The sequence below is a fragment of the Salvelinus namaycush genome, chromosome 28, assembly GCF_016432855.1.
Source record: "Salvelinus namaycush isolate Seneca chromosome 28, SaNama_1.0, whole genome shotgun sequence".
NCBI classification, from domain to species: Eukaryota; Metazoa; Chordata; class Actinopteri; order Salmoniformes; family Salmonidae; genus Salvelinus; species Salvelinus namaycush.
The window spans coordinates 44078227-44654942 of NC_052334.1; the positions used below are offsets into that span (position 1 = coordinate 44078227).

At 43.2% G+C, this 576716-nt stretch overlaps 9 protein-coding genes and 3 long non-coding RNA genes across 16 annotated transcripts in view; 6 read left to right on the top strand and 6 right to left on the bottom strand.

The window, feature by feature from the left end:
- Nucleotides 1-9936: 9936 nt before the first annotated feature.
- On the top strand, nt 9937-19270 carry fosl2 (FOS like 2, AP-1 transcription factor subunit). Of its 2 annotated transcripts, none has more exons than XM_038967003.1 (5): nt 9937-10167; nt 10469-10682; nt 15355-15609; nt 15848-15955; nt 17043-19270. In XM_038967003.1, exons 2-5 carry the CDS (start codon nt 10554-10556, stop codon nt 17577-17579), a joined length of 1029 nt encoding a protein of 342 aa, XP_038822931.1. In that variant the 5' UTR covers nt 9937-10167; nt 10469-10553; the 3' UTR covers nt 17580-19270. The 2 variants fall into 2 exon arrangements, with proteins under 2 accessions (XP_038822931.1, XP_038822932.1); XM_038967004.1 differs by having other exon boundaries at nt 10563-10682.
- Nucleotides 19271-22285: 3015 nt separating this feature from the next.
- On the bottom strand, nt 22286-25935 carry LOC120023422. Its single transcript, XR_005472682.1, has 3 exons — nt 25000-25935; nt 23728-23897; nt 22286-23614 (listed from the first exon to the last, which is right to left on the bottom strand). It is a non-coding gene; the product is annotated as an uncharacterized LOC120023422 (long non-coding RNA).
- A 1129-nt stretch (nt 25936-27064) lies between these two features.
- Nucleotides 27065-45226, bottom strand: LOC120023843. Of its 2 annotated transcripts, none has more exons than XR_005472767.1 (6): nt 44900-45226; nt 34453-34556; nt 34086-34184; nt 27754-27984; nt 27328-27497; nt 27065-27112 (listed from the first exon to the last, which is right to left on the bottom strand). It is a non-coding gene; the product is annotated as an uncharacterized LOC120023843 (long non-coding RNA). The 2 variants fall into 2 exon arrangements; XR_005472766.1 differs by having other exon boundaries at nt 34453-34559.
- Nucleotides 41661-61056, top strand: LOC120023841 (serine/threonine/tyrosine-interacting protein-like). Of its 2 annotated transcripts, none has more exons than XM_038967958.1 (11): nt 41661-41855; nt 42475-42507; nt 42613-42666; nt 50010-50107; nt 50214-50274; nt 50384-50420; nt 55642-55681; nt 55822-55872; nt 59752-59824; nt 60018-60108; nt 60607-61056. In XM_038967958.1, the coding sequence occupies exons 1-11, from the start codon at nt 41796-41798 to the stop codon at nt 60678-60680; spliced, it is 672 nt and encodes a 223-aa protein (XP_038823886.1). In that variant the 5' UTR covers nt 41661-41795; the 3' UTR covers nt 60681-61056. The 2 variants fall into 2 exon arrangements, with proteins under 2 accessions (XP_038823886.1, XP_038823887.1); XM_038967959.1 differs by having other exon boundaries at nt 41661-41838.
- Nucleotides 61057-61145: 89 nt separating this feature from the next.
- On the bottom strand, nt 61146-65802 carry gnpnat1 (glucosamine-phosphate N-acetyltransferase 1). The gene is made up of 6 exons (XM_038967960.1): nt 65615-65802; nt 63777-63940; nt 63342-63404; nt 62979-63106; nt 62691-62752; nt 61146-62098 (listed from the first exon to the last, which is right to left on the bottom strand). The coding sequence occupies exons 1-6, from the start codon at nt 65620-65622 to the stop codon at nt 61951-61953; spliced, it is 573 nt and encodes a 190-aa protein (XP_038823888.1). The 5' UTR covers nt 65623-65802; the 3' UTR covers nt 61146-61950.
- Nucleotides 65803-141806: 76004 nt separating this feature from the next.
- On the top strand, nt 141807-143003 carry LOC120023069 (suppressor of cytokine signaling 4-like). The gene has a single exon (XM_038967023.1). The coding sequence runs from the start codon at nt 141807-141809 to the stop codon at nt 143001-143003; it is 1197 nt and encodes a 398-aa protein (XP_038822951.1).
- Nucleotides 143004-197397: 54394 nt separating this feature from the next.
- On the top strand, nt 197398-232527 carry LOC120023523 (GTP cyclohydrolase 1). The gene is made up of 6 exons (XM_038967549.1): nt 197398-197926; nt 214896-215005; nt 225418-225473; nt 230621-230652; nt 231015-231099; nt 231580-232527. Exons 1-6 carry the CDS (start codon nt 197560-197562, stop codon nt 231704-231706), a joined length of 777 nt encoding a protein of 258 aa, XP_038823477.1. The 5' UTR covers nt 197398-197559; the 3' UTR covers nt 231707-232527.
- Nucleotides 232528-240923: 8396 nt separating this feature from the next.
- Nucleotides 240924-331419, bottom strand: LOC120023707 (protein Smaug homolog 1-like). The gene is made up of 13 exons (XM_038967773.1): nt 331316-331419; nt 327498-328104; nt 294120-294701; nt 293901-293903; nt 269743-269852; nt 269264-269350; nt 267976-268222; nt 267233-267318; nt 266901-267019; nt 266543-266750; nt 262852-262978; nt 244100-244183; nt 240924-242310 (listed from the first exon to the last, which is right to left on the bottom strand). Exons 2-13 carry the CDS (start codon nt 327691-327693, stop codon nt 242282-242284), a joined length of 1878 nt encoding a protein of 625 aa, XP_038823701.1. The 5' UTR covers nt 327694-328104; nt 331316-331419; the 3' UTR covers nt 240924-242281.
- On the top strand, nt 330283-349592 carry LOC120023708. The gene is made up of 8 exons (XR_005472726.1): nt 330283-330406; nt 347540-347587; nt 347675-347725; nt 347902-348055; nt 348138-348194; nt 348756-348811; nt 348913-348942; nt 349142-349592. It is a non-coding gene; the product is annotated as an uncharacterized LOC120023708 (long non-coding RNA).
- Nucleotides 349593-356171: 6579 nt separating this feature from the next.
- ero1a (endoplasmic reticulum oxidoreductase 1 alpha) lies at nt 356172-379618 on the top strand. 2 transcript variants are annotated; one of them, XM_038967740.1, is made up of 16 exons: nt 356172-356383; nt 368549-368668; nt 368764-368847; nt 369064-369108; nt 372383-372453; nt 374095-374168; nt 374452-374572; nt 374781-374827; nt 375004-375012; nt 375118-375144; nt 375550-375642; nt 376359-376605; nt 377339-377408; nt 377554-377640; nt 377841-377977; nt 378155-379618. In XM_038967740.1, exons 1-16 carry the CDS (start codon nt 356294-356296, stop codon nt 378213-378215), a joined length of 1383 nt encoding a protein of 460 aa, XP_038823668.1. In that variant the 5' UTR covers nt 356172-356293; the 3' UTR covers nt 378216-379618. The 2 variants fall into 2 exon arrangements, with proteins under 2 accessions (XP_038823668.1, XP_038823669.1); XM_038967741.1 differs by lacking the exon at nt 369064-369108.
- Nucleotides 379619-384194: 4576 nt separating this feature from the next.
- LOC120023553 (G protein-coupled receptor 137Ba-like) lies at nt 384195-449967 on the bottom strand. Its single transcript, XM_038967584.1, has 7 exons — nt 449304-449967; nt 414248-414297; nt 412046-412286; nt 404108-404257; nt 401106-401231; nt 389239-389363; nt 384195-387274 (listed from the first exon to the last, which is right to left on the bottom strand). The coding sequence occupies exons 1-7, from the start codon at nt 449688-449690 to the stop codon at nt 387025-387027; spliced, it is 1329 nt and encodes a 442-aa protein (XP_038823512.1). The 5' UTR covers nt 449691-449967; the 3' UTR covers nt 384195-387024.
- Nucleotides 449968-573246: 123279 nt separating this feature from the next.
- The window catches only part of ptger2a (prostaglandin E receptor 2a (subtype EP2)), a 17080-nt gene continuing 13610 nt past the window's right edge, over nt 573247-576716 (bottom strand). The window contains exon 2 of the mRNA XM_038967953.1: nt 573247-575704. Within this exon, the coding sequence (XP_038823881.1) occupies nt 575522-575704 (183 nt within the window). The 3' untranslated portion in view covers nt 573247-575521. The remainder of the gene's footprint in view (nt 575705-576716) is intronic.

Below are 576716 nucleotides of genomic sequence, written 5' to 3' on the forward strand. Positions count from 1 at the left end.
TGCTCAAATTCAGACGGTGCTTATTAAATAGATAGCCCACTGTACTTTCAGTCATCTGGATAACATGTCAACCAATCTCTAGTATAATAATAATAATGGAACAATAATAGTACGACTAGGCCGGTGATAAGTAAACGGATGTATATCAGAATGTCACGCTGACGTCATAAACGGTTGACCTATACGCCACGAGCATACGTTTGCAATAACAGCTCACGGCCTATTTCCATGTCTGATCCTTTACCCCATTGCCCTCCGAGTCAGCACTTTGGCGCGTGCGTGCGTGCATAGACAGCATTTGGAGTGATCAGATTAGCTCGTCTGATCACATGAGCTATTATCCAGGTTAGGGTGGTACTTTGAATATCAGTTCATTTCCTTGGCTTAGTGTTAAAACAAGGGAACTGAGCCCACTTCAGTTTACACCCTGGTTAATCACATCATCACTTTGACAGGTAAAACACCTAACTTCCTCGCACTCTCCGATATTAGCCCCATATACAGTATCTGCACCGGATGTATTGTTATTGTTATATTTGCACTGATGTCATGCTGAAATGAGCATAAGCTCTGCAGCAAAACCAACCACACGTGATATGGATGGATATTGCAAGACCATTGAGACTGTGACCAGCTAACAGAATGGTGTTTTTTCTCTCATTTGGTCATATGGAGGTGGATGGTCAAACACTGGTCTTGATTTACACAGGTATCTGAGTTGTGTTTTGTTTGCTTCCCGGCTGTTGGTGGAGACAGAAATAATAGGACCTGGGTTTAGCTATTGGAGGCAGTGAGTCTATCAAAAGAGCTTGACCCTCTTGTTCTCATGGTGCAGGAAATGACATATGTGTTAAATGCCCTTGTCCTACAATGCTGATACTTGGGTAAAGCCTGTGTAAAACAATTAGGTAACCATTTAGAATGACTTTAATGAATAAACAGTCATAAACTATATAAATAGTGTAACGTACATATTGTTAATCAATTATGACATCACGTTCATAAGCATTTAAGCCTATGAGCATTCTAATGAATGCAATTCATAAGAAAATAACACAATTGTTCAAACATTTTTAAGTAGCCTATTTCGTTTTTATGAAGTATAAACAAACATGATACTGAAACTTTAACTATGTTGTATCTATAGGCAAAGAATGATATTTACAGACATGGTGTTTGCCTGTTTCCCAAACAAACTCTATATGTGAACTTGTTTAATATGAAAAGTAACATTCTTTAAATTCCTCCTGTGTAAATGTATTCATTTTATTGGTTATGGACAGGTGGGTTAATTGGCATCTGTTTTATCTCAATGCTTTCATAATCCTCTCTCCCGTCTGCCTGACGTCACAAATGCAGCATGGGCTATAAGCCTACTTATGAGTGAAAAAAGCTTCACGTGTGAACCGAGGAATAGCCTATGCATAATGTTCTGATGATCAAGAGATATACTTTTCCACTCTGCTATGTCTGGCTCTGATCGATTGTTGTTGATGATTAGCCTATGCTTCCTCACTTGAGGAGAGATCATGACTCGGACAGACGCTTCAAAGACGTCCGAGAGTCATCCTCCCCCGATCGACCACCAAGCCAGGTAGCCCCTCTCTCACGCACAACCCGATGATAGTCTATAAATCCACTGCTGCCAGGCAGTAGCATATTTTATGCAGGAGACCAGTGGTGCATCATATATAGGTCTTTCTATAAACTAGGGTACCAGTGAGGATTAACTACACTGGACAATTTATTACAGCTGTTGATAAATCACTGATAATAATCTGGCAATTTTTTTTTATGTCAATATTACATTGGATCTAGCTGTTGGACAGTTTTTTTTTTGTATAGAGATCTCAGAAATGCAGTGTTACTATATAACATTTTGTGTCTCCTTATGTTATGGGGTGAAAAGTTTTCATGCGCACACAAATCCAAAATAATGTATGAATTGCAGAATCGAATGCTTCTTACCGAAAGGAGCACCTTTCCTTGATACTTAAAACCTAAATAGATGCTGTCATTAATGTGGTTCTTCAAGAATTACGCATAACACTTGTTGAATGTGCATTTGGTGTCCACTGTCCAGCTGATCAGTTATGCCATGATATTTTCACACATCATCATCTGATCCTGGAAGGAATTTTCCGAATGACGGTCAAGTGATGAACAGTTGTTATGATAGTGCATGTGACGCAAGAACATTCCAAGTGCTGGAAAAAAGCTGTTCACAAGGAATGTTCAGAATATTTTGGTGTCTCATTCCTTAAACTGGGGAAGATAGTTGTGCCTGGATCCACGTTGGATAAAATATATACAAATAGTTTTTCCCGCAATACAGAAGGCTATATCGGTCCACTAGCACAGGACTAGTAAAGTTCCAGTGCACTACTTTTGTGAAGAAAAACAAATATATATATTTCTTTTAATGTAGTAATATTGCATTTTGAATATAGTTTTTCAGGGGGTGCTGTAGGACCATCAACACCCCTACTTCCCATGGCTATCAATACAAGGGGCTTGAAGTAGCCTACTTCAATTTGGAACTCGTAAATTAAAGTACTGTAATAGGCCTATCTTGAAAATCGGACATTTCCTCAATTTGGGAAAGGGGGATACCAAGTCAGTTGCATAACTGAATGGATTCGACCAAAATGTGTCTTCCACATTTTACACAACCCCTCTGAATCCGAGAGGTGCAGGGGGCTGCCTTAATCGATATCCACTTCATCGGCGCCCGAGGAGAAGTTGTTGTTGGGGCTTAAATGCCTTGCTCAAGGCCAGAGCAGAAGATTTTTCCGCCGGCTCTGGGATTCGAACCTCCGACCTTTCGGTTACTGTCCCAACGCTCTTAACAGCTAGGCTTCCTGGTATTTGAAAAGTTATTGTTGCCCATTTCTAAGTTCTCCTGCTCCCTTATAATTATCCGTGATTTCATCAGTTTTTGCCAGAGATGTGGCCACTTTCGTTTGTTTCCCGCCGCTTCAATTGAAGGGTGTTGCGCTACTCTGTTGCGGTAAAACAGCATGCAGTTATTATGAGGATGACAACATCTAATGCTGGCTTCATCTTGGCTTTCCATAAAATCCTTCATTAAAAAATCTACCTGGTTTTTGGTCACTTTCTCATAAAAAAAACCCCCAGAGATGGTGAGATTCAAATCGGGAGATTATTGCTACCACTATTTATGGCTTTATTAGTGTCACGATCGTCTTCTGGTGAAAGAGTGGACCAAGTCGCAGCGTGATATGAATACATCTTCCCTTTTATTTATAACGAAGATGAACACGAAACGAAACACTTTTACAAACTATACAAAACAACAAACGACCGTGAAGCTACAAAATGAAAGTGCACACACAAGCTACTAACGTTTAGACATAGACAATTACCCACAATCACCTAAAGCCTATGGCTGCCTTAAATATGGCTCCCAATCAGAGACAACAATAAACAGCTGTCTCTGATTGAGAACCAAACCAGGCAACCATAGACTTTCCTAAACCTCTATACTGAACACAACCCCATACACTATACACACCCCCTAAACAATACACACACCCTAAACTAGACAAAACACACAAACATCCCCCATGTCACACCCTGACCTAACTAAACTAATAAAGAAAATCAATATAACAGAGGCCAGGGTGTGACAGTACCCCCCCCCCCCCCCCCCAAAGGTGCGGACTCCGGCCGCAAAACCTGACACAGAAGGGGGGGGTCCGGGTGGGCCTTCCTATGGTGGCGGCTCGGGTGCGGGACGTGGACCCCCCTCCACCATAGTCACTAACCGCTTTGGTGGCGCCTCTGGAACGGCGAGTCCCGGACTGAATACCATCCCAGAGGGCGCCACTGGACGGAGGGGCAGCTCCGGACTGAGGGGCAGCTCCGGACTGAGGGGCAGCTCCGGACTGAGGGGCAGCTCCGGGCTGGCAGATGGCTCTGGCGGATCCTGGCTGGCTGGCTCTGGCGGATCCTGGCTGGCTGACGGCTCTGGCTGGTCATGGCTGGCTGACGGCTCTGGCTGGTCATGGCTGGCTGACGGCTCTGGCTGGTCATGGCTGGCTGACGGCTCTGGCTGGTCATGGCTGGCTGACGGCTCTGGCTGGTCATGGCTGGCTGACGGCTCTGGCTGGTCATGGCTGGCTGACGGCTCTGGCTGCTCCTGTCTGGCGGAAGGCTCTGGCTGCTCCTGTCTGGCGGAAGGCTCTGGCTGCTCCTGTCTGGCGGAAGGCTCTGGCTGCTCCTGTCTGGCGGAAGGCTCTGGCTGCTCCTGTCTGGCGGAAGGCTCTGGCGGCTCCTGTCTGGCGGAAGGCTCTGGCGGCTCCTGTCTGGCGGAAGGCTCTGGCGGCTCCTGTCTGGCGGAAGGCTCTGGCGGCTCCTGTCTGGCGGACGGCTCTAGCGGCTCCTGTCTGGCGGACGGCTCTGAAGGCTCAGGACAGACGGACGGCTCTGAAGGCTCAGGACAGACGGGCGGCTTTGAAGGCTCAGTACAGACGGGCGGCTTTGAAAGCTCAGTACAGACGGGCGGCTTTGAAGGCTCAGTACAGACGGGCGGCTTTGAAAGCTCAGTACAGACGGGCGGCTTTGAAGGCTCAGTACAGACAGGCAGTTCATGCGGCGCTTGGCAGACGGACAGTTCAGACGGCGTTGGGCAGACGGGCAGTTCAGGCGCCGTTGGGCAGACGGGCAGTTCAGGCGCCGTTGGGCAGACGGGCAGTTCAGGCGCCGCTGGGCAGACGGGCAGTTCAGGCGCCGCTGGGCAGACGGGCAGTTCAGGCGCCGCTGGGCAGACGGGCAGTTCAGGCGCCGCTGGGCAGACGGGCAGTTCAGGCGCCGCTGGGCAGACGGCAGACTCTGGCCGGCTGAGGCACACTGTAGGCCTGGTGCGTGGTGCCGGAACTGGTGGTACCGGACTGGAGACACGCACCTCAAGGCTAGTGCAGGGAGAAGGAACAGGGCATACTGGACCCTGGAGACGCACATTAGGCCTAGTGCGTGGTGCCGGAACTGGTGGTACCGGGCTGGGGACACGCACCTCAGGGCTAGTGCGGGGAGCAGGAACAGGGCACACTGGTCTCTCAAAGCGCACTATAGGCCTGGTGCGTGGTGCCGGAACTGGTGGTACCGGGCTGGGGACACGCATCTCAGGGCTAGTGCGGGGAGCAGTAACAGGACGCACAGGACTCTGGAGACGCACAGGAGACTTGGTGCGTGGTGTAGGCACTGGTGGTAATGGGCAGGAGACACGCACCATAGGGCTAGTGCGTGGAGGAGGAACAGGGCTCTGGAGACGCACAGGAGGCTTGGTGCGTGGTGTAGGCACTGTCTTAACCAGACGGCTAGCACGCACCTCAGGACGAGTATGGAGAGCTGTTCCCGGTGACATCAAATCCCGCACACGCTCCTTCAAGCGGATGCGGTGCTTTATGCTCCACAACAGCAAATCCCTCTTCTCTCTCTCCTCCAATTTCCCCATTAATTCATCCACAGTCTCAGCTTCATTCCCATTGCTCACCTCCAATATCAGCCCGACTGTCTCTGGTTCTTTCTTCGGCTCCTCACGAGAAGCACGGGGAGCTGGATCAAGTCTCCTACTTGACCCAGCTACACTCCCAGAGAGCCCCCCCCCCAAGAAATTTTTGGGGTTGCCAGCCGTTCTGCCGTGCTAGCTCCTCATACCGGCGCCTCTCTGCTTTCGCTGCCTCCAGCTCTGCCTTGGGGCGGCGATATTCCCCTGGTTGTGCCCAGGGTCCTCCGCCGTCTAATATTTCCTCCCAATTCCCATAGTCCTGCGATCGCTGCTGCTGCCTTGTATCACGCTGCTTGGTCCTGGTATGGTGGGTAATTCTGTCACGATCGTCTTCTGGTGAAAGAGTGGACCAAGTCGCAGCGTGATATGTATACATCTTCCCTTTTATTTATAACGAAGATGAACACGAAACGAAACACTTTTACAAACTATACAAAACAACAAACGACCGTGAAGCTACAAAACGAAAGTGCACACACAAGCTACTAACGTTTAGACATAGACAATTACCCACAATCACCTAAAGCCTATGGCTGCCTTAAATATGGCTCCCAATCAGAGACAACAATAAACAGCTGTCTCTGATTGAGAACCAAACCAGGCAACCATAGACTTTCCTAAACCTCTATACTGAACACAACCCCATACACTATACACAACCCCCTAAACAATACACACACCCTAAACTAGACAAAACACACAAACATCCCCCATGTCACACCCTGACCTAACTAAACTAATAAAGAAAATCAATATAACAGAGGCCAGGGTGTGACAATTAGGCCTATGTGTGCCTGCGTCGGCCACATAGGCTACAGAAAAATCACCATGCATGCATCCAATCTATTTAGTCTGGCAATGTCCACATTATTCTCACATATTTTAGAATATAATAATAATTAGAATATCAATGCATTGGCAAGGCCACCAAAAAAGCCTTCATAAAGTAGTAATGGGGAGGGGGGGTTAAATTAGGCTCTATATGTACAATTATATAAATTATACAACTGTATAACATTGAGGTCCTTGACAATTACAATTAAGTCCTTGAAAAAGTTAAAGAAAGTCCTTGAATTTGACTTGCCAATGTCTGTATGAACACTGCTTAAAGGATGTATGCATGAAACTGCATGAAAATCCTTTTAAAACATTTTTTTTAAATTAAAATGTTTATCCCAATGTCACACATTGGCCCCATTATTAATAGAAATACCCATATACACTGCGTGTACAAAATATTAGGAACATCTTCCTAACATTGAGTTGTACCCCCTTTTGCCCTCAGAACAGCCTTAATTTTGGGGGGCATGACTCTACAAGGTGTCGAAAGCTTTCCATAGGAATGCTGGCCCATGTTGACTTCAATGCTTCCCACAGTTGTTTCAAGTTGGCTGGATGTCCTTTGGGTGGACCATTCTTGATACACGGGGAAAACTGTTGAGTGTGAAAAAAACAGCAGTGTTGCCAGTGGTGATTTTAGCATGTAAATCTTGGTAGATTTACCCCAAAAAATGTTTATGCATGCCAGCAAAGCCACAACACAACACTAAACAATACATGAATTTCACTCAAACGGTGCCCAAAAACTGTTAGGGCCTATATAAAGCTGTCCCAATGTCACGACTTCCGCCGAAGTCGGATCCTCTCCTTGTTCGGGCGGCGTTCGGCGATCGACGTCACCGGCTTTCTAGCCATCGCCGCTCTATTTTTCAAATGTCCATTTGTTTTGTCTTGTTCCATACACACCTGGTTTTCATTCCCCAATCAATCTACATGTATTTAGTCCTCTGTTCCCCATCATGTCTTTGTGTGTAATTGTTCATTGTTAATGGTGTATGTTCACGCGCGATACTTTTGTAGTTTATGTTCCGTGTTTTTGGGCACTTATGTCATTTTTTGTGTCTATTGTTGAACGGAATAAAAGTGTGCCTGTTTACTCTACTCTGCTCTCTTGCACCTGACTTCGCCTCCCTTACACAGCCTTAACACCCAACAGCAGAGTCCCAACAGCAGTCCCAACACCTTACCACCGCTACACATGGCTGTCAGAGGAGCCTTGTCTGCAGCTTCAAATGGCGAACAAAATTGGAAATTGCGCCTCCGTCTGTAATTTTCTTCCCGCATGTTTTGCAAGTTGCAATCTGTTTTTTGTTGATACAGCGTCTTTATATCCAAAAATAATAATTTTGGGTATCATCTTTCCAAGGGCTCCATCTGAATTCACCTGCTGACGTTCCTCTCCACTGCCACGCACAACTTTTTCTCAGCCGGCACAATTTGATTGGCTGCTGTCCGATTCAAACTGTAATCCATTAAATGAAGAATTGACACTTTTTTTAATAGCATAATTTTTTATATTTGGGCTTGGGGAGGGCATCAAGCCAGGTCGAGTCAAAAGGCTCAAGTTCAAGTCAAGTCACGAGTCATTGGTGTTAAAGTCAAAGACGAGTTGCAAGTCATCATATTTGTGACTCGAGTCTGACTCGAGTCCAAGTCATGTGACTCGAGTCCACACCTCTGCTGGGCAATGAGCACCGATACTTTTTTTCTATAATTTCTCTTCATATGACATGGATTCAAAAGGATTTGCCAGTAGATTGTTGACTTGATTCATGATGTTGACTTGATTCATGATGATGACTGCTAGCTTGCTAGCTAAGATTTTGAAACTTTGATGTTGACATGATCAGTCCATTCAAAGCTACTGTAGATATAACGGGATTTGACTTAATTTTATCTGTGGCCAATGACCTTGAGCCTTCTTGGATGGGCACTTCTAATGTAACTCTATGGCAGCACCCAAGGGGCTTGAATTTTCAAGCTCTCCCTGTAGATTTGGCGGTGACGTAGTGTCCCCATGAGTGATGGAACACTGAGCCAATCACGGCGCACCTAGAGAACATTACCAACCCCTACGCTCCGTATTTTCCACTGGCTGCCCCACCACCACAGAAAGCTCTGAACTAGGCTGAAACACCTGCATTTTGGAGCTGCCTTACTCAAGAAAGCAAAAAAGAGACCATGTTTGTATGCAGCTTTATTAACTCAATAATATGTTTTTTTACATTGTTTGCAAACTGATATGTGACACGTATTAATGCCAAAATAACATGGAAAACTGGGGAAATTAATGACTGGTCACCACTGAGTGTTGCAGTTATTGACACACTCAAACCAGTGTGCCTGGCACCTACTACCATCCCCTATTCACAGGCATTTAAATATTTTGTCTTGCCCATTCACCCTCTGAATGGCACACGTACACAATCCATGTCTCAATAGTCTCAAGGCTTAAAAATCATTCTTTAACCCGTCTTCTCCCCTTCATGACTGAAGTGGATTTAACAGGTGACATCAGTAAGGGATCATAACTTTCACCTGGATTCACCTGGCCAGTTTATGTCATGGAAAGAGCAGGTGTTCTTAATGTTTTGTTCATTCAGTGTACTGTACTCTAGTCAAGGCTCATCCTATATAACTACTGCTGTACACACCTTTTATATTCATATACTGTCCATACTGTCTATACACACGTTATATACATATTTATATTCCCGGACTCTGACATGAATCGTTCTAACATTTCTATATATCTTAATTATTTTATTTTTATTTTTGGTATTTGCATGTATTGTTAGGTATTACTCGCTGTTGGAGCTAAGAACATAAGCATTTTGCTACACCCGCAAAATATGTGTAGGCGACCAATACGATTTTATTTTATTTGACTAGCGGTCGAGAATATGGTAGCATTTCCTTCCATAATCTTCCTTTACTGCTGGACTAGCCACATCTATCTGTTCCTCGGGCTACACATAAGGGCAGGCATTTAAATTCTAGAGCTACGAAAAACTTAAAAGGGATATAATTCTCTCTCGTTCTGTCTCTTCGTTTGAAAACCAAAAGTTACAAGAACGTTGAATAGTCATGAGATGAAGATCCACAAGGGTGGCAAGATATAACTGCACACGTCTTTATTAATAACTGCATATACCTAACCTACTCTGTGTGGCACAGAGACCCTATCCTTCTGAGCTTGAAGAGAAAATGCGGTGAGGGAGGGTAGGGAATCCCTCCAGTCTCTGACGTGCCTTTACCAAGGAAACCTTGTCCTCTCGCAACTGCCCATTTTAGGAAACATGCGTCAATGGACTGTACCAAATCAGACAAACGGTGAATATAGAGATACTGTTTAACATCCAACCCGATGATAAAATACACGTGCGTAAACATGTAGGCTTATCACAAGCATAGTAAATCGACTCTAACGATGTTATTTATAACAAAAAAGCTGATTTACGATACCTTGTGCCGATTTTTACAATCTTAGCTATGATAATCCCTCAAGTGAAGTGTCTACGCCCAGACAGTGACGTGAATGAGCCTGCTTGCGTTGATAAGCGGCCGCAGTTCTCCGTAGTGCCATTGAAGTGAGTCATCCTAGTGTGGTGAAGGAATAGAAAAAGAAAGATAGAACTGTTCCAGGGTAACAGTGGATAGCTGAAGTAGGCCTAAAGTGTGTCGCGGGGAAGAGATTCTGTAGAGTAGGCTGGGGTGGAAAGCAATTTTAAAGCCTCTGTGTGTGACTCACTCGCAACGCAAGTCTATTCACCGTCAACTCTGGATTGACTGCGAAAGTAGGTGACTGTTGTTCTTGAAGTTGGCTCTTGTAGCACACCTGAATAGGCTACAGCAGTGACAAGGGAAAGAACAGTAGCCGAAGTTATCCTCAAGCAGGATATAATTATTTGGAGTGGACAAAAAAATATAAATATTTTCAGTTTTATTTCTAGTTAATTACCATAAAATATTTAATTTCGAAGAGCCTGGATTTATTGTACCAATAACCTATTTGAAAACACTTTTTTTCTGGATTTCCACGTGTTTTAACGACTATTGCTTTCAAGTTGGTCACTTTCCAATCTGGTCCACTTTCAGCTCCCAAAAGGGATTCCACTGTCAGAGGATTTTTTGAGAGTTAGGAGCTCATATCAACTACTGAAATCTTCCTCTTTCCTGGATCATGTACCAGGACTACTCCGTGAACTACGACACCTCGTCCTGCGGCAGCAGCACTTCGCCGGTCCAGCCAGAGTCGTTCACAAGCGGCAGCAGCACGATCGGCAGTCCGATCTCTACCTCAAGCTACCAGGTAACGCAATACAACATAATATATTTTCTCTTCTCTCAAATTAAAATATTGGCATTCACAACTGTAAATTGAGTTTCATTGTATCGACATTTCGTCACTGTGTAGTTGTCTATGACACACTTTTAGATGGGTAACCCGGAGAGGCTATAGCGCTGTTCGTAATTAAAGGTGATGTGCTGTGCAATGCAATAGAGGTGCATATTATCTTTCTAATACATCGCTATGTACATGTTTTATTCAAGGGCCATTATTAATAATATTATATTGATATGAAATATATTACTCCAAACTATAGCCTAGTGCTGTAGAGACTTTTTCTTCACATTTGGAGAAAGCGCGCTCGCGGTATCGCCTGTGATATTATCAGAATCTGCGCGCGTCATATTGTGATATTCTCTAAGTATTTTCCAGACCTGCTCTGCAATAAGGTGAAACGTAATAGATTATATATGTGGTTCTGGCCAAGACACCGATGCGCGAGCGAAGTGCGTAAAAAAAGAACAAACCGACTCAATGCCGTATTTATGTTGAATGTCATGAAACCTGTGTTATGAAACCTGTGTTATGAACGACTGCAGAAAATGTACTTATTGACACATCTGTGTATGCGTCATCTGAATTGCAATATGCAATCAGGTATTGCTCAGTCGCTGTAGCCTATAATTTAACACCCACGTGTTGCACTATAGAACTGGTCATTTGAAAATGAGCGGACGTTTTTATTAGAAAATACATATTTTGTAGACGGAAGAATATACTTTAGAAAGTGTTCATACTGTGTAGTAATTTAGTGTATTAATTCACAAATAATTTAGGCATACGCACATTATAAGACCTGTTGAATGAGTATACACTTCTATGAACACAGGAGGCAAGTTATCATGAGTTATAACACACACCAAACTGCGTACAGGTTGCTACAGCATATTGTGTCATTCTGATTGCTCTCAACATTTCTCCTCCAAGATATGGATTTAAATATAAGTTGGAATGTGTAAACCAAAGGGCTACCTTTTCCCTTGCATATGGGATAACGACTTTATTCATGCGCATAACTTGGTCAGGGGGAACAAAAAACATGCACTGATTCTACCAATCCTTCTCAGTGCCTTCTTGGTTAAGATAGTCTACTGTATGTCTCTGACCCGCTGATGATAAGTGTGGATCACTGTAAAGCGAACAGAGCAATAACGAATATTGACTAGGACTCCACATTGGATAGAAGTTCTGCAACAAGGCCTATAGCGTCCTTCAGTGGTGGTACGCTGCACATTGCACAATATAGGACATCCACCCATAGCTTCGAGGTTGTGTGTGTGTGTTGCAGATGGGCCCCATGTATCACGCACTGGCAGATTTTGTCGTGACTTGGAAACGGCAGGTTAAGACGCTCACGATGCGTCTCCCAATGCGCCTTCGTGGATGTTGGAACATTTGGAGACTTCGAGGCAGGAATTTCCCCCAGATCCCATATAGTGATTAGGCCTACGGGTTTTTTTTCTACCTGCTCTCTCGTCCTCTGGTTCTAGTGACATTCTGAGATATGATGCCCAGTGGCTATCATTGAGGAACAACCATAATCAGCATTTCACACCACATGTCCACTTTAAATGTTATTCCCGACAAAAGATGAGCTTTTAAGGTTGAAAAGTATCGATGTGTTTTATGAAAGTGACAGAGAGACATGTCTCTTAGGTTTTCCGTCGTCTGGTGTTAGGTTGTCAGTGTCCAATTCACAACCCGCAGTAGGCCTACTAAGTCAAACGAAGGAGGATCTCTGCGCTACATTTAACAGCTTGTTCTTTCATAGACCTAGACCAGTGTTCTAATTTAATTTCGTATAATGAACATTGCAACTGTTTAGATCTCCTCTCAGGCACATGTCGGAAAACTGAGGGCTAAAAGAAGTTTCTCGTTTTTGTAGGTCTGTCTGCCAAATGGCAACTGTTGTTTTGCTCCCGTGGGCTCACATATAACAGCTGGCCTGGTCGTAGCGTTAAATAATATTTATCGTCCACTCCAGACCAGAACTCCCACGCATTTTACTTTGTTCTTTCAATGGTTTGTCTGCCTGAATCCGTCTTTTGAATTGACTTGGTTACATCAATTTCGAGATCATCATAAGCACTTCCTTATTTGTTCCGGGTTTGACGCAGTGCCATAGGTGCTCTCTCTTCCCTGGACATGTTTACACTATTATTGAGGCGAAAGTTCCTGGATGTTCACGTCATCCTTTAGTTTCTCGGGGGCGGAGGACAACTATTCTATTTGTTTAAGAGGAGTGTTATTTTCTTCTGCAGCAATGGCGAAATCCCAGTGCGTAAGAGTAAGACTCCGGGAAAGGGGGTAACGTGTGGTAAGCTGTTTACCGGTGTTGTGTCGAAAATCTCCCCCCTGCCAGAATTCTCCCCCCCTCCCATCTAATTTCCTTAATTTTGTGGCTAGATTCAAATACTTTCTGTGACACACATCAGAGTCAAATGCTTTCTATAGAACAAACTTCGTCAGGATAGGCAACCGAAATTAATAATTAATGTATGTGTTATATTAAACATAGAGGAGGGAGTCAAATGTTGGCAAGCAATAAACATTTCAAAACAACTATGGCTGAGTTATCCTCACACTTTCAGAAATACTAGTCGAATAAGACATGGGGGAGATGACGAATTTTGACAAAGAGATTTATTTATAGACTAATACAAAATCAGTTGCGGATTTAGGTACGGGCGACATGGGCAGCCGCCGCCGCCGCTCCCTGGTGCGGGCGGGCGGGCGCTGAAGGGGGGGGTTCGCCCAGGGCGCCATACAAGCTAGAACTGCCACATACACTTGAAACAAATAGCCAAACCGAAAACTGCAGACAAAAATGCTTTCTGCTACTAGATCAGTAAAATGTAGGCTAAAATGACAACGGAGCGAAGAGCAGAAATCTCAACTAGCAAGCAAGTCGCAGCAATGAAGAACGCAAAGGGGAGGGAGAATTCTGACAGGGGGGAGAATTCTGGCAGGGGGGAGATTTTCGGCACAACACCGGCACACAGACATTAGCATACTGACTTGATAGCCTATGCGAGACAACTCACAAAATCCTGGGCCGAGAAACGCGTAACATGTTGTATTTGCACCCTGCACCTGGAATTGTGGACGGTGTTTCACATTTGGAGTCTACTCGCAGTCGATTCACCTATTATCTCACAAATCAAATTTGCACAACAGCCTTCCTTTACCTATTTTCATATCCCCGGTTCTAACCAGAAATGTCTGTTACTTCTGTGTGGCAACCAGTCACCCCAATTACCATATCCAACCATTACCCCATTTAGGACTTTACCTTCTCGTTAGTTATTAGTCCCTGGGATTTATGACTGCAATGGAATTTTCACCGTTGCCTCACTTCTGGAATGTAACTGGCTGGGGACCTGGCTTTTCTCTCTAGCCTAAATATAATGCCTCTTTCCGCCTTACTGGAACTGACCGTTTTACGCACGTGCTTTACATATCCCCAACATGACTCATCACAAGAAAAGAATGGATGAATTGACCCCTGGATGACAGCCCAGAAGCATTACTAGTCTCTTCATGTTCTATGTTTAATGAACAAGTCAATCCAGCCCGTATCGGGTCGGCTGATGACATGCATCACTCACCTTTTCCCTCTAGTCACTCAAGTGTCTGGCGCGGACTTGTTGAGACATACCGACTTGCGTCCTATCCTTGCTTTCAGGGGCAATATCATTGTGGCATCAGATATTGTCTTATCACCCCAAAGATGCCTCATGAGGGCTCAAGCCATATAAATTGAATTAAGGATACCATAGTTTGCTTTAAAGATGGTCACTTCTGTGCTGTCACTCACAACAGTTTGGCGTTGATCACTGATGAGCACGATAGAGTCCACAGATAAAGTAAACTCGAGGTCTTATGTAATCTATTTTATAAGGAAAAAATATATATACTACACTTGTCTATGGAAAGAGAGAGAGAGGCCTATATCAGTGCCACTGGAAACCATCATAATCACCTTATTCTGACTGGAATAAACGAGTCACCACACATTTTCGTGGTGGATATTTTTTCTTCTTCAGAGAGGTATACCATTCCATACCATGTTGCTCTCCAGATGACTTGCAGCTTGACGCAAGCTCCTCTCCTAGATGTAGTACGATGATGGAGGCGGCAACACTACGGGCTTTCCCGCCATGATTCACTGAATGTGTCACTGACTGTGCCACTCCAGGGGTTAAACGGGTGAATCTAGACAGTGTTTGTGTGTGGAGTCAGTGATTCACTACTAGGCTGTAATGAAGAGGATGTGTGAGTATGATGAAGGGTGGGTGGCCGGTGTGTAAACGGGGGGGGTTACGCTGCAGTACTCTGTGGCAGAAATGGAAATTGAGGTAGCAGGGTCGAAGACATGTCAAGTGAAGTTTCCCCTCCCCCCAGTTGTAACCAGTGAAATAAATAAACAACATTCAATTGAAGCAAAAAAGAAATGCATGGAAATGTATATTTTGATGTTACTCCATTCACAATGTGTTTGTTCCCCGGAGTTGAAGACACACAACTTGTGTTCTTTGTCATCTTGAAAACATCTATTATCATCTTGAAAATATCCACTCACCATTTTTCTCCCTCTCTGCCCTCTTTTTTCCCGCTCTGCCCACCTCCCTAGAAATACCGGGTCGACATGCCTGGCTCTAGCAGTGCCTTCATCCCTACGATAAACGCCATCACGACCAGCCAGGACCTGCAGTGGATGGTACAGCCCACAGTGATCACCTCTATGTCCAACCCGTATTCACGCTCCCACCCTTATGGCCACCACCTCTCCAACGGCCCCGGGCTCCTGGGACACACCACCCTGGCCCGTCCGGGTGTCATCCGCTCCATTGGGGACACCCGCGGACGCCGCAGGAGAGATGAGCAGGTGAGGACCACAAAGTGTACAGATGATGTGTGGAATTCACCATGTGCCGGCAAGCACTATTGGTGAATGTCTTCTAACATTGTGAGACAGTAGAGTGAGTTTTAATATCAAAGTGCCAAGTTGTGAGGAATTTGGAGATGATGGCTTATATGTCTTAACCCAAGGCTTCTCTTCTTGTTTACCTTGTTCAGCTTATGTGTGAACGACAACTCACAAGGTGTTTTATTTATTTCCTTAGCTTACCCCTGAAGAAGAGGAGAAGAGGAGGGTGAGACGCGAGAGGAACAAGTTGGCTGCCGCCAAGTGCCGCAACCGCAGACGGGAACTCACTGAGACGCTCCAAGGAGTGAGTTACGCGGCGCGCACGCACACACACACACACACACGCACTCTCACACACACACACACACACTCACTCACTCACAAACACACACACAACCACATAAATACACACACTCACACACACCCTAACCGAGAAGAAGTTTCGTAATGGTTAGGTTGTTACGAATGCACTAATATAAGTGGACGCACGTGGCATTTCGGCAATTTTGAGAAAAAGGAGTTTTGCCTGTTGTTCAGACGCATATCTGCCTTCTCATTGGCTAGAATAGTCCCATCTGATCTCAACTTGATGACTACACTTTCCCCTCCCCCAAACTGCTTCCAGCAAAAACGCCCTTCCCTCTCTCCACCACACGCCACTCTTTGTTGAATGACCAAATAAGGAAGTGTCATATTTCAAGCATGAAGGGCAACCTGAACTTAAAACTACACTTTACCTGACATTACCTGACATTCAGGTTTGACCCTTATCCTAATTCAAAAAAATATTGCTAGTACAACTTTGTCCAAACAAAAAAGGTATAAGGAAGTAGGAAACAAACGAGCAAAGCACGGACACACCCCAAAAATAGCAGAAATAGTGCAACAAGGAAAGAGACGGTTGCACTATTTCTCCTATTTTTGGGGTGTGTCCGTGCTTTGCTCGTTTGTTTCCTACTTCCTTATACCTTTTTTGTTTGGACAAAGTTGTACTAGCAATATTTTTTTGAATTAGGATAAGGGTCAAACCTGAATGTCAGGTAATGTCAGGTAAAGTGTAGGTTTAAGTTCAGGTCATTCAGGTGCAACATAACCAAGATGTTTATTGACTGCCCTTTCGCTGTATCCCTACTCTTCTCCTGAGCAAACTTACACTGAAATATGTTCAGTGTGCTCTTTTTGGAAAACAGTACACTCTTGTGGTAGCGTTAGGTGGTGCAGAAACTCACCAATGTGTACCTTAAACAGTGATTGGGGCTTTAACATGAAGATTAACACTTTTTCTGTCTACTCCAAACACCAGAATTGTAATTGAGCTGAATATTAACCCTCCAGATACTGAAGATTAAAACTTGTCCTGATCGTCTGTTTTGTTTGTTTGTGTTTTCCAGGAGACTGAGGAGCTGGAGGACGAGAAGGCTGATCTACAGAAAGAGATCGAGACACTGCAGAAGGAGAAGGACAAGTTGGAGTTTATGCTGGTGGCCCACAACCCCATGTGCAAACTGCCCCCCGACGATCGCCACCAGGGGGGCCACCACCACCAGCAGCAGTGCGCTCCTCTCCCGCTGACCATGCGCAACAATCTGTGTCCCCGAGGCCCCATCAACCCCGTTGTGGTGAAGCAAGAACCACAAGAGGACGACGAGGACGGCAAGTCCCAGCGCTCCGTCATCAAGCCCATCTGTCTTGGCGGAGGTGGTGGGATTTACTGCGATAGCGACAGCCTCAACACTCCGGTGGTGGCCGCCTCCACCCCGGCCTCCACACCCAGCGCCCCTAGCCTCATCTTCACCTACCCCAGCATGCTGGAGTCCGAGAGCCCCTCGCCGTCCTCAGAGTCCTGCTCCAAAGCCCACCGGCGCAGCAGCAGCAGCGGGGATCAGTCTTCAGACTCCCTCAACTCACCTACCCTCCTGGCCCTCTGAGCAGGGGCAGTAAGGTGATGTTGTGCGGAGGGCGAGCAGCGCCCCCTACCGACTTGGAAGACAAAGAGCACACTCAAGCCTGGACCAAGCCAACCGGTAACTGTTTCCTTGACATCAGGAACCCTCAAGGGCTAAGCCGCTTGTTTTTCTTGTACGCTTCAGTGTGATTTTTTATACCCAAAGTGTGTGCACCTGTACCAGCCAGTGTCATCCCTTCTCCATTTCAACTCCAGCACAATTTGTTTTTTGAACAATGAACATATGACATGGAGGTTAGAAATGACAGCAGAGGCAGTCATAAGAGGAGAAAACTGGTGAAAGCAAGACATATTTTTCGATCAACATTAAGTAAAGCCATCGGGCAAAAGTTGCACTCTGCTATGATCAATCTACCAATGAATGACTAAATGAGAGACAATGGGAGGGATATAGAAACAATGGAGAGATTTTAAAAGCAGACTCATCTTTTTCTTTTTTTATCCTCCCTCTCCCAGAAACCAGGACCTGTTTGGGAGACTACAGAGAGTGTGTGGATGCGCCGATACGCTAATAAACATATGACTTTATTTTCATCTCTACTTGTATTTATGACCTGTGCTGTGTGACCTTGCGTTCTGGTGTTGTTGTCTCCTGATGGTTAACTGGGTGAGCCTCAAAGCCTCAGTGTCTCAAACAAAAATAGCCAATTTTTATTCATTGCCTAGACCCTCAACACTCTACTCCGAATATCGGTCAAAGTATCGATGGCCATCGTATTGTGTGCTTTTCTCAGTAATGTACCTGAACTTTACTATGTGTTTTAATACATGTTTGTGTGATTTACATTGATGTCAGGGATTTCTCTTCGGTGTGGTTGTTGATAACTATTTTAAGGAGCAGCATGGGAAGTGTCGGGGCTCAAATGCTTGAGTGTTATATGAGGAGAAATTCAAACCGTGGACCCTTCTACTTCTGAAATGATGTCATTCACCAAGACAGTTCGACCAATGAGGGTATTATGACCAACTCCTTATACCCCCAATACTTATGGAGGTGAGGTTCAAGCAGACACTCTAGAGCTTCATTGAAAGCCATTTTTTTGGGGGGGGGGGGTTGATTGAATTGCAATATTTAAGACCTGTTTACTTCAAACATTCCTTACACAGTCAGTGAGTGTCATGGCCTTGCTGTGATCACGGGACAGAAGACTTGCTGAACAATTTTTGTTGTGCTGGGTGCAGCAAATAAGACTGTGCAAAAAAATCATTGCTGCTGCTGTTGTTGTGGACTGACCAGCCTTGAAGGAGAACACATCACTTATTTATCTTTGTGTGGATGGTCATGAGGTAAACTTCACTGGATAGTTATGGTATCACATGATAGCATTTGAACAACAACACCCATCATGCATTGCGGCAAATTGCAGACCGGAAAAAAGATACCAAAAACCATTGTGGGAGAGAGTGTGTTCTTAGTCTGTTCGAGTCTTTTGAACCCCTTAGAAACACGTAGGAAAGCCATTGACTCTAGATCTTCTACTGTACGTGTCATCTACTGTACGTCTTCTGTTTCTGACATCTATTTCTTCTTTTCTCAAATGCTTTAACTGTTTAAAATGATTGAAAACAAACAAAAACAGCAATATGTATAGCAGTGTTTGTTCATTTCGTAATTTAAATCAATAATTATAATAAAAAAGCATTTTCAACAAAGAATTCTTGAAAGTTGTTGCGTTGGCCTGTTCGTCTTTGTGTTCACAAGCTGTGTCCCATGAGCAATACAGTGTCCTTACATTTGTCGCACTGAATATTAGGCACATTTTATTTCAAAGGCGACGTACCCCTAAACTACTTAGTGGGGTAGATGGACTAAACCACCTGTTATGTTATATCTCATGCAACAGCAGGATATAACACTGCCTTAAAAAATGCAATAATTGACAGCGTGGGAAATATCTTCATTATACATGCAGACTTTTTAGTTGGTCATTCAGTGGTCAGTTTGTCAGAACCTATCTACAGTGACAACCATTTAAAAAAACAGCACTTTTTGACCATATGCCTGAATGGCCAATTAAACATTTACAAGTAAGTGGTAGGTGTCATTATCCTTCTCGTTTCAAACGTTTTTTTATCCATTTCACACGTTATACTTATTTCTAGTGGTTAAAGTGAGACATAGAGAACATCTGTAAATCCAACGTCACAGGGCATGTTTGTGTAACGGTCGTCGTAATCCTCCTCCTCGGACGAGGAGGAGAGGCGAGAAGGATCAGACCAATACGCGGAGTGGTTTGTGTCCATGATTATTTAATGAATCGAAACTGAACACGAACCAAAAATAACATAAAACAACCGACAAACAGTCCCGTGTGGCACGAATGCAGACACGCGATACAGGAGACAACCACCCACAACAAACAAAGTGAAACAACCTCCCTATATATGGTTCTCAATCAGAGGAAAACGTAAAACACCTGCCTCTGATTGAGACCCATACAAGGTCAATTAAACTTGACACTTAACATAGAACAAACACAGACTGCCCACCCAGCTCACGTCCTGACCCACTAAACACAACTATACAAAAGGAAAACAAGGTCAGGAACGTGACATTACCCCCCCCCCCCCAAGATGCGGACTCCGGCCGCAAAACTCAACCTCAAGGGGAGGGTTGGGTGGGCATCTGTCCACGGTGGCGGCTCCGGCTCCGGACGCTGTCCCCACACCACCATAGTCACTCCCCGCTTCCGTATCCCCCTCCCAATGACCACCCTCCAACTAAACCCACCTAAATTAAGGGGCAGCATCAGGATAAGGGGCAGCACCGGGATAAGGGGCAGCTCCGGACTGAGGGACGGCAGCTCCGGACTGATGGACGGCAGCTCCGGACTGATGGACGGCAGCTCCGGACTGAGGGACGGCAGCTCCGGACTGAGGGACGGCAGCTCCGGACTGAGGGACGGCAGCTCCGGACTGAGGGACGGCGGATCCTGGCTGGACGGCTCTGGCGGATCCTGGCTGGACGGCTCTGGCGGGTCCTGGCTGGACGGCTCTGGCGGGTCCTGGCTGGACGGCTCTGGCGGGTCCTGGCTGGACGGCTCTGGCGGGTCCTGGCTGGACGGCTCTGGCGGGTCCTGGCTGGACGGCTCTGGCTGGTCCTGGCTGGACGGCTCTGGCTGGTCCTGGCTGGCCGACGGCTCTGGCTGGTCCTGGCTGGCCGACGGCTCTGGCTGGTCCTGGCTGGCCGACGGCTCTGGCTGGTCCTGGCTGGCCGACGGCTCTGGCTGGTCCTGGCTGGCCGACGGCTCTGGCTGGTCCTGGCTGGCCGACGGCTCTGGCTGGTCCTGGCTGGCCGACGGCTCTGGCTGGTCCTGGCTGGCCGACGGCTCTGGCTGGTCCTGGCTGGCCGACGGCTCTGGCTGGTCCTGGCTGGCCGACGGCTCTGGACAAACGGGCAGCTCTGACAGCTCGGGACAGACAGACAGTTCTGGGCAGACTGGCAGTGCAGGCGGCTCTGGACAGACTGGCACACCTGTAGGGAGGAGACGGTGAGACAGCCTGGTGCGTGGGGCTGCCACAGGACCCACCAGGCTGGAGAGACCTACAGGAGGCTTGATGTTAAAAGGAGGCACCTGAAGGACCGGGCTGTGGGGGAGCACTGGAGCTCTGGTGCGCAGCCTTTGCACCACTCCCCCAGGCTGGAGTACTATTCCAGCCCATACCCTCCAGAGTGCAGGCACAGGTTGAACCGGGCTGTGGATGAGCACTGGAGATCTAGTGCCTACTACACGCACCTCTCTCTTAGGCTCCACTCCCACATTTGCCCGGTACAAGCGAAGCGTAGGCATAGGACGCACTGCACCCTCCCAGCGCCCCGGAGACACAGCACGCAGAGCCGGCGCAGGATACCCTGGACCGAAACTGCGTACCGGAGACCAGACGCGCTGAGCAGGCACAATACGCCCCGGCTGGATGCCCACACTCACACGACACTTTCGGGGGGCTGCCCTATAGCGCACCGGGCTATGGGCACGCACTGGCGACACTGTGCGCTTAACCGCATAACACGGTGCCTGACCAGTGACGCGTTGCTTATAATAAGCACGAGGAGTGCGCTCAGGTCTGCTACCTGGCTTAGCCACACTCCTTTCTAGCCCCCCCCCCAAAAATGTATGGGGCTGCCTCTCGTACCTGTCGCGCTGCCTTGCTGCCTCCTCATATCGCCGCCGCTCAGCTTTCGCTTCCTCCAGCTCAGCTTTGGGGCGGCGATACTCCCCAGCCTGTGCCCAGGGTCCTTCTCCGTTCAAGATCTCCTCCCATGTCCATGAATCCTGGGATTTCTGCGGTTGCTGTCGCTGCCCTTTTCCCCGCTGCTTGATCCTTGAGAGGTGGGTGGTTCTGTAACGGTCGTCGTAATCCTCCTCCTCGGACGAGGAGGAGAGGCGAGAAGGATCAGACCAATACGCGGAGTGATTTGTGTCCATGATTATTTAATGAATCGAAACTGAACACGAACCAAAAATAACATAAAACAACCGACAAACAGTCCCGTGTGGCACGAATGCAGACACGCGATACAGGAGACAACCACCCACAACAAACAAAGTGAAACAACCTCCCTATATATGGTTCTCAATCAGAGGAAAACGTAAAACACCTGCCTCTGATTGAGACCCATACAAGGTCAATTAAACTTGACACTTAACATAGAACAAACACAGACTGCCCACCCAGCTCACGTCCTGACCCACTAAACACAACTATACAAAAGGAAAACAAGGTCAGGAACGTGACAGTTTGAGATTCTTCGAATATCATTCAATCATGAAAAAAGAGTCAATGACTTTATCAACCCTAAACCCTTAGTAGAGAGGCTCAGTGAATGTGGAGCCAGAATGTGTACAAGTGTGCCAGTGGAGACGCTGAAGAATGACCAACCAGTCCAGATACCCCCACCTGCAACAGAGTCGTACTCTGCGTATGGTAGTCTGCGTATAGTTGTGCCATAAAGAATATGTAGTTAGGAGCACAGCAGACTCCATGACTTATCATTGTGTCAAAATCCTCTCCTCTCCCGCTACGTCTTTTATATGTCACCCCTACAAGAGCCCATATCCAACTCCAGTTTGCCTCCCAGTAACAGTACCCGGTCAGACCTTGTCTCCACGGCAACTGTGGCCACACCTCAAAATCACAGGAGGTTGGTGGCACCTTAATTGGGAAAGATGGGCTTGTGGTAATGGCTGGAGCGGAATCAGTGGAATGGTATTGGACGACGTCAAACACATGGTTTCCGTGTATTCCATTTGCTCCGTTCCAGCCATTGTGAGCCGTCCTCCCCTCAGCAGGCGCCTGTGCTTAAATATCTTCGAGTGATCACAATATGGCTGTGTTTTGGCCCTGTGTGACCTCAAAGGCATCAGTAACACTTAAAGTCTCCAGGTATAGTACTTTATTACTTGTTATAAGCTTCTAAAAGCCTTCATAATGTCTTATTGAAATGCTTATAATAAGTTATGTCTGTGTCGAAAATCGCTGAGTCATTGACTCAAAATGTCTGGTATTTAGTCAGAATCATTATGAGATGGTTATAAGCATTATATGGGGTCATACATGCTTATGACAAAACCGCATCATAATGAATTATACCTGTAGGCTTTATGTAAAGTTCCCTTCACATCATGATGTTGTTAGTCACTTTCATTACTGTAATGACCAATAAATATATTATTAATAAATGAGGAACTTAATCACCATATACAAATATCAAAGACTTATGGCAAATATAGGTGCTCAATACAATTGGAACAACACTGCAGTTTATGGGCAGTAGCTTCTTAAAGGTTACTTGAAAACCCTTTACTACTACCAGGTAGCCTCCCCTTAAAAGTGTGCACAGGTAATAGCTTCTCCAGTTTAGTAGAGACCAACTTCCTTCCAGAGTCTCCCGGGTTATTGTAGCTCACATCCAGCTCTCTCATATGTGAGGGGTTTGACTTCAGAGCTGAGGCCAGCGAAGCACAACCTCCCTCTGCGACTCTACAGAATGACAATCTACAAAATGATATAACAATCAGAGTAAAGCTGGCTCACACCAGGCATCGATTAGAACAATAACGTCAATGTACTATGATACCCATTCTAATGTCTCATTAACCACATAATACCTTCGCTCAGTGTTTACAGAGTGGACTCGAGTTCAGCAGAGAGCAGCTTCCCTCCTGAATCCTGCAGGTCGTTGTTCCTTGGGTCCAGCTGCCTCGGGTGTGAGGAGTTTGAGCTGAGAAATGAGGCCAGCTCTTCACAGCATCTTTCTGTGAAGTTACATCTCAAGAGCCTGAGTGGGAGAAAATAATGGCATATTTTAAACCAGAATTCAATCAGGATGTGCAATATGATGCTTTAAAGGGGAAGTTCAGGAGTTTACAACTTGATGATTCCTCACCTTGAAAGTAGTCTATGAGCAAGAATAAAACGTAATCCATGATTCGGTTCTCTTTATACATCACCTTTTACACTAGAACTGCTTGGCTTCTCAGCCTTCAAGTACCCGCTAGAAAACGTGCTGTCAGGCGTCTCCTTTAGCCTACGTATCAGATGAATCTACTGTGTTGTTATTAGAGGGTGGCTATATTCGTAATCAAATCTGTAAATTGACAGTTGATACTCATGATGGGAAAAAAACGTAAGATTTATTATGTCTAAGTACCCATCTCCCTGCAGGTTTATATAGCTGCAGGTTAGGACCAGAGGTGTGTGTGTGACTGTGTGTGTGTGTTCTGTTCTCAAACTGTCACATACAAGGGTGTCATCACTCAGCCAGAATGTGCATCAGCGTTTCTACTGATTTATCATAGTGGCAGGCTAACAGGAGGCAGTAGCAATCTAAATGATCAGACCGAAAGGTGATGAAAAGTGATCGGGTGAAATATGAAGCTACAAGCGAGTGAACGAAGACAGCTTTGGGTGAAATATGAGACCAGTCAACTATCCAATCAGAGCAGCAGGATCAACGTGCAGCCCGTCCTTCTCTTTATATACAGCATGTTGCTTTCAAAATGGCCGATTTATTTTCCTTACAAAATCAAACGTCTATGGCCAACGCCCCCAGACGTAACATCAAATCAAATATGGAGTTTATTTCAATTGATTTGGCCATTATATTTTGACAATTGCATGATTGCCTCTATCACTTACATTATGTTTTCGCTAGCGGAGGCTAATGTTGAAGTGTTCAGTGGCTGTTTAGAGGAAACCAAACCATGGATTACACTTTCTCCTAGCCCATGGACTACTTTCTGGGTGAGCAACCATCTAACATCAAGTTTTACAATCTTGAACTTCCCCTTTAATTGAATTTGCAAGAATATTATGTGATTCAAACAAAAGTATGTTCACTTTATTGGTTTATTACAACAATAACCATGAAACTTTCTCACTTCATTGTCTCTAGTTTACAGAAGTGAAATCCCTAGTCCAATAGAAAGCAGTTTCACTCCTGAATTCTGCAGGTCGTTGTCGCTCATGTCCAGCTCCTTCGGGTGTGAGGAGTTTGCACTGAGAACTGAGGCCAACATTTCACAGCTTCTTTCTGTGAGGTTACATTGACTGAGCCTGAGAATGAAATAAGAATAATTACACACGGTGAAACTATATCACAATAACTTGAACTAGAGCTCAAGAATGAGGAAAACTTGTGGAAGTTAAAAAAGAAAATGAAACAAGATTTATTATGCGGTATACAACAGGGAAATAGCTATTGGATCATTGTTATTCAAGCACTCATATAACTGTTCTAGAGGCTTTGACCACTGGCACCAGCCTCAGAAGACCCTCATCTGACCTAAAGCATTTACAGAGACAAGACTGTAACTACCAATTGGATACCACAAAATTGGGGAGAAAAAAAAGATTTAAAAAAAGATTCAAGGCCTGGTTATTTGATATTCATAAATGTTGCATTTTACCTAATGAAAACCATAGCGCGTGGTAACTAACAAAATGCCTACGAATTTAAGAGATGACACGTTACCTAAGGAAACCCATGCGGGTGGTAGCTGTTAAAAGTCTATATTTTACCCCAGTATACCCATTACGGGCAATAACTATAAAAACAAGGTAGCTTTCTTCACGTCAGGGGAACTTAGCGAAATATGGTTGCTATATTTGCGTCAGGGGAATTTAACGAAAAGTGTCAGCCTATTTGCAACGCACCTCCTTGTTATTGCATTTACATTTTTATTTTTGTGTGTTGCACTTGCATTCAGTAGTGTCTATGTGTAACGAACGTCGTCTGGAGAAGGAGAAGAGGACCAAGGTGCAGCGTGGTAAGTATTCATAAATACGTTTCTTTAATAAATATGAACACTAACAAAACAACAACACGACAAACGAACAGTTCTGAAAGGTGACGACAAACACTAAACAGAAAATAAACACCCACAAACAAAAGTGGGAAAACAGGCTACCTAAGTATGGCTCTCAATCAGAGACAACGATAGACATCTGCCTCTGGTTGAGAACCATACCAGGTCAAACACATAGAAATAGAAAACCTAGACCTACAACATAGAATACCCACCCACATCACACCCTGACCAAACTAAAAATAGAAACATACAAAGCAATCTACAGTCAGGGCGTGACAGAACCCGCCCCGCCCCCCCCCCCCCCCCAAAGGTGCGGACTCCGGCCGCAAAACCTGAACCAATAGGGGAGGGTCTGGGTGGGCATTTCACCGCGGTGGCGGCTCTGGTGCGGGACGTAGACCCCACTCCACCTTAGTCTTGGCCCCCCTTATGTAGCGACCCTCGCCGCCGACCCCGGACTGGGGACCCTTACAACGGACCCCGAATAGGAGCGAAACTCTGGCAGCGCCGGCCAGGCGGGAGGCTCTGGCAGCGCCGGCCAGGCGGGAGGCTCTGGCAGCGCCGGACAGGAGGGAGGCTCTGGCAGCGCCGGACAGGAGGGAGGCTCTGGCAGCGCCGGACAGGAGGGAGGCTCTGGCAGCGCCGGACAGGAGGGAGGCTCTGGCCGCGCCGGACAGGAGGGAGGCTCTGGCAGCGCCGGACAGGAGGGAGACTCTGGCTGCTCCGGACAGGAGGGAGACTCTGGCTGCTCCGGACAGAAGGGAGTCGCTGGAGGCTCCGGACTGGAGGGCGACACTGGAGGCTCCGGACTAGAGTGCGAAGCTGGAGGCTTCGGACTAGAGGGCGTCGCTGGAGGCTCCGGACTGACGTCCTTCATTGGGGGCCTCGTGCCATAACTCCTCACTGGAGGTTTCGTGCCATGGATCCTCACTGGAGGCTTCGTGCCATGGATCCTCACTGGAGGTTTCGTGCCATGGATCCTCACTGGAGGCTTCGTGCCATGGATCCTCACTGGAGGCTTCGTGCCATGGATCCTCACTGGAGGCTTCGTGCCATGGATCATCACTGGAGGCTTCGTGCCATGGATCATCACTGGAGGCTTCGTGCCATGGATCATCACTGGAGGCTTCGTGCCATGGATCATCACTGGAGGCTTCGTGCCATGGATCATCACAGGAGCAATCTACAGTCAGGGCGTGACACTATGAATCACATTATTATGAAGGCATAAATGTATGAAAGCGTGTACACTTATTTGAAATAGATTTCGTTTTTTCCTTGTGATGTACTTGTTACTGTTATGTTTTATTTCATGTTTTGTGTGGACCGCAGGAAGAGTATCTGCTGCTTTAGCAGTAGCTAATGGGGACCCTAATAAAATACTAAAATATTAAATACCTCATGTTCATTATTGACCTCTCCGCTTCTACCTTCTGTGATGTAGAGCATTGTGTAGATCCTGATGAGCAATGTGTTTATTTATTTTTGCTCAGCTATTCGCTTGAACATACACTGAAACTTTCTTTCCAGGTTGGATTTGAATTTAGGTTGGAACACAGCAAGCACATCTGAATGGTCAAACAAAACACAAAACTTTAGTACTCATAGACGCTTTGTTTGGCGTTTCAGATTTTTTTATCCAGTAATATTTATTCTCTTTGGAAACACAGTTCACACATATTTCCCCCTTTAGGAGGCAATGAGGCCTTTTATTTCCAATCACATGTTCAGGTGATAATGTACATTTCTAAGTGAAAATAACGAACCAGTAATCACAGTGAATCACAGTGAATACAATACAGCACAGTGAACTAGATTGCTTACCTTTCTCCATTATGTCAGCCGGCTCCTTCTGGTTCATGTTCCTCAGGAAATGCAGTGTGATCTGCTGAGCCCCCTCTCTGGCAAATGCTCTCCTGCTTCTCATCTTCAGCGTCCCACCATTTCTGCATCCTCCCTCTGACTCTCAAAGCCTTCTGGAAGATCAGGACTCAGAAACATTTTTAACCTCTTCAGCTCTTTCTTCACAAAATAGATCATGTGGTCTTCGAGCATCTGAAATCAACAATTAAATCGGAAAAGACAGAGAAATCATAACAAGTGATAGGTCTAATTGTAAATGTTAAAACCCCATACAGAGTATTGATCTTTATGATATACGATAGAAAGATAAATATGTTCCACATTGAATCCTGGCACAGGATCAGGAAAAAACATAAGAAGTATATTGTAATGAAACAGGCAGGGAGCAGGTCTCGAACCCTCGAACCTTCTAGCCCGAAGTCCGGCGCGCTATCGACTGTGCCGCAAAAGCATGCTCGAGCGGCAGAGTCGATTTCCGCGCCTCTAAACCAAGGGTCGTTACAATATTTTGGGCTCAAGCTAGACATACAAATGCTACTGTTGACTGGGCCTCCTTCAGAGCGCTAAGAAACAAATGCACAGGATTGATCAGGAAGTCCAAATCAGATTACTATTTAAATGCAGTCACAGAGAACCTAAACAACCCTACCAAGTTATGGAAGCTACTCAAATCAGTGTCAGGTTCTAATGTATCTTCTGGCCTTCCTGACCATTTAATGATGGATTCTAATGAAGTGAAGGATAAAGCGGATATTGTAGGGTTTTTTAACAAGCACTTCGTATCTGCTGGTTCAGTTTTTGATAATGGTGGGGCTCAGGCCTCTAATGTAAGCTCTATTACAGTCAATTATGATATAGACCCTCATGTGAGCCATTTTAACGTTGAGTCTGTTTCTTATACTGAGGTCTATAAAGCACTAAAGGCAATAGACAGTAAAAAGTCTGCAGGTCCAGACAACCTGGACCCCCTACCTCTTAAAGATAGCAGCTGGTATTATTACTGAGCCTGTGGCTCATATTTTCAACTTGAGTCTCTTGACCAATTCCCTACCCAGCATTTTGAAATCAGCGTATGTCCTCCCACTGCTAAAAGGTGGAGATCCCTCAGATGCTAATAACTATCGTCCTATCTCCAAACTCCCTATCCTGGCCAAAGTCTATGAATCCCTAGTGAGCTCACAGTTTTAAAAAATGTGTTAATTGAAAAGAACATACTGAACGGGGTTCAGTCTGACTTTAGATCGGGACACGGCACCACAACTGCAGCTATGGCAGTGGTAAATTACATCATTAATGCACTGGATAAAAAGCAACATTGTGCTGCTCTGTTTGTGGATTTATCAAAGGCCTTTGATTCAGCTGACCATGAATTGTTGCTAGCTAGACTCAGAAACATTGGTCTCAGTGAAGGGACAGTAAATTGGTTTAGGAACTATCTTTCTGACAGAACACAATCTGTACAGTATGTACTGATAATCACAAGTCTAGCTTTCTTGAGATTAATAGAGGTGTGCCCCAGGGTTCCATTGTAGCTCCTGTGTTGTTCTCAATTTGTATTAATGATTTGGGCAACCAGCAAAGTTACATCTATATGCAGATGATAGAGTCATATATTCATGTGCTCCTTCTCTGGTTCGGGCTGTTGAGCTCCAGACTGCTTTTCAGTCACTGCAGGCCTCCCTTTATGGTCTCAAAATGTTATTGAATGTACAAAAAACTAAATTCATGACCTTTACCAGAGCTAGAACTCTGCCAGAGTAGGTTAGCATTGTTACATCTGGTGGCTTATCCACTGAAAAAGTTGGATGACAAGTTGTCCTTTAAAGTTGATGTGGATAATCTTGTGACAAAACTTAAATTGAAATTGGGTTTTTATTTTCGTAATAAGGCTTGCTTCCCGCTTATGGCTAGAAAGAAGCTTGTTCAGGCCACTTTTCTCTCTGTAATTGATTACGGTGACTTGTTGTATATGCATGCAGCCTCCTCCGTCTTACAGAGACTGGACTCTGTTTATCATGCATCCTTGCTCTTTATCACAAATGCCAAGTCACTCACCCAACATTGCACATTGTACCAAATGGTAGGTTGGACCTCACTTTATATGCGCAGAAAGATACATTTGTGTAACGGCAGTCTACTTCGTCCTCCTCCTCAGACGAGGAGAGGCGAGAAGGATCAGAGGACCAATGTGCAGCGTGGTAATTAGACATAATGAATTTAATAGACAAAACAAAAACACTATACAAACTGACAAAACACACTAACCGTCACAGTCCTTGCTGGTGCAGACAAAACACAAAGACAGGAAACAACCACCCACAATCCCCAACACAAAACAAGCCACCTATATATGATTCTCAATCAGGGACAACGATTGACAGCTGTCTCTGATTGAGAACCATATCAGGCTGAACATAGAAACAGACGAACTAGACACACAACATAGAATTCCCACCCAGCTCACGTCCTGACCAACACTAAACAAGCAAAACACATAAGAACTCTGGTCAGGACGTTACAGTACCCCCCCCCTGAGGTGCGGACTCCGAACGCACCCCTAAAACTCAAGGGGAGGGTCTGGGTGGGCATCTGTCCGCGGTGGCGGCTCCGGCGGTGGACGAGGACACCACTCCACCACTGTCTTTGTCCCCCTCCTTAGCGTCCTTTGAGTGGCGACCCTCGCCCACGACCTTGGCCTAAGAATCCTCCCCAAGGCCCCCACATGATTTAGGAGGTAGCTCAGGACAGAGAGGTAGCTCAGGACAGAGAGGTAGCTCAGGACAGAGAGGTAGCTCAGGACAGAGAGGTAGCTCAGGACAGAGAGGTAGCTCAGGACAGAGAGGTAGCTCAGGACAGAGAGGTAGCTCAGGACAGAGGGGCAACTCCGGACAGAGGGGCAACTCCGGACAGAGAGGCAGCTCAGGACGAATGGCAGCTCCGGACTGAATGGCAGCTCCGGACTGAGTGGCAGCTCCGGACTGAGTGGCAGCTCCGGACTGAGTGGCAGCTCCGGACTGAGTGGCAGCTCCGGACTGAGTGGCAGCTCCGGACTGGGTGGCAGCTCCGGACTGGAGGGCAGCTCATGACTGGAGGGCAGCTCATGACTGGAGGGCAGCTCATGACTGGAGGGCAGCTCATGACTGGAGGGCAGCTCATGACTGTAGGGCAGCTCATGACTGTAGGGCAGCTCATGACTGGAGGGCAGCTCATGACTGTAGGGCAGCTCATGACTGTAGGGCAGCTCATGCAGCTCCTGACTGGCTGGCGGCTCTGGCGGCTCCTGACTGGCTGGCGGCTCTGGCAGCTCAGACAGATGGCTCAGATGGCGCTGGGCAGACAGATGGCTCAGACGGCGCTGGGCAGACGGATGGCTCAGACGGCGCTGGGCAGACGGATGGCTCAGACGGCGCTGGGCAGACGGATGGCTCAGACGGCGCTGGGCAGACGGATGGCTCAGACGGCGCTGGGCAGACGGATGGCTCAGACGGCGCTGGGCAGACGGATGGCTCAGACGGCGCTGGGCAGACGGATGGCTCAGATGGTGCTGGGCAGGCAGGCAGTGCAGGCAGCTCAGACGGCACTGGGCAGACGAGCAGTGCAGGCGGCGTTGAGCAGACGAGCAGCGCAGGCAGTTCAGACGGCGCTGGGCAGGCAGGCAGCTCAGACGGCGCTGGACAGACGAGCAGTGCAGGCGGCGTTGAGCAGACGAGCAGTGCAGGCAGTTCAGACGGCGCTGGGCAGGCAGGCAGTGCAGGCAGCTCAGACGGCGCTGGGCAGACGAGCAGTGCAGGCGGCGTTGAGCAGACGAGCAGTGCAGGCAGTTCAGACGGCGCTGGGCAGGCAGGCAGCTCAGACGGCGCTGGACAGACGAGCAGTGCAGGCGGCGTTGAGCAGACGAGCAGTGCAGGCAGTTCAGACGGCGCTGAGCAGGCAGGCAGCTCAGACGGCGCTGGACAGACGAGCAGTGCAGGCGGCGTTGGGCAGACGGCCGACTCTGACCCGCTGAGGCGCACAGTAGGCCTGGTGCGTGGTGCCGGAACTGATGGTACCGGACTGGAGACACGCACCTCAAGGCTAGTGCGGGGAGCAGGAACAGGGCACACTGGACTCTCGATGCGCACTATAGGCCTGGTGCGTGGTACCGGCACTGGTGGTACCGGGCTGAGGGCACGCACCTCAGGGCGAGTGCGGGGAGAAGGCACAGTGCGTACAGGGCTCTGGAGACGCACAGGAGGCTTGGTGCGTGGTGCCGGAACTGGAGGTACTGGGCTGGAGACACGCACCACAGGGAGAGTGCGTGGAGGAGGAACAGGGCTCTGGAGACGCACTGGAAGCCTGGTGCGTGGTGTAGGCACTGGTGGTACTGGGCTGGAGCGGGAAGGTAGCGCCGGATATACCGGACCGTGCAGGCGTACTGGCTCCCTTGAGCACTGAGCCTGCCCAACCTTACCTGGTTGCATGCTCCCCGTAGCCCGTCCAGTGCGGGGAGGTGGAATAACCCGCACTGGGCTGTGTTGGCGAACCGGGGACACCATGCGTAAGGCTGGTGCCATGTACACCGGCCCGAGGAGACGTACTGGAGGCCAGATATGTAGAGCCGGCTTCATGGCACTTGGCTCAATGCTCACTCTAGCCCGCCCAGTGCGGGGAGGTGGAATAACCCGCACCGGGCTATGCACCCGTACAGGAGACACCGTGCGCTCTTCCGCATAACACAGTGTCTGCCCGTACTCCCGCTCTCCACGGTAAGCATGGGAAGTGGGCGCAGGTTTCCTACCTACCTTCGCCACACTACCCTTTAGCCCCCCCCCCCCCCCCCCCCCCCCAAGACATTTTTGGGGTTTCTTCACGGGCTTCCAGCCACGCTTCCGTGCTGCCTCCTCATACCACCGCTCCTGGGCTTTAGCTGCCTCCATCTCTTCCCGAGAGCGGCGATATTCTCCAACCTTAGCCCAGGGTCCTTCTCCGTTCAATATTTGCTCCCATGACCATTCCTCCTGGTACCGCTGCTGCTGTTGCTGCTGTCGCTGCTGCCCGTTCTCACGCTGCTTGATCCGGGTTTGGTGGGTGGTTCTGTAACGGCAGTCTACTTCGTCCTCCTCCTCAGACGAGGAGAGGCGAGAAGGATCAGAGGACCAATGTGCAGCGTGGTAATTAGACATAATGAATTTAATAGACAAAACAAAAACACTATACAAACTGACAAAACACACTAACCGTCACAGTCCTTGCTGGTGCAGACAAAACACAAAGACAGGAAACAACCACCCACAATCCCCAACACAAAACAAGCCACCTATATATGATTCTCAATCAGGGACAACGATTGACAGCTGTCTCTGATTGAGAACCATATCAGGCTGAACATAGAAACAGACGAACTAGACACACAACATAGAATTCCCACCCAGCTCACGTCCTGACCAACACTAAACAAGCAAAACACATAAGAACTCTGGTCAGGACGTTACAATTTGTATGTGTTCATCTACAAAGCCCTTTTGGGTAAACTCCCTCTTGACCTCTGTAGTCTGGTCTCCTTCACCATCAGCAGTTACCATACCCGGTCTGCTAGGTGGTTGCTACTTAAAGTCCCCAGGACATTCACAGTATTAGGCAAGAGTGCCTTCTCTTCTTGTGCACCAGAGGCATGGAATAGTCTACAATCCATGCTTCATCTAGATATGTTAGTCCCAACTGAATGAATTTAAAATATTGATGGGAGACTGTTATGGGGGAGTGTAAATACTTTTTTTTAGACTGGATCATGTTGTATTGTATGCTTTAATTATGTAATGTAGTGTTTGTTGCTGACTTCTTGGCCAGGTCTCACTTGAAAAAGAGACTCTGGGTCTCAATGGGCTTTTCCTGGTTAAATAAAGGTTAAATAGAATAAAAATATAGCAACGAAAATAAAATGAATAATTAGCTGCTGCTATTTTCTTTTCTTTAGCTGTAATACTAAAGTGTTTGACCATTAATGGTCAGGTTTCTACGTAGCTTTTAAATCCCACCCATTTTCTATTTCATACGAGCTCACTCTGAATATGGAGGCTACTTCTGTATGATGACTCTGGGTAGACTGACCACTGAGAATCTGTGAGTCTGATCTCTCCTATTGGTTTCTGTGAGATACTGTATGTGTAAAGACATGAAAACCAGCCATTTTATCCAGACATTGTACTTAAGAAAACAAGGGTGTAATTTTGCAAAAATGCCTTACACGCATTGACTTCAGTACAAAGTAAAATTAGTAGAGTAAAATGTCACCCTTCCCACAAAAAAGTATTTACCCTTGTTTTGTCTGGAGGACTGCCTGTCTGAATTCTATAGGCAGCTTCATAGACTGGTCACTCTTCATGGACACACAGCTGTGTACAGGTGAGTCTGATCTGTCAAAAACAAAACATTGAATATTACAATCACTAAACAGAAAGAATGTTATGCATTTTTGGTTATGTCAAGTCACTCTCTTTCAGATTTATTAATAGTGTACTTTCCATCTGACAGTGTTTTGATTTGTATGTGTCATATCAAATGTAGCTAATAACATTGTTACATTTCATACCGTTATCCCATAGAGTCCTGTAGAGAGTAAAATTAGTAAAGTAGAGTAAAATGTCATCCACCGCACAAAAAAAGATATGCACGGGTATTTACCCTTGTTTTGTAGGGGAGGCTTTCTGTCTGAATTCTATAGACAGTATCATAGACTGGTCACTCTTCATGGACACACAGCTGGGTTCAGGTGAGTCTGATCTTCCCTGCTGGGCCGTTTCAAAAACAACATGTTTAATATTAGATCAACCATCTTACAGAAAGAATATTATGCCTTTTGAGTAAATGTGATGTCAGGTTACTCTCTTTCAGATTAATAATGATGTATTTTCCATTTCACAGTGTTTTAACTTCTATGTGTCATTTCAAATGTCATAACATTGTTACATTTCAGACTTTTGTCCTGTAGAGGCCATAAAAAAAATATATGTATAGGAATTGACCCTTGTTTTATAGGCTGGCTGTCTGAATTCGGTTGGCGGCTTCATAGACTAGTCATTCTTCACGGACACACAGCTGGGTATAGGTGAATCTGGTCTCTCCTCGTCGATTGGGCTCCAGGACAACACAGAAAATTCTAAGCCCATAGACAATGTTATTGCGCTGAGCTCCTTGAAAGATTTCAGATCTCAAGTCATATCTGCACACACAGAGACTCAAACACACAGCACATCTTAGCTCCAGTGTCATTGTCCACAGAAGGACTCATTTCAGAGGCTGAACCCCTCTCCTTGAGAGACTCCTTTTAAATGCAGGGGTCTTCTCCTCTGTCTCCACCTAGAGAGACTCCTGATATCTCCTTGCACAGTGAATGCATATGCAGTACATTACAGGTGGAATTTACCCCTTTTGGATGCATTTTCTCATGCCTATATATCTGCGCCATTGTTTTTTGTATTCAGTCACATATAGCATCTACTGTGGTTGCAATTAAAATGACCATCTTAAGGAATCTGCAACACTCATATTACACACACACGCGCAGAGAGAGAGAGAGAGAGAGAAAACAGCAACTTATGGTTGTGATCTCTGCTTGCTCCTCTTCTTTAGCATCCTGCTCCTTTGATAAGTGAAGGGAGTCACCTTGGTCACAGCATAGATGCGGTAAAGGAGTCAATGGAATGCAGACATTGGCGCACGTTCATCCAATCCATCGTGATTTATGTATTGTAACAGGCCCCCAATGTGGTTACCTAAGTCGGAATTTTGATATATTTGGTTGTTTTCTCTGAATAGCATGTAGAAGTTGTCCCTTTTCAGGTTTAGAAGTAGTGACCGCTAAATGCTAACTCCCATTCGTTTAAGCTCGTTAGCATTGCTAGCATCCAGAAATCGGTGGGGGTAGTCAAAGTCGTTTTTAACTGTAATGCAGTTGATTGGTGACGATGACCTGAGACTGTGACCTGCTGGCGTGAGGTCATAAGGGCACAGAGACTGTACAATACGTTTTTGGACTACACAATACCCTAAATTAATATTAGCTAGATCACCAATCTTTATACTGTATGCATGCCTCATCTAAAAAGATTGAGGCTGTAAAATTATCTTCAATATGGAGTTTATGCTTCCTGCCACCGCACCTGCAAGGGGTGTCTACTTGTATCTTACTGTACATTTATGTACTTTGCATTCTTCTTGACTTTGTGTGTCCACCATCATCGCCATCATGTGATGTAGTTACAAAATATATTTTATGGGTGGTTGGTTGTACGTAGGGCTCCCAAGTGGCGCAGTGCTCTAAGGCACTGCATCTCAGTGCAAGAGGTGTCACTATAGTACCTGGTTCGAATACAGCCTGTATCACATCCGGCCCGTGATTGGGAGTCCCGTAAGGCGGCGCACAATTGGCCCAGCGTCATCATAACAATGTACGCTGAGAGTCGGGAAGCAAGTTGAGGGAGTGAATACGTTTAATAAATAAACAAGCATGAACAAAACAAAAAACCACGAACAGCGCACTGACATGAAACAGAAACAATAACGCCTGGGGAAGGAACCAAAAGGGAGTGACATAAATAGGGCAGTTAATCAAGGAGGTGATGAAGTCCAGGTGAGTGTCAATAAGTGCTGGTGCATGTGAAGATGGTGACAGGTGTGTGTAATAATCAGCAGTCTAGAGGCCAGAGAGTGTGCAAAGCTGTCATCATGGCGAAGGGTGGCTATTTGAAGAATATAAAATATATTTTGATTTGTTTAACACTTTTTTGGTTACTACATGATTCCATATGTGTTTATTCATAGTTTTTATGTCTTCACTGCTATTCTACAATGCAGAAAATAGAAAAAATAAAGAAAAACCCTTGAATGAGTAGGTGTTCTAAAACTTTTGAACGGTAGTGTATATCTAGCTGGTTTTTCTATGCATCTTCAAGACAGAACGGTAGCCCCGGAAAAGGTTAAGGGAGGAGGTGTGTCTCTTTGTCAACAACAGCTGGTGCACGATCTCTAATGTTAAGGAAGTTTTGCTCATGGTTTTGCTCACCTGAGTTTTCATCTATATTTTTCATAGCTGTCTATTCCCCACCACAAACCGATCCTGGCACTAAGACCGCATTCAACGCGGTGTATAGGGCCATAAGCAAACAAGAAAATGCACATCCAAAAGTGCTGCTCCGATTGGCCGATGATTTTAATGCAGGGAAACTGAAATCTGTCTTACATAATTTTTACCAGCTTGTGGACTGTGCAACCAGAGGCGAAAAAACTCTAAATCACCTTTACTCCACACACAGAAACGCATACTAAGCTCTCCCTCGCCCTCCATTTGGCAAATCTGACCATAACTCTATCCTCCTGATTGCTGCTTACAAGGAAAAACTCAAACAGGAAGTACCAGTGACGTGCTCAGATGAAGATGAAGCGGATACCAAGCTACAGGACTGTTTCGCTAGAACAGACTGGGATATGTTCCGGGATTCATCCGATAACATTGAGGAGTTCACCACATCAGTCCCCAGCATCGTTAATAAGTGCATCGACGACATCGTCCCCACATTGACCATACGTACATATCCCAACCAGAACCCATGGATTACAGGCAACATCCGCAATGACCTAAAGGCTAGAGCTGTCACTTTTAAGGAGCGGGACACTAATCCAGACACTTATAAGAAATCCAACTATGACCTTGATCGAGCCATCAAACAGTCAAAACGTAAAATACAGGACTAAGATCGAATCCTACTACGATCTGAGGCTTGTCGGATGTGACAGGGCTTGCAAACTATCACGGATTACAAAGGAAAACCTGGCCGTAAGCTGCCCAGTCACACGAGTTTACCAGAAGACCTAAATTCCTTCTATGCTCGCGTCGAGGCAAGCACCACTGAACCGTGCATGAGAGCACCAGCTGTTCCAGACTATTATGTGATCTCGCTCTACGTAGCCGGTGTAAGACATTTAAACAGGTTAACATTCACGAGGCCGCAGGGACAGATGGATTACCAGGAAGCGTACTCAGAGCATGCGCTGACCAGCTGGCATCTTCACTGACATTTTCAATCTCTCCCTGAGTTTGTAATACCTACATGTTTCAAGCAGACCACCATAGTCCCTGTGCCCAAGAATGCCAAGCTAACCTATCTAAATGACTATCGCCCCGTAGCACTCACATTTCATAACCATGAAATGGCTCACATCAACACCATCATCCCAGACACCCTGGACCCACTCCAAGTTGCATACCACCCCAACAGATCCACAGGTGACCGAATCTCTATTGCACTCCACACTGCCCTCTCCCACCTGGACAAGGGGAACACCTACGTGAGAATGCTGCTAATTGACTATAGCTCAGCGTTCAACACCAGAGTGCCTTCCAAGTTCATCACTAAGCTCAGGACCCTGGGACTGAACACCTCCCTCTGCAACTGGATCCTGGACTTCCTGACGGGAAACCCCAGGTGGTGAGGGTAGGCAACAACACATCCGTCACGCTGCCCCTCAACAATGGTTGCATGCTTAGTCCCCTTCTGTACTCCCTGATCACTCACGACTCAAGAAGCTGATCAAACAGCATGATCATTACACAGATGCACCATGTGCTGCGGACAATAAAAGGCCACTCTAAAATGTGCAGTTTTGTCACACAAAATAAGGCCACAGATGTCTGAAGTTTTGAGGGCTGTGTGCAATTGGCATGCTGACTGCAGGAATGTCCACCAGAGCTGTTGCGAGATAATTGAAATGCCAGATATTACCCCTTAGAGGGGTGACCTGTTCCAAAGAGACACACGGGACACATCAAACTTCTCAAATCGGGTGAGACACAACACATGCTCTTCTGCTCCTCAGAAGAAGGACAAGGATCATGTGATCCTCACAGCCTTCACTTCACCGAGCACTCTCTCCACCAGTTTGGATATATCAAATGGATTCTTCAAAATTGGTAATCCAATCAGCTGCTCCTCATTAACAAAACGTACTCCTACAAAATAAGAAGGGACATTCTCATCACTGTATGCCATTTTCTATTATTTTGGACAATACTCCAATTCTCCTTGATTCCCCCACCATTATATTCACATTCCACATCAGCGTGCGCTTCAGCAATCCTTTCCATCCACTCACCGATCCTCTTACTTGGATAAAAGCGTCTGCTCAGGGGGCTCCCGAGTGGCACAACAGTCTCGAGGCGGTGCTCGAGGCGTCACTACAGACCCTGATAATAAGGATCCCAAAAAGGAAAACATTTGGGTAAAAATAAAAGATCATTCAAACTACCAATTACCTCAAACTACCTCATTCTAATCAGGTCCCAACACAGGCTCAGAAGCCTCCTGTGAGGGTGGGACACTTGCTAGCGACAATAGTCCTTGTAGTGCTTCTGCCGTGAAGTCTTGGAGCCCCAAAAAATTATTGGCTGCAGATATAATGATATCCCAGCATCTTGGACTTCTTAGACACTTGTGCTGTACAATTAATTACTGTGGCTATAAATGCCACAAAATCCACAATGAGTGTATCCAGATTACTCGATCGCAATATCTTCAACACTGTTGCCTCTTGCTCCTTTGAGACTCACTTCACCGCCTCCACATAGGAGATCTGCTGCACAGCCCTGATCCTTGACACCTCAACCTCTTTCACCCTAACAGGGCACTCAAGGAAGTCCAGAGTGTGATCCCCACCAGAGTTGCAACATTTTCCATTCACAGATTCTTCAATATCATACTTCTCCAATCTGCAAACATTTAACATGTGCCCATATACTTTACAATTCCCACACTGTAATGGTTGTGGACACAAATGCACTCACAGCATACCCTCACATTTCCAAGCTTCACATATTCAGGTAGAGTCTCCTCAAACAACAAGAATATCGACAGGGTTTTCTCCTTCATTCCATTTACCATACGGGTCAGGCGACATGCACTGACCACTCCTGGGATTTTCTGACTAAGGTACTCTTCATCTATATCCAACGAGACTCCAGGCTATATGATAGCCTAGTAGTTAGAGTGTTGGGTCAGTAACCGAAAGGTTGCTGGATTGAATTTCCGAGCTGACAAGGTAAAAATCTGTCGTTCTGCCCCTGAGCAAGGCAGTTAACCCACTGTTCCCCAGGCTCCGTGGATGTCAATTAAGACAGCCCCCCACACCTCTCTGATTCAGAGCGGTTGGGTTAAATGCGGAAGACATTTCAGTTGAAGGCATTTAGTTGTACAACTGACTAGGTATCTCCTTTCCCTTTATAACTCCTTTGGCAGGCACCCTCTTCCGAAGATTAAATGTTACTTCTGACGTGGACAATTTTGCTTGGCCACGCAGTTGTGGGTGAACAGGGAGTACAGGAGGGGACTAAGCACGCACCCCTGAGGGGACCCTGTTTTGAGGATCAACATGGCAGATGTGTTGTTGCCTACCCTTACCACCTGGGGCAGCCCATCAGGAAGTCCAGGATCCAGTTGCAGAGGGAGGTGTTTTGTCCCAGGGTCCTTAGCTTAGTGATGAGCTTTGTGGGCACTATGGTGTTGAACACTGAGCTGTAGTCAATGAACAGCGTTCTCACATAGGTGTTCCTTTTGTCCAGGTGGAAAAGGGAAGTGTGGAGTGCGATTGAGATTGTGTCATCTGCGGATCTGTTGGGGCGGTATGTGAATGGAAGTGGGTCTAGGGTTTCCGGGATGATGATGTTGATGTGAGCCATGACCAGCCTTTCAAAGCACTTCATGGCTACCGACGTGAGTGCTACGGGGCAGTAGTGATTTAGGCAGGTTCCCTTCACTTTCCTGGGTACAGGGATTATGGTGGTCTGTTTGAAACATGTAGGTATTACAGACTCGGTCAGGGAGAGGTTGAAAATGTCAGTGAAGACACTTGCCAGTTGGTCCTCGCATGCTCTGAGTACACGTCCTGGTAATCTGTCTGGCCCTGCGGCCTTGTGAATATTGACCTGTTTAAAGGTCTTGCTCACTTCGGCTACGGAGAGTGTGATCACACAGTCGTCCGGAACAACTGGTGCGGTAGAGACAGAATCGAAAACAGCATGTCCGGTGAACAGGTCAGGGTTCCATAGCCGCAGGCAGAACAGTTTAAACTGGAGCAGCAGCACGACCAGGTGGACTGGGGACAGCAAGGAGTCATCAGCCCAGGTAGTTTTAAGGCATGGTCCTAGGGCTCTGGTCCTCCGAAAGAGAGAGAGAATTAGAGGGGGCATACTTAAAATCACACAGGACACCGGATAAGACAGGAGAAATACTCCAGATAACAGACTGACCCTAGCCCCCCGACACAAACTATTGCAGCCTAAATACTGGAGGCTGAGACAGGAGGGGTCGGGAGACACTGTGGCCCCATACGACGATACCCCCGGACAGGGCCAACCAGGCAGGATATAACCCCACCCACTTTGCCAAAGCACAGCCCCCACACCACTTCACTTGCCGCACTTTCGGATTCAAGCACACTCGCCATTTCCTCTAGACCGACCTCACTCCAACTCTCTCGCCAAGGAGCCATGCTGGCGTTCTATAAGAACTCCCCCTTGTTCTACTACCAACTTGGGCACATCGCCCTCGTGTGGCAACATTTGCAAACACAGAAAAGGGTCTATATTTTCAATGTTAACTTCAATTGGATAGTGACGTTCCAAGGATCCTGCATTGAAATTCCCATTTATTTACAGAGAGCAGCTAAGAGCACGTCTACGTGGTGATCGAAGAAGTTATATTTTTTCAAGCAAAGAATAAAGGAGTTGTCCTCCAGTCTAGTAGGTGGCGGTAATGCAACATTTATTGGATTCCAACCGCCGTTAAACGTCATCGAAGAAGAACGTCTACGGGGTGACGTTTTGTCTCAGGTCACGTGACTCATCCGAAAGGTAGCAGCATGGCGGAAACGCATGTGCAACCTCAAAACAAACTCCTACAATTGTACAGTTTTAGCTAGCAAACCACCGAAACCGAGCGACAGGCCGGGGCACCGGCGCCCGAGTACACTGCAAGATGGACGAGGAGAATAAGCTTCAGTTCCCGTCCCTTCCTCCGTGTAAGGAGGACCTATTGGTAAATTCTAGCATGCAAAGCTAACGCAGCTAGCTAAATGAACAAGTTAGCATACTCAAAAACAGCCGGTGTAAGATGAACGTAACGTTAATCTAACATGTCATCTCTCACTCGATAAATGTGATTAACGTTAGTTAAATGTAATCTTGTCTGAAGCATTTTTAAATGACCGTTAATGATATTTCTGTTCAAATTAGATGTGTTCCGCGAACTAGCTACCCAACGTCAGCTAACTATCTAAGTTAGTTTGTAACTGTTATGGCCAATATACCACGGCGAAAGGCTGTTGTGCACGACACAACGCCTAATTGCTATTATAAACTGGTTACAAACGTAATTTAAAAAAATGTTTTGTCATACGTATTTTATATGGTCTCATACCACGGCTTTCAGCCAATCAGCATACCACGGGTATGACAAAACATTTATTTTTTTACAGCTTTAATTACTTTGGTAACCAGTTTTTAATAGCAATAGGGTTTGTGGTATATGGCCAATATAGCCGTGATTATATTGGCCATATGCCACACCCCCTCGTACATTATTGCTTAAATATACCGTTAAGTAGCTAGTTAGCCTGCCAGCTAACATCCCTTGACTTTTCTGATATCTTCCACAGGACTGGGTGTATCCAATGAGACGAGAAATGCAGGTAGCTATGCCCTTTTCTCCCCAAAGTGGAATTCCTGAAACGGGCAACAGAAGTGCTGAGTCATATTTCATAATGATGCCAAAACATGTTTCTCCATTGTGTTAGGAAATTCTACCAGGCCTGTTTTTAGGTCCCTACTCAGCTGCTATGAAAAGCAAGGTAAGTTGGTATACCATAATTAAAACAGGGGTGGCTGATCTGCGGAGGGCAGGTGTGGGTGCAGACCTTTGTTCCAGACCAGTCCAGCAGTAACACCTCATTCAATAAGTCAGTCTCGACTGACGATGGGGGTTAAGTGATTAGTAGAATCAGGTGTGTTTCTGCTTGGCTGGAACAAAAGCCTACACTCAAACTGACCCTACTACGTGTAAAGGGCCATCCACACCAAGGACGATAAACAATGAAGTAGTTCTAATTCAAGTGAACAGCAGCGTCCACACGACAACAGTAACTACAAAAACGGTGGGAAACTATGGCTATCATTGGGGTCACTTTCAGAGCGCGGTCAACAATCAATCCAAAACGTCTTCTATTGAAGCGTTCTAACTAGGAATAGCCGTTCGGAGAGGACAGGAGGCAGAGCGCACGGTGAGCTTTCCTGAATAACTGGTTGTGGGAGCATGTTGTTGGCCACATTTAATTATAGCATGACTTGGGAGACTGATTATCCACGACAGACAGCACATCTGTGTCAGAAGCCAATTTCTTCCAAAGTACACCATATGAGGGGCCTGCTAATGTACCTTTCTGAACCTTGTAAACCACTGGTGTCAAACTCATTGTATGGAGGGCTGAGTGTATGTGGGTTTTTGCTCTTCCCTTGTACTTGATTGATGAATTAATATTAGTAAGGAACTCTCCACACCTGGTAGTCAAGGGCTTAATTGAAAGGAAAAAACAAAAACCTGCAGACACTAGGCCCTCTATGGGAAGCGTTTTGAAAGCCCTGTTGTAAACTGTCGAATAGACCCATAACTGATCCAAATGGTTGCATAATCAGGCCTTGACTATGCAGTTATTTCGGCATGAAGCATGCATTCAAAATAGGCCATTTGAGCTGTTATTCAAATTAGCCTACGTCACTGCAGTTTACATCCTAGACAATAATTGTGTAGCCTACTTACTTGATAACAATAATACAATTTCAAATTTTACTGTTAGCCTAGGTCTTTGGCTACACATCTTCAATCTTCCTTCCTCCAGCTGTTCCCCGGCTCAGTAGGCTACAGGCTACGCAACCCTCTCCACTATTCCTCGTTTCGTGGAGTCCCAGGAAAAGCGATAGGCTACAAAAGCTATAGGACACTTATTTTGAGATTTTTTTTGTAATACTAGGCCTGTTCAAGGAGAGAAGCAGGCTTGCTCTTGCTTATTGCTGAATGTAAAATAGGCCTACAGCATAGGCCAAAGTCATATTAACTTCAGTTATATAACGCTTTTCAATACAAGTAACAGTGCTTAATATAATAAAATAAAAGTAGTAAAGAAACAAAGACTGGAGAATGAAAAAGATGGCTTATTAAAATCATACTTTGAAATCATCTTTCTAAAATTGTGTCTTCAGCAGCGATTTCGAGAGGCACTGAATTTGCATGCCTGATCTCCTCTGGCAGATCATTCCAAAGTTTTAGGGGCCCTAATGTCAAATGCCCGGTTTCCTTTTGTTTTCAACCTAGACTTTGGAATGGTCAACAGGGCCCTGCCAAAGAATCTCCGGTTGCGTCCTGGCTCGTAAGGAGATTAAAATATCAGAGATATAGGATGGGGCTAAACCAAGCCTTAAACTTGATTAATGCAATTATAAAATGTATTCTGAAAGGGACTGGTAGCCAGTGTAGAGCAGCTAAACTCTCAGCTACAGCACGACAAGTGGTACCGGAGCGCCAAGTCTTAGACCAAAAGGCTACTTAACAGCTTCTACCCCCAAGCCATAAGACTGCTGAACATTTAATCAAATGGCTTCCCAGACTATTTGTATTGACCCTTTATTTTGTAAGTTATTATACTTTTTTTTGTTGCTCAGGCTCGATGTACACTCACTGGACCCTAACCACACACAGACATGCATATTAACGCCACACACGGATACACTCACACCCTTCACATATGCTGCTGCTACTCTGTTTATCTATGCATAGTCACTTTACCCCGATTTACATGTACATATTACCTTGACTAACTCGTACCCCTGCACATTGACTCGTACCCCTTGTTATTGTTGTTTTATTGTTACAATTTTTCCTTTAGTTATTTGTCAATTATTTTTTTAAATACTTTGAAAAAAACTCAGCATTGTTGGTTGAGAAGGGCTCTTAAGAATTTCACGTTATGGTCTATACCATAAGGAGAGGTGTCACAAAAGTCAGAAATAGCGTTAAAATGAATCACTTACCGTTGATCTTCATCTGATGGCACTCCCAGGTCTCCATGTTAGACAATAAATGTTTGTTTTGTTCGACAAAGTTCATCTTTATGTCCAAATACCACCTTTTTGTTTGCGCGTTTAGTCTAGTTATCCAAATGCACAAAGCGCGAGCACAAAGTCCAGACCGAGTCAAAAAAGTTCCATTTAAAGTTAGTAGAAACATGTCAAACAATGTATATGATCAATCTTTAGGATGTTTTTATCATGAGTCTTAAATAATATTCCAACCGGACAAGTCTGTTGTCATTAGAAAGGAAAGAGAACGAGTGTCGCGCTCATGCGCGAGACTAAACTAATGTCTTTCAGCTTGACCACTTGTTGAAACAGCTCTTATTCGATCCCCTTTCACAATACAAGCCTGAAACAACTTCTAAAGACTGTTGACATCTACTGGAAGCCTTAGGAAGTGCAATCTGACCCCACAGACACAGGATATTGGATAGGCAATCACTTAAAAAAACTACAAACCCACTTCCTGGTTGGATTTGTTTCAGGTTTTTGCCTGCCATATGAGTTCTGTTATATTCACAGACATTATTTTAGAGTGTTTTCTATCCAAATCTACCAATTACAGTGGGGCAAAAAAGTATTTAGTCAGCCACCAATTGTGCAAGTTCTCCCACTTAAAAAGATGAGAGGCCTGTAATTTTCATCATAGGTACACTTCAACGATGACAGACAAAAGTAGGAGAAAAAATCCAGAAAATCACATTGTAGGATTTTTAATGAATTTATTTGCAAATTATGGTGGAAAATAAGTATTTGGTCAATAACAAAAGTTTACCTCAATACTTTGTTATATACCCTTTGTTGGCAGAGGTCAAATGTTTTCTGTAAGTCTTCACAAGGTTTTCACACACTGTTGCTGGTATTTTGGCCCATTCCTCCATGCAGATCTCCTCTAGAGCAGTGATGTTTTGGGGCTGTTGCTGGGCAATACGGACTTTCAACTCCCTCCAAAGATTTTCTATGGGGTTGAGATCTGGAGACTGGCTAGGCCACTCCAGGACCTTGAAATGCTTCTTACGAAGCCACTCCTTCGTTGCCCGGGCGGTGTGTTTGGGATCATTGTCATGCTGAAAGACCCAGCCACGTTTCATCTTCAATACCCTTGCTGATGGAAGGAGGTTTTCACTCAAAATCTCACGATACATGGCCCCATTCATTCTTTCCTTTACACGGATCAGTCGTCCTGGTCCCTTTGCAGAAAAACAGCCCCAAAGCATGATGTTTCCACCCCCATGCTTCACAGTAGGTATGGTGTTCTTTGGATGCAACTCAGCATTCTTTGTCCTCCAAACATGACGAGTTGAGTTTTTACCAAAAAGTTATATTTTGGTTTCATCTGACCATATGACATTCTCCCAACCTTCTTCTGGATCATCTAAATGCTCTCTAGCAAACTTCAGATGGGCCTGGACATGTACTGGCTTAAGCAGGGGGACACGTCTGGCACTGCAGGATTTGAGTCCCTGGCGGCGTAGTGTGTTACTGATGGTAGGCTGTGTTCTTTTCGTCCCAGCTCTCTGCAGGTCCCCCCGTGTGGTTCTGGGATTTTTGCTCACCGTTCTTGTGAGCTTTTTTTTCAGTAGCTAGATATTGTTAGCTAGCTAACAATATAGCTAGGTGTTAGGTTCTAATTCTCAGAGTAAAAAACTCAAAGGTCACTGAAAGCTTTCCCCAGACGATCAATACAGCTGCATTAGACAAAAACATTTTCACACAAGCACTGATATTTAACCATTCCTCCTAGGCTGAGTCCCCTCCTTCACATCTGTACAAACATTGTGTCTTTACTGCTAGGCAGGACACTAAGTGATGCGGGCCATAAACTTATTTCTCCCATAACGTGATCTGACCTGATCTCGACCCCCCCCCCATCACTAATCCATGGCTCTCTCCGCTTATCAATGCCTGCCACGTGATCGCTTCCCTGCACTCAATATTTCAATAGGATACCTGATATAATGTAAACGTTATACATTACCCTTTCTCCCTCACTGGCATAAGTATTTCATATTCTCAGAACCCAAGTGTCATTTAAAATAACCCTAATTTATAAGACAGTTCTTATTTGATTAATGGTGGTCGGACCCATCTATGTGAAGCTAGCCACCATAGTGAACTTTGCGGTTAGCCTTCAAAATAAGTGTCATTGACAGTGATGCAAATGAATACAAATCTTAGAATTATGCCAGAATTGAATAGATAATGCTAAACGAGGTTGGAATGTTATATACAAACAACAAAAGACAATTTGTTTGACAATCTGTTTAAATCACACAATGTATTATACTTTAGAATTAAATTGGGGGCATACTTATTTAACTGTACAGCCTTACCTATGGATTGTGGATCAATGACATGGGGTATCAGTCTGCTCAGTGACACCCAGAGAACATTAGCATTGTAGCTCTTATTGCGGGATTCAAACAACTGTGGATTGAGCCACATTTATTGTCAACCTATGTGTGTTGAACACCGTTCCAAAGGAAAAACAATACTGCGTGGATGTTTTGAAGTCTGATAACTCTGAGGAGGACGTTGGGGGAAAATATATTGGGTATTGAGTAGACTGATACCTAAGGATTGGGGATCAATGAAATGGGGTAAGCCTGTACAGTGCAATATGAATGTCAATACACACAATAGGCTGACTGGGGAGATGATTTGACATAGTCACAGTCCCGCGATTAGAGCTACAACGCTAATATTTGTGTAAACTCTTCACAGTTGTGTTCTGTGTGTGTCACCAAGTAGACTGACACCCCATTTCATCGCTTCACATTCCAACTTTGTTTAACATTATCGAGTCTAAATATGGCATGATTCCACCAATTGTAACCTTCTGAATCACTTTCAAAGAGGTACTCTTATTTTGAAGGCAAACCGCAAATTCCACTTGTGCCTAATTCTTATTGTGGCTAGCTTCACCGGTCATTTCGAGCCTTACTAGCCAGATGAAGCTAGCTGGCTGCTTATAATGTTAGCTTTGGGCAACAAGGTTAAGTAGCTGGCTAGCTATTTATGTTCAAGAACTGAAGTTCAATTTCAATTTGCGAACAACAAGTGGCAACCTAGCTAATACTTACTCACAAGGATTCCTAATTCATTGCTAAGAATAATGAAAATGACTGCAGTTTCTACTGGTCATTATTTTCAGGCTGGTTGTATTGGTGCTAGCTAGCTAGGTACCAAGCTAAAGCTTGCAAGCTACCCCAGAAGTTGCGGTCGAACAAATAATGCTTTATTACAAACGCGGTATTGTAAACGCATCATTCGTGGCCGGTGTTTGCTTGTTTGCAGACTTTTTTGCACAGCTTTGGCAGTGCTACTGATGGTAGTGGTGGCGCTTGGCTTGCACGTGAATTCTGAACACAATTCTATAATAGAACTGTTATTTGACGTGTCAATTGAAAAGCTTATTTTAACGCGTCAAATAGTGTTATTGTCAAATAGTGTTATTTGACGTATCTTTCTTGACACGCAAAGAGCCAAACGGCGTTCCATAGTATGTCGTGAAGCAAATAGCAGTGACGCTATTACTGTGTAACTCCGGTAGGGAAACATTTGCACAATGGCGCACTTGGTAACGTTAGTGTGTACCGGTGCTCGACCAGTCGCGAAAGCCAACATCCCACGGCAGAACGACTGATTGTCAAGGGCAACGAATTCCATTATCTTGACGTTAATGGATTTCGCCATTGGAATTGTCTCGCTGAAATTTTCTTGCTCTTTCAAATGACTGCTCGATCCACACAGCAGACACTGTGGGCTAAGTTAGGAATGCTGTGTTGCACATGTAGCACAACATTTTACGTGCCGTCATTGCGTCATGTACCTACGTTATATAGGTATGCACATCAGCTTTGACATCGGTTTTTCACATCGGCGTTAAACTAGACATGGGCCGATACTGATATGTTCACCGATATATCGTGCATCCCTAATTATCACCGCATATTGGCTTTGTTTGAATTGCCATTTAAAAATATATATATTTCAAAATTTGGGGTAGGTTATGATCACACTTTAGAAAAGTGCAATCACCTTGAAGATGAAGATTAGGGGCTCAATTAAATCCAACCCACATTGCAGTATTTACGCAGTAACTCTTTTTCCAATGGTCAAATGAATTCAGACTGGTCTTGGGTACTGTATAAAAACCTACAACTACTACCGGGGCAACCCCTCTCACAGGTATACTTTTACTTTTCATAATTAGAATTGTGTGGGCACAGGATGAATATTGTGAAGAGAGGATAAAAAAGTGAAGATATCTTCCCCATGTGGGTTTAGAACTCACAACCATTGAACTATAAGCCACCTGTATTTAGTGGACTGTGCCAACAATCGGTTATAGCAGTTTGGAAAAATAATACGAGTTGACATGGCCACCATTGTCATCTATTTCTTGTGCCGATGGATGTAGCTACAAATATAAATCCTCATAGCCTATATGTTTTCTTTGTAAAGCACATAGATGTGTATGAAACGGTAAGCAAACACTTTGAATTTGGTCATATGCGGAAATGTGCCTTACTGCCTTTAGAATTGTGTAACATTAATAGCTTAGTCAAGGTAGCATCATGGAAAATACATTTGCACACACCAGCAACACCATTGCCAAATAAGGTGCACTGTCACCTGCTAACTAAACCTAAAACATCTGGATTTAAATGTTTTTCCCCCCAATTTTTTTTCACAAGTTACTCTTTAAGTAACCTGTCTTATGTACCATACCAAACATAACAACATACCAATTTGAGTTTGCCAGATTTACATTTACTATGGCTAGTCTGAGACCAGGCTGTATTAATAGGCCTACAGCGTCCAGTAGGATGTGTTGATCAGTTGATTGACATGTGTACTGTAGAACGATGACCTTTCCTCTAGTGTGGATGTTCGCCAACATTTTCTAGTTGTGTAGTTTATTCTCATAGTTATAGTTAGCGTCTTCGGGGTGGATGGCCCTTAAAATTAGTTATTGAAATGTTGAAGGTCCTGGGCCATAAAATAATAACTTTTTTGAGTTTGTGCAATGTGCTGTTAACTGAACCTTTTTGTCCTCTTTTAGCTTTCCATCCTTGAAAGACAGGAGATAACACATTTAGTGTGTGTTCGCCAAGACATTGAGGCAAATTTTATAAAGGCCAACTTCCCACATAAATTTAGGTAAGAAACAAACTGAGAATGGGTACGTGTTTAAAACTCAGCTAAATGAAATCTCTCACTCAATCTATCAGCTAATTCATGTTGGCCTGCTTTCTTCTGTTTTCAGATACCTCGTTTTAGATATTGCCGACAATCCTGTGGAGAACATAATTAGATATTTCCCTATGGTGAGTTTCAGCATGAGCTAAATGTGGTGGATAATGTTACAATGTACTGCAGCCTAACCTGCCATGTTATTGTTAGTATGCCTAAATGTATTTTCTCCTCTATCCACAGACTAAAGAATTTATTGATGGCTGTTTAGCAAGCGGAGGTAATAAAAATGTATTTAATTGGATTGAATATTGTCTTTAGAATTTCATTCCAAAAAACTGAGCATACAACAATGTGCAGGTACCTCTTTTCCTTCTACAGTGCCTTCAGAAAGTATTCACACCCCTCAACTTTTTTCATATTTTGTTAGTCTGAATTTTTTATTGATTACATTCATGTTTTGTCACTGGCCTACACACAATATCCCATAATGTCAAATTGGAATTATGTTTTTCAAAAATGCCTTGTCAATAAGTATTCAACCCCTTTGTTATGGCAAGCATTAAGTTAACCTCTCTGAACCACCCATCCTGGATCCGGGATCATTGTCATCAGAAATGCTGACTAGCATAGCCTAGCATAGCGCCACAGGTAAATAATATAATATCATGAAATCACAAGTCCAATACAGCAAATGAAAGATAAACATCTTGTGAATCCAGCCAACATGTCTGATTTTTTAAAAATGTTTTACAGCGAAAACACAACATATATTTATGTTAGCTCACCACCATATCCAAAAAAAACAGCCATTTTTTCACAGCAAAGATAGCTTTCACAAAACCCACAAATAGAGATAAAATGAATCACTAACCTTTGAACATCTTCATCAGATGACACTCATATGACATCATGTTATACAATACATTTATGTTTTGTTCGATAATGTGCATATTTATAGCCACAAATCGTGGTTTTACATTGGCGCCATGTTCAGAAATGCATCCAAAATAGCCAGAATAATTACAGAGAGCAACGTGAAATACAGAAATACTCATCATAAAACTTTGATGAAAGATACATGTTGTACATATAATTAAAGATACACTGGTTCTTAATGCAACTGCTGTGTTAGATTATTGCATGGTATACTTTTTACTAAAGTTATTTTTTAAATCTGAGACGGCGCTCAGCCATTCTCCGCCATGTTGGAGTCAACAGAAATACGAAATTACATCATAAATATTCCCTTACCTTTGCCGATCTTTCATCAGAATGCAGTGCCAGGAATCCTAGTTCCACAATAAATCGTTGTTTTGTTTTATAATGTCCATTACTTCTGTCGAATTAGCAACTTTGGCTAGCATGTGTAGTACACGTGTCCATACAAATTTACGCTAATGAACGAAAACTTCAAAAAGTTATATTACAAATCGAATAAACTGGTCAAACTCAGTTGAGAATCAATCTTCAGGATGTTTTTCTCATATATATCCAATAACGTCCCAAACGGAGCATTTCTTCATGTCTATATGACTCATTGCAAACAAGGACATCCCATGCCCAGAGTGCGTGGCCAAGAACTGGCAATCTGCCTGACCACCCACTCCAATAGCTCTCATCCGGCCCCACATCATGCTAGACGCTTCATTCCACGTTCTACTGCCTGTTGACATCTAGTGGAAGGCGTATGAAGTGCATACAGATCCATAAATATAGGAGATTTGAATAGGCGATGACTTTCAGATCGACCCATTTCAGATTTTTCACTTCCTGTTTGGAAGTTTGCCTGCCATATGAGTTCTGTTTTACTCACAGATATAATTCAAACAGTTTTAGAACTTCAGAGTGTTTTCTATCCAACAGTAATAATAATATGCATATCATATGATCTAGGACAGAGTACGAGGCCGTTCAATTTGGGCACCAATTCATCTAAAATTGAAAATGTCGCCCCCTATCCTAGAGAAGTTATTAAAGAGTAAAAATTGGGTTGAATAAAAAATAAAGCAGACATTGAATATCCCTTTGAATTTATTAATTACACTTTGGATGGTGTATCAATACAGGCGTCCTTCATAACTCAGTTGCCGTTAATGGCTGCGATAGGAAAACCTGAGGATGGATCAACAACACAATACTAACTTAATTGACAGATTGAAAAGAAGGAAGCCTGTATATAATATTTACAGTACCGGTAAAAAACTTTGGACACCTACTCATTCGAGGGTATATATATATTTTTTTAAGTACATTGTAGAATTATAGTGAAGACATCAAAACTATGAAATAGCACATATGGAATCATGTAGCAACCAAAAAAGTGTTGACTAATATAGATTTAGTAATTCATATATTTTATATTTGAGATTCTTCAAATAGCCACCCTTTGCCTTGATGACAGCTTTGTACACTTTTGGCATTCTCTCAACCAGCTTCATGAGGTAATCACCTGGAATGGGGCGGCGGGGTAGCCTAGTGGTTAGAGTGTTGGGCTGGTAACCGAAAGGTTGCAAGTTCTCGAGCTGACATGGTACAAATCTGTCGTTCTGCCCCTGAACAAGGCAGTTAACCCACTGTTCCTAGGCCGTCATTGAAAATAAGAATTTGTTCTTAACTGACTTGCCTAGTTAAATAAAGGTTAAAAAAAAAATGCATTTTCCAAAAGTCTTGAAGGAGTTTCACACACGCTGAGCACTTGTTGGCTGCTTTTCCTTCACTCTGCGGTCCAACTCCATTGGGTTGAGGTCGGGTGATTTGTGGAGACCAGGTCATCTCATGCAGTACTCCATCACTCTCCTCCTTGCCTGGAGGTGTCATTGTCATGTTGAAAAACAAAAGATAGTCCCACTAAGTGCAAACCAGATGGGATGGCGTATTGCTGCAGATTGCTGTGGTAGCCATGCTGGTTAAGTGTGCCTTGAATTCAAAATAAATCACTGATAGTGTGGGCAGCAAAGCACCATCACACCACCTCCATGCTTCACGGTGGGAACCACACATGCAGAGATCATCCATTCACCTACTCTGCATCTCACAAAGACACAGTGGTTGGAACCAAAAAATCTCAAATTTGGACTCATCAGACCAAAGGACAGATTTCCAGGGGTCTAATGTCCATTGCTCGTGTTTCTTGGCCCAATCAAGTTTCTTCTTTTTGTTTGTCTTTTTAGTAGTGGTTTCTTTGCAGCAATTTGACCATGAAGGCCTGATTTCATGCAGTCTCCTCTGAACGTTGATGTTGAGATGTCTGTTACTTGCACTCTGAAGCATTTATTTGTTCTGCAATTTCTGAGGCTGGTAACGAATGAACTTATCCTCTGCAGCAGAAGTAACTCGGGGTCTTCCTTTCCTGTGGCAGTCCTCATGAGAGCCAGTTTCATTATAGCGCTTGGTCTTTGCAATTGCATTTTGAAAACGTTCAAAGTTCTTGAAATTTTCCGGATTGACTAACCTTCATGTCTTAAAGTAATGATGGACTGTCGTTTCTCTCCGCTTATTTGAGCTGTTCTAGTATGGACTTCGTCTTTTACCAAATAGGGTTATCTTTTGTATACCAACCCTACCTTGTCACAACACAACTGATTGGCTCAAATGCATTAAGATATTCCACAAATTAACTTTTAACAAGGCACACCTGTTAATTGAAATGCATTCCAGGTGACTACCTCATGAAGCTGGTTGAGAGAATGCCAAGCATGTTCAAGCTGTTCAAGCATGTTCAAGGCAATGGGGGGCTAGTTTGAAGAATCTCAAATGTAAAATATATTTTGATTTAACACTTGTTTGGTTACTATATGACTCCATATGTGTTATTTCTACAATGTAGAAAATAGTCCAAATAAAAACCCTGGAATGAGTCGACTTTTGACTGGTACTGTATATATTCAAAAACATGCATCCTTTTTGCAACAAGGCACTAAAGTAATACTGCAAAATTGTGTCAAAGCAATTAGCTTTTTCTCTTGAATACAGTTGTTTGGGCAAATCCAATACAACACATTACTGAGTACCACTCTCCATATTTTCAAGCATAGTGGTGGCTCCATCACGTTATGGGTATGCTTGTAATCGAGTAATCAAGTTTTTCAGGATTAAAAAGAAACGGAGCGAAGCACAGGAAAAACCCGAGAGGAAAACCTGTTCGTCTGCTTTCCACCAGACACTGGGAGATGAAATCACCTAAAACACGAGGCCAAATCTACACTGGAGTTGCTTACCAAGAAGACAGTGACTGTTCCTGAGTAGCCAAATTACACCTAAATTTGACCTAAATCTGCTTGAAAATATGTCAAGACCTGAGAATGGTTGTCTAGCGATGATCAACAACCAAGTTGACAGAGCTTGAAGTATTTTGAAAGGAATAATGGGCAAATGTTACACAATCCAGGTGTGGAACGCTCTTAGACTTAGCCAGTAAGATCTTAATCGCTGCCAAAGGTGATTGTAATACGCATGGACTCAGGGGGTTGAATACTAATCTATACTGAACAGAAATATTAATGCAACATGCAACAATTTTAAAGATTTTGCTGAGTTACAGTTCATATAAGGAAATCAGTCAATTGAAATACTTTAATTAGGCCCTAATCTATGGATTTCACATGACTGGGCAGGGCTGTGGCCATGGGTGGGCCTGGGGGAGGGCATAAGCTCACCCACTTGGGAGCCTAGCCAATCAGAACTAGTTTTTTGCCACAAAAGGACTTTATTACAGACAACTACTCCCCCTCCCTTTGACAATCACGCAGGTGAAGAAGCTGCATGTGGAGGTCCTGGGCTGGCGTGGTTACAGGTGGTCTGCGGTTGTGAGGCCGGTTGGACGTAATGCCAAATTCTCTAAAATGATGTTGGAGGTGGCTTATGGTAGAGAAATCAACAAGAAATTCTCTGGCAACAGCTGGACATTCCTGCCGTCACTGACAAATGCATGCTTCCTCAATTTGACATCTGTGGCATTGTGTTGGGACAACTGCACATTTTAGAGTGGCCTTTTATTGTCCCCAGAATAAGGTGCACCTGTGTAATGATAGTGCTGGTTAATCAGCCTCTTGATATGCCACATCTGCCAGGTGGATGGATTATCTTGCGAAAGGATTAAATGCTCACTAACAGGGATGTAAACAAATTTGTGCACAACATTTGACAGAAATAAGCTTTTTGTGCATATGGAAAATTACTTGTATTTTATTTCATCTCATGAAACATGGGACCGGCACTTTACATGTTGCGTTTATATATTTGTTTAGTGTAGATAGTGTTTTATTTTGACATTTGAGTATTTTGTGTAGATCATTGACCAAAAATTACAATTAAATCCATTTCAATCCCACTTTGTAACACAAGAAAATTTGCATAAAGTCTTTCTGAAGGCACTGTATGTGACATTACTTGTACTCTGCACCTGGATAATTGTTGGATTGTGCGAAACAGTGCTTTTGAATTCTTACTATTTCCCCGTAGAAATCTATCTTGACTCTTTCCTTGTCTTGTTCACATAGGAAAGGTTCTAGTTCATGGAAACGCAGGGATATCAAGAAGGTTGGTTACCTCGTGTAAAATATTTGATTTTGAACAGATCCCGTGTGTTTGAAAATTGCTTGCTTGTCGATTGATCTTCCTGATACTTAAAGATGAAGATTAGTATCAATCTTAATCTAAATAATTCTCTCTTCTTTCAGTGCTGCCTTGGTTATTGCATACCTTATGGAGACATTTGGTGTAAAATACAGGTAAGACCGTTCAACAAACCAAGCAGGCTTCATTTATTGCTAGCTAGTTCAGAGTAGAGCTGGAATGATAAACCGAAAATGGCCAACACGGACATCGCCTTCCTCTTACCAAAGCAAATGTCGGTGATTTTGCTCCACAGCGTTCGTGTAGATGGTTATAAAACCATAATTTGTTCAACAGTAAAATCCTATGCATTGTGTTGAGTCCTGCTACGAAAGTATCTGCCTGTCCCTGTTTCGCTGCTGACTCACTCCGTCTCCCCGCGGTCCGTGCGGAGGAGAGCGCGATGCATTCTGAGTAGCACAAGCATGTGAACGTCGTTCAAAATGCAGCTATTGTTCTAGTTACAGAGAGGAGATACACAGCTTTCTGTGAGTATATACAGTTCATTCGGAAAGTATTCGGCCCCCTTGACTTTTTCTACATTGCTATGTTACAGCCTTATTCTTAAATTGATTTCCCCCTCATCAGTCTACACACAATACCCCATAATGACAAAGCAAAAACAGCAAAAAAAAGTTTTTCAAATGTATTAAAAATAAAAACGATCACATTTACATAATTATTCAGAACCTTTACTCGGTATTTTGTTGAAGCACCTTTGGCAGCGATTACAGCCTTGAGTCTTCTTGGGTATGACGCTACAAGCTTGACACCTGTATTTGTGGAGTTTATCCCATTCTTTTCTGCAGATCCTCTCAATCTCTGTCAGGTTGGTTGGGGAGTGTCGCTGCCAAACTATTGTCAGGTCTCCAGACATGTTTGATAAGGTTCAAGTCTGGGCTCTGGCTGGGCCACTCAAGGACATTCAGAAACTTGTCCCGAAGCCACTCCTGTATTGCCTTGGCTGTGTGCTAAGGGTCATTATCCTGTTGGAAGGTGAATCCTTGGCCCCAGTCTGAGGTCCGGAGCAGGTTTTCATCAAGGATCTCTACTTTGCTCCGTTCATCTTTCCCTTGATCCTGACTAGTCTCCCAGTCCCTGCCGCTGAAAAACATCGCCACAACATGATGCTGCCACCACTATCCTTCACCGTAGGGATGGTGCTAGGTTTCTTCCAGACGTGTCGCTTGGCTTTTAGGCCAAAGAGTTAAATATTGGTTTCATCAGACCAGAGAATCTTGTTTCTCATGGTCTGAGAGTCCTTTAGGTGCCTTTTGGCAAACTCCAAGCAGGCTGTCATGTGCCTTTTACTGAGGAGTGGCTTCCGTCTGGCCACTCTACCATAAAGGCCTGATTGGTGGAGTGCTGCAGAGAGGGTTGTCCTTCTGCAAGGTTCTCCCATCTTCACAGAGGAACTCTGGAGCTGTGTCAAAGTGACCATCGGGTTCTTGGTCACCTCCCTGACCAAGGCACTTCTCCCCCGATTGCTCAGTTTGGCCGGGCAGCCAGCTCTAGGAAGAGTCTTGGTGGTTCCAAATGTCTTCCGTTTAAGAATGATGGAGGCCACTGTGTTCTTGGGGACCTTCAATGCTGCAGAAATGTTTTAGTACCCTTCCCCAGATCTCTGCCTCGACACAATCCTGTCTTGGAGCTCTACGGACAATTCCTTTGACCTCATGGCTTGGTTTTTGCTCTGACATGCACTGTCAACTGTGGGAGCTTATATAGACAGGTGTGTGCCTTTCCAAATCATGTCCAATAAATTGAATTTACCACAGGTGGACTCCAATCAAGTTGTAGAAACAGGATGCCCCAGAGCTCCATTTTGAGTCTCATAGTAAAGGGTATTTTTTTTTATACACTGCTCAAAAAAATAAAGGGAACACTTAAACAACACAATGTAACTCCAAGTCAATCACACTTCTGTGAAATCAAACTGTCCACTTAGGAAGCAACACTGATTGACAATAAATTTCACATGCTGTTGTGCAAATGGAATAGACAAAAGGTGGAAATTATAGGCAATTAGCAAGACGCCCCCAATAAAGGAGTGATTCTGCAGGTGGTGACCACAGACCACTTCTCAGTTCCTATGCTTCCTGGCTGATGTTTTGGTCACTTTTGAATGCTGGCGGTGCTTTCACTCTAGTGGTAGCATGAGACGGAGTCTACAACCCACACAAGTGGCTCAGGTAGTGCAGCTCATCCAGGATGGCACATCAATGCGAGCTGTGGCAAGAAGGTTTGCTGTGTCTGTCAGCGTAGTGTCCAGAGCATGGAGGCGCTACCAGGAGACAGGCCAGTACATCAGGAGACGTGGAGGAGGCCGTAGGAGGGCAACAACCCAGCAGCAGGACCGCTACCTCCGCCTTTGTGCAAGGGGGAGCACTGCCAGAGCCCTGCAAAATGACCTCCAGCAGGCCACAAATGTGCATGTGTCTGCTCAAACGGTCAGAAACAGACTCCATGAGGGTGGTATGAGGGCCCGACGTCCACAGGTGGGGGTTGTGCTTACAGCCCAACACCGTGCAGGACGTTGGCATTTGCCAGAGAACACCAAGATTGGCAAATTCGCCACTGGCGCCCTGTGCTCTTCACAGATGAAAGCAGGTTCACACTGAGCACATGAGCACATGTGACAGAGTCTGGAGACGCCGTGGAGAACGTTCTGCTGCCTGCAACATCCTCCAGCATGACCGGTTTGGCGGTGGGTCAGTCATGGTGTGGGGTGGCATTTCTTTGTGGAGCCGCACAGCCCTCCATGTGCTCGCCAGAGGTAGCCTGACTGCCATTCGGTACCGAGATGAGATCCTCAGAGCCCTTGTGAGACCATATGCTGACACATGCACATTTGTGGCCTGCTGGAGGTCATTTTGCAGGGCTCTGGCAGTGCTCCCCCTTGCACAAAGGCGGAGGTAGCGGTCCTGCTGCTGGATTGTTGCCCTCCTACGGCCTCCTCCACGTCTCCTGATGTACTGGCCTGTCTCCTGGTAGCGCCTCCATGCTCTGGACACTACGCTGACAGACACAGCAAACCTTCTTGCCACAGCTCGCATTGATGTGCCATCCTGGATGAGCTGCACTACCTGAGCCACTTGTGTGGGTTGTAGACTCCGTCTCATGCTACCACTAGAGTGAAAGCACCGCCAGCATTCAAAAGTGACCAAAACATCAGCCAGGAAGCATAGGAACTGAGAAGTGGTCTGTGGTCACCACCTGCAGAATCACTCCTTTATTGGGGGTGTCTTGCTAATTGCCTATAATTTCCACCTTTTGTCTATTCCATTTGCACAACAGCATGTGAAATTTATTTTCAATCAGTGTTGCTTCCTAAGTGGACAGTTTGATTTCACAGAAGTGTGATTGACTTGGAGTTAAATTGTGTTGTTTAAGTGTTCCCTTTATTTTTTTGAGCAGTGTATATATACATTTGTAAAAATGTATACCCTGTTTTCGCTTTGTCATTATGGGGTATTGTGTGTGTGTGGGTTGGTGTACACCTGAGGAGTATTTATGTCTGTAATAAAGGCCTTTTGTGATGAAAAACTCATTCTGATTGGCTGGGCCTGGTTGCCAAGTGGGTGGGCCTATGCCCTCCAAGGCCCACCCATGGCTGCACCCCTGCTATGTGAAAATCATAGATTAGGTCCTAAGGAATTGATTTCAATTGACTGATTTCCTTATATGAACTGCAACTCAGTAAAATCTTTGAAATGGTTGCGTTTATATTTTTGTTCAGTGTAGTTACATTTATTGCAATATTACTTTTTTCCATATCGCCCAGCTAGTATCTCTCCCTAAAAGTATTTACTGTAATTTATCGCTGATTATTGCAAACAAAATGTAAATGTATCGCAATATGGATTTTTTTTGTCCATATCGCTCTAGTTCATAGACATTATAATGAGTTCACGCCATGTATTGCTGCTGTCCAGATGCATGGTGACCAAAGATCTAGTCACATGTCCTGCTGTATTTTGCTGGTTCTTCTGCAGGGATGCTTTCAGCCACGTTCAGGAGAGGAGATTCTGCATCAACCCTAACGTGGGATTTGTGCATCAATTACAGGTAGGGTCCTCTGTATAAAGTTGTGGACTCAACCTTCCAAACAGCTCTGACCACTGATATACCAAAATGGCGTGAGGGATGTTCAATGGGTTTCAACATTACAAATTTGGCAGATACATAAATGTCTGCTCAAAACAAGACATTTCTGTCTGAATGTTTGTAACGTTGCGCCCTCCATCTCTGGGTTTTCTAGGAATATGAAGCGATCTACTCAGCTAAACTGACCATCAAGATGTCTCCAATACAGCTGGGCAGATCGTTCTCCCTGCGTGCTGGAATGCCAGGTCAGTGTGTGCAACTTGCATTCAGGTGACAGTTCCAAGAACCTGGGCTTATTGTGTCACCGTGGGTGCATTTGAGATTGACTTACAAAACTGCCTAGAAAGAAGTCTATTGCAGTTGAGGGAGGTGCTTATGTACCAACACTTTGTGGTTTTCCAACAGCAAGGCTCATTTCAACATGGCTGTGTCATCATAGCTACCATTGTTCATGTTTTTCATTCATGTCAAAATAAGTTATTCTCTACCCCATATCAACCTAGCACATTCGTGTACAATCAATGGGTGCAAGTCAGATCATTCCTATAATGCAACACATTGAAAGTAGCTGATTATTATTGTTCAGTGACTGGGCAGAATGTGTGCACTCAAATATGCCCAATTACAACTGGTTTTCATCCTACTAAGTTGATTTTTAGTTTGGATGAAATTGAGTTTTACAGTTTATTAATCTCGTCACCAGTCTTTCTTTGTGGATTTTTGACTCAATCTGTACCTCACAGGCAGCCTGAAACGAAGCCTGGAAGAAGACGAGGATTTTGGGGGAATGCAGGTCACTACTGGGCAGAACGGATAGGCTTATTATGCAGATAGCCGTCATCACATACAGTGCACTTTCCTTTTTTACATTTGTATTGATAATTTAAATATTAAACATTTTCCAAAGGGGGGGTCGGAGAGCATTGGGTCCACTTCCTGACGTCTGAGACAATTTCATAAGTGACTTGTGTGCACTGAAGGTTTTATAGCATATTGCAATAATGCACTTTTGATACTTGAATTATTTTTCGCCAGAAGGTGGCAGTTGTCGTAAGGTACAGTAATAGGAAGTAAATGCCCAATGCTGAGCCCCATGTTAGGGAATTAGGAATGTTGGACAGATCAGGTTTACAATTGAGAAACAGCTTGCCAGAGAATTAACGACCCATTGCTCAATAAACAAACATCTAGCATGTCTTTTGTACTGTTATTTTTTGCATTCTTCAACACATTGCTCCCAAATATTATGTTTAGGTTTTTGTATTTTGACCAACAAAGTAACAACCAGTGTAAAAATAATTTATTAGCATTTGAGTAAAAATGTCCCCGGTTGCCGAAACTGAAAAAATCTAAGGTTGAATAAATAAGCTTTCACTACAATTCATTTACCCATATCTTCATACCAAATGTAGCTATGTATTTTCTAGAACAGAATTCCCTCAAACCTATACATGATTTTACTTATGTACAACTTGAACTTCCTGAGGTCTGAAATAACCCATGATCACTAGTGAAAGCAATTCTGTGCTGCCCAATAGGTTGCAAGCACAGTTAGTCTAAAGGGCACAGCGATCAAAGTCTTTGCCAATGAACAGAAAATACAATTTCAGTGGGTGATTGTCAAATTTCCCAAAATAAATATGCAGTACCTTAGCATAATCAATGTCCCAAGTTTTCTGCCCTACATCAATCCAACAAAAATTATATCAAACCGTTACCAAATGGTCAATGTGGGACTTTTCACTTGCCTTCGCATATCTCATGTGGACCAGTCTGCAAATCTTAAATTGCAATTAACACATGTAAATATTAACTAAACCCTCACATTTGTAAAACAGAAAAAGAAATTATTCAATGTGTTTCCTATAAAGCGCAGAGAGCACTTTATTGCATGTCCCAAATTCCAGACTGGCTTGACATTCCTTTGTTAAGAAGCCAGGGACACAATGCCAAATCTCCCCCAGGTGAGGTAGCTCTGACGGTGGGGAGACGACTTGAACGTTGGGGGATCCTGGGATGTTGAACCAATATGACAATGTCCTGGAACCAATTTCTTCAAGTCAAATCCCAGGGAGGGAGAACGACGCTCAATCAAAGAATCGACACTGCATGTAAGTCTCGTCTGATGCCGAGTAGCTAAACTTTGTGTAGAAGGCCACGTTCTTGGGTGCACATTCCAATGTTATTTTGTAGCAATCTAATTTTTTGCTGAGGAGAGTGAGGGTCGACACTAACCTGAAATTGGTGAGAACAAGAACCGTTAACGAAGAGTTTAACAAAGGACAATAGCCCACCTTGTTTTGCAAGACAAGTTGGCTAAAGCTACAACCTCACTGAAATGTAACGCCCATGTTTACCAGCTAGTATTACAGAACGGGTTGGAAGAGAGGCAAGGACTACCAATTAAGTCAAACTATATTTTGGTATTTTTTTCATTAGTTTACTGTTCATACAGTCCCAAAATATTTTGCATGTCAGCAGTCAAGTCATCATGATGGGGCGGCAGGTAGCCTCGAGGTTAGAGAGTTGGGCCAGTAACCGAAAGGTTGCTAGATCGAATCCTTGAGCTGACAAGGTAAAAATCTATCGTTCTGCCCCTGAACAAGGCAGTTAACCCACTGTTCCTAGGCCGTCATTATAAATAAGAATTTGTTCTTAACTGACTTGCCTAGTTAAATTTAAAAAATGTGGCAAGTAACACTGCTTCTTGTCAATAGGATTTTCAAGAAGCAAACTGACTGCTGACATGCAAAACATTGAGACTTAACAGTGGAAGTGTTTTTTGTTGTTGTGGATTTTTCCTTTAAGCTCAGTGGAGACTACTCACAGTTTCCCCAGCTGTTTTCCCCGGCACACGTCACTGACAACCACCTCCTCCACCCTTCCTCTCTGTGAATGAGACAAAATGTCAGACATTTTGAAGTCTTCAATGGGCTGAATAACATTGTGACAAACGTGTGGTTTTGAGCAAAATATCCCATTGTTATCAATGCAATGTTACGTGTGTGTCTGTCACGATTCGGACCGATAAGATTAGACCAAGTACATCAATCAAAAAGGAGTTGACACAGATCCAGGGAGGGTTTAAGGTAGATTGCTTGTTGGTAAACCCTACCTTTGCACAGGAATGAATGAACTTGTGCTCTGTGATCAATGTGGCCGTGGCAACAATCTGTCCCAGGTTTGTGTCCTCCACCACGATGACATAGTAGTCCCCAGTCTTTTTCATGTGCTCAAATTTCTCTATGAGAGAATATACAGGATCATTTTGGGTAGTGTGTGCATCTATATCTGAAGGACAGGATATCATATGGCAAAACACTTATTGAGGACCTTTTTACTGAAGAATGTGTGTTTTCTATGATTGTGTATTGATGAAAAATCAGAATATACATTCACTTTACAACATGTCAAAATCCACTGTCAAAATGAACCAGTCAATGTGTATTGCCATGCCCAGGCTTTGATTGGAACATACTAATAAACTGCTCTGGCGTAACATCCCCTGCAGTTGTGAGTTGGGATAACACCTTGTAGAATCCTGTGTAGCAAAAACAACATTGGAACTATTAGGAAACTTACATCCAACATTTTATTTTAGACATAGAATAGAATGCACGACTGTTGAACCAAACAGGTCAGTCTCTTATTGTGAAAACACTGACTTTCAGGAATGCTACTATTGTAATACACAAGTCAGTCAGTCTCTTATTGTTGTTCAGCTAAGTCAGTCTTATTATTTGGAATGTGTCAGTTAGGGTCGTGCTCATAAGGGAACACTGTAGCAAAAGGTTTTGCAACGGAAAACTCAAAATGACCGTTCCTGCTTCAGTCCGTTTTCTTCCGGTTGGTGCCGAATGCACACAACCCAGATAAAGCAGTGTGTTGTAGTGGCCCTTCCTTCCTTCCTTACCCCTGTTGAAGTCGGCTGTGCAGAGAGGCCTGAGGACCAGACCTTCCCCAGGCTGGGAGGGGGAGATTGGGGGAGAGAAGGACACTGTCTTGCTACTCCAGTCCAGCTCCTGGAGCAGAGCTGGCTCGAATAGTGGCGTCTCATCCAGCAGCATCCCACAGGCTCTGCACACACACACACACACACACACACACACACACACACACACACACACACACACACACACGTTTAATGTTAGCAAAACTGTGACGTAAAGGTGTGGGAATAAAATGTATGTACTAATCAAATACTAACTGTATATAGTGTGTAAATCCTTTCTCCAAGATTAGCTTAATATGTTTACTTTTGAAATGACGAATTCAGTTCTGATGTACAGACAGTGGACTTTGACCGAGCAAATACGGTATAAAATAGTAATGAGGAACAAAATGAGTCTAAATTTGGGTTGAAAGACACTCAGGGCAGTTTCCAAAATGGTAGACAATGTCAGTGAGTGACTAACATTCAACTTGAAGAATTTGTATGAATCATTTATTGATACCATTCTCTCCTCTTGGCTTTGTAAGGTGAAATAACTCCTTATCTCCCATTGCCCATTTACTGGGATTGAATTACAACTGTATTGTGTTCAGGATATGTCCTCCTATACTCTCCTCCTATCCAGGACGTGTAACAGGAGTTGGACCTACCCCACTATGTGGACACACTTGGGTGCAGCCATAGAACAAGAATTTAGGCCTACCGTCCACCTTTTGCCAAGTAAGGGAACTGACTGATGGTGGTCAAAGTCAATTGTCTTGCCTAGAATTGTTTCATAAACAGCGAAGGACTGGTCTAGTTATGGAAGTGTTTATGTCTTTCCCTTGATGAATCTAGAAGAGTAAGGTTAGTTCATTGCTAGCGGTCTGTGGTAAAACGAGCTCAAGTAAAAAATACTTTAAAAGTACTACTTAAGTCGTATCTGTACTTCACTATTTATATATATTTTTTTTACTTCACTACATCTGTAAAGAAAATAATGGACTTTGTACCATTTTTCCTGACACCCAAAAGTACTTGTTACGTTTTGAATGCTTAGCAGGACTGGAAAATAGTCCAATGCAAGCACTTATCAAGAGAACATCCCTGGCCATTCCTACTGCCTCTGACCTGGTGGACTCACGAAGCACAAATACTTCATTTGTAAATTATGTCTGAGTGTTGAAGTGTGCCCGTGGCCATCTGTAAATAAAGCAACAAGAAAATGGTGTCCTCTGGTTTGCTTAACATATGGGATTTGAAATGATTTATACTTTTACTTTTGATACTTTAATATATTTGAGCAATTACATGTACTTTTGATACTTATGTATATTTAAAACCAATTTACTCAAGTAGTATTTTACTGGGTGACTCACTTTTACTTGAGTCATTTTCTATTAAAGGTATTTACTTTTATTCAAGTATGACCATTGGGTACTTTTTACACCACTGCTAGCTGTCATAAAATGTTCACTATTTACAAAAGGCACAGTAACTATGTTGCCACAAGCACAGATAGAACAATGGTTTAGTTATATAAATCTTTGCCATAAGTTTCCATAGTACCACAATCTTTTTCCTGACAAATGTTTTCCCTGACAAGCTAACGTTACAACAACTAGCTAGCTAGTGAGAGTAACTACCTTTCCGTTTTCTGACACTTGCTAACATGTTTATTATAGCTAGCTAGTTAGCTAACCCTAAATGAATTAATCAGAGATCTACTGGCTAGCTGACATTAGCTACACTTCACAACATTGCTCTTCAGCTATGCTAATGTAGCTAGCTAAATCAAGAAAATATGTCAATGTACTTACGGTGACATCAATGTAAGGGCACGTACAGATGAATAAATATCGGAATGAGATGAATGAATACTTGATCGATCTCCTTTTTCGAGTGTATCACTAGTTTACATCATTGATCGAAACAGAATATTTTTTCTTCCTCCTTCTGATATCACTCCTATATGACGTGGCAGAGATGCTAGAGACAGAGACGGAAGAGGAAGTGGGACATCCCACTCCGATTTTTTCTGTTTCATTGGATGTCAATGAACTAAGTAGACCAGACCAAGAGCCGTATGCAGTGCCTTCAGAAAATATTCATGCCTCTTGACTTATTCCACCTTTTGGTTGTGTTACAGCCTTAATTCAAAATTGATTAAATAGCTTCTTTTTTCCCTCTCACCCATCTACACACAATAACCCATAATAACAAAGTAAAAACATGTTTTAATAAAATTTTGCAAATGTATTGTAATGACCTGACAAGATCATAAATGAACAATTGTCCAGACAGAGGCTTGAGTTTGCGAATTGACGGTTTATTAAACCAACTTTACACAGGCTACTGTTTGGGCCGTAGCGCACGCCAAATAAATGACAGATAACCCACAAGCCAATCGTGACCTTCTCTTGTGAAGCCCAGACGTAAAGAGGGAGAACAAAGGCTAAACCTGGTCTTAACTTCCAATGCTCCATCCCCCTGCCCAACCCCCCTCCACGCCACTCCGCCAACCGCCAGGATGCCCGGCATCAGAACATTCCAGGCATTCCCGTGATTGGCAGATAGCAGGTTGATTGGCATGTCGGACCCCGCGAACACTGGGTACTGGTCAGTACAACACAACCACCTACTAGCCTAACACATAACACACAGCTGTCTGTGCGGGTCGCTACACAGCCCCCCCACCACAAAGTCCCTCGTCCCCGAGGGAACAAACAAAGTCTCTGAAGCGACCCGGAGGTCTCCTTTGCCTGCGTGGCCGTGATGGTCGCAGAGTGCCCCTCTGGGAACCAGGGGATGAAGGCAGGGATATGGGGGACAAGGAAGCGGGAACGGGTAATACAGTCCGTGGCTCTGGGGAACCACGCGGTGACACAGGGGGGGAGACAGGGGGAGTGGGCTGTCTGGAGCCTTGTCTGCGGCACCTGGGGGTGGGTGCCTGGAGAATGTCATTGCCAGAGAGGGGAATTGTGGGGGTTCCTGGGGTTTGGGGAGAAGAGGCCCCTCTGTATGGGGCTAACCTGTCCCGGTGCAGTGCCACCTTTCTCCCCCTGGGAGGAAGCTGCACCCGGTAAACAACCTCCCCTACCCTCTCCAGGACACTGCAGGGTCCCACCCAGTGACTGTCCAACTTGGGGCATCTGCCTTTTTTCCTTTGCGGGCTGTAGACCCAGACCAGCTCCCCAGCCACAAAGTGCCTTCCCCGGGTGTGCACGTCATAGTTCCTCTTCTGCCTCACACCTGCATTCACCAGCTGCTCTCTGGCGAAGGTGTGGGCTGTCTCCAGGCGGTCCTGGAGTCTCCGGGCATACTCCGGCCCCGGGGGAACATGAGGGCTATCCAGGGGCCGACCAAACGCCATCTCCGCAGGGGTGCGGATCTCTCTCCCCAGCATGAGGAGGGCAGGCGTGCAGGAGGTGGAGTCTTGGACAGCGGAGCGGCATGCCATGAGGACCATAGGCAGGTGCTTGTCCCAGTCACGCTGGTGTTTGGAAGAGACGATGGCCAGCTGCTGTCCAAGCGTTTTGTTGAAGCGCTCCACAAGGCCATCACTTTGAGGATGGAGAGGAGTAGTGCGGGTCTTGTGCATACCCAGCCTCTCACACATGGTGGCGAACACACAGGACTCAAAGTTTCTGCCCTGGTCGCTGTGGATGGACTCTGCCGCTCCAAACCTGCTGAACATCCCCGCTGTCAGGGCGTCGACGATGGTCTCTGCCTCCTGGTCAGGCAGAGCATAGGCCTCGGGCCATTTTGTGAAATAGTCCATGGCCGTGAGCACCCAGCGGTTTCCACTGTCTGTGGTGGGGAACGGCCCAACTACATCCACTCCCACCCTCTCCATGGGAGCCCCCACTGGGAACTGTTGGAGCTGAGCATGAGAGCGGCCTGGGGGGCCCTTTCTCGCTGTGCAGTTGTCACAGCGGCGACAAAAGTCCTCCACATCCCTCTTGTGCTGCCCCCAGTAGAAGCCCTGACGGAGACGGCGCAGTGTTTTTGTGACCCCAAAGTGTCCAGTCCCCACCCCCCCATGAGTACTCTGGAGCACAGCCTCCCGCAATGCTTTTGGGACCACCACCTGCCACCTCTCCTCTCCCGTAGCTGACTCCTTCCATGCCCGCTGTAGCACGCCATCAGCCAGCCGCAGTCTCTCAAACTTTGACCACAACCCTTTGGTCGCGAGTGAGAGCGCTGTCACCTCTTCCAATGGTGGCCTCACCTGCGCCTCTACCCACTGTAGCACTGGCTGTAGGTCTGAGTCTCGTCCCTGCTGCTGCCGCCATTCAGCCACGTCGACAGTCTGCAGCTCACAGCAGACAGGCCCGCTCGCCCGACACACTGTGGCACAGACCCCCTCCTCTGCACACAGCTCTCTCTCCCGTCCCTCTCTCCGTTCACAGTGGCGGCAGCCGTCTGCAGTACAGGGCCGACGGGACATGGCGTCGGCGTTGGAGTGGCGTGCCCCTGCCCTGTGCACCACCGTGAAGTCATACGGCTGAAGCTCCTCCAACCAGCGTGCCACCTGCCCCTCTGGCTCTCTGAAAGACATGAGCCACTGGAGAGCAGAGTGGTCAGTCCTTACAGTAAAGGGCAGACCACCCAGGTAGTACTTGAAGTGTTTGACGGAAGCCACAACAGCCAAGAGCTCCCGCCGGGTGACACAGTAGCGGCGCTCATGTTTGTCAAATGTTTTGCTGAAGTACGCCACCACTCTCTCCCCCTCTGGCCCCACCTGGGCCAGCACCCCACCCATGCCCACATTGCTCGCGTCTGTGTCCAGGATAAAGGGCAAGGTGAGGTCAGGGGGGGCGAGCACGGGGGCCTCGATCAGTGCACGTTTGAGGGTGTTGAACGCCTCCTCACACTCCGCTGTCCAAGTGAAAGCCTTGTCCTTCGGCAGCAGGCGGTTCAGTGGAGCAGCAACGCTTGAGAAGCCCCGTACAAACCTCCTGTAGTACGAGGCCAGGCCCAGGAAGCTCTTCAGCTGACGCTGGTCGGTAGGGGTGGGCCAGTCTCTGACAGCCCCTACCTTGTCCTCCATGGTGCTGATCCCCTCCTTCCCCACTCGGTGGCCCAAGAAGGACACCTCTCTCCTCATGAAGTGGCACTTCTCGGGGTGGAGCTTCAGACCTGCGGCAGCCACCCTCTCCAGCACACGCCGTAGCGCCCCCAGGGCTGATTGGAAGGAGCTGCCATGGGCCAGGATGTCATCGAGGTATACCAGACACTGCTGTCGGGGGATGCCATCCAGCACCCTGTCCATCAAACTCTCAAAAGTAGCTGGAGCGTTGCACAGGCCAAAGCACAGGACCTTGAACTGCCAGTGTCCTCTGTTAGTGGAGAACGCAGTTTTGGCTCTGGCCTCTGGGGAGAGGGGCACCTGCCAGTAGCCACTGCGGAGGTCTAGTGAGGAGAACCAGGAGGACCCCCTAACCAGGTCCAGCGACTCATCGATACGTGGTATGGGGTATGAGTCCTTCCTGGTTACCTCATTCAGCCGCCTGTAGTCCGCACAGAACCTCAGCTTGCCCCCCTTCTTCGGAACCATGACGACTGGCGCCGCCCAGGGGCTGTCTGAGGGCTCAATGAAGTCTGCCCGCTGCATCTCCAACACAGCCTTGTCTGCCGCCTCCTGGCGTGCCAGCGGGATACGGCGGGGACGCATCTTGATGGGTCGAGCATCACCTGTGTCGATCTCATGCTGCACCAGATGAGTCTGACCCACCTCTTCCTCACTCAGCGCAAAGCTGTCTCTGAATTCAAACAGCAACTGCCACAACCGTTCCTGCTGCTCGGGGTCAAGACCAACACAGTTCCTCCCCCATATCTCCCTCACTGCAGACAGTGTCCTCTCCTCTCCCATCTGGGGTAGCTGGGCTGGGGGGGCGCGGCCCGGGCTCACAGAGGGCTGTGTCATGGAGGTAGCCGGGGGAATGTAACACACCGCCGTAGGTGACAGGGGGCTGGGGAAAAGTCACACACAGCTGTGGGGGAGGGGGGGCAGCCATGAGTCTCTGATGCTTTAACTGTTGGAGTAAAGGGTTTGTTGGGTTGAGTGAATGTGACATTAGGGGGGGCCATGGTGACTTCCGGCCCTCCCTGGAAGCTCAGTGTGCCCCTATTTAGGTCTAACTGGCAGCCTGTGCTCCTAAGAAAGTCCAACCCCAGGATACAAGGGTCCTGCACAGCCGCCACCCACACAGGATGACGCACAGTCCTGCCCCCTACTGTCAGAGTCATTATTCCCTTCCCTTTCATGGGTGCCAGCTCACCTGTGACTGTGCGGAGCTGCACAGTTGTAGGCTCACACTGAGTCCAACCTGGCACAATATCTGGCCTCACCAGGGTTACTGTGGACCCAGTGTCCACCAGGGCGGAGCAGGGCACCCCCTCCACAGTGACAGGGACATGACAAAAGTCCCCAACACAGGTCCGGCCCACCACAACAACAGGCTCCATCCGCTTGCTCTCGTCTGCTTCTGGGGGAAGTGGAGCCTTGCTTCCCCGTCTGTGCCGGTGGGCTCCTCCTGAAGAAGATGGTGGTTGGGATAGAAAGCCAGGGGTCCGCACTACCCGGTCTATGCGGACCCCGAGCCGTTTCCCTGAGCTCTGGGGGACATGGGGCAATTTCGGCGCAGATGGCCTGGCTGGCCACAACCCCAGCAGACCCTGGGACCAGGGCGTGTGTTTCGTGCCGCCTGTAGCGACACAGCACGAATTAGTTCTGTCATTTCAGCCACCCATGCAGGCTTTTCCGGCTCCGGGCTGCTCTGCCCCCCAGCTCGCACAGAGGGTGTGTCTCCCTGCACCCCCACCAAAGCCCCAGCTGAAGCCCCAGCCCACACCAGCTCCCTCTCCAAAGCCATCTCCAAGGCTATCTGCAATGACTCAGGATGAGCCAGCTGGGTCTGTATGCGCAGCTCCGTAGGAGAGAGCGCCTGTATGAACTGGTCCCGTGCTAGCTCGCTCTGCACGGAGGGGGGCATGTGAGCATATGCCCGCCGAGAGAGGCTCTCAATGTCATTAGCTAGCACCCGTAGAGGCTCTCCAGGCTGCCTGCGTCTATTACTCAGTTCGGAGCGCAGTAGCCCGGGCTGTACACACTGTCCATAGCGCCTCCTCAGTGCTCCCACTAAAGCCCCATAATCATGTCTGTCCTCGGGGCTAATCAATATCAAACAGGCCAGTGCCCTTTCTTCATCCGACCACACCCTAAAATGAGCTAACAGTTCAAACTGAGCATGAAAAGCTTCCCAATCCGCCTTACCGGAATACTTCGGGGTCTTAACAGATACGGACGCAGCCGGGAACTGGGCGTCGCCATGTTTGTTTACATCCTGAGCCCCAGATTCCTCGTCCCGCCGCGTCGACGTCACCACTTCGGTCCGCCCACCAGAATCCGCGCGAAACACAGTCGACGAGGCGCTCATGCCCGCTTCAGCCGCCATCACTCTAACGTCCTCCCTCAAGCGGCCTCTGCGCTCCGACGCCCTGGCGATCTCCTCAGCCAGAACCTCCGACGTCCATGCACACGCACCTCCTTGGCCATAATCGTCCCCTACCTCCACCTTCACTTTCGGATTCCCTCGAAGCATTTTCAACCCCGGTTCTCACCTACGGTAGCTAGCCACAGAAGTAAGCTAGCTAGCTGGCTAACTTTTATCAACGTTTTTACTTCTGACACCAATGTAATGACCTGACAAGATCATAAATGAACAATTGTCCAGACAGAGGCTTGAGTTTGCGAATTGACGGTTTATTAAACCAACTTTACACAGGCTACTGTTTGGGCCGTAGCACACGCCAAATAAATGACAGATAACCCACAAGCCAATCGTGACCTTCTCTTGTGAAGCCCAGACGTAAAGAGGGAGAACAAAGGCTAAACCTGGTCTTAACTTCCAATGCTCCATCCCCCTGCCCAACCCCCCTCCACGCCACTCCGCCAACCGCCAGGATGCCCGGCATCAGAACATTCCAGGCATTCCCGTGATTGGCAGATAGCAGGTTGATTGGCATGTCGGACCCCGCGAACACTGGGTACTGGTCAGTACAACACAACCACCTACTAGCCTAACACATAACACACAGCTGTCTGTGCGGGTCGCTACAGTATTGAAAACGAAATACAAAAATAGCTAATTTACATAAGTATTGATACCCACGAGTCAATAATTTGTAGAAGCAACTTTGGCAGCGACTACAGGCGTGAGTCTTTTTGGGTAAGTCTCAGAGTTTTCCACACCTGGATTGTGCAACATTTGCCCATTATTATTTTCAAAATGATTCAAGCGCCGTCAAATTCATTGTTGCTCATTGCTTGACACCATATTCAGGTCTTGCCAAAAAATTTAATGTAGATTTAAGTCAACACTCAGCCACTCAGGAACATTCAATGTCTTCCTCGTAAGCAACTCCAGTGCAGATTTGGCTTGTGTTTTAGTTATTTTCCTGCTGGAAGGTGAATTAATCTCCCATTGTCTAGTGGAAAGCAGACTGAACCAGGTTTCCCTCTAAGATTTTGCCTGTGCTTAGCTCCATTCAGTTTATCCTGAAAAACTCCCCAGTCCTTAACGATAATAAGTATACCCATAACATTATGCAGCCACCACTATGCTTGAAAATATGGAGAGTGGTACTCAGTAATGTGTTGTATTGGATTTGTCCCAAACATAATACTTTGTATTCAGGACAAAAAGTGAATTGTTTTTGCCACATTTTTTGCAGTATTACTTTAGTGCCTTGTTGCAAACAGGATGCATTTTTTTGAATATTTTGTATTATGTACAGGCTTCCTTCTTTTCACTCTGTCAATTAGGTTAGAATTGTGGAGTAACTACTATAATGTTATTGATCCATCCTCAGTTTTCTCCTATCACAGCAATTCAATTCTGGAACTGTTTTAAAGTCAACATTGGCCTCATGGTGAAAACCCTGAGCGGTGTCCTTCCTCTCCAGCAACTGAGTTAGGAAGGACACCTGTATCTCTTTGTATTGACTGGGTGCATTGATACACCATCCCAACTGAAATTAAGAACTTCACAATGCTCAAAGGGATATTCAATGTCTGCTCTTTTTTTACTAAAAGGTGCCCGCCCTTCTTTGCGAGGTATTGTAAAACCTCCCTGGCCTTTGTGGGTGAATCTGTGTTTGAAATGCACATCTCGACTGAGGGACCTTACAGATAATTGTATGTGTGGGGTACAGAGATGACATATGAATTAAAAAATCATGTTAAACACTATTATTCCTTGCGATTTATGTGACTTGTTAAGCAAATCTTTTCCACAACAAAATGTGGAAAAGGTCAAGGGGTGTGAATACTTTCTGAAGTAGTTGGGCCAGGTTTTAGAATAGCTGCCATGTTTGCACCGTTATTCTTAACATTTTGGTGATGTAACAATACGAGAGCACCTCCGACAATTCCCCTATGAAATTACCGCTGTAAACAAGCAGAAAAGAGTTGCAAAATTAACAGATGTTTTTATTGATTAGCATTTGGGATAATGTGTATCCAAGTCTGTACTATGTTGTGTTGTCAACAAATTGCATGTCTGCTTTCACTGGACATCCTATGTTTTGAAAACTATCTGAAATAATCAGCATAACGAAGGGTCAATTATCACTAAGTAACGGCTATGGAGGAGAAAGTGGCACTCTATAAATGTTCTGACAGAAACCGCAATGGCCCAACTCTCTATATACAGTGCCTTCGGAAAGTATTCAAACACCTTGACTTTTTCCACATACAGACTTATTCTATAATGGATTAAATAAAAACATTTCCTCTGAAATCTACTCACAATACCCCATAATGACAAAGCGAAAACAGGTTCTTAGAAATATTTGCTAAAAAATAAAACTAAATACCTTATTTACGTAGTAAATCAATGTTTCCATTGATCATCCTTGAGATGTTTCTACAACTTGATTGGAGTTCACCTGTGGTAAATTCAATTGATTGGACATGATTTGTGGCTAGTGATACATTACATCAAGATGGCAAGATGCAGTAGATGGTATACAGTACAGTATATACATATGAGATGAGTAATGTAGGGTATGTAAACATTATATGACGTGGCATTGTTTAAAGTGGCTAGTGATACATTTATTACATCAATTTTTCCATTATTAAAGTGGCTGGAGTTGAGTCAGTATGTTGGCAGCAGCCACTCAATGTTAGTGATGGCTGTTTAACAGTCTGATGGCCTTGAGATAGAGGCTGTTTTTCAGTCTCTCGGTCCCTGCTTTGATGCACCTGTACTGACCTCGCCTTCTGGATGATAGCGGGGTGAACAGGCAGTGGCTCGGGTGGTTGTTGTCCTTGATGATCTTTTTGGCCTTCCTGTGACATCGGGTGGTGTAGGTGTCCTGGTGGGCAGGTAGTTTGCCCTCGGTGATGCGTTGTGCAGACCTCACTACCCTCTGGAGAGCCTTACGGTTATGGGCGGAGCAGTTGACGTACCAGGCGGTGATACAGCCCGACAGGATGCTCTCGATTGTGCATCTGTAAAAGTTTGTGAGTGTTTTTGGTGACAAGCCGAATTTCTTCAGCCTCCTGAGGTTGAAGAGGCACTGCTGCGCATTCTTCACCACGCTGTCTGTGTGGTTGAACCATTTCAGTTTGTCCGTGATGTGTACGCCCAGGAACTTAAAACTTTCTACCCTCTCCACTACTGTCCCGTCGATGTGGATAGGGGGGTGCTCCCTCTGCTGTTTCCTGAAGTCCACGATCATCTCCTTTGTTTTGTTGAGTGTGAGGTTATTTTCCTGACACCACACTCCGAGGGCTCTCACCTCCTCCCTGTAGGCCGTCTCGTCGTTGTTGGTAATCAAGCCTCCCACTGTAGTGTCGTCTGCAAACTTGATGATTGAGTTGGAGGCGTGCATGGCCACGCAGTCGTGGGTGAACAGGGAGTACAGGAGAGGGCTGAGAACACACCCTTCTGGGGCCCCAGTGTTGAGGATCAGCGGGGTGGAGATGTTGTTACCTACCCTCACCACCTGGGGGCGGCCCGTCAGGAAGTCCTGGAACCAGTTGCACAGGGAGGGGTCGAGACCCAGGGTCTCTTGATGACGAGTTTGGAGGGTACTATGGTGTTAAATGCTGAGCTGTAGTCAATGAACAGCATTCTCACATAGGTATTCCTCTTGTCCAGATGGGTTAGGGCAGTGTGCAGTGTGATTGTGTTGTCTGTGGACCTATTGGGGCGGTAAGCAAACTGGAGTGGGTCTAGGGTGTCAGGTAGGGTGGAGGTGATATGGTCCTTGACTAGTCTCTCAAAGCACACTCAGTTACCTTAGCTTTCTTGGGAACAGGAACAATGGTGGCCCTCTTGAAGCATGTGGGGACAGCAGACTGGGATAAGGATTGATTGAATATGTCCGTAAACACACCAGCCAGCTGGTCTGCGCATGCTCTGAGGACGCGGCTGGGGATGCCGTCTGGGCCTGCAGCCTTGCGAGGGTTGACACGTTTAAATGTTTTTCTCACGTTGGCTGCAGTGAAGGAGAGCCCGCAGGTTTTGGTAGCGGGCCATATCATGGCACTGTATTGTCCTCAAAGCGAGCAAAGAAGCTGTTTAGTCTGTCTGGGAGCAAGACATCCTGGTCCGCGATGGGGCTGGTTTTCCTTTTATAGTCCGTGATTGACTGTAGACCCTGCCACATACCTCTCGTGTCTGAGCCGTTGAATTGCGACTCTACTTTGTCTCTATACTGACGATTAGCTTGTTTGATTGCCTTGCGGAGGGAATAGCTACACTGTTTGTATTCGGTCATGTTTCCGGTCACCTTGCCCTGATTAAAAGCAGTGGTTCGCGCTTTCAGTTTTGCGCAAATGCTGCCATCAATCCACGGTTTCTGGTTTAGGAATGTTTTAATAGACGCTGTGGGTACGACATCGCCGATGCACTTGCTAATAAACCAGCTCACCAAATCAGCGTATTCATCAATGTTGTTGTTCGCCGCAATGCGGAACATATCCCAGTCCACGTGATCGAAGCAATCTTGAAGCGTGGAATCCGATTGGTCGGACCAGCGTTGAACAGACCTGAGCGCGGGAGCTTCCTGTTTTAGTTTCTGTCTATAGGCTGGAAGCAACAAAATGTGGTCAGCTTTTCCGAAAGGAGGGCGGGAGGGTCTTATATGCGTCGCGAAAGTTAGAATAACAATGATCTAGGGTTTTGCCAGCCCAAGACAACTGGAAACTCGGAAAAAAACAAGGTTGAATCATGACCTCACTGATCTTCAGTTTGGAGCTCTAGAAAGAGGCCCGAGTTCCCAACTTGGAATTCCGAGTTGGATGACCGTTCAAAACTTATTTTCCCAGGCAGAGCTAGTTTTTTCAAAGTTCCCAGTTGTCTTGAACTCACTGAAATCTGAGATTTCCCAGTTCTGAGTTTCCAGTTGTCTCGAATGCGGCAGAAGTCATGCTGGATTGACAGCATGTCCAATGTTGAATGTTTATCTAAGGTTGGAAAAGAGACCCTTAAACCCTGACTTGGACCATACATCCACTGTATAGCAGGCTAGTTATTGTTTTGCTATGCTTGCAGTTAGCCACTGATTCCTTCCAAACCACTCATTGTTGTGTAATGTTTATGTCCAATGGCCGATGAGCACCGATACGTTTTACCTATAATTTCTCTTCATATGACAAGGATGGAAAAGGATTTGCCAGTAGATTGTCGACTTGATTCATAATGATGACTGCTAGCTTGCTAGCTAAGATTCTGAAAGTATGATGTTGACATGATCAGTCCAATCAAAGCCATGGTACATATAACGTGATTTGACATCATTTTATCTGTGGTCAATGACCTTGAGCATTCTTGGATGGGCCCTTAAATAATATATTTTTAAACTTTTTTTTCCAATTTCGTATTTACTATCTTGTCTCATCGCTGCCACTCCCCAACGAGCTCGGGAAACACGAAGGTCGAGTCATGCATCCTCCGAAACATGACCGCATTTCTTAACACCCGTTCGCTTAACCCGGAAGCCAGCTGCACCAATGTGTCGGAGGAAACACTGTTTACTGACAATCATTGTCAGCCTGCAGGCACCCGGACTGCCACAAGGAGTCGCTAGAGCGCGATAAACCAAGTAAAGCCCCACCGGCCAAACCCTCCCCTAACCCGGATGACGCTGGGCCAATTGTGCGCCGCCCTATGGGACTCCCGGTCATGGCCGGCTATGACACAGCCTGGGATCGAACCACAGGCTGTAGTGACGCTGCAATTCTAAGGCAGCACCCAAGGGGCTTGAATTTTCTAGCTCTCCCTGTAGATTTTGCAGTGATGAAATGTCAAGATGAGGGACAGAACACTGAGCCAATCACGGCGCAACTAGAGAACATTACAAACCCCTACGCTCCGTATTTTCCGCTGGCTGCCCCACCACCACAGAAAGCACTGAGCTAGGCTGAAACAAATGCTTTTTTTAGCTGCCTTATTCAAGAAAGTGTTAGTGGAATTAAATAATTCCTCTAATATACTCATTCATTAAATTCAATCTGTCTATTTATAAGAATTTGTAAGATACTTATTAACATCCCCTCTTATTAAAATTAGATAATAGTGTTTATTCTCGGAGCACGCTGCCATTTGATCATAAACACAGGTTTATATACAAGATATGACGTCATAGGTTACAGAATAAGTCTCATTGTCCTGACAAATAGAAAACAGGTTCAAAAGTTCATTCCAACTTCACAGCACACACACATGACACATACTATAATCAATTATCCTGAAGGCTCAATATAATTTATTACCACTTTAGCAGACAACTCAAGATAATGGAAGACCTAAAAAGTTACCCACAGCCTTATCTAAACACCTCAGGCCTAAGTTGGGTCAGTTCAACCATAGTTTAACGACCCTTTCTGCTTATTTTATGACCCACAACACAAATCTCTTTTCACCAGGCATGCAGAGTTCAATTAGTTATAGTTTTATCTAAAGCTAGAATTTGTTTTAACTATTTATTAACAAAATTCCTAACAGAAAGCAAAAAAGAGATCATGTTTGTATGCAGCTTTATTAACTCAATGATAAAAAAAAATATTTTGACATTGTTTGCAAATGTACACTACTGTTCAAAAGTTTGGGGTCGCTTAGAAATAGAAAAAAATAAATAAATGTCCATTAAAATAACATCAAATTGATCAGAAATACAGTGTAGACATTGTTAATGTGGTAAATTATACTTTTCGCCCCCAATTTCATTATTACCATCTTGTCTCATCGCTGCCACTCCCCAGCGGGCTCGGGAGAGGCGAAGGTCGAGTCATGCATCCTCCAAAACATGACCCGCCAAGCCGCGCTTCTTAACACCTGCTTGCTTAACCTGGAAGCCAGCTGCACCAATGTGTTGGAGGAAACACTGTTTAACTGACGTACAGAGTCAGCCTGCAGGCGCCCGGCCCACCACAAGGAGTCGCTAGAGCGTGATAAGTCAAGTAAAGCCCCACCGGCCAAACCCTCCCCTAACCCGGACGACGCTGGGCCAATTGCGCGCCGCCATATGGGACTCCCGGTCACGGCCGGCTATGACACAGCCTGGGATTGAACCCAAGGGGCTTGAATTTTCGAGCTCTCCCTGTAGACTTTGAGGTGACGAAATATCCCCATGAGTGACAGAACACTGAGCCAATCACGGAACAACTAGAGAACATTACAAACCCCTACACTCTGTAATTTCAGCCGGTTATGACACAGCCTGGGATCGAACCCTAGCCTGTAGTGACGCTGCAACTCTATGGCAGCACCCAAGGGGCTTGCATTCATGAGCTCTCCCCATAGATTTTGCAGTGACAAAGTGTCCCCATGAGTGACAGAACACTGAGCCAATCACAGAGCAACTAGAGAACATTACCAACCCCTACGCTCCGTATTTTCCGCTGGCTGCCCCACCACCACAGAAAGCACTGAGCTAGGCTGAAACAAATGCATTTTTTAGCTGCCTTATTCTTGAAAGCAAAAAAGAGACCGTGTTTGTATGCAGCTTTATTAACTCAATGATAATTTATTTTTTACATTGATTGCAAATGTACACTACCGTTCAAAAGTTTGGGGTCACTTAGAAATGTCCTTGGTTTTGAAAGAAAATCAGTTTTTTGTCCATTAAAATAACATCAAAATGATCAGAAATACAGTGTAGACATTGTTAATGTTGTAAATGACTATTTATACTAGCTGGAAACAGCAGATTTTTAATGGAATGTCTACATAGGCGTACAGAGGCCCATTATCAGCAACCATGCTGATAATGTTCCAATGGCACGTTGTGTTAGCTAATCCAAGTTTATAATTTTAAAAGGCTAATTAATCAAGTACATTAGAGTGTCTAGTTTGAGAAACAGCCTCCTCACAAGTCCTCAACTGGCAGCTTCATTAAATAGTACCCGCAAAACACCAGTCTCAACGTCAACAGTGCAGAGGCAACTCCGGGATGCTGGCCTTCTAGGGAGAGTTCCTCTGTCCAGTGACTGTGTTCTTTTGCCCATGTTAATCTTCTATTTTTATTGGCCAGCCTGAGATATGGCTTTTTCTTTGCAACTCTGCCTAGAAGCTGCCAGTTGAGGACTTGTGAGGAGTCTGTTTCTCAAACTAGACACTCTAATTTTTTTAATTTTTTTTTATTTCACCTTTATTTAACCATGTAGGCTAGTTGAGAACAAGTTCTCATTTACAACTGCGGCCTGGCCAAGATAAAGCATAGCAGTGTGAACAGACAACAACAAAGAGTTACACATAGAGTAAACAATAAACAAGTCAATAACACAGTAGGAAAAAATAAGTCTATATACATTGTGTGCAAAAGGCATGAGGAGGTAGGCAATAAATAGGCCATAGGAGCGAATAATTACAATTTAGCAGATTAACACTGGAGTGATAAATGAGCAGATGATCCTGTGCAGGTAGAGATACTGGTGTGCAAAAGAGCAGAAAAGTAAATATATAAAAACAGTAAGGGGGTGAGGTAGGTAAATTGGGTGGGCTGTTTACAGATGGACTATGTACAGCTGCAGCGATCGGTTAGCTGCTCAGATAGCAGATGTTTAAAGTTGGTGAGGGAAATAAAAGTCTCCAACTTCAGCGATTTTTGCAATTCGTTCCAGTCACAGGCAGCAGAGAACTGTAAGGAAAGGCGGCCAAATGAGGTGTTGGCTGCGGTGTGTTGGGAGGTGTTGGGATGATCAGTGAGATATACCTGCTGGAGCACGTGCTACGGGTGGGTGTTGTTATCGTGACCAGTGAACTGAGGTAAGGCGGAGCTTTACCTAGCATGGACTTATAGATGACCTGGAGCCAGTGGGTCTGGCGACGAATATGTAGCGAGGGCCAGCCGACTAGAGCATACAGGTCGCAGTGGTGGGTGGTATAAGGTGTTTTAGTAACAAAACGGATGGCACTATGACAAACTGCATCTAGTTTGCTGAGTAGAGTATTGGAAGCTATTTTGTAGATGACATCGGTAGGATAGTCAGTTTTACTAGGGTAAGTTTGGCGGCGTGAGTGAAGGAGGCTTTGTTGCGAAATAGAAAGCCGATTCTTGATTTGATTTTGGATTGGAGATGTTTAATATGAGTCTGGAAGGAGAGTTTACAGTCTAGCCAGACACCTAGGTATTTATAGATGTCCACATATTCTAGGTTGGAACCGTCCAGGGTGGTGATGCTAGTCGGGCGGGCGGGTGCAGGCAGCGAACGGTTGAAAAGCATGCATTTGGTTTTACTAGCGTTTAAGAGCAGTTGGAGGCCACGGAAGGAGTGTTGTATGGCATTGAAGCTCGTTTGGAGGTTAGATAGCACAGTGTCCAAGGAAGGGCCAGAAGTATACCGAATGGTGTCGTCTGTGTAGAGGTGGGTCAGGGAATCGCCCACAGCAAAAGCAACATCATTGATATATACAGAGAAAAGAGTCGGCCCGAGAATTGAACCCTGTGGTACCCCCATAGAGACTGCCAGAGGACCGGACAACAGGCCCTCCGATTTGACACACTGAACTCTGTCTGCAAAGTAGTTGGTGAACCAGGCAAGGCAGTCATCAGAAAAACCGAGGATACTGAGTCTGCCGATAAGAATATGGTGATTGACAGAGTCGAAAGCCTTGGCCAGGTCGATGAAGATGGCTGCACAGTACTGTCTTTTATCGATGGCGGTTATGATATCGTTTAGTACCTTGAGCATGGCTGAGGTGCACCCGTGACCGGCTCGGAAACCGGATTGCACAGCGGAGAAGGTACGGTGGGATTCGAGAAGGTCAGTGATCTGTTTATTAACTTGGCTTTCGAAGACCTTAGATAGGCAGGGCAGGATGGATATAGGTCTGTAACAGTTTGGGTCCAGGGTGTCTCCCCCTTTGAAGAGGGGGATGACCGCGGCAGCTTTCCAATCCTTGGGGATCTCAGACGATATGAAAGAGAGGTTGAACAGGCTGGTAATAGGGGTTGCGACAATGGCGGCGGATAGTTTCAGAAATAGAGGGTCTAGATTGTCAAGCCCAGCTGATTTGTATGGGTCCAGGTTTTGCAGCTCTTTCAGAACATCTGCTATCTGGATTTGGGTAAAGGAGAAGCTTGGGCGAATAGCTGCGGGGGGGGGGGGGGGGGGGGGCGGAGCTGTCGGCCGAGGTTGGAGTAGCCAGGTGGAAGGCATGGCCAGCCGTTGAGAAATGCTTGTTGAAGTTTTCAATTATCATGGATTTATCGGTGGTGACCGTGTTACCTAGCCTCAGTGCAGTGGGCAGCTGGGAGGAGGTACTCTTGTTCTTGTAATGTACTTGTCCTCTTGCTCAGTTGTGCACCGGGGCCTCCCACTCCTCTTTCTATTCTGGTTAGAGCTAGTTTGCGCTGTTCTGTGAAGGGAGTAGTACACAGCGTCTTTGTTTCTGGCCATTTTGAGCCTGTAATCAAACCCACAAATGCTGATGCTCCAGATACTCAACAAGTCTAAAGGCCAGTTTTATTGCTTCTTTAAATCAGGACAACAGTTTTCAGCTGTGCTAACATAATTGCAAAAGGGTTTTCTAGTGATGAATTAGCCTTTTAAACTGATAAACTTGGATTAGCTAACAACGTGCCATTGGAACAGGAGTGATGGTTGCTGACAATGGGCATCTGTGCGCCTAAAAATCTGCCGTTTCCAGCTACAATAGTCATTTACAACATTAACAATGTCTAAACTGTATTTCTGATCAATTTGATGTTATTTTAATGGACAACAAAATGTGCTTTTCTTTCAAAAACAAGGACATTTCTAAGTGACCCCAAACTTTTAAACGGTAGTGTATATGCACCACATCATTGCTCTCGAATGTTCTGCTATGTGTGATTCTTTCTAGCTGTCACTCAAATGGCGAGGGGCTGAATCTCATTGGCTGGAACTCAAATTGCTAGAGGGCTGGCCCACGTGGGGGGAAATGTAGGGAAAATGGCACAGCACAATTTCCAGAAAACAATCACTTTCAAACTAGGGATATCGTGGCTAATTGAGATAAGACAGTAATTATACTCATAGATTATGTATGTATGAACTACAGATCGACACATCCATCCAAAATCCTGAGGCTTAAAAAATACTTACTAGGTACCAAAGTACCGGAGCATGTCTTTAACCGACTTTAACGTCTCCACAAATGTGATGTATAGTCAGGAGTCCCAAAGCAGTACTTGCAGTTAAATAAATCAGGGTTTATTCCCTATTGTGTTACAAATTTAAACACATTTTGGTCATGTAGTGTATATGTTTGGTGTAGGCTTACCTTGGCGTGACGTTTTGATAACCGTGCAATTGTCTCTCTGGCAAGGTGAGTTTTATCAATTTGCCTCAAACATTTTTGATTAGCAACAGAGATCTCAGCAAACCTACAAATTCTTGCAGGAAACTCCTGCACGTCATCTCTAGCCGACACTGTCAGCTACCATTCACCAGCACGATTAGAGACCTGTGCCCATCCATGACGAATTCATGTGCTGTATTGAAATTAATTTAATAAAGTGATTAACTTCTTCCGTCACCTTTCTCTGTCTTAGCTAGCCACTGGCTACACTTTCGCTAGTTAGTTAGCAGAGCAGTAGATCAAAAAATAATTTTGTATTATTGAGCCTACATAATTGATTGTACAGTATGTCGACTTTGGTGTCTATTTTAGACTTTATGGCATTTTTCAACGATGAGAATAAGAGCATTAAAAGGGGAAAATACGTCTGGCCATGTGGAGAAGTGGATCTAATAGTGAGGGGAAACTTATCGGTTTGGTCAGGGCCAGCACAAGGGATAAAGTTTATCCTGTGTCAGTGAGTGTAGCTATTAAGTTGTTTGAGCATTTTAGCAACACAATGTGTTCTATACAGTTGTCAACATTCTACAAGGAAATAGTCACATAGTCAATTATGTAAGGGATAATCAACGAGGGGCTATGCGTTCTCAGGAAAATAATGAACAACGTGGAAGGTGTGTTCCACGACGCGCTAGTGGAGTGGAACTCACCTTCCACGGAGTTGCATTATTTTCCAGAGAACGCATAGAGCCCCGAGTTGGATATACCTTACATAATTTATTAAGTGGCTCTATTATGGCTCTAATTTAACACATTTACTGCTAGAAATGTGTTCAACATCCACTGAAGTAGCTATAAAGTTTACTTACTAGATACTGCAGCTACAGTAGTTGCCCTGGTAACCAAATAAACAGACTTCCTAGTTTAGCTAACCAAACCATCTTGCTTGCTATGATGAAAATCAAATTCAACAATGCCAATGTTTTCAATTTGACTTTTTCTTTCAAAAGCAGCTCAAACATAGAACATGTAAGTTCAGCTCAGCATTCAACACCATACTACCCACAAAGCTCACCACTAAGCTAAGGACCCTGGGACTAAACATCTCCCTCTGCAACTGGATCCTGGACTTCCTGACGGACCGCCCCCAGGTGGTAAGGGTAGGCAACAACACATCTGCCACGCTGATCCTCAACACTGTGGCCCCTCAGGGGTGCGTGCTTAGTCTCCTCCTGTTCTCCCACGACTGCGTGGCCAAGCACGACTTCAACACCATCATTACGTTTGCTGATGACACACCAGTGCTACCACTGTCGTTGATCACAGACAACGATGAGACAGCCTATAGGAAGCCTTCCTATAGGAAGGAGGTCAGAGACAACAACCTATCACTCAATGTGAGCAAGACAAAGGAGCTGATCATGGACTATAGGAAAAGGAAGGCTGAACAGCCCCCCATGAAAACAGCAGGTCTGGGACAGGTAGCACATCCGGTGAACAGGTCAGGGTTCCATAGCCGCAGGCAGAACAGTTGAAACTGGAGCAGCAGCACGGCCAGGTGGACTGGGGACAGCAAGGAGTCATCATGCCAGGTAGTCCTGAGGCATGGTCCTAGGGCTCAGGTCCTCCGAGAGAGAGAAAGAAAGAGAGAAAGAGAGAATTAGAGAGAGCATACTTAAATTCACACAGGACACCGAATAAGACAGGAGAAGTACTCCAGATATAACAAACTGACCCTAGCCCCCCGACACATAAACTACTGCAGCATAAATACTGGAGGCTGAAACAGGAGGGGTCAGGGGACACTGTGGCCCCATCCGATGATACCCCCGGACAGGGCCAAACAGGAAGGATATAACCCCACCCACTTTGCCAAAGCACAGCCCCCACACCACTAGAGGGATATCTTCTTATGGCTGCAATCCCGGTAACGGGACCGATATGACAACAGCCAGTCCAAGTGTAGGGCGCCAAATTCAAAAACCAGAAATCTCATAATTAAAATTCCTCAGACATTCATGTGTCTTGTATCATTTTAAAGGTAATCTTGTTGTTAATCCCACCAAAGTGTCCGATTTCAAATATGCTTTTCAGCGAAAGCACTACAAACGATTATGTTAGGTCACCACTAAACCAAAAATAATCACAGCCTATTTTCCCAGCTAAAGATAGCTTCACAAAAACCAGAATAGAGATAAAATGAATCACTAACCTTCGATTATTTTCATCAGATGACACTCATAGGACTTCATGTTACACAATACATGCATGTTTTGTTTGATTAAATTCATATTTATATAAAACAATCTGAGTTTACATTGAGGCTACAAGATTCACTAAATGCAAAAACATCAAGTGACTTTGCATAGCCCATCGTTTCAACATGAATACTCATCATAAATATAGATGATAATACAAGTTATACACATTGAATTATAGATATACCTCTCCTTAATGCAACCGCTATGTCAGATTTCAAAAAGACTTTACGGAAAAATAATTGCACGCTATAATCTGAGATGGCGCTCAATAGTAGCATACCACAGCTGCAAAGATGGCGTCACTATAAACAATAAAATACATGATAAATATTCCATTACCTTTGATGATCTAGATCAGAAAGCACACCAGGAATCCCAGGTCCACAATAAATGTTTGTTTTGTTCGAAAAAATCCGTTATTTATGTCCAAATACCTTCTTTTGTTAGCGCGTCTGGTTTACATATCCAAACGCTAATTCTGGTCAGCGTTATATCGGACAAAAACTTCAAAATGTGATATTACCGGTCGAAGAAACATTTCAAACTAAGTACTGAATCAATCATTAGGATGTTTTTAACATATAGCTTCAATAAAGTTCCAACCGGAGTATTCCTTCTTGTCTGCGTGAGCAATGGAACGTCAGTGCCTTGCATGAAGAAAAGGCATGATCAGGACATGGCTGCTTGATGGACACCTGACTGATTCTGCTCTCATTCTCTCCCACCTCATCATAGAAGTCTCATTGGAATTTATATTGATTGCTGACATCTAGTGGAACCCCTAGGCAGTGCAACATCATTCATAACTCAATTGGATTTCTTAAGGGACTCTGGTGAATACAGACAAGCTCAGATTTCTGACTTCCTGTTTTGATTTCAACTCAGGATTTTGCCTGCCAATATGAGTTCTGTTAATCTCACAGACATAATTCAAACAGTTTTAGAAACTTTAGAGTGTTTTCTATCCAATACTAATAATAATATGCAAATATTAGGAACTATGACTGAGGAGCAGGCCATTTGAAATGGGCACCTTTCATCCAAGCTACTCAATACTGCCCCTTCAGCCATAAGAAGATATCTTTGATCAAGGGTGCATTTGTGTGTGAGAGATATGTTATGTATAACCTACCTAAAAGCAAGAGATCGCTATGTGCACAGGTAAGATCAGGGATATTGCCTCTGCGTATCGAAACAGGTCGGTATTGTGGTGAAAGAGAAGAGGAAAGACTATGTAACTATTGTGACCTCGAATAAATAGAGAATTAAACTCATTTTATCCTCTATTGTCCGTTCTACCACGATATACGCTTGCTCTTATTCCAGAAAGCCCATCAGATATACCCTGGCATTATGTGGCTGAGTGATGAGGAGAAATTTAAATGTTTTTTTCTCCATTGTGTATTTGCATTTGCGGAAAATTTAGATAAAGCCTGAAAAAAAAAAAAAAAGCGCTACCGATAATTAAATTGTAAAAATATTCTATGTGGTAAATGGCAAGTGTGTATATAGATTGTGTATAAGCTTGTCTCCCATATGAATCTTCTCTTTGTGCCAGACTGGGTTCAAGTGACTTCTGTTTCTTTTTTATTTATCTGTATATGTTATGTATGTATGTAAACTCAGCAAAAAAAGAAACGCCCCTTTTTCAGGACCCTGTCTTTCAAAGATAATTCGTAAAATTCCAAATAACTTCACAGATCTTCATTGTAAAGGGTTTAAACACTGTTTCCCATGCTTGTTCAATGAACCATAAACAATTAATGAACATGTACCTGTGGAACGGTCGTTAAGACACTAACAGCTTTCAGACGGTAGGCAATTAAGGTCACAGTTATGAAAGCTTAGGACACTAAAGAGGCCTTTCTACTGACTCTGAAAAACACCAAAAGAAAGATGCCCAGGGTCCCTGCTCATCTGTGTGAACATGCCTTAGGCATGCTGCAGATGTGGCCAGGGCAATAAATTGCAATGTCCGTACTGTGAGACGGCTAAGACAGCGCTACAGGGAGACAGGACGGACAGCTGATCGTCCTCGCAGTGGCAGACCACGTGTAACAACACCTGCACAGGATCGGTACATCCGGAAATCACACCTACGGGACAGGTACAGGATGGCAACAACAACTGCCCGAGTTACACCAGGAACGCACAATCCCTCCATCAGTGCTCAGACTGTCCGCAAAAGGCTGAGCGAGGCTGGACTGAGGGCTTGTAGGCCTGTTGTAAGGCAGGTCCTCACCAGACATCAGAGGCAACAATGTCGCCTATGGGCACAAACCCACCGTCGCTGGACCAGACAGGACTGGCAAAAAGTGCTCTACACTGATGAGTCGCGGTTTTGTCTCACCAGGGGTGATGGTCGGATTTGCGTTTATCATCGAAGGAATGAGCGTTACACCGAGGCCTGTACTCTGGAGCGGGATCGATTTGGAGGTTGAGGGTCCGTCATGGTCTGGGGCGGTGTGTCACAGCATCATCGGACTGAGCTTGTTGTCATTGCAGGCAATCTCAACACTGTGCGTTACAGGGAAGACATCCTCCTCCCTCATTTGGTACCCTTCCTGCAGGCTCATCCTGACATGACCCTCCAGCATGACAATGCCACCAGCCATACTGCTCGTTCTGTGCGGGATTTCCTGCAAGACAGGAATGTCAGTGTTCTACCATGGCCAGCGAAGAGCCTGGATCTCAATCCTATTGTGGCGTACAGCAAGTCAGCCACCAGGGGGAGACTCGTCGAGGCCTGGTGACAGACGGAGTCTACATCGAGGCGATGGCTCCCTCTGCTGGACGTGCCAGGTCTCGACGGGCTCTCCGGCCAGGACTAATTGGGACAGGCTGTGGTTGGTGAGTATTCAAGGGGCTGATTGCTCACCAGCTGGACAAGTCCCATAAAGCTGCCAGAAGGGCAGCACACAGGGGAGGGGACTGGGGGAAGAAAGTTTACTCCCATATAGTCATGCTCAGTCCCAGAGATAACGGAGGAAGCTCAGTTTTGTTCCCCCCAGGATACAGCAAGACCCCGGAGCCCCAGAAGACGGTATCCCGGAGGAGGTCTTATTCTTTTCATTTGTTGATTAAATGAGCTAATCCAACTCTGTCCGTGTCTGGTCTGCGTAAACGTCTTGACCAAACCCCCTGGTCTACCACAGTGTATATGTACAGTGTATGTATATTATTTTACTGCTCTAAGAATATAATTGTTTGGATAACCTTATTTACTATTATGTATAGATTTTTTAATATATTTTTTCACTCTTTATGCGATGCGCAAGGCAGAGAACACCAGAAGAACTATCATTTAATTACCATGAATTATTGTAATGTTTGTTTATGTGTCAAATAATCCCATAAGGGATGGGTTGCCAATTGGCGATTTGACACGAAAATTTAATTTCATTAATTCATTCAAAAATAAAATGTAGTTCATGCCAGCTGATTCATGATTTAGACCGGCTGAGAAACGCTGCCTGCCTATCTGTCTCGTTCCTACTCCCAACACGTTCATTACTATGGGACGGCTGGAGAATGTTTAAACAATGTTGCAAATATCGGAGAGACAGACAGCTGGGTTTATACAAATCTCCGCTGTTGAAAACTAAATGTTAGTCTGAAAGAAATGTGAGATAATGTCTAGATGCTTTTTATTGTGGAGATGAAGTTTATAAATTACCTGGCTGGGCTGATGAGACAGTGGATTGCACAGTAAGATGGAACAGAGTAAATAGGCATTTTAACGTCATAGATTTAACTGGTGGTAAATTGTGGAATAGACACCGGTTGGAAGGAGGTTTTAACCAATCAGCATTCAGGATTAGACCCACCCATTGAATAAATAATCATTAACCAGATTACCCCGGATACCAAATTTAGATGAGTGATAACTCAGTTCTAGAATGTTGTCAGTGATGAGAATGAATCAAAAAATCTATTGACATTCAAAATATACTTTGTTTAGGCATCCAGCCTGTATTGTAGTTTCATGACGAGAGACAAATCTTCAAAGGCACAGTATCTACAGTATTTATTCAGAGTGGTACATGCATTCACACAGTCTTGATTTATAGGATCCTTCCCACCATATGATTGATATGTCAAGTGATAAATCCCAAGTTATAAATGAAAGGTTTATAGAAAAACTGCACTTGTCATCATGTGAAAATTACATTTGATTAAAATATCTGCAGCTGTAATGAAATCAATCAAATCAAACTTTATTTATATAGCATATTTCGTACATCAAATGCATTTCAAGGTGTTCAAAGTCATGCGTTGAAAGGCATGTGGCAATTAACATCCTTCCTGTTGGCAGGTCTCTATAGGTGACCAGGGGATTATCTCTACCACATGAGAATGGCCCTGTGGAGCTCATAAGTGTAGCCATGCAGCTACATTGGCTATTATTGCGGTTCACAATATCGTCTGTACAGATATGGAATGCGAGTGGAGGAAGTAAGCATTGACCAAACCGGTGCAGTCAGTGGAGGACCTGTACCCGGGTCACAGGGTCTGGGATCCTGGGTGCCTCACCGGATGGTCTGGTGGGCACCACAATGGTGGTGGAGGTCAAGTATACCTATGGTAAAGGAACCATACCATTGAAGAGGCAGTGAAGTCAAAGGATTTCTATATCAAGGAGGGAGGGTCTTACCGCCTCCGTGAAGGCCAGCCTTACTGGCATCAGGTCAAAGGGCAGCCCCACATCACTGGAAGGGACATCTTCTTCTTGGTTGTGTGGACCACCAAAGCCTCCATCACCATCCCCATCCAGCGTGATGACGTCTGGCAGACTCATATTGCTGGACTAGAGGAGTTTTCAAAGACCGCATGCTCCCAAAGTTGGCATTGCAACAGTGAACATCTGCACACGAATCAGTTTTTGTTCTTACCTTTTTTTGGGGGTGGGGGGGGCACTGGATCAACGTTCTTGTTGAACATCCTGTCAGTACCTGTTTTCAGGGAAGCCAATGGTCCAAAAATATTCCACAGAGTACACACACAGTAGGCTTCCAGAATAGCAGTAAGGTAGTTTACGCAAGTTCAATCACAAGAACTGGTCAGAGTGAATCTCCACACAGTTTCTTTCAGTAGTACAACAGAATTCACATTGCATTTTATCATGGGCACAATGGGAATTTATATCTGTGATGTTTAAATGATGTCTTACCCCCAGAGTGAGAGAGAGAGCACATCACTTCCAGCAGATCTCCTTGCTGAGGGTAGCGTTGATCATGCACTGCTTCTTGTGGGGTGAGCCTGATGTTCCCCATGTCACGCCTCACGTCTAAAACAGGAAAAGGGGACATAAAGTCAGAATTTCGATGCATCTACCAGTTCACCTGACCTGTCCGTCCACAGGCTCGATGTGCTGTAATCTCCACAACTGGATGCTCCCGCTTGGATCACACTGGCACAGGATGGTCTGAGGGATGCAGTCCTGTTGGACTGGAAAACAAAGAGACATTTGGTCAGTGGTAGGTCTTTTTCAATGCTGTATCACCATCTTTATCTGGAAGAAAACACCTTGTTTGTCATAACACAAACACACCTTGGACAATGTGACAAGTGGTCCCTCAACACGCAATCGTAAGTCATGAGAACCATACACAAACGTGACAAACATACTGCGCAGATATCAACAGATTCATTGTTGTATCACATTTGATGAGTTACTGACCTGCCTGTCCACAGGCTCGATGTGCGGACAGAAAATGCATTGTTAATCATAACACCAACCCATCTTGGAGAATGACAAGTGGTCCCTCAACACCCAATCCTCATGCCTCATTGTTTGTTCTTGTTTCCCAATCAACAGTCTGTTTCTTCTTCTCTTCTGCCATGGTGGATGAGCTACCTTTTCTGGTAAATACAGGGCCATTTCTCTTTCCCACCGGAAAATAGCAGCTGCAGACCTAAGTGTTGTCACTGGATTTCCAGGCCACCCATCTGAAAGACAAAAAAAAGTGACTTTTACTAGCTAGCTAAGTTGATTACTGAAATGGTAACATCTATATTAAAATACCATAACTCACAGACTTGACTATAGTAACGGTAACATAGACTGGGGATTGGTCTATCTGCACATCTAAAATCCTACTATGTGGATGAGACATTTCTACTGGGTTGGAGGAATGATCTGGAATGCTCAACTAGGTGATCAGGACAGTCTAGTGTACTATTTGCCAGAAGAGGTGGAGTATTGCTATGAGTTATACTACTTTACTTCTGATTCTAATTCTCAAGAGTAAAGTTAAAACCCTCAGGTCACTGAGGAGGACCAACACTGGTAAGGGGGGTTCGTCTGAAAGGGACTGACATGCAGGGATGGAACATAGGGATTTTGGGCACTGGCCAGCAGACCACGAGTTCTACTAGCTCGGGTAACATTCAGGTCCTAAATCTGTGGTATACGATGTTTATGAAGGCAAAATTTCACTGCTGTGTCAGGCTAGTTTGGCACATTTTCTACTAGTCCAGTCTGAAAAGTAGTAGCCTCGGGCTACCTTCAATTTCATCCCTGCAAACATGTACACTACCATTCAAAAGTTTGGGGTCACTTAGAAATGTCCTTGTTTTTGAAGGAATTTTTTGTCCATTAAAATAACATCAAACGGATCAGAAATGCATTGTTAATGTTGTAAATGACTATTATAGCTGGAAACGGCAGATTTTTTTATGGAATATCTACATAGGCGTACAGAGGCCCATTATCAGCAACCATCACGCCTGTTCCAATGGCACGTTGTGTTAGCTAATCCAAGTTTATCATTTTAAAAGGCTAATTGATCATTAGAAAAACCTTTTGCAATTATGTTAGCACAGCTGAAAACTGTTGTCCTGATTAAAGAAGCAATAAAACTGGCCTTCTTTAGACCAGTTGAGTATCTGGAGCATCAGCATTTGTGGGTTCGATTACAGGCTCAAAATGGCTAGAAACAAAGAACTTTCTTCTGAAACTCTTCAGTCTATTCTTGTTCTGAGAAATGAAGGCTATTCCATGCGAGAAATTGGCAAGAAACTAAAAATCTCGTACAACGCTGTGTACTACTCCTTTCACAGAACAGCGCAAACTGGCTCTAACCAGAATAGAAAGAGGAGTGGGAGGCCCCGGTGCACAACTGAGCAAGAGGACAAGTACATTAGAGTGTCTAGTTTGAGAGACTCACAAGTCCTCACAAGACTCACAAGTCCTCAACTGGCAGCTCCATTAAATAGTACCCGCAAAACACCAGTCTCAACGTCAACAGTGAAGAGGCGACTCCGGGATGCTGGCCTTCTAGGCAGAGTTCCTCTGTCCAGTGTCTGTGTTCTTTTGCCCATCTTAATCTTTTCTTTTTATTGGCCAGCCTGAGATATGGCTTTTTCTTCGCAACTCTGCCTAGAAGGCTAGCCTCGCGGAGTTGCCTCTTCACTGTTGACGTTGAGACTGGTGTTTTGGGGGTACTATTATTCCCCCCCCCCCCCGATTCTGAATGGCACTCTTTGTTTAAGAGCTATTGAAGATTGAATACCCAATATTCAACGAAAATCCAATATAAACATTAGCCAACTTCAGATAGCTACCTAAGCTAGCATATTAACTCGGTAGCAAAGAGATTAGGTTTCCCCATCTGGCGGCCCGCAGGTGATGTCACTTGGCATCCCAGGTTCTCAGAGAAAAATGCTGTAAAAACACTAGCAAACCAGCTTCAAGTGTTTTTAATTTTGGACATCTGTATTCCCATGCATAATAGAGAGAGATATGTGATTATATCTCTTTGTGCTCGTTTCATTATATTTGCAGTCTACTAATTATTTTTCATTATGGTCTGGCCCTTGACCATCCATCACTGAAGAAAAAATTGCCCCATGGCAGAATCTAGTTGATGATCCCTTGCCTATGATGTTGATGTAAATTGTGTGGATAGTTTAGAATATAGCCGGAAATATGTTAATACATATGTAATAACCCAAAAACCTAACTATGTTTGCACTATGGGTAACCAGATCTTGACTACAACTAAGTATTTGACCCCATTGTGTTTTTACATTGTGAGTAAAACGTAATGCTTCCTACCATTTAAGTTCATTGACTTCAATTGAAATGATGATAAATGAGGGAGTGAGATTACTTTTTCTCGTCTGTCTCTGGTTGCGGTACACCACCAGTACAAACTGCTTAAGTCAAAATAGCATGGCTACTAAGTGTGCAACGTTTAAAAATTATGGATTTCAAAATTGTCCTCGTCTAAAAATGTATTTACACAATATTTCACAGCTTAGCAATATAAATATTGTTGAACTGGTAAAGCAAGCTTCCAGACGATTAACGTGACAACTGCCGATTTCAACTGCATTGTTGGTTAATAAGGGCTTGTAAAATAAGCATTTCACGGTAAGGTCTACACTTGTATTCGGCGCATGTGTCAAATAATGTTTGATTTGATAAGCGTTCCCTGAAAAGGGCGTATTCAAAATGAGACCACTAGCTAGATTTATTGCTCCCCATTAGGCCTTTTTGTTTTATAAAAAAATTAAAAGATAAGCCTACAATGGTTGTGCAGTATAGACTATGGCAGCAATAGATTATTGAGTCAGCTAATTTAAAATAAATAATCGTTAGCATTGGAATTAGGCTCCACATTACGTGTTTTTGTGGATTCATTAACTGATTGCAGTTATTGTCTCCCGTTTTAAAGTGATTTTATATTTCAATTACTGTTGTGTATTGTATCCTACAAGCGCCTTGTAATTACCAAACATTGTTTCATATTATTACATTTCCCAGTTTTGCTTAAAATTATGTAAAAATTGTCAAATAACTGTTTTAGTTTTTCTGTTGACATGACTGCTCTACCTTTGGGTTTAGCTGGCTGTTGTGAAATTCTTGAAATACACAATCTGTCTTATACATGAATATAAGGGTCAACTCAAAATGATCTACGGCTAAAGGGATGTACGGGTAAATGGCCTAGAGATTTGCTGTAGACTAGGGATAGAGAGTAACGTTACACGATACTTCTATAACGTTAACGATTCTGGTTTCAGACCCCTCCAACAACTTAGTTACTTTTCAGTCTGCCTTTGGGGAAATTATGCTACTTTTCAGGATGCCTTTTCATAATAAGATGACAGACTAAAACAATTTGATCATCTACAGTGGATGATTGCTCTTTAAAGTTTCAAAATGACATTTCTATGTGTTCCCAAGTGATCACAATAACGTCTTGTCGTCCCCATATTCAAAAGACAATGTTTGTATATACCGTACACATGACATGACTTTAGATATAGCTAACAGACATTCTCTCACCTGACCACTGAGAAAAATCACTCAAGGTGTCTTTTGTAATTTACTCATCATTTGGCAAGCACAATTGAAATGCAACCCAATTGCTGGATTGAGAGAGCCTCAACATGTACAAGTGTTGTCAAAGTAAATATTAAGGTTCTAACTATTTTCAATTAGATTTTTTTCATGTTTCCAGATAGGCTCCTCATTGTGACAGATACATGCTAAGTGTGAGCTGTAACATGACATTAATCCAAGGATCCAGCAGTGCAGAGAGAGAAGCCCTATTCACACCTATAAAATAAATGTTTGTCTTAACTTTTCTTTTTTAAAGCAAAGGGCACTGTGTGTAGAGTTAGTATACTGAATCTTGAAATTGTGTAATTACATAATATCAACAAATAAAGACTACCATAAAGATTTTACTTGTTGAAGTGACCTTAGATGCATGTCTGATTTAAATTAACATATCTTAAAAACGGTATATTCGTTAAATGTATTCATAAAAGTCAAATAAAGTCACAAACAAATAGGTTGATAAAGACATTATGCCGATTTCAATCGATCCATGTTCACCATTGCTGCAGAGATGGTTGTCCTTCTGGAAGGTTATCCCATCTCCACAGAGGAACTATAGAGCTCTGTCAGAGTGACCATCGGGTTCTTGGTCACCTCCCTGACCAAGGCCTTTCTCCTGCGATTGCTCAGTTTGGTCGGGCGGCCAGCTGGGGAGAACCTTACAGAAGGACAACCATCTCTGCAGCACTCCACCAATCAGGCCTTTAAGTCATGATGGAAGCTACTGTGTTCTTGGGGACCTTCAATGCTGCAGGATTTTTTTGGTACCCTTCCCCAGATCTGTGCCTTAACACAATCCTGTCTCTGAGCTCTACGGACAGTTCCTTCGACATCATGGCTTGGTTTTTGCTCTGACATGCACTGTCAACTGTGGGACATTATATAGACGTGTGTGCCTTTCCAAATCATGTCCAGTCAATTGAATTTACTTATGTAAATAAGGTATCTGTTTTTTATTTTGTATACATTTGCAAAAATGTCTAAAAACCTGTTTTCACTTTGTTATTATGGGATATTGTGTGTAGATTGATGAGGAAAACAATTTGTTTAATCCATTTTAGAATAAGGCTGTAACGTAACAAAATGTGGAAAAAGTCAAGGGGCCTGAATACTTTCCGAATGCACTGAATGTGCTTAACAAAAGGCACATCTCAATAGCTGGTCAAGGTAACACATTTTAATCACGTCATAAATGAGAACATGATTTAACACCGGTTTGGTTCTACAAAATGTACATATCTTCAGGTGGGCCAGGTCAGACATGATATGTCTGTCAAACCAACAACTCAACGGCTTTTTCTTTAGAAATGTGTTATATCCTTTAGTGTTTGTAATTGACTTTTCTAATTTGTTACTCACCATCTTGGATTAGAGGTCAATGCATGCGTACTTCTTGGATGAAGTCAGATATAAGGCTCAATAACTCATCTGCAGCATCCTCAGCAATGAGCTGTCCTCTAGCCCAGCGCCAGCTTTGTTGAATAGTTTCCAACCTAGACCAGCATGATTGTTATTAGACTTTTAAGTCATTAACGTCAAAGAGTGGGAATCCAGAACCAAGGGAAGACATTTCCTTGTGACATGCCAACAATTTTGACATTACAATATGTTGGCCTTTACGCCAATGGCTTTAAAAATAGGTCAATCTAAAGGGCAATAAAACATATCAAATAGAAAGGATTTAAAACGAAGAAAACTGAAGCGGTAAATAGCTGTTGAAATGAGTAGATAAATATGTATTTGAGCAATTGCCACAAAACAGTATGAAATGTTATTAGATAATACTTTTTCTAAATGTAGTCTTGAAATTACATTGGATTAACAACATCCAATATAACTACAGTTGTGCAGTCACTTTGTTGTTCAATTGTAGTTGCACTGAAGTTACCTGTCCCTACAATGTATCCAAAATAAAACCTTCACTGCTTAGAATTTACTGCTAGAATAATGGAGAAACAGAGGTTATGTAGACATTATGATCATGGCTATATTTGCCAAGTAAATGGACTCACCTTGTAGGTACTACTGGTTGGACTTCATTCAGTCTCACGTTGTCAGACAGCAGAAGACAACAAGAGTCCTTTAAAGTGTGAATGCATCGTTCCAAAAAATCTCTTCGAGCCATAGTCCTGTGTAGTTTGAGGTAGGTTGAACTCTAGGGGCTAAGCTTATTCCTGTTTGAGACACTATCAATGGAAATGTGTAATCTGATTAATACTAAGTTACACATTCTGGTAAACACAGGGTAACTTTAGTCACACACACAAACACACAGACCCTGAGCAACTGCAGCCCCTTATGATGAGTTCAGATTTTTTCCCCCTGGGCTAATATAAAAATGTAATGACAGGACAATGATAGGTGAACTGATTCATGCCGCGTTCAAGTGATCGTCGGAACTTCCTATTTAATATGTTTGACTTTGTTTCATTCGTGTGCTTTCTGGTCAGACAATTCTTGAACCAATACAATTTTGATAGCTTGATAACCTTTGTCAAGAGACGCATTTCAATGATGGGACAAAGTCAACATCGAGGAAGAATCTAGAGAAGGTGGGGATGATGATAGGATAAGGCAGAGGAGAGAATGACTGAGACAACAGATACAGTAGACAGTTTACTCATTTACTCATTAGAAGGGATTCATTTTACACAATGACTCAACGTCATAGAGACAGTAATGCATCATTTTGGAGGCACTAATGGAGGCGAAGTCCGCCATGGCTTGATGGCCAAAGCCTACGGAGAAATTAACATATTTTTTGGAGGGTTTTTGGATAAACGTCAAAAATAAGGTCTGTGGTAAACACAGGCTTAGGAGATCTTATATGTTTTGTTTTATGAGATAATCTTCATCAGCTAATGTTAAGTTTTTGTGAATTTTGAAGCATTTTCTAATCAAAACAAAGCTAACGATGCATTAACATGTAAAAAATAAAACTACCCCTCTGGTCGCTTGCCTTTGACGTCCAGCTAACAGGCTTAGTTCACCATATCAGACAGACCCAAAGTCTCCTCTGGACAACGTCGCTTAGGAACCCATAAAACTAGCACCTTCCCACTGAAGAGATATGGTTCCAGCCTGGAGCAAAACAATATACCATCCTTGTGTTTTCGTTCAACCTGGTAAGCAGAAAGCTAGTGTATTTTGTATTTATTAAGGATCCCCATTATCTGCTGCCAAAGCAGTCGAAATTCTTCCTGGGGTCCAGCAACATTAAGGCAGTTATATACAATGAAAATATTACATTTCATAACACTTTTTACAACACATTAAGTGTTTTCCCTCAGGTCACTACTCTACTACCACATATCTACAATACAAAATCTATGTGTACGTGTTTGTAGAGTGTGTGTCTGATCAAGTGTATGTTTAAGCCTGTGTCTGTCTGTGTATGTCTTTTCACAGTGTCCGCTGTTCCATAAGGTGTATTTTAATCCGTTTTTTAAATCTGATTCTACTGCTTGCATCAGTTACCTGATGTGGAATAGAGTTTCATGTAGCCATGGATTTATGTAGTACTGTGCACCTCCCATGGCCTGTTCTGGACTTGGGGACTGTGAAGAGACCTTTGGTGGCACGTCTTGTGGGGAATACATGGGTGTCCGAGCTCTGTGCTAGTAGTTTAAATAGACACCTCAGTGCATTCAGCTTGTCAACACTTCTTACAAAAACAAGTAGTGATGAAGTCAATCTCTCCTCCACTTTGAGCCATAAGAGATTGACATGCTTATTATTAATGTTAGCTCTCCGTGTACATTTAAGGGCCATATCGATATGTAATATCAGGTCTAAATAGCAGAAATTAGCACTGGCTCACCAGAAGCCGCAAGCTCGAGAGGCCTCTGAGGAGAGGGCTAATTCACACGCTGGTCAGATTAAAAACGGCTATTGCTGGCTTGTTTGATTGTCATTGCATTACTATTGCTTGAGCGAGGGGGTTACTGGGATGGATATTGGGATGAGGGGCTTCTTCTGTTCGACTGCACTGTAAGTGGAGCCATCTTCACGGTCTTCTGTCTGTGGCCCGGGAGCATTGGGATGGTCAAAATGACCATGAAATCTTGATGCTTGTTGAATCGCAAACCAAGCGCGAAGACGACTGTGTGACCACTGACAGTGATATGGTTTGTTCTAATTCTAAGAACACCCACACACATGCGTACGCACATGAACACCTAGAAATGCATACATAGACACGTAGCTCAATAACTCAATTACCAATAAACGAATGCAACGATATCTAACATACACATCTTTTGAACAGCAATAAACCACTTATATATAGATTATCTTAGAGTTCATAGAGTATATGCCAATTCTAAGTCACGGCAAGATTCAACCCCCAATGCTTTGCTCTTCTGGGCCCATCTGTTTGAGCATAAGCAACATGTCTGGTTGACTCAACTAGCTTTGGGAACCTACCAGGAGGCTACTGCAATGATCTGATAGCCTCGTTGCTCTGATTTGTGGGTCTGTACATTTGCTGTGATGAGACAATGACCAGAACGAGATAGACAGATTATTCACATCGCAAAGGGTTTAAAAAGATGTGCAATGCCAGAGATGTCTGAACGAAGTCAGACACTGGAAGTACGGAGGGGAGGGGAAAATCACCAGAGCGCACGCTAGCAGATACCCATAGACTTCCAGGCATTGTGCTAACGCTAGTTAGCATTGGCTCGTGAAACTACACGTAACTTTCTTCATACTGGACACAGAGACATAAAAATGGTATCCAGATGTTCATCTGACTCTGACTACTGCAGATAAAGGGCCTCATTGCTAAAGTCCCGAAGTATACCTTTAAGGATGTGATAGTCAGCTCCGAGAGGGAGAAGGGCAGTGAAAATGAGCTAGGGAAAGAGAAAGTCAGAAAAAGAGAGGAATAGGAGGAAGAGAGAAAGAGAGAAAAAGGCCAAGAAAGACGTTTGCAAGCCAAACATGTAGATCGACTCCAGTTCATCAGGAGCTGGGGCATAAACCAGGCCAGATGGAACTAATTCCGTGGAGGCATGTAGTGACGGTGGGTGGGGGTGCAGGGGGACCTGAAGGATCTCGCCTGAGATTCCAACTTTGTAAACCTCTGATGTTCGGACGGGGGTTGGGGGAGGCAAGTGTGTGTGTGGGTGGCAGGGGGTAAAAGGCGAGGGTGTTAGGGTTAGCGATCACAGCGGTAGGCATCGATCTGTTTCTCTGAGGGAGGCAGGGGGCGCCTGTGACCTTTAGGAAAGGGGGTCAGTGAGCAGGAGCCGCTGCTTCTTTGCCGAGTGCCCTCCACCTCCACCTCCACCCTGCTTAGGCAGTGGGTGCTATTCTGCCCTTCTCTTCCTTTCAACAAGCTTCTGTCCTACACTGAAGGAAGAACTCTTCCATCCATCTTTTTCTTTCACCGAAGGAGAAAATATGAGCTTCTGCCCTTCACTGAAGCAAAGGTTTTCTTCCTTCACTGAAGCATTCCCTTCCTTTCACTGAAGGAGAGGAAGAGAGCAAGTGTCTAGGGAAGAGTGGTATGAACCTAAACTTTTGGGTAGTTCAAAAGACTGTATGAACATGGCTACCAGTCAGTAACACGCAAATAGCTAGGATGTTATTCAAACACAACCTGCGGCAACAAATGCATTGAGCACATAGGCAGGAAAGGAGAATGACAACCAAGACGAAAACGGCCTACAAAGTACGTCAACTCAACCGAGAAATGTTACGTTTTGGTACCTACTGGAGAGCTCTTCTTTGGTTACACCCATTCAGCATCGTTCACACCCTTTTAAGCTTTAGCCCCACCCATCTGGGCTTTTGTAAACTCAGAGCTTTGTCAGATTGGCCATTCGTAAATTCAGAGCGTTTCGCTCTCGGAGCGCACACTGGATGCTCTGGGCGAAAAGTAGGGTTGATCCGAGCGTTCTGACCTAACAGCAGCATTCAAGCACCAAAGCTAACTGGCTAACATTGGCTACATACTGCCAGACACAAATGAGAGAACAGCTCACTGACCATTTTACTCGCTCTAGCTGAGCTGGTTAGGCTGTTTTTATGTTATCCAGAGCGTTAGTGACTGCAACTGTGCTGCTGGCAACAATTTAATTACGCTTTTTATGCCAACGTTTACTGACACCGGCCATATTCAACGGGTGTTATGCAGTTCTACTACGTGATATCTTTAAAAAAAAGCCGCGTTAGAAAGGATTACCAACACATACTGACCAGCTCATATTATAGACAGAACCTTGCTACATGGCAGACCAATCCGAACTCATCTCCCGGAATGTCCAGCCCACTCATTATCTCAGCCAATCATGGATAGCAGGAAGGTTGCTCACTTTTTCCATGGCTAAACCAACTAGGCTCGTAATTTAACAATTTTATTCATATTTACAGATGGCATACAAGTTTGTTATTAAACATTGACAATATGGTCAAAGTAGACGTCAAAAACTGTCCTCAAACTGTAGTTGTCAAAAATGGATTTCTTATCTTTTGAAATGTCACAATTAGGCAACTCAGGCAACCACATTTTCTTTGAGTTTCCCACTTGTATAGGCTAATTCCAATTTGGAGGGACGTTCAAGTTAAACTTCCTATTCGGAACTAGGAATTTCCAATAACTACAATAGCACGAGAATGTGGCATAAAGTTTGCAGCTAAACTGAAAGCTGTGTTAACATTGGTGGAGAATTGACTCCGACTAGGAAGCTTCACTTAAAATGACCCTCCAAAAGTGGGAAACTGACAATCAAAATAGTACTTAATTTGATAAATGTTCATAACATTAAGCAGTACTTATATAGAAGTAATTAGCATGTATTAATTGTAATATAGTGTAATTGCTTATATCGTATGTTCATTATCATTCCGTTCTGTACTTTCACTAACCACACACATATTTAGAACCCCTGTGAACTTGACATGACATTGAACAGGAAATGGAGTTGCTGAAATGTCAAATACCGTAGGCTCAGATAAGCTATAGTATGACTTCAAACATACTGTGAACGCAACATGTTTTCTGATAGTTTTGATAGCAATGCTGGGTTTAGTCAGCATAGCCATCGCAGAGCCTCAGCAAATATCTGAACGACACTTTTCTGACAGCACTTAGAGTTTATTGATTAATGAACACAATTAACAGAAACGGAGTCAATTCAGAAATTAAGTTTGAGAAATTGCATACAAAAACGCACTCCAGAGACATAGTGTCACGATCGTCTAAGGTGGAAACAGCGTACCAAAGCGCAGCGTGGTGAGCGTACATACTTCTTCATTTTAAGATGTCGCCAACAAAACAATAAACATCAAAACGAAAAAAAAACATGACGCCAACGTAGCGCTCACAGGCAACTATACATGGACAACTACCCACAAATACAGGTGGGAAAAGGCAACCTAAGTATGGTTCTCAATCAGAGACAACGATAGACAGCTGCCTCTGATTGAGAAACACACCTGGCCAAACACACAGAAATACAAATCATAGAAAAAGGAACATAGAATGCCCACCCAAATCACACCCTGACCAAACCAAAATAGAGACATAAAAAGCTCTCTAAGGTCAGTACACATAGGTACTACATAATGCCAGACAAAGAAAAACAAATGGTCAAACATGTATGTTTCTTGATTGGAGTGACTGTATAATATAGTGCAATTGAGCAGTTCTGTGCAAGTTCTGTAATACATCACACAAGTGGACATGCAGTGGTTACTCAAGGAGAACTTTGGGTAGCATTGCACTACAGAATAGGGTGTCTTTTATGGTGTGGCCATTTTTTTAAATGATATCGGGAAAAAATGAATTCTCAAAAACATTTAACAGCCACAATTATTGTAAGCCTATAGTCTGGAAACAGTTGTTACAGCTGAAGACTTTGGGTGGAGAATCAGGACATGCATCCATATTTGCTCCCAGACAGCAAATCGTGTAGAGAGAGACGGCAGGAGAGTAGAATAAAAAAAATAATTGTCAGGAGAAGGTAAGGAAAGTGTATTTAAAGACGAAGTAATTCATAATTAGACTGATATAACCTTGGCTATATCAGCCACGATTTACCGTTCTTTGTGCAGCTTCAAATGTCGAAGAAAGTTGGAAATCGTTGCGCCTCCGTCTGTAATTTTCTTCCCGCAAGTTTTGCAAGTTCCAATCCATTTTTTGTTGATACAGCGTCATCTTTATATCCGAAAATAATAATTTTGGGTATCATCTTTCCAAGGGCTCCATCAGAATTCACCCGCCGACGTTCCTCTACACTGCCACGCACTGCTTTTTCTCAGCTGGCACAATTTGATTGGCCGCTGTCCGATTCAAACTGTAATCCGTTAAATGAAGAGTTGATGCGCTGCACACTTTTTTTAATAGCATGATTTTTAATATTTGGGCTTGGGGAGGGTATCAAGTCAGGTCGAGTCATAAGGCTCAAGTCCAAGTTAAGTCACGAGTCATTGGTGTTAAAGTCAAAGTCGAGTTGCAAGTCATCATATTTGTGACTCGAGTCCGACTCGAGTCCAAGTCATGTGACTCGAGTCCACACCTCTGCTAATCACTGATCATAATCCTGACTGAAACATGGCTTAAGTCAGATGAATTTACTGTGTTAAATGAGGCCTCACCTCCTGGTTACACTAGTGACCATATCCCCTGCGCATCCCGCAAAACGCGGCGGTATTGCTAACATTTACGATAGCAAATGTCAATTTACAAAAAAATAAAAACGACTGCGTTTTCGTCTTTTGAGCTTCTAGTCATGAAATCTATGCAGCCTACTCAAATCACTCAATTAAAAAAAAAAAAAGCTGTTGCGCATCAACTCACTGCCTCCCTGAAGACAAACAATGTATACAAAACGCTTCAGTCTGGTTTTAGACCCCATCATAGCACTGAGACTGCACTTGTGAAGGTGGTAAATTAGTCTGTTATATCTGGAGTATTTCTCCTGTCTTATCCTGTGTCCTGTGTGAATTTAATCTCTCTCCCTCCCTCTCCCCTATGACCATGCCTCAGGACTACCTGGCCTGATAACTCCTTGCTGTCCCCAGTCCACCTAGTCGTGCTGCTGCTCCAGTTTCAACTGTTCTGCCTGCGGCTATGGAACCCTGACCTGTTCACCGGACGTGCTACCTGTCCCAGACCTGCTGTTTTCAACTCTCTAGAGACAGCAGGAGCGGTAGAGATACTCTGAATGATCAGCTATGAAAAGCCAACTGACATTTACTCCCGAGGTGCTGACCTGTTGCACCATCTACAACCACTGATTATTATTATTTGACCCTGCTGGTCATCTATGAACATTTGAACATCTTGGCCATGTTCTGTTGTAATCTCCACCTGGCACAGCCAGAAGAGGACTGGCCACCTCTCATAGCCTGGTTCTTCTCTATGTTTCTTCCTAGGTTCCGGCCTTCCTAGGGAGTTTTTCCTAGCCACCGTGCTTCTACACCTGCATTGCTTGCGGTTTGGTGTTTTAGGCTGGGTTTCTGTACAGCACTTTGTGACATCAGCTGATGTAAGAAGGACCTTAAAAATACATTTGATTGATATCTTACACACTGTCAAATTTAACAGAGTGTGTTAAATGGTTGTTGTTCATACAAGGACACGTACATAGCTGGACATGACCGCCTCAACGACCAAATAGCCACTGAGGTGAGAAATGTAGCCTCACCAACTGCACACACACCTCCATAAACATTCTTGCGTTAGCGGAAGTTGGTTTGATGATGATTATATGGTTTCCTCTGTACCAAATATTGTTATAGGGGAGTAGGTTGCTCATTTCAATGTTAAATGCACCAGGCCTTTGCCGACAAGGAACTGAAATACCATAACCTCGTATAACGCTCGGACAGCCTTGGATATACAGTACCAGTTAAAGGTTTTGACACACCTACTCATTCAAGGGTTTTTCTTTATTTTTACTATTTTCAACATTGTAGAATAATAGTGAAGACATCAAAACTATGAAATAACCCTTACACCTTGCCCAAACCGGCTGCGCGCGTGCGCTATTGTGCATACATTTATTTTGTCCCCCCACACCAAACGCGATCACGACACCCAGGTTAAAATATCAAAACAAACTCTGAACCAATGACATTAATTTGGGGACAGGTCGAAAAGCATTAAACATGTATGGTATTTTAGCTAGTTAGCTTGCACTTGCTAGCTAACGTTAATCTGTCCTGTTTAGCTAGCTTGCTGTTGCTAGCTAATTTGTCCTGGGATATAAACATTGAGTTGTTATTTTACCTGAAATGGACAAGGATCTCTACTCCGACAATTAATCCACATATAAAACGGCCAACCGAATCGTTTCTAGTCATCTCTCCTCCTTCCAGGCTTTTTCATTGTTTAAATTATATGGTGATCGCATCTAAACTTTCATTGTATTACCACGACTACCGGCAAAACAGTTTTCGTCTTTCTATCACCCACGTGGGTATAACCAATGAGGAGATGGCATGTGGATACCTGCTTCTATAAACCAATGAGGTGATGGGAGAGGCAGGACTTGCAGCGCGATCTGCGTCAGAAATAGGAACGACATCTATTTTAGCCCTTGGTGTCGCAGACGCTCTTTGGCGCGCGCAAGCAGTGTGGGTGCAATAATTGAATAACAAGGGTTTCTAAATTTATTTTGCGACGCTCGCGCACGCGACGTGTCCGGTCTGGTCAGCATGTTACACGTGTAGTGGAATCATGGAATCATGTAGTAACCAAAAAAGGGTTAAACAAATCAAAATATATTTGCGATTTGAGATTCTTCAAAGTAGCCACCCTTTACCTTGAAGACAGCTTTGCACACTCTTGGCACTCTCTTCATGAGGTAGTCACCTGGAATGCATTTCAATTAACAGGTGAGCCTTGTTAAAAGTTAATTTGTGGAATTTCTTTCCTTCTTAATGCGTTTGAGCCAATCAGTTGTGACAAGGTGGGGGTGGAATACAGAAGATAGTCCTAGTTGGTAAAATACCAAGTCCATATTATGGCAAGAACAGCTCAAATAAGCAAAGAAAAAGGACAGTCCATCATTACTTTAAGACATGAAGGTCAGTCAAGTTTCATCAAGTGCAGTCGCAAAAACCATCAAGTGCTATGATGAAACTGGTTCTCATGAGGACCGTCACAGGAAAGGAAGACCTAGAGTTACCTCTGCTGCAGAGCATAAGTTCATTGGAGTTAACTGCACCTCAGATTGCAGCTTCACAGAGTTCAAATAACAGACACATCTCAACATCAACTGTTCAGAGGAGACTGCGTGAATCAGGCCTTCATGGTCAAATTCCTGCAAAGAAACCACTACCAAAGGACACCAATAAGAAGAAGAGATTTGCTTGTGCCAAGAAACCCGAGTAATGGACATTAGACCGGTAGAAATCTGTCCATTGGTCTGATGAGTCCAAATTTTAGGTTTTTGGTTCCAACCGCTATGTCTTCGTGAGACGCAGAGTAGGTGAACGGATGATCTCCACACGTGTGGTTCCCAGCATGAAGCATGGAGGTGGTGTGATGGTGATTTGCTGGTGACACGGTCAGTGATTTATTTAGAATTCAAGGCACACTTAACCAGCATGGCTACCACAACATTCTGCAGCGATACGCCATTCCATCTGGTTTGCACTTAGTGGGACTAACATTTGTTTTTCAACAGGACAATGACCCAAGCCCCCTCCAGACTGTGTAAGGGCTATTTGACCAAGAAGGAGAGTGATGGAGTGCTGCATCAGATGACCTGGCCTCCACAATCACCTGGCCTCAACCCAATTGAGATGGTTTGGGATGAGTTGGACCGCAGAGTGAAGGAAAAGCAGCCACCAAGTGTTCAGCACACAGTATGTGGGAACTCCTTTAAGACTATTGGAAAAGCATTCCTCATGAAGCTGGATGAGAGAATGCCAAGAGTGTGCAAAGCTGTCATCAAGGCAAAGAAAGGCTGGCTACTTTGAAGATTCTAAAAATATTTTATGATTTGTTTAAAACTTTTTTGGTTACTACATGATTCCTGTGGTTATGTGGTTTGGAAAGAAGAATCTCCCCACCGGTGTGATTACTACCTCTGAGGGTTTAGAGCTTGAGGTAGTCACCTCATACAAGTACTTGGGAGTATGGCTACAAGTTACACTGTCCTTCTCTCAGGACATATCAAAGCTGCAGGCTAAGGTTATATCTTGGTTTTCTCTATCGTAAACGCTCCTCTTTCACCCCAGCTGCCAAACTAACCCTGATTCAGATGACTATCATACCCATGCTAGACTATGGAGACGTAATTTATACAAATAAAGGTGCGCTCGAGCGGCTAGATTTTCTTTACCATTCGGCCATCAGATTTGCTACCAATGCTCCTTATAGGACACATCACTGCACTCTATACTCTTCTGTAAACTGGTAATCTCTGTATACCCGTTTCAAGACCCACTGGTTGATGTTTATTTATAAAACCCTCTTAGGCCTCACACCCCCCTATCTGAGATAAATACTGCAGCCCTCATCCTCCACATACAACACCCGTTCTGCCAGTCACATTCTGTTAAAGGTCCCCAAAGCACACACATCCCTGGTTCGCTCCTCTTTTCAGTTCACTGCAGCTAGCGACTGGAATGTCATGCAGGTCTATCACAAGTTGCTGGGCTGACAGTTGGCATGAAATGGCAAATTACTTGTCATAAAGGGGCGACATCTTTACTATTAAATGAGTAAACAAACTAGGTACAACACCCTCTTGGCAAGTCAGTATAAAAGAAAGCTAACCAGCTAGCTAGCTAACATACAATAGAAAGGTATGGGAAGTTAGTTAGCACAACATGCTTGCAGACTTTCAGTAGAGAAATACATATTCATAAACATTATACTAGTAATAAACCGTGATGGAATATATAAAATAATTTCTAAAATCTGAAAATAAAATAGCACAATTACAGATAAGTAATGTTAGCAAAGGCTTCTCCATCAATGTTTTTAGAACTTAAGCTTGCTTAAAGGAATCAATGGACTTGTATATTTATATATAAAAAACCAACAATTTAGTTGTTTTTCTAATGATAAAGGCTTTACGAAAAAAAGAGAAAATAAGCCATATAATTGCCCATTAACATTTCAACAGGGAAATTCCTACTTTGAAAAGCAACTTCACAGAAGACACGCGTTTTCTACACTTGTAAATGCAAACACAACAGGTGAAAAAAAACTAAAGTGTAAAAATGCTTAACATTTGCTCACAACGTGAAAGTAAGAAGACAGACACTTTATTCACCTGTTCATTCAAAAAGGACACGCGGAAGAATCACGTGTAAAAATGTACACTAAGCAATTAGAACGCTTGAATGTTATACTTTCAAATGCATGAAATTGTGCCACTGCACACGTTTTGAACGCCTGTGTAGTAACTGGCACAATTTAATGTGTAAGAAAGTACCACCAAAGAGTTGTATAAATAAACCAAGTTAGACCACAGCCTGTCGTTTCCAATGGGAATACATGAGTAATAGTGGGCAGAACAAGCGAGGAGGTGGGCAGAGCCAAGCACAAGCTAGCGAGATCATATTGGCACGTTCTAGCATACATCTGCATATTTCCGTTAGAGAACGCCTACTCTGTGAAGTGAACGTGTGCAATTACTCAATTCGCCTTTGCACTCCTTCTAAACAACGCCATTTAAAAAAAAAACATTTTTTGGCAAAGGGTCAAGTCTACAAAACTTAGTCCACTCTGTTCATAGCAGATTCTAGTTTTGGGAACAAAAAACTGTACTGAGATAAATGGTCAGAATCCATCTCCTTCCCTCTTCTCCCACTGCTGGTCAGTGGGCTTCGTCGTGGAAATGCCAAGCAGATGCTTCAAATTTATACATCCGGTGAAATATCTGTGGTATCACGTCCTAGGCCCTCCCACATCAATTTCCGGGAGTTTCACTTTTGTTTGACTTCCGGCCTGTCACGATGAATTGCTTACTCGGGCATGAGGAGATGTTGCTAAATATGGATAAAATTGTAAAAATGTGTAACTGCATTCACAGATTTTAGGTTCAAGGTTGAACCAACGCAATAGATATTTTATTGGCTTGCTAAATGAGCTGCTTTTCCTGAAAATGTCTCGGATAAAGTTGTTAGCTGTTGTTCTTATGCAATATCCAGGAAATGTTACAGCCACAACATCATAATCAAGTAGTCAAGCATCTGCAGATCAGTGAGGAGGAAAACCTGTAGAACAATAAGTACTAGTTAGTTATTATATCAGATATACATTGAATTGGCTTGCTAAATGTGTTGCTTTTCCTGAAAATGTTTGATAAAGCTATACTCTGAAAAAAAGGTATACGGTCTGATATACCACGGCTTTCAGCCAATCAGCATTCAAGGCGTATAAACCATTTTATAATTTCTTTATCTATTTTTACTGAGTCGCTATCTGTCTCATGTTGTAATGATCATCAGCATGAACAAGATTGAATTATGTTGAATTGTCAACTGGACTAAATTCTTATTAGGAAGATGGTGTTGTTCAGAATGACAGGTTTATTTATGACTGTTGATGTTCACAGGAATCTCCAAATGCTAAGATTAAGGAGCAGGAGGAAAACAGACTGCTTCTTTCTATCACACCTTCACCAAGTCATACAATGTTTGCTTCATGAAAAATTGTTACATCTTCTGAAATAAATAAAGAATTATTTTTGTTCATTCTGTTTCTAATGTTTATGCTGGATGGGAGTAATTTAGCAGGTCTATAGTACAAGGTGTTGTTTTGAAATGTTTATTAAATATCTATTTCAGTCAACTCATTTTATTTTGCCTTTTTAATGTTTGCTAAAAAGGAAGGGGGAATTAATAAGTATTCAGAACTTGGACAATGTCAGGGAATAAGCAGGTAAATGTACAGCCTATCATGTAAAGTGTTGGTTCCATGTTTCATGACCTGAAAAAAGATCAGACATTTTCCATTTTGCACAAAAGCATATTTCCCTCAAATGTTTTGCACAAATTTGTTTACAGCCGTTGGTGAGTATTTCCACTTTGCCAAGATAATCTATCCACCTGAAAAGATGTGGCATATTAAGAAGCTGATTAAACAGCATGATCATTACACACGTGCACCTTGTGCCTGGGACAATAAAAGGCTACTCTAAATGTGCAATTCTGACACACATCAATGCCACAGATGTTTCAAGATTTGAGGGAGTGTGCAATTGGCATGCTGTATGAAGGAATGTCCACCAGAGCTTAGATAATATCAGTCATTTACATGACCTTCATGAATTATGAAGCCTTTATGTGCTTTTTTCAATACATAAATGCTTAAATTCACAAAATGTGACGTTAGCTGATGAAGATTATCTCATAGAACAAAACATAACTTATTTGGTAAATACAGGCTTAGGAAATGTTATTTTCGACAATGATCAAAAAACCATACAAAAACACCAGTCATCACCCCATACACTGTCGAACAAACCATGGCGGAGTTAGTGCCTACAGAAAGAGGCCATTACTATTTCTCTCTATAGCTGGGACAGGGATCTGGCATGTATGTAGTGGTGTCCCCTGGTGGCCTTGACTTTGGGAGGGAGTCGCCCCCCCCCCCCTCCTTCCTGGGTTGCTCCAGCCCGTGCAGGGTGCTGGCTGAATGTAGTGGCGCCCCCTGGTGGCTGTGGGCGGGGGTTAAGACTCCTCCGGGGGTTGGCCCCTCCTCACTGGGCCCTCTCCCCCCATCTCCTTGGGGCAATGAGTTGGCTGGATAAAGTAATGCCTCCTGGTGGCCGTAGGCAGGGGTCGGGCCCTCTCTCCGGATGTCGGCCCCCCCCTCCCTGGGTTGGCACATCCTTCTCTGGCCGTCCCCCCCGCTTCCTGGTGCAGAGAGCAGGGTGGATGTTGTGGCACCACCTGGTGGTCGGGGGCAGGGAGTCGGACGACACCTCCCACCCTGGGTGCCCTTACTGGGTTGGCCCCAGCACTCTCCGGCCCTCTCCCCCCATTTCCTGGAGCAGGCTGGATGTAGTGGCGTCCCCTGGTGGCCACGGGCAGTGGTTGGCCCCAAACAAGCATTCTAATCACCTGAAAATGCACACTGGACAGGTGTAAAGAACACATATAAAAATGACCAAAAAAGTGTTTGTAAATGCACTCTGGACCATGGCGGAGTTAGTGCCTACAAAAAGAGGCCATTACTACACTGCTCAAAAAAATAAAGGGAACACTTAAACAACACAATGTAACTCCAAGTCAATCACACTTCTGTGAAATCAAACTGTCCACTTAGGAAGCAACACTGATTGACAATAAATTTCACATGCTGTTGTGCAAATGGAATAGACAAAAGGTGGAAATTATAGGCAATTAGCAAGACACCCCCCAAAACAGGAGTGATTCTGCAGGTGGTGACCACAGACCACTTCTCAGTTCCTATGCTTCCTGGCTGATGTTTTGGTCACTTTTGAATGCTGGCGGTGCTCTCACTCTAGTGGTAGCATGAGACGGAGTCTACAACCCACACAAGTGGCTCAGGTAGTGCAGTTCATCCAGGATGGCACATCAATGCGAACTGTGGCAAAAAGGTTTGCTGTGTCTGTCAGCGTAGTGTCCAGAGCATGCAGGCGCTACCAGGAGACAGGCCAGTACATCAGGAGACGTGGAGGAGGCCGTAGGAGGGCAACAACCCAGCAGCAGGACCGCTACCTCCGCCTTTGTGCAAGGAGGTGCACTGCCAGCGCCCTGCAAAATGACCTCCAGCAGGCCACAAATGTGCATGTGTCAGCATATGGTCTCACAAGGGGTCTGAGGATCTCATCTCGGTACCTAATGGCAGTCAGGCTACTTCTGGCGAGCACATGGAGGGCTGTGCGGCCCCACAAAGAAATGCCACCCCACACCATGACTGACCCATCGCCAAACCGGTCATGCTGGAGGATGTTGCAGGCAGCAGAACGTTCTCCACGGCGTCTCCAGACTCTGTCACGTCTGTCACATGTGCTCATGTGCTCAGTGTGAACCTGCTTTCATCTGTGAAGAGCACAGGGCGCCAGTGGCGAATTTGCCAATCTTGGTGTTCTCTGGCAAATGCCAAACGTCCTGCACGGTGTTGGGCTGTAAGCACAACCCCCACCTGTGGACGTTGGGCCCTCATACCACCCTCATGGAGTCTGTTTCTGACCGTTTGAGCAGACACATGCACATTTGTGGCCTGCTGGAGGTCATTTTGCAGGGCGCTGGCAGTGCACCTCCTTGCACAAAGGCGGAGGTAGCGGTCCTGCTGCTGGGTTGTTGCCCTCCTACGGCCTCCTCCACGTCTCCTGATGTACTGGCCTGTCTCCTGGTAGCGCCTGCATGCTCTGGACACTACGCTGACAGACACAGCAAACCTTTTTGCCACAGTTCGCATTGATGTGCCATCCTGGATGAACTGCACTACCTGAGCCACTTGTATGGGTTGTAGACTCCGTCTCATGCTACCACTAGAGTGAGAGCACCGCCAGCATTCAAAAGTGACCAAAACATCAGCCAGGAAGCATAGGAACAGAGAAGTGGTCTGTGGTCACCACCTGCAGAATCACTCCTGTTTTGGGGGGTGTCTTGCTAATTGCCTATAATTTCCACCTTTTGTCTATTCCATTTGCACAACAGCATGTGAAATTTATTGTCAATCAGTGTTGCTTCCTAAGTGGACAGTTTGATTTCACAGAAGTGTGATTGACTTGGAGTTACATTGTGTTGTTTAAGTGTTCCCTTTATTTTTTTGAGCAGTGTATTTCTCTCTATAGCTGGGACAGGGATCTGGCTGGATGTAAGGGGTCGGGCCCTCCTCCCTGGGTCAGCCTTAGCCCTCTCTGGCCCCCTCCCCCATATCCCTGGGGAATGGAGCTGGATGTAGTGTCGCCCCCTCCTCAGGGCATCGGCCCCCATCCCCAGGGGTCAGCCCACCCAGTCTCTGGAGCGAGAAGTCTCTGGGTTAGAGCGTTAACATCACCTGTAAATGCACACTGGACAGGTGTAAAGAACACGTGTAAAAATGGCCAAGCGGCGTTCCAATCACCTGTAAATGCACACTGGACAGGTGTAATGAACACGTGTAAAAATGACCAAACGAGTTCTAATCACCCATAAATGCACACTGGACAGGTGTAAAGAACATGTGTAAAAATCATAACAAGTCTTCATATCACCTGTAAATGCACACTGGACAAGTGAAAAAAAAAAAAAAAACATGTAAAGAAAATTATATTTGACACTTATAATTACAAGCGTTAAGATGTGTTTTGGGAAAGACGATTTGAACCTTTTTGCTTTCCATAACCCTATTCCTTAGCCAGAGCATCCAGTGTGCACTCAGAAACGCACTGAATTTATGAACGGACAATCTGACAACGCTCTGAATCTGCGAACGCCCAGAGCACACGCTGAGCACACTCAGGCACTCCCTGAGTGAATTTACAAACATAATGGTTTATTTAGTTTCAGGTGTACTATGGAAGCTAAGCGCTGACTTACAGTAACACATACAATATATATTTTTGTATATATGGTCCCGGTGGTTCTGTGTAAAGTTAGCTACCTGAATTATTTGGATCTAGTTAGTGGTCGACCACAAAACAAATAGTTTTGCGAAACTATTCATGGTTGACCCTTTACATTCAATGGGTCAATCATCTTCATTCTTTAATTGAAAAACAAATCTATAAAAAAAAGAAAATTAACTGTAAGTATAATGTAAAACAACATTTTATAGGTTGAATGATGCGTTTTCCAGTGGATCCCACTCCTCACTTGAACCCCATGAAAAGTGATGTAAAGTGATGTACGTGACAATACGTCTTCTTGTTTGTCTCCACTACCAGCAGATTCGGTCTCTCCACCTTCGGCCTCTCTGATGGACTGTCTCCACCTTCCACCACCGTGCGCCAAATACTCAAAATGTGAATCTGAAGGCTGGCACCCTGAGCCTGAGATGGTGTGGCTGGACAGTAAAAGAGTCAATCTCAAATGTGAAAACTGTTCAAGGGTGTGTAGACTTTCACTAGGCACTGTATACCCATTGCTTCTTGAAGAAAAGTTATACATGCTTATTGAGCTTAGTTTAACTGTTCCTCCCCATCAGAACGAAACATAGGCATGTTTAACTGAAAACAAACACTGTATAGCCTCAAAACATGGTTCAAACTATCATTTTTATATAATAGATGGCCATTATTGCATCCATAGCGCCTATATGTTTATGGTCAGTGCTAACTGGGATCCTTGGGACGTCCTTACCCCCCTAAACCATAACCTTAACAAAATACCTTACCCAACCGTAAACATTTGAAATGTCCACTTCAATGGGGTAGGGACGTCCAAAGGAACCGGAATAGCACGGACCATGTGTTTTTTTTTTTTTTTTTTTTAAATCTGAGAGCTGTAGTCATGAATACTGGGCAGGGGACACAAAATAAGAGAGACTTGTGTGAGAGACAGACAGTGGCCTGACCATAGAATTAGCAATTAGAATATTATTATGACATAGCCTGACAATAGATCACAGAAAATAGTTATTTTCTGAGGGAAATTAATCCGAGGCCTTTGCGGCCCGCAGGCCCCAAGTTGCCCATCCCTGACCCAGAGTCCTGAAATTTTGTGCATAGTTCCCTCTTCTCACAAGGAACTCATTTACTTCAAGGAACCACAAGGTCTGCCATGATGTATTTTCCATTTAGCATTTTTTTTTTTTACATTTAAATGACATCTCCTCTGGAACCACAGGGCTAATCTGGATGAAACTTGATATTTGGCATCTATGGACCAAGGTCTTTCAACGCAATATTTTACAGACTAGTATGTCAAACAACTGACCAATGTGGGCGTGATCTGGCACATAAATGCATATTTGTAATGTAACAAAACGTGGTACACATGTTCCAAACCCGATCCAGACTCAACATATTAAAAAACATTCAGATTGACCATACGGTGGCGCTCTTGATCTGTTTGACTCAGTGTTGAAATTGAAAACCTCTGTGGTTATTGTTTTGTGTTTTTTGATGTGCTTCCCGTTTGCGGTCTGGATTGTGATTCCTAGGATTTTTGTGTGGTGTCAATATCTGAATAATTGTTGTAACTACTTCTTTTGCTCTTTTTTTCTGTTATTCAAAAGGTGCTGTCAGGACAAACACTTTCACAACCAAGGCAGTAAAAGAGTCAATCTCAAATGTGAAAACTGTTCAAGGGTGTGTAGACTTTCACTAGGCACTGTATACCCATTGCTTCTTGAAGAAAAGTTATACATGCTTGTTGAGCTTAGTTTAACTGTTCCTCCCCATCAGAACAAACGTGCAGAATGGAGAGAGAAGTTTTAAGGTGGCTGAAGCTTGCAACAGACAGAGAAATAAAAGGAGAGGACCGAACACAGCAAGGAAAGGGCAGATAGACCCAGAGAGACATAGATACATTTACATACATGTAAGAGATAAACACTGACTTGTACATTATCTGGAAATCATGGATGACTTGGTACTGCCCGAGAGTATTAGTTGCAGATAATGTACAGAGCAGAGGTGTTTATCCCTCTTATACCACTGTTGCCAAAGAAAACAAGCACACATTTACTGGTAAACATTTTCATTGCGATGAAGTAAATTTATATTTCATCCTTCCACTATACCTGGTTGTTAGTTCTATTGGTTAGGTTGCTAGAAAAGCAGACTTGTTGTTCATTCTATTTGTTTGATGGCTATGCAGGCTGGTTATGTTCTTATCCCTTGCTTGCTAGCTAGTATGCGCTCTACCATACCTTGGCTTAGATAGTCTTGAATCACATCGTTGTGTCAGTCATACAGAGTAACATTGTTTCTGAATGTTCTTAGTAGACTGGGATTTGTTTAAACATAATTGGATGATAGCTTCACTTGTTCTTCTCTTCATGGAAGCCTTCTTCATATTATTCTGCTATTTTCCCATTTGAATACCAATAGATTCAGTTTCCCAAAACGTACACAATTTCTCAGAAAGCGCTTGCTCTTCTCCACCACTCATGAGCACAGGGCCGGATTAAGAAATCATAGCCCTCCCCCATTTCCCCTGTACCAAGATGCAATTTGATGCGTGGTACATTTACTGTTGAAGAATTGTCTTGCAATTCAACGTAACTTGCACAATAGAAGACATTAGCTGAATCTTTTTTAATAACACACAAATGACCGAAATGAGTGGCTACACTGACCAACTGAGAACAATCTGGTCTTGAAGTCAAACAAATAATAGCCCAGGCCAGTGAAGCGACACACAGATTGTACAATATTAGGAGGCCGTTTTTATATACAGTACCAGTCAAAAGTTGACACACCTACTCATTCAAGGGCTTTTCTTTATTTTTACTATTTTCTACATTGTAGAATAATAGTGAAGACATCAAAACTATGAAATAACACATATGGAATCATGTAGTAACCAAAAGGTGTTAAACAAATCAAAATATATTTTAGATTCTTCAAAGTAGCCACCCTTTGCCTTGACAGCTTTGCACACTCTTGGCATTCTCTCAAACAGCTTCATGAGGAATGCTTTTCAGTCTTGAAGGAGTTCCCACATATACTGAGCACTTGTTGGCACTTGTTGTCCTTCACTCTGCAGTCCAACTCATCCCAAACCATCTCAATTGGGTTGAGGTCGGGTAATTGTGGAGGTCGTGTCTTCTGATGGTGTCACACCCTGATCTGTTTCACCTGTCTTTGTGATTGTCTCCACCCACCTCCAGGTGTCAACTGTTTTCCCCTGGGTATTTATTCCGGTGTTCCCTGTGTGTCTGTTGCCAGTTCGTCTTGTCAAGTCAACCAGCGTGTTTTTCCGTGCTCCCATTTTTTTCTTATTTCTCTTTTACTACTCCTCCCGGTTTTGACCCTTGCCTGCCTTGACTCTGAACCTGCCTGCCTGACCATACTGCCTGCCACTCTGTACCTCCTGGACTCTGACCTTGTTTGTCAGGACCCGGTGTGAGAAACAGTCACTAATAGTCGGCAGAACCCAGAAGATGAGGCAGACTCAGCAGTACTAGAGATGGTGGTTTAATAAAAGAACAAGATCTTCAGGCAAAGAATATAAAACCACAACGTCCAAAATAAAGCCAAGAGGCAAAAATGGATATCCTCCAAAATACAAAGAAACTCCACAAAGTGGTAAAAAACAGCAGGGAAAAAACAAACCTCAAAAGCCTAATCAAAAATAAACAAGAACTAAACCAGAGAACCTCTGGAAAATCCAACGAGAGAAATATATGTTCACAGCAAGGCTGGGGCTGGGTGCTAACATACAAACACTGAGCAAAGAACTGAGGAACACACAGGGTTTAAATACCAACAAGGAAACGACACACAGGTGCAAACAATAATAGAGCAAGGAAAAAACAAAAGGTTCAAAAAAGGTGCAATGGGGACATCTAGTGACCAAAACCTGAACAATCCTGGCCAAATCCTGACATTGTTTATGATATTTTGCCTGTCCACGACCATTCTCTTGCCTGCCTCTTGGATTATAATAAATATCAGAGACTCAAACCGTCTGCATCTGTGTCTCGCCCTGAGCCCTTATAGAGATGGAGCACTCCATCACTCTCCTCCTTGGTCAAATATCCCTTACACAGCCTGGAGGTGTGTTTTGGGTCATTGTCCTGTTTAAAAACAAGTGATAGTTCCACTAAGCCCAAACCAGATGGGATGGCGTATCGCTGCAGAATGTTGTTGTAGCCATGCTGGTTAAGTGTGCAGTGAATTCTAAATAAATCACAGACAGTGTCACCAGTAAAAACCTCCTCCATGCTTCACGGTGGGAACCACACATGCAGAGATCATCCGTTCACCTACTCTGCGTCTCACAAAAACACGGCGGCGGTTGGAACCAATATTCTCTAATTTGGACTCATCAGACCAAAAGGACATATTTCCACCGGTCTAATGTCCTTTGCTCGTGTTTCTTGGCGCAAGTCTCTTCTTCTTATTGGTGTCCTTTAGTACTGGTTTCTTTGCAGCAATTCGACCATGAATGCTGATTCACGCAGTCTCCTCTGAACAGTTGGTGTTGAGATATGTCTGTTATTTGAACCCTGTGAAGCCAGTTTCATCATAGCACTTGATGGTTTTTGCGACTGCACTTGAAGAACTTTCAAAGTTCTTGAAATGTTCTGCACTGACTGACCTTCATGTCTTAAAGTAATGATGGACTGTCGTTTCTCTTTGCTTATTTGAGCTGTTCCTGCCATAATATGGACTTGGTCTTTTACCAACTAGGGCTATCTTCTGTATACCACCCCCACCGTGTCAAACACAACTGATTGGCTAAAACACATTAAGGAAAGAAATTTCATAAATTAACTTTTTTATTTTACCCCCTTTTCTCCCCAATTTCGTGGTATCCAATTGTTAGTAATTACTATCTTGTCTCATCGCTACAACTCCCGTACGGGCTCGGGAGAGACGAAGGTCGAAAGCCATGCGTCCTCCGAAACACAACCCAACCAAGCCGCACTGCTTCTTAACACAGCGCGCCTCCAACCCGGAAGCCAGCCGCACCAATGTGTCGCATTGCTAGGGTTGTGGGTTCGATTCCAACGAGGGACCAGGGTTGTTACTTTGAAGAATATAAAATATATTTTGAATTGTTTAACACTTTTTTGGTTCCTACATGATTCCATATGTGTTATTTCATAGTTTTGATGTCTTCACTATTATTCTACAATGTAGAAAATAGTAAAAAAAAAAAAAAAAACCTTGAATGAGAAGGTGTGTCCAAACTTTTGACTGGTACTGTATATATATATATATATATATATCACAGGAGGATGGTGGCAACTTAATTGGGGAGGACGGGCTCGAGGTAATGGTTGGAGCAGAATAAACTCAGCAACAAAACGTCCCTTTTTCAGGACCCTGTCTTTCAAAGATAATTCGTAAAATTCCAAATAACTTCACAGATCTTCATTGTAAAGGGTTTAAACAATGTTTCCCATACTTGTTCAATGTACCATAAACAATGAATGAACATGCACCTGTGGAACGGTCGTTAACTTCTTGTGGCTGCAGGGGCAGTATTGAGTAGCTTGGATGAAAGGTGCACAGAGGTGCCCAGAGTAAACGGCCTGCTCCTCAGTCATAGTTGATAATATATGCATATTATTACTAGTATTGGATAGAAACACTCTGAAGTTTCTAAAACTGTTTGAATTATGTCTGTGAGTATAACAGAACTCATATGGCAGGCAAAAACCAAGAAATCCAAACAGGAAGTGGAAATTATTAGGCTGGTCGATTTTCAACCAAGATCCCATTGAAATCACAGCGAGATATGAATGAGTTTTCACTTCCTACGGCTTCCACTAGATGTCAATAGTCTGCAGAACTTTGTCTAATGCCTCTACTGTGAAGGGGGGCCGAATGAGAGAGGAATTAGTCAAGTCTGCCATGACCTGACCATGCGCGTTCACATAAGAGGGAGCTCTGTTCCATCGCTCATCTGAAGTCAATGTAATTCTGCGGTTGGAACGTTATTCAAGATTTATGTTAACAACATTCTAAAGATTGATTCAATACATCGTTTGACATGTTTCTACTGACTGTTACTGAACTTTTGGACATTTCGTCAGCTTTTAGGGAACGCGCTTCGTGACTTTGGAATTGTTTACCAAACGCGCTAACAAAAGTAGCTAATTGGACATAAATAACGGACATTATCGAACAAATCAAGCATTTATTGTGGACCTGGGATTCCTGGGAGTGCATTCTGATGAAGATAAATGTTTCCTTACCTTTGATGATCATGTAATTTCTGGTTTCTGTTGACTCCAACATGGCGGCTAATTTGACTATTGTTCTGAGCGCCGTCTCAGATTATTGCATGGAAATCTGACACAGCGGTTGCATTAAGGAGAGGTATATCTATAATTCCATGTGTATAACTTGTATTATCATCTACATTTATGATGAGTATTTCTGTTGAAACGATGTGGCTATGCAAAATCACTGGATGTTTTTGGAACTAGTGAATGTAACACGCCAATGTAAACTCAGATTTTTTTATATAAATATGAACTTTATCAAACAAAACATACATGTATTGTGTAACATGAAGTCCTACGAGTGTCATCTGATAAAGATCAAAGGTTAGTGATTCATTTTATCTCTATTTCTGCTTTTTGTGACTCCTATCTTTGGCCGGAAAAATGGCTGTGCTTATTGTGGTTTGGTGTGACCTAACATAATCGTTTGTGGTGCTTTCGCTGAAAAGCATATTTGAAATCGGACACTTTGGTGGGATTAACAACAAGATTACCTTTAAAATGGTATAAGACACATGTATGTCTGAGGAATTTTAATGATGAGATTTCTGTTTTTTGAATTTGGCGCCCTGCACTTGGACTGGCTATTGTCATATCGATCCCGTTCCCGGGATTGCAGCCCAAAGAAGTTAAGACACTAGCAGCTTACAGACAGTAGGCAATTAAGGTCACAGGTATGAAAACTTAGGACACTAAAGAGGCCTTTCTACTGACTCTGAAAAACATCAAAAGAAAGATGCCCAGGGTCCCTGCTCATCTGCGTGAACATGCCTTAGGCATGCTGCAATGAGGCATGAGGACTGCAGATGTGGCCAGGGCAATAAATTCCCATGTCCGTACTGTGAGACGCTTAAAACAGCGCTACAGGGAGACAGGACGGACAGCTGATCATCCTCGCAGTGGCAGACCACGTGTAACAACACCTGCACAGGATCGGTACATCCGAACATCACACCTGCGGGACAGGTACAGGATGGCAACAACAACTGCCCGAGTTACACCAGGAACGCACAATCCCTCCATCAGTGCTGAGACTGTACGCAATAGGCTGAGCGAGGCTGGACTGAGGGCTTGTAGGCCTGTTGTAAGGCAGGTCCTCACCAGACATCACCGGTAACAACATCGCTTATAGGCACAAACCCACCGTCGCTGGACCAGACAGGACTGGCAAAAAGTGCTCTTCACTGACGAGTCGTGGTTTTGTCTCACCAGGGGTGATGGTAGGATCCGCGTTTATCGTCGAAGGAATGAGTGTTACACCGAGGCCTGTACTCTGGAGCGGGATCGATTTGGAGATGGAGGGTTCGTCATGGTCTGGGGCGGTGTGTCACAGCATCATCGGACTGAGCTTGTTCTCATTGCAGGCAATCTCAACGCTGTGCGTTACAGGAAAGTCATCCTCCTCCCTCATGTGGTACCCTTCCTGCAGGCTCATCCTGACATGACCCTCCAGCATGACAATGCCACAAGCCATACTGCTCATTCTGTGCGTGATTGAAGAGCCCGGATCTCAATCCCATTGAGTACGTCTGGGACCTGTTGGATCGGAGGGTGAGGGCTAGGGCCATTCCCCCCAGCAATGTCCGGGAACTTGCAGGTGCCTTGGTGGAGGAGTGGGGTAACATCTCACAGCAAGAACTGGCAAATCTGGTGCAGTCCATGAGGAGGAGATGCACTGCAGTACTTAATGCAGCTGGTGGCCACACCAGATACTGACTGTTACTTTTGATTTTGACCTCCCCTTTGTTCAGGGACACATTATTCCATTTCTGTTAGTCACATGTCTGTGGAACTTGTTCAGTTTATGTCTCAGTTGTTGAATCTTGTTATGTTCATACAAATATTTACACATGTTAAGTTTGCTGAAAATAAACGCAGTTGACAGTGAGAGGATATTTATTTTTTTGCTCAGTTTACATTTTATTCACTTTATTTTAAGAATGTGAAATGTCAGATGTGAAATGACAGAGCTGGGGTAACTGAGTCAGGTTTGTAGGCCTCCTTGCTCGCACACGCTTTCAGTTCCGCCCACAAATCTTCTATAGGATTGAGGTCAGGGCTTTGTGATGGCCACTCCAATACCTTGACTTTGTTGTCCTTAAACCATTTTGCCACAACTTTGGAAGTATGCTTGGGGTCATTGTCCATTTGGAAGACCCATTTGCAACCAAGCTTCCTGACTGATGTCTTGAGATGTTGCTTCAATATATCCACATAATTGTCCTACCTCATGATGCCATCCATTTTGTGAAGTGCACCAGTCCCTCCTGCAGCAAAGCACCCCCACAACATGATGCTGCCACCCCCGTGCTTCACGTTTGGGATGGTGTTCTTCGGCTTGCAAGCGTCCCCCTTTTTCCTCCAAACATAACGATGGTCATTATGGCCAAACAGTTCTATTTTTTTTCATCAGACCAGAGGACATTGCTCCAAAAAGTACGATCTTTGTCCCCATGTGCAGTTGCAAACCGTAGTCTGGCCTTTTTATTCCTTGCTGAGCGGCCTTTCAGATTATGTCAATATAGGACCCGTTTTACTGTGGATATAGATACTTTTGTATCTTCACAAGATCCTTTGCTGTTGTTCTGGGATTGATTTGCACTTTTCGCACCAAAGTACGTTCATCTCTAGGAGACAGAACACTACTCCTTCTTGAGTGGTATGACGGCTGCGTGGTCCCATGGTGTTTATACTTGCGTACTATTGTTTGTACAGATGAATGTGGTATCTTCAGGCGTTTGGAAATTGCTCCCAAGGATGAACCAGACTTGTGGAATTTTTCTTCTGAGTTCTTGGCTGATTTCTTGTGATTTTCATATGTCGTCAGAAATAAGAAATAAAAGCTGAAATAAATCATTCTCCATACTACTATTCTGACATTTCACATTCTTAAAATAAAGTGGTGATCTAACGGACCTAAAACAGGGCATTTTTACTCGGATTAAATGTCAAGAATTGTGAAAAACTGAGTTTAAATGTATTTGGCTAAAGTGTATGTAAACTTCCGACTTAAACTGTACATCCACAGGTACACCTGCAATTGACTCAAATTATGTCAATTAGCCTATCAGAAGCTTCTAAAGCCACAACATAATTTTCTGGAATTTTCCAAGCTGTTTAAAGGCGCAGTCAACTTAGTGTATGTAAACTTCTGACCCACTGGAATTGTGATACAGTGAATTATAAGTGAAATAATCTGTCTGTAAACAATTGTTGGAAAAATTACTTGTGTCATGCACAAAGTAGATGTCCTAACCGACTTGCCAAAACTATAGTAAGTTAACAAAAAACGTGTGGAGTGGTTGAAAAACAATGATGTTTGTTTGTGAGTGATTGTTTGTTTGTAATACGGTCCGTTATTGTTGGCTCGAATTATTGCGTTGTATTTGTGAATATTTGAGTAAATTACATTTATTACTCATATTTGCTGTCCTGCGCCTGACTCCTCTACACCAGCTACACACAGGCAATATTACAATTTTGAAAGAAAACAAATACAGTTTGTGATCCCAGGTCTTTCTCTCAATATACAGTATGGTCTTACGCTAATTTAAAGTCCTTGAGGATAGCACGAAAACGTCAGACGGTGTCAAAGCTCATTGTGGTTCTCCTTTGTGAGAGCAAGTAGGACACGACAGGTGTTGTCCGGTACATTCGGCCACCCCAGCTAATAGAGAAGCCCTGCTGAGACAGGTAAGCCAATCACAGGTATGACATTCCTGGGTTCAAACACAGGCCTATTGAATTCCAGGAAATACATTCTAGGAAGCAAAAGGAAATAACATCTTGTTTGCGTGATAGTGTCTGCCATTGGAACGTTGTCACATTCTTAGCTGCACAATAAACTGGTGAACTGTAAAGCAAAGTGAAGTGAAGTGCAACGCAAGAGTGAGGAATTCACTGAATGACACCAACCACTCCACAATCAGTCTCTTGAACAGAACACTATCCCTAAAAAATACTGTATTATTAGACAAGACACTGCTCAAACAATGACTCATCATGCACAGTCATATAGCATTATAATGACTCATAACAACAGTGCATCATGTCAGTCCGACCGACCATTTATGCCGTAACACTGTCGAGAGCATCTTGGTTGCCAAAGCAGTGGCTGCAGTTTGGCCCCTGCTGTGACAGAGATAGATCCAAGAGAGAGAGAGGGATACAGAGAGAGAGGCAGAGCGGCAGAGAGAGCCGAGCCAAGATCAATGGAGCCAGAGACTTCCTCTCTGATTCAATTTAGCTCTCAGTGCAATTCACATGGCAAGGCCAAACACTGCCTATCCCCTACTGCCTCCCTCTCACTCCTTCTCCCCATTGCCTCATGAATGGCAGCCCAGTGATAACGTCGCCACACAGAGTAGTAGTGTATGTGAATTGTGAATGGAAAGGTACGTTAGGGACTGTGGTTAAAACAGACATCCCTGATTCTGCAACATTTTACAGGTTTACTTTACCCACACAATGCGTTATTATGTGGTTAGAATGCATTGTAAGAATTTTCACAAGTATGCATTATAATGTGATTTTATCATCTCATAATGATCCTGACTAAATAATAGCCAACTAAAGTCCGTTTAAAATTTCCTACAACCAATTATAAGACAGGAGGGAGGTGTTAGAAAACTTCAGAGGAGGCTAAAGCTAAAGGCTCGTGAAATAAAGTCGCTTATAAATCCCTCCCTCCCTCCCCATTCATCTACTCAGGCACATCAATTATTTATAGAGGTCGTTGTTAGTTGTGCTGTTCATCAGAATCAGATCGATTCCACTGTAATATGGGAGCCCCTCTGTCCCTGGTCTGGTCACTGTGCTGCACTGTGATGATGAACTGTGCCCGCTTAGTGGGCATAGTAATGGGCATACCGGGTTTCCACTTTCCACACACTTCCTGAGCAAAGATATTGTATCCTGGTGAGGTGAGGAGATACGGCCGTGTTTTACACGCCTGGCAAATTGCAATAACACTTATGCTGATTCACACTAGTGGAAAGTGGATATGTCATTTAATTATTCTGTTTTCCTATTGTTTTATGTATCCAGGAAATGGTGCACTGCAACATTTTTTAGACATACTATAGTGCCTTTTCAGTCTGGGACCCCCAAGCCATATGATAGAAACATAATGCAGTAACATTCTGCAATTTATTCCACTCTTTCTTTCATCTATCAAACACATTTTAATGCATGCTGTCAATTAAAGTATAGTTCATGTCCTCATGGTCTCTGGTTCGTGTTACTAGAATCATTCCAAACATTTTGATCAAATTATTATTCATTTTTTTTATGAGACATGGCAGACCGTTTGAGACTGTCGAAGAATCGTGACACAGGCAGCGCATAAAGAACATTCTCAAATTCCTTGACAGTGACACAACCTATATCGGCATTTTGTCGTGTTCTATTATGTTCATCGCTTCCTGTTTCATTCACAGGGTCTTCCCGCTCTGCCACATCCCCCCGTTGTGTTGTGCTTGATCTCCCGTGTCACCTTGACGGAGCTTGAGTATGTGTGTGTGTGTGCGCGTGTGTCTGTCTATGTTTCATGATTAACTACTCATGGTGTGATTGTGATAACATACAGGAAGTCAAGTCATTTTGTTCACCCGACCTACAATACCTCACAATCAAATGCCGACCGTATTACCTCCCAAGAGAATTCTCTTCGGTTATAATCACAACCGTGTATATTCCCCCTCAAGCCAATACCACGACGGCACTCAAAGAACTTCACTGGACTTTATGCAAACTGCAACCACATATCCTGAGGCCGCATTTATTGTAGTTGGGGATTTTACAAAGCAAATTTGAGAAAAACGTTACCGAAGTTCTATCAACACATTGACTGTAGTACTCACGCAGCTAAAACACTCGACCACTGCTACTACAAGGCCCTCCCGTCGGCAAATCTGATCACGACTCTATTTTGTTCCTCCCTTCTCACAGGCAAAAACTCAAACAGGAAGCACCTGTGCTCAGGACTATTCAACACTGGTCTGACCAATCGGAATCCACGCTTCAAGATTGTTTTGATCACGCGGACTGGGATATGTTCCGGGTAGCCTCCGAGAATAACATTGACGAATACACTGATACGGCGACTGAGTTTATCAGGAAGTGTATAGGAGATGTCGTGCCCACTGTGACTATTAAAACCTACCCTAACCAGAAACCGTGGATAGATGGCAGCATTAGCGCAAAACTGAAAGAGCTTTTAACCATGGCAAGGTGACTGGGAATACGGCCGAATACAAACAGTGTAGTTATTCCCTCCTTAAGGCAATCAAACAGGCAAAAATAGAGATTCAATTCAATGCCTCAGACATGAGACGTATGTGGCAAGGTCCACAGACAATCATGGACAACAAAAGTAAAACCAGCCACGTTGCGGTCACCAACGTCTTGCTTCTGGACAAGCTAAACACATTCTTCGCCGCTTGAGGATAACACAGTGCCACCGATGTAGCCCTCTACCAAGGACTGTGGGCTCTCCTTCTCTGTGGCCGACGTGAGTAAAACATTTAAGAGTGTTAACCCTCGCAAGGCTACCAACCCAGACGGCATCCCTAGCCGCGTCCTCACAGCATGTGCAGACCAGCTGGCTGGAGTATTTACGGACATATTCAATCTCTCCCTATCCCGGTCTGCTGTCCCCACATGCTTCAAGATGTCCACCATTGTTCCTGTTCCTAAGAAAGCAAAGGTAACTGAACTAAATGACTATCGCCCTGTAGCACTCACTTCTGTCATCATGATCAATCAATCAATCAAGTTTATTTTATATAGCCCTTCGTACATCAGCTAATATCTCGAAGTGCTGTACAGAAACCCAGCCTAAAACCCCAAACAGCAAGCAATGCAGGTGTAGAAGCACGGTGGCTAGGAAAAACTCCCTAGAAAGGCCAAAACCTAGGAAGAAACCTAGAGAGGAACCAGGCTACGAGGGGTGTCCTCTTCTGGCTGTGCCGGGTGGAGATTATAACAGAACTATGCCAAGATGTTCAAAATGTTCATAAGTGACAAGCATGATGTGCTTTGAGACTAGTCAAGGATCATATCACCTCTACCTTACACGCTAGACCCACTTCAATTTGCTTACCGCCCCAATAGATCCACAGACGATGCAATCGCCATCGTACTGCACACTTCCCTATCCTATCTGGACAAGAGGAATACCTATGCAAGAATGCTGTTAATTGACTATAGCTCAGCATTCAACACAGTAGTACCCTCCAAGCTCAGCATTAAGCTCGAGGCCCTGGGTCTGAACCCCGCCCTGTGCAACTGGGTCCTGGACTTCCTTTCGGGCCGCCCCCAGGTGGTGAAGGTAGGAAACAACACCTCCACTTCGCTGATCCTCAACACTGGGGCCCCACAAGGATAGGTGTTCAGCCCCCTCCTGTACTCCCCGTTCACCCATGACCCATGATTTAATCATCACGTTTGCAGACAACACAACAGTAGTATGCCTGATTACCAACAATGACGAGACAGCCTACAGGGAGGAGGTGAGGGCCCTGAGAGCGTGGTGCCAGGATAATAATCTCTCACCCAACGTCAACAAAACAAAAGGAGTTGATCGTGGACTTCAGGAATTAGCAGAGGGAGCACCCCCCTATCCACATCGACGGTACCACAGTGGAGAAGGTGGAAAGCTTCAAGTTCCTCGGCGCAACAGCGCCTCAGGAGACTGAAAAAATTTGTCTTGGCACCTAAAACCCTCAAACTTTACAGATGCACAATTGAGAGCATCCGGTCAGGCTGTATCACCACCTGGTACGGCAACTGCACCGCCCGCAACCGCATGGCTCTCCAGAGGGTGGTGCGGTCTGCCCAACGCATCACAGGGGGCAAACTACCTGCCCTCCAGGATACCTACAGCACCCGATGTCACAGGAAGGCCAAAAAGCTCATCAAGGACAACAACCACCCGAGCCACTGTCTGTTCACCCCGCTATTTGTATTTGCCAAGGCAGGAGCTACTCTTCCTGGGGTCCAAACACACCAAAGCACCCACATTCGTATAAAACAGTGAACTATGTTTGTACTGAATGAGCTAAAGATAAAACAGTACATCATATAACATCCCTACACCACCACATATCCTCAACACAAAATGTTCAATACCACCATACAACAATATCGCAATGTGTGCATATGCATGTGTCTGTACCTTTATGTGTGTCTCTTCACAATTCCCATTGTTCCATGAAGTGTATTTTTAACTGCTTTTTAAATTCTGCTATCATCAAGAAGGCGAGGTCAGTACAGGTGCATCAAAGCTGGGACCGAGAGACTGAAAAACAGCTTCTATCTCAAGGCCATCCGACTGTTAAATAGCCATCACTAGCACATTAGAGTCTGCTGCCCTATATACATAGACTTGAAATCATCATTGGCCACTTTAATAATGGAACACTATTCACTTTAATAACGTTTACATATTTGTCATTACTCATCTCATATGTATATACTGTATTTTATTATATTTTACTGTATCTTAGTCTATGCATCTCTGACATTGCTCGCACAAATATTTATGTACTCTTAATTCCATTCCTTTACTCTAGATTTGTGTGCATTGTTCTGAAATGGTTAGATATCACTGCACTGTTAGAGATACTGTAGAAACACAACCCTTTCGCTACACCCACAACAACATCTGCTGAACACGTGTATGTGACAAATAAAATGTGATTTGATTTGAGTCTACCTGCGTGCTTGTGTGTGTATGCATTCGGCGTGTGCATGCATTTGTGTGCGTGTGTGTGTACAACTGGGGATGTAGTGTGTGGTTTATGCAACACCGGTAGTGCTGCTTCAATTGATGGGAGTCAGTGCAGAGGACTAAAAGTCAAGCCTTTCCTTCAGTGGGAGGGGTGGAGGAGAACAAATATTTCAGAGGAAACGGGTGGTAAAGGTTGTATGGGTGCGGTTAAGGGTGTCTGAGTCTGATGTAGCTATGAATGGTGTCAAAATATAATGCTAAAATAAAACCTTTAACTTGACAAATGCCAGGCATCCTCAGGATTGAATGAACTGCTGTGAAAAGACTACCAGGGAATAGCATCATATTCAACAGACTTCCTTAAATGGGACAAAAAGGATAAGTGTCATGGCCATATAAGGAGGACACATGAGAGGGAAGGAGGAGTCATCCTAGTAGTTCATCAATCATCACTGATCATTTGACTCAGTAACCAACTACTAACTGGTTTGATTACTCATTTGCTCGGTTGGTGGTCGACTGAAATCTACACCCCCAGTAAGTAATTAATAGAAAATATTTTACTACTTGAAGAGATGTATTACTCTATGTGGACTTCATAACAGCGCTCATCAAATATTAACCTGCTGTTTCATAGCAGGAGTGTCACACACACACAAGTATTTTGGATACTCAATGGTTCCACTTTAATGAATAATACATACAGTACAATATGTCATCCTCTGCTTAATAGGCAGGGCCTCTTGTTAAACATGTACATGACATCACCTCATTAATGACAACAAAGGAGGGGCACTTATTGTATTAGTCCCGTTTAACCCTTTAAGTTCAGCAGGATGTTCAGCCTTCAAATGCTTATTTTGACATCTGATACCACAAGTTTCGTAGACTAACAGTGGGAAAACGGGGACTGTCATGTGGATCACACGCACACACCTACATTCAAATGCTATTGAAATCTTTCAAACACTTGCAAACGCTAAAATACTCAACTCTGAGTGTTTGCTTTAGCCTTCCTGGAGTGCCAGATGGGCAGTGTTTGTCATTTTGAGACTTTTGTATTGGTTCCATTGCAACAGGCAAGCTTAATCAAGCACAGATAAGGTATTTGAAATGTTTTCAGATAGTCTACGAACCCAAGTCTGTGGAGTATCCGGAGGTTTCGATGTCAAAATGACTTGTCTTCTAACTTGGAGCCACTCGAAGATCGCCTGGAAGCAGACAAACCTGTCGGACGAGTCTTATTGATTGTTCAATCAATACATCAAGTGCTCGATGCAATCTAAAAGCCAGGCCGTTTCCTGTCTAACTAGGTTGAAAGGATAAACAGACAGAGGCTATCATTGTTGCCTAATTATCTCGAGGATGTCGTTAACGTGTGGGTGGGCTTACCATCAGGTGGCATTGAGAACAATATAGGCCTACAGTAATTTCTTAAAAAAGGTAATTCTTTTTATTTTTTACATTTAACCTTTATTTAACTAGGCAAGTCAGTTAAGAACAAATTCGTATTTACTATGACGGCCCACACCGGCCGAACCCGGAAGACGCTGGACCAATTGTGCGCCGCCCTATAACGAATGAGTGTCAGTTTATTTAAATAATCATTAAAACCGATTCTAAGATCCCAGATTGGACCTTTAAATATAATGGTCTATATAGGTCTAATGCACACAGGCTCTGCTTTCTGAAATAAATGAGCTAGATTAATCAAATTCAAGGCAAAATTCAATCCCTTAAAAATATCATCAGAGGTGTCGGGTAGGAAATATAGGACTATCAAGTAAAATAATAGCATATTGGTTGTGCGTCTTTACACGTATGCGCTGTAGTCTATTACATGCCTACTATATGCTACTGAGTAGAAGATGCAACTTTCTCACTCTCACAACCATCCCCGACAAATGAGGAAACGATCAAATCCCAAGAGGATTTGTCTATAAAGAGAGCGGAACTAGTCTACACAGGACATGGGGTCTGGAAGGAAGACTAAATGCAAATGGCAAGATTATAATAGAATTTGGCAACATGGACATGGAGATTACGTTGTCTCTCTAAAACGATTTTTAAAAGGTAAGACCATCTCTAGACAAAAGTAATCAAAAGTTAAATGATTTGTAAGATTTAGAAATAAAAACAAGGTGTAGGCTACTCAATGTTATTTTAAACAATATAAAATGAGGTTTTCATTTCTTTTTTGTGTGGCTATAGGCTAACTCTTTTCAGAGCAAATGACTTTATACATTGTACAACTGTATAGTAAGTGTAATTTTTTATCATTGATATAAATCTGTGGGGCACTCTCAAACATCATGACTTGTCTTGACTCTGAAATTACACTGCCTTTGTCTGGTCCTCTCCTTATACATTCTAGGGCAGTGGTCACCAACCATTTCTGAGTCAAGATCACTTTCGCAGTCAAAAAGCAAGCTGAAATCTAATGCTCAGATTTTTTTACATTAACCTCACACAAACAGTTTTGTAGGAATGAGGTTTGGGCAGTTGGCCTAATACATTATCACAACATATTGGCTATATGATTGGCCTGCCAATATTGTTAATCAGACCATTTTACATTTCAAAACTCGAGCTTTGATAACAAAATTGATCAGTTGGTTTAGCACTTGTGAGGCACTGTAGAGCATGAATTGAAATAATTAGCTTTTTTATTTTACTGGACTGATGGTACCTGCATCTGATGTTCAACGAGGTCAAATCACGACGTCAGTGATCTTCAGGTTGAAAAGTCGGGGCTCTAGAAAGATGCCCGAGTTTCCGACTTGGAATTGATGACTGTTCAAAACGATTTTTCCCAACCGCCTCTCACCGTCCCTGCTCTCTCCTTCCTTTCCTCCGGTGAGACTGACCAGAGAGAGGGGACACCGTCTTCCACCTGATGGCGAAACTCGAGTCACACCGCATCTGCGTCATGCACAAATTCATGTTGTTCCTATGACCAGAGAAAGTTCAATATTCCTTAATATTAAAATCGACACGACGAGCTGCTAATAATAATAATACAACGCAGGGCTATCGATACTTGGCTACTCATTCATTGCGGCTGCAGGCCGAGCGGAAGTACGGAAAAGCGAGTTATGTAAAAGTGTTGAATAAAAACAGTGACAGTGCTGAATATACACTTAAACATGAACTCACTGATAAAAACGGCAGCTCTTTGCTGTATTCGTTGACAGTCTTTCTGTGCTCATGGTTTTAAAAGTTATTAAATCTTACGTAGGCTAGTAGTCTACTTGGCTGTGGCCAGGGTCATGGAAGCTCTGTAGCCACTAGCCACGGTGATTTGAGCTATCCGATTGGGCAGCACAGTAGATGCACTCGATTTAGGCACAGAATTGCCGGTCCGCCGGGTAGGCAGAGTTTGTCTCATGGAAACACTTTGCTTACCCGGTGCGCAGGACTTTTGAATCAAGTGCACCTACTGGTATAAACTCAACACGATTTCAATAAAGGAGAGCAAGCCTTTATCATTCGTTGGCTTTTCTACAGAAATATTTGGTGATCGACTTGGAATGCCTTGTCGATCAACCGGTTTGCGACCACTGTGCTGGGGCATAGTAGAAGGTAGAAGGCAAGAAGGTAGAAGGCAAGAAATCTGTAGCAATAATATGTCTTCCCAAACTGACTATTAAAAATATATATATATATATATACTTAAATATATTATTTCAGTATATAGAAGTATGTCTGGGATAAATATAGTTCAGTATATTTAAATTATCTAAATTGGAACAATTTTAAATATATTTAATGCATTTAATGTCAACTTTAATTGTGTTTTATTAGCATTTAAGTATATTAAATACATTTACAATGATCTAAATTGGGACACTTTTTTTTCTTCAATCAATCATTCAATCAAATGTATTTATAAAGCCCTTTTTACATCAGCAGATGTCACAAAGTGCTTATACAGAAAGCCAGCCTAAAACCCCAAACAGCAAGCAATGCAGATGTAGAAGCATTGTGGCTAGGACAAACTGCCTAGAAAGGCAGGAAGGAACCTAGGAAGGAACCTAGGAAGGAACTAGGAAGAAACCAGGCTCTAAGGGATGGCCAGTTTTCTTCTGTTGTCCGGGGTGGAGATTATAAGAGTACCTGGCCATTAAGGCTAGATTGTTCTTCAAGATGTTCAAATGTTTATAGATGACCAGCAGGGTCAAACAATAATCACAGTGGTTGTGAAGGGTCCAACAGGTCCACACCTCAGGAGTAAATGTCAGTTGGCTTTTCATAGCCGAGCATTCAGACAAAGATTTTTATAACTTAACCAAGATAGACCACAGCTTGTCGGTTCAACTGTTTTTATTTATTTTTTATTTCACCTTTATTTAACCAGGTAGGCCAGTTGAGAACAAGTTCTCATTTACCACTGTGACCTGGCCAAGATAAAGCAAAGCAGTGCGACACAAACAACAGAGTTACACATGGGATAAAAAACGTACAGTCAATAACACAATAGAAAAGTCTATACAGTGTGTGCAAATGTAGTAAGATTAGGGAGGTAAGGCAATAAATAGGCCATAGTGGCGAAATAATTACAATTTAGCAATTTAACACTGGAGTGATAGATGTGCAGAAGATGAATGTGCAAGTAGAGATACTGAGGTGCAATAGAGCAAAAAATAAATAACAATATGGGGATGAGGTAGTTGGTGGGTAGTATATGGGGCTTTGGTGACAAAACGGATGGCTCTGTGATAGACTACATCCAATTTGCTGAGTAGAGTGTTGGAGGCTATTTTGTAAATTACATCGCCGAAGTCAAGGATCGGTAGGATAGTCAGTTTTACGAGGGATTGGATTGGAGATGCTTAATGTGAGTCTGGAAGTTTACAGTCTAACCAGACACCTAGGTATTGGTAGTTGTCCACATATTATAAGTCAGAACCGTCCAGAGTAGTGATGCTAGACGGGCGGGCGTGTGCGGGCAGCGATCGGTTGAAGATATTTATTTTAGTTTTACTTGCATTTAAGAGCAGTTGGAGGCCATGGAAGGAGTGTTGTATGGCATTGAAGCTCGTCTGGAGGTTTGTTAACACAGTGTCCAAAGAAGGGGCAGAAGCATACAGAATGGTGTCATCTGCTTAGAGGTGGATCAAATAATCACCAGCAGCAAGAGCGACATCATTGATGTATACAGAGAAAAGAGTCGGCCCGAGAATTGAACCCTGTGGCACCCCCATAGAGACTGCCAGAGGTCCGGACAACAGGCCCTCCGATTTGACACACTGAACTCTATCTGAGAAGTAGTTGGTGAACCAGGCGAGGCAGTCATTTGAGAAACCAAGGCTGTTGATTCTGCCAATAAGAATGCGGTGAATGACAGTATCGAAAGCCTTGGCCAGGTCGATGAAGACGGCTGCACAGTATTGTCTTTTATCGATGGCGGTTATGATATCGTTTAGAATCTTGAGCGTGGCTGAGGTGCACCCATGGCCAGCTCAGAAACCAGATTGCATAGTGGAGAAGGTACGGTGGGATTCAAAATAGTCGGTGATCTGTTTGTTAACTTGGCTTTTGAAGACTTTCGAAAGGCAGGGTAGGATAGATTTAGGTCTGTAACAGTTTGGGTCTAGAGTGTCTCCCCCTTTGAAGAGGGGGATGACCGCAGCAGCTTTCCAATCTTTGGGGATCTCAGACGATACGAAAGAGAGGTTGAACAGGCTAGTAATAGGGGTTGCAACAATTGCGGCGGATAATTTTAGAAAGAGAGGGTCCAGATTGTCTAGCCCGGCTGATTTGTAGGGGTCCAGATTTTGCAGCTCTTTCAGAACATCAGCTATCTGGATTTGTGAACAAAAAATGTGAACAAATGAGTCATAGTGGGCAAAACGATGGCCCTCAAGTGGCACAGCGGTCTAAGGCACTGCATCTCAGTGTTAGAGTCCTTACTACTGACCCTGGTTCAATCCTGAGCTGTATCACAACCAGCTGTGATTGGGAGTCCCATAGGGCGGAGCACAATTGGCCCAACGTTGTCCAGGGTAGGGGAGGATTTGGCTGGGGTAGGCCGTCATTGTAAAATAAGACTTTGTTCTTAACTGACTTGCATAATAAAATAAAATAAAATAAAAACGAGCAAGGAGGTGGCCAGAGCCAAGCATGCGCTAAAGATATCCTATTGCCGCATTCTAGTATACATCTGCTTGACTTTTAAAAACTTTTGCAAAAGGTGAAATCTATAAAACTTAGTCCACTCTGTTCATAACATATTCTAGATTTGGGAACAGAAAACTGTATTGAGATCAAATATTTAATTGACGAGAAAATTTGCAGAATGTTGGCCAAAATCCATCTCGTTCCATCTTCTCCCACTGTCTGGATGCAGAATGTAAGATGCATACCACATATTCTGAGTATAAGATTTCAAAGTCTTTGACTAACCGCAGCACCACAGAGTTTTGATAAACAATGTGGGAGACTGCTATGAACACCAGAAGCTGCTATTTATTTCTGACCAGCTGATGTCCCTAATGTGCATTGTGTTAAAAGCTCAGTGTAATGAACGGTTTTTCTACACATTTGGTGAAAGCCATAAATGTTTCAGAATGTTTTCCCATCACTAAAGTTTGATGTAGTTGACCAATCAATGTTATTATATTATTAGTATACTAGCATGATCAGTTATATGTTATTTTAATAAAAATTCCTGTATTTTCTTTACAAATAAAGTGTATTTATAATGTGTTTTAAGTATACTTTTACAAATAGACTTCTACTCATTAGCCACATTTTTTATTACCGTGCACTAGTGGTATTTCACACTTTAGCTGTTCACATTACGGTGATAAATTAACATTTAAAAAAAATTGTAATGTGTATTTAAAAGTACAACATTATTCAGTTGGAAAATGAACATCAACACTTTTGAATGAGCTAAATACGAGGAACAACATCATATCACAGAGTTTATAAACTCAGAGACGCAACATCGTGAGACTTCCAGGAATGCTTGCGAAGCAGAACAAGCAGACCAGGCCGGGGTTTGAGAAGTCAATGAGAGAAGTGGAAAATTCTTCCTTACTTGTTAATTTTCTCAATCTAAAGGCACAACCTAGATTCGAGCCAATGTCTTAAGTATTTGAACATGTTATTACTCCAACCTCGTGAAAGTGACAAACTGACACTTTTTATCTTAATCAAAAACTACTTTATATCGACGATGGAGTCCCTTCGATTTGACGGCCTGCACAGGCACAGTTCGGCGCGAGACCGTTCCACGGAACCCAAACCGGCTGCGCGTGTGCGCCATCGTGCGCTATCGTGCATAAATGTATTTTGTCCCCCTACACCAAACGCGATCACGACACGCAGGTTAAAATATCAAAACAAACTCTGAACCAATGACATTAATTTGGGGACAGGTCGAAAAGCATTAAACATGTATGGCAATTTAGCTAGTTAGCTTGCACTTGCTAGCTAATTTGTCCTATTTAGCTAGCTTGCTGTTGCTAGCTAATTTGTCCTGGGATATAAACATTGAGTTGTTATTTTACCTGAAATGCACAAGGTCCTCTACTCCGACTATTAATCCACACATAAAACGGCCAACCGAATCGTTTCTAGTCATCTCTCCTCCTTCCAGGCTTTTTCATCTTTGAACTTATATGGTGATCCATCTACACTTTCATAGTATTACCACGACAACCGGCAAAACAGTTCGTCTTTCAACCACCCACATGGGTATAACCAATGAGGAGATGGCAAATCAAATCAAATCAAATTTATTTATATAGCCCTTCGTACATCAGCTGATATCTCAAAGTGCTGTACAGAAACCCAGCCTAAAACCCCAAACAGCAAGCAATGCAGGTGTAGAAGCACTGTGGCTAGGAAAAACTCCCTAGAAAGGCCAAAACCTAGGAAGAAACCTAGGCTATGAGGGGTGGCCAGTCCTCTTCTGGCTGTGCCGGGTGGAGATTATAACAGAACATGGCCAAGATGTTCAAATGTTCATAAATGACCAGCATGTCAAATAATAATAATCACAGTAGTTGTCGAGGGTGCAGCACCTCAGGAGTAAATGTCAGTTGGCTTTTCATAGCCGATCATTAAGAGTATCTCTACCGCTCCTGCAGTCTCTAGAGAGTTGGTGGGTACCTGCTCATTAAGAGTGTCTCTACCGCTCCTGCGGTCTCTAGAGAGTTGGTGGGTACCTGCTCGTGGGTACCTGCTTCTATAAACCAATGGGGAGATGGGAGAGGCAGGACTTTCAGCGCGATCTGTGTCAGAAATAGAAAATAGTTATATTTTAGCCCTGGCAACGCAGACGCTCGTTGGCGTGCGCGAGCAGTATGGGTGCAATAATTGAATAACATGGATTTCTAAATTTATTTTGCGACGCTCGCGCACGCGACGTGTCCGGTCTGGTCAGCATGTTAGACCCGACGACGTATTTCTATGCATGACTTTAGCTAGCCGTTGCCATGACATCACAGATAGAATAATGAGACAGATATTTCACCGGATGCATAAATGTGAAGCATCCGCTTGGCGTTCCACTCACTCCCAAATATGGTAGGGAGAGGAAGCCAACTGTTTGATCTCAATACAGTTTTCTGTTCCCAAAACTATAATATGGAATAGACTTTACCCTTTGCAAAAAAAAATAATTAAATCACGTTGTTTAGACAGAGTGCAAAGACTAATTAATTTATTGCACACGCACACTTACTTCACAGAGTAGGCATTCCCTAACGGAAATATGCATGCTTGAACGGGTCAATAGGATCTAGCTTGCTCATGTGTGGAAATGCCCACTTGTTCTGCCCACTATGACTAATTTGTTCCCATTGGAAACGACAGGCTGTGGTCTATATTGGTTTAGTTATAAAAATATTTATAAAATATTTGATGACATTGCCTACAAGTGTGATCTGGGATTTCTATTGGAGAATCAGTTTTAGCCTATCTTCATACTGTACTGTCTTTGATCATATTATAAATCAAAACTTAATCTGCAGAAAAGGATGCTGGGTAATATGGAAAAATATTTGCACATTCTTTTAAGAAAGTATACTTAGAATATTAGATCTACATGAGTGCAAGTCTCACCATGGCACGGACCGTGGCGATACGTTGACACATGAGAATGATTAGATAATGGCAAATATTAGTCAATTATTGCATTCTATCCATACTGGCTTTTGTGGGCTACATGAGACATGAAACAGGTAGGTGGGAGAGGATACAGGCTTCGCCAATTTATTAATGTGCAATTTGCCTAAATGGACAATGGAAACACGTCAACTACTTCATTTTTATTCGACACTCTAGGTTTTGCAACAAAAAATTTTTTTTTAGGGGTGACGTCATTACTTTCAGCTGTTTTTATATGCACAAGACAGTGGAAACTAACCGTAGTAGTTAATTGTCGCATTTATTTCCAATGCAAACTTTCTAAATGTCAACAAAAAATCACTGGACAAGTTAATGGGTTCATAGCTAATAGGAATTCAGAAAGTACTTTGAAACGCATTATTGGCACTGAAACTATACTTATAGTGTACTTGATCACTCGCAAGCAGAGTTTAATAACAAAAATCTATGTTTCAACTTAAAAACAACGCAAGTGTATTTGTAATTAAAATACAATTAAGTAGACTTTTAAGTGTAATGTGTTTAAAGGTCAACTGCTCCTTAGAACCAACTTATCTGGCTTTAAACAGCCTATGTGCCATTGATATTTTAACCTTTATTTAACTAGGCAAATCAGTTAAGAACAAATTCTTATTTACAATGACAGCCTACACCGCCCAAACCCGGACGACACTGGGCCAATTGTGCGCAGCCCTATGGGACTCCCAATCACAGCCAGTTGTGATACAGTCTGGATTCAAACCAGGTTGTCTGTAGTGACACCTCTAGCACTGAGATGCAGTGCCTTAGACCGCTGCGCAACTCAGGAGCCCATGCCATATGTGCCAGAAACATTCATTCTAGTATCAACATTTACTACAATGCGTAAATAGGATAATTTTGGTCAGAAAGTCAGTCTCAGCTAAAACTGAGTTTTCAATTTGAGTCAGTCATGACTTACTGGAGGGTTGTGTATAGATTAACTTGTTTACACAATACAACACATTACAAGTGGAGTGGCCACTTGCTGATGTGTTTGATAGTGTATTACTCAATCCGCCACTTTTTCGGGCAACATTAGAATTGAGATGATCAGAGCATACTTGTATCCTAACTGCAATCCGAGCGACCTGTTTTGTAATATGATTTACTGTAAAACACTGCCAGACAGTAATAGATAGTGAGAAAGTTGTAAAAAACAAAACAGCACCAAAGCATACATGTTGCCACTTGCCAGTGACTTGATAAACTCATTGTGGCCTGGCTGCTCAATGTGCCTGCTAGCTTGTGTCCATAGCCACAAGAAGTAAGGATGCTGAGGGTGCTGCAGCACCCCCTTAAAAATCGGAATAATAATAAAAAATATTTTTTTAAATCACAAAAGTGCACTGGGCCTTTAATAGTCCTGTATCAGGGACCAATTTAGCCATCTGCAGCGCGGGCAAATAAATATTTGTCCAGCTCCAACGATAATCTTATTCTCCATTTCTTTTAACCAATCATCAGTCATCTGAGTCAGTGACGTACAAGTTGAGTGACATTTTATGTATGCATGCTGAAAGTCAGCAGTTAACTTGTTCTCTGTTCTATGTATTTGGTCAAACACAATCCTCTCCATCAGTTTACTCAGAACAGGCAGCAAACTGATTGGGTGGCTGTTAGAGCCAGCAAAAGGATGCTTTACTATTTTTAGGCAGTGGAATTACTTTAGCTTCCTTCCACGCCTGTGGACACACACTCCTTTAGACTTTGGTTAAATATAGCAAATAGGGGTAGCAATTCAGATAGCTAACATTCTCATTATACCATGGAATTGTTGAATACTTGTTTCTGATTGGCTTGAAGGGCATTCTAGAGCGTGCATAATATTTACACGGTAGAATTCAATGGCTATAGTTCATTCTTATATGTTCTATGTCTCTGTTGCTTTTGAAAGCAAAAGTAGAATTGGAAACATTATTGGCGTTTTTCATAACGGGAAACTAGGACTGATGGTTTGGTTAGCTAAACTACCAGGTCTGTTTGTTTGGTTACCACGGCAACTGCTGTAGCTAACGTTATCTAGTAAACTTGCTAGCTACTTCAGTGTATGTTGAACACATTTCTACCGGCAACTGAACACATTTCTAGCGGCAAATGTGTTACAATTGTAGTCATGGTATAAAAGGGATAATCAACTCGGGGCTCTATGCGTTCTCTGGAAAATAATCCAGCTCTTTGGAAGGTCAGTTCTTTGTGAACACACCTTCCACGTCGTTTATTATTTTCCATAGAACTCAGTCCCTCGTTTATTATCCCTTATATTGTTTCCCATCTAGGTTGTCTATACCTGGTGGCTTATCAATATTGATGGAAAACAATAGTTTTTTTTCCACCTCTCCCATACTAACTTGACCAAATTCAAAACAGCAATCCTTCTCTTTCATTATTAAATATTTTATACAAAAATATGTTTCACTGTTCAATGTTGTAATTTTTTCCACCTTACTAGTGAAATAGTCATTGAAATTATTGGCAATATTAAAAAGTTTTCTTATATATGACCCATCAACTTCAATGAACGATGGAGATGAACTGGGTTTTCTGCCCATGATATAATTTAAGGTACTCCAAAGTACCTTTTCTTTTTATTGTATGTCATTTATCTTTGTTTGGTAATAACATTTATTATTTTTGTTAAATTTAGTCACAATATTTTTCAATTTACAGTATGTTAACAAATCAGCTGAGCAGCCTAACTTGTTTAGGCTGCATAATTTTCTTTGAACAATACCATTTTTCAATTCATCGTCAACCCAGGGGACTCTCACAGTTCAAATCAAATCAAATTGAATGTTTGTCACATGCCGTGAAGTGCTTACTTAGAAGTCCTAAACCAACAATGCCGTTTTAAGAAAATGCAGTTAAGAAAATATCTACTAAATAAATGAAAGAAGAAAAAGAAAAAAAATAGAAAAATAGAAAAGAAAGTAACACAATAAAATATCGGTACCGGTACCGAGTCAATATGCAGGGGTACAGGTTAGTTGAGGAAATTTTTACAGGTAGGTAGGGGTAAAGTGACTATGCATAGATAATAAACAGCGAGTAGCAACAGTGTAAAAAAAAGGGGGGGGATGGTGGTCATTGTAAACAATCCTGTGGCCATTTGATTAATTGTTCAGCAGTCTTATGGCCTGGGGGTAGAAGCTGTTATGGAGCCTTTTGGACCTAGACTTTGACCTCCGTTACCGCTTGCTGTGCGGTAGCAGAGAGAACAGTCTATGACTTAGGTGACTGGAGTCTTTGACAATTTTTTGGGCCTACCTCTGACACCACCTAGTATATACATGTAGGTCCTGGATGACAGGAAGCTTGGCCCCAGTGATGTACTGGGCTGTACGCACTACCCCCCTTACGGCCGGATGCCGAGCAGTTGCCATTCCAGGAGGTGATGCAACCAGTCAGGCTGCTCTCAATGGTGCAGCTGTCTCCTGAGTGGGAAAAGGCGTTGTCGTGCTCTCTTCACAACTTCACAACACATCACCAACAATTATGTGAAATATCTGTATGTAAACAATTGTTGGAAAAATTACTTGCGTCATGCACAAAGTAGATGTCCTAACTGACTTGCCAAAACTATAGTTTGTTCACAAGAAATTTGTGGAGTGGTTGAAAAACGAGTTTAAATGACTCCAACCTAAGTGTATGTAAACTTCCGACTTCAACTGTAACTCGTCTGGTAGGCTTGTGTCACTGGGCAGCTCTCGGCTGTGCTTCCCTTTGTAGTCCCTAATAGTTTGCAAACCCTGCCACATCTGACGAGCGTCGGAGTCGGTGCCGTAGGATTCAATCTTAGTCCTGTATTGACGCTTTGCCTGTTTGTTGGTTAGTCTGAGGGCATAGCGGGATTTCTTATAAGTGTCCGGATTAGTGTCCTGCTCCTTGAAAGCGACAGCTCTAACCTTTAGCTCGGTGCGGATGTTGCCTGTAACCCATGACTTTTGGTTGGTATATGTAAGTACGGTCACTGTGGGGACGACGTCGTCAATGCACTTATTGATGAAGCCGGTGACTGAGATGGTATACTCCTCAATGCCATTGGATGAATCCCAGAACATATTCCAGTCAGTGCTAGCAAAACAGTCCTGTAGCGTAGCATCCTCGACATCTGACCACTTCCGCATTGAGCGAGTCACTGGTACTTCCTGCTTTAGTTTTTGCTTTTAAGGAGGAATCAGGAGGATGGAATTATGGTCAGATTTTCCAAATGGAGGGCGAGGGAGAGCTTTGTATGCGTCTCTGTGTGTAGAGTAAAGATGGTCTAGAGATTTTTTTCCTCTGGTTGCACATGTGACATGCTGGTAGAAATGAGGTAAAATGAATTTAAGTTTGCCTGCATTAAAGTCCCCGTCCACTCACAGTTAGTTTCTTAACAGGTGCATGTTTGTCAACAATTGGAGCAAAGCTCTGCAGCATTTGTGAATATTTGATCAATACAAGTGGATGTCACAGACAGAACACTATTGGTATGCACTCTGGTTGGTTGAGTGATAACCTGGGTGATATTACAGGCATTAGTCACAGTGAGAAGCTACCTCTTGAAAGGAAAGCTAGTTGTTAACCAGTCAATGTTCAGGTCACCCAGAAAATAGACCTATCTGTTACCATCAGAAACATTATCAAGCATTGCACACATATTATCCAAACACTGACTGTTAGCACTTGGTGGCCTATAGCAGCACCCCAAAAGAAGAGGCTTTAGATGAGGCAGGTGAACCTGAAACCACAACACTTCAACAACATTTGACATGAGATCCTCTCTAAACTTTAGAGGAATATCTAATCTAACATAATACACTTTCTACTTGTACTGTTTGATATTGGATTTCAAAGCTTTTGTTGATAACCATCCCATTGTTTTATCAGTGAATGTTGTTTTATCCACATATTGACTTTGTTATCTCTGTCTATTAATGTAGCACAGAGCTGTATGAAGAAGAGGGAAGGCCATGTCTGAGAAGAAATCCCGAAGTTCGGACATCTGTCCCAAATGCGGCATCCGCAGCTGGAGTGCCGACAGCTACGTATGGAGCTGCAAGAAACGCTCCCGGAGTTCCCGAAACGATCCGGGCCTTCGGGGTCCGGAGGGGGTAGGGCCGATGGAGGAGCAAGGAGCGCGTTCCACCTCATGTCTACGGCGACGGGGAGAGAGGAGGTGTAGCTGTACCGTAATGGGGGAAGTCGACATAGACGTCCCCTGTCGGAAAGCCCTTTCTAGGCGCTCTCTCCGGCAGAAGTTCCAGGATGCAGTGGGCCAGTGTTTCCCTCTCCGCACTGACCATCACCACCACCACCACGGCTGCCCAACGGGGGCCTACCGGGGAGGCTTTTCTGTGCTCCTCTGGTCCAAGCGTCCGATCCATGTCACGGAGCTCATGCAGGACATGTGCCCCTTCTCGTCCAAGTCAGAGCTGGCCCACTGCTGGCACCTCATCAAGAAGCATGCCACCCACCCCAGCGCCATTGTGGGCCTAGAGGTTGCCCAAGCCGCCAAGGCTGCACAGGCTGCTGGCAAAGAACCAGTCCCGTCCACTTCCACATCCCCGCCTTCGACACCTCTTTCATGGGAGGGCATCTGCTTGAGTAGGCCCCTGAGCCTTGAGGACTGGGATCTCTCCCATCCGCAGGGCAGAGCAGCCTATGGTGGCAGCCATACAGATTACATCCTTGTCCCTGACCTCCTGCAGATCAACAACAGCCCGTGTTACTGGGGCGTTCTGGACCGCTTCCAGGCAGAGGAGCTCCTGGAAGGCCAGCCCGAGGGCACCTTCCTCCTCCGCGACTCGGCCCAGGACAAGTTCCTCTTCTCCGTCAGCTTCCGCCGCTATAGCCGCTCCCTCCATGCCCGTATCGAGCAGAACGGCAAGCGCTTCAGCTTCGATGGCCGCGATCCGTGCATGTACCGGGACCCCAGCGTGACGGGCCTGCTCCGGCACTACAGCGACCCGGCCACATGCCTCTTCTTCGAGCCCCTCCTATCCCGCCCTCTGACCCGGACTTTCCCATTCACCCTGCAGCACCTGTGTCGCGCAGTGATCTGTAGCTGCACTACGTACCAGGGCATCAAGATCCTTCCACTGCCTAATCAGCTCAGGGACTATCTTAGGCAGTACCACTACAAGTGCAATGGGGCTTGTGCAGTATAAAACAATGACAATTTCTGACGTCATAATTATAGTCCCATGGGTTACTACTCTTCAATATTGACCATGTTTCATTGGTTTTTAGAGACTTGTGAAAACCCTGAATGCTACAGTGCCTTCAGAAAGTATTCACACCCATAGACTTTTTACACATTTTGTTGTGTTCAAATTGAGATTTTGTGTCACTGGCCTACACACAATATCAAATAATGTCAAAGTGGAATTATGTTTTTAGAAATGTTTACAAATGAATTAAAAATGAAAAGCTGAAATGTCTTGAGTCAATAAGTATTCAACCCCTGGCAAGCCTAAATAAGTTCAGGAGAAACAATTTGCTTATCAAGTCACATAATAAGTTGCATGGACTCACTGTGTGCGGTAATAGTGTTTAACATGATTTTTGAATGACTACCTCATCTCTATACCCCACACATACAGTACAATTATCTTTAAGGTCCCTCAGTCGAGCAGTACATTTCAAACACAGATTCAACCACAAAGACAAGGGAGATTTTCCAATGCCTTGCAAAGAATGGCACCTATTGGTAGATGGGTAAAAAAAAGCAGACATTGAATATCACTTTGAGCATTATGAAGTTCTTAATTAAACTTTGGATGGTGTATCAATACATCCAGTCACTACGAAGATACAGGCGTCCTTCCTAACCTAGTTACCGGAGAGGAAGGAAACCGCTCAGGTATTTCACCATGTGGCCAATAGTGACTTTAAAACAGTTACAGAGTTTAATGGCTGTGATAGGAGAAAACTGAGGATGGATCAACAATATTGTAGTTACTCCACAATACTAACCTAAATGACAGTGAAAAGTAGGAAGCCTGTATAGAATAAAAATGTTCCAAAACATGCATCCTGTTTGCAACAAGGCACTAAAGTAAAACTGCACAAAATGTGGCAAAGAAATGAACTTTATGTACTGAATACAAAGTGTTATGTTTGGGGCAAACCCAACACAACACATCACTGAGTACCACTCTTCATATTTTCAAGCATGGTCATGGTTACATCATGTTATGAGTATGCTTGTTATCGGCAAGGAGTAGGGATTTTCTTACCAAGATGACATTGAATGTTCCTATGTGGCCTAGTTACAGTTTTGGCTTAAATAGTCTTGAAAATCTATGGCAAGACTTGAAAATGGCTGTCTAGCAATGATCAACAACCACTTTGACAAAGCTTGACGAATGTTAAAGATAAAATAAAAGTATTGTACAATCCAGGTGTACAAAGCTCTTAGAGACTTACCCAGAAAGACTTACAGCTTTAATAGCTACCAATGGTGATTCTAACATGTATTGACTCAGGGGTGTGAATACCTCTGTAAATTTGATATTTTAGAATTTGATTGCATGTTACAGCGAATGATTGTAGTCGTAAGTACTGTAAATGCTATGAGGAACTGCGCATTTGGTTTGAAAGCGATCTCTTCTGGATAATGTAGCCTAACATCCCGATACAATAATCCTTGCCTCCTCACAGTGACTGCTGTAGATGTGGAGTATGATAACACACAGAAACACTTTAGTGTATTTTATTATGTACATTTACACATATAATGCAATATGTGAGGACTGTTTAAAAGTGGTTTCATAGCCTAAATGTGGTCCTCGTTTTTATACAGAACTTCGATTTTCAGTCTCTTTGCTGGAGGATGCAGAGGGATGCAGTCTTATCTGGCGCCACAAGATGGCGATATAAATGCACTGTTCATACTCAAGGTATGGTTTACTCATGCATTGCAAGTGGGTTAAGGCATCCTAATCATACAATACCGTACTTTACAGTCTCTCTTAGTAATACATAGTACAGCATATTGATGACCGGTATTCACCTCCTGGTATTCGTGTCTTAGTGGCTGACACAGTTTAGTTTCTAAAGTCTGTCTGTCTTGGTTGACACAACATTTCATGTTGTTTTTCAGCCCCGGCATAGTACATACAATGGATACTGTTTCATATTAGCCCTGTATAGAGAGCATGAATACCCCAGTGATATATTGAGTCATGGGCTTCATAATATTGCTTCCTCAAAATGCAAAAATTGTCAACCACCGAAGCAGCCTTTATTTAATATCATTCACTACATGGATACTGCAGGCTACTTCTCAATACAAACAATCAATGCTCCATCATCATACCTCTTTTCTGTGACATTCTATTTTGCAGAACGAACTATTTTTGTTTTCCCAAGTCGAGAACCTGTTGTCACATCAACAAAACGAATATCCTCGGTCTTGTAGAAAAGCACTGTCTTCACACTTAACCATGCCCTTACCTCTTTCACTGATCTCTAAGACAATTTAATGGTTTGGAAATATTTGCCTTTCAAGTGTGGGGAAGCAATTCCTAATGCTCCCTACAAATGGCACCTTTAAATGTCATCTCTATCCAGAGATTTGGAAAGAAATACATGGTACTGTATATTCTCCCTCTCTATCCTAATTCATGTCATTTGTTTATTTAGGGGTAATTTATCTTACACACTCTTAAGTGTTGTCATTCTGCAACTGAAGGTTGATGGGAGATTAAACAGTAGTAGTATAGTAGACTATTGTTCAAAGCTGGTCAACATGTGATGCATGAAATAGTTAGGGGTAGCATCCCTCTTTTACACCCTTATCCCTAAGCACACTTCCTGCCAGGGATTTAACAATGGTGGAAACTCCCTCCAGCCAATGCTTATACCAAACTAATGCTTTAAAATCTGTGTGGGAAGTGTGCACACTTTGGGTGAAGGATAGAGAATTAGGACGCAGACAATGTTTCTAGATGATGAAAATAAGTGGCTTCTCAATGACAGAGATGCAGGAGGCATACTTATTGATCTGTCCACACCACAGAAATGAAACACTAATGTGTCTAAGATGATCCAGCTATCATTGCAGTAAGAACCTATCCAAAGCTTAACATTAGCTATATGGTTTCCATGAAGTTGTCCAGTAATTTTTTGACGACAATTAGAAAGTTTGCATAGAAATTAGAATAAAACTGGGCACAGACGTAAATTCAACGTCTATTTTTATAAAGGGAAAGTCAGCCACGTTGAAAATAAAGTTGATTCAACCATTGTATGCCCAGTGGGGACAATTGCCTGCTACGGTGCGTTTCCATTGAACTGTCTGTCTTGTGTCGATAAAAACAGTTAGACGTAATGATGTCATACCCCCCAAAAAAACAAATGAGTGTTGAATAAAAGTGAAGTGGTTGAAGTGTTTCCATTATCCATTTAGGCAAATTGCACATTAATAGATAGGTGGAAGGGCATACAGGCCGTCACCAATCTGTTTCATGTCTCTGGTAGCCCGGAAAAGCCAGCATGGATAGAATGCAAGAATGTACTAATTAAGTGATAATGCCCTAGAAGCCGGTGTTTGGAGGATATATTGGCACGGGTGTTGTTAGGCCAGAGACGAAGGCCAATATATCCTCCTAACACCGGCTTCAAGGGCATTATCACTTTTATGCAATGGGTTACCAACATTCAAATAATGATTGACATATTTTCATAAAAAACGTTATTTTGATGAATTTATTCATACTCTTTCATCCTTCCACAAGATATAGTCCTGAGACAAATCTAGGGTTGCCACCCAATCCAGCTGGTCATTCATTCTATCGGTTCCATTGCTAGTTCTACCGGTTCCAGACGCGACCCAATCGTTCAGACCTTTTGTTCTGTATCTATGGTCGCGACCCAGTCATTCATTCAAAATTTTCCATAGCCATACTGGCTACCAACGTTCTTATCCCTTGCTTGCTAGCTAGCCAACTACAGCTAACTTACAGTCTGTTTTCTTCCATGCAATGTGCTCTCCCCAAGGCCAAACAATCAACACTTCTTATTATTAGTTCAATGGATTGTGGTCAGTAACCCCATATGAGGTTATTGTGTAGGTAGGCCTACTGTTACAATAATATTTAAAATAATCTAGCAGCAAGTAGCCTAGCCTGCAATTACAAGAAAATACATTAAGCAAATCAATGAAGCCAATAGTGGGTTCAGCTATATTGTTATTGAAACAATGTAGGCTTTATAACCTTTTTAACCAATAAGAAAGATGTCAAATGACTTAGTCTAAAATGTGTATTTGCTTCAGTAGGCTAAGTGACTGAAATGCATCAGAAAAGTATTGGAAATTTCAGGGAAGCTCATCAGGTAGGCTATAGGCCTAATGTGTGCCTGTGTGTGTGTGTGTGAAGAAGATATGCATTCCTTTCAATTGCTATAATGATCATAAGCACTCACCTCAATTTAGCAAACATTTTCCAAACTAATTGTAATCAAATATCCAAACGGAGATTCAGTGAAAACAAAAATCTGACAATGGTTGATTTATCAAGACATGTTTCCATGCTTTTCTCAAAGCAGCACAATGACGCTGTCCCAATCCAAACGGTGCTGGAATTATCAGTTGACCACACATGGCAATTGCTTTACATTTATTATGACCAGTGTTGTAGTGGGGTTTTTTGCCTACCGGAGCACCATTTTTTATTGTTATTATGTCATAATTTCTGAATGAAAGTTGGTACCGACATGTTGCCTAATGTATAAAATAATTTTAGAATATACACTACCAATCAAAAGTTTGGGGTCACTTAGAAATGCCCTTGTTTTTGAAAGCAAAGCAAATTTTTTGTCCTTAAAATAACATAAAATTGATAAGAATACATACAGTGTAGACATTGCTAATGTTGTAAATGACTATTGTAGCTGGAAACCGGCAGATTTTTTTTATGGAATATCTACATAGGCGTACAGAGGCCCATTATCAGCAACCATCACTCCTGTGTTCCAATGGCATGTTGTGTTAGCTAATCCAAGTTTATAATTTCAAAAGGCTAATTGATCATTAGAAAACCCTTTTGCAATTATGTTAGCACAGCTGAAAACGGTTGTTCTGATTAAAGAAGCAATAAAACTGGCCTTCTTTAGACTAGTTGAGTATCTGGAGCATCAACATTTGTGGGTTCGATTACAGGCTCAAAATGTCCAGAAACAAATAACTTTCTTCTGAAACGCATCATTCTATTCTTGCTCTGAGAAATGAAAGCTATTCCATGCGTGAAACTGGCAAGAAACTGAAGATCTCGTACAACGCTGTGTACTACTCCCTTCACAGAACAGCGCAAACTGGCTCAATCCAGAATAGAAAGAGGAGTGGAGGCCCCGGTGCACAACTGAGCAAGAGGACAAGTACATTAGAGTGTCTAGTTTGAGAAACAGACGCCTCACAAGTCCTCACCTGACAGCTTCATTAAGTAGTACCCGCAAAACACCAGTCTCAACGTCAACAGTGAAGAGGCGACTCCGGGATGCTGGCCTTCTAGGCAGAGTTGCAAAGAAAAAGCCATATCTCAGACTGGCCAATAAAAATAAAAGATTAAGATGGGCAAAAGAGCATAGACACTGGACAGAGGAACTCTGCCTAGAAGGCCAGCATCCTGGAGTCGCCTCTTCACTGTCGGAGCTTGCGCACAGATCGTGCATGCTGCGACGGACGCGGAGACGTCAGGAACCACGGTAGGCCACCAAAAGCATTGTTGCACAAAGGCCAGGGTCCGACGGGAGCCCGGGTGGCAGTCAAGCTTGGAGGAGTGGGCCCACTCCAGGACCGAGGAGCGGACAGCGTCAGGAACAAACATCCGGCTTTCTGGGTACCCCCAGGGTTTGGCTGGGAACTCTGCGCCTTATGAACCTGCTTCCCCATTCCCCAGTTGAGTGCCATCGCCAGGTACGAGGTGGGAAGGATGGTCTCGGGTTCCGGGGGTGTAGCCGCGGGGCTGTAGCGGCGTGACGGATCCCAGTCGGTATGAGAGGGAGAAGTTGAAACGGGTGAAAAGCAGGGCCCACCTAGCTTGCCTGGAATTGAGACGCTTGGTGGTGCAGAGATATTCCAGGTTCTTGTGGTCTGTTCACACAATGAACGGATGTTTCGCCCCTTCCAGCCAGTGCCTCCACTCCTCCATCGCCATCTTCACCGCAAGAAGCTCACGATTCTCCACATCATAGTTCCTCTCCGTGGCGTTGAGGCGATGGGAGAAGAAGGCGCAGGGATGTAACTTGAGGTCCAGGGAAGAATGTTGTGCCAGGACAGCCCCCACTCCGACATCCAAAGCATCGGCCTCCACCACAAACTGGTGGGGCAGGTCAGGATGAACCAAGATGGGAGTTGTGGTGAAACGGTGTTTGAGATCCCGGAACTCCCGGTCAGCAGCTGGGAGCCATGTGAACGGAACCTTGGGAAAGGTGAGTGCAGACAGGGGGGATGCCAGTGTGCTATAACCCTGGATAAAGTGGCAATAAAAGTTGGCGAATCTCAGGAAACGTTGCAGTTGCACCCTGGATGTAGGCTGGGGCCAATCCACCACTGCTCTCACCTTCCCGGAATCCATCTGTACACTCCCTGCAGTGATGATGTAACCCAGGAAGGGGAATTCGCACTTCTCTGGCTTCACAAAAAGCTGGTGCTCCAGGAGGCATTGGAGAATCTGTCGGATGTAAAGCACGTGCTCCCAACAAAACGTCCCGGAGCAGGCTGTGCTGACCTCAAGCAATGAGCGTGGCAGAACGGGCTCCAGCCCATGATGGCACCAGCAGACCAGTCAACAAGGGGATTGTGTCGCTGGAGCCAAGAGAATCCCAATACCACGGGAACTTGAGAAGACTTAATAAGCAGGAATTGCATCGTCTTGCTGTGGTTCCCTGACATACGTAGGTTGATGGGGATGGTATTGTGGGTGACCCGACCTATAGAGCGCCCATCCAGCTTTCTAACATCGATGGGAATGGGATGCCCAGCTTGGAGTAGGGATGCCCAGCTCAGACGCCAGGGTAGCGTCCATGAAGCTCTCATCAGTCCCAGAGTCGATGAGTACCCAGAGAGATTTCGACTGGTTCCTCCACAGCAAGATGACATGAAAAGGGGTGTGAGTAAGGGGAGAGGAAAAGTTCTCCATATGGTCCACCAGAGTACTCGCTCTTACCGGTGAGCCTGGTCTTTTAGTGTACAGGTGGCCACGAAATGACCAGTAGTCTCGCATTACAGGCAACTCTTCGTGTGAAGCCTGTATAGCCGTTCAGCTGGGGACAGCCTAGCTCTGCCTAGTTGCATCGGCTCGCGATGAGGTAAATTGGCAGACTTAGAAGACTCTCGGGGGAACTCGGGTAGCCTCGGGTTCTCTGGGCAATAGAGCCGTCAAGGACTTCCGGGATGTCTTGGAGGCGAGATGGAAGCTTTGGGCGGGCAAGTGAAATCAAACCTCCTTTCCTTCCTTCGCTCCCGTAGTCACTCATCGATCCGAATGGTCAAGGCGATGAGTGAGTCGAGAACCGTCGGTAGTTCCCGGGCTGCAAGCTCTTCCTTCACTTCCTCCGATACTCCGTGCAGAAACATGTCGAACAGCGCTTCCGGGTTGCAGGCACTCAGAAATCCATCGCATAGTCTGCCACACTGCGGGAGTCTTGCCAAAACTGGAGTAACTTCCGGGCAGCCTCTCTCCCGGACAATGGAGCATTGGAAACTTTCTTCACCTCCGCCACGAACTCATCCAGACTGAAGCATACGGCCGACTGTTGTTCCCATACTGCCGTGGCCCAGGTGAGAGCGTGAAGAGGTACGCTATCTTAGAATCCAAGGGGAAGGAGGAGGGCTGCAGCTCGATGATGAGGGAACACAGAGAGAAACGCCCGACAGGTGCCCGACTCTCCATCAAAGCGTTCCGGGAGAGGTAAGCAGGGTTCCCGGGAAATCAGGGGTGGCGGCACTGCTAACAGCCGGGTTACTGAGGGACTGGGAAGTTACCGTTCTGATAGGCTGCCTAACAGACAACCCGCGGAATTGCTCCAGCAATGTGTTCAACGCTCAGTCATGGCGTTCAGCCAAGGTCTGGAACCCTTCCATAAGACCACGAAGTAACTCCTCGTGCCTTCCAATGGTGGCTCCTTGGGAGGAGATGCCGTTGCGGAGCCGGTCCAAGTCATGGCCAGTTCGTACTATCACATTTCAGGAGAAGACCCAGATGCAGACAGTGTCGAAGTAACAAAAATGTATTACCAGAACAGGGGGCAGGCAAAACAACAGGTCAAGGACAGGCTGAGGTCAGTAATCCAGATCAGAGTCCATAAGGTACAGAACGGCAGGCAGTCTCGGAGTCAGGGCAGCAGAGGTCAATAATCCAGGGTGGTGTGACAAGGTACAGAATGGCAGGCAGGCTCAGCGTCATGGAAGGCAGAATGGTCAAAACCGGGAAAACTAGAAAAAAGGAACTAGAAAAAGACAGGAGCAAGGGGAAAACCGCTGGTAGGCTTGACGAACTGGCAACAGGCAAACAGAGAACACAGATATAAATACACTGGGGATAATGGGGAAGATGGGCGACACCGGGAGGGGTTGGAGACAAGCATAAAGACAGGTGAAACAGATCAGGGTGTGACAATTGGAGATTGATTTGCATGACCACCGTGCCCTTAACCACCATGTGAAGTTCATCATAACTTTATAGGCAGATAAAATACGTGTTCATGCTTTTTGACGTCGTTGTGGTATAACGCGATATCATCCAAGTTTACTTTGATATGACGTTATTATATCAATATTTGTCCATAAAGGCGTTTCCACCGCCAGACACAAGAAGATCCCACCGTGTTGAACGAATAAATCCACAGCTCTATGTTATTTTTTACCATGATTGAACCAGGTTATTAAGTCATTAACCCCCTAGAGTCGATGTCCGCGCCCCCACATAAATCTAATTAGCATAATACAAACATCTGTCAGTTTAAGCTAGAGGTGATCTGTTTTTTTGCATTGGATGGGTCTCGCACTTCCGCATCGGCGGTGAAAGGTGACAGACCTAGTGCGGTGTTTGTCAGACCATGAGACATCCCGAAAATTGGTCCTCTCACAAAATCGTCTGTAGTGTCCGAACAGTTTGGCCTATGAACTATTACTATTAACTAGTATTTCTGTCTGTAATAAAGCCCCTTTGTTGGGAAAAAAACTCATTCTGATTGGCTGGGCCTGGCTCCCCAGTGGGTGGGCCTATGCCCTCTCACGCCCACCCATGGCTGCACCTCTGCCCTGTAATGTGAAATCCATAGATTAGGGCCAAATTAATTTCTTTCAATTGACTGATTTCCTTATATGAACTGTAACTCAGTAAAATCTTTGAAATTGTTGCATGTTGTGTTTATATATTTTTTCAGTATAAAAATGTATTATGTTTTCTGATATTTTATTATATCTCTCAGATATAGGACAGACACTTCAGAACAAATATACTTTTGAGTTTCTTTTTTGGGACTATCTATTGTTCCATGTAGTGAATATGTTATTCAATGGTTTGTGTCACGCCCTGATCTGTTTCACCTGTCCCTGTGATTGTCTCCACCCCCTCCAGGTGTCGCTTATTTTCTCCAGTGTATTTATCCCTGTGTTTCCTGTCTCTCTGTGCCAGTTTGTCTTGTATGTTTTGTCAAGTCAACCAGCGTGTTTTTCCCCTTACTCCTTTTCTATCATTTTTTGCTAGTCTTCCCGGTTTTGACCACTGCCTGACTCTGGACTACTTTCCCGCCTGTCTGATCATCCTGCCTGCCCTGACCTTGAAACTGCCTGCACTTCGGTACCTGTTGGACTCTGAACTGTTTTTGACCTTTTGCCTGTACACAACCATTCTCTTGCCTACCCCTTTTTGGATTAATAAACATTGTTAATAAATAAACACTCTAACCATCTGCCTCCTGTGTCTGCATCTGGGTCTCGCCTTGTGCCTTGATAGGTTTATATATACTTCAAGGGGTCTTAAAATTAAAAATCAAATAGCAAAATTATCCTTGGTATGACCTTCTTAAAACAATTCCATATAGCTTAGTAGAACCACCCCCGGCAGGGCTTAGACTCTTATGAGTTAAAAACAGAGGGCTCAATGCAGGATGAAAGCAGGATCAATGAGTTAGCTAGCTAACTTTGATAAAAAACAGAAATAACTATAGATTTTCTGGTGTAACGCCCTGACCTTAGTTACTATATCAATGTTTTCTGTATTATTTTGGTCAGGTCAGGCTGTGACGAGGGTGGGTATGCGTGTTTCATCTTGTCTAGGGTTTTTGTAGATCTATGGGTTTTTTGTAAGTCTAGGTAATTGTAGGTCTATGTTGGCCTAAATTGGTTCCCAATCAGAGGCAGCTGTTTATCGTTGTCTCTGATTGGGGATCCTATTTAGGTTGCCATTTTCCCTTTTTGGTTTGGTGGGTTCTTGTCTATGTGTAGTTTTCTGTTCAGCACTCATTTGTATAGCTTCACGGTTCATTTTGTTATTTTGTTTAGTTTGTTCAGTGTTCATTTGCTTAAATAAATAGAATGTACGCATACCACGCTGTGCCTTGGTCTCCTCCTTACGACGGCCGTGACAGAAGAACCCACCATAAAAGGACCAAGCAGCGTGTGAATGAGGAGCGGACATCATGGATCCGGGAGAGAGATGAGTGGAGGACATCCTGGACCTGGGAGGAGGTAATGGCAGGGGACAAGACTCTGCCATGGAAGCAGGTAGAAACAGCGCAGGAGGAACGGCGAAGATATGAGGGGACACAGCTAGCATGGAGGCCTGAGAGGCAGGTGGGGGGCACACGAGGAGATTGGCTGAGTCAGGTTGGAGACCTGAGCCAACTCCTCGTGATTACTGTGGGGAGCGTGTGACTGGTCAGGCACCGTGTTATGCAGAGATGCGCACGGTGTCTCCAGTTCGCATTCTAAGCCCGGTACGCTCTATTCCAGCTCCTCGCAGTTGCCGGGCTAGAATGGGCCTCCAGCCAGGACGGAAGGTGCCGGCTCAGCGCTCCTGGTCTCCAGTATACCTCCTTAGACCAGGATATCCTGCACCGGCTCTGCGTACTGTGTCTAAGGTGCGTCTGCATAGCCCAGTGCATCCTGTGTTAGCGCCCCGCACTTGCCGGGCTCAAGTGAGCCTCCAGCCAGGACGCATTGTGTCAGCTCTACACTGCAGATCTCCAGTGTGCCTCCACAGTCCAGTACGTCCTGTGCATCCTCTCCGCACTAGTCCTGAGGTGCGTGTCCCCAGCCCGGTACCACCAGTTCCGGCACCATGCACCAGGCCTCCGGTGCGCCTCCAGAGTCCAGTACGTCCCGTTCCTCCTCCCCGCACTCGTCCTGAGGTGCATGTCCTCAACCCAGTACCACCAGTTCCGGCACCACACATCAGGCTTCCAGTGCGCTTCTACAGTCCAGAGCTTCCGGCGACAGTACCCAGTCCGGAGCTTCCGGCGGCAGTACCCAGTCCGGAGCTTCCGGCGACAGTACCCAGTCCGGAGCTTCCGGCGACGGGCCACAGTCCGGAACCTCCAACGACGGGCCACAGTCCGGAACCTCCAACGACGGGCCACAGTCCGGAACCTCCAACGACGGGCCACAGTCCGGAACCTCCAACGACGGGCCATAGCCCGGAGCCATCGGCGACGAGCCCCAGTCCGGAGCCTCCGGCGACGAGCCCCAGTCCGGAGCCTCCGGCGACGATCCCCAGTCCGGAGCCTCTGGCGACGATCCCCAGTCCGGGGTCTCCGGCGACGGTCCCCCAGCCCGGGGTCTCCGGCGATGAGCCACGGTTCAGCTCTACAAAGGCGGAGGGACCAGTGTAAAGATGGGGGGCGGCGTCCAGAACCAGAGCCGCCACCGAGGGTAGATGCCCACCTGGACCCTCCCTTATAAGTTCAGGTTTGCGGTCGGGACCTTTGGGGGGGGGGGGGGGGTACTGTCATGCCCTGACCTTAGTTATCTATGTTTTCTGTATTATTTTGGTCAGGTCAGGGTGTGACGAGGGTGGGTATGCGTGTTTTGTCTTGTCTAGGGTTTTTGTAGATCTATGGGTTTTTGTACCTTCAGGGATTTGGAAATTGCTCCCAAGGATGAACCATACTCGTGGAGGTCTACATTTTTTTTCTGAGGTCTTGGCTGATTTCTTTAGATTTTTCCCATGATGTCCAGCAAAGAGGCACTGAGTTTGAAGGTAGGCCTTGAAATACATCCACAGGTACACCTCCAATTGACTTAAATGAGAAGCTTTAGAATCAGAAGCTTCTAAAGCCATGACATCATTTTATGGAATTTTCCAAGCTGTTTAAAGGCACAGTCAACTTAGTGTTTGTAAACTTCTGACCCACTGGAATAATGATATAGCGAATTAGAAGTGAAATAATCTGTCTGTAAACAATTGTTCGAAAAGTTACTTGTGTCATGCACAAAGTAGATGTCCTGACCGACTTGCCAAAACTATAGTTTGTTAAAGAAATTAGTGGAGTGGTTGAAAAACGAGTTTTCATGACTCCAACCTAAGTGTATGTAAACTTCCGACTTCAACTGTATGTAAATGAGATATGTATTTAATTTTAAATTAATTTGCTAACATTTCTAAAAACATGTTTTCACTGTCATTATGGGGTATTGTGTGTAGATGGGTGAGGAAAAAAATCTATTTCATCCATTTTGAATTTTGGCTGTAACATCAACAAAATGTGGAGTAAGTCAAGGGTTATGAATCATTTCTGAAGGCAGTGTATGAATTGGTTGAAACTTTCTTCGCAGCTTGTTTGGTTTGCAGCAGTATACTTGTTTGAACATTAGAACCAATGCAGTGAGTGTGCACATGGGCATGACTGACAGGGTTCGTCATGGTCAGTTCCGAAAGAACGGAAAATGAAAATCTGTTCTGATTTGACAAATTCAGGTACTGAACACCACCCTGATGATATAAATCTGTATACACTGACAACTTTAAACGCAACATGTAATGTGTTGGTCCCATGTTTCATGAGCTGAAATAAAAGATCCCCGAAATTGTCCACAAGCACAAAAATGTTGTTCACAAATTTATTTACTTCCCTGTTAGTGAGCATTTCTCCTTTGCCAAGACAATCCATCCACCTGGCAGGTGTGCAATATCAAGAAGCTGATGAATCCGCATGATCATTACACAGTTGCACTTTGTGTTGGGGACAAAAGGCCACTAAAATGTGCAGTTTTGTTACACAACCCAATGCCACAGATGTCTCAAGTTTTGAGGGAGAGTGCAATTGGCATGCTGACTGCAGGAATGCACTCATGAGCTGTTTCCAGAGAATTGAATGTTCATTTCTCTACAATAAGCCACCTCCGTCGTTTTAGAGAATTTGGCAGTACTTCCAACCGGCCACACAATTGCAGAGCACATGTATGGCGTTGTGTGGGCGAGCGGTTGATGATGTCAACATCATGAACAGAGTGCCCCATGGTGGCTTTGGGGCTTATTGTATGTGCAGGCATAAACTACGGACAACGAACACGGTTACATTTTATCTATGGCAATTTGAATGCACAGAAATACTGTGACGAGATTGCATGTTGTGTTTATATTTTTGTTCGGTATAGAATATGAAGAAAAAAGAAATGGCTGGAGAAGTTAGAGGCTAGTTCCATTAGGGTGTAATTTAATGAATAATACATGGCAGATGTAGGGAAAGGAAGGGAAAGTTATGAAAAAAACAAAATGGAGAATTTGCATAAAGAACCCAAAATCAGATCTGAGTCTACCTAGGGTGAGTTGGGATTCATGATAATATCCGTTTGTTATTCCAGATACGGCCAGAGCAGCAGTGGGCGGGTCGCCAACACAGCAGCCATACAATAGCACAGGAGGAAGAGGTGGATGAATAGGGGGATGAAGAAGAGGGTCAGGAAAAATTGATGGACGAAGGGGACACAGCAGAGGGCAAAAGACGATGTAAGTCAAAGGGAATCCCTCCATTTCCTCTCTCATCCCTATGATCTCCTGCATGTCAAAACAATCAATATCTGTGTGTTGTTCATTAGGGCACACAGTAGCAAAACGCTTTGAAACGGAAGTCGAAAATGATTGTTCTTTTTGGACAAGTCGTGGTAGTCCCTCCCAGTTTCTCCCATTTGGTGCCTAATGAACACAACCCTATCTTTATAAGGCAGTCCCTTCAGCCAAGGGATTTAGACATGCAGGGTAAAGACAAGTCAGACATAAAGACAAGTCAGCATAGATGTTTAAACAACAATGTGTCTAAACTAATTTACTCTATGTAAACATAGCATAAGACAAGACCTAAGGAAAGTGCTTGTTAACACCAAGAATTTACTCGGCAATGGGTGTTATACATGATATTATCATGCATTGTTAAACACTGGCCTTCTTTCCTTCCTTACAGTAAGCAAAGAGGGATGTGCACTGTAAAAAATATTGTGCCTCTTTTACTTAAAAAAAATGTAGGTAACTATTTGCATCAGCCTTTTAAGTAAATCCAACAATGCGGATCATTGAGTATAATATACTTCGCTTTTAGTGCATTACAAACACAAATATATTAAGTGATAACAACTAACAGGATCTCAAATTCCTTTCATTCAACTTAATTTTATCAGGTTCAGAACAGTTTTGTTTTAGTTTGACCAGCTTAAGTCCTTCAAGTCCCAGAACTAATGTTATAAGTTTATATACTTAATGTCATCAGTTACAGAACTAATATTGTAAGTTTAATTTGCTGAATTTACTCAGTATTGTAATTGATATTCTGTTTTATCTACAAATGTTTTTTGCTCAGTTACTTATGATACTCAGGTTAGTAAAATGTATTTAAATTGGGTTCCTACTACTCAAATATATACTCACAACTATACTTAAAAAGCTGATGCAAATAGTTACCTCAATATACTTGGGATAATTTACGAAAAAGTATTATTTCTATACAAGAGAATATGCAAAAAGAAACAGTGCTCAATTTCAAACTTCAACACCTTTATTTTGAATAAAGGTTTTCTGCAAACTTCAATCTCAAATTGCCCCTTAACCCCTACTCCTTAAGCATTTGTGGAGAGCTCATTATTTTGTCATCTTTAAGCATTCTGGGTATAACCACCTTGCCTCCTTAGGTAAAGTTACATCCAGATAGCTTGCACCTGACTACAAATCATTTCAGATCTTCACAACTGCATAAAGTTTAGGTGATAGTTTGGGATTTGCACTTTGACCTCACATCTTGTACATTTTGGCAATACATCTCTGGTGGTCTGTGTGCCCCTTAACAACAAAGTGATATTTTAACAGAAACATAAGTTAACGATGTATCTTAATAGACTTTACACAAAGCACAATATGAACTTTAGCTCAAATACAACCTCATTCAAACTGTTTTAGATTAATAAAAATATGGGTTTTCAAAACATACATTGCACATATTGTTACAAAATATATGCCAAATTGTCCCTTAAACCTGACTCCATTTGCACTAGTGAAGCCCATATGGACATATTATTTTGACAGGTCTGGGTATAACTCCACCTTGCCTCCTTAGGTAAAGTTACATCCAGATAGCTTGCATCTGACTACAAATCATCTCAGAAATCCACTAGTGCATATGAAGTAAGTTTTAAAACAAAGCTGTTTTTTTTAACCAGGAATTGACAATGTCTCTTATGACTTCACCTGACAAAGAGCATCATGTAAACTGTAGCTCCTACACCACCTAGCAACTAGCTTTTCATTCTTACTGAGTAGGGTGTAGACCACAGTTTGAGTGGCCCTTTGAGTTCTCATAGATATCTTTAGATATCTCTGAAAACAAGTAAGTTCATCTTTAGAGCTTGGACCCGTGGGGAGGTCCTGAGATCATCAAGTTCCAAGAATACTTTTTGGAACACCTCAAAAGGTATATATGTCAGTTCTAGATGAGGCCCAAAAGAAAGGTACATGACTAACACTGCAAATACCAGCCAGGACCTCTGCTCCTTCGATGCAGATCCCATGCTCTATATTCTGGTGCAGATCCTTCACAGTGAACACCTGAACGAGGTCCTGAAGCTCGTTCTGAACGAGGTCCTCTCAGATCAAGGTGTCGTCGGCATCCTGAGTGAAAAAATTAAGAAATAACAGACTAGGCTATTACATTAAATGTGCAACTTCAGGAGGAGAGGGAAACAAATGAAGATACCTCATTTAGATATAAATAAGGATACAAAAATAAAAACCTTTACCTTGTGTTCTGTAATAAGGTCTTCAACCCTCTCGCCAAGGGATATGATCAGGCCACGGATCACACTGTCTCTCCTTTCCTGGATGGTGTTGCACTGTAATATGATGTTATACAAATAATTGCATTTAATACTGGCAACTAAATACATACAGCATAAACAATATACTATTGTGAAGGTGTTACTGTGCATACCCCGTACAGAACTTCAAAGATTTTCTGCATTCCCACCTTTACAGCACCTCCTTTTGACTTAAACAATTCCAATAGTTTTGGTGTATATTCGTCCCGCTTCTGGATAAAGGTGGACTCAAGAGCAACAGTTGTAATTCTTCTGAACTCTTCCTTAATCTGAGAGAGCGAGAGAGAAGGGGGAGGAAACATCTTCTGATCAGATAAGGACAAAAGATGATCTGAGAGCCAGAATGCTATTGGGAAACCCCTCCCAAAGCATGTGCAGAGTGAGAATGTTCAGACTAATCTTTAATACATATATCCTGTCTAGCCCCAGCGTTCCGCTAGCGGAACTTCTCCCACATTCCACTGAAAAGGCAGAGCGCGAAATTCAAAAAATATTTTTGAGAAATATTTAACTTTCACACATTAACAAGTCCAATACAGCAAATGAAAGATACACATCTTGTGAATCCAGTCAACATGTCCGATTTTTAAAATGTTTTACAGCGAAAACACCACATATATTTATGTTAGCTCACCACCAAATACAAAAAAGGACAGACATTTTTCACAGCACAGGTAGCATGCACAAAGCCAACCTTACTAACCAAGAACCAACCAAACTAACCAAGAAACAACTTCATCAGATGACAGTCTTATAACATGTTATTCAATAAATCTATGTTTTGTTCAAAAAATGTGCATATTTGAGCTATAAATCAGTTTTACATTGCAGCTACCATCACATCTACCGTCAGAAATAGCACCGAAGCAGCCAGAGTAATTACAGACACCAACGTCAAATACCTAAATACTCATCATAAAACATTTCTGAAAAATACATGGTGTACAGCAAATGAAAGACAGGCATCTTGTGATTCCAGCCAATATTTCCGATTTCTTAAGTGTTTTACAGCAAACACAATATAGCATTATATTAGCTTACCACAATAGCCAGAAACACAAGCCATTTACCAGCAGCAAAAGTTAGCGATCGTAACAAACCAGCAAAAGATATATAATTTTTGACTAACCTTGATAAGCTTCATCAGATGACAGTCCTATAACATCAGGTTATACATACACTTATGTTTTGTTCGAAAATGTGCATATTTAGAGCTGAAATCAGTGGTTATACATTGTGCTAACGTAGCATCTTTTTCCCACAACGTCTGGATATTTTTCTGACACTCACATATTCTGACCAAATAACTATTCATAAACATTACTAAAAAATACATGTTGTATAGGAAATGATAGATACACTAGTTCTTAATGCAATCGCCGTGTTAGAATTCTAAAAATAACTTCATTACGACATGCAGTTTACGTTATGGCGAGAGCGTGCCCAAAATCTGGGCGCAAACTACTAGTTCACATGTTCGACAGATATATGAAATAGCATCATAAAATGGGTCCTACTTTTGATGATCTTCCATCAGAATGTTGTACAAGGGGTCCTTTGTCCAGAACAATCGTTGTTTGGATTTAGAATGTCCTCTTCTCCAGTCAATTAGCACGGAAAGCTAGCAAAGTGGCGCGAAGCTCTCCTTCCTGAACATACGCAGACAAAGCAACACGCCTAACGTCCCGAAAAAAATTAAATAATCGAATAAAACTATATTGAAAAAACATACTTTACGATGATATTGTCACATGTATCAAATAAAATCAAAGCCGGAGATATTAGTCGTCTATAACGACAGCTTTACAGAAGGCAATACCAGGTCACTTCTCGCGCGTTCCAGAAAACAGGAAATTGGGGTCACGTCATGCCAAGAGCTTTTATTCGACCTCAGATCATGTTATACACTCCATTTCTTCTCTCACTGCCTATTGACATCTAGTGGAAGGCGTATGAAGTGCATGTATACTAATAAATATCAAGCACATTTATAGGCAGGCCCTAGAACAGAGCATCGATTTCAGATTTTCCACTTCCTGTCAGGAAGTTTGCTGCAAAATGAGTTCTGTTTTACTCACAGATATAATTCAAACGGTTTTAGAAACTAGAGAGTGTTTTCTATCCAATAGTAATAATAATATGCATATTGTACGAGCAAGAATAGAGTACGAGGCCGTTTAAATTGCGCACGATTTCCCCCCAAAGTGTAAATAGCGCCCTCTATCCTCAACAGGTTTAAACTTGTAGATTAGAATATTAGGTCAAGAAAACACTAAATATTTAAAAAAATATATATATTTTTTTACCTACATTGACTATTTTCATTCAGCTGTATTTTGTACCTGAGTGGGCTCAAACAGGGCTGGCTATCTTTCTTTGAAGTCCTTCACAGGAAGGGCCTGAACGACATCTTCGATATGAGAAGGTCTTTGCCATTTTGGCACTCACAATGTTGTGGTTGTAACGTATTTGTACTTGAATGCAGCAAAACTGGAGATCCCTATGATCCCTATGGAATTAAGATCAAATCAATAATTTTTGTGTATACATAAGCTTTAACATATTATTACTTGTGTAACCTTTATTTAACTAGGTAAGTCAGTTAAGAACACATTCTTATTTACAATGACAGCCTATGGGGGAACAGGGTGTTAACTGCCTTGTTGGATTCCATAGGATTTGTCTGAGTTTTCCCCATTGCGGAAATCATGGGGCCCTACAAGCCCTTATGTGAGTTACAATGAAAACACACAGACATTTTTATATATTGACATACCTTGTCAATGTATTCTGGAAAATATGGTATGTCCAGTACTCAGGAACGTCTGAATACGTGAATACCTATACCTAGTTTCCTAGGAAACTATGCAGTATTTTGTTTTTTTTACGTATTATTTATTACATTGGTAACCCAGGTAATCTTAGGTTTTATTACATACAGTCGGGAGGAACTACTGGATGTAAGAGCAACGTCAACTCACCATCATTACGACCAGGAATACGACTTTCCCGAAGCGGATCCTGTGTTTTGCCCAACACCCGGGACAATGGAATGGATCTCAGCCGGCGAACCAATACAACGACGCCGTAAAAGCGGCAGACGAAGCGGTCTTCTGGTCAGGCTCCGGAGACGGGCACATCGCGCCCTGCTCCCGAGCATACTACTCGCCAAGGTCCAGTCTCTTGACAACAAGGTTGATGAAATCCGAGCAAGGGTAGCATTCCAGAGAGACATCAGAGACCGTAACGTTCTTTGCTTCACGGAAACATGGCTCACTCGAGACACGCTATCGGAGTCGGTACAGCCAACTGGTTTCTTCACGCATCGCGCCGACAGAAACAAACATCTTTCTGGTAAGAAGAGGGGGGGGGGGGGGTATGCCTTATGATTAACGAGACGTGGTGTGATCATAACAACATACAGAATTCCTCACAATCAAATGTCGACCGCATTATCTACCAATAGAATTCTCTTCGATTATAATCACAGCCGCATATATTCCGCCCCAAGCAGACACATCGATGGCCCTGAACTAACTTTATTTGACTCTATGTAAACTGGAAACCACATATCCTGAGGCTGCATTCATTGTAGCTGGGGATTTTAACAAGGCTAATCTGAAAACAAGACTCCCTAAATTCTATCAGCATATCGATTGTGCTACCAGGGCTGGTAAAACCCTGGATCATTGTTATTCTAACTTCTGCGACGCATATAAGGCCCTCCCCGACCTCCTTTCGGAAGCTGACCACGACTCCATTTTGTTGCTTCCAGCCTATAGACAGAAACTAAAACAGGAAGCTCCCGCTCTCAGGTCTGTTCAACGCTGGTCCGACCAATCTGATTCCACGCTTCAAGATTGCTTCAATCCAGTGGATTGGGATATGTTCCGCATTGCGTCAAACAACAACATTGACGAATACGCTGAGTCGGTGAGCGAGTTCATTAGCAAATGCATTGGCAATGTCATACCCACAGCAACTATTAAAACATTCCCCAACCAGAAACTGTGGATTGATGGCAGCATTCGCGCGAAACTGAAAGCGCAAACCACTACTTTTAACCAGGGCAAGGTGACTGGAAACATGACCGAATACAAACAGTGTAGCTATTCCCTCCGCAAGGCAATCAAACAAGCTAAGCAAACAAGCTAAGCGTCAGTATAGAGACAAAGTAGAGTCGCAATTCAACGGCTCAGACACAAGAGGTATGTGGCAGGGTCTACAGTCAATCACGGATTACAAAAAGAAAACCAGCCCCGTCGCGGACCAGGATGTCTTGCTCCCAGACAGACTAAACAACTTCTTTGCTCGCTTTGAGGACAATACAGTGCCACGGCCCGCTACCAAAACCTGCGGACTCTCCTTCACTGCAGCGGACGTGAGTAAAACATTTAAACGTGTTAACCCTCGCAAGGCTGCAGGCCCAGACGGCATCCCCAGCCGCGTCCTCAGAGCATGCGCAGACCAACTGGCTGGTCATATTCAATCAATCCTTATCCCAGACTGCTGTTCCCACATGCTTCAAGAGGGCCACCATTGTTCCTGTTCCCAAGAAAGCTAAGGTAACTGAGCTAAACGACTACCTCCCCGTAGCACTCACTTCCGTCATCATGAAGTGCTTTGAGAGACTAGTCAAGGATCATATCACCTCCACCCTACCTGACACCCTAGACCCACTCCAATTTTCTTACCGCCCCAATAGGTCCACAGGCAACGCAATCGCAACCACACTGCACACTGCCCTAACCCATCTGGACAAGAGGAATACCTATGTGAGAATGCTGTTCATCGACTACAGCTCAGCATTTAACAACATAGTACCCTCCAAACTCGTCATCAAGCTTGAGACCCTGGGTCTCGACCCCGCCCTGTGCAACTGGGTACTGGACTTCCTGACGGGCCGCCCCCCAGGTGGTTAAATAAATAGGGGAGAGTAGGTTAAGTTGAGCCACCCTTGTTTCTGGAAAACCATACACAAAATGTATCATTTGACAAAATATTTAGGAAGATGTCATCATTTCATGGAGCCTATAAAGGAAGAAGCCATGTGGAAAAAGTGGAAAGCAAGTTGGGTCCAAAAAATTGATTTTCACTAAGTCAAATTAATTTAGCTGGACAGGCTTTCAATAATGCTATACAACTCTTGACACCAATGTAGTTAATTAGGGGGGTACCCTGACCAGGACTCAGACTGTGGTCCCTGTGACTGTCATTCCAACACCATTATTAGGGTGTTAGGGGGTCAAAATTAAACTTTAGTTCTGATGTTATATTTTGTATTCCATTTTATGAAACAGCTTCTCATGAACACAGAACACTTAATTTCATTAGGATAGATTATATCTTATTTTCAAGTGACCGGAAAAGGTCAAAAAGGTTGCGGACAGCTCAATGGTAATCCCTTGTCAATAAGGCACCAAATCACCTGCTTGGAATCTTTAAGAACCCCCCCCCCCCCCCCCCCCACCCCCGACAAATCTCCTGCATGGAATCTTAAACTGGACTGTTTCTAGTAAATAATTTGCCTAGGCTCAGAAGAGACAGTTAGTTTCCTGCTAGCCAGATGCACAGCAATATGCACAGCAAGATATAGATTTTCAATTAACTGGTATCTAATTTGTAGGGCTGAAGGGCTGAAGCCACTGAATTCTGGTGGTTTGAAAACTATCAATCACAAAGAGCCATAACCGTGCCTCTCGCTCCCAGTTGCTTCAGGAAATGGCTTCAAGCACTCTCACACAGCTAGCTATTTCCAAATGCCTGAAGGTACCACGTTCATCTGTCGGAACTGACCATGACGAACCCAGTCAGTCATGCCCATGTGCACACTCACTGCATTGGTTCTAATGTTCAAACACGTATACTGCTGCAATCCAAACAAGCTGCGGAGAAAGTTTCAACCAATTCATACACTGCCTTCAGAAATTATTCATACCCCTTGACCTACTCCACATTTTGTTGATGTTACAGCCAAAATTCAAAATGGATGAAATATTTTTTTTTCCTCACCCATCTACACACAATACCCCATAATGACAGTGAAAACATTTTTTTAGAAATGTTAGCAAATTAATTTAAAACTAAATACATAAATCTCATTTCCATACAGTTGAAGTCGGAAGTTTACATACACTTAGGTTGGCGTCATTAAAACTCGTTTTTCAACCACTCCACACATTTCTTGTTAACAAACTATAGTTTTGGCAAGTCGGTCAGGACATCTACTTTGTGCATGACACAAGTAATTTTTCCAACAATTGTTTACAGAGAGATTATTTCACTTATAATTCACTGTATCATTATTCCAGTGGGTCAGAAGTTTACAAACACTAAGTTGACTGTGCCTTTAAACAGCTTGGAAAATTCCAGAAAATGATGTCATGGCTTTAGAAGCTTCTGATTCTAAAGCTTCTCATTTAAGTCAATTGGAGGTGTACCTGTGGATGTATTTCAAGGCCTACCTTCAAACTCAGTGCCTCTTTGCTTGACATCATGGGAAAATCAAAAGAAATCAGCCAAGACCTCAAAGAAATGTAGACCTCCACGAGTATGGTTCATCCTTGGGAGCAATTTCCAAATCCCTGAAGGTACCACGTTCATCTGTACAAACAATAGTACGCAAGTATAAGCACCATGGGACCACGCAGCCGTCATACCACTCAGGAAGGAGACGCGTTCTGTCTCCTAGAGATGAACGTACTTTGGTGCGAAAAGTGCAAATCAATCCCAGAACAACAGCGAAGGACCTTGTGAAGATGCTGGATGAAACAGGTACAAATGTATGTATATCCACAGTAAAACGAGTCCTATATCGACATAACCTGAAAGGCCGCTCAGCAAGGAAGAAGCCACTGCTCCAAAACCGCCATAAAAAAAGCCAGACTACGGTTTGCAACTGCACATGAAGCATGGGGGTGGCAGCATCATGTTGTGGGGGTGCTTTGCTGCAGGAGGAACTGGTGCACCTCACAAAATAGATGGCATCATGAGGATGGAAAATTATGTGGATATATTGAAGCAACGTCTCAAGACATCAGTCAGGAAGTTAAAGCTTGGTCGCAAATGGGTCTTCCAAATGGACAATGACCCCAAGCATACTTCCAAAGTTGTGGCAAAATGGCTTAAGGACAACAAAGTCCAGGTATTGGAGTGGCCATCACAAAGCCCTGATCTCAATACTATAGAAAATTTGTGGACAGAACTGAAAAAGCGTATGCGAGCAAGCAGGCCTACAAACCTGACTCAGTTCTGCTCTGTCAGGAGGAATGGGCCAAAATTCACCCAGCTTATTGTGGGAAGCTTGTGGAAGGCTACCCGAAACGTTTGACCCAAGTTAAACAATTTAAAGGCAATGCTACCAAATACTAATTGATTGTATGTACACTTCTGACCCAGTTGAAATAAATCATTCTCTCTACTAAAACTGAGAAAACTGAGTTTTATTGTATTTGGCTAAGGTGCATGTAAAACTTGGAGTCCAGGTGAATGTCATTATGCGCTGATGCGCGTAACGATGGTGACAGGTGTGCACCATAACGAGAATTCTGGTGACCTAGAGGCCGGAGAGGGAGCACACGTGACAACTTGCTTTACATTTGGGCTCATATCGTGTAAATATCATAACGTACAGTATTGGGATTTTTAGACATGCTTTACGTATTTTGACGACCACTTTATTGACATTTAGTGAAAATTGATTTGTTTACTGTAGTTTTTTGTAGAATTCTCACATAGTGTCCATTGTTTGTCGCGTTACCTAACACCTTACCATTATACCAAAAGTCTTACATTTCTTGGTAAGGTCGCTTGGTATTGTAGTGATGAGGGGGGGGGGAAATTGATGGTTATATATCAACGCATTATTTTGGGGCAAAAATATATAGATATTTCACTCAAAGTATCGATTTGTAAAAAAATATATACATTACCATTCAAAAGTTTGGACACACACTCATTCAAGGGTTTTTCTTTATTTTGACTATTTTCTACATTGTACAATAATAGTGACGACATCAAAAGTATGAAATAACACTATGAAATATTCATGTAGTAACCCCAAAAATTATTATGTGCGAATATTGTACAATCCAGGTGTATAAAGCTCTTAGAGACTTACCGAGAAAGACTCACAGCTGTAATTGCTGCCAAAGGTGATGCTAACATTTATTGACTCAGGGGGTTGAATACTTATCTAATCAAGATATATTAGGGTTTTATATTTTATATACAGTACCAGTCAAAAGTTTGGAAACACCTACCCATTCCAGGGTTTTTCTTTATTTTTACAATTTTTTAAATTGTAGAATAATTGTGAAGACATCAGAACTATGAAATAACACATATGGAATCATGTCGTAACCAAAAAAGTGTTGGCAAAGTAGCCACCCTTTGCCTTGATGACAAGGCAGCTTCATGAGGTAGTCACCTGGAAAGCATTTCAATTAACAGGTGTGCCTTATTAAAAGTTAATTTCTTAATGAAGGAAAGAATCTACCTTGTCACAACACAACTGAGACAATCAGCTAGAAAGATGTGTCGGCATCGAGTAATTGTCTCTGGCCCCCTCCCAGTTAGGGGGAGTGATGAGCTCTACAGCAGAGTCTCATAACTCAATCGCTGGTTGAAAACTGTTTTCTGCCATTCCCAAAAGATAGAATTTCAAGATAATTGGCCCTCTTTCTGGGACTCACCCACAAACAGGACCAAACCTGGCCTGTTGAGGAGTGACGGACTCCATCCTAGCTGGAGGGGTGCTCTCATCTTATCTACGAACGTAGACAGGGCTCTAACTCCCCTAGCTCCACAATGAGATAGGGTGCAGGCTGTTAGTCAGCTTAGTGGAGCCTGTCACTAGCATAGTCAGTGTAGGCAGCTCATCTATCCCCATTGAGAACGTGTCTGGGCCTCGATCTAGGTTGGGCAAAACTAAACATGGTGGTGTTTGCCTAAGCAATCTCACTGGAGTAAAGAACTCCTCCATTCCTGCCATTATTGAAAGAGATTGTGATATCTCACATCTCAAAATAGGGCTACTTAATGTTAGATCCCTCACTTCCAGGGCAGTTATAGTCAATGAACTAATCACTGATCATAATCTTGATGTGATTGGCCTGACTGAAACATGGCTTAAGCCAGATGAATTTGCTGTGTTAAATGAGGCCTCACCTCTTCGTTACACTAAATCAAATCAAATCAAATTTTATTTGTCACATACACATGGTTAGCAGATGTTAATGCGAGTGTAGCGAAATGCTTGTGCTTCTAGTTCCGACAATGCAGTAATAACCAACAAGTAATCTAACCTAACAATTCCACAACTACTACCTTATACACACAAGTGTAAAGGGATAAAGAATATGTACATAAAGATATATGAATGAGTGATGGTACGGAACAGCATAGGCAAGATGCAGTAGATGGTATAGTGTACAGTCTATACATATGAGATGAGTAATGTAGGGTATGTAAACATAAAGTGGCATAGTTTAAAGTGGCTAGTGATACATGTGTTACATAAAGATGGCAAGATGCAGTGGATGATATACAGTACAGTATATACATATACATATGAGATGAGTAATGTAGGGTATGTAAACATAAAGTGGCATTGTTTAAAGTGGCTAGTGATACATTTTTACATAATTTCCATCAATTCCCATTATTAAAGTGGCTGGAGTTGAGTCAGTATGTTGGCAGCGGCCACTAAATGTTAGTGGTGGCTGTTTAACAGTCTGATGGCCTTGAGATAGAAGCTGTTTTTCAGTCTCTCGGTCCCTGCTTTGATGCACCTGTACTGACCTCGCCTTCTGGATGATAGCGGGGTGAACAGGCAGTGGCTCGGGTGGTTGTTGTCCTTGATGATCTTTATGGCCTTCCTGTGACATCGGGTGGTGTAGGTGTCCTGGAGGGCAGGTAGTTTGACCCCGGTGATGCGTTGTGCAGACCTCACTACCCTCTGGAGAGCCTTACGGTTGTGGGCGGAGCAGTTGCCGTACCAGGCGGTGATACAGCCCGACAGGATGCTCTCGATTGTGCATCTGTAGAAGTTTGTGAGTGCTTTTGGTGACAAGCCGAATTTCTTCAGCCTCCTGAGGTTGAAGAGGCGCTGCTGTGCCTTCTTCACCACGCTGTCTGTGTGGGTGGACCAATTCAGTTTGTCCGTGATGTGTACACCGAGGAACTTTCCACCTTCTCCACTACTGTCCCGTCGATGTGGATAGGGGGGTGCTCCCTCTGCTGTTTCCTGAAGTCCACAATCATCTCCTTTGTTTTGTTGACGTTGAGTGTGAGATTATTTTCCTGACACCACACTCCGAGGGCCCTCACCTCCTCCCTGTAGGCCGTCTCGTCGTTGTTGGTAATCAAGCCTACCACTGTAGTGTCGTCCGCAAACTTGATGATTGAGTTGGAGGCGTGCATGGCCACGCAGTCGTGGGTGAACAGGGAGTACAGGAGAGGGCTCAGAACGCACCCTTGTGGGGCCCCAGATTTGAGGATCAGCGGGGTGGAGATGTTGTTACCTACCCTCACCACCTGGGGGCGGCCCGTCAGGAAGTCCAGGACCCAGTTGCACAGGGCGGGGTCGAGACCCAGGGTCTCGAGCTTGATGACGAGTTTGGAGGGTACTATGGTGTTAAATGCTGAGCTGTAGTCGATGAACAGCATTCTCACATAGGTATTCCTCTTGTCCAGATGGGTTAGGGCAGTGTGCAGTGTGGTTGCGATTGCGTCGTCTGTGGACCTATTGGGTCGGTAAGCAAATTGGAGTGGGTCTAGGGTGTCAGGTAGGGTGGAGGTGATATGGTCCTTGACTAGTCTCTCAAAGCACTTCATGATGACGGAAGTGAGTGCTACGGGGCGGTAGTCGTTTAGCTCAGTTACCTTAGCTTTCTTGGGAACAGGAACAATGGTGGCCCTCTTGAAGCATGTGGGGACAGCAGACTGGGATAAGGATTGATTGAATATGTCCTTAAACACACCAGCCAGCTGGTCTGCGCATGCTCTGAGGACGTGGCTGGGAATGCCGTCTGGGCCTGCAGCCTTGCGAGGGTTAACACGTTTAAATGTTTTACTCACCTCGGCTGCAGGGAAGGAGAGCCCGCAGATTTTGGTAGCGGGCCGTGTCAGTGGCGCTGTATTGTCCTCAAAGCGAGCAAAAAAGTTATTTAGTCTGTCTGGGAGCAAGACATCCTGGTCCGCGACGGGGCTGGTTTTCTTTTTGTAATCCGTGATTGACTGTAGACCCTGCCACATACCTCTTGTGTCTGAGCTGTTGAATTGCGACTCTACTTTGTCTCTATACTGGGACTTAGCTTGTTTGATTGCCTTGCGGAGGGAATAGCTACACTGTTTGTATTCGGTCATGTTTCCGGTCACCTTGCCCTGGTTAAAAGCAGTGGTTCGCGCTTTCAGTTTCACGCGAATGCTGCCATCAATCCACGGTTTCTGGTCTGGGAATGTTTTAATCGTTGCTGTGGGTACGACATCGTCAATGCACTTTCTAATGAACTCGCTCACCGAATCAGCGTATTCGTCAATGTTGTTGTTTGACGCAATGCGGAACATATCCCAATCCACGTGATCGAAGCAGTCTTGAAGCGTGGAATCAGATTGGTCGGACCAGCGTTGAACAGATCTGAGCGCGGGAGCTTGCTGTTTTAGTTTCTGTTTGTAGGCTGGAAGCAACAAAGTGGAGTCGTGGTCAGCTTTTCCGAAAGGAGGGCGGGGGAGGGCCTTATATGCATCACGGAAGTTAGTATAACAATGATCCAAGGTTTTACCAGCCCTGGTAGCACAATCGATATGCTGATAGAATTTAGGGAGTTTTGTTTTCAGATTAGCCTTGTTAAAATCCCCAGCTACGATGAATGCAGCCTCAGGGTGTGTGGTTTCCAGTTTACAAAGAGTCAGATAAAGTTCGATCAGGGCCATCGATGTGTCTGCTTGGGGGGGATATATACGGCTGTGATTATAATCGAAGAGAATTCCCTTGGTAGATAATGCGGTCGACATTTGATTGTGAGGAATTCTAAATCTGGTGAACAGAATGACTTGAGTTCCTGTATGTTGTTATGATCACACCACGTCTCGTTGATCATAAGGCATACACCCCCGCCCCTCTTCTTACCAGAAAGATGTTTGTTTCTGTCGGCGCGATGCGTGAAGAAACCAGCTGGCTGCACCGACTCCGTTAGCGTCTCTTGAGTGAGCCATGTTTCCGTGAAGCAAAGAACGTTACAATCCCTGATGTCTCTCTGGAATGTTACCCTTGCTCGGATTTCATCAACCTTATTGTCAAGAGACTGGACATTGGCGAGTAGTATGCTAGGGAGTGGAGCGCGATGTGCCCGTCTCCGAAGCCTGACCACGAGACCGCTTCGTTTGCCCCTTTTTCGGCGTCGTTGTTTAGGGTCACCGGCTGGGATCAGATCCATTGTATTGGGTGGAAGGCAAAACACAGGATCCTCTTCGGGAGAGTCATATTCCTGGTTGTAACGATGGTGAGTTGAGTGACCAGTGACCATATCCCCCGTGCATCCCGCAAAAGGCGGGATGCGATAGCAAATTTCAATTTACAAAAAATCCCAGACGTTTTCGTCTTTTGAGCTTCTAGTCATGAAATCTATGCAGCCTACTGAATCACTTTTATAGCTACTGTTTAGAGGCCTCCTGGGCCGTATACAGCGTTCCTCACTGAGATAATATTCACATTTTTGGTGACTTTAATATTCACATGGAAAAGTCCACATACCCACTCCAAAAGGCACTGAGCCTTCATCAACTCAGTGGGTTTTGTACAACATGTCTCCGGACCTACTCACTGCCACAGTCATACTATGGACCTAGTTTTGTCCCGTGCAATAAATGTCGTAGATCTTAACTTCTTCTGGCTGAAGGGGCAGTATTGAGTAACTTGGAAAAAGGTGCCCATTTCAAACGGCCTCGTACTCAATTCTTGCTCGTACAATATGCATATTATTATCACTATTGGATAGAAAACACTCTCTAGTTTCTAAAACCGTTTGAATTATATCTGTGAGTCAAACAGAACTCATTTGGCACAAACTTCCTGACCAGGAAGTGGAAAGTCTGAAATCGAGGCTCTGTTCTTCTTCCTGCCTATACATGGGCATGATACGTAAGAGTCTACGTGCACTTCATAGACCTTCCCCTGGATGTCAAGAGGCTGTGAGAGAAGAAATTTAGTGTTTATCTTGGTCTGAAGTGGAATACAAGCTCTTTGTATGACGTGTCCCTCATTTCCGGTACTCTTGGGAGCGCGAGGTGGACAGTGGGATTGCCTTCTGTTTAGCTGCCGTTATGGACGACTACTATCTCCGGCTTTGATTTTATTTGATACATGTGACCATATCATCGTAAAGTATGTTTTTTCAATATAGTTTAATCAGATTATTGACATTTTTTCGGGAGTTTTGCCGTGTTCCGTTCTCTGACTTTGTTGACGATGGAGAGATCCGTGGCACTTGGCTAGTGCGCGTGCTAAATGAAGAGGGAAAGTTGCCGTTCTAAATCCAAACAACGACTGTTCTGGACAAAGGACACCTTGTCCAACATTCTGATGAAAGATCAGCAAAAGTAAGAAACATTTTATGATGCTATTTCATATATCTGTCGTACATGTGAACTAGTCGTGGGCGCCCAACGTTTGGGTACTCTAGCTATACCGAAGCTGCATATCGTAATGAAGTTATTTTTAGAATTCTAACACTGCGATTTCATTAAGAACTAATGGATCTATCATTTCCTATACAACATGTATTTTTTAGTTATGTTTATGAATAGCTATTTGGTCAGAATATGTGTGTCAGAAAAAGTGTCAGGAAAAATCTGGACGTAGTGGGAAAAAGTAGCTAAGTTAGCACAATGTGTAACCATTGATTTCAGCTCTAAATATGCACATTTTCGAACAAAACATAAGTGTATGTATAACCTGATGTTATAGGACTGTCATCTGAGGAAGAAAATCAAGGTTAGTCAAAAATTATATATCTTTTGCTTGTTTGTTACGATCGCTTACTTTTGCTACTGGGAAATTGCTTGTGTTTTTGGCTATTGTGGTACGCTAATATAACGCTATATTGTGTTTTCGCTGTAAAACACTTGATAAATCGGAAATATTGTCTGGAATCACAAGATGCCTGTCTTTCAATTGCTGTACACTATGTATTTTTCAGAAATGTTTTATGATGAGTATTTAGTTATTTGGCGTTGGTGTCTGTAATTATTCTGTCTGCTTTCGGTGCAATTTCTGATTGTAGCTGCAATGTAAACTATGATTTATACCTGAAATATGCACATTTTTCTAACAAAACATATGCTATACAATAAATATGTTATCAGACTGTCATCTGATGAAGTTGTTTCTTGGTTAGTGGCTATTTATATCTTTATTTGGTCGAATTTGTGATAGCTACTGATGGAGTAAAAAACTGGTGGAGTAAAAAAAGTGGTGTCTTTTGCTAACGTGGTTAGCTAATAGATTTACATATTGTGTCTTCCCTGTAAAACATTTTAAAAATCGGACATGTTGGCTGGATTCACAAGATGTGTACCTTTCATATGCTGTATTGGACTTGTTAATGTGTGAAAGTTAAATATTTAAAAAATATATATTTTGAATTTCACGCCCTGCACTTGAGCTGGCTGTTGTCATAAGTGTACCGACGTCGGGCTTGCAGCCAGAATAAGTTTTAATGTTTTTCCCTCATAACCCTGGACTATCGGACCACCATTTTATTACGTTTGCAATCGCAACAAATAATGTGCTCAGACCCCAACCAAGGATCATCAAAAGCCGTGCTATAAATTCTCGGACAACCCAAAGATTCCTAGATGCTCTTCCAGACTCCCTCCACCTACCCAAGGACGGCAGAGTACAAAAATCATTTAACCACCTAACTGAGGAACTCAATTTTACCTTGCGCAATACCCTAGATGCAGTCGCACCCCTAAAAACATTTGTCATAAGAAACTAGCTCCCTGGTATACAGAAAATACCCGAGCTCTAAAGCAAGCTTCCAGAAAATTGGAACGGAAATGGCGCTACACCAAACTGGAAGTCTTCTGAAAGTCTTCTGAAACCCGAGCAATGGACATTAGACCGATGGAAATCTGTCCTTTGGTCTGATTAGTCCAAATTTGAGATTTTTGGTTCCAACCACCGTGTCTTTGTGAGACGCAGAGTAGGTGAACGGATTATCTCCGCATGTGTGGTTCCCACCGTGAAGCATGGAGGAGGAGGTGTGATGATTTGGGGATGCTTTGCTGGTGACACTGTGATTTAAAAAAAATTCAAGGCACACTTAACCAGCATGGCTACCACAGCATTCTGCAGCGACACGCCATCCCATCTGGTTTGCGCTTAGTGGGACTATCATTTGTTTTTCAACAGGACAATGACGCAACACACCTCCAGGCTGTGTAAGGGCTATTTAACCAAGAAGAGTGATGGAGTGCTGCATCAGATGACCTGGCCTCCACAATCACCTAAACCTCAACCCAATTGAGATGGTTTGGAGCGCAGAATGAAGAAAAAGTAGCCAACAAGTGCTCTGCATTTGTGGGAACTCCTTCAACACTGTTGGAAAAGCATTCCAGGTGAAGCTGGTTGAGAGAATACCAAGCGTGTGCAAAGCTGTCATCAAGGCAAAGGGTGACTACTTTGAAGAATCTCAAATATAAAACATATTTTAATTTGTTTTACACTTTTTTGGTTACTACATGATTCTATATGTGTTATTTCATAGTTTTGATGTCTTCAATATTATTCTACAATGTAGAAAATAGCTAAATAAAGAAACACCCTTGAGTAGGTGTGTCTAAACTTTTGACTGGTACTGTATGTCAGATTGAAAAGCACGGCCATAACGAGATGTTACACAAGCGTTGTTGACTAAAATGTCAGGAGCCAATGTGCTTGTGAACCAATGGGAACCAAAGTGTGAACCACTATGTACGAAACAGTAGTAGACTGCAAACAAACGTGTGCTGCTAACAAATTGTACTCCATGAAACCAATGGATTGTGTCCGAATACCTAAACCAAAGAACAAATGGCTTTCTTACCTTGTCCATTGACATGGTAAGGGAGCCAACATGTAATTTTGTAATTTTGGTGAAATATCCCTTAAGGCTAGGGGGCAGTATTCGGAAGTTCAGATGACTGATGTGCCCAAAGTAAACTGCCTGTTACTCAGGCCCAGAAGCTAGGATATGCATTTGGTAGTATTGGATAGAAAACACTCTGAAGTTTCTAAAACTGTTAAAATAATGGCTGTGAGTATAACATAACTGATATGGCAGGTGAAAACCCAAGGAGAATCAATCCAGATTTTTTTGTTTGTTGAGGTCACCACCCATTGAAATGCTTGTCTATGGGAAATTCAAAGGAAGTCCTCCCAGATTGCAGTTCCTATGGCTTCCACTAGATGTCAAGAGTCTTTAGAAAGGGTTTCAGGCTTGTTTTTTGAAAAATTAATTAGTACTTGTAGTTTTTCAAGGTGGCTCTCATTTTGACTGTAGTCTTGTGGCGCTTGTGGATGAGGGCACGCACCTCGTTATTTATCTCCGGTATTGAACATACTACATTCCGTCTTAAATTTGATTGTTTATTTACAAATTAGGGTACCTGAGGATTGATTAGAAACATTGTTTGACTTGTTTGGACGAAGTTTATTAGTAACTTTTGGGATTCCTTTGTATGCATGTTGAACTAGTGGAACGGGTGGATTACTGAATCAAACACACCAACTAAACTGACTTTTTTGGGATATAAAGAAGGACTTTATCGAACAAAACGGCCATTTGTTGTGTAGCTGGGAACCTTGGGATTGCAAACAGAGGAAGATCTTCAAAGGTAAGTGATTTATTTTATCGCTATTTCTGAATTTTGTGACGCCTCTGCTGGTTTGGAAAATGTTTTTAATGCTTTTGTATGCGAGGCGCTGTCCTCAGATAATAGCATGGTATTTTTTCGCCGTAAAGCCTTTTTGAAATCTGACAAAGCTGCTGGATAAACAAGAAGTTAAGCTTTTAAATGATGTATGACCCTTGTATTTTCATGAATGTTTAATATTACGATTTTTGTATTTTGAATTTCGTGCTCTGCAATTTCACCGGATGTTGTCGAGGTGGGTCACTAGCGCCCCACCTAGCCCAAAGAGGTTGTTAAGATACTGTTACAATTTTGGTAGTGACATATTGTCATTGATGGCCTAGAGTTTCTGGGGATCATTTGACAAGTCCATTGTAGTCACTCAGAAAAGGGTTAATGTTTACAGAAGAAGGGTGGATTGTTTAAATCAAATCAAATTGTATTTGTCACATGCGCCGAATACAACAGGTGTAGACCTTGCAGTGAAATGCTTACTTACAAGCCCTTAACCAACAATGTAGTTAAGAAAAATAAGTGTTAAGTAAAAAATAGATAAGTAAAAAAAATAGCAGTAAAATAACTGTAGCGAGGCTATATACAGGGGTACCAGTATCATCTCCTTTGTTTTGATCACGTTGAGAGAGAGGTTGTTATCCGGATACCACACGGCCAGGTCTCTGACCTCCTCCCTATAGGCTGTCTCATTGCTGTCGGTGATCAGGCCTACCACTGTTGTGTCGTCTGCAAACTTAATGATGGTGTTGGAGTCGTGCCTGGCCATGCAGTCATAGGTGAACAGGGAGTACAGGAAGGGACTGAGCACGCACTGAGCACGCCCTGAGAGGCCCCTGTGTTGAGGATCAGCGTGGCAGATGTTTTTTTACCTACCCTTACCACCTGAGGGCGGCCTGTCATGAAGTCCAGGATTCAGTTGCAGAGGGAGCTGTAGTCAATGAACAGCATTCTCACGTAGGTTTTTCCTTTTGTCCGGGTGGGAAAGGGCAGTGTGGAGTGCAATAGAGATTGCACCATCTGTGGATCTATTGGGTTGGTATGCAAATTGGAGTGTGCCTAGGGTTTCTGGGATAATGGTGTTGATGTGAGCCATGACCAGCCCTTCAAAGCTACAAACGTGAGTGCTATGGGTCGGTAGTCATTTAGGCAGGTTACCTTAGTGTTCTTGGGTACAGGGACTATGGTGGTCTGCTTGAAACATGTTGATATTACAGACTCAGTCAAGGACAGGTTAAAAATGTCACTGAAGACACTTGCCAGTTGGGTCAGCGCATGCTCGTAGTACACGTCCCGGTAACCCGTCTGGTCCCGCGGCCTTGTGATTGTTGACCTGTTTAAAGGTCTTACTCACATCGGCTATGGAGAGTGTGATCACACAGTTGTCCGGAACAGCTTATGTTCTCATGCAGTGTTGCTTGCCTCGAAGTGAGCATAGAATTTCTTTTAGCTCATCTGGGAGACTCGTGTTACTGGGCAACTCGCGTCTGTGCTTCCCTTTGTAGTCTGCAATAGTTTGCAAGCCCTGCCACATCCGACGAGCGTCGTATGTGTAGTATGATTCAAACTTAGTCCTGTGTTGATGCTTTACCTGTTTGATGGTTCGTCTAAGGGCATAACGGGATTTCTTATAAGCACCCGGGTTAGAGTTCCACTCCTCAAAAGCGGCAGCTCTACCCTTTAGCTCAGTGCGGATGTTGTCTGTAATCCATGGCTTCTGGTTGGGGTATGTACGTACGGTCACTGTGGGGACGACTTCATCGATGCACTTATTGATGAAGCCAGTGACTGAGGTGGTGTACTCCTCAATGCCATTGGAAGAATCCCAGAACATATTCCAGTCTGTGCTTGCAAAACAGTCCTGTAGCTTAGCATCTGCGTCATCTGACCACTTCTTTATTGATCGAGTCACTGGTGCTTCCTGCTTTAGTTTTGGCTCGTAAGCAGGAATCAGGAGGATAGAATTATGGTCAGATTTGCCAAATGGAGGGCGAGGGAGAGCTTTGTACGCGTCTCTGTGTGTGGAGTAAAGGTGGTCTAGAGTTTTTTTCCCTCTGCTTTCACATTTAACATGCTGGTAGAAATTAGGTCAAATGGATTTGAGTTTCCCTGCATTCCCCGGCAACTAGGTGTGTCGCCTCTGGATAGGCGTTTTCCTGTTTGCTTATGGCCGTATACAGCTCATTGAGTGCAGACTTAGTGCCAGCATGGTTTTGTGGTGGTAAATAGACAGCTACGAAAAATATAGATTAAAACTCTTGGTATATCGTGTGGTCTACAGTTTATCATGAGATACTATACCTCAGGCGAGACTTCCTTAATATTAGATTTTGTGCACCAGCAGTTGTTTACAAATATACATAGACTGCCACCCCTTGTCTTACCGGAGGCAGCTGTTCTATCTTGCCGATGCAGCGTAAAACCCACCAGTTGGATTTGATCCATGTCGTCATTCAGCCACAACGGTGAAACATAAGATATTACAGTTTTTAATGTCCCGTTGGTCGGATATTCGTGATCGTAGCTCATGTCTTTTGTTATCCAATGATTGTACGTTGGCTAATAGGACTGATGGTAGAGTAGGGGTGGGAAATTCCATTCCTTGAGGGCCTGATTGGTGACCCAGCCCCAGCCCCAGCTAACACACCTGACTCCAATAATCACCTAATTATGATCTTCAGTTTAGAATGCAATTTGATTAATCAGCTGTGTTTGCTAGTGATGGAGGAAAAGTGTGACACCAATCAGGCCCTTGAGGACTGGAGTTGCCCACCACTGTGGTAGAGGCAGATTACCCACTCGCCGGTGGATCCTTACAAGGCACCCCGACCTACGTCCACGATATCTCCTTCTCTTTGTCCTGCGAATGACGGGGATGTTGGCCTTGTCGGGTGTCAGAAGTGAATTCTTCGTGTCCGACTCGTTAAACAAAAATCTTTCTCCAGTACGAGGGGAGTAATCACTGTCCTGATATCCAGAAGATCTTTTCGGTCATAAGAGATGGTGGTTACAAATAATGCAAAAAAAACACAATAGCACAATTGGTTAAGAGCCTGTAAAACGGCAGCCATCTCCTCCGGCGCCATCTGATGTTTAGCAACAAAACCGATGCATGCACAACCATGAAGCAAAACAGATGGGGTTGGCTTCGAATCAAAGAAATGTTTTACAACATGTAAACTTTATTTCCTCTCCAAATCTATTGAAAACATAAATACCTTTGCATTATGAGCACTTGTTGCCTCTCATGCATCGTTAGTTGTTGATTAGCTAGCTAGCAAATTTTAGCCATATTAGCATCGACATGACATGGCACCTCAAAACAAGACATGTTATCAATAACAAGCTATAACGAGCTGAAATAAGCCAACTTCGATTCCCCACATGGCTGCTTCTTGTCATTTTTGCTAGCTATCTGGCCGTCCAGAATCAGAACAGACGGATGCGTGCGCATCGTTTTCGTGACGTTGTCAGCTAACCCATCTGTTGGACACCTCAGTAAAGCTGATGACCAGTGCTATTTTTACCTTCTGCAAGTCCGTGCAGAGATATTTTGTTTGTGTTGGTCAACGGCCCCTTCCTCTTATGTGCAATAAGTCAAAAATATTCACCAGGATATATTTTTGTGGTAGTTCTTACTGGCTATTGCCTAGTTTGCCTTCAATTTTGGACTCTGCCGTGCCCAACTGCCCTCCTGACAAAAACGGATATTAAAAATCTAAAAGATAATCATATTTCTAGAGGCACTTTCACAGGCCAGTACTTGGGCACCTGTAGCCATCCCCACCTCCCCTTGCCCCCTGGCCACATACCCGACCCTCTGAAACCCCAGTATATTCTAAACTGATATTATATGACTTGCCTTTACCTTTGTGATAGAGTAACCTCCGAAAACACACTCTGCATTCATATCTGTGCTTGTGCCCCTGTGTTGAGCTCCCGTTCGTGACCCTGCACACACCAAGCCACTTAGCGAAAGGGTGGATGACACTCCACACAGCCTAAAGGAGGGGAAGAGGGGATGAGACAGAAAGGGAGGCTTTATTTGTCTGTTGCTTGGGAACCCAGTGTGTCTGGGGGTTATGGGCACAGTGCCTTGATCTTATGATAATGATCGCTCAAGGGTCTGTGTGTGTGTGTTTGTGTGTGTGGTCGTAAATTAGCTAGTAAATGTACAGCAGGCGACCGGGGGAACATTTTAAGGCTCATATTCACTATTCAGTGATTCGGGTGAAGAATAGTAATTGTAGGTTGTGAGAATGGGGAGATTGTGTCCTGCCGCTCCGCTTGATGACTCATTACGGCTCCATTTACATCCAGGGCTAGGTCTCAAATGGCACCCTTTGTCTCTGCCCAGTGAGCAACACAAGGAGAAAAGGCTGCTGAACGAGAAGAAGTGGTCCTGTCTGTCAATAGTGATTACACATAGCAGGATGCAATTTTAAAACTGCATGGCTGAGTCGCGCCCCGTGTGTTTGTGCGTGCGCTTGGTTGTCTTGCTGTGTACAATACAAATGTCACATTTGGTTTGCAATTAAGTGCAATTTAAGACGGTTTTGTGAAGAGGAATATTGAAAATGTTTCTATTGCATCTGTATTATGATTTTCAGATGTTTCCTCTCACTCTTTTTTGTTCAGTCCTGGACAGAGTGGGCGAAAGGACAGTCTGGAGACACGGCAGATCTGAAGAAACGAAAGAGTGGAGAAGCGGAGGACAGTGGACACGAGAACGGATCGTGCGAGGCAGAGAACAGTGCCAAAAAGAAAAAGCCCCTAGACACCTCAGCCAACCTCTCAGCGTTCGCCTTCAACACAAATTAAATATAAGGCTATATCATGGACCGATTTATACATTTTGCTCCCCATGTCTGTTTAGTTAGGGTCATAGGTCACAGCGAAATAATTCTCATTTGTGAGGTGTTTTCACGTTGTCATTGAGGGGTGTTGTGTGTGGATTGATGAGGAAGGTCCGAGTGCATAGCATATTCATGTCTGTCAAGTTATTGTTTACTGCCAAATGTAATTCAATTGCATTGTTATATCGTGAAAGGAAACAATAAAAGCTATAATTACCCCCCAAAATATTATAATTTGTGGATTGGTGCTAAGTATGAGAACTTTTAAGATGTATTTGGTATAATACGTAGTCTCCCAGGTGTCTAGAAATGCTCATTAGAACTGTTTGGTATGCCTGTTATGCAGCCATCGTCGATGTATAATCTTTTCCCCGATATGTTCCCTGGGGTTGGACGAATTTCATAGATGACATCAAAGCGAAATATCTCGAGCACTTGAAATAGCTGTGAAAATGTCGTCGTTTTAGCTTGTATTGTTTTTGTTGAAAAAAAATATTATATATTTACTGTGCTTGTATTGTACATTTATAAAACCTTTGAGTGTTAGTTTCAGTGTCATAACAACCTACATAATGCATTATTCATAATTGTTTTATAAATAAAAGTCCTTTCAAACAGAGGTGAAGCTAGGCCATTCCAGATTGAATATTTCCCCACCCAATCAGGCTGGCTGTAACGTGTGCGCTGGGAGTCGGGAAGCAAGTTCAGGGAGTGAATCATTTAATAAATAAATGAAAACATAATACAAAACAAGAAACACGAACAACGCACAGACATGAAACTGAAACAGAGTCAGTCAATAACACCTGAGGAAAGAACCAAGGGAAGTGACAGATATAGGGAAGATAATCAAGGAGGGGATGGAGTCCAGGTGAGTGTCATGAGGCGCAGGTGCACAAGACGAGGGTGACAGGTGTGCGGGATAATCAGCCGCCTGATGGCCTAGAGGCCGGAGAGGGAGTATACGTGACAGTACCCCCTCCCCGACACGCAGCTCCAGCCGCAGGACGCCGTCAAAGGGGACGAACCCGGGGATCAGGAGCGGACCGGTCACCCCTGCTGATGCGCGAGAACCTGTCATGCCAGCTGAGGCACGGGAACCTGTCGAGTCAGCTGGGGCGCGGGAACCTGACAGATCGGTTGAGGTAGGGGAGCCTGGCGATCTGACTGAGGCAGGAGAACCTGGTGAGCTGGTGGAAGCAGGGGAGCCTGGCGATCCGGCAGAGGCATGAAAGCCCGACAAGCCGGCTGAGGCAGGGGAGCCTGGCGATCCGGCTAAGGCATGAAAGCCTGACAAGCCAGCTGAGGCAGGGGAGCCTGGCAATCCGGCTAAGGCATGAAAGCCCGACAAGCCAGCTGAGGCAGGGGAGCCTGGCGATCCGGCTAAGGCATGAAAGCCCGACAAGCCAGCTGAGGCAGGGGAGCCTGGCGATCCGGCTAAGGCATGAAAGCCTGACGAGCCGGCTGAGGCAGGGGAGCCTGGCAATCCAGCTGAGGCATGAGAGCCTGTAGCAGTTCCCGGACCCGACGTCATTACTCAGACAACTAGGACAAACCCTCAGCGCCGCAATACTGGTGGACCAAACCGAGTATCGCCCAGGCTGGTACACTGTCACAAGTAATTAAAATCAAGGACAAATCCCAAACGAGATGGCACAAGCCAAACCGAGTGGGGGGACAGCAGAGAACCCAGGTGGATAGGCTAACTAGCTAGCCGCTCCAAGCTATTGAATAGCTGCGGGTATACTTCTGCGCTTATACACTCTAACATAGAGCTCTTACCAAGTGAATCTTCTCTGGAATGAGCCGAGAAAAGGAAGAGGTGAGAGTAGTGCAGATCAGCCACGGCACTACCCGGTACACAGGACTAATCGGACTATATTCTTACTCCGAATATACCCTGCCGAGCAGAAGGATACCATATTGGAGTGATCCAATATAGTGCTACATAACACAAAGTTTAAAAAAAATTCAAAGTATGCTGCATTCGCCTCGCAATGGAGCTTCCAACTGCAAGGGGGCATTGCGTTTTTACTCCGTTGTGGACATCTCCGTTGAAATGCATGACACCCGGTGCAACGTAACAGAGTGCTTATTAGTAATGTGAACGAAGCTTAACGTCTGCCTGATGCCTGCATCTAAAGGAGGCTACACAGTTTACGTGCATGTTCGTGGCTGGAGTCATTTTTGGGGGGGCAGAGGATTATTTTTGTTGCATTACACCCAGAGAGGAAGTCCACCTTGTGTAGTGTATATCCAATTGGGGGCTTGGGGTGCCAGAGTAGCTTACTACGCAAGAGGAGCCGAGGCATGACTAGCTATCAACGACATTTGATCTTCCGGATCCGGTGGTATATGCCTATTTATAAGTACTAGCTAGCTAGTTACATGTCAGGCTAGTCTGGTGTTCTATAGACGCAACAATTTGAAAATTCTACCAGTATATACACGTAATTATAGGCCTTAAAGTGGCATCCCAGTAAGAGGATAAGGGGCTATGTCAAAAGCATAGGCTACCACTACACAGTTGTTACAGTACACATTTGATACCCTTCAAGTTCCAGTTCAATACTAATGGAAACACTTATTTTATTATAAAAGGTTATTCTGGCCTTGATGACACCAAGAAGATCGCTACACGCGTCAGCACTCGGCGGTACCGTTCTGTGAGCTTGTGTGGCCTACCACTTCACGGCTGAGCCGTTGTTGCTCCTATATGTTTCCACTTCACAATAACAGCACTTACAGTTGACAGGGGCAGATCTAGCAGGGCAGAAATTTAACAAACTGACTTGTTGGAAAGGTGGTATCCTATGACGGTGCCACGTTGAAAATCACTGAGCTCCTCAATAAGTCCATTCTACTGCCAATGTTTGTCTATGGCGGTTGCATGGCTGTGTGCTCGATTTTATGCACCTGTCAGCAACGAGTGTGGCTGAAATAGCCGAATCCACTAATTTGAAGGGGTGTCCACATACCTTATATATACACAGTATCTGACATATTTCTGCCTTATATACACATATTCAAATGTTTATTACATATATGTCCCTTATATGTCACTATACATGTAAACAATATAGGTTCCCGAGTAGCACAGCAGTCTAAGACACTGCATCTCAGTGCTAGAGTCCGTGATTGGGAGTCCCGTAGGGCGACGCACAATTGGCCCAACGTCGTCCGGGTTTGGCCGGTGTAGGCCGTCATTGTAAATAAGAATTTGTTCTTAACTGACTTGCCTTTTGAAATAAAACATACATGTTACTGGAGCATTATTTCAGTGATGCTTGTAGTCATGGTAATAAAACATTAGAACAAATGACCAATTTTTATTTAATCCTATTCATTCAATTGTTCTCTCGCGCTGCTTCTTAAAATCAGCCATTTTACTGTTTTAAGCCATTCCCACTTCCCCCACCTGGGAAGTGCTTCATGACAGCATCTGTTGGGGGAAAGCAACAAATATTGACATTTTAGTCATTTAGCAGACAGTCTTGCGACTTACAAATGAAAATGTAAGCACTCACTACTGTAAAATAAAGGGCAGTTAGGGGTTGGGTTTGGGGTCATAAATAAAAATAAATGATGGAAAAACTTGTGAAAAGCTTATCAGATTCAGTTTAATAAGAAATCATTGACCTTTAATTCCCTATTTGCAATGATTGATTTGTAAATTCAATTAAGGGATAGTTCACTTTTTTACAGCCAGTCTGCTGGTTCCTTGCTCTGAAAGTAGTCTATGGGCCAGGAGAAACTGTAATCCATGGTTTAGGGTTGTTTAAATAGCCCCTATTAACTTGAGGGGATTTTGCCACTAACATGGAACTTTGTCTAATTGCCCCCACCACCCACAGTGTTTTTGTTAGCCAACTGACTATACATTATTTTTTAAAGTGAACTAACCCTGTTTTGGGGTATTCATTTTTAAAGGGATACTGAGAGTCATGAATACCATTTGAATGAATACCAGTCTCAGCGTGCAGTTTGGAGATGAATGAAGTCAACATGCCATGAGTCATAATATTATTTTTTAAATATCATGACAACACTGTAAAATGCTCATTTCCAATCGGTGAACAAAAACCTACTCACCAGTTATTGCGGCCACTTTTTCAGGATCCAATCTTCATTTTTTCTCCCCATCATCTCCCCTTTTAGCTTTGCCACCTAGAATTGTTTAAATGAAATAACTTAAGTGTCATAAATACTTATCCAAAGTCATAATGACACAGCCAGATATTTACAATTTAGTTCGGTCTGAAGATGTGCAAAGCTTTCATCAAGGCAAAGGGTGGCTACTTTGAAGAATCTCAAATATAACATATTTTGATTTGTTTAACACTTTTTTGGTTACTACATGATTCAATGTGATATTTCATAGTTGTGATGTCTTCACTATTATTCTACAATGTAGAAAAATCCTGTAATGAGTAAGTGTCCAAACTTTTGACTGGTACTGTACCACAGCCATTGTCGCATAGAATTAGAATGAGAAGAACGGACATTCCCATCCGAAACAGTGTAACAGCAAGTAACCCTTTTTCACAGGCGACGCATCTCCGACACAACGCCTGTTATCCTTATAGTATGTGCATTCTGAGATGGAGACCTCCCAAAAATTATCCAGTGTTATTGGATGTTCTTCGAACTATTGAGCCTGAGAACGCTCCTCACACCCAAGGCAGAGCCCCTACTAGCCATGATCTAAGGGCCTATACCCCTTCTAGTAATTCTTAGGTCTATACAAATCTCTGTATATACACCACCCAGGTTGTTTTTCAGCAACATGTCGACATCTACAGCAGGGTTTCGCAAACTCGGTGGGTGCACCTCCCAAGAGAATTCTCTTCGGTTATAGTCACAGCCGAGTATATTCCGCCTCAAGCCATGACGGACCTCAAGGAACTACACTGGACTTTGTGCAAAAAATTTGGAGGAAAATGCTACCGAAGTTCTATCAACAGATTGCCTGGAGTACTCACGCTTCATAAACTCTCGATCATTGTTACTCTCCTTTCTGGGATGGCTACAAGGCACTCCCCCGCCCTCCCTTTCATAAAATTAGATCACGACTCCATCCTGCGCCTCCCTTCCCATAGGCAGAAACAAAAAGAACAGGAAGTACCCATCAGGAGGTGTATAGGGGATGTTCCAACTGTGACTGTTAAAACATGCCCAAACCAAAAAACATGGATAGATGGCAACTTTCAGCAAACCTGAAAGTGCAAACCACCGCATTTAACCACAGCAAGGTGACTCAGAATAGGGTCGAATTCAAACAGTGTAGTCATTCACTCAGTAAGGCAAACAAACAGGCAAAGCGTTAGTACAGAGACTAAGTGGAGTCGCAATTCTACGGCTCAGACACGAGACCTATGTGGCAGGGTCTACAGACAATCACAGACTACAAAGGGAAAACCAGCCACGTCGTGTATACCGACGTCTTGCTCCTGGACAAGCTTTGCCCGCTTTGAGGATAACACAGTGCCACCGGCGCGGCCCACTCCCAAGGACTGTGGGCTGTCGTTCTCCGTGGCCGACATGACTGCACACTGCCCTATCCCATCTGGACAAGAGGAATACCAATGAAAGAATGCTGTTCATTGACTATAGCTCAGCCTTCAACAACACAGGATCCTCCAAGCTCATCCTTACGCTCAGGGCCCTGGATCTGAAACCCACCCGGTGTAACTGGGTCCTGGACTTCCTGACGGGCCGCCCCCAAGTGGTGAAGGTAGGAAACAACATCTCCACTACACTGATCCTCAACGCAGGGGCCCCACAAGGGTGCATGCTCATCCCCCTCCTGTACTCTGTCGTGTCTTTGGCTATGGCGGATTAAGGGATATGACATGCTATTCTAAAACATCCTTTCTCTGTAATTAATATTACCTGATTGAGCTAATCGTGTAAATGTAATTAACTAGAAAGTCGGGGCACCACGAAAGAGTGTTTATAGAGCTGTTATCTTCCGAAGAAACTCTTAAAGACCTAGTAATATTTTATATCAATAGCAGTCAATATTAATCGTCACCTTATTTCAGTCTCATCTGAAAGTTGTAAATTCTTGGTTTTCACGAACCCTGGCTAACAAGTTGAATCAGCAATACAAAATTGGGTTAAATTATTTATTTACTAAATATCTAACTAATCACACAGAATTACATATACACAGAATGCAAATTATGTCATACAGAATACCACCCTGGTGGACGGAGCCGACATGACGGCTGGTTACACAAAGGAAAGGGGGGTTGGGTTTGAGTGAAAGAGCGGGAAGACTGAGGAACAAAGGGAGAGGCTATGCTATCGTAAATACAGTTTCTTATGCATTCTAAATTACCGCCCATTTGGAAAAGGAAAATGCAATAAATATTTACTCTGAGCTGCGCTTCGGTAGGTTGGTCGTAGATGCTGGCCGTATTGGCCAACAGAGATCTTCCTGTCCTCGGAAGAATGTCTCTGGTGGTACATTGGATACGTTGTAGTATCGCTGTTGTGTGTTAGACTGGATACGTTGTCCGTCCTTTCCTAGCCCACGTTTACAGCGGCCGCTGCTAACTCAACGGCTAGGAGGTATCCCTTCTGTAGTGAATAAGAGTTCGAAGTTCATACCATTCGCCACCAAAGCTCACGCCGAGGTTGGCTTAGTTCTGTAGTTATCTGAATCCTTCTGACATCGGACCATCACCCTAATGTACCCCGAACAGAAAGTTATTCTCCCTTTTAACGCAGAGGCCGCAGGCCTCGCGTACTCGGAATAGAAGGTTACATTTGTCAAGGACTTATATAGTGGAGGGAGAGAAGGGTGTGTTTCATAGTTTATAACCAATGTCTCTTCACAGGGGCGGGCCACTGATAGCGCAGAGCTCTAACCTTATGAAAACCCAATTCTCTCATTTGGAAGCTACAATTACATTTAATCTTTTCACAAATAGTTTCATATTCAAACATTTAAATTGCACAACAATTCCATGTGAATCTGATAACTAGAATGTGTAGACTTTCCCAGATACAGTTTATGTCATCCTGTTATCAGTCATGTCTCAGATGACAACCGAACTGACATCATATTCATTAAGTACGAACGCATATTTTCAACTGGTTCTATTACCCGAAATATGGTTCCTTTCCCCCCACTTGTTTGATGTTCCCAGACTCTGTTTAACAAAGGCTATTCAAGAGTCCTTCAGTAGAGTCAGAGAGAGAGGGAAGGGAGAAAGGTATTTATGGGGGGGTCCTTACCCACAGGCCAACGTCATGACAACTCCCTGATCACCCATGATTGCGTGGCCACACACGCCTCCAACTCAATCATCAAGTTTGCATACGACACAACAGTAGTAGCCCTGATTACCAACAATGACGAGACAGCCTACAGGGAGGGAGTGAGAGCCCTGAGCGGTGCCAGGAAAATAACCTCTCCCTCAACGTCAACAAAATGAAGGAGCCGATCGTGGACTTCAGGAGACAGCAGACACTCCCCTATCCACATTGACGGGATCGAAGTGGGGAAGGTGAAAAGCTTCAAGTTCCTCAGCGTACACATCAGTGACAATCTGAAATGGTCCATCCACACAGACAGTGTGGCCTCTTCAACCTCAGGAGGCTGAAAAAAGTCAGCTTGGCCCCTAAGACCCTCAAACTTTTACAGAGAGCATCCTGTCGGGCTGTATTGCCACCTGGTACGGCAACTGCACCACCAGCAACCGCAGGGCTCTCCAGAGGGTGGTGCGGTCTGCCTAACACCGGGGACACACTGCCTGCCCTCCAGGACACCTACAGCACCCCAGGAAGGCCAAAAAGATCATCAAGGACAACCACCGCCTGTTCACCCCGCTATTTTATCTTTATTTAATTAGGCAAGTCAGTTAAGAACAAATTCTTATTTTCAATGACAGCCTAGGAACAGTGGGTCAACTGCCTTGTTCAGGTGCAGAACATCATATTTGTACCTTGTCAGCTTGGGGATTTGAACTTGCAACCATCTTGGTTACTAGTCCAACGCTCTAACCACTAGACTACGCTGCCACCCCAGAAGGCAAGGTCAGTACAGGTTCATCGAAGCTAGGATCGAGAGACTGAAAAACTGCTTCTTTCTCAACGCCATCAGACTTAAATAACCATCAGTAGCCGGCTTCCACCCGATTACTTAACACGGCAACTTAGAGGCTACTGTCCTATGTACATAGACATGGAACACTGGTCACTTTAATAATGTTTACATATTGTTTTACCCATTTCATATGTATATACTGTATTTTAGTCATTGCCACTCTGACATTGCTCGTCCTAATATTTATTTCTTAATTCCTTTTTAGATTGGTGTGTATTGTTGTGAATTGTTAGATACTACTGCACTGTTGGCGCTAGGAACACAAGCATTTCGCTACACCCGCAATAACATCTAATATGTATACAGTATGTGACCAATAAATGTGATTTGATTTAGCTAATACAATGACTTGTATTTAAAAATATACCTTCCAAGTATTTATCTTAACCTCATGCACTGTTTCAATAAAAAAAATGCCTTTAAATAGCTAAATGAACAATAAACCAGTACAGCCATCTCAATACAGAGCCAGCTAACGGTAGCCTCTAAGCTAATAGCAACCATATAGGCTTGACAGGCTAGAGTTATCGCAGTTAGATTAGCGTTTGCGTATACAGTTAAAACAAAAAAAATGCAACTAATACATAAAACCATTTATTTATTTATTTCACCTTTATTTAACCAGGTAGGCCACTTGAGAACAAGTTCTCATTTACAACTGCGACCTGGCCAAGAGAAAGCAAAGCAGTGCTACAAAAACAGAGAATTACACAAACAAAGATGCAGTCAATAACAATAGAAAAATCTACGTACAGTGTGTGCAAATGTAAAAGATTAGGGAGGTAGGGCAATAAATAGGCCATAGAGGCGAAATGATTACAATTTAGCATTAACACTGGAGTGATAGATGTGCAGATGATGATGTGCAAGTAGAGATACTGGGGCGCAAAAGAGCAAGATGATAAATAACAATATGGGGATGAGGTAGTTGGATGAGCTATTTACAGATTGGCTGTGTACAGGTACAGTGATCGATAAGCTGCTCTGACAGCTGATGCTTAAAGTTAGAGCGGGAGATTTATGACTCCAGCGTCAGTAATTTTTGCAATTCATTCCAGTCATTGGCAGCAGAGAACTGGAAGGAAAGGCGGCCAAAGAAGGAGTTGGCTTTGGTGATGAACAGTGAAATATACATGCTGGAGAGCGTGCTATGCGTGGGTGTTGCTATGGTGACCAGTGAGCTGAGATAAGGCGGGGCGTTACCTAGCAAGACTTATAGATGACCTGGAGCCAGTGGGTTTGGTGACGAATATGTAGCGAGGGCCAGCCAACGAGAGCATACAGGTCGCAGTGGTGGGTAGTATATGGGGCTTTGGTGACAAAACGGATGGCACTGTGGTAAACTGCATCCAATTTGCTGAGTAGAGTGTTGGAGGCTATTTTGTAAATGACGTTGCCGAAGTCAAGGATTGGTAGGATAGTCAGTTTTACGAGGGTATGTTTGGCAACATGAGTGAAGGAGGCTTTTTGTGAAATAGGAAGCCGATTCTAGATACAATTTTGGATTGGAGACACTTAATGTGAGTCTGGAAGGAGAGTTTACAGTCTAGCCAGACGCCTAGGTATTTGTAGTTGTCCACATATTCTAAGTCAGAACAGTCCAGAGTAGTGATGCTAGTCAGACGTGGGCAGCAACTGGTTTAAGAGCATGCATTTAGTTTTACTAGCATTTAAAAGAAGTTGGAGGCCACGGAAGGTGTGTTGTATGGCATTGAAGCTCATTTGGAGGTTTGTTAACACAGTGTCCAAAGAAGGGCCAGATGTATACAGAATGGTGTCGTCTGCGTAGAGGTGGATCAGAGAATCACCAGCCGCAAGAGCGACATCATTGATATATACAGAGAAAAGAGTCGGCCCGAGAATTGAACCCTGTGGCACCCGCATAGAGACTGCCAGAGGTCCGGACAACATGCCCTCCGATTTGACACACTGAACTCTGAGAAGTAGTTGGTGAACCAGGCGAGGCAGTCATTTGAGAAACCTAGGCTGTTGAGTCTGACGATAATGCGGTGATTGACAGAGTGGAACGCCTTGGCCAGGTCGATGAATACAGCTGCACAGTATTGTCTCTTATCGATGGCGGTTATGATATCATTTAGGACCTTGAGCGTGGCTGAGGTGCACCCATGACCAGCTCAGAAACCAGCTTGCATAGTGGAGAAGGTACGGTGGGATTCAAAATGGCCCGTGATCTGTTTTGTTAACTTGGCTTATAGAAAGCTAGGGCAGGATGGATATAGGTCTAACACAGTTTGGGTCTAGAGTGTCTCCCCCTTTGAAGAGGGGGATGACCGCAGCAGCGTTCCAATCTTTGGGGATCTCAGACGATACGAAAGAGGTTGAACAGACTAGTGATAGGGGTTGCAACAATTTTGGCAGATCATTTTAGAAAGAGAGGGTCCAGATTGTCTAGCCCAGCTGATTTGTAGGGATCCAGTATTTGCTGCTCTTTTAGAACATCAGCTGTCTGGATTTGGGTGAAGGAGAAGTGGGGGGGGGGGGTGCTTGGGCAAGTTGCTGCAGGGGGTGCAGAGCTGTTGGCCGGGATAGGGGTAGCCAGGTGGAAAGCATGGCCAGCCGTAGAGAAATGCTTATTTAAATCTACGATAACTTCATCGGTGGTGACAGTGTTTCCTAGCCTCAGTGCAGTGGGCAGATGGGAAGAGGTGCTGTTATTCTCCATGGACTTGTCCCAAAACTTTTTGGAATTAGTGCTACAGGTTGCAAATTTATTTTTGATAAGGCTAGCCTTCACCTGTGTATGGTCAAGGGCAGTCAAGTCTGGGTTGAACCAAGGTCTATATCTGTTCTTAGTTCTACATTTTTTGAATGGGGCATGCTTATTTAAGATGGTGAGGAAAGCACTTTTAACTTCACTAGGGTAGGGGGCAGCATTTGGAATTTTGGATGAAATGCGTGCCCAAATTAAACTGCCTGCTACTCAGGCCCAGAAGCTAGGATATGCATATAATTGGTAGATTTGGATAGAAAACTCTAAAGTTTCCAAAACTGTTAAAATAATGTCTGAGTATAACAGAACTGATATGGCAGGCGAAAATCCATCCAGGAAGTACTATTATTTTGAAAGGCTGTTTTTCCATTGAAAGCCTATCCACCATACAAAGAATTAGGACCCAGTTCACAGTCTATGGCTTCTTCTACATGTGGCCAGTCTTCAGGTATTGTTTCAGGCTTTTACTCTGAAAAATTAGGGAGATACAGCACTTTCAATGAATGGACAGTGGAAATTTCCAGACATGAGCCCAGCGCGTGATCGGGAGCACGCCTTTCTTGTTTCTCCTTTTCTATTGACGAAGCTTTTGTCCGGTTGAAATATTGATTATTCATGACATAAACAACGTGAGGATTGATTTTAAACATCATTTGACATGTTTCTACTAACTTTTATTGTACTTTTTTAACTTTTCGTCTGGATGTTGAGAGTGCGCTTTGTGCCTTTGGATTACTGAACTAAACGCACCATCAAAACGGAGGTTTTTGGACATATAGAGGTACATTATCAAACATTTATTGTGTAACATGGAGTCCTGGGAGTGCCACCAGATGAAGATCAAAGGTAAGTGATTAATTTAATTGCTATTTCTGACTTTTGTGAGTCCTCCTTGGCTGGAAAATGTCTGTATGGTGTTGTGGCTAGGCGTTGTCCTAACATAATCACATGGTGTGCTTTCACCGTAAAGTCTTTTTGAAGAACAAGAAGTTTCTTTAAAATGGTGTATAATACTTGTATGTTTGAGGAATTTAAATTATGGGATTTCTGTTTGAATTTGGCACCCTGCAATTTCACTGGCTGTTGTCGAGGTGGGACGCTAGCGTCCCAATGATATCAGAGAGGTTAAAGAGCAACCAGGCATTCTCTGACGGGATGATGTCAATATCCTTCCAGGATACCCGGGCCAGGTCGATTAGAAAGGCCTGCTCGCTGAAGTGTTTTAGGGAGCGTTTGACAGTGATGAGGGGTGATCGTTTGACCGCGGACCCATTACGGACGCAGGCAATGAGGCAATGATCGCTGAGATCCTGGTTGAAGACAGCAGAGGTGTATTTAGAGGGCAAGTTGGTCAGGATGATATCTAAGCAGGTGCCCATGGTTACGGATTTGGGGTTGTACCTGGTAGGTTCCTTGATAATTTATGAGATTGAGGGCATCTAGCTTAGATTGTAGGGTGGACATATGTTAAGCATATCCCAGTTTAGGTCACAACAGTACGAACTCTGAAGATAGATGGGGGGGGCAATCAATTCACATATGGTGTCCAGGGCACAGCTGGGGGCTGAGGGGGGGTCTATAACAAGCGGCAACGGTATCACGGCACAAGGTCTTACAATGTTTATTAATCCAAAGGGGTAGGCAAGAGAATGAATGGTCGTGGACAGGCCATCTGATCTGGTCAATAGCAGATCAGAGTCCACTAGGTACAGAGTGGCAGACAGGCTTGTGGTCAAGGCAGGTAAAGTCCAGAAACAGGCAAGGGTCAAAACCGGGAGGACTAGAAAAAGGAGAATGCAAAAAGCAGGAGAACGGGAAAACCGCTGGTTGACTTGAAAAATACAGGACGAACTGGCACAGAGAGACAGGAAACACAGGGATAAATACACTGGGGAAAATCAGCAACACCTGGAGGGGGTGGAGACAATCACAAGGACAGGTGAAACAGATCAGGGCGTGACAAACAGTGAGATACTTGTTCCTGGAAAGGTGGATTATTAAAAGTAGAAACTATATACTGAGATCATGTGACATATCATTTGACACTTAGATTGCACACAGGTGGACTTAATTTAACTAATTATGTGACTTCTGAAGCTAATTGGTTGCACCAGATCTTATTTAGGGCTTCATAGCAAAGGGGGTGAATACACATGCATGCACCACTTTTCTGTTTTTTATTTTGTAGAATTTTTAGAAACAAGTTATTTTTTTCATTTCACTTCACCAATTTGGATTATTTTGTGTATGTCCATTACATGATATCGAAATAAAAATCTATTTAAATAACAGGTTGTAACGCAACAAAATAGGAAAAACTGAAGGGGGATGAATACTTTTGCCAGGCACTGTATATGTTTGCTGATTCAAGTGAACTAGTGTATTCAAACCCGCTGTGGTATTATTTATAATGATTTCATGACTTCACACCTGAATGCCTATACATTAACTTGAAGAAGAAAAGAGGATGAAGGGAAGCGCTACTAAGGTACACAATAGTAAATGTTGGTAGACAGAAGGTGCTCTTTGGTAAAAGGGGTGAATTGGTCATCAAAAAGAAAGGAGGACCAATGCACTCTTAATATAATTAATTAAAATGTCTTTATTTGTATGGCATGTTCAATGGAAACTAAGTTTAAAAACTCTGGCGCGGTTTGGCTGCATGGCCTTTGTCAGGGAGTACAAAGAAATTATAATGCAATGTCCTCTTTTGAACAGCTTTTTCCAATCAGCCCTGATTTGAAGAGGGAGTGGTTACAGAAGTCATTGGACAACACCTAGTAAGCGATACTATACACATTAAAAAGTGAAGTACTGTAGATATGTTATCAAAAAAGTCAACTCAAAGCTAGAAGTATCAGAACACCTAGAAAGGTAGTTCTAACCTTAAATATGACTGGGAAAGGTGCCAAGAATAGGAAAGCAATCTATTCCATAGTACTCTAGAACACAACAAACATGGACAACAACAGTCCAAACATAGCTGAGGGCAATAGAGCAAAATGTCCACTAGATGACAGCAAATGGACCTATCACGACCCTTAAACCAGGGTACTTAGTAGCCTGTAGTTTGTAAATCCAAAAACTGTTTAAGACGGTCCCCTTTTCTAATTGAGGCCGGAACATGATCAATACCCATAGCTTGTAGGGAGGCAGGGTTGTCATAGTGTAAGAACTTGTAGTGCCTTGCCATGGGGTAGTCTTCATTGCCTACCTGTATGGCGTACTTGTGTTCCGCTAAGCGGTCTTGAAGGCATCTCTTTGTCCGTCCAATGTAGAACACCTTGCACTGTGGACATTCCATGTGACCTACTGACTTCAAACAAGGTTCAGAATGTACACTCAGTGGGCCTACACATTGTACACCCTTTAGATTGTCCATTTTCATCTCACGCGTTTTCACATTAATTTTTCAAACTTTCTAATTTCAATAGGTCCTTGGTCATGTGACCTACTGACTTCAAACAAGGTTCAAAATGTACACTCAGTGGGCCTACACATCACACACCCTTTTGTTTGTCCATTTTCATCTCACACAATTTTACAAGAATTATCTATATTTTTCAATAGCTCCTTGGTCATGTGACCTACTGACCTCAAGGGTCAGAAGGTCCACTGACTCCCCTTCTATATTGCATACCCTTTAGTTTGTCCCCTTCCCCCGGGATCTGTCGCGTTACCACACTGGATGCCTTGCAGCGCCCGTCTCCGCCAGTCCGCCAGTCACTGGACATTCTGAATCTTGTTTGAGTCCAGTAGGTCACATGACCAAGGAGCTATTGAAATTAGAAAGTTGGATAAATTCATGTAAAAAACGTGTGAGATGAAAAGGGACAATCTAAAGGGTGTGCAATGTGTAGGCCCACCGAGTGTACATTCTGAACTTTGTTTGAGGTCAGTATGTCACATGACCAAGGAGCTATTGAAATTTGATTGTAAAAAATGTTGTACTTTTTTACGCCCCCTAACTAATTCAACTAGGAATACAAAATTCTGCTCACATTTCCACATGTTTATTAGCTTTGCAAAGCAAAATAATGTCCAAATCGTGAAAATATGTCCTGTGCAATGTGCGCAATATTTCCAACATCATGACACTTATTTGGAGTCTGTGGCTCAAGTGGTTTGAAAGCGATTGAGGTTTGAAAGTGCGAACATCCGTTGAATATCCAACTTGAAACTGTTTTTACCTCAGCGTTGATCAGAGGAGCTAGTCAACAACACAGCTAACACAATAACTTCAAACTGAAGCAGTAAAGACTGCAAACGAGCTGCACTTCGGTTCATTTGACCTTTTTTCAATTGACATATCTTTTATATATATCCATAAAAATGATGTCAGTTGATTCATGATTTTGACTGGCTAAGACATGTTGCCTACCTGTCTGTCTAGTCCCGACTCCCGACCCCTACAAGTTCATTACTATGGGACAGCTGGAGATCGAATTTGAATTTTGAAACAATGTTGCAAATGTCAGAGAGACAGACTGCAAGGTTTATATAAATCTCTGCTGTTGAAAACGAAATATTAGTCTGAAAGAAACAATAATGAGAACATGTCTAGATGCTTTATACAGTGGAGATGAAGTTTATGAATTGCCTGGCTGGGCTGATGAGAGTGGATTGCGCAGTCAGATGGAACAGAGTAAATAGATTTAGCCGGTGGTAACTTGTGGAATAGACACTGGCTGGAATGTACTTTTAACCAATCAGCATTCAGGATTAGACCCACCCGTTGTATAATTGGCATTATAAACTGTGTGGTTCGAGCCCTGAATGATGATTGGCTGCAACATTTTTTTTACTGTTCTAATTACGTTGGTAACCAGTTTATAATAACAATAAGGCACCTTGGTGGTTTGTGGTATATGGCCAATATACCACGGCTAAGGGCTGTATCCAGGCATTGCGTCTTGCATAAGAACATCCCTTAGCCATGGTATATTGGCCATATACCACACCCACTCGTGCCTTATTACATAAATAATAACAGGCTTGTTTTTCAATGGTGGTGTTTTATGGTCAAATTTGTCTTGTGTTATGTGTTAAATGATGCAATGTGATTCCACACATTTTCATTTAAACATGTCGGGGTATTTTTGCTGGAAAATGTTGGCCCAGCCACTTTTACTTATTCCCAACAACACAGCAATTTCTTCCTACGCCTCTGCCTTCGTAAATATATTTATTGATCTGTTGTACAACAGAGCTGTTTGTCACCCTAAAAACACAAATTCGTTTGCACCTTTTGTCAGAGTGCAAAAACTAAAGTGTGTGGTAGCCTGTGATTCACTGTGGTTTCTTAACTATTAGTAAATTCTGATTTATTTTTTGAAAAACACACTGCAATATTGAAATATACACCTTTTCCAAAGATTGACGTGTGAATCGTGGGATGTTAAGTCTACTTTTGACAATGTTGTTTATTATATGAATACAAGATGGCTTATATTTTATTTTGCTTAATAGTGAATATCATGGCTACCAGTGGCATGGGAATATGGGATTAATCGGATCCATACAGAATTCGAGCAGTGCATGTTATCCATCTGTTTACCACTGACAGAACGTGACGTATTCAAAATGCTCGACCAATAGAAATGCACAGGGATTATATATTTCTAACGCCAGTTGGTACTACCAACGCGTGCTTGTTTCAAATAATTTTACACGTTCAGCTGCCGACAGTGTACTCGGTAGGTGCGCCCTAAACAAAGCTGAGTTTGCGAAGCGAGAACACTGGAAAGCGCATCTTCCAAGTCGGAGAAAAGGTGAACGCGAAGGGACCTCTCGTCAAATCTGAACTATGGAGCGCTCAAAACAGAGTCACGACAACCAAGCTGACAGTAGACCGACTGCAAACGAAAGTTCTCTTAACGGACACTTTGACAGCTTGGTAAAAAAAGACACCCGGAATGTGGGATGTCAAGGGACGGGGACCGCCGGTGAGTCGAGTTCGCACACAGGGTCGTCAGTCGTGGAAAACTGGAAGCATGAGCGCACCCGAAGTATAGAAGACAACGAGATGAGCTTGCCTAGTCTAGCAGCTGCCTACACCACTATTATCCGGGGACTCGGGGAAGACCCGCAAAGACAAGGACTTCTCAAAACTCCGTGGAGAGCCGCAACTGCGATGCAGTTCTTCACCAAGGGATACCAGGAGAAAATAATAGGTGAGTCAGTTCGGAATGCCCTTTGTCAAAACTCAAATATTGTCAACAATCTCCTATGTTGTCAAAAAAGTGACAACTCACCTTTTAATTTACCTGAGGTTTACATGTGATATTTAGATGTCATTGACTTGGTTACCTAACTCTCATCTAAGACCTATGCAATATGCAAATATGACATTTATGGTGCTTATCTGACCATTACCCATCTATATACAGTACCAGTCAAAAGTTTGGACACACCTACTCATTCCAGTGTTTTTCTGTATTTGTACTATTTTCTACATTGTAAAATAATAGTGAAGACATCAAAACGATGAAATAACACATATGGAATCATGTCATAACCAAAAAGGTTTTTAACAAATCAAAATATATTTTATATTTGAGATTTTTCAAAGTAGCCACCCTTTGCCTTGATGACAGCTTCTCTCAACCAGCTTCATGAGGTAGTCACCTGGAATGCATTTCAATTAACAGATGTGCCATGTTAAAAGTTAATTTGTGGAATTTCTTTCCTTAACGCGTTTGAGCCAATCAGTTGGGGAGGGAGGGGTATTATACAGAAGATAGCCCTATTTGGTAAAAAACAAGTCCATATTATGGCAAGAACATGATGACAGTCCATCATTACTTTAAGACATGAAGGTCAGTCAATCCGGAAAATGTCAAGAACTTTGTTTTTGCGACTGCACTTGAAGAAATGTTCAATCAAGCGCTATGATGAAACTGTCTCTCATGAGGACTGCCACAGGAAAGGAAGACCCAGAGTTACCTCTGCTGCAGAGGATAAGTTAATTAGTTACCAACACATGTCAACATCAACTGTTCAGAGGAGACTGCGTGAATCAGGCCTTCATGGTCAAATTGCTGCAAAGAAACCACTACTTAAAGACACTAATAATAAGAAGTCACTTGCTCGGACCAAGAAACACGAGCAATGGACATTAGACCGGTGGAAATCTGTCCCTAGGTCTGAGTCCAAATTTGAGATTTTTGGTTCCAAACGCCATGTCTTTGTGAGACGCGGAGTAAAATAGTAATTATTGGCGCTGGAGAGACCAAATTCACTCAAATAAGAAATATTACATTGACCAATGTGATTTAGGCAGTCAAGTAGATAAGACGACATCAAGAAGGAAGGATGCACAATATATTATGTTCATCACACATTTATAGACAAGTAACCTAGCCCTACAAGAAATATGGTGTTGTATCTCAGATTCTCAATTGATGTACTTTCCCTCCCATCCATCTGTGAAATCCCCCTTTCTACACAATACCCCCATCCCTCCATCCTTACAAAATAAATCATGTGCACATCCAGGCTCAACAAATCCCCTGGTCATCCTGACCTGACCATATTGGTTCTCTTTTCCACGGTTGGGGCTGTTTTAGTGGTGGAGCTGGGGAGCTGCCCCTCACAATATTATTACCCCTATCCTCTTCCTCTTCCTCCTCCCCCTCTCATCTGGAGTTGGTTTCATGTGGAGCACTTTGAGGCTCTGTGTATTACATTTTGAGAGAGAGAGACGCACGCGAGGAATGTGTTAGTAGCGCTCTCTGGCTCTCCGGAGCATAAAAACATGCATCTGGAATAGCTTGAGAATGCTTGGAACCTGCCTGGTTTATATGTATGTACTCAATGCTCTTTCCCCCCCTGTTTGAGGTATGTGTGGTTTGGGAACATGAGGGGACGAACCAAACTATAAACCCTGCAAAAAGTGAAGAGTCATGATGATATAATGTGTGTGTTCAGCACAGACATCAGTGGTGGTCTTCTCCCCCTTTTTGGATTGGTTCTTATTTTGCACAACCCCTTTGTTTAAACGTGCAATGCAGGACTAGCACATGCCGTGTGTGTGTGTGTGTGTGTGCATATGTTTCTTCATGAGTGTCTTCATGAGTGTCTTCAATAGGGCCGGGACTATAACAGTATAGCGATACGAGTTAGTATCGTGGCAAGGAAACAAAACAGTGTAATGGGAAACAAACCTCATTATGTTGTCATCCAGAGTCACATTTATTTATTTTCCAAGCACTCACTATTTTACATATAGCAGGTTTTTAAAGGAGCGAAGAATTTGGTCTGCTTATTTGTCATTGAATTTTTTTTGCGATACTGGTATCGTCCCGGCCCTAGTCTTCATGTGTGTCTTTTGTGTGTGCTCATATGAGTGACTCATTGAGTGCCCAGGGAATACAGGAAGTGAGTTTGAAGGATGCAGGACTGGATCTTCTTACTCCAACAGTGGACACACACACACTATTTGTAAAAATTCTCACTTAGTCACAGAATTTCCATTTAAAATCCCTTTTTGCTGACCAAGACTTTGTCATTTCCATGTTCTAATAAAAACATTCACTCATGTTTGCTGTGCAAGACAGACTGTGTCCAAAAGGGTGTGTAAAGGAATGAAAATCAATCCCTATGATGCTCTCTGTCCTTATTATTTTCATATAGTGCATTATACAGTTTGGTTTATAAGGCCTGGTCATAATACCCTATGAATCTAGTTGCTAATTCATTGTTTATTTATATGCTATTAGGCAGTTATTAGCACCTATGTCATGCATGAAGAATAGCTCATAAGGTGTTATAAATGTGCTTATAATACATTGTGAAGTGGGTATTCATAGGAAGTGTTACTGTTCATATTTGTATATGATCCTATGTGCTTATAATGCATTATAAAGATGGTATTCATGTGTTAATGTTTATGTATGATGCTATGCGCTTATAAAGCATTGTTTAGGAATTATTCGTAGGAAGTGTTACCATTCATGTTTATGTATGATGCTATCAACACACATGACCTTCCAAGAAAAATCTGAATGACAGATTGTCACGAGAATTATGTTCTCCATGTTCATAAACCCAATTCAATGAATTACTCAGCCTGAAACCCAGAATTTGTAAGAAACTGGTTGAAATGAATCAGACGGAGGCCAGTCTACAATAGTCAGCAACGTTTATTTACGAGAGCTCTGCCCATCCTTACATGTACATTGGTTTATATACCTCTCATTTTGTCATAACTGTCCCTCCTCCTCTAAGACAATGACAATATAGTTCACAAGTCTTCTCCTACTCATACATTGCCTGCCACCTGTTATACAATCCACTACAAGCCCAAGGTTTCTCCCCTCCCTGGGTGGGGAGACTTCCTTCCCTGTTATCAGTTCCACAGTGGTCACAAGTTGTCTGCCACAGTTCCTCGCCTGCTAACAGTCCCTCTTTCTTATGGACAAACATTATTTATCATTATACAGAGACAGGGTAGAATTCTGTTAGTTATAGTTCTACGTTAAATGTATACATCATTTAGTCATTATTCATAAAATTCATAACACAGATCCTTCAGAACTGCATTTGAACAGAGGCCTGTAAGCAATATGCATGATCTCTCCTTTCACCTAATTAGGAGGTATCCTTTCATGTGGACTCCTCTTTTATAAAGAACGAAAAGCCCACACTAGGAGCCGTTCATTGAGATTGATGGAGGAGTGGGAGGATGTGTAATACTGTAATTATCTCAGTCACTTGGGAAGACTGGCCTCAGGCTTTAATGTCGTCATTAGGTGTTGACGTGAAGGGGCAGGGGGAGGACAGCACTCCTTCAGGGGGTTGAGAGGGAGTGGGGGACGAGGGAGAGAAAGGGATAGAGAGGAGAGAGCAACGACTGGGAAAGAGAGAGACCGTGAAGTGGGTAGGGAGAGGAGAGAATGAGAGGGAAAGGGAAAGCGTGAGAAAGCTGAGTATGAGCCAACATGGCCACCAGCCCTCTCAACCCCTTTGCGGTGTAACCATAGAGACTCATTGTGTGTGTATGAGGTTGTTTCTGTTGGTGTCATAATGTTTGTGATTGTGCATATGTGCCTGCGTGCGCGTTTGTGATTGTGTGTGTTTGTCTGAGATGACTTGGGGAGATGCTGATTTGGTTTCCTGTTCTTTTCCTGTGTGTGTGTGTGTGCATCAGAATAGTGGTGTCTGCATCATGTTATGGGTATGCTTATAATCGTTAAGGACTGGAGAGTTTTTCAGGGTACAAAATCAATGTAATGGAGCTAAGCACAGGCAAAATCCTAGAGGAAAACCTGGTTCAGTCTGCTTTCCACCAGACACTGGGAGATGAATTCACCTTTCAGCAGGACTATAACCGAAAACACAAGGCCAAATCTACATTGGAGTTGCTTACGAAGAAGACAGTGAACGAGTGGCCGAGTTAGAATTTTGACTTAAATCGACTTGAAAATCTATGGCAAGACCTGAAAATGGTTGTCTAGCAATAATCAACAACACATTTGACAGAGCTTGAAGAATTGTAATAAAATAATCAGCAAATGTTCCACAATCCAGGTGTAGAAAGCTCTTTGAGACTTACAGAGAAAGACTCACAGCTGTCATTGCTGCAAAAGGTGCTTCTACACAGTATTGACGAGAGTATGAATAATTACCCTCGTCAAAATTACGAGAAATTAGATATTTCTGTATTTCATGTTCAATAAATTTGCAAAAATGTTAAAAAAAATTCTTCTCACTTTGTCATTATGGGGTATTGTGTGTAGATGGGTGAGAAAAAAAATATTTAAACCATTTTGAATTCAGGCTGTAAAACAACAAAATGTGAAATAAGTCAAGGGGTATCAATACTTTCTGAAGGCATTGGTCTAAACATGCATAGTCCATCATCGAAACTTGGTTAGATGGTGATGACTGACTTATCACACCCTACGATGTATGGAGAACCTGTTACCGTTTTATTTTGTTGTTAGCCATGATCTCATCACGGCACCCAAACCTGGCAGCTGCTGCTCATTCAGGCAACGAGACGACGACACTGCAACAACACCGCAGGGCCCTGAAGCAACAAGTCAGACAGTTGGCTTACCACAGAAACGTTCCTCCCACCCCAACCTCCGTAGATAGGCGGCCAGGAAATTAAAAACCTCAGTCAGGGAGAAAGGAGGGCGCGTCCGCACAAACCGCTATAACCGTTAGATTTATGATTTATTAGAACAATTATATGAGCTCCGCTACGAGGGAAAACAAAACAGAGAGTGGTATATGGGGTCGAGAGGTAATTACAGTGTTTGCCAGAGAAACAACAGGCATACATTGCCTTGAAAAAGTATTTGCCCCCTTTCTGATTTTCTCTATTTTTGCATATTTCTGACACTGAATGTTATCAGATCTTCAACCAAAACCTAATATTAGATAATTGGAACCCGTGTGAACAAATGAGACAATGTTGAGACTTATTTAATTTATTTCAATTATGTAACACCCAATGCCACTGTGTGAAAAAGCCATTGTCCCCTTACACTCAATAACTGGTTGTGACATATTTAACTGCAATGACTGCAACCAAATGCTTCCTGTAGTTGTTGATCAGTCTCTCACATCGCTGTTGAGGAATTTTGGCCCACTCTTCCATGCAGCACTGCTTTCACTCAGCGACATTTGTGGGTTTTTGAGCATGAACCACTCGTTTCAGGAGGTCCAACATCTCAATTGGATTTAGGTCTAGACTTTGACTTGGCCATTCCAGAACCTTGAATTTGTTGCTTTTCAGCCATTCTAATGTAGACTTTCTTGTGTGTTTTGGTCATTGTCTTGCTGCATGACCCAGCTGGCTTCAGCTTTAGCTCACGGATGGATGGCCTGACATTCTCCCTGGATGGGAGACCAGATGCTGTTGGAAGTGGTGTTGGAGGGCCAATAGGAGGCACTCTTATCGCTGGTCAATTTCTTTTCTTAATCCCAATGCCCCAGGACATTGTCCTGTGTAAGGTGCAGTCTTTCGCATGGGATGTTAAACGGATGTCCTAAATCTCTGTGGTCACTAAAGATCCATATTCATTTCTTAATTTTTCTAGGCACACTGGTGCTCCTGAACTAAATATTTAGGAACATATGCGAGTAAAATGGTCACACTGTAGAGCCCTGTTCTGCATGGAAGTGTGTCTCTCGCTCGCTCAAATGCTAGGCCCACTATAGGTCCTATTTCTGCAACATTCAAATGTACAAACATGATTGATTTTGATTTTAGCATGTATTGATGATTTAATGAGACATCAGCTGGTGATACTATAGTGCTGTCGATAGTTGCAATAGGCCCCTTGTTATTTGATTATATTCCAATTGGCTACATTCTGTAGTCTACCCGCTAGCCTATCCAATGTCACATAATGGACGGTGTGAAAACCAATAATAGGCATCTGTGTTCCCATGGCTGAGTTGATGAGCTGATTTGGGCCCTCAGTTGATTGACAGATGTAGGCCTACTGTAAAACAAACTATCCTCCAGTGTGGATGCTCGTCCACGTTTGATAGTTAGGCTACAGTATGTATAATTTGTCAATATAGTTTTGGTCTTTGGTGTGATTGAAAGCCTGTATTGTTTGGCTTTAATATTTCATTTTGTAAAGCTGTCAAGGTGTTTATGCATTTGAGCTTGTCACGCCCTGACCTTAGAGAGCCGCGTAGGGAGCGGGGGCTACGTCCCGAACCGGAGCCGCCACCGAGGGTAGATGCCCACCCGGACCCTCCCCTATAGGTTCAGGTTTGCGGCCGGGTGTCCGCACCTTTGCGGTCAGGGTACTGTCACGCCCTGACCTTAGAGCCGTTTTATTTCTCTATTTGGTTAGGTCAGGGTGTGATTTTGGGTGGGCATTCTATGTTGTCTATTTCTTTGTTGTTTTTGCCTAGTGTGGTTCCCAATCAGAGGCAGCTGTCTATCGTTGTCTCTGATTGGGGATCATATATAAGTTGTCATTTTCCGTTTGGGTTTTGTGGGGTGTTTTCCGTTTAGTATCTGTGCCTGACGGAACTGTTCGCTTTCGTTTTTGTATTCGTTATTTTTGTTTGAGTGATTCTTGACAAATAAAGATCATGAACACTTTCCACGCTGCGCTTTGGGTTGTTTTGTATTATTTTGGTTAACGCTTTACTTGACACCCATAACCATGTCATATGTCATAACAGCTGACATAACTTGTTATAATATGGTCATAAGACCGTCATGGCACCTATATTTAGACCTGTTGTGATATACTGTATATTGTGTTATTTTATGGCTGGTTATGACACCTACATAAGAGTGTAAAAACCTACCACAGTAGTTATTTTATGACTGGTTAAAAGTCTTACTCACATCGGCTACAGAGACCGTGATCACACAGTCGTCCGGAACAGCTGATGCTTCATGCATGCTTCAGTGTTACATGCCTCGAAGGAAGCATAGTAGTTGTTTAGCTCGTCTGGTACGCTTGTGTCGCTGGGCAGCTCATGGCTGTGCTTCCCTTTGTTGTCTGTAATAGTTTGCAAGCCCTGCCACATCCGACGAGCGTCGGAGCCGGTGTAGTACGATTCAAACTTAGTCCTGTATTGACGCTTTGCCTGTTTGATGGTTCGTCGGAGGGCATAGCGGATTTCTTATAAGCTTCCGGGTTAGAGTTCCGCTCCTTGAAAGCGGCAGCTCTGCCCTCTAGCTCAGTGCGGATGTTGCCTGTAATCCATGGCTTCTGGTTGAGGTATGTGCGTACGGTCACTGTGGGGACGACGTCATCGATGCACTTATTGATGAAGCCAGTGACTGATGTGGTGTACTCCTCAATGCCATTGGAAGAATTCCGGAACTTATCCCAGTCTGTGCTAGAAAAACAGTCCTGTAGCTTAGCTTCTACTTCATCACAATCCCGGATCCGGGAGCACCCCCATCAGTAAAAAAGCTGACTAGCATAGCCTAGCATAGCGTCACAAGTAAATACTAGCATCTAAAAATCATTAAATCACAAGTCCAAGACACCAGATGAAAGATACACATCTTGTGAATCCAGCCATCATTTCTGATTTTTAAAATGTTTTACAGGGAAGACACAGTATGTATTTCTATTAGCTAACCACGATAGCAAAAGACACAAAATTTCCCACCATTTTTTTCCTGCATAGGTAGCTATCACAATTTCGACCAAATAAAGATATAAATAGTCACTAACCAAGAAACAACTTCATCAGATGACAGTCTGATAACATATTTATTGTATAGCATATGTTTTGTTAGAAAAATTTGTCATAGTTTTACATTGCAGCCACCATCACAACTCTCACCAAAGCAACTAGAATAACTACAGAGACCAACGTGAATTACCTAAATACTCATCATAAAACATTTATGAAAAATACACAGCGTACAGCAAATGAAAGACAAAGATCCTGTGAATCCAGCCAATATTTCAGATTTTTTAAGTGTTTTACAGCGAAAACACAATATAGCATTATATTAGCTTACTACAATAGCCAACCACACAACAGCATTGATTCAAGCCAACAATAGCGATAACGAATAAACCAGCAAAATATATTAATTTTTTCACTAACCTTCTCAAACTTCTTCAGATGACAGTCCTATAACATCATATTACACAATACATATAGAGTTTGTTCGAAAATGTGCATATTTAGCTGCACAAATCGTGGTTATACAATGAGAATAGTAGCCAAGCTGCCAACAAAATGTTGGGAGAAATCTTGGGAGAGGCACCTAATCTAATCATTAACTAATCATAAACTTGACTAAAAAATACAGGTTGGACAGCAAATGAAAGATACATTAGTTCTTAATGCAACCGCTGTGTTAGATTTTTTAAATTAACGTTACTACGACATACAGCGTGCGTTAAAGCGAGACCGCACCGAAATTAATGGCGGAATAGGAGTTTTACATTTTTCAACAGAACAACGAATTAACATCATAAATAGTTCTTACTTTTTGATGAGCTTTCATCAGAATCTTGGGCAAGTTGTCCTTTGTCCAAAAGAATCATTGCTCGGTTGTAGATTGTCGCCTTCAACTTTGGAATTAGCAGTAAACATTAGCCATGTGGCCCAGACGTGCCCAACTCACTATAACGCAGCACTAAGAAATATCCGAAAATCGCAATATACTGATATAAACTGATATAACTCGGTTTAAAATAACAACATTATGATGTCTTTAACACCTATATCGAATAAAATCAGAGCCGGATATATCTAAGGCCTATAACGGGAGCTTTCCAGAACGCCATCCTGAGGTCTGTCTTGCGTCATGGCGAATGTTGAAAAGACTGCACCCCACGTTCCAAGACCCTTTATATGGCCTCAGATCTGCCTAGCAACTCCATTCCAATTCTCACTATTTGCTGACATCTAGGGGAAGGCGTATGCAGTGCATGTCGACCAATAGAAGACATGCAAATTAATAAACTGACCCCAGAACAGCCTGCCTGATTTCAGATTTCTCACTTCCTCACAGGAAGTTTGCTCCAACTTGAGTTCTGTTTTACTCACAGATATAATTCAAACGGTTTTAGAAACTAGAGAGTGTTTTCTATCCAATAGTAATAATAATATGCATATTGTACGAGCAAGAATTGAGTACGAGGCAGTTTAATTTGGGAACGAAATTTTTACAAAGTGAAAACAGCACCCCCTATTGAGTTAACATCCGCTTCATCTGACCACTTTCTTATTGACCGAGTCACTGGTGCTTCCTGCGTTTGTTTTGCTTGTAAGCAAGAATCAGGAGGATAGAATTATGGTCAGATTTGCCAAATGGAGGGCGGTGAGAGCTTTGTACGTGTCTCTGTGTGTTGAGTAAAGGTGGTCTAGAGTTTTTTTGTTTTTTTTACCCCTCTGGTTGCACATTTAACATGCTGGTATAAATGAGGTAAAACCCATTTGAGTTTCCCTGCATTAAAGTTTCCGGCCAATAGGAGCGCCGCATCTGGATGAGTGTTTGCCTGTTTGTTTATGGCCGTTTATGGCTCAAAATACAGATAAACTCTCTTGGTAAATAGTGTGGTCTACAGCTTATCATGAGATACTCTACCTCAGGCCAGCAAAACCTTGAGACTTCCTTAGATTTTGTATACCAGCAGTGGTTTACAAATATACATAGACCGCCACCCCTTGTCTTACCAGAGGCCGCTGTTCTATCCTGCCGAAAAAGCTTAAAACCCGCCAGCTGTATGTTATTGATGTCGTCGTTCAGCCACGACTCTGTGAAACATAAGATATTGCAGTTTTTAATGTCTCGTTTTTAGGATATACTTGATTGTAGTTTGTCTATTTTATTATCGATCGATTGTACGTTGGCTAATAGGACCGATGGTAAAGGTAGATTACCCTCTCGGCGACGTATCCTTACAAGGTACCCGGGACCTTTGTCCTCGATACCTCCGTCTCTTTCTTCTGTGAATGACGGGGATCAGGACCTTGTCGGGCATCTGAAGTAAATCCTTCCCGTCTGACTCGTTGAAGAAAAAGTATTCCTCTGGTACGGGGTGAGTATTCGCTGTCCTGATATCTAGAAGCTCTTTTTGGTCATAAGACACGGTCGCAGAAACATTATGTACAAAATAAGTTACAAATAACGCCGAAAAAACATACACAGTAGCACAATTGGTTACGGGATCGTAAAACGGCAGCCATCTCCTTCAGCGCCATTCTCAAGAGAGAAGCACGAAATTTAACTTCACTAAACTTTCTACAGTTTTCCACTTTAGTTAACACTATCGACGTTTTCGCTCTACTGTGGAAATTCTGATCAAATAAACGCAATATTAGCCACTTTTAATGTAATATACCGAAACAAAACAAACAAGATTGCAAGATTTAGCATGCTAAACTAACTGATTTTCTTGTAGGCAGAGCGCATTGGAGTAGGATTCTATTGCATTGACGGGCACAACTAGACTCAGGCACATACTCTACACAGACCTGTGCGCCACAACCAATCAGAGCTGCGGTAGGCCTATATGCAAATAGCCATGGGCATTTATGGATCTGTGCCATTATCTTTGAACTGGACTGTGTTTAGGCTACAGTAGTCATGAGTAGATGTGCTTGTTTTGAGTTCAAAGTGAGAGCTGTGTGTAGCCACCTGTGTAGCCACCTGTGTAGCCACCTGTGTAGCCACCTGTGTAGCCACCTGTGTAGCCACCTGTGTAGCCACCTGTGCACATTTGTTCATATTCTTAGTGAGTTATTAGCCCAGTTATAACTCATTTCTAGACAGTGGGGGAGTGTTTGCCTCCAAGTGCACAAAATGTGTGTTTAAAAGGGCAAGTGTTGTATTTTGAGACGTCTTGAATAAGCTAAGTAGCCAACAGACAGAGCGTAGCATAATTTGTCTGATTCTCTGTAATAATGGTATGGGAATAATAATGAGTTTTATTTTGTTAAAATTTTAACATGTTAAAATGTTATGGAGTGTGTTTATTTCTCCATTGTTTTTGATGCTAGGCCACCCTGGTAGGCCTATATTATGATCAAATAGCCACAGTTGTCTACTTGGCCACTGTTAAAACTTTAATTTAAAGAGGGTACAGCCTCAATGTTCACAGTAAATGCGCGCTAGTAGTTTTCACAGAGTTCAAGTTTGCAGACCTGAAATTTACTCAGGGCCGACATTTCTTTTAGGGAACATTGGTTATGACACCTACATAAGTGTCAAAATCCACAAAACCTACCACACAAGGCAAAACATTTCGTTACACCATAGCCTACGTGTCAACAGTATGTTTTATGTTATATGTTTATTTGTTTTATTAACAAAATTCAATTATCACTAATTGCGCACACATTGATGTTAGACATGCACCTACCCCAATGCTCTGTATGTGATGACTGGGATGAATGCAGGGGCAGAGTTCAGGAGCACGACAAGACACCCTCTTTTTGATTGATGGCTGATTTAAGGGCCTGTACCTGATAGGCCTATCTAGCTTATATGATTATGTTGGTCATCATGCTTCTTGACAGTGTCATAAAGTTTATTTTCTACATGCTATTTAAAACATGATGAAAATAACATGACTGTAAAGAATTTATTTCAACAAAAACTATAAAGGATTTAATGAGCAAACTTTAAAATGAAACTTTTTGGCAGGGAAATAACAAATTTGAATAAATGTGGGTTTTGACACTTTTATGTAGGTGTCATAACCAGCCATAAAATACCGCAATATATGTCACAACAGGTGTAAATATATGGGTCATGACAGTGTTATAACCATATGACAGGTTATTTCAAGTTATGACACATTATGACCTTGTCATCTCACCTTATGACACTGGGTGTCAAGTAATGTGTTACCTTATAAACTTCTTATGGCTGCAATCCCGTTAACGGGATCGATATGACGCCAAATTCAAACAACAGAAATCTCATAATTAAAATTCCTCAAACATACAACTATCTTATACCATTTTAAAGGTAATCTTGTTGTTAATCCCCCCACAGTGTCCGATTTCAAAAAGGCTTTACAGCGAAAGCACCACAAACGATTATGTTAGGTCACCGCCAAATCACAGAAAAACACAGCCATTTTTCCAGCCAAAGACAGGAGTCACAAAAAGCAGAAATAGAAATAAAATGAATCACTAACCTTTGATGATCTTCATCAGATGACACTCATAGGACTTCATGTTACACAATATATGTATGTTTTGTTCGGTAAAGTTCATATTCATATAAAAAAATCTCAGTATACATTGGCGTGTTATGTTCAGTAGTTCCAAAAACATCTGGTGATTTTGCAGAGAGCCACATCAATTTCCAGAAATAATCATAATAAACGTTGATCAAAGATCAAGTGTTATACATGGAATTTTAGATCCACTTCTCCTGAATGCAACCGCTGTGTCAGATTTCAAAAAAGCTTTACGGAAAAAGCTAACCATGCAATAATCTGAGGTCGGCACTCGGAGCCCAATCAAGACAAAAATATATCCGCCATATTGTGCAGTCAACAGAAGTCAGAAATAACATTATAAATATTCACTTACCTTTGATGATCTTCATCAGAATGCACTCCCAGGAATCCCAGTTCCACAATAAATGTTTGATTTGTTCGGTAATGTCCATCATTTATGTCCAAATAGCTACTTTTGTTAGCGCGTTTGGTAAACAAATCCAAAGTCACAAAGCGCGTTCACTAAAAGCAGACGAAATGTCAAAAAGTTACGTAACAGTCAGAAACATGTCTAACGATGTATTGAATCAATCTTTAGGATGTTTTTAACATAAATCTTCAATAATATTCCAACCGGAGAATTCCTTTGTCTTCAGAAATGCGATAGAACAGAGCATGGTCAGCGCATGGTCAGCGCATGTTCAGGTCATGGTAGACCTTAATCAATCCCCTCTCATTCAGCCCCACTTCACAGTAGAAGCATCAGACAAGGTTCTAAAGACTGTTGACATTTAGTGGAAGCCGTAGGAAGTGCAAAATGACCCATATCCCACTGTGTTATTCGATAGGGGCTGAGTTGAAAATCGACCAACCTCAGATTTCCCACTTCCTGGTTGGATTTTTTCTCAGGTTTTTGCCTGCCATATGAGTTCTGTTATACTCACAGACATCATTCAAACAGTTTTAGAAACTTCAGAGTGTTTTCTATCCAAATATACTAATAATATGCATATATTAGCAACTGGGACTGAGGAGCAGGCAGTTTACTCTTGGCACCTTTCAATGAGAGGACAGTGGAAATTTCCAGACATGAGTCCTGCGCATGACCGGGAGCGTGCCTTTCTTGTTTTTCCTTTTCTATTGACGAAACTATCGTCCGGTTGAAATATGATCGATTATTTATGACAAAAACAACCTTAGGATTGATTATAAACATCGTTTGACATGTTTCTACGAACTTTTATGGTACTTTTTTGATTTTTCGTCTGTCTGTTGTGACCGCGCTTTGTTCCAATGGATTACTGAACAAAACGCACCAACAAAACTGAGGTTTTTGAATATAAAGAGGGACTTTATAGAACAAAACAAACATTTATTGTGTAACATGGAGTCTTTGGAGTGCAACCATATGAAGATCATCAAAGGTAAGTGATACATTTTATCGCTATTTCTGACTGTTATTACTTATCTACTTGGCTGGTTACTGTTTGTAATGATTTGTCTGCTGGGCGCAGTTCTCAGATAATCGCATGGTTTGCTTTCGCCGTAAAGCCTTTTTGAAATCTGACACAGCGGTTGGATTAAACGAAGTTTATCTTTAAGCTGATGTATAACATTTGTATCTTTTATGTATGTTTATTATGAGAATTTCTGTTTTGTTGAGTTTCACGCTCTGCAATTTCACTGGATGTTGGAGACTAGAGGTCGACCGATTAATCGGAATGTCCGATTTAATTAGGGCCGATTTCAAGTTTTCATAACAATCGGAAATCGGTATTTTTGGACGCCAATTTTTGCCAATTTCTTTTTTTATATTTATATATTTTTTTACACCTTTATTTAACTAGGCAAGTCAGTTAAGAACACATTCTTATTTTCAATGACGGCCTAGGAACGGTGGGTTAACTGCCTTGTTCAGGGGCAGAACGACAGATTTTTACCTTGTCAGCTCGGGGATTCAATCTTGCAACCTTGCGGTTAACTAGTCCAACGCTCTAACCACCTGCCTCACGAGGAGCCTGCCTGTTATGCGAATGCAGTAAGAAGCCAAGGTAAGTTGCTAGCTAGCATTAAACTTGTCTTATAAAAAACAATCAATCAATCAATCATAATCACTAGTTATAATTACACATGGTTGATGATATTACTAGTTTATCTAGCGTGTCCTGCGTTGCATATAATCGATGCGGTGCGCATTCGCGAAAAAGGACTGTCGTTGCTCCAACGTGTACCTAACCATAAACATCAATGCCTTTCTTAAAATCAATACACAGAAGTATATATTTTTTAATTTTAAACCTGCATATTTAGCTAAAAGCCATCCAAGTTAGCAGGCAATATTAACCAGGTGAAATTGTGTCACTTCTCTTGCGTTCATTGCACGTAGAGTCAGGGTATATGCAACAGTTTGGGCCGCCTGGCTCATTGCAAACTAATTTGCCAGAATTTTACGTAATTATGACATAACATTGAAGGTTGTGCAATGTAACAGGAATATTTAGACTGATGGATGCCACCCGTTAGATAAAATACGGAACGGTTCCGTATTTCACTGAAAGAATAAATGTTTTGTTTTCGAGATGATAGTTTCCGGATTCGACCATATTAATGACCTAAGGATAGTATTTCTGTGTGTTATGTTATAATTAAGTCTATGATTTGATAGAGCAGTCTGACTGAGCGATGGTAGGCACCAGCATGCTCGTAAGCATTCATTCAAACAGCACTTTCGTGCGTTTTGCCAGCAGCTCTTCGCAATGCTTCATGCATTGCGCTGTTTATGACTTCAAGCCTATCAACTCCCGAGATTAGGCTGGTGTAACCGATCTGAAATGGCTAGCTAGTTAGCGGGGTCCGCGCTAATAGCGTTGCAAACGTCACTCGCTCTGAGACTTGGAGTAGTTGTTCCCCTTGCTCTGCATGGGTAACGCTGCTTCGAGGGTGGCTGTTGTCGGTGTTCCTGGTTCGAGCCCAGGTAGGAGTGAGGAGAGGGATGGAAGCTATACTGTTACACTGGCAATACTAAAGTGCCTATAAGAACATCCAATAGTCAAAGATATATGAAATACAAATCGTATAGAGAGAAATAGTCCTATAATTCCTATAATAACTACAACCTAAAACTTCTTACCTGGGAATATTGAAGACTCATGTTAAAAGGAACCACCAGCTTTCATATGTTCTCATGTTCTGAGCAAGGAAGTTAAATGTTAGCTTTCTTACATGGCACATATTGCACTTTTACTTTCTTTGTTTTTGCATTATTTAAACCAAATTGAACATGTTTCATTATTTATTTGAGGCTAAATAGATTTTATTGATGTATTATATTAAGTTAAAATAAGTGTTCATTCAGTATTGTTGTAATTATCATTATTACAAATACATTTTAAAAAATCAGCCGATTTAATCGGTATCAGATTTTTTGGTCTTCCAATAATCTGTATCGGCGTTGAAAAATCATAATCGGTCGACCTCTATTTGAGACAGTGGATTACTGAACAAAACGTGCTAACAAAACTGAGGTTTTTGGATATAAAGAGGGACTTTAACGAACAAAACCAAAATGTATTGGGTAACTGGGAGTCTTGTGAGTGTAACCATATGAAGATCATCTAAGGTAAGTTATTAATTTTATCGCTATTTCTGACTTTTGTTACTCGTCTACTTGGCTGGTTACTGTTTGTAATTTGTCTGCTGGGCGCTGTTCTCAGATAACCGCATGGTTTGCTTTTGCCGTAAAGTCTTTTTGAAATCTGACACCGTGGTTGGATTAACAAGAAGTTAATCTTTAAACCGATGTGTAACACTTGTATGTTTCATTAATTTTTATAATGAGTATTTCTGTTTTTGAATTTGGCACTCTGCAATTTCACCCCCTAGAGAGGGGGCCAACACCCCCTAGAGAGTTAAGTGTGCCTTGAATTCTAAATAAATCACTGACAGTGTCACCAGCAAAGCACCATCACACTTCCTCCATGTTTCACGGTGGGAACCCCACATGCAGAGATCGAGATCATCCGTTCACCTACTCTGCGTCTCACAAAGACACAGCAGTTGGAAGCAAAAATGTGGACTCAGACTAAAGGACAGATATATGTTCAGATATTCAAATTTCCCCCTGCGACGAAAGATGGCACCACCAGTTATTGAGTGTAAGGGGGCAATTACTTTTTCACACGGCGGCATTGGGTGTTGCGTAACTTTGTTTATTAAATAAATTAAAGCAGTATCAGTATGTTGTGTTATTTGTTCACCCTTCATCTAATATTAGGTTTTGGTTGAATATCTGATCACATTCAGTGTCAGAAATATATGCAAAAATAGAGAATCAGAAAGGTGGCAAATACTTTATCACGGCACTGTATGTCATATGGGATGGAGGGAGAGTGATAAGGTTGGGGGGGCTGTCTCGTCTGAGTGTCTCGTCAAGGGTCTCGGAGCTTTATGGCGTCGACTCGATGGCCCTCGCACTCATCCGTCTCACTCTCCTTTTCTTTTGCTTCCGCAGATGTGCTGAACGATGCCATCTTCGACGAGGACCACGATGAGATGGTTATCGTGAAGGACATCGACATGTTCTCCATGTGCGAGCACCACCTGGTGCCCATCTTTGGCAGGGTAATATCACACACACACACACACACACACACACACACACACACACACACACACACACACACACACACACACACACACACACACCCCTATCAGCACCACAGATCCACACCAGTCCAAAGGTGTACAATTTAATCACCAGTTATGGAGAATCTCTTCCAGAGGTGGGACCATGTCATTGTTTTACAAGTCACAAGTAAGTCTCAAGTCTTAGCGCTCAAGTCAAGTCCCAAGTCAAGACAGGCAAGTCTCAAGTCAAGACCGTCCAATCTCAAGTCCAAACTTTGAGTTTTGAGTCCTAAACAAGTCATAATGTGCTCTTCACCAAATGTAATACCATTTCATATTTTTAACAAGAGTAATAGTTAGTATATTACATTTACGCAAATCATGAATGCTTTTAAAAATATCTATATATTTATTACTTTCCAAATAAACGTTATATTTCCATGGAAATACATGGGTAGTCATGAGAAAGATACACCCCCCCTAATAGTGATCGACTATCGAGGATTGTTACGGGGCGCAATCGGGTGATGTAGGCTTGTACACAATCGCCCAACCTTAACACACACACACTCTCTCTGTGTGGTTACAGTAGGCTAACGTATGTCAATGGTTTTAGGAACAGCAGTAACATCAGGCAGGATTTAGGCTACCAAATGCCTAGCCAGTTGTAGCTCAATCTTGGGTGCAATGATCACGTTCACGCACTGACTGACTGTGTGGAGGCTCATTGATTTAACGTTACGTTAGCCTTCATGATACACCAGTAAAGTAATAAAATATATAGCTGTCGGCTATATTAGCAACGACTTACCGTTCTTTGTACAGCTTCATATGTCGAACAAAGTTGGAAATTGTTCCGCCTCCGTCTGTAATTTTCTTCCCGCATGTTTTGCAAGTTGCAATCCGTTTTTTGTTGATACAGCGTCTTTATATCCGAAAATAATAATTTTGGGTATCATCTTTCCAAGGGCTCCATCTGAATTCACCCGCCGACGTTCCTCTGCACTGCCACGCACAACTTTTTCTCAGCTGGGACAATTTGATTGGCTGCCAATCCAATTCAAACTGTAATCCGTTAAATGAAGAGTTAATGCGCCGCACACTTTTAAATAGCATAATTTTTTATATTTGGGCTTGGGGAGGGTATCAAGTCAGGTCGAGTCATAAGGCTCAAGTCCAAGTCAAGTCACGAGTCATTGGTGTTAAAGTCGAGTTGCAAGGCCTTGTGACTCAAGTCCAAGTCATTTGACTCGAGTCCACACCTCTGATCTCTTCTACTTTGGATTCTCCACACATAACCCAAAAGATACATTAGTGGGAGACATTTGGCACATTACATTATTTTCTGATCACAGTTTTAATGTATCTCTTTGGTACTATTTTCACGTGTGTGTGGTACATTTTCACAACTCTTAGTACAAAACTCCAAACTGGTCACACTTAAAATGTAATGAGAACATTGGTTTAATCACCAAAACACAACATAATGATATATTTTCAACGTAGTCGTTTTAACTACCAGTTAATCCAATAACAAACAATGTAAGATACGTCTTTCAAATCGCCCTTAGAAGTGCTGAAAGTGGGCCTCCCGAGTGGCGTAGCGGTCTAAGACACTGCAGTGCTCGAGGCGTCACTACAGGTCCTGGGTTCAAACCCGGGCTGTGTCGCAGCCGGCCGCGACCGGAAGACCCATTAGGCGAGGCACAATTGGCCCCAAAAAGTGCTGAAAGTAATATGCTACAATACTGTAAATTACAATAGATTACACAGTTTTTACATTAGGCAATACACTTACATTACCAAGAAAATTTATACTTTCCATAATATCTATCAATGAAGACATCCTCTAAAATTATTTTTTATTTTTCGTATATAATTGCAATTACTGTCTGAAATTAAATGAAACAAATGAATGAAAATAAAACAATGTTCAGCACACATTCATTTTATTATACACAACAGTTCCCTGCCGTCTGCCTCCCTCTCGCTGATGTCCACCTCTTTGACAGTGCCCATGCCTACTTCTTTGACCTTTTTGATGGGGCCCATGCCCACCTCTTTGACCTCTTTGATGGGGCCCATGCCCACCTCTTTGATGGGGCCCATGCCCACCTCTTTGACCTCTTTGATGGGGCCCATGGCCACCTCTTTGATGGGGCCCATGCCCACCTCTTTGACCTCTTTGATGGGGGCCATTCTCAAAATCTATATACAGTAGACAAACCAGTTTAAAATCTATAGGTTTACCAAAAGGTTAAGTGATTTAACCATTAAGCACAGTTGGATTAGGTGATGGTCAAATGTATTTAAACATATGAGAAGAGAATCATATGAAAAGTATTGTGAATATTGCATTGTGAAAGGCAATTACTTTATATGAAAGATGTTTCTCGATGAAGGTTTGGTGAAAAAGTTACTGTGTGATTTTGTTTGTTGTACTTGTGAAAATAGTACCAAAGCGATAAAAAAACCTCAAAGAAGACGTCATACAACGAGATTACAACCTCACGGTCTCTGCTACAACCAGAAAAAAACATATTTTGAATTCCTTTTACAACCAGTAAACAACCTGACCGTGATGACATAAAAGTCCTTTGAACCTGATTTTCCTGCTGGGTAATACTGTATGTTAAATCACTGAAAGTGGTAAAGTGGAAATGTTGTTCACAATAATGTCAGGAGGGTTTGTGGATTTTCTATCCAACTCCATCCATTTACATTACATTTAAGTAATTTAGCAGAAGCTCTTATCCAGAGCGACTTGCAGTAGTGCATACATGTTCATACTGGCTAATGATGCCCAATGGTGACCCATCATTCAGTTTTGAGCCCCACCTGTTTTGCATGTTATTTTGGCATTAATACGTGTCACTTATTAGTTTGCAAACAATGTGATTTTTTTTTATTGAGTTAATAAAGCCGCATACGAACATTCTCTTTTTTGCTTTCTTGAGTAAAGCAGCTCCAAAATGCAGGTGTTTCAGCCTAGCTCAGTGCCTTCTGTGGTGGTGGGGCAGCCAGCGGAAAATATGGAGCGTATGGGTTGGTAATGTTCTCTAGTTGTGCCGTGATTGGCTCAATGTCTGTCACTCATGGGGACACTATGTCACCACAAAATCTATGGGGAGAGCTCGAAAATTCAAGCCCCTTGGGTGCTACCATAGAGTTACATTAAAAGTGCCCATCAAAGAAGTCTCAAGGTCAAAATCACCCTGTGACGTACTGCACTAGCTTCGAATAATCCCTGCGATATGCAACTTTTCAGGGAAGCCAGGAACCAATACACACAGTCAGTTAGGAATGCAAAGGCTAGCTTTTTCAAACAGAAATGTGCATCCTGCAGCACCAATTCCCACTGTAAAGTCTATGGAGAATATATGTACCTCCTCCCAGCTGCCCAATTCACTGAGACTAGGAAACAGTGTCACCACTGATAAATCCAGGATAATTGAGAATTTCAAAAAGCATTTCTCTACGGCTGGCCATGCTTTCCACCTGGCTACCCCAACCCCGGCCAACAGCTCTGCACCCCCCGCAGCAACTGGCCCAAGTCCCCCCCGCTTCTCCTTCACCCAAATTCAGACAGCTGATGTTCTGAAAGAGCAGCCAAATCTGGATCCCTAAAAATCAACTGGGCTAGACAATCTGGACCCTCTCTTCCTAAAATTATCCGCCGCCCTTGTTGCAACCCCTATTACTAGTCTGTTCAACCTCTCCTTCGTATCGTCTGAGATTCCTAAAGATTGGAAAGCGGCCGCGGTCATCCCCCTCTTCAAAGGGGGAGACACTCTAGACCCAAACTGTTATAGACCTATATCCATCCTGCCCTGCCTTTCTAAAATCTTCGAAAGCCAAGTTAACAAACAAGATCACCGACCATTTCGAATCCCACCGTACCTTCTCCGCTATACAATCTGGTTTCCGAGCTGGTCACGGGTGCACCTCAGCCACGCTCAAGGTCCTAAACGATATCATAACCGCCATCGATAAAAGACAGTACTGTGCAGCCGTCTTCATCGACCTGGCCATGGCTGTCAATCACTGTATTCTTATCGGCAGACTCAACAGCCTTGGTTTCTCAAATGGCCGCCTCTCTTGGTTCACTAACTACTTCTCAGATAGAGTTCATTGTGTCAAATCGGAGGGTCTGTGGTCCGGACCTCTGGCAGTCTCTATGAGGATGCCACAGGGTTCAATTCTCGGGCTGACTCTCTTCTCTGTATACATCAATGATGTCGCTCTTGCTGCGGGTGATTCTTTGATCCACCTCTACGCAGACGACACCATTCTGTATACATCTGGCCCTTCTTTGGACACTGTGTTAACCTCCAAATGCGCTTCATTGCCATACAACACTCCTTCCGTGGCCTCCAACTGTTCTTAAATGCTAGTAAAATGAAATGCATGCTCTTCAACCGATCGCTACCCGCCTGCCCGACTAGCATCACTACTCTGGACGGTTCTGAATTAGAATATGTGAACAACTATAAATACCTAGGTGTCTGGCTAGACTGTAAACTCTCCTTCCAGACGCACATTAAGCATCTACAATCCAAAGTTAAATCTAGAATGGCTTCCTATTTTGCAACAACGCCTCCTTCACTAATGCTGCCAAACTGACCATCCTACCTATCCTTGATTTCGGCGATGTCATGTACAAAATAGCCTCCAACACTCTACTCAGCAAATTGGATGCAGTCTATCACAGTGCCATCCGTTTTGCCACCAAAGCCCCATGTACTACCCACCACTGCGACCTGTATGCTCTCATTGGCTGGTCCTCGCTACATATTCATTGCCAAACCCACTGGCTCCAGGTCATCTATAAGTCTTTGCTAGGTAAAGCTCCGCCTTAGCTCAGCTCACTCCCACCCATAGCACGCGCTCCAACAGGTATATTTCACTGGTCATCCCCAAAGCCAACACCTTCTTTGGCCGCCTTTCCTTCCAGTTCTCTTCTGCCAATGACTGGAACAAATTGCAAAAATCACTGAAGTTGGAGACTTATGTCTCCCTCATTAACTTTAAGTGTCAGCTGTCAGAGCAGCTTACCGATCACTGCAGCTGTACACAGCCCATCTGTAAATAGCCCATCCATCCAACCAACTACCTACCTCATCCCCATATTTGTTTTTGTTTTTCTGCTCTTTTGCACACAAGTATTTTTACTTGCACATCCTCATCTGCACATCTATCACTTCAGTGTTAATGCTAAATTGTAATTACTTCGCCACTATTGGCCTATTTATTGCCTTACTTCACATTTTTCTATTGTGTTATTGACTGTACGTTTGTTTATCCCATATATAACTCTGTTGTTTTTGTCGCACTGCTTTGCTTTATCCTGGCCAGGTCGCAGTTGTAAATGAGAACTTGTTCTCAACTGGCCTACCTGGTTAAATAAAGGTGAAATTAAAAATTGGCCACAGATAAAATGACATCAAATCACGTTATATCTACCGTAGCTTTGATTGAACTGATCGTGTCAACATCATACTTTCAAAATCTTAGCTAGCAAGCTAGACAAGCAGTCATCTTCATGAATCACGTGGACAATCTACTGGCAAATGCTTTTCAATCCTTGTCATGGTGGTTTGGAAGGAATCAGTGGCTAACTGCAAGCTTTGTAAAGCAATCACTAGCCGGCTATTCGGTGGAGTGGGTGTGTGGTCCAAGTCTGGGTTTAAGGGTCTCTTTTCCAAGCTTAAATGGATAAACATTCAACACCATGGGCATTGGCCATGCTGTCAATCTAGCATGACTTCTGTCGCGTTCAAAACAACTGGAAACTCAGAATTGGGAAATCTCAGACTTCAGTGAGTTCAAGACAACTGGGAATTCTGCTAAAAAAAATAGCTCTGACTGGGGAAAATGAGTTTAGAACAGTCATCCAACTCGGAATTCCAAGTCAGGAACTCAGGCCTCTTTCTAGACCTCCGACCTGAAGATCAGTGACGTCATGATTCAACCTTGTTTTTTTTTATTTTTAAGTTCCCAGTTGTCTTCAAAGCACCATAAATCCAGAGAATGCCTGCCTTTGATTACAAAGTTTGATGACAAAATTTGCCTACAAGGACTGTCACGCCACCTTCCTGTTCAAGTGAGCACAGCACATCAAGGTGAGTCCAAAAATGTATTGTAGGCTGCTGCATAAATTGTCATTTTCCAGGGAGAAATGTATCCTGTAGTATGTTGTGTAGTAAGCTGTTAGTAGCCCATGTGCCTCACCCTAATTATTTGGGCCTTTGCCCCCTCATAATTTAGCCTACTGTTCTGACTTGGTGGTGCCTGTTTTGGAGAAATGTAATCATTGAATATTGTAAGAGCTTTTATTGTCTGCTTATATACCCCCGTTATTTATCCTACGGTTCTGACTTGGTGTACAGGAAGAATACTGTAAGAACGGCCCATGTTCTGAATTCTGTCGATGTACATTTCAAAAGTGCTGAACAAATAGTTATATTGACTACGTTCGTCCTAGCTCACTCATTAATGTTTAATTATGCCATAGTTTGTACATCTCAATTGTAAGTAGAAACCACATTTGTTTAAGCAAGTCAGCCATATAAGCTATGTTTTTTAAAAGGGCTATAAATGAGGCGGAATTAACCGTTTCGCTGATAGCCAGGTGTAGCAGTGGTAAGGATTCACTCCATGGTGCTGAAAAGACAGCTTTATGTAGGCCCTAACAGTTTGTGGGCACCGTTTGTCACCGTTATAGTGCAATTAATGTATTGTTTAGTGTTGTATAGTGGCTTTGCTGGCATGCATCTAAACATTTTTGGGGGAGTTTGCCCCACCAAGATTTGCATGCTAAAATCACCACTGATGATGTCACAATTGTGAGAGGAGTAACCTACTGATAAAGGCTTTCTTTGTCCACTGATGAGCCTGTAATTGAGCCCAGCTGTGATTAAACTACTGGTAAATACAAATGGCCCGCAGCACTGACCACGGTTGTGTTCCAAATGGCACCATATTGCACTGCTTTTGACCAGGGCCCATAGGACACTGATAAAATGTAGTGCACTATATTGGGAAAAGGGTGACATTTGGAACGACTCGCAAATCAGATGAAATCCCATTAGCGGGGATTCAAGTGAGACACGCTTGCCTCTGGAAATTCTCCTGTTTGACATTTAGTACCGTAGACCTAGCATCCTGCCCTCTATTCTTCACTCATCTTACCCTGCAGGTGTTTGCCATTTAAGACAAAGAGAGAGGCAATTTATACTTTCACATCCCTTTCACGCCTGCAAATGGGCCATGATGATAGAGGGAGCAAGCGTTACACATACACACACAGACTGTGACTTTTTCTCTTTGTGCTGTGTGTGTTTGTTTGTCAGCAGCTGGCTGTCAGAAGGCCACTTTGTTTCCGTTCATCTCCTTCCCCCGCTGATAGCTCCCTGTCGTCGTCACAAGCGCTAGTCGCCTCTTATCCACGCACTCATCTATTTCCCTGCACGTCTATCCATGCTGCCCGCTGAGTGCTATAATGACTCACCGATTTCTCCCCGCCAACTGAAATATGGGGCCGTTTGGTGCTCTTTTTGTCATCTTCGTCACGCCTCCAGTCAGTCAGTTGTCTTTTAATAACGCTTTTAATGTTTGTCATCACCTCGCGACGAGTTTATATTGTTTTTCATTGTGTTTGGCTTTAATGTATACCTTTACACCGCATACCTTTGGAAAACCACGAAACCCATCTCTGAACCCTACTTTTAATCAAACTTGAATCCCCTCTTTTCGAAGTGAAGTGAAAGTGTTGTTTATTTACCCAGTTCAGAAATGCGCTTTTTAAAAGTGCAGCAGTGAGCCGAAAGGAAGAAGCTGAAGAGCTTGGACCAAGATAGTTAAATGACGCCGTCTTTATCACCACAAACCAGAAAGAGAGAGGGGGGGGGGGGGACAGGAGAGGAGGATAAATCCTTGCATGCATGCCCTTTCTCTCAGCCTGTTTCATCAAATTGCTACTGACATTTGAATGGAGGATGGAGGGTGAGGGGTGCCACTTAGCCTCCCAGTCATACGCAGAAGCAGGCTCAACCAGTTGGATTGGGAGGAGAGTCTAGATCTCGATCTGCTTCTAATCTTTTATCTGCTGTTTATTTATCCACGGGCAGACGTGACTCCCCTCCTCCCCTGCACTCCTCCGATGACCTTTAGATAATGTTGCCTTTTGTCTTGGCGTCTCATGATTCATGTCTTTACCACGCCTGTCATGGTGAAACACATGTTTAGCTTGCCTTCTTCATACTGTATGATGCAGTGGCAGTCAGTGCCGTTTATGATGAGGGAGGATTTTTTTTTCATGAGCACGGCCTTATTTCTATTACAGCATGTTGGATGACTGTCATTCATACTCCATTCACCCAGTTCAATGTAACATCGATAGGTTTACGCTACTACATGATACTCTAATTTTCCCTCTACCCATCATGAGGTTGAACCTAGCCTATGAATGAAAGTTTACAACGTAGGTGCACACAGGTCGAGAGAAGAATTTGAGATGACAGACAGTGACACATGTCAATACCGCCTTGCCCACTTGCCTGCACCTAGCTTATCTAGGGTGTAATCATTAGTCCAACAGTATATTGGACAAATTCAAGTATTTCTATCCATGTTTCGGAATGAATCAGGAATGAATACACCCCTGATCACGCATAAAGAGGTTGCATTCATTCTAGCCTCTATTCACTCTCCTCTCACCCTTTCCCTTGGTTTGTGGACTTCAATGAACAACACATCAGCTGTATGTGACCAGGCGAAAAAACCTTTCCAAGCCCAAACCATGTCATAACCGCTACACACAGCCGACACCGTTGTCCCCATATTAGCTAAAGTAACGTTCTAGTCAACATAGCTAATAGAACTAATGTGTTAGTAAACCCGCTACAATCATGTAAGCAGATAGACCGGCGGGCCCTGGTGGCAATAAATTAATAAAACCAAAAGCTTACCTTGACTTGGAAGAGTTCCAGCGTTGTGTTGGATAGTCATAGCCAGCTAGCTAACATAGCATCCCTCTGTTTGAGTGTTTGAGTAACTAAACTAGCCAGCTGCATTGGCTAGCTAGGTAAGTGAAACTGAAAGTTTAAAAAAAATTACTCTCTCTCGCTTCTCCTTCATTTTTGAAGAAATTCATTTGTTGAAAACTGTTCAACTATTGTCCTTCTCTCTCTCTCTTTGAGTGAACTACTCACCACATGTTATGCACTGCAGCGCTAGCTAGCTGTAGCTTATGCTTTCAGTACTAGATTAATTCTCTGATCCTTTGACTGAGTGGACAACATGTCAGTTCATGCTGCAAGAGCTATGATAGGTTGGAGGACGTCCTCTGGAAGTTGTCATAATTACTGTGTAAGTCTATGGAAGGGGGTGAGAACCAAGAGCCTCCTAGGTTTTGTATTGAAGTCAATGTACCAAGAGGAGGACGGAAGCCAGCTGTCCTCCGGCTACACCATGGTGCTACCCTACAGAGTGCCGTTGAGGCTACTGTAGACCTTCATTGCAAAACAGTGTGTTTTAATCAATTATTTGGTGACGTGAATATATTTAGTATAATGTTTTACAATTTTCATTTGTATGTAATTCACTGAGTAGGATGGTCCTCCTCTGAGGAGCCTCCACTGGTATGATAAAAAATGTTTGTGAGATGAGTAACCTTGCCTGAGACCTGAAGGCTTGTGTTGCCTAGGCTTTGGCTTAGCGAGCTAACACAGTTAACCACTGAGATACATTGAGTGTACAAAATATTAAGAACACCTGCTCTTTCTGTGACATAAACTGACCAGGTGAATCGAGGTGAAAGCTATGATCCCCTATTGATTTTCCTTGTTAAATCCACTTAAATCAGTGTACATGAAGGGAGGAGACGGGTTTAAGAAGCCTTGAGACAATTAAGACATGGATTGTGTATGTGTGCCATTCAGAGGGTGAATGGGCAAGACAAAAGATTGAAGTGCCTTTAAACGGGGTATGGTAGTAGGTGCCAGGTGCACCGGTTTGTGTCAAGAACTGCAACGCTGCTGGGTTTTTCACGCTCAACAGTTTCCTGTGTGTATCAAGAATGGTCCACCACCCGAAGGACATCCAGCCAACTTGATACAACTGTGGGAAGCATTGGAGTCAACATGGGCCAGCATCCCTGTGGAACGCTTTCGACACTTTGTAGAGTCTGTTTTGAGGACAAAATGGGGGGTGCAACTCAATATTAGGAAGGTGTTCTTAATGTTTTGTACACTGAGTGTATACTGTACATTGACATACCAGTTGGGTCTGTCTTGGGAATTGCAGAATTTGGGGCAACATGATTTGCTGTCTGTGGTTGTGGATATGCTATAATAAGTATCTTGGACATCACTAATGACAGACATGGTCTCTCTCTTCTCCCCCAGGTCCACATAGGCTATCTCCCCAATAAAAGGGTGCTGGGCCTCAGCAAGCTGGCCAGGTAAGAGAGTATGGACAATTTAACAGTTTGTTTGCTATTGTTGTCAAAGATATAAAAAACATTTAATGGGTCAGCACTCTGCACACAAAAAGATGTCGCAAAAAGCTTACTTCATTTTTCGTTTTTCTAAATAATGTTTACTGGTTCAGGGATAGCATACCCAAACGTTTCAACTTAATAAGGATCCGCCCCTTTTTTTCAATTTTCGTCTAAAATGACATACCCAAATCTAACAGCCTGTAGCTCAGGACCTGAAGCAAGGATATGCATATTCTTGATTCCATGTGAAAGGAAACACTTTGAAGCTTGTGGAAATGTGAAATTAATGTAGGAGATAATAACATATTAGATCTGGTAAAAGATAATACAAAGAAAAAACATGTTTTTTTCGTATTTTTTTTGTACCATCGTCTTTGAAATGCAAGAGAAAGGCCATAATAAATTATTCTAGCCCAGGCGCTGTTTAGACTTTGGCCACTAGATGGCAGTAGTGTATGTGCAAAGTTTTAGACTGATCCAATGAACTATTGCATATCTATTAAAAATGTTGTATCAATACTGCCCAAATGTGCCTAATTGGTTTATTCATACATTTTCAAGTTCATAATTGTGCACTCTCCTCAAACAAAAGCATGGTATTCTTTCATTACATTAGCTACTGTAAATTGGAAAGTGCAGTTAGATTAACAATAATTTAAGCTTTCTGCCCATATCAGAAATGTCTGTGTCCTGGGATTTTTTGGGGTTTCTTACAACCACATGCTAATTACATTAGCCTACGTTAGCTCAACCGTCCCGAGGTCGGGGCACCGATCCTGTAGAGGTTTTAATAGCCTTCTTCAGTGTTTAGGTATCGTTAGCTATTTAAATTCTTGTCAATATACCAGGGAACCGACCAAGGTTCCGAATTCACATGACAATAAAATAATAACAGGAAGGTTGACTATTGTGATATTGGAGGGATTGGGATTACCTAGACTCGTGCAGTATCATCGTGTGAATATGTAATCTGTTCTTCGAAAGTCCTTCATCAGTACGGTCACTTATTAAATAATAGGAACTAGAACACTTAGCGGTGATGAGGCTGAACTAAGAACCTGATTCATGTTGTAACTCAGAGTAAGCTGGTCCTGGGTTTAGTGGGTTAGCGGTACATTAGCTTCTACAATGTAGCATTCGCATAACATAGTTTTAGCATAGCGCTAGTGTTTCCGGTGGGGCTGTTTAAGTGGAGAGGCTGCTCATGGTGGAGATCTAAGCTGATTAGGAGTGTGTAAGTGACAAGCGAGGACTCTGATCCCACCTGACCCCAATACCTGAGCCCCTTTCACTAACGCCTATTCTTACTTCCCTTCCCTGGAGTCTCACTCACGGACATCTCACCAGGCACGCACGCAGACAGTCACGCATGCAAACTTTAAGCACATGGTCTTATACACTCTGTTAGCACACAAGCTGATACCCCAGTGCTTACACAAACACATAGACCACACATAACACAGTATATTTCCAAATCACAAAGATACCTCCAAGTGATGTGATTGACAATACCTGTATAGTGGAGTAATATTTGTATATATGTGCATATTATACATTGCCTTCAGAAAGTATTCACACCCCTTGACTTTTTCTACATTTTGTTGTTAGCCTGCATTTTTACTTGGTTAAATTTAGATTTTGTGTCACTGTCCTACACACAATACCCCATAATGTCAAAGTGGAATTATATTTTTTGAAATGTTTACAAATTCATTCAAATGTAATAGCTGAAATGTCTTGAGTCAATAAGTATTAAACCCCTTTGTTATGGCAAGCCAAAATAAGTTCAGGTGTAAACATGTGCTTAACAAGTCACATAATAAGTTGCCTGGACTCACTCTGTGTGCAGTAAGTGTTTTTTGAATGACTACCTCATGTCTGTACCCCACACATGCAATTATCTGGAAGGTCCCTCAGTCGAGCAGTAAATTTCAAACACAGATTCAACCACAAAGACCAGGGAGGTTTTCCAATGCCTCACAAAGAAGGGTACCTATTGGTACATGGGTAAAAATAATACATCAGACATTGAATATCCCTTTAAGCATGCTGAAGCTATTAATTACACTTTGGCTGATGTATCAATACACCCATACAACTTTCAAACTAAGATATTTTTCTACTAACTTAAGCATCCCGCCAACGTTTTGCCTACTTTTGCCGGCGACAAAGCCTCTATTGTTATTTCTGCCAACCGACCTAGTCATGATTGTGGTAAAGTTCTGCGAACCGCTTAGTAGGAAATGTAGCTGTAATGCTGAGGCTGCATTGGCACGCACTACACTCTTAAGCTCTTGAAGGTTGCTAGGCAGTGCCCGTTACTACTATCCTCCTGCCAGTTGTAAACTTTGCGAGGCATTTCACTTCACCCATCTCTTCGCATAGCCCACCCCATGCACTGTTTTCTTAACCACATCTTGGGCCTAACAACACCCATGCCAATATATCCTCCAAACACTGGCTTCTTAGGCATTATGACTTAAATATCGGGAAATCTAATGGAATAAACTCCAATTTAGTCCAAAGTATCCGTAAGATATATCAAGTCAGAATTTACCATTTACTGTAGTGGGGTAATATTTGATATGTGTATATCACTAGGCTGCCTGGGGCGGCAGGTAGCCTAGTGGTCAGAGTGTTGGGCCAGGAACCGAAAGGTTGCTAAATCGAATCCCCGAGCTGACAAGGTATAAATCTGTCGTTCTGCCCCTGAACAAGGCAGTTAACCCACTGTTCCTAGGCTGTTATTGTAAATAAGAATTTGTTCCTAACTGACTTGCCTAGTTAAACAAAGGTTCAATTTAAACAAATAATTTAAAAATCATATATACCTCACATGCGACGACTATGTAATTAGCCTATTAAAATAAAGATTACTTAGCAGTATGCAAGAGACTAAAGTTGAGGTACAGTAATAGACAATCAAGAAATGTCTGAGAATAGAATTCTAAATACAAGTGTATTTAATTACTTTGTAAAATGACTGAAATCATATACTGTACAAGGCATAAAGCTTAAGTTAGAAAGCATTAACACGCATTACAAAACATTATTCTAGGCATGATCAGAGAGGGAGAGAGATACAGTAAGTCATAGCCTGAAAGGCCATGCCCCAAGAGTCCATGGGGTAGAGAGAGAAAAGAAAGAAAGAGAGTGTATCTCCCCAGCACAGGTCAGGAACAAAAAAGAGGAAGAGACAATGAATCTGAGACCCCTTTATAACATCTGAGTTGTTTGGATTCAAAATTGGAGTTGTTGACCAGTACTGTTGACTTAACTTCCAATCAGATGTCAGACCTACAGGGTATAAAGACAGCAGAACCTCTGCTTCTTAGAGGTGAGACAAGAGGGGGTTGGTGAGATTATGCAGAGAAGACTGACTTCCTAAAACAGCACTAGGGAATTATTGAATGGAGTGTAAAGAGTCACTTGGGGGGCTGGGCTGTCCTACACCTGCAGTACTTTTTTTTTGTAGAGTACACTTGAGTTATAGGCCTCTATGAAGTGAACTCAGTTTGGCTTTGCATCCCCCCCAAAAAACGAATGAGCTTCTTTGAGATGGATGCAACACCTTTATACCTTCATATCAATGCATCTGCCCATTTTAAAAGTCTTCGTAATCCTCTTCTTCTGTGGCATTTTGCTGCGCAGAGTGACAGAGCTACAGCGATAGGAGAGGTCATGTTTGGAAAAGAGCATTGGGTCAAAGTGGAAGGGATGTCAGACTATAACGAGGCTAGCGTGACCCGCCCCTCGCCTACTCACGTTGACTCACTGGTGATTGGAACGTGCAACTGGTTCTCAGTATTAGTAGCTAAGTTTCGATCCAATTGGCGAAAGATTTTCATGCAAATATTTTAAAAAATCTACATAAAAACAATATGCGCATTTTCTCACCAGAGATGTTTCCATCAAATTGACTTGTTGCTGATAAAAGGCTGTGCGTGACGATGTGGTGCACATAAAAAGAAAATGGGAAAAAGTCAGAATAATGTCTGTACTCACTACGGTAAATCAATCTGGTTAAGAGTGTCTGCTAAATGACTAAAATGTAAAATGTTAAAAATTATAATAATAACTTTTGCTGTTAAATAGCCATGTACTGAATAAAAAATGTAATATATTCGGTACTTTTTGTCGCAAAAAAAGTTGTACTGTATAGCGATTGTGCCTGCTCAGGTCTTGGCACGTGCGCTCCAGACAACAGCTTCATCACGGATACAGTGCGGGTGTAGCCTACACGATGAGATTATTACGGACAAAAGAGAAAGATTATTTTGATTTGTCAAACGGCAGCCAAGCATCAATCATGTCATCAGAATAAGACCCTTGATAGTTGTTGGAAATGAGCATCATGCATCACGCTCATCACTGTGCACTTTCAACCCCCAGTGAAGTATTTCATCTGTAGCCTAAAACTGCATATTTTCCTGAGTCATAGTATGAGGACCACACAAACATACCATCTCATATCAATATTGGCTCATAAATATAATTTTACAGACACAAAAAGATCCCACCATGTCTAATGTATTTTGTTTTGTCGACATTTGGAAAGTTTACCGACAGGCCTGTGGTGAATGTTGACTTGGGGCTAAGTTAACTCAAAGACTAATTGCAGAATATTCTCAATAAAATGTAAAAAGCAGTTTCTTACCACCATATACATAAAATAATCACAAAGTTATTATTGGTTCTGAAGAAACACTGTAGCAGATAAACTCCTATTGTAGATAGATCATCCAATTTCACAGTCATTGTGTGTGCACAAATTCTGCATAATCATTGCTGTGATGGATTTGTTGTCTACTCTTTAAACACACAAATTACAACAGCATACCAACCCACTTGTAAAAGCACAATCTCTTAGGAACTTCAACCTGTCCGAACCAATACAAAACAACCTATTTGACTGACACTGTAAAATGAGACCTCTGTTGTGAAGAGCTCCCATGTCTCTCTCAAGTCTCCACTCTGTCCCTGAAGAATGTCTAATCCCTCTTAGTCTATGTAAACCTCTCTGTGCCTCTCATTGTAACCCCTGCCACTTGGGTTTTCCCATGTAATGGAAGTATTTCATCCTGCCTTTTCCCCTCATCTCTCCCCAGGATTGTTGAAATCTACAGCCGTCGACTGCAAGGTACTTCCATACGTTTTAATAATCAATTCATACACTTGATAGTTGACAGACAATACAATGAGCTGCACCTAGAGCTTTTGTGTGTTTTATGTAACACTTTACATTAAGTTGTTCTTATACCTGTACACTTACACTGTAATTACTACAGTAACGACATATTTGAGTAATTCCATTAAAATTCGATTACTTTTTGGAGTCAGTTGGTTGACTCGTAACAGTGCTGTTGTTGGAACCTTAGAACACACCTTACCAATAACCTGCCATGAACCTACCATGTCATGGGCGATGATGTCAGAGGTTTGACTTTGCTCTCTTTGACGTTCTCTTACTTGGACCTTGTTGATCCGTCTGTTCTCTTTCAGTTCAAGAGCGGTTGACCAAACAAATCGCTGTGGCGATCACTGAAGCTCTGCAGCCTGCCGGGGTGGGCGTCGTCATCGAGGCAACGTATGTCTCTTTCTCCCTTTTTTTGTTTTTACACTCACCACTGATATTAACAGGCCCATACAGACAGACATTAAAAGATACACTATGGAATTTGTTGCTAATCGTTTGTCAATTTTTTTCTGGAATTTTAGGCTGGATGGTGCATACGCATAAATGAATATTAATACATGATCTCACAAATCCTTAGGAAAACAATATGCTTTTGCTCACAAGGTGTGCTCTTTCTGTTCAATGTGTTCATTTCTGGACAATATTTCTGTCCATTTAGGTGTACCCCCATAGGTAAAAGTACCTTATTGACTTTTTTAAATGATGCAATCATGGCAGTCAATACAGAAACATGCACAAATGAAACCAAAGATAAAGGGAGAGGCCATATCTGGACAATCTTCATTGTGTCATTAACAGAACATGTCCCATACTCCCAAATCTAATAACTATAACAGTAATGGATAATGATGCCTTTCTTCCTGCATGCAGTCACATGTGCATGGTGATGAGGGGGGTGCAGAAGATGAACAGCAAGACTGTGACCAGCACCATGCTGGGGGTGTTCCGGGAGGACCCCAAGACACGGGACGAGTTCCTCACCCTAATCAGGAACTGAGAGGGACGGCTGGCCCACGAACCTGCTGCCCAGCCCAGCGCAGCGCAGACCCCTCTCCCTGTGGCCTGCCTGGAGCTAGAGCCGTCCACACAGCAGTTTTGGTATGAAGCCTAGAGTCCGGGCTTGCAGAGAGTGTGTGTGTGTGTGTGTGTGTGTGTCTATCCCTCCACTCCCTTCCAAATAATCACACACATCACATGGTCGCATGACATAGCTGTCTTGTGTGTGTATCAAATCAAAATCAAATGTATTTATATAGCCCTTCTTACATCAGCTGATATATCAAAGTGCTGTACAGAAACCCAGCCTAAAACCCCAAACAGCAAGCAATGCAGGTGTAGAAGCACGGTGGCTAGGAAAAACTCCCTAGAAAGGCCAGAACCTAGGACATGACAGTCTTGCCAGTCTTGACAACCTAGGACATGACAGTCTTACTAAATGGTGTCTGTCAGGTGGCTGGCTTAACCTAAAAAGGAATAGTTTGGGTCAATGATTAGTGTTTCTTATGGTTGCTTAATTTAAAGGACTTTGATCCTGTAAAAAAAGAAAAGAAGTAACTTTTCATTAGATCGAACCTCCAAGTACGACAAAGATACTTACACCTACGTAGAAACATCCTAACATTAAAATCAATGTTTTTTTTAGAAGCATTGTTTTATTCTTTACTTCTTTCCTGATATATTTTTGCAAGATATCTTTATCCAAAGTAAGCTAGGCCCAGTAGGACCATATGTCAGTTTTAACTTTTTATTTTATTGACCCTTTATTTAACTAGGCAAGTCAGTTAAGAACAAATTCTTATTTACAATGACGGCCTACCAAAAGGCAAAAGACCTCCTGCGGGGACAGGGGCTTGGATAAAAATATATATTTTTTAAATATATAAACACAAGACAAAACACACATCACGACAAGAGAGACGACACAACACTACATAAAGAGAGACCTAAGACAATTTACTAATGGTATGCATTTAAACTTGCCTTGAGCCAAACCTCTTCAAAAGTGAAAGTGCCCTTTTCACATGGCATCATATTCCCACTCAAGCCAAATGCATCAAACCCATTCGTCAAACAATCAACACTTTGGTCAATCTGTCAGCCGGTTACAAGGCTCAGTCCTGGTCTACTGTAATTATCTTTAACTAGTAAAGGAAGGAGAGCAAAATGCTCGCTTTCAAATTTGGTAGCCACCGCTTTAAATACAGTATACTGCACCCTGCAACTTGGGGGAACTAACAATGATGGCTTTCTGAGGGTTACTGAATAATATCCTCTACAGGATCGGTGTCCCCCCGCGGGACGGTTGAGCTAACGTAGGCTAATGTGATTCGCATGAGGTTGTAAGTAACAAGTAACAATTTCCCAGGACATAGACATATCTGATATGGGCAATTTCCAGGACATAGACATATCTGATATGGGCAGAAAGCTTAAATTCTTGTTAATCTAACTGCGCTGTCCAATTTACAGTAGCTATTACAGTGAAATAATACCATGCTATTGTTTGAGGAGAGTGCACAGTTATGAACTTGAAAATGTATCAATAAACCAATTAGGCACATTTGGGCAGTCTTGATACAACATTTTGAACAGAAATGCAATGGTTCATTGAATCAGTCTAAAACTTTGCACATACACTGCTGCCATGTATTGGCCAAAATCTAAATTGTGCCTAGATTCCATATATTGGCCTTTTTCTTGCATTTCAAAGATGATGGACCAAAAAAACATGTTTTTTTCTTTGTATTATCTTTTACCAGATCTAATGTGTTATATTCTCATACATTAATTTCACATTTCCACAAACTTCAAAGTGTTTCCTTTCAAATGGTATCAAGACTATGCATATTCTTGCTTCAGGTCCTGAGCTACAGGTAGTTAGATTTGGGTATGTCATTTTAGGCAAAAATTGGGAAAAAAAGGGTCCAATCCTTAATTAACTGTGGTGTTCAAATTATGTGAGGTAATGTCGCTGTTAGTTTTGCATTTGTTCTATAACCAAAGGACCAAGGTTTCCAAGGGTGCAGTTAAAGTGACTGGACGATAACTGGCTAGTGCAACGAAGGATGATCAGATGGGACTAAAAAGTGTCCACTTTAGGTCACCCTGTCTTAATATGGACACCCTACATTATTCGCTAATAGTCTCACTCACTATTGTAGTTATTTGTTGAAAATGTCACGATAGTACAGATTCACAGACGTGTGACTGATATAGTCTGCTTTCTCTGTATCCTCCAAGTGGGCATTTCGCCATTCAGAGGATTTCTATTGGGCACCCCTTTGTATCTCTCTGTAAGTCGTGTAGGCCTATGTGCGTGGGTATTTGTTTGTGTGCGTTGAAGGCCAGCCCAGTATATATTCTGCTGTCCTTCTGCCTTACTGATTTTTCGCTTGATGCGTAGAGTTCACTTCCGCGGATGACTTTGAAGAGACTAGACGCAAAGGAATCTGCTCACGTTTTACTCTCTTACCCTTCTAACGTCAATTCTGTTACACTTCTAAATATCTACGTATGTCAGTGTATAAATGTTTCAGAATTGTAGTGTACCTTTTCAAATGTAAAAAATATGCTGCCGTTTACAGAGTACAGTACATCCCTCTTTGCTACGTCACATATATTGTATGTATGCAATTTCATGTATTATCTCAGCAAATTAGGGATATTAAAATATAGTAACCTATATGAAAATGATGTACAGTGTTAGGATAAATAGGTATAGTAGCAAGGAACATATATTCTGACGAGCGGTATATTTTTTAATTGATTGGAAATATATAATACTCATATTGAAATGGGGAGGTTTTAACTAATGTGATTTGGTCATTGGGGTTCAGTGTGTGTCTGTGTGTGTGTGTGTCGGGGGTTGGAGTATATGAGCGCTAGTCAGTCAGACAGCTCCTGCATCGTCTCTGTGGCCTTCTTTAGAAGGATTTGTTCTTTGGGTTCCTTCACTACTGTCGTTTACATTACACTTCTTACTGTGTTCATTTGAAAGAGTTTTCAACAAAGGAAAATAAATCTGTATGTGTGAACTAGGAACATGGGTACTGTGCTCTTCTTTGTAAAGCCCTGTTTATACCTGGTGGTAACATGCCTGTCCTGATCTTGTCCACATTCTGATTGGGCTCACATTTTTAGACTGGTCTAAATAATGAAAATAACTGGTTGTGATCACAGGATACTAGCATAATATATACTGTGCTTAATGCTGTGTTGGTAACCAAGTGGGAATTTACAAAATACGACTGGGAAAAAAACACTTGAATGGCCTTCCAACTTATAATTACTAGTGGGGAACTCGTCTATCATCCTGTGCTCCTACTGCTTCCACCTGCTGACCTCTGACGTCACCTACTAAGGAAATTACCTCTAATGCAATTTTCGGGCAGTTAAATGCAACAAAACATTATTTATGAAAAGCAATATTTATTTTATTTAACCTTTATTAAACTTGGCAAGTCAGTCAAGAATCAATTATTATTTACAATGACGGCCAAACCCGGACGACGCTGGGCCATTTGTGCATCGCCCTATGGGACTCCCAATTATGGCCGGTTGTGATACAGGCTGGAATGGAATCAGAGTCTGTAGTGACACTTCTAGCACTAAGATGCAGTGCGCCACTCAGGAGCCCCATATATACAGTATACTGGACAAAAATATAAACACAACATGTAAAGTGTTGATCCCGTTTCATGAGCTGAAATAAGATCCCAGAAATGTTCCATATGAACAAAAAACTTGTTTCTCTCATGTTGTGCACAAATTTCTTTACATCCCTGTTAGTGAACAATTCTCCTTTAAGATAATCCATCCACCTGATAGGTGTGTGATATTAAACAGCATGAGGACTATTTGTGTCTGTAATAAAGCCCTTTTGTGGGGAAAAACTCATTTTGATTGGCTGGACTGGTCCCCCAGTGGGTGGGCCTGGCTCCCAAATGGGTGGACCTATGCCCACCCATGGCTGCACCCCTGCTATGTGAAATCCATAGATTAGGACCTAATGAATTTATTTCAATTGACTGAAATCCTTATATGAACTGTAACTCAGTAAAATCTTTGAGCATGATGCATGTATATATTTGTTCTGTATAGTAATATGGTTTTTGAACACATTCTCAGTTCCCCCTCACGCTGTCAAAACCACTATGTGGATGTGATTGAATAGAGCCCTTAGTTTATGGTTTACACAGCTTGTTGGCCATTAGCCAATCAGAGTTTCTCAACGAGTTCAAAGCACACGTATGCATCCAACTCGTAAATTCCCACCTCCCACTTGGCTACGAACGCAGCATAAGACACCCAGATAACTGAACATTGTGTTCACTTGCTTTGGAGGTGCAGGGATTTTTTTGGGGAGAATGATTCAGCTTTTTTAGCTGGTGTTGTGAAGAGCGGTACCCTCCATAACTGGAACCCGTCTCTTGGCAACAGGTTTTATGAATGTGCTTCAGCTCCTCTGATTCGTGGAATTTTTGGATGAGTAGCCAGTAGAATCGTCTCCTGCTATGGTGTGACCTCCCAGACTGCAAGACGTATCGCTTTCATTAGAAATTGAATTTAGTAAAAAAAGAAAAGAATCCAGACAATTTTACAAGTTATTCTTTAATACTTTTTTTTTTGTCTGTGGTTATCACAAAGACGTCAAGCATTTTAACACAGACGCCACAAAACAAAACATTCAGTATCTTTCACTCACACTTAACAGCTCTCCCATTCTGACTACATGGCAACCACTCTCCCATAGACAAAAACAAACACGCAAATACATTTACACAGAGGAGTCTCCATAGATCCATGTAGAACAGGACAGATGACCATCTACACTTCCTCTCACTAGCCAAACCCTGCCCGACGCAAGTAGCCAAGTTACAGGAACACAGAACCTGAGACAGGCTTTTGGCCGGGCATCAGGGCCGAATAACAGCAGCCTCCATTGGATCGGGCCATGTCATGTCGCAGCATTTCTGGTACATTTGGAGAAGACGTATTTTACAGTTACAGCATGACGCGCATGCACACTCTTTCTCACACGCAACATATACATCGGTTTGTTGTACAGACAGGTACAATTCATAACTTCATATCAGCATTGAAAAGTACCTACAGAGTACAGAAACCAAAAAATATGCTGACAACACAAGGCTTCCATATTGTTTTTGTCTGAAAACGCGACACCAACAAGACAAGTTTCAAAGTGTCCTAGAGGAGCTCGTATGCAGTTTGGAGGATGCCACCATTGTAACTGTCAACATAGCTCTAACTGGGTTGCTTCATGTAATACTGTTACCGTTTTCTAAAGTCCATAGAAAATAATTTACATTTGGGGTAAATGTCTCGAGTACAAAAAAGGCACTGCCATTTGTTATTCAAAATATGACTTCCCAGCCTTGTGCATGCATTTCTAAAATTACTTCCCCCCCCCCCCCCCCCCCCCCTCTTTTTTTTGGGGGGGGGGGCTTTTGAGTTTTATTCTTAAACATAAACAATTTTTTAAAATATATATGTAAGCCTGCAGTCAATACAGGATATTGGCTCTTTGATAACAAAAACAAAACAAATGAAAAGCACAGTAACGTGGTAGAACCTTTGTTACAGTGGATGATTGAGTATTCACCCCCCCCCCCCCCCAAAAAAAAAACCTCACCATCGAATAATTAAGCGATATTTAACTAATGTGCAGAGTCTACGACAAAAAAAACAGAGTAAAAAAAAGAAAGAAAGCGTCAAGTCTTCATTTACACTAAAAAGAAAAAGAATATATTTGGAATATTATCATCTAACTGTTAATACTGCAGTGTGTACAGCAGCTCTCTCTCATCTCAGAGGGGAGGAGCCCTATAGAGTTTGGATGCACTTTGGAAAAAAAAATAAAAATAAACTCTGAGTAGCTTCCGGAGGAGTCAAAGTCTGATCCACGGCTGCAGTAATATATGAACGACATTGACTCCTCTTCTGTTTACTGCCTCATCACTCTCTCATAGGCACATACTGTAGTGTACACTACATGCAAACACACAACCTCATGGGCACTTGTGAGTGTGTACATCCCAACCTAGCATGCTCTATCCCCTGCCCTGCAGTTGTTGCCAATCTTATGGATGGGCTACTTAGCTTAGCCTTCCACTGTGATGTCATCAAGAACAACACAGGTGGTGGTTAGCTTAGTAGGCACTGCACTGGTCGACCATTCCCATATGGCTAGCCCTGGACCTTCAATACTCATAGCCAAAGTCTATTAGCCGACAAAGTAGCAAGGGCCTTATCCCACACAAATAACCCCAGATGAACCACGTCTCTTTGCAATGTGTCAAAAGGGTTGTCGCCCTCGTATCCAGTTTGTTTTGCTGGTGGCTGGATCAAAAAGGGAACTTTGCGAACAGAGCATCGAGGTGTAACATTTCTATAAAAGAGCACACAGTATTCAGTCATTTGGCCAACCAGGATATAATAAGCATTTCACAAAGCGTCAGAAAAAAAACCACACAAATCCCAAGAAGACACCGGTTGTGTGTCTTTCCTCCACTATCAAAGACAACAATTTGCGATTATAATGTAGTTCAAAAGAAGAATAACTATTATTTGAGATGTACTTATGGTCACCAGCCATAGTAAGTTAATACATATGGTACTTTAAATAATACATCTAAATGAATACAATAATCAACTCCGCAACAGTAATAGAAAAAAAAATCAAAAATAAATAATGATTTGAATCTGCTAATAGTATTGATTCACATGGCAGTGACAAGTGGCTCTAACTACCATGTACTGTGTATCCACTGATGCATGTTGCATCGGTGTAACAATGCATACTGTATGCTGCCACTAAATATTTTCCAAGCCATGCCACAAAAGGGTCCATGCCAATTCATGCACCATTCACCTTCCCAGTTAAGGCCAATGCGTTTTTTAGTGAGCACACTTCCTGAAGCAGTGACGTTTGGCTGACTGAAAAGTCAGTGACATTTTGTCAATAACAGGTTACAGGTTTGACTGGGTGAGGTTGTCAGTCGTCAACCTTACCTTTTGACAATATGGTTCAGTCTAAGAACTTCAGTTCAATGTGCACTAGGGGAGTGGGCTGTAGTTCTTGTGGCAGAGAAAGGGTGCATTTGGCACGAAGCTTGTTTCATCTCACTACTCGAGTTCACCTCCCTTTCTCTGAACTGCAAAACCCGGAACTTTCCCTTTCCAAACCTTTGCTTCTCCCCACTGAGGAAGGTCTATGGCACATACTTGGCATTTCTATTGCTGCACCTATTGGAATTGTTATTGATGGATTAGCTGTAGTAAAATAGCACGGCACCAAGTGCAGAACAAGAAAACAAGACTTTTTAAGAATAACATTTTTTTTAAACAAAATAACCCTCACAAAAACACAATTTTGAATCGCTCCAAATTGATTCCAACTTGGGAAAAACCAACCAGGATGCCCATTCAGGCAAAAAACATCAGCATGACCTTCCATGCACAAAAAACCCATACAGAGCCAAACTGTTATAACTAAACTTTTAAGAGCTTATTTTAACATTAACCTACCCTTATAGTCTGTCATGCAGATAACAACGAACAGAGGATACATATAAAGACTAAAAAACAACAAGAAATCAAAGTGCCTGGCTGTCGGTAACTGCTTTTGGCCACCAGGTGGAGGTAAGTACTAAAAAGAGAGCAATCTCGGGGAGTAAAACTACTTTTAAACCCTTGCTATGCTGCTCGAGGGAAAGGAAACCTCCTCAGCAATCTTCTCATTCACTATGGCTACTTCCTGATTCTCCTGTCCTCTGTATAGATCCCTGGTTAGCATTCTCTTCTTCCTCCTCGATTCAGAACATCTTTGACCGTCTCTTACTTCCTAGTAAGATTGGGAGCATATAGCATACAACATGCAGCGCTATATCATCTACCCTGGACTGAAAACAAGTGATCCTCATTCTAGTTCACAACAAGACCCATTGAAAATACTCCAGACCCACACTGACTAGCCCTAATTATAGACTAGGTCACACAACGTTGTGCACCTGTTACGGGAACTTCGCTCCAGACAAAGCCCAAGCAAATGAACAGCAACTTTCAATGCATAGTCTGCAGGTACAAAGGCTAAAATAAAAATAAATAAATACATACACACTACCGTTCAAAAGTTTGGGGTCATTTAGAAATGTCCTTGTTCTTGAATGTAGAGCACATTTTTTTTCTTCCATTAAAATAACATCAAATTGATCAGAAATACAGTGTAGACATTGTTAGTGTTGTAAATGAATATTGTAGCTGGAAACGCCTCACAAGTTCTCAACTGGCGGCTTCATTAAATAGTACCCGCAAAACACCAGTCTCAACATCAACAGTGAAGAGGCAACTCCGGGATGCTGGTCTTCTAGGCAGAGTTGCAAAGAAAAAGCCATATCTCAGACTGGATAATAAAAAGAAAAGATTAAGATGGGCAAAAGAACACAGACACTGGACAGAGGAACTCTGCCTAGAAGGCCAGCATCCCGGAGTCGCCTCTTCACTGTTGACGTTGAGACTGGTGTTTGCGGGTACTATTTAATGAAGCTGCCAGTTGAGGACTTGTGAGGCGTCTGTCTCTCAAACTAGACACTCTAATGTACTTGTCCTCTTGCTCAGTTGTGCACCCGGGGCCCCCACTCCTCTTTCTATTCTGGTTAGAGCCAGTTTGCGCTGTTCTGTGAAGGGAGTAGTACACAGCGTTGTACGAGATCTTCAGTTTCTTGGCAATTTCTCAGAACAAGAATAGACTGACGAGTTTCAGAAGAAAGTTCTTTGTTTCTGGCCATTTTGAGCCTGTAATCGAACCCACAAATACTGATGCTCCAGATACTCAACTAGTCTAAAGAAGGCCAGTTTTATTGCTTCTTTAATCAGAACAACAGTTTTCAGCTGTGCTAACATAATTGCAAAAGGGTTTTCTAATGATCAATTAGCCTTTTGAAATGATAAACTTGGATTAGCTAACACAACGTGCCTTTGGAACACAGGAGTGATGGTTGCTGATAATGGGCCTCTGTACACCTATGTAGATATTCCATTAAAAATCAGCTTTTTCCAGCTACAATAGTCAGGGTAGCCTAGTGGTTAGAGCGTTGGGCTAGTAACCGAAAGGTTGCAGGTTCGAATCCCCGAGCTGACAAGGTACAAATCTGTTGTTCTGTCCCTGAACAAGGCAGTTAACCCACTGTTCCTAGGCCTTCATTGAAAATAAGAATTTGTTCTGAACTGACTTAACCAGTTAAATAAAGGTAAAATATATATATTTTTACAACATTAACATCATCTACACAGTATTGTATATATAATATGTCATTGCCCGGTGTAAAAGATGAGTTTACCCTGAACTTTACCATAACCCTGCTAGGCTATTTTCCTCTGTCTTGTTTCAAATCAAAGTCCCTGCCCCTGACATGAATCCATCATCGCTAAAGTCCTCTTCTCCTTCCAAATCACTTAGCAGAGACCATCCTGTGTCTCTCCACTTTCATTTCCCCTCCTCCCATCTATCCTCATGCCTCTCTTTTCCTTCTACACACCTCCGCTGCATCCCTCTCTCTTTTCAGCGTTCTCATTTTCACACAGTTTGGCTCCTGGTAAAGGAACAAAAAGCAAAAAAACAAAACAATGAATAAGTCCGTGGTAATAGTGATAGCTACTGTGGGACGTTAGTCTATAAAGCGACTAGTACGGGTAGTATGTCACTGCTTTACAAAAAGTTCTAAAAAAAAATCAAGAGATAACATTCATACCTGAAATGTATAAATGTTTCGGTACCCTTGATAGTAACATCTTGTGTAAACAATACATACATGTATAAATGCTTTTTTTCTGTCACCTATTCAGAGCATAGGGTTCTCCCAAGCCTTTTGAAGAATGGCCTCCCTAAAACTCTCCCAAACAGTGGGAGGAAAAGCCAAGGCTTCTCTCACAAAGTGTTCCACATTGTTTACTTGGCTTGTTTGTTTTTGGCTCAGTGACACCGGGAGAAATGCTGACTGGTGTGAACTGGTGTGGGAATTGTGTTACTGGTCTGTAACTGGGACTGAGGGTAGAGAAGGGAACAGAGTCTGGAACTCTGTAGCACGATGTACTACAGTACCCATAATGCACAACCCCCCCATTTTAACAGACCCCAGGGCCATTCGGTTGTTGGCTGATGCCGACCCAAGTGATACTACAGTATATCTCCCACAGCCCGGCAGAGTGCACCGTTGTGGGTAGTTATACTGGGTGCGACACTGTGAGGAGAGGAGTCTGTACTGCCTATCTTATCTGTCACTGAAGCCCAGATTCTTATGAGGGTGCTGGGGCATAGCTGTGTTTTGTCGAGATGGTAACATGCCAATTTGCTGCGGTGTTAGCAGTTTTTCACAGACTGGCTAATCGTGGAGTGATTTGGAGCTCGCCCACCCCCCCGGTTGACCTCTCCCATTGGCCGTGGGGGCGCCTGATGGGCAGGTGGGGTGGGGGGGTGTGGGTAGGGGGACTTTGGGTGTTCGGCGAGCCTCCTGGGACCAGCTCAGTCTCTCCTGGTCTCCTTCAGGTCCTCCTCTCAGATGGTGGATGTGCGGTCGACTCCATCTAGACACACAGAATCGAGGGACACGGGACAAACCATCACATAGGAATGAGAATAACACAACTGGACAAATATAGATGGAATGTTTCAAAGACAAAAAAACAACGGTTGCATCTTGCCTGGCTGGACAAACAGAGGACCAAATGTTTGTCCTGGGATGCGTCCCAAATGGCACCCTATACCCTACATAGGGTACTATTTTTGACCAGGTCAATGGTCAAAAGTAGTGCACTATAAAGACAATAGGGGGCCATTTGGGACATGGTCCCAGTGGTTCAGACAGAGTGAGCGATGAGTCAGCTGAAAACTCATTACTACATTCATCGGAGGTATGTGCTTTGCGGTACTGTAGCACTAGTCGAGCTGGGTATACGTGCTGGATGTGCTTCTACACAGCAAATGCGTGTGTGACCAGCAGTACCAGAAACCAGACGCAGTCACTAGGGGAGGTCAGAGACCCATGATGGACTTTCTTTGGGTCTTCGGGCTTTAGAAATGCACTATATAAATCCTATGTATCATAATGCACCCTATAGACCAGGGTGCATTACCTACAAGCGGTTTCATAAAGACTTACTATTACTGGAGTTCCTGTGTGTGGCCCAGGGTCTCATGACATGGGCTGCATCCCAAATGGCACCCTATATAGTACACTACACTGGTCAAAAGTAGTGCACTATAAAAGGAATACACTTCCATTAAAGTCATATATAGGCACCCTTACACCCGGCGCAAGTAAGCAAAATGCTAATAACTCCACCTTTCCCTCTGATAGGCTAGACGAAACTTTCACCGTATTGGATATACATCCTTTCAGATCTACAGAACAGCCTAGAAGGTTAGGGGCTGGAAGCATGCCAATTAGGGAAATGACTTGACAACTTTCTGTCAAATTGGTCAAAAGAAGAGAGAGAGTTTGATCATTATTAGAGCTGGACGTGGTATTGCTGTATTTGAGCATGTCAGAGCTTTCTAAGGGACATCACTTACTCTGTAAAGAACGGCTCAGGGGCATTCCATTCACCATGAGTACTTTCCTTCTAATTTATATTCTGTCCATTCAGTATGTTTCAGAGAGGAGAAGGGGTGTAGGGGTACAGCAGAGAGGAAGGGTCCTGTCTGAGACTGGCATTCCTCCGCTTCCCACCTCTACTCTGGGACTGTCCACGCAAAAATATACACACACACACACACACACACACAAAGCGCTGCTTGTCCACCCCAGCTCCGCACCGAGCACTGAGGGCCACTGTCTCTGCACTGGTGAGGCCAGGGAGAAAAAAAAACCCCAGCCCCTTTATTCAAAGCTAAACTCCACTTATAATGGGAACGGTTACTGCATTTATCCAGCTCCCTTCCCGTCTCCTCCTCTCCTCGCAATACGTGTGGATTCATTGTGAAGTCACACCCTGGCTACAGGCAAACGTGGGTTCAAATACTATTTGATTGGCTGGAATTCCAAAGTTGTGTCTGTTTTTTTCTGTGCATGTGTATATGCTGTGGAGACAAAGTAGTAAAGTACTGGAGTGTAGTGAGGGAGTGTAGTGAGGGAGTGTGTGTGTGTGTGTGTGTGTGTGTGTGTGTGTGTGTGTGTGTGTGTGTGTGTGTGTGTGTGTGTGTGTGAGAGAGAGAGAGAGAAAGTGTGTGTGAATCTCTATGTTTGTGTGTGTGTGCGAGCGCACGTTTGTATAAACCAAGGGGTACAGCAGATTGATACAGTAGTGTGTGAGTATTGACAAAGTGCAGTAGTAACTGGAGTGTATGTGTTCATGGTAGTTGTGGTGCTCTTACCTCCCAGAGCGTGTTCCGTCATACTCAGACACAGAGACTCCAGCCGGTTGTTGATGTCTGGTTCAGTCACCGGCACCTGGAGATCTGGAGAACATCACAACGTTACAACATACACAAAACCAACTACCTGGAGAACATCACAACGTTACAACATACACACAACCAACTACCTGGAGAACATCACAACGTTACAACATACACAAAACCAACTACCTGGAGAACATCACAACGTTACAACATACACACAACCAACTACCTGGAGAACATCACAACGTTACAACATACACACAACCAACTACCTGGAGAACACCACCACCATGTTACAACATACACACAACCAACTACCTGGAGAACACCACAACGTTACAACATACACACAACCAACTACCTGGAGAACACCACCACAATGCTACAACATACACACAACCATCTACCTGGAGAACATCACAACGTTACAACATACACACAACCAACTACCTGGAGAACACCACCACGATGTTACAACATACACACAACCAACTACCTGGAGAACACCACCATGTTACAACATACACACAACCATCTACCTGGAGAACACCACCACGATGTTTCAACATACACACAACCAACTACCTGGAGAACACCACCACGATGTTACAACATACACACAACCAACTACCTGGAGAACACCACCATGTTACAACATACACACAACCATCTACCTGGAGAACACCACCACGATGTTTCAACATACACACAACCAACTACCTGGAGAACATCACAATGTTACAACATACACACAACCAACTACCTGGAGAACACCACCATGTTACAACATACACACAACCATCTACCTGGAGAACACCACAACAACGTTACAACATACACACAACCAACTACCAGGAGAACACCACCACAACGTTACAACATACACACAACCAACTACCTGGAGAACACCACCACAATGTTACAACACACACAACCATCTACCTGGAGAACACCACCATGTTACAACATACACACAACCAACTACCTGGAGAACACCACCACAATGTTACAACATACACACAACCAACTACCTGGAAAACACCACCACGATGTTACAACATACATAAAACCAACTACCTGGAGAACACCACCACCATGTTACAACATACACACAACCAACTACCTGGAGAACACCACCACCATGTTACAACATACACACAACCATCTACCTGGAGAACACCACCACAATGTTACAACATACACACAACCATCTACCTGGAGAACACCACCACCATGTTACAACATACACACAACCAACTACCTGGAGAACACCACCACAATGTTACAACATACACACAACCAACTACCTGGAGAACACCACCACCATGTTACAACATACACACAACCAACTACCTGGAGAACACCACAACAATGTTACAACACACACACAACCATCTACCTGGAGAACACCACCACCATGTTACAACATACACACAACCATCTACCTGGAGAACACCACAACAATGTTACAACACACACACAACCATCTACCTGGAGAACACCACCATGTTACAACATACACACAACCAACTACCTGGAGAACACCACAACAATGTTACAACACACACACAACCATCTACCTGGAGAACACCACCATGTTACAACATACACACAACCAACTACCTGGAGAACACCACCATGTTACAACATACACACAACCAACAACCTGGAGAACACCACCACAATGTTACAACATACACACAACCAACTACCTGGAGAACACCACCACCATGTTACAACATACACACAACCAACTACCTGGAGAACACCACCACCATGTTACAACATACACACAACCAACTACCTGGAGAACACCACCACAATGTTACAACATACACACAACCAACTACCTGGAGAACACCACCACCACATTACAACATACACACAACCAACTACCTGGAGAACACCACCACATTACAACATACACACAACCAACTCCTGGAGAACATCACAATGTTACAACATACACACAACCATCTACCTGGAGAACACCAACACATTACAACATACACACAACCAACTACCTGGAGAACATCACAATGTTACAACATACACACAACCAACTACCAGGAGAACACCACCACATTACAACATACACACAACCAACTACCTGGAGAACATAATAATGTTACAACATACACACAACCAACTACCTGGAGAACATCAATGTTACAACATACACACAACCAACTACCAGGAGAACACCACCAAATTACAACATACACACAACCAACTACCTGGAGAATATCACAATGTTACAACATACACACAACCAACTACCTGGAGAACATCACAATGTTACAACATACACACAACCAACTACCTGGAGAACACCACCACCATGTTACAACATACACACAACCAACTACCTGGAGAACATCACAATGTTACAACATACACACAACCAACTACCTGGAGAACACCACCACCATGTTACAACATACACACAACCAACTACCTGGAGAACACCACAACGTTACAACAACATACACACAACCAACTACCTGGAAAACACCACCACGTTACAACAACATACACACAACCAACTACCTGGAAAACACCACAACGTTACAACAACATACACACAACCATCTACCTGGAGAACACCACCACATTACAACAACTACCTGGAGAACACCACAACGTTACAACATACACACAACCATCTACCTGGAGTACACCACCACAATGTTACAACATACACACAACCATCTACCTGGAGTACACCACCACAATGTTACAACCTCCACACAACCAACTACCTGGAAAACAACACCACAATGTTACAACATACACACAACCATCTACCTGGAGAACACCACCACAATGTTACAACATACACACAAACAACTACCTGGAGAACATCACAATGTTACAACATACACACAACCAACTACCAGGAGAATATCACAATGTTACAACATACACACAACCAACTACCTGGAGAACATCACAATGTTACAACATACACACAACCAACTACCAGGAGAATATCACAATGTTACAACATACACACAACCAACTACCTGGAGAACATCACAATGTTACAACATACACACAACCAACTACCTGGAGAACACCACCACCATGTTACAACATACACACAACCAACTACCTGGAGAACATCACAATGTTACAACATACACACAACCAACTACCTGGAGAACACCACCACCATGTTACAACATACACACAACCAACTACCTGGAGAACACCACCACCATGTTACAACATACACACAACCAACTACCTGGAGAACACCACAACGTTACAACAACATACACACAACCAACTACCTGGAAAACACCACCACGTTACAACAACATACACACAACCAACTACCTGGAAAACACCACAACGTTACAACAACATACACACAACCATCTACCTGGAGAACACCACCACATTACAACAACTACCTGGAAAACACCACAACGTTACAACATACACACAACCATCTACCTGGAGTACACCACCACAATGTTACAACATACACACAACCATCTACCTGGAGTACACCACCACAATGTTACAACCTCCACACAACCAACTACCTGGAAAACAACACCACAATGTTACAACATACACACAACCATCTACCTGGAGAACACCACCACAATGTTACAACATACACACAACCAACTACCAGGAGAACACCACCATGTTACAACATACACACAACCAACTACCTGGAGAACACCACCATGTTACAACATACACACAACCAACTACCTGGAGAACACCACAACAACGTTACAACATACACACAACCAACTACCAGGAGAACATCACAATGTTACAACAACATACACACAACCAACTACCAGGAGAACACCACCACGTTACAACAACATACACACAACCATCTACCTGGAGAACACCACAACAACGTTACAACAACTACCAGGAGAACACCACCACAATGTTACACCATACACACAACCAACTACCTGGAGAACATCACAATGTTACAACATACACACAACCAACTACCTGGAGAACATCACAATGTTACAACATACACACAACCAACTACCAGGAGAACACCACCACATTACAACATACACACAACCAACTACCTGGAGAACATCACAATGTTACAACATACACACAACCAACTACCTGGAGAACATCACAATGTTACAACATACACACAACCAACTACCAGGAGAACATCACAATGTTACAACAACATACACACAACCAACTACCAGGAGAACATCACAATGTTACAACAACATACACACAACCAACTACCAGGAGAACATCACAATGTTACAACAACATACACACAACCAACTACCTGGAGAACACCACCACGTTACAACAACATACACACAACCATCTACCTGGAGAACACCACAACAACGTTACAACAACTACCAGGAGAACACCACCACAATGTTACACCATACACACAACCAACTACCTGGAGAACATCACAATGTTACAACATACACACAACCAACTACCAGGAGAACACCACCACATTACAACATACACACAACCAACTACCTGGAGAACATCAAAATGTTACAACATACACACAACCAACTACCTGGAGAACATCACAATGTTACAACATACACACAACCAACTACCAGGAGAACACCACCACATTACAACATACACACAACCAACTACCTGGAGAACATCACAATGTTACAACATACACACAACCAACTACCTGGAGAACATCACAATGTTACAACATACACACAACCAACTACCTGGAGAACATCACAATGTTACAACATACACACAACCAACTACCTGGAGAACATCACAATGTTACAACATACACACAACCAACTACCTGGAGAACACCACCACATTACAACATACACACAACCAACTACCTGGAGAACATCACAACGTTACAACATACACACAACCAACTACCTGGAGAACACCACCACCATGTTACAACATACACACAACCAACTACCTGGAGAACACCACAACGTTACAACATACACACAACCAACTACCTGGAGAACACCACCACAATGCTACAACATACACACAACCATCTACCTGGAGAACATCACAACGTTACAACATACACACAACCAACTACCTGGAGAACACCACCACGATGTTACAACATACACACAACCAACTACCTGGAGAACACCACCATGTTACAACATACACACAACCATCTACCTGGAGAACACCACCACGATGTTTCAACATACACACAACCAACTACCTGGAGAACACCACCACGATGTTACAACATACACACAACCAACTACCTGGAGAACACCACCATGTTACAACATACACACAACCATCTACCTGGAGAACACCACCACGATGTTTCAACATACACACAACCAACTACCTGGAGAACACCACCACAATGTTACAACACACACAACCATCTACCTGGAGAACACCACCATGTTACAACATACACACAACCAACTACCTGGAGAACACCACCACAATGTTACAACATACACACAACCAACTACCTGGAAAACACCACCACGATGTTACAACATACATAAAACCAACTACCTGGAGAACACCACCACCATGTTACAACATACACACAACCAACTACCTGGAGAACATCACAATGTTACAACATACACACAACCAACTACCTGGAGAACACCACCACATTACAACATACACACAACCAACTACCTGGAGAACATCACAATGTTACAACATACACACAACCAACTACCTGGAGAACACCACCACAATGTTACACCATACACACAACCATCTACCTGGAGAACACCACCACAACGTTACAACATACACACAACCAACTACCTGGAGAACATCACAACGTTACAACATACACACAACCAACTACCTGGAGAACATCACAACGTTACAACATACACACAACCAACTACCTGGAGAACACCACCACCATGTTACAACATACACACAACCAACTACCTGGAGAACACCACAACGTTACAACATACACACAACCAACTACCTGGAGAACACCACCACAATGCTACAACATACACACAACCATCTACCTGGAGAACATCACAACGTTACAACATACACACAACCAACTACCTGGAGAACACCACCACGATGTTACAACATACACACAACCAACTACCTGGAGAACACCACCATGTTACAACATACACACAACCATCTACCTGGAGAACACCACCACGATGTTTCAACATACACACAACCAACTACCTGGAGAACACCACCACGATGTTACAACATACACACAACCAACTACCTGGAGAACACCACCATGTTACAACATACACACAACCATCTACCTGGAGAACACCACCACGATGTTTCAACATACACACAACCAACTACCTGGAGAACACCACCATGTTACAACATACACACAACCATCTACCTGGAGAACACCACAACAACGTTACAACATACACACAACCAACTACCAGGAGAACACCACCACAACGTTACAACATACACACAACCAACTACCTGGAGAACACCACCACAATGTTACAACACACACAACCATCTACCTGGAGAACACCACCATGTTACAACATACACACAACCAACTACCTGGAAAACACCACCACGATGTTACAACATACATAAAACCAACTACCTGGAGAACACCACCACCATGTTACAACATACACACAACCAACTACCTGGAGAACACCACCACCATGTTACAACATACACACAACCATCTACCTGGAGAACACCACAACAATGTTACAACATACACACAACCAACTACCTGGAGAACGCCACAACAATGTTACAACACACACACAACCATCTACCTGGAGAACACCACCACCATGTTACAACATACACACAAACAACTACCTGGAGAACATCACAATGTTACAACATACACACAACCAACTACCAGGAGAATATCACAATGTTACAACATACACACAACCAACTACCTGGAGAACATCACAATGTTACAACATACACACAACCAACTACCAGGAGAATATCACAATGTTACAACATACACACAACCAACTACCTGGAGAACATCACAATGTTACAACATACACACAACCAACTACCTGGAGAACACCACCACCATGTTACAACATACACACAACCAACTACCTGGAGAACATCACAATGTTACAACATACACACAACCAACTACCTGGAGAACACCACCACCATGTTACAACATACACACAACCAACTACCTGGAGAACACCACCACCATGTTACAACATACACACAACCAACTACCTGGAGAACACCACAACGTTACAACAACATACACACAACCAACTACCTGGAAAACACCACAACGTTACAACAACATACACACAACCATCTACCTGGAGAACACCACCACATTACAACAACTACCTGGAAAACACCACAACGTTACAACATACACACAACCATCTACCTGGAGTACACCACCACAATGTTACAACATACACACAACCATCTACCTGGAGTACACCACCACAATGTTACAACCTCCACACAACCAACTACCTGGAAAACAACACCACAATGTTACAACATACACACAACCATCTACCTGGAGAACACCACCACAATGTTACAACATACACACAACCAACTACCAGGAGAACACCACCATGTTACAACATACACACAACCAACTACCTGGAGAACACCACCATGTTACAACATACACACAACCAACTACCTGGAGAACACCACAACAACGTTACAACATACACACAACCAACTACCAGGAGAACATCACAATGTTACAACAACATACACACAACCAACTACCAGGAGAACACCACCACGTTACAACAACATACACACAACCATCTACCTGGAGAACACCACAACAACGTTACAACAACTACCAGGAGAACACCACCACAATGTTACACCATACACACAACCAACTACCTGGAGAACATCACAATGTTACAACATACACACAACCAACTACCTGGAGAACATCACAATGTTACAACATACACACAACCAACTACCAGGAGAACACCACCACATTACAACATACACACAACCAACTACCTGGAGAACATCACAATGTTACAACATACACACAACCAACTACCTGGAGAACATCACAATGTTACAACATACACACAACCAACTACCAGGAGAACATCACAATGTTACAACAACATACACACAACCAACTACCAGGAGAACATCACAATGTTACAACAACATACACACAACCAACTACCAGGAGAACATCACAATGTTACAACAACATACACACAACCAACTACCTGGAGAACACCACCACGTTACAACAACATACACACAACCATCTACCTGGAGAACACCACAACAACGTTACAACAACTACCAGGAGAACACCACCACAATGTTACACCATACACACAACCAACTACCTGGAGAACATCACAATGTTACAACATACACACAACCAACTACCAGGAGAACACCACCACATTACAACATACACACAACCAACTACCTGGAGAACATCAAAATGTTACAACATACACACAACCAACTACCTGGAGAACATCACAATGTTACAACATACACACAACCAACTACCAGGAGAACACCACCACATTACAACATACACACAACCAACTACCTGGAGAACATCACAATGTTACAACATACACACAACCAACTACCTGGAGAACATCACAATGTTACAACATACACACAACCAACTACCTGGAGAACATCACAATGTTACAACATACACACAACCAACTACCTGGAGAACATCACAATGTTACAACATACACACAACCAACTACCTGGAGAACACCACCACATTACAACATACACACAACCAACTACCTGGAGAACATCACAACGTTACAACATACACACAACCAACTACCTGGAGAACACCACCACCATGTTACAACATACACACAACCAACTACCTGGAGAACACCACAACGTTACAACATACACACAACCAACTACCTGGAGAACACCACCACAATGCTACAACATACACACAACCATCTACCTGGAGAACATCACAACGTTACAACATACACACAACCAACTACCTGGAGAACACCACCACGATGTTACAACATACACACAACCAACTACCTGGAGAACACCACCATGTTACAACATACACACAACCATCTACCTGGAGAACACCACCACGATGTTTCAACATACACACAACCAACTACCTGGAGAACACCACCACGATGTTACAACATACACACAACCAACTACCTGGAGAACACCACCATGTTACAACATACACACAACCATCTACCTGGAGAACACCACCACGATGTTTCAACATACACACAACCAACTACCTGGAGAACACCACCACAATGTTACAACACACACAACCATCTACCTGGAGAACACCACCATGTTACAACATACACACAACCAACTACCTGGAGAACACCACCACAATGTTACAACATACACACAACCAACTACCTGGAAAACACCACCACGATGTTACAACATACATAAAACCAACTACCTGGAGAACACCACCACCATGTTACAACATACACACAACCAACTACCTGGAGAACATCACAATGTTACAACATACACACAACCAACTACCTGGAGAACACCACCACATTACAACATACACACAACCAACTACCTGGAGAACATCACAATGTTACAACATACACACAACCAACTACCTGGAGAACACCACCACAATGTTACACCATACACACAACCATCTACCTGGAGAACACCACCACAACGTTACAACATACACACAACCAACTACCTGGAGAACATCACAACGTTACAACATACACACAACCAACTACCTGGAGAACATCACAACGTTACAACATACACACAACCAACTACCTGGAGAACACCACCACCATGTTACAACATACACACAACCAACTACCTGGAGAACACCACAACGTTACAACATACACACAACCAACTACCTGGAGAACACCACCACAATGCTACAACATACACACAACCATCTACCTGGAGAACATCACAACGTTACAACATACACACAACCAACTACCTGGAGAACACCACCACGATGTTACAACATACACACAACCAACTACCTGGAGAACACCACCATGTTACAACATACACACAACCATCTACCTGGAGAACACCACCACGATGTTTCAACATACACACAACCAACTACCTGGAGAACACCACCACGATGTTACAACATACACACAACCAACTACCTGGAGAACACCACCATGTTACAACATACACACAACCATCTACCTGGAGAACACCACCACGATGTTTCAACATACACACAACCAACTACCTGGAGAACACCACCATGTTACAACATACACACAACCATCTACCTGGAGAACACCACAACAACGTTACAACATACACACAACCAACTACCAGGAGAACACCACCACAACGTTACAACATACACACAACCAACTACCTGGAGAACACCACCACAATGTTACAACACACACAACCATCTACCTGGAGAACACCACCATGTTACAACATACACACAACCAACTACCTGGAAAACACCACCACGATGTTACAACATACATAAAACCAACTACCTGGAGAACACCACCACCATGTTACAACATACACACAACCAACTACCTGGAGAACACCACCACCATGTTACAACATACACACAACCATCTACCTGGAGAACACCACAACAATGTTACAACATACACACAACCAACTACCTGGAGAACGCCACAACAATGTTACAACACACACACAACCATCTACCTGGAGAACACCACCACCATGTTACAACATACACACAACTGTCTACCTGGAGAACACCACAACAATGTTACAACACACACACAACCATCTACCTGGAGAACACCACCATGTTACAACATACACACAACCAACAACCTGGAGAACACCACCACAATGTTACAACATACACACAACCAACTACCTGGAGAACACCACCACCATGTTACAACATACACACAACCAACTACCTGGAGAACACCACCACCATGTTACAACATACACACAACCAACTACCTGGAGAACACCACCACAATGTTACAACATACACACAACCAACTACCTGGAGAACACCACCACCACATTACAACATACACACAACCAACTACCTGGAGAACACCACCACATTACAACATACACACAACCAACTCCTGGAGAACATCACAATGTTACAACATACACACAACCATCTACCTGGAGAACACCAACACATTACAACATACACACAACCAACTACCTGGAGAACATCACAATGTTACAACATACACACAACCAACTACCAGGAGAACACCACCACATTACAACATACACACAACCAACTACCTGGAGAACATCACAATGTTACAACATACACACAACCAACTACCTGGAGAACACCACCACAATGTTACAACATACACACAACCAACTACCTGGAGAACACCACCACCACATTACAACATACACACAACCAACTACCTGGAGAACACCACCACATTACAACATACACACAACCAACTCCTGGAGAACATCGCAATGTTACAACATACACACAACCATCTACCTGGAGAACACCAACACATTACAACATACACACAACCAACTACCTGGAGAACATCACAATGTTACAACATACACACAACCAACTACCAGGAGAACACCACCACATTACAACATACACACAACCAACTACCTGGAGAACATCACAATGTTACAACATACACACAACCAACTACCTGGAGAACATCAATGTTACAACATACACACAACCAACTACCAGGAGAACACCACCAAATTACAACATACACACAACCAACTACCTGGAGAACATCACAATGTTACAACATACACACAACCAACTACCTGGAGAACACCACCACAATGTTACAACACACACAACCATCTACCTGGAGAACACCACCATGTTACAACATACACACAACCAACTACCTGGAAAACACCACCACGATGTTACAACATACATAAAACCAACTACCTGGAGAACACCACCACCATGTTACAACATACACACAACCAACTACCTGGAGAACACCACAACAATGTTACAACACACACACAACCATCTACCTGGAGAACACCACCACCATGTTACAACATACACACAACTGTCTACCTGGAGAACACCACAACAATGTTACAACACACACACAACCATCTACCTGGAGAACACCACCATGTTACAACATACACACAACCAACTACCTGGAGAACACCACCATGTTACAACATACACACAACCAACTACCTGGAGAACATCACAACGTTACAACATACACAAAACCAACTACCTGGAGAACATCACAACGTTACAACGTCCACACAACCAACTACCTGGAGAACATCACAACGTTACAACATACACACAACCAACTACCTGGAGAACACCACCACAATGTTACACCATACACACAACCAACTACCTGGAGAACACCACCATGTTACACCATACACACGACCATCTACCTGGAGAACACCACCACAATGTTACAACATACACACAACCAACTACCTGGAGAACACCACCATGTTACAACATACACACAACCAACTACCTGGAGAACACCACCACAACGTTACAACATACACACAACCAACTACCTGGAAAACATCACCACATTACAACAACTACCTGGAGAACACCACAACGTTACAACATACACACAACCAACTACCTGGAGAACACCACCATGTTACAACATACACACAACCAACTACCAGGAGAACATCACAATGTTACAACAACATACACACAACCAACTACCAGGAGAACACCACCACGTTACAACAACATACACACAACCATCTACCTGGAGAACACCACAACAATGTTACACCATACACACAACCAACTACCAGGAGAACACCACCACAATGTTACAACATACACACAACCATCTACCTGGAGAACACCACCACAATGTTACACCATACACACAACCATCTACCTGGAGAACACCACCACCATGTTACACCATACACACAACCATCTACCTGGAGTACACCACCACAACGTTACAACAACTACCAGGAGAACACCACCACAATGTTACAACATACACACAACCAACTACCAGGAGAACACCACCACAACGTTACAACACACACAACCATCTACCTGGAGAACACCACCACAATGTTACACCATACACACAACCATCTACCTGGAGAACATCACAACATTACAACATACACACAACCATCTACCTGGAGAACACCACCACAATGTTACAACATACACACAACCAACTACCTGGAGAACACCACAACAACGTTACAACATACACACAACCATCTACCTGGAGAACACCACAACAACGTTACAACATACACACAACCAACTACCAGGAGAACATCACAACAACGTTACAACAACTACCAGGAGAACACCACCACAATGTTACAACATACACACAACCAACTACCAGGAGAACACCACCACAATGTTACAACATACACACAACCAACTACCAGGAGAACACCACCATGTTACAACATACACACAACCATCTACCTGGAGAAAACCACCACAATGTTACACCATACACACAACCATCTACCTGGAGAACACCACCACCATGTTACACCATACACACAACCATCTACCTGGAGAACACCACCACAATGTTACACCATACACACAACCAACTACCTGGAGAACACCACCATGTTACACCATACACACGACCATCTACCTGGAGAACACCACCACAATGTTACAACATACACACAACCAACTACCTGGAGAACACCACCATGTTACAACATACACACAACCAACTACCTGGAGAACACCACAACAACGTTACAACATACACACAACCATCTACCTGGAGAACACCACAACAACGTTACAACATACACACAACCAACTACCAGGAGAACATCACAATGTTACAACAACATACACACAACCAACTACCAGGAGAACACCACCACGTTACAACAACATACACACAACCATCTACCTGGAGAACACCACCATGTTACAACATACACACAACCAACTACCTGGAGAACACCACAACAACGTTACAACATACACACAACCATCTACCTGGAGAACACCACAACAACGTTACAACATACACACAACCAACTACCAGGAGAACATCACAATGTTACAACAACATACACACAACCAACTACCAGGAGAACACCACCACGTTACAACAACATACACACAACCAACTACCAGGAGAACACCACCACGTTACAACAACATACACACAACCATCTACCTGGAGAACACCACAACAACGTTACAACAACTACCAGGAGAACACCACCACAATGTTACACCATACACACAACCAACTACCAGGAGAACATCACAATGTTACAACAACATACACACAACCAACTACCAGGAGAACACCACCACGTTACAACAACATACACACAACCATCTACCTGGAGAACACCACAACAACGTTACAACAACTACCAGGAGAACACCACCACAATGTTACACCATACACACAACCAACTACCAGGAGAACACCACCACAATGATACAACATACACACAACCAACTACCTGGAGAACACCACCACAATGTTACAACATACACACAACCATCTACCTGGAGAACACCACCACAATGTTACACCATACACACAACCATCTACCTGGAGAACACCACCACCATGTTACACCATACACACAACCATCTACCTGGAGTACACCACCACAACGTTACAACAACTACCAGGAGAACACCACCACAATGTTACAACATACACACAACCAACTACCAGGAGAACACCACCACAACGTTACAACACACACAACCATCTACCTGGAGAACACCACCACAATGTTACACCATACACACAACCATCTACCTGGAGAACATCACAACATTACAACATACACACAACCATCTACCTGGAGAACAACACCACAATGTTACACCATACACACAACCATCTACCTGGAGAACATCACCACAATGTTACAACATACACACAACCAACTACCTGGAGAACACCACCACAATGTTACAACATACACACAACCAACTACCTGGAGAACACCACCATGTTACAACATACACACAACCAACTACCTGGAGAACACCACAACAACATACACACAACCATCTACCTGGAGAACACCACAACAACGTTACAACATACACACAACCAACTACCAGGAGAACATCACAATGTTACAACAACATACACACAACCAACTACCAGGAGAACACCACCACAATGTTACAACATACACACAACCAACTACCAGGAGAACACCACCACAACGTTACAACATACACACAACCAACTACCTGGAAAACACCACCATGTTACACCATACACACAACCAACTACCTGGAGAACACCACAATGTTACAACATACACACAACCAACTACCAGGAGAACACCACCACAACGTTACAACATACACACAACCAACTACCTGGAGAACACCACCACAATGTTATAACATACACACAACCAACTACCTGGAGAACATCACAACGTTACAACATACACACAACCAACTACCTGGAGAACACCACCACAATGTTACAACATACACACAACCAACTACCTGGAGAACATCACAACGTTACAACATACACACAACCAACTACCTGGAGAACACCACCACCATGTTACAACATACACACAACCAACTACCTGGAGAACACCACCACAATGTTACACCATACACACAACCAACTACCTGGAGAACACCACCACCATGTTACAACATACACACAACCAACTACCTGGAGAACACCACCACAATGTTACACCATACACACAACCATCTACCTGGAGAACACCACCACAATGTTACAACATACACACAACCATCTACCTGGACAACACCACCACAATGTTACAACATACACACAACCATCTACCTGGAGAACACCACCACAATGTTACACCATACACACAACCATCTACCTGGAGAACAACACTACAACATACACACAACCAACTACCTGGAGAAAAACACCACAATGTTACAACAACCAACGTTCACGCAATTTACCACGGAGGGGTATACTACAAACAGAATCAATGAGTTAGCCAGATAACTTTGATAAACAACCAGAAATAAGTATTGATTTTCTGGTTCATTAAGAAAGTGGAACAACTTGACTGGCCTGCACAGAGCCCTGACCTCAACCCCATCGAACACCTTTGGGATGAATTGGAACGCCGACTGCAAGTCAGGCCTAATCGCCCAACACCTATGCCCGACTTCACTAATACTCTTGTGGTTGAATGGAAGCAAATCCCTGCAGCAATGTTCCAACATCTAGTGGAAAGCCTTCCCAGAAGAGTGGAGGCTGTTATAGCAGCAAAGGGGGAACCAAATTCATATTAATGCCCATGATTTTGGAGATGTTCGACAATCAGGTGTCCACATACTTTTGGTCATGTAGGGTATGTGATCAAAAAAAAACATAAGCAAGATTGAAATTATGATGTTTTAGTGAAATGTATCTGTTTGGGCTTCTTATGCAGTCTACAAATGATTTGTAATTATGTTCTGGTCCCCTGACAATCCAGTCAATAATAAATCGTCCCGCGGTTGAATGGAGTGGTTGATCCCTGATCTAAAGGTCTCAATCCTATAATACCTTAACCTTTCCTGACATCACCACCCCCAGTTGGCAACGGACAAGAGGGAATTATTGTGGCCTCCAAATCCCTGTGTCATAACAATCACCTCCACTCAACCACGCCGCTTGTGCCGTTCTTAATCTGATTACACTACCGGGGTGGTTTGGCATGCGTGTGGTGTGTGTCTACTTCTCAAGTCTAAAGTCAGCCGTTCAGCCACAAGGGGGACCCCCAACCTCCCAAAAAAACCTTAGAAGTGACAGAGGGTCAATTGCTTACTTGCTAGCCGAGCAGCCCCCTTACTTCAGCTGTGAGCTCCTACCACGGGGGGATATCTAGGCTAACGGTCTTTAGCTGCTACTGCCTGCCTTGCCCAGGGCGGCTGTGAAAATCCCTTGGGGGTATAGAGAAGAGCGGAGTTAGGCACTCGGCTAGACAGAGAGAACAGTCCGCCACCGGCTATTTTTAGGTCTCAAATCCTGTCCCCCTCCACACACACTCGTGTGCTCACATGCTTGTGCGCAATTTAAAAAAAATAATTTTAAAGAAGAATCAATAATTTAAAGAAGGGAGAGATGGAGGGTGAGAGTGAGAGAAGAGGGAGTCCTAGCTTTCCAGGCAGCTACATACTCTGGCCCGCTCCAACTCTAGCCACCTCTGAGTGCATGTGCAGTGTGTATGTCTCAGAGAGGCCGAGAGCGAGCGAGAGGCCGAGAGCGAGCGAGAGAGACCGAGAGCGAGAGAGAGGCCGAGAGCGAGAGAGAGGCCGAGAGCGAGCGAGAGAGGTCGAGAGCGAGGCCGAGAGCGAGAGGCCGAGAGCGAGAGAGAGGCCGAGAGCGAGAGGCCGAGAGCGAGAGAGAGGCCGAGAGCGAGAGACCCAGAGCGAGAGAGAGGCCGAGAGCGAGAGACCCAGAGCGAGAGAGAGGCCGAGAGCGAGAGACCCAGAGCGAGAGAGAGGCCGAGAGCGAGAGACCCAGAGCGAGAGAGAGGCCGAGAGCGAGAGACCCAGAGCGAGAGAGAGGCCGAGAGAGAGGCCGAGAGAGAGGCCGAGAGAGAGGCCGAGAGAGAGGCCGAGAGCGAGGCCGAGAGAGAGGCCGAGAGGCCGAGAGCGAGAGCGAGAGGCCGAGAGCGAGAGAGCGAGAGGCCGAGAGCGAGAGGCCGAGAGCGAGAGAGCGAGAGGCCGAGAGAGAGAGAGCGAGAGGCCGAGAGAGAGAGAGCGAGAGGCCGAGAGCGAGAGGCCGAGAGGCCGAGAGCGAGAGGCCGAGAGCGAGGCCGAGAGCGAGAGAGAGGCCGAGAGCGAGGCCGAGAGCGAGGCCGAGAGCGAGGCCGAGAGCGAGGCCGAGAGCGAGAGGCCGAGAGAGAGGGAGAGACCGAGGGAGAGGCCGAGAGAGAGGGAGAGGCCGAGAGCGAGAAAGAGAGAGAAGGGAATGTGTGCCAGGGCGCCCCAGCCACCCTGCACAAAGAGACTCATTGTAACAGTCCGCTGACTCTTCCCTCTCTCCGTCCCTTCCCTTCCTCCTTCTCCGTCACATACTGCTGCATTCCCTCATACCCCCTGAAACTACCCTCCCCCTTCTTCCTCTCCATTCTTAAAAAAGGGGGGGATACACTTTGGTTCACCATGAAAGACAGGCCGGAGGAGGAAGTCCCCGCTGTCACATTGATGTTCATTTTGTCCTGCGGCTACAGCATCTAACCGTTACCGAGCAGAGCATTGACTTGAATGGGAATGTCTGTTCTGGTTATTCGATTTTCATGAGCCTGGCCAGCATTGGGGGTAATGGGACCAGTGTATCAGATGCTGTAATGCCACACACACACACACACACACACACACACACACACACACACACACACACACAGCACAACAGTCTTGGGTAAAGCTCCCTGCAATACACTATCATCCTCAACACACTGCATTTAACACACCAGGAACAACATCTCTCTCCAGGTTAACAAAGAGGAAGTTAGTGAGGATGCTAGGCCGCTAAGAGTTTATGGAGACAGATGTCAATACAAAAAAGGAGAGGGAGGGAAAGAAAAAGACAAAGTGTGAGTTCGGGAAAAAAGAGGGACAGGGTAAGATAAAGAGAGCAACGCAACGAGAGAAAGGGTTACCTTGTACAGTAGGGTAATGTGTAATAGTGTAACCGTGTGTAGGTTTCTCTTACCGGACTGCTGGAACATGACCATGGTGTGTGGCGTGGTGTGGACAGGCAGGGAACGGGTCCTCTGCACCGAGCTGTGGGTTCGGCTGGGCATGCTGTTACTGCCCCCGGGGTTGGCGAACCAAAGACCCTGTTGGACAAACTGATCGTCAGACAGGCAGCCACAACAGACCGGTAGGCTGGAGACTCATATCTTTGGATCATTACAGACCGAGACTCACACACACTCCGGTATATCTTTGGATCATTATAAACTGGCACAACAACCCCAATAATGGGTGCCACAAATCTAACCACTAACAGAAATTGCTGGGAAATATGTTAACAGTGGCAGCTCATCCACTAAGGCGTTAGGGGCTGGCTGTGCCCCACTTGTGAATGGGGCACAGAATAAAATAAAAAAATACCCCCACACACATATATATATACACACACACACAAATAGTGTGGTTAATTTGTGGTCGTTTTACAGTTTCAAATATGTCCAAAACAAGCAGTCTGGTTACCTATCGTCTGCAACAGCGTTCAAACTGCTGCCCAGTGCTTGGATTACATTGCTTGCTATTGTGGGGGGGGGGGGGGGGGGGGCTCAGCCCTGAGATTGCAGGATTTCAAATGATTTGTTTTGTGGATTGGGTACTGAACAGATGGAGCATAAAAGAAGACTGCAATGAACTTGTAGAATAATCATGACAGTCATTGGAAACCAGGGACCTGAACCAGACGTTCACATACAGTCATACAGGGGCGGCCGGTAGCCTAGTGGTTAGAGCATTGGGCCAGTAACCAGCAGGTAGCCTAGTGGTTAGAGCGTTGGGCCAGTAACCAGCAGGTAGCCTAGTGGTTAGAGCATTGGGCTAGTAACCAGCAGGTAGCCTAGTGGTTAGAGCGTTGGGCTAGTAACCCAAAGGTTGCTAGATCGAATCCCAGAGCTGACAAGGTAAAAATCTGTTGTTCTGCCCCTAAACAAGGCCGTTAACCCACTGTTCCTAGGCTGTCAATGTAAATAACAATTAGTTCTTAACTGACTTGCTTAGTCAAATAAAGGCACATTTTTTTTTTTATATATATTTTTTAAATACAGTCAAAGGACAGTGGGATACGCTCGCTAGAACCTTCTTGCGGATCTGGTAGGATAACAATTCATTAGATGCTAGCTAGTGGACACTAGCTACTGGCAAGCACAATGTTAGCATACAGGTAGATAGACTTGTTCAGCATGCCAGCTAGCAAGCTAACTAAAGTTACTGGCGAACTCATTATGCTTCTAACATTATGCTAGCTAGCTATCCCCCGTTAGAGTTAAAAAATATGAACTTGTGCTTTTGTTAGCACTCATGTGCTGGCTGCGCGCTGCTGGTTCAAAAAATATATATATTTTGGTTATCAAAATACCCCCCGCCCCAGGTATTTAGCCAATCAGCGGCCACCACTATGTTAATGACCCTACGACACCACAGTAATATGACATACAGTTCTGCACAATGTTGGCGATACTTGAAATGCCCCACACCTTGGCACCCAGGGAATTGTAGTTTCAGATCCTTAGACAAACTGTGCACAACACTTAACGGTTGTAAAAATGTTCATTTATATTGATTTAATTCACACACTTGACTGCAGAATGACTTCTAGGCGAATGGTAGCGCGGTAGCACTAAATGCACAGGAGAGGCTACCTGTTGGAGAGGCTACCTGTTGGAGAGGCTACCTGTTGGAGAGGCTACCTGTTGATAGTACACAGCTTAAATAATGTGCAATGTACATTTTGGTTCAACTAAAATCTGTTTAATTGAGACTTCATCACGTAACTAAATGCACACCCGGGGGTGTGTAAAAAGTGTGTAAAAAAGTGTGTAAAAAGTGTGTAAAAACTGGGGAGGGCACCCCAGAAGTGTTACCTCTCTAGCCTATAACCACTGAGCCGTTACACAGTCAACCTTTGATTTTTCTCTCCACGTTTAGCCTCAAACTACTGACACCTCTCTGGAACCTGCCTATTATACATTCAACCTTCTCTCTTTCTTCTCCTGCTCTCTCTACACTCTCTCCCCCACTCCCGCTCTCCCTACTCCCTCCCTGTCCGTCTTGCTCTCCCCCTTTCCCGGCCCTCCCGTACAGAGGGCCAGCGAAAAAAAGGAAATGCCTGTGCACGGTTCTCACTGCCTCTGACGAGCTCATTCTCTCTCCGCCCTCCCTCTCTCCCGGGTCGCCCAGCCCCCTCCACCACCAACTCCCTAACTATGACTCACCCTCGCTCTCTCCTCTCTTTTAAAACACACACCTTTCCATCCTGTCCAAACAAACCGTCCGACGGAGAGAGTGTGCGAAAGGTGGAGGAAGCGGTTTTGGAATTTCCTCCCATTGTAAGGATGCCGTAGAAAAATGCTGAATGGGAGCGGAGTGTCAGGTTATCACTGCTGCCGACTAGAGGACCGCTCAGCAGTAGTGATGTAGGGCCTGTGGAACTCATTTGACCAGAGTTCCAGCCACTTCACTGTTGCATTCTTCCCCCCTTATGGTTGTGTGTTTTGTATGACTGTTTTTTACAACTCTGTATTTCACAGGGAGGGATCATTCGTGACAGATGCTGAAAGAGGGAAAATGTGGCTCGGTTTGCACTTCTTCTCCGTGTGGTGGGACGATTCCAGACACGTGATCAAGTAGTGGTTCTCTCACTCTTTCCTTTCTCCAGTTATTATATTATCCCCCGATGCATATTTAAGCAATAAGGCCAGAGGGGAAAGGGGGATACCTAGTCAGTTGTCCAACTGAATGTATTCAACTGAAATGTGTCTTCCGCATTTAACCCCACCCCTCTGAATCAGAGAGGTGCGGGGGGCTGCCTTAAATCGACATCCACGTCTTCGGTGCCCGGGGAACAGTGGGTTAACTGCCTTGTTCAGGGACAGAACGGCAGATTTTTACCTTGTCAGCTCGGGGATTCGATCCAGCGACCTTTCAGTTACTGGCACAACGCTCCTACCCACCAGGCTACCTGCCACCCCTAGGAGGTGTGGTATATGGCCAATATACCACGGCTAAGGGCTGTTCTTACCCACGACGCATTGCGGTAACCAGTTTATAATAGCAATAGGGCACCTCAGGGTTTGTGATATATGGCCAATATACCACGGCTAAGGGCTGTGTCCAGGCACTCCGCATTGAGTCGTGCTTAAGAAGAGACCTTAGCCGTGGTATATTGGCCATATATCACACCCCCTCGGGCCTAATTGCTTAAATACACAGCTCCTCTTGAGACTGAGAAGACAACAATGCTTTCGTTTTTTCATCTGGGGTCCTTTGTATCACGACCCACTACTGTAGCAAACCAAATTGACGCTGACGAGGATTGTTTGTCTTTTCATTGAGAGGAAGACTAACTCCACAACATGACATCACCGAACAAATCCACTCAGATCTACATGAATGCACAAAATGGAGATACGTGTGCTTAATTCAGACCTCACACATTAATGCCAATAGGAGACTTGGGCACGCCACTATGTGGGCAGGGGCTAGATAGATGGGGCTAGGAGAACGTTAGATCGGGGCATCCCCAACTATCATCCTAGCCCAAAGGGAGACTCCGCAATCTGGCATCACCAAATAAATAAAACATCAATTGCCTGGGCTATGGGTGGAGGCCATGTGCCTATTGGCTAGGAGAAAGTTAAAGTCAGAAGTGTCTCCACCTGTCGTCCCTGCTTGAGGCCAGTGGGGGTGCTGCTGGCGCTATGTGGCGTGGGTCCCAGCAGGCCCAGCCTGGCGCCGGGCAGGCTCCGCGAGGGCATCTGGAACTGGCGCAGGCTGCGACGGGCTGCCGACACGCTGCTGCTGCCCCCCACGCAGCCCGCCGTGGGGAGAGAATTGGACTGGCTGAAGCCCCGGCTACTGCTGCTGCTGCATGGGAGGAGAGAGAGAGACAATGCTCTGATCATCATTTGATCTTTTTCCCAATATTTTTTAGGCCGTTAGGAATCAAAGAAGTTAAAGTATTTTGTGACAACAGCACGTCACCCTCTCTCTCTGTGCGTGCGGTCTATAGCCTACCTCCTCTGCGCCCGATAGCCGGCCATGTCCAAGAGGGCCTTCCTGGGGAACGAACGGATCAGCTTCTGCACCTGTTGTTTCCACGACAACAGTCGCTTCTTCTGCGTCTCCGTGAATGCCTGCGGGAGGAGAGGGGGGTGAGAGGGGAGAGGGGGGAAGGAGGGGTTGCAGGGCCAAAGAGAAGGAGAGAGCATGACTCAGGGTTTTGCAGTCAGAACATTTTGAGACCTTCTAATGTGATACATTCACCCTTGAGCTAAATAAGGGTCTGAAGAAGTGTATAAAGAAAAGTCTTGTCAGTCAGGTGTGTGTGTGTGTGTCTGTGCGTGTACCTCGTGAAGAAGGCACTTGTCAATGAGCTGCAGGTAGGAGCTGATGTTCTCTTCGTCCGGCCTGGACACCAGGAGCTGTGTGCAAACTGGAGCGTGAAAGAGGAAAGAGTGAGGCAGGGGGAATTTGATGACAGAGGGCGTTTGAGCGAAGAGGAAAGCTCAGGGGAAACCTGGCCCCACTGATTTACATCTTCCACATTTGTTCTGATATGGCCACTGTTTGCTCAGCACATAACACTGACATGGTAATGGAGAGGAAGGGCAGTCAAAAAACCAAAAGGCCCCATACTAGAATGTTCCTTATTCCACCCTTAAAGGGGCAATTTACTCCAAATGTTTTTCATTAGTCCACTTTTGATGCAGTCCCAAAAAGTGTGAATATCAGCGTTAAAGTTTTCAAGATATATCGCTTTCAGTCTCCTGATGCCCAAAACGAAGTAAATGCAAAAAGCCTATAATGTTGTCTTTTGCGTCATCAGACTTTACCAGGAAGTAGACACAGGCTTTCTATAAGGCTAGCTCTGACGCTCTCATGTGCAAAATAATGATATTTTGAGACCACATCGATGGTGGACTGGTGAGCAAGATATGAAAATTGTTTTTCGATTCAAATACCCCTTTAATATTGACCACATTGTGATCCCAGGTGTTCGGTGTCTTTCAGTGCAGTCTCTCAGCAGCACCTACATCAAACGTGTTGTGTCAACTTCACTTCCCAACCTATGGGACTAAATCCTCTGTACCTTTGCCCATGACGCGGGTGAACTGGCCGGGGATGTCCCCCTCAGCGATGAGGGTGGTCCCCGTCTCCCCCTCCCCTCCTCCCGGGCCGGCGCTGCTCTTCCCCTCTGGGCTCAACAGGGGCCTGTGTGCGGTCGAGGAGGGCGAGCTAGGGGACGACTCATCGCTGGCCACCGCCTTGATGGGCGTCAGGATCATCTGTTGGAGCTCGGCGAGAGGGCCACGCAGGTTACCGCCCTCCAACACATCCTGGGAGAGAGAGGGAGTGAAGGGGGAAAATAATACAAGGAAGTGATGGAGAGAGATACAAGGGCAAGTAAACAAAGTGAGAGAGAGAGAAAGTTAAGAGAGAATAAAGGAATGAGAAAGGAGAGAGAGGTCACAGAGATGAGGGAAAAGAGGAGTGAAAAGAAAGAAGAAGGTAGGTATAGCAGGGAGAAAGTCAAATCAGCACGATATGAAGGCGCTTCTTTAACATCGAAGACACACATCAGCAGCTTGTACACGTGGAGGCCTGGAGATGCTAAATGTGTTTATGCTAATTAATGGTCAATTACCGTGAGACCGGCAGTCTTTTGCATGACACTAACCAGCAGACAAAATGTCATGACCACAGCCCTAGATGATACCAAACAGTTCCGGACCGTTACAGTAAGGGAGGCAAATACGCATAGTGCTATTCAGAGGAGAATCATTCTAGAAGTCTACGTCAGAGTCCTCTCTACACCAGCAGCTGTTAGGTGGGCGACGGGATACCAGCCATGAGATGACGAGGGAAAATAAAGTAGTTCCAAAAATACACGCACGTTTCGCTCCTATCCTGTCTGCGTCTCAAAGTGAAAGGAGAGCTTCCAAGGGCCCTCACTTGGACATCTTCCTAGTATTGTTTTCACCAGTCTTTTCCACTACGTGCAGATGGAAGGAAGAAGTCGAACAGAGGAAAAAGAGAACGAGCAACTGTCCTAACTCCAGTTGACTGACCCTTTAGAAAGGAAGACAAAAGCTGACCACAGTTGTCCGCCTATTTCACTCAAGCCCAATCCCAAAATCGACCCCTAGACCCTATGCACTCACAGATCTGAGAGGATTTGACTGGTGTAAGCAATATGGTAATAGCTCCACTTGTTCACAACGATATTGCTCACACTGTACCTATCAAATCCTCTTAGATTGCCACAAGTGCACAGGGTGTAGGGTTTAGAGGTTGATTTGGGATTGGGCCTCCAGACATTGTAGAAGCTTTGTGACAATTCCCTCAACCTAATAAAGTTGACAACTTGCACCGCTGACCTTCTCTAGGCAACGCAGCATTTTCTGACGCTCCTTCAGTTTCTGAATGCTGATCACTATCTTGTGCCGTGCCCCTTTGGTGACATTCTGCAGAAGAAAAACACAAGTTCACTCTTTCACAACATTCCTTCATCACACACACCAACGACATGTTAAATACACAGTGGAACTAATAATGAATTACTCAAAAGTGTTGAAACTGAAAATGTCTATCACTTTACTTAAAGCCTGCGGTTATAATGCTTTATAACTTGTTATAAGCACGAATGAGCCGTTATAATGTCTTATTTGTAACGCTTAAAATACCGGTTCATGTCTATCAGCTCTTTTATGAAGACAACTTTGTGGGAAAAGTACAGTACTAAAAACTGAAGGCAATGACTTTCAATGCCCTAACATTTGCTGTTACATTCCTAGTACATTTTCATTAGGTATTCCCATAGTTAGAACAAGCCATCTATGCTCTGGTTACTACTGACCTGTGATTCCAGCTGCTGTTCGGTCAGTGACATCATCTCGTCATACGTCATGGTGGAGAAGAGCGCTGCATATTTGTGGAGACGGAGGCTTTTCAGCCAGGCTGGCACATCTGTAGGCACACATACACACGTCAGACCAATGTCACATGTCTAGGGCACAGCTGGAGTAAGTCAGGGACCTATGACATCACATATGGGGTAGTGTCCTCCTTTCTGGTAATCCCGCTCACCATTAAAACTGGCCTAATGGCTCAGGGGTGTCCCAAATGGCACCCTATTCCCTATTAAATACTTTACTTTAGACCAGGGCCCATAAAGCTCTGGTCAAAAGTAGTGCACTATATAGGGATAATGGGCCATTTGGGAACCCTGCAACTCTAACCTTTCCTGTCAAAGCTGTGACGTAAACATCGATACAAGAGACCACCTCCTATTTTGGTTGCTAGCTGAGAGAGTTTTTGTTCTATGACCATTAGTTTACTAGGAGCGTACAAAGGAAAATTATAGCGCTTGCTATGGTTGTTGTGTGTTGATAGTGCAAATGTCAATTCACTTAGCGGTCTTTCACTTTACTGGTTTAAATCTTGTTTCATTGCCACCTCATAATTGGTAACATTGAATTTTAACAGTGTACTGGATGCAAACGATAGGCTCTAAACAAAGAATAAAATGGCCTTCTTTCAAAATCTTTGACCCTAAGCAAAGACTTACAAATCTAGAAACCGCCACTGTTAGCAGGATGGACCGTTCAGGACCCGTATTCACAAAGTGTCTCAGAGTAGGATATGCTGATATATGATCAGTTTGCGTTTTATATCGTAATGAATACAGACAGGAGGACGGACCTGATCCTTAATCAGCACTCCTACGCTGAGACACGTTTGGAATATAGGTGATGATGGATGGAACGCTTCGGGGGAACTAATGTTTATATTGTTAACGCTTATCAATGCTTAGTAAACTCTATTCAAAGAACTCTGGTGGGAGTTGACTGTAAATATACTGGTGGTTTTTATGAACTTTCCCCCCCCAACAACCCAAACAGGCGAGTCATCTCACTCTTCCCATAGATAGCTAAGGTGAAGTGAAGTTCAGGGTCATGTTCATTAGGCACCCAATGGAAGAAAATGGACTGAAACAGGGAGGGACTACCTGGACTATGAAACACCAATGTTCCATTTCAGTTGCAAAACGTTTTCAAATATTGTGTGCCCTAATGAACATGACCCAGAAGACGACTTGGACGCTATGCCAGTTATCTTTAGAGAATTTGACTTATCAGAGGGGGATGTGGTGCCAAGAAACGTCACTGTACTGTATGCAGGCAGGCAGGGACTGTTCCGATTTGTACGTCAGTCTGGATAAGGGGCATTTGCTGAACTAATACGTGTCAATGGTAGTGAGGGTCAAGCAGTGTTTCCCCTACCATTGTAAAGCTGGGGCAGGCCCCCCTGCCCAACTCGGTTGGTCCCCAGAGGGCCTGGATGTTGCTTTGGGGGCCTTTGCGCCACGCCTGGACAATAATCTAAGGGAAAGACTGGGGTAAAGAAGTGGGGAAACTTGTGAAAATGCTTCAGCCGGCATCAACTATAAAGCCCCCGACTGATGTTAAGGGATCAGGTCACACATTTATGGAGTGATATTAATTCCAACATACATTTGATCTTGAATTCATTCATCTTGAATTTGTATTCATAAATTGGATCAACTTGTAAAACGCAAAGTAAAAAAATATTGAATTCAAATTCTAAAATGATTAAATTCGTATAACATTTCTGTTGGCACTAATATCACCCCATACACCTTTCCTCACACACACTTTTCTCAAAACCAAATAACCAAAAAATTCACACAACTATCCCAATGAAAAACCAACATCGGCTTAAAACGAGAGGTAAGAAGGCTATCTGACCACTCAACCAAAACCATCCTTTTCATGATGTCCCATACATTTGGCTTCAGGGTTATATGGGGTATATGAACCAGATATCACTGTATCTCCGTGTCATGTCCTGAGACTGAGCATGCAACAGGGTCTAAAAGAAAGCCACCCCTGAAAGATGTCATCGGAGACTGACTGGAGCATGTTTGCTTGTGTCCTGGCATGTGTGCTCCTGCCCTGTCTGTGCCCCGCTGTTGCTACTGTAGTCAAGAATCAAGCGAGCCCTTAACATGAGCGGCAGTGGTGCATAACAACTTAAAATACCATGCGACAGGTGTCTTGTTTCCTGTTGTCACGTTCACTCAAATATGCGCACAGACAAGACATCAGAGATAGGTCTAATAAGTGATGAAACCATAGAATGTGATATATTGAACTATGTACAAAAAAAACTCATCCACAAAGTACCATTGATGTGACCAATGTGGTGCTTTTCTGTAGGCTACATTCAGTATTATGTGACAACAGATGGGATGTTCATTTCTAAGAAAGGGAAGCTGGGGGAAGGGGCGGCTTGTGAACACCTGGAAAAAAGCAAGTTGCTTGTTTGGCTAGAGGACAAGGTTGCAATTGGGGGAGGGAGGTGGCAACCAAACCAATCAATCAACAATTGATCCAGAGGTTACCAGGGGTCATGAGTGATCTTTCACAAAAAACAAACAAAAAAAACTGACCAAACAGGACAGGTCGCTTCACCCTGCGAGAAACCACATCTCCCTCCTCCCTCTTCCTTTCTGGGAAATAGTCCCTCACACACCAAACATATGGTTTGAAAGGAGTTTCTGGAAAACATTATGGGAGAATCTCAATTGCATACTCCTCGCGTCCGCTCTCCTCATCTCTTTCTCAATTTATAGTGTAGTGATCTGGTCATTCATTAAAAAAAAATATGTAAACTTCAAATATCAGTCGCAATGTCAGTTGGAACAGAGCTTTTGTCCTGGTCTGAGGAGGGTTATTGTTAAAGAGGTGTCCTAGGGAGACTTTCAATTGCATGTTCTCTCTCCTCGTCTCTTCCTCAAAACCCATTGGAGGAAAAGGTCAGAGTGGAGGGAAATTTGGCTTTCTCATCCAATGGAGGCGAGAAGAGGGTACACGAGGAGTATGTGGTTGAGTCTCCCGAGGACACCTCTTCAACAATAACCTCCTCAGACCAGGACAAAAGCTCTGTTCCAACTGACATTGCGACTGATATTTAGAAGTTTTAAAATTTTAAATCAATGACCAGATCACTACACTACAAATCTAACTGCCAAATGCAGGGGGGGCAGCATTGGTCACCTCAAAACAAACAATCGATGAGGGACATGCTGAAGTGAACACCCTCCACTCCCCTGGCCCCCATGGCTGCCTCCTCCATTGCTACTCTGTCCACTGCGCCTAAGTTACGCATGAAAGCGGTGGAGTACCGAACTCACCCCTCATGCAGCTGCCCTCCTCATGGAATGTGCTGCTGCGGTGCAAGCCTCCTCCATCCTCCAGGTGCTCACTGCAGCCGCTGCCCGACGACGCTACGCTGCTCTGAGGGGAGAGGGGAGCGTGGTGAGGGTTGCTGGGGGCCAGCCCCAGCCCTCCTCCTCCCCGGGGACCGCGCAGGTCCTCCTGGGAGAGCCAACCATGACCCAGACCCAGGCCCAGGGCTTGGCCACCCGACGAGGAGGAGGAACTGGCCAAGGAGCTGCCGCTCATCGGGGGGGTGAGGGACACCGAGCGCTTCAGGGGACTGTGCTGCCCGCCGCCACCGCCGGACAGGACTGCAAGATACACACAAGAGACAGGGGGGAGGGGGAGGCCCAGACTGTTAGAAAGGGGCTCAGCGGTCTGTCTACCATGATACTACTAGGACAACACACTGTGTTAGCAAGAGAACTAGTAGGGACATATGGACAGATGGGCATGGTGAGGCCCAGACCAGACATGAGCCTTAGCCCACTGCTCAACTTTGATACTGTAATCAATGTATTGATGACAACACCCATTCACAATACACGGTTCCCCAGCCAGAAGTCTCTGTCTGCACCAGAGGGAAGTAGGCTAGTGGTGATGGAGCTCTAGTGAGATGTGAAAGCAGCTTTTCAGTCAGAGCGTCTGGATTATGGAACACACTGCCAACCAGTGTGAGAGAGTACAGTACCTTTGCTAGCTTTCAGGAAAGCCTGAAAAAGTGGCTGAAGACAAACCAGTCACATGAACATGAAGACACTTCGACTCTTAAGATTTCAGATACTGTAGGACCAAGGGACATATAAAAACACTGATGTAATATTATAATTATATAGTCTATTGTTGCTTGTGTGTGTGTGTGCAGTTGAAGTCGGAAGTTTACATACACCTTAGCCAAATACATTTCAACTCAGTTTTTCACAATTCCTGACATTTAATCATAGTAAAAATTCCCTGTCTTAGGTCAGTTAGGATCACCATTTTATTTTAAGAATGTGAAACGTCAGAATAATAGTAGAGAGAATGATTTATTTCAGCTTTTATTTCTTTCATCACATTCCCAGTGGGTCAGAAGTTTACATACATTCAATTAGTATTGTGGCATTGCCTTTAAATTGTTTAACTTGGGTCAAACGTTTCGGGTAGCCTTCCACAAGCTTCCCACAATAAGTTGGATGAATTTTGGCACATTCCTCCTGACAGAGCTGATGTAACTGAGTCAGGTTTGTAGGCCTCCTTGCTCGCACATGCTTTTTCAGTTCTGCCCACAAATTTTCTATAGGATTGAGGTCAGGGCTTTGTGATGGCCACTCCAATACCTTGACTTTGTTGTCCTTAAGCCATTTTGCCACAACTTTGGAAGTATGCTTGTAGTCATTGTACATTTGGAAGACCCATTTGCGACCAAGCTTCAACTTCCTGACTGATGTCTTGAGATGTTGCATCAATATATCCACATACTTTTCCATCCTCATGATGCCATCTATTTTGAGAAGTGCACCAGTCCCTCCTGCAGCAAAGCATCCCCACAACATGATGCTGCCACAACCGTGCTTCATGTTTGGGATGGTGTTCTTCGGCTTGCAAGCCTCCCCCTTTTCCCTCCAAACATAACAATGGTCATTATGTCCAAACAGTTCTATTTTTGTTTCATCAGACCAGAGGACATTTCTCCCAAAACTATAATCTTTGTCCCCATGTGCAGTTGCAAACTGTAGTCTGGCTTTTTTATGGCGGTTTTGGAGCAGTGGCTTCTTCCTTGCTGTGCGGCCTTTCAGATTGTGTCGATATAGGACTCGTTTTACTGTGGATATAGATAATTTTGTACCTGTTTACTCCAGCATCTTCACAAAGTAGATGTCCTAAACGGCTTGCCAAACTATAGTTTGTTAACAAGAAATTTGTGGAGTGGTTGAAAAACTAGTTTTAATGACTCCATCCTCAGTGTATGTAAGCTTCCGACTTCAACTGTGTGTGTGATATATATATATATATATATATATATATATATATATATATATATATATATATATATATATAGAGAGACACAAAATGATGTGAAAACCCCTTTCAAATTAGTGGATTCGTTGCTGACAGGTGTATATATAAAAAATAAAATTGAGCACACAGCCATGCAAGTGACTTTCAACGTGGCCCCATCATAGGTTGCCAGCATCAAATTTCTGCCCTGCTAGAGCGGCCCCGGTCAACTGTAAGTGCTGTTATTGTGAAGTGGAAATGTCTAGGAGCAACAACGGCTCAGCAGCGAGGGGGCCACACAAGCTCACAGAAAAGGGCTGCCGAGTGCTGAAGCGTGTAGCGCGTAAAACTATGTTCTCAGTTCCAACACTCACTACCGAGTTCCAAACTTCCTCTGGAAGCAACGTCAACACAAGAACTGTTAGTTGGGAGCTTCATGAAATGGGTTTCCATGACCGAGAAGCCACACACAAGCCTAAGATCACCATGCGCAACGCCAAGCGTCAGCTGTATTGGTGTAAAGCTCGCCGCCATTGGACTCTGGAGCAGTTGAAATGCGTTCTCTGGATTGTTGAATCACGCTTCACTATCTGGCAGTCCGACGGACAAATCTGGGTTTGGTGGATGCCAGGAGAACGCTACCTGCCAGAATGCATAGTGCCAACTGTAAAGTTTGGTGGAGGAGGAATAATAGTCTGGGGCTGTTTTTCATGGTTCGGGCATGGCCCCTTAGTTCCAGTGAAGGGAAATCTTAATGCTATAGCATTCACTGACATTGTGGACGACTATGTGCTTCCAACTTTGTGGCAACAGTTTGGGGAAGGCCCTTTCCTGTTTCAACATGACAATGCCCCGCACACAAAGCGAGGTCCATACAGAAATGGTTTGTCGAGATCGGTGTGGAAGAACTTGACTGCACAGAGCCCTGACCTCAACCCCATCAAAAACCTTTGGGATGAATTGGAACGCCGACTTGCGAGCCAGGCCTAACCGCCCAACATCAGTGCTCGACCTCACTAATGCTTGTTTTATACATAGATATTTTAATAGTGTGTTACATTGTAGCATTGTATTGATGTTGATGGTTCTCCGCCCAGGGACTACAGATTAACTTTTGCTACAGCTAAATCTGGTGCAATGGCATGTTGTACATGGTCCCTGACAAATAAACAAAAAAATAAGCATGCTGCATGCTCAAAGTTGTGTGGTTAGGGGGCTAGCTACTGCGGGTGGGGTGGTGGAGGCGTAGGGTGTTGTATTATCAGAATCCCGCGTCGAGTCGACACAGCCTGCCTTGTGTTCAAACGGTTGTCTACCTTCTAACTCCTACCTTCTAACAACATTTCTGTAGTTAAGACGGAGACCTAGAGAATCACTCCTGATTAAAACAAACTTTCCCTCCTAAAAAATTATCCGAGGGCAGCTGGCTTTGAAACATCAGTTTTCGCATTTAATAAACTGTTCCCAGGCCAGCCTCTGTGGAACTACATGGCAAAAGAGGCCGCTGAGCAAAGGGGCGGCAGGTAGCCTAGTGGTTAGAGTGTTGGGCCAGTAACCGGAAGGTTGCTAGACTGAATCGCCGAGCTGACAAGGTAAAAATCTGTCGTTCTGCCCCTGAATAAGGCTGAACACTGTTCCTAGGCCGTCATTGTAAATAAGAATTTGTTCTTAACTGACTTGCCTAGTTAAATAAAAAAATAGAAGCCAGGTCACACAAAACTTGTCCCATTTGTGAGTGAGTGAGATATATATATCTGTCACAGACCTTCCAGAAGAAGCTAGAGCGGGCACACTGGCTGAGAAGGCAAATGAGATGATGTACAGGAGAACGCTTTGTGCCGCCCGCCAGTCTCTTTCTCCCCCTATATGCGGCACCACTAACTGTGTTGGCTTGGCTATGTATAGGACTTCACGGGCTGATTTAAAATAGGTTCCCAGCTAACATTACAAGCTCCAGTCCCTAAATATTAGCCATTTTCCTTACATACAGACTCTCCACAAAGGCTACCTTACATGGGTAAGCGATGGGGCTAGGGCGGTACAGTGCGGTAAAAGATGGGGAGGAATGATTTTACGGGAAAATTATTATACCAAAAGGTGAGGACAACAATTCACCTGACAAGACTGAATCCAAACATTACGCTGTTGATTTTACATTTACTGTACTTTTCGCCGCATTTGTTGATAACTATATCTGAAAATACTCTGGATACCATGACGAGAATATTCCTGGAAAATGTGACTCGTTTCAGGAAACTAGTCATATGTCGCACGTCACTACTTCACAGGAGAGGTATTTGAACATGTTTTTGAATGCGTTTTTGGGCAGAAATGCCTTTTGGAACATGTGAACTTTCATGAGCCTTAATAACAAACTTGTAATGCCATTTGTAAATACGGATACAATTATTAACTTACAAGCCTAGTTGGTTTAGCCACAGAAAAAGTCCGAAACCTTCACGCTAACCATGATTGGATGAGATAATAGATGGGCTGGACATCCCGAGAGATGAGTTAGATTGCAAGACACACACAATGGATTGGTCTGCCATGCAGCATGCTTCTGTCTATAACATGAGCTGCTCAGTGTGAGTAGATAATCCATTCAACTGCAACTTTTTTGAAAAATATCACGAAGAACTGCAATGAAGAAGTTGATCGAGTCTTGAAATCAGTGGAATGCCCGATGGAAGCAGAGTATGATAGCTAAGGAAATTCTGGCGTTTAATTTCAAATATGGGGAGGGAGTCGAAAAGAAAAAAATACGGAAGGCTGTTGTATAAAATGGATTACATTTTCAAACTAAGGGCAACCATGGCATCCGTGACAGAGAGGGAGAAACGTTCATCCATGTATACGGGTAAGAGTCTGGCTAGCTACATTTTCAGATCTTACATGTTTCTAATTTAGTCAGAAAATCATTTTCATTGCAAATTAAAGCGTACTGTTAGCTAGCCAGTTATGTATACTGTTAGCTAGCCACGTGTATAATCTGTGTAGTAATATTACTTGTCTCAGAAAGCAATTTGCATTGTTAGTTATAGCCTAATGTTAAAAGGCTGCATGACACCTGCAACATGGTGGTCCAAAATATCACAAGCCCATTCGCTTAAAAATGTATTTAGGATATGTCAATCTAGCAAACCAGGCCACTAAAAGCAACTCTCTAAACAATGTTTTTGTTAGTTTCTATTTTGTTAGCTAGCTAGCTAATGTTAAGTTAATGTTAAGTTGTGAGTGTGTAGCTAGCTAACATTGAACCTAGTTGGTTAACTTTAGTTATCCGCAGATTCATGCATGGTAGTAACATGAGTTGGGATTATGGTACATTTTTTAGCTAGCTAGCTACATGTCTAAACAAGGCGGCACTTTGCAAGTAACCATTTCACTGTACTGTTTACACCTTCTGTAACCTGGGCATGTGACAAATAAAGGTTGACTATATTTGATATAGTGTGTGTTTACCAGAGACAGTAATGCGAAGAACAACATGACCTGCACCAAAGTCAAATTAGGATATAACGTTAGGCCTACGAGTGTCCAAGTTCTAAAATTATGCGGTAGAATGCCCTGCTTTTATTTCGTCACACTCACAACTTAACATTAACTTAACATTAGCTAGCTAGCTAACAAAATAGAAACTAACAAAAACATTGTTTAGAGAGTTGCTTTTAGTGGCCTGGTTTGCTAGATTGACATAGCCTAAATTCATTTTTAAGCGAATGGGCTTGTTGACAGTTGTGATATTTTGGACCACCATGTTGCAGATGTCATGCAGCATGTCTTGTTGTGTTTATACTTTTTCATAAACGACAATGACAAGTTTGATGTTGGACGACAATAGAATGTTCATGATGTCACTGCGACAACTGTCTTCAAACATGTCAATAAAAGTAGTATAAACCAGCCTTTAGTCTTGAAACTTTTGGTCGTTAAGTACATGGTCTCACGTGAATCCTTAAAATAAATAAATATATTATTTCATCTTTATTTAACCAGGTAGGCTAGTTGAGAACAAGTTCTCATTTGCAACTGCGACCTGGCCAAGATAAAGCATAGCAGTTCGACACATACAACAGAGTTACACATGGAATAAACAAAACATACATTCAATAATACAGTAGAAAAATAAGTCTATATACAGTGAGCACAAATGAGGTAAGATAATGGCAATAAATAGGCCATGGTGGCAAAGTAATGACAATATAGCAATTAAACACTGGAATGGTAGATGTGCAGAAGATGAATGTGCATGTAGAGATACTGGGGTGCAAAGGAGCAAGATAAATAAATAAATCAATACAGAATGGGGATTAGGTAGTTGGATGGGTTTAATAGAGATGGGCTATGTACAGGTGCAGTGATCTGTGAGCTGCTATGACAGCTGGTGCTTAAAGCTAGTGAGGGAGATGAGTCTCCAGCTTCAGTGATTTTTGCAGTTTGTTCCAGTCATTGGCAGCAGAGAACTGGAAGGAAAGGCGGCAAAAGGAGGAATTGGCTTTGGGGGTGACCAGTGAGATATACCTGCTGGAGCGCGTGCTACGAGTGGGTGCTGCTATGGTGACCAGTGAGCTGAGATAAGGCCAGGCTTTACCTAGCAGAGACTTGTAGATGACCTGGAGCCAGTGGGTTTGGTGACGAGTATGAAGCGAGGGCCAGCCAACGAGAGCGTACAGGTCGCAGTGGTGGGTAGTATATGGGGCTTTGGTGACAAAACGTGATAGACTGCATCCAATTTGTTGAGTAGAGTGTTGGAGGCTATTTAATAAATGACATCGCCGAAGTCGAGGATCGGTAGGATGGTCAGTTTTACGAAGGTATGTTTGGCAGCATGAGTGAAGGATGCTTTGTTGCGAAATAAGAATCCGATTCTAGATTTAATTTTGGATTGGAGATGCTTAATGTAAGTCTGGAAGGAGAGTTTACAGTCTAACCAGACACCTACGTATTTGTAGTTATCCACATATTCTAAGTCGGAGCAGTCCAGAGTAGTGATGCTGGACGGGCGGGCAGGTTGCATTTAAGAGCAGTTGGAGGCAACGGAAGGAGAGTTGTATGGCATTGAAGCTCGTCTGGAGTAGAGGTCGACCGATTATGATTTTTCAACGCCGATACCGATTATTGGAGGACCAAAAAAAGCCGATACCGATTAATCGGCTGATTTTTTATTTTTATTTGTAATAATGACAATTAAAACAATACTGAATGAACAATTATTTTAACTTAATATAATACATCAATAAAATCAATTTAGCCTCAAATAAATAATGAAACATGTTCAATTTTGTTTAAATAATGCAAAAACAAAGTGTTGGAGAAGAAAGTAAAAGTGTAATATGTGCCATGTAAAAAAGCTAACGTTTAAGTTCCTTGCTCAGAACATGAGAACATATGAAAACTGGTTGTTCCTTTTAACATGAGTCTTCAATATTCCCATGTAAGAAGTTTTAGGTTGTAGTTATTATAGGAATTATAGGACTATTTCTCTCTATACAATTTGACTATTGGATGTTCTTATAGGCACTTTAGTATAGCCAGTGTAACAGTATAGCTTATGTCCCTCTCCTCGCTCCTACCTGGGCTCAAACCAGGAACACATCGACAACAGCCACCCTCGAAGCAGCGTTACCCATGCAGAGCAAGGGGAACAACTACTCCAAGTCTCAGAGCGAGTGACGTTTGAAACGCTATTAGCGCGCACCCCGCTAACTAGCTAGCCATTTCACATCGGTTACACCAGCCTAATCGATAGGCTTGAAGTCATAAACAGCGCAATGCTTGTAGCATTGCGAAGATCTGCTGGCTAACGCACAAAAGTGCTGTTTGAATGAATGCTTACGAGCCTGCTGCTGCCTACCATCGCTCAGTCAGACTGCTCTATCAAATCATAGACTTAATTATAACATAACACACAGATATATGAGCCTTTGGTCATTAATATGGTCGAATCCGGAAACTATAATTTCGAAAACAAAACGTTTATTCTTAAAACCGTTCCGTATTTTATCTAACGGATGGCATCCCTAAGTCTAAATATTGCTGTTACATTGTACAACCTTCAATGTTATGTCATAATTATGTACAATTCTGGCAAATTATTTACGGCCTGTGTTAGGAATAAATGGACTTCACACAGTTCGCAATGAGCCAGTCGGCCCAAACTGCTGCATATAACCTGACTGCTTGCACGGAACGCAAGAGAAGTGACACAATTTCCCTAATTATAAGAAATTCATGTTAGCAGGCAATATTAACTAAATATGCAGGTTTAAAAATATATACTTGTGTATTGATTTTAAAGAAAGGCATTGATGTTTATGGTTAGGTACATTGGTGCAACGACAGTGCTTTCGCAAATGCGCTTGTTGAATCATCACCCGTTTGTCGAAGTAGGCTGTGATTCGATGAGAAATTAACAGGCACCGCATCAATTATATTCAACGCAGGACACGCTAGATAAACTAGTAATATCAACTATGTCTAGTTAACTAGTGATTATGTTAAGATTTATTGTTTTTTATAAGATAAGTTTAATGCTAGCTAGCAACTTACCTTGGCTTCTTGCTGCCCTCGCATAACAGGTAGTCAGCCTGCCACGCAGGCTCCTCGTGGAGTGCAATGTAAGGCAGGTGGTTAAAGCATTGGACTAGTAACCGGAAGATTGCAAAAACGAATCCCCGAGCTGACAAGGTAAAAATCTAAAAATATATATATATATATATATATATATATATATATATATATATATATATATATATATATATATATATATATATATATAAAAAATATATAATATATATATATATATATATATATATATATATATATAAAAATAAAAATCAGCAAATCGGTGTCCAAAAATACCAATTGTTATGAAAACTTGATATCGGCCCAAATTAATCGGCCATTCCGATTAATCGGTCGACCTCTAGTCTGGAGGTTAGTTAACACAGTGTCCAAAGGGCCAGAAGTCTACAGAATGGTGTCGTCTGCGTATAGGTGGATCAGAGAATCACCAGCAGCAAGAGCGACATCAATTGATGTATACAGAGAAGAGAGTCAGCCCGAGAATTGAACCCTGTGGCACCCCCATAGAGACTGCCAGAGGTCCGGACAACAGGCCCTCCGATTTGACACACTGAACTCTATCTGAGAAGTAGTTGGTGAACCAGGCGAGGCAATCATTTTAGAAACCAAGGCTGTTGAGTCTGCCAATAAGAATGTGGTGATTGACAGAGTCAAAAGCCTTTGCCAGGTCGATGAATACGGCTGCACAGTAATGTCTCTTATCGATGGCAGTTATGATATCATTTATGACCTTGAGCGTGGCTGAGGTGCACCCATGACCAGCTCTGAAACCAGATTGCATAACGGAGAAGGTAAGGTGGGATTCGAAATGGTCGGTAATCTGTTTGTTAACTTGGCTTTCGAAGACCTTAGAAAGGCAGGGTAGGATAGATATAGGTCTGTAACAGTTTGGGTCTAGAGTGTCTCCCCCTTTGAAGAGGGGGATGACCGCGGCAGCTTTCCAATCTTTGGGAATCGAAGACGATATGAAAGAGAGGTTGAACAGGCTAGTGATAGGGGTTGCAACAAATTCGGCAGATAATTTTAGAAAGAGAGGGTCCAGATTGTCTAACCTGGCTGATTTGTAGGGGTCCAGATTTTGCAGCTCTTTCAGAACATCAGCTATCTGGAGTTGGGTGAAGGAGAAATGGGGGAGGCTTGGGCGAGTTGCTGTGGGGAGTGCAGGGCTGACCTGGATAGGGGTAGCCAAGTGGAAAGCATGGCCAGCCGTAGAGAAATGCTTATTGAAATGCTCAAATATCGTGGATCTATCGGTGGTGACAGTGTTTCCTAGCCTCAGAGCAGTGGGAAGCTGGAAGGAGGTGCTCTTATTCTCCATGGACTTTAGTGTCCCAGAACTTTTGAGTTTGTGCTACAGGATGCAAATTTTTGCTTGAAAATGCTAGCCTTAGCTTTCCTAACTGCCTGTGTATATTGGTTCCTAACTTTCCTGAAAAGTTGCATATCACGGGGGCTGTTCGATGCTAATGCAGAACGCCACAGGATGTTTTTGTGCTGGTCAAGGGCAGTCAGGTCTGGAGAGAATTAAGGGCTATATCTATTCCTGGTTCAATTTTTTTTGAAAGGGGCATGCTTATTTAAGATGGTGAGGAAGGCATTTTTAAAGAATGACCAGGCATCCTCTACTGACAGGATGAGGTCAATATCCTTCCAGGATACCCGGGCCAGGTCGATTAGAAAGACCTGCTTACTGAAGTGTTTTAGGGAGCGTTTGACAGTGATGAGGGGTGGTCGTTTGACCGCGGACCCATTACGGATGCAGGCAATGAGGCAGTGATCGCTGAGATCTTGGTTGAAAACAGCAGAGGTGTATTTGGAGGGCATGTTGGTTAGGATGATATCTATGAGGGTGCCCGTGTTTACGGATTTGGGGTTGTACCTGGTGGGTTCATTGATAATTTGTGTGAGATTGAGGGCATCAAGCTTAGATTGTAGGATGGCCGGGGTGTTAAGCATGTCCCAGTTTAGTTCACCTAGCAGCACGAGCTCTGAAGATAGATGGGGGGCAATCAGTTCACATATGGTGTCCAGGGCACAGCTGGGGGCAGCGGGTGGTCTATAGCAAGCGGCAACGGTGAGAGACTTGTTTCTGGAAAGGTGGATTTTTAAAAGTAGAAGCTCAAATTTTTTAGGCATAGACCTAGATAGTATGACAGAACTCTGCAGGCTCTCTCTGCAGTAGATTGCAACGCCGTTACCTTTGGCAGTTCTATCTTGTCGGAAAATGTTATAGTTAGGGATGGAAATTTCTGGATTTTTGGTAGTCTGCCTGAGCCAGGATTCAGACACGGCTAGGACATCCGGGTTGGCAGAGTGTGCTAGGGCAGTGAATAAAACAAACTTAGGGAGGAGGCTTCTAATGTTAACATGCATGAAACCAAGGCTTTTACGGTTACAGAAGTCAACAAAAGATAGCGCCTGGGGAATGGGAGTGGAGCTAGGCACTGCAGGGCCTGGATTAACCTCCACATCACCAGAGGAACAGAGGAGGAGTAGGATAAGGGTACGGCTAAAGGCTAAAAGAACTGGTCGCCTAGTACGTTCGGAACAGAGTAAAAGGAGCAGGTTTCTGGGCACGGTAGAGTAGATTCAAGGCATAATGTAAAGGTCATGGTAGGATGTGAATACAGTGGGGGTAAACCTGTGCATAGAGTGACGATGGAAGAGATATTGTCTCTAGAAATATCATTTAAACCAGGTGATGTCATCGCATGTGTGGTAGGTGGAACTAAAAGTGTTAAATAAGGGGTATTGAGCAGGGCTAGAGGCTCTACAGTGAAATAAGGCAATATTCACTAACCAAAACAGCAATGGACAAGGCATATTGACATTAGCGAGAGGCATGCGTAGCCGAGTGAATCAAAGGAGTTCAGTGAGTGGCTTCAGGCAGCTAGCAAGTTATCAGAGAGGCCTTGGAGGGACGTCGCGACGGACGAAAGTCTGTTGTGGCCCCCCCGTGCTATTACGTCGGCAGACAGATCAGCAGGGCTCCGTGTGGTAAACCAGGCCAATTGGCAAAATAGGTGGCCAAAGAATTTGTCCGATGGGCCTCTTAAGCTAACAGTCCAATGTGCTCTGGACAGCTAGCAGGCCGCGGTTAGCAGGCTAACGGATGGGCATTCAGGGGACGATGCGACGGCGGAGCCAGTTGAGAAAACCCCCTCGGGCAAATCACGTCGGTGGTCCAGTCGTGATGGGTTGGCGGGGGTCCGGGCCAGTTGGCAAAATAGGTATTGTAGCCCAGGGAGTGGCTGATGGGCTTTTTTGGCTAGCCGGGAGATGGGCCTGGCAGGGCTTGCTCCAGGCTAATTGGTTCTTGCTTTGGGACAGGGATGTTAGCCAGGAGTGGCCTCTCGGATAGCAGCTAGCTAGCTGCGATGATCCATGTGAAGTTTTTTTTTTTTTTTTTTTTTAAGGTTCAGAGCTTGCGGTAGGAATCCGGCGATAAGGAGAAAAATAAGTCCGATTTGCGTCGCGCTGTGCAGACTGGCGAAAGTTGTCCGTGCTAGAGGTAGCTGATGACCGCTAGCAGTGGCTAGCTGAACACTAGCTAGTTAGCTGACTCGTTTCTGTTGGGGTTCCGGTTCAGAAGACGGATCAGCAGGGCTCCGTGTGGTAAACCAGGCCAATTGGCAAACTAGGTATAGTGGCCAAAGAATTTGTCCGATGGGCCTCTTAAGCTAACAGTCCGATGTGCTCTAGACAGCTAGCGGGCCGCAGTTAGCTAGTAGCCAGTTAGCTATTGATGGGAGTTCTGGTTCTTAAGGATTAAAATAGCAGATCCGTACCACATTGGGTGAGGTGGGTTGCAGGAGAGTATATTCAGTCCGTAGATGGAAAGTGATATAGAAATATATATGAAAAAAACAAGGAAAAACGATATTTACAAGGGAAAGGAAGGGACAAGACAAAAACACATCCGACTGCTACGCCATCTTGGAACATGAAAGAGATGGGTGGGGCTAAAGCTTTAGAGGGTGCGAACGATGCTGAATGGGTGTAGACAAAAGAAGAGCTCTCCAGCACGTGTACCAAAACATTAAAGGGCGATTTTCTCAAAAGTGGGGTTACAAGTTCAAAGCAGAATGACTTTCCCTTTGTTCCTCAACTGTAGTGTATGATATACCATTTTCTAGCTCTGAGTCTTTTATCCAATGTATAAAACAACATTTCAAATGTTGCTTTATAGGACCGAATCCAGGTGGTTGGTCACAAATGTGGGGTAGGCACAACATAATAAAACATAATGACAAGGGTTTGAGTGAGAGGACTAACTGGTGTCTAGAAGTGGCCACATACACCTCTCCAAAGTGGGCACAGTTCCTAAGAAATGTCAAAGCACTTTGATAACTCAAAGAAGAGTCTTCAACTAGAAAAGGTGCTTTTTTGAGCTGTCCTAGCTGTGCCGTTGAGAAACTAGAGCAAACACACATAGTTGTTTGGTTTGAAACACAACCCTGCATCCCCGCCATAACGGTTGTTTACACAATCCAAAAACGGTCCATTGTACAACTCAATCTGGGTCAGATGGGCATAATTTTAAAGCCTGTTATATTGCCAACATGACTAGCTAAATTATAAACTATGCAATTCAGGGAAACCGATCATAATTTTGGTGACCATAAAAATGAGTCATGAGTGCATTCAGGTGCATGTGCCACGATGAAGAGCACCAGCTGTTCCGGACGATTGTGTGATCACTCTCTGTAGCCGATGTAAGACTTTTAAACAGGTTAATATTCACAAGGCCGCAGGGCCAGAGGGATTACCAGAACGCACAATCAGAGCATGCGCTAACCAGCTGGCAAGTGTCTTCATTGACATTTTCAAACTCTCCCTGATCCCGTCTGTAATACCTACATGTTTCAAGCACACCACCATAGTCCCTGTGCCCAAGAACGCCAAGATAAACTGTCGAAATGACTAAATTGCCCCATAGCACTTCCATCTGTAGCCATGAAATGCTTTGAAAGGTTGGTAATGGCTAGGGCTGTAGCGGTCACAAAATGTTGCCAGTCGGTGATTGTCAAATAACTGTCGGTCTCAAGGTAATTGACCGTTAATTAACAAACACATTTTGCATCTCCTGGCTTCCACACAAGCCACTAATGCTGACCTTTGGAACAACTACATTTTAAAAAGTCTAATAAATCCACCTTTACAATAAATCCATTCCTTATTTTAGACAGGTCTAAAGAAGCATGATATGAAGAAAATGTAGTCTATTTCAGAAGAACAGAATAGTATACTACTCGGAGTTGTCCTTATGTTAGGTCCTGATCTGGCTATGCCAAATGGCTGTGGGCTACACTAGTTCATTTAGCAGACAAGATTTGCTTAGAATTCTGTGGCATTATTTTATAGTATGAAGAAAACAATTGAACAAAGCTGAATAAAATAGAAAATATCCAAACGTTTTGAGGGAGTGCGCAAAGGCAAGTCAGAGGCAAGTCAAAGGCAAATCAGTTAAGAACAAATTCTTATTTTCAATGACGGCCTAGGAACAGTGGGTTAAATGCCTTGTTCAGGGGCAGAATGACAGATTTGTACCTTGTCAGCTTGGGGATTCGAACTTGCAACCTTTCGGTTACTGGTCCAATGCTCTAACCATTTGGCTACCCTGCCGCCCCAAAGTTAACAAAGAAATAGGTACTCCTAAATGTTTAATTTAGAGTTATTAATGTAACTTTAGATGTTCTACAAACGTTGGGCTATATGTTTTGATTTTTAATACATTGTAAGGCTGCATGATGCGACTCTAATGATGATTTGAAAAAAGTCGCTTGAAAGGCATGAGCTCTGCTTTGTTTTTTTGCGCAGGCTGTACACACTAAATCAAAAATCACTCATTCACAATTTGACAAACCCTTGATAACTCCCAGAATTTAACAGCAGCATCCCCTTTGTGTCACTAAGTTAAATAAAGGTTCAAAAAAAAAGAAAAAAAAGCAATACATAAAAAAATGGTGTGGCCGTAATGCACCCTAAAACAATCCATGCCTTTTGCGGCCAGTGCCGGCGTGCCCTTCTCCCGGAGTGCTGCACGCTCAATCACTGTGATCGGGTCTTCCTCACAGGCTACAAGTGAAGACAGACACATCGGAGATGCAACTGCACACGTTCTTATCCAATTCCGAGGTGCATATTGAAGATATTGGAAGAATTGTCCACATTTACTTTTCGTCAGCTAACAAGATGAGTAGGCCTAATGAACAGCAATAGCACTAGCCTATCAATCTACTATCACCCATAGTACAAAAGTCGACCTATTCTATTCTAGAAATATTCCAAACAGTCTGGGACAGTTATTGGATGCGATAGATTCCAAATTAATACAACCACAAGCATCCCAATTTATTTATTTTTTTAAATATTTTTTTTTACACACAATGTGGCTGACGCAACAGATCAGAACATTTAGCTTAAAATGTTGCTAAACTATTCAGATATTTCTTCACATTATAAGCACAGCAATGCAGCAATGCGCACATGGTAGTAGGCTATAAGCGCTAATGTTTCATTAGCGGAAAACACCTTTATGAAAAGTGACTGCAATTATGCATGTAATGCTTTTATTATAAAAAGGTGCACTTTTATGGTGAAAATTATCTTCCCCAAACTTGAAACTCACACGGTGCTTATGTTAGTCTCTACACCACTTGTAAAGTGGATTAATGTGCTCAATTTTAAGAAGTAATTTGGCCACTTTAGTTGTGATACAATCATTCATAAAACATGTAGGCATATGGGCTAGGCTACATGAGGTGGGCGACTATGATTGGAAAAAGTAGCAAATAAAAAGGCACTGTTTCTTATGATTGGCATCATTCACAAGTGATAGGCTAATATTGGTCACCCATCAGACTATTCTTGATTTAATCTTGCATTTACATATACTAAATAATATACAGTTGAAGTCGGAGGTTTACATACACTTAGGTTGGAGTAATAAAACCTTGTTTTTCAACCACTCCACAAATTTCTTGTTAACAAACTATAGTTTTGGCAAGTCAAGTCAACTTTGTGCACGACACAAGTAATTTTTCCAACAATTGTTTACAGACAGATTATTTCACTGTATCACAATTCCAGTGGGTAAGATGTTTACATACACTAAGTTGACTGTGCCTTCCAGAAAATGATGTCATGGCTTTAGAAGCTTCTGATAGGCTAATTGACATCATTTGAGGCAAAAAATGTACCTGTGGATGTATTTCAAGGCCTACCTTCAAACTCAGTGCCTCTTTGCTTGACATCATAGGAAAATCAAAAGAAATCAGCCAAGACCATAAAAAAAAATAGTAGACCTCCACAAGTCTGGTTCATCCTTGGGAGCAATTTCCAAATGCCTGAAGGTACCACGTTCATCTGTACAAACAATAGTACGGAAGTATAAACACCATGGGACCACGCAGCCGTCATACCGCTCAGGAAGGAGCTTGGTCGCAAATGGGTCTTCCAAATGGACAATGACCGCAAGCATACTTCCAAAGTTGTGGCAAAATGGCTTAAGGACAACAAAGTCAAGGTATTGGAGTGGCCATCACAAAGCCCTGACTTCAACCTGATAGAAAATTTGTGGGCAGAACTGAAAAAGCGCATGCGAGCAAGGAGCCCTACAAACCTGACTCAGTTACACCAGCTCTGTCAGGAGGAATGGGCCAAAATTCACCCAACTTATTGTGGGAAGCTTGTGGAAGGCTAGCCAAAACGTTTGACCCAAGTTAAACAATTTAAAAGGCAATGCTACCAAATATTAATTGAGTATGTAAACTTCTGACCCACTGGGAATGTGATGAAATAAATAAAAGCTGAAATAAATCAATCATACTCTCTATTATTATTCTGACATTTCACATTCTTAAAATAAAGTGGTGATCCCAACTGACCTAAGACAGGGAATGCTTACTCGGATTAAATGTCAGGAATTGTGAAAAACAGAGTTTAAATGTATCTGGCTAAGGTGTATGTAAACTTCCGACTTCAACTCTATGTGGGAACTCCTTCAAGACTGTTGGAAAAGCATTCCTCATGAAGCTGGTTGAGACAATGCCAAAAGTGTGCAAAGCTGTCAAGGCAAAGGGTGACTACTTTGAAAAATCTAAAATAAAAAATATTTTGATTTGTTTAACACTTTTTTGGTTACCACATGATTCCATATGTGTTTTGATGTCTTCACTATTATTCTACAATGTAGAAAATAGTAAAAATAAAGAAACACCCTTGAATAAGTATGCGTCTCCAAACTTTTGAATGGTACTGTAACTATTTGACTGGCACCGTGTGAATACTTACAGTACCAGTCAAAATACAGTACCAGTCAAAATTACAGCTGTGAGTCTAAGAGCTTTCCACACCTGGATTGTGCAACATTTGCCCATGATTATTTTCAAAATTCTTCAAGCTCTGTCAAATTGGTTGTTGATCATTGCTAGACAACCATTTTCCAGTCTTGCCATAGATTTTCAAATAGATTTAAGTCAAAACTGTAACTTGGCCACTCGGGAACTTACGGTCTTCTTGGTAAGCAACTTCAGTGTAGATTTGGCCTTGTGTTTTAGGTTATTGTCCTGTTGAAAGGTGAATTAATCTCCAGGTGTCTGGTGGAAAGCAGACAAACAAGTTTTCCTTAGGATTTTGCCTGTGCTTAGCTTTATTAAGTTCATTTTTTATCTTGAAAAACTCCCCAGTGGTTAACAATTACAAGCATACCCATAACATGATGCAGCCACCACTATGCTTGAAAATATGGAAAGTGCTACTCAGTAATGTGATGTATAGGATTTGCCCCTAACACTTTGTAGTCCGTATATAAAGTTACCTACTTTGCCACATTTTCTTTGCAAACAGGATGCATGTTTTAGAATATTTTTTGTCAGTACAGGCTTGCTTCTTTTCACTCTGTCATTTAGGATAGTATTGTGGAGTAACTACAATGTTGTTGATCCATTCTCAGTTTTCTCCTATCACAGCCATTAAACGCTAACTGTTTTAAAGTCACCATTGGGCCTCATGGTGAATTCCCTGAGTGGGTTATTCCTTCCGGCAAATGTGTTAGGAAGGACGCCTGTATCTTTGTAGTGACTGGGTATATTGATACACCATCCAAAGTGTAATTAATAACTTCACCATGCTCAAAATGATATTTAATGTCTGCTTTTTTTATCCATCTACCAATAGGTGCCCTTCTTTGCGAGGCATTGGAAAACCTTTCTGGTCTTTGTATTTGAATCTGTGTTTGAACTTTACTGCTCGACTGAGGGACCTTACAGATAATTGTATGCGTGGGGTACAGACTTGAGGTAGTCATAAAAAAAAATATTGCACAGAGAGTCCATGCAACAAAACAAAAATATAAACGTGTTGGTCCCATGTTTCATGAGCTGAAATAAAAGATCCTAGAAATGTTCCATATGCACAACAGAAATCTTATTTCTCTCAAATATTGGGCACACATTTGTTTACGTCCCTGTTATGTGAGCATTTCTCCTTTGCCAAGATAATCCACCCACCTGACAGCTGTGGCATATGAAGGTGATTTAAAAAAAATATGATTACACAGGTGCACCTTGTGCTGGGGACAAAAGGCCACTAAAATGTGCCGTTTTGTCACATAACACAATGCCACAGATGTCTCAAGTGTTGAGTGTGTGTGCAATTAGCATGCTGACTGCAAGAATGTCCACCAGAGCTGTTGCAAGAGAATTAAACGTTCATTTTTCTACCATAAGCCACCTCCAACATAGTTTTAGAGAATTTGGCAGTACATCCAACCGGCCTCACAACCACAGACCATGTGTAACCATGCCAGCCCAGGACCTCCACTTCCGGCTTCTTCACCTGCGGGGATCGTCTGAGATCAGCCACCCGGACAGCTGATGAAACTGAGGAGTATGTCTATCTCTAATAAATCCCTTTTTGGGTGAAAAAAATATTTCTGATTGGCTGGGCCTGGCGCCCAAGTGGCTGCGCCCCTGCCCAGTCAAGAGATATCCATAGATTAGAGCCTAATTATTTCAATTGACTGATTTCCTTATGTGAACTGTAACTCAGCAAAATCGTTGGAATTGTTGCACTTTGCGCTTATATATTTGTTCAGTATATTATGTGACTTGTTAAGCAGATTTTTACTCGTGAAATTATTTAGGCTTGCCATAAAAAAGGAGTTGAATACTTATTGACTCAAGATATTTCAGCTTTTCATTTTTTATTACATTACATAGTCCCTCCCACCCAATTTCATTGTTGGGGAAGAATGATTGTTTGGGTCTAGTCTCCAAATTAGGGACTTTTAAGCAATGGAATATTTCTATCCAAACTTTCGAGAAAGTTTGTATAGAAATATTCCATATATATACACTTTTTATTTAAACTTTTATTTAACTAGGCACGTCAGTTAAGAACAAAATCTTATTTACAATGACAGCCTACCCCGGCCAAACACTCCCCTAACCTGGACAACGCTGGGCCAATTGTGCACTGCCCCATGGGATACAGCCCAGGATCGAACCAGGGTCTGTAGTGACGCCTCTAGCACACTCGGGAGCCGCAAAAATACTTAGCAGATCTAGATGGGGATTCCTAAACACTTCTTGGGTAGCCTAGAACAGTCCAATGACTTCACTGGTTGAAATGGTTGAATATAAAATCAAACTAGAGAAAATTACTTAATGTGGGTATAAGCTAAAATTCTTTCTAACCTGACCACTTTGGCTGATAGTAAATTTACTCACGTTGGGGTGATGATTACTAGGGCCACATTCAGTAAGCAAACATTGTGGATTGTTGCAAATAGAATAGAATAGAGCTGACATGATTCTACATATCAGGCATGTTTGTTGTACGTGATATATCTCTATCTGAACGTTCTACAAAGTTGTGCCCAACCCAAATTGCGTTCAGCAATTCAGACAACATCCTCGCTGATTGGCTGGCTAATCCCACAGTGACCGACCATTGGCTTGAAGAAGGGCAACTCTAGGTTAGAGTTGTGAAATCGTTCCTTTGTGCGATGGACATACTGCTGAAACTCCCAAGTCTAGTCAAAATTAAAAAAGAGGATCTTGTGCAGGGCCCGGAGCTTTAAATGTGTCCTTATTTATATCCTCAGCTGTCTCCTTCATTGGAGAAAAAAAAAGACCATTGCATTCTTCGGCTGGAAATATCCTGCTCTAACCACAGATATGTTCAATCTGAATGGCTTTGGGGTGCTGGAGCACAGTAGGGCCTACACACCCACCTACTGTTTTAGACTTCAACACGGCGGGTAGACATTTTTCTTTCCTTTGTCAGAGGTGGCTACTGGCTGGCTGGGTGGGTTTGTTTGGAGTCTGTTTACCTATGTGACGGCCTGACCTCATTGGCTCCCGATATGGCCGATCTAGAATGTTCTAGTACAAAAAAAATCGAATCAAATTTGATTTGTCATATGCTTAGTAAACAATAGGTGTCGACTAACAGTGAAATGCTTACTTACGGGCCCTTCCCATAACGCAGAGAGAAAAAGATCTAGAAAAAGAATAACATGAGAAACTAGGGAAGGATAACCTGGACGATGACAGATAATGGCACCTTCAGACCTACAGGGTTAGGGTCAGGCTTGGGTTTAAGTCCTATTAGAAATCGTTGCAGATAGAAATATCACAAATAGAGCTGACATGATTCCTTATCCTCCATATCAAAGAGGCATGCCATCTCGATCTGAACTTCCTGAACATTCATTCAAATACTTCAGCTGGGCTTGATTGAGCTTGCCTGGCCCAATAAAACTAATAGAAGTCACAAAACTGCAAAACCCGGCCACCTGGCACTCCAGACAGGATAAAGAAAATACAAAGAGTATTAGAAATATTTCAAATGTATTTTAACCCAGGTCTGGTCAAATGGGAAGACCCTCTATTTGAAACGGTTGCTAATACACTAAAGAGGTGTAAAATGTCATTGTAAATCACACTAAACTATCGTTTCAAACAGTCCGGAGGTGAGTTAAGTCCCTTTAATAAAGACCACCCTCTTGTCAGTAGCGTTCAGGAACCCTGATTAAGCGCATGCAACTGCTGAGCATGCTGCTAAGAGTGTGAGTCTTCAAATACTAAAACAACCATCAGCGGTGGAGGAGGCCACGGCTCGACCTTCCTTTCCTCGTCTCCTTTCATGCACCACAACTGACGGTGAAAAGCCTGGGTAGCTTTTCAAACTTAACGACTTGCTCTTTGCAGGATAAGCCAGAATACTACTGTAATGCAAACAGGGTGTAAACAGGGCTTTATGAATTCAAATTGATCGATTAATTGGACTGCTTTCAGATCAGTGCTGATCCAGAAAGAAAGTCAACCAGGAGAAGACACGAGGAAAGGAAGCCATGTCAGACTTTTGGGACGTAACCTACAAAAAGCAGGAAATCGAAAAAGAAAGAGCCACTCACTGCTGCCGCCCGTGCCAACCATGTTGATACTCCCAGGCACCGACGAGGACGGGTAGAGCGCCAGGTGCCCGCCATTCTCACACCCTCCATGCCCCTGCTGCTGTTGGTGCCAACCACTGCCCAATCCCGAGTCCCTGGACCCCTGCCAGCCGTTGAGCCTATCATCCGAGCCGTAGCGCTGGTGGTGGTACAGCTGACCCAGGTGGCTCCCTGAGGAACTCCAACTGGACCCTGACAAGGAGTGTGTCGAGGGGGGCGTCTGATGGAGTGAGGCCGGGGCGGGGGGTGGCCGTTCCAACGAGTCGCCCCGGGCAGCGGCGCGCTCCTCCAGGTGGTTGAGCCAGAGGGCGAGGGCGGCGCGGTCGTCCAGCGAGGTGGCCGGGTGGATGAGGGCATAGGAGAGGAGTTGGCGTGACTCTTCGAGGTGGCGGCCGTGGTCGATGGTGTGCGCCAGGATGCGGGGGAGAAGGCGCATGTACTCGCCCTTGGCTTCGACGTTGCCCGGCTTGAGCAGGGGCAGGTGGGTGAGGACCAGGGAGATGACACGCTCCTTGGGCTCGCCCTGCCACTGGCTGATCACCACTGGGGGAGGAAGAGAGAGGAAGGGTTAGTACAGCAATCTACAGTACAACATAACCGTGGCTTATTCAGGATGGTGCAACACTTTGAATTTTGCAGATAGCAAATGTGTGTGGGACAATCCCTTATCCAGCAAGTCAGAACATCAATTCTGTTCCACACAATATCTTTCGGTGGAAATGTTCTGTAATTGCCTTTCGCACTGGGCTGAGTGAAGCCCGGGATAGACTCATAGTGTTTGTATTAGCTCGTTCTCTCGAAGGAGAGAGGCAAGGTGGGTTTGGCCTTCGGCTCGATAGAACTCCAGGCAAAGCCACTCTCTCTTCACATCCCAACAGATTCTCAACGTATCCCCAACATATTGTGGGAGCTGGAAGGAAAATAAGTCATTCAGTTATTCCAAAACAATTATGTTGTGGGAGCTCTTGCTTTTGCTTGTAGGAAATCCAGATGCCTTCCCCCCCACCCTTAAACAGGACTTGACAGGAACATAATCAACAACCTGTTTACAACCACACATGGCGGTGGGCAGACGGAGAACGCAAGGGGTGGATGGAGGAACGAGAGGCGATAACGGACAAGATCGATTAAGAGGTCACTTTTTATTTTCCTATTTTAGTTAAAATCGCCACGTTCAAATTCTTTAAAAAGTGCATCCCTCCTTCCTCTAAGTAATCACATTTTACAAATGAATGGACAGGTGAAAGCCACGTGGTATTTCCCTCGAGGTCACTTGTCCAATCATGCCTAAAATCAGTGATAACATCCAAGGAAGAATGGACAATAAAAGGATTATCTAGAAGTCGAGAGTGGGTGGGTAGTTAGTTGAGCCCTAGGCAGTGTGGTTGCTATACCTACCCTGTGGGGTCGTGGAGCCTATTGTTGTCTCAGCACTGCAGCCGTGAGAAGCATGCGTCGCAGAAACATTGCGTCATTCCTATCAGATTGGGACAGAGGCTATACATACTTCCGGGTCGAAGCTGTGGGGCTCAGGCCTGACCGCCACCGAGAATAGAGGAGACTGTATTGTAAGAGTAGAGGATACTGCAGTCAGCCCAGGGGTTAACTTCCTGTTTAGGGATCGGGATGTGTGCATGTTTGTGTGACGCTTTACGTCATTGGTCAAACATAACAGGCCGGGCAGATGTAGGCTACTCTAGTCATCTCTAATTCTGATACATGACGAGAGGGAATAAATAAATACTTAATAAATGCTAGAATAATACTACAGTACACAGTATTCTCCAGAGGTCACAGCTTTGTCACAGAAACAAAGGTCGTGTCCCAAATGGCACTCTATTCCCTATATAGTGTATTACTTTTGACGAGGGCCCATAGATCAAAATTAGAGCACTATATAGGGAGTAGGGTGCCATTTGGGACACGTCCTGAGTCCGGAGGCTTGTTTAGGAACGAGGCAAGGCAAACTCCTTGTTTAGAAAGCACAGAGATGTCACCTAATGGGGACCACAGGCGGGCGGCTCTGTGGCCTATGATTAAGTGTCCCCTTCGGTAGCTAGGGCTTTTTTGGGGGGGGGCACTGCCATTTTTAAAGTTCAGGCGCCCTGACGGCGAGAGAGAGGAGGTAGAAAGGGATAGAGAGAAGGAAGAAGACAGGGAGAGAGAGAGCAGAGAGCGACAGAGGGGAAAGAGGAGAAAGAGAGGCAGTGTAAGGAAAGGACAAAGAGGAAAGGAGAGAGTGTGCGAGAGAAAAAGAGAGCAACAAAATAGTGGGAAAGAGAGAGGACACCTTCCCAAAATCCTCTAGAGGAGATGTGATCGTTTCAATCAGCAGGCATGTACGCTACAACCATGCCCAGGGATGAAACACTCAAACCTGAGTCTACACTGCTTGCTTCAGGACCAAGTAAAGATGAAATTGGGATTTTATCTCTGGAAGAAGGAGCACCAGCATGTATTCGAGACCATCTACAGTATCTGCAGGTGTCAAAAAAAGGGCAGGGGGCACCCTAGTGGTTAGAGTGTTGGACGACTAACCGAGAGGTTGCTGGATCGAATCCCCGAGCTGCCATGGTAAAAATCTGTTGTTCTGCCCCTGAACAAGGCAGTTAACCCACTGTTCCCCGGTAGGCCGCCACTGTAAATAATAATTTGTTATTAACTGACTTGTCTAGTGAAATAAAGGTTACATTTAAAAAAAAAAAGATATAAATAACCAGGGAATGAGAAGATGTAGGTGTATTTTCCCATATAGTGGTGCCCCAGTGTTGTACCTACTGCCTATGGCTCTGCTGGGCTAAAGGCCCAGTTGATCTGGTAATCAAGTCCTCACGACCCCCAGTAACGCCCCTCACTTGAGTGAGTGCGCACTTGACTTGGCCTGAGCTCCTCCTCCTCTCCCTTTATTGCTTTTACTATCCACCGACTCTCCAATCCACCGGCTGCCCTACGGTCGCTCTCAGTCCACTGTGCTCCTCCACTCCCTCTCTTTTCACCCTTCTTTACTTGGCCTTCCTTTCCCTCCACCTTCCCTTTCTCCTCCACTCTCTCTCTCTAAGGGGTTAGTTGTGCATGGGAGCAGCAGGCAGCTAATACAATAGCCTACTCATCTCTGGGATTCTCACTTCCTCCCTCCTCTCCCCCTTCACTTCCTCCCTGTATTCACATATAGATGACATCCAAAAACAGCTTGAGACCACAAGTCTTCCTCCCTCTAAGTGTCAGTTTGATTAATCTATTCCTTGCCTGTCCGGGAAGAAGAGCAACATTGATCACACTTTATTGAAATGGGATTATGTTACGTGCATTTTAAAAAAACGGGTATCCATTCATCTTGTGCTGTGTGACACACACACAATCAACAATGTAGAATACAAAAGTCTCTCTCACACTCACTCACTCTCTCAAACACAGGACAGGTGAAAAACAACATGGAAACCACCCTCTGGGAATCTGCCTCTGGGAATCTGCCTACACTTCATCATTACAGTTACAGTACAAAAAGGTAAGAAGACGAGACTAATACCACTAGAGATGCACCCCCGGGGGTTGGAAAGAACAAGAGTCAACAACAGCTGGACGAGTCTCAGTGGATGAGAACGCTTCCTTTACAAAAGAGAGGGAAACAAGGAGAAAGAGAAACCTGCCCAGACATTGCCTGTCAAGCGGTCAGTTTACAGCGTTCAGAGGTCAACGTGTGGTCACTAGGCTAGGGAAACAGGCCACTCGTGAACCCAGAGGAATGCAACAAGGAGAGTTCTGAAGTCTGTGGCAGACTTCTCCTCCGCTTTCCTCCTCCCTCTATCCCCACCCTCGCTGACCCCTCGGGGTAGCGTTAACCTCATCCAACTCCAGCAGAAAAAAGGGAGAGAGAAGAAAAAATGAAAATAAAAAGCAGAGCAGACACTGTTGAGGGGATGTAGAAGTAGAAAGGAAACTGTGAGATGCCGCTCCTTACCTCCCCTCACTGGGCCCGAGTAATCGCTCCCTCAGTCTCCCATTCCTACTCATTTTTGTCTCTCCCGCTGAAAGATGTCAGTCTGAGTTCCTCACTCTCTAATAGCTCCCTCTGTCCTCCCCAACCTAACTCTGAGGGTGTGGCGACTGGCCTTAACAGAGGGAGAGGTCATTTCTGGGAATGTGTGGATCACATTCACAGTATCTCCCAGCCCCCCGTCCACTCAGTCGGACTTGGGCCTGTTCTCTCAACTAGACAATGCTTTGTTGCCTGGTGAACTCTACGTGGCACCCCGGGCCCAGCAAACAAAACACTTTTCCCCGCTGTCGCAGAGGGTGTGGCTTTCTAAAATTCCTTCATTGGGACATATTTGGTTTCTTTCTCTTCAGAAAGAAACCACATTTTCTCCCCAAAATATGATAAAAGAAATGTAATACAAAAAAATGATGCTAAATGAATATAGGGGAAACACTTGGAACAGGGTGTCATTTGGACCAGCAGCCATGGCACACATCAAAAAGGGTGCGTCCTTCGCTCAGTGTATAAATACAGCCGTGTTTTTCCACTTGGGCCACTTTGCAGAGGCATGTGGTTCTCGCACTTCCTGGGCTCAGCCCAACTGTCTCCCTGCAAGTCTGGTGCCACAAACCCCACGGATGACACAGAAGAGACAGTTACCAACCATAGAAATAGAAATCAGGGTTAAAAAGGTTCCAAGCTCTTTCTTTGGAATAGATTCCTATGATACCAAGCCCTCATACAGGTCACCACAGGAAGGAAAAGGTTCGTCCTCACCACCAACACCACCGCAGATCATTTTACTTGCCGGCAGAGTAGAAATGACAAAGAGACAGACAACTCGAAATAAAATAGACTCTTCAAACCCACTCCAAAATAAAATGGATGCCTATAGATAGGGAGGTCTCTGCTTTAAATAGGATTACAAAAACGAACTCGGGAGTTTTCAAATGGTCGTCATGGCAGTGGTAAGCAAGGTTGTAGGCTAGGCTACGTCACAATTCAACAAAAAAACATCCCGCACTGTATGTCAGAGCCTGACCTGGCTTCACCATCAGATGGTCCAACTTCGCTCAAGCTGCCTGAGCTGTGGCAAATGACACATCTTACAGTGGTTGGCTGTCCTTCATAGACAAGCCACAGCTTTGGTTTCTGAACTCACACAGAGACAGGGAGAGGTATAACATCGAGAGAGAGAGAGAGGTGGTCACTGGGTCCATGCCAAACCCATTACATAGCCAACTAACTGTTCACAGGAAGTGTCTCTTTTGAATCAAATCAAACTTTGAGACATCAAATGACAGAGGGTTGGATTGTAAATCGAGCAGCGCAGGAAGCATAACTTCTGTACAGATACAAGACAGACAACCACTTCTTAATCTATTGTCCATCCAGGTGTAGGAATTATGTCGAGTCACTGTGGAAAATGAGTTACACAAGTGATTTTTATAATTGCCTGAGATGACACACACACAGGGAGAGACTGTCAGACACATGATTCCCCTTGTTCTAAAAATAGGCCCGGTCAACATCACACACAGTCCCAACAACGCCGGGCGGGAGAGAGATAACACCCTATTTATACGAGACCAGAAGAGCACATCGACCGAAAAACAGCCAGCCAGCCACCACACATTGCGTGTACACCGAACACGCCACACGGGCCACAAAAAATGCCATTATTAGCCCGCCACTCTCCCCCCCCCCCCCCCCACCACAATGCTTTGGGCCACCATCCACCCAGCGCTGCCTGTTTTCCATCTGAAGTTAACCTCATGGCAGAGTTTAGAGCCAGGTTTATGGGGCCTACAGGCCTGTTTTCATCCTGTCAGCAAAACAAACAGGTCCCGCTGTTGAGTCAATAGGGGGCGACTCGTTCCGTTCAACACAGCGTATTGCTGTAACATTTGCCTTCACAACGTGAGGTTTACCCTTTAGCCGCAGTTACACTACACGGCCAAAAGCATATGGACAAACCTTCATATTAACGGATTCTGCTTTTTCAGCCACACCCGTTGCTGACAGGTGTATACAAATCGAGCACACAGCCATGCAATCTCCATAGACAAACATTGGTAGCAGAATGGCCCGTACCGAAGAGCGCAGTGACTTTCAACGTGGCACTGTCATAGGATGCCACTTTTCCAACAAGTCGGTTTTGTCAAATTCTTGCCCTGCTAGAGCTGCCCTGGTCAACTGTAAGTGCTGTTATTGTGAAGTGGAAACGTCTAGGACTAACAACAGCTCAACCGCGAAGTGGTAGGCCACACCAGCACTCGGCGGCCCCGTTCTGTGAGCTTAAGCGTGTAAAAATCGCCTGTCCTCGGTTGCAACACTCACTACAGAGTTCAAAACTGCCTCTGGAAGCAACATCGGGAAATAACTTTTCGTCTGGAGCTTCATGAAATTAGTTTCCATGGCCGAGCAGCCGCACACAAGCCTAAGACCACCATGCGCAATGCCAAGTGTCGGCTGGAGTGGTGTAAAGCTCACCACCATTGGACTCTGGAGCAGCTATCTGGAGCGATGAATCATGCTTCACCATCTGGGTTTGGCGGATGCCAGGAGAACGCAACCTGCCCCAATGCATAGTGCCAACTGTAAAGTTTAGTGGAGGAGGAATAATGGTCTGGGGCTGTTTTTCATAGTTCGGGCTAGGCCCTTTAGTTCCAATGATGGGAAATCTTAATGCTACAACATACAATGACATTGTAAATGATTCTGTGCTTCCAGCTTTATGGCAATAGTTTGCGGAAAGCCCTTTCCTGTTTCTGCATGACAATGCCCCCGTGCACAAAGCGAGGTCCATACAAAAATGGTTTGTCGAGATCGGTGTGGAAGAACTTGACTGGCTTGCAGAGCCCTGACCTCTATTCCATCTAACAACTTTGGAACGCCGACTGCGAGCCAGGCCTAATCGCCCAACATCAGTGGCCGACCTCACTAATGCGCGTGGCTGAATGGAAGCAAGTCATAGCAGCAATGTTCCAACATCTACTGGAAAGCCTTCCCAGAAGAGTGGAGGCTGTTATAGCAGCAAAACGGGAGACCAACTCCATATTAATGCCCATGATTTTGGAATGAGATGTTTGACAAGCGGTTGTCCACATACTCTTGTCATGTAGTGTAGCTCTCTCAGAAAAGCTTGCTCAAAAGAGCAACAGGAGGAGTTTGGAAGTTTAATCGAGCCAACGGACTGAGAGAAAGGGGGGAAAAGCAATGAAAAGCGTCCCAGAAAGAAAAATAGTCATAATAATTTGGTGGGTGCTTATATATTTTTCTATTTCACTAAATGTTTATTTTTTTTGTATATGCCTGAGACACCCTCGCAGAGTGGGGTCACGGCCAAAGGGGTTGGTCTGTACTTTTACCCACACAGAGAGAGAAAAAAAACAATACTGAATTGGGCCATGGCAAGAGACCCACTGTGCGCGCCTACACCCACACCCACTCACACGACCAACAACTCAACAGGATTTTCCAGGAGTGGAAAAGTAACGGGACGAAGGAGGGCAAAACTTACAAAATGTCAACTTTGGAAAAGGCATTTCAGAATGAGACGAAAGACCAAGAAGGGGGGTTGGAAGCCTTTCCAGAAAAGAAGAAGGAAAGAAAGACGAGAGGGGGGAATGAAAGAAAAAAAAAAAAGGGAAAAAGGTTTCCCACCCATATCCCTCCCTTCCCGAATGGACTCTCCAGCTCAGCAGTGAGGAATGCGCTGGCATACCACAGGTCCTAGCTGAAGAATGCAGTTTCCGCGCGGGGCCAGAGCTGATGCTACATCCCCAAACCGGCGCTGGTTAGACAGAGTTTCTCTTTGAACCCCCCCCCCTACACATACACTTGCTCCAGCCCTCTGTATCCCCAGCCCCTACCATAACAAACAACCAAACAACTTCTAATATGTTCCACAGAATGGAGAGGGAGAGAAAGAAGAAAAGTGGGGGAGAGACAGAGAAGTGGGGGACAGAGAGAGTAGGCTAAGGGGGACGGGAAAAAATGGAGGTACTACCCGTGTCCCAATACAAATAGAAGGCTTCCTCTCATTCTCCACCATTGACACATCTAACTTTCACCAGAAAGTTTGTTCCATATCAGTGGTTGTTGGGAGGAAAAGGGACAAGGGAGGGAAACTAACATGCACCAGAATGTACGGACAAAGCCAATGTACAGTACCAGTCAAAAGTTCGGACACACCTACTCATTCAAGGGTTTTTCTTTATTTATTTATTTTTACAATTTTCTACATTGTAGAATAATAGTGAAGACATCAAAATGATGAAATAACAGATATGGAATCATGTAGTAAGCTATGGCTGTTCCTCAAAGTCCCTCCTCCGTATGGTTATTCAGTTCAGCTGTCATCCGGATAGTTCAGCCCCGGATAGTTCAGTTCGAGAAAGACAGAGAGAGATAGAGACAGAGAGAGATAGAGACAGAGAGGAGAGAGAGAGAGAGGAGAGAGAGAGAGACAGAGAGAGAGAGACAGAGAGGAGAGAGAGGAGACACCAGTGCAAATGGACTGGGCTTACTCCGTTTCTAAGTATAGCAGCAGGCAGGGCTGGCTTCCCGAAAGTATACTGAGCTGACACGCTAACTTGGGGTGAGGTTTCTCCTAAGAAAGACCAGGGCTGAGGGAGGGAGGCAGGGAGAGACAGTGTGTGGGTGTGTGTGTAGGAGTGAGCTCATCGTAGGCCTCCCGCCTGGCCCACCCTCTCCACAAGCGGTGGAGGTACGCTGCAGGGCTGGGTCGACAGGCAGACAGGCACCCACAGGCCCAAAACCCAGAGACTTGCATCGCCTCAGATCCGGGTGAAAGGGGAGGTAGGAGAATGTGTGTGTGAGTGAGAGTGAGTGAGTGTGAGAGAGAGAGAAGAGACGTGAAGAGGGCAAAAAAAAGAGGTTAAAAAGGGCTGGAGAGAGAAGAGAACGCAGGAGGGACGGAAAGAAAGTGAACAACAAAATAAAATAAAAAAGTGAGCGAAAGAAAGAGGAAGAGAAAGAGTAAAACAGAGAGAGAAAAGACTTAAAGTCCTGGCCTGCAGCACTTCTAAAGAGCCAGCCAGCTAGGCAGGAAGAACTGTACTTTAGTGACCAGGATCCCTGCTAGGCTAATCTGAAGGCTTCAGCCCTTGACTGACCCACTGACACAGAGGTAATGAGCAGACAGACAGGGCCCTGTCTAGAGCTCACACAGAGGAGAGGGAAGGAAAAAGAGGGGGCGAGAGGGAGGAGAGTGAGACCATGTGTGAAAGAGGAAGACATTGTGAGACAGGATAGGAAGAGAATTGTTTGTACCATTTTATAGTAAGAACAATACAATTTAACATAGCTGAATAAAATAAAGGATATTACTCCCCAAACGATTTCCCGAGGGAGTGCGCATTCTGTGTTGAGCGGCTAACAAAAGAAACAGGTCCTCCTTTATGCTTAATTTAGAGTTATTTATGCAATTTTAGTTATGTTTTGATTTCTAGTACATTCTAAGGCTGCATGATGCGACTCTAATGATGATTTGAAAAAAGTCCCACGGAAAAGGCACGCGTTTTGCTGCGCAAGCTTCATCAGCCTCGCAAGCTTCATCAGCCTCGCAAGCTTCATCAGCCTCGCAAGCTTCATCAGCCTCGCACTCACAATTTGACAAGCACTTGATAATATTCTCACCCATTCTCAACTTAATCTGTTTTTTTTTACATAAAGCCTACTAATATACTGTATGTGTACTGAATTTGTATGTATTTAGAATGTCCCACAACAAAACCAAAACAACGTAATCCGTAGCCTGTACTGGAATAGCATATGGAGGTTAGGCCTACCTGCAGTTACGTTTTTAATATGCCAGATAGGCTACACCATTTGTAAATTTGAATACGTCCGTAAGCACTCCAGCCAACTGGTCTGCGCATGCTGTGAGGACGAGTCCAGGGATGCCGTCTGGGCAGGCAGCCCTGCGAGGGTTAACACACTTAAATGTCTTACTCACGTCGGCCACGGAGAACGAGAGTGGGCCGCGTCGGTGGCACTGTGTTATCCTCAAAGCGGGTGAAGAAGGTGTTTAGCTTGTCCGGAAGCAAGACGTTGGTGTCCACAACGTGGCTGGTTTTCCCTTTGTAATCCGTGATTGTCTGTAGACCCTGCCACATACGTCTAGTGTCGGAGCTGTTGAATTGAGTCTCCACTTTGTACTGACGTTTTGCCTGTTTAATTGCCTTACGGAGGGCATAACTACACTGTTTGTATTCAACCATATTCCCAGTCACCTTGCCATGGTTAAATGCAGTGGTTCACATTTTCAGTTTTGCTTGAATGCTGCCATCAATCCACAGTTGCTGGTTTGGTTAGGTTTTAATTAGAGGTCGACCGATTAATCGGAATGGCCGATTAATTAGGGCCGATTTCAAGTTTTCATAACAATCGGAAATCGGTATTTTTTTTACACCTTTATTTAACTAGGCAAGTCAGTTAAGAACACATTCTTATTTTCAATGACGGCCTAGGAACGGTGGGTTAACTGCCTTGTTCAGGGGCAGAACGACAGATTTTTACCTTGTCAGCTCAGGGATTCAATCTTGCAACCTCACCCAACGCTCTAACCACCTGATTACATTGCACTCCACGAGGAGCCTGCCTGTTACGTGAATGCAGTAAGAAGCCAAGGTAAGTTGCTAGCTAGCATTAAACTTATCTTATAAAAAACAAATAAATCAATCATAATCACTAGTTAACTATACATGGTTGATGATATGACTAGTTTATCTAGCGTGTCCTGCGTTGCATATAATCAATGCGGTGGCATTCGCGAAAAAGGACTGTCGTTGCTCCAACGTGTACCCAGCCATAAACATCAACGCCTTTCTTAAAATCAATACACAAGTATATATTTTTAAACCTGCATATTTAGTTAATATTGCCTGCTAACATTAATTTATTTTAACGAGGAAAAACGGTGTCACTTCTCTTGCAACAGAGTCAGGGTATATGCAGCAATTTGGGCCACCTAGCTCATTGCAAACTGTGTGAAGACTATTTCTTCCTAACAAAGACAAACCAACTTCGGCAAACGGGGGATGATTTAACAAAAGCGCATTTGCGAAAAAAGCACAATCGTTGCACGACTGTACCTAACCATAAACATCAATGCCTTTCTTAAAATCAAAACACAGAAGTATATATTTTTAAACCTGCATATTTAGCTAAAAGAAATCCAGATTAGCAGGCAATATTAACCAGGTGAAATTGTGTCACTTCTCTTGCGTTCATTGCACGCAGAGTCAGGGTATATGCAACAGTTTGGGCCGCCTAATTCGCCAGAATTTTACGTAATTATGACATAACATTGAAGGTTGTGTAATGTAACAGGAATATTTAGACTGATGGATGCCACCCATTAGATAAAATATGGAACGGTTCCGTATTTCACTGAAAGAATGTTTTATTTTCGAGATGATAGTTTCCGGATTCAACCATATTAATGACCTAAGGCTCGTATTTCTGTGTGTTATGTTATAATTAAGTCTGATTTGATAGAGCAGTCTGACTGAGCGATGGTAGGCACCAGCAGGCTCGTAAGCATTCATTCAAACAGCAATTTTGTGCGTTTTGCAAGCATCTCTTCGCAATGCTTCAAGCATTGCGCTGTTTATGCCTTCAAGCCTATCAACTCCCGAGATTAGGCTGGTGTAACCGATGTGAAATGGCTAGCTAGTTAGCAAGGTGGGCGCTAATAGCGTTTCAAACGTCACTTGCTCTGAGACTTGGAGTAGTTCCCCTTGCTCTGCATGGGTAACGCTGCTTCGAGGGTGGCTGTTGTCGACGTGTTCCTGGTTTGAGCCCAGGTAGGAGCGAGGAGAGGGAAGGAAGCTATACTGTTACACTGGCTATACTAAAGTGCCTATAAAAACATCCAATAGTCAAAGGTATATGAAATACAAATCGTAGAGAGAAATAATCCTATAATTCCTATAATAACTACAACCTAAAACTTCTTACCTGGGAATATTGAAGACTCATGTTAAAAGGAACCATAAGCTTTCATATGTTCTCATGTTCTGAGCAAGGAACTTAAACGTTAGCTTTTTTACATGGCACATATTGCACTTTTACTTTCTTCTCCAACACTTTGTTTTTGCATTATTTAAACCAAATTGAACATGTTTCATTATTTATTTGAGGCTAAATTGATTTTATTGATGTATTATATTAAGTTAAAATAAGTGTTCATTCAGTATTGTTGTAATTGTCATTATTATCAATACATTTACTTTTTTTAAATATTATTATTTATTTTGTAAATTATATATATTTTTTCCTTTTTTTAAATTTTTTTTTTTTTATTTATTTTTTTTTATTTTTTTAAATCGGCCGATTAATCGGTATCGGCTTTTTTTGGTCCTCCAATAATCGGTATCGGTGTTGAAAAATCATAATCGGTCGACCTCTAGTTTTAATAGTCACAGTGGGAACATCGCCTATACACTTCCTGATGAACTCAGTCACCGTGTCCACGTATAAGTCAATGTTCTTCTCAGAGGCTACCCGGGAACATATCGCTGTCCGCGTGATCAAAACAATCTTGAAGCATGGATTCTGATTGGTCAGAACAGTGTTGATTAGACCTTAGCACGGGTACTTCCTGTTTCAATTTCTGCCTATAGGAAGGGAGTAAAAATGAGTTGTGATCTGATTTGCTGAAGGGAGATCGGGGGAGGGCCTTGTAGGAATCCCGGAAGGGGGAGTAGTAGTGATCGAGCATTTTGGCAGCGCAAGTACTACAGTCAATGTGTTGATGGAACTTTCATCAAATTTGCTTTCATAAAATCCCCAGCTACAATAAATGCGGCCTCAAGATGTGGTTTCCAGTTTGCACAAAGTTCAGTGTAGCTCGAGGACCGTCGTGGTAACGGCTTCAGGGGGAATATACACGGCTGTGACTTTAACTAAAACAGAATTATCTTGGGAGGTAATACGGTCGGCATTTGATTGTGAGATATTCTAGGTTGGGTAAACAAAAGGAGTGGAGTTTCTGTACATTATCACAATCACACCATGAGTAGTTAATCATGAAACATACACCACCACCTTTATTCCTCCCGGTTTATTCCTCCCCGTTCTTTATTCCTGTCTGCGTGATTTACTGAGAACCCCGCTGGCTGTATGGACGGGGACAGTATATCCGAAGAGCCATAACTCCGTGAAAGAGTATGTTACAGTCCCTGATGTCACTCGAAGGAGATCTTCGCCCTGAGCTTGTCTACTTTACTATTCAGAGACTGAACATTAGCGAGTCGTATTCCTGGTTGTAATGCTGGTTAGTTACCGCCGCTCTGATATTCAAAAGTTCTTCCCGGTTGTATGTAACAACACAAAAACTGTTCTGGGCGAATAATGTAAGAAATAACATACAAAAAACAAAATACTGCAAAGCAGCTTAGGCGCTAGAAGCAGAGCTGCCATGTCTGTAGGCGCTATCTTGCTTTAAGCTTTCACCATCTGGCAGTCCGACAGACAAATCTATCTTCCCCAATGTGTGTCCATGTGTCCTAACCTATACAGCAGGCAGACAAGTTTGCTATTTGATCTATCATAGTAGCAGGCTAACAAGAGGCAGCAGCAAACAGCATAGCTAGCTATGCTACATCGTCCAGCAGAAGGTGAAGAAAAAAAAAGAAAACTAATTGCATGGAAAACTTACTTTCTCTCCTGTGTTGATGTTTTTGACCTACAACACTTTGTTTCTTTAGCGACAATCTTTCATGTCTGGATTTTGCACACTGACCTTCTCGACCCCGTTCTTTGTGCACCGTTACGTGACATCAGTGTCAACACGTGGGCACGTTTGAGGTCGTTGTTATTTAGAGCGTAGATGGGTAGATCGTGGCATGATGCCTTAATTCCTGGGATAAATATATAATTGGGACGCTATCAGAAACTTTAACATTTGTAACAAGCATGGTAACAGGCATTCGTTGTTACACCCCTGTAATTACAGTTTAACTATGAATTATAACTACAACACTTGTTCCAGTGTAACTACATAGGTAACTACACTGTAATAAGGCCACCTTAAAATGAAGTGTTACCAGGAATAAGTCAACTTAACTCCTATCTGAAATGTGTGTTTCCCTCCTTGAAGTTTCATTTATGTTTATGACCTCTAATCCGGTTCCGAGCATTGGAAATAGTAGAGTAGCCGCGCAGGAGCTAACTATCTATTGAGCTCAGCTGGAAGGACAACAAAATGGGAAACACCTTCTTCTGTCACAAGCCCCAGATCCAGCAGGCCAGCGTCTTCTGTCTGTGTGTGCGTTTGTGGTCACCTATTGTTGAGCCAGTGACGATGAGCTACACGCTTTCAGGACGCTCTACTTCCTCTTCCACGAGGAAGAGGAAACGCATCACTGCTACCTAAAAGTAGTATCCCTGTACATAAAAGTGTGCTATATTCCTTTCACGTTTCTGACGAGTGCTTTTCCAGAGAGTGACAATGCACATGACGATATGCACATGTCACTAACGAGACTTGTATAGGTGTATTAAAAATAATTTCATTGATAGCAAACCAACCTGCTTTCATCAGACAGACATTGTATGTATCAAGTATTGTAGCAATAAAGCACAAAGTAACTATTCCCTTCCTAATGACATCAAGTCAATTTCTAGAAGTAATTGAGTCACTCATTGATATCCTTACCATCTCAACGGAAACCCAAGTCAACACATACCCTCCTCTGCTCTCCCGTCACCCCTAGCAATGAGGAGGAGGCGGGTCTACAACTGAGCAGTATTACCCAGGCAAGTCTGGAAGGTGGCTGTAAAAGCAATGAGAACAGAGGGAGCCGGCTGCACTCAAGTGACTGCAATTCCAGTCTACCTGTTGGAAACGGCTGCTGTGGCTGTAGTGGACTATTTTGTTGTGTGGCTCAGAATGTCACAGTCCTAGCTATGCCCGGAATGCGAGCCTCAAGTCCAGCCCAATTGGAGCGGCCCCAGAGCTCTATTTAAGGAAATGGCTGGGGCCCATTCCGCCCCTACTCTCGACCCAGACTCATTTGGAGAGGAATGATCATTATTTTCCTCTCTGGAAGAAAGCTTGATTTCCGTACCTGCTGAGAACGGAGAGGGAAAAAAAAAAAAAAGACAAAGTAGTTGGATACTTCCGCATAGGTTAGATAACCATGCAGGTCAAGAGCGCACACGCATACGTTCTTTTCCCACAGATGTGCCCTCTCAAGGGCTGGCTAATGTGGCACTACCAGGATGGGTCAACCAGGAGCAAAAAGAAATAAGACCCCCAAAATGACCCAGGCAAGACGTCAGTTGAATGGCAAGGCTTTATGACGCACAGCAATGTACTGTATAGTGTAGTAGTATAATACTAGAATAATAGTGGAAACGCCACTTCAGAGCACACCACTACACAGTGCAGTGGGCTCAAACAGAGGTGAACCTGTGGAATGTCTATATAAAAACTCAGCTAAAAAGAAAAGAAGCAAACTTGTGTAAATATTTGTATGAACATAAGATTCAAAAACTGAGACATAAACTGAACAAGTTCCACAGACATGTGACTAACATAAATTGAATAATGTGTCCCTGAACAAACGGGGGGTCAAAATCAAAAGGAACAGTCAGTATATGGTGTGGCCACCAGCTGCATTAAGTACTGCAGTGCATCTCCTCCTCATGGACTGCACCAGATTTGCCAGTTCTTGCTGTGAGATGTTACCCCACTCTTCCACCAAGGCACCTGCAAGTTCCCGGACATTTCTGGGGAGAATGGCCCTAGCCCTCACCCTCCGATCCAACAGGTCCCAGACGTGATCCGGGCTCTTCGCTGGCCACGGCAGAACACTGACATTTCTGTCTTGCAGGAAATCACGCACAGAACGAGCAGTATCGTTGGTGGCATTGTCATGCTGGAGGGTCATGTCAGGATGAGCCTGCAGGAAGGGTACCACATGAGGGAGGATGTCTTCCCTGTAACGCACAGCGTTGAGATTGCCTACAATGACAACAAGCTCAGTCCGATGATGCTGTGACACACCGACCCAGACCATAACGGACCCTCCACCTCCAAATCGATCCCGCTCCAGAGTACAGGCCTCGGTGTAACGCTCATTCCTTCGACGATAAACGCGAATCCAACCACCACCCCTGGTGAGACAAAACCGCGGCTCGTCAGTGAAGAGCACTTTTTGCCAGTCCTGTCTGGTCCAGCGACGGTGGGTTTGTGCCCATAGGCGACGTTGTTGCCGGTGATGTCTGGTGAGGACCTGCCTTACAACAGGCCTACAAGCCCTCAGTCCAGCCTCTCTCAGCCTATTGCTGACAGTCTGAGCACTGATGGAGGGATTGTGCATCCCTGGTGTTACTCGGGCAGTTGTTGTTGCCATCCTTTACCTGTCCCGCAGGTGTGATGTTCGTATGTACCGATCCTGTGCAGGTGTTGTTACACGTGGTCTGCCAGCTGTCCGTCCTGTCTCCCTGTAGCGCTGTCTTAGGCGTCTCACAGTACGGACATTGCAATGTATTGCCCTGGCCACATCTGCAGTACTCATGCCTCATTGCCTAAGGCACGTTCACGCAGATGAGCAGGGACCCTGTGCGCCTATCTTTTGGTGTTTTTCAGAGCCAGTAGAAAGGCCTCATTAGTGTCCTAAGTTTTCATAACTGTGACCTTAATTGCCTACCGTCTGTAAGCTGTTAGTGTCTTAACGACCATTCCACAGGTGCATGTTCATTAATTGTTTATGGTTCATTGAACAAACATGGGGAACAGTGTTAAACCCTTTACAATGAAGATCTGTGAAGATTTGGATTTTTACGAATTATCGTTGAAAGACAGGGTCCTGAAAAAAGGACGTTTCTTTTTTTTCCTGAGTTTAGAACTGTAGAGTGGCACATATAAGACCAACCACACAAAAATACAGTGAGACAGAGGGTGGACACACACAACCCTCTAGAGATGTGTGTAAAGCACAGAGCAACGGTGATTGTGCAGTAACAGCTCAGCTTGAACGCAGCAGTGACCAAATCGGTTGAACTGCATTCGTGTTTATTTGCGTGTGCATGTCTGTGTGTAGCTGTGTGTGTGTGTGTCTAATAGAGTCCACCCAGTGCAGATTTGAGGTTGAGAGTTCCTGCACACTGCACAGACCTGAGAACATGGCATGAACCCAGGAACCAGGCTGAGCATAGGACAAACCTACAGTACAATATGGCCATTCACTGTTCACTGTGGACAAAGGAACAGTCAAAGACAAGACCGTTCATTGTTCAGTCTGGTACCATTGTCATCGCCTGGGTACAGTACCACTACCTGACTATTTTTTATATTAAAGCAAGTACATTGTTGGCTATAACAGAACATTTTTATGTCAACTCTAACTTGATGGATGTTAGTTGCAGGAAAGCCTCTCAGAACATGAGCTGCTATCCAAGTGGCTACTCCTGGCTAACGTCTCTGTCCCGAAGCAAGCATAAATTAGCCTGGAGCTAGCCTATGCTAGGCCCATCTCCCGGCTAGCTGAAGAGGTGCATCAGCAACTTCCTTGGGCGACAATACCTATTTTGCCAATTGGCCTGAACCCGTTACTGCCAATACGGAGCCTCGCCAATACGGAGCCCCGCCGATCCTTCACGACTGGTCTACCGACGTAATCCGCCCAAGGGGGGTTTTCAACAGGCTCCTCCGTCGCGACGTCCCCTGAATGCCTATCTGCTAGCCCCGGCCCGCTAGCTGTCTGAATCGCCGTGTCTCCAGCCTGCCTAGCTACTCACTAGACCCCATGATCACTCGGCTAAGCATGCCTCTCCCTAATGTCAATATGCCTTGTCCATTGCTGTTTTGGTTAGTGATTATTGTCTTATTTCACTGTAGAGCCTCCAGCCCTGCTCAATATGCCGGTTGAAACATTATTGAAGATTTATGATAAAAGCATCCTAAAGATTGATTATATACATCGTTTGACATGTTTCTACGAACTGTAATATAACTTTTTTAGACTTTTCGTCTGGACCTAGTGCCTGCGTCTTGTGCATTTGGATTACTGGACTAAACTCGCAAACAAAAAGGAGGTATTTGGACATAAATGATGGACTTTAACGAACAAAACTAACATTTATTGTGGAACTGGGATTCCTGGGAGTACTCAGATTATCGCATGCTGTGCTGTTGCCATAAAGCTTTTTTGAAATCTGAAATCTGAAACCTGACACAGCGGTTGCATTAAGGAGAAGTATAGCTCTAATTCTGTGAATAACACTTGTATCTTTTATCAACGTTTATGATGAGTATTCCTGTAAATTGATGTGGCTCTCTGCAAAAGCACCGGATGTTTTGGAGGCAAAACATTACTGAACATAATGCGCCAATGTAAACTGAGATTTTTGGAAATAAATATGAACTTTATCGAACAAAACATACATGTATTGTGTAACATGAATTCCTATGAGTGCCATCTGATGAAGATCATCAAAGGTTAGTGATTCATTTTATCTCTATTTCTGCTTTTTGTGACTCCTCTTTGGCTGGAAAATGGCTGGGTTTTTTGTGTAGGCGTTGACCTAACCTAACCTAACATAATGTATGCTCTGTGGTTGGATTAACAACAAGATTATCTTTAAAATGTTGAGTAATACTTATATGTTTGAAGAATTTTAATTATGAGATTTCTGTTTGAATTTGGCGCCCTGCAGTTTCACTGGCTGTTGTCCTTGACTTCGGCAATGTCATTTACAAAATAGCCTCCAACACTCTACTCAGAAAATTGAATGCAGTCTATCACAGTGCCATCTGTTTTGTCACCAAAGCCCCATATACTACCCACCACTGCGACCTGTGTGCTCTCGTTGGCTGCCCCCCCTCGCTTCATATTCGCCGCCAAACCCACTGGCTCCAGGTCATCTATAAGTCTAGGTAAAGCCCTGCCTTAGCTCACTGGTCACCATATCAGCACCCAGCCTTATCACACGCTCCAGCAGGTATATTTCACTGGTCACCCCCAAAGCCAATTCCTACTTTGGCCGCCTTTCCTTCCAGTTCTCTGCTGCCAATGACTGGAAAGAATTGCAAAAATCACTGAAGCTGGAGACTCATATCTCCCTCTCTAACTTTAAGCACCAGCTGTCAGAGCAGCTCACTGCACCTGTACATAGCCCATCCAACTACCTCATCCCCATATTGTTTTTGTTTTTTGCTCCTTTGCACCCCAGTATCTCTACTTGCACATTCATCTTCTGCACATCTATCACTCTAGTGTTTAATTGCTAAACTGTAATTATTTCGCCACTATGGCCTATTTATTGCCTTACCTCATTTGCACACACTGTATATAGACTTTTCTATTGTGTTATTGACTGTATGTTTGTTTATTCCATGTGTAACTCTGTGTTGTTGTATGTGTCGAACTGCTTTGCTTTATCTTGGCCAGGTCACAGTTGTAAATGAGAACTTGTTCTCAACTGTCCTACCTGGTTAAATAAAGGTGAAAAAAAAAATGAAATTGAAAATTAAATGTGGGGAAGGAAGGTTGTGTGTGTCAGGGCGGGTTAGGCGGGAAGTGCTCCCAGTAGAGTTCCTGAGCAGGCCCGGCAGAGTGGCGAGTATGTGTGACGACAAAGGAAGCATCCGGCTTAGACCACATGACGGCAGCACTCGGTGGCCCATTGAGAAAAAAAACTACTCTACACACAAGTCTGCCCTCATTTCCCTCAGTCTCCAACAAGAAACTACAGGCCTCAGATTCATTGCACAGTCATAGGCTACTATAAAATGTAAATATTAGCATAACCAAGAGCGAATACGTTCAACTAGGCGCTTGTCATTCACAAGACAGCCATATTTGCCAAAGGTAAAATACACAACCTAGTTGCACTTTGTAAAGAGCCTTCGATCATGCAGCAGTACTAGTGGCCGTTGAGAACACATTAACAGAGCAAAAGGGTACCTTTGAACACTGCAAACAGACTAGTCACTCGACAATCAGGTAGACCCTAACAAGTGTCACCTTTCAGCATAACGCTCCCTCTCTAAGACACACACACCTCTAAGACCCGAACACTGGTTCCTTCGAGAGACTGGATGAGTGAGGTCAATCCCAACCCACCAGAGTCAAAGTCCCCCAGTGTTTCCGCTGCGGTCATTTAACTGTGGCGTTGCGCCACGCAAGGAAAAATCATTGCCGCCACGGAAAAAGAATATGGAACATACAGTTTGAAGATGCAAGAACAATCCACATTTACTTTCTCTGCAAACAAAACAAGTAATGAATAGAAAACTCAGACAACCTCATAGTAGAATCGTGTTCTATGAGATATATATATATATATATTCCTCTCGAGGTGCATTCAAGTTAAGATTGCCATAGGGAGGCAAACATGCATTCTGACAAGCTGTCAATGCACAACAACTCTTCTAATCGCGAGCAAAACAGCAGTTTTAAAATGGTCTTTGTTAAAAAGAGGGGGAGCCCAGCATTCCATTCCTACTTGATTCATTTCTCAACTCCTAAATATGCATGAAATGCACCATTTCAAACCCAGAGTTTTAGGAGTGACATGGTTAAACATATTACTGCTCTTCAATTAGCTGTGAGTGCATAGGGGAGAAGGGGAGTGGGGCTAAATGTAACAGGTGAATTGTTGGGTAATTAGGGGTAAAACGCCAACCTACCTCAATTTTTATGGAGCGATTTCAATTGTGATGAGTCAAGACATTTTTTGTTGAGCTAGAGTAGTGGCAAGAGTAGTGCTTGGGGTAAAAATGGTGACATGAAGTGGTTTTAGTGAGAAGTACAGGCAGGGGCCATATTACCCCGGATGACAGGTTACCCTAATACGTTGGGATACATTATATTCAGTGTTTATGTAATTTCTTGGGACATAACATTCATCAATAGGATGCTAACTAGTTAAAAGATCACATTTGGGATCAAGCTAATGATTACCCCAATAAGGTAAATGCAGATAGGCTGAAGCATGGGGTTACCTATCTATTTATAGCCACTATGCTGCATCGGTTGGGCTACAGGTGATCATGCTTATTGCATACCTGATAATATGGTCCATGCATAGAATATATGCATGGTCCAAATATGTAAAATTGTTAACAAATATTTGACCAATATGCTATTGGGCTCATTTCTGGAAGTGGAAATTAGATTTTTGACGGTGTCAGCATTCATTCATTTTTGGAGGAGGAGTATGTCCTTTTTAAAAGTCCCCAGAACTGATCTTCTCAGTCCTTCTTCCCAGAGCTCCAGAACAAGGGGGAGGGGAGATGACCCCCCCCGCCCCCATCCCCCCGCAACGCTACACATTTTTACAGAGGAAACACTGAAGTCCCCTCTTGTGCTGATCTTACGAGCAACAATTGCAATGGGCTTGGACTCGCCTGCTGATGTCATCCAGACTCACCACAACAGTGATGCTGTGTCGGACAATCAGCTGGCTGTCAGGAGAAGTCAGTCAGGGAAAATGGAGGCTGACACCTTAATTCAGTGAGGGGAGAAGGACATGGCTGGAAGGGATGCAGTCAGAGACAGATTGTGTGTGTGTGGTCGACTGCTGTGACAATTAAACATCTTTCCAAGTGCTAAAGCCTCCCCTAAAATAGTTCTCAAACCCAGTTTGCCCAACTCTGTACATCAATAGCTCTAATGTACAGTACCAGTGAAAAGTTTGGACACACCTACTCATTCATGAGTTTCTTTATTTTTACTATTTTCTACATTGTAGAATAACAGTGAAGACATCACAACTATGATATAACACATATGGAATAAAGAAGTAACCAAAAAAAGTGTTTAACAAATCAACATATATATTTTAGATGATTCTTCAAAGTAGCCAACCTTTGCCTTGATGACAGCTTTGCACACTCTTGGCATTCTCTCAACCAGCTTCACCTGGAATGCTTTTTCAACAGTCTTGAAGGAGTTCCCACATATGCTGAGCACTTGTTGGCTGCTTTTCCTTCACTCTGTGGTCCAACTCATCCCAAACCATCTCAATTGGATTGAGGCCGGGTGATTGTGGAGGCCAGGTCATCTGATGCAGCACTCCATCACTCTCCTTCTTGGTCAAATAGCACTTACACAGCCTGGAGGGATGTTTTGAGTCACTGTCCTGTTGAAAAACAAATGATAGACCCACTAAGCGCAAAACAGATGGGATGGCGCATCGCTGCAGAATGCTACGGAAGCCGTGCTGGTTAAGTGTGCCTTGAATTCTAAATAAATCACAGACGGTGTCACCAGCAAAGCACACACACACCTCCTTCTCCATGCTTCACGGTGGGAACCACACATGCAGAGATCATCCGTTTACGTACTCTGCATCTCACAAAGATATGGCGGTTGGAACCAAAGAACTCAAATTTGGACTCATAAGTCCAAAGGACAGATTTCCACAGGTCTAATGTCCATTGCTCGTGTTTCTTTGCCCATACAAGTCTCTTCTTCTTCTTGATGTATTTTAGTAGTGGTTTCTTTACAGCAATTCAACCATGAAGGCCTGATTCACGACAGTCTCCTCTGAACAGTTGATGAGATGTGTCTGTTATTTGAACTCCGTGAAGCATTCATTTGGGCTGCAATATGAGGTTCAGGTAACTCTAATGAACTTATCCTCTGCAGCAGAGGTAACTCTGGGTCTTCCTTTCCTGTGGCGGTCCTCATGAGAGCCAGTTTCATTATAGCGCTTGATGGTTGTTGCGACTGCACTTCAAAAAACCTTAAAAGTTCTTGAAATTTTCCATATTGACTGACCTTCATGTCTTAAAGTAATGATGGACTTGGTCTTTACCAAATAGGGCTGTCATCTGTATAATACCCCTCCCTTGTCACAACACAACTGAATGGCTCAAACACATTAAGAAGGAAAGACATTTCACAAATTAACTTTTAACATGGCACACCTGTTCATTGAAATGCATTCCAAGTGACTACCTCATGAAGCTGGTTGAGAGAATGTCAAGAGTGTGCAAAGCTGTCATCAAGGCAAAGGGTGGCAGCTTTGAAGAATCTCCAATATATATGTCCACTTTTTTGGTTACTATATGGTGTTATCTGATCATTTTGATGTCTTCACTATTATTCTACAATGTAGAACATAGTCAAAATAAAGAAAAGGTGTGTCCAAACTTTTGACTGGTACTGGTACTGTACATCAATGGCTCTATTGTCTCCATCACATACCGTATGCTACATAAAGGCTGTTATATCGGCCTGTAGTGGACAGTCAGTCCTGTCCCAGGCCAACCCCATGCTTGGTGCTCTGTGTTCCCAGCTTGTCTTCTTGATGTCTCAGCAGTGCTTGCAGTGAGTGCACACATAGTTAGTTGGGTTCTGGATGGCGCCCAAGCCTAGCTTCTGTATACAATGAAATGCACTGTTTAATGCCACCAAGAATGTCCAGCTGCCTCAGGAGAAAGGCAGGGCTAGGGGCTATATAGGGAAACATCAAATGCTTGGTGTCTGCTGCTTATTCATTAATGGGTGTTGCCAATGTGTTTCACCTGTCGGACAGAGGGTGAAGACTGAACGATATTACATGCGCAGTCTCGGACACCAAGTGCTGATACGTTCACACCGTCGGTCAAACCACACAGCTGCTAAAAATGGTTAGCGCGACCGGTAGAAGCAAGGTTTCAGCCGTCGTTGCACCCCTTCCGTTGGTCTCAACCTAGAAGCTGTGGGCCAGCAGATAGCGGTTTAATTTCAACGGGTTTGGGCCGAACAAAATCAAATCTACGGGGAGGTAGATCAGATAGCTCCATTTGGCAGCAGATGGTCTTACAATATCTTACCACACCCCTCCGTGCAGAATGCTCAACAGAAATGAGTCTCCCGAAATCCATACCAGTCCACTGGTAACGCATCAAAATAGTCCACAGCACTGAGCACTGCTTCACTTGGAATAACATTTGGCTGCATAAACCATGCGATAGAACTCCTGTTTCTGTAGCACGAGGCAGCTTAAGGTACAACCACACTCCCTGGACAGGACTGCTAGTCTATCGCAGGGCCTTACCCTATCTCCTGAATGCCAAGCAGAGACGCATCAGGTTCTTAGTCTTTGGTAATGACTCGGCCGTGCGTGGATTGAACTCCCAATCTAAAGATCTTACCACAAGTTGGAATCAAGAAGTGAATGAATCATATGACCACAGACAAAATATTGATCCATGTGTAAACCTATTCCTCAAGCAGATGAATCAAAATCACATCTTTTCATCAAAAATGTTTCCAGGTCAAAGAAATTGTCTAACTTGACATCAGTACTTTCATTCAGGCTCGACTCACACTACAGTAACTTCAAAAAGTATCCATACCCCTTGCCTTATTCCACATTTTGTTGTGTTACACCCGGAATTGAAAATGGATTATTTCTCTGACCTACACACAATACCCCATAATGACAGGGAAAACATGTTTTTAGAAATGTTTGAACATTTATTGAAGATGAAATACAGAGATCTCATTGACATAAGTATTCACACCTGAGTCAATACTTTGTAGAAGCACCTTTGGTGACGATTACAGCTTTGAGTCGTCTTGGCTGTATCAGCTTTTCACATCAGGATTTTCTCAAATTCTTCCTTGTAGATTTTCTCAAGCTCTGTTAAGTTAGATGGGGAGCAGCAGTGAACAGCAATCCTCAGGTCTTTCCACAGATTTCAATGCGATTCAAGAGATAGCGCTTTGCATTCCGGCCAAAAATGTACATTTGTCTCATTACACCACAGAATCTTTTGCATTATGATCTCAGTCTTTTTACGTGCCTTTTCGCAAACTCCAGTTGTGTCTTTTTCTAAAGGAGTTGGTGAAGTACTGTAGAAATGGTTGTCCTTCTGGTAGTTTCTCCCATCTCAGCTAAAAGAACTCTGTAGTTCTGTCAGTTCTTAGTCACCTCCCCGACCAAGGTCCTTCTTGCCCAGTTGCTCAGTTTGGTTATACGGCCAGCTCTAGGCAGAGTCTGGGTAATTCCATTTGTTTTTCCAATTTCCCACTGATTGAGACCACTGCGCTCTTGGAAACTTTCAACATTCTAGAAATTGTTTTATACCCTTTCCCAGATATATGCCTCACCACAATTATCTTGGAGATCTACGAACAGTTCCTTGGAGCTCATGGCGTAGTTTCTGCTCTGACATGCACTGTCAACTGTGGGACCTTATATACACAGGTGTGTTTCTTTCTAAATGTCCAAACAATTGAATCGGCTACAGGTGGACTCCAAGTTGTAGTGACATCAAGGATGATCCAAGGAAATTGGATGCACCCGAGTTCAATTTGGAGTGTTATAGCAAAGGGGTGTGTATACTTACGTAAATGAGATACAGTACCTGTATTTCATTTTCCCAAACATTTGAACAAATGTCATTATGTTGCATTGTGTAGATGGGTGAGAACTCAGGCTTTAACGACAAAATGGGGAATAAGTGAAGGGGTATGAATACTTTGAGGGCATTAGTGGCAGTGTGGTTCCCAATAGTCATTCGGAAGAGCTACAAAGAGAGCTTCCTCAGTCACCGTTTCTTTCATTCAGTGAAGTCGAGATTTTGGGCTGCCGTGAGAGTTGGGAAGGGGAAAAAGTGATGTTTGATTCCGACTGTTCAGAGATGAGACTAGAAGGGATTTTGTTTGGCAGGTCCTCTGACCCACCATTCCGGAGGTTCAATATGAGTTCACAGAACATGGGGCCGAGTGGGCAGAAATAAACTGTTTGCTCACGCGTGGGTGCGATGAAATAGTTCGGCACCCAAACGTGCGACAAGCACTCTTCTCTCCAGCTAGACGACTGGAAGGTGAGATTTTTTTATTCTTCAGAAGAGCAGCTGGAAGGAGGAGGAAGGTGAGGAGGAGGGCTGAGGCTGGGGAGAGCAAGTCGGGGTGTTAGCCACTGTAGAACGGGGGTGTCTGGGAAAGGGGTGGTAATAGTCGTTTCTGGGGTTGGAGGTTCAACTTCAAATTCCACTTCACCCACTACTACTTTTTCCCTAATCTATAAAATTGTGTGTGACTCCATCCTGGAGGACATATAGTTTACATATACAGTGTCTTCCGAAAGTATTCACAACCCTTGAATTTCACATTTTGTTCTGTCAACCGATCGCTGCCCGCACCTGCCCGCCCGTCCAGCATCACTACCCTGGACGGTTCTGACTTAGAATATGTGGACAACTACAAATAGCTAGGTGTCTGGTTAGACTAAAATCTCCTTCCAGACTCACATTAAGCATCTCCAATCCGAAATTAAATCTAGAATCAGCTTCCGATTTTACAACAAAGCCTCCTTCACTCATGCTGCTAAACATACCCTCGTCAAACTGACTATCCTACCGATCATTGACAAAATAGCCTCCAACACTCCACTAAGCAAATTGGATGCAGTCTATCACAGTGCCAACTGTTTTGTCACCAAAGCCCCATATACTACCCACCACTGCAACCTGTATGCTCTCGTTGGCTGGCCCTCGCTTCATATTCGTGGCCAAACCCACTGGCTCCAGGTCATCTATAAGTCTTTGCTAGGTAAAGCCCCGCCTTATCTCAGCTCACTATAGCAACACCCACCCGTAGCACCCGCTCCAGCAGGTATATTTCACTGGTCATCCCCAAAGCCAACTCCTCCATTGGCCACCTTTCCTTCCAGTTCTCTGCTGTACACAGCCCATCTGTAAATAGCCCACCCAACTGCCTCATTCCCATATTGTTATTTATTTTTGCTCTTTTGCACCCCAGTATCTCTACTTGAACATCATCATCTGCACATCTATCACTCCTGTGTTAATGCTAAACTGTAATTATTTACTTACCTCCCTAATCTTACTACATTTGCACACACTGAACATAGATTTTTCTATTGTGTTGACTGTACGTTTGTTTATTCCATGTGTAACTGTGTTGTTTGTGTCGCACTGCTTTGCTTCATCTGTGTCGTTTGTGTCGCACTGCTTTGCTTCATCTTGGCCAGGTCGCAGTTGTAAATGAGAACTTGTTCTCAACTGGCCTACCTGGTTAAATAAAGGTGAAATAAAAAATAAAATACAAAAATGTAACCCCTTCCTTGTGGCAAGCCTAAATATGTTCAGGAGTAAAAATGTGCTTAACAAGTCACATAAGTTGCATGGACTCACTGTGTGCAATAATAGTGTTTAACATGATTTTTGAATGACTGCCTCATCTCTGTACACCACACATACAGATAATTGTAAGGTCCCTCAGTCAAACAGTGAGTTTCTAAACACAGACTAAACCACAAAGACCAGGGAGGTTTTCCAATGCCTCGCAAAGAAAGGCACCTATTGGTAGACGTTGAATAGCCCTCAGTCACTACAAAGATACAGGTGTCCTTCCTAACTCAGTTGCCGGAGGGGAAGGCAACCGCTCAGGGATTTTAAAACATTTACAGAGTAATGGCTGTGATAGCAGAAAACTTGATCAACAACATTGTAGTTACTCCACAATACAAACCTAAATAACAGAGTGAACGTAAGGAAGCCTGTACAGAATACAAATATTTCAAATCATGAATCTTGTCTGCAATAAGACACTAAAGTAAAAGTGCTAAAAATGTGGCAAAGAAATTAAGTTTATGTCCTGAATACAAAGTGTTATGTTTGGGGCAAATCCAACACAACACTGAGTACCACTCTTCATATGTTCATGCTGCCTCATGTTATGGGTATGCTTGTCATCGGGCAAGTACTAAGGAGATTTTTTTAAATTCCTAGAGGAAAACCTGGTTCAGTCTGCTTTCCAATAGACACTGGTAGACAAATTCACCTTTCAGCATGACAATAACCTAAAACAAGGCCAAATATACACTGGAATTGCTTACCAAGATGACATTGAATATTCCCGAGTGGCTTGGTTACAGTTTTGACTTAAATCGTCTTGAAAATCTATGGCAAGACTTGAAAATGGCTTTCTGGCAATGATCAACATGACAGGGCTTGAAGAATTTTTTTATTATAAATGTGCAAATGTTGTACAATCCAGATGTGCAAAGCTCTTAGACTTACCCAGAAAGATTCAGCTGTAATCACTGCCAAAGCTGATTCTAACATGTATTGAATCAGGGGTGTGGTTACTTATGTAAATGAGATCTTTCTATATTTAATTTTCAATACATTTGCTAACATTTCTAATAACATGTTTTCACTTTGTCATCATGGGGTGTTGTGTGTAGATGGGTGAGAAACTTTTTTCTTTATTTCATTTTAAATTCAGGCTGTAACTAACAAAATGAGTAATAAGTCACAGGGTATGAATAATTTCTGAAGGCACTGTATTGATTCAAAATTACTTTTATAAAAATCCAATATGGCAACCAGAACTTCAGGGTTTGCAATAGTAATGATTTGATGCTGGTCACTAGTGCACTGACTTATACAATACACTATTGCCCTGGTAGAAGAAAATGGCACCCCACAAATACAAGATATTGAAGCTGTCCTAACATAACTCCCTACTATTTTTCCTTCTTATAATTTCCTAAACCATTACTTTTTTTATTCCATTGGAAAGCCCTATTATATCCCCTGCGTTCACGCTCTTACTTCCCAACTATGTTCCATGTCTACATTCCTAGACAATATCCCCATCACCGGAACCCATTCACAACGTCAGCAAGGAATGCTGTTTTCCGTCCGTGCTTTTTCCATCAGCGGTAGTGTAGTAGGCCAAGTGAAGGCTGGGGGAGTATGACGTCCGAAATGAGGTGACCAACAGCAGATGATTATAGGCTACAACATGCAGTGAACCAATCAATTGGGAAAGGTGGTAAGAGATAAGCCTGGTGCCAGGTCTGTTTGTGCCATCCCTTAGTTGGGATCGCAATGACCACAGGAGTTGGCAAAACAGCACATACAGAACCAGGCAAAAAAAAAAAAAAAGATCAGACATGACCACTTCCTGAAGAGTCCTTCTATAGGGACAGTGTGGTCCTCACAAAGGCTGCTCTGACAGCCAGGTCCTCCTAATGTTACATGACAGCTCCCTGAGGTGACTATGCCATCATGTCTTTGCCACACTGAATTATCCTCGTCTCCGCCACTTCTCAATGAGCGAGCGGCGCTACCAACACTTGACCAATCCAGCTCGATGTCCCCTGCGGTACAACATTGGAGAATGTGTGCGATGGCACTGCAGACAGAATCTCAAATGTGACAGCCCTCCATTCTGTCCATAAAAGAAGATGCTCTTAGATGGAACTGGACAAGAGTGCCAGTGCTTCTTAGTCCTGACCAACAGAGCACCTGTTCAGTTTGAAGTGGATATTCCTGGACATATATACACAGCTATTAGCCTAAAAAGTAATAGGCTGAACATGACAGTGGAGGAAAATAGGATAATGGGACGTGTAGGTGTTGCATCATCTCCATTTTTCAATAAGAAAACTAGGTTTGGGGTGCTAAAGACACAGATATGGAGAAAAAGGGAGAGATACTGAGGACGAAAGAGGTAGAGGGAAGAGAGGGTTAGTAGAAATAGAAAGGAATAGAGAAACACACACATGCCTGAGCGGTGAGTGCCACAGAATAGCTGCCTGTACGTTAGCCACCCGCCCTTCCTGCCTCCCCTCTACCAGTCAGTCCACAGTGAAAAACGCTCCAATGAAGTCAGTCATTCATAACAGTAGGCCCCCCTGTCCTCGCCCAACCCCCACCCCCCTACCCTGTCCTGCTCTGCAGTCTGCCTCTGGGACAGAGGGGGTAGAGAGGGGTAAACACTAGAGGTCTTTACAGGTCCAAAAAGTTGGAACCATTCCGAAATGGACCTGCGGCTTTCCCACCCGGACCCAATATGCATAAATATTTTTGTTAAATATAGGAGACCAGTTCCAAACAGACCCGACGACAACTAGATTAGTTCCGTATAGACCTGGTTGGATCCAGAGTCGCAGCAGAGAAGTAATTTTTTAAGCTACTTTATTAGCCAGAGCTGATAAAGCGCGAGAGGAGGGAGAGAGAGGTGCCGCTCTAGAGGGGCCGTATTGACCACAATTTGCGGCGTATTCTGATATAGGTGTTTCTTGATGTCAAGTTATACTCATTGGTCCATAGCAGTTTATTTTGTGTCAAGGGCAACAGTTAACAACAGTAGCATTGTAGCTAACCCTAACACTTTTCCTAACCTCAGTCTCCTAACCTGCCACGCTAGTTATCCTAACCTGCCACGCTAGTTATCCTAACCTGCCACGCTAGTTATCCTAACCTGCCACGCTAGTTATCCTAACCTGCCACGCTAGTTATCCTAACCTGCCACACTAGTTATCCTAACCTGCTATGTAAACAAATCATCTGTGTCGAGAAATCTTCAGTCTCATAACATCGGAACTGACCAATGGCAGGTATCAATGGCCATTTTCTGATATCAGGGAACACCCATATCAAGAAATTGCAGTCTGCAAATACACCACATTTAAGTGACACAGGAAGCAGGGAGGGAGAGACAGCAACCAACCAGTCAGACTTGCGCTACAGTAGACTAATAGCTGCCATAGCTAGGTTATTTATCATATGACTACATAGTACCTGTCTTGACTGCATCAAACCTGGAGAAGCTAGTTATGCTGGCTAACGTTAGCTAGCTAGGCTAATTGAGGCTGTAGTGCATGCCCTTTATCATCCTACAGCTACAAATAAAGTAAAAACTCCATTCAGAATATTAAGTAGCAGCCTACCTGTTGACTCTTGGTCGTTGTAGCCTATCCTTCTCCTTTAAACACATAATTCTATAACTTTAATTCCATCTTCCATTGATTAGATAGATCTTAAATTTTGCCACACACGGATCCGTGAAGACCTCTAGTAAACACCCCTCTTTTTCTCCCCAACTTTAAGATATCCAGTTGGTAGATACGTACCTTTAATGATAAACTTGGATTAGCTAACACAACGTGCCATTGGAACACAGGAGTGATGGTTGCTGATAATGGGCCTCTGTATGTAGATATTCCATTAAAAAAAGAAATCTGCCGTTTCCAGCTACAATGGTCATTTACAACATTAACAATGTCTACACTGTATTTCTGATCAATTTGATGTTATTTAAATGGACAAAAAAAAAGTGTTTTTCCTTCAAAAACAAGGACATTTCTAAGAGACCCCAAACTTTTGAACAGTAGTGTACGTGCTTATAGATCTCTATTTCAGGTGCTCAAAGTAGCAAATCAAATTACTTGAACCTAGTCAAAATCCCAAATCTCTCTGCCAAATCTGAAAATGTAATATCATCGAGTGACTAAAATAAATCTCCCTCACCCCAGTCTCTTTCTCACACACATACATCGTCTTTTGACTTGATGCTGTGACAAGCAGAAAATAAGTTGCATCACTCTGTTCAGGAGAACAAGGCAGCCTCTTCACGCAGTGAAATAAGTAGGTCATTGTGGATTCCTTTCATTAGTACAGCACTTTCCAAATAGTTGCACCTTTCCACTCAACTTGGAGCTTCCAGCTGCAAGTTAACCCTGCGAGGGCCACAGGCTTCCATTTCTACCACAGATGGATATTTTTCCAATTCTCCCACAACTATTAAAAAAATTGACGACAACCACAACAAGTGTTAAACTTACACATCTAAAATCTGTCTGAGCCAATTAGCTTGAGATGATTTTAAAAAATGTTCCTTGCCATCCACACTTCTGTGTCTGAAGAGATGACAATGAACATGACAATAGATACGATTCAAACAACTGGCATACACTTGATATCAGTGTAGACAGAGAGCAAAGACAGTCAGTAGTCCTTACATTCCAGAAAGACTATGTATAGCCACATAATTGATCCATAGACAACATTGCAGCAGCACTGGAACAATGTTCCATTGCTGGGGGCATTGCCGACTGTCCCGCTCAACTTGTCGAGTCAACGGAAGCAGGGTCGACCGCAGGCTGACACAGGTGAGGCTGACAGGCGTGGCAAGACCCAGACAAATGGCTAAGTAGCTATAAACAGTGTTCCTAATAATCTTAGGTTGTATTTTTATTTGCTTGCACTTTCTCCTTCAGGATTGCTAATCTGAATGGATTTAATACAGTAGGTGAAAACAGCAATGAGAAAATATACCCAGTCCATTTACACATCAATTTTCAAGAATTAAGAGAAACAAGGAAGGCAGATATTCAGAGGTACTGGGATGTACCCATTGAGCAGCCGATTGGCTACACTTCATAGCATCAAGATCCATACAGTCACATTCATGTCCAGTTCACCACCACTGTACAACCACTAGCCTGGTCCCAGATCTGTTCAGCGTGACAATGACCATAAGAGTTGGCCAAACAGATATGGGACCAGCCTACTATTAAAACAAGCTCCTTAAAGCAGTATGATCCCAAATGGAGCTAAACTATTCCTATAAACCCACGAGTTGATGATTTGAACCCGTCCTCGCTGAGTCTTCTCTGCCTCCTCTGATCTCTGACAGTGAACACTTGACTAGGGCGTGACCCGCTTAAGGGGATATTTGGGGGTTTTGCCAAAAAAGCCCTTTATCTATTTCCCCAGTAGCAGATGTAACGAGTTGATACCATTTTTATGTCTCTATGTGCAGTTTGAAGAAAGTTACTAATTGCTTACTCGCGTTAGCGCAATGACTGGAAGTCTATGGCAACACGTCCATATTTATATTGAACAGTAAGGGGCCATACTGCATTATAACCTCCTTGTATAACTGGGAGAACACAGTGGAGAGAGAAGCAAGGTGAGGCCAAAAGAGGCAGCCACTGCCCAGAATAAACTGATGGGAATCCCATGTTGCTGTGTATGTGCATGCTGTGCATTTATGTGTGTGTGTAGGAGAAAATGATAAGGTATCCATCTTAACAGACGGTTTCTCATCAATGTGTATTAAGGCAGTGCAGACAGTGGTGGTACCAGCTATACAGCTGTAGACATCAGATCAGTACACACACACAGTGGCTTTTCTCATCATCACAGCACACCAGCCAGAGCTCCACTCTATTTTTCATGAGTCAGTTTGGTTGCCAGGGTGTTTCCATAGTCACGTACCAGCCTGATGCAACAAACCAGACCCCCCAACTGATTTATCCCCACAGCAGAGCACTGGAGTCATGTATGATTTGGTGTCCAATTCAAAGATGGTGCGAGGCCAGCTAGTGCATGCCACAATACACTGACTGGGCAATGGGCACGGTTAACCCTTCGCTGTCTGTAGAAGTGCGTAAGGCTGTTATAGGGAATGACATACCTTCAAATGTGTGTGTGTTTTTGAAGTGGCATCAGTACCAGAAGCACTAACCCTTCCCCAACTTCAACGGAGCACAGCCATTGGTAATCATCAACTTCAATGGACAGTCAAGATGGAGATAATGTGTGTCAGTGGGCCTACCTGGGTTATTGGCTTCCCCCTCCAACACGTGGAGCTCGGTGCACTCGGCCAGGCTGTGCTCCAGACACAGCTGCAGGAAGCGGGCCTGGGTCCGCGACACCCGCTTCAGCAGCGACAGCAGAGCCACTGTCTGCTCACACTCATTCCATCCCTTAAACCAGCTTCCCAGGACACCCACCTGGTCGCGAAACATCATGGTCTGGGGGACAGGCACGAAGCAGAACGGGGAAACCAGTTAGAGTGACCCCCCCTGGTGTCACGAGAGAATTAGGTTAACGGAGGTCTTGGTGCTGTGGGACTGGAACTTTTGTCAAAGCTTGTGTTGTGTTCCTCTCGCTTTCTCGGGTTGGTTGTGCTCTTCTCTTTGCCTGTTTCTGTTGTTGATGTTGAGTGGACAGCAGTAGGTGTGCTCAGTTCAAGTGGCATATCATCATCCGGGCTTTTAGCATTGCAAGTGTAGCTTCAGCTTGAGGGGAGCAAGGTGCTCTCCTTGGTGCATCTGCCAAAGGGCGGGGGTTAACAGTCAGACGGGAGAGTCAGCTTTCTTCCTGCACTGTCACACCAGCGTTACCCTTGTTGCCATTTTCCACAGGGATCCCCCTTAGACCTGAAATTATGGAAATAAATGGTTGAGAGACATGGTCACACACGTTCACACAGCGTCCCAAAACCCATCCAGCAAAGTCTTTACCGACCGTGAATAAGAAAACACTGAGGAAATGTGACAGTGCCCGTTGCTTCAGCAAACACTGCTCTCCGCAGACTTGAAAATTGACGATTATTGAAAGAAACTGTTCTCCTTTGAAAACCACGATATTAGTGACACCTATTCCTTACTGCAACAAAGCCTGTATGTATCATACTTTTCATCTAAAAGTAGTTACGCTCTACCGTATAGATGCGGGCTGTGGTATTCACCACCGGGACAAAAAATATGATTGTCAGTAATTGGCGCAACATCCCGACTGGTATTTCTAAAGAGAAGGGCGCTGGTCCCTTATGTTTTAATGTTACAGACAGCTATGTTCAAAGTAGCTCTCGAAAACCCTCCTGCGTAGGCTTTTAAGTGGTTCGCGTCGCCCATGGTTGTGTGAATTACAATTCCGACACTGTGTTTAAATGTTTAGAAATAACCATTGTTTGCGAAACATATGAAAGATAAAGGGCATATCAGCAAAAAATAATCTTTCAAATAAAAAAAGCATCACTATCTGTAGCAGTTTTGCACAGTGTGTGTGCCCCCAGTTGACGAACTACACTTCCTCCCCAGTTACGCTAAAGCTTGTCACATGCTTCCCAGTCAAAGCAGTTAGTGCATATATTAGGACACATTTTTGTGATGTTTTTGTTAGTTTCGGTGTTCGGCAGGTTTTTCTTCGGGCTGTTCGAGCTCACATTTTTTCTTGAGGCAAGTCAAAGTTCGGTAGCCGAAGTCTACTCCCCTTCATCAGTGATTGGTTAACAGTACTTCTTCTAGTAGGAGTGGGAACATTAAGTGTTTGTTATCATTCAATGAAAGATTGAAAAATACTGCACCAAACATCTTAGCTAGATGTAAAATTGCACAATTAAGGGTGTTTTCACACTTGGTCCCTTTCAGACAATTTTTATGAACTCTGTGCAGTTCGCCTAATTTTTGGTTAATGGTTAACATTCCAAAAGGACCCCTCAGAAGAGCTCCCGAAGCAAACAGAACTGAGACAATCTCAAGAGGTGGTCTGAGTTCCGTTCGCTTGAATTCCATGGACCAGTTCCTTTTTCTAGGGCAATAAGAACACAAAGCTCCCCAGGTTGACTTGTAATTACACACACTACTGCAACACCTTTGCCCCTGCCAAAACCTCTCACATTGGTGCCACAAGAGAGAACATTTTGATGTGCAGTTTTGCGGGAAAAACGTGTGCCATTTTTGGATATTGATTAGCGATTGTCAAAGACGCACAGAAATTCCAAAATATGTGTGTAGTTTTTAGTTCCGATTATTTGTTTGCAATATCTGATCTATAAGAGAGCTTCGTAAGCTGTTTATTCGATTGTGGGGTTTGAATGTTGTGAGAAGACAACATATTTGGTAAGAATCACAAAATACTGTAGCATACAAAATCTATTCTAGCTTTTAAAAGGGGCAGTAGCCTACATTGGCTGTACAATTTTCAATTACAGCATTATTTATTCTGTTATTTATTCTGTTACCAATAATATTTACATGTCTTCTGTATCTTCTGAATACAATTATTACAAAATGTAAGTAGGCAGTAACCAAAAGGTTACTGGATCGAATCCCAGAGCGGACAAGGTAAAAATCTGTCATTCTGCCCCTTGGGCCAGTAACCGAAAGGTTACTGGATCGAATCCCAGAGCGGACAAGGCCATCCTGCCCCTGAACAAGGCAGTTAACCCACTGTTCCTAGGCTGTCAATGTAAATAATAAAACAAAATGGGTTACGTGAACTGGCAGAAGAGTTGAGTCCTCATTCAAAGGCTAGGCGAGTGTGAATACAAAGAGACCCCAGTTATTTCGCTTTTTTTACCCCAGAGGACTAACATCGGTTCCTTTAAAAAGGACTGTGTGAAAATACCCCAAGACCTCCTTGGCAAAAACCTCAAAAGTAATGACAGATTTCTTGATTTATCTTAGATCATTCAAACTATTTTGAGGAAGTGTTTCTGGCTATGTTGTTGCTATGGTGGCTCAGGAGGAACAAACAGTGTTCTAATTTGTCAAGCGAAGCTATTTTGGGAGTAGCCTATGCAAGCACATACGTTCGATTCACCTAGGGGCAAACTGAACCCATGTATGTGGACACCGTCACACACAGGTGTCAGGAGCAAGCTAGGTAGCTGTCTTCCAGAAACAAGCGCTGTAACATGAAGATATGGCCGTGTGGGAACACTAACCCTATAAAAAGGTGTGTAGTAATTTCAACATTTGAATTGAGAATTATTTCTCACCGATATGAAAGATATGTCCCCTTTCCCCAAAAACTTTACCGCAAGTAATGCGTTTTAACGTTCAGAACAGTAGATCGAAGCCTATCGTCGGAAGGCGCGAAAGGTAGTTAGCGTCTATGAATGAGTTATGTTCAAAGCATCGGTGTGCTGTACTATATGATGAAGCATAAATGACTAAATTCCACCACACATTGTTTCGAAGATAGCCTGTAGACTGTATAATCTGTGGACTGCCAACGTCGACGCGACACAAATAACCTCGCATGAAAAGACAGCATTCGTATTCAATGTCGTACCTTAAAATAAAGTCCCCATGTCAGCACTAACGGGTCTCAAAAACGGCCACTTTGCATCATCAGCATTGGGGCAATCATAGCCCTACATGAGCACCGAGGATAGGCTAGATCATTTGTAAAATGTGGAGGTGATGCGATTCGTCTCGAGGAAAATGAATACTTGGCTCTACGTGAAATAATTGAGTTCAAATGCGGAGTCTTAGAACATTCCCAAAATGTGGCCGATGCATAGCTATGCTACACTGTAATTCTACACATATTCATACTAGTTTCCATAAACTCCTGAGATCCAGAACCGCGCGTTAACCATTCCGACGCTTATTTATACGCGTAAATATCAACCGTCAATGTCTACAAAATAAATGTCCAGCTGGATATATTTGTATTCTCCGAGATTTTCTTTTTATTGTATCACATTTTTTTAGGTTAGTACTTAGTAGCACATTTTCTATATTGCAGGTGTCCTACTGGACAGCCAACAAGAGAGCAGCTCAAACAAGAGTCTACAAAAATACTCCAGAAGCTTGTTAAAAGTTGCAAAGAAAATTGTTAAAACGTTAGGCTACTCACTTCTAGGCACAGTTGTATCGGTTGTGTTGGTCGCAGGACGGGGCGCAACAAAGTACACAATTGTGGGGAGCGGTGCCCCTTCACTCCGGATCTGTGTGTTTTGCCATCTTGACTAACTATTCTCCCTACAGTTAAGCTACTCTTGTTTTACCAGAGGCGAGTCTCGGCATTGCTTTCCACATGCTAATAATTAACACGAAGCATTACGTCAGGGGCTTGGCAGCACAAGGAAGCACAAAAATAGAGAATGGAGTTAGGGACAGATCACATAGCCTAACAGCAACCGAGACAACTGACAGGGATTAGCACATTTTTGAAGAAAAAAGGTTTCCATAGCAAAGTGGACAAAATCAAAACAAAAAGTGACCATGTGTATGAATGTAAAACAGGGCGGGAGTTGCTTCAATTTGGCCCTTTCACTTATCTGTACAATACTTTCAACTACATTTCTACACTTTAAATCATATCGGGTCCATTTTTCTCGGGGTTGATCATTAAGCAGTAGTTACTACACATACAGTATGAAGAGAAATGATATCAATTAAAGAGGAGTGCCTGCCTCCCTATTCATGAAGTTCTTCATTGTAAATGTATCTCTGATGTGTGCATTCCATCCAGCAGAGGGCCTCACCCTCCATCCTACCGTTTGGTTGAATTGAAAGCAAAAAATATATTTCATACATTGTTTCAATGAGAGTATCGAGTTATAGCAATGCAGCAGCTGATACAATGTGTCGAGTTACAGTAGCAGTGAGCAAAATAAAGACACTAAGTGCTCTGGTCATACATTATATTTATCTGTCTCCTGAAATAGAATTCAATTGTTTTGTGTGTAAAACCTTGATGTTTTTAATGTAGCCTATACTGCCAGTGCTTTGATGGTTTGACTACATCAATGTATTCCTCATTCATTCATTGATTTTACATCAAATCAAATCAAATTTGTCACATACACATGGTTAGCAGATGTTAATGCGAGTGTAGCGAAATGCTTATGCTTCTAGTTCCGACAATGCAGTAATAACCAACAAGTAATCTAACCTAACAATTCCACAACTACTACCTTATACACACAAGTGCAAAGGGATAAAGAATATGTACATAAAGATATATGAATGAGTGATGGTACAGAACGGCATAGGCAAGATGCAGTACATTTAACATTTACATTTAAGTCATTTAGCAGATGCTCTTATCCAGAGCGACTTACAAATTGGTGCATTCACCTTATGATATCCAGTGGAACAACCACTTTACAATAGTGCATCTAAATATTTTAAGGGGGGGGGGGGGGGGGTTAGAAGGATTACTTTATCCTATCCTAGGTATTCCTTAAAGAGGTGGGGTTTCAGGTGTCTCCGGAAGGTGGTGATTGACTCCGCTGACCTGGCGTCGTGAGGGAGTTTGTTCCACCATTGGGGTGCCAGTGGATATGAAGTAGATGGTATAGAGTACAGTATATACATATGAGATGAGTAATGTAGGGTATGTAAACATAAAGTGGCATAGTTTAAAGTGGCTAGTGATACATGTATTACATAAAGATGGCAAGATGCAGTAGATGATATAGAGTACAGGTTATACATATACATATGAGATGAGTAATGTAGGGTATGTAAACATTATATTAAGTGGCATTGTTTAAAGTGGCTAGTGGTACATTTTTACATAATTTCCATCAATTCCCATTATTAAAGTGGCTGGAGTTGAGTCAGTATGTTGGCAGCGGCCGCTAAATGTTAGTGGTGGCTGTTTAACAGTCTGATGGCCTTGAGATAGAAGCTGTTTTTCAGTCTCTCGGTCCCTGCTTTGATGCACCTGTACTGACCTCGCCTTCTGGATGATAGCGGGGTGAACAGGCAGTGGCTTGGGTGGTTGTTGTCCTTGATGATCTTTATGGCCTTCCTGTGACATCGGGTGGTGTAGGTGTCCTGGAGGGCAGGTAGTTTGCCCCCGGTGATGCGTTGTGCAGACCTCACTACCCTCTGGAGAGCCTTACGGTTGTGGGCGGAGCAGTTGCCGTACCAGGCGGTGATACAGCCCGACAGGATGCTCTCGATTGTGCATCTGTAGAAGTTTGTGAGTGCTTTTGGTGACAAGCCGAATTTCTTCAGCCTCCTGAGGTTGAAGAGGCGCTGCTGCGCCTTCTTCACAACGCTGTCTGTGTGGGTGGACCAATTCAGTTTGTCCGTAACATGAGCACATGTTACATTTGAACAAAGGTAAAACAATAAACATTTTTGGGTTATGAATGGGGAAAAATAATCCTAAATTGGGCCTCTATAGGGAAGGCTGATTTGAATGGCGAGGCCCACCACTTGTACAGATACATGATAGGGCCTCAAATGCATTCTTGGGCCATTGTTTGATAGCAGTGTCCTTTTCTGTCACACAATGCACCCTTACTGCCTTCAGCTGAGTGTGCTCAATATTGACTAAAAGAAGTGGAGGGGGGGAAAGAATAGACGTTTTACCAGTGGGGAAGTGGACAGTTCTCTTGAATCAGTCAAAAGCTCAAGCCATCACAAATTGGATTGATATCTGACAAGGTGGCAATTGGCCTACAGTTGACCTCTGCATTGAGATATTATAGCATGAAAACTATATCAACTTAATTTTTAGGGTCCTAAATTGTGCTGTTTGTTGCTACTTGGCTATCTGCCAAACTTTTCGGTTTTTGCTTTTAATACATTTACCAACGTCTTTTTCCCCCTCGCTCTACTTTTTTCATTCAACTTTTTCACCCCTGACGCTTTATCTGGCCATTGTTCTACAGGACCTCCACCAGCCGAAAAAGCTAAGTAACATCAACACTATGTCATCTAATTGCAGTTGCTGTACTCATAATATACAGAACTATCGCCTTATGGTGAGGATAGCCGTGTTTCAAGCATATCTTCAGATGCCATCGTTATGCAAGGGTAATTTAAGTGTAGGAAAGGATGAAACAGTGTCTGTGCCACCAGTAAGTACAGATAGTAGTATAAATCCCCCGCACAGTCCCAGCAGCCGGACAATTTTCTCAAGGCTTCTGGAAAGAAATACTGTCGGCATGCTCAACCGGTATCGCTCATTCAGCCGACAGAAACTTTCAACCGGGTCCCCCCATTAAGCAACGAGTCGGAGTCAGAGGCCGAGCCTTCTCTGGTTACGGGGTCTGAGCCACCGAAGACTCCCACCATTAGCTCTGACAAATTGAAAACCCTAGTCAACGGCGACTCCATTACCTACAATAGACTTAAAAATAATAATCCAGTGATCATACACTGTTTACCAGGGGACAGGGCCACCGACGTAAAGGCTAATCTGAAGATGGTGCTGGCTAAGGCTAAAACTGGCGAGTTTAGAGAGTATACGGATAATGTTATTCACGTCGGCACCAACAATGTTAGGATGAAACAGTCAGAGGTCACCAAGTGCAACATAGCTTCAAGTCAGCTAGAAAGATGTCGGCATTGAGTATTTGTCTCTGGCCCCCTCCCAGTAAGGGGGAGTGATGAGCTCTACAGCAGTCTCACAAGTCAATCGCTGGTTCTGCCAACCCCTCTTTTATGCTACTGCTACTCTCTGTTCATCATAAATGCATAGTCACTTTAACCATATCTACATGTACATACTACCTCAATCAGCCTGACTAACTGGTGTCTGTATGTAGCCTCGCTACTTTTATAGCCTTGCTACTGTATATAGCCTGTCTTTTTACTGTTGTTTTATTTCTTTACGTACCTACTGTTCACCCTAACACCTTTTTTGCACTATTGGTTAGAGCCTGTAAGTAAGCATTTCACTGTAAGGTCTACTACACCTGTTGTATTCGGCGCACGTGACAAATAAACTTTGATTTGATTTTAACTGTTTTCTGCCCCTCCCAAAAGATAGAATTTGTAGATTATTTACCCTCTTTCTGGGACTCGCCCACAAAGAGGACCAAGCCTGGCTTGCTGAGGAGTGACAGACTCCATCCTAGCTGGGGGGTGCTCTCATCTTATCTATGAACATAGACAGGGCTCTTATTCCTCTAACTCCACAATAAGAGATGGTGCAGGCCAGGCAGCAGGCTGTTAGCCAGCCTGCCAGCTTAGTGGAATCTGCCACTAGCAGGCAGTGTAGTCAGCTCAGCTATCCCCATTGAGACCGTGTCTGTGCCTCGATCTAGGTTGAGCAAAACAAAACATGGCGGTGTTCGCCTTAGCAATCTCACTGGAATAAAGACCTCCTCCATTCCTGTCATTATTGAAAGAGATTGTGGTATCTCACATCTCAAAATATGGTTACTTAATGTTAGATCCCTCACTTCCAAGGCAGTCATAGTCAATCAACTAATCACTGATCACAGTGGCGATTTTAGCATATAAATGTTGGTGGGGCAAACTCAAATGTTTTAGATGCATGCCAGCAAAGTCACTACACAACCCTAAACAATACATTAATAGCACTATAACGGTGACAAACGGTGCTCACGAACTGTTAGGGCCTACATAAAGCTGTCCCAACAGCAGAGCTTTCTTTTCAGCACCATGGAGTGAATCCTTACCACCACTACACCTGGCTATCTGCATTTTGGAGCTGCTTACTCAACTAAAGCGACCATGTTTGTATGTGGCTTTATTAACTCAATGATATATATTTTTTAATTGTTTACAAACTGATGTGACTGGTTTTTTTTGCAAAAAATGTTGGGCTCAAAACAGGTGCCCTGAATGACGGGTCGCCACTGACTGATCATAATCTTGATGTGATTGGCCTGATTGAAACATGGCTCAAGCCTGATGAACGTTAAATTAGGCCTATCCTCCTGGTTACACTAGTGACCGTATCCCGTTAAAAGGCAGAGGTGTTGCTAACATTTATGACAGCAAATTTCGATTTACAAAAAATATATATATTTTTGTCTTTTGAGCTTCTAGTCATGAAATCTATGCAGCCTACTCAATCACTTTCTATAGCTACTGTTTACAGGCCTCCTGGGCCGTATACAGCGTTCCTCACTGAGTTCCCTGAATTCCTATCAGACCTTGTAGTTATGGCAGATACCTCCAAAAGGCTTTTGGAGCCATCATCAACTCAGTGGGTTTTGTCAAACAGGTCTCTGGATTTACTCATTGCCACAGTCATACCCTGCATCTAGTTTTGTCCCATGGAATAAATATTGTGGATCTAAATGTTTTTCCTCATTATGCTGGACTATCGGGCCACCATTTTATTACGTTTACAATCGCAACAAATAATCTGCTCAGACCCCAACCAAGGATCATCAAAAGCCGTGCTATAAATTCTCAGACAACTCAAAGATTCCTAGATGCCCTTCCAGACTCCCTCCACCTACCCAAGGACGTCGGAGTACAAAAATCGGTTAACCACCCAACTGAGGATCTTAATTTAACCTTGCATAATACCCTAGATGCAGTCGCACCCCTAGAAACATTCGTCACAAGACATTTGCTCCCTGGTTTACAGAAAATACCCATGCTCTGAAGCAGGCTTCCAGAAAATTGGAATGGAAATGGCGCCACACCAAACTGGAAGTCTTCCGACTAGCTTGGAAAGACGGTACTGTGCAATATCGAAGAGCCCTCACTACTGCTCGATCATCCTAATTTGAGGAGAATAAGAACAATCCAAAATGTATTTGATACTGTCGCAAAGCTAACTAAAAAGCAGCATTCAACAAGAGAGGATAGCTTTCACTTCAGCAGTGATAAATTCATTAACTTCTTCGATGAGAAAAGAAATTCAAAAGGGGTGATGGTTTTAATTAACAATAATTTTGATCCAAATGTGCAAATTGTCCAAACAGATCCTCAAGGTAGATGGATTATTTTAAATATGTTATTGGACAATAAACAAATATGGCTTGTTAACCTATACGGTCCGAATAATGATGATCCAAGCTTCTTTGAAAATATATATAAGAATTGATCAACTCTACAAGCAACACTAGACTCTATTATTATAGTAGGAGATTTTAATACGGTCTTAAATACCTCTATAGACCGGAAAGGAAATCACACTACAAACTATCACCCTCAGGCACTTAAGGAAATCATGAATGTCATGGATATATTGGAATTAGTGGATATATGGAGACTTAAATACCCTGATTTAGTGAGATATACATGGCGGAGGCTGAATCAAGCTAGTCGTCTTGACTACTTTCTTATACCATTCTCTCTGGCACCAAAAGTTAAAAAAGTGTTGATAGGGGACAGAATGCGGTCGGATCATCACATAATTGGCATATATATTTCTCTTACAGAATTTCCACGTGGGCGAGGATATTGGAAATTTAATCAAAGTCTACTAGATGATAAATTGTTTAGAACTAGGACAGAAGATTTTATAACTGACTTTTTCAGACATAACATAGGTACAGCAGATCCCCTTATTGTATGGGACACTTTTAAGTGTGCCTTTAGAGGCCATGCAATTCAGTACTCATCTATAAAACAAAGGGAATTTAGATCAAAAGAGTCCATATTAACAAAGGAAATTGAAGGACTAACAGTACAGTTAGATAGCAATAAAAACAGTACCATAGAGGCACAGAATAAGTTAGAGGAAAAACAAAAAGAAATGGAGGAACTTATTCAAGAAAGATCCAGTGTAATATATTATAAAAATAAAGCGAACTGGATGGAATATGGGGAAAAATGCACCAAATTCTTTTTCAATCTTCAATATAGAAATGCTACCAAAAAAAATGTATTAAAACTTGTTACAAATGATGGAGTCACGCATGATTCACCAAATGATATTTTGAAAGAGGAAGTAAAGTACTTTAAGAATATGTTTTCGTTTCAGGCTCCTCCATCTCCACTAACTGAAACTAATTGTATGGATTTTTTTCCTATTAATAATGTAAAATTAACATCTGTACAGAAAGACTCATGTGAAGGCCAAATTACAGAGGAGGAACTGCTTGATGCAATTGGGGCCTTTAAGGATGGGAAAACTCCAGGGCTGGATGGCATACCAGTGGAAGTATACAAAACTTTTTTTGATATACTCAAAGGACCATTATTAGCTTGTTTTAACCACTCCTATATAAATGGTAGATTATCAGACACGCAACAAGAAGGTCTGATATCGTTATTACTGAAACAGGACCCAAGTGGTATATATAAAGATCCAGTCCAATTAAAAAATTGGAGACCTCTTACACTTCAGTGTTGTGATGCAAAAATCCTAGCAAAATGCTTGGCGCATAGAATAAAAAAAGTTTTGTCAGATATTATTCATCCTAATCAGACAGGTTTTTTACATGGACGATACATTGGAGATAATATAAGGCAAGTACTGGAAACAATAGAACACTATGAAATATCGGGGACACCAGGTCTGGTTTTCATAGCTGATTTTGAAAAGGCTTTTGATAAAGTACGACTGGAGTTTATATATAAATGCCTAGAATATTTCAATTTTGGGGAATCTCTTATAAAATGGGTTAAAATTATGTATAGTAACCCTAGGTGTAAAATAGTAAATAATGGCTACATCTCAGAAAGTTTTAAACTATCTAGAGGAGTAAAACAAGGTTGTCCACTATCGGCATATCTATTTATTATTGCCATCGAAATGTTAGCTGTTAAAATTAGATCAAACATTAATATTAATGGATTAGAAATCCGTGGCTTAAAAACTAAGGTGTCATTGTACGCTGATGATTCATGTTTTCTTTTAAAACCACAACTAGAGTCTCTCCACGGCCTCATAGAGGATCTAGATACCTTTGCTATCCTCTCTGGATTAAAACCAAATTATGATAAATGTACCATATTACGTATTGGATCACTAAAAAATACACATTTTATATTGCCATGTAGTTTACCAATTAAATGGTCTGACGGAGATGTGGACATACTCGGTATAAAAATCCCAAAAGAAAGAAATGATCTCACTCCAATAAATTTTTATAGAAAGTTAGCAAAAATAGATAAGATCTTGCTACCATGGAAAGGAAAATACTTGTCTATTTGTGGAAAAATCACCCTGATTAACTCTTTAGTCATATCACAGTTTACCTATTTGCTTATGGTTTTGCCTACACCTAGTGACCTGCTTTTTAAATTATATGAACAAAAAATATTCCATTTTATTTGGAACGGCAAGCCAGATAAAATTAAAAGGGCCTATTTATATAACGAATATGAATTCGGAGGGCAGAAATTATTAAATATTAAAGCATTAGACCTCTCACTAAAGGCATCAGTCATACAAAAGTTATACTTAAATCCAAACTGGTTCTCTAGTAAATTGGTACGAATGTCTCATCCTATGTTCAAGAAGGGCCTTTTTCCCTTTATTCAGATTACACCTGCTCACTTTCGGTTGTTTGAAAAGGAAATAATCTCCAAAATATCCTTATTTTTTAAACAAGCCTTAGAAAGTTGGTTGCAATTTCAGTTTAATCCACCTGAAAGGACGGAACAAATAGTACAACAAATATTGTGGTTAAATTCAAATATAGTAATTGATAAAAAAACTGTATTTATCGAAGAAATGTTTAAAAAAGGTATAATTTTTGTGAATGATATCATAAATAGGACTGGTGGAGTTATGTCACACATGCAGCTAACACAGACATATGGAAATGTCTGCTCTACCCAAAATTACAACCAATTAATTGCAGCATTACCACAAAAATGGAAGAGGCAAGTAGAAGGGGAAAAAAGTAAGGAACTTGTATGTCGGCCCTGTATTAAAGAACATAAATGGTTAAAGAAAAGTGTGATAAATAAAAACATATACCAATTTCATTTAAGGACCAAAAAACTGACAGCTGTGCCATATAAATTACAAAATAGTTGGGAAGAGATTTTCGATGTACCCATTCCATGGCACATGGTTTATGAATTGATACGCAAAACAACGCCGGATTCAAAACTTCAAATTTTTCAATTTAAATTACTGTACAAAATTCTTGCAACTAATAGAATGTTATATATATGGGGTATACAATCTTCCCAGCTCTGCAGATTCTGTTGTGAGGAGGCAGAGTCATTAGATCATTTATTTTGGTATTGTCCATATGTAGCTCGTTTTTGGTCACAGGTCCAGGAATGGCTGAAGAATTGCAACTTTTGCCTAGAACTAACGCTACAGATAGCAATACTGGGGGATTTGAAAAGCCATAGTCAATCAATCAATAATATAATAATTATTTTAGCAAAAATGTTTATTTTTAATTTACAATCTGTAGAAGCTATGAGAATAGGAAGGTTCAAATCTTTTGTGAAGCATCACAGCACAGTTGAAAAATATATGGCAAATAAAAATCCGAAATGGATGATGTTGGAAGATAGATGGGAAGGGTTGAGTGGAACTGAAGGGTGGGACTAATAACAAGATAAACAATGTAGGGCATACGGGATCTGTGAAATGTGTATAGGTGCGGAGCTTTTGTGAAATAGCACAGTTACAAGTGGAAATAAAATTGGATGGACAACAGAAATAGAGGAAGGACTAAGAACAAACAAGAGAGAACTATTATAAAGTAGTCTGTGTCTGTAAAATAGGTATAAGATGTATAAATTGAAGGTAAAAGCAGAAGTGTTTATTAGTTTACTCCAATTGGGGGAGCGGTGGTAGGGTTGCGGGGAATAATAATAAAGGTATATTCTTTAAAAAAGTATGTATGTCTATATAGGTATGTGTATGTATATATGTATGCATGCGTGTATGGATATATATATTTACCCAAAAAAATATGGGGGATTGGAAATGATGCAGACAATTACATTGGAAGCAACATTCTTTCCGCAATATTAAGCTGATCCACCCCAAAAAAAAAAAAAAAAAGAAAGAAAGAAAAATTAAAAAATTTAAAAAAAAAAAATTAAAAAAAACTTCTTCGATGAAAAAATCATGATCATTAGAAAGCGAATTAGACTCCTCTTTGAATCTGCACATTTCTCCAAAGTTCAGTTGTCCTGAGTCTGCACAGAACTGCCAGGACCTAGGATCAATTGAGACACTCAAGTTTTTTAATCCTGTACCTCTTGACACATTCATGAAAATAGTCATGGCCTATAAACCGTCAAGCTGCATATTGGACCCTATTCCAACTAAACTACTGAAAGAGCTACTTCCTGTGCTTGGCCCTCCTATGTTGAACATAATAAATGGCTCCCTATCCACCGGATGTGTACCAAACTCACTAAAAGTGGCAGTAATAAAGCCTCTCTTGAAAAAGCCAAACCTTGACCCAGAAAATGTAAAAAAACAATTGGCTATATCAAATCTCCCATTCCTCTCAATTTTTTTGAAAAACCTGTTGCACAGCAACTCACTGCCTTCTCAAAGTCATAATGGATATGAAATGCTTCAGTCTGGTTTTAGACCTCATAGCACTGAGGCTGCACTCGAAGGTTAGAAATGACCTTTTAATGGTGTCAAACCAAGGATCTGCATCTGTCCTCGTGCTCCTAGACCTAAGTGCTGCTTTTGACGCCATCAATCACCACATTCTTTAAGAAATTAGAAACCATAATTGGTCTACACAGACAAATTCTTGCCTGGTTTAGATCTTATTTTTCTGAAAGATATCAGTTCGTCTCTGTGGATGGTTTGTCCTCTGACAAATCAATTGTAAGTTAACGTTTCTCGAGGTTCCGTTTTAGGACCACTATTGTTTTCACTATATATTCTACCTCTTGGTGATGTCACTCGGAAACACATTGTCAACTTTCACTGCTATGCGGACAACACACAGGTGTACATTTTGATGAAACATGGCGAAGCCCTAAAATTGCCTACCCTGGAAGCCTGTGTTTCAGACATAAGGAAGTGGATGGCGGCAAATGTTTTACTTTTAAACTCGGATAAAACAGATGCTAGTTTTAGGTCCCAAGAAACAAAGATCTTCTGTTGAATCTGACAATTAATCTTGATGGTTGTACAGTCGTCTCAAATAAAACTGAAGGACCTCGGCGTTACTCTGGACCCTGATCTCTTGACGAGCATAAAGAAAATTAAAGACAGATTTTTTTCCATCTTAGTAACATTGCAAAAATCTAAAACTTTTTATCCAAAAAGCTGCAGAAAAGCTAATCCATGCTTTTGTCACTTCTAGATTAGACTACTGCAATGCTCTACTCTCCGGCTACCTGGATAAAGCACTAAATAAACTTCAGTTAGTGATAAACACTGCTGCTAGAATCCTGACTAGAACCAACAAATTTGATCATATTACTCCAGTGCTACACTGGCTTCCTGTTAAGGCAAGGGCTGATTTCAAGGTTTTACTGCTAACCTACAAAGCATTACATGGGCTTGCTCCTACCTATCTCTCCGATTTGGTCCCGCCTTACATATCTACAAGGACCAAACGGTCACAAGACGCAGGCCTCCTTATTGTCCCTAGAATTTCAAAGCAAACAGCTGGAGGCAGGGCTTTCTCCTATAGAGCTCCATTTTTATGGAATGATCTGCCTATCCATGTGAGAGACGCAGACTCGGTCTCAACCTTTAAGTCTTTATTGAAGACTCATCTCTTCAGTAGGTCCTATGATTGAGTGTAGTCTGGCCCAGGGGGTGCGAATGTGAACGGCAAGGCACTGGAACGACGAACTGCACTTCCTGTCTGCCTGGCCGGCTCCCCTCCACTGGAATTCTCTGTCTCTGCCTCTATTATGGGGGCTGAGTCACTAGCTTACTAGTGCTCTTCCATGCCGTCTCTCGAAGGGGTGCATCATTTGAGTGGGTTGAGTCATAGACGTGATCTTCCTGTCTGGTTTTGCGCTCGTGCGGTGGAGGAGATCTTCCTGAGCTATACTCAGCCTTGTCTCAGGGTAGTAAGTTGGTGGTCTGTATCTCTCTAGAGTCGTGGGGGCTAGGGTCAGTCTTATCTCTGGTGTAATTTTCCTGTCTTATCTGGTGTCCTGTGGGAATGTATGTATGCTCCCTCTCTCTCTCCCTCCCAGAGGACCTGAGCCCTAGGATCATGCCTCAGGACTACCTGGCTTTGACTCCTAGCTATCCCAGTCCACCTGGTCGTGCTGCTGCTCCAGTTTCTACTGTTCTGCCTGCGGCTAGAGAACCCTGACCTGTTCACCGGATGTGCTACCTTGTCCCGGACCTGCTGTTTTCGACCTTCTCCTCCTCTCTACCACACTTGCTATCTCGACATCGGAATGCTCGGCTATGAAAAGCCAACGGACATTTACTCCTGAGGTACTGACCTGTTGCACCCTCTACAATGGCTGTGATTATTATTTGACCCTGCTGGTCATCTAAGAATGTTTGAACATCTTGAATAACAATCTGGCCTTAATGGCCATGTTCTGTTATACATCTCCACCCGGTACAGCCAGAAGAGGACTGGCCACCCCTCAGAGCCTGGTTGCTCTCTTGGTTTCTTCCTAGATTCCTTCCTTTCTAGGGAGTTTTTCCTAGCCACCGTGCTTCTACATCTGCATTCTTGCTGTTTGGGGTTTTAGGCTGGGTTTCTGTATAGCCCTTTGACATCTGCTGATGTAAAAATGGCTTTATAAATACATTTGATTGATTGAGATTCATTTGAATTGAATACTTCTAGGATCATGGAATGCATTTGTTTAGATTTATAATAAAAAGGTATTTGTTGCAAGTTGCAGAATTTATATATTTTTCATTTAATGCAACGATATTGGTTGCTGAAAAGTATGTTTTGAATGATTAAAATGACAACAATTTACTCAAGTAAGCCTATGCAATCATCAGGCCTGGACCTACGCCTGTTCTGTGAATTGTTTCTTTCTTTTCCCCAGTGCTGTTCTTTTTGGAAGATATTTTTGGTGCCCAGTCCTTCCAAAAAGCATGCAAATAATATCCAGTAAAATTGTACTTCTTACTTGAAATAATGATAGTAGTATTGCAATAGTATGTGGTGGAAACAGGCCCACCTCACTGTTTTCCTCAATGGATGAACTCAGGCAGGCCTGAGGTTTGGACGCCACCTTGTGGGTATTAAGGCGTCCGCATGCTTCTCGACCAAAACAGTTTATGGCGTGCATAGATTGATTACATTTTGTCACTGTTTTGGTTTTAGGCAAGCATTTTTTCGGCTGTTCGTGCACACAAGATTTTTTCCTGAGGCAAGCCGAAGTTCGGTAGCCGAAGTCTATACCCAATCGTCGGTGATTGGTCAGCAGTAGGGATTCTTCAATGAAGCGTTGGTTGTCATTGAACTAGAGAAGATGACACATTGCAACATTGTTGCAAAGGAGGTGCGATGACACAAAAGCGTAAGAATGGCGGTAAGTTCAGACCTTCGTCTCCTAAATACAAACCAAGTAACTTTACTTATTTACCTTAGGTCTTCTTGCTCTCTTGAGAATCTCAAAATGGAGTCGGTTGGCAGCGGTGAGCTCTCTGAGTTTGAGCCAGACCAGGATGAAGTGGGCCTACCTGCAGCGACCGGTGTGGTAAAGACTTCCAATGTTTGCCCTGTGAATCCTACCGGAGAAGATTTTGGAATGGTGGGAGTGAGATTTTTGTAAAGAGTGGATTGCTACTTTTTGGGCGACCCATACCTTGTGTCAAGCTGGGTAAAGGGAAAACTGGGAATGGATACATACGTGAAAGTTTCGAGAAGTGGATTTGTTTATTTTTTGTGCATCCTCCACCCAGAGGAAACCTGTGGCGTGCTTTGCTCTCCGGAACGAACAGAGCGCCGCTCAAAGGGGTGCTCAGTGGGGTAGCGTTGAGTGTAGAGGTGGATCAAATGAAAAATAATGTTCCTGGTGTTTGTGACGCCCGCTGTTTAGTGAAAACGTGGACCCGGTGGCAATGGCAAGTCTGAGAATACCCTGTCTGTCTTATTGAGCTTTGACACAGAGTGTCTACCTGATAAGGTCAGTTTACTTTATATTTTCTATTCTGTCAGGGCATATGTTCCAAACACGCTACTGTGCTTTACGTGGCAAGGATTCAGACCTGTTGCAGCAGTGTGTAGAAGGGAGATCCCACAGTGTGAGAAATGTGCAGGAGGGCATAGTCAGAGGGAGTGTACAGTTGGGATAGAGAACGCACTGTGTGTCAACTGTGGGGGTGCCCATGCAGCTGGGGCCGAAGTGCCCTGTGAGAGAGAGACAGGCTGAGATTGCCAGAGTTTGAGTGGGAATGAAAGTTTCCTATGCTGAGGTAGTGAGTAGAGGATAGCCCAAGGGTGGGTGATTCAACTGGAAGCCCCCCAGTGAGAAGGCCTGAGAGAGATCCAGAGAGGATGAGTTTTAGTAAGGTTGGATTTCTTTCGTTTATAGCCATGGTGATCAACTGCACTGCGCAGCGGAAATCACAGAAGATACTGTATATGTGGTAATTGAAGCAACAGATACATATTTTGCGGTGAGATTTTAGTGCAGCAAATCTACAAGAAGTTTTGAGAGAAGGGGTTACATCCTCCCATGCCGGCGGCCTGGTGTAGGATCGTGGTTTTGGGGGGGATAGTGTATAGGTGCAGGGTTAGATGGTGCAATTTAAGATTGTTTTGTATGTGACCCAAATGTGCGCGACTAAGACCTAAAAATGTCAAAATTAGATTTGAGTTGGATGAATTCAGACTATTTTGATTAAGTACACACTTAATCACTCGAGGGACAAACTGTACTATTGCCGCTTTTTTCTCTCACCACTTTCCTAACCTTAACCTCAGTCTCCTAACCTGCTATGAAAGTCACTTCTAGTAGCTGTATCGAAGTGGCGTGAAGTGTGTTTCTCAGTTCTCTTCGTCCTGGCAATTGAAACAGAAGTTTAGTCTGTATTTTTTTAATGTAACCTTTATTTAACTAGGCAAGTCGGTTAAGAACAAATTCTTATTTACAATGGCTAAGTGGTATTTTGCATTGGTTACCCATTGAAGTTGTAATATTTAATGCATGCAATGGAAAAGGCTGTACATATCTTCAACAACCTCAGGATATCTGACATTGTTTAAACTCTTGTAGACCAAATTTATGAGACGTTATACGTGCCGTATCGTCAATTGGACATTCGGAGACTTGTTCCGAAGCCACTGCTGCGTTGTCTTGGCTGTGTGCTTAAGGTCGTTGTCCTGTTGGAAGGTGAACCTTGGCCCCAGTCTGAGGTCCTGAGCACACTGGAACAGGTTTTCATCAAGGATCTAGCTGTACTTTGCTCCATCTTTCCCTTGATCCTGACTAGTTTCCCAGTCCCAGAACAGAAGTTATTTCGACGACAAACAGCCACCTCAATCTGCAAAATGTAAACCTATCAATGGCATGAAGGCTACTCTAGAGAAAAATTATAACCGGATGACCCACATTGAAAAGTAAAATGAGGTTCTATTAACTACTTAATGGGCCAGGTAGAGGAATTGCGAAGGGAGAATTGTTGGAAAACCTTTTGCGTCATAATAATATATTCACATTTTGGGGGTCTCAACCAATGCAGAAAGAGGGCAGAAAATGTCTACATTTGTGGACCAGATGGTGAGGGAGTTCTTGGAAATCGATGCTGCTACACCTTTGGTCATGGAGACAGCCCACAGAACGGCAAAAAAAAGATATGCCGACTAACACCGTACCCAAACCGGCTGCGCGCCATTGTGCGCAAATTGATTTTGTTCCCCCACACCAAACGCGATCACGACACGCAGCTTAAAATATCAAAACAAACTCTGAACCAATTGTATTAATTTGGGGACAGGTCGAAAAGCATTAAACATTCATGGAAATTTAGCTAGCTTGCTGTTGCTAGCTAATTTGTCATGGGATATAAACGTTGAGTTATTTTACATGAAATGCACAAGGTCCTCTACTCCGACAATTAATCCACACCGAATAATTTCTAGTCATCTCTCCTCCTTCCAGGCTTTTTCTTCTTTGGACTATATGACATCTAACTTTTCATTGTTTCACATAGCGAGTCTACACAGCCTACACATAGTATATACAATAATGAAATAACCTGGTACCAACATACATGGCAAGTCAAGAAAAGCCATTGTAACTTGTCCACACTGCAAACGGTAATTTAAAAACTTCAAAACACATTTACGAAGAAAGCATACACATTGCTTTGAAACCGTGTCCAAGGAAATATTTTTGGCATGTGAGTGCATTGATGTGAGAAATGGTGTTTGTAGTCAAATACATTTTCTGGTCGAGCAACACCCATACATGTTGTGAAAGAAACTTGGGCTAATTCAGTTCCAACTGTGTTCAAAACTGTTATGCATGCTGAAGTATAAAAAGTTGTTAATGTACTTTTTTACACTGTGTTCAGAAACATTGCTCGGATCTTGTCCCCTGGACCTTGGAGGACTTTGATCAGGTTAGATATTCCTTTAAATTATTCCACTGAACTGTACCATTTGATTGTCATTCCTTTATTGAAAATTGTACCTTGTTCACACCACAGGGCCTACCAAAGCAAGGTTTCTCAAACAACTGTGGGGTGTTTGTTTTGATGGTAAGATGCTGGCTATTCACTATATTATAAGTCCTATTTTCTGTTATAACAAAGTTATTTTCTGTGCTTGCAGCATGCAACGCACACTTATTGCTCATACTTTGTTTATTATTCTTTACATTCTTTGGGACCTATTTCCTACAGTTTTTAACACTACATACATCAAACTCCTGCAGAGCTGAATGCTGATGTGACATGCTGTGTCTTCTACATCCTGAAATATATTCCTGGAGGGGAGTTTTATTAGTTATAATAACTAATATAACTATCAAACTTAACTTACAGTATGCTCTGTACATTGCTATGGAAGCACAGTGTGATTTCACTGAGGTATGTATAAATTATGAAATTCTCATCACTAGTGGATATGTTTTTTGGGATACTCATCCGATTGTGTGATTTTCTTTTAAAGGAAAACATGCAGCAAATTCGGCGACGGTGGTGCCTAGTTTTCCTGCAGAACCACGCCGTAAGTCTTGAACATTAAACTTAATTTGCATTCTTAATCATTTTCACTGTGGCCAGGCTGACCTGAATATATGTTCATATTGAATGTACAGTGGGGCAAAAAAGTATTTAGTCAGCCACCAATTGTGCAAGTTCTCCCACTTAAAAAGATGAGAGAGGCCTGTAATTTTCATCATAGGTACACTTCAACTATGACAGACAAAATTAGAAAAAAAAATCCAGAAAATCACATTGTAGGATTTTTAATGAATTTATTTGCAAATTATGGTGGAAAATAAGTATTTGGTCACCTACAAACAAGCAAGATTTCCTACAAACAAGCAATATTTCAAGCAAGATATTTGCTCATCTTTTTAAGTGGGAGAACTTGCACAATTGGTGGCTGACTAAATACTTTTTTGCCCCACTGTATGTCATTCACTCACTAAGGTCTGAAGAAGAGAGGTTGAAAGATGGAAAAAGGGTGTGAAATCAAAACACACTACAGGTAGGTGTCATGATGAGTGGTATAGTCTTAAACCAATGTTTAGACTTACCCCCCCCCCCCTCCAATATATTTCAGGATGATGTAGATGTCCCCCTAGGAGGTCACATCAGCATCCAGCTCTGCAGGACCAGGTACTGTATAGGCTATTAGCTAAAGTAAGGTGCATTCCTGTAAACACATCCCTAGAGGTTCCCTTACATTACTTAATGACCACAATCTGTTTTCTTTCTAGACGATACTGAAAACATGCGCTGTGAACTGGGTAAGTAGTCTGTGTGTAATACTGAATACTTGACAAGATATAATAGTTGTGATGACTTGTTGAGTAGTTATCGATATCACTGAAAACCCCTTTAGTAATAGTGGCTTTTGTTTGCATGGTGGTATTGTGAAAGTGGGGTGTAATTTGTCTTGATCACCCAATGAGGCACTACTCTTAATATTTATTATTTTTCTTCAAGGAAGCAGATGTTCTTCTAAGGGACACCCTCGAGTCAGCAAGGTGGTGCGAACGCCAAACATTTAAAGGCACTGTTTCCCTCCCTAGTGTAATTGGGATGGATGGGGAAGACCGCATTACAACCCTTAAAGAACTACAGTTGTATGATGGCCTGGATGAAGAGGAAAATATTCTCCTCAAGGAACCAGTCATGTTACAGAGAGATTGAGATGTTCTATGTGGAGGCAGTTGACAACAAGAAAATGACTGCCTTTGCCTCTTCTGAGGAGCAGGAGTGAAGACATTTTTGAGGAGTGGTCAAACCTTGTTTTTGTCTGCTGTGTAAATTGTGTTATGTTGTTTAGTAAAGATGACGTAGAAGTCACCCGAGTCTCTGATCTCTTTACTGGAGCTGGTATAACTTAATGTACAAAGCACATTCAGCTTGTCAGTATGTCTATATGGTATAGTCTGTCTCCATTCTCATGAGGAAAGTAAATAGCATTATAAATCAGAATAGGTAGTAACAGTATATGCTCAATGAAATATAATTCAAGTTAACATTTATCAACAATTTTAACAGTACATGACATACATAAGTCTGTTCACAACAACATCAGTAGCTTGTCTCATAGCATGAAGCAAAACGTGTTAACACATCTGCTGGTACCACTTTATAATATTTCTTACGATCATCAAAAATGAAATAGGTGTGCCTTGCGCAAACGTGTGTGTTCAGTGTGTGACTGTCATATCAGATGGACAAAAAGGTGGGCGGGGTCAAACGTTTGACTCCGTCCACATTGAGCCCAGCCCTGAATTGCACACTGCAGCCAGGGATACATGCATATTTTGGTGCGAAGTTCTCCATGTTAAACAGGACATCACAGGTGTTATTCAACCAGACCCATGCCATCTCCTAGGTGTTGTTCCTGTGGATACACTCCAATCCTCTCCATTTAAATTGATAGATTCTTTAAGCAGCAGCAATGAAATGTGTAACTAAATGCTGGAAAAATGAACATGCACCCTCAAGATGTGGTTAGGTCTATGTGGGGAACTTGCTGACATGGAGAGAATTACATCAATCTTGCAACATAGGTAGGGTCATCAAGGACAACCACCCGAGCCACTGCCTGTTCACCCTGCTACCATCCAGAAGGTGAGGTCAGTACAGGTGCATCAAAGCTAAGACAGATTGAAAAACAGCTATCTCAAGGCCATCACTGTTAAACAGCAATCACTAACACAGGGGCTGCTGCCTACATACACGAAATCATTGGCCACTTTAATGTTCACATAACTCATCTCAATACTGTATTTTATACCATTTATTGCATCTTACCTACACCGCTCAGTCACAGCTCATCCATATATGCCATTACTTAGATGTGTGTATTAGGTAGTTGTGGAATTGTTAGATATTACCGCACTGTCAGAACTAGAAGCACAAGCATTTCGCTACACTTGCAATAACATCTGCTAACCATGTGTATGTGACCAAAAAAAATTGACTTGAGGGTGTCTGGTCAAAGTACTTGATATATCGTACTGGTCTTATTCTGTAATTTTAGGTTTTTCTGTGGCTCTATCCAAATTGTATTCTTATTAAGACTCTTGAAATATTTGCTCTATACAGCAAAAATGTACCCTTAACATGTGCATGTAATTACTCTTTTTTTTAAAGACAGCAAAAATGTGTATATGGTATATGCTCTTGAATAAAAATGTGGTAGAAAATAATTTACAGCTGTTTAAGTGGCTGATGTATTGTTCCATGAACAGACACTTATAAGGGTTGTATATTTAACACATCTGCACCAAAACAAATTACAAATGGTAATTGGTCTTACATATAAAACAAGTAACAACTTTATTGAAATAAGTTTAGGGGAATACACTGTCATTCAAACCTGAAAACAAAGTGCAAGTTACATTGCTGTAAGAACCATAACATTATACAACATTCATCTCAGGGATATTGAAATCAAAATGGATTTGGAAAGACGTGATAAGAATAAGGCATTTAATAATAATAATAATAATAATAATAATAATAGGCATTTACATGGCTGTTCATCCATTCCATTAGGCCTATAGCCTTTCACATGAAGAGTCAGAACAGAAGGAATTTAAAAGCCAAACATTATTTTAGCGTTTACATTGCCAAGGCCATGAATCAACATGCAGGATGTATGGGATAAAGGGAACACCCCCTATATACATAGAATCACTGGTCACTTGAATAATGTTTACATACTGCTTTACTCATCTCATGTATATACTGTATTCTAGTCTAATGTATTTTAGTCAATGCCACTCCGACATTTCTCAATCTAATATTTATATATTTCTTAATGCCATTCTTCCATTTTTAGATTGTGCATTGTTGTGAATCGTTTTTAGATACTACTGCACTGTTGGAGCTAGGAACAAGCATTTTGCAACAAAATCTGCTAAATGTGTGTGTGACCGATACAATTTCATTAGATTTATATACACTGCAGTTAGAAAGTATTCAGGCCCCTTACCCACATTGTTATGGTACAGCCTTATTATTAAATTGAGAGAAAATAATCTACACACACACAATACCCCATAATGACAAAACAAAAACAGGTTCAGAATTTTTTGCAAATGTATAATAACCTTAAACAGATAAAGTATTTATATAAGTATTCAGACCCTTTGTTATGAGCCTCAATTTAGCTCAGGTATATCCTATTTCCATTGATGATCCTTGAGATGTTTCTACAACCTGATTGGAGTCCACCTGTGGTAAATTAAATTGATTGGACATGATTTGGAAAGGCACACACCTGTCTATATAAGGTCCCACAGTTGACAGTGCATGTCAGAGCAAAAAACAAGCAATCAGGTCGAAGGAATTGTCTGTAGAGCTCAGAGACGGGATTGTGTCGAGGCACAGATCTGGGGAAGGGTACCAAAACACTTCTGCAGCATTGAAGATCCCCAAGAACACAGTGGCCTCCATCATTCTTAAATGGAAGACGTTTTAAACCACCTATACTATTACTAGAGCTGTCCACCCGGGCCAAACTGAGGAATCAGGGTAGAAGGGCCTTGGTCAGGGAGGTGACCAAGAACCCGATGGTCACTGACAGAGCTCCTCTGCGGAGATGGGAGAGCCTTACTGAAGGACAAACATCTCTGCAGCACTCCACCAATCAGGCCTTTATGGTGGAGTGGCCAGGCGGAAGTCACTCAGTTAAAACCACATGACAGCCCGCTTGGGGTTTGCCAAAAAGCATCTGAAGGACTCAGACAATGAGAAACAAGATCGATGATGAAAACCTGCTCCAGAGCACTCATGACCTCCGACTGGGGCGAAGGTTCACCTTCCAACAGGACAACGACCTAGGCACACAGCCAAGACAACGCAGGAGTGGCTTCGGGACAAGCCTCAACGGCCTTGAGTGGCCCAGCCAGAGCCCGGACTTGAACCCAATCAAACATCTCCGAGAGACCTGAAAATAGCTGTGCAGCAACGCTTCCCATCCAACCAGACAGCTTGAGAGGATCTGCAGAGAAGGATGCAAGAAACTCCCCAAATACAGGTGTGCCAAGCTTGTAGCGTCATACACAAGAAAGATCGAGGCTGTAATCGCTGCCAAAGGTGCTTCAACAAAATACTGAGTAAAGGGTCTGTATACTTATGTAAATACATTTAAAAAATTGCACAAATTTAAAAAAAAAAAAAAGTTTTTGCTTTGTCATTGTGTAGATTGATGAGGGAAAAAAACTATTTAATCAATATTCGAATAAGGATGTAACGCAACAAAATATGGAAAAAGTCAAGGGGTCTGAATACGAATCAACTGTATTTGTGCCAGATAGCCAACTACTATGGTAACATGGCATGACAATTATACAGTAGGACTTGACAAAACAGCATAAACGGATCTGGGATCAGGCTAGCAAAATGAACCGTTTTGATCTGAAGCACACTTTCTGGAAGAAAGGGTTATTTTGAAAGGCAAAAAGTGTCCTACATAGAACCATATCACCAGCATGCTCTATTGCAGGGTGACTTTCAGAATTGTTTGTTTTAATCTATTTTTACATGTACACTGATTAGTTGATACATCTTATGCTACACAAAGAACACATTTTTCTAAACTAATCCAATCTGTTAGTAGTTGGACTTATTGTCAAAGAAATAAAATGTTAAAGGATAATAAGGCTGGTGGAACCGTTCATAGGTGGTTCTAGGAAGAATCCTCCAAAGATCAAATGGTTCTCAGTAAATCCCTTCATAGAACCATATACAGAGGCTTATATGACGAACCCTACATAGAGGGTTCTAGGTAGAACCATTTTCAAAGGGTTCTGCCTAGCACCAAAAAGGGTTCCCCCCACTTTTTTTCTCCCTTAAGATATTCACCTTCCTGTCCTGTTACCCTGGCCTATTGTAGTGCTCACCTTGGCTGTGAGGGTTTGTCCTGTGAGGTCTGGTTGTCCCTTAGACCTGTCTGCAGCATCAGCAGGATGTTCTCCAGCCCGTGTCACCATAGAGACAGCTTCTATTGACTACCTGGTGCACAGGTGACATGTCTACAGTGTCATCAGAACGGTCCACCACACTGTCCCAAAGAGAGAGAGATAGGAAAGTATTTTATGAAGTATAGTGTATATACAGTGCCTTTGGAAAGTATTCAGACCCATGGACCATTTCCACTTTGACGTTACAGACGTTCTCTAAAATGGATTACATGTTATTTTTTCCTCAATCTAAACAATACCCCATAATCTCAAAGCAAAAACAGGTTTAGAAATGTTTGCTCATTTATAAAAAATATAAAGAATATCACATTTACGTAAGTATACAGACCCTTTACTCTGTAGTTTGTTTTAGCACCTTTGGCAGCGTTGACAGCCTTGAGCCATCTTGGGTATGACGCGACAAGCTTGGTACACCTGTATTTGGGGATTTTATCCCATTCTTCTCTGTCTTGGCTGTGACTTAGGGTCGTTGTCCTGTTAGAAGGTGCACCTTCACCCCAGTCTGAGGTCCTGAGCAGGCTTTCATCAATGATCTCTGTACTTCGCGCCATTAAATCTTTCCCTCGACCCTGACTTGTCTCCCAGTCCCTGCCGCTGTAAAACATCCCCACAGCAAGATGTTGCCACCAACAAGCTTCACCGTAGGGATGGTGCCAGGTTTCCTCCAGATGTGACACTTGGCAGTCAGGCAAAAATAGTTAAATATTGGTTTCTTCAGACAAGAGAATCTTGTTCCACATGGTCTGAGTCTTTAGGTGCCTTTTGGCAGCCTCCAAGCCAGCGGTCATGTGCCTTTTACTGAGGAGTGGCTTCCCGTCTGGCCACTCTACCATTAAGACCTGATTGGTGGAGTGCTTTACAGATGGTGGTCCTTCAGTAAGGCTCTCCCATCTCCACAGAGGAACTCTGTAGCTCTGTCAGAGTGACCATCGGGTTCTTGGTCACCTCCCTGACCAAGGCCCTTCTCCCCCGATTACTCAGTTTGGCCGGGCAGCCAGCTCTAGGAAGAGTCTTGGTGGTTCCAAACGTCTTAAATTTAAGAATGACGGAGGCCACTGTTCTTGGGGACCTTCAATGTTGAAGACATTTTTTGGTACCCTTCCCCTGACCTGTGCCTCGACACAATCCTGTCTCTGAGCTCTACAGACAATTCCTTTGACCTCATGGCTTGGTTTTTGCTCTGACATGCACTGTCAACTTGTGGGACCTTATATTGAAAGGTGTGTGCCTTTCCAAATCATGTCCAATCAACTGAATTTACCACAGGTGGACTCCAATGAAGTTGTGGAAACAGGACGCACCTGAGCTCAATGGAAACAGGACGCACCTGGGCTCAATTTCGAGTCTCAAAGCAAATGGTCTAAATACTTTTTGCAAAAATGTGAACTATTTTCGCGTTGTCATTATGGGGTAGTGTGTGTAGATTGTTTAGGATAAAAAAATAAAAAACCGTTTTTAGAATAAGGCTGTAACGTAACAATGTGGGAAAAGTTGAGTTATTGAGCCCCTTGTTTGCGATAACTGGTTAGCTACCTAATTCGTTTAGCTCGAAACACGAAGTTGCCTGGTCAGTATCTAAAACAGCTAACTAGCCACGCTAACTAAACAACATGATTTACGATAGACTTGAGTTGAGATTGGCTAGCTAGATGATGTTAGCGAGAGAGCGCTAGCCACAATGCAGTCGAATTTAATGTAATCTAGATAGCTAGTTTACTTCGCTGCTATTGGCATACAGTTAGCTTGCTACCTAGCAATACCAACGAATTACAATGCTGAGCCAACCAAAGCAATTTTAGCAGCATGCTATCACAACATCCGAACTTTTCGATTCTGTCCCCCGGACTACACTAGCTAGACATTCGACCACATACGTAACCACTCAACCTTCCATAGCAGTTAGCGCTGTACCTCACATTGTTTCTCCACAACCGTCTTTCAAAGACGTTTGCGCTGATATCTCTATGTACAGTCGTCCACTCTCCTCCCCTAGCAGTCGGCGCTTCCGGATCTCGCTACATGAGCGGTTTGATTATTCCAATAATCACTATATTGCCTTATCAGTTGTCAGTTGAATATTACGTTACAATTGACAATACGGAACATACAAATGGTCACGTAGTTCACGTAGTCGAGTGAGGCAAGCACGCTTCCGGTTGCCTCACTCGACTACGTGAATTACGTGACCAGTTGGCCCACAATAGTTTAATTAAACAATGTCAGAAACTGAGGTTGCTGAATATATGTTCAGGTGAGCCTTTTCCATTGCATGCAGTGAATATTAAAACTTCCACGAATAACCAATGCTAAAAGCGTCTACCAAACGCTGTCAATTGCTCATAACAGAGCGGAAGAGGCGAAGCGAGATATTTCATTCTAGCCAAAATCTGTCCAAAAATCAACCCAATGGGCTTATTTTTGGATCTAAGCTTGTAGTGTGCCTTTCAGCCTTTGGGACAATGACTCCCATTGTTAGGGCGGAGACATGAGCGTCTCGTCATTATATAAAACATCTCTGCTCATGAGCATGGGATAAATCGCTTGATGAATCATACATACATACCCTTACCTCGGTGTGACTGGAGCATTTTCCTCCGAATTAACGGCAACGTTTAGCTTAAAACTTTTAAAAGTGTTGAATTACAACGAAATGAAGCGGTATGTTTTTCTGGGTGTTCTTTCGATGTATTACCTCCAGGTGTCAAGCTCGAGCTCTGCCGCGCACGGGTGTTTCTGCCAGGTAATCAATGCTCTTCAGCTACCAATATTTTGCTGCTGTCTACTAGACATTTCTATTGGTTTGATATTTGTTGCACTGTGACGAATGCCTCCGAAACTTTTAGAACACATTCTGGGATATTTTCAATTTCTAGCCTACCCATTGATTCTTGAGGAATATAACTTATCAATGAGCTGGTACAACTACTGTCTTACTATATAATAACCTAAAAGAGATTCTATGCCTCCATTAGGTTTTGTTGTTCAGAGTCGCTGTAAACAATGTATAACTTAATGTGACTCACCTGGATTCGGTCTTATGTAGCAACATTTGAAATTGGTTTGTTTACATTGGATAAAAGTAGAGACTCAGAGCTACAAAATGGTATATCATACATGGCATTTTTTTTTATTTTTTTTTAGAAACAATGGGAAAGTAATTGTGCTTTGAAAGTTGATACACTTATAAACTCACTTATACACTTAAACTTTTGTGAAAAGGGCCTTTGAATGTTTTGGCACCTACTTGAGAGCAATCCTTTGTCTACACCCATTCAGCATTGTTCACACCCTCATAAGCCAGCCCCACCCATCTCTTTAAGGATTCACATGAGGTCATGTGCTAAACATTGAGTAGTGTAGTGAAGACTAAAAGTGGTAGTAGCCTACAATAAGAAAATATTCCAGGTAAACAGAGTGTCCAGATAAAAATATTAGATGACACCCACCCAAAAATATTAGATGACACCCACCCAGACACTCTTGTCTAAATTGATGGGTCATGTGAAATAATTGCTATAACCCCCAGTACCCAAAAAGTACTAAATTGTCATACTTCAGTAAAAGTATAAATAATTTGAAATTCCTTATATTGAACCAGACTGCACAATTTTCTTTTTTTTTATATATTATTGACGGATAGCCAGGGGCACACTCCAACACTCAGACATAATTTACAATCGAAGCATTTGTGTTTAGTGAGTTTGCCAGATCAGATGCAGTAGGGATGTTCTCTTGATAAGTGTGTGAATTGGACAATTTTCCTGTCAAAATGTAATGAGTACTTTTGGGTGTAAATAGTACATTATTATTCTTTTTATTTTATTTATTTAACCATTATTTAACTAGGCAAGTCAGTTAAGAACAAATTCTTATTTACTATGACGACCTACCAAAAGGCAAAAGGCCTCCTGCGGGGACCAGGGCGTGGGATTAAAATAAATAAATGCAATATAAATATAGGACAAAACACACATCACAACAAGAGAGACAACACGACATAAAGAGAGACCTACGACAACAACATAGCAAGGCAGCAACACATGACAACACAGCATGGTAGCAACACAACATGGTATCAGCACAAAACATGGTACAAACATTGGGCACAGTCAACAGCACAAAGGTCGAGAGACAACAATACATCACACAAAGCAGCCACAACTGTCAGTAAGAGTGTCCATGACTGAGTCTTTGAATGAAGAGATTGAGATAAAACTGTCCAGTTTGAGTGTTTGTTGCAGCTCGTTCCAGTCGACAGCTGCACAGCAAACTGAAAAGAGTAGCGACCCAGGGATGTGTGTGCTTTGGAGACCTTTAACAGAATGTGACTAGAAGAACGGGTGTTATATGTGGAGGATGAGGGCTGCAGTAGATATCTCAGATAGGGGGGAGTGAGGCCTAAGAGGGTTTTATAAATGAGCATCAACCAGTGGGTCTAGTGACGGGTATACAGAGATAACCAGTTTACAGAGGAGTATAGAGTGCAGTGATGTGTCCTATAAAGAGAGGAGAGTGCACCGTCTAGCCATACTCCCAAGTACTTGTATGAGGTGACTACCTCAAGCTCTTAACCCTCAGAGGTAGTAATAACACCTGTGGGAAGAGGGGCATTCTCCTTACCAAACCACATGACCTTTGTTTTGGAGGTGTTCAGAACAAGGTTAAGGGTAGAGAAAGCTTGTTGGACACTAAGAAAGCTTTGTTGTAGAGTGTTTAACACAAAATCCGGGGAGGGGCCAGCTGAGTATAAGACTGTATCATCTGCATATAAATAGATGAGAGAGCTTCCTACTGCCTGAGCTATGTTGTTGATGTAAATTGAGAAGAGCGTGGGGCCTATGATTGAGCCTTGGGGTACTCCCTTGGTGACAGTTAGTGGCTGAGACAGCAGATTTTCTGACTTTATACACTGCACTCTTTGAGAGAGGTAGTTAGCAAACCAGGCCAAAGACCCCTCAGAGACACCAATACTCCTTACCCGGCCCACAAGAATGGAATGGTCTACCGTATCAAAAGCTTTGGCCAAGTCAATAAAAATAGCAGCACAATATTGCTTTGAATCAAGGGCAATGGTGACATCATTGAGGACCTTTAAAGTTGCAGTGACACATCCATAACCTGAGCGGAAACCAGATTGCATACCCGAGAGAATACTATAGACATCAAGAAAGCCAGTCAGTTGATTATTGACAAGTTTTTCGAACCCTTTTGATAAACAGGGCAAAATAGAAATTGGCCTATAACAGTTAGGATCAGCTTGATCTCCCCATTTAAAGAAAGGATGAACTGTGGCTGCCTTCCAAGCAATGGGAACCTCCCCAGAGAGGAGAGACAGGCTTGGTGATGATAGGGGCAGCAACCTTAAAGAAGAAAGGGTCTAAACTATCTGACCCAGGGGTCAAGTTTAAGGAGCTCCTTTAGCACCTCGGACTCAGTGACTGCCTGTAGGGAGAAACTTTGTAGCGGGGCAGGGGGAAAAGATGGAGAAGCATTGGGGATAGTCGCATTAGAAGGGGTGGGAAATGAGGAAATGTTGGACGGGCAAGGAGGCATGGCTGAGTCAAATAGGAATCCTGACTTAATGAAGTGGTGATTAAAGAGCTCAGCCATGTGCTTCTTGTCAGTAACAACCACATCATCAACATTAAGGGACATGGGAAGCTGTGAGGAGGAGGGTTTATTCTCCAGGTCTTTAAACGTTTTCCAGAACTTCTTGGGGTTAGACCCACAGAGAGAGAACTGCTCCTTAAAGTAACAAACTTTGGCCTTCCAGATAGCCTGAGTGCACTAATTTCTCATTTGCCTGAACGATAGCCAGTCAGTTTGAGTATACATTAGAGGTTGACCGATTTATGATTTTTCAACGCCGATACCGATTATTGGAGGACCAAATAAAGACGATACCGATTAATCGGCCGACTTTTATATATATATTTGTAATAATGACAATTACAACAATACTGAATGAACAATGAATACTTTTATTTTAACTTAATATAATACATCAATTAAATCAATTTAGTCTCAAATATATAATGAAACATGTTCAATTTGGTTTAAATAATGCAAAAACAAAGTGTTGGAGAAGAAAGTAAAAGTGCAATATGTGCCATGTAAAAAAGCTAACGTTTAAGTTCCTTGCTCAGAACATGAGAACATATGAAAGCTGGTGGTTCCTTTTAACATGAGTCTTCAATATTCCCAGGTAAGAAGTTTTAGGTTGTAGTTATTATAGGACTATTTCTCTCTATACCATTTGTATTTCATAGACCTTTGACTATTGGATGTTCTAATAGGTACTTTAGTATTGCCAGCCTAATCTCGGGAGTTGATAGGCTTGAAGTCATAAACAGCGCAATGCTTGAAGCATTGTGAAGAGCTGCTGGCAAACGCAGGAAAGTGCTGTTTGAATGAATGCTTACGAGTCTGCTGCTGCCTACCACCGCTCAGTCAGACTGCACTATCAAATCATAGACTTAATTATAATATAATAACACACAGAAATACGATCCTTGGGTCATTAAAACCTCTTGGCAATAGGTGGGCGCCATTTCGACTTTGTAAAAATTCGTTCCCAAATTAAACTGCCTCGTACTCAATTCTTGCTCGTACAATATGCATATTATTATTACTATTGGATAGAAAACACTCTCTAGTTTCTAAAACCGTTTGAATTATTTCTCTGAGTGAAACAGAACTCATTCTGCAGCACACTTCCTGTCAAGGAGTGAGATTTCTGAAATCGAGGTCTCTGTTCTGGGGTCAGTTTATAAATTCCCATGTAAGCTATGGGGCTACATGCACTGCATACGCCTTCCTCTAGATGTCAGTAAGCGGTGAGAATTTGAATGGAGTGGATTGCACCATCTGGGGCCCTATATAAGCCCGTGGAACGGAAGGTCCCACCTTTTCAACGGGGCGCCTGGCGCAGGAGGAACATCACAATGGCGTCCTGAAAAGCTTTCGTTTTAGCAGTTCTATATCTCCAGCTCTGATTTAATTTGATTTTTGTCTTAACTTCATAAGGTAGTTAATTGAAACCGACTTATAGCAGTTTATATCAGTTTATTGCGATTTTCTGGAATTTCTTTGTGACGCGCTATCAGGAGTTGGACACCTTTCCGGCACATAGCTAGCGTTAGCTGCTATTTCTACAGGAGAAGAGGACATCTTTCAACCAAAAGACGATTGTTCTGGAGAAAGGACACCTTGCCCAAGATTCTGATGGAAGCTCGTCAAATAGTAAGAAGTCTTTATGCTGTTAATTCGTATTTATGTTGAGAAACGTTAAACAATAATTCCGCCATGAATTTCGGTGCGGTCTCGCTTTAGCGCACGCTGTATGTAGCAGTAACGTTAATTTTAAAAATCTAACACAGCGATTGCATTAAGAACTAATTTATCTTTCATTTGCTGTCCAATCTGTATTTTTTTGTCAAGTTTATGATTACTTATCGATTAGAATAGCTGCCTTTCCCAAGATTTCTCCTGACATTTTCTTTGCAGCTTGGCTACTTTTCTCATTGTATAACCACGATTTGTGCCGCTAAATATGCACATTTTCGAACAAACTCTATATGCATTGTGTAATATGATGTTATAGGACTGTCATCTGAAGAATTCTGAGCAGGTCAGTGAAAAAATATATCTTTTGCTGGGTTATATGTTATCGCTATTTTTGGCTTGAATCAATGCTGTTGTGTGGTTTGCTATTGTGGTAAGCTAATATAATGCTATATTGTGTTTTCGCTGTAAAACACTTAAAAAATCTGAAATATTGGCTGGATTCACAAGATCTGTGTCTTTCATTTGCTGTACGCTGTGTATTTTTCAGAAATGTTTTATGATGAGTATTTAGGTAATTCACGTTGCTCTCTGTAGTTATTTTAGTCGCTTTGGTGAGAGTTGTGATGGTGGCTGCAATGGTAAACTATGATTTATACCTGAAATATGCACATTTTTCTAACAAAACATATGCTATACAATAAATATGTTATCAGACTGTCATCTGATGAAGTTGTTTCTTGGTTAGTGGCTATTTATATCTTTATTTGGTCGAATTTGTGATAGCTACTGATGGAGTAAAAAAATGGTGGAGTAAAAAAAGTGGTGTCTTTTGCTAACGTGGTTAGCTAATAGATTTACATATTGTGTCTTCCCTGTAAAACATTTTAAAAATCAGAAATGATGGCTGGATTCACAAGATGTGTATCTTTCATCTGGTGTCTTGGACTTGTGATTTAATGATATTTAGATGCTAGTATTTACTTGTGACGCTATGCTAGGCTATGCTAGTCAGCTTTTTTACTGATGGGGGTGCTCCCGGATCCGGGTTTGGGAGGAATTAGAGGTTAATATGGTCAAATCCGGAAACTATCATTTCGAAAACAAAACGTTTATTCTTTCAGTGAAATAAGGAACCGTTCTGTATTTTATCTAACGGGTGGCATCCATAAGTCTAAATATTGCTGTTACATTGTACAACCTTCAATGTTATGTCATAATTATGTAAAATTCTGGCAAATTAGTTCGCAACGAGCAAGGCGGCCCAAACTGTTGCATATACCCTGACTCTGCATGCAATGAACGCAAGAGAAGTGACACAATTTGCCTAGTTAATATTGCCTGCTAACATGAATTTCTTTTAACTAAATATGCAGGTTTAAAAAAAGGTACTTCTGTGTATTGATTTTAAGAAAGGCATTGATGTTTAGGTACATTCGTGCAACGATTGTGATTTTTTTTCGCAAATGCGCTTTTGTTAAATCATCCACCGTTTGGCGAAGTTGGCTGTCTTTGTTAGGAAGAAATGGTCTTCACACAGTTCGCAGCGACCCAGGCGGCCCAAACTGCTGCATATACCCTGACTCTGTTGCACAGAACGCAAGAGAAGTGACACAATTTCCCTAGTTAAAATAAATTCATGTTAGCAGGCAATATTAACTAAATATGCAGGTTTAAAAATATATACTTTTGTATTGATTTTAAGAAAGGCGTTGATGTTTATGGTTAGGTACACATTGGTGCAACGACAGTGCTTTTTTCGCAAATGCGCTTGTTAAATCACCCATTTGGCGAAGTAGGCTGTGATTCAATGATAAATTAACAGGCACCGCATCAATTATATGCAACGCAGAACAAGCTAGATAAACTAGTAATATCATCAACCATGTGTAGTTAACTAGTGATTATGTTAAGATTTATTGTTTTTTATAAGATAAGTTTAATGCTAGCTAGCATCTTACCTTGGCTCCTTGCTGCACTCGCATAACAGGTAGTCAGCCTGCCACGCAGTCTCCTCATGGAGTGCAATGTAATCGGCCATAATCGGTGTCCAAAAATACCGATTGTTATGAAAACTTGAAATCGGCCCTAATTAATCGGCCATTCCGCTTAATCGGTCGACCTCTAGTATACATGTGCCAAGCCTTTCACCAAATGCAATTCTTGAGGTGGAGTAACTCTGCAAGATCACGGTCGAACCAGGGGCTGAACCTGTTTTTAATTCTAATTTTCTTTACGGGGGCATGTTTGTTAACAATACCACTGAAAATATAAAAAAAGAAGGTCCAAGCGTCTTCGACAGAGGGGATCAAGCTGATTCTATACCAATTTACAGAGGCCAGTTCATGAAGGAAGGCTTGCTCATTAAAGTTTTTTATTAATCGTCTATGACAAATCAGGACAGGTCGTTTCTCTGAACAGCCATTACGAACACAGGCTGTAAAACAGTGATCACTAAGATCATTACAGAAAACACCAGATTGATACCTATCAGGATTATTTGTGAGGATAACATCGAGGAGAGTAGCCTTTTCTGAGTGTTGGGAGTCATACCTTGTGGGATTGGTGATAATCTGAGACAGATTTAGGGAGTCCCATTGCTTTAGGACATGGTCAGGAGGTTTAAGCACGTCCAAGTTTAGGTCACCTAGCAGGACAAATTCAGACTTAGTGTAAGAGGCCAAGAGAGAGTTTAGGGCATTTAGGTTACAGGCCGGTGCTGATGGAGGACAATAGCACCCAGCAACAGTCAACAAAGAGCTATTTTGAAAGTTTAATGCTTAAAACCAGCAAATCAAATTGTTTGGGGACAGACTTGGTGGAGACAACCGAGCACTAAAGATTGCCACTCCCCCACCTTTGGAAGATCTGTCTTGCCGAATAAAGGTTATAACCAGAAAGGTTAACATCAGTATTCAAAACACTCTTCCTTAACCACATCTCAGTAATGACCAACACATCTGGATTGGAGCTGTGAACCCACACTTTCAATTGATCCATTTTAGGTAATAAGCTTCTAGTGTTAATGTGCAAAAAATCCAGGCTTTTACGAGAGCAGAAATCAGTGGAGCAGATATCAGAGCACAAGTCAGAATTGGGGCTAGCAACAGTAGATGGGCCAGGGTGTACATGCACATTTCCAGATATCATCAACAGTAATATAATCAAGGCATGGCATAGTATAGGTATAGCTCTGCATTGTTGATTTATGACATCTGAATATGCATCAGATGGCAACAAGATCATATTGTACAGCAATTTCATCAGGTAACATGAATACTAAGACGGCGAGAGGTGGTTAGAATAGGATGGGAGGCCAACAGTCTGTGTAACCAATAGAGAGTCAGAATCCCGAGTGTGGGAACAAACAGACTGTGAAGTAAAAGTTTCCAAAAATATAAATAGTAAAGTAATGTACAGATACCCCCCAAAAATACTGAAGTAAAAATACTGTAAAGTACTACTTAAGTACTTTTGACCACTGCCCAAATGCCTTCACACCAGTACATTAGCATACTTTATATACTGTTACACACACACTTATCACATAGTATTTCATACATGCTGAAAGTTAAGGCCATGCTACCTGAAATGAAACCTGAGCGAGGTGCACATGTACAGTACATAAACAGATGCATGCGCCATATATTTATGTGGTGGATACTTGATACAGTCATTATATTATATTTATATTGTTGTGGTACGTCACAAAATCATGTTACAACCACACATCATTATTCATTTTATATATCAATATATTGCTAAGTGGATGGGTCTCTACAGAAGGTGTAAACGGTACAGCCAAGTGGTTACTTGCATAGTAGCAAAATCAGAAATAGATAGTGTTAATATAATATACAGTATGTACAAGAACAATATCAATAACGATATCAGTGATAGACAAGGTAAACTCAGCAAAAAAAGAAACGTCCTCTCATTGTTGCCGGTGATGTCTGGTGAGGACATGCCTTACAGCAGGCCTACAAGCCCTCAGTCCAGCCTGTCTCAGCCTATTGCAGACAGTCTGAGCGCTGATGGAGGGATTGTGCGTTCCTGGTGTAACTCAGGCAGTTGTTGTTGCCATCCTATACCTGTCCCGCATGTATGATCTTCGGATGTACCGATCCCGTGCAGGTGTTGTTACACGTGGTCTGCCACTGCGAGGATGATCAGCTGTCCGTCCTGTCTCCCTGTAGCGCTGTCTTAGGCATCTCACAGTACGGACATTGCAATTTATTGCCCTGGTCACATCTGCAGTACTCATGCCTCCTTGCAGCATCCCTAAGGCACGTTCACGCAGATGAGCAGGGACCCTGGGCATCTTTCTTTTGGTGTTTTTCAGAGTCAGTAGAAAGGCTTCTTTAGTGTCCTAAGTTTTCATAACTGTGACATGAATTGCCTACCGTCTGTAAGTTGTTAGTGGCTTAACAACCGTTCCACAGGTGCATGTTCATTAATTGTTTATGGTTCATTGAACAAGCATGGGAAACAGTGTTTTAAACCGTTTACAATGAAGATCTGTGAAGTTATTTGGATTTTTACAAATTATCTTTGAAAGACAGGGTCCTGAAAAAGGTACGTTAATTTTTTTTCTGAGTTTAGTTATATGCATACAATCATGGGTAAAATGGCTGAGCAGCAGGATAATAAATACATATAAATAGTAGCAGCAATGTATGGCGTGTGTGTGTTAGGAGAGAGCCATTTGAATAGAGGCACTGCAGATAGTGCTGATGACTGGTCCGTCTGAACCACGCATGAACAAGGGAATCTATATTCGGAGAGCCTGTGTCTGTCCTGCCCTTGACTTTGGTGCAGGGTATGTGATGTCCATAGCCTCTTCGTCGCAAAACTCCCTCATCTTCTCAAAAATATAAGTTTGCCTAGCTGTGTCCAGGTGGTGCTTGTACAGGTAGACTATCTATGGGACGAAGGATATCAGCATTGTGCAGCAGCTGAAACCTGGTCCTGACAGTCCGAACGCTTCTTGGCGACAACACCAGGCTGCAGAGCGTCGAAGCTGTAAAACGGAATAATAACAAATAAAAAAATCAGAAGACATTACAACCCTGCACAAAATCAATTCACCTCCCATGTTTAGGTAAGAAGAATACAATGCAATGAAAATGATTTTGACCTGAATTGCTGGTACTGCTTGATCTGTGGCAGCGGCCTGAAGTACGGAGTCAGGTGTTATACACGTGTAACAAGTCATAGCTTTCCACCAGCACCGTAGCATCCTCCAGTCCAGCCAGCTGTGGGATGTTGACCCCTGACACAGTGCTGTCCTTCACAACACCAGCAATCTCAGACAAAGTGTTCACTTTTGTCTTTCTGAAGCGCTGCTTGATGAGGCCGAAGCACCAGTCGGGGGCAAACTTGGTATGGCCTGTGATCAGGAAGTCAAGGTCCAGACTGGTGGAGTTTGTGCATGGTCCGCCATGCTCAATATCCGAGCACAAACCTGTTCTTGTTTTGGCCACTGCATTTATCACAATTCAGGACCAGACTTCTTTCCCCAACTCCATAGTTGGTGAAGAAATGGTGCATGTAGTTGATGACTGCGCTGCTGTCTTTGCTTGCTTGGGCCAGCTCTCTTTTTGATGGGAGGCATTAGACCATTCTCCTTGTATGACTGGTGGAGGAGAGTCAGGCGTGTTCTACTGATGTTGAAAGACAAATTCCAGATACAAATATTTTTGCATTATTATACAATCGATGCGAAATGGCATTCTAGTTACACACACTTCATACACGTAAATTAATGTTAGCTAGCAAGCCAGCCATCTAATGTTAGCTAGCTCACAGCAAGCTTTAACTTGGGATCTTTTGTTTAGACACGTAACATTAGCTAGCTAAAAAATTAACTACTGTATAATCCCAATCCTTAAAGTAACGTTACTAGCAATACAAACCGATTGTCATAGCTAAAGTTAGCCAAATAAATTAGGTTCAATGTTAACGTTAGCTAGCTAACATTAGGCTATAACTAGTAATTTGAAATGGCATTCTGAGAAAACATCACTAACGTTACACACTTAATATATGTAAATTATTGTTAGCTAGCAAGCCAGCCATCTAACCTCAGCTGGCTAGCTAACAGCAAGCCTTAACTTGCAATGAAAACAACTTTCTGACAAAATTAGAAACGTATACTATCTGAAATTGTAGCTAGATTCTTACCCCTATACATGGATGAAAGCTTCACAGCAGACTGCAACCCCTTTCATTAAATAAGACGTCTTGTGTCATTTTCATTTAGTTTGCACTGCTTGTTTGGCCCGTTGTGTTCCACTGATTTCAAAACTCGGTCAACTTCTTCAGTGACAACAACAACACTGTTGATCTCCGTTTCTTCCCCATCACCGTCATCAGAAGACTCTCTACAATGTCTTCTTCAATGAAAATGTTTTGACCTAAATCGGGGATTTCCTCATCGTCTGATTCATTTTCTGAGTCAGAGAGGCACGATCGTCCTCCAGAAAGTAGTCCATCACAACTTTAACTTTATCCAACTGACCTTTGTCGATAGCGCCTGATAAATTCAGGGCTGCAATGTAATTGAGAGCAGTAGCAACATATTTGCAGTTCTCCATGGCTAACATATCTTTAGAAAAAACTGCAGTAGAAAGGATTATCTACGTATAACGAGCAGCTCATTTTATAGACACAAGATGCTACATTGCAGAACAATCTGAAACTCATCTCTCAGCATGTCCAGCCCACTCATCTCAGCCAATCATGGCTAACATGAAGGTTCCCATCTTTTTCTTTGGCTAAACCAATAAGGCTCGTAATTTAAACCACTTTATTCGTATTTACAGATGGCATAAAAGTTTGTTATTAAGGAACATGAAAGTTCACATGTTCAAGAAGGCATTTCTGCCAAAAAACGCATTTTGATAAAACAATATTTTTTACTTTCAAATGGCTCTCCTGTGAAGTCGTGACTTGTGACATACGCCTAGTTTCCTGAATCGGGTCACATTTGTTTATGACTGGGATGGGCAACTGATCAATCAAGAGTTAAAGGAAAACTCCACCCAAAAAACTATTTTGCATCATGAGATGTTGCATTTTGCAAAATACATAATAAGGGGATGATTTCTGTATTTTGAAACTTAAATATCTTGAAAACTTTATTGCTGAATAGCTAAACATTCCGAGACTAGGTCACCAATGGACTAATGAAACAAATGTCAAAATATCATTTTTGGGTAGAATTTTCCTTTGAAATAGTAGAATACACAAGGTGCAATTTTTTAAAGGGTGGTTGTGCATCAGCAGTTTTTCCTCTTGTTAGGTCAGTCACTGACAGTGACTCAATTACCCAATGTCAGGCAAAATGTTTTTAGATTGGTAAATTAGTCTAGCCAGCTATCTAAACTTGTCATAATCATGATCGAATTACTGACTAGGAGGGCCCCCATTGCTTTTGTTAGTCACTCTCGCTCACATTTCTCTCCACCCTATGGCAAAAAGTGTTCAGATCAAAGTTTGTTCATCCCTGGTTTACAACTATCATGTTTACATCATGGACTGGCAGTAGTCTATGAATTATAAGCCCTACAGTTGAAGTAGGCGTACAGTTTATGAAGTACACTTTCTTTTGTTACCACAGGTGACCGGTAGCTTGGATGACTGCGCTTGTGATGTGGAGACAATTGATGCCTTCAACAATGAGCAACTCTTCCCCAAACTTCAGAAGCTGCTTGAGTCTGACTATTTCAGGTTTTATAAGGCAAGTCAGACTTCTCACACCTGTCATTTCATGTGTCCCAACTACAGTATATCATGCTAAAATCTCTATCTCTAAATCTCTGTGCCGTTCTTTAGGTGAACCTGAATAAGCCATGTCCATTCTGGACAGACAATGCCCTCTGTGGGCAAAAGAACTGTGCCGTGATACCATGTACACCAGTGAGTATCTTTCTAACGTTGGCCTACCTCTGTCACTGATCAAATAAGGATTCATATAAGTTGAGTGCATAGCAATAGAACGGATCTACTGCTTATTAGACTTGCTTTCAATGAGAATGACGGCTCTATAACTCACATTTATATATACGTGCATTTGGTCGGGTCGCCCATAAAGCTACATAGGGGACCTTTTAAGATTGTACTCATGTTCCACAGAATGAGGTTCCAGAGGGAATCAAAACAAATGGCCATCACAATAAGGTAATATGATTAAGAACTTTATGAAGGGGAATTATTTGAAATTAGGGTCATATCACATAGCTACTGTAGTGCACTTAGGCCATTTACAGTTGAAGTCGGAAGTTTACATGCACTTAGGTTAGAGTTATTAAAACTCATTCTTCAAACACTCCACAAATGTTTTGTTAACAAACTATAGTTTTGGCAGGTCGGTTAGGACATCTGCTTTGTGCATGACACAAGTATTTTTTCCAACAATTGTTTACAGACAGATTATTTCACTGTATCACAATTCCTGTGGGTCAGAAGTTTACATACACTAAGTTGACTGTGCCTTTAAAAAGTTTGGAAAATTCCAGAAAATTATGTCATGGCTTTAGAAGCTTCTGATAGGCTAATTGACATCATTTGAGTCAATTGAAAGTGTACCTGTGGATGTATTTCAAGGCCAACCTTCAAACTCAGTGCCTCTTTGCTTGACATCATGGGGGAATCAAAAGAAATCAGCCAAGACCTCAGAAATAAAAATGGTAGACCTCCACAAGTCTGGTTCATCCTTGGGAGCAATTTCCAAACACCTGAAGGTACCACGTTCATCTGTACAAACAATAGTACACAAGTATAAACGCAATGGGACCACGCAGCCATCATACCGCTCAGGAAGGACACGCTTTCTGTCTCCTAGAGATGAACGTACTTTGGTGCGAAAAGTGCAAATCAATCCCAGAACAACAGCAAAGGACCTTGTGAAGATGCTGGAGGAAACAGGTACAAAGTATCTATATCCACAGTAAAACGAGTCCTATATCGACATAACCTGAAAGGCAACTCAACAAGGAAGAAGCCACTGATCCAAAACCACCATAAAAAAGCCAGACTACGGTTTGCAACTGCACATGGGGACAAAGATCGTACTTTTTGGAGAAATGTCCTCTGGTCTGATGAACCAAAAATATAACTGTTTGGAGAAAAAAGGGGGATGCTTGCAAGCTAAAGAACACCATCCCAACCGTGAAGCATAGGGGTGGCAGCATCATGTTGTGGGAGTGCTTTGCTGCAGGAGGGACTGGTGCACTTCACAAAATAGATGGCATCATGAGGAACAAAAGTTATGTGGAAATATTGAAGCAACATCTCAAGACATCAGTCAGGAAATTAAAGCTTGGTCGCAAATGGGTCTTCCAAATGGACAATGACCCCAAGCATACTTCCAAAGTTGTGGCAAAATGGCTTAAAGACAACAAAGTCAAGGTATTGGAGTGGCCATCACAAAGTCCTGACCTCAATCCTATGGACAATTTGTGGGCAGAACTGAAAAAGCGTGTGCGAGCAAGGAGGCCTACAAACCTGACTCAGTTAGTGGGGCAAAAAAGTATTTAGTCAGCCACCAATTGTGCAAGTTCTCCACTTAAAAAGATGAGAGAGGCCTGTAATTTTCATCATAGGTACACTTCAACCATGACAGACAAAATGAGGAAAAAAAATCCAGAAAATCACATTTTAGGATTAATGAATTTATTTGCAAATTATGGTGGAAAATAAGTATTTGGTCACCTACAAACAAGCAAGATTTCTGGCTCTCACAGACCTGTAACTTCTTCTTTAAGAGGCTCCTCTGTCCTCCACTCGTTACCTGTATTAATGGCACCTGTTTGAACTTGTTATCAGTATAAAAGACACCTGTCCACAACCTCAAACAGTCACACTCCAAACTCCACCATGGCCAAGACCAAAGAGCTGTCAAAGGACACCAGAAACAAAATTGTAGACCTGCACCAGGCTGGGAAGACTGAATCTGCAATAGGTAAGCAGCTTGGTTTGAAGAAATCAACTGTGGGAGCAATTATTAGGAAATGGAAGACATACAAGACCACTGATAATCTCCCTCGATCTGGGGCTCCACGCAAGATCTCACCCCGTGGGGTCAAAATGATCACAAGAACGGTGAGCAAAAATCCCAGAACCACACGGGGGGGACCTAGTGAATGACCTGCAGAGAGCTGGGACCAAAGTAACAAAGCCTACCATCAGTAACACACTACGCCGTCAGGGACTCAAATCCTGCAGTGCCAGACGTGTCCCCCTGCTTAAGCCAGTACATGTCCAGGCCCGTCTGAAGTTTACTAGAGAGCATTTGGATGATCCAGAAGAAGATTGGGAGAATGTCATATGGTCAGATGAAACCAAAATAGAACTTTTTGGTAAAAACTCAACTCGTCGTGTTTGGAGGACAAAGAATGCTGAGTTGCATCCAAAGAACACCATACCTACTGTGAAGCATGGGGGTGGAAACAACACCGTGTAAAGGACAGAATGAATGGGGCCATGTATCGTGAGATTTTGAGTGAAAACCTCCTTCCATCAGCAAGGGCATTGAAATGTGGCTGGGTCTTTCAGCATGACAATGATCCCAAACACACCGCCCTGGCAACGAAGGAGTGGCTTCGTAAGAAGCATTTCAAGGTCCTGGAGTGGCCTAGCCAGTCTCCAGATCTCAACCCCATAGAAAATCTTTGGAGGGAGTTGAAAGTCTGTGTTGCCCAGCAACAGCCCCAAAACATCACTGCTCTAGAGGAGATCTGCATGGAGGAATGGGCCAAAATACCAGCAACAGTGTGTGAAAACATTGTGAAGACTTACAGAAAACGTTTGACCTCTGTCATTGCCAACAAAGGGTATATAACAAAGTATTGAGATAAACTTTTGTTATTGACCAAATACTTGTTTTCCACCATAATTTGCAAATAAATTCATTAAAAATGTGATTTTCTGGATTTTTTTTCTCATTTTGTCTGTCATAGTTGAAGTGTACCTATGATGGAAATTACAGGCCTCTCTCATCTTTTTAAGTGGGAGAACTTGCACAATTGGTGGCTGACTAATACTTTTTTCCCCCACTGTACACCAGCTCTGTCAGGAGGAATGGGCCAAAATTCACCCAATTTAGTGGGAAGCTTGTGGAAGGCTACCCGAAATGTTTGACCCAAGTTAAACAATTTAAAGGAAATACTAATTGAGTGTATGTAAACTTCTGACCAACTGGGAATGTGATGAAATAAATAAATGCTGAAATAAATAATTCTCTCTACTATTATTCTGACATTTCACTTTCTTAAAATAAAGTGGTGATCCCAACTGACCTAAGACAGGGAATCTTTACTAGGATTAAATGTCAGGAATTGTGAAAAACTGAGTTTAAATGTATTTGGATAAGGTTTATGTTAACTTCTGACTTCAACTGTAAATGTGCTAAAACAGTTGAACTACGTTTGTGTGTCTCTGTGTATGCGTGCAGTACTCAGCTGAAGCAAACAACCAGGAGTGTGAGAAGGCTGAGACGCTTGGAGCAGTGGACAGCTCCCTCAGGTAAGGTACGAGTTCTATGCCGAGTCTGATGTAGCATTAGGCAGGATTAGGCGACAGATTGACGAGGGTTGCATTTTCTGAGCTAAACTGACCAACACGCACCTGCAACAACAAATAAAACCTCACATAATTCTTCCCAAAAACAATGACAATTTCTCTCAAAAAGCATATGGGCTTTCAAGGTGAGCACTGATGCCGCTCTGTGATAAACAGTGGCAACTTTGTCAAAGGCAGGGGCGCAAAATATTTTGCTTGTCCATTCCCAGCGTGCCACTCCAGAGTGCTGTTGGACAGACTAATGCGGCACTCTACCAACGTTTCATCAAAAACATAATCGAACATAAAACATGTAGCAGATATAATCTATCCCATGTGGTCTTTTCTGTAGCCTACAGACTGGAGATAATGTAATTAAACTGACACTTTTTACATCATGCAGGTTTCTCCGTTCAAATAGCCTAACCTAAATGGCACCCATCAAATAAAAAATGCGCTGGGCCTTACGAGTGGTGCAGCGGTCTAAGGCACTGCATCGCAGTGCTTGAGGCATCAATATAGACCCGGGTTCGATCCCAGGATGTGTCACAACCGGCCGTGACCAGAAGTCCCGTAGGGCAGCACACAATTGGCTCAGAGTTGTCCGGGTTGGGGGAGGGTTTGGCCAGGGGGTTTTACTTGCCTTATCGCGCTCTAGCAGCTCCTTGTGGGGGGCCGGGCGCCTGCAGGCTGACTTCCGGTCATCAGTTGAATGGTGTTTCCTCCGGCACATTGGTGCAGCTGGCGGGTGTTAAGAAGCGCTGTTTGGCGGTCATGTTTCGGAGGACGCATGACTCGACCTTCGTCTCTCCCGAGACCGTTAGGGAGTTGCAGCTATGAGACAAGATCGTAATTGGATTGCAATTGGATATTACAAAATTGGGGTGAAAAGTGGGTAAAATAAAACCAAAAAAATAATAATAATGCGCTGACATTAACAAAAACATATTATAAAACCAGGTCAAAGTAAAATTGACAATATGGAAAGGACAATCAGGCTACTTACAACTGCTGTCCAGGAGTTTTATCCTGTGGGCAAATTGTCATGACCAGTGGGTTTCAAGTTTGTATCTGTACATTTTTGATGAGCGAAAAAGAATATACTTCTGCATTTCCCGCTGTGTAAACACATTGATTCTCAATGCAAATAGGCTCAGGATAACTCCTGATAAAGTTGGGTAGCTGATATTCAGAGCTTAAATAGTCATTGTGATTAGTCACAGTAATCAGGACTAATTAAGTCAATGCAACTGCCTGTTACAAATGGTAGTCCTACCACATGGATGGGCATTCATACAATTATATTGCGGGCCAACGCTGTAGGCTACACCCCAGTAAGCACAGACCGACATCTTTTGAACGTAGATTCTGGACCAAATCTGACCCAGTCATCTTTTCAACTTTCATTCAGAACCGAAAAGGAACCTGATTTCAACATCTGGAAAATACGTATTTTGCTTATCGGGACTATTGTAGTTTTGCGGAAAGCAGCTATTTTTTTTGTCTCTCCTAAGGCGGCAGAACGGCCAGGACCGGGCCTGATACTACTTCATCCCTTGTGTTGGATCAATAGCTTGACATGCCTGTGGTTGTTTCTCTGTGCAGTAAGGAGACCAGGCAGGCCCTCCTGGAATGGAACAAGCATGATGACGAGGCAGAGCGATTCTGTGTGATTGATGGTAAGTAAGCTAACCATGTTCTCTTCTCAGTGAAGGATTTTGTAGAATTTAAATATTTTGAATGTTAAACTTGTCCAAATATCTGTGAAGGACAACTAGACTTGACATTATTTGTGCCTGAGGCAACAGAATCTCATTCGAGAGGGATGTTAAATCTTCCATCTTCTTAGCATCCTCTTGTGCTGTAGGCTACAGTTTCCTGTAGTAGGCTGCAGTATGGTAGAATAGATGCAACAGACTCATCCCCTTTATGAAGGTTAATTCATACGCTGTTTATTCTAAGATGAGGAGTCTCCTGATTCCCAGTACGTGGATCTACTGCTAAATCCAGAGCGCTTCACTGGATACAAGGGGCCAGAGGCCTGGCAAATCTGGAACAGCATCTATGAGGAGAACTGCTTCAAGTAAGACTTGGTTACACTTTATAATAACTTTCATGAATAAGTCATTATAAATGCTTTATGCATGTCATACATGCTTATGAGTTGTAATGCTTATAAATGTTCATAAATGCTTCCCTTGGATGTGAATCAGTTGCCACTTAAACAATGAAATGGCATTGCAATTTAGATTTTGGATGTTAACAGTAGGCTACAATATGATTTTCCTCAGACCATACACTGTGAAGCGACCTCTAAATCCTATGGTATCTTACAGTGGTAAGTCCACCTGATTTACCCACTGTAGTAATTCCATAATCTTCAAATGCAATAATTAGCTTTAAAGAATAAGTTCAAATTGATCTAAGTGTCAAGAATATACAGTATATATTTTGTATTGCAAGTTGCAACCAAAGATTTTCATTGATCTTTTATTGTTTTATTTCCACCCACAGGAACTGATGGTAAGGATCGTGTTGTTTGCAATTATAGTTATTTTGGACCATGGAATGTTTGTTCATTGAGCTCAATGAGTATCCCATAAAATGAATAATCTCATGTCTTTGCAGGGAAGACATTTTACAGTTGGCTGGATGGTAAGCAGTAAAACACTTGTAACATTGACCAAAACCCCGTAACTGTTATCAGGAGAGCGGCAGGTAGCCAGCAGTTAGAGAGGTTCGAATCTCAGAGCCGACAAGGTGAAAAATCTGCCGATGTGCCCCTGATCAAGGCACTTAACGCTAATTGCTCTGGATAAGAGCGTCTGCTAAATTACTCAAATGTAAATGAATGACATCCACTCATTGTCCTATGAATATCTTGAAGCACAATGTTCTGATACATATTTACCCCTTTCACACTATTGTTCTGTGCCGAGCTGTCTTGGTTACCGTGCTAGAAAAGGACAATGGGGAAAATAAAATATTGGAGCCAGCACAGGTTGCTAGGTTGACTGACCAATGAGCCTCAGTTGTCTATCATCCCCGATATCCTCCCAGGCCAGTGTGTGGAAAAGAGGGCTTTCTTTCGGCTCGTCTCTGGGCTCCACTCTAGCATCAACATACACCTGAGTGCCCGGTACCTCCTAGATGGTGAGTCACTCTCTCTCTCTCTCTCACACACACACACACACACAAAGAGGAAGCTGGTTGGTACACTACATGACCAAAAGTATGTGGAGACCTGCTTGTCGAACATCTCATTACAAAATCATGGGCATTAATATGGAGTTGGTCCCCCCTTTGCTGCTATTACAGCCTCCACTCTTCTGGGAAGACTTTCCACTAGATGTTGGAACATTGCTGCTGGGACTTGCTTCCACAGCCACAAGAGCATTAGTGAGGTCGGCCACTGATGTTGGGCGATTAAGCCTGGCTCGCAGTCGGTGTTCCAATTCATCCCAAAGATGTTCGATAGAGTTGCATGTTGCCCAGATTAACTGTTATGCCTATACCATATTTACTTTTCACCTCTTAATATCTGCAATGGGAATATAAAATGGGAATATGTATTACAATATGTCCATTGATGAGGGGTGTATCAAATGACCTGCACAGAAACATCTGCTAATCCCAACCCCCTCCTTCCTAGACAGACAGATCTGAGAGGATTTGATTTAATCAGTATAGTGCCACCTTGCCCTCTGATAGGCTTGCTTACATCTTGTCCAATCCTCTCAGATCTATCAGAGGGCAAGGTGGCACTATACTGATTAAATCAAATCCTCTCAGATCTCTACACGTGTCCAGGGGGTATGGGCTAGTGGTTGTTTCTGGACAGAGCCAAAGTCTCACCTCCTCCCTCTCAGACAACTGGTTCCAGAAGAAGTGGGGTCACAATGTCTCTGAGTTCCAACAACGTTTCGATGCCCAGCTGACCAACGGCGAGGGCCCAAAAAGGCTGCGCAACCTCTACTTCCTCTACCTGATCGAGCTGCGTGCCCTGGCCAAAGTCCTGCCTCTTCTCCAGCGCCCCTCCTTCCAGCTGTACACTGGCCAACCCACCCAGGACCGACAACACAAACGCGTTCTCCTAGAGCTCCTCCAGGTGGCCAAGTGAGTGTACTGCAGGCAAAGAATTACTGGGTCAATCCAATTATGTAAAACACTAAGCAGAATGTATAAATATGTATTTGGTCACGGTCCAGATGAATTAACAGTATATTGATACACCATGTTAAACAAACAAAGTCATACTATAGCAGGGTTCGCCATCTGGTGGACCGAATTTTGCCTACGGGTGGTTTTATTTGACCCCCCCAAGTTTTCGGAGAAAAAAATTAAAATTTTTGTAAAATATTTGTTGGACATAAAAGACGCTAAAAACAACTGGAAATCAGTTTCAAGTGATTTTCATTCAAGAAATCTGTTCCCAAGTGTTCTCACGCATAATAGAGACACATGATCATATACAAATGTAAGCAAGGTTTGAAATTATTGTTTTAGTCAAACATTATATCGGTTTGGCTTCTTGCGGTCAATTTGCAATCTATAAATTATTTTCCGGCCCCCGAACATCTGCTCAAGAAAAAAATCGTCCCGCAGCTGAATCTAGTTGATGATCAATGTACTATAGGGTATTATTCATGCAGTCTTCATAAGCACTCCATATATGCTTCATAAATAATGTACAAGCAAAATCATATTACATCAAATCAAATCAAATGTATTTATATAGCCCTTCTTACATCAGCTGATATCTCAAAGTGCTGCATAAAAGCTGATGTACTCTAAAAGGTACCTGCTTGTGTTGTATCATCGCAGTGAAAAACTCTCTAACACCCCTCAGGTCTTTCCCTTTGCACTTTGACGAGACGTCTCTGTTTGCTGGGAATAAGGAGGAAGCTGCCAATCTCAAGGTCAGTATGCTATAGGCCTACAGTATAGTACTCTTAGAACACACTGAACTCTACGGACGATATGTAGTCATGTCTGTCGAACTACTCAACCACTATCTGTGCTTCTCTTTCTGTTGTAATTTCTCTTTCTTTTCATTGACGTCAGGAGGATTTCAGGCTGACCTTCCGCAACATCTCCAGGATCATGGACTGTGTGGGCTGCTTTAAGTGCAGGCTCTGGGGCAAACTACAGGCGAGTGAACAGGAGAGTCCTCTTAACTCTTGTGTGTGTGATATTTGACTGCTCAGACATTTATTGTGGCGATACAAAGATCTATTTTAGTTAGTGAGGTAATATTGTTATTGTATTGTAGACACTTTGACCAATGTAGAGGGATTGAGGTGACTTAGGTTGTTATGAATGCTATAAGTATGCACTCTCACTCCATGCAGACTCAGGGGTTAGGCACAGCCCTGAAGATCTTGTTTTCCGAGCGACAGATCGAGGCTCTGCCCAAATCCAGCAGCGGCCGGCTCACTTTCCAGCTCAGTCGCCAAGAGATAGTGTCTCTCCTCAATGCCTTTGGAAGGTACAATAGTTCCTGGCATATAATTAGATATACTAGAAAAGACATGCCAGTTCAAATCAACATGAAATCTATATGGCCTCCACTTCTTTTAACTTTCAACCACTCTTAACTCTACTCAAACCCATTTCATACAGGAACTTCACTGTGTAAATAAAAGGTTAACATTTTGTTTTTCAGGATTTCAACCAGCATCAGAGAGTTGGAGAACTTCCGATCACTGCTGTCTAAGGTCCGGTAGCCTGAGCCCACACGTCCCTACAGAGAGCCACATACCCACAAAAGAATAACCAGGCTGATTAGAAATGATTCAAAATACAACAGCATCAGCATGTAGCTGGGGTGTTTGGGGCTGCTGAAAGACACAAGTGAAAGTCCTGACAAGTGACTTACAAGGGGTCTAACTAAACAAACAAAGGAACATGGGCCGTAGCCAATCCCCTTTGAGCTACTTGCCAATAAGGGTGTTTCCACACAGTTTTGATCTACAGTTCGAATCAGAGTTTGAGTATTTGTTACATTGTTTTTTTTTAAATTGTTCCGGTTGGTTTCACATGCGGGTCACAAATGTCAAACGAACTAAAATTCCTAAACAAAACCACCTGTCCATTCAAGGCATAGTTTTTTTGGGACAAAAATGCTCACGTTAAATCAATCTGATTATCATGAAGCATCACTGTGTGTCCCAATCTTCATATTATTTTGTTATTCCAAAAACATGCGGGAGGAAACAACGCAATCCATGCTCTAACTGCTACGTGAATTGGCAATATTCAGTAGCCTATATCCCCGGTATAGTATGGAACGCTGTTTGCGTCTTTTTGTGTCAAAAAAGATACACGTCAAATAACACTATTTGACACGTTAAATAAGCTTTTAAAGTCACACGTCAAATAACACAGTTTAATTGTAGAATCTTGTGTTGGACCGCAACTTCTGGTATTCTTCAGTTCATGAAAAGAAATAGCTAGCCCAGCTACTAAAACCTGTTGCCCAAAGCTAACGTTATAAGCAGCCAGCTAGCTTCATGAGGCACGATCGGACCGGGTTATGTGTTATGAAGCTAGCCACAATGACGATTAGGCACAATATTGGAATTTGCCGTTTGCCTTTTTGAAAGTGATGCAGAAGGTTACAATTGGTGGTCCTGCCTTATTTAGACTAGATAATGTCAAACAAGGTTGGAATGTGAAGCGATGAAATGGGGTGTCAGTCTACTTGGTGACACACACAGAACACAACTGTGAAGAGTTTACGCAAATATTAGCGTTGTAGCTCTTATCGCGGGACTGTGACTGGGTGAAATCACCTCCCAGTCAGCCTATTGTGTGTATTGACATTCATATTGCACTGTACAGCTTTACCTAAGGAGTGGGGATCAATGAAATGGGCTATCAGTCTACTCAATACCCAATATATTTTTTCCCAACGTCCTCCTCAGAGTTATCAGACTTGTTTTTCCTCTGGAATAGTGTTCAATACACATAGGTTGAGAATAAATGTGGCTCAGTTCTTTCAGAGTCCCACAATAAGAACAACGACACTAATGTTCTCAGGGTGTCACTGAGTAGACTGATACCCCATGTCATTGATCCACAATCCATAATCCATAGGTAAGGCTAGTGGTTACAGTGTTGGGCCAGTAACCGAATGATTGCTAGATCGAATCCTCAAGCTGCCAAGGTAAAAAAAATCTGTCGTTCTGCCCCTGAACAAGGCAGTTAACCCACTGTTCCTAGGCCATCATTGTAAATAAGAATTTGTTCTTAACTGACTTGCCTAGTTAAATAAAGGTTATATATATATATATATAAATGCTGTACAGTGAAATAAGTATGCCCCTAATGCAATTCTAAAGTCTAATACATCCAGTGTGAATTAAACAGATTATTGTCTTTTGATTTTATATAACATTTCAACCTCGTTTAGCATGATCTATTCAATTATGTCATAATTCTACTATTTGTATTCATTTGCATCACTGTCAATGACACTTTTATTTTGAAGGCTAACCGCAAAGTCCACTATTGTGGCTAGCTTCACATAGATGGTCCGACCACCATTCATCAAATAAGAACGGTCTTATAAATTAGGGTTATTTTAGATGACACCAAGCTAGCTAACTATAGCTACTGAAACAGATTGTCGTTTTGCTATGTTTTTGGGGAAGAACATTGTTTGCATCCATGAGCTAGCTATCTTTTTTTATGACTAGCACTGTAGGTGCGCGAGACAACTTGACCAGCATCATAACATACGTATCGATGAATCGTTGTGACATATGAGTGATTGTGTAATAACTGTGTACAAAAATTATGAACGCGTTAAATGTGTGACGTGTAGTCATATTCAGGTCCTGATTGGTCAACAAGCTTATTTGACACGTCTAATAGTGTTGTTTGACGTGTATCTTGTTTTGACATGCAAAGACCCAAACGGTGTTCCATAGTATAGCTCTCCACTAATCTGCATCGGATGCGCTCATAGATGGGCTGCTACTCAGAGAATGTTTCAGTAATACTGCAGTTATGATGCTGCGTGCATTTCATCAAATGGTCCCAGTCAAATAACCAATAATACTGCAGTTATGATGCTGCGTGCATTTCATCAAATGGTCGCAGTCAAACAACCAATAATACTGCAGTTATGATGCTGCGTGCATTTCATCAAATGGTCGCAGTCAAACAACCATTAATACTGCGCGACTCGGGTTATTGTCCTGTGTTTGGTCTGAACTGCGTTCTCGCCTGCAGCGAACCGCACCACGGTACAAATTAATCGGGGAAAAACCGCTCCAAACCAAGTGGATGTGAAAGCCCACTTAGATACTGTATTAGGTAAAAATAAAAAGTTGCACCGTTTTGCTTCCAGTACTTTTTCACAATGGGTTTATTGGCGAGTGGTTGACTACGTTATCCTCAAACATTTTGCACACCACATATGTAAAACGCGTTGACCATTGATATGTGTACACTCCTCAGGGCTTTTCTATGTGCTGTAAGGCAACTGAATGTAATGGGATGTTTTCTATGAGTGAAAAAATAAACATTGGCGTGTCCTACATCATCTACATCAAGAGTGCCCACTCTTTGTAAGGGAAAATATAATATACAAATGAAAGTGGTCCACATCTCTTATTGCTGTAAGAGTAAGTAGCTTTGTTTGAGTCAGAAAGACCCGTATCTCCTGTAGCAGCTTGATGAACAAGTACACTCGCTGGTCCAGACACTAGTCTATTACAGAGCCTTATGCTGAGTACCAAGTAGAGAGCCATCAGGTCCTATTTCTTGACTCTGGGATGCTGGCCTTCTAGGCAGAGTTGCAAAGAAAAAGCCATATCTATCTCAGACTGGCCAATAAAAAGAAAAGATTAAGACGGGCAAAAGAACACAGACACTGGACAGAGGAACTCTGTTTAGAAGGCCAGCATGCCGGAATCGCCTCTTCACTGATGACGTTGAGATTGGTGTTTTGCGGGCACTATTTAATGAAGCTGCCAGTTGAGGACTTGAGCCGTCTGTTTCTCAAACTAGATACTCTAATGTACTTGTCCTCTTGCTCAGTTGTGCACCTGGGCCTCCCACTCTTTCTATTCTGGTTAGGTCCAGTTTACACTGTTCTTTGAAGGGAGTAGTACACAGCGTTATACAAGATCTTCAGTTTCTTGGCAATTTCTCACATGGAATAGCCTTCATTTCTCAAAACAAGAATAGACTGACGAGTTTCAGAAGAAAGGTCTTTGTTTCTGGCCATTTTGAGCCTGTAATCGAACCCACAAATGCTGATGCTCCAGATACTCAACTAGTCCAAAGAAGGCCAGTTTTATTGCTTCTTTAATCAGGACAACAGTTTTCAGCTTTGCTAACATAATTGCAAAAGGGTTTTCTAATGATCAATTAGCCTTTTAAAATTATAAACTTGGATTAGCTAACACAACGTGCCATTGGAACACAGGAGTGATGGTTGCTGATAATGAGCCTCTGTACACCTATGTAGATATTCCATAAAATCTGCCGTTTCCAGCTACAACAGTCATTTACAACATTAACAATTTCTACACTGTATTTCTGATCAATTTGATGTTATTTTAAATGGACAAAAAATGTGCTTTTCTTTAAAAAACAAGGACATTTCTATGTGACCTCAAACTTTTGTGTGTGTGTGTGTGTGTTCCAAAATTATTGGGACAGTGACACATTTGTTGTCGTTTTGACTGTACTCCAGCACTTTGGATTTGAAGTGATACAATAACTGAGGATAAAGTGCAGACTTTCAGCTTTCATTTGAGGGTATTTTAATCCATATCGAGTGAACAGTTTTGAAATTACAGCACTTTTTGTACATAGTCCCCCCCATGTTAGGGGACACAAGTATTGAGAGAAATTGTGTATTAAAGTAGTAAAAGGTTAAGTATTTGGTCCCATATTCCTAGCACGCAATGATTACATTAAGCTTGTGACACTACAAACTTGTTAGATGCATTTGCAGTTTTGTGTTTATCTATTTTGTGCCCAATAAATAGAAATGAATGGTTAATAATATATTGTGTCATTTTGGAGTCACTTGTATTGAAAATAAGAGAAGGTTTCTAAAACGTTCTACATTAGTGTGGATGCTACCATGATTACGGATAATACTGAATGAATCGTGAATAATGATAGGTGAGAAAGTTAGACACACAAGTGACACCATACTGTACATTAGTTACCATTAATTTATATTGGGCACAAAATAATCTGAAACAACACAAACCGATACAAACAGCAAATGCATCCAACACATATAGAGTCAAAAGCTTGATGTGGTCAATGGAATATGTGACCAAATACTTCACTTTTTACTACTTTAAAACATGTGAATTTGTCCCAATGCATGTTAACCTCCCATAGGCATTGTATAATGTCAAGTCCAAGGTGCTGGAGTACAAAGCCAAAACTGAAAATGTGTCACTGTCCCAATACTTTGGAGCTCACTGTACTTTACTAGCGCATTCACCAGTACAAAAACAATTTTTTTTTATAATGCATTCCACTGTTAATCTGCTGTGGGTTTCCACTGTTCCAAGTGACGCAAATGCTGGCTTCGATAACCCCTCACACTGACACGCTTAGGAATCCTTGTGAATATTGGTAAAGGCAGAAGGTTGCTGATTATGGATAAACTGTGAATCGACATCAGCTGAATAAGAAGTAACTCTGAAGTCAACTTGATCCCAAGTGTTTCTGGATCAGAGAGGAATGGGAGTACAACGGTGGATTGAAAGGCCGTCTTCTCTGTCAAAACACACGGGAGCTCGAGCCCGTATTCAATCAGTCGAGGAGAGTTCAGGCAAGACACAAGACCCGATTTGGACGTCCAGTCGTCCACAGAGGAGAGAACTATGTTAACTAGGTTAACGTTGGTCAGTACTTAGGAATGCAAACCGTTAACACCACACCGGTTATGGTTGGGACCATCAGAGAAAGTGGTCGATTTTATATTTATGGTTGATTTATCAGTCGCAGTGACAACCAGAGGCTTCTTGAGCCTTGAGAACTGGGTCGTCTTCATTAGTCACAGAAGAATGCCCACCGAAACGGGATGAAACTACCTGGACATCCAATAAGAAATGCTAATTTTCGTTTTTCCGTTGCAAAACAATTTAAAACATCCATTACATGTCCTAATTAACACAACCCTGCTTTGCTCTTTTTCTACCTATTGTGCTCTTGAATGCAGCCTCTCATTCTGTAGGGGACACCCGCTTCATACTGTTTTCAAATGAGGTCAGAAACGGGTGACCTCTGATAGATACCACAGCCATATTTAACCCAAGACCAATAGGCAAAGTCATTTATTGAAGAAATTGCCAAGAGTCTTTCCAGTCTCAAAGCAGTTTTTACCAGCACGTTTTAGTTGGCCAAAGTATTTGTGGAGAGAATCATGATATTTGCTGCTGCAGGGCTTTTTAGATGTCAAAAACATATCTTAGATATATGTGAAGACAGCTCTCATTACACTGAATGCCATTTCACTCACATCCTCAATATATTGACCAATAACCGAGAGGGCAAGGATCAAGTACTATGACCCCTTCACCTCTATCAAATCCTCTAACTGTTCGATTGGGGGTGGATTAACCAAGGTTGACCTTCACCTCTATCAAATCCTCTAACTGTTCGATTGGGGGTGGATTAATCAAGGTTGACCTGAACATACACGCACACACAAAGTTATTTTATTTTTAAACAGTGCAGTAAAACTTTATTTTAACATGGTAGTGCTTGCATATACAGCTTTAGTGATCTATGAAAGATGGGTAAACGAGTTATATTCATTGGTCACCAACAAAGAATAAGAGACAAATTATAATTATTATAAAAGGCTATTTGCGAGACAAGAACTGAGACGGCAATAGATTTCACAAACAAAATAAGATCAATAAAAATACAATACTTTCAACTCCTACATTTGAATGCAGCATCTCCCCAATTGTTGCTGTTAAAGGATCATTTGCGGTCATGCTGGATAGAATGCTTTATGCTCTTGGATATGAGGGTTAAAATATAAACGTTTTCAGAGAACCTCTGTCAGTATTTTCCCACTGATTATAGCTGCCTGCTATCCTCTGCTTACTAACAGATTTGCTGCAACAATCACACACGTATGCTACACATAAGCTAACAGCAACAATAAAATAACTTAGTTTGAGACTCCAAAGCAGGTTAAGGGAAAGATTATGTATACCATGACCCTAAGGAATCCACCTCTAAAATTATTATTATTTGTTTTAATTAAAAAAAGAGCCTACTGGAATTGGCTTGTGGCCCTAGGAGGGTGAGAGAAAGTTCAACCTGAGGTTCCACTTTCTCACTTCCAGTCCCACTGAACACTTCCTGTATGAACTCCACAGCACCAAAGGTCAAAGGTGACATCAGCCCCAAACACAGATGGGTGGGAAAATAAAATAGAATGTACTGATATGATTGCATTCGCCCACTGATTGTGTTTGTCAGCTGATATTCATGGCAGGTAAGAAATCAAGAAAATAAAAGGCAAAACAAATATAAAAATCACATTTTTAGACTGCAATTCCTCTTTCCCTCTCTGAACAGGTTCTTGCAAACAACACAAAACTCTATTCAACAGTGAAAAACAACCAAGAGATGTCTTACCTCCTACCTATACCCTTGATGTGCATATAAGCAAGTTTAGCAAACACATACTCACACAGAGACGAACACACAAACTTGCCCTGTACACCTGGGCAGTACTAGTAGCCATGGAGTATAACAAAAACAAACATGGAATGCAGTTAAAATGGAAATAAGTAGGACATAAAGCTTAATCACTTTCGTTATATACAGCATTTTGTGCTAGATGTTTTCCACAAGGAACAAAATGAACAGTAACATTTAATGGCACATTTTCAGGTGTACGATAGTGTAGCCTGGTCAAAGATCTGTCTGTGCTGTCTCATTTATGGCCAATGGCTTGAATATGACCAGAGGATTTGGCAAGACAGCACAAACAGACTAATGATGGGACTAATGATGGTGAGCTTGATGCCGTAAACTAGCACATGGATACAGCTACTGTATACTATTATAGTCAGGATAGAGAGGGTATATTTAAGCCTGTTTGTGCTGTCTGGTGACAATGACCCTAAGAGTTGGCAAGACAGCACAAACAGATCTGGACCCTGGCTAGGGCTTCGCAAGGAGTACTGTACTATAAAACATCACTCCGCCGATCCACACTTGGTCCGTACATTCATTTTACTGGGTCCAGAGCAGAACATTCATTCAGAAACATATTGTTCCCCCAAAGTCTATGCTCCATCAGGGGCCCCTCGCCAAAACGGCAGCCCCCAGGAACAGGTGTACCATCCTGGGATTGTCCCGCTAGGCAAGCTGGAGGCTCGAGACTCGTTTTTAGGCCCAGCTCTCAATCTGTGCGCGCTTTGGGAAAAGTAGCCTTCCTCTTTCATACTGTCTTTGACAGCAGTGAAAGATTCAAATGCACAGTGTTAACACTTCCCATGGTGTCCCAGTGCATGTTAGGTTTGAATACCGAGGGCATTGCACATGATTATAGCCTCGATTGGTGTTGGTTTGGAAGGGAATCGTCATGGATGGCTCATTGCACAGGTATCAACTAGTGTTCTACAGGGAAGTGAGACAGGGTCTAGGGAACACACAGGAACAGTCTGATAGTCAGATTTTATTAGGAGCCGAGTCTACATTCAAGCCAGGATCTTGTCCTCAGAATGTGAAATTAGGAGATTTTTTTAAGTGCAAATGTCACCTCCCGACTCATGGAGGGGAGGTGTGGCGGGGAGAACTGCCCACTGGATCGAACCAAAATAGGCAAGGGATGGGGGAGAGAAACATAAGTGCTGGTCCATGCACTTGTCTGGTCCCTGACAGTGAACAGTGATAGAGGACTTACTAGTCTGATGTCCAACAAACATACGAAAGCTGAGATGCACAATCCTTTCCCATAGACACTTCCTTATTGTCCTCTACAGACTCTCCCCAGTTGTCAGGAATAGTAGAATGTTCCAGGACTATTGAACAAGAAACATTGGAAAGCTTTTTTAATAAATGGAATATCACTGAGCTGACTACTCCCTAACCACCGCTGACCTCAAATGACCTCCCCTCATCTGGTCCCGTCTGACCCTGGAAAACCCAACTCCGTCGCCATGGCTACAACAAGCTGGCAGGTAAGTAGCGTTGGTGGGGGAGGGGACAGGTCGATAGCTGGAATGAGGAAGTCACGCAGTGTCAGTCACAGGGTCACCAGGGTAACATCCTGTATGAACTCCACAGCACCAAAGGTCAAAGGTGAGCCCCAAACACAGATGGGTGGGAAAATAAAATAGAATGTACTGATATGATTGCATTCGCCCACTGATTGTGTTTGTCAGCTGATATTCATGGAAGGTAAGAAATCAAGAAAATAAAAAGCTTTCCCAGGGCCGTAGCCATGTAGCTGAAGGTCAGGACCGGCCCTTTCCTGAGTTAAATATTGTTTTCAGGGGTATCTACTGGGGCCGGTGGGGGTGGTTAGATCTGAGGAGTGCAGTAGTGATTTTGGGGTGTGAAACAGTAGTTATGGGGGGTGGCATAGTAGTTCTGGGGGGTGGCATAGTAGTTATGGTGCTGGTCGGGCTGGATGTTTCCATAGGCTAAGAGGAGTGGGGCAGTGGAGGTTTGGGGGCCGTTGGGGAGTTGGGGGAACCCAGTCAGGCTGCCGTTCCTCTGGGTGGAGCCGTACCAGCTGGGGCCCAACTGGGGAGTCGTGGACAAGACACTACTGTGGGATGGAAGAGACAAGGTTAACTCAGCATTGTATCACATCTGTATGGGAGATGTAGGATGTAACCGGTGTCTGTACAGGGGATATACTGTAGGTTGTTATAGCTGACTGTGGCTGGAATGTAGGATGTTATGTTTGTGTATGTGGGATATAGGATGTTACAGGTTACTGTACAGGCGATATAGAATGGTTTTAGGTGACTGTATGCAGACAATATAGGATGCAATATAAATGACTGTGTACAGGGGATATACTTATATTTAACAAAAATATGAACACAAAATCAAGTTTGCAGACAACACAACAGTAGTAGGCCTGATTACCAACAATGACGAGACTGCCTACAAGGAGGAGGTGAGGACCCTGGCGGAGTTGTGGCAGGAAAATAACCTCTCCCTCAATGTCAACAAAACGAAGGAGCTGATCGTGGACTTCGGGAGACAGCAGACGGAGCACGTCCCCCACCATCCACATCGACGGGCCGCAGTGGAGAAGGTGAAAAGCTTAAAGTTCCTCGGCGTACACATCACTGACAATCTGAAATGGTCCACCAACACGGACAGTGTGGTGAAGAAAGCGCAACAGCGCCTCTTCAACCTCAGGGGGCCGAATAAATTTGTCTTGGCCCCTAAGACCCTCAAAAACCTTTACAGATGCACAATTGGGCACACTACCTGCCCTCCATGGCAACGACAATACCCGGTGACACAGGAAGGCCAAAAAGATCATCAAGGACATCAACCACCCGAGACATGGCCTGTTCACCCCGCTATCATCCAGAAGGGTGAGGTCAGTACAGGTGCATCAAAGCTGGGACAGAGAGACTGAAAAACAGCTTCTATCTCAATGCCATCAGACTGTTAAATAGCCATCACTAGCCGGCATCCACCCGGTTACTCAACACTGCACCTTAGAGGCTACTGTCCTATGTTCATAGACATGGAACAGTGGTCAATTTAATAATGTTTCCATACTGTTTTACTCATTTCATATGTATATACTGTATTCTAGTCAATGCCACTCCGACATTGCTCGTCCTAATATTTATATATTTCTGAATTTTATTATTTTACTTTTAGATTTGTGTGTATTATGTGATACTACTGCACTGTCGGCGCTAGGAACACAAGCATTTAGCTACACCCGCAATAACATCTGCTAAATATGTGTATGTGACCAATACAATTTTATTTGTAACGTGTTGGTGCCATGTTTCATGAGCTGGAATAAAAATTCCCTGAAATTTACCATACGCACAAAAATCTTATTTCTCTCACATTTTGTGCACAAATGTGTTTACATCCCTGTTAATGAGCATTATATCCTTTGTCAAGATAATCCATCCACCTGACAGGTGTGGCATATCAAGAAGCTGATTAAACAGCATGTTCATTACAGAGATGCACCTTGTGCTGGGGATAATAAAAGGCCACTCTAAAATGTGCAGTTTTGTCACACAACACAATGTCACAAGTTTTGAGGGCTCATGCAATTGGCATGCTGACTGTATGAATATCCACCAGAGATTTAATGTTCATTTCTGTACCATAAGCCGTCTCCAACGTCATTTTAGAGAACTTGGCAGTACGTCAAACTGGCCTCACAACCGCAGACCACACAAGCCCAGGACCTCCACATCCGGCTTCTTCACCTGCAGGATCGTCTGAGACCAGCCACCCGGACAGCTGATGAAACTGAGGCGTAATTTCTGTCTGTCATAAAGCCCTTTTGTGGGGAAAAACAAATTCTGATTGGCTAGGCCTGGTTCCCCAGTGGGTGGGACAGGCCTGCCCATGGCTGCGCCCCTGCCCAGTAATGTGAAATCCATAGATTAGGGTCTACTTTATATATTTAAATTCACTGATGTCCTTATATGAACTGTAACTCAACAAAATCTTTAAACATTATAATTTTGTTCAGTATAAGATGTTATATAGGTGACTGAATTGAATGTTACCCACCTCGGTCGATCTGCTCTGGAGTTGATGCTCCTGGACAGGTCGTCATCGCTGTCGTACCTCCGGGGGTTGTCAAAGAAATAGGCTCTGGAACTGAAGCTGTGGCTGTTGATCATTCCTCCTGGTGCCTGGGGAAAGGACACTCTCACAGTTTAATAAGTACTTTTGGACAAGAAAAACATGCCTTTATATGTACTTACACCATAGTAATAACACTGGAAATATCCTTGTAAGTACATCATATATGGGCCCAAATCGTTTCCTACTCATTTGTGTTTCGAAGTTAGTGTAGTTGTAACTTCCACCTGCTATAAATTAATGTTTTCAAACTAGATGAGATAAGCTGATAACAACTTTAAAATAAAGGCCCCTTAGAAGCTCATGCTGTTTTAAGCTACCCTGTACTGAGGTAGGCAAACATTTGAATAATGTGCATTCAAACGCATATATGATTCATGTGAGCTCCTTGATTTGCTGGTTTACACAAAGTCAATGGCCCTACTTCATTTTTACAACATAAACACCGCGTTGCACTCTGGGATCAATAGGGATGTAAATTCGAAACGTCTGCATCTGAGGTAAACACAGGTGAAACGCGGAGTATGTCCAAAGTAAACTGCCGTGTACCGTACTGCAGGTGCCGAAAAGCTCCCCCCTGCCAGAATCCCCCCCCTTTCGCGTGAACGCGCACGCACTCAATTCTTCATTGCTGCGACTTGCTTGCTAGTTGAGATTTCTGATCAAGTTCGGCTGAATTTCATTAGATTTTTTATGTCTGTTTGATAGTGGGGAGGCACTAGTAATGCCTGCAGTTTTCGGTGCGGCTATTTGTTTCAAGGGTATGAGTCTATAAATAAATCTCTTTGCCAAAATGCGTCATCTCTCCCATGTCTTATTCGACTAGTAGTTGTTCTGAAATGTTTATTGCTTGCCTACATTTTAATCCCTCTATGTTTAATATAACACACAAACATTAATTACTAATTTCGGTTGCCTATCCTGACGTGAAGTTTGTTCTATAGAAAGTATTTGACTCTGATGTGTGCCACAGAAAGTATTTGAATCTAGCCACAAAATTAAGGAAATTATAAAGGGGGGGATTTTCTTGCCTGCCGAACCCCCCCCCCCCCCCCCCCCTTCTATCATGGGACTGCAAGGCCTGGCACACTTCAGAATCGTTTTTGGTGACCTATCATGCCCTCTGATGTGTGCCACAGGAAGTATTAGACTAGAAGGAAGTGGTTATTCCAGCAATAATAGTTTTCAGAGCCCTCTACTGTTCTCCCTACCCATCCCTCAATCCCCCATCCCATCGTGCTTTTCCCTCTTGTGGCTTTACCTACATCTTTTTACACTTTTTCTTTTTTTAGTTTTTAAGAATGTAGGGTGCAATAGTAATAATAATAAATAAAATTGTACTCTGGGTGAAAAAGAAAGTAAAATAAATATATAAGAAATATATAAGTCAACATGAGTGCATATCCATAATCACTGTAAACTGTTATAATAGAAAAAAATAAGAAAAACATAAATGTATAATAATATAATAAACAAAACTTTGAATGTTTTTCCATGAAGAATCCCCTCCCCAATAGGTCCCTTCACCCTCAGTAGGACACCCCCAGCACCCCATCAACCTCCCCCCACCCCTCAACCACAAAACACAATAATGATAATAATAATAGAAATGCAAATAAATATATACCAAGATATATCTACACATACTCACACATGTACAGTACATATACATAAACATATTCACAGGACACTCAACTTATCTCTCATCTCTTTCCCTACATCAGATATGCAGGTGATATTTCCACCTGGATGACAGCACATAAATCAGCAAAAAGGAGATGCTCTTCATCTGAGGGAATGCCTGCCCATTCTCAGATGTTAGATCATCCCAGATGATCACATGTCATTTACATTCCAGCCCTTGTCAGCTCCAAATTTGACTTCTTCAACTCACACCCTGCTGGAACCCCTGCATTCTCGGATTCCCCTCTGTTATTAATCTCTATATTGTAATCAATAAAGTGTTTCAAAATGCTGTACTTTTATTAACAAATATGTTCAGATTATTCCTGAGAGAGAAGGGGTGTAATATCTCCAGATGGGCATGTGGTACCCTTCCTCACCCATGCCAACAAGATGTTACTTCTTGTGTGGGGTCTTTGCCTTGAAAGTAAGTATGAGAGTATAAGTAATGTACAATTAAACTACTGAAAGTATACTGACTAAAAGGCAAAACAGAACTGTCAAATTATATTTTAGCTGTGTCGTTGTATACTCGCGAATTATAATCTTAAGTGTAACATAATTTTGTTGGGGAAAACTGAAATGCACATCAATTTTTTTTACCCAATTTGCTAAACGTGTTCTGGAGGAGTCAATTGTCTTTTCAAATACGGACAAAGATGTTAACATCATGTGAGAAGAAATAGCAGTCACTCTCCTCCAAAACACTGGTATGTTCAATTTCTTATTTAATATAGATTTAAAAAAAAGAAGATTAAAAAAAAAAGAAGATTAAAAAAAACATTTATATGATGGCCTGAGCCAACTGTGCCACTTCTGTGGAGAGGTGGACAATAATGAGGAAGACACTAACTGGGTAATTGCTTGTTCACTTCTAAAAAAGGCAAATTTTTAGGAGTAGGAATTTGTATAAACAGTCATTTTTCTAGCGGTAGTATCATCCGCTTTGTCTGATAATGAAATAATTGTAATTCAAGAAAATTTATTTAATGTTTTAAATATATTAACATTTTTCATCATAAATTTCAGATTGGTTGTGACCGCCGCCCACGATGGTTCCACCAGTCCTGTATGAAAACCATCCCATTATTGGAGGATTATGTCTGCGCTGTCTGTCAGGACTAGGTTAGGCTTGAGTTCCAGGCGACGGTATCACCTGGAAAACTTTCCATAAAAAGTGGACTAAATGTTCAGTCGAGCTGTTGCAGCTTTCCAATATTTGTTTATGTTATTTGTCTTTTTATATTTGATTTATTGTCATTTTATATCTTATTACGCAAAGATCGAAATTTGTATTTCTTACTTAATGTTCGTTAACAAACTTAACTCTGTGATGTTTTTGTGTCATTGTGTGATAATATTTGTGTATTATCATTATTTTCTTAAGCATTACAAAATGTTATTAAAATACATGTTCATGTTTCTTTATACTCTTATTTTTGCATTCTGTGGCACACACTACCGGTCAACATGAGCTACCAAAATTATTCTGAAGTGTGCCAGGCCTTGCAGTCCAAAGATAGATAGGGGGAAGAATTTCAGCAGGCAAAAAAATGGCCAAGCCAACCCCCCCTTCTAATTTTCTTAATTTTGTGGCTAGAGTCAAATACTTTCTGTGACACACATCAGAGTCAAATACTTTCTATAAAACAAACTTCACGTCAGGATAGGCAACGGAAATTAATAATTAATGTATGTGTATTATATTAAACAGAGGGAGTAAAATGTAGGCATGCAATAAACATTTCAGAACAACTACTAGTCGAATAAGACATGGGAGAGATGACACATTTTGGCAAAGAGATTTATTTATAGACTCATACACTGCAGACATTACTAGTGCCTCCCCTGCGATCAAACCGGCACAAAAAATCTAATGAAACGCAGCCTAACGTGGGGGGGGGGGTTCAGGGAGAATTGTGGCAGGGGGGAGCTTTTCGGCGCAACACCCGTTAGACTCGACACAACGTTACATTTCACCGACTACCGACTGACCCAAAACAACAAGTAATTTGGAACACTTTAATTCGGAATGACAGACAAAAAAGTAGTAACGTTAAGTGGACATCTGTAGCCTGTATTTTGAGCAGGGTGCCAGGTCCTACGACCAGAATATGCTAACAATATTTCCCTGGTCCAAAGAATGGCCTGACATAATAGAAACACACAACCTGACCTATCCCAATGCACAAATGTCCCTGACTGAACACCAATTTGACCCATCGACTGTACAAGAACTTCAGAAGAAAGCAGTTGCGCCCGTACAAAGGACGGTCTGAGGTAGTTGAACTGCTTGCTAGCTAAGCTAGCTTGATGCATGTTGCGGTTATGTTAACTAGCTAGTTAACATATCTTTTGTTCCTAAGCAGTTTGCTTAAGATGCTCCTTTTGCAGACAACAATATTATTAAAACACGCACCATGAAGAGGGTGTTTTTGCTTTATCCAACCCAGTACCTGAATGTGGATTGTGCCTGGCTTTATGATTGTGCTCTCTTACAACACACAGCTTAGCTAGATACAATCAAACAAAAAATGAAGAAAACAGACACTGTTCAAAACCATATTTTCTTTATTTTCAACAAATGTTGAGTAATGACCAAGAACCACAAGAGAATGGTTAGGTAACTAGCTAGGTACTCTGAAAATAACAGGCTTACATTATGAATAACTAGGCTATTCTAGTCCATACGTTACAATATGGTGACTTACCCGGCTTTAGAGTAGTTCATGAGCGAAGAGAGGCTGTCATAGTAGTGCCGTAAAGAAAACTGTTTAGGGCAGGGATGTGCAGCCCCCATTTTGAAGGCCCTCGGATCAGTCTCGGTCTCAACTTACTGTTGCAAGTAAGGAGTGTGCATTAGCAGTTTCTCTTGTTAAATCAGTCATTGATAGTCAGCCAATTAGCCCATGTCAGCTAACATGTTTTACATTGTTAAGTTAGTTTAGCGGCCAGCTATCTAAACTTGTTATCATGGTTGAATTACTATCCGGGTGGCCTCCATTGACTTAGTTAGTCAGATATTATATTAAAAACTGCAAACATTTCTCGACAGCCTATGGCCAAATTTGTAGAATTGCAGGAAATGATCTGTAAAACAGCAAATATTCCTCTTCGCCCCAAGGGAAAATAAGTAGAACTGCAAAGAATTGACTTCAAAACTTTTTAAAAAATGTATCTCCGCTGTCAAGCGGGGGGGGGCCACAAAAATGTTTTTCTACGCATTCATGAAGTCATGCTCTCTCTCACACTTCAAAAAGCAGGCTGGACAATGTGATGTGCAGGTCTCAGGCTTGATTCCAGTTTGGAGCAAGGATGAGATTGGTAAGAATGAATGCATGTGAAATAGACATAGTCGTTAAAAGGGAATTAGGAATAGCCCCAAGCCTCGTAGGCCTAATAACTTACCTCTATAATAACACGTTGTGGTGTAGGTCACATGCATCTGTCTATTTTATATTAATGACCTAGTTTAATTGAGTCTGAGAGAACCAAGAGTAATATATCTCCTCTGTCTCTTTCAGGCTCCTCCTGGGTCTGTGCAGACTGCGAGGGAGGCGCTGGCAAAGAAGAACATTTGCCTTGTGACACCTAATTTTCATGCACCCCAGTGGAAAAGTGGGCATACCAACGTTGGTAGAGTCGGTTGCCACTGCAAGGGTACGCAATCATGTCAAGAGGTTAATGGGCAGGGTTAAGCAGTGGCATATACTTGGAAGGAAAGTCCCACTCACTTACTGGAAGCACATCGATAACATCTTTCAACTGTGTGCTCAGCTAATACTATTCTGGCCTCCTCTTGTAGACCGAAGGTGTGGTGTGCATGATTTCACATCAATCAGTACTAGGGTGTGTGGCACGTCTGGATATACCACTACCCAAGGTAGCTATAACCAAACACAATGATTTCACATCTCTAAGGTCTCCCATACATAAAACAGAATCTTGTTTAACAATATTTTTGCTGCAAACAGTTTAATTCATCATTGTTGTTGGAGAGACAGTAACCTGGTGGTGGATGAGGAGATCAAAACCTCCCTTAGCAACCGCAGGATCTCCCCGGCTTTCATAGGACAGGTCACAAATAACACATGCGTTTATTCTGCTCAGACAACTTTAATGGGTGAACTGTTTTTAATCTGTACTGTTTAGGGTACAACCAGTACATGTACTGTTTAGGGTACAACCAGTACATGTACTGTTTAGGGTACAACCAGTACATGTACTGTTTAGGGTACAACCAGTACATGTACTGTTTAGGGTACAACCAGTACATGTACTGTTTAGGGTACAACCAGTACATGTACTGTTTAGGGTACAACCAGTACATGTACTGTTTAGGGTACAACCAGTACATGTACTGTTTAGGGTACAACCAGTACATGTACTGTTTAGGGTACAACCAGTACATGTACTGTTTAGGGTACAACCAGTATATGTACTGTTTAGGGTACAACCAGTACATGTACTGTTTAGGGTACAACCAGTATATGTACTGTTTAGGGTACAGCCAGTATATGCACTGTTTAGGGCACAAAGCTGTGATATTGCTTGTGGAGATGTAACAGTAAAATGTAACATTTGGATATTGACTGACACATTCGTTACACTATATCCATTCATAAATATATGAATTGTTATAGATAATATAATAAATGGAAAACACATGAACAATTTACAATACTTGTCTGGTTCTCATTTCATTTTGGACCTAGAGTGAACTTGGACGGTAAACTAATTCTAATCATCACTGCAGAATGCATTCAGGTTGGCATTTTGCCTACAATTGTACTCACTGTGGAAGTTTAAAAGTTTCTCGTTCCGTTTCCCCCAGAAGATGGGATAAAGCATCACCCTGACCACGAGCATATCCTCTACAGAATTTGTGAACACTACAAACTCACACCACCTTCTCTGGGTTACTGCTATCTGCATCTGTACTTGATAGTAGTAGGATGTGTAGTGGTTTTGTTTCATGCAAACAATGGTATCGACTTCATGCAGAGGAAATGACTGCTTACGGCCATTGACCTGAACTGCCTGCACTGGGGACAGGTCTCTGCGGGACTGGCCGCTAGATCAACAAACAAGCCGCACTCATAGTACACCCTTATTGCAGCTCCTTCCTCTTGTTTCTGTCTAACATACTTCTCTACTGTCTCATGCTCCACTCCATACTTGATTGCTGGCACACTCTTTAACCGGGATGTCCTGATGTAAATGATGCTCCTGATTAACTTCTTCTGGCTGCAGGGGCAGTATTGAGTAGCTCTGATAAAAGGTGCCCATTTCAAACGGCCTCGTACTCAATTCTTGCTCGTACAATATGCATATTATTATTACTATTGGATAGAAAACACTCTCTAGTTTCTAAAACCGTTTGAATTATATCTGTGAGTAAAACAGAACTCATTTGGCACAAACTTCCTGACCAGGAAGTGGAAAGTCTGAAATCGAGGCTCTGTTCTAGGTCCTGCCTATAAATGGGCATGATACGTATTAGTATACATGCACGTCATACACCTTCCCCTAGATGTCAAGAGGCAGTGAGAGAAGAAATGGAGTGTTTATCTTGGTCTGAGGCTGAATAAATCCTCTTGGAATGACGTGTCACCCATTTCCTGTTTTCTGGAAAGCGCGAGGATGGACCTGGAATTGCCTTCTGTAAAGCTGTCGTTATAGGCGACTACTATCTCCGGCTTTGATTTTATTTGATACATGTGACAATATCATCGTAAAGTATGTTTTTTCAATATAGTTTTATTAGATTATTGAAATTTATTCGGGACGTTAGGCGTGTTGCGTTGTGTGCCTTTGTTCAGGAAGGAGAGCTTCGCGCCACTTGGCTAGTGCGCTTGCTAATTCAAGAGGGAAAAAGGACGTTCTAAATCCAAACAACGATTGTTCTTGACAAAGGACCTCTTGTACAACATTCTGATGGAAGCTCATCAAAAGTAGGACCCATTTTATGATGCTATTTTATATATCTGTCGAACTGTGTACTATTAGTTTTGCGCCCAGGTTTTGGGCACTCGCTCGCCATAACGTAAGCCTTATGTCGTAATGAAGTTATTTTTAGAATTCTAACACTGCGATTGCATTAAGAACTAGTATATCTATCATTTCCTATACAACATGTATTTTTTAGTAATGTTTATGAATAGTTATTTGGTCAGAATATGTGAGAGTCAGAAAAATATCCGGACGTTCTGGGAAAAAGATGCTACCTTAGCACAATGTGTAACCACTGATTTCAGCTCTAAATATGCACATTTTCGAACAAAACATAGATTTATTGTATAACATGTTATAAGACTGTCATCTGATGAAGTTGTTTCTTGGTTAGTTTGGTTGGTTCTTGGTTAGTTAGGTTGGCTTTGTGCATGCTACCTGTGCTGTGAAAAATGTCTGTCCTTTTTTGTATTTGGTGGTGAGCTAACATAAATATACGTGCTGTTTTCGCTGTAAAACATTTTAAAAATCGGACATGTTGGCTGGATTCACAAGATGGGTACCTTTCATATGCTGTATTGGACTTGTTAATGTGTGAAAGTTAAATATTTAAAAAATATATATTTTGAATTTCGCGCCCTGCACTTGAGCTGGCTGTTGTCATAAGTGTACCGACGTCGGGCTTGCAGCCAGAAGAAGTTTTTAACCCTGCACTCTTCTTCTTTCCTGCACATCTCTTGGCTAAGCTTGTTGATATACTTCCTTTCTTGTTCTGAAACCAAAGCCTGGCCAATGACGTCGTTTTGAATCTGCTTTTTAAGGACACCACATGTCCATGGTACATAAAGGTGTGGCTTGCATGATCTACTACACAGCTCTACTGTGTCCTAGCTAAATTCCCAACCTGCCCCAATTTCAAATCATGGCCACCTAATTATCCCTCACATCCCTAATTGGCAAATATCACTCCTCATCTCTCCACCTGATAGTTGATGTGTGGTGAGCATTTTGGCCCAAAATGGTTGCCGTGCATTGCCCAGGTGGGTGGTACACATTGGTAGTGTATGAGGTGAGTTTCCCCCTTACTATTTAAAGCGCTTTGAGTACCTCAGTTAGTAGAAAGGCACAATATAAATTAAATCAATTATTATTATTACTATTGTTGTGTCTGGCCACTCCACACCTGAACCACAGTGCAATGGGCCTGCTAAGTCTTGTCTTATTGAATAGCCGCTGGTCTGCATTACACTGTGGTACAGGTGTGGAGGTGTCATGACAGAAACAGTAGAGGTGAATAATGTTTAATCATGCAAGCCACACCTTTATGCACCATAGCCATTATGCATCTCCAAGAACTGTGTTAAATGGGTCAAGTATCCCTGTGTTGGATGTCAAACTAAATGGAGTACAGTAACCTGTAACTTCTGAATCACAGCCTCTTCTGGAAGTTGCTGAAGAGAGGGGCTCTGGCTATCAGTCTTAAATCTCTCCTTCACTGGCAGGGTCAGTGCATGAGTTCAGTATCTGACAGAAGAAACACATGTTCATATTTCATCACTTTAGTTAAAGGGATACTTCAGGATTTTGGCAACTTCCCCAGAGTCAGATGAGCATCGGCTCGCAAAACTACCTCTAACTTCCTTCATACTGGACACAGAGAATAAAAATGGTTTCCACACATTCATCTGGGGAAGTAGATAAAGGGCATCATTGCCAAAATCCCGAAGTATCCTGTGATGGACATTTTTATGTTTGTGCTTTTCTATTAACTTCTTTGTGATAGGGGGCGGTATTTTGACGTCTGGATAAAAAGCGTGCCCAAAGTAAACTGCCTGCTACTCAGGCCCAGAAGATAGGATATGCATATAAATCGGTAGATTTGGATAGAAAACACTCTAAAGTTTCCAAAACGGTTAAAATAACATCTGTGAGTATAACATAACTGAAATGGCAGGCGAAACCCCAAGGACAAACCATAAAGAAAAAAAGAATTCAGCATACCACTGATTTCAATGGCTGGCACTTTTATAATAGGGCGAAATCGTCCCCGATTGCAGTTCCTAGGGCTTCCACTAGATGTCAACAGTCTTTAGAAAGAGTTTCAGGCTGGTTTTTGGAAAAATGAGGGAGAAGTTGTAGTTTTTCTAAGTGGCTCCCATTTTGGCTGTAGTGTTTCCAAGCGCATGGCCGAGAGAGTGCGTTCTTTTTGTTTATCTCTGGTAAAGACAGTAACGATTCTCCGTCTTAGATGTTATTGTTTATTTGCGTATTAGGGTACCTAATGTTGGATTATAAACGTTGAGTGACTTGTTTGGATAAGTTTATTGGTAATGTTTGGGATTCATTTTGTATGCATTTTGAAGGAGGGAAACTGGTGGAGTGGATTATTGACTGAAGCGCGCCAGCTAAACTGAGTTTTTATGGATACAAAGAAGGAATTTATCGAACAAAAGGACCATTTGTAATGTAACTGGGACATTTGAGTGCCAACAGAAGAAGATCTTCAAAGGTAAGGCATATATTATATCGCTATTTCTGACTTTCGTGTCACAGCTCCCTGGTTGAAAATGATTTGTTATGCATTTGTGTGCTAGACGCTGTCCTCAGATAATCGCATGGTTTGCTTTAACCGTAAAGCCTTTTTGAAATCTGACACCATGGCTGGATTAACAAGAAGTTAAGCTTTATTTTGATGTATTGCACTTGTGATTTCATGAAAGTTGAATATTTATAGTAATTTAATTTGAATTTGGTGCTCAGCCATTTCACCGGATGTTGGCCAGGTGGAACGCTACCGTCCCACGTATCCATAAGGAGTTAACCAATTTCAAATCTAATTTGTCACATGGGTTGAATACAACAGGTGTAGTAGACCTTACCGTGAAATGCTTACTTCTGTGTTCTGTTTGTGCTTTTCTAATAACCCCATTTCTGTTCATGCAAGTGACTGATTGAACACCTGGAAGAAATCCTCACTGTAGTATCTTCAATTTGGCAGTACGCGCCGACCCTTATTTTGAGAACAATATCTCAGTTTCAAGGTCTCAGCTTAGAGAGAAGAAGCCTCTTAAAGGTATTGGTCTGTCACATGCATGAACCAGTATTGGTCAGTCACATGAACGATAGCAAAAGTTATGAACAATGAATAAGCTAAATCATGCAAATATGACTTTCTGTGTAAGTATATAAGAGAACTAACGGGACTGCCCCGTGAGAGCTCCTGATCGACATGTGTACATATGGTGCATTGAGTTGGTTGGCAATTAACAATGATTTAAGATTTCCATGACAATCCCTTTAAATAAATGACATCTTAAACTTCACCAGGAAGCAATTTGATGGGACAGGATGAGATAGTAGTCTAACATAGAGTAGTCCGGTGTCATGGTGTTTTATCTTAAAGATCCTCAAGGCCTCTGCTGTTTTGGTCATGTTAGGCCTTGGTCATTTACAGGGTTTGTACTGGCTGTACCCCTCCAATGTCCTTTTCCTGATCACTGTATGTCACTCCCTGATTTCTATTGTTCTCTTTGTGAGGAAGTCCACTATTGAGCTGTAGGAGAATTCATCTGGGATGTTCAACGTATTATCCCCCCAATTTCCTGCCTTTGGAGGGGGTATACTGTCCTCACTCGGAAATACCAGATAAAGAAGACTTACCTAGGCTATTTGCTATGGCTTGTGCTTAAGTCAATAACATTGGACCTGGATATAACACAGAATTACATCATGTTCAATTTGCTAAATTGTGTTGGACAAATGGTAGGTGAGAAGTGAGAAGATAACTGTTCATTGGTAATGTTAGCTGGCAAGCTGGCAACGGTGAATTCAGCTAGATAACGTTAGCTAGCTACGCTACCAGTATAATCAACTAGCTAACCTTGTTACTAAACGTTTATCAGACTTGCTTTTCGACGACAAAAATCCCTCTACATTGCAACGTATGAGACACTTGTCATCATTATCTTCTATAACTGGTGTTGTAAGGGTGGTTCCTTTCAAGTCTTTTTCTCAAAGTCAGCGCAGACATGTCAGCTACCTATTGAATTGCACTGTTTCACCTGTTGAATTTGATGGAATTTACTCCCCTGTCGATCCCAGAGTGCAATGCGCTGTTTACATTAGGATGTAAAAGTGAAATAAGGCTATTGTCTTACTAGGTTCTGATTGGGCCTCTGTACCCTGAAGAAGACCACGACCAGACTGGTGGGCAGCAGCTCCCAGAAAAAGAGGATGATCCCAAAGATGATGTAGGCCTCTCCCCTGATCTTCTCTACATCTGCCTAGAAGGACAACACACATTGATCCAGCATTCATAGAAACGAAACAGACACACACACACACACACACCAACCAGAAAGATTAAAGACACACAGACAACACAACCCGAAAGAGGCAGATGGGGGACAACAAGACAGCGACACTGACAGAGATTGACAGCATGTATATAGAGGGATTTCCATGATAACAGGAGATTTACACAGACACAATGATGAGAGTGATTAGAGCATGGATAAAGACATGCAGACAAGTACGCCGACTGAGAACCAAATATACCTTAAGATTATCCCTCAGATAATCACAAATACACACATTGACGCAATGTTGTATACTACAGCCTACTACTTGGAATTATCTGATCAATTCAATCGAACCAAGATGGATAGATTAGATAGGAGACAGAGAAACAGAAACGAAGACACATGAGTGTGTGTGCTTATGTGTGTCAGACAGACCCCCCCCCCCCCCCCCCCAGATGGCCTATGGGAAAAAGGGAAACCTCCAGTACAGGGCCGTCTATTTCAGATGTTGAGCTCAGATCTAGGTCACTAGCACCAGGCAGCCCTTGGCTGTGCTCCCCCTCCTTGCCTTGCCTGACTGAGTTATTTATAGACAAACAAAGACCTTTCCCCCGCAGAGTCCATATCCTCCCAAATCCCCTCAAATGGATTGTTGCTGCATCAGCCACAGAGCTCTCAGCCACTCAGCAAACAGAACTGGATAGAATGGCTCTGTCATCAAAGCATTCTGGACTGAGTGAAATCAAGCCAAGTGACAATTTAGAAGGGAGACTCTGGAGAACAGTTGTAAAAATGGGATATATGTACAGATTCACACAGAGGGACCCATATACACATACTGTACATACAGTGCCCTCAGAAAGTCTTCACACCCCTTGACTTTTTCCACACTTTGTTGTGTTACAGCCTGAATTTAGAATGGATTACATTGAGATTGTGTCACTGCCTACACACAATACCGCATAATGTCAAAAGTGGAATTATGTTCTTAGAAATGTTTTAAAAAGGTGCTTAACAAGTCACATAATAAGTTGCAGGGGCTCACTCTGTGTGCAATAATAGTGCTTAACATGATTTTTGAATTACTACCTCATCTCTGTACCCCGCACATACAGATAATTGCAAGGTCCCTCAGCTGAGCAGTGAATTTCAAACACAGATTCAACCACAAAGACCAGAGAGGTTTTCCAATGCCTCGCAAAGAATGGCACCTATTGGTAGATGGGTAAATAAAATAATGCAGTGAATATCCCTTTGAGCATGGTAAAGTTATTAATTACACTTTGGTTAGTGTATCAATACACCCAGTCACTACAAAGATACAGGCGTCCTTCGTAACTCAGTTGCCGGAGACAAAGGAAACCACTCAGGGATTTCATCATGAGGCCAACGGTGACATTAAAATAGTTACAGAGTTTAATGGCTGTGATAGGAGAAAACTGAGGATGGATCAACAACATGGTAGTTACTCCACAATACTAACCTAAATGACAGATTGAAAAGAAGGAAGCATGTACAGAATAAAAATATTCCAAAACATGCATCCTGTTTGCAATAAGGCACTAAAGTAAAACTGCAAAACATTTGGCAAAGAAATGAACTTTATGTTCTGAACACAAAGTGTTATGTTTGGGGCAAATCCAACACAACACATCACTGAGTACCACTCTTCATATTTTCAAGCATGGTGGTGGCTACATCATGTTATGGGTATGCTTGTCATTGTCAAGGACTAGGGAGTATTTTAGGATAAAAATAAATGGAATAGAGTTAAGCACAACAGGCAAAATCCTAGAAGAAACGCTGGTTCAGTCTGCTTTCCAACAGACACTGAGAAGCAAATTCACCTTTCAGCAGGACAGGCCAAATATACACTGGAGTTGCTTGCCAAGATGACACCGAATGTTCCTAAGTGGCTTAGTTACGGTTTTGACTTAAATCAGCTTGAAAATCTATGGCAAGACTTGAAAATGACTGTCTAGTCATTATCCACAACCAACTTGACAGAGCTAGACAAATTTAAAAAAAAATGATGTGCAAATCCAGCTGTTCAGTTCTTAGACACTTACCCAGAAAGACTCACTGCTAAAGGTGCTAGGTGTGAATACGTATTTAATTTTCAATAAATTGTGCAAACATTTTTAAAAACATGTTGTTTTCACTTTGTCATTATGGGGTATTCTGTGTAGATGGGTGAGAAATCTATTTAATCCAATTTGAATTCAGGCTTAAACAACAAAATGTGGAGAGGTATAAATACTTTTTGAGTCATAAGTGCTTACAGTGTTCACAGACACAAAACACACACACGCAGACAAACACACACAGAGCCATGTAAAGCCAGACACATTATATAAGCATGAACACACACAGACGAGCACACATATGCACATTGCACACACATGGACTCTTAAATTGGGCATACACGTGTGCACAGTTGAGAAACAGCAAAAACCCAAACACACATGGAGATGTGTGTGAAAAATCAAACATGCAACTAATGAAGAATGGATGTGACTGCCGATTAGTTACAGATATAGCCTAATCGCACACACACAGGGTGTTTGCAGACTAATCAGCCCTATAATAGATGATTAATTATGTCAGACAGCAGTTGTATTTGTGTCTGTATGCGTGTTTGGCTGGCAGCACAGCACTGTGAGCTTTGGATATCTAGGACAGCAAGGTTCACTGACGGTTTAACAGGCCACACACACACACACACACACACACACACACACACACACACACCCCTAGTTCTGTCACAGTGACATAACAGTAACTATCTTCATCATCATCACCATTTTATGTGTATGTGTGTCTGCGTGCATGCTTGTGAGGGTGCGTGGCTATCCTACCTGGTCAGAGACGTTGTACCAGCTGTAGTTGAAGGGGCTGGGCCGGTCCTCTGGAGAAAGAGCCACCACCACCAGGTTATAGCAGGCCCTGGACATGTACAGCAGGATGACTGCAGCACCGATGGCTGTAGCCTGGCACACTGACGTACCCTACAGGGAGAGGTAGGAAGGAGGGAGAGGGGAGAAAGAGAGAGAAGTATAGTGAGTATTGTTCATATACTGTATGTTACCCCTCTAGAGCATAGGTACAGTTCCTTCAGAAAGTATTCCTACCCCTTGACTTATTCCAAAAGTTGTGTTACAGCCTGAATTCAAAATTGATTACTATTGTTTTTTTTACCAATCTACATACAATACCCCATAATGACAAAGTCAAAACATGTTTTAGGAAATGTTTGCAAGTTTTTTGAAAATTAAATACAGAAATATCTAATTTACATAAGTATTTACACCTGAGTCAATACATTACAGCTGTGAGTCTTTCTGGGTGTCTCTAAGATTTTTGCACACCTGGATTGTACAATATTTGCACATTATGCTTAACATAATTATTCAAGCTCTGTCCAGTTGGTTGTTGATCATTGTTAGACAGCCATTTTCAAGTTTTGCCATAGATTTTCAAGCTGATTTAAGTCAAAACTGTAACTAGGCCACTCAGGAATATTCAATGTCGTCTTGGTAAGCAACTCCAGTGTATATTCGGCTTTGTGTTTCAGGTTATTATCTTTCTGAAAGGTGACTTTGTCTACCAGGGTCTGTTGGAAAGCAGTCTGACCTAAGTTTTCCTCTAGGATTTTGCCTGTGCTTAGCTCTATTCCATTTATTTTTATCAAAAGAACTCACTAGTCCTTGCCGATGACAAGCATACCCATAACATGATGCAGCCACCAGCATGCTTGAACATATGAAGAGTGGTACTCAGTGATGTGTTGCGTTTGCCCCAAACATAATGCTTTGTATTCAAGACTAAGTTCATTTCTTTGCCACATTTTTGGCTGTTTTACTTTACTGCCTTAATGCAAACAGGATGCATATTTTTGGAATATTTTTATTCTGTACATGCTTCCATCTTTTCATTCTGTCATATAGGTTAGTATTGAGGAGTAACTACAATGTTGTTGATCAATTCTCAGTTTTCTCCAATCACAGCCATTGAACTCTGTAACTGTTTTAAAGTCACCATTCGCCTCATGGTGAAATCTCAGAGCTGTTTCCTTCCTCTCCGGCAACTGAGTTAGGAAGGACGCCTGTATCTTTGTAGTGACTCAGTGTATTGATAAACTATCTAAAGTGTAATTAATAACTTTACCATGCTCAAAGGGATATTCAATGTCTGCTTTTAATTACCCTTCTACCAATAGGTGCCCTTCTTTGCGAGGCATTGGAAAACCTCCATGGGCTTTGTAATTGAATCTGTGTTTGAAATGGACTGCTTGACTGAGGGACTTTAAAGATAATTGTACAGTCGAGGCCAAAAGTTTTGAGAATGACACAAATATGAATTTCAACAAAGTTTGCTGCTTCAGTGTCTTTCGATAATTTTGTCAGATGTTGCTTTGGAATACTGAAGTATAATTACAAGCATTTCATAAGTGTCAAAGGCTTTTATTGACAATTAATTGAGGTTGATGTAAAGAGTCAATATTTGCAGTGTTGACCCTACTTTTTCAAGACCTCTGCAATCCACCCTGGCATGCTGTCAATTAACTTCTGGGCCACATCCTGACTGATGGCAGCCCATTCTTGCATAATCAATGCTTGGAGTTTGTCAGAATTTGTGGGGTTTTGTTTGTCCACCCACGTCTTGAGGATTGACCACAAGTTCTCAATGGGATTAAGGTCTGGGGAGTTTCCTGGCCATGGACCCAAAATATCGATATTTTGTTCCCCGAGCCACTTAGTTGTCACTTTTGAATTATGGCAAGATGCCCCAAACAATCGGAAAGGGGATTCATCAGAGAAAATGACTTTACCCCAGTCCTCAGCAGTCCAATCCCTGTACCTCTTGCAGAATATCAGTCTGTCCCTGATGTTTTTCCTGGAGAGAAGTGGCTTCTTTGCTGCCCTTCTTGACACCAGGCCATACTCCAAAAGTCTTCGCCTCACTGTGCGTGCAGATGCACTCACACCTGCCTGCTGCCATTCCTGAGCAAGCTCTGTACTGGTGGTGCCCCGATCCCGCAGCTGAATCAACTTTAGGAGACGGTCCTGGCGCTTGCTGGACTTTCTTGGGCGCCCTGAAGCCTTCTTCACAACAATTGAACTGCTCTCGTTGAGGTTCTTGATGATCCGATAATGGTTGATTTAGGTGCAATCTTACTGGCAGCAATATTCTTGCCTGTGAAGCCCTTTTTGTGCAAAGCAATGATGACGGCACGTGTTTCCTTGCAGGAACCATGATTGACAGAGGAAGAACAATGATTCCAAGCACCACCCTCCTTTTGAAGCTTCCAGTCTGTTATTCGAACTCAATCAGCATGACAGAGTGATCTCCAGCCTTGTCCTCGTCAACACTCACACCTGTGTTAACGAGAGAATCACTGACATGATGTCAGTTGGTCCTTTTGTGTCAGGGCTGAAATGCAGTGGAAATGTTTTTGGGGGGATTCAGTTCATTTGCATGGCAAAGAGGGACTTTGCAATTCATCTGATCACTCTTCAAAACATTCTGGAGTATATGCAAATTGCCATCATAGAAAACTGAGGCAGCAGACTTTGTATGTGTGGGGTACAGAGATGAGGTAGTCATTCAAAAATCATGTTAAACACTATTATTGCACACAGTGTGAGTCCATGCAACTTATTGTGACCTGTTAAGCAAATGTTTACTCCTGAACTTATTTAGGCTTGCCATAACAAAAGGGTTGAATACTTAGACAAGACATTTCAGCTTTTCATTTTTAATACATTTCTAAAAACACAATAGCACTTTCACATTACGGGGTATTGTGTGTAGACCAGTGACACAATCTCAATCTAATCCCTTTTAAAATCAGGATGTAACACAACAAAATGTGGAACTAGTCAAGGGGTGTGAATACTTTCTGGGGAGAATGACTGTCCCCTTTACTTGAAGCATGGATAGGGTTCAAGGTTGCTCGCGGTAATGCAGGCATTGTTAGCAGAAAATTGGATCCCCCATTATAGTGAATGAAAAAATGTGAAGCGTCATGTTTAATCTTTGTGTAAAAAATATATATACACTACCGTTCAAAAGTTTGAGGTCACTTAGAAATGTCCTTGTTTTCCATGAAAACATACATGAAATTAGTTGCAAAATGAATAGGAAATATAGTCAAGATGTTGACAAGGCTATAAATAATGATTTTTTAATTAAAATAATAATGTCCTTCAAACTTTGCTTTCGTTAAAGAATCTTTGGCACCTTTGGCATTCTAGTTGTCAATTTGTTGAGGTAATCTGAAGAGATTTCACCCCATTCCTCCTGAAGCACCTCCCACAAGTTGGATTGGCTTGATGGGCACTTCTTACGTACCATACGGTCAAGCTGCTCCCACAACAGCTCAACAGGGTTGAGATCCGGTGACTGTGCTAGCCACGCCATTATGGTGGATCAGAGAATCACCAGCAGCAAGAGCGACATCATTGATGTATACAGAGACAAAATTCGTCTCGAGAATTTAACCCTGTGGCACCCCCATAGAGACTGCCAGAGGTACGGACAACAGGCCCTCCGATTTGACACACTGAACTATCTGAGAAGTAGTTGGTGAACCAGGCGAGGCAGTCATTTGAGAAACCAAGGCTATTGAGTCTGCCGATAAGAATGCGGTGATTGACAGAGTCGAAAGCCTTGGCCAGGTCGATGAAGACGGCTGCACAGTATTGTCTTTTATTGATGGCGGTTATGATATTGTTTAGGACCTTGAGCACGGCTAAGGTGCACACATGACCAGCTCGGAAACCAGATTGCATGGCAGAGAAGGTACACAGTCGGATTCGAAACAGTCGCTGATCTGTTTGTTAACTTGGCTTTCGAAGACTAGAAATGCAGGGTATGATAGATGTAGGTCTGTAACAGTTTGGGTCTAGAGTGTTTCCCCCTTGGAAGAGGGGGATGACCGCAGCAGCTTTCCAATCTTTAGGGATCTCAGACGATACGAAAGAGAGGTTGAACAGGCTAGTAATAGGGGTTGCAACAATTGCGGCGGATAATTTTAGAAAGGGTCCATATTGTCTAGCCCGGCTGATTTGTGGGGGTCTAGATTTTGCAGCTCTTTCAGAACATCAGCGATCTGGATTTGGGTGAAGGAGAAATGGGGGAGGCTTGGGCAAGTTGTTGTGGGGGGTGCAGAGCTGTTGACCGGGTTAGGGGTAGCCAGGTGGAAAGCATGGCCAGCCGTAGAAAAATGCTTATTGAAATTCTCGATTATCGTATATTTATCGGTGATGACAGTGTTTCCTAGCCTCAGTGCAGTGGGCAGCTGGGAGGAGGTGCTCTTATTCTCCATGGACTTTACAGTGTCCCAGAACTTTTTGGAGATTGTGCTACAGGATGCAAATGTCTGTTTGAAAATGCTAGCCTTTGCTTTCCTAACTGCCTATGTATATTGGTTCGTAACTTCACTGAAAAGTTGCATATCGCGGGGGAAATTCGATGCTAATGTAGTACGCCACAGGATGTTTTTGTGCCTGTCAAGGGCAGTCAAGTCTGGAGTGAACCAAGGGCTATATCTGTTGTTAGTGCAAAAAAATTTGAGCGGGGCATGCTTATTTAAGATGGTGAGAAAACCAATTTTAAAGAATAACCAGCCATCCTCTACTGACGGAATGAGGTCAATATCCTTCCAGGATACCCGGGCCAGGTCGATTAGAAAGGCCTGCTCGCTGAAGTGTTTTAGGGAAAGTTTGACAGTGATGAGGGGTGGTCGTTTGACTGCGGACCCATTATGGACGCAGGCAATGAGGCAGTGATCGCTGAGATCCTGGTTGAAGACAGCAGAGGTGCATTTAGAGGGGAGGTTGGTCAGGATGATATCTATGAGGGTGCTCGTGTTTACGGATTTAGGGTTGTACCTGGTAGGTTCCTTGATAATTTGTGTGAGATTGAGGGCATCTAGTTTAGATTGTAGGATGGCCGGGTGTTAAGCATATCCCAGTTTCGGTCACCTAACAGGGACTAGTCTCCCAGTCCCTGCCACTGAAAAAAATCCCCATAGCATGATCCTGCCAACACCATGCTTCACCATAGGGACAGTGCCAGGTTTCCTCCAGACTTGGCATTCAGGCCAAAGAGTTTCATCAGACCAGAGAATCTTGTTTCACATAGTCAGAGTCCTTTAGGTGCCTTTTTGGTAAACTACAAGCAGGCTGTCATGTGCCTTTTACTTAATCCATTTTAGAATAAGGCTGTAACATAACAAAATATAGAAAAAGTGAAGGGGTCTGAATACTTTCCGAATACACTGTATATATGGTCATTTTTAGATATACAGGGTAACGTTTATCATTTTAACGAGGACAGCAATCACTTTTGCGAGGCACACTGCATGGCCAAAGTGAGAGGAAAAGAGAAGATCATTGGCGGTGAAATCCAAAGTTGTGCTATATATTCATAGGCTACGTCATAGCTCATTTGTAAACGGTAAGTATTGATACATTACTAGCTCAAACACAGAATCAAAGTCAGGAAACAAAAAACATAGGCTACATTATTCCCCCCTAATCTGATAGTGGTGAGTTACCCACCCACACACGCTCAGACAGATCCAGCTCATGAGCTCCATCAGCAGCAGATTTTCATTTAGTATGGAAAATTGTGTTTATGCAACAAATGTTAGAGCATCGAATCGCATTGATTCATTATTTAATCAAACTGAATCACACAGAATAATTTCAAACTAGAAAGTATCGTTCCTGAGGTTTGATTTGAATAGGGCAATCTATAAGCACAGACAAAGGATATCGGGGATCTGAAAGGATTATGTATGGAAGAATGGTCTAAGATCCCTACCAATGTGTTCTCAAACGCATAAAACATTTTAGAAAAAAGCTCAGGGTTTCAATCATTTTGACCACTATCTTTTTAAAAATGTGTTTTATTATATTACTTGTTAAACAAAATATCTTTCTCTGAGCAATTGTATTAGTATAAACCCATTTTGTTTGCATACAATATATCTCAGCATTTGAATTATTTATTTAATACAGTCATTTTTGCTCATCTTTATCAATGGTGTCAATCATTTCAGACCCCACTGCTTTCAGAAAGTATTCAAACCCCTGGACTTTTCCCCACATTTTGTTGTGTTACAGCCTGAATAAAAAATAAAAAAAGAATTTAGATTTTGTGTCACTGGCCTACACACAATACACCATAACATCAAAGTGTAAATATGTTTTTCATTTAAGCTGAAATGTCTTGAGTCAATAAGTATTCAACTCCTTTGTTATGGCAAGCCTAAATAAGTTCAGAAGTAAAAATGTGCTTAACAAATCCCTTAATAAGTTGCATGGACTCATTCCGTGTTCAATAATAGTGGTTAACAGGATTTTTTAATAACTACCCCATCTCTGTACCCAACACACAATGGGAATTGAGTAGTGAATTTCAAGCACAAAGACCAGGGAGGTTTTTCAATGCCTCGCAAAGAAGGGCATGACTGGTAGATGTATAAAACGCAGATGCTGAATCTCTCTTTGGGCATGGCAAAGTTATTAATTAGGCTTTGGATGCACCCAGTCACTACAAAGATACAGGCATCCTTCTTAACTCAGTTGCCAGAGAGAATACATTGGCAAACACATCACTGAGTACCACTCTTCAAGTATGGTGGTGGCTGCATCATATGATGGGTTTGCTTGTCATCGGCGAAGATAAAATAAATGGAATACAGCTATAAGCACAGGCAAAATCCTAGAGGAAAACCTGATTCAGTCTGCTTTCCAACATACACTGGAGACAAATTCACATTTCAGCAGGACAATAACCTAAAACACAAGGCCAAATATACACTGGAGTTGCATACTAACATGACAATGAATGTTCCTGAGTGGCCTAGCTACAGTTTTGACTGAAATCACCTTAAAAATCTATGGCAAGTCTTGAAAATGGCTGTCTAGCAATGGTTAAAAGCAACTTGACAGGGCTTCAAGAATTTTTAAAACAATAAATGGGCAAATACTGTACAATCTAGGTGTGCAAAGCTCTTAAAGACTTGCCCAAAAGGACTCACAGCTGTAATCGCCACCAAAGGTGCTTCTACAAAATATTTACTTAGAAATAGTTATGTAAATGTGATATTTATGTATTTCATTTTCAAAACAATTGCTAAAATTTCTAAAAACATGTTTTCACTTCGTCATAATGGGGTATTGTGTGAAGAAGGGTGACAAAAAAGATATGTTTAATCCATTTTGAATTCAGGCTGTAACACAACAAAATGTGGAATATGTCCAGGGGTTTGAATAGTTTCTGAAGACACTATGTAAATGTCTTATTTCTGTGTTTCATTTTCAATAAATTAGGAAACATTTCTAAAAATATATTTGCACTTTTTCATTACGGGGTATTGTGTGTAGATGGGTAAAAAATAAATCTATTTAATCAATTTTGAATTGAGGCTGTAGCACAATACAATGCGGAATAAGTCAAGGGGTATTAAGACTTTCTGAAAGCACTGTATGCATGTATGGGGATTTTCTGGGGTAACGGCATGAACAAAGAGGACACGGTTCAATACCAATCAGCTACTTATTGTGTATCTACCTAGCTACAAAATCACCAACTTTTACAGTTGCTTGTATTTAATCCCTGCTTGCAAACCCAATTTGGTAAAGATGAAACGTTTAATAATGAATTGATTGGTTAAGTGACTGATCTGTTAGTTGGTTGATTGGTTAAGTGGCTGATTGATTAAATGATGTATTAGTTCATTTGTTGATGGACTAAATGACTGATTGAGGACGGTCCAGTACCTTGGACTCGAGATAGACATTGGCAGAGGACATCTTGGCGATCTTGAAGATGCACACGGCCAGCGAGACGGCGCAGAGTACGAAGAGACTGTCATTGACCAGCACCCGGGCCAGCACCACCTGCCTCACCTCTGCCTCGCCCACGTTGCCCCCAATGCCACCCTGCACCAGCATGGCGCATGTTAGGTTCACCACGAGGAAGAAAAGGCTGGAAAAGATGAACGCCAGGCGAATGGGCACCCTGTGCAAAAAACACACAATTATAGGTGGTACATAACTAGCTTACTACACACACAGGGCTCTAAAGTACGACAAAATATTTAATTGTTGTAATGGTAAGACTTCCCTGTAGCATTGTTTCCTGATCGTAGATTCGTTAGTGTCACACCAAACAGTTCAAAATATCTGACCCGTATTTTTTTTTTCATCCTGCCGTGGGTCATAAAACTACATGCAGGGCGAATTTGTTTTACAACTTGTTTAGTCATGTTTGGTACCTGATTAGCAAGCTTGCTAACAAACTGGTAACTTCATCAGTATATCCAAACATTTGGAGGCACAGAAAAAAAAGAAGGGATAGCTTCTTCAGGAGAGATGTCTTTTTTATTTTATTTATTAATTGTACCTTTATTTAACTAGGCAAGTCAGTTAAGAACAAATTTTTATTTTCAATGACGGCCTAGGAACAGTGGGTTAACTTCCTTGTTCAGTCTTGCATGTCGTCATCACAAACATGGCGCTCTTATAGACAGTGTACGATTTTCAATGCAACGCTTTTAGATAATGTAGAAACCTAATATTCCACAAAAAACTTTTTAATTTCAATGACAGGTATTTTTTTGTACCAACATTTTAGCTTTTTATAATAAGCTAATGTATTGACAGGGTTACACATATGAGTTTCTAGGACACAGCATTTGCTTTAGAAGTAGCTACAATTAATACAGGCTGTATTTCAATCGCTTTTGGGAGCACCAGTGCTATCAATGAATGTTTTTTCATTTAGAGCCCTTTACACACAACATTAAAATAATACTACACAACAATAAATTGAACATAAACTTGAAACACCACAAACCCAATCCCATCCTACTGCACTGGCTCACTCAATCTTCACAGTTTCCCCTCTCTCTTTCTCTCCTAACTCTTCTCCACTCTTCCTTTAGACCCTCCCTCCTTGCAGGATGTGTGTATTTGTGTGTATTAGTGTGTGTGTATTTGTGTATTAGTGTGGGTGTGTGTGCGCGTGTGTGTATGTGTGAGAAAGTGAGTGAGTGAGTGAGTGAGTGAGTGAGTGAGTGAGTGAGTGAGTGAGTGAGCGAGTGAGTGAGTGAGTGAGTGAGCGAGCGAGCGAGCGAGTGAGTGAGTGAGTAAGTGAGTGAGTGAGTGAGTGAGTGAGTGAGTGAGTGAGTGAGTGAGTGAAGCGGGGGATTGTAGAGTACCGGGATGGAAAGGGGGGGAGGAGTTTGTGTGGTGGATTTGGGGATTTGAGCTCACAGCTTTTCACTCCGCATCAGACATTAAATCGGCTGATCAAAGTGTTTATTAGTCCAGAAATTTGGACCCCACCATCCGAGGTCCACATCAAAAAGCCAAGGGTGGAGACAGCTTAGACGAAGCTCAGGGGGCATAATTAGATTTCATCAAGGTTATCGGGCACTGTTCCAATGTATCTACAATAACACCCTTCAGTCATACAGTAGAAGCCAGAGTCATAGAAACTGTACACACAGAACTTGGCCAACTTGGTTTTGTATCTAGGGCTTGGAGTATCTGAACGAGAGCCATGCTGGTACCAAAGGTTTGAAAGATCCCATTCTAGTAAGAATGTATTAGAATGTTGTTATCATGTTATGTTAGTCCCATAGAGTGCTTTGCAATTGGCAGAAACGGTAGCAACTGCAATGCATCTACCTTTTTTCAATTTAACTAACAGATTTTGGGAATTTTCGAGGGGGTTTGACAAGGTCCCACATAAGACTCAACTGTTGTGTGTCGCTTCAAACAACCATTGCATTTGAACTCTGATTTATTTTTCACCAAAAAACATCCATTCTAATACACCAGCTTTTATTTGGGTTATTGGACATTTGATGCCCTCCTGCCCAACATCCTCTCCCCTTCTTTGTCCCTCGCCCCACCCCACCCATCAAAAACCCAGTTAGACTAACCCAGATACTAACTCAGCAGAATTCCACTTACTTGTATTTGTTAAGCTCCGGAGAATATTTCGCATTGGCTTTAAACATTATCTGGGGAGACAGAATGGGAGGGGGGAGGTACACATTGTGATTAACAGTTTACTCATCATTAAATACTCACACATTGATATTACTGAGGAGAACAGAAAAGCATGTGCGACTGGCCAATATGTGGTGGAAGCACTCAAAATGGCCACCAATGTGAATCACAAAGATGGATGCCGGGCTGGTGGGCTCAATGACTCTGTATATATGAATGGACAAAGCCATCGATCACGTGACACCATTCGTTCCTATGTGAAAACTCAATAGTGCATTTGAAGGCCAGGAAGTCTCTTAAGATGGCGTGGGAGATTTATGTAGACATAACATGCGCAGTTTGAGCTACTCCAGGAAGTGACGTTGCAGGCTAGCTCAGTGCTGCCCCCTTTCATAAAGTATCTCAAGTTGAAGGCCGAATGGGTACTGCAGGCTGCCTTGAGCAACTAAATTACCCCAATAACTTTTTCTGCGTGCAATTTTTAAATAATTAGTTCAAGTGCATACAACTGGTGTAACAGAAGTAGTTATTGGTCCCATGATTGTATTCAGAATGTATTTTTATTTACATGAAGATTGCCATTTTCACCTTCACTATAATGAGGGATCCTGTTCTCTGCAAACAATGCCTGCAGTACTGCGGTCGGCTTTGAACTTCGTGGCTTCAATGAGAGGGGGCAGTCGTTGTCCCCTAAGTGGGGTGCACACTTTGGTTGTGGACGAAAGGGGGTAAAATGTTAAGCTTGGGATGGCACAATAGTGTGAAAAGGGGCCAAATCTGTGGACAAAGGAGACCAACTGTTCGGCAACATCTGCGGACCAACAGTCTGGATGTCGGGGGGACGCTTAACCCCGATGGGGTTAAGGCCTCTGTGGCAGACCGCCAAGGCATTGTCAGCAGAGACTTGATGAGAAATTACCAGTCAGCATCTAGAAGCAAGGTTGTGCCCAGATAGACCTAAAATCTGGGCTAAATCTTTGGGGCTGGCTGGAAGCCAGATGAAGAGTGGGGGATCAGCGGGGGATACAGACTATCCTCTTCCCTCCACCCTTGAACTGCTGTGTCCCTTCCCTTCTTTCTAATCCTCATTGATGAAGCAGTCCCTGAGCAAAAGGAGTGGAGCATAGACAGAGCCATCATAGGGCCTACACAAATCATTATACACAGCGGTTACCACATCATTATATTTGGATAGAAAACACTCTAAAGTTTCCAAAACGGTTAAAATAATGTCTGTGAGTATAACAGAACTCATATGGCAGGCAAAAACCTGAGAAAAATCCAACCAGGAAGTGGGAAATCTGAGGTTTGTAGTTTTTAAAAAAAGTGATTGCCTATCCAATATCCTGTGTCTATGGGGTTAGATTGCACTTCCTAAGGCTTCCACTAGATGTCAACAGTCTTTAGAATGTTGTTTCAGGCTTCTATTGTGAAAGGGGAGAGAATAAGACCACTCACAGTAAGTGGCTCAGCTGAAAGCCGTTAGTTGTTTATCGTGAGCGCGAGCTTCGTTCCCTTTCCTTTCTAATGACAACGGAATTGTCCGGTTGGAATATTATTGAAGATTTATGATAAAAACATCCTAAAGATTGATTATATACATCGTTTGACATGTTTCTACGAACTGTAATGGAACTTTTTTGACTTTACGTCTGGACTTTGTGCTCGCGCTTTGTCCATTTGGATTACTGGACTAAACGCGCAAACAAAAAGGAGGTATTTTGACATAAAGATTAACTTTATCGAACAAAACTAACATTTATTGTCTAACATGGAGACCTGGGAGTGCCATCAGATGAAGATCAAAGGTAAGTGATTAATTTTACCGCTATTTCTGACTTTTGTGACACCTCTCCTTGGTTGGAAAATGGCTGTATGGTTTTCTGTGGCTAGGCGCCGACCTAACATAATCGCATGGTGTGCTTTCGCCGTAAAGCCTTTTTGAAATCGGACACAGAGGCTGGATTAACAAGAAGTTTATCTTTAATCGTATGTACTGTATAACACTGGTGTCTTTCATCAATGTTTATGATGAGTATTTCTGTAATTTGATGTGGCTCTCTGCATTTTCACCGGATGTTTTGTTTGAGACAATGCATCTCTGCAATTAAAGCGGCAATTTCAAAGAGGTATTTGGACATAAAGATGAACTTTATCGAACAAAACACACATTTATTGTCTAACATGGAGTCCTGGGAGTGCCATCCGGTGAAGATCATCAAAGGTTAGTGATTAATTTTAACGCTATTTCTAACTTTTGTGACACCTCTCCTTCTTTGGAAAATGGCTGTATGGTTTTCTGTGGCTAGGCGCTGACCTAACATAATTGCATGGTGTGCTTTCGCCATAAAGCCTTTTTGAAATCCGACACTGTGGCTGGATTAACAAGAAGTTTATCTTTAAAATGGTGTATAATACTTGTATGTTTAAAGGAATTTTAATTATGAGATTTATTTTGTTTGAATTTGGCGCCCTGCAATTTCACTGGCTGTTTGCGAGGTGGGACGCTAGTGTCCCGAACGATCCCAGAGAGGTTAAAACTCGTTTTTCAACCACTACACAAATTTCTTGTTAACAAACTATAGTTTTGGCAAGTCGGTTAGGACATCTACTTTGTGCATGACAAGTCATTTTTCCAACAATTGTTTACAGACAGATTATTTCACTTATAATTCACTGCATCACAATTCCAGCGGGTCAGACGTTTACATACACTAAGTTGACTGTGCCTTTAAACAGCTTGGAAAATTCCAGAAAATTATGTCATGGCTTTAGAAGCTTCTGATAGGCTAATTGACATATTTTGAGTCAAATGGAGGTGTACCTGTGGATGAATTTCAAGGCCTACCTTAAAACTCCGTGCCTCTCTGCTTGACATCATGGGAAAATCAAAAGAAATCAGCCAAGACCTCAGAATTTTTTTTTTAGACCTCCACAAGTCTGATTCATCCTTGGGAACAATTTCCAAACGCCTGAAGGTACCATGTTCATCTGTACAAACGATAGTACGCAAGTATAAACACCATGGGACCACGCAGCCTTCATACCGCTCAGGAAGGAGACGCGTTCTGTCTCCTAGAGATTAACATACTTTGGTGAGAAAAGTGCAAATCAATCCCAGAACAGCAGCAAAGGACCTTGTGAAGATAATGGAGGAAACAGGTAAAAAAGTATCTATATCCACAGTAAAACGAGTTGCAACCTACTGCAGAGATAGCCTGCAGAGTTCTGTCTTACTATCCAGGTCTGTACCCAAACAATTCGAGCTTCTACTTTTAAAAATCCATCTTTCCAGAAACAAGTCTCACCGTTGCCACTTGCTATAACCCACCCTCTGCCCCCAGCTGTCCCCTGGACACCATATGTGAATTGATTGCCCCCCATCTATCCTCAGAGCTCGTGCTGCTAGGTGACCTAAACGGTGACATGCTTAACACCCCGGCCATCCTACAATCTAAACTTGATGCCCTCAATCTCACACAAACAATCAAGGAACCCACCAGGTACAACCCCAAATCTGTAAACACGGGCACCCTCAAATATATCATCCTAACCAACATGCCCTCCAAATACACCTCTGCTGTTTTCAACCAAGATCTCAGCGATCACTGCCTCATTGCCTGCATGCATAATGGGTCCGCGGTCAAACGACCACCCCTCATCACTGTCAAACGCTCCCTAAAACACTTCAGCGTGCAGGCCTTTCTAATCGACCGGGCCCAGGTATCCTGGAAGAATATTGACCTCATCCCGTCAGTAGAGGATGCCTGGTTATTCTTTAAAAGTGTCTTCCTCACCATCTTAAATAAGCATGCCCCATTCAAAAAAATGTAGAACCAGGAACAGATATAGCCCTTGGTTCTCTCCACACCTGACTGCCCTTGACCAGCACAAAAACATCCTGTGGCATTCTGCATTAGCATCGAACAGCCCCCATGATATGCAACTTTTCAGGGAAGTTAGGAACAAATATACACAGGCAGTTAGGAAAGCTAAGGCTAGCTTTTTCAAACAGAAATTTGCATCCTGTAGCACAAACTCAAAAAAGTTCTGGGACACTGTAAAGTCCAAGGAGAATAAGAGCACCTCCTCCCAGCTGCCCACTGCACTGAGGCTAGGAAATACTGTTACCACCGATAAATCCACTATAATAGAGAATTTCAATAAGCATTTTTCTACGGCTGGCCATGCTTTCCACCTGGCTACCCCTACCTAGGTCAACAGCCCTGCGCTCCCCACAGCAACTCGCCGAAACCTCCCCCACTTCTCCTTCACCCAAATCCAGATAGCTGATGTTCTGAAAGAGCTGCAAAATCTGGACCCCTACAAATCAGCCGGGCTAGACAATCTGGACCCTCTCTTTCTAAAATGATCTGCCAAAATCGTTGCAACCCATATTACTAGCCTGTTCAACCTCTCTTTCGTATCGTCTGAGATTCCCATAGATTGGAAAGCTGCCGCGGTCATCCCCCTCTTCAAAGGGGGAGATACTCTAGACCCAAACTGCTACAGACCTACATCCACTCTACCCTGCCTTTCTAAGGTCTTCGAATGCCAAGATAACAAACAGATTACCGACCATTTCGAATCCCACCGTACCTTCTCCGCTATGCAATCTGGTTTCAGAGCTGGTCATGGGTGCACCTCAGCCACGCTCAAGGTCCTAAACGATATCATAACTGCCATCGATAAGAGACATTACTGTGCAGCCATATTCATCTACCTGGCTAAGGCTTTTGACTCTGTCAATCACAACATTGTTATTGGCAGACTCAACAGCCTTGGTTTCTCAAATAATTGCCTCGCCTGGTTCACCAACTACTTCTCTGATAGAGTTCAGTGTGTCAAATCGGAGGGTCCGTTGTCCGGGCCTCTGGCAGTCTCTATGGGGGTGCCACAGGGTTCAATTCTCGGGCCGACTCTCTTCTCTGTGTACATCAATGATGTCGCTCTTGCTGCTGGTGAGTGTCCGATCCACCTCTACGCAGACGACACCATTCTGTATACTTCTGGCCCTTCTTTGGACACTGTGTTAACAACCCTCCAGGCGAGCTTCAATGCCATACAACTCTCCTTCCGTGGCCTCCAATTGCTCTTATATACAAGTAAAACTAAATGCATGCTCTTCAACCGATCGCTGCCTGCACCTGCCCAACATCACTACTCTGGACGGCTCTGACTTAGAATATGTGGACAACTACAAATACCTAGGTGTCTGGTTAGACTGTAAACTCTCCTTCCAGACTCACATCAAACATCTCCAATCCAAAGTTAAATCTAGAATTGGCTTCCTATTCCTCAACAAAGCATCCTTCACTCATGCTGCCATATCCTACCAATCCTCGACTTCGGTGATGTCATTTACAAAATAGCCTCCAATACCCTACTCAATAAATTGGATGCAGTCTATCACAGTGCCATCCGTTTTGTCACCAAAGCCCCATATACTACCCACCACTGCGACCTGTACACTCTCGTTGGCTGGCCCTCGCTTCATACTCGTCGCCAAACCCACTGGCTCCAGGTCGTCTACAAGACCCTGCTAGGTAAAGTCCCCCCAGCTCGCTGGTCACCATAGCAGCACCCACCTGTAGCACGCGCTCCAGCAGGTATATCTCTCTGGTCACCGCCAAAACCAATTCTTCCTTTGGCCGCCTCTCCTTCCAGTTCTCTGCTGCCAATGACTGGAACGAACTAAAAAAATCTCTACAAAAATCTGAAACTGGAAACACTTATCTCCCTCACTAGCTTTAAGCTGTCAGAGCAGCTCATAGATTGCTGCACCTGTACATAGCCCATCTATAATTTAGCCCAAACAACTACCTCTTTCCCTACTATATTTATTTATGTATTTATTTTGCTCCTTTGCACCCCATTATTTATCTCTCTACTTTGCACATTCTTCCACTGCAAATCAACCATTCCAGTGTTTTACTTGCTATATTGTATTTAGTTCGCCACCATGGCCTTTTTTTTTGTTGCCTTCACCTCCCTTATCTCACCTCACTTGCTCACATTGTATACAGACTTATTTTTCTACTTATTATTGACTGTATGTTTGTTTTACTCCATGTGTAACTCTGTGTTGTTGTATGTGTCGAACTGCTTTATCTTGGCCAGGTCGCAATTGTAAATGAGAACGTGTTCTCAACTTGCCTACCTGGTTAAATAAAGGAGAAATAAAAAAAATACAAATATTCACACAAACACATACACACACCACCTGCTCTGTGTGAGCTGCTGTACCCACCACACTGGAAGTGCAAAACAAACAAAAGGCACATGCAGGCTCTCTCTTTTTCAACACTCCATTTGCATCTGATTGCTATTCCCCGCACTACTTGTTGACAGCTTCACAAGCACTCAGCTCTCGTCATTGTGTTTTCGTTTGTGTTTCTCTTGATAGTCATCCCCATGCAAGGGACAATGATTTGAATTAGAATCTACAAATTGACTCTTAAAATGTGGGTTGGACACACATTTATATTACAACACTTACAGGGGTGTCCAGTGTCCCCATTACTGTACTGATTTGTTATGGAAATGCCCAGCAACCCGAGAAGCTGAACTCCTGCAAAGGAACCTCTATACTCTTTTTACACTACTAAGCCGAGCCAAACTTTACTGCACTGATTTGGACACATCTACCATAGTTGCTGGAACCATGCTGGAAAGGAGAATCTGAATCAAAAACATCCAAGCCAGCATCAAACTAATTTCAGGTCAGCACAATAGTGTGAAAAGGGAAATATAGGGGCATAAAACATCAGTATCCTCAACAGAATTCCCTTCAAATGGAAGCCAGGACCAGGGCGGAGGGAGGATTAAAAAGCATGGTAAATCCATTTCAATAACTTTTTGACAGCATTCCTTTTGTTTTAAACAAAACTATCTATACAGTGGGGCAAAAAAGTATTTAGTCAGCCACCAATTGTGCAAGTTCTCCCACTTAAAAAGATGAGAGAGGCCTGTAATTTTAATCATAGGTACACTTCAACTATGACAGACAAAATGAGAAAAAAAATCCAGAAAATCACATTGTAGGATTTTTAATGAATTTATTTACAAATTATGGTGGAAAATAAGTATTTGGTCACCTACAAACAAGCAAGATTTCTGGCTCTCACAGACCTAAAACTTCTTCTTTAAGAGGCTCTGTCCTCCACTCGTTACCTGTATTAATGGCACCTGTTTGAACTTGTTATCAGTATAAAAGACACCTGTCCACAACCTCAAACAGTCACACTCCAAACTCCACCATGGCCAAGACCAAAGAGCTGTCAAAGGACACCAGAAACAAAATTGTAGACCTGCACCAGGCTGGGAAGACTGAATCTGCAATAGGTAAGCAGCTTGGTTTGAAGAAATCAACTGTGGCAGCAATTATTAGGAAATGGAAGACATACAAGACCACTGATAATCTCCCTCGATCTGGGGCTCCACGCAAGATCTCACCCCGTGTGGTCAAAATGATCACAAGAATGGTGAGCAAAAATCCCAGAACCACACGGGGGGGACCTAGTGAATGACCTGCAGAGAGCTGGGACCAAAGTAACAAAGCCTACCATCAGTAACACACTACGCCGCCAGGGACTCAAATCCTGCAGTGCCAGACGTGTCCCCCTGCTTAAGCCAGTACATGTCCAGGCCCGTCTGAAGTTTGCTAGAGAGCATTTGGATGATCCAGAAGAAGATTGGGAGAATGTCATATGGTCAGATGAAACCAAAATAGAACTTTTTGGTAAAAACTCAACTCGTCGTGTTTGGAGGACAAAGAATGCTGAGTTGCATCCAAAGAACACCATACCTACTGTGAAGCATGGGGGTGGAAACATCATGCTTTGGGGCTGTTTTTCTACAAAGGGACCAGGACGACTGATCCGTGTAAAGGAAAGAATGAATGGGGCCATGTATCGTGAGATTGAGTGAAAACCTCCTTCCATCAGCAAGGGCATTGAAGATGAAACGTGGCTGGGTCTTTCAGCATGACAATGATCCCAAACACACCGCCCGGGCAACGAAGGAGTGGCTTCGTAAGAAGCATTTCAAGGTCCTGGAGTGGCCTAGCCAGTCTCCAGATCTCAACCCCATAGAAAATCTTTGGAGGGAGTTGAAAGTCCGTGTTGCCCAGCAACAGCCCCAAAACATCACTGCTCTAGAGGAGATCTGCATGGAGGAATGGGCCAAAATACCAGCAACAGTGTGTGAAAACCTTGTGAAGACTTACAGGAAACGTTTGACCTCTGTCATTGCCAACAAAGGGTATATAACAAAGTATTGAGAAACTTTTGTTATTGACCAAATACTTATTTTCCACCATAATTTGCAAATAAATTCATTAAAAATCCTACAATGTGATTTTCTGGATTTTTTTTCTCATTTTGTCTGTCATAGTTGAAGTGTACCTATGATGAAAATTACAGGCCTCTCTCATGTTTTTAAGTGGGAGAACTTGTACAATTGGTGGCGGACTAAATACTTTTTTGCCCCACTGTACATGTTTACACATGGAAAGAAGGGGTCAGAAAGTGACTTTTTGGGCCTGAATGCCAAAACATTCAAGAGATAAAAGTACTCAAAGTTACCAATTTTGCATACCCCACTCTACAAAGAGACATCCATGTCTTCATCACCGGAAAAGATAAACGGTTGAGTTTGACATAATCTAAAAACTTACAGACTGGGTGGTCAAACTACTTCATCATTTCTTGAAAAAAAAATAGTTTAATACAAATTATGTATTTTTTCCCACCTTGAACGACAATGATCTAAAAATGCAAAAATGTAGTTTTTTTTTTTCTTATTCGCATTCGGTTTTTGTGTTCTGCCCACCATCGGTTGAGACACAGCATGCTGTTGAAAACACAGTGGGTGCCATGTTTTGGCTGATAAATGTACAAATTTACAACAACAAAAAACTACAGATAATGGCGCCGGAGGAGATGGCTGCCGTTTTACGATCTCCTAACCAATTGTGCTATTGTGTGTTTTTTCGCATTATTTGTAACTTATTTTGTACATAATGTTTCTGCCACCGTGTCTTATGACCGAAAAGAGCTTCTAGATATCAGGACAGCGATTACTCACCCCGTACCGGAGGAATAGTTTGTCTTTAATGAGTCAGACGGGAATGATTTACTTCAGACGCCCGACAAGGCCCTCATCTCCGTTATTCGCAGGAGAAAGAGACGGAGATATCGGGGACGAAGATCGGGGTGCCTTGTAAGGATCCGCCAACGAGCTGGTAATCTGCCTTTACCATCGGTCCTATTAGCCCCAAAAAAATAATTGGATAATAAAGTAGACGAGCTACGAGCACAGATATCCTACCAAACGGACATTAAAAACTGTAATATCTTATGTTTCACCGATTCGTGGCTGAACGACAAAAAGAATAACATACAGCTGGCGGATTTTAAGCTTTTTCGGCAGGATAGAACAGCGGCCTCTGGTAGACAAGGGGTAGGGGTCTATGTATATTTGTAAACAACAGCTGGTGTACAAAATCTAAGGAAGTCTCAAGGTTTTGCTCGCCTGAAGTAGAGTATCTCATGATAAGCTGTAGACCACACTATTTACCAAGAGAGTTTTCAAGGACCCTGGGACTAAACACCTCCCTCTGCAACTGGATCCTGGACTTCCTGACGGACGCCCCCAGGTGGTAAGGGTTGGTAACAACACATCCGCCACGTTGATCCTCAACACGGGGGCCCCTCAGGGGTGCGTGCTCAGTCCCCTCCTGTACTCCCTATTCACTCATGACTGCATGCCCAGGCACGACTCCAACGCCATCATCAACTTTGCCAATGACACAACATTGGTAGGCCTGATCACCGACAACGATGAGAGCCTATAGGGAGGAGGTCAGAGACCTGGCCGTGAGGTGCAAGGACAACAACCTCTCCCTCAATGTGATCAAGACAATGGAGATGATTGTGGACTACAGGAAAAGGAGGACCGAGCACGCCCCCATTCTCATCGACGGGGCTGTAGTGGAACAGGTTGAGAGCTTCAAGTTCCTTGCTGTCCACATCACCAACAAACTATCATGGTCCAAATACACAGTCGTGAAGAGGGCACGACAAAACCTATTCCCCCTTAGGAGAATGAAAAGATTTGGCATGGGTCCTCAGATCCTCAAAAGGTTCTACAGCTGCACCATCGAGAGCATCCTGACTGGTTGCATCACTGCCTGGTATGGCAACTGCTCGGCCTCCTACCGCAAGGCACTACAGAACTCTATACCAGGCCGTGTCAGAGGAAGCCCTAAAAATGGTAAAAGACTCCAGCCACCCTAGTCATAGACTGTTCTCTCTGCTATCGCACAGCAAGCAGTACCGGAGCGGCAAGTCTAGGTCCAAAAGGCTTCTTAAACAGCTTCTCACCGCCAAGGCATAAGACTCCTGAACAGCTATTCTAAGGGCTACCCAGTTCCCTCTTTTACACTGCTGCTACTCTCTGTTTATTATCTATGCAGACACTTTAACTCTACTTACATATTACCTCAATTACCTCGACTAACCGGTGCCCCCGCACATTGACTCTGTACCGGTACCCCCTGTATATAGCCTCACTATTGTTATTTTACTGCTGCTATTGAATTATTTGTTACTTTGTTTTTCTATTTTTTACTTAACATATATTTTTTCTTAAAATGTCTTAAAGCATTGTTGGTTAAGTGCTTGTAAGTAAGCATTTAACTGTAAGGACTACACCTGTTGTATTCTGCGCATGTCAAAATGGTACCACAAAGATGGTTTAAGGTACAGACATCGGAGCGTGTTGACATGAATGGGAATATCTGCTGTTTGAAATTATAGTCAATCCTCCACAGGAAACCTATTGAAATCATATAGTGTACATATCGATAATAGAATAGACTTGACCATTAAAGTTGACATTTAACGTTTGGTGGACTGGCAGCCATCTTTGTGGTAGAAATCACAATTTTCATATGAAATAGTTTCAAAACCCAGTTTCTTAGCTTTCTAAATGATATCAAACTAAACTGTTTATCTTTTCCTGTGATGAAGACATGGATGTCTCATGGTATGCAGGGGTATGCAAATGGTTTCAACTTAAAAAAAATAAAAATAATAATAACTTCTACAAATATGTAGGGAATGTTTCGTTCAAATCAAAAGGGGTGCTGACAAAAAGTGATTGAATTCAAATGGATTTACCCGGCACTGAAATCTAAACATCACCTGATGCCGAGTTATTTACTAGAGGCATAGTTAGATGTTTGTGTGACTGAGTCTAAATGTGTTCTGATAGATATACTTTGGAAACGACCAGGTTCAGAGTTAATGAGCATGCAGTGTGTGTGTGTGTGTGTGTGTGTGTGTGTGTGTGTGTGTGTGTGTGTGTGTGTGTGTGCATGTGTTTGTGCAATGTAATGCGTTGAACGGTTCAGAGAATGTGTACCAGTTTATGTGTGTGTCTATGCGTCCACCTGAACGTTCCTCTTAGTGTGTGTATGTCAGTTAGTGTCAGTGTGTTGAGTGGGTTGGGGGAAGGATTAACACCCATGTAGTGGAATGAATGTCAGAAAATCTCTTGGTTTCCCAGCCAGCCAGAGCCAACCATGCAGAAAGCCTAGTTGCTAATCTGATTGCAGACTAAGACTGGACTGCGCCAGACAGAGAGAGGGCTAAAGTAGGGGGGGCAGGCCAGGCGACAGTGCTGAGACAGGAGGATTAATAATTATTGCTTTTCTCATGTTTATATAAGCCTGGATGCCAGCTAGCTCGGAATCCTCACTGAAAATGGTTAATCATTCAATTTTGAGAGTGAAACAATTGCGAAACAGAGCAATAATTTGTTTGTATTTCAGGGTGGGAGCCAGACTGATACTAAATTCTAAGACTCCTGGGCTAAGACTACTCATCTACACAACTGGGTATTGGGTTGTTGTAGTAGACATTGTCTGTCGAACACTACATTCATTGAGGTGTCAATAAGTTCAGCAGTAACCTGATTTCTAGCATAGGTGGTCGGCTTTTTTACAAATCAGAACTGATACATGCTGCAAATAGATCACCGCTAAGCTACTTGAATGGTAGTGAGAAACAGAATTGAAATGGGGTCATAAAAGGACTGGGTGGGCATTGCGGTCAGGACTAGCAATCCCATGACTAGCTCACTCTTGAAAAATATATTTTTTATCTCAACTGGGCTAACTCAGATAAACAGAGAAAAAACTATTTTAAACAGAGAGCAGGGAGAGAGACGTTAGAGAGATGTCAGGACTCAGGAATGTGTTCTAGTGCTAGAGGACCAGTGGACTGCACACCTCACTGGATCAAGGTTGGCAGGTTTATGGACTTCCCTGGAAGCTAGACTATGGAGACTGACAGTCTAAAAAGAGATAGAGGAAGATACTGTGTGTGTGTGTCATGCTGCAAACACACAGATGCTCTTCAAGTATTCTAATTCCTAATTCTATGCCTGCAACAAAGCAGTACCCAAACAACAACAGTTCAGTAGAGAGCCCAGTTATCTAGGTCTAGCTGTTGATATCACTCTGACTGGATCCAATCTGACAGCAGTGAAACACACAGCCCCTCTCCTGGGAAATGAAGTATTCACGTGGAGGAAAACAGACCACAATAAAACAGTGAAACTGAGCTCTTGTTTGGCCGGAGGGTGTGTGAGCGTGTGTGTGTGTGAGCGTGCGAGTGTAATACTATTTTGAAAAACAATCTGAAGATGTGTACCAGTTTGTGCGTTTGTGTGTGTGCGTCCGTGTGTGTATGTATATGTGTGCCTCCAGCTATATATCCCCTGTACAGGACACACTGAGAACGCAAAGCTGACTACTCAACCTACCCCCACTATCATGTAGCCTAAACACTCCTATGGAAACAGGACAGATTTCTCTTACATCTCAATTCTGAACTTGACTCTCCCATGAAAAGTCAGACAGGTCATTGACCCATGAGCATGGAGACAGTTTCACACACACACACTGCTTTTGTGCTAGTGCCGAGAGAATAGAGAGCGTGGCCAAAAGCATTAACCTGTTACCTACATTTGAAAAGAGAAAATAAACAAGCTGCAGCCTGTGTGTGTGAGTGAGAGCAAAGGGGAGTGTGTGTGTGTGTGTGTGTGTGTGTGTGTGTGTGTGTGTGTGTGTGTGTGTGTGTGTATCTGGGGAGTGACAGACAGGAGTGTGTTTGTGCACACAAAATGTAAACACATGACTCCCATAAGCAGGTCAGTGAGACACACAACACTGCATGTGTGTGCGTGATTGAGAGTGTGTGAGAGGCAGGGGGAGGAGGGGGAGTGTGTGTGTGTGTGTGTGTGTGTGTGTGTGTGTGTGTGTGTGTGTGTGTGTGTGTGTGTGTGTGTGTGTGTGTGTGTGTGTGTGTTGTTTACTAGATCTGAATGTCAGCAGTGAATATAATGAAGCTTAAGCAATGTCCATACAGACATTTTCACTGTTAGGCGTCAAGCAAAGCATTTGAGAACTCACCACAAGCATGCCAACGTTTTGGATGCCCCTCTCTCATCATATCTTTTTCTCTTAAGTTATTCTTAAAGGGAAAATTCCCCACCATACACTATTTGGGGTCTTTTTTCCCCAGACTTTATGATTATGCACTATACCATTTTACATTTTTATGATGTCAACGGTTGAATGAGCCTGCTGTCTGAAATATAAATTAGTGGAGTCATGTTTTGTTGTAATTATTGTGGCCTTTTGTGTTTCGCTGATTGCATGATAACGTCAGCAGAGATTAGATAGGGTTGTCTTTGTTCAATTGAGCCATTCAATCTGCCAGGACATTGCAGGATATCTAGGTTGACTCCTTTTCCCTGGCTTTGTAAAGACTACAGCCTGACTACTGCCCTACTTCCTTGTCCAATTGTGTTCCCACCCTCGAAGGCGGGGTTTTCAAAACAGGGGCTGTACTAGTTTCTACAGGTTGACGGGAGCTGTTACTGTACACTGATTACCCAAGATTGCTCAATAATTACAATGGTTGCTTCTGATTACTTTTTCCAAGAAAAGCTGGAATGAGGAATCTTTTTCATAGACATACACTCACAGGACAGTTTATAAAGGTACACCTATCTAGTACCAGACTGGACCCCCTTTGCCTCCTGAAAAGCCTGAATTGTTCGGGGCATTCTACAAGGTGTCAGACACGTTCATTGCTCAACTGGTATCAAGGGACCAAACCTGTGGCAGGAAAACATTCCCCACACCAGTACACCACCGCCAACAGCCCGCCTTTCTGCTTGCACGATTCTTGCCGATCTCCTTCGACCTCTCATCAACGAGCTGTTTTCACCCACAGGACTGCCACTGACTGGATGTTTTTTGTTTGTCACACTCTCGCATTCTCGGTAAACCCTAGACACGGTCATGTGTGAAAAGCCCAGGAGGGTAGGCCTCCTGAGTGGCGCAGTGGTCTAAGGCACTGGATCGCAGTGTTGCGGCGTCATTACAGCCTAGGGTTCGATCCCAAGCTGTGTCACCACTGACTGGTGGTGTCTATGCGGGTGCCGTCTAGCCATGCCAACAGAGGAGGAATGTCTGAGTTGCAACAAATTTGATCGGGGACAGTTCTTACTGAGGGTCACTGCAGACCCCATGGATCGTGTGTGACAGACCATCGAAGTTCCGATGCACATATGGATAGAGGGGTACTGGAGACTTCTTCAGAACCTCCAAGATCAACTGGCGGCAGCAGCCTAGACCAGCTGGACAAATGACAAACGAGTACGTTTTTTGCTGTCGGTAGCTATCTAGCAATATAAGCACTCTTTTTACGTGAGGCAGTGTTGTTCAGTACAGTACAGTTTCATGATCGATCCAGCCATAACGGGGCTTGCTAGTACAACTACAAGCCAAGCTAGCCAGCTGTTTGCTATACCTAAAATGTATTGTAGCCTAATGCCATAGCTAGCTAGCCTCAGTGCATCTCATTAGGAGCAAAACTGTACACATTTTTTGAAGATGATGACAAATAGTGAAGGAATGACTTTGGCTTTACGACTCATATTAGCCTGAGTAACTATACCTGTGTGTTGTAGCCAGCTAGCTAGCATGTGTCTGTGAGATGTCTCATATTCTGCATCGTGCTGCTACAATAGGAATTCAGACAGCACACAATGCCATGAAAGTCTAATTGCGTTTTTTTCATTCTCTCACATACATTCTCCGCTTGGTGGCCTACAGATTCTTCTTGGGAGTTTGTTCTACATGGGGAAAAGCTAGGCAGAGGACACCAAATCTCATTGCCTGCATTGTTGGGGCCATTTGAGCAATGAAAGGTCCCATAACAAATCGCCACTTGTATAAAAGTGATTCCAAACACCTCACTACACCCCCCAAACACACCATATGCAAATTTGCTTTGTAAAACTGTCATATTTATTATAGGCGTTAGTAGTATATTTTTCTTCTACTATATATAGTGCCTTCAGAAAGTATTTATACCCCTTGACTTATTCCACATTTTGTTGTGTTACAGCACAGGTGTCAAACTCACGGAGGGCCGACTGTCCGCGGGTTTTCGCTCCTTCTTGTGTTACAGTCTGAATTCAAAATGTATTCAATATTTTTTTTCTTACCCATCTACACACAAGACCCCATGTGAAAACATGTTTTAACAACTTAATCTTATTCAAAAGGGATATTCAATGTCTGCTTTTTTTTAAGCATATACCAAAAGGTGCCCTTCTTTGCAAGGCATTGGAACTCAACTGAAGGACCTTAAAGATCATTGTATGTGTGCGCTACAGAGATGAGGTAGTCATAAAAAAAAATGTTAAACACTATTATTGCACACAGAGTCCATGCAACTTATGTGACTTGTTAAGCAAATCTTCACTCCGGAACGTATTTAGGCTTACCATAAAGGGCTTGAATACTTATTGACTTAAGACATTTCAGCTTTTCATATAATTCATTTGTAAAAATGTCTACAAACATAATTCAGCTTTGACATTATGTGGAAGTGTGTGTAGGTCAGTGACACAAAATCTAAATGTAATCCCAGTCCGGCATCAACCTACAAACACCCCTTAATGACAAAGCGAAAACAGGTTTTAATAAATTTCAAATGTACAGTTGAAGTCGGAAGTTTAAATATATTTGGCTAAGGTGTATGTAAACTCAGTTTTTCACAATCCCTGACAATTAAACGTCATACAAATTCCCTGTCTTAGGTCAGTTAGGATCACCACTTTATTTTATTTGAAGAATGTGAAACGTCAGAATAATAGTATAGAGAATGATTTATTCCAGCTTTTATTTCTTTCATCGCATTCCCAGTGGGTCAGAAGTACATACACTCAATTTGTATTTGGTGGCATTGCCTTTAAATTGTTTAACTTGGATCAAACGTTTCAGGTAGCCTTCCACAAGCTTCCCTAAGTATAAGTTAAGTTTGGTGAATTTTGGCCCATTCCTCCTGACAAAGCTGGTGTAACTGAGTCAGATTTGTAGGCCTCCTTGCTTGCACACGCTTTTTCAGTTCTGCCCACAAATTTTGTATAGGATTGAGGTCATGGCTTTGTGATAGCCACTCCAATACATTGACTTTGTTGTCCTTAAGCCATTTTGCCACAACTTTGGAAGTATGCTTGCGGTCATTGTCCATTTGGAAGACCCATTTGCGACCAAGCTTCAACTTCCTGACTGATGTTGATTCAATATATCCTCATCATTTTCCTACCGCATGATGCCATCTATTTTGTGAAGTGCACCAGTCCCTCCTGCAGCAAAGCACCCTCACAACATGATGCTGCCACCCCCGTGCTTCACGGTTGGGATGGTGTTCTTCAGCTTGCAAGCCTCCCCCCTTTTCCTCCAAACATAATGATGGTCATTATGGCCAAACAGTTCTATTTTTGTTTCATCAGACCAGAGGACATTTCTCCAAAAAGTACAATATTTGTCCCCATGTTGCAAACCGTAGTCTGGCTTTTTTATGGCGGTTTTGGAGCAGTGGCTTCTTCCTTGCTGAGAGGCCTTTCAGGTTGTCGATATAGGACTTGTTTTACTGTGGATATAGATACCTGATAGTACCCGTTTCCTCCAGCATCTTCACAAGGTCCTTTGCTGTTGTTCTGGGATTGATTTGCACTTTTCGCACCAAAGTACGTTCATCTCTAGGAGACAGAACGCGTCTCCTTCCTGAGCAGTATGATGGCTGCGTGGTCCCATGGTGTTTATACTTGCGTACTATTGTTTGTACAGATGAACGTGGTACCTTCAGGCGTTTGGAAATTGCTCCCAAGGATGAACCAGGCTTGGAGGAGGTCCACCATTTTTATTTCTGAGGTCTTGGCTGATTTCTTTTGATTTTCCCATGATGTCAAGCAAAGTTTGAAGGTAGGCCTTGAAATACATCCACAGGTACACCTCCAATTAACTCAAATTATGTCCATTAACCTATCAGAAGCTTCTAAAGTCATGACATCATTTTCTGGAATTTTCCAAGCTGTTTAAAGGCACAGTCAACTTAGTGTATGTAAACTTCTGACCAATTGGAATTGTGACACAGTGAAAAAGTGAAATAATCTGTCTGTAAACAATTATTGGAAAAATGACTTGTGTCATGCACAAAGTAGATGTCCTAACCGACTTGCCAAAACTATAGTTTGTTAACAAGAAATTTGTGGAGTGGTTGCGAATGCTGTTCATGGACTACAGCTCAGCGTTAAAAACCATAGTACCCTCCAAGCTCATCCCTAAGCTAAGGACCCTGGGACTGAAAACCTCCCTATGCAACTGGATCCAGGACTTTGACGGGCCGCCCCCAGGTGATGAAGGTAGGCAACAACACATCCGCCACGCTGACCCTTAACACGGAGGCCCCCTCAGGGGTGCGTGTTTAGTCATCTCCTGTACTCCCTGTTCACCCATGACTGTGTGGCCGGACGACTCCAACACCAAGTTTGCAGATGACACAATGTTGGTATGCCTGATTACCAATGACAATAAGACAGCATATAGGGAGGTCAGAGACCTGGCAGTGTGGTGTCAGGAGAACAACCTCTCCCTCAACATAAGAAAGACAAAAGGAACTGATCATTGACTACAGGAAACAAAGGGCCGAGTTATTCACATCAACGAGGCTGTAGGAGAGCAAGTCAAGAGCTTCAAATTCCTCAATCATGGTCCACACACCAACACAGTCGTGAAGAGTGCATGCCAATGCCTCTTCCCACTCAGGAGACCGAAAAGATTTGGCCCTCAGATCTTCCAAAAGTTCTACAGCTGCACTATTGAGAGTGTCGTGATTGGCTGCATTACCGCTTGGTATGGCACCTGCTTGGCATTCAACCGCAAGGCATTACAGAGGGTAGTGCATACGGCCCAGTACATCACTCGGGCCGAGCTCCCTGCCACCCAGAACATCCAAACCAGGCGGTGTCAGAGGAAGGCCCTTAAAAAAAGTGTAAAAGACTCCAGCCATTCAAGTCATGGACTGTTCTCTCTGCTACCGCACGGCAAGCGGTACCGATGCACCAAGTCTGGATCCAAAAGTCATAAGAATGTTAAATAGTGTTAATGTAAATATAGCTACCCAGACTATCTGTATTGACCCTTTTTGCGCTAACTTTGACTCAACACTGCTACTGTTTATAATCTGTCAGTCTTTTTTTAAATGTTATCTTATTCCTTATTCCTAGGTACAGTATATGTACAGTGCATTCGGAGTATTCAGACCCCTTCACTTTTTCCACATTTTGTTATGTTACAGCCTTATTCTAAAATGGATTAAATTGTGTTTTTTTCCTGCATCAATCTACACACAATAACCCATAATGAAAAAGCAAAAACTGGTTACATTTTTTTTTGCAAATGTATTAAAAATTTAAAACTGAAATATCACATTCAAATAAGTATTCAGAACATTTACTCAGTACATTTGATGAAGCACATTTTGCAGCGATTACTGCCTCGAGTCTTCTTGGGTATGACAATACAAGCTTGGCATATCTGTATTTGGGGAGTTTCTCCCATTCTTCTCTGCAGATCCTCTCAAGCTCTGTCAGGTTGGATGGGGAGCGTCGCTGCACAGCTATTTTCAGGTCTCTCCAGAGATGTTAGATCCGGTTCAAGTCCGTGCTATGGAGAGGCTTGTCCCGAAGCCACACCTGCGTTGTCTTGGCTGTGTGCTTAGGGTCGTTGTCCTGTTGGAAGGTGAACCTTCGCCCTAGTCTGAGATCCTGAGAGCTCTGGAGCAGGTTAAGATCAAGAATCTCTCTGTACTTTGCTCCGTTCATCTTTTCCTCGATCCTAGTCTCCCAGTCCCTGCTGCTGAAAAACATACCCACAGCATGATGCTGCCACCACCATGTTTCACCGTAGGGATGGTGCCAGGGTTCCTCCAGACGTGACGCTGCTCGTGTTCAATCTTGGTTTCAACAGACCAGATAATCTTGTTTCATTTAGGTGCCTTTTGGCAAACTCCAAGCGGGCTGTCATGTGCCTTTTACTGAGAAGAGTCATCTGTCTGGCCACTCTACCATAAAGGCTTGATTGGTGGTGTGCTGCAGAGATGATTGTCCATCTGGAAGGTCTCCCATCTCCACAGAGGAACTCTGGAGCTCTGTCAGAGTGACCATAGGGTTCTAGGTCACTTCACTGACCAAGACCCTTCTGCCACGATTGCTCAGTTTGGCAGGCCGGCCAGCTCTAGGAAGAGAATTGGTGGTTCTAAACTTCTTCCATTTAAGAATGATTAATGCCACTGAGTTCTTGGGGACCTTCAATGCTGCAGAAATTTTGATACCTTTCCCCAGATTTGTGCCTCGACACAATCCTGTCTCAGAGCTCTACGGACAATTCCTTCGACCTAATGGCTTGGTTTTTGCTCTGACATGCACCGTCAACTGGGGACCTTATATAGACAGGTCTGTGCCTTTCCAAATCATGTTCAGCCAATTGAATTTACCACAGGTGGACTCCAATCAAGTTGTAGAAATGGATCCAGGATGATCAATGGAACCAGAACGCACCTGAGCTCAATTTCGAGTCTCATAGCAAAGGGTCTGAATACTTATGTAAATAATTAAGGTATCTGTTTTTTTATTTAATAAAAATGTGCAAAAATCTCTAAAAACCTGTTTTCGCCGTGTCATTATGGGGTATTGTGTGTAGATTGAGGATTTTTTTATATTAAATCCATTTTAAAATAAGGCTGTAACATAACAAAATGTGGATAAAGGGAAGGGGTCTGAATACTTTCCGAATGCACTGTACATATCTACCTCAATTACCTCGTACCCCTACACATTATTATTACATGTTTTACTTTTCTATTATTTCTCAATTTTTTTCTCTCTCTCTGCATTGTTGGGAAGTGCTCGTAAGTAGCATTTCACCTGTTGTTTATGACGCATGTGACAAATAACATTTGATTTGATACTTGTCATTGATGGGTCATCCGGGTTGGAGCGAGTGGTCGCATTTCGCATTTCGCTCCGCAGGTAGTATTACATTTCATTACAGTACAACGGTTTGACTTGTCTGATCTTAGCTAGCTACATAGCCGTCTTTGTATCAAAGATAATTGTGTAGTTTAGAGTAATTATCGTAATTACCGAGGTTAGCTAGTCAGCTATTTTCGTCCTAGTCAACACTGCTAGCTAGCCAGCAGCTAGCAGCTAGCAGCTAGCCAACGTCTACCGTCTACCGAATAGCAGCACTGTAGAAACTATTACATTAGTTTCTACATTACAACGGAACGACTTGATTAGTGTAGTGTTAGCTAGCTACATAGTTGTCGTTGCTGTCTTTGTATCCAAGGTAATTGTGTAGTTTAGAGTAATTATCGTAATTACCGAGGTTAGCTAGCCAGCTATTTTCGTGCTAACGTAGGCAACACTGCTAGCAAGCCAGCAGCTAGCCAACGTCTACCGTCTACCGAATTGCAGCACTGTAGAAACTATTACATTACAACGGAACGACTTGATTAGTGTAGTGTTAGCTAGCTACATAGTTGTCTTTGCTGTCTTTGTATCCAAGATAATTGTGTAGTTTAGAGTAATTGTCAAGGTTACCTAGCCAGTTACCGAGGCTACCTAGCCAGCTACACTTTCAAACTAAGTCAACAACGCAGCCACTGCTAGCTAGCCTACTTCACCAGTCAGCAGTACCCTATCATTTTAGTCAATAAGATTTTTTGCAACGTAAGCTTAACTTTCTGAACATTCGAGACGTGTAGTCCACTTGTCATTCCAATCTCCTTTGCATTAGCGTAGCCTCTTCTGTAGCCTGTCAACTATGTGTCTGTCTATCCCTCTTCTCTCCTCTCTGCACAGACCATACAAACGCTTCACACCGCGTGGCCGCCACCACTCTAACCTGGTGGTCCCAGCGCGCACGACCCACGTGGAGTTCCAGGTCTCCGGCAGCCTCTGGAACTGCCGATCTGCGGCCAACAAGGCAGAGTTCATCTCAGCCTATGCTTCCCTCCAGTCCCTCGACTTCTTGGCACTGACGGAAACATGGATTACCACAGATAACACTGCTACTCCTACTGCTCTCTCCTCGTCTGCCCACGTGTTCTCGCACACCCCGAGAGCTTCTGGTCAGCGGGGTGGTGGCACTGGGATCCTCACCTCTCCCAAGTGGACATTCTCTCTTTCTCCCCTGACCCATATGTCTATCGCCACCTTTGAATTCCATGCTGTCACAGTTACCAGCCCTTTCAAGCTTAACATCCTTATCATTTATCGCCCCCCAGGTTCCCTTGGAGAGTTCATCAATGAGCTTGACGCCTTGATAAGTTCCTTTCCTGAGGATGGCTCACCTCTCACAGTTCTGGGTGACTAACCTCCCCACGTCTACCTTTGACTCATTCCTCTCTGCCTCCTTCTTTCCACTCCTCTCCTCTTTTGACCTCACCCTCTCACCTACCCCCCCTACTCACAAGGCAGGCAATACGCTTGACCTCATCTTTACTAGATGCTGTTCTTCCACTAATCTCATTGCAACTCCCCTCCAAGTCTCCGACCACTACCTTGTATCCTTTTCCCTCTCGCTCTCATCCAACACTTCCCACACTGCCCCTACTCGGATGGTATCGCGCCGTCCCAACCTTCGCTCTCTCTCCCCCGCTACTCTCTCCTCTTCCATCCTATCATCTCTTCCCTCTGCTCAAACCTTCTCCAACCTATCTCCTGATTCTGCCTCCTCAACCCTCCTCTCCTCCCTTTCTGCATCCTTTAACTCTCTATGTCCCCTATCCTCCAGGCCGGCTCGGTCCTCCCCTCCTGCTCCGTGGCTCGACGACTCATTGCGAGCTCACAGAACAGGGCTCCGGGCAGCCGAGCGGAAATGGAGGAAAACTCGCCTCCCTGCGGACCTGGCATCCTTTCACTCCCTCCTCTCTACATTCTCCTCTTCTGTCTCTGCTGCTAAAGCCACTTTCTACCACTCTAAATTCCAAGCATCTGCCTCTAACCCTAGGAAGCTCTTTGCCACCTTCTCCTCCCTCCTGAATCCTCCTCCCCCTCCCCCCTCCTCCTCCCTCTCTGCGGATGACTTCGTCAACCATTTTGAAAAGAAGGTCGACGACATCCGATCCTCGTTTGCTAAGTCAAATGACACCGCTGGTTCTGCTCACACTGCCCTACCCTGTGCTTTGACCTCTTTCTCCCTTCTCTCTCCAGATGAAATCTCGCGTCTTGTGACGGCCGGCCGCCCAACAACCTGCCCGCTTGACCCTATCCCCTCCTCTCTTCTCCAGGCCATTTCCGGAGACCTTCTCCCTTACCTCACCTCGCTCATCAACTCATCCTTGACCGCTGGCTACGTCCCTTCCGCCTTCAAGAGAACGAGAGTTGCACCCCTGCTGAAAAAAACCTACACTCGATCCCTCCGATGTCAACAACTACAGACCAGTATCCCTTCTTTCTTTTCTCTCAAACTCTTGAACGTGCCGTCCTTGGCCAGCTCTCCTGCTATCTCTCTCAGAATGACCTTCTTGATCCAAATCAGTCAGGTTTCAAGACTAGTCATTCAACTGAGACTGCTCTTCTCTGTGTCACGGAGGCACTCCGCACTGCTAAAGCTAACTCTCTCTCCTCTGCTCTCATCCTTCTAGACCTATCGGCTGCCTTTGATACAGTGAACCATCAGATCCTCCTCTCCACCCTCTCCGAGTTGGGCATCTCCGGCGCGGCCCACGCTTGGATTGCGTCCTACCTGACAGGTCGCTCCTACCAGGTGGCGTGGCGAGAATCTGTCTCCGCACCACGTGCTCTCACCACTGGTGTCCCCCAGGGCTCTGTTCTAGGCCCTCTCCTATTCTCGCTATACACCAAGTCACTTGGCTCTGTCATATCCTCACATGGTCTCTCCTATCATTGCTATGCAGACGACACACAATTAATCTTCTCCTTTCCCCCTTCTGATAACCAGGTGGCGAATCGCATCTCTGCATGTCTGGCAGACATATCAGTGTGGATGACGGATCACCACCTCAAGCTGAACCTCGGCAAGACGGAGCTGCTCTTCCTCCCGGGGAAGGACTGCCCGTTCCATGATCTCGCCATCACGGTTGACAACTCCATTGTGTCCTCCTCCCAGAGTGCTAAGAACCTTGGCGTGATCCTGGACAACACGCTGTCGTTCTCAACTAACATCAAGGCGGTGACCCGTTCCTGTAGGTTCATGCTCTACAACATTCGCAGAGTACGACCCTGCCTCACACAGGAAGCGGCGCAGGTCCTAATCCAGGCACTTGTCATCTCCCGTCTGGACTACTGCAACTCGCTGTTGGCTGGGCTCCCTGCCTGTGCCATTAAACCCCTACAACTCATCCAGAACGCCGCAGCCCGTCTGGTGTTCAACCTTCCCAAGTTCTCTCACGTCACCCCGCTCCTCCGCTCTCTCCACTGGCTTCCAGTTGAAGCTCGCATCCGCTACAAGACCATGGTGCTTGCCTACGGAGCTGTGAGGGGAACGGCACCTCCGTACCTTCAGGCTCTGATCAGGCCCTACACCCAAACAAGGGCACTGCGTTCATCCACCTCTGGCCTGCTCGCCTCCCTACCTCTGAGGAAGTACAGCTCCCGCTCAGCCCAGTCAAAACTGTTCGCTGCTCTGGCACCCCAATGGTGGAACAAACTCCCCCACGACGCCAGGTCAGCGGAGTCAATCACCACCTTCCGGAAACACCTGAAACACCACCTCTTTAAGGAATACCTAGGATAGGATAAAGTAATCCTTCTAACCCCCCCCCCCCTTAAAAGAGTTAGATGCACTATTGTAAAGTGGTTGTTCCACTGGATATCATAAGGTGAATCTACCAACTTGTAAGTCGCTCTGGATAAGAGCGTCTGCTAAATGACTTAAATGTAAATGTAAAATGACCACGTCCAGCAGTTCCAGGAGGAGAAACAAAGCAACATCCTTGACTCCTTGTGTTCCGAATGAAACAAACAATATCGGTGTATCAGAGCTCTGTTGCACTGGCCTGGTTACCCACTTCCACTGTGTATGTAGGGTGAAGTTGCCCCAAGACACTCATCTTGGGTCAGTTTTGTGTTTTCCCCAGTTATGGTTAGGAATGGGGGAGGGGAAGCTGATCATAGATCCTAGACCTAGGGGAAACTTCACCCCAGAGCATATCCCACAGCCACGTCTGTAGAATTCAGAGGGCTCTGGATGCCAATACTGTGCCATGGTGCCAACTATGGCCTAGTTGGTTACACATTATTATTTTACAAAACCACTTTCAACACTGATCCAGAGTAAACAACGGTGGTGAAACAAAATCTACATGACACCACTGGTTTGTTTTGGAGTTTGGGTATTCTCCTTGAAGTTCTTAAATCTTCTGCTCTCAGATCATCAATATAGTCAGGACTTGCATGCCGAATCTGCCTGAGCAGACGGAGTCAACATATTACATCTCTGTTTTTCCTGAAATCCCAAAATCTCAGATCTTGGATATCCACAGTCGGAACTCATTATCTTGCAAGGAGACATCAGCTAACTTGTTGACACTTGTTAATTCTCAGGTGTTTGAAAAGGAGTGAATCCCCTGAGAGTTTTAAGGCGGCTTTTTAGCATCTGAATCAATATTTCTCCGTTCGGGCTGAGTATGACATGCATTTTGATGACAACGAGTCTGTAGTCAAACAGGTACCATTTAGCTCTCTCTCTCCCCCCTCTATCTTTCTCTGTCTGCGCTTTTTTAACATTTAAAGAGAGAGAGCAATTTAGCTTTCTCTCCCTCTTTCTCTATGCTCCTTTTCACCTTTGCGTAAGCCACATGTCAGCTGAACTGTAATAGCACACAGCAGCCAACAGGGCTCCACTAATGCATGCATCAGGCCTGACGACAACTTGCACAGATCACATGCATTGTGGAATGGCTGTTTAATGTAAACAGTTGGTATTTAAGGCACAGTGAGCCATAATGCATTTCTGCCACACAGCCATGAGAGCTGCTGAAATCGTAATTTGAAAAATATATTGGTCATCACTTTTCCCCTATCTCCTGGGATTAGGTAGGAGTGGAGGAGGAGAGAGGGAGGAGGTAGAGACTTTTACAAGGGGATCATAAAAGCACATGACACCTCATGCATGGCTGTGTTGTTGGAAGAGAGGAACAAGTAGGCCTTGACACCTGACTTTCTGTGGAAGTGTGGGGGCTGCGCACGTACACGCACGAGTATGAACGCAGCGCAACACACACACACACACACACCTTATGGAAGAGACTAATGTTATAAAAATAACAGAAATTAGCCAATCATCAACCGGGCTGGATAACCACAATTATTATGTATATTATCATGTTACAAATATTTCAATTAGAAGAACTGTCATCATATGGACAAACACAAATCATCGACTAATTTGGGCATGTGTGACTTGCAAATTGCAACAGCAGGTACCAACTCATGATGAACATCCATTGAACAGATTATGAATAATTGGCGCATCCCTCTGAGGTCATTGCCAATTGCAACGCAATGCTTCCAGGTGAGAACTAACGCCTCCCTCACACAACAACCACCCGATCCGCTATGAACATCCTTATCCATCTTTACAAGAAAGCCTCTGTATTTTGCCAACACATTTGAGAAACTTCAGATGATTCACATTATATGTGAGGCAGAGGGCGAGAGCGCTTTACTTCTCTCTTATACTGCAAACCCCTTTTGTTGTGCCTGGAATAGGCCTAGTAAAGGACTGAGAAAGGGGTGATGTAATGCTCCTGCAGCTCCGTCTGATTGGCTACCGCGGTTAAATGTCACCTCGGCACAGCCCTTGCGGTATCAGTGTGCAAGAACAGCTTCGCTTTGCTGAGACTCAGCGAGAGAAAAATACTCACACACACACCCCTCTTTGCTCCTCTCCAAGCGAAACAAATAAACACTGACTAAGTCAGGCCGGACAGGTACAGTTGCAATGGACTGCCAGTACTGCCAGCTCTGGGACACAGTAGGGATTGTCCTAAAGTTTTGAGGGATGCTGTTGTTGCTGTGCGCAGTGGAACAAAGACGAGCGAGAGGGAGTGTGAGAGGAACTGCTGTGGCCTACATTGACAAGAAAATTTAACGGGAACCGAGCATCAAAGTATTTTCAGTTGTGAGAGAGTCGCTTTAGACAACCTAGGTTTTGGCTGTGGGAACCAGGGGAATAGTCTCGTGATTGTGAGGAGATTTTCGTGATTGCAGAATCTAAAGCCAACCCTGCAATCTACTCTTTTCAATGGGATTTGCCTATACATAGACTATACACTGAGTGTACAAAACAATAAGAACACCTACTCTGTCCATGACGTAGACTGACAAGGGGAATCCAGGTGAAAGCTATTATTCCTTATTGATGTCACTAGTTAAATCCACTTCAAATCAGTGTAGATGAAGGGGAGGAGACTGGTTAAATATTTTTTTTAAGCCTTGAGACATACTGTATATTGTGTATGTGTGTCATTCAGAGGGTGAATAGACAAGAGAAAGACTTAAGTGCCTTTGAACGGGCTATGGTAGTATGTGCCAGGCGCACCGGTTTGTGTCAAGAACTGCAACGCTGCTGGGTTTTTCCACGCTCAACAGTTTCCCGTGTGTATCAAGAATGGTCCACCACCCAATGGACATCCAGCCAACTTTTCAACTGTGGGAAGCATTGGGGTCAACATGGGCCAGTATCCCTGTGGAACCCTTGACACCCTGTAGAGTCCATGCCCCAAATTTATTGAGGCTGTTCTGAGGGCAAAAGGGGTGGTGCAACAATATTAGGATTGTGTTCTAAATGCTTTGTCCACTCAGTGTACATGACATGATTTTAGCTTCTCTACACTGGCTACCAGTCACTTTTAGAATAGATTTAAAATTTGTATTAATCACGTTTAAGGCTAGGCTCGGTTTAGCCCCATCCTATATCTCAGATCTTTTTAAAAAGGACGTAGCCTGCGATCCTTTGGCAGGGCACTGATGACCAGAGGAGAGCAGGCTTGCAGATTCAGTCCCTCTTTTTATATCCTTGTTGAAGACAGACTTATATTACGATGCTTTAAATATACATTTTTAATGTTTAATTTAATATTTATATTTTTCTATTGTTTTTTTTGTTAGTACCAGGGTTTTTTCTAGTGAAAAAAGGGGCTTAGGTGGTGGGTGTGGCTGGGGGAGTGGCAATAAGCACTGCCGGTGAGCCAAATTGGAGGCGGTGTAAAGAAATGTTAGCATGTTTAAGCCAATTTCATACCATTCTAAAAAGCTGAGAGACATTTTTGCCATTTTAAAGCAAATGTGACCCGTTTCAGGAAACTAGGAGTATGTCGAGGGTCACTACTTCACAGGAGAGCCGTTTGAACGTAAACTTGTATTTTTTTAATCAAAATTAGTTTTTTGGCAGAAATGCCTTCTCGAACATGGGAATTTTCATGTGCCTTAATAACAAACTTGTATGCCATCTGTAAATACGAATAAAATTGTCAAATTACGAGCCTAGTTGGTTTAGCCACAGAAAAAGTCAGCAACCTTCCCGCTAGCAAGGATTGGCTGAGATAATGGATGGGCTGGACATGCCGAGAGATGAGTTTGGATTGGTCTGCCATACAGCACGCTTCTGTCTATTTAAGCTGGTCAGTATGTCTAGGTAATCCTGTCTAACGCTGCTTTAAAACATGTATTGTGTAGTAAAACTGCATAAGCCTAATGTCAAGTTAAAGTGTACTGTTAGCTAGCTAACGTTAGCTGGATGGCTCGCTAGCTAACGTTACGTGTATGCTCTCCACTTTCTGGAGGACCGAGTTTTGAAATCAGTGGAATTGATAGCTAAGGAGATGGTGAAAACACCTGTCTCCGGATAACATCTTCAAACTAAGGGCAACCATGGCATCCGATAGGAGGCGCATCCATCCATGAAGTATACGGGTAAGATAGACTTTCAGATATGACACATTTCTAATTTTAACAGAAAGTGGTTTTATTTCAAGTATACCGTTTAACTGGCTCGCTAGCTAACGTTACGTGTATGATCGTATTATTCATATCTCAGAGCCATTTGCTTGACTGGTTGGTTAGCTACCTGCAGATTCATGCAGGGTAGTAACGGGATGAGTTGGGATTATGGTTCATTGTTTAGCTAGCTCCATGTCTTAACAAAAGACTCCACTATGCAAGTATCCATTTCAATAGAATGTCACTGCAACAACTGTTGATAGACGTACTAGCTGGTAAATTCACTCTGGCTATCTACTCCGATTTCAGACCACGGGTAAGATAGTCTAGCTAGATACATTTTCAGACATTACACGTTTCTAATTTTGACATAGTCTTTTCATATTAATTTAAAGTGTACTGTTGGCTAGCTAGCTACATGTCTTAACAAAAGACTTGTCTGAGTGTGCCAGAGCGCAGAATAACTGATTAATTTATGAACGCTCAACACACAATACTTATTATGTGTCTGGAAGTAGCTTGCAAGCTAGCCAATGTTAGCCAGTTAGCTTGGGTGCTTGACTGCAGTTGTGAGGTCAGAATGTTCGGATCAACCCTACTCATCGGCAAGAGCGTCCAGTGTGCGCTCTGAACACTCTGAGAGCGAAATGCTCTGAATTTATGAACAGACAATCTGACAGCACATTTGCAGTCACCAACGCTCTGGATAACATAACAGCCTAACCAGCTCTGCTAGGGTGAGTAATGTTCCGTGAGCTGTTCTCTCAATTGTGTCTGGAAGTAGCTAGAAAGTTAGCTTGGGTGCTTGACTGTATTTTTTTATTTTTTATTATTATGTACAAAACAAACAAAAAAACGGAAATATACAAACAAGAGTACATAAACCTAACAGATGGGGGTATTTCATAGAGATACTTTTTCAATTTGTCAATTTTTTTTATGGTATTTTTTTTTTTTTTTTTACACTTACTGATAGAATTGAAATATGATTTTGAAATGACCCTAAACAATGTGAACAGGAGTTTGTTCTCCGCCCACTTCATTTTATGGATAAAGAATCTGCCATGAAAAATAAACAAATTAACAATGAAAGTTAAATCAGGGTCCATATAATTTGGATCAAAATAAAACATAATATCAGTCATTCAAATGAACATTAATTGTAGTTTATTTTAAAATCTTCTAATTCAGTCAAAAATCTTCTGACATGAGAACAGTCCCAAAATAAATGGTCAAGAGTCTCTGGGTCACAACCACAAAATACACATTTGTTATCAATAGCTATTTTGAATCTGTGTATAATAAAGGTCTTTACAGGGGTGCTTGACTGCTGTTAGTACAGAACGCTCGGATCAACCCTTAAAGAGATGGGTGGGGCTAAAGCTTAAGAGTGTGTGAACGATACTGAATGGGTGTAGTAGGGCTCTCCAGTAGTTGAACCAAAACATTCAAAGCACATTTTCTCTTACAAGTTTATCAACTTTCAAAGCAAAATTACTTTCCCATTGTTCCTCAACTGTAGAGTATGATATACCATTGTGGCTCTACTTTTATCCAATGTAAAAAAAAAACACAATTTCAAATTTTGCTACATAAGACCGATGTGAGCCGGTCGGTCACAAATGTAGTAAAATTCAAGAACATTTTGCCATATTTAAAAAGTTAGTTTCCTACAATTCTATGCATTTTACCGTGGCTAATGCTATGTTTTTTTTGCTCAAACATAATAACAAAATGAATACTGCTAAATTCATTGTTTTAAATTCTCCATGTCTAGCTTTTATTTTGGTGATTGTTAGTTCTCAAAGATTACATTTTTATTCATTATCGTTTCTACATACTTTATATTGTGTTTTAGTCGTTTAAGTTAACACAAAGCATTTTAGCAGTCCCAAAAATGTATTGAAAAAATATATATATTTTACACTGTTACTTGTATTGAAAAGCACTATTCAATTTTTTTATTTTTTATTATTAAGATTAGAGTGCAAGACCCTGGCCGTGCCGGAATATCCATACTTGCGTTCTAAATAGTAGGCCGTTTGAGTCTGAAAAAAAAATAATAGTTTATTAGACTGCGACATTTAGAAAGTCGTGTATCCTTTAGATGCCATTCTAATTTCACCTTTGACAACAGCTGGTCAATTAGATATGGGGATGCGCTACCGAAATCAATGAATAGCGGGAAACAACGCAATTGCGCATGAAGCGTTCTCAGCATGTGTAAATAGAATCTTTATGCGACATTTTGGAAATCTAGTATGGTTTAAATGGCAGGATGATATACTTATTTTGACTCTTAAAACTGCATTCCAGCCAGTGTCTATTCCACAAGTTACCACCAGCTAAATCTATGACGTTAAAATTCCTATATACTCTGTTCCATCTGACTGCGCAACCCACTGTCTCATCAGCCTAGCCAGGCAATTTATAAACTTGATCTCCACTATCAAAAGGATCTAGATATTATCTCACATTTAATTTTAACTAACATTTAGTTTTCAACAGTGGAGATTTGTACACTGCTCAAAAAAATAAAGGGAACACTTAAACAACACAATGTAACTCCAAGTCAATCACACTTCTGTGAAATCAAACTGTCTACTTAGGAAGCAACACTGATTGACAATAAATTTCACATGCTGTTGTGCAAATGGAATAGACAACAGGTGGAAATTATAGGCAATTAGCAAGACACCCCCAATAAAGGAGTGGTTCTGCAGGTGGTGACCACAGACCACTTCTCAGTTCCTATGCTTCCTGGCTGATGTTTTGGTCACTTTTGAATGCTGGCGGTGCTCTCACTCTAGTGGTAGCATGAGACGGAGTCTACAACCCACACAAGTGGCTCAGGTAGTGCAGCTCATCCAGGATGGCACATCAATGCGAGCTGTGGCAAGAAGGTTTGCTGTGTCTGTCAGCGTAGTGTCCAGAGCATGGAGGCGCTACCAGGAGACAGGCCAGTACATCAGGAGATGTGGAGGGGGCCGTAGGAGGGCAACAACCCAGCAGCAGGACCGCTACCTCCGCCTTTGTGCAAGGAGGAGCACTGCCAGAGCCCTGCAAAATGACCTCCAGCAGGCCACAAATGTGCATGTGTCTGCTAAAACGGTCAGAAACAGACTCCATGAGGGTGGTATGAGGGCCCGACGTCCACAGGTGGGGGTTGTGCTTACAGCCCAACACCGTGCAGGACATTTGGCATTTGCCAGAGAACACCAAGATTGGCAAATTTGCCACTGGCGCCCTGTGCTCTTCACAGATGAAAGCAGGTTCACACTGAGCACATGTGACAGAGTCTGGAGACGCCGTGGAGAACGTTCTGCTGCCTGCAACATCCTCCAGCATGACCGGTTTGGCGGTGGGTCAGTCATGGTGTGGGGTGGCATTTCTTTGGGGGGCCGCACAGCCCTCCATGTGCTCGCCAGAGGTAGCCTGACTGCCATTAGGTACCGAGATGAGATCCTCAGACCCCTTGTGAGACCATATGCTGGTGCGGTTGGCCCTGGGTTCCTCCTAATGCAAGACAATGCTAGACCTCATGTGGCTGGAGTGTGTCAGCAGTTCCTGCAAGAGGAAGGCATTGATGCTATGGACTGGCCCGCCCGTTCCCCAGACCTGAATCCAATTGAGCACATCTGGGACATCATGTCTCGCTCCATCCACCAACGCCACGTTGCACCACAGACTGTCCAGGAGTTGGCGGATGCTTTAGTCCAGGTCTGGGAGGAGATGCCTCAGGAGACCATCCGCCACCTCATCAGGAGCATGCCCAGGCGTTGTAGGGAGGTCATACAGGCACGTGGAGGCCACACACACTACTGAGCCTCATTTTGACTTGTTTTAAGGACATTACATCAAAGTTGGATCAGCCTGTAGTGTGGTTTTCCACTTTAATTTTGAGTGTGACTCCAAATCCAGACCTCCATGGGTTGATAAATTTGATTTCCATTGATCATTTTTGTGTGATTTTGTTGTCAGCACATTCAACTATGTAAAGAAAAAAGTATTTAATAATAATATTTCATTCATTCAGATCTAGGATGTGTTATTTTAGTGTTCCCTTTATTTTTTTGAGCAGTGTATAAACCTTGCTGTCTGTCTCTCCGACATTTGCAACACTGTTTCAATATTCAAATTCGATCTCCAGCTGTCCCATATTAATGAACGTGTCGGGACGAGACAGACAGGCAGGCAGAGTTTCTCAGCCAGTTGAAATCATGAATCACCTGGCATCATTTTTATGGATATTTACAAAGAAATGCCAATTGAAAAAAGGTCAAACGAAACAGCTAGTTTGCAGTCTTTCCAGCTTCAGTTTGAAGTGATTGTGTTAGCTGTGTTGTTGGCTAGCTCCTCTGAACAACAGTGTCCTGACAAGAGAACACATTTTCTATGCCAGGTGAAATCGCACATCATTAGCTCATTGTTATGGATGTATCCAAATGAATGTCACTAGAAAAAAGCTTGAACAAATGCAAATGCAGCTACTGTTGTTAATCTGGCTGCACTGTTCGACGTGACTGTCAGTTAGACGTAGTTGGCTAGCTAGCACGCAAGGGATAAGAACGTTGCCAGCCAGTATGGCAATGGAACATTTAGAACGAACGACTGGGTCGCGTCCATAGACACAGAACAAAAAGACTGAACGACTGGGTCGCGTCTCTGGCAATCGAACCGATAGAACGACCAGCCGGCTTGGGTAGCAACCCTAGATTTGTGTCGGGACTACATCTTGTGGAAGGATGAAATAGTATGAATAAATTAATCAAAATATTGTTTTTAATGAAAATATGTAAATCATTATTTGAATATGTTGGTAACCCATTGTATTAAAGTGATAACGCCCTCGAAGCCGGTGTATGGAAGATATATTGGTACGGTTTGTCGGCCATTGTGCATAACAAGACCTATGCTAATATATCGACTAAAACCAGGCATCTCAGGCATTATCACTTAAGTATGGTCTACTACGGTATAGTTCGATTGTGATAGGCAGCCTGAGTCAGCCTATAACTCCATTCCTACTCTATTCAGAGTTTAGAGAATTTCATCAAATTGGAAATTAGCTATTATCAGGCTGGTTAATGTGATGCATGTCTGTTGAATTTGGAAAAGTCCACCCGCACTAGGCCCCGTCCCTCATACTCAGCCAATCAGGAGCTGCTACTGCGTTGCAACTGTGGCATACTTTTTACGAAACAGTACCTTCTAAACAGTATGCGACGATGAGTAACTAGTATGTAGTTTAAGTATGTAGTATGCATACTACATACTCAGTCCGGCTTTAAACTTACTCTTGAATGTTCTAATAGGAGAACGCACAAGTGCAATTTTGAAATTGGGAAGTACATCATCAGTTCCTCTTGTCATGTTAGTCATTGCATACCTTATGAGAGCTATTTATAACTTTTCAGAAATGTCCAGATCAACTAGCCCATGTCAGCTAACGTTTTTTAATTTCGTTTTTTTAGCCCATAGATAGTTATAATTTTTTTGTCACTCAAATATCACATGGATATACACTAGACACCGCAAAATGTATAGCATCACAAGAAAACTTGCTTTAAAACTGCTACATTTTCTTTGCACCCGTGAAAAAAATTGTAGAATTGCTGGAAATTAAGCTTTGAACCTGCGAAATTACAGTTAACAGCGAACAGTTTGCTTCATGAACAGTGCTTGTGCTCATAGAAATAGACGTGGGGTAAGCTCGCGAAGGGGGGCCCTGAGTGAAAACATTTGGGGAAACTCTGGGCTAGCCTACCTGGTCTAGATTTGAAATCTGATGAAGCCTTCATTTGGATAAAGCAAACATCTACCAGATTAACACACACTTTTCACTTTTGTGAAATCTCTGTAAATTATAACAGGGGGTGGCCATACTATGTATGAAATCTGGTGTTTTTATTACAAAATGCACAATACCTTCCAAATCTGCCTCACTATATAAAATGTGTTTCTGATTCTGACAAGTGTCCCAGAGAAGGCGAAGAAGTGTGAGGCAATAATGTACCTAATGGGGTCCCAGGAGAACTAATCAGGTTGTGAGAGGCTGAGAGGGGCTGAGAGCACAGTGGGTCTTGGGGGTGCTAGTGACTGTCACCCCCAGCTGTGAGCTTCTGTTCTTGCCCCAGAAACATATATGACCGTCTCAAGAGAAGATCAGATACTGGGCATTTGCTGTTGTCAACAACAGCACTGACTGGGCTGGAAGATGTTGTTGTTCACTTTTGCAGAAATATAAGAAAACAGCCAGGACGGGATTCGTGATAAAGTGACATTAGCAGGACAATAGAGGGAGTTGTTTGTCAAGGCTATTAATCTGAGCAATGTAGATCACTGAATCAATATGTCAATATAGGTCTCTTTAAGAGTTAAGGCACAACAACAAGGCATGTGATTAATTGCCATTATATGCATACTGTCAACAGACATAATCTTCACTCATAAATAAAGCATGAAACAACACGTCCAAAAAAATGATAATCATGTTTAGTTGATTTACTTTTGATTCATTTTGACAGACGTGCCATTGTGTGACTGACAGGCAACATGAAAATCATGTCTTCGCAACATCTGAAATGACATGTATCAATATAGAACATGCACTTACCTGTGCAAAATAAAGATTGAGCAGACACAGAGTGAAAAATTGGAGGCATACTGGAAAACAGTACAAAAGCCAGTAAGGCAAATGCTCCAACTGGTTCGCTTGGACAACGTTCTTGAAGTAGAATGAAAATAATGTAGTCCTTAGCGCTGACCACAGCAAACAGAGAAAAAGAAAGACACTCTGGTAGCTGAAGCGCTTGTGTCCATAGTGCAAAATGAGCCAAAGTTGCAAGTAAACAAACACGAAAAGCAGCGAATATAGGATGGTATACACAATGGTGAGTCCGAGCTCCACAGACGGAGGAACCGCAGCTCGAATCGGTTCATCACTTGAGTCCGTTACAGACGTGAAAACACTGAGGCTGACCTGGTTATCTGTCAAGAACATAGCGAACGGATAAATCTAACATCGACGACTTAAATAAGCATATCTAATGTTTTATTCTAAAATAATAAAAAGGTCAAACTTTTGATGTAAAAAAACAACCACTGAATAACAATAGCTCGAGCGCATAAAAACAACTACCCTAACTATATCTACCTTAATAAAACCAATGGTTAGCGACAGCATGGGTGACTTTCTAACATGGGTGACTTACAGCTAGGTATAAAACAGAAGACAAACAAGAAAACACTCCAGGGGACACCCCCAATCTCAGCACAGCAGCTCCTCCGTGCAAAAAAACAAACAACTCAGAGGAAAAAAGGGGGCGTGATGCAGGGAGAGAGCAGCTGAGTGTAGCTGTTGTCACTAGTTACCCCAGCCACAAACTCAAATTGGCAATATCGTCAAAATTCATTAAAATAAAAATGAGCAGGTTAGGTTTAGGCATAGTGTTAGCAGTGTGGTTAAGGTTATGTTTAAGGTCAGGTTTAAAATAACATTTTATGAAGATAAATTGTATAAATGGGCGGGGTTTAAGACTTGGTGGCTGTGGTAAGTAGTGACGACCAAGCGACTCTGCTGTTTAGGGGCCGCTTCTCGACCAATAACCGTCCACTGGCTCTCTTTTAACGCCATCTTGGCTCCCTTTTGATCATGTTCTGCGTTGAAATGCTTCACCCTTAGAACCAAAATGGTGTCCATTTCAGCCGAGAACGCCTTCTATAAGTCTCTCTCCACCCACCACTTCATCATTGGTCAGTGTGGTGCCCAGCCTCCAGAATCTTTCTTTTTAATTGGTTTGCAATGATGTCAGTTCTAAAGGTGCAGCCCTCTTATTTTTCAATTTCAAAACCCATTACTCTGATTGAATAGTTAATTGGGAAGATAAACAGCAATACAAAAATTGCATCCCTCTCTCATGTGGGTAGTTTATCTACATAATCACCAAAAGCAATTAAAAATACAGCTCGTTACCAGGTAGTGTAAGTTGTTGAATAGCTATTTATATAAAATCTTTCTGCAATGTAATAGAGTGCCCTTATCACGGCATTGAATTTAAATGCCCCTTGCCTGGCTAGCTAGCACTGGCACCTTTTGCTACATTGGTGTCAGGAGTCGTATGGCACCCTTGAGGCACTCTGAGAGGCGTATACATGTGGGGGGCTTGATATGCCTATTGAACAGCGACCGTGCAACACCCTTTGCGTGTCTCAAACCTGGGTCTCCCAGTCCAATAGGGAGCAGTGGTTCACTCTGAGATCGTAATGAGCTTACCTAGGAATGGGTTGTTAGAATACTAATAACAAGTCCTAGTCATTATAATAGTATTATAACGACCATACTTTATAGTTGCCTTACCACCCCCAAAGGGGGATTATACCCTTATTGGGGTTGTGGCTGCTGGTTAGGGCATTCTTCATTTGCCCATGCATCTGGGGTTTGCAGCCCGCTAGTTACCTCATGCTATTCCCCTATTTCATTACAGTATGTTTGCCATTTGTAGTGTAGTTTTATGTTGTTAATGACACTATAATTGTGTATACTATTAACGTTGGTGCCTTCTAACCCCACCGGCTATAATTCCGTATTTTTTTTAATTTGAAGTAAATCCAACCATAGGTCTCTTCATTGAACAACTGGAGAAGTCTTGAAGATGCTCTAGAAGATTACGGTATTTTAGTTGCTAAGGTATCCAACAAAAATCTTTATCCCTTGACTTTACAGATTTACTCCTGTGTTCACCTCTGTCACGGCTGGGGTCCGCCCCTATATATAGACCCTTCATCGAAGTAATCGCTACCAAGAAAGCCACCTTCATAGAGAGGTGTTTCAGGGAGGCAGACTCCAACGGTTCGAAAGGTGGCTTTGCCAAAGCTGCCAAGACCACATCCAGATCCCAGCTCAAACCCCCTTTATAAACCTGGAGACCAAGGAATGGAGCCCCACTGGCCTGTCCGTTTATCCACCCTAGACGGCAGGCAGATATAGCCAAATACCTTCTCAGTGTAGAGGCAGCCAAACCCTCATCCAAGCGAGACTGCAGGTATTGGGCGACATACTGCACCCCGCATGACTCGGGCACAACCTCAATACCAGTGCACCAAGAACAGAGCAACCGCCAGCGCAATTGGTATGCCGCGGTTGTAGCCGGTTCCCTTGTGCTCTGCATGGTGTTCATTACGCCCGCCCGTAGTTCTAACATGGACCATTGGTGTCGTTCAGCGGCCAAACCCACAGACTGAGGCGGTGCGGTCTCAGAAGCCACAGAATTCCCCCAGCCTGAGACAGCAGGTCGGGTCTCAGGGACAGATGCCAAGGTGTCCCAGACAACAGGGACAGGAGAAGGCTGAACCAGGGTTGTATGGTGCCACCAGCAGCAGACGATGCTCCGCCATCCTGGTCCTGTCCAGGTGCTGCACCACCTGGGGATGTAGGCTCCAGTCCCAGATGTGGAAGGAAAGACCACAGGGCCAGCAGTACAGCTCGGAGCTCAAGTGCATTGATGTGCCTGCCGCTCCAAGGGGGTAGCCAACAGCCGCTGGCCGATCTGCCCTTGGACACACCCCCCCAGCCGATCTGGGAGGCGTCTGTGCTGACCAGCTACCTGTGGCACATCCTCAGCATCTCCACCCCACCTGCGAGAAAGGTGCGTCAGTGCTGCCTCAACAATGCCCTGAGGCACTGTGCCGTCACCTGTAGCTGGCTGTCATGGTGGAGCTTCGGGTGCAGCCGGTGGGATTTGAACCACTGTTGAAGAGGCTGGAGATGGAGCAGGCCCAAGGGAATCAGCAACGAGGCTGCCGTCAGCAAGCCCAACATTCGTTGGCAGGTCAGGGCGGATACCACCCGCCCCTGCCAAAAGTGGTCGAGGCAAGATAAGATCCACCCTTCTGGTGGGCAGGCGTGCTCTCATGAGGAGCATGCCTGCCCACCAGTGGGCGTCAGATGACTCTTCTTGATGTTTACAGTAATGCCCAGCCTGCCGACGTGGGTCAGGAGCATGTCTCTGTCTGACAGGACCAGTGTTGTGGTCGGGGCACAAATCAGACAATCATCCAGGTAATTGAGGATCAACAATCCTCGGGACGTGAGAGGTGCCAGGACAGCATCCACGCACTTTGTGAAAGTGTGAGGTGCCAAGGAGAGGCCGAAGGGAAGAACCATGAATTCGTAATCCGTCCCTTCGAAAGCGAATCAGAGGTACTGCCAATGAGCTTGTTGAACAGGACCATGGAAGTTATCATCCCTCAAGTCCAGCGTCACAAACCACTGGTCGCCGGACACGGCCTGTAGAACCCACCTAGCCGTTCTTATGTCTCGATCCTGTGGATGGCACCCTTCTCCAGGAAATGAGGAGATCTCCAGCCGCAGGGTTTTCTTCAAGGGGTCGGCCACCGTGGTGACATGAAGGCCCCTGAAGGATGGGGTACAGCACCGAAATTGGAGTCGGTACCCTTCGAGCATTGTGGACAACACCCAGGGGGACTCCACACCCTCCTCCCACTTTGCCCTTTGAAACCGGGAGAAGCGGCCGATGCCGGGGAAGGGTGTGTCAGGGGACCTGCTGGGGTCCTCCTCTCCTCTGGCGCCCCGAGCGCCTGGGTCCCCCAGGCACGTCCCTATGGCAGTGACGGTTGACAGGTTGTTGCTCCACCGCATGCTGGGCCCCTCCCCGCTGTCGCCCCTCAGTACGAGGCAATGGGGCAGGAGAGGGACCCCACCATCGTTCGGGTGCAGGTGGGTGGCGACGGTCCGTCAGCCTTGGACCTGGGGCCTGAGGAGGCGGCATGAACCGTCTCAGGATCTCCTGGTCTTTACAAAGCTTATCGGTCCGCTCCAGAATGTCATCAACCCCTGGGCCAAATGTCAGCCCTGGGGTGATGGTGGGGGATAAATGTGCTCTGGAGAGCAGCTGGCAGATGGGATTGGGCCAACCAGAGATGGCGACGGGAGGTAACCACCTGCGCCATGGCCTGCCACATCCCTCTGGAGCAGGGAAAGCAGGCAAGACACCTCCATCACTTCCCGGAGGAGCTCCTCTGTGCCCTCCTGCAGCCGGGGCAACAGAGTCTGCAGGTAGGCCTGCAGCAGAGAGCAGAGGGACCCATATGTGGCTTTCAAGTCTGCATCAAAGACTCTGGGGGGTCACGGCTTCAGTCGCGGGTTCCGCCCTATAATCTCCCGGTTCGGGATGGAACATGGCAGCTATCATGGTGTCCATGGTCGGGTACTCCCAGAGGCCAAGTGACTCTGCGCCCGCAACATAACTCCAGTCTCTGCTGTGAGTCAGAAGCGCCCCATGGCAGAGGCCCATCTCTCCTGCAAGGCCTCGCAGAACTCAGCAGAGATGGGGACAGATGGAGTCATCACTGTCCACCGGTTTTATGTCCAGTGCAGTGGATACCGAGTGAGTAGGCTCCTCATAGCCTCTCGAGCCGCTAGCAGCGATAGTGCCCCGCTGCCGGCTTCTGATGGCCTGTCAGCCTGGTGGCCCCGCTCACGGTGGTGAACAGTGCCAGCATCGTCCCCCAGGAACAGCCTATCACTGGCCAACAGGGAACAGCTGTCAACCTCCTGACGCAGGGCATGCGCACTCCTTTCAAGGTGGTCCCAGCGGTCCGACTCCTGCCACCGTCCAGGACTGGCAGCAGATGGGCTCTGCCTGCGGTGGCTCCGGCCACGCTTCCTGTGAGGGGTACTGGGCCCAGTAGAGGGACTAACAGCTCCCTGGCGCACCACTCCTGAGGGAGGAAGCTTGTCCCCAGCCTGAGCCCGAGCCTGGCCGACCCACTCGCGCATGGCCTACAATCACGCCAGGCGCAGGCGTTCTGAGAACACCACACAAAACAGGCATCCAGTAGGGCTCTCCACTGCTCTCTCCACGTTTCTCAAACCAAGGTAGTGCATACACAAGGTATGGGGATCGCCAGGGGGATGCCACCATCTCACCTGTCACAAAGGGAAGCCATTAGCTCAGCCAAGCCAACAAGGCCACGGAGCAGGTGTCCGATGCCCTGCGAGAGCTATGTTGTGACCCGCTTGAAGGAATAGGAACCCGGTGAGGGATAAATTGCCCAGTACCTCTGCAAAAAACGGGGAAGACCGGTGTGGGAAAAGCAGGCAGACAAAAACAGTAACCAGGTAATGGATTTGATTTATTCTTTTTTTTGTTTTAGTTTTACGCCAACTGCAATATTTCCTAGCCGGTTTAATATCCAAGCAGTAAAAACAGCACCAAATGATGGAGTAACTCCGTTAAGGAACTCCAAAGTTAATGTCTGAACGTAGTGGAAAGCCCATCATGATACTCTTACACTCTTCGGGGGAAAGAACAAGAAAAAAAACAGCAGGGTAATTAGCAGAGAACAGCATGATAAAGCAATTCACAGCAGAAACACATACAGTTGAAGTCGGAAGTTTACATACACCTTAGCCAAATACATTTAAACTCAGTTTTTCACAATTCCTGACATTTAGTCCCAGTAAACATTCCCTGTTTTAGGTCAGTTAGGATCACCACTTTATTTTAATAGTGTGAAATGTCAGAATAATAGTAGAGAGAATGATTTATTTCAGCTTTTATTTCTTTCATCACATTCCCAGTGGGTCAGAAGTTTACATACACTCAATTCGTTTTTGGTAGCATTGCCTTTAAATTGTTTAACTTGGGTCAAATGTTTCAGGTAGCCTTCCACAAGCTTCCCACAATACGTTGGGTGAATTTTGGCCCATTCCTCCTCACAGAGCTGGTGTAACTGAGTCAGGTTTGTAGGCCTCCTTGCCCGCACACGCTTTTTCAGTTCTGCCCACACATTTTCTATAGAATTGAGATCAGGGCTTTGTGATGGCCACTCCAATACCTTGACTTTGTTGTCCTTAAGCCATTTTGCCACAACTTTGGAATTATGCTTGGGGTCATTGTCCATTTGGAAGACCCATTTGCGACCAAGCTTCAACTTCCTGACTGATGTTGATTCAATATATCCTCATAATTTTCCTACCGCATGATGCCATCTATTTTGTGAAGTGCACCAGTCTCTCCTGCAGCAAAGCACCCTCACAACATGATGCTGCCACCCCCGTGCTTCACGGTTGGGATGGTGTTCTTCAGCTTGCAAGCCTCCCCCCTTTTCCTCCAAACATAACGATGGTCATTATGGCCAAACAGTTCTATTTTTGTTTCATCAGATCAGAGGACATGTCTCCAAAAAGTACGATCTTTGTCCCCATGTGCAGTTGCAAACCATAGTCTGGCTTTTTTATGGCGGTTTTGGAGCAGTGGCTTCTTCCTTGCTGAGTGGCCTTTCAGGTTATGTCGACATAGGACTTGTTTTACTGTGGATATAAATACTCTTGTACCTGTTTCCTCCAGCATCTTCACAAGGTCCTTTGCTGTTAATCTGGGATTGATTTGCACTTTTCGCACCAACGTACATTCATCTCTAGGAGACAGAACGCGTCTCCATCCTGAGCAGAATAACGGCTGCGTGGTTCCATGGTGTTTATACCTGCGTACTATTGTTTGTACAGATGAACGTGGTACCTTCAGGCGTTTGGAAATTGCTCCCAAGGATGAACCAGACTTGTGGAGGTCTACCATTTTTTTTCTCAGGTCTTGGCTGATTTCTTTTGATTTTCCCATGATGTCAAGCAAAGAGGCACTAGGTTGAAGGTAGGCCTTGAAGTACATCCACAGGTACACCTCCAATTGACTCAAAATATGTCAATTAGCCTATCAGAAACTTCTAAAGCCATGACATAATTTTCTGGAATGTTCCAAGCTGTTTAAAGGCACAGTCAATTTAGTGTTTGTAAACTTCTGGCCCACAGGAATTGTGATACAGTGAATTGTACGTGAAATAATCTGTCTGTAAACAATTGTTGGAAAAATGACTTGTGTCTTGCGTAAAGTAGATGTCCTAACCGACTTGCCAAAACTATCGTTTGTTAATATGGCTGCAATCGCGTTAACGGGATGATATGACAACAGCCAGTGAAAGTGTAGGGCAACAAATTCAAACAACAGAAATCTCATAATTAAAATTCCTCAAACATACATGTATCTTATACCATTTTAAAGGTAATCTTGTTGTTAATCCCACCAACGTGTCCGATTTCAAATAGGCTTTACAGCGAAAGCACCACAAACGATTATGTTACGTCACCGCAAAATCACAGAAAAACACAGACATTTTTCCAGCAAAGACAGGAGTCACAAAAAGCAGAAATAGAGATAAAATTAATCACTAACCTTTGATGATCTTCATCAGATGACACTCATAGGACTTCATGTTACACAATACATATATGTTTTGTTCGATAAAAGTTAATATTTATATACAAAAACTTCAGTTTACATTGGCGCCATGTTCAGAAATGCCTCCAAAATATCCGGAGAAATTGCAGAGAGCCACGTCAAATTACATAAATACTAATCATAAACTTTGATGAAAGATACATGTTTTACATAGAATTAAAGATACACTTGTTCTTAATGCAACCGCTGTGTCAGATTTCAAAAGCTTTACGGCAAAAGCACAGTATTCAATAATCTGAGAACAGCGTTCAGCCACAAAAGGAAGCCATACAGTTACCCGCCAAATTGTGCAGTCAACAAAACTCATAAAAAGCATTATAAATCTTCACTTACCTTTGCTGATCTTTGTCGGAATACACTCCCAGGACTCCCACTTCCACAAGAAATGTTTGTTTTGTTCGGTAATGTCCATCTAGCTATTTTTGTTAGCGTGGTTGGTAAACAAATCCAAAGTCAGGAAGCGCGTTCACTAAAAGCAGACGAAATGTCAAAAAGTTCCGTAACAGTCAGTAGAAACATGTCAAACGATGTATTGAATCAATCTTTAGAATGTTTTTAACATAAATCTTCAGTAACGTTCCAACCGGAGAATTACATTGACTTCAGATGTGCGATGGAACAGAGCTCCCTCTCATGTGACGCGCATAGTCAGAGCATGGTCAGGTCATGATAGACCTGACTAATTCCTGTCTCCTTCGGCCCCACTTCACAGTAGAGGCATCAGACAAGGTTCTACAGACTGTTGACATCTAGTGGAAGCCGTAGGAAGTGCAAACTCATCCATATCCCACTGTGTATTCAATAGGGTCTTGGTTGAAAATCGACCATCGATTTTTCTCAGGTTTGTGCCTGCCATATGAGTTCTGTTATACTCATTGACATCATTCAAACAGTTTTAGAATCTTCAGTGTTTTCTATCCAATAGGAATAATAATATGCATATATTTGCAACTGGGACTGAGGAGCAGGCAGTTTACTATGGGCACCTCTGTGCACCTTTCATCCAAGCTACTCAATACTGCCCCTGCAGCCATAAGAAGTTAACAAGAAATTTGTGGAGTGGTTGAAAAACGAGTTTTAATGACTCCAACCTAAGTGTATGTATACTTCCGACTTCAACTGTAGATCAAGCTATTCGGCAAGTTGTGTAAGGTAAATTCTAGTTTGTGGCAGCAAGAGCCACCATCCCTCCGCCACGGAGTGATACCATTATATTGGAGTGATCCAAAATAGTGAAACAAACACATTATTTTCTTTGTGGATAGCACATTGTTGATTCTACTTAAAAAATTGACCCACCCCCATGCTTCACAGTAGGTATGGTGTTCTTTGGATGCAACTCAGCATTCTTTGTCCTCCAAACACGACGAGTTGATTTTTTACCAAAAAGTTCTATTTTGGTTTCATCTGACCATATGACATTCTCCCAATCTTCTTCTGGATCATCCAAATGCTCTCTAGCAAACTTCAGACGGGCCTGGACATGTACTGGCTTAAGCAGGGGGACACGTCTGGCACTGCAAGATTTGAGTCCCTGGCGGCGTAGTGTGTTACTGATGGTAGGCTTTGTTACTTTGGTCCCAGCTCTCTGCAGGTCATTCACTAGGTCCCCCCGTGTGGTTCTGGGATTTTTGCTCACCGTTCTTGTGATCATTTTGACCCCACGGGGTGAGATCTTGCATGGAGCCCCAGATCGAGGGAGATTATCAGTGGTCTTGTATGTCTTCCATTTCCTAATAATTGCTCCCACAGTTGATTTCTTCAAACCAAGCTGCTTACCTATTGCAGATTCAGTCTTCCCAGCCTGGTGCAGGTCTACAATTTTGTTTCTGGTGTCCTTTGACAGCTCTTTGGTCTTGGCCATAGTGGAGTTTGGAGTGTGACTGTTTGAGGTTGTGGACAGGTGTCTTTTATACTGATAACAAGTTCAAACAGGTGCCATTAATACAGGTAACGAGTGGAGGACAGAGGAGCCTCTTAAAGAAGAAGTTACAGGTCTGTGAGAGCCAGAAATCTTGCTTGTTTGTAGGTGACCAAATACTTATTTTCCACCATAATTTGCAAATAAATAAATTAAAAATCCTACAATGTGATTTTCTGGATTTTTTTTCCTAATTTTGTCTGTCATAGTTGAAGTGTACCTATGATGAAAATTACAGGCCTCTCTCATCTTTTTAAGTGGGAGAACTTGCACAATTGGTGGCTGACTAAATACTTTTTTGCCCCACTGTAGTTGGATGGGCTATTTACAGATGAGCTATGTACAGGTGCAATGATCTGTAAGCTGCTCTGATAGCTGATGCTTAAAGTTAGTGAGGGAGATATGAGTCTCCAGCTTCAGTGATTTTTGCAATTCATTTCAGTCAATGGCAGCAGAGAACTGGAAGGAAAGGAGGAATTGGCTTTGAGGGTGACCAGTGAAATATAACTGCTGGAGCGCGTGCTATGTGTGGGTGCTGCTATGGTGAGCTGTGAGCTGAAATAAGGCGGGGCTTTACCTAGCAAAGACTTATATATGACCTGGAGCCAGTGGGTTTGGCGAAGAGTATGAAGCGAGGGCCAGCCAACGAGAGCATACAGGTCGCAATGGTGGGTAGTATATGGGGCTTTGGTGACGAAACTGATGGCACTGTGATAGACTGCATCCAATTTGCTGAGTAGAGTGTTGGGGGCTATTTTGTAAATGACATCGCCGAAGTCAAGGATCGGTAGGATAGTCAGTTTTACGAGGGTATGTTTGGCAGCATGAGTGAAGGATGTTTTGTTGCGAAGTAGGAAGCCAATTCTAGATTGCATTTTGGATTGGAGATGCTTAATATGAGTCTGGAAGGAGAGTTTACAGTCTAACCAGACACCTAGGTATTTGTAGTTGTCCACATATTGTAAGTCAGAACCGTCCAGAGTAGTGATGCTAGGCGGGCGGGCAGGTGCGGGCAGCGATCGGTTGAAGAGCATGCATTTAGTTTTACTTGCGTTTAAGAGCAGTTAGAGGCCATGGAAGGAGAGTTGTATGGCATTGAAGCTCGTCGAGGTTAGTTAACACAGTGTCCAAAGAAGGGCTAGAAGTATACAGAATGGTGTCGTCTGCGTAGAGGTGGATCAGAGAATCACCAGCCGCAAGAGCGACATCATTGATGTATACAGAGGAAAGAGTCGGCCCGAGAATTGAACCCTGTGGCACCCCCATAGAGACTGCCAGAGGTCCGGACAACAGGCCCTCCGATTTGACACACTGAACTCTGTCTGAGAAGTAGTTGGTGAACAAGGCGAGGCAGTCATTTGAGAAACCAAGACTGTTGAGTCTGCCGATAAGAAAACGGTCGGTGATTGACAGAGTCGAAAGCCTTGGCCAGGTCGATGAATACAGCTGCACAGTATTGTCTTTTATCGATGGCGGTTATGATATCGTTTAGGACCTTGAGCGTGGTGTGGTGCACCCATGACCAGCTCGGAAACGAGCTTGCATAGCGGAGAAGGTACGGTGGGATTCTAAATGGTCGGTGATCTTGTTTGTTAACTCGGCTTTCGAAGACCTTAGAAAGGCAGGGTAGGATAGATATAGGTCTGTAACAGTTTGGGTCTAGAGTGTCGCCCCCTTTGAAGAGGGGGATGACCGCGGCAGCTTTCCAATCTTTGGGGATCTCAGACGATACGAAAGAGAGGTTGAACAGGCTAGTAATAGGGGTGGCAACAATTGCGGCGGATAATTTTAGAAAGAGAGGGTCCAGATTGTCTAGCCCAGCTGATTTGTAGGGGTCCAGATTTTACAACTCTTTCAGAACATCATCTATCTAGATTTGGGTGAAGGAGAAGTGGGGGAGGCTTGGGCAAGTTGCTGTGGGGGGTGCAGAGCTGTTGACCGGTGTAGGGGTAGCCAGGTGGAAAGCATGGCTAATGTTATAGTTGGGGATGGAAATTTCTGAAATTTTTGTTGACCTTCCTAAGCCAGGATTCAGACACGGCAAGGACATCAGGGTTGGCGGAGTGTGCTAAAGCAGTGGAGAAAAAACAACTTTGGGATGGAGCTTCTGATGTTACCATGCGTGAAACCAAGGCTTTTAAAGTTACAGAAGTCAACAAATGATAGCGCCTGGGGAATAGGAGTGGGACTGGGGGTTATAGGGCCTGGTTAGGATCAACTTCATTCAAGGTTCCTCCATTCAACTCTCACCTTAAGAACTCTGTTTTTCAGTCAGTGCCTGCAGAGTCAATGTCTTTGTAGATGGTGTGTCTCCACTCTCCAAGTAACATATAATGGAGGCAACTTATGGATTGATGTGTCACTTCAGCTAATCAATACTTTGAGCTTGGCTTTAGAGTGGTAGGCTGCTCCTCGCTTCAGCGGAAGCTTCTTAGCCTCTCTGTTAGGAAGGATCTTTGGAAGTTTGTTAGCTGTGGAAGTTTGTTTATCCAGGAATGACTGCTCACTTTGCTTCAACTTGTCCGATATACAACACACTGACAAATAACCATAGCGTTTTAATTTGTGTGTTCATAATGGGGGAAAAAACTCCTGCACAGTACGCTTGCAAAGTCTCTCATATTGATTGTGCTATTGTGTGACGCACAGTCAAATTATACCCTTTGAAAGCACAGTGTGAAGTTGCCAAAACATCAGACTATTACAATGGCTACCCCATGGATATTCTGTCTGAAATAAATAATCATAAAAAAGGCTCAAGAGTCTCTACAAGCCAGAATGTTGAATAAGCTGATATTTACACTTACTTTACCGGTTGTACATGCTGTTGGTCCTTTGACGTAGGAGGTGGAGGTAGCGTATCTACAGGAAAGTGTTGTTTACCTGACTTTTTGCGGAACCAGTACTGTAGGTTCTGTTGTTTGTATTTTCAATCTCCTGACGCATTGCATGTGCTGCACAATATGTAAACAACAGCTGAATGTAACCGAACTGTAGTCGATAAAAGTTTCCTCGCAATCAGCTGGAAGTGTTTGTAAAATGTACCAGCTGATTGCTTGGAACAACGTTCAGTCTGTGATTTGGTTAGGCTCATGTAGCATGTGACTTGCTTCAGTATTGAAAATAAAAAACAGCAGACAACAGGTAAAATAAATTGAAATAAAGTTTGTTGAACATTCTGACTTGTAATAGGACTGCTTGGGAATCCTGAGCCTACATGTTAGAGACGAAAGTAAGTATTACACTCTGATTCTAAAAGAGGATAAATGTGAAGGGACAATCTTTTCATTTGAACTATTGTGTTGCATGTAGCCCACCTACAAACAACCTGTAGGCTTCATTCCATGTCATTTGAGCAAGCCATGACACCCACCATATCAAATTGTTCTGAAATAATTTTGTTGTTAGAAACAGATAAGATTAGCATTCCTGCAACATCATTTTGTTGAAATAGAATTTGATCCCCCCCTTAAAGAACTTAACCCTAAATGCTCCTGTAAATCGCTAAATGACTCAAATGTAAATGTAATTTGTTGGGGCATGGACTCTACAAGGTGTCAAGCGTTCCACAGGTATGTTGGCCCATGTTAACTCCAATGTTTCCCACTGATGTGTCAAGTTGGCTGGATGTCCTTTGGGTGGTGGACCATTGTTGATACACACGGGAAACATTTGAGGGCTAAAAACCCAGCAGCGTTGCAGTTCTTGATACAAACCAGTGTGCCTGGCACCTACTACCATAGCCAATTCAAAGACATTTAAATATTTTGTCTTGCCCATTAACCCTCTGAATGGCACACATACACAATCAACGTCTCAATTGTCCTCCCCTTCATCTCCACTGATTTGAAGTGGATTTAAAAAGTGACATCAATAAGGGATTATAGATTTCACCTGGATTCCCCTGGTCAATCTGTCATGGAAATAGCATAATGTTTTGTACACTCAGTGTATAATATTCAATAAATATAGTACATAACATCCGATTTGGACCCCAAAAATTTGAAAAATGTGTAAGACATGAGGATTCCAAAGAAATGGCCAAAAGTCACCCACGGACACCCCAGGCCAATCCCAACCAAACAATGAGTATACAGTATCAGTTCTCTATTGCAGTTCTCTATACAAGTATTGCTTTTTCATCCTATGTAATGCATTCTCAGTGAATTTCCTCAGTGAATTTGGTGATGTTTTTTTTTCTAGTTCAGAAAAAGATGTTATTGAAGTTGTTAGGTTAATGTCCCATCCTACATCCTGATATTACTAGGTTCTGACCACTAGATGCTGCTGTTCCTGCTATTAGGTACCTATATTAGCATTTTTACGCTTCATGTTGAAATCACCGTAATGTTTCAAAAAATGTATTGTGTGACTTGACGTGATTTGGATATGAAGCATGGAAACACTATTATAGGCACCATTGACTTGCATTAGACTTGTGCGACAAATCCTGAAAAGTTTGCGTTTGAAACAGTGGCCAGGTAAACAAAACTAAAGCACAGGCTGCTATCTAGTGGTCAGAACCTGGTAATATCAGGATGTATAATGAAACCTAACAACTTCAATGACACTTTTTCTTTTACTGAGAAAATTCACAGAACAATACTCCGAGCTGCAGCTCCACACTACTTGTCAAACATAGAGAACTGATACTGTATACTGGTTGCTGGGTTGGGATTGGCCTGGGGTGTGGGAGTCCGTGGGTGGCTATTGACTATTTCTTTGGAATCATCCTCATGTCTAACTCATTGTTAGAATTCTTTTGGGTCCAAATTGGACTATATTTATTCAACATGATATGAATCTAAAATGGCCAATTTGTGTGCAATCAATTTGCTTAATTTCTCAGAGATCATCATTATATTTCAACAAAATAATGTTGCAGGAATGCTAATCTTATCTGTTTCTGACTACAGAATCTATTTCAGAACAATCTGGGATGAGTGTTGAAATCCTCATTCTTGTGCTTTTTGAGGTAGGGTTGAGTAAATCCTTGCACAATGGAACATGAACAAGTACGAATGCAAGTATAAATGACATTTCAGTCATTTGCGTACAGCAGTGGTGTAAAGTACTCTAATTTAAAGTTCTACTTAAGTCGTATCTGTACTTTACTTTTTTTTACCGCCTTTTTCTCCCCAATTTCATGGTATCCAATTATTAGTAATTACTATCTTGTCTCATCTCTACAACTCCCGTACGGGCTCGGGAGAGACGAAGTTCGAAAGCCATGCGTCCTCCGAAACACAACCCAACCAAGCCGCACTGCTTCTTAACACAGCGTGCACAGCGAAGCCAGCCGCACCAATGTGTCGGAGGAAACACCGTGCACCTTGGGACCTTGGTTAGCGCGCACTGCGCCCGGCCCGCCACAGGAGTCGCTGGTGCGAGATGGTTGCACATGCTGGTAGAAATGAGGTAAAACAGATTTAAGTTTCCCTGCATTAAAGTCCTCGGCTACTAGGAGCGCCTTCTCTGGATGAGCGTTTTCTTGTTTGCTTATGGCTTTATACAGCTCGTCGAGTGCGGACTTAATGCCAGCATCGATTAATAATACTCTTAGCAAAAATGTTTATTTTTAATTTACAATATGTAGAATCTATGAGAATAGAATGGTTCAGAACTTTTGTGAAACATCACAGCACAGTTGAAAAATATATGGCAAATAGAAATCAAAACTGGATGATGTTCAGAGATAGATGGGAGGGGTTGAGTGGAGCTGAAGGATGGGACTAAAAACAAGAGATAGCTATTGTAAAATATGCTGTGTCCGTAAAATGTTTAGAGTAAATTATATAAGATAATAATTATGTCCACCCACTTCTAAAACCAAAGTTGCGCCCCTGGGAAAACCCTAATCTAAATGTAATCAATTTTAAATTCAGGCTGTAACAAAAAGAAATGTGGAAAAGTGAATAACTGAATACTTTCTGAAAGAACTGTAAATTTGTATCTAACACACCCACTGAACAATCAATATGCAGTACTGCCATCAGGGCACAGACTCAGGTCTTTACCTCAAAACACCAAGAGAGCCACTAACTGTTTTTTTTAACATCATCAGTATGGTTATATTAAAATTGATTTGTGTGACTTACATTTATCTTGTGTGTTTATATACACCTTGTAACCGTTTTTATCTGTCATGTGTGAATGTTGCTGTTTATATGTGTACTATATGTCTTTATCTTATCTGACTTGCCACAACTGAAATTCCTTCTGAAAAGTGATCAGTGCACAATACAAGTAGACTGGTCCCAGATCTGCTTGTGCTATCATGTCAACTCCTGACGTTCTGTACTGAAATGTAAGTGGTTCTGTTTTTGTCCACCAGGGGACGGTGTGTCCATGGCCTTCGTTCAGTCCTACATAGAGGTGGCAGAATCCCTAGACAGCTGCGTAGACAGCTAGACAGCTGACCAATCACAGATCTTTTCACATCAGATCTTTCTCAGAGCTGATCTGATTTTCCCGAAAGACCAATTAGTGAAAAAAGATCAGAATTGGGCTGCCTGTGTGAACACAGCCTTTGACATTTGAATAATTGATTCAGCAGTTCTCATTTCAATGTTCTATTAGTTTCTTTTAAATCCCTTTAACACGTCTTGAAGCAAAATGTTCCTCGATAACCTGACAATCAATATGAGCTTTTTTGACTGTCAATAAGACGAGTCCAACTTTGACCGTTTGGAGACTGTGTGGTCAATAAGACAATTTAGTTATTTTTACCTGGTCTTTTTAGACCAATATGTCTGTTGATGAGCATGCTAGTAGATCCCCATAGACTTCCAGTCATTGCGCTAACGCTAGTTAGAATTGGCTCGCAAAACTTCCTTCACCCAGGACACAGAGACATAAAAATGGTATCCACAAGTTCATCTGACTCTGGGGAAGTAGATACAGGGCCTTCACCCTTTTTTGCACTTTTATACATGTGCCCTTGTAACCATGACTGCGTCCCGATTCTCTACCTTTTTCCCCAAAGTGTGTACTTCCACACTCCCCATCATGAATTTAAAAGCATTGAATTATAATCATTGGCTGGAGGAAGTTTCCACCATTGTTAAATTCATGACAGGGAGTGTGCAAGTACACACTTTACGAGAAGGGTGGAGAATTGGGACTTAGCCCATATCAGTTTTTTTCTCAGTGTGTCCCAGGAGTCATCTGGCGTCTCCCGTTCTCCTGTCCTCTTGAGGAGGTGACATCATTCCTGGAGGGGGACCTGTGCCAGAATCATGCAGCTATCACCTCTGTCACAGTACTGGGCCTGTTCAGCTCCACAGCAGACGCAGGTAACTAGTGTACTGTGTGTGTGTACTGTATGTGTGTACTGTCTGCGTGTGAGTGAGTGAGTCATTGATGAATGTATCATTACCGTAAAACTTTAAACGTCTGGGCGTTTATTTGCTTTAAATGCTGAGATGCCCTGCTTATTGGGGACTGGTGTTTATTACAATTCGAGGTGTGGAAAGCCCAGCTCACCCTGTTTATAATTTGGTTTTCTAGCTGTACAAGTTGAAGAAAACAGCGACTGTCATTAATAACTGCTATCACAGATAGTCCTGTCTGATAATTAAACATTGATTGTATTTAGAACAAATGTTAGGCTACAAAGAGGGCTAAGTGGTCAACTTTTCTTGCTGGCTACACCAACAGACTTGGGTTTTGATAGGTAGTGATCAATCATCCAGCGCAAGGTAGAGACAAAGAGGATGGAAAAACGTACGCTACTGTACATGACCAAGAGTATGTACACCTGCCCGTCGAACATCTCATTCCAAAATCATGGGTATTAATATGGAGTTGGTCCCCCCTTTTGCTGCTATAACAGCCTCCACTCTAGTGGGAAGGCTTTTTTTCTATCATAGTGGGTGGCCACCCTACATTCCTTTCATACCAAAGATGACATACTAACAATGAATAAATTGTTCTTGAGAGAATGTTGGGATTAACCCACTTCCTCAACTCTCTCCAATCTAGTCTTTTGCCATTGGCATTGGCTGGAGCTGCCTTATCTATAGACTAGGTCGTCATTGCTGTCTAAGGGGCTTCCCTGTCTCTTGCAGTCTGGAGGTATAAGAGGCGATAGCAGCTCTTCAGTGAGGCCGCAGATTTCCAGACAAGTCCTCAGGTCGTTGATGAGACAGCCTTGTCTCAGTGTGTTTGAGAAGGGCTTTTTTGCACACTCTCTCTCTCTATGAACAGAGCCACCTCGCTGGTGAATTTGTTGCGCTCCTCTTGGTCCTCAAGCTGGGTCAGGCAGTTTTGGAATACTCGGCTCTAGGTATTGATGTCTTGATGGACTAAGATGCACACATGCTCAATCATATCTTCGTTCAGCGTTGTCAGCTCATTCTTCATGTGAGAAAACCGCCAGGTGTCACGGAATACCTTATAAGGCACATCCTTGACCAAGAGTAGCCATATCTCTTGGCAGTGGAGATGGCTGTTAAACATCCTTTTCTGGCAGGACATTCTCCTTCAGAAAAGCTATATTCTTCTATTGGAGCAGATTGGCTCTCTGGCATAGGCCGCGTACTGGGAATCTAGGCCGATCCACTGAAACCTTTTGAGTGCTCCATTCAATAATGGCTGTCTACGGTGGCAGTCGGTGCCGTTTAAGATGAGGGAGGACAATTACATTTTTTTCTGAGCCTTATTTCTTTTACAGCATATTGGATGACTGTCATTCAAATTCCATTTACCCAGCTTAATGTAACATTGATAGGTTTAGGCTACTACATGATACTAACATTTTCCCTATACCCACCATGAGGTTGCTACAACCTAGCCTATGAATGGAAGTTTACAATGTAGGTGAACAGGTCAAGAGAAAAATGTGGTGACAGACAGTGACATATTCAATACCGTATGTAGCTGATCTAGGGTGTAATCATTAGTCCAAGAGTTCTATGAGACAAATTCAGGTATGTTTATCCCCGCTTCATTCCGTTTGCTTCTGTTTAAGAAGCATTTTTGAACAGAATCGGCGGAATGAATACACCCCTGATCACACGCAAATACAGGTTACTTTCATACTCATACTCAACTCTCTCTGAGTCGTTGTATAATTCCTTCTAGCATCTACACGCTCTCCTCCTCATCTTTTCCCTTCGCTCGTGGACTTCAGTGCACAACACATCAGCTGTCTGTGACCAGGCGAAAAAACCTTTCCAAGCCAAACCTTCATATCATAACTGCTAAACACCATTGTCACCATATTAGCTAACATCATAGTAAACATAGCTAGCTATTAGAACTTACGCGTTAGTAAACTCTCTACAATCATGCAGTACAGAGTACAATCAGCAAGCAATTTAGCATTTACACCAGCAGGCCCCGATGGCAATAAATGAATAAAGCCAAAAGCTTGCCTTGACTTGCTGAGTTCCAGTGTTGGATAGCCAGCTAGCTAACATAGCATCCCTCTCTATTTTAGTAGGCTAAATTAGCGAGCTGCATTCGCTAAGTAAGTGAAAGTGATAAAAATACTACAAAATATAGCTAGCTCTCTCACTTCTACTTCATTTTTAAAGAAATTAATTTGTTCAAAACTGTTCAACTATTGTCTCTCTCTCTGAGTCAACTACTCACCACATTTTATGCACTGCAGTGCTAGCTAGCTGTAGCTTAAGCTTTCAGTACTAGATTAAATCTCTGATCCATTGATTGGGTGGACAACATGTCAGTTCATGCTGCAATAGCTCTTATAGGTTGAAGGACGTCCTCCGGAAGTTGTCAATTACTGGGTAAGTCTATAGAAGAGCATGAGAACCACGAGCCTCCTAGGTTTTGTATTGAAGTCAAATTACCCAGAGGAGGACAAACTAGCTGTCCTCTGGCTCCACCATGGCGCTACCCCACGGAGTGCTGTGGAGGCTACTGTAGACCTTCACTGCAAAACAGTATTTTAATAAATTATTTGGTGACATGAATATATTTAGGATAGTTTTAACTAAAAAGGATAACTAATGTTTCACAATAAAAAATAAATTCACTGAGCAGGATGGTCCTCCCCTTCCGAGTAGCCTCCACTGGCTGTCTGGCATAGGGCCTCTTTCACAGGCCACTCCGATCAGTAAGTTCCTCTACCCTCTACAAACTAAGCGAGGGGAGGGGGGTTCTTCTGACCTATAAGGAATGTTTTTAAGAAGGTCATAACAGGGATCATTTAGCTATTTGATTTAGAATTTTAAGACCCCTTGAAGTATAATATATATATATTTTTAAATGTATTTGATTAAACAATTAATTTGGCCTTACTGCTATTAGCCCATACAAACATTGAAAAACCAATTCACTACATGGAACAACAGTCCCCCCCAAAAATGTGTTCTGAAATGTTTGTTCTATATCTGAGATATACAGTATTTAACCACTTATTTCTGGTACTAACCAGTCTCCATATACTGTAAACTTCCATTCATTTTTTCAACTGTATACGTCCATACATTTTTTCAGCACTACCAAAAATGTATTTAGCATTGAAGGTCCCCAAGAACACAGTAGCGTCCATAAGTCTTAAATGGAAGAAGTTTGGAACCACCAAGACTCTTTCTAGGGCCAAACTGAGCAATCGGAGGAGAAGGGTCTTGGTCAGGGGGGTGACCAAGAAGCCAATGGTCACTCTTCCAGAAGGACAACCATCTCTGCAGCACTCCACCAAACGGCCAGAGGGAGACACTCCTCAGTAAAAGACACATGACAGCCCGTTTGGAGTTTGCCAAAAGGCACCTAAACACTCTCAGACCATGAGAAAAATGATTCTCTGGTCTGATGAAACCAAGATTGAACTCTTTGGCCTGAATGCCAAGTGTCACGTCTGGAGGAAACCTGGCACCATCCCTACAGTGAAGCATGGTGGTGGCAGCATCATGCTGTGGGGATGTTTTTCAGCGGCAGGGACTGGAAGACTAGTCGGGAGAAAGATGAACAGCGCAAAGAGATCCGCGATGAAAACCTGCTCCAGAGCACTCAGGATCATAGTCTGGGACGAAGGTTCACCTTCCAACAGGACAACGACCCTCAGCACACAGCCAAGACAACGCAGAAGTGGTTTGGGGACAAGTGTCTGAATGTCCTTGAGTGGCCCAGCCAGAGCTCAGACTTGAACCCGATCGAACATCTCTGAAGAGACCTGAAAATAGCTGTGCAGCAATGCTCCCCATCCAACCTGACAGAGCTTGGGAGAAACTCCACAAATACAAGTGTGCCAAGCTTGTAGCGTCATACTCTTGATGACACGATGCTGTAATCGCTGCAAGGTACTTAAACAAAATATTGAGTAAAGGGTCTGAATACTTAAGTACATTCTATTTCAGTTTATTTTTAATAAATTAGCAAACATTTCTAAAAAACTGTTTTATTTTGTCATTATGGGGTATTGTGTGTAGGTTGATTTAATCAATTTGTGTGTGTAGGTTGATTAAAACAATCAATTTTAGAACAAGGCTGTAACGTAACAAAATGTGGGAAAAGTCAAAGGGTCTGAATACTTTCCTAAGGCACTGTACTGTCATGACTTCCGCCGAAGTCGGACCCTCTCCTTGTTCGGGCGGCGTTCGGTGGTCGAGGTCACCGGCCTTCTAGCCATCACCGATCCACTTTTCATTATCCATTTGTTTTGTCTTTGTCTTACACACCTGGTTTCAATCCCCCAATGACTTGTTCATTATTTAACCCTCTGTTCCCCCATGTTTATTTGTTTGAGTAATTTATTGTATTGTGGCCTTGTATTTATACGACATGTATTGTATTCATTTTGAGTAAAATTGCTTTCATTACTTATATCTGCTGTCCTGCGCCTGACTCATCTCACCAGCTACATACAGACGCTTTACATGTACGCTCCTGCTACTGTTTGTCTATCCTGTTACCTAGTCACTTTATCCCTACCTATATGTACCTACAGTGCCTTCAAAAAGTGTTCATATCCCTTGACGTATTGCACCTTGTGTTGTGTTACAACCTAAATTCAAAAGTGATAAAAAAACAGACTAATCTACACACAATACCCCATAATGACAAAGGTAAAACATATTTAGAAATGTTAACAAATGTATTGAAAATGAAATACATAAATATCTCAGCTACATAACTATTCACACCCCTGAGTCACTACTTTGTAGAAGCACCTTTGGCAGCCATTACAGCTTTGAATTTTCTATCATTTTTGCACATCTGGATTTAGGGATCTTCTCCCATTCTTCCTTGCGGATTTACTCAAGCACTATTAAGTTAGATGGAGAGTGGCGGTGAACAGCAATTTTCAAGTCTTTCCACAGATTTTCAATGGAATTCAAGTCTGGGCTTTGGCTGGGCCACCCAAGGACTTTAACATTATTGTTCTGAAGCCATTCCAGCGTTGATTTGGCAGTATGCTTGGGGTCATTGTCTCTTAAGAATTTTTGTAATCCGTTTGCTTTATACCAGCTGATTAATAAAAAAATTTAAAAAATGATTTCACCTTTATTTAACCAGGTAGGCAGGTTGAGAACAAGTTCTCATTTACAACTGCGACCTGGCCAAGTTAAAGCAAAGCAGTTCGACACATACAACAACACAGAGTTACACATGGAATAAAAGAAACATACAGTCAATAATACAGTAGAAAAAAGAAATCTATATACAGTGAGTGCAAATGAGGTAAGATAAGGGAGGTAAGGCAATAAATAGGCCATGGTAGCAAAGTAATTACAATATAGCAATTAGACACTGGAATGGTAGATGTGCAGAAGATGAATGTGCAAATAGAGATACTGGGGTGCAAAGGAGCAAGATAAATAAATACAGTATGGGGATGAGGTAGTTGGATGGACTGTTTACAGATGGGCTATGTACAGGTGCAGTGATCTGTGAGCTGCTCTGACAGCTGGAGCTTAAATCTAGTAAGGGAGATATGGGTCTCTAGCTTCAGTGATTTTGCAGTTCGTTCCAGTCATTGCCAGCAGAGAACTGGAAGGAAAGGCGGCCAAAGGAGGAATTGGCTTTGGGGGTGACCAGTTCTGGAGCGCGTGCTACGGGCGGGTGCTGCTTTGGTGACCAGTGAGCTGAGATAAGGCGGGGCTTTACCTAGCAGAGACTTGTAGATGACCTGGAGCCATTGGGTTTGGCGATGAGTATGAAGCGATGGCCAGCCAACGAGAGCATACAGGTCGCAGTGGTGGGTAATATATGGGGCTTTGTTGACAAAACAGGTGGCACTGTGGTAGACTGCATCCAATTTGTTGAGTAGGGTGTTGGCGGCTATTTTATAGATGACATCGCCGAAGTCGAGGATGGTAGGATGGTCAGTTTTACGAGGGTATGTTTGGCAGCATGAGTGAAGGATGCTTTGTTGCGAAATAGGAAGCCGATTCTAGATTTAATTTTGGATTGGAGATGCTTAATGTGAGTCTGGAAGGAGAGTTTACAGTCTAGCCAGACATCTAGGTATTTGTAGTTGTCCACATATTCTAAATCAGAACCGTCCAGAGTAGTGATGCTGGATGGGCGGGCAGTGCGGGCAGTGATCGGTTGAAGAGCATGCATTTAGTTTTACTTGCATTTAAGAGCAGTTGGAGGCCACGGAAGGAGTTGTATGGCATTGAAGCTCGTCTGAAGGTTAGTTAACCACATCAGAACACGATTTTTGAGGTATGGGAAAAATCTAAGAAATCGGTTTTTTTTGTGTGTAGTTACCCTTTAATTCAAGAGCCCAGGCACCTATAGATGTCGATCTTAATTTGACCCCTTTAATTGCAGGAAGAAAATAATCCTGCAGTAGGAGGATTTGAATAGCTGAGGAAATATTTATTATCGCCGCCAGGGGGCAGCTGGAAGCGGTGTTTGTATACAAACCGTATCTCCATTGTACCTTGTGTAGGCTGCGTGGAGGCTACAGCGCGTCTCGTGTGAATTGTAATTGGATTATAATAAACAATTGACATATTTGTAGGGGGCAGATGTATTTTTCGTTAGGGAAAAAGTATTTTTAGATCAATTGTTTTTTTATATGTTAAAGGCAAGCGATAGGCAGAATACATTATTGGTTAGCGGTGTGGTCCAGCAGTTACAGCCGCTTCCCCCGGCACGCATATGCCAGATTCAGCAAGGGTTCGAATTCGGCCCACTGCCCTTTGACTCATGGATGAATGTCTATTTGACACATTAATTCCGCGTAGTTACAGGGTTAAAACAGAAACAACTCCAAGGTTAACAGTTTAGGCATTCATTCCGAGTGGTTAAGTTTAGGGACAGGCTATAGTTTGGGGAAGGCTTATGTATCATCAGCATTCATACCATTCTTAGTGCTTGCTTTGAGTAAGGATGCCTTTCACTGCACTTTCTGTTCCTGACACTAAACCTTCATTGATGTGGAAACGTAATACTCAGGTAAGTACATGTGGATCCAGCAGGGCAGGTAGGGGTCGAGCCGTTCCGTTTTCAGCAGGTTCTTCATCTCTTCCAATACTTCCTCATTCTCTTTCCTCTCTCTCTCCTCATCCTCCTCTTCTTATCCCACAAACAGCAGCTGGAGGGGTTGCCTTTGCTCCAGGAGCAGGTTATCCACTGTCAACTCTGGCTGGGAGGTGTGTGTGTGTGTGTGTGTGTGTGTGTGTGTGTGTGTGTGTGTGTGTGTGTGTGTGTGTGTGTGTGTGTGTGTGTGTGTGTGTGTGTGTGTGTGTGTGTGTGTGTGTGTGTGTGTGTGTGTGTGTGTGAGAAAGAGAGAAAAGAAGGATGTGATCAGATGCAAATCTAGCTCTGATTTACACTTCGATGTATGAGAAATTGAAATCGGACAAATTTATGAAGTGTATTCAGTAAGCAATTTCTGTAATATGCATTTATAATCAACTACCTTTGAAAAGGAGAGGAACACACATCGCTTGCCTCCATTTGCTCATTCAAAACATACCCATAGGGCGGAGCACAATAGGCCCAGGATCGTTGGGTTATGGGAAGGTTTGGCCAGGGTAGGCTGTCGTTGTAAAATAAGAATTTGTTCTTAACTGACTTGCCTAGTTAAATAAAGGTTAAATATTACACAACCAAATATCTCTGTTAGGTTGTAATGAAATCATTAATAAGAGAACCGCTGCCAAAAAGGATGCAATCGATCAGTATACATCATCAGTTTATCTGGAACATTCCGTCTTGATGGAGTTACCACTAATTACCTCGCCACATTACATTTAACATTTATATTTCAGTCATTTAGCAGACGCTTTCTAAAATGAGTGCATTCATCTTAAGATACTGTAGCTGTCACGTTCCTGACCTTATTTTCCTTTGTTTAACTTTGTTTAGTTGGTCAGGACGTGAGCTGGGTGGGTAGTCTATGTTATGTGTTTCTATGTGGGGTTAAATGTGTTGCCTGATATGGTTCTCAATTAGAGGCAGGTGTTTGACGTTTCCTCTGATTGAGAACCATATTAAGGTAGGCTGTTCTCACTGTTTGTTTGTGGGTGATTGTTCCTGTGTCCGTGTCTGTTTGCACCACACGGGACTGTTTCGTTTGTTCGTTCGTTTAGGTAGTCTGTTCCTGTTTCATACGTTCTTCGTGTTTATGTAAGTTCTTGTTCAGGTCAGTCTACGTCGTTTGTTATTTTGTAATCAATTCAAGTGTTCTTCGTGTTTCGTCTTTCATTTATTAAATTCATTATGTCTACATTCAACGCTGCATTTTGGTCCGACCCTTAGTCCTCCTCCTCCGAGGAGGAGGCATTAGACAGCCGTTACAGTAGCGAGGAGAGAACCACATATCACAGTCATGGCAAAGTCAGTGCTAGTGGAAAAAGACAACTGCAGAGTGGCCGGAAGGGAAATACTCTCAAGTACTCATAAATGAGATATGTTCAAACCGTAATGTCAAAGTTTTTGGAAGTTTGACAAAATTGGTTGTGTAAATGTGTCAAAACATTTAAGGACTTTCTAAACCAATTTTTTTGTTAAATAAAGTATTTGTCACATTCTTTGTAAACAACTGGTTAGCAGTTAAATGCTTATTGATGGGCACAACAATGATGATTTAGAAAAAAAAACGGTATATATAAGGACCCACAGTTGACAGTGCATGTCAGAGCAGAAACTATACTATGAAGTTCAAGAAACTGTCCATAGATCTCCGACCAAACTGAGCAACTGGGCAAGAAGGACCTTGGTCAGGGAGGTGACCAAAAACCGAATGACCACTCTGACAAAAATACAGAGTTCCTTGGCTGAGATGGGAGAACCTGCCAGAAGGACAACAGTCTCTAAAGTACAGTCGTGGCCAAAAGTTTTGAGAATGACACAAATATTAATTTCCACAAAGTTTGCTGCTTCATTGTCTTTAGATATTTTGTCAGATGTTACTATGGAATACTAAAGTATAATTACAAGCATTGCATAAGTGTCAAAGGCTTTTATTGACAATTACATGAAGTTGATGCAAAAAGTCAATATTTGCAGTGTTGACCCTTCTTTTTCAAGACCTCTGCAATCCGCCCTTCCTTCCTTATGTGGTCACTCAGATATAGTAGGCAGGTGTCAGTGGAATGGCATTTCCTGAAGCCAGATTGGAGCTCACAGAATAGGTTATGTAAGGAAATATAACTGTCGATCTGCTTGAACAAAGTATTTTCCATGACCTTGAATAAAGCACACAGGATTGAGACAGGCCAATAGTTTCCATGATTTAACTTATTCCCTTTTTCTATATAAAGGAATGACCTGTGCAAGTTTTAGTACACTGGGAAAACACCCTAGTTCAATAGACAGAGTCACAATGTGAGTTACACAGGGGGTGATAATTAACGCAGCATCCTTTAGAAATCTGGCAGGAATGTTGTCAAGGCCAGTTGCTATGGAACGGTCAAGTTCTTCCAGCCTCTCTAGCACATCTGACTCGGACACCTTTTCAAATGAAAAATCATCTACTTGAATCCCCTGCTGTGAGTAAAACTGCTGGACATGACTCTCCCCATAGCAACCTGACTGACAGGGTAACTTGCTAACTAATGTATTAGCTATAGTTGTAAAATAGCTATTCAGACTGTCTGCAACCATGGTCTTGTCTGATGTAACCTTTCCTCCAATGTCCAAGCTAAGATTGAGAGCTTTGGTCTTTAATCTGTTACTGTAACCTAACAGCTTCAGACACTTCCATAATTTACTCGGATTGTTCTTATTTTGTCATTATTTTGTCATTGGGGCGGCAGGTGGCTAGCCTAGTGGTTAGACTGTTGGACTAGTAACTGAAAGGTTGCCAGATCGAATCCCCGAGCTGACAAGGTAAAAATCTGTCGTTCTGCCCCTGAACAAGGCAGTTAACCCACTGTTCCTAGGCCGTCATTGAAAATAAGAATTTGTTCTTAACTGTCTTGCCTAGTTAAATAAAGGTTAAATAAATAAATATTATTTCTTGGCCTTCTGTATCATCCTGTTGACCTAATTTCTTATAGTTTATAAATATATAATCTGCCCTGGATTTCCTGAACTCCAAAAAGAGTTCATTTCTATGCTTAATTGCCTTTAAAATGTTATTTATCCATGGTTCAGTTCTTTGCTTAATTCAAACTTTTTTTTACTGGAGCCTGCTTATCTACAGCATCTAAAAACAATGATTTAAAATTGCCCCAGGCATTATCCACCTCATTGCATTTCAATACATCAGACCAGTCACCTGGTTTAAATTATATTTCAAGGGACAATATATCTCATTCATCGTCACTCTATGCACATGTTTACCCTCACTGTATCCACATCCTACCATACCTTTGTCTGTACATTATGCCTTGAATCTATTCTACCATGCCCAGAAATCTGCTCCTTTTACTCTCTGTTCTGAACGTACTAGACGACCAGTTAGTTTAGCCTTTAGCCGTACCCTTATCCTACTCCTCTGTTCCTCTGGTGATGTAGAGGTTAATCCAGGCCCTGCAGTGCCTAGTGCCTGGGGAATGGGAGTGGAGCTATCATTTGTTGACTTCTGTAACCGTAAAAGCCTTGGTTTCATGCATGTTAACATTAGAAGCCTCCTCCCTAAGTTTGTTTGCCCTAGCACACTCTGCCAACCCGGATGTCCTAGCCGTGTCTGAATCCTGGCTCAGGAAGACCACCAAAACCCCTGAAACTTCCCATCCCTAACTATAACATTTTCCGACAAGATAGAACTGCCAAAGGGGGCGGTGTTGCAATCTACTGCGGAGATAGCCTGCAGTGTTCTATCTTACTATCCAGGTCTGTACCCAAACAATTCGAGCTTCTACTTTTAAAATCCACCTTTCCAGAAACAAGTCTCTCACCATTGCCGCTTGCAAAAGACCACCCTCTGCCCCCAGCTGTGGCCTGGACACCATATGTGAACTGATTGCCCCCTATCTATCTTCAGAGTTCGTGCTGCTAGGTGACCTAAACTGGGACATGCTTAACACCCCGGCCATCCTACAATCTAAGCGTGATGCCCTAAATCTCTCACAAATGATCAATGAACCCACCAGGTACAACCCCAAATCTGTAAAGACGGGCACCCTCATAGATATCATCCTAACCAACTTGCCCTCCAAATATACCTCTGCTGTTTTCAACCAAGATCTCAGCGATCACTGCCTCATTGCCTGCATCCGTAACGGGTCTGCGGCCAAACGACCACCCCTCATCACTACCAAACGCTCCCTAAAACACTTCAGTGAGCAGGCCTTCCTAATCGACCTGGCCCTGGTATCCTGGAAGGATATTTACATCATCCCGTCAGAAAAGGATGCTTGGTCATTCTTTAAAAGTGCCTTCCTCACCTTCTTAAATAAGCATGCTCCTTTCAAAAAAGTTAGAACCAGGAACAGATATAGCCCTTGGTTCTCTCCAGACCTGACTGCCCTTGACCAGCACAAAAAGCATCCAATGGCATTCTGCATTAGCATCGAATAGCCCCCATGATATGCAACTTTCAGGGAAGTTAGGAACAAATATACACAGGCAGTTAGGAAAGCTAAGGCTAGCTTTTTCTAGGAGAAGTTTACATCCTGTAGCACAAACTCAAAAAAGTTCTGGAACACTGTAAAGTCCATGGAGAATAAGAGCACCTCCTCCCAGCTGCCCACTGCACTGAGGCTAGGAAACACTGTCACAACCGATAAATCCACTATAATAGAGAATTTCAATAAGCATTTCTCTACGGCTGGCTATGCTTTCCACCTGGCTACCCCTACCACGTCAACAGCCCTGCACTCCCCACAGCAACTCGCCCAAGCCTCCCCCATTTCTCCTTCACCCAAATCCAGATAGCTGATGTTCTTAAAGAACTGCAAAACCTGGACCCCTACAAATCAGCCGGGCTAGACAATCTGGACCCTCTCTTTTTAAAATTATCTGCCGAAATTGTTGCAACCCCTATTACTAGCGTGTTCAACCTCTCGTATCGTCTGAGATTCCCAAAGATTGGAAAGCTGTCACGGTCATCCCCCTCTTCAAATATGCAATCTGGTTTCAGAGCTGGTCATGGGTGCACCACACCCACGCTTAAGGTCCTAAACGATATCATAACCGCCATTGATAAGAGACATTATTGTGCAGCCGTATTCATTGACCTGGCCAAGGCTTTCGACTCTGTCAATCACCACATTCTTATTGGCAGACTCAACAGCCTTGGTTCTCAAATGATTGCCTCGCCTGGTTCACCAACTACTTCTCTGATAGAGTTCAGTGTGTCAAATCAGAGGGCCTGTTGTCCGGACCTCTTGCAGTCTCTATGGGGGTGCCACAGGGTTCAATTATCGGACCGACTCTCTTCTCTGTATACATCAATGATGTCGCTCTCGCTGCTGGTGATTCTCTGATCCACCTCTACGCAGACGACACCATTCTGTAGACTTCTGGCCCTTCTTTGGACACTGTGTTAAGCATTGTTGTGGACCTATACATTTCTGGCTCAGTTGACAGCCTCATTTAGTCATTTAAATTGAAATTGAATATGCCTACTTATGTCTTTGAAAATAAATAGCTCATAAACACAAAATATCTTACCTACGTGCTCTAAGCTGATACACTTCTGCAACTTGTCAGCCTCAACTACATTTGTTTTTGAAGGTGGGGTGATTAGGAGAAATTAATTGACATGAACATGTTCAAACCCCCTGCACTTGGGAAATATACCCACTGCAGGATTTTCTCCAAGTCCTATTTTAAAAGGATAGTTCACCCACATAAAAAATTTGCATGTTTGTTTCCTTACTTTGAAAGATGTCTAAGCAGACATGGCGAAACTGCAATCCATGCTTTGGTTGGCCACTGCCACCAACCGTAAATATAAAACGAACCACCTGCAGGTAAGAGGGGGGGTTTGAATGCTTTCCTTTGGTTCAATCACTGTCAGGACTGTTCACATCACTGTTCACAGTGCCCCCTAGGAGTACAACTGCCCCCTTTCATTGAAGCCGTGGTACTGCAGGCATTGCTAGCAGAAAAAGGGACCCCCATTATAGTGAATGGAAAAATGGCAAACTTCGTGGTCAATCTTTGTGTAAAAACAAATTAAATTGAAGACAACCATGGTACCAATAACTGCTTATAATACACCAGATAAATAAATGCACACAGAAAAAGTTACAAGGATAATTGAGTTGCTAATGGAAGCCTGCAGTACCCTGTTCTTCAACTTGAGTTACTCAATGAGAGGGGGCAGCACTGAGCTAGCCTGCAACGTCACTTCCCGGAGTAGCTTATGTCATATCTTATGTCTCCACGAAACACCATCTTAACCAACTTAATTTGACTTAAATGCGCTGTTTTTTTGAGTCTTCACAGGAATGAATGGTTTCACACGATCGATGGCATTGTCCGTTCATATAGACAGTCTTTGATGCCTCCCTTTGACTTACACATTTGCATCCGCAAAGAAACCGTTCATCAGCAACGAAACTGTCAGCTGAAGTGAAAAAGAGAAAAAAGTTAAAGCTGTATTTTTCAACACACCCTAACACACTGTAACATGAAAGGTGTTACAGGCTTTGGTTTTTCCGTTTATATTTTGAGGTTGGACGTTAGCGCGTGGGGCTCACCGATTGGTGTCACCTCATTAGTCCGTGCGTGTTACACCTGTCTGTGCTGGTTTGTCATCTTGTTAGTGGGAAGGTGTTTCACCTGTGCTGGCCCAGGTGACATTTAAGAGTGGATAGGCCAGTACTCCAGTTGTCTTGATAGATGTGGAGGGTTAACACCTTATGTTGGCTCTCCCTATTTGAGTTCTAGAAAAACAAACCTTTATCTGATCTTCCCTGTTTTTTGTTTTGCGCCTGTCTTTAAGTTTGGTGTGGGCTTTTCTTTTGTTTGCCTGTTCTTGTGCAAATTGAGTGGGTGCTCATGGTGGGTGTCTTTTAGGTCCCAGTTGTTGTTGCTAATCAGCTTTCAGTGGACAACCCCATGGTTGTCTTCCAGAACCCCTCTTAAAACCCCATCATGTTTGTTGTCAGTGGCTCTTTGTTAGTTCTCCCTTCTGTTTGAGTGACAATTTTTGGTTTTCTTGCTGGGGAATGTAACAAAAGCAAAATCAATGTTGTGTTCATCAGGCACAAAAGGGAAGAAAATTAACCGAAACAGGGAGGGACTACCTGTCCAATTGTCATAGGCATCACAGTCTCTGGAGACCCTATATTTCTTGTGCTTGGACCTTTTTCTATTGCAAAATGTATTTCATTGTTTTCCCTTGTGTGCCCTAGTGAACATGAGTCAGTTGAAATGCACTGTGTGCAAAATGCTGCATCGCAGGTTTGCAACTGCCTTCCACCTGCAGTTTTTGGCCTCTAGGAGGCAGATAACGCCCTGCTGCCATGGCAAGCTGGTGAAGGCTCTAGCTACCAGCCCCCTATTTGCACGTTCTCAGTCCCACATCAGCTCACTTACAAGTTGGCATCATTCACTACAGCCTTTGTCCATGTGTTATATATGCAAATTGAAGTATATCTGGCACTGATCAGATGGGATGAGATTATACGTTGTCTGCATGCACAGAAATGTGCATTGCATCACATGCTCCACATCACACTGGTATAACAAATGAAAACAAGTCAACTCACCAACATGTTATCAACAATATAATCACATGATACATTTCCCATTCACTACTGTATGGGTCAATATGAATATGGAGAGTAGGCCTGTCTTATAATCTTTTCACTGATTGTGTCATTCGTTACAGAGCCATGTAAAGTTGGGATATTTAGGTTTCTGTATTATGATGCATTTAGATGACTATAACAATTTATGGCAGCCGTGTTAGCTCCCAATTAGTCTTGCGTAGCCATACCTTGAAAGCACATTGTTGTCATGCCTCCTTTGGAGGTCTGGAGAATTTTGTATTAGCCGAAACGGCTTCCAGCAGCTACATTTTATTGGATGTTACATTTCAGGAACCGTCCTCCCACATGACCGTAGAAACTGTGCTGCATGTTATGTTCGTCATTGTTTTCCGACCAGGTAGGTCAGTTGCAGAGTTATTGCGTATGCTAGTTTGTGACATTGCAGAAAATGGAAGAAAACCTGGAGGAAAAACTGAATTCTGTTTTACCAGAAGTGTAGGCAATGCCTAAATAAAACATAATTGTTCCGCCAGCGTCTCATTGGACACCTTTGGACCTCCACCCAAGCAGGGCATTTGATTGGTTTGACATATTGCGGGGCGTCACTGATTTACACCGGGTTTCCACCCTTTTGCAGCTACTTTCTGCCATTGACTACACCAGGCTCCCCGTTAACATTACATGGGGAATATAATGACTAGAATGAGCATGACACATTTACATGACACCTCTAAATTATATGGCAGCCATGTTAGCGCATTTGTGTGCGAAATTGTGCAACCAGTAGATATTCTGGCTTGTAAGGAACATTTACACGAGTTTGCACACAAATGTCTCAGGCTATATACCAATTAATTGTGTATTACAGTCTGATTAATCAGACTAACAAGTACAGTGCACAGTGGGAAAAAGCTTTTCCCGTGGTTGGAGTTTGAAAGTGAATCAAAGCTTATGTTTTGCAAATATTGTAAGGCAGAACCAACACTTGCAGGCTAGCTTTCTAGCTTTGTGGTGGGGAATCCTCACTTAAGGATAGACACTGTGTCACGTTCCTGACCTGATTTCCTTTATTTTGTCTTTGTTTAGTATGGTCAGGGCGTGAGTTGGGGTGGGCATTCTATGTTATGTGTTTCTATGTTTAGGTTCATTGTTAATTAGCCTGATATGGTTCTCAATCAGGGGCAGGTGTTTTACGTTTCCTCTGATTGAGAACCATATTAAGGTAGGCTGTTCTCACTGTTTGTTTGTGGGTGATTGTTCCTGTGTCAGTGTTTGTACCACACGGGACTGTTTCGTTTGTTAGTTTGTTCCTGTTCGTGCGTTCTTCGTTGTCTGTAAGTTCTCATGTTCAGGTCTGTTTACGTCATTTGTTGTTTTGTATCGTGTTAAGAGTTTTTCGTGTTCGTCTTTCTTTATTAAACGGATTATGTATTCAACCCACGCTGCATTTTGGTCCGATCCTTGCTCCTCCTCAGACGAGGAGGAGAACGAACGTTACACACTGTTGTTAAACACAACATGGAAAAAAAAGCACATCCAATAAAGACATGCCCATCTCATCAAGACCAAAAAACAACACCCGAGGACGCTTCAATCGGCTGTGAGGATGCAGGTGAAAAATTCTGAAAAATTGTTGACTAAATATAAAATTCAAAGAAGAGGATTAATTTACCAAATTTGGATCATTGATGGTCTGGATATATCCCAACATATGACAATGATGTAAGATGGTATAAGGCGTAAATCCAGTCTAAGGCGTATGGTCTTTTCTCAATAGAAAGGGTGCAAACCAAGAGCAAGTCCTGTTGTAGCGTATCTAAAGCCTCACACTTTAAAGTCAACCTGGGTTGGGCTGGCCTTGGTGGGCTAGTTCAAATTGCGTTTCCACTGCCTCCAGAATATAGAAATTATGTAATGTTACCAGCTAGCCAATGTGACTGTGCAGCCAATGTTGCTAGCTAGCGAAAAATCTTATTTGAAAACACTTATTTCAAAAAAATTATGAATCTTATTTGAAAACATAGGTGGTTTGTTTAACTAGGATAAATGCCATATTTCGTGCATATTTTGCATATAGGCTAGCTAACGCATACCTGTTTATTAAGCTAACTATCAGGGCATACATGAGGCATGGATACACAAACAGTAAGTAATTGGGAAAAAGATGAAACACTATACTAACAATGGAATGAAAACTATACTATAAACAACTGAATAAAGGCATGGCTTTTCAGATAGCGTCAGTGTATTTGACTGATTTGGGGACAGATCTTCCACAGGGATGCTGGGCCATGTTGACTCCAATGCTTCCCACAGTTGTGTCAAGTTGGCTGGATGTCCTTTGGGTGGTGGACCATTCTTGATACACACAGGAAACTGTTGAGCGTGAAAAACCCAGCAGCCTTGCCGTTCTTGACACAAACCAGTGCGCTTGGCACCTACTACCATACCCCGTTAAAAGGCACTTAAATATTTTGTCTTGCCCATTCACCCACTGAATGGCACACATACACAATCCATGTCTCAAGGCTTAAAAATCCTTCTTTAACTTGTCTCCTCCCCTTCATCTACACTTATTGTAGTGGATTTAACAAGTGACATCAATAAAGGTTCATAGCTGTCACGTAGTCAGTCTATGTCATGGAAAGAGCAGGTGTTCAGAATGTTTTGTACACTCTGTTTATATACGTTATATACATAGTCTTAGCAAGCTCTTTAGCAGCAAGCAAAGCTTTTTTAGCTATAATATTTAGCTACCTAGCTAGCTAGCTTGGAAAAAGTTAACTTAGCTTGCTAGCTAGTATCAAGTGTAGGCGATAGAACAATGGCCATAAAAACAGCTCTAGCTTAGTTTAGAAGGAAGTTTACTTTAAATCTGTGCCCGTAGGGTACAGTAGCTGGCTTTACTGCAGTAGCGAAAAACTGGATAATTAATACCCAGAAAGTCCACTGTAATTTGTCACCCCCGCGAGCGAAAGTCTTTTAATAGATGGAGACACAGACATCTCCAACATAGAGTGCCCTTGGAGAGTAGTTTAAGCTTGGCACACCTGTACTTCAGGAGTTTCTCCCATTCTCTCCCATTGTGCACCTACATCTTTCAACTTAGTTGTACATGTGCTCCTTGTTAAATATGCCAGTGTAGAGCCCTGCTAACATTAAAGGTGCAATATTTAAATTACTTTTTATTTAACCAGGCAAGTCAGTTAAGAACAAATTCTTATTTACAATGATGGCCTACCGGGGAACAGTGGGTTAACTGCCTTGATCAGAGGCAGTACGACAGATTTTTACCTAAATTGCTGTGAAATATCTTTTCATTAACCAAAAAGATTGTATTTTCAGCTGTTTGAAGCTGGTGTACAAAACCTAAAGATGCAAAAAGGAAAATTAAGAATGGGAAGCATAGAAATAGCTCACATAGAACATATCTACTGCTTCTTAGACTTGCTTTCAATGAGAATGACAGATCTATAACTCACATTTCTATGAATTTGGTTGGGTCGCCCAAAAAGTTACATATTGCAGTGGTTGCGATTCCAGATTTTCTGCAACCCCAATTGCTGTGGCTATTGATACAGAGATTTCTGTGCATGTGCTGGATTTTTTAAAATGTGGCTACCTACTTAGCTTCTGCTCAGTGCTCCCACTGCTCCACCTCCTTGACATGGAGGGGGAAATGTCATGTTGTACACTACAGATATGGTCAACACGTTCGAGCTATGCATTCCATACCTCAAGCGTGATTTCATGTTATTTTTTCAGGAGGGGTGTTCGGCTACAGTACATGCAGCGATCATGTTGTACTCAGAAGACACGATCGGCATGTTCGTACAAACTTTGTTGTCTGTTGTAACAGTATCGCTAACATAAGCACGAGACAAAGGCATTCAAAGGAGTCAATAAGAATTCAACCCAAGACATTTCAGCTTTTAATTTTTCATTAATTTGTAAAAATGTCTAAAAACATAATTCCACTTTGACATTATGGGGTATTGTGTGTTGGCCAGTGACACAAAATCTCAATTGAATCATTTTTAAATTCAGGCTGTAACACAACAACATTTTGAAAAAGTCAAGGGGTGTTTATACTGTTGTCTACATCACCATGAATATGGTGAGTAAAGAGAAACGTAAACCTTTCTCAAAGCTAATAATCTGGACCACATTCTGTGCATGTGTTATGTCTCGCACAATACGTAGCTGCTGCTCACACTCCCCCTGAGTGTGAGCAGCAGCTACGTATTGTGCGAGACATAACACATGCACAGAATGTGGTCCAGATTATTAGCTTTGAGAAAGGTTTCCGGAAGGGCAGGAGAGGGCAGGGCGAATACTCCGTATTCGCAGCCATGGCCATTATACGGCGAATGTTTAAACAAAGCTATGTAACTGAAGGTCTAGAATTATTGTGATCAGCAGCTACGTATTGCGTGTAAAATAAGGAATACGCAGAACGTGATCCGGATCCTTAGCTTTAAGAAAGAGGTTTCTGAAGGGGCGGGCAGGGACGAAAGCTTCGTATTCGCAGCCAGGGCCATTTTCGGTGGAATATTTAAACAAAGCAATGTAACTGAAAGTCTAGAATTAGAACAATATTCAAAATGATAAGACTTGGCCCAATTCTATAAATATATGGCTCTGATTCATTCCATCTTGTGTACATGTGTGCCATTGAGATCTTGCCAAGACTCAAACATCTGAGGTGACTGTGACCTGTCGGTCTGTCTGTGAATATTGTACCACACAGGTCCACCTGGCACCACCACGCATGAGATCACCACCTCTTCTATTCATTCATTCATCCCTCTTTCTCCAGTGCCTTTTAAACTAAAACAATCGGTATTGTTTTGTCGTGCGGATTAGTGAGTGTATGTGTGTGACACAGACTATGTGTTGATGCCTAGCTGGTGGACTCATGGACAAACCTCCAAAGACTAGGCGGTCAGATTTTTCTTCCAATTATTCCACTTCTAGAGGCACAGAGACAGAGGGAGGAAGGAGGGTGTTTGCCAATGTATGAGGGCATTCTGTGTAGTTTTCCCCACTCCCTCCACACTTCTCACCAACAGCAGTAGCAGCTTCCCATCCACTTCCTCTGTCTCTGGGGGGAACTGTATCCCTTAATTGTGTGTGATGCTTGCCAGTTATTTTCCTGAATCATCATACCTCACTCCCCATAGATTGAGGTTCATGAGGTTATTTTCAAGCTAATGTCCTCTCTATCTGGGCTGTGTTCATTAGGCGTCAAGCATAATAAAACAAACTGAAAGAGGGAGGATTAACCTGGAGTTGTCCAATAGTAAACGCTTCTTTTTGCGTTCCATTGCTGAATGTTTTAAAACATTTTCTGTTGGGTGCACTAATGAACACCACCCTGCTTTTTCTCTCTCAATGTCTGGAGAAGCATGTCATTCGTCAGCCTTGGTTAAGATGATTTATGATCGGCGAAATATGAGAAGTGTTGATGTTTAAGCTTAGGTTTTTTTCTGGAACTGATTCATCCGTCACAATCAAAAACTCCTTGACATCAATTACAGTGGTTCAGTGAAATGTTGGGCTTGTTCAAAAAACTTTGACAGAACGTTCCGTTGACTGAAAGGACATCTTGTGATACTTGTGTCTACAACAAGCTGACCGTATCTTACATTTGATTGACTCACATGGATTAAGATGCTCACTTTGAAGATGCTAGAACAGTCCCCATTTACTTTTCCTTTGCAAACTAAACGAGCAATGAATAGAAAAATCATACAACCCCATAGTAGAATAGTGTTCTATTTACCTAGTCGGCTTGTTGTTGTGTGTTCTATGCAAGACAAATATTACTCTCAATCAGTGGTATAAAGTACTTAAGTCAAAATTCATGCACTGATCAAGAGAAAATCCCCCGTCATCCCTTCTGCCTCTGATCTGGCAGACTCACTAACCACATGCGTTGTTTGTAAATGATGTCTGAGTGTTGAAGTGTGCCCCTGGCTCTCCACAAATTTCAAAAATCAAGAAAATCGTGCAGTCTGGTTTACTTAATATAAGGAATTTGAAATGATTAATACTTTTACTTTTGATACTTAAGTACATTTAAAAACAAATACTTTTAGACTTTTACGCAAGCAGTATTTTACTGGGTGACTTACACTTTTACTTGAGTAATTTTCTTTGAAGGCATCTTTACTTTTACTCAAGTATGACAAGTGGGTACCTTTTCCACCACTGCTCGCGAGTGCGGTACGGAGGGAAACATGCATTCGGACAAGCAGTCATTGCACAACAATTCTTGCAATCGCAAAAACAGCAGTTTAAATGGCCTTTGTTCAAACGAGGGGGAGCCCTGCTTTCCATTTCTACTTTCAAATGTTTTTCTCAACTCCTAAATATATGCAAACTGCACCATTTTAAACCTGGAGTTTGCTTGTTTAAGCAGGTTACTGCTCAGCAATTTGTGAGTGCATAGGAGAGAGTGGGGCTAAATGTATGTAACACAGGTCAATTGTAGGGTAACTTGTGGTAAAACGCCAACTTACCTCAAACATTTTTGGGGGGAGTGACTTAAATTGTGATGAGACAAATTACATGTTTAGTTGAGCAAGTGTAGTGGCAACCAGGGAAAGTGTTATGGTGGAAAATTATGACATGAAGTGGTTTCTGTGAGAAGTATCCCGGGTGGCGGGTTACACCAAGTTACCGTAACAGGTGGGCTTACATTATATTCACTGTGTTTATTTAATTTCTTGGGACATACAGTTAAACAATATGAGTTAAAAGATCACATTTGGGATCTAGCTAATGATTACCCCAAAAGGGTAAATGCAGATAGCATGGGGTTGCCTATCTGGCCCATTCCTCCTGACTGAGCTGGTATAACTGAGTCAGGTTTGTAGGCCTCCTTGCTCGCACACGCTTTTTCAGTTCTGCCCACAAATGTTCTATAGGGTTGAGGTCAGGGCTTTGTGATGGCCACTCCAATACCTTGACTTTGTTGTCCTTAAGCCATTTTGCCACAATTTTGGAAGAATGCTTGGGGTCATTGTCCATTTGGAAGACCCATTTGCGACTGACTGACGTCTTGAGATGTTGCTTCAATATATCCACATCATTTCCCTCCTCATGATGACATCTATTTTGTGAAGTGCACCAGTCCCTCCTGCAGCAAAGCACCCCCACAACATGATGCTGCCACCCCCGTGCTTCACGGTTGGGATGGTGTTCTTCGGCTTGCAAGCCTCCCCCTTTTTCCTCCAAACATAATGATGGTCATTATGGCCAACAGTTCTATTTTTGTTTCATCAGACCAGAGGACATTTCTCCAAAAAGTAAGATCTTTGTCCCTATGTGCAGTTGCAAACCGTAGTCTGGCTTTTTTATGGCAGTTTTGGAGCAGTGGCTTCTTCCTTGCTGAGCGGCCCTTCAGGTTGTCGATATAGGACTCATTTTACTGTGGATATAGAAACTTTTGTAACGGTGTCCTCCAGCATCTTCACAAGATCCTTTGCTGTTGTTCTGGGATTGATTTGCACTTTTCGCACCAAAGTCCATTCATCTCTAGGAGACAGAACGTGTCTCCTTCCTGAGCAGTATGACGGCTGCGTGGTCCCATGGTGTTTATACTTGCGTACTATTGTTTGTACAGATGAATGTGGTACCTTCAAGCATTTGGAAATTGCTCCTAAGGATGAACCAGACTTGTGGAGGTCTACAATTTTTTTTTTTTACGTCTTGGCTAATTTCTTTTGATTTTCCCATGATGTCAAGCAAAGAGGCACTGAGTTTGAAGGTAGGCCTTCAAATACATCTGTAGGTACACCTCCAATTGACTCAAATGATGTCAATTAGCCTATCAGAAGCTTCTAAAGCCATGACATCATTTTTTGGAATTGTCCAAGCTGTTTAAAGGCACAGTCAATTTAGTGTATGTAAACTTCTGACCCACTGGAAATGTGATAAAGTGAATTATAAGTGAAATAATCTGTCTGTAAACAATTGTTGGAAAAATGACTTGTGTCATGCCCAAAGTAGATGTCCTAACCGACTTGCCAAAACTATAGTTTGTTAACAAGAAATGTGTGGAGTGGTTGAAAATGAGTTTTAATGACTCCAACCTAAGTGTATGTAAACTTCTGATTTCAACTGTAAATCCATGATTAAAAAATGGAAAGAATATGGCACCACAACAAACCTGCCATAGTGGCTATATTTATTTATAGCCACTATTCTGCATCAATTGGGCTACAGGGGATGATGCTTATTGCAAATAGCATTCCTGATAACATGAACCATGCATAGGCTATACAGTGGTTTGCGAAAGTATTCACCCCCCTTGGCATTTTTCCTATTTTGTTGCCTTACAACCTGGAATTAAAATACATTTTTGGGGGGTTGTATCATTTGATTTACACAACATGCCTACCACTTTGAAGATGCAAAATATTTTTTGTGTGAAACAAACAAGAAATAAGACAAAAAACAGAACTTGAGTGTGCATAACTATTCACCCCCCCCCCCCCCCCCCCCCCAAAGTCAATACTTTGTAGAGACACCTTTTGCAGCAATTACAGCTGCAATTCTCCTGGGGTATGTCTCTATAAGCTTGGCACATCTAGCCACTGGGATTTTTGCCCATTGTTCAAGGCAAAACTGCTCCAGCTTCTTCAAGTTGGATGGGTTCTGCTGGTATACAGCAATCTATAAGTCATACCACAGATTCTCAACTGGATTGAGGTCTGGGCTTTGACTAGGCCAGTCCAAGACATTTAAATTTTTCCCTTTAATTAAACCACTCGAGTGTTGCTTTAGCAGTATGCTTAGGGTCATTGTCCTGCTGGAAGGTGAACTTCCGTCCCGGTCTCAAATCTCTGGAAGACTGAAACAGGTTTCCCTCAATAATTCCCCTGTATTTAGCTCCATCCATCATTCCTTCAATTCTGACCAGTTTCCCAGTCCCTGCCGATGAAAAACATCCCCACAGCATGATGCTGCCATAGCGTTTTCCTTGATGGTCAAAAAGCAAAATCTGACCAGGGTACCTTCTTCCATATGGTCCTATGGACAGATACTTCAATCTCTGCTGTTGAGCTTTGCAGCTCCTTCAGGGTTATCTTTGGTCTCTTTGTTGCCTCTCTGATTAATGCCTTCCTTGCCTGGTCTGTGAGTTTTGGTGGGCGGCCTTCTCTTGGCAGGTTTGTTGTGGTGCCATATTCTTTCCATTTTTTAATAATGGATTTAATGGTGCTCCGTGGGATGTTCAAAGTTTCTGATATAACCCCAACCCTGATCTGTACTTCTCAACAACTTTGTCCCTGACCTGTTTGGAGAGCTCCTTGGCAATTTCTCGCATGGAATAGCCTTCATTTCTCAAAACAAGAATAGACTGACAAGTTTCAGAAGAAAGGTCTTTGTTTCTGGCCATTTTGAGCCTGTAATCGAACCCACAAATGCCGATGCTCCAGATACTCAACTAGTCTAAAGAAGGCCAGTTTTATTGCTTCTTTAAATCAGAACAACAGTTTTCAGCTGTGCTAACATAATTGCAAAATGGTTTTCTAATGATCAAGTAGCCTTTTATAATGATAAACTTGGATTAGCTAACACAACGTGCCATTGGAACACAGGAGTGAAGGTTGCTGATAATGGGCTTCTGTACACCTATGTACGTAGATATTCCATAAAAAAATCAGCCGTTTCCAGCTACAATAGTCATTTACAACATTAACAATGTCTACACTGTATTTCTGATCAATTTGATGTTATATTAATGGACAAAAAATTAGCTTTTTTTTCAAAAACAAGTGACCCCAAACTTTTGAACGGTAGTGTAGGTCCGTAGTTTGCCCACCCCTGCTCTAGGATCTACATCCATTGGCAGGATGCCAAATGACTCCTGTCATGGTCATCCAGGTGACAATGCACACAACCTACATCATGATTCTACCATGTTATTCAAGCATTGTCTCATGGTCTGAGTATTTTTACAGTTACTTTCAAAGACCAGCTTAATCCCACCACTAAAGCCTGGTTTGACAGTCAATGTCACGATCGTGTGGAGGAGAGACGGACCAAAACGCAGCATGTGGAAAATAAGCCATCTTCCTTTTATTATTGAAGAAGGCAAAACGAAACAAAACACTTACAAACTAACAAAACAACAAACGACCGTGAAGCTATAAACGTAGTGCACACACACAGGCTACAAACGTTCACCATAGACAATTCCCCACAACAAACTAAAGCCTATGGCTACCTTAAATATGGCTCCCAATCAGAGACAACAGAAACCAGCTGTCTCTAATTGGGAACCCATTCAGGCAACCATAGACTTTCCTAGACAACTACTCACAACATAGACACAGCTAGACAACTATACTAAACATAAACCCAACTACTCTAAATAAACCCCCTAAACCTTACAATCACCCTGGACACTACAAAACCCACATAAATACCCATGTCACACCCTGACCTAACTAAAATAATAAAGAAAACAAAGAATACTAAGGCCAGGGCGTGACATAGCCCCCCCCTTAAGGTGCGAACTCCGGGCGCACCAGCACAAAGTCTAGGGGAGGGTCTGGGTGGGCATCTGACCACGGTGGTGGCTCAGGCTCAGGGCGAGGTCCCCACCCCACCATAGTCAATCCCAGCTTATATCTCCCCCTACAAATGACCACCCTCTTATTACCCCCACTTAATCTTTTGGGTAACATCGACACAAGGGGCAGCACCGGGATAGAGGAATAGCTCAGGACAGAGGGATAGCTCAGGACAGAGGGATAGCTCAGGATAGAGAGGTATAGCTCAGGATAGAGAGGTAGCTCAGGATAGAGGGGCAACTCCGGACTGAAAGGCAGCTCCGGACAGAGAGACAGCTCTGGACTGAGGGGCAGTTCTGGAGAAATAGCCGCTCTGGGCTGAGGGACAGCTCATGACTGGCTGACGGCTCTGGACGCTCATGGCTGGCTGACGGCTCTGGACGCTCATGGCTGGCTGACGGCTCTGGACGCTCATGGCTGGCTGACGGCTCTGGACGCTCATGGCTGGCTGACGGCTCTGGACGCTCATGGCTGGCTGACGGCTCTGGACGCTCATGGCTGGCTGACGGCTCTGGACGCTCATGGCTGGCTGACGGCTCTGGACGCTCATGGCTGGCTGACGGCTCTGGACGCTCATGGCTGGCTGACGGCTCTGGACGCTCATGGCTCACTGACGGCTCTGGCAGATCCTGTCTGGTTGGCGACTCTGGCAGATCCTGTCTGGTTGGCGTCTCTGGCAGATCCTGTCTGGTTGGCGGCTCTGGCAGATCCTGTCTGGTTGGCGGCTCTGGCAGATCCTGTCTGGTTGGCGGCTCTGGCAGATCCTGACTGACGAATGGCTCTAGCGGCTCCTGACTGACTATCGGCTCTGACGGCTCGGGACAGACGGGCGGCTCTAATGGCTCGGGACAGACGGATGGCTCAGACGGCACTGGGCAGACGGATGGCTCAGATGGCGCTGGGGAGACGGATGGCTCAGACGGCGCTGGGGAGACGGATGGCTCAGACGGCGCTGGGGAGACGGATGGCTCAGACGGCGCTGGGGAGACGGATGGCTCAGACGACGCTGGGGAGACGGATGGCTCAGACGACGCTGGGGAGACGGATGGCTCAGACGACGCTGGGGAGACGGATGGCTCAGACGACGCTGGGGAGACGGATGGCTCAGATGGCGCTGAGGAGACGGATGGCTCAGATGGCGCTGAGGAGACGGATGGCTCAGACTGATCCTGTCTGGCGGAAGGCTTTAGCGGCTCCTGTCTGGCGGAAGGCTCTAGCGGCTCCTGTCTGGCGGAAGGCTCTGTAGGCTCAGGGCAGACGGGCGGCTTTGCAGGCTCATGGCAGACGGGCGGCTTTGAAGGCTCAATACAGACGGGCAGTTCAGTCACCGTTGGGCAGACGGCAGACTCTGGCCGGCTGAGACGCACTGTAGGCCTGGTGCGTGGTGCCGGAACTGGAGGTACCGGGCTAAGGACACGCACCTTCAGGCTAGTGCGGGGAACAACAACAGGGCACACTGAGTTCTCAAGGCGCACTATATGCCTGGTGCGTGGTACCGGACTGAGGGCACGCACCTCAGGACGAGTGCGGGGAGAAATAACAGTGTGTACAGGACTCAGGAGACGCACAGGTGGCTTAGTGCGTGGTGCCGGAACTGGAGGCACTGGGCTGGAGACACGCACCATAGGGAGAGTGCGTGGAAGAGGAACAGGGCTCTGAAAACGCACTGGAAGCCTGGTGCGTGGTGTAGGCACTGGTGGTACTAGGCTGGGGCGAGGAGGTGGCGCCGGAAATACCGGACCGTGCAGGCGTACTGGCTCTCTTGAGCACCGAGCCTGCCCAACCTTACCTGGTTGAATGCTCCCCGTCGCCCGACCAGTGCGGGGAGGTGGAATAACCCGCACCGGTCTATGTAGGCGAACCGGGGACACCATGCGTAAGGCTGGTGCCATGTAAGCCGGCCCAAGGAGACGTACTGGTGGCCAGATATGTAGAGCCGGCTTCATGGCACTTGGCTCAATGCTCAATCTAGCCCTACCAGTGCGGGGAGGTGGAATAACCCGCACTGGGCTATGCACACGTACAGGAGACACCGTGCGCTCTACTGCGTAACACGGCGTCTGCCCGTACTCCCGCTCTCCACGGTTAGCCTGGGAAGTGGGCGCAGGTCTCCTACCTGCCCTTGGCCCACTACCTCTTAGCCCCCCCCCAAGAAATTTTTGGGTAGTACTCACGGGCTTTTCAGGCTTCCAGCCACGTCTCCTTGCTGCCTCCTCATATCTCCGCCTCTCTGCCTTCGCTGCCTCCAGCTCAGCTTTAGGGCGGCGATATTCTCCTGGTTGAGCCCATGGTCCCTTTCCATCCAATATTTCCTCCCATGTCCATGAGTCCTGGTTACTTTGCCGCTGTTGTTGGTTCCGCTCATGCTGCTTGATCCAATGTTGGTGGGGAATTCTGTCACGATCGTGTGGAGGAGAGACGGACCAAAACGCAGCATGTGGAAAATAAGCCATCTTCCTTTTATTATTGAAGGCAAAACGAAACAAAACACTTACAAACTAACAAAACAACAAACGACCGTGAAGCTATAAACGTAGTGCACACACACAGGCTACAAACGTTCACCATAGACAATTCCCCACAACAAACTAAAGCCTATGGCTACCTTAAATATGGCTCCCAATCAGAGACAACAGAAACCAGCTGTCTCTAATTGGGAACCCATTCAGGCAACCATAGACTTTCCTAGACAACTACTCACAACATAGACACAGCTAGACAACTATACTAAACATAAACCCAACTACTCTAAATAAACCCCCTAAACCTTACAATCACCCTGGACACTACAAAACCCACATAAATACCCATGTCACACCCTGACCTAACTAAAATAATAAAGAAAACAAAGAATACTAAGGCCAGGGCGTGACAGTCAAGTGGGACTTTGGCTCACGTTTCTACCCTCTATGGATTAAAAGCTAATGCATTCAACTCACCACTCAATGAAGAGGACGGTGATTACTTTATTGTCCATTTCCTTGAGACAGCCTCGGAGAAAACTGACACAAAGTCTTAGTCATTATCTATAGCCTAAGCATGGAAAGGTGGAATTGTAAGATGGAAATTGCCACAAATAAAGTGACTGCTGTAAAAGCATCCATCATATTATTAGAGAAATGTTCTGGAACATATTCTTCTAGACATGCCTTTATCAAATCAAATTGTATTTGTCACATGCGATGAATACAATAGCGTGAAATTCTTACTTACAAGCCCTTTACCAAATATACTAAAGTTAAAAAAAAAAGTAACACAATAAAAGAACAATAATGAGGCTGTATATAGTCAGTGAACAGCATTCTCACATAGTTGTTCCTTTTGTCCAAGTGGGAAAGGACAGTGTGGAGTGCGATTGCGTCATCTGTTGGGGCGGTATGCGATTTGCAATGGGTAGGTATTACATACTTGGTCAGGGAGAGGTTGAAAATGTCAGTGAAAACACTTGCCAGTTGGTCCGCGCATGCTTTGAGTACACGTCCTGGTAATCTGTCTGGCCCTGTGGCTTTGTGAATGTTGACCCAGCTCGCGTCTGGGTTTCCCTTTGTAGTCCGTAATAGTTTCCAAGCCCTGCCACAGCCGATGAGTGTCAGAGCCAGTATAGTAGGACTCAATCTTAATCCTGTATTGACGGTTCTTCTGAGGGCGTAGCGGGATTTCTTATAAGATTATTGTCCCGCTCCTTGAATGTGGTAGCTCTAGCCTTTAGCTCAATGCAGATGTTGCCTGTAATCCATGGCTTCTGGTTGGGATATGTACGTACGGTCACTGTGGGGACGACGTCGTCTATGCACTTATTGATGAAGCTCATGACTGAGGTGGTATACTCCTCAATGCCATTGGATGAATCCCGGAACATATTCCAGTCTGTGCTAGCAAAACAGTCCTGTAGCGTAGCATCCGCATCATCTGACCACTACGTTTTGAGCGAGTCACTGGTACGTCCCCAGCCACTAGGAGCGCCGCTTCTGGATGAAGCCATTGTCTTAACGGAGGTAGCTGTTCTGTCTTGCCGATGCACGGAAAACCCAACCAACTGTATTTTATCCATGTTGTCATTCAGCCACGACTCTGTGAAACATAATATACTACAGTTTTTAATGTCTCGTTAGTAGGATCGTCTCGAACCAAGCTCATCCAGTTTATTCCACAATGATTGCACGTTGGCCAATAGGACGGATGGTAAAGGCGGAATTCTCACAAGGCACCCAGATCTGCATCCCCTGTATCGGAGTCTGTTCTTCATGCGAATGACAGGGATTTGGGTCTGGTCCAGTATCAGCAGTAAATTCTTCGCATCCGACTCATTAAATAAAAAACTTTGTCTAGTTCGAGGTGAGTAATCGCTGTTCTGACATCCAGAAGTTCTTTTCGGTCATAAGAGACAGTGGTAGAAACATTATGTACAAAATACACAAAATAGCACAATTGGTTAGGAGCCCGTAAAAAGGCAGCCATCCCCTCCGGCGCCATTCTCGCTCTGAGACCCTGAAGTAGTTGTTTCCCTTGCTCTGCAAGGGCCATGGCTTTTGTGGAGCGATAGGTAACAACGCTTCGATGGTGACTGTTGTCGATGTGTTCAGAGGGTCCCTAGTTTGAGCCCCAGTTGGGACGAGGAGAGGGACGGAAGGAAGTCTGTTACACTAGCATAGCAGCATATCGGTAATAGCAGGTGATAGTATACAATAAATTAATTAGCATGAGAGGGCAGGTAATAGCAACAACATAACTTGGCATACACGACTATAGCATTCAATGACCATAGCATATACGGGTTAGCAGAAAACTTAATGAAAACGATGCACGGTTCTGGATTGCCAGATAGCTAGCAACAATAACAAGAAACTGCCATATGGTGAATCGTAAGTGGCTTGTTTCACCTTGTTTGATCTTGCTCTTGATACCATGTCTTGTTTTGACTGACGTCTATGGTAATATGGCACAAATTTGCTAGCTAGCTAACCAACAACTGTAACGATGTATTGGTGCAACTATTTATGTTTTCAATGAACATTGAAGACTAAATATAGATTTTTGATAACATGTAAACTAAGCCAACCCTGACTGTTTTGCCCCATAGTTGCATACGTGTCGGGTTTGTTGCTGAACACCCAGCCTGTGTATAGAGCAGTAGTAAGCAAGGGATTAGCCTAAATGACCCATAGCAGTTATAGCAGTTGAAGCAGCATATGGCAGTTCAATATTAGCCCCGGACAAGCACACCTGATTCTACTTGTCAACTTGTCAATCATCTAGCCCTTGACAAGTTGAATCAGGTGTTTTTGTCCCTGGCTACAACAAAAATGTGTGCTGTTGGGGGTACTCGAGTACCAGAGTTGGGAATATATAATGTTTCAGAGTGCAATTATAATGGCTATAAAACCCTGCAACAATAACAGCAGTAAATAACAGTCAGGCTGGCACATAAATGCAACTAAAGACTAATTGCAACAATAATAATAGGCAAGCACATACCACACTATTTACTATGGGAAAAGCCAGCTAGCAGGCTAACCATGTCAAATGCGCCAGAAGTGATGTCATTGGAAATACTGGAAGCCAGAAGTAACTGTAGGCCTAAGTGACGGGCTGCTGGGATTTCTCAGAGAACTTCAAGTCACCATTTGAAATCATTGGAAAGCTATTGGCCGTGTTCGAGAGGTTCAAAATCGTGAAGTGTCATGGGTACGATTTGACTAACTGACTGATCAACAAATAATAATGAGCAGTTATTTATGTTGCAAGGGCCTTTGTAGATCTGTCAGAATGCTCTAATAGCCTACAAACCACACATGAACAAAATGTTAACACTTTCCAGCCAAATTAAAAACAAATAAAGTGTAAAGAATAAGTACAAAGTACTAACAGTGTAATAACCATAGAAAAACGATTAATCAGCTAATATAACTCAACAAACATTATGTACATAACCTGGGGGAATGAAGAGTTCACTTACTCATCATTGACACATTCACACCACACCGGGGATGGTTCAGAGATTATAATCCAGTTGTTGTCCACGGAAAAAGTCACAAACGGCCGTGACCGGGAGTCCCATAGAGCAGCGCACAATTGGCCCAGCGTCATCCGGGTTAGGGGAGGGTTTGGCCTGGGGGGCTTTACTTCGCTCATCAGGCTGTAGCGACTCCTTGTGGCAGGCCGGGTGCCTGCAGGCTGACTTCGTAGTCAGTTGAACGGTGTTTCCTCCAGCTTATTGGTGCAGCTGGCGTCCAGGTTAAGCAGGCAGGTGTTAAGAAGCGTGGTTTGGCGGGTCATGTTTCGGATTACGCTTGGCTCGACCTTCGCCTCTGCCGAGCCCGTTGGGGAGTTGCAGTGATGAGAGAAGATCATAATTGAATCGCAATTGGATTTCACAAAATTGGGGACAAATAGGGGGTCAAATCCATATACATTCCATTCTCAGCGTCAACAAAACTCCCTCTATCCTCTATCTTGTTAAAAGTGTTCTCATAAGTGCAAATCAGATCATGACTCTGCAATCTTGCTTCCTGTTTGCAAACAGAAGCGCAAACAGGAAGTACCCATGACTTGCTCCGTTGAGAAATTATCATCAGAATCAGAGATTATGCTTTAGGTCTTCTTTGCTAGCGGTGATTGGAATATGTTCCGAGACTCCGTCAATCACATCGACAAGCTAACCACCTCCGTCACCGGGTTCATAAGGAAATGCATTGGCAACGTTGTCCCCACAGTGAAGGTTTGCTGCTTCCCCAATCAAAATCCCTGGATTAACAACGAGGTCGGCGCTAAACTAAAGGCAGGGCTACTGCACAGAGGGCTATGGCTGAGGACAGAAACAAGTACAAGATGTCCCGCAACGACCTCCGCAGAGTCATCAAATGAGCAAGGACAATTTAGGAATAATGTGGAATCATACTACACAGGCTCCACATCCACCGCATGTGGCAGGGGTTACAGTCAATTACGGATTACAAAGGAAGACACAGCCGTGATCTTCCCAATGATGCCTCTCTTCCAGACGAACTCAATTAACTTTATGCACGCTTCGACAATAAAAACACCGTACCGGGCGTAAGGGCCCTCACCGACCGAGAGGACTGGGTGATCTTGCTCTCCGAGGCCGACGTGAGTAAGGTCTTTAATCAGGTCAACCCTTGCAAGGCCACGGGGCCGGACGGTATTCCAGGGCGCGTTCTCAAAGCATGCACAGATCAGCAGGCAGACATGTTCATTTTCAACCTCTCGTTGTCCCAGTCTGTAATCCCCACATGTCTTAAAATGGCTACAATCATTCCTGTTCTCAATAACTTTAAGGCTTCATGCCACAATGACTACCGCCCTGTAGCACTCACATCTGTAATCATGAAGTGCTTTGAAAGCGTGGTTGTGGCACACATCAACTTCATCATCCCAGACACCTTAGACACACTTGATTCCATGGATAGAGAAGAGAAGATTATAAGTTTGAATCTCACTGATGCCGTGCCACAATCAAAAATATATGTGTTTGCATGATTAATGTTCTATCTGTGCTTGGCGTTCAAAACCGTTGTCTCAAACTAAGTTAGCAGTGTTATTAAAAGTCTTAATGAAACATGTTCTTAGAACGTTATTTAATAACCTTCAAATAACCTAGAATTTCCGTTCGCAGAACTTTAATAAAACCTCCCAGGAAAACTTTCAGGGAACCATAGTAAAACATTCTCAGAACATCACAGCAACCTTAAAATGTACATTCCCAGAACAGGCAACATTTTCACTTCTGTTCTCAGAACGTTTAAAAAATGTTCTGTTTTAACGGTCAGGAAACTTATGGCTTCGTTACCAGAACCAATGGGAAAACAAAAACTTATGTTCCCACTAATTCAAAGAAACCAAATGTGCTAGCTGTGTTACCTGCCGGAGAAGGCTGGGGCTGTGTTCCTATTGCGGACAGGCGGGGCACCAGCTTCAGCGGTGTCCGGTGCGTCCCAACTCGGGGGTGGCTATTTGAAAAATCTCTAATATAAAATATATTTTGGTTACTACATGATTCCATATGTGTCATTTCATAGTTTTGATGTCTTCACTATTATTCTACAATGTAGAAAATAGTAAAAAATAAAGAAAAGCCCTTGAATGAGTAGGTGTTCTAAAACTTTTGACCGGTAGTGTACATTCCCACAGAGATGTGATGGAAAATTGTATGTTTGTGCTTTTCTAATAACCATATTCTGTGTTCCTGCAAGTGACTGATTGAACGAACCCTCACTATCAGTACCTGCAATTTGGCAGTACGCCCAGACCCTTGTTTTGAGAATGAAAGATATCTCTGTTTCAAAGTCTCAGCTTAGACAATAATCCTTGTGAGGTATTGGTCTGTCACATGCATAACCCAATATTGGTCGGTCACATGAATGAAGCGAACATTAATGATTCATTATAAGCTAAGCTATGAATAAGCTAAATCATGCAAATATGACTTGTCTGCAGTATTTAAGAGAACTAACGGGACTGCCCCGTGACAGACGTTCACTATGGTCCATCAAGTTTGTTGGAACTTCTCCAGCGCGCTGATAATAAACAATGATTCATTTGAGATTGACTTTGAGTGTCCCTGTGTAAGAATTTCCACAACAGAGGTGAGGGATCCGCTAAGTACTGGTGGCCCACCTTGGCGAAGGATGTTGCCCGCTACATTAACTCCTGCTACGTATGTGCCCAAACCAAATCTCCATGGCACGCTCCAGCAGGGACACCCTTCCCGTGCCTCAGCGGCCATGGTCCCATCTGTCCATAGATGTTGTTACTGATCTTCCCCCGTCTGATGGTTTCACCACTGTTATGGTTGTTGTGGACAGATTTTCCAAATCTTGCTATCTTATATCTCTCTCTGCTCTCCCTACCGCTCTCCAGGTTGCTGATGCACTGTTCCAGCATGTCTTCCGGCACTATGGCCTTCCGGAGGACATCATAGGTATGGAGAGCCTTTTAGGAGAAGCTGGGGGTCCTTCCCTGGGGAGAATGGGCCCGGTTCCTTCCCTGGGTGGAGTATGCCCAGGACTCATTTCGTCAACCCTCCACCGGGTTGACTCCCTTCCAGTGCATCCTGGGTTATCAGCCGGCCCTGGCCCCCTGGACCCTGAGCCAGACCAAATCCCCTGCAGTGGATGAGTGGTTCTGGCGCGCAGAGGAGGTTTGGAACGCTGCCCACGTGAGGCTCCAACACGCCATCAACCGCCAGAAGGAGCAGGCGGACTGCCACCACAGTGAGGCTCCCTTATTTCATTCTGGTGATCGCATCTGGCTCTTCATCAGGAACCTCCTGCTCCGCCTGCCCTGCCAGAAGCTGAGCCCCCGGTTTGTGGGGCCTTTCAGTCCTTCGGAGGATCAATGAGGTAACATACCGATTACAACCCCCCATAACATACCGGATCTTTTCATGTTTCCCTCCTCAGCCCGGTTGATTCCTGTCCCCTGGCTGGTGCTGTCCCCCTCACGCCTCCACCTCCCCTCGACATCGATGGGGCCCCTGCCTATGCCGCCATGTCCCTCCTGGACTCCCGACGTCATGGGGGTAGGATCCAGTACCTGGTGGACTGGGAGGGGTAAGGTCCAGAGGAGTGCTGTTGGGTCCCGGTACCGACATCCTTGACCCCAACATCGTCCGGGATTTCCATCTCTGCCATCTGGACCAGCTCGCTCCTCACCCTCGGGGCCATCCCCCTGGCCGTCGTCCCCCTGCAGCTGGAGCATGCGTCAGGGGGGAGGGTACTGTCACGCCTACTCCCCATCCGGCGCTCAACGTCGCCGGTCTAATAACACACAACTGCTCCCCATCATTATGCACACCGTGTCACGCCCTGAACATAGTAAGCTGTTTTTTCTCTGTGTTGGTTGGGGCGTGATGGTGACTTGGGTGGGTTATCTAGGTGAATTTGTATGTCTATGGTGGCCTGATATGGTTCCCAATCAGAGGCAGCTGTTTATCGTTGTCTCTGATTGGGGATCATATTTAGGCAGCCATTTCTCTTTTCAAATCAAATCAAATCAAATATATTTATGTAGCCCTTCTTACATCAGCTAATATCTCAAAGTGCTGTACAGAAACCCAGCCTAAAACCCAAAACAGCAAGCAATGCAGGTGTAGAAGCACGGTGGTTAGGAAAAACTCCCTAGAAAGGCCAAAACCTAGGAAGAAACCTAGAGGAACCAGGCTATGAGGGGTGACCAGTCCTCTTCTGGCTGTGCCGGGTGGCGATTATAACAGAACATGGCCAAGATGTTCATAAATGACCAGCATGGTCAAATAATAATAATCACAGTAGTTTGAGGGTGCAACAAGTCAGCATCTCAGGAGTAAATGTCAGTTGGCTTTTCATAGCCAATCATTAAGAGTATCTCTACCTCTCCTGCTGTCTCTAGAGAGTTGAAAACAGCAGGTCTGTTACAGGTAGCACGTCCAGTGAACAGGTCAGTGTTCCATAGCCGCAGGCAGAAAAGTTGAAACTGGAGCAGCAGCACGGCCAGGTGGACTGGGAACAGCAAGGAGTCATCATGCCAGGTAGTCCTGAGGCATGGTCCTAGGGCTCAGGTCCTCCGAGAGAGAGAACGAAAGAGCGAAAGGGAGAATTAGAGAGAGCATACTTAAATTCACACAGGACACCGGATAAGGAGAAGTACTCCAGATATAACAAACTGACCCTATTCCCCCGACACATAAACTACTGCAGCATAAATACTGGAGGCTGAGACAGGAGGGGTCAGGAGACACTGTGGCCCCATCCGATGGCCCCGGATAGGGCCAAACAGGCAGGATATAACCCCACTCACTTTGCCAAAGCACAGCCTCCACACCACTAGAGGGATATCTTCAACCACCAACTTACCATCCTGAGACAAGGCCGAGTATAGCCCACAAAGATCTCCGCCACGGCACAACCCAAGGGGGGGCGTCAACCCAGACAGGAAGATCATGTCAGTGACTCAACCCACTCAAGTGACGCACCCCTCCTAGGGATGGCATGGAAGAGCACCAGTAAGCCAGTGACTCAGTCCCTGTAATAGGGTTAGAGGCAGAGAATCCCAGTGGAGAGAGGGGAACCGGCCAGGTAGAGACAGCAAGGGTGGTTCGTTGCTCCAGAGCCTTTCCGTTCACCTTCACACTCCTGGGCCAGACTACACTCAATCATATGACCTACTGAAGAGATGAGTCTTCAGGAAAGACTTAAAGGTTGAGACCGAGTCTGCTTCTCTCACATGGGTAGGCAGACCATTCCATAAAAATGGAGCTCTATAGGAGAAAGCCCTGCCTCCAGCTGTTTGCTTAGAAATTATAGGGACAATTAGGAGGCTTGCGTCTTGTGACCGTAGAGTACATTTAGGTATGTACGGCAGTACCAAATCGGAAAGATAGGTAGGAGCAAGCCCATGTAATGCTTTGTAGGTTAGCAGTAAAACCTTGAAATCAGCCCTTGCCTTAACAGGAAGCCAGTGTAGGGAGGCTAGCACTGGAGTAATATGATCAAATTCTTTGGTTCTAGTCAGGATTCTAGCAGCCGTATTTAGCACTAACTGAAGTTTATTTAGTGCTTTATCCGGGTAGCTGGAAAGTAGAGCATTGCAGTAGTCTAACCTAGAAGTAACAAAAGCATGGATTAATTTTTCTGCATCATTTTTGGACAGAAAGTTTCTGATTTTTGCAATGTTACGTAGATGGAAAAAAGCTGTCCTTGAAACAGTCTTGATATGTTCGTCAAAAGAGAGATCAGGGTCCAGAGTAACGCCGAGGTCCTTCACAGTTTTATTTGAGACGACTGTACAACCATCAAGATTAATTTGACTGGTACTGTCAACCGTCCAAACTTGACTGGTGCTGTAGATAATAATAATAATAATAAAAGCTCTTTCAGATTCAGAAGGGTCTATGTAGAACCATTCTTGCCTTCCAAACAATTATCAAAGAACCCTTTCTTCCAAAAACAGTTCTAGGTTGAAGTCTTTGCCTTACAAAGAACCAAAAAGGGTTCTTAAGATTAAAATGGTTCTTAGTAGAACCTTATTCCTTCATAAAGAACCCTTTTGAAACAGAAAAGGATTGTGGGAATGTTGGAGTATCTGTGCATTTGCCAGAAAATCAATCAATGCATACATGAACCTATCTTGATAGTAAAATCGAGGGCGATGTCATTTAGATACATTCGGAAAGTATTCAGACCCCTTGACTTAATCCACATTTAGTTACGTAACAGCCTTATTCTAAAATGGATACAAATTCAAATTAAATCCTCATCAAACTACACACAATTCCCCATAATGACAAAGTGAAAACAGGGTTTTAGAAATGTTTGCAAATGTATTAAAAATAAAAAAACATCAGTATCCAGACCCTTTGCTAAGAGACTGGTAATTGAGCTCAGGTGCATCCTGTTTCCATTGATCATCCTTGAGATGTTTCTACAACTTGGAGTCCACCTGTGGAAAGTCAATTGATTGGACATGATTTGGAAAGGCACACACCTGTCTATGTAAGGTCTGACAGTTGCTTGTTAGAGCAAAAACCAAGCCACGAGGTCGAAGGAATTGTCTGCGGAGCTCTGAGACAGGATTGTGTCGAGGCACAGATCTGGGGAAGGGTACCAGAACATTTCTTCTGCATTGAAGGTCCCCAATAACACAGTGGCCGCCATAAGTTTGGAACCACCAAGTCTCTTCCTAGAGCTGGCCTCTCAGTCAAACTGAGCAATCGAGGGAGAAGGGCCTTGGTCAGGGAGGTGACCAAGAACCTGATGGTCACTGATAGAGCTCCAGAGTTCCTCTGTGGAGATGGGATAACCTTCCAGAAGGACAACCATCTCTGCAGCACTCCGCCAATCAGGCCTTTATGTCCAGATGGAAGCCACTCCTCAGGAAAAGGCACATGACAGCCCGCATGGAGTTTTCCAAAAGACACCTAAACGTGTCAGACCATGAGAAACAAGATTCTCTGGTCTGATGAAACACAGATTGAACTCTTTGGCCTGAATGCCAAGCTTCACGTCTGGAGGAAACCTGGCACCATGAATACGGTGAAGCATGGTGGTGGCAGCATCATGTTGTGGGGATGTTTTTCAGAGGCACGGACTGGGAGACTAGTCAGGATCGAGGGAAAGATGAACAGAGCAATGTACAGAGAGATACGTGATGAAAAACCTCTCCAGGACCTCAGACTGGGACAAAGGTTCCCCTTCCAACAGGATAATGACACAGCCAAGACAACGCAGGAGTGCCTTCGGGACAAGTCTCTGAATGTCCTTGAATTGCCCAGCCAGAGCCCGGACTTGAACCTGATCGAACATCTCTGGAGAGAGCTGAAAATAGCTGTGCAGCGACGCTCTACATCCAACCTGACAGAGCTTGAGAGGATCTGCAGAGAAGAATGGGAGAAGAATGGGAGAAACTCCCCAAATACAGGTGTGCCAAGCTTGTAGTACCCAAAAAGACTCAAGGCTGTAATCGCTGCCAAAGGTGCTTCAACAAAGTACTGAGTAAATATTTGAATACTTATGTAAATGTGAAATTTCATTTATTTGTTATGGAGTATTGTGTGCAGATTGATGAGAATGTTTTTTGGGGATCAATTTTAGCGCAACGCTGTCAAGTCAAGGGGTCTGAATACTTTCCGAATGCACTGTGGAGTGTGACACCGGACCGAGCCATGTTCTATTCATTCAACATGCATTATAAGGTCACTTCCAATGTTTACCCAACTCTGAATAGGCAAGATGACCTCTACACACAGATCATTGCATTTCCTGTATCTGGAAGAGATCATACGGGGAATAATGTACGGAAATGCCATATTCATGTCCTCATAAACCATAAAGATAGTCTTTAATGTTTTCTAAGGAAAGATATCAGATTTCCTGATTAATCAGTTCAATGGCGTAATGTGCATTTTATGGCCCATTGTGGTTTGTGAGGACAGTGAGGCCATGTAATGAAACATCTAAGAAGTATTAGTCAAACTATTAGTCAATCCCCAGTTTCTTTGTTTTGTCTCAGGCTGTCCTACTCTATGTCACCTGGGAGATCATAGGGCTTTTTATAGGTCTGGGGTTAAAACTCAGGAATGAGAATTGAGAGGAAATTCTAGCTCAGCTGTGTGTGTGTGTGTGTGTGTGTGTGTGTGTGTGTGTGTGTGTGTGTGTGTGTGTGTGTGTGTGTGTGTGTGTGTGTGTGTGTGTGCGCGCTTGGACGTGTGTGTGTGTGTGTGTGTGTGTGTGTGTGTGTGTGTGTGTGTGTGTGTGTGTGCGTGCGCTTGGACGTGTGTGTGTGTGTGTGTGTCTGCGCGCGCTTGGACGTGTGTGTGCGCGTGCGCGCGCTTGGACGTGTGTGTGTGCGCGTGTGCGCGCTTGGATGAGTGTTGTGTGTCTGAGAGCACATATTTTATTGGGATGCTAACACACAATTCTGGGAAAGGGAACACAATATCTAGGGATGTAGAGGTGGTTACCTAGAGAGATGCTTTCCTCCGAGACTTAGTGGCTGTGTGGTTGTACGGGAAATCTGACCATTATTTCAGTGAGATCCCAGGCTTCTACAGTAAGTCCCCCGAAGCTCATGGATCATTAGGATTTGCATGACATTTGAAGAGATATATTTAACATAGGGGACAACAGGTGAAAATGTGATGTAATTTCCTGTCCTCAGTTATTGTGGTTTAATCACAGGGGATTTGAGCTGTGGCTGAAAACTAGCTGTCATATCCTTGTTTTGTCCTTCCTTGTTTCTTGAATTCCTCTCATAGCTCATTGTTGGAGGAGGTCCGCGAGAAGGAACTTGGATTATGTCCTCCAATTACAGTGCCTTGCAAAAGTATTCATCCCCCTTGGCGTTTTTCCTATTTTGTTGCGTTACAACTTGTTATTTAAATGGATTTTTATTTGGATTTCATGTAATGGACATACACAAAATAGTCCAAATTGGTGAAGTGAAATGAAAAAAAACGGAAAAGTGATGCATGCATATGTATTCACCCCCTTTGCTATGAAGCCCCTAAATAAGATCTGGTGCAACCAATTACCTTCAGAAGTCACATAATTAGTTAAATAAAGTCCACCTGTGTGCAATCGAAGTGTCACATGATCTCAGTACATACACACCTGTTCTGAAAGGCCCCAGAGTCTGCAACACCACTAAGCAAGGGGCACCACCAAGCAAGCGGCACCATGAAGACCAAGGAGCTCTCAAAACAGGTCAGGGACAAAGTTGTGTAGAAGTACAGATCAGGGTTGGGTTATAAAGAAATATCCGAGACATTCCACGGAGCACCATTCCACGGAGCACATTCCACGGTGCACCATTAAATCTATTCTTAAGAAATGGAAAGAATATGGCACCACAACAAACCTACCAAGAGAGGGCCGCCCACAAAAACTCACGGACCAGACAAGGAGGGCATTAATCAGAGAGGCAGCAAAGAGACCAAAGATAACCCTGAAGAGCTGCAAAGCTCCACAGCGGAGATTGGAGTATCTGTCCATAGGACCACTTTAAGCCGTACACTCCACATAGCTGGGCTTTATGGAAGAGTGGCCAGAAAAAAAGCCATTGCTTGAAGAAAAAAATAAGCAAACACATTTGGTGTTTGCCAAAAGGCATGTGAGAGACTCACCAAACATGTGGAAGAAGGTACTCTGGTCAGATGAGACTAAAATTGAGCTTTTTAGTCATCAAGGAAAACGCTATGTCTGGCGCAAACCCAACACCTCCCATCCCCCTGAGAACACCATCCCAACAGTGAAGCATGGTGGTGGCAGCATCATGCTGTGGGGATGTTTTTCATCTGCAGCGACTGGGAAACTGGTCGGAATTGAAGGAATGATGGATGGCGCTAAATACAGGGAAAATCTTGAGGGAAACCTGTTTCAGTCTTCCAGAGTTTTTAGACTGGGACGGAGGTTCAGCTTCCAGCAGGACAATGACCCTAAGCATACTGCTAAAGCAACACTCGAGTGGTTTAAAGGGGAAACATTTAAATGTCTTGGAATGGCCTAGTCAAAGCCCAGACCCTAATCCAATTGAGAATCTGTGGTGTGGCTTAAAGATTGCTGTACACCAGCAGAACCCATCCAACTTGAAAGAACTGGAGCAGTTTTGCCTTGAAGAATGGGCAAAAATCCCAGTGGCTAGATGTGCCAAGCTTAAAGAGACAAACCCCAAGAGACTTGCAGCTGTAATTGCTGCAAAAGGTGTCTCTACAAAGTATTGACTTTGGGGGGGGGGGGGGGGGGGGGGGAATAGTTATGCACGCTGAAGTTTTCCATTTTTTTTTTATTATTTCTTGTTTGGTTCACAATAAAAAATATTTTGCATCTTCAAAGGCATGTTAGCATGTTTTTTTTTTTTTTTTTTTTACATTTTTAAGTCATTTAGCAGACGCTCTTATCCAGAGCGACTTACAAATTGGAAAGTTCATACATATTCATCCTGGTCCCCCCGTGGGGAATGAACCCACAACCCTGGCGTTGCAAGCGCCATGCTTTACCAACTGAGCCACACGGGACCGTGTGTGATACAAACCCCCCCAAAATCAATTTTAATTCCAGGTTGTAAGGCAACAAAATAGGAAAAATGCCAAGCGGGGTGAATACTTTCGCAAGCCACTGTAGCTTTGAGAGTAATTGAGGAAAGATGGACAGAGAAAGCAAGGATTTGACAGCAAGCAACATTTTCAGACACAGGCTTGTGTTCTTTAATCTCTGCTTTTTCCTGAAGTGTGCACTAGTTCACTCCTCCCCACAAATTTAAAAGCATTGGATTCGTGTTGGAATGGGCAAGAGGGAGTTTCCATAACAGTTTATTTCCTTTCAAATCGAAGAAGGAAAGCGGACAAGTGCATATTTTGGGAGAAAGGAGATTATTGGGATGCAGCCATGGTCTCCCTCTGTCATCTTGACTCACTGTGGTGATGAACATCTAAACTGAAGAATCCCTGTCACTTCCAGAATCAGACATGAGTCTTCTGCTGTGGTTTGCTGTACTGTTATTCTTCCTGTGTCCAACCTCACGTAAGTCTGGGAAAACATGGTTTTGGTCTTCAGACATTTTTACAAATAAATAAAAAATGAAAAGCTGAATTTTCTTGTGTCAATTAGTATTCAACCCCTTTGTTATGGCAAGCCTAAATAAGTTAAGGAGTAAAAAATTGCTTAACAAGTCACTAACTGTAATAAGTTGCATGGACTCACTCTGTGTGCAATATTTTAACATGATCACGCAGTGAATTTCAAACACAGAGTTAACCTCAAAGACCAGGAAGGTTTTCCTCCTGGCTGTAACACAACAAAATGTGGAATAAGTTAAGGGGTATGAATACTTTCTGAAGGCACTGTACTTATACATAATCAGGAATTGGGTGTGGGAATTTCTCCATGGAGTTGCCAAACATCAACAAATAGGGCACAGATAGCAGTCTGTGTAGCTAGCTAGCTAAACCTATTTAGCTACTTAATGTTATCTGTTGTTGCTGGAGTTTTTTTTACTTCAAAAGATTAGCCAGCTGGCTCTATGGCTGGTTCTGGAGCTGGATATGTCATACGTACTGATTTAGGGAATACTTTGCCACAGATGGAAACCATTGGCCTATCTTTGACTTTGCCATTTGTTGATATGTCCAAAATGTTAGTATCTTCCATAAATTGCGTCTGCTAATCTTCCATAGAAATAGCTAGAAAGAATAAGATGACTCTCCGGTAATATGGATAAAGATAACTGATATGCGTTTTTATACATTGTAATGTGTGCAACATTTGGCCTGGCAGGCTACTGGCTACTGCAGTACAGCAAAGCCAAGTCAGGTCAGCCCATGCTCAATGTTCTCACAGGGGATGTGAAATGATAGGGTACAATGATTTTACTCATGATCATGCACTCCGCAAATAGACCGTCGTGAGACAGGTTAGTTTTACCCTACTGATGATGTGTTGTTGCAATAAGTTCTTTGAATTTTCTTTCGCGGGTGACTTTTCATTATCTGGATAGACACTTATGGTTTCTAACGTTAGACCAGTCAAAGCAGTGGAGGGAAGCACACGTGTCATGAATAAAGACTTTAGTGGACAAAGCCAATCATCTTGGGGGGACTGATGGAGCGGGTTAGCAACATGCTATCATATCAGGCAATTATACCATTTAAAAAAATGTCAGATGTACATTTTAAATAAAGACTAGCTCAAAATTAAGTGAGCATTTTGAAATTATCCTAAAAATTATGATAATTTTCTGTTGGTTTCACCCCCTATATTAATTTGCTCCATTGCGCAGGCGGCCAAGTGGACACCAGGCTGTTTGGCTCATCTCAGTCACGTAGAGTAATAACTTTGCAGCTGTTCGATTAATAAACAATGTCATGCTGGTGGGTGGTAACTTTTAAATAAACCCCAGCCCTGAAACAAAACGTAGGCTGAAAATAATTTGTATGTCATATCATAGGAAAAGACACCACATTCACATGTAGTCGCACAAAGTGGGCAGCTCGGATTTGTCACTTCAAGTTCAAATATGTCACACTTTGATGAATTGAAAATGGGAATGGTTCAAAGAAATGGAAGAGGTGGCAAACAAGTCAGGCTGCTCAGCTGGTTGGTTGACATACTGTAAATTCAGAAATGTTGTGACTAAACTTAAAAATAAGCAGAAATAATATTACCAAACAAAGAAATACCAATTTAAAAAGACTTGTGTACCTTAAATGATATCATGGGCAGAAAACCCATGGATGAACCATCATTTTTAAAATAAAAGATCGCTGTTTTGAATTTGGACAAGTTAGTGTGGGAGAGGTGGAAAAACTATTGTTATCCATCAATGATAAGCCACCAGGTATAGACAACCTTGATGGGAAACTGTTGAAAATGGTAGCAGACTGTATTGGCACTCATGACACAAGGCGAGACCCAGATACAGACACAGAAGGCAGATGGTAGGAGTCTTGTAATATTTATTAATCCAATAGGGTAAGGCAAGAGAATGGTCGTGGATAGGCAAAAGGGCAGGCAGAATCAAGGTCAGGGCAGGCAGGATGATCAGGCAGGCGGGAAAGTCGTCCAGAGTCAGGCAGGGGTCAAAACCAGAAAGACTAACAAAAAGAGAATAGCAAAAGGTGTACGTGAAAAACACGCTGCTTGACTTGACTAACATACAAGACGAATTGGCACAGACAGACAGGAAACAGAGATAAATACAATGGGGAAAATAAGTGACACCTGGAGGGGGTGGAGACAATCACAGGAACAGGTGAAACAGATCAGGGCGTGACAGTACCACCCCCACGGGACGCAACCTGGCGTCCTATCTGTGCGCATACCTTGCTGACCGGGGTGTCGGCGGTGGAAATCGGCGATGAGGGCCGGGTCCAAGATGTCTTTATCCCGGACCCAGCACCTCTCCTCCGGGCCATAACCCTCCCAGTCAACCAGGTACTGGAAACACCTGCCCCGTGGTCGAACCTTCAGGAGGCATCTCACCGTATACACTGGCTGGCCACCGATAACCCGGGGGGGATGGGCCTGGAGACAGAAGACAAAGGACAGTGAGACACAGGCTTAATCCTAGACACATGGAAGGTAGGGTGAATACGGAGGGTATGGGGTAACAAGATGGACAGCAGTGGAACTCAGGACTCTGGAGATGGGAAAGGGACCAATGAACTGGGGAGACAGCTTGCGATCCCGAGTAGAAAGCCATACCCTCTGCCCAATGCAGTAGCGGGGAGCTGGGGTCCGACGACGGCCCGCTTGTCGACGATACCTGGAGTTGGTCTTCTTCAGGTACGTCGACAGTGGCGCACAAACAGCTGGGCCGAGGGTACGCTGACCTCTTGCTCTTGTTCAGGGAAGAGTGGAGGCTGATACCCCATGGAGCACTCGAAAGGGGAGAGTCCGTGGCAGAACTGGGAAGAACGTTCTGGGCATACTCCACCCAGACTAGTTGACGGCTCCAGGTAGTGGGGTTGGTTGAGACCAGGCACCTTAAGGTGGTCTCCAGGTCTTGGTTGGCTCACTCCGACTGACCGTTAGTTTGGGGATGGAATCCGGATGACACGCTGGCCGACGACCCAATAAGGGTGCAGAATGCCTTCCAGAACTGAAACGAGAATTGAGGACCCCGGTCGGAGACCATGTCTACCGGGAGTCCATGGATCCGGAAGACATGCTGCACCATAAGCAGGGCCGTCTCCTTGGCAGAAGGTAGTTTGGGGAGAGGGATGAAATGGGCGACCTTGGAGAACCGGTCGACTACCGTCAGAATAACAGTGTTGCCATCAGATGGAGGGAGCCCAGCGACAAAGTCCAGATATGAGACCAGGGACGATGATTAACCGGTAGTGGCTGCAGGAGGCCAGAAGGAACTTGCCGTGGAGTCTTGTTTTAAGCACACACAGTGCATGCGGTGACGAAGGCAGAGACGTCAGGGACAATTGTGGGCCACCAGAAACGTTGTCGAAGGAAGGCTAGTGTACGACGGGACCCTGGATGACAGGTCACCCTGGAGGAATGAGCCCATTCCAGAACCCGGGACCGGACTGGGTTAGCGACAAACAGCCAGTTAACTGGGCCCCCTTCAGGTCCAGGCTGGGAGCGTTGTGCCTCGCGAACCAGATTCTCAATACCCCAATCCACAGTGGCAGCAAGGCATGAGGTAGGGAGAATGGTTTCGGAAGTCGAGGGTGTGGCAGAGGAACTGTATAGGCGGGAGAGAGCATCAGGCTTCACATTCTTTGACCCTGGGCAGTAGGAGATGGTAAAGTTGAATCTGGTAAACAGGATGGCCCACCGGGCCTGACTTGAGTTGAGACGCTTGGCTGAACGGAGATATTCCAAATCATGGTCGGTCCAGACCAGGAATGGCTGTAATGCTCCTTCCAGCCAGTGCCTCCACTCTTCCAACGCCATCTTCACCACTAGGAGTTCTCGGTTGCCAACATCGTAGTTCTTTTCAGCAGGGTTGAGACGATGGGACAGGAAGGCACAGGGATGAAGCTTCTGGTCCTGGGCAGATCGCTGGGACAGGATGGCCACAAAGGCTCGACAGCTGGAGACCATTTGTGCCGAGAGGGGGGCCACCAGGGTGCTGTAGTCCCGAATGAAACGGCGGTAGAAGTTTGCAAACTCAAGAAACCGTTGCAACTGCACCCTGGATGTTGGTTGAGGCCAATCCACCACTGCTTTCACCTTTCCAGGATCCATCTGAACATTGCACTCAGCAATGACATATCCCAGAAAGGTGATTGTAGAGGGGTGGAACTCACACTTCTCAGTTTTCATGAACAGTTGGTTCTCCAGGAGGCGCTGAAGGACCTTTCTGACATGAAAAATTTGTTATTTTGCAGATCGGGAAAAAAACAGGACGTCGTCAAGGTACACGAACACAAACCGGTTTAGCATGTCCCGAAGCACATCATTGACCAAAGTCTGGAACTGGCACAAAGAGACAGGAAACACAGGGATAAATACACTGGGGAAAATAAGCGACACCTGGAGGGGGTGGAGACAATCACAGGAACAGGTGAAACAGATCAGGGCATGAGAGGCACCCCTATTTGCCATCTTTAACCAAAGCCTAAAGGAGTGTGTGTGTCCACAGGCGAGGAAGGAAGCTTAAGTAATTCCACAACCTACAAATAGTAAAAATCCCTTTGCTGGCTCTAACAGCTGCCCAATCAGTTTGCTGCCTGTTCTTAATGATGGGTCAAATTGAGGTCATTGATAGGGGCTGCAACAAATGTTTGATGTATTATAGTACATTGATTATTCTTATCATGAATTAATAGAAGGGGAGGGGCTATAATACCCCTCCCCAACTACATTTATAGGGTCCTAGACTACAGATTAACAATATATATATTCATTGTAAGGTTTAAGAATTGTTCCACAGTCTTTTCTAAGTCTCTGCATCTTATAAAGAAATGGGGGGTCTGTGAGAGAGCATTTCAAAGATAAACAAAGAGCCCTGCAGGGGAGTAGAAGACATAAGAGGCTAGTCAGACATACCTCTATAAATCAACTTGGGGGAGTGGACATTTACTGCTGAGGCCTTAGAAAACACTGGAACTATTGTATCTCTTGCAAGTTTGTATAGCTGTGTATGCATGGGCTTGGTCTGAGGAGTATGCAGTGACATCACAGGGGGTTGACTACAAGCATGATAAAAGCAACTTGGACTTTTCCTATGGGGCAGAACTGTACAGCTGTCTACAGCTGTACTTTGATTAAAATTGTTATGATTTATAAGTGCACATTTTGAGTGTTCCTTATTTGTTGAGTAAATAAAACGGAGCACAGAAAAACGGAACCAACATTAGTAAACTGGATTGTGTTTGACCAAATACAAGGCTATTTTTCAGAGAACAAGTTAACTACTGACTTTCAGGAGGCATATAGAGAAGGGCACACAACTTGTGTTGTGACTCAGATGACTGACGATTGGTTAACATAAATGGATAATAAGATGATAGTTGGAGCTGCATTGTTAGATTTCAGTGCAGCCTTTGATATTATTGATCATATATTGTTATTGAAAAAACTCACTTGAAAAGGCTTTACATCACCTGCCATCACATGGTTGGATGGTTATTTATCCAATAGAACCCAGAGAGTGTTCTTCAATGGAATGTTCTCTAACATCCTATATGTTTAGTGCGGTGTCCCTCAGGGCAGTTACCTTGGACCGTTACTCTTCTCTATTTGCCGCTGGTCTTACACAAAGCTAGAATGACTACATGTCAGCACCCAAAGCCAGTGAGCTCACTGAAATTCTAAATAAGGAGTTACAGGCAGTATCAGAATGCATGATTAATAATAAACTGGTTGTAAATACATCTTAAACTTAAAGCATTGTACTGTATTTGGTTCAAAACATTATCTAAGACCTAAATCTCAACTGGAGTTGTACATAAAGGGTGTGAATATTGAACAAGTTGAGGAAGTTAAACTCCTAGATATAAAATTGGATGGTCAATTATCATTATCATGGGCAAGTTATCTTCTTATGGCTGCAAGCCCGACGTCGGTACACTTATGACAACAGCCAGCTCAAGTGCAGGGCGCAAAATTCAAAATATATATTTTTTAAATATTTAACTTTCACACATTAACAAGTCCAATACAGCATATGAAAGGTACACATCTTGTGAATCCAGCCAACATGTCCGATTTTTAAAATGTTTTACAGCGAAAACACCACGTATATTTATGTTAGCTCACCACCAAATACAAAAAAGGACAGACATTTTTCACAGCACAGGTAGCATGCACAAAGCCAACCTAACTAACCAAGAACCAACCAAACTAACCAACAAACAACTTCATCAGATGACAGTCTTATAACATGTTATTCAATAAATCTATGTTTTGTTCGAAAAATGTGCATATTTCAGGTATAAATCATAGTTTACATTGCAGCTACAATCAGAAATTGCACCGAAAGCAGACAGAATAATTACAGACACCAACGCCAAATAACTAAATACTCATCATAAAACATTTCTGAAAAATACATAGTGTACAGCAATTGAAAGACAGGCATCTTGTGATTCCAGACAATATTTCCGATTTATCAAGTGTTTTACAGCGAAAACACAATATAGCGTTATATTAGCTTACCACAATAGCCAAAAACACAAGCAATTTCCCAGTAGCAAAAGTAAGCGATCGTAACAAACAAGCAAAAGATATATAATTTTTGACTATTTTCTTCCTCAGATGACAGTCCTATAACATCAGGTTATACATACACTTATGTTTTGTTCGAAAATGTGCGTATTTAGAGCTGAAATCAATGGTTACACATTGTGCTAACTTAGCTACTTTTTCCCACTACGTCCGGATTTTTCCTGACACTTTTTCTGACACACATATTCTGACCAAATAGCTATTCATAAACATAACTAAAAAATACATGTTGTATAGGAAATGATAGATCCATTAGTTCTTAATGAAATCGCAGTGTTAGAATTCTAAAAATAACTTCATTACGATATGCAGCTTCGGTATAGCTAGAGTACCCAAACGTTGGGCGCCCACGACTAGTTCACATGTACGACAGATATATGAAATAGCATCATAAAATGTTTCTTACTTTTGCTGATCTTTCATCAGAATGTTGGACAAGGTGTCCTTTGTCCAGAACAATCGTTGTTTGGATTTAGAACGGCAACTTTCCCTCTTCATTTAGCAAGCGCACTAGCCAAGTAGCACGGATCTCTCCATCGTCAACAAAGTCAGAGAACGGAACACGGCAAAACTCCCGAAAAAATTTCAATAATCTGATTAAACTATATTGAAAAAACATACTTTACGATGATATGGTCACATGTATCAAATAAAATCAAAGCCAGAGATAGTAGTCGTCCATAACGGCAGCTAAACAGAAGGCAATCCCACTGTCCACCTCGCGCTCCCCAGAGTACCGGAAATGAGGGACACGTCATACAAAGAGCTTGTATTCCACTTCAGACCAAGATAAACACTACATTTCTTCTCTCACAGCCTCTTGACATCCAGGGGAAGGTCTATGAAGTGCACGTAGACTCTTACGTATCATGCCCATGTATAGGCAGGAAGAAGAACAGAGCCTCGATTTCAGACTTTCCACTTCCTGGTCAGGAAGTTTGTGCCAAATGAGTTCTGTTTGACTCACAGATATAATTCTAACGGTTTTAGAAACTAGAGAGTGTTTTCTATCCAATAGTAATAATAATATGCATATTGTACGAGCAAGAATTGAGTACGAGGCCGTTTGAAATGGGCACCTTTAATCAGAGCTACTCAATACTGCCCCTGCAGCCATAAAAAGTTAAATTGACAAAGTTGTTGTGAAGTTGGGGAAGGGTATGTTTGTTATCAAAAGATGTTCTGTGTTTTTTACACAAAAATCAACTGTACAAGTTGTTCAGGCTATGGTCTTGTCCCATCTTGATTACTGTCCTGTAATATGGTCTGCAGCTGGCTAAAAACAGAGCAGCACACCTTGCCCTTAACTGCACATAGAGTACATAACTAACATCAACAACATGCATGCCAGTCTTTCCTGGTTGCGGGTTGACGAGAGTTTAACTGCTTCCCTTCTAGTTTTTATGAGAAATATGACGAATTTATGAGAATTATGACGAAACTTCCAGATTGTTTGCGTATCCAAATAACATTCAGCTCAGACACCCATACATACCCCACAAGACGCCACCAGGGGTCTCTTCACAGTCCCCAAGTCCAAAATGAATTAACAGCAATGCACAGTTTTTATACAGAGCCATGATAGCATGGAACTCCCTTCCCATCTCCAATTGCTCAAACAAACAGCAAAATTACCTTTAAATAATAGATAAGAAATACCCATGGAATGGCAGGGTCTGTGAGGGGATATACACACACACACAGACACACTCTAACACATATCATTGTTGTTGCATTGTTTGTATATCGTTGTATTTTAAATGTGTGCGACTTTCCTTGTCTATCAGTGTATCAGTGTTTTGTTACTTAATAATAATTTACACTGTGGCTTTGGTAGTAACATAGGTGTACAGAAAGCTATTTTCCCGACTCTCCTCTCCCTTTAATTGTCCCAAACCCTGTTATTTTAGGCCCTGTTAGACATTTTACAGGCTTTTTTGTGAGGTAAACAAAGAGGAATTGGGAGGAAGTAACCTCCAGGGAGAATCTGGCGCCGCTTTAGAGGGACAGGAAGTTGGCAATATGTTGGTGTCCCGTTGCCGCACTACTGTCTGACGTTTGGTCATAGCCAGTGGGCGTGGCGGTGTCAATAGACTGAGGAGTCAACAAGGAGTCATTTTGTAGGGGTCAAAGCGCAATATGTCAGCTGATTCACCAAGGGAGCTGATCAGGGGAGTCCTGTGTGGGAGGACGGTCTTTAATTAGGAAGTGATTACGTTTCTGTAGTGTAGGTAATTGTGTGAATAAGTCATTAGTCATGAGGTATTATGACAAGGGTGAGTCAACACCATCTTGACCACTGACCAGTGAAAGCATTTTGCGTAAAAGAGACATCTGGTCTTGTTGAGCAAATACTGTAGGTCACAAATAGCCCTTAGAAAAATAAATCCTCTCTTAGAAAAAGAAAAGGCATGCTTTCTTTCTTTTGAAGAGACAACAGGAGAATAGGAAACATTATGGTCCCAGAGTGTTGTCTCTTCTGGCTATGTTTCTAGCTTCTCGTCTAACGCTCTGGGATTTGCTCTCTGTGCCAAGAACAAAGCTATCCGACGCGATAGCCTCAGAAAGGCTTGGGTACGCTATGGACAAAAGCAGCAGCCAAGTCAGCAGCACGGCTGTTGCATGTTTAGGTTGTCTCTAACCAGCAGAAGCAGAAGGGTTTCAGTGGGAGTTTAGTGTTAACATTTTTCTAGTCCTCCCTGGCCTTTGAAATAGTACAAACCGAGAGAAAGGTTGCTTAGATGGAGTAATTACATAAAATGAAACCTCTTGCCCTTTCAGTTAACGAATTCCTTGCTCAACACCTTATAGCCAGCCGTTATTAGTAAATGTCATTCAAGTACCCTGAGACTAAGTTCTCCCTGTGTTATAGAATGACTGAGATTGGAGAGAGGTGTTATAGGAAGGTCATCTTTACTGGAGTCGTTCGGTGAACTTTGTTTGGTAACACTTTGTTTGACAGTCCTTTTTCAGGTCCTGGTATGTGCTTGGAAATGGTATGGTAACGATACTCTCTTGTGCTTACTTCAAAGAAATACAATTTTCATCCGATTTTATTAGTCACATACACATGAATTCGACACTACAGTAATTGAAATGACATTTTACACTACGTGCTGGTGTTTGTGTCAATGAAAGAAACCAAAAGGTAGTTATTTGGTAATCATTGTGTAACACAATTTGGCACATACCTTTTGTTGACTTGGACTTTTCTTGAAACATGTTGAGAAATATCATTGGGTGGTGTCTAGAGAAATGTGCAATGGGTCCAAGGATAGCAATAGTATTTCTGTGTGTGTGTGTGGACATTGCAACATGACCAAAAGTATGTGGACATCTGCTCGTCAAACATCTCTTTCCAAAATCATGGGCATTAATATGGAGTTGGTCCCCACTTTGCTGCTATAACAGCCTCCACTCTTCTGGGAAGGCTTTCCACTAGATGTTGGAACATTGCTGCGGGGACTTGCTTCCATTTAGCCACAAGAGCATTAGTGAGGTTGGCACTAATGTTGGCCGAATTAGACCTGGCTCGCAGTCGGCGTTCCAATTTATCCCAAAGGAGTTCGAAGGGGTTGAGGTCAGGGCTCTGTGCAGGCCAGTCAAATTCTTCCACACCGATCTCGACAAACTATTTCTGTATGGACCTCACTTTCTGCACGGGGGCATTGTTATGCTGTAACAGGAAAGGGCCTTCCCCAAACTGTTGCCACAAAGTTGGAAGTACATAATCATCTAGAATGTCATTGTATTTTATAGCGTTAAGATTTCCCTTCACTGGAACTAAGGGGCCTAGCCCGAACCATGAAAAACAGCCCCAGACCACTATTACTCCTCCACTATGCATTGGGGCAGGTAGCGTTCTCCTGGCATCCGGAAAACCCAGATTCGTCCGTAGGACTGCTAGAAGGGGAAGTGTGATTCATCACTCCAGAGAACATGTTTCCACTGCTCCAGAGTCCAATGGCGGCGAGCTTTACACCACTCCAGCCGATGCTTGTCATTGCGCATGGGGATCTTAGGTTTGTGTGCGGCTGCTCAGCCATGGAAACCCATTTCATGAAGCTCCCGACGATCAGTTCTTGCGCTGATGTGATGTTGCTTCCGGAGACAGTTTGGAACTCGGTAGTGAGTGTTGCAACCGAGTACAGCGGATTTTTACATGCTACGCACTTCAGCCCTTGGCGGTCTTGTTCTGTGAGCTTGTGTGGCCTACCACTTCGCGGCTGAGTTGTTTTTGGTAGTAGACATTTCCACTTCACAGTAACAGCACTTACAGTTGACAGGGGCAGCTCTAGCTTGGCAGAAATTTGACAACTGACTTGTTGGAAAGGTGGCATCGTATGACGGTGCCACGTTGAAAGTCACTGAGATCTTCAGTAAGGTCATTCTGATGCCAATGTTTGTCTATGTAGATTGCATGGCCGTGTGCTCAATTTTATACACCTGTCAGCAACGGGTGTGGCTGAAATAGCCGGATCCACTCATTTGGAGGAGGGTCCACATATTTTTGCATATACAGTACCAGTCAAACGTTTGGAGACACATATGTACTCATTACAAGGTTTTTCTTTATTTTTACTATTTTCTACATTGTAGAATAGTGAAGACATCAAAATTATGAAATAATACATATGGAATCGTACAGTAACCAAAAAAGTGTTAAATAAATCAAAATATATTAAACATTTTGAGATTCTTCAAAGTAGCCACACTTTGCCTTGATGACAGCTTTGCACACTCTTGGCATTGTCTCAACCAGCTACCTGGGGTTGTCACCTGGAATGCAATTCAATTAACAGGTGTGCCTTGTTAAACGTTAATTTGTGGAATATCTTTTCTTCTTAATGCGATTGAGCCAATCAGTTGTGTTGTGACAAGGTAGGGGTGGTATACAGAAGATAGACCTATTTGGTAAAAGACCAAGTCCATATTATAGCAAGAACAGCTCAGATAAGCAAAGAGATACGACAGTACATTATTACTTTAAGACATGAAGGCCAGTCAATACGGAAAATTTCAAGAACTTTGGAAGTTTCTTCACGCGCAGTCGCAAAAACCATCAAGGGCTATGATGAAACTGGATCTAATGAGGACCGCCACAGAAAAGGAAGACCCAGTGTTACCTCTGCTGCAGAGGATAAGTTCATTAGAGTTACCCTGCCTCAGAAATTGCAGCCCAAATAAATGCTTCACAGAGTTCAAGTAACAGACACATCTCAACATCAACTGTTCAGAGGAGACTGCGTGAATCAGGCCTTCATGGTCAAATTGCTGCAAAGAAACAACTACTAAAGGACACCAATAAGAAGAAGAGACTTGCTTGGGCCAAGAAACATGAGCAATGGACATTAGACCGGTGGAAATCTGTCCTTTGGTCTGATATATCCAAATTCTCTTTGTGAGTCGCAGAGTAGGTGAACGGATGATCTCCACATGTGTGGTTCCCACCGTGATGCATGGACCAAGAAGGAGAGTGATGGAGTGCTGCATCAGATGATCTGGCCTCCACAATCACCCGACCTCAACCCAATTGAGATTTTTTGGGATGAGTTGGACCGCATAGTAAAGGAAAAGCAGCCAACAAGTGCTCAGCATATGTGGGAACTCCTTCAAGACTGTTGGAAAAACATTCCAGGTGAAGCTGGTTGAGAGAATGCCAAGAGTGTGCAAAGCTGTCATCAAATCAAAGGGTGGCTACTTTGAAGAATCTAAAATATAAAATATATTTGGATTAGTTTAACACTTTCTTGGTCACTACAGGATTCCATATGTGTTATTCCATAGTTTTGATGTCTTCACTATTATTCTACAATGTAGAAAATAGTAAAATAAAGAAAAACACTTGAATGAGTAGGTGTGTTCAAACTTTTGATTGGTACTGTATAGTGTAGGTACCGCTAAGCTCCTAACCACATCTCAAAGTGTCTTGGAGTCAAGGTACTGTACGTACCAGGAATTGCTTGGAAGTCAGAACGTCAATGTGTGTCACTATGTTACAGTATATTAGGTGCATGTCAGTGTGTGTGTGTGTGTGTGTGTGTGTGTATTTACAGTGCATTCGGAAAGTATTCAGACCCCTTCACTTTTTCCACATTTTGTTACGTCACAGCCTTAGCCTGAAATGAATTAAATAAAAACAATTCCTCATCAATCTGCACACAATATCGCATAATGACAAAGCAAAAACAGGTTTTTAGACATTTTTGCAATTGTATACAAAATAAAAAACAATAATACCTAATTTACATAAGTATTCAGACACTTTTGCTAAGAGACTCACATTGAGATCAGGTGCATCCTGTTTCCATTGCTCATCCTTGAGATGATTCTACAACTTGATTGGAGTCCACCTGTGGTAAATTCAATTGATTCGACATGATTTGGAAAGGCACACACCTGTCTATGTAAGGTCCCACAGTTGACAGTGCATGTCAGAGCAAGAACCAAGCCATGAGGTCGAAGGAATTGTCTGTAGAGCTCTGAGACAGGATTGTGTTGAGGCACGAATCTGGGGAAGGGTACCAAAACATTTCTGCAGCATTGAAGGTCAATAACACAGTGGCCTCCATCATTCTTAAATGGAAGAAGTTTGGAACTAGCAAGACTCTTTCTAGAGCTGGCCTCTCTGCCAAACTGAGCAGGACTCCACCAATCAGGCCTTTGTGGTAGAGTGACCAGATGGAAGCCACTCCTCAGTAAAAGGCACATGACAGCCCGCTTGGAGTTGAAACCAAGATTCAACTCTTTGGCCTGAATGTCAAGCGTCACGTCAGGAGGAAACCTGGCACCATCCCTACTTTGAAGCATGGTGCTGGCAGCATCATGCTGTGTGGATGTTTTTCAGCGGCAGGGTCTCTGAGGCTAGTCAGGATCGAGAGAAAGATGAAAGGACCAAAGTATATAGAGGTCCTTGGTTAAAACCTGCCTCAGGACCTCAGACTGGGATGAAGGTTCACCTTCCAACAGGACAATTACCCTAAGCACACAGCCAAAACAATGCAGGAGTTGCTTCGGGACAAGTCTCCGAATGTCCTTGAGTGGGCCAGCCAATAGCTGTGCAGCAACACTCCCCACCCAATCTGACAGAGCTTGAGAGGATCTGCAGAGAATAATTGGAGAAGCTCCCCAAATATAGGTGTGCCAAGCTTGTAGCATCATACCCAAGAAGACTTGAGGCTGTAATCGCTGCCAAAGGTGCTTCAACAAAGTACTGAGTAAAGAGTCTGAATACTTATGTAAATGTTATATTTTTGCTTAGTCATTATGGGGTATTGTGTGTCGATTGATGAGGAGAAAAAATTATTTAATACATTTTAGAATAAGTCTGTAACAAAATGTGGAAAAAGTCAAGCGATCTGAGTAGTTTCCATATCCGTATGTGCACATATATTTAGAAAAAAAACTATGGTTGATTAGGTAACCTGCTTTCCTGTTTTTTTCCTAAGGAATCATGATGGTGTGCAACATGAAGATCTTCTGATATAGTGTAGGATGCAGATCTTTATAGGAAGCCTGACCTCAATGGAAATTAATACAAAATGTTTTGAGAAATGGCTTGAAAAACAATTATCTAAATATTTTCCCAACCCTAATTTATTGTCACAGATCAAATATACTGTATATTAGCAGTGGTGACCCACCTGCCCCGCATTTTTATCCAAAAAATAAATACAAAAAATATATATTGCCTGTTTTGCATGTTATTTTGGCATTAATACATGTCACATATCAGTTTGCAAACAATGCAAAAAAAAATATATATAATTGAGTTAGTAAAGCCGCATACAAACAGTCTCTTTTTTGTTTTGTTGAGTAAGGCAGCTCCAAAATGCAGGTGTTTCAGTGCTTTCTGTGGTGGTGGGGCGAGCCAGCAGAAAATAGAAGCATTGCGCCGTGATTGGCTCAGTGTTCTTTCACTCACGGGGACACTACGTCATTGCCAAGTTTAAGTCCTTAGTAAGGGTAGACATCCAAAACTTCAGCCCTTTGGGTCCTGCCATAGAGTGCCCTTCCAAGAAGGCTCAAGGTCATTGGCCACCGATAAAATGTCAAATCACGATACATGTACAGTAGCTTTGATTGGACTGATCATGTCAACATCTTACTTTCAAAGTCTTAGCCATCAGGCACATTAAGCGGTTTGAAGTGCCCGATCCTCCCCTCAATTTTGAAGTGGAAATGTCAAGCGGAGGCTTGAGGTCATTGCACGAGCAGGGAGGAGGAGATTGCAAAATGAAGAATCAGAGAAAGCGTGCGTTACCATGAGGAACTCACTGAGTGAAACCATTATGCTAATGAGTAATTAGCTTGTAATGAAGTGACCATAAATGCTGTGCTACTGTGCTGCCATGCTATGTGCTATCAAAACATTTGTCTAGAATTCTCAGGTATATCAAAGACAAAAAACAAAAACAAAAAAATCGTACATAAAATAATATATAATGCAAATATATATAATAAATATTATATAGAATATAGAATATAATACAAAATAGCTTTTTTGGCTGGATTTTTAATTTGTAGAAACAAAAAGCAATGCACCTGTATATGATTTCAAATTCATTCAGGTCTCCACTGAAAAGGTTTAAAAAATATATAGAATTTATGTATACAAATATATTTTCTGAACATAAGAATGAGTTTGAATTTTGAAAGGGCATTGCACATTAGTGTTTTCACTTTACTTGCATAATGCATTCAACAACTAAAATAAAAAATGCTGTCATCTCAAAGATAAGTGCTGTGCATTTTCTGCTGAGTCATAGCCCACGTCATGCACGCATAACAACTATTTCATGTTCCTCACTGACCATCATTGATTTGGCGGTTTTCACTGGTGCCACTCAGTATGCAGTAAGTAGTTGCCGACCACAGACACGCAACATGTATGGTTAATATATCCCTAGTCTGACGGCCAGGAAGTAATGGACAAATTGAGCACACTTCAGTCACGTCCAGAACATTTTATTTTCTGATCTGGTGCTGTACCTTGCTGTTGAGTTTGGCCACGGTGATAGGAATACACATTTTTACTGTTCAGAAACTCCTGTCTGACGAAAAACAAGGGGAACTAAAAAAAAAAGGGGAATCATTGTCTGCGTACAGTAGCTACATTTTCCCAGGGGATAGATTTGAGGCCCCTTTGATGAGTGGAACTTTGAGTGAAAAGGACATGCACGCCGCACAGTAAAAACATACTCCTATCTATGACATGTTTACAGTACATCACATGGATTCATGCTGTGGTTGTGACGGGAGGTAAAGTCAGGGACACAATGTAGATTGGCCAACTCTGATGTCATTCTACATTGTGCTGATAGAACACAGCCTAGGTTTGCTGTGGGTGGTCGAAGCATGAGGGTTTTGCCCAAATGGACAATTACTGAGGAAAGTCATAACAACATGAGTAGGTTGTGTGAACAGAATGAAGACCAATGTTTGTTTTGCCGCATCCTCAAACGATCAGTGATTTGCCAAAATAGAGGAAAAGACTCTGCAAAAACTATTACCTTTAAAAATGAGAAGATATCAAAAATAAAGTAAATAATATGATATAACAACATTCATCCCAATAAGATTTATGAATAAAATATATATTTTATACTGTATTCCCATAGGGCTCTTGTCAAAGTAGTGCACTATATAGGGAATAGGATGCCATTTAGGACACATTTTTAACACTGTCTAGGATATAGCCTAGTTAATATAATGCCGCCTGAAAGGATGGCTGCCGTTTTATTGCCTCTAAACCAACCATGCATTTTTTGTTTGTAACTTATTTTGTACATAATGTTGCTGCTACCGTCTCTTATGGCCGAAAAGAGCTTCTGGACATCGGAACTGCGATTACTCACCTCGAATTGGATGAAGAATATTTCTTTAATGAGTCAGACGGGAGAGATTTCCAGACACAGAAACAGGTCCTCATCCCAGTCATTTGCAGGAGAAAGAGATGGAGATTTCGTGGAAGGAGATCGGGGTACCTTGTGAGGATCAGGTGACAAGTGGCTAATCTGCCTTTGCCATCCATACTGTTAGCCAACGTACAATCGCTTGAAAATAAATGGGACGAACTAAAAGCACGTATATCCTACCAACGGGACATTAAAAACTGTAATAGCTTATGTTTCAACGAGTTGTGGCTGAACGACAAGATTAAGAACATACAGCTGGTGGGTTATACACTGCATCGGCAGAATAGAACAACAGCCTCTGGTAAGACAAGGGGTGGCGGTCTATGTATATTTGTAAACGACAGCTGGTGCACGATATATAAGGAAGTCTTAAGGTGTTGCTCGCCTGAGGTAGAGTATCTCATGATAAGCTGTAGACCACACTATCTACTTAGAGAGTTTATCAGTATTTTTCGTAGCAGTCTACAGTACATACCACCACAGACTGATGCTGGCACTAAGACTGTACTCAATGAGCTGTATACGGCCATAAGCAAACAGGAAAACACTCATCCAGAGGCGGCACTCCTAGTGGCCGGGGACTTTAACGCAGGGAAACTTAAATCCATTTTACCAAATATCACATGTGCAACCAGAGGGAAAAAAACACACATAGAGATGCACACAAAGCTCTCCCTCACCCTCCATTTGGCAAATCTGACCATCATTTTATCCTCCTGATTCATGCTTACAAGCAAAAATTAAAGTAGGAAGCACCAGTGACTCGGTCAATAAAAAAGTGGTCAGATGAAGCAGATGCTAAACTACAGGACTGTTTTGCTAGCAGAGACTGGAATATGTTCAGTGATTCTTCCGAGGAGTGCACCACATCAGTCGCTGGCTTCGTCAATAAGTGCATCGATGACGTCGTCCCCACAGTGACTTTACGTACAGTACATACCCCAACCAGAAGCCATGGATTACAGGCAAGATCCGCACCAAGCTAAAGGGTAGAGCTGCCGCTTTCAATGAGCGAGACTCCAACTCGGAAGCTTATGAGAAATCCTGCTATGCCCTCCGACGAACCTTCAAACAGGCAAAGCGTCAATACAGGACTCAGATCGAATCGTACTACACCAACTCCGACACTCGTCCTATGTGGCAGGGCTTGCAAACTATTACAGACTACAAAGGGAAGCACAGCCGAGAGCTGCCCAGTGACACGAGCCTACCAGACGAGCTAAATAACTTGTATGCTCGCTTCGAGGCAAATAACACTGAAACATGCATGAGAGCATCAGCTGTTCCGAACGACTGTGTAATCACGCTCTCCGCAGCCGATGTGAGTAAGACCTTCAAACAGGTCAACATTCACAAGGCCGCAGGGCCAGATGGATTACCAGGATGTGTACTCTGAGCATGCGCTGACCAACTGGCAAGTGTCTTCAGTGACATTTTCAACCTCTCCCTGTCTGAGTCTTTAATACCAACATGTTTCAACCAGACCACCATAGTCCCTGTGCCCAAGAACACTAAGGTAACCTGCCTAAATGACTACTGACCCGTGAACACTCACGTCTGTAGTCATGAAGTGCTTTGAAAGGCTGGTCATGGCTCACATCAACACCATTATCCCAGAAACCCTAGACCCACTCCAATTTGCATACCTCCCCAACAGATCCACAGATGATGCAGTCTCTATTTCACTCCACACTGCCGTTTCACACCTGGACAAAAGGAACACCTATGTGAGAATGCTATTCATTGACTACAGCTCAGCGTTCAACACAATAGTGCCCTCAAAGCTCATCAGTAAGCTAAGGACCCTGGGACTAAATACCTCCCTCTGCAACTCAAATCAAATCAAATGTATTTATATAGCCCTTCTTACATCAGCTGATACCTCAAAGTGCTGTACAGAAACCCAGCCTAAAACCCCAAACAGCAAGCAATGCAGGTGTAGAAGCACAACTGGATCCTGGACTTCCTGACCGTCAGCCCCCATCTGTTAAGGGTAGGTAACAACACATCTGCTACGCTGATCCTCAACACAGGGGCCCCTCAAGGGTGCGTGCTCAGTCACTTTCTGTACTCCCTGTTCACTCATGACTGCACAGCCAGGCACGACTCCAACACCATCATTAAGTTTGCCGATGACACAACAGTGGTAGGCCTGATCACCGACAACGACGAGACAGCCTATAGGGAGGAGGTCAGAGACCTGACCGTGTGGTGCAAGGACAACAACCTCTCCCTCAAAGTGATCAAGACAAAGGAGATTAATTGTGGACTACAGGAAAAAGAGGACCTAGCACGCCCCCATTCTCATCGGCGGGGCTGTAGTGGAGCACGTTGAGAGCTTCAAGTTCCTTAGCGTCCACATCATCAACAAACTAACATGGTCCATTCACACCAAGTATTTTGACAAAACCTATTCCCCCTCAATATTTGGCATGGGTCCTCAAATCCTCAAAAGGTTCTACAGCTGCACCACTGAGAGCATCCTGAGGTTGTGTAACAGTTTAACTTTAGTCCGTCCCCTCGCCCCGGGCGCGAACCAGGGACCCTCTGCACACATCAACAACTGACACCCACGACGCATCATTACCCATCGATCCACAAAGGCCGCGGCTCTTGCAGGGCAAGGGGAACCACTACTTCAAGGTCGCAAAGCGAGTGACGTAACCGATTGAAACGCTATTAGCGTGCACCACCGCTAACTAGCTAGCCATTTCACATCCGTTACAGTTGCATCACTGCCTGGTATGGCAACTGCTCGGCCTCCGACCGCAAGGAACTACAGAGGGTAGAGTGTAAGGCCCAGTACATCACTGGGGCCAAGCTTCCTGCCATCCAGGACCACCAAGACTCCAGCCACCCTAGTCATAGACTGTTCTCTCTGCTACCGCACGGCAAGAGGTATTGGAGCGCCCAGCCTAGGTCCAAGAGGCTTCTAAACAGCTTCTACCCCCAAGCCATAAGATTCCTGAACATCTAATCAAATGGCTACCCAGACTATTTGCATTGTCCCCCCCTCTTCAACGCTGCTGCTACTCTCTGTTATTATCTATGCATAGTCACTTTAATAACTCTACCTCAATTACCTCGACTAACCGGTGCCCCCACACATTGATTCTGTACCAGTAACCCCTGTATATAGTCTCGCTATTGTTATTTTACTGTTGCTCTTTAATTATTTGTTCCTTTATTTCTTCGTTTTTTTTTGTATTTTCTTAAAACTGCATTGTTGGTTAAGGGCTTGTAAGTAACCATTTCACTGTCAAGTCTACTACATCTGTTGTATTCGGCGCATGTGACAAATACAATTTGATTTGACCTGAGTCACCACTATAGACGGAAAAACTGGGATCAAGTTTCGATGTCTAAAGCCGGTCGACTCAACTCTCAGCCATCCTTCATTCGTTGAGTCACAACAGCCCTTTGAAGTTCATCCACTCCTTTCAAAACAACTTTTTTTCTGGCCTAAAATCCCAGAATCGCAACATGTTTTGATGGTAACGGGGTGTAATGGTCGCTAATGTTTTGTAAGAAAGTAGTGCGAGACAAGGCTGATCACCCACTCCGCTCACGTTTCGCACAATACATATACTCTGAACATTTGGGATGGACTATCGATCGAGATATTGGATTACATACGTAGAAAGTGGACTCAAATCCCATGTGGATCTGTGCTACTGTGTCCTTGAGAAAAGTCACCCTTCCCCCCTTTGTCATCCTATCCTGGTAAATCTGGTAGAGTATAAATCATGTTACAGTAGCTCCCTGATAGCATCGCTGCATGTTGTGCTCCTCAGTCTTGGCAGGGGCAAACATGCTTTTATCCATCACACGCAGAATGCCAAACTGGGTAATTTCATAAACTCGTTAATTTTCAGACAAGGGCATGGAGGGTACATCCTCACTGATTACAGTGCGCTCTTCTATGTTGGCTTGGTTTGCAGGCTCTCTCTCTTTCTCTTCTCTCCTCTATGTTTCCTATTATCCAAATCTTTGGACAAGGGCATAGTGTACATGTGCCCTCAACCTCAATAGCATCCTCCCTTGACTACTGTGTGTTATTCTAAATTGGCATGCATGGTACCCACTGGTCACAAACTGCTTGAATTCAATGTATGTGATGACGAATCAACGTAGAAAACAAATTGGATTTCTAAAATGTCATCAGCATAAAGGAATTTCGGGAATGTTTATCCTTTTTTTCAACTTTTGAACCTAAATCCAATGATCTAAATACGATTGTATTTTTATGTCATGTTGAATTCACTTTAGTTGACAACTCAATCAAATGTAAATCAAAACTTGACATTGAACTAATGTCTGTGCCCAATGGGATATGTTCTCCCTTTCTCTTGCATCTTTGCTCTCTCTCTTGCGTTCTCTCTCAATATGTTTTCTATTATTTCTTTTAATATCCTAATTCAGCTCACCACCAGCTCCAGTGTCATTTGCCTGTCAGTGGGCCCTCTGCATTTAAAGAGGTACTTTATCCCTGTATTTACCCCCAACATATCGCCAACCCAAGTCTAGGCATTCAGAAAGTATTCACACCTCTCGACTTTTTCCACATTTGTTCTATTACACACAATACCCCCATAATCAAAGTGGAATTATGTTTTTTGAGATTATTACAATTTAAACAGCTAAAATGTCTTCAGTCAATAAGTATTCAACCCCTTTGTTATTGCAAGCCTAAAGAAGTTCAGGAGTAACAAGTCACATAAAAAGTTGCATGGACTCACTCTGTGTGCAAAAGTTTTGTTTTTTAATTATTTTTTAATGACTACCTCACACATACAATTATCTGTAAGGTCCTTCAGTCGAGCAGTGAATTTCAAACACAGATTCAACCACAAAGACCAGGGAAGTTTTCCAATGCCTCGCAAAGAAGGGTACCTATTGGTAGAAGGGTAAAAATTTAAAAAGCAGACAATGAGCATGGTGAAGTTATTAATTACACATTAGATGGTGTATCAATACACCCAGTCACTACAAAGATACAGGCGTCCTTCCTAACTCAGTTGCCAGAGAGGAAGGAAACCGCTCAGGGAGAGAGTGTTTATTGTGTGTGATAGGAGATAACTGAGGATGGACCAACAACATTGTAGTTACTCAACAATACTAACCTTAATGACAGAGAGAAAAGAAGGAAGCCTTTACAGAATAAAAATATTCCAAAACATGCATCCTGTTTGCAATAAGGCACTAAAGTAAAACTGCAAATTAACTTTATGTCCTGAATACAAAGTGTTGTGTTTGGGGCAAATCCAACACAACACATCACTAAGTACCAAAATCATAGAGGAAAACCTGGTTCCGTCTGCTTTCCAAAAGACACTTGGAGACAAATTCACCTTTTAGCAGGACAAAAACCTAAAACACAAGGCCAAATATACACTGGAGTTGCTTACCAAGACGACATTGAATGTTCCTGAGTGGCCTAGTTACAGTTTTGACTTAAATCGGCTTGAAAATCTATGGCAAGACTTGAAAATAGCTGTCTAGCAATGATCAACAACCAACTTGACAGAGCTTGAAGAATTTTTAAAAGAATAATGGGCAAATATTATACAATCCAGGTGTGCAAAGCTCTTAGAGAAGCTTTACGAAAGACTCACATCTGTAATCGCTGCCAAAGGTGATTCTAACATGTCAGAGGTGTGAATACTTAAGTAAATGAGAGATTTCTGTAGTTAATTTTCAATACATGTGCAATAATTTCTAAAAACATGTTTTGACTTTGTCATTATGACGTATTGTGTGTAGATGGGTAGGAAAAAAACATTTAGAATTCAGGCTGTAACGCAACAAAATGTGGAATAAGTCAAGGGGTATGAAAACTTTCTGTAATCTGTGTTTTCTTACACAGTGGTTTTGGCAACACCATACAGGTGTTATTCCATTAATTAGGTAGAATTAGAAGTTATACAATCTAACACGTGCTGTCATGTTACTTAAAGAGTCCAGAAATTACTTTGTACTTGGTGGAATGTTATCCTGAGGGTTTGTTGTGTGTTTTTTAAAGAAAAGTGAGCTACTTGTTCCTCTCATCATAAATTAGAAGCAAGATTCAAGACAATATGTTGTGTCTTGGGATGTATAAGATTCTAAATTGGTACTGTCTCTTGAGGGGAGGTTAAACTCTGTCCTAAAGGATACAGGTGAGAGGTCTATCTGGACAGATAAACAAACATTGTGTAACGTCCCAAGAAAATACATCTGGAGCACTGGGTGAAGAGTGATAACTTCCTGAACAAGAGGAAGCGGTACTGTTACTCTGTAATAAGGGTTCATCAACCCGGGTTCATTAACATGAGTTAGTGCTGTTGAAAAATGTTTTAATCATCATGCATTACTCATCATGACAATCTCTTTATTCATCATTAATTTATTAATGAATGAATGTATGAACAGCACATTAATCATATTATTATCGATTTACTTTAGACATTAATAAGGCAGCTGGACCAGTGGGTGAAGAGTAACATCCTCTCTGGAGGAAAGGAGGAGAGGGAACGGAGACAAGAGGGGAGGAGAGGTTACAATTCGGGCAATTCCCAAATTAATACAACAACATCTACCCCCTCTAACCCACATTAGTTCCCATGCCGCTCCCTTTTTGGTTTAAGAAAAGAGAGAGTGCTTGCGTGAAATGGGACTAAGGTCCTGAGGGAGGGATATTTGGAATGCGAGGGGACATGATATTCACATAGACCTGATGCTATCAGAGAGATAATTGTCTGGGAGAGAGAGGGGAGTTCTGTACTGAAATTAGTCTAATCTTGTCTCAGACTCAATGAGGAGGTATTGCGGTATACGTATTGAAATTCACCTCCATGTTCGATGCATCTGGAGTATATTTTACATGGGAAGGACGTGATACATCACTATTGTGTGTAAATTCCATTGCACATGTAATAAATACATGTGCAAATATATGTGACAGGCCCTCTAAGCATGTACTTGCTTAGTTGCTTGTGAACTCCATGAGTGGAAAAGCATTCCTTTCTCTCTTGTCTTACTGGTTTTCAAAAATGGATTTAAGATTTAACATGGTGGTCATTGACCCCCACCTCTTCTAGAGAGCCAGTGGTTATGGAGGGGGGGGAAGGGAGTGTTAACAAATATTTGGGACCCTGTCTATGTTTCCTCAGCCCTATGTTATCTGGGCCCTATGTTCCCTCAGTTCACTTAGCCCTATGTTCCCTCAGGCCTGTGTTCCCTCAATCCTATATTCCCTGGGCCCTATGTTCCCTCAGCACTATGTTCCCTGGGCCCCTTGTTCCCTCAACCTATATTCCCTCAGTTCCCTCAGCTCTGTTCCCTCAGCCCTATGTTCCCTCAGTCCTATGTTTGTCTTTTATTGTCTTTTGGTGTTGCATGATGGAACAGAGATAGACAGTGGGTGTTTCTCAAAATGCATACTATTGTGCTCGGAGCACGAAAATTGGAGCACGGGAGGGTCGGAGTGTGAGTCCAAATCAAAATATGCGAAACGGAACACGGAGGGCAGTTCTCGAAATTCATACTTCGTTTGTACATATTTTGAAGCACACATCGATGCAAGCTTCAATGGAAAATATGCAAAGAAATTTGACGCAACCATGTAAAAAAAATGGCGGCCATTTTTTGAGCTGAAGTGACAGAAAATACTCTCCAACTTCAGGAATGAAACATTGCCTATTCAGATTTTATTTTACCTTTATTTTAAAAACTTTTTTAGGATAGGGGGCAGCATTCTGAATTTTGGATGGAAAGCGTGCCCAAAGTAAACTGCCTGCTACTCAGGCCCAGAACCCAGGATATGCATATAATTGGTAGAGTTGGATAGACACTCTAAAGTTTCGAAAACTGTTAAAATTATGTCTGTGAGTATAACAGAACTTATTTGGCAGGCGAAACCCCGAGGACAAACATCCAGGATTTTTTTGTTTGTTGAGGTGATAGTGTTTAATGGGTTTTCTATGTGGATCTAGATTTCTAAGGCACTTGCTTGCAGTTCCTGTCGCTTCCACGGGATGTCACCAGTCTTTAGAAATTGGTTGATGTTTTTCTTTTGAGTAATGAAGAAGTATGGCTGTTCAGAACGAGGGTCGAGTCTAGTGTACTGTTGTGGTTGGGGCGCACGACCTGAAAGCCTGCTCCACTTTGTTTTCGTCCGGTATTGAACACAGTTTATCCCGTCTTAAATTTGATCGATTATTTACGTTAAAATATTCCTAAAGTTGTATTAGGAAAGTTGTTTGAAATGTTTGGATCAAGATTACAGGTAACTTATTAGATATTTTCTAGTCATGTTGCGCGAGTTGGAACCGGTGTTTTTCTGAATAAAACGCGCAAAATAAATTGACATTTTGGAGATATAACGATGGAATTTATCGAACAAAAAGACCACTTATGATGTTTATGGGACATATTGGAGTGCCAACAGAAGAAGATCTTCAAAGGTAAGGCATGAATTATATCGTTATTTCTGAGTTTTGTGTCGCGCCTGGCGGGTTGGATTATGATTGTCATATGTTTGTTTGATGGGGTGCTGTCCTCAGATAATAGCATGGTTTGCTTTCTCCGTAAAGCCTTTTTGAAATCTGACACGGTGGCTAGATTAACAAGAAGTTAGGCTTTAATTTGGTGTATTGCACTTGTGAATGTATGAAAGTTAAATATTATTATTATTTTTAAATTTCTTCCCAGGATGTTGTTGAAACATCTATCCCAAACAGGTTTTAACTAGGCAAGTCAGTTAAGAGCACATTCTTATTTTCAATGACAGCCTAGGAACAGTGGGTTAACTGCCTTGTTCAGGGGCAGAACGACAGATTTTGTTTACCTTGCCAGCTCGGGGATTTGATCTTGCAACCTTTCAGTTACTAGCCCAATGCTCTTACCACTAGGCTACCTGCTGCCACATCTCATATGTTGCCTGACTACAATGTTTTATCTTGATACGTTAATAAATACATGCTGTGTTAATTTTGGCATGTTTACCTGCCTACGTACCGTAGATCGCAAGCCCATAATAAGTCAATAGGGCTAACTGGCTAGCTACTAGTACTGTTAGCTAGCCAGATAGCCTCAAATAATTGACATATATCTTGCATAATATTAGTTTTAGGTCATTTTTGCCTGTTAAACTATCTGGTTAATTATATTATTGCGATTCACATATAGCTAGCTAATAGTTATGAAGTAAAATGGTTGCTTTGTGTATATCTTATTTCATCTCTATTGCCATTTTTGTCCTTGCTGGAAGACGGTTCAGTGAATGGATAAGTCATGTCAACAGGGCTAACTGGCTAGCTAGCTAGCCACAAAGAATTTGTAGCTACCCTCGAAAAATGTACATCTACAGTACCTTGCATAACTTTTTAGGTCATTTATGTCTGTTTAACTAGCTGGCTGGCTAGATTATTACAATTCACATATCAAGCTGATAATTATGAAGTAAAACGTTTGCTTTGTGTATATCTTGTTTCATCTATTGTTGCCATTGTCCTGGCTGGACGAAGGTTCAGTGAATGGGGAGGTGAAGCGTGAGGTAATACAGTAGGGGAGTGCGAGTGGTTCTCAAATTTATTGTTTAATGCATTCTCCACATTCTCGTTCTCACAAGAACGTACTGAAGAGAATGTGGTCGGAGAATGCACTCGGAGCATTAGAGTGTGGAGCATGGTAGTATGCATATTGAGAAACACACAGTATTTCTGTTACATGTTTTTGAAATATGTTTTTCAATTACTTTTGAGTATTTTGTAATTTGTAATTCACTTGCCTGAACTACAATGGCCACCTGTCACCCCAAATGTACTGCATTGGTGTCAGAAGTGTGATGGCACTATGGTGTGATAAAAGTGGCTGCTAAAATACCAAAATGTTATGTAAAAATTAACACTTGCAATTGCAAATCACACTGGGTATTATTCTAATGATCTCCTTCCCCAAAGAAGGCCAAATTTGAGTACAATACAAGGATGATCAATGGAAACAGGATTCACCTGAGCTCATTTGAGTCTCATAGCAAAGGGTCTGAATATTTATGTAAAGAAGGTATTTCTGTTTTTAGTGTTTAATTTTGTCAATAGGGGGGCGCCATTTCGACTTTGTAATAATTACGTTCCCAAATTAAACTGCCTCGTACTCAATTCTTGCTCGTACAATATGCATATTATTATTACTATTGGATAGAAAACACTCTCTAGTTTCTAAAACCGTTTGAATTATTTCTCTGAGTGAAACAGAACTCATTCTGCAGCACATTTCCTGTCAGGAAGTGAGATTTCTGAAATCGAGGTCCCTGTTCTGAGGTCAGTTTATAAGTCCCCATGTAAGCTACGGGGCTACATGCACTGCATATGCCTTCCTCTAGATGTCAGTAAGCGGTGAGAATTTGAATGGAGTGGATTGCACCATCTGGGGCCCTATATAAGACTGTGGAATGGAAGTACCGTTCTTTTCAACGGGGCGCCTGGCGCAAGAGGGACTTCACAATGGCGTCCTGCAAAGCTTTCGTTTTAGCAGTTCTATATCTCCGGTCATGTTTTTATTCGTTATAGTTGTTAAAGACATCATAAGGTAGTTAATTTAAACTGACTTGTAGCAGTTTATATCAGTTTATTGCGATTTTCTGGGATTTCTTTGTCACGCGCTTTCACGAGTTGGACACCTCTCCAGTGGGTGGCTATCGTTAGCTGCTATTTCGACAGGAGAAGAGGACATCTTTCAACCAAAAGAAGATTGTTCTGGAGAAAGGACACCTTGCCCAAGATTCTGATGGAAGCTCGGCAAATAGTAAGCAATCTTTATGTTGTTAATTCGTATTTATGTTGACAAATGTCAAATAATAATTCCGCCATGAATTTCGGTGCGGTCTCGCTTTAGCGCACGCTGTATTGCGCAGTAACGTTAATTTAAAAAATATAACACAGCGATTGCATTAAGAACTAATTTATCTTTCATTTGCTGTCCAATCTGTATTTTTTAGTCAAGTTTATGAATAGTTTTCGATTAGATTAGGTGCCTCTCCAAGATCGCGCCGGACAGATTGCTTGAAGTTTTGGCCACTAATCACATTGTATAACCACGATTTGTGCCGCTAAATATGCACATTTTCGAACAAACTCTATATGCATTGTGTAATATGATGTTATAGGACTGTCATCTGAAGAATTCTGAGAAGGTTAGTGAAAAAATTAATATATTTTGGTGGTTTATACGTTATCGCTATTTTTGGCTTGAATCAATGCTGTTGTGATGTTTGCTATTGTGGTAAGCTAATATAACGCTATATTGTGTTTTCGCTGTAAAACACTTAGAAAATCTGAAATATTGGCTGGATTCACAAGATCTGTGTCTTTCATTTGCTGTACGCTGTGTATTTTTAAGAAATGTTTTATGATGAGTAATTAGGTAATACACGATGGTCTCGTGTATTTATTCTAGTTGCTTTGGTGAGAGTTGTGATGGTGGCTGCAATGGTAAACTATGATTTATACCTGAAATATGCACATTTTTCTAACAAAACATATGCTATACAATAAATATGTTATCAGACTGTCATCTGATGAAGTTGTTTCTTGGTTAGTGGCTATTTATATCTTTATTTGGTCGAATTTGTGATAGCTACTGATGCAGTAAAAAAATGGTGGAGTAAGAAAAGTGGTGTCTTTTGCTAACGTGGTTAGCTAATAGATTTACATATTGTGTCTTCCCTGTAAAACATTTTAAAAATCAGAAATGATGGCTGGATTCACAAGATGTGTATCTTTTCATCTGGTGTCTTGGACTTGTGATTTAATGATATTTAGATGCTAGTATTTACTTGTGACGCTATGCTAGGCTATGCTAGTCAGCTTTTTTACTGACGGGGGTGCTCCCGGATCCGGGTTTGGGAGGAACTAGAAGTTAATAAATGTGCAAAAATGTCTAAAAACCTGTTTTCACGTGGTCATTATGGGGTATTGTTTGTAGATTGATGAAAATGTTTTATTTAATCCATTTTAGAATAAGGCTGTAGGGGGGCCTCCCGAGTGGCGCAGTGGTCTAAGTACAGACCCGGGTTTGATCCTGGGCTGTGTTGCAGCCGGCCGCAACCTGGAGACCCATGAGGTGGCGCACATTTGGTTCAGTGCCGGGTTTGGCCGGCTGGGATTTCCTTGTCCCATCATGCTCTAGCAACTCCTGTGGCGCCCTGGCACGCTGACATGGTCGGCAGTTGTTCCTCTGACACATTGGTGTGGCTGGCTTCCGGGTTAAGCAAGCAGTGTGTCAAGAAGCAGTGTGGCTTGGCAGGGTTGTGTTTTGGAGGATGCATGGCTCTCGCCCTTCGCCTCTCTTAAGTCCGAACAGGAGTTGCAGTGATGGGACAAGACTGTAACTACCAATTGGATATAATGAAATTTGGGATAAAAGGTTAAAATCAAATAAACTGAATAAGGTTGTAACGTAACAAAATGTGGAAAAAGTCAAGGGGTCTGAATACTTCCCGAATGCACTGTAGGGCTGAGGGAACATAGGGCTGAGGGAACACGGCTTGGGATGCCCAGATGGCATACCATACTCTACCTCAGAGCATGTGCAGACCAGCAGGCTGGAGTGTTTACGGACATATTCAATCGTTCTTTATCCCAGTCTGTTGTCCCCACTTGCATCAAGATGTCCATGGGGCCGTAGTGGAGTTGGTGAAAAGCTTAAAGTTCCTCAGTGTGACCTGACAACCTGAAATGGACCATTCACACTGACAGTGTGGTGAAGGCACAACAGTGCCTTTTTAACCTCAGGAGGCTGAAGCCCCTAAGACCCTCACAAACTTCTACAGATGCACCATTGAGAGCATCCTGTCGGGCTGTATCACCGCCTGTAGGGCAATTGCACCATCCGCAACCGCAGGGCTCTCCAGAGGGTGGTGCGGTCAGCCCAACACATCATTAGGGGACACTGCCTGCCCTCCAGGACATCTACAGCACCCGGTGTCACAGGAAGACCAACAACATCATCAAGGACCTCAGTCACCCGAGCCACGGCCTGTTCACCCCGCTACCATCTAGAAGACAGAGACAGTACAGGTGCATCAAACCTGAGACCGAGAGACTGAAAAACTGCTTCGATCTCCAGTCCATCAGACTGTTAAATAGTCACCACAAGCCGGCTTCCGCCCAGTACCCTGCCCTGAACCTTAGTCAATGTTACTAGCTGGCTATCACCCGGTACTCTGCCCTGCACCTTAAAGATTGCTGCCCTATGTAAAAAAGTATTTAGTCAGCCACCAATTGTGCAAGTTCTTCCACTTAAAAAGATGAGAGAGGCCTGTAATTTTCATCATCATGTAATCTTCAACTATGACAGACAAAATGAGAAAAAAAAAATCCAGAAAAACACATTGGATTTTAAAAGAATTTATTTGCAAATTATGGTGGAAAACAAGTATTTGGTCAATAACAAAAGTTTATCTCAATACTTTGTTATATACCCTTTGTTGGCAATGACAGAGGTCAAACATTTTCTGTAAGTCTTCACAAGGTTTTCACACACTGTTGCTGGTATTTTGGCCCATTCCTCCATGCAGATCTCCTCTAGAGCAGTGATGTTTTGGGGCTGTTGCTGGGCAACACGGACTTTCAACTCCCTCCAAAGATTTTCTATGGGGTTGAGATCTGGAGACTGGCTAGGCCACTCCAGGATCTTGAAATGCTTCTTACGAAGCCACTCCTTCGTTGCCCGGGCGGTGTGTTTGGGATCATTGTCATACTGAAAGACCCAGCCACGTTTCATCTTCAATGCCCTTGCTGATGGAAGGAGGTTTTCACTCAAAATCTCACGATACATGGCCCCGTTCATTCTTTCCTTTACACGGATCAGTCGTCCTGGTCCCTTTGCAGAAAAACAGCCCCAAAGCATGATGTTTCCACCCCCATGCTTCACAGTAGGTATGGTGTTCTTTGGATGCAACTCAGCATTCTTTTTCCTCCAAACACGACGAGTTGAGTTTTTACCAAAAAGTTATATTTTGGTTTCATCTGACCATATGACATTCTCCCAATCTTCTTCTGGATCATCCAAATGCTCTCTAGCAAACTTCAGACAGGCCTGGACATGTACTGACTTAAGCAGGGGGACACGTCTGGCACTGCAGGATTTGAGTCCCTGGCGGCGTAGTGTGTTACTGATGGTAGGCTTTGTTACTTTGGTCCCAGCTCTCTGCAGGTCATTCACTAGGTCCCCCCCGTGTGGTTCTGGGATTTTTGCTCACCATTCTTGTGATCATTTTGACCCCACGGGGTGAGATCTTGCGTGGAGCCCCAGATCGAGGGAGATTATCAGTGGTCTTGTATGTCTTCCATTTCCTAATAATTGCTCCCACAGTTGATTTCTTCAAACCAAGCTGCTTACCTATTGCAGATTCAGTCTTCCCAGCCTGGTGCAGGTCTACAATTTTGTTTCTGGTGTCCTTTGACAGCTCTTTGGTCTTGGCCATAGTGGAGTTGGAGTGTGACTGTTTGAGGTTGTGGACAGGTGTCTTTTATACTGATAACAAGTTCAAACAGGTGCCATTAATACAGGTAACGAGTGGAGGACAGAGGAGCCTCTTAAAGAAGTTACAGGTCTATGAGAGCCAGAAATCTTGCTTGTTTGTAGGTGACCAAATACTTATTTTCCACCATATTTTGCAAATAAATTCATTAAAAATCCTACAATGTGATTTTCTGGATTTTTTTCCCTCATTTTGTCTGTCATAGTTGAAGTGTACCTATGATGAAAATTACAGGCCTCTCTCATCTTTTTAAGTGGGAGAACTTGCACAATTGGTGGCTGACTAAATACTTTTTTGCCCCACTGTAGTCATTGAACAATGGTCACTTTAATAATGTTTACATGCTGTTTTACCCACTTCATATGTACAGTATGTACTGTATTTTAGTCAAGGCTCATCCTATATGACTACTGCTTTTCTATTCATATACTGTCCATACTGTCTGTACACACCATTGTATACATAGACAGTATACAGTGCCTTCAGAAAGTATTCACACCACTTGACTTTTTCGACATTTTGTTCTGTTACAGCCTGAATTTCAAATGGATTAAAATGAGATTTCTTTGTCACTGGCCTACACACAATACCCCATAATGTCAAGGTTAAACTATGTTTTTGGAAATTTGTCCAACTTAATTGAAAATTAAAAGCTGGAATGTCTTGAGTCAATACGAATTTAACCCCTTTGCTATGACAAGCCTAAATAAGTTCAGGAGTAAACATTTGCTTAACAAGTCACATAATAAGTTGCATGGACTCACACTGTGTGCAGTAATAGTGTTTAACATGACTTTTGAACGACTACCTCATCTCTGTACCCCACACATACAAGTAACTGCTCAGTCGAGCAGTACATTTCAAACACAGATTCAACCACAAAGACCAGGGAGGTTTTCCATTGCCTCGCAAAGAAGGGTACCGATTGACAGATGGGTAAAAATAAAAATATAATTGAATATCAATTTGACTATGGTGAAGTTATTAATTACACTTTGGATGGTGTATCAATACACCCAGTCACTACGAAGATACAGGCGTCCTTCCTTACTCAGTTGCAAGAGAAGATGGACACCGCTCAGGGATTTCACCATGAGGCCATGGTGAAATCAGAGTTTACAGAGTTTAATGTCTGTGATAGAAGTGAGGATGAAAAACTGAGGATGACTCAACAACATTGTAGTTACTCTACAATACTAACCTAATTGACAGAGTGAAAAGAAGGAAGCCTGTACTGACTAAAAATATTCCAAAACATGCATCCTGTTTGCAACAATACTGCATACAAAGTGCTACGTTTGGATGGAGCTAAGCACAGTCAACATCCTAGAGGAAAACCTGGTCTGCTTTCCACCAGACACTGGAAGATGAATTCATTCTCTTTTCAGCAGGACGATAACCTAAAACACAAGGCCAAATCTACACTGAAGACAGTGTATGTTCCTGAGTGGCCGAGTTACAGTTTTGACTTAAATCTACTTGAAAATCTATAGCAAGACCTGATTTAATGGTTGTTTAGCAATTATCAACAACCAATTTGACAGAGCTTGAAGAATATTTTTTTTACAGAATAATAGGCAAATGTTGCACAGTTCAGACTTACCCTTACTGTTAAGGCAGATTTCCTCCTCTTCGTCTGAAGAGGAGGTGTAGGGATCGGACCAAGACGCAGAGTGGAAAGTGTCCATAATTTATTTGTCACGTTCCTGACCTTATTTGCCTTTATTTTACTTTGTTTAGTTGGTCAGGACGTGAGCTGGGTGGGTAGTCTATGTTATGTGTTTCTATGTTTAGGTTCATTGGTAATTAGCCTTATATGGTTCTCAATCAGGGACAGGTGTTTGACGTTTCCTCTGATTGAGAACCATATAAAGGTAGGCTGTTCACACTGTTTGTTTGTGGGTGATTGTCTTCCGTGTCTGTGTATGTCGCACCACACGGGACTGTTTCGTTTTCGTTCGTGTTTGTAGTCTGTTCCTGTTCGTGCGTTCTTCGTGTTATTATTGTAAGTTCGTAAGTTCAGGTCTGTCTACTTCGTTTATTGTTTTGTAGTTTGTTCTAGTGTTCATAGTGTTTCGTCTTGTTAAATAAATTCAGTATGTCATCATACCTCGCTGCGTGTTGGTCCGATCCATGCTCCTCCTCGTCTGAGGAGGAGAACGACTTCTACGACCGTTACATTATTATAAAATAAACTGAACACTACAATGAAACAAATTAACAAATAGAATCCAACCGAAAACAGTCCCGTGTGGCACGAATACTAACACGAAAGACAAACACCCACAAACACACACGTGAACCCCGGCTGCCTAAGTATGATTCTCAATCAGGGACAACGATTGACAGCTGCCTCTGATTGAGAATCATACCAGGCCGAACGCACAAAACCCCAACATAGAAAACAACACAGACAACCCACCCAACTCACGCCCTGACCATACTAAATAAATACAAAACAAGAGAAAACAGGTCAGGAACGTGACATAACCCCCCCTCAAGGTGCGAACTCCGGGCGCACCCCCTAAAACTCTAGGGGAGGGTCTGGGTGGGCGTCTGTCCGCGGTGGCGGCTCTGGCGCGGGACGTGGACCCCACCTTAACAATGTCTTTGTCCGCCTCCTTTACACGCCCCTGTGGCCTCCTCCTAACAACCACCCTCCATGTCAATCCCACTATACCAAAGGGCAGCACCGGACTGAGGGGCAGATCCTGGCTGGCTGGCTCTGGCGGATCCTGGCTGGACGGCTCTGGCGGATCCTGGCTGGACGGCTCTGGCGGATCCTGGCTGGACGGCTCTGGCTGGTCCTGGCTGGACGGCTCTGGCTGGTCCTGGCTGGACGGCTCTGGCTGGTCCTGGCTGGACGGCTCTGGCGGATCCTGGCTGGACGGCTCTGGCGGATCCTGGCTGGACGGCTCTGGCGGATCCTGGCTGGACGGCTCTGGCGGATCCTGTCTGGACGGCTCTGGCGGATCCTGTCTGGACGGCACTGGCTGCTCCTGTCTGGCGGACGGCACTGGCTGCTCCTGTCTGGCGGACGGCACTGGCTGCTCCTGTCTGGCGGACGGCACTGGCTGCTCCTGTCTGGCGGACGGCACTGGCTGCTCCTGTCTGGCGGACGGCTCTAGCGGCTCGGGACAGACGGGCAGCTCTGACGGCTCGGGACAGACGGGCAGCTCTGACGGCTCGGGACAGACGGGCAGCTCTGACGGCTCGGGACAGACGGGCAGCTCTGACGGCTCGGGACAGACGGGCAGCTCTGACGGCTCGGGACAGACGGGCAGCTCTGACGGCTCGGGACAGACGGGCAGCTCTGACGGCTTGGGACAGACGGGCAGCTCAGACAGCGCTGGGCAGGCAGGCAGCTCAGACAGCGCTGGGCAGGCAGGCAGCTCAGACAGCGCTGGGCAGGCAGGCAGCTCAGACAGCGCTGGGCAGATGAGAGCAACTGGAGAGAGAACCCGGAGAGACAGCCTGGTACGGGGGGCTGCCACCGGAGGACTGGTACGTGGAGGTGGCACCGGAATTACCGGACCGTGAAGGAGGACACGCGCTCTTGAGCACCGAGCCCGCCCAACCTTACCAGGTTGAATGGTCCCCGTAGCCCTGCCAGTGCGGCGAGGTGGAATAGCCCGCACTGGGCTATGCTGGCGAACCGGGGACACCATTTGTAAGGCTGGTGCCATGTACGCCGGCCCGAGGAGACGCACTGGAGACCAGATGCGTTGGGCCGGCTTCATGACACCCGGCTCGATGCCCAACCTAGCCCTACCAGTGCGGCGAGGTGGAATAGCCCGCACTGGGCTAAGCACGCGTACTGGGGACACCGTGCGCTCCACCGCATAACACGGTGTCTGACCAGTACGACGCCCTCTCACTCCACGGTAAGCACGGGGAGTTGGCTCAGGTATCCTACCCGGCTTTGCCACACTCCGCGTGTGCCACCCCCCAAGACATTTTTGGGTCTGACTCTCGGGCTTCCGTGCTAGCCGCGTACCTTCATACCGCCGGTTCCTCTCTCCGGTTGCCTCTGCTCTCTGAGCTGCCTCCAGCTGTTCCCATGGGAGGCGATCCTTTCCAGCCAGGATCTCCTCCCATGTGTAGCAACCCTTGCCGTCCAAAACGTCCTCCCATGTCCAATTCTCCTTTTTGCGCTGCTGCTGCTGCTGCTGCTGTCGCTGCCCTTTTCCACTCTGCTTGGTCCTTTGGTGGTGGGTGTTTCTGTTACGGCAGATTTCCTCCTCTTCGTCTGAAGAGGAGGTGTAGGGATCGGACCAAGACGCAGAGTGGAAAGTGTCCATAATTTATTATAAAATAAACTGAACACTACAATGAAACAAATTAACAAATAGAATCCAACCGAAAACAGTCCCGTGTGGCACGAATACTAACACGAAAGACAAACATCCACAAACACACACGTGAACCCCGGCTGCCTAAGTATGATTCTCAATCAGGGACAACGATTGACAGCTGCCTCTGATTGAGAATCATACCAGGCCGAACGCACAAAACCCCAACATAGAAAACAACACATAGACAACCCACCCAACTCACGCCCTGACCATACTAAATAAATACAAAACAAGAGAAAACAGGTCAGGAACGTGACACTTACAGTTCAGACTTACTCAGAAAGACTCACAGCTGTAATTGCTACCAGTGCTTCTACAAAGTATTGCTTTAGAGGTGTGAATACTTATGTAAATGAGATATTTCTGTATTTAATTTTCAATACATTTGCAAAAATGTCTAAAAACATGTTTTAACTTTGTCATTATGGGTATTGTGTGTCGATGGGTAAGGGCCCATAGGGCTGAGGGAACATAGGGCCCAGGGAACATACTGTATGGCTGAGGGAACATAGGGTCGACTCCATCAAGCACCAATTTCAAACAATGATCACAAGGTTAACTATCAATACTTCTTTAGCAAGTAAGCATCAATTAAACGGATCAATTTACATCCTATAGGCCCTGGTCAAAAGTAGTGCACTCCATAGGGAATAGGGTGCCATTTGGGACACAGACCCAATCTTTAGCCAGTGGCTAACAGACATGGCTGAACTGAACCCTAACTGTAGCCATGTGCCAGCTCTTTCATAGCAGTTTCCTAACCCTTTGTCCAGTTTCGCCTCCCACTGTAGAAATGTCAAAATCTGTTAGAAATAACACCAGGGGACTGATATCAAAAGCAGACATGTGGCTGCTTAATGCTGCCTTGTTGTTCCCGTCAAAGACAGTCTAGCCGTCATTTCGTAGAAATTTCACCAATGGTTCCGCCAAAGTCCTTGACCGGAATAGTTGTTGTCGATTGAGCAGATGGTAAGGTCAGGCTTTAAACTCAGAGAGTATCAGCGTTCACAGCCATCATTAGCAGGCCAGAGGTAAAAGTCCATCTGTGAGAAAATGTGTGTGCGTATGCTTCTGTGTCTGCATCAACAACAGTGCGTGTGTGCGCACGTGCGTGTGTGTATTTTTGGTTTTACTATCCTCACAAGGAAAAAGGCTGTTTTAGGCTTAGGGGTAAGGTTTACGGTTATGATTACAATTAGGGTTAGGGGTTCGGGGTTAAGCTTAGGGTTAATGTTAGGGTTAGTTTAACGGGTTAGGGTTGGGGATAGGGAAAATTGGATTTTGAATGGTAATCCATTGTTTGGTCCCCACAAGGATAGTAAAACAAATGTGTGTTAGTGTGTGTGGTTGTTTGGGTGGGTGGTTTGGTGTGCATCTACAACAGTGTGTGCGTGTTGTGAGGTTTTGTTGATGAGGCCTGCTATCCCACACAGGACATACAGTGGGGCAAAAAAGTATTTAGTCAGCCACCAATTGTGCAAGTTCTCCCACTTAAAAAGATGAGAGAGGCCTGTAATTTTCATCATAGGTACACTTCAACTATGAAAGACAAAATGAGAAAAAAAAATCCAGAATATCACATTGTAGGATTTTTAATGAATTTATTTGCAAATTATGGTGGAAAATAAGTATTATTTAGAGGATCTGTATGGTACCCTTGGCAGATTCTCTAACTGTCCACTCCAGTGATATGCATGAGTGCATGTGGGAGCCATTAAACAGTCATTTGTAATCACAAGAAATATGGGGGAAAGCGTGAGATTGACAGGGATGAGAGGGAGAGGGAGCAGAAGCGAGAGAGATAGAGAGATTATTTCCTTATCCCTTGAGAGAGAAAAGAAGAGAGAAAAAGACAGACAAGGATAGAAGGAATTCGGATGCCAGTTTGCAATACTTCTTTATTCCTCACCCTGTCTGGTGGTTGACTGTAAGGTATATTCTCTCTTCTCCATCTTGTTAGGTACAACCAGTGCTAGAATTGGACAAGAGCAAACCTCAAATGTTATACTTCCTGAGTACTGGCACCTCTTCTAGAATATTGGCTTTAAAAAAGTATGAGTACAGCAGGCAGCTAAAGATAAAGAGTATTGGAACCCAAAATGAATACTGCCACCTATTTAGTCCACCTCAAGCACGGGATACAACACATCAATTCAGGCACTGGTAACATCCTGTATTGTGTGCATATTCTTAAACATCATGTGTTCTGTGCATATTATTTTACCATTGATATGTTCCAGATTATTTTGAGACCGTAAGGAGAATCCGGCTACTGCTGGAACATCTACCAATGGCATGTGATGTCAGTATAAATAGCCCTCACTTTAGATTAGGGACTGCAAAAATACTTCACTAAGGATTTATTAAGCATCTTATGAATGATCTTATGAATCGTTAATACACAATCTAAAAGTTGTTTATATATGTGTGAATGTGGGAGATGATTATGAATCAATTTATGAGCAAAACATTTGTATATGCCTTATAAATGGTTTATTACTGAACTTTATTGTAAAGCGTTACCCAGGCACCAAGTGCTATCTTGGTGCCAAGAAGACCCTCCTACGAATTCCTTAACCATGGAGCGTGGGAATCCGGGAACCATTCCCATTTTGAGCTCCCTTCCATGACATGTCATTCTAAAGAAGAGGCCTTATTCCCCGCAGGATTCCTTTTTGTCTCTTGGTAGGCCATCATTGTAAATAAGAATTTGTTCCAAATTGACTTGCCTAGTTGAATAAAGGTTAAATAAAAAAATAAAGATCTTACTTGAAATGGATTGAGTGGTTCACACCCACCTCAAGTACCGTTACTTCATTACGACAAACATTTGTGTGGCAGAAGGGAGGGAGAGGTAGGCCTATGCAAGGATCCAATAATCTGAGAGAGAGAGAGAAACTGTGAATAGAGTGTTACTCAGAATGTGTCGAGACGAGTCTCTAATGATACTCCGATAAAAAGACGAGGTGAGTAAGGAATCACATCTGCTCAAAGAATTGTAACTGCTCTGCCACTGAGCTGACTTGGAGTTTCCCAAAAAACCCAAAAGGATCATGATTAGACTGGCACTGCCAACACATCTATGAATTCAATGTTACTCGTGGCATTAATATATCTTTCTAATAATACTGTACATGTGCTGCACAACGTGGCCAAAAAGTGTTATTCACCTAATCAGTCTTATTCATTCCTCATGAGACGCAGGAACAGAAACATATGATATAGAAAACAATACCAAATCTCATATTTTTGGAACATTTCTGTTCTTGTTGGTGGTTACACTTTATTCGGATAGTCCGGATAGTCCAGATAGTTATACTTAGAATAAGGGTTAGGGTAAGGGTTAAGGTTACTGCTAGGGCTGAGGTTAGAGTAAGGGTTAAGGTTAGGGTTAGTGTTAGTAGTTAGTTGAAATGTTACTGATAATCTGTAGAGCATCTACAAATGGACTATCCAAATAAAGTGTTACCTTGTTTTTTCGTCATTGGAAATGTCCTGCAGTGTATAACACTGCAGACTATCAGCTGACTCACTGGGTTGTAATGGTCTGTAATGGTCCCAGTGGTATTTGAAGAGGGGTTTTTCTCAGACCAATTTTGTGGTTGATCTGAAGGAGCTTAGAAAGAATAGAGGAAGTTACGACCCCGGGCACTGAACTCAACTAAGTGTTGGTTCAGTCATGTAATAATACATAACTAGGAGTAATACAGAGAGTGACTTTCTTTATTTTTCATAGTTTATGGTCTTTAGTCTGCACCTCATATTTATTTGTGTGTGTCGCCATCTCCTAGTTTCATAAGAGGGAGTGGCCACATTGTCCACTATTTGTTAGAATTGGCCAATTTGTTACATTGCTGTCAGAAGTGGGATGGGGATCTCCCTGCTCGGACGGTCCCATGGAGACGAGCACAAAGCTAGTCTAAGCCTCATGAGGTCAGACAGTGCTGTAATGTTGGGCATTTGTGAATTGGGCAATTCAAAGTCTGTTCTTTTTTTAACCAGAGGCGAACTCCCTTTCTCAGCGAACAAAATCTGGAGTAGTGCGGTGGTTTTGAGCAGTTGGGTAAACAGGAGTGGTTTTGTCAAAGAAAGTGGTTTGGTGAAGAATACGGTGAAAGGAGTGGGTTGGTTCAAGCATCCTCAGAAAGTTGTAGGTCAGGTGGTTGCGAGAATGCGATTATGGTAGTTGAAAGTTCAAATCCCTCATAAGCCACTTAACTGAAACTGTAAGCTGCTTTAGGCAGTCTAATAAATGGCCATATTACAGTTTAATATTTGTACCATAGATAAACAGATAGATTTATTTGATAATTTAAAATACAACATGTGGATATGAATTTAAAATCATTGAGGATGACACAAAACATTTTTAAAACATATTTTCATTGTGGTCCTCTTAAATAAATGGTAAAAAATGTAACAAACATACTGTAAACCAGTGGTGTAAAGTACTTAAGTAAAAATACTATAAAGTACTACTTAAGTCGTTTTTTGGGGTATCTGTGCTTTACTTTACTGTTTTGGGGCGGCAGTGGTTAGTGTTGGGCCAGTAACCGAAAGGTTGTTGGATCGAATCCCCGAGCTGACAAGGTAAAAATATGTTGTTCTGCCCCTGAACAAGGCAGTTAACCCAGTGTTCCCAGGTAGGCCGTCATTGTAAATAAGAATTTGTTCTTAACTGACTTGCCTAGTTAAATAAAGGTTACATTTAAAAAAATGCTTTAATATTTTTTACAACTTTTACTTTCACTCTACTACATTCCTCTCCTTACATTTTCCCTGACACCCAAAAGTACTAGTTACATTTTGAATGCTAGGCAGGACAGGAAACGTATCTAATTCACACACTTATCAAGAGAAAATCCCCCGTCATCCCTACTTCCTCTGATCTGACAGACTCACCAAACACAAATGCTTCGTATGTAAATTATGTCTGAGTGTTGAAGTGTGCCCCTGGCTATCCGTAAATTTAAAAAATCTAGAAAATAATGCTGTCTGGTTTGCTTAAAGGACTTTGAAATGATTTATACTTTTACTTTTACTTTTTTAAAGTATATTTTAGCGATAACATTTACTTTTGATACTTAAGTACATTAAAACCAAATACTTTTACACTTTTACTCAAGTAGTATTTTACTGGGTGACTTTCACTTTTACTTGAGTCATTTTCTTTTAAAGTATCTTTACTTTTACTCAAGTATGACAATTGGGTACATTTTCCACTACTGCTGTAAACATCGTAGGCCTAGGCTACACAGTAGACCAAGGCTACAAGGCATACTTGGAGTACGCATAATGAAACAAAGGACAAGACGACATTGTCATAGTTTAGATCTACTGCTCTATTGCTGAGTTAGATGATGATGATGATGACGCCAGGTAATGCCAGGCGATGTTGATGCAGTTGGCTTGCCGGCTCTGATGTTATCCTGGGCTTCTCTGTAGCCTGTGATGCAGTGGCGTGCCGTGGGCCTGGGGCCTGGGCCTTCAGTGAGGTACTACACAGTCCCACCCGAATTAATCCACCTCTTATTACCATCATTATGATGCCATGGCTCTAGACACTATACATTTAGACAGAAACGCAGTATAACCAGGCGTTGCGTCACCTTGAAATTGACAAATTGACATTTTTGGGTAAACAGTGTTTACCCAAAAACATGACACAATCAATGAGTCTTTTCAATATTTCCCTTCACCTTTTCATTGTGCAGCTCCGTTGCCCTGCGCGTTTGTTCGTTGAGCTGTAGATCCACTCCGGTGTCCCCAAAAGTTTTCAAAAGCACCATTGCTTGTAAGTGCCCAGCCGTACTTTGGTGTCTCGTTGCTGCCTTGGTTAGACAACTCAAGTTTGCAAAGCCAGTGTGGCTCCAAACACCAAATCGATCACTTGCAAATAATAGGCATTCCCAGCAGTACAGTTTGCAGTGCTTCTCGGAGCCTGTGAGCCATTGACAGCGCTGTTGGTCGGCGTCGGGCGACCTCTCCTTACAATGTCTAACTTTTCTTGAAAAGTTCGTCTTGAGAATGGCGTTATAATTATATCCTTGACCAAATCGATATCTTCTCCTCCTTCCGCCATTGTGGGTTGAAAAAACAGCTTAGTAGTATGCGAATTAATTCGTTTATCAAATTCAGTTTCCTAGATCTGCATAGACCTGCCCATAGGACCTGCCTCTCAATATTGGTAATCCAATCAAAAGACGTGCACGCACTACGCCTGCTAGCTGGCTCCTGTGTAACACTGGAGCCAGCCAGCAGGCGTACAATAGCCAACTCTAAAGCTGATTGGTTGACACTAAATTTTCATTTCCATTCACTATAAGCTACAAGCGCCCGCACTGAAGGCCTGAGGGCAGATTTTAGACCCCTGGCAACACATGATGGCTGAATATGATTGGATAAAAGATCTAACATAAAGACCAGCCCTCCAAATCTCAACCTGGGGCTGGAAGCAGTGCAACCAAGAGGAAAGCTATGAAATTAAGAGTATAACTCTTACTCTGGGGAATAATTTAATACATATTTGTGGGAAAATATATTTTAAAAAAAATTATATTCTGATGATGTTTAGGCCAGCAGAGAAGGCCTTGCTGGCCCTGACGGCCCACCACTGCTGTGATGCCAGGTGATGGTGATGGAGTTGGCTTGCTGGTCCTGATGTTGTCATCAGCTCATCCTCTCTGTGGCCTGGACTTTGTACTCCCTTACAACAAATGTGTAGCACCCACTTGGGTGATGCTTCTGCTGCTGTTACAGCGCAAAACAAGCCCACCACACATCAGTCCAGAGCAGTAGACATCCTCGCGTTGAGCTCTTGAGCTCTTGAGCCATTTCCATAATGCAGTCAGGTCTCATTGATCAAGAAGCAGCTAGCTAGCCAAACTAGACATGTCAACCTGCCATCAGTCCTGCAACTCTGTGGGTAAAAATAACCAGATATATCCAATCCACAACTCAATGACTTATCAAAAAACATGGAAAAACATAAAATATATGTACAACATTTACAGAGCTCTCTGTTCAGGCTGCCTTACGGCGCTGTGGCAACCATGAATCCGAATACTCTTTTCTCTGCCTCATCTGAATCCAATTGAGGCCTGAGGTTTTCTCTTTCCGTAAATCGCCATCAGCTTTTTTTGTTGGTGGAATGTTGTTATAGCTTCGGTTAGTATTACTCAGATCTAGCTAACTGAAAACAGCTGCCATATTTAGTATTTAATTAGGATCCCCATTAGCTGCTGCCAAGGCAGCCATTACTCTTCCTGGGGTCCAAACTGGAACAAAACAACACAACAAAACAATAGTCTACATCATAAATAAAACAATACATCACACAAGACATTGAGCACTGTAACATGTACACTGCTCCACCATTACACATTTAAATGTACAATATTACAACAATACAATGTTAGAATATTATAATGTGTGGGTGTGTGTAGAGTGTGTTTGTGTTAGTGTGTGTCGTGAGGTGTTGTTTTATCTGTTGTATTTTAATCTGATTTTACTGCTAGTTTGAGTTATCATATGTGGAAGAGAGTTCCATGTAGTATTGGCTCTATGTAGTACTGTGCATTTCCCAACCTCTGTTCTGGACTTGGGACTGTAAAGAGACCGCTGGTGGCATGTCTTGTGGGGTATGTATGGGTGTCTGAGCAGTGTGTTAGCTGTTTGAACAGAACATGTGGTGTTTTCAACATGTCTCTCACAAAGACAAGTAGTGATGCAGTCAATCTCTCCTCTACTTTGAGAGATATTAGCCCTCCATTTACATTTAAGGGCCAGCCTTGCTGCTCTGTTCTGGGCCAACTGTAATTTGCCTGGCAGCACTTGACCATATAACTGGGCAGTAGTCCAGGTAGGCAGTAGTCCGGGTGTGATAAAACTAGGGCATGTAGGACTTGTTTGTTTGATTGTGATGTCAAGAATGCAGAGCAGGGCCTCCCGGGTGGCGCAGTGGTCTAGGGCACTGCATCGCAGTGCTAACTGCGCCACCAGAGTCTCTGGGTTCGCGCCCAGGCTCTGTCGCAGCCGGCCGCGACCGGGAGGTCCGTGGGGCGAAGCACAATTGGGCTAGCGTCGTCCGGGTTAGGGTGGGTTTGGCCGGTAGGGATATCCTTGTCTCATCGCGCTCCAGCGACTCCTGTGGCGGGCCAGGCGCAGTGCGTGCTAACCAAGGGGGCCAGGTGCACGGTGTTTCCTCCGACACATTGGTGCGGCTGGCTTCCGGGTTGGAGGCGCGCTGTGTTAAAGAAGCAGTGCGGCTTGGTTGGGTTGTGCTTCGGAGGACGCATGGCTTTCGACCTTCGTCTCTCCCGAGCCCGTACGGGAGTTGTAGCGATGAGACAAGATAGTAATTACTAGCGATTGGATACCACGAAAATTGGGGAGAAAAGGGGATAAAATTAAAAATTAAAAAAAAGAATGCAGAGCAGTGCTTTACCATAGACAGACCTCTCCCCATCTTAGCAACCGCTGCATCAATATGTTTTGACCATGTCAGTATATAATCTAGGGTTACACCAAGAAGTTTAGTCTCCTCAGCTTGCTCAAAAGCCCCATTCATTATAAGATTTAGTTGCGGTTAAGGGTTTAGCGAGTGATTTGTCCCACATACATTGCTTTTAGTTTTTTTTATATATTTAGGACTAGCTTATTACTAGCCACCCTATCTAAAACTGACTGCAGCTCTTTGTTAAGCATTGCAGTGATTTCACTTGCTGTGGTAGCTGACGTGTATAATGTTAAGTCATCAGCGTACATAGACACAGAATCTTTACTTAAGGCTAGTGGTAGGTCATTAGTAAAAATATACAATTGTATTTATATTTTTTATTTAACTCGGCAAGTCAGTAAAGAACTAATTCTTATTTACAATGACGGCCTACCCCAGGCCAAACCCTAACCCGGACGACGCTGGGCCAATTGTGCGCCGCCCAATGGTACTCCCAATCACGGCCGGTTGTGATACAGCCTGGAATCGAACCAGGGTCTGTAGTGACGCCTCTAGCACTGAGATGCAGTGCCTTAGACCGCTGCGCCACTCGGGAGCCCAAAACAGTAAAGAACCAAGACAGCTGCCTTGAGGTATACCATTATCACACACTTCCTGGTTTACATTAGAGAGTGTTCCATTAAATAAACCCTCAGTGTTATATTAAGCATGAAACAGATCGAGAATCTCACTGCCGATAGGTTCTTATCACAGTCGGGGGCCGTTCCTTCTCTTGCTAGAACAAAAGCGATACCTGTTGCATGCCGACTCGGTAGCGACGAACCTACCAATTCTACTTGTAGAATCGCAATGCCCGTCAAGCGGCCAACAACTTGACTTTGAGCCAATCAGAGAGCATGAACCCCCACATGGGGGAGCCAAAAAAAATAAAAAAAAATAAGGCATTTTCTCTGTACATCAACAGATTAGCCAGTCACACTTTGTATGCAATGTAGGCTATGGGATGCTAGCTAGCTAAGTTCACAATGCACACAACACAAAATACTTCCTAGTATTGATATTATAATTAAATTACAATGGATTAGCTAGTTTCCATGAAATAGCTGCCTGTGTGAGCTGCCGAGTTAGTGCAGTGTCCTTAGCTAGCTAGCGAACAAATATTTTAACATTAGCTAGCTAAACATTTGAAAGTCTGTTGTTAATTTGTTTACTATGAAATAGCATTGTATCTGGTCAAACATTTTTTTCTCCAAAAGCGCATATGGCTTTTTCATTCATCCCTCTGTTTACATGAGTATCAAGTCTCAGAGTGGGAGTGCTGATCTAGGATCAGGCCTCCCGTGTCCATGTAATATTATTCATTATGATCTCAAAGTCCAAACTGATCCTCGATCTTCACTCCTACTCTGAGACGCTTTATGAATACCAGCCCCGAAGTGGTTGAAACTTGTTGTGATTTCACCATTTGCAGCTGTCTCATGAAAGGATATTCTTCAATCTTGACAAAAGCCAGTCAAACCATCTATCTTTCCCATGTTTTCTCTGGCATGATCACAAACTGTTGGAGTAAAAGGGAGAATGTTTGGATGTGAGGGGTTGTGCGTGCGAGGAGAGCAGATATCTCGTGAGCTAAAACAATATTGAGCCTCGTCCAAATCATTTGGATTTCATGGTTTGTTGTTTCCCATGGTAGAAAATAAGTGACATAGCCCCGCAGCTAAGCTTAGTCTCATACAGTAGATATGGCCTCAGTACCATTTAATCATGTTTTGAGAATATTTCACCAGTTACTTGGTCATTGTTTAAAAAAAATAATAAACTAAATTGTAATCAAAAATAAAGTTTTTGGGGATGATTTTTGATTGTGGAAGTACAGTATCTTGGCTTGTGCCGACACAGCATTTGTTTCAGAATTTTTGTGGCTACATTGATTGCATTCCTTCACAAGCAACAAAGCAAGTGAGAGATGGGACACATAATGAAATTATGAGTATGTTAGAAGTGCATGTTACTTGATTACTCATATGCTGAAATCTTTTCAACATGAAGAATTCTTGGAACACAGTTAAACGTATGTGTATTCATTTATTTTGTAGAACATATTATGAGCCACCACGAGGGGAGTGCTAATGCATTTCTCAAACCTTGAGCTGTTTTGGTAGAACTATGCACTGAGATAGAGAAAACAACTGGTACTGGACGAAGAAAAATCTTGAAAGGCACCTGAAACACACTTGAAAGCAAACATATCACATTATTTATCCGAAATCTCACATAAGAACATAAAAGATCAAGTATAAAAACATCATTATCTTATCTGGCAGAGCACACTTCATACCTAATTAACTCTATCAGTCCTGAGACCACAGCAAAAATCGGCTTTTCATTTATCTGACTTTAATTTCTCTGCATGTCCAGCCCTTATATTTAGCCTCACAATGAAGTGTTTAACCATTTTCTTTTCAGGACAACCAGTGCTACAAGAAGAATACAAAGCAATTTGACATAAAGTTGTCTTCATGCGTTTTATTGACGAATTAAAAAAACAAGGTCCACCAAAGCAAAAACCTGAGAAATTGTTTGTGTGACATACACAAATATGTTGGTCACAATTTGGTGTTTTAAGAAAGAGATATTTTTTTTCAAGCTATCATATTTATGTATTTGTTTTTATTTAATTTTTTCATATACCTCAAATGGGCCCTTACAAAAATGAATTTGTTGCTGCAAACTTCCCGCAAGTTTGTGGCAAATTTGCTGCAAACTAAATAGTGTGCCACAAAATGTTGCGAGAAGTTTGCAAACGTTTGCCACTATTGGTGAATCTGCGGTAAACCTTTGGCAACAATAATATTTATTGCCACTAGTGGCAAACAGTTCGCCAGAGGTTTTTTTTCTGGCAGAGAATTCTCTCAAGATTCTATTTGAATCTGTGGCAAACCTATGGCAGCACCATTTATTGCCACTAGTGGCAAACAGTTTGCCAGAAGCCGTTTCTGGTGAACGCACGAGTTCCAAGACCAGTAACAAATAAAGTGGATTAACATCTGCTGGAAAATGGAAACCTAGCTATCTATCTAGCTACAGTACCTAAAAAAGTTTACTTATTAATTAAACTTTTTAATAAACTTTAAAATTGTATTAGCTAAATTATGCCTCGTTAGCCATGTCATGTTTTATGGGATCGAGTGAAACACATTTTGTTGATTCTAGTTTCAATCTGTCAGCGCCACTGACTGACTGGCGAGCGCATAGCTAGCTAATGTTAGCTATCATATTTTTTCACAATTCATGTGATAGCTAGCTAGCTAACTAATGATTTGTCTTAACACTTATATTTGTAGGTGAATACGTTGCTGTATTATAATACCAATATGCTTGTCAATATGCTAGCATCACAGTTCAGTAGCATGTTAGTTGGCACAACAGCTAAGGTAGGTAGCAACAATATTAGTTGATTTGACATCAAAGCAAAACGTAACTTTTGCAGATTGATACCCTTCCTCCACCAGTGGTGTTGGAAGAGGATGTATTGGGAGGAGGATCCATCAACACCCTGGAAATATGTTTGTGGTGCACTAACTCATAACACTTTTTTTGAGTGATGAATGAGTGTATCGTCTTCAATTTATAAGGTAAGTAAATGCATGTATGCAAATAATTTTTCAATCTTCAACATAGGAATGCTACCAAAAATGTTTTACTGAAACTTGTTACAAATGATGGAGTTACTCATGATTCACCGAACTATATTTTGAAAGAGGAAGTACTTAAAACATATGTTTTCGTTTCAGTCTCCTCCATCTCCACTAACCGAAGCAAATTGTACAGATTTTTTTCCTATTAATAATGTAAAATTAACATGTGTACAGAAAGACTCATGTGAAGGCCAAATTACAGAGGAGGAACTTCTTGATGCAATTTAAGCCTTTAAGTCTGGGAAAACTCCAGGGCTGGATGACATACCAATGGAGGTATATCGAACTTGTTTTGAGATACTCAGAGTGTACCATTATTGGCATGTTTTAACCATTCCTATTTAAATGGTAGATTATCAGACACTCAACAAGAATGTCTGATTTCATTATTACTGAAACAGGATCCAAGTGGTGTATATATATATAAAGATCCAGTCCATTTAAAAAATCGGAGGCCTCTTACACTTCAGTGTTGTGATGCAAAGATTCTGGCTAAATGCTTAGTGCATAGAATTAAAAAGGTTTTGTCAGATATTATTCATCCTAATCAGACAGGTTTTTTACATGGACGATACATTGGAGATAATATAAGACAAGTACTGGAAACAATAGAACACAATGAAATATCTGGGAATCTACACTTGGTTTTCATAGCTGACTTTGAAAAGGCTTTTGATAAAGTACGACTGGAGTGTATACAGTGGAAGTCTGAAGTTTACATACACTTAGGTTGGAGTCATTAAAACTCGTTTTTCAACCACTCCACAAATTTCTTGTTAACAAACTATAGTTTTGGAAAGTAGGTTAGGACATCTACTTGTGCATGACTGTCACGTTGTTCGTAATAATGAGGGTCGGACCAAGGCGTATGTTGAGTTCCACATATTTTAATGAAATTGAAACTTAAGCAAATACAAAACAAAATAAAGAATAAACGAACTGTGACGACAATGCAGTGCTAACAGGCAACTAAACATAAACAACTTCCACAAAGCACAATGGGGAAATGACTGCCTAAATATTATCCCCAATCAGAGATAATGATAAACAGCTGCCTCTGATTGTGCAACCATACCAGGCCAACATAGATATATAATCACCTAGATGTCCCACCCTAGTCACACCCCGATCTACCAACATAGAGAATAAAAAGCTCTCTATGGTCAGGGCGTGACAATGACACAAGTAATTTTTCCAACAATTGTTTACAGACAGATTATTTAACTTATAATTCACCGTATCACAATTCCAGTGGGTCAGAAGATTACATACACTAAGTTGACTGTGCCTTTAAACAGCTTGGAAAATCCCATAAAATGATGTCATGGCTTTAGAAGCCTCTGATAGGCTAACTGACATAATTTGAGTCAATTGGAGGTCTACCTGTGGATGTATTTCAAGGCCTGCCTTCAAACTCAGTGCCTCTTTGCTTGACATCATGGGGAGAAAAAAAAAAATCAGCCAAGACCTCAGATTTTTTTTTTTAGACCTCCACAAGTCTGGTTCATCAGCAATTTACCACATTCATCTGTACAAACAATAGTACGCAAGTATAAACACCATGGGACCACGCAGGTGTCATACTGCTCAGAAAGGAGATGCGTTCTGTCTCCTAGAGATGAATGTACTTTGGTGCAAAAAGTGCAAATCAATCCCAGAACAACAGCAAAGGACCTTGTGAAGATGCTGGAGGAAACGGGTACAAAAGTATCTATATCCACAGTAAAACGAGTCCTATATCCACATAACCTGAAAGGCTGCTCAGCAAGGAAGAAGCCACTGCTCCAAAACCACCATAAAAAAGCCAGACTATGGTTTGCAACTGCACATGGGGACAAAGATCGTACTTCTTGGTGAAAGGTCCTCTGGTCTGATGTAACAAAAATAGAACTGTTTTGCCATAATGACCATCGTTATGTTTGGAGGAAAAAGGGGGAGGCTTGCAAGCCGAAGAACACCATCCCAACCGTGAAGCACGGGGGTGGGCAGCATCATGTTGTGGGGGTGCTTTGCTGCAGAAGGGACTGGTGCACTTCACAAAATAGATGGCATCATGAAGCAGGAAAATTATGTGAATATATTGAAGCAACATCTCAAGACATCAGTCAGGAAGGTAAAGCTTGGTTGCAAATGGGTCTTCCAAATGGACAATGACCACAAGCATTCTTCCAAAGTTGTGGCAAAATGGCTTAAAACCTGTTACGGCTAGACGTTCCGCTAGCGGAACATCTCGACAACATCCGGTGAAATTGCAGAGCACCAAATTCAAATTAAATTATTAGAAATATTTAACTTTCATAAAATCACAAGTGCAATACATCAAAATAAAGCTTAACTTCTTGTAAACATATATTTTGTCAGATATCAAAAATACTTTACGGCGAATGCAAACCATGCGATTATCTGAGGACAGCGCCCCATCATACAAATTCATGACAAACATATTTCAACCAGGGAGGTGCGACACGCAAGGCAGAAATAACTATATAATTCATGCCTTACCTTTGAAGATCTTCTTCTGTTGGCACTCCAAAATGTCCCAGAAACATTACAAATGGTCCTTTTGTTCGATAAATTCCTTCTTTATATCCCCAAAATGTCAATTTATTTGGCGCGTTTGATTCAGAAATACACCGTTTCCAACTCGCCCAACATGACTACAAATTATCTAATAAGTTACCTGTAAACTAGGTCCAAACATTTCAAACAACTTTCCTAATCCAACCTTAGGTATCCTAAAATGTAAATAATCAATAAAATTTAAGACTATACTGTGACTATACTGAATATACTGTGTTCAATAGCGGATAAAAACAATGTGGAGCGAGCTCCAGGTCGCGCGCAACAAACAATAGAGTCCACTTGGCTTGACACTCACAATGAACAACCCTACTTCTTCATTTCTCAAAAGAAAAACATCAACCAATTTCTAAAGAATGTTGACATCTAGTGGAAGCCATAGGAACTGCAACCAGGTGCCTCATAAATATGATTTCCCATAGAAACCGAATTGAAAACAGTGACCTCAACAACAACAAAAATCCTGGATGGTTTTCCTCGGGGTTTCGCCTTCCAAATAAGTTCTGTTATACTCTCAGACATTATTTTAACAGTTGTAGAAACTTTAGAGTGTTTTCTATCCAAATCTACCAATTATATGCATATCCTAGCTTCTGCGCCTGAGTAACAGGCAGTTTACTTTGGGCACGCTTTTCATCCGGGCGTGAAAATAGTGCACCCTAGCCCAAAGAGGTTCATTTGCTATGGGCTCGCGCTAGTGTTACAGCTTAGCCAACGTTCTTTTGCCATTTTCAGCCTTGGGTGAATTTTGACTTGTTCTATTGTCCAGCCTAGTCTTATCTCATGCTTGCATGGTGATTGAGTCAGCTAGCATTACTGTACTGGTTTTCAATGGTTTCTGACAGTGGCTTTAGTAGGACTTGTGGAGTTGAGGAGGATGGATACAATTTCTGTTAACTAATGTTAGCTACCTAACGTTAGCTTAACTTCAAATTGATGTAGCCAAGTTAGTGTAGCTAGCTAGCTATGTTTCTAACATTTCTTTATTTCTGTTCTTAAATGCAGAAGTCAAGGCCAGTGAATGGACAGATTTGTAAAGATACCCTGAATGAGTGGAACCTGGCCTCTTTCCTTACAAAGTTTGATGGTAAATGATGACGTAAAATTTAGAAATTCCATTTTGAGAGTTGGGACAGAGCTTTGGGGGTGAAAAAACACAGATTTTCATTGACCCTGTGTAAAACATCCTTCCACATTGTCATTGATAACCAATAGTACAACCTTAATGGATACTTGAAAGACTTAACTTCACCATAGACTCTTAGAACCATGCAGCCACTTTGGGACTAGATACATTACATGCACAGCTACCATATAGTCTGGCCTTCATTTTACCATACTTGCTTTATTGGTAATTTGCACAGATGTTCTGTCACAGTGACCAACCTGACACACAACACACACATCACAGGCTGAGAGCAGCTCATGGGCTCTTAGGGGTAAAGTGCCTTGCTCAAGGGCACAACAGCAGAAGGTAGCATACAGAGATATCGTAGCTGGTAAACTGGCTGACAGATCACTCCCTGCAGATTTCCCCGCAGGCAGTTCTGATGTTCAAATATCGGCCTACCTTTCTGATCTCAAAGCTACTGCCACCCCCATTGTGCAACCATTTGAGCTAGCTTATCAACCCTTCCCTCAAAGTATTTCATTTAGAAATGTGAGTGAAACTATCCCTTAAGATCTCCCCCCTAGTGGTTAAGCCTAGCGGTTAAGATCATTGATTCGAATCCCCAGGCCAGCAAGTTGGAAAATCTGCCGTTCTGCCCTTGAGCTTTGGCAATTAACCCCCAACAACAACTGCTCCCCGGGAGCCGGGGATTCAATTAAGGCAGTCCCCCGCACCTCTCTGATTCAGAGGGGTTGGGTTAAATGTGGAAGACATGCATTCAGTTTTCGGTTTAATGCATTGATTAGGTACCCCTTTTACCCTCTCTTTTACAGTGGAAGAGATGGAACATGAAACGCTCTTGCTGTTGGAGGACTCGACTATAGCCTGAAGTTAAAGAAGAACATAATAGCCTTACATGCAGTGAGTAATCTGTAAACGCCACCTTTTTTATAAACGAGAGGACGTCCTCGGGACACACACATGAATACATAGGACTGTGGACACACCAAGAGACACACAAGCTTGCGCAGTAGCCGGGTCTTGCCAGGTACATGTTGAAAGATTTGTTGTGTATTTTGAAAACTGATTGTTAAAAGGTATTTAAAATTAATTGAATGCTTTGTGCTCACAACAGAGTCAAATGTGAGAGGGCAGCCCAGATGACCAAGTGGCTGAACAACGTCTGGCTGGCAAACCAGTTTGCGGAGTACATGAAGGAGACCATGATCCAGAGGGCTCAGTGGACCAGACAGAATGGGGCCAAGATAGTCTGAGAGTATCCGCGTCTATTGGATACTCCAGGCATGGTGGGTTAAATATTTTACAAAAACATTAGACTTGAATTTGATTATGTTTGCTGTGCTTAACTAGCCTGGCTGAAGTGACTCACGGTGCAGGGAGAGCTGTGACCACACTGGGCTGGAAAGGAGGCTGTTGTTTAATGCAATATTTGCTAATAAATTGTACGACAGGGTTTGATTGGTTTTCTCAAATGTTTTTTTGAGAACTCTCATTTTTTGGATTTGAAAATCCAACCATTGTAATAGAAGGGGGTGGCGCTCAGGGGCTGTGTGAGGCTGTGGGTGTTTGAGTGAGAAAGACACAGAGGAGAGTAAACCAGTAAAAGCACAGGCCCCTTCGTTATCGACACACTGTGACGACAACATCAAATAAATCAGGCGGACTTCAATAGTTATGTGTTAGCCAGACTAGTGATGGAAAAGTAATTGTTTGTCTGGTTACAACATAACACAATTTTGAGTCTAACAAGCATTAGAAAAAGCATTGCATGTGGATACGGTGGGAACATGTGGATCTGAGCAAGTGTGATGTCATTGATGTTTGTTGATGTGTATGCAAATTAGGTTGTCTATTGTTTTTGTCAATGCATGTTGTTGTTTCTTAAAAATAATTTTTTTTACGTTGTTTTTTACAAAGTTATTGTCTGCTTTACTACTGATTACTCAAGACTTCTCATTTTAAACCCAAACTGCTTGGGGAAACTCACTGACGACTGGATCGCGGTCTTCAAGGACAAACAACTTCGCTTCGTTAGCCCAGAGAGAAGCAGGCCCAATATCTTCTTTTTGAAGTGCAGGTATAGTTTGAAATGACCCTCCTGGTGGTGTCACAGATGCTAATTTATTTTTAACCTGAAACAATCAAGTTATTCACTAAACATTCTTCTCTCCAGACACACAAGGTGACGTCGCTTTAAGACTTCTACCAGTGGTCCTCTCAACACCAGTCTACAAGATAGGCAGGAAGACATTCCGACCCAGCTTCAATGAGACCAGAACGTCCTTCCTTGACTTGCGGCCTGTAAGTTTAAATAGTGGATAGGCATAGGGAGAGTGATGGGGAAATTAGACGATGGCATTTTGTAAACCTTGAATGAAAGGTACAGCATTCCAAAATCTGTTACACGTAACTGCACACTCCAAGACATAACGTAGGTTTCCATCCAATTTGCGACAGCTATTAATGTGCATATTCTCAAATCTGCATAAACGATCAAATCAAATGTTATTTGTCACATGCTCCGAATACAACAGGTGTAGTAGACCTTACCGTGAAATGCAAGCCATTAACCTGTTTGGGGTGCAGCCCGACACCGGTACACTTATGACAACAGCCAGCTCAAAGTGCAGGGCGCGAAATTCAAAATATATTTTTTTTAAATATTTAACTTTCACACATTAACAAGTCCAATACAGCATATGAAAGGTACACATCTTGTGAATCAAGCCAACATGTCCGATTTTTAAAATGTTTTACAGGGAAGACACAATATGTAAATCTATTAGCTAACCACGTTAGCAAAAGACACCACTATTCTTACTCCATCAGTTTTTTACTCCATCAGTAGCTATCACAAATTCGACCAAATAAAGATATAAATAGCCACTAACCAAGAAACAACTTCATCAGATGACAGTCTGATAACATATTTATTGTATAGCATATGTTTTGTTCGAAAAATTTGCATATTTCAGGTATAAATCATAGTTTACATTTCAGCTACAATCAGAAATTGCACCGAAAGCAGCCATAATATTTATAGACACCAACGTCAAATACCTAATTACTCATCATAAAACATTTCTGAAAAATACATAGTGTACAGCAATTGAAAGACAGGCATCTTGTGATTCCAGACAATATTTCCGATTTATTAAATGTTTTACAGCGAAAACAAAATGTAGCGTTATATTAGCATAGCCACAATAGCCAGAAACACTTGGGCGCCGACGGCCAGTTCACATGCACGACAGATATTAGAAATAGCATCATAAAATGTTTCTTACTTTTGGTGATCTTCTGTCAGAATGTTGGACAAGGTGTCCTTTGTCCAGAACAGTCGTTGTTTGGATCTGGAACGGCAAATTTCCCTCTTCATTTAGCATGGGCACTTGCCAAGTGCTACAGATCTCTCCAACGTCAACAAAGTCAGAGAACGGAACACGGCAAAACTCCCGAAAAAATTTCAATAATCTGATTAAACTATATTGAAAAAACATACGTTACGATGATATGGTCACATGTATCAAATAAAATCTAAGACGGAGATGTTAGTCGTCCATAACGAGAGCAAAACAGAAGGCAAATTCATGTCCTCTTTCGCGCGCTCCAGAAACAGGAAATGGACGGTCACGTCAAACAAAGAGCTTTAATTCCACCTCAGACCAAGATAAACACAAATTTTTTTCTCTCACCGCCTCTTGACAACCAGGGGAAGGTGTATGAAGTGTATGTAGACTCTTACGTATCACGCCCATGTATAGGCATGAAGTTGAACAGAGCATCGATTTCTGACATTCCACTTCCTGGTCAGGAAGTGTGCTGCAGAATGACTTCTGTTTCACTCAGAGAAATAATTCAAACGGTTTTAGAAACTAGAGAGTGTTTTCTATCCAAAAGGTTACTCTGTGTTTGGGATTTAAAAGTTAATATTTATAGAAAGTGTAAATGTCATTGCTATGGAATAGCACTGTTCAGGGTTAGCATAACCTTTTGCTCAGAGAACAGGCGTCCTCTGTCATTCATTGTCTCTGATTGGGAGCCATATTTAAGGCAGCCATAGGCAGTAGGCTTTTGTGGGGTGTTGTCTATGTCTATGTTCTATGTTGCAGTTGTGCACTTAGTTCTGTTTAGCTTCACGATCGTTTGTTTTTGTTCATTTTGTAAGTGGTTGTTTTTCCCTTCATTAAAGAAGATGTATTTTTCACACGCTGCGCCTTGGTCCTCTCTCTCTCACGAAGACGATCGTGACAGAACACCCCACCAACCATGGATCAAGCAGCGTGAGAGAAACCAGGACTCGTGGACATGGGAGGAAATATTGGACGGAAAGGGACCCTGGGCTCAACCAGGAGAATATCGCCGCCCCAAAGCTGAGCTGGAGGCAGCGAAAGCAGAGAGGCGGCGATATGAGGAAGCAGCACGGAAACAAGGCTGGAAGCCCGTAAGTCAAACCCAAAAATTTCTTGGGGGGAGGCTCTCGGGTAGTTTAGTTGGGTCAGTCGGGAGACGTGAGCCAACTCCTCCTGTTTACCGTAAGGAGCCGGTGAGGGCGGATTTGGAGGTGAGTGACGCAGAGACAGTAAAGGAGTTAATGGAGAAATTGGAGGAGAGAGTTATGAGGGATGTATTGGTTTGGTGCATGAGGCACGGCATCCGTCCGAACGAACGTGTTGGTGAGTTAATGTCACCGGGAACAGCTCTCCATACTCGTCCTGAGGTGCGTGCTAGCCGTCTGGTGAAGACAGTACCTACAGCACGCACAAAGCCTCCTGTGCGTCTCCAGAGTCCTGTGCGTCCTGTTATTGCTTCTCGCACTAGCCCTGTGGTGCGTGTCCCCAGCCCAGTACCACCAGTGCTGACACCACGCACCAAGCCTCCTGTGCGTCTCCAGAGCCCTGTTCCTCCTCCACGCACTCGCCCTGCAGGTGCGTGTCTTTAGCCCGGTACCTCCAGTTCCGGCACCACGCACCAGGCCTACAGTGCGTCTCAGCCGGCCAGAGTCTGCCGTCTGCCCAGCGGCGCCTGAACTGTCCGTCTGCCCAACGGCGCCTGAACTGTCCGTCTGCCCAACGGCGCCTGAACTGTCCGTCTGCCCAACGCCGTCTGAACTGTCCGTCTGCCAAGCGCTGCATGAACTGCCCGTCTGTACTGAGCCTTCAAAGCCGCCCGTCTGCCATGAGCCTGCAAAGCCGCCCGTCTGCCATGAGCCTTCAGAGCCGTCCGCTAGACAGGAGCCGCTAGAGCCTTCCGCCAGACAGGAGCCGCTAGAGCCTTCCGCCAGACAGGAGCAGCCAGAGCTTTCCGCCAGACAGGAGCAGCCAGAGCCTTCCGCCAGACAGGAGCAGCCAGAGCCTTCCGCCAGACAGGAGCAGCCAGAGCCTTCCGCCAGACAGGATCAGCCAGAGCCTTCCGCCAGACAGGATCAGCCAGAGCCTTCCGCCAGACAGGATCAGCCAGAGCCTTCCGCCAGACAGGATCAGCCAGAGCCTTCCGCCAGCCATGACCAGCCAGAGCCTTCCGCCAGCCATGACCAGCCAGAGCCGTCAGCGAGCCATGACCAGCCAGAGCCGTCAGCGAGCCATGACCAGCCAGAGCCGTCAGCGAGCCATGACCAGCCAGAGCCGTCAGCGAGCCATGACCAGCCAGAGCCGTCAGCGAGCCATGACCAGCCAGAGCCGTCAGCGAGCCATGACCAGCCAGAGCCGTCAGCGAGCCATGACCAGCCAGAGCCGTCAGCGAGCCATGACCAGCCAGAGCCGTCAGCGAGCCATGACCAGCCAGAGCCGTCAGCGAGCCATGACCAGCCAGAGCCGTCAGCGAGCCATGACCAGCCAGAGCCGTCAGCGAGCCATGACCAGCCAGAGCCGTCATCCAGCCATGACCAGCCAGAGCCGTCATCCAGCCATGACCAGCCAGAGCCGTCATCCAGCCATGACCAGCCAGAGCCGTCATCCAGCATTGAGCCATCATCCAGCCATGACCAGCCAGAGCCGTCATCCAGCCATGACCAGCCAGAGCCGTCATCCAGCCATGACCAGCCAGAGCCGTCATCCAGCCATGACCAGCCAGAGCCGTCATCCAGCCATGACCAGCCAGAGCCGTCATCCAGCCATGACCAGCCAGAGCCGTCGACCAGCCATGACCAGCCAGAGCCGTCGACCAGCCAGAGCCGTCATCCAGCATTGAGCCGTCATCCAGCCAGGATCCGCCAGAGCCAGCCAGCCAGGATCCGCCAGAACCAGCCAGCCAGGATCCGCCAGAGCCAGCCAGCCAGGATCCGCCAGAGCCAGCCAGCCAGGATCCGCCAGTCAATCAGGTGTTGCCTCTCATTCTGGTGTTGCCCCTCATTCTGGTGTTGCCCCTCATTCTGGTGCTGCCCCTCATTCTGGTGCTGCCCCTCAGTCCGGTGCTGCCCCTCAGTCCGGTGCTGCCCCTTAGTCCGGTGCTGCCCCGTAGTCCGGTGGGGTTAATTTGGAGGGTGGCCATTTGGAGGAGGCTACCAAAGCGGGTATTGACAATGGTAGAGTGGGGGCCACGTCCCGCACCCGAGCCGCCGCCATGATGGGGCCCACCCCGTACCCTCCCCTTTCTATTTCAGGTTGTGCGGTCGGAGTCCGCACCTTTGGGGGGGGGGGGGGGGGGGTACTGTCACGCCCTGGCCTTAGTATTCTTTGTTTTCTTTATGTTTTTTAGTTAGGTCAGGGTGTGACAAGGGGAATGTATGTGTTTTTGTAGTGTCTAGGGGTGTTGTATGTGTATGGGGCAGAGTAGAGTAATGTTGTCTAGTTATGTCTATGGCTGCCTGGATTGGTTCTCAATCAGAGACAGCTGTCATTCATTGTCTCTGATTGGGAGCCATATTTAAGGCAGCCATAGGCAGTAGGCTTTTGTGGGGTGTTGTCTATGTCTATGTTCTATGTTGCAGTTGTGCACTTAGTTCTGTTTAGCTTCACGATCGTTTGTTTTTGTTCATTTTGTAAGTGGTTGTTTTTCCCTTCATTAAAGAAGATGTATTTTTCACATGCTGCGCCTTGGTCCTCTCTCTCTCACGAAGACGATCGTGACATCCTCACTCATGGGTTTTCATTGTTTGATTTATTTTGTAATGAAACAGTTTATCTGTGTAGATCTTTTGACAATAACTTTATACGGTTATATGTAAGAGAACAGCCTAATAGGTAATTAACTGTTGGTAACGGATACAGAAGAAATAGACCAATCTAATGGTACAACCCAGAAGGATGTAGCTCAAACACACAATGTTTAAAAGGGGTTAAAAGTCCTAAATCGCGACGTTGCGACGGTGGGACTCATTGAGTTCAATCAAACTACTCATAGATATGTAATATATACATTGTGGTACAGACTTTCCAGTAATTCCTGGTGCATATACAGTACCTTGACTCTGGGAGACTGTGAGATGTGTTTAATGGTAGCTATCTGTTGCAATATCCAGGGATGTCATGACGCTGACACACATATGCATGCACACATGCATGCACACACACATAGTACTTGAACAGGGCCAAACTGCCAAATATCCCCTTTGTAGCCCGAGACAGGGAGCTGGCGCCAGGGAACACTCAAGACCTCTGCTCAGCAAGAGGCTTATCACTAAAGCAGCCATGACCGCCTCACACACAATATCAAAAGATGGACAGATTAGTTGCTTATTGGTGTGTGTGTGTGCATGCACACCACAGGTGCATACGCCTACACACAAACACCATCAAAAGCTAGATCAGTGGCTTATCTGTGTGTTTGTGTGTAGACATATGTACCAGTGGTGAATATTAAAATCAATAGAACAACTTTATTTACCCAATACCCATATTTCAGTGTGTTTGGGGTTTTCCATGAAAATGTTGCAAAATGAATAGGAAATATAGTCAAGACGTTGACGAGGTTAGAAATAATAATTGTGTCCTTCAAACTTTGCTTTCGTCAAAGAATCCTCCATTTGCAGCAATTACAGCCTTGCAGACCTTTGGCATTCGAGTTGTCAGTTTGTTGAGGTAATCTGAAGCGATTTCACCCCATTCTTCCTGAATGACACGATCGTCGTAATAACATTCAGACCAAAGCATAGCGTGATATGGGTTCCTGTTAGGAATTTTGTTAATAAATAATTAAAACAATTTCTAGCTTTAGATAAAACTATAACTAATTGAACTCTGCACGCCTGGTGAAAAGAGATTTGTGTTGTGGGTTATAAAATAAGCAGAAAGGGTCGTTAAACTATGGTTGAACTGACCCAACTTAGCCCTGAGATGTTTAGATAAGGCTGTGGGTAACTTTTTAGGTCTTCCATTATCTTGAGTTGTCTGCTAAAGTAGTAATACATTATAGTGAGCCTTCAGGAGAATAGATTATATTGTGTGTCGTGTGTGCGCTGGGAAGTTGGAATGAACTTTTGAACCTGTTTTCTATTAGTCAGGACAAGGAGACTTATTCTGTAACCTATGACGTCATATCTTGTATATAAACCTGTTGTTTATGATCAAATGGTAGCGTGCTCCGAGAATAAATACTATTATCAAATTTTTATAAGACTGTATCCTGTCTATTTTATGTTAAGTATCTTACAAATTCTTATAAATAGACAGATTGAATTTAATTAATGAGTACATTAGAGGAATTATTTAATTCCACTAACAGTTCCACATCTTTTAATTTGTGAAACGCACACAACACAATAAAGAGCAAACCACACGTGAAGCTATGGAGTGCTCACAGGAAACTACACATAAACAAGATCCCACAAAACACAGTGGGGAAATGGCTGCCTAAATATGATCCCCAATCAGAGACAACGATAAACAGCTGCTTCTGATTGGGAACCATACCAGGCCAACATAGAAATAAACAACCTAGATTACCCACCCTAGTCACACCCCGACCTAACCAAAATAGAGAATAAAAAGGATCTCTATGGACAGGGCGTGACACTGAAGCACCTCCCACAAGTTGGATTGGCTTGATGGGCACTTCTTACGTACCATACGGTCAAGCTGCTCCCACAACAGCTCAAAGGGTTGAGATCCGGTGACTGCTGGCCACACCATTATAGACAAAATACCAGCTGACTGCTTCTTCCCTAAATAGTTATTGCATAGTTTGGAGCTGTGCTTTGGGTCATTGTCCTGTTGTAGGAGGAAATTGGTTCCAATTAAGCGCCGGCCACAGGGTATGGCATGGCGTTGCAAAATGGAGTGACAGCCTTCCTTCTTCAAGATCTCTTTTACCATGTACAAATCTCCCACTTTAGCACCCCCAGACCATCACATTCCCTCCACCATGCTTGACAGATGGCGTCAAGCACTCCTCCAGCATCTTTTATTTTTTCTGCATCTCATGAATGTTATTTTTTTGTGATCCAAACACCTCAAACTTAGATTCGTATGTCCATAACACTTTTTTCTAATCTTCCTCTGTCCAGTGGCTGTGTTCTTTTGCCCATCTTAATATTTTCTTTTTATTGGCTAGTCTGAGATATGGCTTTTTCTTTGCAACTCTGCCTAGAAGACCAGTATCCCGGAGTCGCCTCTTCACTGTTGATGTTGAGACTGGTGTTTTGCGGGTACTATTTAATGAAGCCACCAGTTGAGGACTTGTGAGGCGTCGGTCTCTCAAACTAGACACTCCAATGTACTTGTCCTCTTGCTCAGTTGTGCACCGGGGCCTCCCACTCCTCTTTCTATTCTGGTTAGGGCCAGTTTGCGCTGTTCTTTGAAGGGAGTAGTACACAGCGTTGTACGAGATCTTCAGTTTCATGTCAATTTCTCACATGGAATAGCCTTCATTTCCCAGAACAAGAATAGACTGACGAGTTTCAGAAGAATGTTTTTTGTTTCTAGCCGTTTTGAGCCTGTAATCGAACCCACAAATTCTGATGCTCCAGATACTCAACTAGTCTAAAGAAGGACAGTTTTATTGCTTCTTTAATCAGAACAACAGTTGTCAGCTGTGCTAATTGCAAAAGTGTTTTCTAATGTCAGGCGGTGGGTGTAGCTGGTGCATGAAGTCAGGCGCAGGAGAGCAGAGATGAGTGAACAACGCACTATACTTAATAAATAGCACAAAGTAAACCTACCAATTTGCGAACAATAACGGTTGTCACAAAACACGGGTGAACACAGCACCCGGAAAAAAAACAGCCGGAAACGTACCGACCTGAACAATAAACAATCACACACAAAGACATGGGGGAAACAGAGGGTTAAATACATGACCAGTAATTGGGAAATTTACACCAGGTGTGTGGGAAACAAAGACAAAACCAATGGAAAATGAAAAGTGGATCGGCGATGGCTAGAAGACCGGCGACGTTGACCGCCGAGCGTCGCCCCAACAAGGAGAGGAACCGACTTCGGCGGAAGTCGTGACAAATGATCAATTAGCCTTTTAAAATGATAAACTTGGATTCGCTAACACAACGTGCCATTGGAACACAGGAGTGATGGTTGCTGATAATGGGCCTCTATACGCCTATGTAGATATTCCATTAAAAATCTGACTTTTCCAGCTACAACAGTCCTTTACAATATTAACAATGTCTACACTGTATTTCTGATAAATTTTATGTTATTTTAATGGACAAAAAATGTGCTTTTCTTTCAAAAACAAGGACATTTCTAAGTGACCCCAAACTTTTGAAGGGTATGTATATTTATTCATGTACCATCTATCTCTGCGTATGCATTGTTAATCTTTCTTCAAGTGCTTGAGTCATTTTTGAGATGTTTGGCCTTTGCGATTGGCATTTAGCACTCTCCACCCATGAGGTCTGCCCTATCTCACTTGAACTCTGTGTGTGTGTGTGTGTATGTAACCCGCCACACTCCTATCGCTCAACACATAGCTGCCACATAGCAGCTGTTTCCTGTCTGCCCCTTTCTCTGTCTTCTGTAGATCTACCAGTGCCCTGGCTTTGCCTGTCCCGAGGAACGCAATAAACACACATCAACATTGCGAATGCTTCCTCCTTCTGCGCCCATTAAACCCAGGGCTGCCAAGAGCTAATTATATTAACAAGGACATCTTTAATAGTATGAGATTGAATTGGATTTTTTTATGAAGGACCAAACAGTGCTGACATTTTGGATGTCGTGATGAGGCCCTTGGTTTAGGTGATAACTATCTCACAGGAAATGGTAGCTGCTGACAAAAGAACATGGCACAGAAATCATCTGTAGTGGTACCAGCTTTATTATGTCATGTTACAAAACCAAAACATCGATCATTTTATCGACACATTTTTCTTTTTAATCGTCCATTGAGACACAAACAGTACTAGCTGCAAGCGACAAGGCAAAATAGGACATACTTTGACTTTGTTTTCGAGCTGCCTTTCTTGAAATGATCATAGCCTGCAATGATACGTAGGTACAAGGCCTGGAATATGTCACGTTGGGTTTCCATCAAGGCAACCACGTGTACATTCTAAATGTGCAAAACGTACGAGTCAGCCGAACCCAAATGACACCAGACGGGTTGAACGAGGGGAATCAAACGATCACGTCTGGGAGGATGGCAGCTCTTGGCGACGTGTGCCACATCGACAGACACCACATTACCGTTGGTGATAAACATGTTTCTTTCTCTCTATGATGAGTGACTGAATCGTTTTAAAAAGATACCAATGTTTGTCTATGTTCAAATTTGTTTACCATGATAACATAATCCCGTGGTTGAAATTTCACCCTCAAAACAACAGTTTGATGATTTTTCTTCAAATCCAATGTATTTTCTATGTAGATTCCACATCACAATACGTTGACAAATTACATTGAAACAATGTTGATTTAACCAGTTTGTGCCCAGTGTGTTATGTCCCAAATGGCACCCTATTCCCTACAGTACATATATAAAAGTAAGTGCAGTATGTAGAGAATAAGGTGCTATTTGGGATGCAGCCATAGAGGGATATGTTCAGCAGATTGACGCACGCTGCTCTCTCTAAAATATTACGGCTTCCTTTTGAAATGTGAAATGACTTTGAATAGCAACTGTATCAACAACACATGTTCTTAAAACGGACGAGGTGACTCATCTTGTCTGATAAAGGAAGCACAGAGACACACATTTGTAAAGCACTTCTGAATTGTGTACCTGTTGCAGAGCTAGTGGTGGGTTGCCATGGCAACCACGCTTCAGAAAGTTTTTTTTGTGATTACATTGGGATTTTGTGTCACTGATCGACACACAATACCCCCATAATGTTAAGTGAAATTTTGTTTTGTAGAACATTTTGGAAAATTAATAAAAAAATGTCAAGCTGAAATGTCTTGAGTCAATAAGTATTCAACTCCTTTGTTATTGGCAAGCCTAAGTTCAGGAGTAAAAATGTGCTTAACAAATCACATAATAAGTTGCATGGACTTATTCTGTGTTCAATAATAGTGGTTAACATGATTTTTGAATGACTGTACCCCACACAATCAATTATCTGTAAGGTCCCTCAATCGAGTACTGCATTTCAAGCACAGATTCAACCACAAAGACCAGGGAGGTTTTTTAGTGCCTTGCAAAGAAGGGTACCAATTGGTCAATGTGTATAAAAAAAGCTGAATATCCCTTTGAGCATGGTGAAGTTATTAATTAGGCTTTGAATGGTGTACCAATACACCCAGTCCCTACAAAACGTCCTTCCTAACTCAGTTGCCGGAGAGGAAATGCTCAGGGATTTCACCATGAGGCCAATGGGTATTTTAAAAACAATTACAGAGTTTAATGGTTGTGATATGAGAAAAATGTGGATGGATCAACAACATTGTAGTTACTCCACAATACTAACCTAAATGACAGAGTGACAATAATTAGGCCTGTACAGAATACAAATATTCCAAAACATGTATCATGTTTGCAACAAGGCACTTAAGTAATAATGCAAAAAAATGTGGCCAAGAAATTTACTTTTTATCCTGAATACAAGGCGTTATGTTTGGGGCAAATCCAACACAACACATTACTGAGTACCATGTTATGGGTATGCTTGTCAACAGAAAAAGGACTAGGGAGTTTTTTAGGATATAAATAGACGGAATACAGCTAAGCACAGGCTAAATCCTAGAGGAAAACCTGATTCGGTCTTCTTTTCAACAGACACTGAGACGAATTCACCTTTCAGCAGGACAATAACCTAAAAAACAAGACCAAGACGACATTGAATGTTCCTGAGTGGCCTAGTCACAGTGTTGACATGAATCAGCTTGGAAATCTATGGCAAGACTTGAAAATGGCTTTCTAGCAATGATCAACGAAGAATTTGACAAAGCTTGATTTTTTTTTTTATTAATAATGGGAAAATATTGTACAATCCAGGTGTGCAAAGCTCACCTGGAGCTCAAGCTCAATTGTTTTATTTTTCATTAATTTGTAATAAATGTTAGAATTATTCTTCCACTTTGACATTACAGAGTATTTTGTGTAGATCATTGACCAAAAAGGACAATTGAAAAGAAATTATTCTCACTTTGTAACACAACAAAATGTGGAAAAAGTTAAGGGGGGTGAATACTTTCTGAAGGAACTCTGGAAGAGGAGGTTCATTGCAGGAGCTTGATTATATAAATCCAATCAACATTCTCCCACGAGGCAAGGGGCCTTAGGCCGCCTTACCATAACAGACCTTAGCTATGGCATCTCCAACCTCAAAGGCTCTATGGGTAAATGTTTTGCAGATAAAGCCCAAATGGAGCTTTTCTTATTGGAAAAGTTCAGCTAGTTCCTCCGTTTCGGTCCATGTATCTTTTGTTATGTGCCTAATGAACACGACCCAGGACTTACAAATGACATGAGTAATCGGCTTTATTAATCAATCCAGAGAATAAACAGAATTAATCGCATTTGTAATCGAAATCGCATGCCTGTTCCCGGGGAGCCAGCTGCGATGTAATTAACGCTATATAATTATGATGTCATTATTCTGTTTATTTCGTTAGTATTCGTGACTAGTGATCCAATTCAAGGCTCTGCATGTTGTTAATTCAATGTGGTCTCCCAAAGGCCACATGAGCATCTGATTTGCTTGTGTAGGTTCTATTGGTGGAGCTAGTCAGATCCCTCAGTTTGTTTTGATTACGGAAGAGTAATAACTTTTTAAAGGGGTGGTTAAGAGTCTAACTTTGTTAACACACACATCTGGATGCCATCCCCGACGTGGGCCTATGACAGGAGGTGGGGTTCCAGAAAGGGTTTGACGGATAAAGGCTGACAGATGGATGAGTCAGGCGCATATTTACAGAAGTGTTAACACATGCATACACACAAATGCACAAACACACACACTGGCGCACACGCGCGCGCTGGCACATGTACATTAATACACGTCAGTCAGTCTCAATCAGGATCTTCTGCAGTACTGATTAACGCGAATACATGAACAATAGGTATAATAGGTACATGGTAGGGATTCCCTGTAAACATCATGTGTTTTCGGTGCCATCTCTTTGACACTGACACACACACGTACACACGGGAACGACAGATTTAGAACTGCACACTGAACATCATAAGCTCCTTGTCACCTGCAGGTGCACTAATACATCAATGAGATCTGAACACACATCATAATAAATAGTCAGGCTGTCATTTCATCACAAAGAAACCTCAAGAATACAGAGGACACCTCCTTTATCTTCTCACGATTCCAGCATAACATCCCCGCATACATTTTGCATGCTACCCAACTTCAAATAACCAACATCTGGTTCGAAGTTCGTAGCGCCGCTCAACCGTCTGACAAAAAATCAGTGTGTCAAAAATGAAATGTCATGCTCGAGCCCTTGCCCTTTGGCTCTTCGAGGTGAGCACCCAGTGGGAGGAAAGGTGAACAGATCATAGCTGCAGGGAGCAGGAATAGTGTGTGCGTGAATCCAGCTTGCATCGCATGGATGAAGTCTCTGAATGTTCTGATCATGATACGCAATTCCCCAACACCACGAGGATGGCATATGATAGCGGAAGGAACACCCCAATACAAATAAACTTCCCTGGGAGTCCCGGGGCACATGCTAAAAAGGGCATGGCGCCAACAACGCACGCCTCTGGAACATGATCACCTCATATGGAAGGAACAGTCCTCATCTGATTCAGTCCCTTCAGTGTTGTGAATTCTATGTCGCTGTCCTTGTAGCGGCCTCTGGTTTGGGAGTCCGTGCTGTAGGAACAAATAACGTGTGGTGCTTTGAAGAACGTGACCCGTACTGCAAGCCTACTCTCCTTGGAGTTCAAGGACAACTGCCCGTCTGCTGCTGGCCTCCGGAGGCTTCCGATTTGAGCCTCTCGGAGCTCGTCCTGAAACAAGAACGCGGCAGCAGCAGCCTACGTTTGCGGGAATGTGTAGGTTGCTGCGCCGCTTGTCCAGCTGTTGCACCTAAGTAGCTCAACACCTCCCCCCCCCCGCCATAGAACCAGACCACTAGGCGGGCCGGGACATGTGGGCAGCAGCTCTATTCTGAGTGGCTACTCCCTTCGGAGGCTATTACAAGGCCCCAATCAGGTCCAATACATCAGCGGGTCAAACCATCTGCGTGGACATGGGGGGTGGGTGAACTCAGAGGAAGCACTGGGATGGCACAGCTCCAGCTGGGCGTGCGTGTCCTTCCCCAGGGAAGACTTGAAGAAGGACTACCTGGAGCGCAGGAGGGGCACCTTGCACAACGCTCCCCAGAAGAAGCGCAGCACTGACGGGCTGAGGAAGATGAACACCCAGGGGTCCACGATGGAGTTGGTGGAGAGAAAGAGGAGGGCGATGAGGTCCGTCTTGTGGCTCTCTTTCCGCTGGCCCACGGAGTTTATGTACACACGGATCTAAGAGACAAGAGAGGAAGAGAAGACACTGAATAGCAAGTCCTAATGTCTTACCGCGGGATGTCTAAGTGCGGTATCCGTGCCTGAGGCTTGTGCTGCAGCACATACTGTATTCAACCCCCCCAGCGTGGGTACGAATCCCAGCCCCACTACTATTCTTCATTCCCCCTCTCCGTGGCTCCCCACTCATTTCATCCTATCCCTCTCTGGATAAAATGAAAATACCCCCCCCAAATTTTTTTTTTAAAGTGTGTGATCCCACCTCTGCCACCAACTGTCTAAGCACGGGATCCCAACGCTGTCACCATCAATAACTGGCCAGGCTTAAAAGAGCATATTTTTTAAGCTCTCGCAAACATCCTGTTTATCTCATTCTCCCAAAAGTAAAGCAGACCAGAATGTACTCCTTGCTAGTACCTAACCAGCCAAACCACATTCCTTGTATCCTCTATGTTTGTTTTGAAACCCTCAAACACAGGATCGGCAATGGGTGAGGTTGGCAAGGGCCAGTAGATAAAAGGCATTTTAGGAATCAGCGTCAATGGCAGATTATTGGAAACAGATCGTCTTTAGTGAAACAAAAAAGCTTCAGAAGAGGAAGCTAATTATGGAGTAATGATCTCAAATAAACAAAAAGGAAGGCTGTAAAGTAATAAATAAATATAGAAACACATTTTGGCAGGACCTCAGAGGGTAGCAGCATGGGAACCTTGGTTGTGTCCTCTTCGAACACCACCCTTCACAAGCTCATAAAACGTGATCCAATACAACACACTACTGGGCCCATGGCGTTGCAAGGGTCACAACAATGATGGACTATGAGTGAGAAAACGTACCAACACAACCATGCACTGACGGTATGTAACCCTATACTCGAGAGTACTGTGTTTAGATTATTTAAGACTGCTTTACACTTGAGAAATTGTTTATTATCTAAAATAGCCTCACATTTTTATATATTAATTGGACCAAAGATGAAATATGCAATCCTACTTATGGAGAATATTAAAAT

Coding starts and splice junctions, on each gene's coding strand:
- fosl2 (XM_038967003.1), top strand. CDS start 10,554: ATGTACCAGGACTACTCCGTGAACTACGACACCTCGTCCTGCGGCAGC. Junction 15,610..15,847: donor GCCGCAGGAGAGATGAGCAG/GTGAGGACCACA, acceptor TTATTTCCTTAG/CTTACCCCTGAAGAAGAGGA. Junction 15,956..17,042: donor TCACTGAGACGCTCCAAGGA/GTGAGTTACGCG, acceptor TGTGTTTTCCAG/GAGACTGAGGAGCTGGAGGA.
- LOC120023553 (XM_038967584.1), bottom strand. CDS start 449,690: ATGTTCTTGACAGATAACCAGGTCAGCCTCAGTGTTTTCACGTCTGTA. Junction 414,298..449,303: donor TCAATCTTTATTTTGCACAG/GTAAGTGCATGT, acceptor CTGTCTCCCCAG/ATAATGTTTAAAGCCAATGC. Junction 412,287..414,247: donor CCGGAGCTTAACAAATACAA/GTAAGTGGAATT, acceptor TTTTTTGCACAG/GGTGCCCATTCGCCTGGCGT.
- LOC120023707 (XM_038967773.1), bottom strand. CDS start 327,693: ATGATGTTTCGCGACCAGGTGGGTGTCCTGGGAAGCTGGTTTAAGGGA. Junction 262,979..266,542: donor GCCTCAAGCAGGGACGACAG/GTGGAGACACTT, acceptor TTTGTCCAACAG/GGTCTTTGGTTCGCCAACCC. Junction 244,184..262,851: donor GGTCATGTTCCAGCAGTCCG/GTAAGAGAAACC, acceptor GATGTTCTCCAG/ATCTCCAGGTGCCGGTGACT.
- LOC120023069 (XM_038967023.1), top strand. CDS start 141,807: ATGTCTGAGAAGAAATCCCGAAGTTCGGACATCTGTCCCAAATGCGGC.
- LOC120023841 (XM_038967958.1), top strand. CDS start 41,796: ATGGACGAGGAGAATAAGCTTCAGTTCCCGTCCCTTCCTCCGTGTAAG. Junction 42,508..42,612: donor CAATGAGACGAGAAATGCAG/GTAGCTATGCCC, acceptor CCATTGTGTTAG/GAAATTCTACCAGGCCTGTT. Junction 42,667..50,009: donor CAGCTGCTATGAAAAGCAAG/GTAAGTTGGTAT, acceptor GTCCTCTTTTAG/CTTTCCATCCTTGAAAGACA.
- gnpnat1 (XM_038967960.1), bottom strand. Junction 63,107..63,341: donor TACGCCAGAGCAGTTTATTA/GTATGTTCCAAT, acceptor ATTCTCTCATAG/AGAAATTTGAGCACATGAAA. Junction 62,753..62,978: donor TCATTCATTCCTGTGCAAAG/GTAGGGTTTACC, acceptor TCTCATTCACAG/AGAGGAAGGGTGGAGGAGGT.
- LOC120023523 (XM_038967549.1), top strand. CDS start 197,560: ATGGAGCGCTCAAAACAGAGTCACGACAACCAAGCTGACAGTAGACCG. Junction 215,006..225,417: donor TGGTGCCCATCTTTGGCAGG/GTAATATCACAC, acceptor CTTCTCCCCCAG/GTCCACATAGGCTATCTCCC. Junction 225,474..230,620: donor GGCCTCAGCAAGCTGGCCAG/GTAAGAGAGTAT, acceptor ATCTCTCCCCAG/GATTGTTGAAATCTACAGCC.
- ero1a (XM_038967740.1), top strand. CDS start 356,294: ATGAAGCGGTATGTTTTTCTGGGTGTTCTTTCGATGTATTACCTCCAG. Junction 368,669..368,763: donor ACTATTTCAGGTTTTATAAG/GCAAGTCAGACT, acceptor GCCGTTCTTTAG/GTGAACCTGAATAAGCCATG. Junction 375,643..376,358: donor TGCCCGGTACCTCCTAGATG/GTGAGTCACTCT, acceptor CCTCCCTCTCAG/ACAACTGGTTCCAGAAGAAG.